The 509917-nt window shown below is 50.4% G+C and overlaps 4 protein-coding genes, 1 long non-coding RNA gene and 2 other non-coding genes across 8 annotated transcripts; 4 read left to right on the forward strand and 3 right to left on the reverse strand.

The window, feature by feature from the left end:
• Positions 1-31096: 31096 nt before the first annotated feature.
• Positions 31097-31225, reverse strand: LOC129642609 (small nucleolar RNA SNORA56). Its single transcript, XR_008709861.1, has one exon. It is a non-coding gene; the product is annotated as a small nucleolar RNA SNORA56 (small nucleolar RNA).
• Positions 31226-36384: 5159 nt separating this feature from the next.
• On the forward strand, positions 36385-47850 carry PNPLA5 (patatin like phospholipase domain containing 5). Its single transcript, XM_055557211.1, has 9 exons — positions 36385-36577; positions 37170-37402; positions 39471-39536; positions 39800-40009; positions 41276-41336; positions 42509-42682; positions 44522-44642; positions 47096-47203; positions 47766-47850. The coding sequence occupies exons 1-9, from the start codon at positions 36385-36387 to the stop codon at positions 47848-47850; spliced, it is 1251 nt and encodes a 416-aa protein (XP_055413186.1).
• An 8350-nt stretch (positions 47851-56200) lies between these two features.
• On the forward strand, positions 56201-91992 carry SULT4A1 (sulfotransferase family 4A member 1). Of its 2 annotated transcripts, XR_008709292.1 has the most exons (8): positions 56201-56403; positions 73056-73186; positions 74348-74428; positions 76123-76249; positions 79908-80002; positions 87605-87743; positions 89078-89211; positions 90521-90653. XR_008709292.1 is itself a non-coding variant. In XM_055566013.1 (7 exons), the coding sequence occupies exons 1-7, from the start codon at positions 56235-56237 to the stop codon at positions 90631-90633; spliced, it is 855 nt and encodes a 284-aa protein (XP_055421988.1). In that variant the 5' UTR covers positions 56201-56234; the 3' UTR covers positions 90634-91992. The 2 variants fall into 2 exon arrangements, 1 of the variants encoding a protein (XP_055421988.1); XM_055566013.1 differs by lacking the exon at positions 89078-89211 and having other exon boundaries at positions 90521-91992.
• Positions 91993-101394: 9402 nt separating this feature from the next.
• EFCAB6 (EF-hand calcium binding domain 6) lies at positions 101395-359665 on the forward strand. Its single transcript, XM_055565985.1, has 32 exons — positions 101395-101552; positions 102814-103020; positions 122184-122329; positions 131571-131782; positions 142724-142812; positions 153794-153860; positions 176636-176772; positions 180922-181034; positions 187750-187874; positions 195019-195167; positions 213067-213174; positions 215373-215478; positions 224703-224870; positions 228292-228351; positions 228446-228606; positions 235293-235466; positions 237546-237714; positions 261273-261387; positions 263646-263779; positions 270285-270520; positions 285301-285397; positions 290941-291059; positions 302020-302214; positions 308551-308706; positions 315490-315685; positions 319022-319213; positions 341887-342114; positions 349598-349828; positions 351341-351500; positions 353055-353239; positions 356593-356742; positions 359319-359665. The coding sequence occupies exons 3-32, from the start codon at positions 122191-122193 to the stop codon at positions 359439-359441; spliced, it is 4494 nt and encodes a 1497-aa protein (XP_055421960.1). The 5' UTR covers positions 101395-101552; positions 102814-103020; positions 122184-122190; the 3' UTR covers positions 359442-359665.
• On the forward strand, positions 129058-129130 carry TRNAG-CCC (transfer RNA glycine (anticodon CCC)). The gene has a single exon. It is a non-coding gene; the product is annotated as a tRNA-Gly (tRNA).
• LOC129641215 (uncharacterized) lies at positions 322932-325085 on the reverse strand. The gene is made up of 3 exons (XR_008709278.1): positions 324891-325085; positions 324501-324758; positions 322932-323365 (listed from the first exon to the last, which is right to left on the reverse strand). It is a non-coding gene; the product is annotated as an uncharacterized LOC129641215 (long non-coding RNA).
• Positions 359666-372051: 12386 nt separating the features above from the next.
• Positions 372052-439464, reverse strand: MPPED1 (metallophosphoesterase domain containing 1). The gene is made up of 6 exons (XM_055566014.1): positions 439241-439464; positions 429911-430092; positions 401240-401465; positions 377327-377442; positions 375435-375548; positions 372052-372170 (listed from the first exon to the last, which is right to left on the reverse strand). The coding sequence occupies exons 1-6, from the start codon at positions 439462-439464 to the stop codon at positions 372052-372054; spliced, it is 981 nt and encodes a 326-aa protein (XP_055421989.1).
• Positions 439465-509917: the final 70453 nt, after the last annotated feature.

Consider the following 509917-nt stretch of genomic DNA (forward strand, 5'->3'; position numbering starts at 1 on the left):
CTGTACGTGACCACAGGAAACCAGTTAGAACATACAGCTGCCTACTTAACGTTCTTTGTTTAAGTTTAAAAACAACTTTTTTTTTTTTTTAATTTTCGGTAGCCCTGTATCTTCTTTGCTGCTCCAGGGGACCTCCTCTTCACTGCAGTGCGTGGGTTTCTCCTCATTTCTCTTGTTGCCGAGCGCAGGCCCTAGGCACACCGGCTTCAGCAGTTGCAACACTCAGGCTCAGGAGTGGTAGCGCGTGGGCTTTTAGGACGCCTGGTCTTCAGTAATTGGGATCCAGGGGCTTAGTTTCTCCGCAGCGGGTGGAATCTTCCTGGACCAGGGATATAAGACGAACCACCGTGGGAGTCCGCCACTTAGGTTCTTCATGTCCTTCTGACAGTGTATTCATTTACCTTTTACAGGAGGAAGCAAGCTTGCAGTAGGCACCAGCGTCTAAATGGAATTTCATGGTTTTGACTTCCTGCAAGTTTTTGCACGATGTCTTCAGTTCACGGCAAATGGTGGAGATTTTTCATTGAATGATAATGACACGAAGGTCCCTTTCAAAACTTCACTTCTAAGTCAAAATTGTACATAACAGGTGCTTGGGGGTGGGAGTGGCGTGCAGGATCTCGGGGTTCCAGAGGCTCAGGCCTGGGTTATTCTTTGTGCCCTTGGGAAGTGCCTGGGATGCCCTTGGGCTCTGTGACGGCACTGCACGGAGGATTTGCACAGCAGCCCGCAAGGGAGGTTAGGCTTTCACCCAGAGCTGCACAGGCAGCAGCCACCCCATGGTTGCTGGGCCATCCCACCCCCTGTTTTGTGGTCAGAGGCACCCCCTTCCCCCTCCACCAAGCCCATGTGGGGTGCAGAGTGTGGGCCTTGGGTCAGACCTCCCACTTTGTGTAATCCTCATCTGTAAAACCACTGGTGGAGATGCTGCCAGGATTCCGAATCTCACCTATGGCCTGGCCACATCGCTTATGCATGCCCCCCCACCCCCGCTGCCCCCTGCCTCCCACCCACAGAGTTTCCCAAGTCTGAGTCATCTCCTGCTCCAGTTGAGCCTGTGCCTGGAGGGGGAGGCTATAGGCCATAGGCCATAGGGGAGGGCCGTGACAGGATCTGAGCAGAGGCTGAGGCTGGGCTGCTTCAGGAACTGCAGATCCCCAGGGTGAGCCAGTCTGTCTCGCCTCTATGGACCAGACCCTGGGATGTGGGATCAGACCTGAGTGACCACCTGGACCAACGGTGACCTCACACAGACACCTCACTGATGGAAGTCCAACACAAGGAAAGGGCTGACCCTCTGATTGTCCTGGACCATGTTGGCTTGGCTAGGGTGAGGGTGGGGCTCAACTCACAGGCCTGCCCCGACTAACTACTCTCCACACCCACCCTACACTCAGGGTGGGACAGAAATGAAATTTCTGGGTGGGAAAACTGAGGCTGTTGGCAGGGTCCGCTGGGTCCACAATCTCTCGACGACTCCTGCCCCTTACCGGGGACTCCTGCCTCCGCCAGCCCTCCTGTGTTGTATAGCTGCTCTTACGACTAAAATTAGAGGCTGTGAATGCAGGTTCCAGATTAGTCGTCTTGCCAACAGCCACTGGCCTTTGCATTCTCTTCCAATCCACAGATACACATTCATGGCAGCTGCCAGGGACATCTGTGCTCCGTGGTGTGACCCGGATGAAGGTGGGAGAGGAGCAGGGCTGGGCTGAGAGTGACTCTGCGGTACATGAACAGCAAGTGGACACCCTCGTGCCCAAACAAAGAGAAGAAAGGTCTGAGCAGGGGTCCCAGGTCCCAGCTCTCAGCCCCTTGCCCAGTGCTCCCGCAGGGCAGGCTGTGAGCTTTGGATGGGATCAGTGTTGTTGTGGTAGTTGCTTCAGTCGTGTACGACTCTTTGCGGCCCCAGAGACTCTAGCCCGCTAGGCTCCTCTGTCCATGGAACTCTCCAGGCAAGAATACTGAAGTGGGTTTCCATTTCCTCCTCCAGGGGATCTTCCTGACCCAGGGATCAGACCCAGATGTCCCGCAGCAGGCAGACTCTTTTATCATTTGAGCCGCCAGGGATGACTGAGCCCAAATGCAGGCTTTGCCACTCATTAGCAGAGTTAGATCTTTTACCTCTTAGCTTAGTTTCCTTAACCGTGTGAGGGTGAGCGAAGTGAAGTCGCTCAGTCGTGTCCGACTCTTAGCGACCTCATGCACTGCAGCCTACCAGGCTCCTCCGTCCATGGGATTTTCCAGGCAAGAGCACTGGAGTGGGGTGCCATTGCCTTCTCCATTGACAAGCTATTTACATTTAGTAAATTCCCTTAGAAATACACACCGGAAAGCCTTCCTCTTCCTCTCTAAAGGTAACTGCAGTGCAACAAAATCAGTAACGATTTTAGAAAGATGAGACAGATAACTTCAGTGATTCGCAAGTTAATATATGCCCGAAACCAAGGAAACAAGTCATGTTTATCCTAAAAATAATAAACTTATTGTTTGGAAAATAATATCATAAACACATAACCTCTGGATATGCTTTATTATGCCACAAATTTCCAGGAAATATAAGAAATATTTCTGAATGGGACTAATAATTTCACAAATACTAACACTTTTTGACAACAGTCAAGTATTTTAAGATAGTGTACATTTAAGTAACCTTTTAAAAACCTCGATGCTTTCTATAAAATTTAAAGGGACCTGTAGCAGATCCTACTTTGCTTTTCAACATTCAGTGTCAAACCTGTATGTGATATAAATGCACGTTTTAAGGACGGAAGGGAAGATAGCACATGACCTGCTTTGCCAAAGTGGTCAGGCTCCTCCCTGCATCCGTACTATGAACCACTATGTAAAAGTTCATTATTGGAAATGTTCCTGGTAAACTGACATAAAGGGAAAATTTTAAAACGGCTGGGTCTTTAAAAGCATTAGTACCTGGTATAAATTTAAAGAGGGAAATGAGATATTTCTTTACTTCCCGATGGATTAAACAGAAAATTCAAAATACTTCTCTTATTTGGAGAATGAGTACACAAATATATTTTAAGGCCGGATACTGACACCATTTTCACAATATCCAAACTACGGATGGGAAACAAGGCAATGCTGATATTTCTGCCACACATCCAAGGGTAAAGAAAGGGAGATGAGGACTTCACAGCCAACGCCAGGGACTGAGCCTGGCATGCCACTGTGACAAGCGGGCGGCAAACCACTACTCCCACGCTGGGAATATTCTCCAAAAGGAGGCCCTGATGCAGTAAGTCTACAACTATATCAAGTTTGGTAAGCTATCATTGAACTTTTGGGTAAATATATATACATGGACATATGAGAAGTTTTCCAGAGCCAAAGTCAATTATTAAATAAACTAAAGGGTGAAATAATGCTGATAGCTAAAATTCTGTTCATTTCAGTGATTCCAATGGAAGTTATGGGAGGAAAGACGCAGGAGGAGCTGTTTCCAAACCGAAATGATGTTCTGAATCACCACGTCTTGAGCTTATTCTACCCAAGGTCTCAACTTAAACCTACAAGGAAGTGGTAACCCAGGAACTCCTTTTAAGCAATCCCGCTGTGTGAGGGTAGGCAGTTTTTGTTTTGCGGGGTTTTCTTGGCCACACTACAAGGCTTGCAGAGTATTAGTGCCTCAAGCAGGGATTGAACCCTTGCACCCTGCAGAGGCGGCATGTAGTGTTAACCTATGTTAACACTTTGTGGGGATTCCTGACGTTCAGCTGTTTTATGGGCTTCCCTGGTGGCTCAGACAGTAAGGAATCTGCCTGCCAAGGCAGGAAACCTGCGTTTGATCCCTGGATCAGGAAGATCCCCTGGAGAAGGGAATGGCTACCCACTCCAGTGTTCTTGCCTGGAGAATGCTATGGTCAGAGGAGCCTGGTGGGTTACATTCCACGGGGTTGCAAAGAGTCAGACACAACGGAGTGAATAACACTTTCATGCTGTTTTTCCCCACCAAGCTTCTGACATCAATTATGTTGACAACTTTTCCAGCACCACTTCAACAACTCTCAGAAGCACCAGCTGGGTGTCCAGCATTGCGTTCAGGTCTGACGCTTGTTACCCAGAGTTAACACGGTCTCCATGGGTGGAGGGCTCACTCCACAAGACTGGCCCCACTACAGATGGCACTGGCACATCGGGCCCCTGGAGCCCCACCACTCCCGTTATGCCTTGCTAGAACTGCTCACGGAGCAAGAATTTGACTGCGAGTCAAAGCATTTAGGAATGACCAGGTCAAAGCTCTGTCTGGTAGTCTGGGGCCAATTAAGGTACATGGCACGCAGTGGTGTTACCCAGAAACAGCAAGTGTCCACTCCCTGCCGAACTTCATGTCCTAAACATCATGGTATCCTGATCAAATGTAGGCTCTTTTGGCATTAGCTGTACCCAAAGACTCGGAGAAGGCAATGGCACCCCACTCCAGTACTCGTGCCTGGAAAATCCCATGGACGGGGGGGACTGGTGGGCTGCAGTCCATGGGGTCGCTAGGAGTCGGACACGACTGAGCGACTTTTTCACTTTCACTTTCACTTTCATGCATTGGAGAAGAAATGGCAACCCACTCCAGTGTTCTTGCCTGGAGAATCCCAGGGACGGGGGAGCCTCGTTGGCTGCCATCTATGGGGTTGCACAGGGGTGGACACGACTGAAGCGACTTAGCAGCAGCAGCAGCAGTACCCAAAGACTGAGGAACACTTTGTGGTATTAAGAAACACCTGTTGCTATTAAGCTGGTTAGTTCACTGGCCTGACTCTAAGGCACGAAACCTGTTACTCTTTACTTTGGCAGCTAGGTGAGAGTGGGCCAGTGGAGTTGCAAATAGTTTTATCTTGATAAAAGCATTGACTAAGGTTTCAACTTTCAGCCATATTATATAGATTTAAAACCTTTAGATCTTTTTCACACACATATATATATACAAAGTCCAACTCAGCTCAGTTTGCCAGGGACTTCCCTGGTTTGAGCACTTGAAAATCCTACATCCTGGGAACACTTTTGGTCCCAGACACACTGGGATAGTGGGTCAAACCCATGCCACTTGCAAAAGTCAGGGGTAGGTCTGCCTGGCCTATAAATCTTCAGGAGGAACAGTCCTAGGATTGTCCATCTTATTGGGCAGGAAACAGCCACACCACTGGCTGGGCGACAAGTGAGAAAGTCACAGAGAAGGAGAGACCAGCTCAGAAAGGAAAGAAACACTCAGCCATCCTCACTGTTTATGGTTCTGTATTCCCAAACTCGCCTAGAACTCACTGGAGCATATTTATAAATCCAGATTAATGCGAACAGCTCTGTTTTTGGCCATTCATGGGTATCTGCAGAGCAGCCACAACGTTCAAGTCGCCCCATACCTGCCGTTCCCGCCGTGGCTGACAGCTGTCCCTGCCTGTCTCAGTTCAGATCAGTTCAGTCGCTCAGTCGTGTCCTACTCTTTGTGACCCCATGAATCACAGCACGCCAGGCCTCCCTGTCCATCACCAACTCCCAGAGTTCACCCAGACTCACGTCCATCAAGTCGGTGATGCCATCCAGCCATCTCATCCTCTGTCGTCCCCTTCTCCTCCTGCCCCCAATCCCTCCTAGCATCAGAGTCTTTTCCAATGAGTCAGCTCTTCAAATGAGGTGGCCAAAGTACTGGAGTTTCAGCTTCAGCATCATTCCTTCCAAAGAAATCCCAGGGCTGATCTCCTTCAGAACGGACTGGTTGGATCTCCTTGCAGTCCAAGGGACTCTCAAGAGTCTTCTCCAACACCACAGTTCAAAAGCATCAATTCTTTGGCGCTCAGCCTTCTTCACAGTCCAACTCTCACATCCATACATGACCACAGGAAAAACCATAGCCTTGACTAGACGGACCTTTGTTGGCAAAGTAATGTCTCTGCTTTTAAATATGCTATATACGTTGGTCATAACTTTCCTTCCGAGGAGTAAGCACCTTTTAATTTCATGGCTACAGTCACCATCTGCAGTGATTTTGGAGCCCCAAAAAATACAGTCTGACACTGTTTCCACTGTTTCCCCATCTATTTCCCATGAAGTGATGGGACCGGATGCCATGATCTTCATTTTCTGAATGTTGAGCTTTAAGCCAACTTTTTCACTCTCCACTTTCACTTTCATCAAGAGGCTTTTTAGTTCCTCTTCACTTTCTGCCATAAGGGTGGTGTCATCTGCATGTCTGAGGTTATTGATATTTCTCCCGGCAATCTTGATTCCAGCTTGTGCTTCTTCCAGTCCAGCGTTTCCCCTGATGTACTCTGCATATAAGTTAAATAAGCCGGGTGACTATATACAGCCTTGACGTACTCTTTTTCCTATTTGAAACCAGTCTGGTGTTCCATGTCCAGTTCTAACTGTTGCTTCCTGACCTGCATACAGATTTCTCAGGAGGCAGGTCAGGTGGTCTGGTATTCCCATCTCTTTCAGAATTTTCCACAGTTGATTGTAATCCACACAGTAAAAGGCTTTGACATATTCAATAAAGCCAAAATAAATGTTTTTCTGGAACTCTCTTGCTTTTTCCATGATCCAGTGGATATTGGCAATTTGATCTCTGGTTCCTCTGCCTTTTCTAAAACCAGCTTGAACAGCAGGAAGTTCATGGTTCACATATTGCTGACGCCTGGCTTGGAAAATTTTGAGCATTACTTTACTAGCGTGTGAGATGAGTACAATTGTGCGGTAGTTTGAGCATTCTTTGGCATTTCCTTTCTTTGGGATTGGAATGAAAACTGACCTTTTCCAATCCTGTGGCCACTGCTGAGTTTTCCAAATTTGCTGGCATATTGAGTGCAGCAGTTTCACAGCATCATCTTTCAGGATTTGAAATAGCTCAACTGGAATTCCATTACCTCCACTAACTTTGTTCATAGTGATGCTTTCTAAGGCCCACTTAACTTCACATTCCAGGATGTCTGACTCTAGGTGAGTAATCACACCATCGTGATTTATCTGGGTCGTGAAGATCTTTTTTGTACAGTTCTTCTGTGTATTCTTGCCACCTCTTCTTAATATCTTCTGCTTCTGTTAGGTCCATACCATTTCTGTCCTTTATCAAGCCCATCTTTGCATGAAATGTTTCCTTGGTATCTCTAATTTTCTTGAAGAGATCTCTAGTCTTTCCCATTCTGTTCTTTTCATCTATTTCTTTGCAATGATCACTGAGAAGGCTTTCTTATATCTTCTTGCTATTCTTTGGAACTCTGCATTCAGATGCTTATATCTTTCCTTTTCTCCTTTGCTTTTCACTTCTCTCCTTTTCACAGCTATTTGTAAGGCTTCCCCAGTCAGCCATTTTGCTTTTCTGCATTTCTTTTCCATGGGGATGGTCTTGATCCCTGTCTCCTGTACAATGTCACGAACCTCATTCCACAGTTCATCAGGCACTCTATCTATCAGATCTAGGCCCTTAGATCTATTTCTCACTTCCACTGTATAATCATAAGAGATTTGATTTAGGTCATACCTGAATGGTCTAGTGGTTTTCCCTACTTTCTTCAATTTAAGTCTGAATTTGGCAATAAGGAGTTCATGATCTGAGCCACAGTCAGCTCCTGGTCTTGTTTTTGCTGACTGTATAGAGCTTCTCCATCTTTAGCTGCAAAGAATATAATCAATGTGATTTTGGTGTTGACCATCTGGTGATGTCCATGTGTAGAGTCTTCTCTTGTGTTGTTGGAAGAGGGTGTTTGCTATGACCAGTGCATTTTCTTGGCAAAACTCTATTAGTCTTTGCCGTGTTTCATTCTGTATTCCAAGGCCAAATTTGCCTGTTACTCCAGGTGTTTCTTGACTTCCTACTTTTGCATTCCAGTCCCCTATAATGGAAAAGACATCTTTTTTGGGTGTTAGTTCTAAAAGGTCTTGTAGGTCTTCATAGAACCGTTCAACTTCAGCTTGTTCAGCATTACTGGTTGGGGCATAGACTTGGATTACTGTGATATTGAATGGTTTGCCTTGGAAACGAAGAGATCATTCTGTCGTTTTTGAGATTGCATCCAAGTACAGCATTTCGGACTCTTTTGTTGACCATGATGTCTACTCCATTTCTTCTGAGGGATTCCTGCCCGCAGTAGTAGATATAATGGTCATCTGAGTTAAATTCACCCATTCCAGTCCATTTGAGTTCGCTGATTCCTAGAATGTTGACATTCACTCTTGCCATCTCTTGTTTGACCACTTCCAATTTTCCTTGATTCATGGACCCTACATTCCAGGTTCCTATGCAATATCGCTCTTTCACTGCTATAAACAAGGGTCCTTTCTGTCATCGGTTACTTCTTTGTTTCACATTTTGGTGCCCTTTGGTGGCGATTTTACAACTTAAAATGGTCCCCAGGCGTAGAGCTGTGGGCCACCTGGTGCGGCCAAGCTCAAGAAGGCTGTGTTGGCCTCACTGTGGAGACGATGGCGTGTCAGTGAGCTTAGGAATGGTGCCAGTGGCAGTTCCACATCCATGAGTCATATGTGCGTCACATGAGGTGTCTTTAAACAGAAGCACCCATCACACAAGGCTGCGTTTTTTCTAAGTATTTGTTGATTCATCTTGCAGCCCCTGGTCTTCAATGCAGCATCAAAGGGATCTTTAGCTGCAGTGTGCGAACGCTTAGTTGAGGCATGGGAGGCACGTTGAGGCACTTGAACTCTCAGTTGTATCAACAGCCTGTGGGATTTAGTTCCCTGATGAGGGATCAAACCTTAGCGCCCTGCATAGGGAGGGCAGCGTCTTAGCCACTGGGTCATCAGGGAAGACCTTCTTTTTTATTCCAATCCTGGTAAAATGTGCAGGATGTAAAATTCCCTATTTTAACCAATTTTAAGATCCAATCAGTCCATCCTAAAGGAAATCAGTCCTGAATATTCATTGGACGGACTGATGTTGAAGCTGAAACTCCAATACTTTGGCCGCCTGAGGCAAAGAACTGATTCATTGGAAAAGACCCTGATGGTAGGAAAGACTGAAGGCAAGCAGAGAAGGGGATGACAGAGGATGAGATGGTTGGATGACATCATCGACTCAGTGGACATGAGTTTGAGAAAACTCTGGGACTCGGTGATCGACAGGGAGGCCTGGCGTGCTGCAGTCCATGGGGTCGCAAAGAGTCGGGCCTGACTGAGTGGCTGAACTGAAGAGCACTGAAGTGTATTTGACTTTCTCTGGTTCTAAGTTGGAAGCAAGACAGAAATTGGGGAAACTGTCCGTGATCAGGGCTGCCCTGGTGGCATTTCCTTGTCCAAGGCATGAAAGTGAAAAGTGAAAGTGAAGTAGCTCAGTCATGTCTGACTCAGCAACCCCATGGACTGAAGCCTACCAGGCTCCTCCATCCATGGGATTTTCCAGGCAAGAGTACCGAAGTGGGTTGCCATTGCTGAGTTTGAGTAAACTCCGGGAATTGGTGATGGACAGGGAGGCCTGGTGTTCATGGGGTCACAAAGAGTCAGACACCACTGAGTGACTGAACTAAACAGAAATTATAGCCTGCCAGGCTCCTCTGTCCATAGGATTTCCCAGACAAGAATGCGGAAATGGGTTACCGTTTCCTTCTCCAACTATATAAACTGTATATTAACTATCATAAAATCGATAAACCACAAGGTTCTACTGTATAGCGTGGGAACTATAGTCAGTAACCTGTGACAAACCACAGTTGGAAAAGAATATGAAAGAGAATGTGTACATATGTATAACTGAATCCCTTGGCTGTACAGCAGAAATTAACACAACGTGGTGTATCAACTATACTTCAGTCAAATAAGTTAAACAGAAAAAAGAGCTGTCCTCACAATAGATAAGCTACACGGTGTCAGGGGAAGTCATTATGGGGTGACCAGGCGAAACTTCTCGGAACATCAGTGCTTTAACAACATGTCTGATAAGATGGATCAGCCTTGAGAGAATGAAAGGGAAGGAGCCAGAGGGAGACCCAGTCCAGCTGCATTGGAAAATCTGGCAAATTCAAGTCCGCACAAATCTCCCCAGGCTGGAAGATAGAGCAGGGGGTTGGGGAGGGAGGTGCCTGCCAGGAGCTCAAGCAGAGAGGTGAGGTTGTTGCAGAAGCTGCCGGGGAGGAGGCTGGAGCCAGGGCTTACAGAAGAGGAGCCGGGAGGAGGTGGAGGGTCCCAAGGGAGCGACTGCCTTTGAAATGCGCCGTTGCCAGGAAGCACTCAACCTCGGTGATGGGGTCGGGCGCTGTGGGGACAGGCGTGAGTGCTGTGGACATGGGAAGGGACTGCGCTCTTTCTGGCAAGAGCCAGCTCACCAATGAGTGTGAGGAGGAGTGGGTGGGTTGTAGGGACTGAGAGTAGAGGTGAGATAGGGTGCAGGTTTTGTCTGGCCATGCTCAGCCAGGAGACCTGAGCCTCCTCGTTGAAAGGGAGCAGGCAGGTTCACTTAGATTAGATTTAGCTGCTGCTGCTAAATCACGTCAGTTGTGTCCGACTCTGTGCGACCCCATAGACAGCAGCCCACCAGACTCCTCCGTCCCTGGGATTCTCCCGGCAAGAACATTGGAATGGGTTGCCATTTCCTTCTCCAATGCGTGAAAGTGAAGTCGCTCAGTCGTGTCCGACTCTTAGCAACCCCATGGCCTGCAGCCTACCAGTCTCCTCCATCCATGGGAGTTTCCAGGCAGCATCTAAACCCAGACCTAAGCCAGAAAGACCACTAGGTGAAGAGATGGCAGTCTGAGGGCAGCCAACCCCACAGCACCCCGGGGGCTTCCCACATAAGGCTCGCCCAGGACGCAGCCCACCCAGGACTCTCCTGTTGGCGAGGCTTTGCCTCCCTGTCTCCTGTGGGTGATGTGCTCCTAACCACGCCCCATTTGGCACTGTCCAGGTCAAATTGATTTTGCTCAAAAAACTCAACATTTTTTATATACTTCAGTTTATCCTTTTAATGAGCATGTGCTTAGTCGTTCACTCGTGTCTGACTCTTTGTGACCTTGCGACCCTTTGGACTGCACACAGTTCAGTTCAGTTCAGTTCAGTCTCTCAGTCATGTCCAACTCTTTGCAACCCTATGGACTGCAGCACACCAGGCCTCCCTGTCCATCTACCAACTCCTGGAGCTTGCTCAAACTCATGCCCATCAAGTCGGTGATGCCATTCAACCATCTCATCCTCTGTCATCCCCTTCTCCTGCCTTCAATCTTTCCCAGCATCAGGGGCTTTTCCAATGAGTCAGTTCTTCATATCAGGTGGCCAAAGTATTGGAGTTTCAGCTTCAGCATCAGTTCTTCCAATGAATATTCAGGACTGATTTCCTTTAGGATAGACTGGTTGGATCTCCTTGCAGTCCAAGGGACTCTCAAGAGTCTTCTCCAGCACCACACTTCAAAACTATAAATTCTTCGGTGCTCAGCTTTCTTTATAGTCCAACTCTCACATTCACACATGACTACTGGAAAAACCATAGCTTTGACTAGATGGACCTTTGTCAGCAAAATACTGTCTCCGCTTTTTAATATTCTGTCTAGGCTGATCATAGCTTTTCTTTCAAGGAACAAGCGTCTTTTAATTTCATGGCTGCAGTCACCATCTGCAGTGATTTTGGAGCCCAATAAAATAAAAACTCTCTCACTGTTTCCATTGTTTCCTCACCTATTTGCCACGAAATGAGGGGACCAGATGCCATGATCTGTTTTTTGAATGCTGAGTTTTAAGCCAGGTTTCCCACACTCCTCTTTCACTTTCATCAAGAGGCTCTTCAGTTCCTCTTCACTTCCTGCCGTAAGGGTGGTGTGTTCTGCACCCATGTGGACCTTGTTCCTGGAGCCCAGATTAAGGGTGTGTGTCCATGCTGAGTCTTTGCGGCCGCCAGGGCCCTCTGTCCATGGGCTTTTCTGGACACAATACTGGAATGGGTTGCCATGTTCTCCTCCAGAAGATCTTCCCAACCCAGGGACTGAACTCACATCTTTTGTGTCTCCTGCATTGCAGGCGGATTCTCTACCACTGAGCCATCAGACAACCACAGAACATAAGCTGAGGAAGGTGGAAAGGGAGGACCTGAAAGGTGTTGTGGGTCGTGGCAAGGCTGTAGGGTCAGAGTCTGGGTGGGGGTCGTGGGGCTGGAGCCTCGCTGGAGTAGGAGAGCAGCTGGAGTGGGAAGGGGCTGAAACGCCCCCTGGGAGAGGGGTGAGGTGTGGCAGCAGTTTTCTAGACGTCAGAACACAAAGCATGGGGAGACCCTGACTCAGAGATCGGTTTTGGAGGGAGGAGCCCAGGTCACCAGCTCAGGGGCAGGGGCTGAGGCAGGTGGGTCAGAGTTGGTCAAAATCAGGTGTGAGTGCCAGAGACCTCATTCTCCTTCTTTGAACAGAGGCTGCAATTCAGAGGCTAGGAGCCCCGGGGCCTGTCACAGGGTGACTGATCTGACCCCAGTTCCCTCCACGCCTCATCGGCCTCTGCGCAGTGCTGGCTCATGCTGCTGCTTAAATTTATTTTATTATTGGAGTATAATTGCTTTACAACATTGTTAGTTTCTGCTGTTTAACAAAGTGAATCAGTTATATGTATTCATATATCCCCTCTCTTTAGCCTCTCTCTCACCCCTCTAGGTCATCAGAGAGCCCCGAGCGGAGCTCCCTGTGCTGTGCGGCAGCTTCCTGCTAGTTATCTGTTTCAAATGGCACCCCACGCCAGTGCTCCTGCCTGGAAAATCCCATGGACGGAGGAGCCTGGTGGGCTGTGGTCCATGGGGTCGCTGAGGGTCGGACACGACTGAGCGACTTCACTTTCACTTTTCACTTTCATACATTGGAGAAGGCAATGGCACCCCGCTCCAGTGCTCTTGCCTGGAAAATCCCATGGATGGAAGAGCCTGGTGGGCTGCAGTCCATGGGGTCGCTAAGAGTTGGACACGACTGAGCGACTTCCCTTTCACTTTTCACTTTCATGCATTGGAGAAGGAAATGGCAACCCGCTCCAGTGTTCTTGCCTGGAGAATCCCAGGGACAGGGGAGCCTGGTGAGCTGCTGTCTATGGGGTCGCATAGAGTTGGACACGACTGACGCGACTTAGCAGCAGCAGCAGCTGCAGGGTATATATACTGCATTCTCCACAGCTGAATTGGGCTTCCCTCATAGCTCAGTTGGTAAAGAATCCACCTGCAGTGCAGGAGACCCCGATTCGATTCCTGGGTCAGGAAGATCCCCTGGAGAAGGGATAGGCTATCCACTCCAGTACTCTTGGGCTTCCCCTGTGGCTCAGCTAGCAAAGAATCTGTGAGGGAGGCCTGGGTTTGATCCCTGGGTTGGGAAGATCCCCTGGAGAAGGGAAAGACTCCCCACTCCAGCATTCTGGCCTGGAGAATTCCATGGACCATATAGTCCATGAGGTCGAAAAGAGTTGGACACAACTGAGCGACTTTCACTTTCACAGGGTATATGTGATGCTGAAGCTCTAGTACTTGGGCCACCTGATGCAAAGAACTGACTCACTGGAAAAGACTCTGATGTTGGGAAAGATTGAAGGCAGGAGGATAAGGGGACAGCAGAGGATGAGATGGTTGGAGGGCATCACAGACTCGATGGACATGAGTTTGAGCAAGCTTCAGGAGTCAGTGATGGACAGAAGAGCCTAGCACACTGCCCTCCATGGGGTCACAAAGGGTTGGACATGACTGAGCAATGGAACAGCATGTGTATAGATGCCAATGCTGTGCTCCTGATCAAGCCAACCCTCACCCTCTTTCCCTGTGGCCACAAGTCCATTCTCTACATCTGCATCACCATTCCTGCCCTGCAAGGAGTCTGCTTTTTAAAGTGCATCTGAGACCATGGGGCACCCCCAGCTCTTCTGGCGGGGTGGCATGAAACACACCCTGGAGAGGGCCAGGCCAGGCACTGCTGACTGTCCACCATGGGGCCACTCGACCTTGGAAGGTCCAGCCAGGCACAAGCTGGTACGATTCTGAGACAAGGGCTTCTCCCTAAAAATGTGTGTTATGTGTTCAACCAACAGCAACAGTGTGGCAGCTGTCCTTGGAGAGCGGCCCGCAGACTGGGGCCCAGTGAGAGTTAGCTGGCAGCGTCCCCGTCTGTCTCCCAAGGAGGAACCGCCTGCTGTCCTGCCTGCTGTTTTGTAAGTCAGGCGCTTTAGGGAGGACAGGACTTTTGCCATGGGAAGAGGTGTGGGTTTGGGAGCACTGAGGGCAGGGGCGTGTGAAGGGCCAGCCTCCCATCCTTCCCCCATCATCCACCATCCTCTCTGGTGTTTACAAGGCAATGTCTGAGCCACAGGTGCTTCCCTGGTGGCTAAAGAATCTGCCTTCAGTGCAGGAAGACATAGGTTCAATTCCTGGGTGGGGAAGATCCCCTGGAGAAGGAAATGGCAACCCACTCCAGTATTCTTGCCTGGAGAAGTCCATGGACAGAGAGGCCTGGCAGGCTACAGTCCATGGGATCGCAAAGACTCAGACACAACTTACCATCTACACCTGAGCCATAGAATCATACCTTCCTTGGAGCCAATTGCAGACCTAGGGTTGCAGAAGCTCAGACTCTTTCCACACATCCAGACTGGCGTCACCGTGACCCTGGCTCTCCCTGGATTCTCGCTTGCCTGCAGGCCTTCCTCCGAGCAGCCTCTGAGGCCTTGTCCTGACAGAGAGCCTTCCAGAGTGAGTGAGGGGAGATGACGGAGCCCAAAGATCCAGCCCAGGTCGGCCTGGCCTCAGAATGCAGAAAGGCTGCCTAGGTCCAGCCTGTACACGGTGGAGAGCTTCAGACATGGCCCGGGGACTTCCCTGGGGGTCCAGTGGTTAAGAATCCGCCTTGCAAAGCAGGGGACACTGGTTTGATTCCTGGTCTGGGAAGGTGGCCTGTGGGCCGCCACTACTGAAGCCAGTGAGTCTAGAGCCCACACTCTGCAACAAGAGAAGCCACCACAATGAGAAGCCCCCGCACCTCAGTCAGTGAAGAGTAGCGCCCATTGCCACAACTAGAGAAAAACTGGTGCGGCAACAAAGACCCACCACTGACAATAAAACAAAACAAAAACCCACTGCCTGGGGCTGTGGGCCAGTCACGCTGCACCTTCACCCCCTACCCGTGCTTTCGGGCTGAGGTCACCCTTGGTCCTCTCTCCGGGGCCCTTTGCCCGCCCTCTTCCACTCCCCTCGCCAAGCCAGGGGGAGCCAGGCACATCCCAGCTGGACTTTGGATTCCACCACTTGCTCTGACCTTGGCAGGTCGCACAGCCTTGATGAGCCTCAGTTTCTGCATCTGTAAAATGGGCGTGTGCTCTGCACCTGGAGGCTCAGTGTTCAACTCAGCGCAAAGCTCAGAGACAGAAAATGCCCCGAATCTGGAATTTGGTGGGAAGATGATGGAGTCTGAACAGTCTGTGGCTCATTAGGTACCTCAGTTTTGTGTTGAATGAGAGACACCAGCTCGTTGGTGCCCCCCAATCCCCTGAGAAGTGAATCCCTGCTTGTTCGTCTCAGGAACTAGTTCAGCTGGGAAAGGGGAGCACCCTCAATTCAACCCTTCTGGACATTTCCCTCTTCAAAAGAGCGCTCTGTCCATGTACCTCATGCAGAGACACAACTCTGGAAACCAGGAGGTCTTCGCTGGTCTTTATATACATGCTGAGGAGGCACCGGTAATTTTGTTCCCACCCGTGGGAGTGCGTTTCTCAGGTGAGAGCCTGCTGACCGGCCACAGACAGGTTCTAAGCTGACTCTGGAGGTGGGCCTCGGGGTCCCTGATACTGTGGCCCCTGCGGGTGAGTCTGTGCACAGGGCTCGGGGCTTTCTTTACACTCTTATCAAGCATATGAGACCCCAAGAGGATGAAGACCCCACTGCCCTGTCTGTGCCTGGAGGCTGACATGAAGCAAAAGTCTGCCAAGGGCAGGAGCAGAGAGAGGCCGGCCCAGGTGGGCCCTGCCCCACCCCAGGGCCTTTTCCAAGGGCTTCTCGAAGCCCCTCCGAGGGCCCCTTCAGACAGGACCAGAGGCTATTCGGGTTTTTGCTGTGTGACTGTGGCCAACCCCTTGCCACTTTGGGCCACAGCCCCACCCCATCAAGATGTTCGAGGCTGGGCCTCGTGGAGCCTCACTGCCTCCCACGTGCAAGTGGCCGTTCCCAGGTTTGGGCATGGAGGGGGCCCCCACGGGCCCCAAATGTCATCCAGGAGGTGAAGCTCCAGAGCTGGGACCTGTGAAGAAGGAAGGGAGGGGGTTCAGCAGGACAGACCCCCTGCATCACCCTGTGCCCTCTGCGTCAGCAAGGGCCCTGACACCAGGATGGGGTGGCACCCAGAGGGGCAGGATCCCGTCATCTCTTGGGGCTGCACGGGGGCTGATCAGGACCCAGGCCTCCTCACAGGCCCCCTTACCCCAGACCTGCTGTGGTTTGTAGATGGCACAGGAGTCGTAAGTACCTGGGTCAGGGCTGAGAAACAGACCCTCCCTGGGAGGGTCACCGAGATGAACGCAAGTCCCCCTGGAGCACGCGCAACAGCATCCAGGAGGGAGTAAGCGCTCAAGAAATGGTAACTGGTGTGACGGTCATCATTCCTGCTGCTGGGTTTTTTTTTCTTTTTTCAGCATTGTAGAGAATCATTTTATTTTTAAATTTATTTTCATCATCTTAAAAATTTTTTTCTATTAGTTTTTACTGGACTACAGATGCTTCCCCAGGTGGCTCAGTGGTAAAGACTCTGCCTGCCAATGCAGGAGATGCAGGAGACTTGGGTTCGATCCCTGAGTCAAGAAGATCTCCTGGAGGAGGAAATGGCAACCTACTCCAGGATCTTTGCTGGGAAAATCCCATGGACAGGGGAGCCCGGAGGGCTACCGTCTGTGTGGTCGCCAAGGGTCGGCTGAGTCAATGAGCACGCACAGTTGCTTTCCATTGTCACGTTGGTTTCTACTCTACAGCAAAGTGAATCAGCTATGCGCACACATATGTCCTATCTTTTTTTGGATTTCCTTCCCATTTAGGTCACCACCAAGCTCTGAGTAGAGTTCCCTGTGCTCTACAATAGGGTCTCATTGGTTATCTATTTTATCCTTAGTAGTGTATATCAGTCAATCTCATTGTTACTACTATTAACTTTATTGTTTGCCAGGAAGTTTTCTGGGAATGCAGAAATGAATGGTTCATGGTCCCTGCTCTCTGGAAGCTTAGACACCAAGACATACGCATGAATAATCAAAGATAGGAAGTCCTATAGCAGACAGAAATACAGGGCAATAGTGATTTTAATAACAGCAACAATAATAGTAGGGAGTACTATCCGGAACATGCTGTATGATGGCCCCTATGCTAGGAGTTGTATCTGGATTTGGTTTCATGCTTGCAATAACTCTGTGGGGTAAGGAATATTGTCACCTTCTCTTACAGATGAGGAAATCGAGGCTCAGAGGTGGAGTAACTGGTCCAGAGCCCATGGCCAGCAGGAGGTGGAGTCAGGGCTTGAACCCAGGCAGTCAAATTTCTTCTTCACTGAGACAAAGGGCACCTCCACTGGAGAGGAGGAAAGGGAGTCAGAGAGGGCTTCTGAGAGGAGGTGACCTCGATTTATTTACCCAAGCACATCTCAGCAACCCCACTTCCCCCCAGAAGCAGGGACACAAGCAAGCTGACCCACATCTTGTCCCCAGTGCCCAGCGCAGGCCCTGGGGTGGTCAAGGGGACTCGGTGACTTTGATGAAGAAATGTGTAAGGGGTGTCCACTCTGCCCCAGTCGTGGCCTCACGAAGGGCCTTGTTGCCAGAATTTCTTGCCCACTAGGACAGCCCGCTACCAGCCTTGCTCTGGAACATCAGGTGCCAGCCCCATGGCAGGGCCAGCTCCTCTGGGACAAGGCAGAGGGTGGAGCAGCAACGTGAGGACAGGTCCGTGCTTGAGGTGACTGCTTCCCTCAGGCTGATATTCGCAACAGGAGGGTCTGGCTTGTGAAGCGAGGACCCCATATCCAGCTGCCACCTCAGCTGGCTCCAGTCCCCGCAACCTTCAGACAAGCCCACCTCCCACAGACCCTCAGATCAGCCCTACCGCCCGCCCCCACCACCATCATCACTGGCCCTTTCCTTTCCCTGTGAATCTCCATGAATCTCCATGAATCTCTGCAAATGCTGGCCCCTAAGCTTCTTCCTCTGTGTGACTACAGAGCTCACCTTGGTGCCAGCCATCAGCCCACAGGTGACAGAGGCAGGGCCTAGATTGAGGAGGGGACAGATATTTCAGAAACCGTGTGTTGAGGGGTGGGAGGAACACTGGGGCCACATGGCTTGGAGAAAGGACCCCAGGTGCTTCTGATGCACCCTCCTCAGCTGGAAATCCAACTTTAAAAACTGTGACAGTCTAGTGTTGTTATTGTTCAGTCGCTAAGTCATCTCCAATTCTTTGCAACCTCATGAACTACAGCATGCCAGGCTTCCCTGTTCTTCCCCATCTCCCAGAGCCTGCTCAAACTCATGTCCACTGAGTCAGTGATGCTATCCGACCATCTCATCCTCTGTCATGCCCTCTCCTCCCACCTTCAATCTTTCCCAGCATCAGGGTCTTTTCCGATGATTCAGCTCTCCGCATCAGGTGGCCAAAGTATTGGAGCTTCAGCTTCAGCATCAGTCCTTCCAATGAATATTCAGGATTGATTTATTTTAGGATGGACTGCTTGGATTTCCTTGCAGTCCAAGGGACTCTCAAGAGTCTTCTCCAGCACCATGGAGATGCTCGGAGGATGCAAAACCGTGTGCACACCAGGGCCCAGGGCAAGGAGCAGCGACCTCTGCAAGAGACTGAGCCACACCTGCCTTTGCATGTTTGAGTGTCTCCTGTGGAGGCATGGAGAACTTCCACAGGACTGGGAGAAACAGACTCTTGGAGGGCACAAACAAAACCTGGTGTGCACTGGGACCCAGGAGATGGGAGCAGTGACCCCACACGAGACGGAGCCAGATTTGCCCGTGAGTGTCCTGGATCTCCGGCAGAGGCTTGAGTTGACAGTGGCCTGCTGTGGGGTCAGGGGCACTGGCTATAACGGTGCTGGGAGCCGCGGCATGCTGGTGTAAGTCCTTTTAAAGGAGGTCGCCATTACCCCATTACCCTCATGGCAGGAGAGGGAACACAGCCCTGCCCATCAGCAGAAAATTGGATTAAAGATTTACTGAGCCTGGCCCTGCCCATCAGAACAAGACCCAGTTTTCCCCACAGCCAGTCCCTCCATCAGGAAGCTTCCACATGCCTCTTATCCTCATCTATCAGGGGGCAGACAGAATGAAAACCACAGTCTGTGCATGAGTTCTAGGCAAACCATACCTTTGACTATACGGATCACTGTTGGCAAAGTGATGTCTCTGCTTGTCAGTACGCCATCCAGGTTTGTCATGGCGTTCCTTCCAAGGGAAGTCTATGGTGAACTGGAACGTGTGTTTCTAAATGGAGGTTGGCCCACAGATACACTTAATTTTACTTTTAAAAAGCCCTCATATCTATTTAAAGAGATCTGAGGGCATTTTTATCCTGGCAACAGGTTGCTTTTGAAGAAGCTTCAAGGAGAGCTGCAGAGGGAGGAGGGGGGCAAGGCCAGCCTTGAGAACACATGCCTGCTTCTAGAACATCCAGCAAGGAGGCATGCTGGCTGCAGACGTGGGGTGACTCTGAATGCTGGTCACGACGGCCGTGGACTTTGGAGGGAGGGAGGCCTTCCCAGACAGGCCTTTGGAACAGTTGGCCTGCTTTCTGGAAAAAAGGCAGCTGAGTGGAACCAGAAGCACCTGGACTGTCCCAGTTGGCAGGGCACAGAGGTGGAGGATGCAGTGATCTGAAACACCAGGATGCAGATAGCTGCCCCCACGTGAAGAGCCTCGGGTAACAGAAGACTGCAGGGAAGGAATTTCTGGCAGGACTCTGTCGCTAGAAACAGCCCTGAGACAGGGCGGGCCTGCCCGGTTACCCAGAGACGCCGGGGGTGGGGGCAGGAGCCACCGGCCAGCCTTCTCCTTTGTGCGTGAGATTTTAAACTTGCAGGAGGACAGGGCAGGGCTGGGGCTTTCTGGGTCTCTCAGGCAAGGTGGGACCAGCCTGGGATTGGCGGCCTCAGGGCCCATTGGTCATCACCAGATGAGTTTAACTCTTCGAAGTAGGAGTCAAAGCTTGGGGCCATAAGGAGCACACAGAGCCAATGCAAAGGACTCCCAACCTCTGCCAAGAACTTGGAAGAACACAGAAGCTAAAGGTCGTTCCCCAAGTAATTCACCAGGGTGATGGGTGAGGACGGGGCAGACCCACTGCGGGGATCCGACAGCAGCCACAGACACCCAACCTGCCGTCCAGGCCTGCAGCTGCCCTGTCCGCTCTCCTGCTCACACGGGCTGCACTGGAGTCTCACTCTCCCTTCTCCTCCCTGCCCCAGGGCCTTTGCTCCTATTCTTCCTTCCGTAGCCACCCCCTTTCCCTGCTAGGGGAATCCTCACAGCCTCGAAGCCCTGGGACGGCTGGCCTGTGACCCCCACCATTCTGAACGCACACCGGCTGCCCTAGCTCCCCACCCACCCAGCCTACCTCGACTCTCCTCCAGCCCGTCACTCCTGCGTGTGTGTTTTCCTCTGTGGATGGTGGGCTCCCTGGGGGCAGCCACCTGCTCACGCCTCTCAGAGACACCAGGGGTCTGGGAGGCAGTGCATGCTGGGAGATGTCAATTTCTACTTTGGATTCTAGACCTGTGTTCCCTTATGTGTGTGTGTGTGTGTGTGTGGGGTTGTGGGTGGTCCTGGGCTTTGTTTGATGTGGTCGGATTCCTCCCCAGGGGCCAGAATCAGCTGGGGCCTCTGACTGACCTCCAGCTGCGGCCCATTCTAGAGACAGCCTTGGGTTATTTGCCACCAGGCCAGGTAAGTTAGTTCAGGACAGACAGTGTGAACACTCAGCTCACAGTCTCTAAATCGAGGATGCTGCTAATGCAGGCTTCCCAAAGCAGCTCAGTTCTCGAGCCGGACAGAAGGACAAAGAGACCAAGAAATTCAGAGTCCAACCCCAGAGAGTAGGGCCTACAGAGGGTGTCACTGGGTTAAACAATAGGGTATTTGTTCATGCACAAGACACGTCTGGATGGAACTCTTCTTATGGACATTTTCAAAGACAGACCCAAGGGGAGTCTACGGCCATGCCAGCCTGAATGCGCTTGATCGTGTCTGATCTTGGAAGCTAAGCAGGGTCAGGCCTGGTTAGTACTTAGATGGGAGACTGAAGTGGAGAGGTTGGTACCACAGACCTCACAGACTGTTACCTGGATGCATCTGTCAACCAGCCATGGGCCCTGATGGAGCTGCGTCTGGGGGCAGTTTAGGGGAGCTGGGTTCCACTTATAGAAGCCAGGCTCTCTTCTGGTCATGAGACATTTTAAACAATAGTGAGGAAGTGAGGCACGACATCCCTGTCATGGCCAGCGCCTTGCTGTGTGGGGGCTGGGGCAGGTTACTCTCTGGGTCTCACCTGCCTCAGCTGGAATTGGGGGGCCTGACCTAGATGTTTTCCAGACCCCAGAGACATCCAGAGCTGAACTCACCACTTGTCCCCAAACCTGCTCTGTCCCCCAGATCCCTAGCTCAGTCCACCTACTGCTGTGCCCCCAGGCACCCAGAGCAGAAACCTGGGTGTTCCAGACTGCTCCCTCTCTTTCACCTCCCTCCAGCCACGGGCCCTGCCCCTTCTCCCTCCTGAGTGTCTTCTGCCGGGGCCATCTTAATCTCAGCTCCACCACCATCATCGTCCCTGCTGCCTAATGTACCAGCCCCAGCCATCGACAAAACAAAGAGACGACCTACCAAATGGGAGAAGACATTTGCAAATGATATAGCTGATAAGGGACTCATATCCAACATATATAAACAGCTCATCCAACTTGATATCAAAAAAATTCTCAAATGGGCAGGGGACCTGAATAGACATTTTTCCAAAGAAGGTATATAGAGGGCCAACAGGCACATGTAGAAATGCTCAACCGTGTTAATCATCAGAGAAAGGCTAATCAAAACCACACTGAGACAGCACTTTACACATGTCAGAATGATGATCATCAAAAAAACAACAGCAATAACAACACACAAATAATAATGGTGAGGATGTGAAGAAAAGGGAGCCCTTGAGCACTGTTGGTGAGAAAGTATATTGGTGTAGCCACTATGGAAAACCGGATGGAGGTTTCACATGCACACACCAAAAATAGAATCACCATATGACCCAACAAGTCCATTCTTTGATATATATCCCCCTAACCCAAAAACTCTAATAGGAAAAGATACATACACCCCAATGTTCATAGCAGCATTATTTATAATTGCCTAGATTTGGAAGCAATTGAAGGGTCCATCAACAGATGAATGGATAAAGAAGATGTGGGATGTATATTTCTCAGCCATAAAAAGGAATGAAATTTTGCCGTTTGTAGTCACATGGATGGACTTGGAGGGCATTATGCTAAGTGAAATAAGTCAGACAGGGAAAGACACATACTGGATGATATCACTTATATGTGGAGTCTAAAAAGTACAATAAACTAAAGAATATAACAACGAAGAAGCAGACACAGATGTAGAAAGCAAACTGGTGGTTACCAACAGGGAGAAGGGAAGGGGGAGGGGCAGGATGGGGTTGGGGTTAAGAGGCACAAACTACTATGCATAAAATAAGTAAGCTAGGAGGATATATTGTATAGCACAGGGAGTATTTCATAATAACTATAAGTGGAGTATCATGCTTGTGCTCACTTGCTAACCTTGAAAACTTGCGAATCACCCCACTGCATGCCTATCATTTATGTGGTATTGAAAAGTAACTATATCTCAATGAAAGCACAGAAAAATTAAAAGCAGCTTTTGAGAGCTGGGAGGGCAAGTGGAAGGCGCATGCTAAGGACAGGAGAGGGGCTGGGAGCCTCCCGCCGCCCGGGACCAGCTCACAGGTCAGCGGTGGCCACGTCTTTTCCAAGCTTCCTCCAACATCTGTCTGGCCGGTGGCTCCCTCGGGGGTGCCTCTGCAGTGTCCCCACCGCCTTCACACCCCTGTGGGACCATGTCGGCTGACGAGAGTGTGAGCAGGCTCCCCCCCGGCCCCCAGGGCCAAGCTGCCTTCTGCAAAGGATACATTCCTTTAAGGCATTAAGGGATGCAGTCCTTTAATCCGCCCGCCCCATCCTTTCCAGGGCTGCCTGCTGCCACTCAGGCCTGGGTGCCAGGTCTGCTCAGAGGACTTGCAGCAGGGGATTTTTTTGGGCCCCCCTTTTCTTACCTTCCATGTGGCTTCTATTAGGGGGCCCCCATCTGTCTGTCTATATGGGCCAAACGTGCATGCCGGGCCCTCTGTCCGTCAGGGGTGGGAGGGCCGGGGTCGGGCAGGCAGGCAAGGGCTGTGTCTTGCTGCCAGCTTGCCCTCTTCCCACGCTCCCAAGGGGCTCCTCCAGAATTGGGGGTGAGCCAGCCGTGTTTCCGTGGGCCGACACCTGGCCTGGGACAGTGCCAGTGAGCCCCTGCCGTTGCCGGAACTACTCCCTGGGGCGGGCGGTCAGGCTCCCCGTCAGGCTGGGCTCAGCACCGGGAAGGAGAGGTTCGGCTCCAGATGTGGTGCCCTGCGTGGGATCAGCAAAACGGGGACCACCTAGCTCTGCCGAGGTGGGGAGGAGGGGTTGAGGCCCAGCTGGCTTCCAGACTGGTACCTGCTGTGCCCAGCACCCGCAGGGCAGCTTCACTGCCCCAGGAATCCTAACCTCCCTTCTCTTCCTGTGAACATGACCCATCCAGGCGGCGGATCAGGCATCCCGTCCACCTTCTCTGAGTCCCACTTCCTCCAGGCACCGGTGGCGGCGTGGCCCCTCCCTCGAGGGGCTCATGGTCCCTGAGAGCATGCGGCATGTGTCACGTGATTAAAATAATAACACAACGGCAACGGTGGATTACATGCTGACCACATGTGAGGAGTGACGCCTCCCCTGCTCTGACTCATTCAGTCCCCACCTCGGTCCTACAGCATAGGCGGGGGTTTAGGCGACTCGTTGGAAAAGCCCCTGACGCTGGAAAAGATTCAGGGCATGAGGAGAAGGGGGCGACAGAGGAGGAGATGGTTGGATGGCATCACCGACTCGATGGACATGAGTCTGAGCAAACTCGGGGAGATGGTGAAGGACAGGGAAGCCCGGCATGCTGTAGTCCATCGGGTCACAGTCGGAGACAACTGATCAAGCGAACAACAGCAGTGAGTGAGGAGATATGGATCAGCTAAATTACCGAAGGTCACCGGCCAAGAAGCACTTGGGGCCGAACCGGAATCCAGGCCGCGTGAATCATTGTAAAGCCAGCCAGGGTGGACTGGCTGAACAGTTCATAAAGCACTTTGGGGTGTATTTATTGGTCTCTCCATTCTCTCCACAGATCTGTATGAATCTCAGGTAAGCCATATTTCTAGGGAAAGGGGGCCATTCTCCTATGTTCTAATTCTTTGAAGATGATTATGCATACACAGAATAGAAGGGGATAGCAGGAACGTGTGTCTCCCCTGATAAATCCCTCCATCTCTGCTCCCCAGGGGCATCAGCGTTATAGTTCCTGTGGATCTCCCCAGAGATAGTTTACCCGTATATTCTTACGTGTTTATATTCTGTATAAAGTGAAAGTGAAGTCGCTAAGTCGTGTCCAACTGGTTGCGATCCCATGGACTGTAGCCTACCAGGCTCCTCCATCCATGGGATTTTCCAGGCAAGAGTACTGCAGTGGGTTGCCATTTCCTTCTCTATATTCTGTATAATTCTCCTTAAAAAAAAAAAAAATCACTTGGATTTCCCTGGTGGTCCAGTAGTTAAGGGGAAATGGTTTTGATCCCTGGTCCGGGAAGATTCCAAATACCAGAGCAACTAAGCTTGTATGCCACGACTACTGAAGCCTGCGTGCTCCAGAGCCCGAGTGTCATGACTACTGAGCCCTCGATCCAAAGTGCTCGGCAACCAGAGAAGCCTCCGCTCACTGCAACTAGAGAAAGCCTGCGGGCAGCAACTGACCCAGCTTAAAAAAGGAAAAAAGAAAGAAGAACAAGATCCAGGCGGCGGAACCTGATGCGCACTGAAGTACCCTGCTGCACTTCTTCCCCTCGGGTGTGCCGTTGTGGCTTCACGTACCCGCGCTCCTCTCAAGCCGGACACTCCCTGACGATGCTGCTGTTTGCCTCTGGACGAGTTCGGTTCTTTCTCGGGCCCCCTTTTTGGTTGTGGTGCATCTTTTGAAATCGTTCCCTCTATGGTGTGAGATGTTCTCTGCTGTGTGTATGTGCGTGTTCCTTCTGATCACTCGGAAGACCCATTGTCAGCCAGCAGTGAGGCAGATAGGCACCATCAACCTCGATCAGGCTCAGAGAGGGGCGCTGACCTGCCTGCGGTGGCCCAGCCTGGGAGGTGTGAGCCAGGACCCAGCTCAGATGTGCGGCCCCAGGCTCCGGCCAGCGCCTTCTCCGTAAGGCTCTTTATGGAGACAGCAGCAAGACCTGCCTGCCAGGAGTGGGGTGGGGGTTCAGCCATCGTGGCAGGATCCGGAGGCACATGGGGGTGTTCTGTCTTGGAAGGGTTGGGCTGACACCTGCGTGAATAGGTCGGCGAGGGGTCCGGGGGAGGTTTGTGAGCCACCTCGGAGACTGGGAGGCAGTGGGAGGCAGCTGCAGGTGATGGGGTGAGAGGCGATGAAACGTGGCCCTGCCGGGCACTGGGGAGGAGGGAAGAGGTGAGATGCTTAGGGAACCCAGGGAGCCGGCAGCGGGTGGGGTGGGAGGGGAGGCCCAGCGACGCTTGATGCTTGATTTCCAGCCCCGGGAGAGGATGAGAGGGAGTGGAGAGGTAGGGGGAGATTGTTCTAGGGGATGGAAAATTTGAGGCTGGGGGAGCATCTCCGAAAGAGATGGGGTGGGGATTTTCAAGGGGTTAAGACAATGTGTTTCCACTACAGGGGCTGCAGATTCAAATCCTGACCGGAAACGAAGATCCCACAAGCCATGTGGCACAGCCAAAAATAAAGAGAGGGAGATGGGGGTGGGCTGAGCGAGGGCCGCCGCCTTCAGGGAGATAGGCGGGGAGAGAACCTGGATGATGACCTGGGGCCAGGAGAAGAGCACGCCTCTCGGGGGGTGGGAAACGCACACGTGTTTCCAGCCGCCCCACCCGGCAGCCTGTTCATCGGGAGCTGACTGGGCACCTGGCTGCCCGGGAGCAGGCACCTGGCAGCCACAAGGACAGGGGTTTTCAGTCACCCGCTCTCGGGGAGGGGTGCCTTTCCCAGTGGTCTGTGCTGCCCCCCAATGGACTCTGCCCGCCCCGCACCCCGCCGCGTTGCCCCAGCCCACAAAGGTGGTCTGGCTACAGCCACCCTTCTCCTCACCAGCAGGCCGCCCTTGGCCTTGGTAGCTGGTGAGTCTGCAGAGCTCTGTCCTGGCCCTTCTTCCTCCCGCACCCTGAAGGCCTCCTAAGCCCAGCTCCCCGACCACAGGGAGGGGGCAGCGGTGGCAGAGACCCCAGCCCAGTCACCATCTTTCATACACGTGCATCTTTTGCAAAACGCTTGCCAGTCGGAGGCAGCACGGCTCTTCCCTTTTCACAGGGGCAGAGATAAGCTCATAGAGGGCAGGGGATGCACTTCAGCCCTGCTGGGCCCAGTGTTCCCCACCCCTCCGGTGTCCTCACCCTACAAGGGAGGCTGGAGCCATGGGGAGGCCGAGGATGCCAGTCCCAGCTGCCCAGACACCGCCCTGCTTCCCTTCCTGGAGGCTTGGGCCCTTGGGCCCTTGGGCCCTTGGACCCCAGAGGGGCATGCCTGTGGGGGGAGGGAGGCCCGACTCTCATCTGTTCCCACATAACCTGGGCCCAGCTGCTAACAGGGCACTTCCTGCACAGACCCCTGCCCAGCCTTGCCTGGCCACTAGAGCCCCATCTGCCTCACCAGCCTCATCTGCAATCTCTTCCTTCCGGTCCATTCTAAGAGCCCCTCATCGAGTCCCAGGCACACCCCACGCTCTCCTGCCCATGTGGTTTTGCTCTAGAATGCCCTGCTTGAATCTCTCTGCCTCCCTCCCTCCCTGCTCCTCCTCCCTTCCAGGCCCTACTCAAACCCCTCCTCCAAGCAGCCTTCGCTGATTGGTCCCCTTTCAGGGGTGAAGAGCACAGAGAGGGAAGAGCAGCTTATAGGGAAAAGGGCACTGGCTGTGGGCCAGCCTGGGCTTCACCAAGAGACCCCCAAGAGACTGGAGTGGCTCAGTGTTCACACCTCTGTTTCTGTTTTTGCCTCACTATGTGGCTTTGCAGGATCTTAGTTCCCGGGCCGGGAATTGAACCTGGGCCCTCCGCAGTGAGAGTGCAGGGTCCTAAACACTGGACCTCCTGGGAAGTCCTCCTTAAGTCCTCTGTGGATGGAGGTGGACTAAAGAGATGAGAAGAGGAAGGAAGACCGGCTTGGTGTTTTGATCTGTAAGACGCATGGTTCCCGTCCCCTCAGAGCTCCAGCGGTCATCTTGGGGGGTGTCCCGAGCTGAGGGGCCCCTTTGTCCCATCTTGGGTGGGAGCAGGGCAGGTAGAGGCCACTGGCCTCTCCCCAGGGCTGGGGCTGGGGCATGGAAGTCAGGTCAGCGCCCTGCACCTGGCGCCCTAGGAGTGGGCTGGGAGCGAAGGCTGAAGTGCGGAGTCACCGCACTCAGAAGTCCTCCCCATCCCAGGGCCGTCCGGTGGAAATCCACTAACCTGGACAATCCCAGGCCACCCGCGGGCACCTCACTACACTGAGGCCGTCTGGTTAGCAGGTCAGCCCCAGGGCTGCATGCTCCCCTTTCCGGGGCCGGGCCTTGGTGACATTGTGAAGAGCTGGCCCCTCTTCCCTGGCAGAATTGAGGCAGCATTTCGGGAGCAGGCAGGTCTAGAGGCCCAGCAACCTGGTCCTGGCAGGACCCTAACCCGCTGTGTGACTCAGGCAAGTCCCTTGGCATCTCTGGGCTCCAGTCCCTTCATCTGTGAAAAGGAGATAATTAACCCCACTTCATGACATCAGAGGGGGGCTGCCAAGGAAGGGCTCTGTGCCTGGCCCTGGAAAGGGGGGACCTCCATCCTTGGTCTCCTGTTGGACACTGCACCCTGAAGGAGGCCTGGGGCGCCATCCCAGCCCCTCCCCATCCTCTATGGACCTCTGCTGGGTCTCTGTCAGCCTCTCTGCCCTGAACACACTGAGAGAGGGACCTGGGACAGCCCTGCCAGCCTCTCAAGTCCCATCTGTCCAGAATAGCTCGAACTCCCAATATCTCACAGGCAAAGCCTCCGCGCTGATGGCCTGAAGTCTTTTGATAGATACTCCGTGGAAATCGGGAGAAGTGGTACCCCACTCCAGTACTCTTGCCTGGGAAATCCCATGGACAGAGGAGCATGGTAGGCTAAGTCCATGGGGTCGCACAGAGTCGGACACGACTGAAGCGACTCAGCAGCAGCAGCAGCAGCCGTGGAAATCATTCTCCTGGATTTCTTCAAGTGGGACTTGGATGGACTTTCTGATCCCAACACCCACCTCCCTTGGACCTGGACTCAGCCGTGTTGCCTCTGGACTTAGTCAGGACCTACTGTGTCCAGCCTCCGTGTTGGGCAGAAGGGAACTGGTGGAGGCCCCAGACCTGGGTCCACACCATGTGAGCCTGGTTGGAGGTAAATAGATGACTGCACACACAGGGACAAGCGTTTTCCAGTCCTTGTCTGGAAAGTACTGTACAGAGTATCAGTACAACTGATACTCTGCTCACCTTTTCCCAAGTGTTGCTGAATTCAGGGCAGCTCTCGGTGGTTCGGGATTTTCTCCATCAGTGGGTGCTAAGAGGTCAATTGACTCAGGCGACTAAAAGGTCAGGTGACTCTTCAGGTGTGCATGTGTGTGAAGCGACACTCTCATTCTGGAAAAGGTTAGAGGCTATGATGTAATGATTCCCCCAATTCACAGGTGGGAAGAGAGAGGCAATTACTTGTCTCAAGCCCCAGGGACAGAGTCCACTCCAGAACCCACGTAGGTGGGTGGCCGCTTCTTACATCTGGGTCTTGGGTCCTGGGTGAAAGGCTCTTGGAAGATCCCGGCGCAACCCCAGGGACCAGATGCAACAGTCAGGATGGAGGCAGGCCTGAGGGTGGGTGGGGAACAGGTTCTGCCCGTGGCCCAGCAACCTTCCCTGCCTCCTTCTCCCCTTTTGCCAGTGGCCTGGACCACGTGACCGACTGGCGCTGTGCGTTCACAGCCTTTCACAGCCTTCACCGCTCTGCTCTCCCTGCCCCAACGGGGTCCTTCATGCCGCCAGTCAAGCAACCCATCTTCTCCTATTTTAAGAATATGGGCAGTGAAGGAGGCAGATTTGATGCCTCTGACTCCTGTGCCAGTTTATGTCAGAAAGCCTGGCCTTCGCACCCAGCACTGCCTAGCCGCTGACCACGGGCCATTTCAACATCCTCCTGCTCCCTTGGTTTGCCACCCACAAAACTGCATTCCCAGTTTTCAAAGCTTGTAGAAATGAAGTCTGCTTTGTGAAACAACAGCCATCCAATCACAGTGCTCGCCGGACATCTTCCCCATTGGGTGCAGACCTGGCAAGGACTCCTGGTGCCCACGGTGCCCTGCAGCCTGGCAGCCCCTTTTCACTTCCAACAGCTTGTGCCAGCCGCCTCCATCACCTAAGTCCATCTGGAGGCTTGTGGTCCAGCCAGAAGTCAGACCGTTCTGTAGCTCTGGTGGTGACCTTCACCCACTTTTAAAGGATGAGATCACTCATGGCTGGGAGAAGAATACAGTAACTTATTAAAGTTTACTTGTTCCCCTTTTAATGTTAAAAAGAGAATAGAGAGTGCAGGTCTGAGCCTCAGGAAGGCCTGACCGATCAATATCAACCCTTATAAAAAGAGACAGCGAGGGACTTCCTGGTAGTCCAGTGGCCAAGACTCTGAGCTCCCAATACAGGGGTCCTAGGACCAATCCCTGGTCAAGGAACTAGATCCCACACACTGCAGCAAAAGATCGAAGATTCTGAGTACCGCAACCAAGATGCTACACAGACAAACAAATACATGTATTTTTTATTATTATTTAAAAAAGAGATCCAGGGCTTGGAGGAGCCAGGGGAAGTCCCAGCGGTGTGGGGGCCGGGAAGAGGAACGCTGATGAATCCCAGGGTCGGGGAGGCATGGGCAGTGATCTTTAGATCCCTGCCCTGGACAGCAGGTAACATTACCTGAGGCTCAGGGAGTAGCCACCTGTGCCCTTTCTAGACCAGAGTCCCATTCCTTCGAGTAGAGGGCAAGTTACTGAGTCCCTGCTCACTCTGCTAGCCACACAACAGGCCCGTGAATCGGGTGACAAGGTGTTAAGGCAAGGAATAACCAGCAGATCGAGAAGATGGAAGCCTAGCATCTTAAAATAACCATCTTACCAGGGTCTTATCGGTCCAGTGTCTTTTATAGAACATAGAGGAGGAAGAGGAGAGGAAGTGAAATAAAAAGGCCATTAATCTTGCAAATACCTCCTGTTATGGCCAGTCTCAGAGAGGGGATGAGCTAATTTCTTCTTTCTTTCAATCATTCATGGGTGGACAGGGTCAGGATGACTTCCTGAGCAAACACTCTTTGGTTCAACATTCAGGCAGAGGGGCAGGGCTCCCCAAGGCAGGCCGTTATGTATAGACACCATCCTTTTAGTGAACAAAAGCCACGGGAAGAAAAGGTTAAAGAAACACAGATCCAACAAAGAGTCAGATTTGGTCCTTCCCTGTAACAGACACGCTGCTTAAAGCCGTCTTCAAGGCTCATAAACCACTTCCCCACTTCTGTCTTCTCTTCTTTTCAGGGTGTCCCTGTCCTCGCCTCCCAGCTCACCCCTCCTCTCACACGCAACGTTGGCCTTCCCTCTGCTCCCTCCTTTTTTCCCTCCTTTTTTCCTCCTCCTTATCTTTTCCTTCTTGCTCAGTTAGGGAGCCACTGGAAAGGTTTCCTTATTTCCTCTTTTGGCCTCCTGCTTGGGACATTTACTGCTTCAGCAACCAGCTCTCTGCAGAATCTCTGAAAAAGGCACCACTGTCCCCTCAGTGAGCCCGTGATCTCTGGTGAGTCTAAAACCCCCATCCAAACACTGATGCTGAATAGAACTCACCACTTACGGCTAAAGATAGACCCCCCCATCTCAAGTCCGCTGAGCCAGACCAGAAAGGGATAACTGTCTCCTGTCTTTTTCTTTTTGATATGATCTCATGTTTTCTTGCAGAGAAGTTGCAAGAATTGGGCCCCCCAAAATTCTCATGTCCCCGTAACTCAGGTTCTGGGATCAGTAACATTTGGCATGTTTGGCTTCTCTCTCTAGATAACAGACAGAGACAAATAGATGTGGTTTTGAGCTATAGAAAGATAGTGATTTTTTTTTAACCGCATGGAAATTAGGTTGCAGATACCATGCCTCTTCGATCCTGAATATCTCGATGTATTCCCCAAGAACAGAATTTCTTTTATGTATCCACAGTACAGTTTTCTAAATCGCCAGTGTAACATCAGTGCAGCTCTGTGGTTTCATTCATGGCTTACATGCACACTTTGCCAATCGTCCGCACAACGTCATTTAGGGCTGTTTTCCCTCCAGGCCAGGATCAAATCCAGAGCTGTGTGTTGCTCAGATGCCCCATCTCTGGTGTCCTTTAATCTGTCTGACTCTTTGAGTCCCCATGGAGTCCATGGAATTCTCCAGGCCAGGATACTAAAGTGGGGAGCCTTTCCCTTCTCCAAGGGATCTTCCCAAGCCAGGGATCAAACCCAGGTCTCCTGCATTGTGGGTGGATTCTTTACCAGCTGAGCCACAAGGGAAGCCCAACAATACAGGAGTGGGTAGCCTATCCCTTCTCCAGCAGATCTTCCCAACCCAGGGATCGAACACAGAAGGCTACAGGGGTGATGTGTGTTAGTATCTCATTGCTGCTATAACTTAGCAAGCTTAATGGCTTACAAAAGCACAATTTTATTATTGGGTTGGCAAAAAAGTCCATTCAGGTTTTTCCATAAGATGGTATGGAATATTTTAGTTTGGAAGCTTGGAAGTCCAAAAGGGGTTTCACTGGGTTAAAATCAAAGTGTTAGCAGAGTCTGTTCCTTCTAGAGGTCCTAGAGGACAATTGGTTTCTTTGCCTTTTAGAGCCACACAGTCTGTGGCTCATGACCCCTTCCTCCATCTTTAAAGTCAGCATCTCATGATCTTTAAATCTCTCTCTGACTCTTCTGCCACCCTCTTCTGTCTTTTAAGGACCCTTGTGATTACAATGGATCCACCCAGATAACCCAGAATAATCTCCCTGTTTTAAGATCCTTCCTTTAATCACATCTGCAAAGACCCTTTTGACATGTAAGACAACATATTCGCAGGTTCTGAGTATTGGGATGTGGACAAGCCACCATTTCGTCATTTCTTGAACACTTGCTTGCTTTCTGGCATAAGAAGATGTCCTGGGTTCAGGCTTCCAGGATTCCCTGAGAATCGGGGTAGAATGCTCTACCCCGATTCCTATAGAGAAGCTTCTGCTCCCTAAATTCTGAAGCCCCATGCCCTCCAGCCAGCCCCTCTGGAGTCCTCCAACCTGAAAGATACACTTCCCCATCTGCTTCCTGCCCTACCCTGGCTCCTGGTTTACACCTCAGCTCCTTCATTTGTAATATGGGACTGATTATATCTCACTGGGCAGTTGTGAAAATAAAATAGATGACCTAGGAAAAAGGCCTGACCCAGTGCCAGGCAGAAGGTAAATACCAGCAAAGGCATCTTATCAGTCCTCTCCTAACTGTGCCCCATCCCTTCTTCTTAGGTCCTCAGATGCATGTTCTCTGTGTTATTTTAATATTTTATTTCTTGCCTCCTCTTCCCCATTTCTGTTTCTCTTGTCATCCACTCCCCATAGTCACACCTGCTGATATACGTAATATCTGACCTTCCAACCCATCTTGCAGGCAGTTAATACATTATGTTTTTTAACTTTTAACAAATGTATTTTAAATACAAAATGCTTTTCAGGAGTCCACAAGTTTTACATCTTTAAAAAAGCGACATAATTTTTAGGATTCAAAAATTGTGTTCTTCAAAAGAAATAACTAAGTGTTTTCTTCTGTGGTTTCAAACTTTCTACACTCAACTATTTGACTGTTCTATGCTACCCCAGACAGACCTGACATGACTGAACTGCTTTATGTGTTACTGACTTTCCCAAAAGAAAGTTAAAAAAGGAGTTTGCAGTAAATGCAAATCTCTAATACAATGTTTAATGCAATATCTAACACAAAAGATTTAAAAAGATTATTTCTTTCCTCATTTGATTTGCCAGGAGTTAATTTTCTGTAAAAGCAAAAAAAAAAAAAAAATCATTTACAAACTGTAACACTGAGGGTTCCTTTTTCACTCAAGATGTTTACTACTCAAAATGACAACAATTACATCTGTAAGAATATAATAAAAGGGGTGGAAAACAGCAATGCAATCGACAAGTGTAGATGTTAAATAAGATTTTTTAAGGGTTCTTTTTAAGGAGTAGGAAGGATTAGAAGCTTGGGAAAATCCAAAATTTGAAAGAGAAAAAGATGTCCTCAACTGCGACCCCTCTGTTTATCAATAGCGTCTTGGGCTGTAGGACGGAGCGCTTGACCATGATCTGTATCGACTACAGTAAGGAGAAGGGGTCTTCTGTATCGGTAATCACAGTCTTCATATCTGTTGTGCCCACGATCACACCCTCCATCAGAGTAAGAAACTCGGTTCTGCCACCTCATCCGCCTCCACCACCACGGCCACCACTACAAGGTGGGCTGCCAGTGTATATATACACCTGGTGTAGGTGTGTGGCCCCCCTGGGTGACAGAACAATCCACACAAACGCTCCTACCATCCAGTTCCGGTCCATCTGCCCTTTCCTTAGCCTCCCTTGAGTCATCTACTCTCTCGAAATAAACGAAAGCATATCCTCAGGATCGTCCAGTTCGCTGGTCATGAACCACACTGCCGCCACTCAGTGGTCACACCACTGAGTGTGCACGCTGAGGGGTTCGCCCTGCTGCCTGTATGTCTCCTCCTGCTAGACGCTGGAGAGTGACGTCGGCTCCTTCGCCGCCGGGATCCTGGTGTACCGGACCTACTTCGAGATCGCCTCTCTGGCTTCAAAGTTGTTCTCCCCTACATCATTCATGCCGGCCAGGTGCTCCCCGGAACTAAATAAGAAACAAGCTTTGGCCTGAGAACCGATGGCCTAATCAACCCACTAACTGGATGGTGGGGAAGAGGAAAGGGCCAGCAATAACGGCCCCTCCACTCATGCTCTGGCAAAAAGGCCCCACTGATGCATTATTTTAAAAATACAAGGCAGAAAAGTATTTTGTTGTTGTTGTTATTCAGTCACTAAGTTGGGTCTGATTCTTTGTGACCCCCATGGACTTCCCGCAGAACACCAGGCTCCTCTGTCCTCCACTATCTCCCAAATTTGCTCAAACTCATGTCCATCAAGTTGGTGATGCCATCCAACCATCTCATCTTTTATCGTCCCCTTCTCCTCCTGCCTTCAATCTTCCCCAGCATCAGGGTCTTTTCTAATGAGTCAGCTCTTTGCATCAAGTGACCAAAGTATTGGAACTTTGAGTTCAGTATCAGTCCATCCAGTGAATATTAAGGATTGATTTCTTTTAGGATTGACTAGTTTGATCTTCTTGCAGTCCAAGGAACACTCAAGAACCTTCTCCAGCACAATTCAAAAACATCAAGTCTTCAACACTAAGCCTTCTTTATGGTCCAACTCTCACATTTGTACATGACTACTGGAAAAACCATAGCTTTGACTATATGGATGTTTGTTGGCAAAGTGATGTCTCTCCTACTCAGTACGTAGTCTAGGTTTGTCATAGCTTTCCTTCCAAAGAACAAGCATCTTTTAATTTCATGGCTGCAGTCACCTCCTACAGTGATTTTGGAGCCCCCCCCCCCCAAATAAAATCTGTCACTGTTTCCACTTTTTCCCCTTCTCTTTGCCATGAAGTGATGGGACTGGATGCCATGATCTTCGTTTTTTGAATGTTGAGTTTTAAGCCAGCTTTTCCACTCTCCTCTTTCACTTTCATCAAGAGGCTCTTTAGTCCTTCGATTTCTGCCATAAGGGTGGTGTCATCTGCACATCTGAGGTGGTTGATGTTTCTCTTCGCAATCTTGATTCCACCCTGTGATTCATCCAGTCTGGAATTTTGTATGACATACTCTGCATACAAGTTAAATAAGCAAGGTGTTGAGATACAGACTCGATGTACTCCTTTCCCAATTTTGAACCTAGTCTGTTGTTCCATGTCTGGTTCTAACTCTTGCTTCTTGACCTGCACACAGATTTCTCAGGAGGCAAGTAAGATGGTCGGATACTCCCATCTCTTTAAGAATTTTCCACAGTTTGTTGTGATCCACACAGTCAAAGGCTTTAGCATAGTCAATGAGGCAGAAGTAGATGTTTTTTTGGAATTCTCTTTCTCCCATGCACCCCAATGTTCATAGCAGCACTATTGACAACAGCCAAGAAACGGAGCAACCTAAACGTCCATTAACAGATCTGTATTTGGGGGAGCAGCAATCAGAGCAGAAAGATCTCTGTAGATGCTCATCCAAGCCCTCACATTATACTGCAAAACTGCAACCCAGAGTGAGGAACTTGAGCAAAGTCTCAGGCACAGGTGGGGGGTGGGGGGGCAGCGGAGTTTAGAACCCAGACTCCCCCTCCCAGGGCTCTCCCAGGTCCCTGATCCAGCACAGCTGCAGAATTAAGTCTGACTTGACCCCCAAGACCCATGGATATTGTGTATCCAACTCCCCCACTTCCGGCTACCAGGTTCCCTTGCGCTCTCAGTTTCCTCATCTGCGAAATGGGGGCAGGAACAGCCTTTCCGTCACGAGTGTCAGAGACCTGGCAGAAGAGCTGGTCCCGCTCACCGGGGGCCCCATCACCCAGAAATCTGGGACTGTGCTCCGGACCGAGGGCGTGCGTGTGGGGGGCGCGTTAAGGTGCCCACATCCTGCAGACGCTGCCAGGGCACACCTGGTGCACACCCGGGGATGGGGATGGGGCGGGGGTGGGGGGGTGGGGGGGGTGGGGGGGTGGGGGGGGTGGGGGGGCGGGCCTCGGCTCGAGGGACCTCACTGGCTGGTGGGTGATGCAGCCCGGGGGCGGGGCTTGGGCTCCGGCAGGCCTGAGCTTCACCTCTTGGCCCCAAGTCCAACTCGGCACTCAACCTGTGAAACTTCCCGCTGGAGACTCCCCTCTCTGCCCCGTCGGCCAGCGATCATCCCTCCCGGCCCTGTTCCAGCCGCACCCCTGGGTCTGGTCCCATTGCCATGAGCTGCTTCGAGAAGGAGGGCAGCTGGAACCTGTCCTTCTCAGGGGCGGGTTTCCTGGGTCTCTACCACGTGGGGGTGATCCACTGCCTGAGGCAGCGCGCCCCGCGCCTCCTCCGCGGCGCCAGCCGCTTCTACGGCTCCTCGTCCGGGGCGCTCATCGCCGTCAGCGTCGTCAGCGGTCTGTCCGTTGGTGAGTCCGGGGACTGACTGCGTGGACCAGGAGCGCAGGGAGCATCGGCTTACCTGCCCGAGTTGAGGCTGATTCCAACCTGAGAGGGTGGGAGCGGAGAGGAGTGTCTCAGGGAGCCTGGCGCCGTGCCCTGCGCTCCCTACAGCCAGCCTGTTCTCACTTAATCCTTATGAGAACCCCTAGGACGTGGGACCATGGGCATCCCCATTTTCTAGAGGATAAATCTGAGGCTTAGAGCCTGGAAAACTGTTCCCAAGGTCAAGAGGCTGCACAGAGCGTTTATTCATTGATTTATTTATTTTAATATTTATTTATTTGGCTGCTCCTGGCCTTAGTTGTGGCATACAGAATCTTTTAGTTGCAGTGTGTGGGATCTAGGGATCCCTGACCGGGATGGAACCCAGGCCCCCAGCTTTGGGAACCCAGAGTCTTAGCCACTGGACAACCAGGGAAGCCCCCTGCACAGAGCGTTTGAAGGCAGTGCTGGACACAGAAATTCTGAGCTGGAGTTGGAGCGGGGAGAGCATTCATTCTCCTGGCACCTGGGAGGGAGGCCAGGGGCTGAAGGCCCCCTCCTTCCCCCACCCTGCAGATTTGTGCTGCTCCCGCTTCCTGGCCATGGTCAAGCAAGTGGAGCAGCTGAGCCTGGGCATCTTCCACCCCGCCTTCATGCCCATCAAGACCATCAGGCAGGACCTGCAAGACTCGCTGCCCACAGACATTCACATCCTGGCCTCCCAGCGGCTGGGCATCTCGCTGACCCACTGGCCTGATGGCAAGAACTTCATTGTCACTGACTTCGCCACCCGCGATGAGGTCATTGAGGTGAGCAGGGGGCTGGACGCAGGGCCTGGCAGCAGGTGGGTGAGTGCCATCTCCTACCCGAGTGACCTGCAGGCGCTTTCCAGAGCAGACACTTCTCTGGGGCCCTGGGGAGCGGGGAGCGGATCAAGCAGGAGATGGACCTCATTTTGTTTACTAACGAGGGAGTTGAGTTGCACAAAGGGGCAGCCACGTGAGTATGGCTCCCGAGCCTGCTGTTCGGAGGCCTCTTGGCTCTACATGGAGGGATATGGCTGGGGGTGGGGGGCAAAGTCAGGCTTCTTTAGTCAGAGCCCCCGCTGGGTCTGCTCTTCCTGGAAGAGGGGGTGCCTGTGCACCCGCAACCTGGTCCTCCAGGTGCCTTTTGATGCAGCAGAGAAGCATCGGTTCTCTGTTATGCGCCAGTCACTACCCCAAGTGGGGCAGCAGAATGATAGACAAAAATCCTTGTCTTCCGGGGGCTCCTATTCAAACCTGTGAGGGTGCAGATAGTGGCCACAAGCTCGTGTAAGGAAATAAGAAGCAATCCAGTATCAGAAGGGGATATGACAGGGAGCCCCATGGTCAGAGAGGGGCTGGGTCTACAGGGAGCTCAGAGAGGTGTCGGGCACATCTCTGCTCAGCCTTGCCACCCGGGTCCCTGCAGCAGTATCCTCTTCACCGTGGTGCCCCATCGCCCAGCACAGGGACCATCTCTGGGTGCTGACGGGTGTATGGGGTGCTGTGCTAAGTCACTCCAGTCATGTCCAATTCTTTGTGACCCTATGGACTGTAGCTCACCAGGCTCCTCTGTCCATGGGATTCTCCAGGCGGGAATACTGGAGTGGGTTGCCATGCCCTCCTCGATGGGATCTTCCTGACCCAGGGATCAAACCTGCGTCTCTATGTCTGCCACATTGGCAGGTGGGAAGCCCAGTGTGTGCAAGAGCAGGGCCAGTCCTTTGCTGTGCATTCATGTCCATGGGCTCCTGGGACTCCAGTGAGTGTCCCAGCATCCTGGCCTGGATGACACATAGTCCAGGGCCTGGCAGTCAGTAGGCACTCAGTAAACACTAGCTGCTGTTGCTCTGATGATGAATCCGTGGAAACAAAGCTCTCACCTGCACCTCTATCCTGTCAGAGGTGGGATGGGTTCTGCATCTCTCAGAAAGGGCTGGAGGGATGTTTCCAGGAGTTGAGTCCCAAGAGACAGTGTTCTATGCTCGATGAGTCTGGTAAGCTCTAGGTCAGCAGTTTTCAACGAAGGGTGATATTTCCCCCTGGAGACATTTAGCAACACTGGAGACCCTTTTGGCTGTGACAGCTCTATGTGAGTGTGTGTGTGTGTGTGTGTGTGTGTGTGTGCGTATGCACACACAGTACTGGTAGCTACAGGGTACAAGCTGGGGATGCTGTTAAATATTCTGCAATGCACAGGGGAGCGGCCCTGCCCCCAGCGGAGACGCCTCCAGCCCCCAAACATCACCCGTAGCAGGGTCTGTTAAGCTTCTTTTTCACTGCAGGACTTGTCAGAGCCTCTACTGGGAGGAGTAGACAGTGTTTTCCAAATGAGGAGAGAATCAGGGTTTCTTGTCAGAGATGCCCCTCGTAGGATGACCCCTGGTCTAGGGAACACACTTTAGGACATATACCTAGATTCTCGGTGGAGAATTCCTGGCAGTTGGATAAAGGAGAAATGGTGCTTGGTGTCTATCCTTGAGGGGAAAGTCCCAGAAGCAGTCCTGAGTCAGCAAGGGGCTTAGCAGGAAGAGGAGGGCAGGTGGACTCCTGTTTAAAACCCTCTTATGTTTCTGGTTTTTGGCTGCACTCCACAGCCTGCAGGATTTTAGTTCCCTGAACACAGATTGAACCCTTGCCTCTGCAGTGGAAGCACAGCCCTAAGCACCGAACCGCAGTTCTCAAATCCCTTCTTAACTTTGAGAGCTAGGCTGGGACGAGGTGATACCTCCCCTCCCTGGACACAGCTCTCCTGACACCAGTGTGGGCTGTTCTGGGTTAGACTCCACTCCCAGAGCAGGTTCTGAACGCCAGGAGCGTAAACAACTGTGTTGTCACTGGCTTATCTTCCCAGGCCTTGGTCTGCACCGCGTACTTCCCTTTCTACTGTGGGACGATTCCTCCCACGTTCAGAGGGAAGGTAAGTGCACTTCGGGGGCTCGGTGACCCAGTCCACCCCATCCCTACCGAGAGGTGTGTGGGTGGAGGACCCAGGGCCCCTGGAGCACTTCCTGGGTGTGTCAGCCCCCGCACCCTGGTCCCAGGGGTGCTCAGAGCATCCTGGGTGAGGGGTCAACCTAGTGGCTCGGGGAAGCTGGAGGGGACCTGCCAGTGTCTGGGGGTGGCTTCGTGGCCGTGTGGGCAGAGAGCACCCCGAGGGCAGCAAGGCCCCCTGAATTGCAGCGCTACATTGACGGTGCTCTAAGCAACAGCATGCCCTTCGCGGACTCACCCTCCACCATCACCGTGTCGCCCTTCCACGGGACGGTGGACATCTGTCCCCAGAGCAGCTCGGCTAGCATACATGAGATGAACACCTTCAGTGCCAACTTCCAGATCTCCACCAAGAACCTCTTCCGGGGCATCAGCTGCTTCATCCCCTCCAGCCCCGAGGTAGGTCTGGCCTCCACCCCGTGACCAGCCTTGAAGGTGTTAGAGGCTTGGCCATGATCTAGTGCCTGGTGAGTCAGATTCTGTGCCCGGGAGCCCTCCCCACAAGCTCGGGGCAGTTAGGACGTGTGTCCTGAGTCTCATGGTCAAGCCCTTGAACTCAGCCTGGGCTCCCGATGTGTCTTGCCTCATGCTTCATATCGGGGCAGCACCCCAAGGCAACCTCTGCTGAACTGGGGTTTAAGCCAGGGCTCTGCAGGTGCTATTCAGGGTCAGGCTCATGACCAGGTAATGTGGTCATCTCTGCTCCTCAGGGAAGGACACCGAGGCTCAGAGACGGTAGGCAAACTTCTTCAAAGTCACCCAGCCTGGAAACAACAAAGCCAGACTTCAAATCCTCAGCTAGTCCAAACCCATGCTTAGTCTTAACGGCTGCCCTAGACTGTGGCCAGATTGACTGTCTGTATGGCAGCAAGGTACAAGCACAGAAAAAGGTGGACAATAGAGCCTCGTTTCCTGCTTTTTGCTCTTTGGGATTTCTGGGACGTGGGTGATTTGACAGTTTGTGATCCTAACAAGCTCCTTCACACCAGTCACCCGGGCCTCCCCTGGTCCTCCACTTCTCTTACGGTTGTGTGCATTTTGTAATTCAAGAAACAAAGTCCTGTTCATTTAAGCTGATCCTCCCTACACCCGTGGAGTGGACAGAAAATCTCAGCCCGATTTTACAACCGAGGAAGGTGAGGCTCTCAGAAAGGTGGTGCAGCCATCGAGAGGTCACTCGCAGGCTTTCCTGGGCCTGCAGGGGACTCCCTGCTCCTGGCAGGGCTCTGACTGACAGCCTTGGCCATCTGAGGGTGGTCCTGGCCAAGAACATCCGAGGGCAAAGGGCACTGCCGTGTACTGATCTGTAGGGGCCCAGACATCCCTGGCCAGGCCTTGTGATCCCATTTTCCAGAGGAGGAAACTGAGGCCAGAGAAAGGAGAGTTTGGAGCAAAAGCCCCCAGCCAGGGCGTCTCAGAGTGGGAAGGTGAATGAAGCTGCAGGGAGGGAGTTGCTGCAGAAGACATGTCTCCCCGAGGTCCTGGGACTTTCCTTGTCCAGTGCTGGCCAGGGACCCTTAGGGTCCTCAAGCCCTGCTGAGAGGGGGTCTCGGGAAGCACAGGCTGCCCTGGGGTCCAGCTGAAGATGAGTCTCTGGCCTGTGGCTACTGGCTCGAGGGGTAGGCGCAGGCCTGCTGCCCCTCAGCCTGACCCGTGTGTTGGCAGGTAATGGCCGACAGCTGCAGACAAGGCTACCTGGATGCCCTGAGGTTCCTGGAGAGACGCGGTAGGTGGTGGCCCCCCACAGGAGCTGGGCATCGCCCCGCTATGTGAGTGCCAGGTGGCTCCGCCTCTCAGCCATTTGAGTTCTCAAGGACCTTGGCTCGTTCATTCTCTTCCTCAGCATCTGCTCTGTGCCGGATGCTGGGGACCCAGGGAGAAATCGCACACGTGTCCTGGTCTCCAGCTGCCTGCTGCCTGGTGCCAGGGGAACAGATCAAGAAAGAGACATCCCCCAGGGATGATGGAGGGATGCTCAGGGTCACGGGAGCCCAGCGGGGGCACCTGACCCCGTCTGGTGGGTTGGGTGGGTAACGAGGGCTTCCTGGAGGTGGTGACTGAGAAGCTGGGTTTTAACTAGTCATGAAGGCTGCAGAAATATTGACAAGAGGGCACTCTAGGTAGGGAGAAGAAGAGCAAGAGCAAAGGAACAGAACTTGGCACTTCGAGGGTGCATACCTCAGTGGGGCCATAGGATTGTCTCTGTGTGTGTGTGTGTGTGTGTGTGTGTGTGTGTGTGAGACGGAGCACTGGGAGGGTCAGAGAGGTCTTCTTAGCTGGAGAGCTTGGCTGTCATCCCACAGGGCCATGCTCTTCAACACGGTAGGGCTGAGACTTGAACTCAGGCCTTCTGGCTCCAGGGTCCATGACACTTGATCCCCACTCTATGGCCCCAAACCCTCAGCAGCAGGAAGCACTCACGGAGCACATAATATGTGCTCAGACATAGAAAGCTCAGACCCGGGCTCAAGCTTTGTGTGTTAATTGTGTCTGATTCATTGCATCCAAACAACCATACACAGCAGGCCTTAATTTTCCCCCCGTTTTCTAGGGAGGGAAACCATGTACGGAGGTGTTAGATCACAGAGCTGGCGGGTGGTGACCCCAGGATCTGAACCTTGGGTTGGGTCTTCTGGGCCTGGGCTCTGTCAACCACCAGAAAGTGCACAGGAATCAGACGGCAGACAGAGCAGGGCCGGGGAGCTCAGGACAAAGTCACTCAGGACCAGCCAAGGGTCCACTCATCCTGCGGTCAACGGGTCCCCAGAGCTGGGTTCGGGCGTCGAGGCGTGCGGGTGGTGAGGGCAGCATGGAGCGCTGCGGGGTGGGGGGGCGGTCACTGTCGCTGGGACGCTCCAGCTGTGCTGACCATTGCGTCCCTCCTCTCCCCCAACCCAGGACTCACCAAGGAGCCGGTGCTGTGGAGCTTGGTGTCTAAGGAGCCCCCAGCCCCAGCTGATGGGACCCCAGACGCTGCCCATGACAGAGGCCTGTCGCTCAACTGGGCAGTGCCCAAAGAGCTGGTCAAGAATGTGCCCGACTTTGAGCAGCTCTCCCCAGAGCTGGAGGCTGGTACTGCCCCTCCCATCCCATCCATGCTCACCTGCCAGGTGCCCTGCACGTGAGGGGCCTGGGGCTGGGGACCTCACCTTGAAGGTGCTCGTGATATGCGAGAGGACAGGACTCACTTCACTCCTCACCACAACCCGAGCGGGCCTGAGTGTTTTTCGCTGATGAGGAAACTGAAGCTCAGAGAAGGGAAGGGGCTCACCAAGGTCTCAGGACCTACAACTGGGGGATTCGAACCCAAGTCTGTGCCTGAGAAAGCCAGGTCTTTGCCCACTGCCCAAAGAAGGGCAGAAGGTGCCGAGGGACAAAGGAGAGGCACACACATGCTCTCCAGGTGGAGACGGACTCATTTTACCCCCGCCCCACCGCCCGCCCCAGATACTCTGAGGATGGTGCTGAATGGTCCCCACTGGACAGTTGAGGAAACCATCGCACAGAGAGCTTAAGCAACTGCCCAAGGTCACCCAGCTGGCAAAGCAATTGGTCAGCCCTCCTGCTCAGTGATCTAAATGTCACAAAGGCAGCAACAGGAAAGGGCAGACACGTGTGGTCGTGGGAGCGGGAGTCTGAGCAGCACCTAAGTGAAGTGTGAATGGAGGAGTTGGCCAAGCAAAAGAGGGGCCAGATGAGCATCCAGGCAGTGGGTGTGGCCTGTGCAAATGTCCTGGGATTGGTGGGGAGGGGGGGGTGCCCTGCGGCTGAGGGCGAGGTGGGTTAGCAGAGATCAGCTTGGGGACGACTGGAGGTTGGGGCAGAAGGCCTCCAAAGCTGCAGGAAGAAAGAGACTGGGAGCCACTGGGGCGACCCCTCACTTTCAGAGTTCACGATTGCTCTGAACTCTGGGTCCCAGTGTTGGCTACACCCAGCTGGGAGGGGACAGGCTGAAGAGGTGGGAAGCTGGGAGGAGAGGTGATGGTGGTTGAGCCCAGAGCAGGGGCAAGGGGGTGGGTGAGGAAATGAGGCGGGCCCCTCTTTCTGCCTGGGAGACCACATATGGCACAAAGACGGAAGTCTGCATCTACGCTGAGCTCCTGAGGTCCAACCTTGGGGCTCTGGAACCCCCGGCGGTGTCCCTGCAGCCACAAGGGGGCACCAGAGAGCTTCTCTGAAGGCCTTTACAGCATCTCCTAATCCTAATCCTGGTCTCCTCTACTGATGGAGATACTACCTGTATCCCATTTTTCAGAGGCGGTGACCTGGTTCAGGGACAGGAAGGGACCCACCCTAGGCCACATGGCAGGTTACAGGGAGCTAGGTCTTGGGACTGTGTTTTCAGGAACCTGGAGTTGAGGCTGGTGGTGTGTGCATGGCCAAGCCATAGTTTGGAGGTCAGGATTCGGGTTCTGTCTGTGTCCCAGCCAGGCTGCTGGGCCCTTGCATGCTGATCAGTTAAGGGGTTGGGAGCTTAGGAAGTGGTCATGTGGTCACAGCTTCTGTCATCAATAGCGCTGATGTTATGGGAAGGAGGTGTGGTGGGCACTTGTCCCCCCAGGGGCCAAAGCAGATTTCCAGAGGGGCAGGAGAGGTGGAAGAAGTGCAGGGATCCCAACAGCCTCTATCTTGGCCCCACCACTTCCTGGCAATGGGCTTGAGCGAGTCACTGCTCCACTCTGAGCCTCAGTCTACTCATCTGTGAAAGGGGCACATTCTGCCGTTTCAGGACTAATGAGGGAGCCTGGGCGGGGCTCCATCAATGCAGCTGCTTCCCCTGCAGACTGGCTGGGAGTGGGGGCATCCTCTGTGGGCCGTGGGAGGTAGAGACGGGGCTCGGGCTCTCTTCCCTAAGGGTGACCTTGAGGGGGTGGCCGGAGGGGTGAGGGGCAACCGTGGCCTCTCTCGTAGCACTGAAGAAAGCCTGCATGCGGGACCCCAGTGCCTGGGCCTCTTTTCGCTGCTCAGGGCCTGGGTGGGCACTGACGTACCTGCTGCTGCCCTTTGAGTACGTCTACTTCCAGAGCAGAAGGTGAGGCATGGCCAGGGGTCCTGGGAAGGGTCTGACCCGTTGAGACTGGTGCCCATGGCAGGAAGGGCACTGGGGCACTGGGGCGAGGGGCAGAGCAGGGCTGGTGTCCCCAAACTGCCTGACGCTGGCTGCAGGCCCTGAGGAGTCTTGGTCTCCTTTGGAAGATGGGACTGATGGGGTGGTTGGGTAACAGCTGTGACTTTAGTCCACCGGAAACGGGGCCTCGTGGTCAGCCTGGACCTTCCTGTTTCTAGGATCTTTGGTCCACTGTTGCACCTGTCAGAGCCTCAGAGGAAACTAGTTCTTTCTGAGGGTAGCTCTAGGGGTTGGTCTGCCTCATATTAACTGTGTGGCCCAGGCCAGGTATCTTGACCTCTCTGGGCCCCAGATTCCTTTTCTGTAAAACGAGGCCTTTCCAGAGCAGACTGGCTGTAGATAGGCCCTCACTAACCGTCTAACTTTGCTGGTTCATGGATCACTCCCTGTTGTTTGTCCATTCATTCCACCAACAGTTATTGAGGGTCCGTCAAGGGTCAGGCCTTGTCTGGGGGCCGGGAGGCAGGACTGACAGAGACCCAGCCCTGACCTTCTGGGGATCACAGCCCACCCATCGTCACTATTTATCTGTGCCATCTGGCTGTGCCTGCGGATACCTAGAGAGATCGACAGTGGCTATGGACTCCTAGGAGAGGTGTACAGTGGCTGTGAACTGGAGCAGCTCACAAGAGGGGCTATGTGATCAGGAAAGGCTGTTTAGAGGAGGTAACTTCTGAGCTATAATCTGATGAGTAAGGATGAGTAGGAGTCCACTAGGCCAAGAAGGATGGAGCAGCATGTGCAGAGGTCCTGGGGCAGAAGGCAGAGGGAGTAAAGCTCGTCTGAAGAGCAGAAAGGGAGGCTAGTGTGGCTGAAGCCAAAATCTGGAGTGTGTACAAGATGGAGCTGAGGAAGCTGGCAGGGGCTAGACACACAGGGGTCTGTGGCCAGGTGAGGGGTGTGGTCTTTATCCTGATGGTTACAGGAAGGCCGTGGAGGATTTTGGCAGGAAACTGTCATGCAGAGATCTGTATTTTTTAAAAATTCCCCATTCCCTGGAAGAAGGTCTGTGATAGCGAGCCACTTGTCTCTGGCCCACTCCATGAAGAGTCCATGACAGGGTCAGCCCTGCTGTCTGAACTGCTGGTAACCCAAAGCTGGGAGACAGCTTTCTGCTGATGTGGACTTTTTCTTACGCAGAGCTTTTAGACTGCAACCACAAGTTAAAATAGAAAAAGACAAATGCAAATTCTAGCCATTTCAGTTACAAAAAGATCAATGTATGAGTGTTGATGGAGTTGCCAGCCTAGACCGCAGGGGTCTTTTCTGTAAACTACATGCTCAACCACAGCACTGGGGTTTCAGTGGTAGAATTCTCGCCTGCCATGTGGAAGGCCCGGGTTTGATTACTGGCCAAAGCAGGGTGATGTTTTGAGGCTTCTCTGGTAACTCAGTTGTAAAGATCCACCTGCCAATGCAGGGAGAAGGGAGTTTGATCCCGGGGTCAGGAAGATCTCCTGGAGCAGGAAATGGCAACCTGCTCCAGTATTCTTGCCTGGAAAACCTCATGGACAGAGGAGCCTGGCGAGCTCCTGTCCATGGGGTCGCAAAGAGTTAGACAAAGCTGAGCGACTGAGCACGCATGTACTCGACATATTGGTTACAATAATAGGGGCAGAAGGTCCAGAAACAAGGGAGGGGACATTCAGTTCGTGTTTGGCTTGTCGCAGTACACGCGGTGGGCTGCCTGAGTCTCAGAAAGTGCCTGGCCAGGCGTGCTCTCAGCTGTAGCTGGGTGATGCTGCCCTCTGCTGATCCTGAGTGGTTTAGGTGGGGAGTCCCAGGAGGGCACTGGGCATGGGAAGGCCAGGCTCAGATGTGTTTAGGAAGCCGCTGGCAGCCTAAAGGAGCGTGGATGAAGGGGCATGAAGGGTGGAGGGCAGGGGCTGTTATGGGGAGGAGGAGGGGGGATAGAAACGTGGAGGCGGTAAGGGGATGGTCCTCACTTGGCTGGTGAGAAACTGAGGCCCAGGAAGTTTCCCTGGCCTGCCTAGACCACACAGCGGATGAATAGGGCAGCGGGGCTGCAGTGCAAGCCAGCCTGACCCCAGGGCCCGGGCCTCTCCACCCCAGGGCTTCCCACCTGTGCCCTTTGGAGTCGATGGCCCTGAGGGCCTGGTGGTCTCCGTCAAGTCCATGGTCCGTGGGGACCGTTCCCCGCCCCCTGGTGCCTCTGCAGGTGCCGACCTGCTCCACAGTGCAGTCAAGGCGGCTGGAGCTCCGTACCCCGCTTCCTCCTTCCCTTAGCCCTGGTGCTTGGGTGCGGGGGCCCCCAGCTCTGCGCCAGCCCCATGGGGAGGGTGGGCTCTGCCAGGCTGGGCACAGACCGGGGCCACTGTCATTGCCTCTCCCTCCAGATTCGTGGAGTGGCTGCCGGATATGCCCGCCGACTTGTGGTGGATGCAAGGCTTGCTGAGGAGCTTGGCCCTTGAGGTCTGTTCCAGGACGAAGGACCAGCTCCTCAGGTTGGTTGGGTGAGACGGGCGGAGGGAGGTGCCGCTGGTTCCCCAGACCCTGGGCGTGCAGTCGCATCGTCCATGTCCCCATCCACCCGTTCGTACAGCCCCGGAACACATGCTGGGTCCCTGCTGTGGGCCAGACCTGTGATGGCCTTGAGGCAGGAGCTGGCCAGTCACATCCATCAGTCTTGGGGGGGGTCACCTGCCCCCTTCATCCACAGGGATGGCCTGAGTCATGGGGGATGAGTGGGTCTCTCTGCTCTGCCAGATCCCCTGCCATCCTTCCAGACATCCCCCGGGCCTGGTGTGGGGTCTCCCCAACCTTCCCTCTCTCCTGGCTGGAGACCCCAGCATTCCACCCCCTGCCCCTTATACCCACTCAGCACCATTTGCTAAACAAGGAAGTCGGCACCTTGTTCCCAGGGAGCGGCTACCCTGGAACCTTCCTGCTACCCCCGCTTGGCCAGGATAAGGGTTTATTGCAGAATTTGGGAGAAGAGCAACCCAGGGCTTCACCCAATCCCAGGCTCTGAAAATTCGCCTTTGCTGGCTTCTGCTTCCTCTGCAGCCTGCTTGTCACCAGCCCCCTCCAGCCTAAGGCTGCTCCTCCCAAGGACCTGGCCAAGGAGCCCAGACCCGCCCATCAGGCCTAAGGGGACCGTGCCAGCCCAGCCCAGTGACTGGCCTCCCCTGACTCCCATCATGGCCCTTGTCCCATGCCCACATCTGCCCCTAGTCCTTGAGTCCTGACCATCTCCTGGAGCTCAGAGCCTGAGCCTAGCCCTAGGTGGGCACTGGAATTGTCAGCCACATGGAGGGTGGAGAGGACAGAGACTCTTGTCCCAGGCCATGTGGGCAGGTGGCCCCCAGGAGCGAGAAGAGCCCCCCCTGAGTCTCTCCATAGCCCCCGCTCCTGGGTCTTCAGGTTCTTTTTTTCTGGGTGAGGCACAGCCTCTTGGTACAACCCCAGGTCATCCTCCTGTCTCATCACAGGGAGGAAGGAAGCCAGGGGCTGAGACACATGTCTGGTTCTGGAATTTCCATTTGGGGGACTTGGGGCAGCGTCTCGGGGAATCAGGGCTTGGGTGTGTCATAGAGCAGCATGCAGAGAACTTCAGGGAAGGTGGAGAAAATGCTACGGGCATACCAGATCCCTGGCTTCCCTGGTGGCTCAAACAATAAAGAACCCGCCTGCAACGTGAGAGACCTGGGTCAGGAAGATCCCCTGGAGAAGGAAATGGCAAAGTTCACTCCAGGAACTTTGCCAGGAGAATTCCATGGACAGAGGAGCCTGGCAGGCTACATGGGGTAACGCAGAGTCAGACACGACAGAGCAACTGATACTTTCACTTGCACAGAACAGGGAACAAATGGAAATGTCAGGGTGAGGAACGCCACCTCTCTGACCCTTTCTGACTTTCTCTGTCCTGCGCTAGCCCTCGGGGGGTAATCTCTGTGCTCTGCATCACTCTAGAAACCTTGACCTCTGACTTCCTCTGGGTCTATTCCCCAGGGAACCCCCAGCAGGAGATGGGAGGGTGGGAGGAGAGAGAGGGATTAAAATCTCAGAATCTCAGCTATGTGTGCTTTTGTTGGGGTTCCCAAAGGCCCCTGGCTGCCACCACCACAGGTCTCCCCGATGTGTTCCTTTTTTTTTTAATATCTTTTTTATTTTATTTTTAAACTTTACAATATTGTATTGGTTTTGCCAAATATCGAAACGATGTGTTCCTTAAAAAGATTTTTGATGAGCAGTGCCTCCAGCCTGGCCCCTCCCTCTCTTGGGCACAGAAGGTGCTGGGACATCAGACCTCCTCCAGCCTCTCTCAGGAATTGCTCCTCTTCCCATCCTGAGAGCAGAGCCCACACCATGCCCCTGGCCAGGCCCTTAAGAGACACTCAGCCCGAGGAGGGCTGGGAAGGATGAAGACTTGGAGGCAGGCCTGAGAAAAAAAGAAGCCAAGGAATAAATGTGTGAACAAGAGACATATTCATTCATTCATCTGACTTAACGAGTTATAGGCTCTGGGGACACAGCTGTGAACAAAACTTATATTCTGGTTGGGGCATGAGAACAGATGCTAAACAGGAAACAGGAAAAGGTGAAAATAAGATCATCTCCAGGAATGGCAGTTCTGTGAGGAGACAGGAGGGCGAGACTGATGGGGTGGGGAGCAACCTGGAACCAGGTGGTCCTGGAGGGCCTCTTTGAGGAGGTGGCACTGGAGGGGAAGTCTGAGATGAGACTTGAGAGCCGGTGAAGAGTTTTGCAAGCAAGGGGAACAGCGCATGCAAAGGGGGACCTGCGCTTGCAAAGGCCTTGAGTTGAGAATGAAGAGGGGGTGAAGGGGTACACTGTGGGCAGTGAGGCGGTTGGGGCATGGAGGGTACTGTTTGGATTGCACAGTCATTGCGGGATGGTGAGAGCAGAGAAGCAAAAGGTGACTGAAGGGTGAGTAGAATCCAGGAGGGTCTGGGCATGAGGGTGGGACAGAAAGGTGAGTGGCTCTCCAGCTCCCAGTCCTGGCTTTCCGAGTGCCAACCGTCTGCTGAGTGTGAACTGAGCCCGAGGCAGATCCCCACCTCAGGGAGCTCACATTCCTCTATTGCTATTTCTGTGAAGGTAATAGGGAGTCTGACCCTCACAAGTGCCCACCACTTACAGTTTTCAAAGCCAGTTACCTCACTTAATTCTCACAGCAACTCTGGGAGGTGAGCATTATTCTGCCCCATTTTATGGGTGAGGAAACCAAAGCGCAGAGTGGTTCTGTGCGTTGGGGTAAGTGGTAAAGCTGTAAATGTCCAAGTGTGTGCTCCAGGCAGCAGAAGGATCTCTGGAAAAATCACAGCTTCTTTGTGCACCTGCTGTGCAATGCTGAACAAGTTCTTTCCTCCATCAGTTCCTCATTTCCTTGCCTTTAAAATGACTAGTTTGTTTCTAAAGGGCCTCCAGCTCCCACTACAGAGACAATTAATACTACCGTGCTCAGGGGGAGGAGAGATGATTCCAGGAGGGGATTAGCCACAGAGGGCTAGGTGTTTGAACTGGGTCTTTATGGAAGCCTAGATTCTAGGTTGGCAGAAAGTCGCTCCAGGAGTGTGGCTGCTGGTGTAAAGACAGGTTTGGGGTGCCCCCTGGTAAGTTAAAGAGACAAGGAGTCTGGCTCAGATATGTGAAGCACCTGATCCCACAGCAAATCATTGATGGAGTTAGCATTCAAGACTAGGTCACGGGACTTCCCTGGTAGCCCAGTGGCTAAGACTCCAGGTTCCAGTGCAGAGGGCCTGTATTCAATCCCTGGCCAGGGAACTGGGTCCCACATGCTGCAGCTAAGACCCAGGGGAGCCAAATAAATAAATAAAAATATTAGCAGTAAATAATCTAAAATAAATAGGATCATTAAAAAAAGACTAGTTCAGGCTGTGGTTCCATCCTGTCTGCCCACTAGAATGCTGGGTATAAATATTGAAGCTCAGGACTTTCTTCAGAAATTCTGGTATTGAATTAGACCTGTCTAGGCAGGAATGTGATTGAAGCAGGTAGTTCCTGGGCACTAGTGTCCTCAGGGGCCACTCTGTGGGTGTGACCATCTGCCTGAGCCAGCACCCTGGGCTCAGACTTTCTTAAGGTCATCTGTGGCAACAGGCTGGTGTGTGCCCATCTGTGTCTGGGGTCATGAGATGCTATTGGGTGACCTCTGCCCCAGCACTAAATCTTGGCTTCATTAGATATCCTCAGATACCTCAACCCTTCTGAACTTAGCATCCCACCCACAAGTCTGAAACTGTACACTAACTGGATATTTGGTGATGTTAAGGAATAATCATTACTTTTTAGTTGTGTTAATGTATTGGGAATATGATTTCAAAGAGTTCTTATCTCTTAGAGATCTATATTAAAGTAATGGCATAACACATGAGTTGCTTCAAAATCATCTGAGTGGGGAGGAGTGGGTGAGAGTTGATGAAACTTGAGTAGGTAACAGTTGACAGTGGGTGATGGGTACGTAGAAATTCATTCTACTATTCTTTTTATTTTTGCATATGTTTGACCTATTTTGCGTATGCTTGCATATTTCCCTAATAAAAGACAGCATAATCTTAAAGATTTGATAGTTCGTACAAATAGGAAAATATGCATCAAGACAGAACATAAAACAGAGCAAAACCAGAGCCACTGGGTGTCGTGTCTACCCAGAGTCCTGCCTTGGGCGATCATGAGGATCTGGTGAGCTGTGCGCTTTCAGCACCGCGGACAGCGACCGGCGGCCGCTCCGCAGTCTCTATACAGCCTTGGGTATCTCACAGGCAGAGAACTTCGGATCCAGGTTACTTAGGAAGAGTTTCTTCAGGACAAAAGACTATCCAGCCTCTTACTAATCCTTAGAGAAGAGGGGCTCACTACCCATGGGGAAGACCAGGACTTGGTGGATACTTTCGGCTCATAAGAATCTTCTGTTTCTTGCTCTTTAGAGATACCTTTGTCAAAAATGAATCAATCAGATATTTGTGTCTGTTTCTAGACTCTCTGTCCTGTTCCATTTATCTATATGTCTATGCTTATGCCAATCCCACTCTTTTGATTTTTGGCTTTAAGGTAAATAGATTTATAGTAAGTCTTGAAATCAAGTACTGTGAACATTCCAGCTCTGCTATTCTTTCTGAAAATAGTTTTGACTAGTCTAGTGACCTTGCTTTTTTATATAGGTTTTAGAACTGGCTTGTTAATTTCTACAAAAGGGCCCATTGACACTTCTCTTGGGATTGCATAGACTCTACAGATGAATTTTGAAATATTTGAAATATTTTGAAATATTAGAAATAATTGTATCTTAACAATATTGAGTCTTCTAACTGATGACCAGGATATATGTCACCATTTCTTGAAATTTTACAAATTTATCTCATCAATGTTTTGTAGCTTTGTTATATGAATCTTGCATATGTTTTCTTAGATTTATTCACAAGCATTTATTGTTTTTTGATGATATTGCAAACAGTATTTTTAAAATTTCAACTTTCAGTTATTTATTGCTGGTATTTGATTTTTGTTTGCTGGTCCTGTGTCTTATGAGCTTGCTAAACTCATTCATTCAGTCTAGTAGCTTTTTTGGTAGGGTCCTCAGGTTTTTCTATATTAACAGAGATTTTTCTTTAGATTTCTATTCTAAAAATTAAGTCAAAAGAGAAGTTTCAAGAAGTAATACAACTGTGGTAGGCAAGAATAACACCTCCCCACCCCCTCAAAAGATGTCCATGTCTTCCCAGAAACTGTGACTATATGTCAAAGGTAATTAAGGTTGCAGATGGAATTAAGCTTGCTAATCAGCTGACCTTAAAATAGATTACCCTGGATTATTTATTGAGAAGACCTAATATAATTATAAGGGATCTTAAAATGGAAGAGGGAGATAGAAGAAGAGTCAATGTCAGAGTAAAATGACGTGAGAAACAGTAAACCCAGAGTTGTTGACTTTGAAGAGGGAGGAAGGGACCATGAGCCCAGGAGTGTGGGCGGCCTCTAGTGGCTGGAAAAGGCAGAAGACTGGCTTCATCCTTAACCTCCAGAAAGGAATGGCGTTTTGCCAACACCTTGATTTTAGCACAGTGACACCCACATTAGATGTACGACCTACGGAACCGTAAGATAATAAATATGTATTGTTTTAAGGCCCCTGAATTTGTGGTAATTCACTATAGCAGTGATAGAAAAAGAAGACAACAACTAATATGCACTATCACCTACATTCACCAGTTGTAACATTTGCCACATTTTCTTCTCTTTCAATGTATGTATACACATTCGTGTTATAATTGTGTTGTTTCATAAAACTATTTGAAAATAAGTTGCAGACAGAATTCTACACTCCCAAAGACTTCAGCATCTCCCCGCTAAGAAAAAGAACATTCTCTTACATATCCACAGTACAGTTTTAAAGTTCATGAAATTTAAAATTAATACAATGCTGCTTAGTCACCAGGTCATGTTTGACTCTTTTGTGACCCCATGGACTGTAACCTGCCAGGCTCCTCTGTCCATGGGATTTCCTAGACAAGAATACTGGAGTGGGTTGCCATTTCCTTCCCCAGCGCATCTTCCCAACCCAGGGATCAAATTCACGTCTCCTGCACTGCAGGTGAGGGCTTCCCTGGTGGCTCAGTGGTAAAGAATCCACCTTTGATGCAGGAGACATCAGTTTGATCCCTGGGTCAGGAAGATCCCCTGGAGGAGGGCATGGCAACCCACTCCAGTATTCTTGCCTGGAGAATCCCATGGACAGAGGAGCCTGGTGGGTTACAGTCCCTGGAGTGGCAAAGAGTCAGACACAACTAAAGTGACTGAGTATGCGCACATGCACTGCTGGTGGGTTCTTTACTGCTGAGCCACCAGGAGATTCTGTCAATATTATATTACAATAATACAATATTACCAGCTTATAAAGAGTCCACATTCATATGTTGCAAATTGCCCCAAGAATGTCCTTTTCAATTATCTTTAGTCCTTTTATCTAGAACAAGTTCTTTCAACTTTTTTTTTGTCTTTCATGATATTGACATTTTTGAAGAGTAGAGGTGAGTTGTTACACAGACTGTTCCTTTCCTTCGGTTTTGTATTCTGTCCTGATTTATTAGATCCAGGATATGAATTTTTGGTGGGAAAACCATGTAGGTGATTTGGGATCTTTAACGTGGTATGGAGTCCGCATCTAAATTTATATCCACATCTGTATTCATCTGTATTTATGCTTATATCATCATGTGACCATCACTAAAAGCAAGACATTAACACAGTGTTTCCAATACTTTGGAGGGTAGTTTTGTGTCTTTGCCCAGTCAACCCCCTCTGCTGCCTCAAATTGAACACTTTTCTGACCTCTGATCATAGATTAGTTTTGTTTGTCCTTGAATTGTATACGAATAGAGTAATCCAACATACCACCTTATATGTTTAGCTTCTTTTATTCATCATTTTGACTGTGAAATTCACCTATGTTGTTGCATACACCAATCATTCTTTTTTAAATTGCTGTATAGTAAGAATTCCATTGTATGAATATATCACAATTTATCCAGTCTAATGTTGATGGACATTTGAGTTGTTTCTAATTCTTGTCTAATAGGTACAAAGTGTTAATTTGTTCCTAATTTCAAGCTAGCTCCTGTGTTCTTTTGACCTAGCCCCATCATTTTTAATGATTTCTTCTTCTGCCCCAAAGATATTTTAGGCTCATCTTGTACTTTCTTTGCCCAGCCCTGGAAGTGGCCTTCTCTCTGAGAAACTGGTTCCTTTTTGTGGGGAAGTATTTAGAAACCAAGATCTGGGCACTGGCTCTGCCTGGTTTTGCTGGAATACAGTGCTTAAAGGCCTTTTCAGCAAAGATAAGGAATAGATTTTTAAAATAAATTATAAATTCATGAAATAGCTTAGATTCTAATCTAAAAGGACGGGGTTCCTCCTTGCTCTTCCATAGTGAGACCCTCACCTGAAACACCAGCTCATTTCTTTGCTCAGTTCCTCCAGCCTTTGGCTGTCTGTCTTTGTGCCATTACCTAATTGTTCTTAATGATGTCTTGGTATTTGGAATCTTCTCTTGCATTTTTGTAAAGACATCCTCAAGCCCCCTGAATCAGAGTTAATGCTCTCTTTGCACTTTTCATCCACCGTGTACACATGGCCAATGTCCCCCTTGCCAGACTGTGAGTGTCTCAATCCCGGGGAAGAAGGAGAGAGAGAAGGTAGGTCCTATCCACCTGCATTGCTCTGGATTCTTTTTTAAATTAATTAATTTATTTATTTGCCTATGCTGGGTCTTAGTTGTAGCTTGCGGGATCTTTGATCTTTGTGTGGCATGTGGGATCTAGTTCCCTGGCCAAGGATCGAACCTGGGTCTCCTGCATTGAGTGCAGAGTCTCAACCACTGGACCACCAGGGAAGTCCCACAGCTCTGAATTCCTGCTGGTATAATTATCTCTGTCCTCTCAACTGCAGTACCTAGAAGTAGAGAGTATCATTCCCTTTTCACAGTCAGGGACACTGAACCTGTGCAATAGCATTGTTTCTTAAAAAAAGTCACGAATGTACAATAACTTAATTAAATGTTTTATTGCTAAAAATTGCTAACCATCATTTGACAATGCAAGATTGTCACAAATGTTCTATTTGTAAACAGCACAGCATCTGCAAAGCACAATAAAATGAGCTTTGCCTGTGTGTGTTTTTTGAGTGAATGGATGAGGGGTTGTTCTAAAACCTCTATAGAATTCAGTTGTTCTCTAATTGTAGTCTGCCTAAGAAGTACGTTTTAAATACAGACTTGTGGAGCACTACCCCAAGGGTCCTGGGTATCATGAGTTCTGGGGTGGGCCCTGGAAATCTTCAATTAACAGATTTAACCCTTTCCTGCTCTCAGGATATTGTAAGCGTGTGATTCACAGGTCTTATTCTGATCTGAAATTGTCTTGGTTATTCACAAATGTAAGCTCCAAGGGGGCTGGGCTGTTGCCAGTATCACTGGTCTGGACCCTCGACCCGTGGCGGGTACAGATCAGAGGCTCCCTAAATATTTGTTGAATGAACGATGAATGAATCTTTCGGGTCATTGCTAGTTGCAGTGTTTATTGAGTTTGTGTTGAAGCTTTGCTGAAGGACAGAATCGCTGGAATCCCTGGGTTGGTTAACACATGAGTGATGAAGGTGATGCGGACTACCGGCCAGGAGGAGGGCGGGGGGCGGGGTCCTGGACGGCCCTCAGGGAGGGTGGGCGAGGGGTGGCTGGGGCGGGGCTCGGGCCTTGACGTCGTGCCCGCATCCACGCCGGCGTCGTGACGTCACGACACGGAGCGCCCCCGCCCTCCCGCGCCGGCTGGGGCGGGGCGCGGGACGGGCGGCGCCGTGACGTCACGCCTGCGGAGGAGCGCCGTGACGTCACGCCTGCGGAGGAGCGCCGCGCGGCGGCTGCGGGGCGGCGGGCTAGGGTGCGGGGCGGCGGCGGCGGCGGGGCTGCGGGGCTGCGGGGCTGCGGGGCCGGGCGGCGGCATGGCGGAGAGCGAGGCGGAGACCCCCAGTACGCCGGGCGAGTTCGAAAGCAAGTACTTCGAGTTCCACGGCGTGCGGCTGCCGCCCTTTTGCCGCGGGAAGATGGAGGAGATCGCCAACTTCCCGGTGCGGCCCAGCGACGTGTGGATCGTCACCTACCCCAAGTCCGGTGAGTCCTGCGCGGACCCCGCCCCGGCTGGCTCTGCGGCACGCCGGCGTGGACCCTGCGGCCCGCGCCCGGGGAGGCGGGGGGCCGACTGGGGGTGGGGGGCTGAGGGCGGGGGCGCGATGCCTGGAGCCCGACAGGGCGGGGTGGGGGTGGTCGGCGAGGGTTTGGGGGAAAAGCAGGTGTTTGGAGGTTGAGCCCCCGGTGTCCGTGGCCAGGTGGCGTCCTGTGGGGATGGAGCCTTGTTTGGCGGCAGCAGCTGCCAGGCAGACAGGCCCAGGCCCGCCACCCTTCCCTGCCTCCCCTCCCGATGTCCAGCTGGCTGTGTGACCTTGGACAATCACTCAACCTCTCTGTTCTTGGGTTCGGTTCAGCCCTTTGATGAGCGCCAAGTCCTGGTGATGATCTTGGGGAGGGAGTGAAACGGGGCGTCAGGGCTGTATTGGTGATGATCTTGGGGAGGGGGTGAAACGGGCGTCAGGGCTGCGTGCTTCCCCCATTTCCTGCGTGGGCACTGGCTGGGGGATGGGACTGGCCCGTGCCCAGAGTGCCGTGTCCGATGCGTCCCCCCTGATTCAGGGCCGCCTCCTTCACCCTGGTATATCTTGGCCTCCGGGACCCAGGGCAGTCACATTTCCTAGCATTAAGATGTGACTTTCATGACCACTGTGTGAAGTCCAGGTGATCGTTCCCACTTCCACTCTGTGGTGGGCACTGAGGCTCAGAGAGGGGAGGTTGCTCGCCCAAGGTCACACAGCTGCTGAGCAGGAGGAGCTGAGATTTAAGGCCAGGGGGGTGTGCATGTGCCCAGGACCTGATGTAAGAGATTTTTGATGTAGTGCCTCTTCCGAGGTTTGTAGGGAAAAGGGGCAACTTTCCTGTTTGAACATTCCTGCGGGTTTCCGTTGTTGCCGCTGTCCTGAAGAGAGAGGGATTCGCTGCTCTGAACCCAGACTGTGCAGTGCGTCTTTGGCCTGGTGTCCAGGGTGGTGGCCTTGAGGTCGTGTGGTCGGAGGAGCAGGCCGGCAGGTTGCTGGGAGAGCCCGTAGGCTTGGCTGTCCTTACTGTACAGGGTCCCAGATGCCCAGGGGGTAGGCCTGGTCCTCCCAGGAAGGCTGAGGAAGGGGCTTGTGAGTGGAGGGGTGGAGAGGAGTCTGGAGGCACTGCTGGGCTGTCTTTGGGAAGAAGGAAAGGAAGTGTGGGGATTCACAATTGGTCAGATTTTAGAGCCAGGGATGTCATTCATATATAGAAGACCCCCAGCTGGGTGTGGGCGGGAGAGCACTTCGCTTCCCTCCTGTTATGTGGGATCACTGAAGGCTGAAAATGGCCTCCTGTCTGTTTAGGGCAGGGTCTGCCTACCTCTGAATTGTGAAAAATGTGGGCACCCTTGAGGATTTCGGAGTGGCAGATGGGCAGTTGTGGTTCTCTGTTATGCCCCTCCATTTCGTGAGCAGGAGATGGTGGCGGAGAAGCTCGGCCGCTGGCAGGCTGGGGAGGCCCCGGGCATAGAGCTTGCTTGAAAGGCACGGCCCTGAAGCTTGTGGGGAGGCTTTAGATGGGCCCAGTGTTGGGGGCCTGCTGGGATTCTGCAGGGACCTGGCTGGGCACCTTGATGGGAATGAGGTGTTAGTTTAAGGAAGTTTTCTGGATAACCAAACCTCACATCTTGTTTGTAACTTGCATCTTTCAAAGATAAAAACATGTCCTTCTGAGTTTCCTCTCAGAAGGAGAGCAAAGACTGGCTCTTCCCTTCGGAAACAGAGAACCCAGCTTGGCCAGAGATCCTGGTGTGGGGTCCCTTTGCACACAGCCCGAAAGAGCCTCCTTTTCAAAGCTTAAAATTATTTTTCCCCTTACGGTCTTTCCAGGCCCTTACTGTTTCTCCATCTGCCCCCTGCTGGGTCCTTTTGCCTTTTACCTGCGGACCGGGCAGCCTGAGATGGCGCTAGTGGTAAAAAAAAAAAACAAAACAAAACCTGCCCGCCAATGCAGGAGACGTAAGAAATGTGGATTTGACCCGTGGGTCAGGAATATCCCCTGGAGAAAGGCATGGCACCCCCCTCCAGTATTCTTGCCTGGAGAATCCCATGGACAGAGGAGGCCACCGGGCTACAGCCCATGGGGTTGCAAAGAGTCGGACACAACTGAAAACACAAACCCATTTTAAGGGCTTCCCTGGTGACTCAATGGCAAAGAATCCACCTGCCAATGCAGGAAACTCCGGTTTGATCTCTGGGTAGGGAAGACCCGCCCTGGAGAAGGAAATGGCAACCCACTCCAGTATTCTTCCCTGGAGAATTCCATGGATGGAGGACCCTGGCGGGCTACAGTCTATGGGGTCGCAGAGAGCTGGACACATCTGAAGCGACTGAGCGTGTGCACAGGCAGCCTGAAGATGCCCTTGTTCGAACTGTGTGTGAGCCAGAGGGAAAGGACATTAGTAGCGCTCAGCTGACGACCTGCCATACTCCGTGCTTTGTCACTTACAAAGGCCTGTGTTCATGGCAGTAAGCTGTCTGCGGACCTCTCTGACCAGAGGTGGTCTCCATTTCAGAAGTCCGGCACAGAAACTTTGGGAGGTGCAGTGCCTCGCCCAGGCTCAAGTGCCTGGGACGAGGCTTGTTTGAGTTGACGGCAGGCCCGGGATGAAGCAGCAGAGTGTCACGGGTTTGTGTAGACCAGTATCTGCTGTTCCTTTTTTGCTTTCCTCCTGGTTCTTAACCTTCACCCAGTCTACCCTGCTTGTCCATGTCGTGGGGTGGTGACAGGAAAAGTGAGACGTTTTCTCAGGAAGGATGACCTTGCTGAGACCAGTGCTTCTGGAGGTCCCATGTCCTCTCAGCCCCCACTGCCTATAAAGTTCATTACTCAAAATGATCCCAGAGGGGCCCGAAGAATCAGTCCCCCAAATCTAGTTTTCACTCAACCAAAGACGGCACACCCTGGAGGTCCTCTTCAGTGGCATCTGGTGTGGCAGGAGGAGCTGCCTGGGGGCAGGATCTGGGTTCCCTCGTGTCCCCCACCCCACCCCGGGCAGTTGCCCTCAGGCGATTCCCCTGCTGTGAAATCCACATGGTGAACCGCGCAGTCACAGAGGCGACTTCTGCTCCTGGGCCCTTGAAGGGGCTGTTACTTTGAACGCAGGCCAGGTGTAGTTGGCCTGGGCCCATGAAGTGGTGAAGTGGCCCCTTGGCGAATCCCGTGTGCCCGGCCCTCTGCCGTGTCAATCCAGAGGCTCAGAGAAGGCAGGAACTTGCTCAGAGTCACACAGCAGCTGAGGGAGTCAGGTCTAATCCGTCCTCTGGTCCACAGCCAGTTTCGCCCCTGCCCCTCTGGAGGAGGGAGCTGGACTCAGGCCCCAAGGAGGAGGGAGGATCCCACCTTCTCTCCCCTGCTCTGGGGTGGAAGTCTGAGGATGCTTCAGGGTTTTAGGGGTTTTGTCAGAGTTCTGAGTCCTGGACCACGGGGACTTCAATCGGCCCACTTCACGATTCCATTCCTTTCCCGTCCCCGCCTCCCTGTTTCCTCCTCCCCACCAGGAGTGGGTCTGCAGGAGGCTCTGGCTTGGACATTGAGAGCCTGGCTTTGGAGCCTGCGTTTGAATGCAGCTGTGCTACTCACCTGCTGGCTGGCCCTGGGCAGGTGAGACTACTGGTCTGAGCTGTGCTGCCCTCGAGGGTGGGAGAGGCCGCCTCGGCGCCTTGCTGGGCAGCTGTGAGGATGAGTGGGGTGATGAGCCAGGGCTCCTGCCTGGACCGGATGCGCCATAAGCAGAGGGCAGGGTGTCGTCAATGCCAGCTTTCACTCCCTGAGCACCCGTGGCGCCCAGACCTTTCCTTGGGGCTGGGCATGCAGAGAAAAGTCCCGTTGGGTGCCTGTCTTCAGGGAGTGCTCTGTCTGCCAGGGGACGGACGGCTCCAGTGTGGACCCACGGGACCCCTTGGGGGGGGGTCATAGTGAACTTGCAGGTGGCCCCAGGCCCCTGTCCACCTGCCTCCTCTGGTGGGGAACGTCTGATGGGAGAGGCCGTAACAATCGGACCCTGCTCTTCTCCACAGCACTCCAGTACTTCTAGAACTTTTCTGTGTTTCTGACATTGGAGCTCAGGTGACAGGTTAGGACTGTGCTGTCTTAATTCGGGAGCCTCTAGTTCCCAGGGGGGTATCGAAGTTTAAGGAACTGAAATAAAATTATAGAGATTGAGTTCCTCAGTAGCACTGGCCACACTCCACGAGCTCAGGAGCCGCACGTGGCTAGTGGTCATCGCGCTGGACAGCAGGGCTGTAGCCGTTGCCATCGTCACGGAGGTCCTGCGGGATGGCGCCAGTTCGCGCTGCAACCCCACGGTGGGAGCCCGTGGTGCCTCCAGTGTCCGGGGACTCTCCTCGCTGTCCAGTGTTGACGGTCCTTCTTTCTTACAGCCTCTGGTCCCAGGCTCTCTCTTTCTCTTTAGTCGCTAAGTCATGTCCGACTCTTGGAACCCCATGGACTGTAGCCTGCCAGGCTCCTCCTCTGTCCATGGGATTCTCCAGGCAAGAATACTGGAGCGGATTGCCATTTCCTTCTCCAGGGGATCTCCCTGACCCAGGGATCGAACCGGGGTCTCCTGCATTGCAGGTGGCTTCTTTACTGACTGAGCCATGAGGGAAGCCCAGGGTGTCCAGTGTTAAATCCGATCTTGTCTGGGCGACGTCTGTCCCCGAAGCCGTGGAGATCACGTGGGCTCTGGAATGTGCTCCTTGGCTCGACCTGGGCATCCCCGCTCCTGGTTTTTTTTTCCTTTGGCTCCCACCCGTCTTGAAGTGCACCCCCGTTCTCTGGTCACTGGTAGGGGGCAGGGGGCAGTGAGTCACTCCCGGGGGGACGGGAGAGCCTGGCCCAACTCCAGCCCTATTGCTGTGTGACTTCAGTTTGCTCTTGAAAAATGAGAGGGTTAGACCTGATGGGTTCATGTAAGTCTTAAGCATTAAGACCCCCCTGGGGCGGGGAGGCCCACAGGCCCCAGGCTGGATGATCTTTGGCTGAGAGCATCCCCAGGCCCGGGAGATGGGCGCAGGGAGTGTTGTGAACGCAGCCCTCAAGGAGCTCACTTGGACACTGGAAAGCCAGGCTCCTAATGCTGACAGCGGCCTGACGGGCCAGGGTGCTCATTCTCGGGGTCAGGTCAGGGGCCCAGGAAGAGGGGCTCTGAGGAGGAGGGTTGCAGGGGGGCTGCATGGAGGAGGTGGCGGGACCTGGCTGTGAGAGTTGGTGGGGCCTCCCTGTCCATCGTGTTTGAGCCTCGGAGCAGCTTCGTGTTCTTCGTTGTTGCCTCCCTTGGATAGAAACAGGCCCCCTGAGGGGCAAGGGTGGTGTCAGCGCCCGAGGATGCAGGTTTGACTTGCGGACGGTGGGGAGGAGCCAGCCCCAGAAGAGCTGGACAGAGGGAAAGCGGTGACCTGGCCTCGGTTCTGGGCTGGATGCTCCCAGGTTTCCAGGGATGGTTATCATGTTCCCCCAGCCTGGGGAGGAGACTGGCCTCAAATCCAGATCCGGAAGCAGGCTAGGAAGTTTTGGGGAGGAACTCGCCACCCACCCTGAGCTCACGTTTGTGCCAAGATCAGAGTCAGCATCCCTGCCTTCCAGCTCCAGGGTGATGAGTGCTCCCCAGCTAGCACCTGCTTACCCGCCTCCCTGAAGACGTCCCCAGAGGTTTGGTTCCAGATGACTTGTCGCCTTCCTCTGTCCTTCCCCTCCCTCTCCCTTGCCTCCTCCCTCTTCCTTCCCTTTGCTGACTCCAGCTGTTCACCCATACTCGAGAAGGCTTGGCTTTGAGGAAGGAGATGGCTGGTCCCAAGAGCCAGGGTTAGCTGGGGGAGCAGTCTTCTCATCACCCTATGAGACCTGGATTGAAAGCCTCCAGAGGAACCCACAAGGTTCTGGAGGAAGACAGGAGCAGGGCCACCGGGACGAACATCTGCTGACACTCGTGGAATTAGGAGGAGGCCCCGAGCCAGCTCTGAGCTCCAGGGTCTCATGGGGCTCCTTACCTCTCCTTCCTCCAAGGCAGTGAGGACTGCCGTCCCCTGCCCCCACATGCACCTCCTTACTGTGCTTCTGTGGCTCCTCCCCCCAGGAAGTACTCAAACCTGCCCACCCCTCTCAGCCCTGCTGCAGTCTCAGGAGCCTTCCTCTCTCACCTGGACTGTTGTGTGGCCTGCCTCCTGGGTTCACCTTTCACTCTGCAGCCAAAGTGACCTCTTAGGAACGCCAGAGCACGCCCTCGAGGGTTCGATCTCTCCCCCGACTCCGCCATGGCCGTCGGGCAGCGGTGAAGTCCACCCCGTAGCCGTCCTCTGGTGGTCAGCTGTCCTGCCCTTACTCACCAGCACGGTGAGCACGCCTGGCTGTCCCTTCCCTCCAGCCTGGCTGCCTCTGTCTGGGGTGCTCCTGCCTTCCCTTCCCTTCCTCTCCCTTTCCCTCCCCTCTGATTACCTGATGTGGACCTCTGTTTCCAGAACGCCTCTCATCTGTTCACTGTGGGACTGAGCATCCTCCTGTGCCTCCCCCCTCCCACCTTTCAGGACTTCAGAGGTGCCATGCTGTTGTCTGCTGGCTCACATCACTTCTGCTGAAAAGTCAGCTGTAATTCTTTGTTCCTTTTGGAATGGATCTTTTTTCCCCCTTGTGGTGGCCTTTGAAATGTTCGCTTTGTCTTTGGTTTTCAGCGCTTGGATATTAGGTGTCCAGATATATATATTTTTTAGGGGAGGAGGATGCTTATTCTGCTTGGGGTTCCTGAGCATCTCAGTGCTGTGCTTTGATGCCTTTCCTTATTTTGGAAGAATTCTCAATCACCACTGCAACTATTTCTAGTGTCCCGTTCTCTCTTCTTCTTTTCAGATGCCAATTACATATGTGTTAGATGGTTTGATACTGTCCTATAGCTCTTGGACATTGTATTTTTTCACCCTGTTTCTCTCTTTGTGTCTCAGTTTGGGTAACTACTGTTGGTCAGTCTTCAGGTTGACTGACCCTTCCACTGTATCAGGTATACTGATGGGCCCACTGAAAGCATTCTGTATTTCCATTATTGTGTTTTTATTTTTTCTCTAGCATTTCCGTTGTGGTTTCCATCTCTCTGCTGAAATATTCATCTGTTTATGCTTGTTGTCCATCTTCTCCATGAAATCCTTCAACATTTGAGTCAGAATCCTTTAATATTCTCTGAGTCTGATTCTGTTGATTGTTCATCTCCTGACTGGGATTTTTTTTGTTTTTTTTTTTGATGTGCACTACTCTTTACTACTCTTTGATTGAATGCTGGACACTGTGCCAGCATTAGAGACTGGAATCGTTTTGAAAGGTTGTTGCTGAACCTTGAAAAGATGCCGGGATTCTTGGCCTCCGGAGGAGAAGAATTCAATCTGGGGCCAGAAACGAGGCTTGATCGCTCAGAGCTTTTGTGTAATAATGTTTTATTAAAGTATAAAGAAGATAGAGAAAGCTTCTGACATAGACATCAGAAGGGGGCAGAAAGGGTACCCGCTTGCTAGTGTTAGCAGTGGAGTTATACACTCTCCAGTGAATCCAAAGAATGTCTGGAGGTTGTAAAGACCTCACCAGACCTACTCCTTAACTTACATTTTAAGATAACAGAATTAGCCAGAAGGTTTAATCCAGAGACTGTGCTCAGGCAGGATACATTCAGTTCAGTTCAGTTCAGTTCAGTCACTTAGTCCTGTCCAATTCTTTGCGACCCCATGAATCGCAGCACGCCAGGCCTCCCTGTCCATCACCAACTCCTGGAGTACACTCAGACTCACGTCCATCGAGTCAGTGATGCCATCCAGCCATCTCATCCTCTGTCGTCCCCTTCTCCTCCTGCCCCCAATCCCTCCCAGCATCAGAGTCTTTTCCAATGAGTCAACTCTTCGCATGAGGTGGCCAAAGTACTGGAGTTTCAGCTTTAGCATCATTCCTTCCAAAGAACACCCAGGACTGATCTCCTTTAGAATGGACTGGTTGGATCTCCTTGCAGTCCAAGGGACTCTCAAGAGTCTTCTCCAATACCACAGTTCAAAAGCATCAATTCCTCAGAGCTCAGCTTTCTTCACAGTCCAACTTTCACATCCATACGTGACTACTGGAAAAACCATAGCCTTGACTAGACGGACCTTTGTTGGCAAAGTAATGTCTTTGCTTTTTAATATGCTAAATAGGTTGGTCATAACTTTCCTTCCAAGGAGTAAGCGTCTTTTAATTTCATGGATGCAATCACTATCTGCAGTGATTTTGGAGCCCAGAAAAATTAGTCTGACACTGTCTCCACTGTTTTCCCATCTATTTCCCATGAAGTGATGGGACCAGATGCCATGATCTTAGTTTTCTGAATGTTGAGCTTTAAGCCAACGTTTTCACTCTCCTCTTTCACTTTCATTAAGAGGCTCTTTAATTCTTCTTTACTTTCTGCCATAAGGGTGGTATCATCTGCATATTTCAGGTTATTGATATTTCTCCCAGCAGTCTTGATTCCAGCTTGTGCTTCTTCCAGCCCAGCATTTCTCATGATATACTCTGCATATAACTTAAATAAGCAAGGTGACAATATACAGCCTTGACATACTCCTTTTCCTATTTGGAACCAGTCTGTTGTTCCATGTCCAGTTCTAACTGTTACTTCCTGACCTGCATACAGGTTTCTCAAGAGGCAGGTCAGGTGGTCTGGTATTCCCATCTCTTTCAGAATTTTCTACAGTTGATTGTGATCCACACAGTCAAAGGCTTTGGCATAGTCAATAAAGCCGAAATAGATGTTTTTCTGGAAATCTCTTGCTTTTTCAATGATCCAGCAGATGTTGGCAATTTGATCGATCTCTGGTTCCTCTGCCTTTTCTAAAACCAGCTTGAACATCTGGAAGTTCATGGTTTACTTATTGCTGAAGCCTGGCTTGGAGAATTTTGAGCATTACTTTACTAGCGTGTGAGATGAGTGCAATTGTGCGGTAGTTTGAGCATTCTTTGGCATTTCCTTTCTTTGGGATTGGAATGAAAACTGACCTTTTCCAGTCCTGTGGCCACTGCTGAGTTTTCCAAATTTGCTGGCATACTGAGTGCAGCACTTTCACAGCATCATCTTTCAGGATTTGAAATAGCTCCACTGGAATTCCATCACCTCCACTGGCTTTGTTCATAGTGATGCTTTCTAAGCCCCACTTGACTTCACATTCCAGGATGTCTGGCTCTAGGTGAGTGATCACACCATCGTGATTATCTGAGTTGTGAAGATCTTTTTTGTACAGTTCTTCTGTGTATTCTTGCCACCTCTTCTTAATATCTTCTGCTTCTGTTAGGTCCATACCATTTCTGTCCTTTATCGAGCCCATCTTTGCACGAAATGTTCCCTTGATATCTCTAATTTTCTTGAAGAGATCTCTAGTCTTTCCCATTCTGTTGTTTTCCTCTATTTCTTTGCATTGATCGCCAAGGAAGGCTTTCATATCTCTCCTTGCTATTCTTTGGAACTCTGCATTCAGATGCTTATATCTTTCCTTTTCTCCTTTGCTTTTCGCTTCTCTCCTTTCCACAGCTATTTGTAAGGCCTCCCCAGACAGCCATTTTGCTTTTTTTGCATTTCTTTTCCATGGGGATGGCCTTGCTCCTTGTCTCCTGTACAATGTCACGAACCTCCGTCCATAGTTCATCAGGCACTGTATAATCCTAAGGAATGTAGAGGAAAAAGTTTGTCCTTTCTTCCTCCTTGAGAATTCCAGAGCCCTCTTCCTTGGGGACCCCTAGACTTCCTATCAGCCTGCCTAGGAGATGACGCTCAGTTTGTATTGACGCTTTGAAACCAGCCTGTCTCTTCTTGGCCATTAGTGTGGGCACGGAGTCCGTCTGGTAGGAGCTGGGCTGTGTCTGAGTTCTGTTATCTCTCTGGTCGCTTGAGTGTTAACCCCGTAGCATCAGCTGTGCTTCACGTGGTGGGGCTGGTGCTGAAGCTCTTTCCCCAGTGTTCCTGTCCTGTTGTTCAGGTGCTAGGTTGTGTTTGGACCTACTGGTTAGCACAAGGGGCTTCCTCCACTGTCTCCCGGAGTTTGCTCAGATTCATGTCCATTGAGTCAGTGATGCCATCTAACCATCTCATCTTCTGCTGCCCCCATCTCCTTTTGCCTGCAGTCTTTCCCAGCCCTACCTTCAGCATTTGGTCTGAATCTTAAGAGGGGTTTCTCCCCATACCCTGTCCTCTCCCTCAGGGTACTTGTTGCTCTGTTACTGGCTGAAAGAGGAGGGTTTTGAGGGCGTTGCCTGGTCCAGCTGCAGCCTTAGGTAGGCTCTGGGTTTCTTGGTCTTGATGGAACTTTCTCAGTGATGCCCTCCAGTGGCTGCCAACTCTGCCTTGATGGTGGGTCTTATGCGGGAAAGAGTCTCACATCGCTCTTTCTGCATTTGGGGTCTTCAGATCCCACGGATGGGCTTCTGCCCTGCCCATAGGGCCAGAGTTCTTTTCTTTCACCCAGTCTCCAGCCACGGTGGGTCTTCACCAGCACCTGGGGTTGGGGCGGAGCAGCAGGTTTTGCTGCCCCTCCTCCAGTGGCTTAATGCTTTCTTCCCATAGAGGAGGAGGGTTCCAGGAGGTTTTCTGTTTTCCTGGGGGAGCTAGACTGACCCCAGCTGTGGCACCTTTGTGTCCGGTGCCTGCAGAGCACCCATGGGGTGGACTGAGCACAGGTGCTTGTCCCTGTGTCCTCTTCAGACCTCATTATGTGATGACCAGAAGTAGGAAGGTCCGAGCCCCTGGGAGGAGGAGTGCGATGACTGTGGATTTCGGAAGCTCAGTGTTAGCTGACTTAGCAGCTAGAGAACCTAATGCCAGCAGAGGGGAGGGCAGCAGGTACATAGACCCTTTCACTGCAGGGCCCAGGAGTCGTACGCTGTGCCCCTTGGAGGAGTTTGAAGGCAGGAGGCTGTTGCAAAGACAGACACGTTTCTTTGGGGGAAGTGGGTCCAGAGAGGCCATGGAGTTGGGACTGTCACACACAGCAATAGGGTGGGATACAGTGCTGCGTCGGAAATGGACATCAGGTGAAGACCACAGCCTCGCCCTCCTGCTCGGCTCTTCTGGGATGCCTGTGGTCCCCCAGGGCAGAGAGCAGAGGCGTCTCCTCTGGAGAAATTGACCCCAAAGTGAAGACTTAGAAATGCTGCCACGCGGGCATCTGCTGTCATAGCCGTGAGGGTGCTGGGCTGGGCTGCACTCAAACATGTGAGGCCCTGCGGTCGGTAGGCGTGTTCACTGCAGAGAACTGTGTCCTGGGGCTTGTTCTCACCTGTCGGTGGACTCAAGGTCTCCAGATCTTAGCATCTCCAACAGGAAGGACAGAGACCTGCCAAAAGAAGACAAAAAGCAGCAAAAGGCACTCAGCAGAATCCAACACAATGTGCAGAGCAGAAGAAAACCTAAAAAAAGAACCACCCTGGCACTCTTGACTCTGTCCCACTGTAAGAGAGTGAAGTCAGGTACGCTCTTGGTGAAGAAGGCAGTCACACCAGGAATGAGCAAGTAAGGATCCTGAAAGAACTCTTGGAATTAAAAACATTGTAGCTGAAATTTTAAAAAGTCAGCTGTGAGGTTTGGATGGTGAAGCAGAGCAAATGTCCCGGAAAGTGGAACAGAAATTGTTACAAATTGATGACAAGTGGGAGCAAAGAGGTAGGAAAAGTAGAAGATCTCAGAGTTCCAGAAAGAGGGATAAGACAGCGGGAGAAAGATACTGGAAGTCAGGATTTCCAGACTGGAGCTTGAGTTAAAGGCCCCCTCGTGCCTGAATGTGCCTCCAGGCACCACGAATGAGAGACCTGGCTGAAGCACTTAACTGTGAAATTTCAGACAAGATCGCAAAGCTTCCAGAGATAAGAATGGGCCACATTCAAGGGACGAGGAACCAAGACCTCAGACTTCTCAGCACAGCGCTGGCAGCTGGAAGATGGGAACAGTGCATTCAGGGTCCCCGCCTGGAATCCCATACCCAGCTCAGCCAGCCGTCCCGAGCGAGGTAGAATCAGACGCTTGTCATCAGGCTCCAGCTCATAGAGGGTGGGCTCTGCCGCCGTGCACGCGGACACCAAGGGGCACACGGCTAGAAGATTGGGTCCCTCCAGCCCCACGGAGACACGGGGAGACATTCGTGGGGCGCCGGGGGGCAGGGCACAACCCTCAGAGATTCATGGGGTGTGAGCGCAGCCCCTGCATTTGGCTGTGTGGGGAGTGTTTGCCAGGAATAATTATCTAGAGTCGGGCAAGGAATTGTTAATAGGCACATAAAACAGTGAGCGAGCAAGCAAAGGAAACACAGTCTCGTATGAGCGAGGAAGCGCTACCACTACACGCTGTACTTTGGATTAGACCGAGAATTGTGCCAGGACCGTGTGGGGGAGAGAAGCCTGCAGGAAGGAAGGCGGCTCAGTCAGAAGTCAGTAACCCATCAGAACGTACAGACGTGAAATAACAGTGTAAGCACGTCAGAAACTGGAGGGTAAGAGAAGAATCAGCAGGGCTTTGCTATGTTCACAGGAGTGGGTTGGGGAGGGGCGTGAGATTTCTGACCTCAGTCTTTTGACTCTTTTTTAAATTTATTTTTGACTGTGCTGATCGCCCTTGCTGCGTGCGGGCTTTCTCTAGTTGCGTTGAGCATGGGGGGCTCCTCTTCCTGGTGGCTCAGATTTAGTTGCCCCTTGGCTTGTGGAGTCTTCCCGGACCAGAAATCGAACCTGCGTCCCCTGCATCAGCAGGCGGGTTCTTAACCACTGGACCGCCAGGGAAATCCTCTCCTGACTTTTAAACCAGGTGTACACGTGTGATCTTTGGTAAAGAATAAAAATGAAAAGAACAGAATTCCAAAATTTCCCAGCCCCGGGATCCTGGCGCCTGGGGGTCCAGTTCCGACTGACTCCGACCGTGGCGTGCTGGTCCGTCCTGTCCCCAAGGGTTCTGGTGGGAATCTTGACGGGCTCTGCGCCAGCCATCCCCAGGGAGTTCCACCTGAACCCTCAGTGTTCTCCGCAGGTCAGAGTCACTGCCGCTGCCTCAGAGCCGCCTGGGAGCAGTTTCCCTGCCGTCAGCAGAAGCACGCCTGTGAGCCATTGACTCGCATCTGTTGACTTGAAAATGAGCTGCCGGAAAGCGTGTGGCTCGTGTTACTCCCGCCTGGCCAGTCCCGTGTATCCCTGGGTTGAAAGCCTGGCTCTCCTCCACCTCACCTTGAATTTGCTGGGCGGCGGGTTGGCCTCCTGGGCACCTCTCCCCAAGGGGATCAGACGCAGAGGGGTGCGGGGAGGGGGCTGAGGCCCGGCTTCACCCCCACCTGCTTTTGCCCATCCCGTCCGGGTGGCTGGCTGTGGCCCCCCCGTGCACCCCCAGGGGTGCTGGAGAGGCCGTCGGTGTAGGGCTGTGGTTCCCACCACTCCAGGGGTCGCTCTCCCCTCCCCAGCTCTGTGACCTTGGCCCGGAACCTGAACCCTGAGCTTCTTTATCCACCCAGGGGGTGCTTGTCAACCCTGCCTTGGCTGTGTCGGGCCTTGCCCCGGTGTCACCCATCAGCCCATCTTCGCGGGAAGGTGACCTGGCTTGGGGTGCAAGGAGACTGAGGTATTTCTGATGTGAGCGGTCCAGGTGAGCGGTGCCCGCAGGTGTTAGGGGATGTGACCTGGGGCGGCAGGAGGCAGGGGTCTAGCTTCTCCCTGGAGCCCAGAACAGGGCGCACCCTTGCCAACCACCTTGGTGTTAGTGCTGTGAGACCTGTGCTGGCCTCCTGGCCCCCCAGAACGATACCTGGGTTGTTCTGGGCCGCTGAGTTGGTGGTAATTGGTTACAGCTGCTGTAGAAACTAGTAACACGACACGGCCTTGCTCCCTGCCCACGTGAGCTGCCCCTCCGTCAGCTCCCCAGCGGTGCCCAGAGTGCTGCGTGCAGCTGGACAGGAAGCCCAGGGTGCCCGGTGTCCACGGGGCTAGGGAGACTTGGAGGGTCCAGGGAGGCCTCTGAGTGGTGGTCCAAAGCGCAAGTCCAAGGTGACTAGGCAGAAGGGCAGCCCGTAGCAGGCCTGGGCCCTGGGTGCTGGGTGCAGTGGGTGGTGGAGAAGGCTGGCTGCAGCACAGAGGGCCAGAGCCGGGGAGAGGAGGCCACAGGCTGAGCAGGACGGCGTCCCTGGACGTGAGAACAGCAGGCAGGGCCCAGGCCCAGGCTTCCTGGCCACGGTAGCCAGGAGAGTGGGTGGATGGGCTGGGCAGGGGGGACACCTCAGTGGCGGGACTTGGAGGTGCCAGTGGGCAGGGGAGGCACCAGGTGGAGAGCTTGCAGAGCCGGGCTGCCTGCAGGGCCTGCATTTGGACTTCGGTTGAGGGGCTTTGTCTGGACCCTGGTGGTGACTGCCTGGTAGAGTCATCATCCCCGGTCGCTCTTTTCCGTGTGGTTTGTTCATATCCGGCTGGCCTGGGGACACCAGGGGCTGTTGCCCGAGCTGATCCCGGGTCCCCCACTCCCCGTCCTCCCTGGTGCCCGGCAGGGGCATGGTGTGCCCTCCTGAGCTGGAGGGCCAAGTGGTGCCCCACCAGGAAATGGACTTACAGGGCTGCCCTGGAGAGGGGGCTGTGAGGGACAGGCTGCAGAGAGCTTCCTGTGGGCTCTAACGAGGCTGGCCTTCCGGCGCAGCTCCTTAATGGAGGCACTCATGGAGCCTGTGAAATTGCTGTGTTGATGTTAGACATACTAATGTGCAGGAATGGCCGTCTGGGTCATGCCTGTGGGGGTTCCTGGGGTGGGGGGGGAGCACTAAATGTAGATCCTGAAGAACTCCTTGGTGGTGGTGGTTTGGCCGCTCAGTCGTGGACTGTAGCCTGCCAGGCTCCTCTGTCCATGAGATTTCCCAGGCACGAATACTGGAGTGGGTTGCCATTTCCTCCTCCAGGGAATATTCCCAACCCAGCAATCAAACTCACATCTCCTGCACTGCAGGCAGATTCTTTACCATTGAACCACCAGGGAAGCCTGAAGACCTCCTTGGGAGGAAACTGCTCACGGTCTGATTTCTAAGGGTAACCCCCCAGTTCCCACCCCCACTCTCCCCGCCTGCCCCACCCAAGTGCAGCTGTCTTGAGCTGCTGGGTGGTTGGGCCTCGGCAGGAGGAATAGGCGGATGGGAGCCACACACTGGCGCTGTGACCTTGGGCCATTAGGCCTCAGGAACCTCACCTCTAAATGGGGTGGTGGTCCCCACGTCTCAGGCTGGAGGGCGGCCACAGCCACGGGGCAGACTCCTTTGGCGTCTCGCTCACTGTGCTCAGCGTCGTGTCTGGACCCGGCCCTGCCGGGTGCTGCCGCCCTTTGTGGCTCCCGTCGTCCGAGTCTCGGGGCTGATTCATTCATCCCGCTGCTCACTGACGCTTCCGCTGTTCCCAAGGTTTGCTCCTCTGAGGAGCGCTGCAGGGCTGTCCTGGTCTGTGTCTCTCAGCGTGGTCCTGGCTGCTGCTGTTCCTCAGTTGCCCAGTCGTGTCTGACTTTTTGCGATCCCATGGACTGCAGCACGCCAGGCCTCTCTGTCCGTCACCATCTCCCAGGGTTTGCCCAAGTCCATGTCCATTGCATCGGTGATGCCATCTCATCCCCTGATGCCCTCTTCTCCTTCTGCCCTCAATCTTTCCCAGCGTCAGGGACTTTTCCAGTGAACCAGCTGTTCAGCATCAGATGGCCAAAATACTGGAGTTTCAACTTCAGCATCAGTCCTTCCAATGAGTATTCAGGGTTGATGTCCCTTAAGATTAACTGGTTGGATCTCCTTGCTGTCCAAAGGACTCTCAAGAGTCTTCTCCAGCACCACAGTTTGAAGGCATCAGTTCTTCAGCGCTCTGCCTTCTCTGCAGTCCATCTCTCATAACCTAGGTGACCACCGGGAAGACCACAGCCTCAACCACAGGGCCTTTGTTGGAGAGCAACGTCTCTGCTTTTCCAGCACGCTGTCTAGGTTTGGCGTGGTTTCCCGACCAAGAAGCACATGTCTTCTGATTTCTTGGCTGCAGTCACCATCCGTGGTGATTTTGGAGCCCAAGAAGAGGAGATCTGTCACTGCTTCCGCCTTTTGCTCCTCTGAGTAACTGTGGGGCTGTTCCGGTCCATGTCTCTCGGTGTTGTCCTGGTACATGTCTCGTTACAGGTCAGACACGTGTTTTGCTTTAGTAGATACCAGCAGATGTGGTTTTCATTGTAAATAATTGACTGGCCAGTCATTCCCCTGGACCCTTATCACTCCTGGGTAAATGGAAATTCAGGTTCTGGAAGCCCAGGACTGATATCATGTGCTCATCACAGTCCTCGGGTCCCTGGGGGAGGCAGGCACCGCACGTCCTGTTCACCCCTCATGGCGGCCTCGAGAAATCTCCTGTCTGCATTTGGTGCTGGCAAGACAGGAGCTCAGAAAGGCCGGCTCAGCCACAGTCACCTCGAGAGGTGGCATCGAGGCGGCCAGTCTTCCTCCATTTGACTCAGGACACTGCCAAGACCTCCCCACAAAACCTGCAACCCTTCAGCCCTTTCCTGGGGTGGTCGGTGCTCCCCTGAGAGTAGGGCTGGCCCTTGGGCTTCCTTCCAGGCGCCCCCTCACCAGCTTCTCTCCCTCCAGGCACCAGCTTGCTGCAGGAAGTGGTCTACTTGGTGAGCCAGGGGGCCGACCCTGATGAGATCGGCTTGATGAACATCGACGAGCAGCTCCCGGTCCTGGAGTACCCGCAACCAGGCCTGGACATCATCAAGGTGGGCTCGGGGCAGGCATCACAGCCTACGTGAGCCCCTTGGGGGCCTTCCTGTGGTTGCTCCCAAGGGGTTCCTGGCCCCTTTGGTTAGAAGGAAAACAGCGAGCTCCTGGGGTCCCAGGTGGCTGGCAGGGAGAGACTGCCAGCCTGAGCTGGTGACGGTGACCCTGGAACTGAACCAGAGGGTGACAGGGGGTGACTTCGAGGAGGAAAGGCGGCAGCTGCCGGGAGTAGGGGGGAAGGTGGGGTGAGGGGCCTCCTCCTGTGGTTCATCCTGCCTGTTGTGGGGACTGTGTAGGATGTGTTTGCATCATAAATACTTGGTACCAAGAGTGAAACAAACATCCCCGAGTCCCGTCCGGCCCACCGCTCATGTTACCTGGGTTTTTTCTCTGCACTCTCCCCACTCTCCCCTCCGCCACCTCTCAGTTCAGGCCTCACTTCCCGCGTAGTCCCTCCCTGTCCATTCTCCTGTGAGATGGGCATTCTGAAGCTCTGAGAGGTCAGTGTTCGCATTGCCGCTGGCCAAGCCCCCCTGTGGAGCTGGGTGGGCGTCTGCTGCTGCTGCCCTGCTCCTGGCCTTGGGGTCCCACCCAGAACTGAGCTGACCCTGTGACGTCAGAGCCCTTGCAGCACTTAGAGCCCACAGGACAGGAAAACCAAGGGTCCTAGTGGTCGAACGGTGGCCCCTCCGGACAGGAGCAACATGGACAGGCTAGGGCCTGTTGGCAGGGACCCCTGAGTCAGGGCCTGGGGGCGGAGCGCTGGCCGATGGAGGGGCCAGGGGTGGCCAGGAGCAGCGGGGAACCCTGCGCTGAGACCACTGCAGAGCCCAGCAGCCCCCCTCCCTGTGCTTCTGTTTCCTCCGTGGCCCTTCATGGCCCGTCCTGCGGCCGCTCTTGGCCACTCCAGTCTGCAGCCCACCCTTGTGTCCTCTGAGCAGACCCCTGCTGGTACACCTAGACTCAGGCTGTTGGTACCTGTGTCTGGCTCATGTCTGCCCCCCAGGGTCCAGCCTGGGCAGGGCTGGGGGTTGTATCTCAGGGAGACGTTTCTGGGGCAGGGGTGCTGGTCCTGACTCGTCCGAGGCCCCATTGGGCCTGGGCTGGTCAGAAAGTCTGCCTGTCCTCCTCTGACCGCCTCCCCTCTCTGCCTGCCACAGGAGTTGACATCTCCCCGCCTCATCAAAAGCCACCTCCCCTACCGCTTCCTGCCCTCCGACCTCCACAACGGCGATTCCAAGGTAACCCTGGCTCCCCACTGCTCCCAGCCGCTCCCCACTCCTGGAACCAGGGACACATGTGCCAGTCCAAGCTGTGGTCTGTCAGAGGCACGAGTTCCCGGAGAACCTCGGTGGGGTGGGATCCCCGGAGAGATGTCCTTGAGCCTTGTCGCTAGTGTTTTATATCCATGTTGCTTATCTGGGTTCTTCCTCACAGTTGAACTTGACCAGCCAGGGCTCAGCCTCTTCCTGTTTAAGACTTAAGGACTCACGGCTGCTTTCATTGTCTCTGCTTTTTTCTGTTTTCTCACTGCATGAGATGTTTGAGGTCTATAGTTCTCATCACCAGGAGGGTCAGGACCATAATTTTTCTGTCTTCTGCTGATTTTAAAGTAGTGCTGGAGACACCGCAGCGTTCATAGCAGCCCAGTGTCCAATCGCCAGGCTGCGGAAGCACCCTCAGCACCCGTCACCAGATGAATGGGTATGAGAGGTCTGGTAGATGTGTACAGTGGAAAACCATTCAGCCGTAAAAAGAGAAGGGTGTTCTGGCATTTGCAGCAGGGGGGCTGGACTTGGGCGGCATTATGCCAAGTCAGGCAGAGAAGGGCAAACACTGCTTGGTATCATGTTATATGGTTCTTTCAGTGGAATCTGAAAAACTGCAACAAACTAGTGAATGTAATAAAAGCGACCAGACTCAAAGATAAAAAGAAAACCAGTGGTTACCAGTGGGGAGAGGGAAGCGGGCAGGGCAAGATAGGAATGGGGACTAAGGGATACAAACTGTTACATAAAATGGACAAGAACTCGGGCAAACTCTGGGAGATGGTGAGGGACAGGGAGGCCTGGCGTGCCGCAGTCCATGGGGTCGCAAAGAGTCGGACACGACTGAGCGAGTGAACAACAGCAACAACGTGTATAAAACGAGCTACGGGGGTATATTGTACATCGCGAGGAATATAGCAGATATCTTATGTAAAAGGAGTGTACTCTTTACAAATTTTGAATCACTGTATTTTATACATGTGACATATAATACTGTATATCAACTATCAGTTCAGTCACTCAGTTGTGTCTGACTCTTTATGACCCCATAGACTGCAGCACACCAGGCCTCCCTGTTCATCACAAATTCCCAGAGCTTGCTCAAACTCATGTCCGTTGAGTCGGTGATGCCATCCAACCATCTCAGCCTCTGTCGGCCCCTTCTCCTCCCGCCTTCAGTCTTTCCCAGCATCAGGGTCTTTTCCAAGGAGTCAGCTCTTCGCATCAGGTGGCCAGAGTATTGGAGCTTCAGCTTCAGCATCAGTCCTTCCAGTGAATATTCAGGACTGATTTTCTTAATGATTGACTGGTTTGATCTCCTTGCAGTTCAAGGGACTCTCAAGAGTCTTCTCTAAAGGATCAACTATAGTTTAAAAAAACAAGTAGTGCTAGAGGACAGAAGTGTGATCAAACACGAAAGTGATTGTCCTAGCTGACGCTGTTGTGTGGACAGGAGTGCAGCTCTGCTGAGACAGAGCAACGGTGAGAAGGCACTTGGTCCTGGCGTGTGAAGGGCTGACCTCACCATGGGTAATGGGCTAGGAGAGTAGCTTGTAGGTCAGCAGAGCCTGCTCAGGGCGGCCTTCCTGGGCCAGAGGATCACAGACTAACCTCCCCCGTCTGCCCGCCTGTGCCTCCTCCTCCCCCTGCCCACCCCCCCACCGCAGGTCATCTACATGGCCCGGAACCCCAAGGACCTGGTGGTGTCTTATTACCAGTTCCACCGCTCGCTGCGGACCATGAGCTACCGAGGCACGTTCCAGGAGTTCTGCCGGAGGTTCATGAACGACAAGTGTGAGTGTCTGTGTGTGATGTTCCCGCAGGGGTGCTTCCCATCACCCCAGGACTGTGATAACCGCAGGGCTGGCCTGCTTCCCTGCTGGTGGGCAGTGGAGCTTGGGCTGAGGGAGGTCAGGAAGCTTGTGCCAGGCCGAGCGGGCATTCAATGCCGAAGCCCATCTCTCTCCCCATACCCTTGGGGTTCTGAGAAGTCTCCCAGTTTAAAGCATCTGTATCCCTGCCTGGATTCCAAGCTGTGGGAACAGTGGCCTAGATCCCCCTGTTATTGGTGCCTGAGGCCAGTGTGGAGGCTGCGGCTTCGTGTGAGGGCCCCAGGCCTTCAGCTGGACTTGAGGGTCAGACGTGGCCGCCAGCCCCAGGCCAGTGTGGCAGGTGGGGTTCACTCCGAGTGAGGGACGGGACAGTGCTCTAGGCAGGAATCACGTTCCAAGGGGAGAGGCTTCGGCAGGGGCCGAGCCTGCCAGGGCCCCTCCGTCCATGTCTGCCCTCCCTGGGGAGGAGCAGACCAGGGAGGGAGCTGTCCCCTTGGCCGTGGTGTTGATTCTGTTCCCCTACCTGCCAACCCTGGCTTCTCTGTTCACCCTGCTGCTTAAGACTTTGTGCTCAGGAGAGTTTTGAAATGAATTAAGTCTGTCTGGAGACTCTCCTGCAAATACACTTGCTGTTTTATTTCCCAGCTTGGGGAACCCTCAGCCTGGTTGTCCATTTGTTGTCCAGCCCAGGCAGGGCAGGAGTTCTGCAATGAGATTACGTGGCAAGAGCATGATAAAGCGCATAGAGGCAGTACAGGAGCGCAGCACCCCAAGTTTACATGGGACCTGGGACGGCTGAATTGGAGCCTGGCTGAAGACCAGACCTCCTGAGTGAGCTCCCCACTGTGCCCGAGGCCCTTTCATTCCTGCCCTTGCGTCTCTGCTTCAGCCCAGCCTGGGGAGGAGGGACCCCGGATGGGAAGGGACAAGTGTAGGTGGCCTCAGCAGTTGTGCCTTAAGGCCCTGGGAACCTGCTGAAGGCCTCTGTTCAACCTCCCTTCCGCCCAGCCCATCAGCTGGCTCGGGCCCCTCCTGGTCTGTCAGGTATTTGGTTCCCAAAGCTGTGTTTTAAGTCCTGGTTTGCGTTGCTGCCTTTAAAGCAGCCGCCAGCATGGGAACACCACCACTGCAAACAGTGGGTGTCCACTGCGTTCACACTGCCCCACGGTACAGACCTTAAAAGCCCCCTGCTCAGGCCGGAGGAGTTAAAAGTTATTCAGCACAGGCCCCTCCACCTTGTGAAGGTCACGGCACTGCCCAGCACTGACGTTCAAGGCTGCACACGCTTGCTGTGGTCCCCCACAGCCCCTGCACCTGAGCACCTGGTCCGGTTTATTTCCTGCTCTGAGGAGGCTTGCCTTCCCTGTCCAAGGTGCTGAAGAGCTTGAGTGCCGTGCAGAAGAGGCAGTGAAACTTGCTGTCCGTCCACTGACAGTCTGGGCGCGCTGCCCCGAGGCCTGTGTCAGGGGTTGTGACGCACACACTGCAAGGCAGGGGTGGGGGGGTGGTGGTGCCTGGGCCCGAGTGCCAGGGGACAGGAGCAGGGTGGAGGAGTGCCTGCATTCCCTGTCTTCTCGGCCTCCCTGTCCCCGAGTCCCCCCCCCCCCACCGCCCCATCCTCAGGCCCTGGTTGTCTGTCTGCGAGTGTTCTCTGGGAGGGTGGGAGTGTTCTGGTCTCCATGTCCATGCCCAGTGGACTGCTCAGGCCCAGGATGCCGGTCTGTGTGCCAGCTGTGGGCCCAGACTTGGGAGCGTCTGCTCGGGGCCCCCAGGGTTACCAGCCTGCCAGCGAGTTGGTCAGGTCCCTTCCTTCTCTGGACTCGCCCCCATGCTGAAGATCGGGAAGGCTGGCCTGGCCCTCATGTCCTGCCCTGTGTGTGGGTCTCCTCCTGGTGTGGGAGGAGCGGGGATGTGCCAGGCCGACGGGAGGGTGCGAGACCTGGAGCCTGAAACCTTGGCCGTGGGGGGGCCAGGCCAGGAGGGCCAGGGCTCAACCAGTAGCGGGCCTAGTGAGGCCTTTGGCTGTAGCCTGCACTGTTGATTCATTTCTGCCCACTCAACCCCCATCCCCTTCCAGAGCGCCCCCTTCCTTCTCCATAAATGGCCTGAAGAGGGCCTTCTGCTCTGTTCCACCCCCACCACCAATGCTCCCTTGACCAATACCTCCACTCCCAGGACCCACGTCGGACTGTGGGCCTAGGCTGCTGCTGCGCTGAGCCCTGCTGGTGGGATGGCAGACTGCTGATGGATTGGGCTGGTGGGGTCGGGGTCCCCATTTCCCAGCCTTGGTCACGCGTGTACTCATGGCTTTGCCACTCGGTGGACTTCAGTAGTACACATGGGACCCCCAGTGCCTCCCACCAGAGAGGACACACAGCGATGCCCCCACTGGTCCCCAGGGGCCGAGACCTGTATCTGCTTCTCTTGGGGCGGCAACCCAGCGGTAGGGGGTGGCAGGGCACAGGTTCTGTAGTCATGCCGTTCACGGAGGAGGAGGTGCAGACAGGTTCAGGGCCTGCTCCGTCTCATGGCCAGTGAGGGTGTGAGAGGCTGGCTGCCTCTGATCCAAGTCCTCGTCCTCTGCCCCCCTGCCTGGCCTCCGTCTGATGGTGCCGTCTGCCTCTGACCCCCTCCACCCGTGCCCCCCCGCTTCTCTGAGGCCCCTTTGCAGCGCCCTGCCCTGCTTCCTGCCCAGCCCTCATGGATCGCTTCAAGCTTGCCTGGTGTGGGAGGCGCCTGCCCCAGGCCTTGGGGCTCCCTCCCAGTGCTGGTCACTCCCATGTGGCCGTCACCAGTGTCCTTGGGCTTTGCTGTCAGGGCGGGAGCTCCTCTGGCCTTGGGCCATGCGTCGTGTCCTAGGGTTCGGGAGGTGGATGGGCACTCAGCTAAGTGAGGGCCCTGGCAGTGTGGCCACTCCTCTTGACTGGCCTCTGTTGTCCAGCTGGACCTGCTTCTCAAGGCTCCACTGGCCCAGGGGCCCCCACGTTCTCTGGCCGAGACCTCCCTCTAGTCCACATGGAAGCCCCCTTGGAAGCTGCCCTCACAGTGGGGGGCATCAGTGTGAACCCGTGGTCACGAGAACCCATAGTTTTTATGAAGAATGCTGTGAAGAGGCCTGGCCACACTGGCTGGTACATGGGTCCCCCTGTGGCCGTGGGACCCCAGCCCTAGGCCACAGCCCGGAGGGTCATGGGACACGCCGGCTGTGGTGCAGGTGTGAGCTCGTGTGTCGGGACAGCCCGTTGCCCCTCTTCACACTGTGCCTCCCGGTCCTGCCTGTGTCTGGCCCCATGTCAGCTCCGTCCTCCCCGACTGCAGACCGACTGGCCCTGGGCCCAGCTCCTCTAGGTGGCCCTCTCTTGCATTCACCACGGGTTTGAGAAGCTCCTGGAGCTGGCACCTGCGCACCCGGGGGACGGAGGCCTCCCCGCTCAGGGTCGGGCCTTGGGCGTCTGGGAGGTGGGGCGAAGGCTGGCAGGTGGGAGCGGTGGGGCAGGCGGCCAGGGGACGTGCGGCTGCCTGAGGAGCTGGAGCTGCGTCGCAGGTGCTGGGCAGAGGAGCGAGCCGCCGTCCACGCGCCCGTCCCTCCTGTGACCTCTCCTGTCCCCTTGTGTCCACAGTGGGCTATGGCTCCTGGTTTGAGCACGTGCAGGAGTTCTGGGAGCACCACATGGACTCGAACGTGCTATTCCTCAAGTACGAAGACATGCACCGGGTGAGTGCCTGGGGGTGGGCGCCTCAGGGTGAGTGCCTCAGGGGTGTGTCCTGAGGGGGCGTGTCCTGAGGGGTGAGTGCCTCGGGGGTGTGTCCTGAGGGGCGTGTCCTGAGGGGGCATGTCCTGAGGGGTGGGTGCATCAGGGGTGTGTCCTGAGGGGCATGTCCTGAGGGGTGGGTGCCTCGGGGGTGTGTTCTGAGGGGGTGGGTGCCTAGGGGGTGTGTCCTGAGGGGCGTGTCCTGAGGGCTGTGTGCCCTGGTGGTTAGGTGCCAAGGGGCAGGGGTGATGCTCCAGGCTCCAGGCTCTGTCCCACAGTGGAGCCCTCAGGGAGGGTGGGGCCTGCAGTGCCTGGTCATCAGGGGTGCGTCTTGGACCTCAGGGTTCCAGGTGGGCCCAGAGCCCCTGACAGGGCTTCACCTCCGGCCCATGCAGGCCCCCAGGCCCTTGCTCTGGCCTGGGCCGTGTGCAACTCCCGAGTTAGGGGTGGCCTGCAGTGCTTCTGAAAGGCCTGTTTAGTTTTCTGCTTCGACGGTGGTGGAGCACTGCTGAGGTCCAGTCCCGGTGGATCCAGGGAATTCGAAGCAGGGACGGCGTTGGCAAACTGGATACAAACAGTTCAGTTCAGTCTCTCAGTTGTGTCTGACTCTTTGAGACCCCATGAATCACAGCACGCCAGACTTCCCTGTCCATCACCAACTCCCGGAGTTCACCCAGACTCACGTCCATCAAGCCATCCAGCCATCTCATCCTCTGTTGTCCCCTTCTCCTTCTGCCCCCAATCCCTCCCAGCATCAGAGTCTTTTCCAATGAGTCAACTCTTCACGTGAGCTGGCCCAAGTACTGGAGTTTCAGCTTCAGCATCATTCCTTCCAAAGGAATCCCAGGGCTGATCTCCTTCAGGATGGACTGGTTGGATCTCCTTGCAGTCCAAGGGACTCTCAAGAGTCTTCTCCAACACCACAGTTCAAAAGCATCCATTCTTCAGTACTCAGCCTTCTTCACAGTCCAACTCTCACATCCATACATGACCACAGGGAAAACCATAGCCTTGACTAGACGAACCGTTGTTGGCAAAGTAATGTCTCTGCTTTTCAATATGCTATCTAGGTTGGTCATAATTTTCCTTCCAAGGAGTAAGCGTTTTTTAATTTCATGGCTACGGTCACCATCTGCAGTGATTTTGGAGCCCAGAAAAATAAAGTCTGACACTGTTTCCACTGTTTCCCCATCTATTTCCCATGAAGTGATGGGACCAGATGCCATGATTTTCTTTTTCTGAATATTGAGCTTTAAGCCAACTTTTCCACTCTCCACTTTCACTTTCATCAAGAGGGTTTTTAGTTCCTCTTCACTTTCTGCCATAAAGGTGGTGTCATCTGCATGTCTGAGGTTATTGATATTTCTCCCGGCAGTCTTGATTCCAGCTTGTGTTTCTTTCAGTCCAGCATTTCTCATGATGTACTCTGCATATAAGTTAAATAAGCAGGGTGACAATATACAGCCTTGACATACTCCTTTTCCTATTTGGAACCAGTCTGTTGTTCCATGTCCAGTTCTAACTGTTGCTTCCTGACGTGCATACAAATTTCTCAAGAGGCAGATCAGGTGGTCTGGTATTCCCATCTCTTGAAGAATTTCCCACAGTTTATTGTGATCCACACAGTCAAAGGCTTCGGCATAGTCAAGAAAGCCGAAATAGATGTTTTTCTGGAACTCTCGTGCTTTTTCCATGATCCAGCGGATGTTGGCAATTTGATCTCTGGTTCCTCTGCCTTTTCTAAAACCAGCTTGAACATCAGGAAGTTCATGGTTCACATATAGCTGAAGCCTGGCTTAGAGAATTTTGAGCATTACTTTACTAGCGTGTGAGATCAGTGCAATTGTGTGGTAGTTTGAGCATTCTTTGCATTGCCTTTCTTTGGGATTGGAATGAAAACTGACCTTTTCCAGTCCTGTGACTATTGCTGAGTTTTCCAAATTTGCTGGCATATTGAGTGCGGCACTTTCACAGCATCATCTTTCAGGATTTGAAATAGCTCAACTGGAATTTCATCACCTCCACTGGCTTTGTTCATAGTGATGCTTTCTAAGCCCCACTTGACTCCACATTCCAGGATGTCTGGCTCTAAGTGAGTGATCACACCATCGTGATTATCTGGGTCATGAAGATCTTTTTTGTACAGTTCTTCTGTGTATTCTTGCCATCTCTTCTTAATATCTTCTGCTTCTGTTAGGTCCATACCATTTCTGTCCTTTATCGAGCCCATCTTTGCACAAAATGTTCCCTTGGTATCTCTAATTTTCTTGAAGAGATCTCTAATCTTTCCCATTCTGTTGTTTTCCTCTATTTCTTTGCATTGATCGCTGAGGAAGGCTTTCTTATCTCTTCTTGCTATTCTTTGGAACTCTGCATTCAGATGCTTATATCTTTCCTTTGCTCCTTTGTTTTTCACTTCTCTTCTTTTCACAGCTATTTGTAAGGCTTCCCCAGACAGCCATTTTGCTCTTCTGCATTTCTTTTCCATGGGGATGGTCTTGATCCCTGTCTCCTGTACAATGTCACGAACCTCATTCCATAGTTCATCAGGCACTCTATCTATCAGATCTAGCCCCTTAAATCTATTTCTCACTTCCACTATATAATCATAAGGGATTTGATTTAGGTCATACCTGAGTGGTCTAGTGGTTTTCCCTACTTTCTTCTATTTAAGTCTGAATTTGGCAATAAGGAGTTCATGATCTGAGCCACAGTCAGCTCCTGGTCTTGTTTTTGCTGACTGTATAGAGCTTCTCCATCTTTGGCTGCAAAGAATATAATCAGTGTGATTTTGGTGTTGACCATCTGGTGATGTCCATGTATAGAGTCTTCTCTTGTGTTGTTGAAAGAGGGTGTTTGTTATGACCAGTGCATTTTCTTGGCAAAACTCTATTAGTCTTTGCCCTGCTTCATTCCGTATTCCAAGGCCAAATTTGCCTGTTACTCCAGGTGTTTCTTGACTTCCTACTTTTGCATTCCAGTCCCCTATAATGAAAAGGACATCTTTTTTGGGTGTTAGTTCTAAAAGGTCTTGTAGGTCTTCATCAGATCAGATCAGATCAGATCAGTCGCTCAGTCATGTCGGACTCTTTGCGACCCCATGAATCACAGCACGCTAGGCCTCCCTGTCCATCACCAACTCCCGGAGTTCGCTCAGCCTCATGTCCATCGAGTCAGTGATGCCATCCAGCCATCTCATCCTCTGTCGTCCCCTTCTCCTCTTGCCCCCAATCCCTCCCAGCATCAGAGTCTTTTCCAATGAGTCAACTCTTCGCGTGAGGTGGCCAAAGTACTGGCGTTTCAGCTTTAGCATCATTCCTTCCAAAGGAATCCCAGGGCTGATCTCCTTCAGGATGGACTGGTTGGATCTCCTTGCAGTCCAAGGGACTCTCAAGAGTCTTCTCCAACACCACAGTTCAAAAGCATCAATTCTTCGGTACTCAGCCTTCTTCACAGTCCAACTCTCACATCCATACATGACCACAGGGAAAACCATAGCCTTGACTAGACGAACCGTTGTTGGCAAAGTAATGTCTCTGCTTTTGAATATGCTATCTAGGTTGGTCATAACTTTCCTTCCAAGGAGTAAGCGTCTTTTAATTTCATGGCTGCAGTCACCATCTGCAGTGATTTTGGAGCCCAGAAAAATAAAGTCTGACACTGTCTCCACTGTTTCCCCATGTATTTCCCATGAAGTGATGGGACCAGATGCCATGATCTTCTTTTTCTGAATGTTGAGCTTTAAGCCAACTTTTTCACTCTCCACTTTCACTTTCATCAAGAGGGTTTTTAGTTCCTCTTCACTTTCTGCCATAAGGGTGGTGTCATCTGCATATCTGAGGTTATTGATATTTCTCCCGGCAGTCTTGATTCCAGCTTGTGTTTCTTCCAGCCCAGCGTTTCTCATGATGTACTCTGCATATAAGTTAAATAAGCAGGGTGACAATATACAGCCTTGACATACTCCTTTTCCTATTTGGAACCAGTCTGTTGTTCCATGTCCAGTTCTAACTGTTGCTTCCTGACGTGCATACAAATTTCTCAAGAGGCAGATCAGGTGGTCTGGTATTCCCATCTCTTGAAGAATTTCCCACAGTTTATTGTGATCCACACAGTCAAAGGCTTCGGCATAGTCAAGAAAGCCGAAATAGATGTTTTTCTGGAACTCTCGTGCTTTTTCCATGATCCAGCGGATGTTGGCAATTTGATCTCTGGTTCCTCTGCCTTTTCTAAAACCAGCTTGAACATCAGGAAGTTCACGGTTCACATAGAACCGTTCAACTTCAGCTTCTTCAGCATTACTGGTTGGGGCATAGACTTGGATTACTGTGATATTGAATGGTTTGCCTTGGAAATGAAGAGAGATCATTCTGTCGTTTTTGAGATTGCATCCAAGTACTGCATTTCGGACTCTCTTGTTGACCATGATGGCTACTCCATTTCTTCTGAGGGATTCCTGCCCGCAGTAGTAGATATAATGGTCATCTGAGTTAAATTCACCCATTCCAGTCCATTTAAGTTCACTGATTCCTAGAATGTCGACATTCACTCTTGCCATCTCTTGTTTGACCACTTCCAATTTGCCTTGATTCATGGACCTGATATTCCAGGTTCCTATGCAATATTGCTCTTTACAGCATCGGACCTTGCTTCTATCACCAGTCACATCCACAGCTGGGTATTCTTTTTGCTTTGGCTCCATTCCTTCGTTCTTTCTGGAGTTATTTCTCCACTGATCTCCAGTAGCATATTGGGCACCTACTGACCTGGGGAGTTCCTCTTTCAGTATCCTATCATTTTGCCTTTTCATACTGTTCATGGGGTTCTCAAGGCAAGAATACTGAAGTGGTTGCCATTCCCTTCTCCAGTGGACCACATTCTGTCAGATCTCTCCACCATGACCCGCCCGTCTTGGGTTTCCCCATGGGCATGGCTTAGTTTCATTGAGTTAGACAAGGCTGTGGTCCTATTGTGATTAGATTGACTAGTTTTCTGTGAATATGGTTTCAGTGTGTCTGCCCTCTGATGCCCTCTTGCGACACTACCGTCTTACTTGGGTTTCTCTTACCTTGGGCGTGGGGTATCTCTTCACGGCTGCTCCAGCAAAGCGCAGCCACTGCTCCTTACCTTGGACGAGGGGTATCTCCTCACCGCCTCCCTTCCTGACCTTCAACGTGGGATAGCTTCTCTAGGCCCTCCTGCTACTGGATACAATAGCTTTAATTAAATATTAATTAGAGACATAAAGAGTAATAGAATAAGGATAGCTCAGTGAGAAAATTTAGTGGAGAAAAGAGGCTGAATAATTCAGCCAGAAGGCGAGAGAAAGAACGACATGGGGAGACCAAGCTTCAGTGAACAAGGCCCGCACTTTATTTTCCAAAGTAGTTTTTATACCTTAAGTTATGCATAGAGGATAATGGGGGAAGGGGTAGAGTCATGCAGTAAGCCAGGCTTTCTTCCTGCAAACTTATCATATGCAAAAGTTTAGGTGATTTGCATCATCTTCTGGCCCAGAGGCCTGTTAACATTTTAAGACCCTTTCTTAAGAAAACTTATTTTTCTCTAAAGGTGATTAGTCAGGCACCACCCTCCAAAAGCATTAGATAAAGTTGCATTCCTATAGGGCAAAGATGTGGTGGGCTATAACAAGAAAAAGAATTAACTCAAGGGTCCAAGATTACAAACATTAAAGCTACTACTTACACCAATTATATTAATCAATACACTGCCAGGGACACAGCAGGTAAGGGATATGGAGACTTAGCAGCAAACATTGGCCCAACAAGTGAAAAACCCTTCACCAATATAGTTTCTAATCAATCTTTTAACTGCTCAAAGGAATCTGTATTTAGACAGTTTAGAACATCTCATGCCTCTCACGGTTGGGAGGCTGTGAATAATCACATGTGGCGGGAAGAACTTATTCAGGCAGGCTAGAGGACTTCCAAAGGATTTTGTAGGTTAAAACACTCTTATCATGCCCAGGAACTTTATTAACTGGAGCTGTAAGTTAACTCTTTTTCAGAGAGAGGTGGTGGGGGACAGCCCCCTGTAAAGTCAGAGGTGTAGGTGAGAGCACAAAGCAGTAAAGTAGGCAGACTCTGGTTTTGGGGGTAGATGCTCGAGAATCTCCAAGGGGCTCCTGAGGCTCGATCCCGCCTTTGCATATGCCGAGCCTCCTTCCTCATGACCTTTGCCACAGGCGGAGTTCCTCACTCTGGCTCCCGGCAGAGCACCACCCAGCACCCTGTCCGAGGTGAGGGGACCAGCTCGGGGCAAAGGCCGAGGTGGCTGAGTCTGCATTTCTCATCCAGGCTGTCTGTCTGTGGGGGGGCGGGGGGCTGGTTTGCAGGCTGCTGACCACCTGGTGGGTGTGTGCTGGTGTCTGGCCTCTGCTCCCCTTGGTGAGCTCCCCTGCTCCCTGGGGTGTGTTCTTGGCAGCGTGTCCACCGTCGCATGTTTGTCCATCCACTCAGGGCTTCGGGCATTCGGGCTGTTCCCATTCTGGGTAACTGAGCAGAGTGCTGTGGGTGTTCCTGTGTCTGGGTGGACACGAGTTGTCTTTTCATCTTTTTTTCCCTCCACCCCTGTTCTGGGATGGGGGGGCACGGGGCTCCATGGCAGGGTGGGATGAGGAGGAGCCCGCCCATCCAGCTGCAGACGCACCTGCAGGGCGCGGTGCCAGCTGGCAGGTTGCTCCCAGCGCCTCGGTTTTATGAGTCACTTAGTATTTCATCCCGAGGGAGCAGGGCGTGCAGTTTACAGAAAACGTCAGAGCTGAAACACAGCCCTGTGCCCCGCTTCTCCAGACTCGCCGCGAGGCTGTGTCTGCCTTGCAGGCCTGTGGGAGAGGAGACAGCCTCTAGCGTTCTCCTCACGTGACCCAGCCACTGCCGGCCGGTGTTTGGTCTGCTGACAGACAGCCCAGGCTATGGGCAGGACGCTGGGCACGGCGACGCTGGGGCGGAGACCGCTGCGGGCTTCAGTGTTTCCTGGGGCGGGGCATGGCTGCGGAGGGGCGGGGCTGTGTGGGAGCAGGTGGGCAGGGCCCCTCGGAGACGGTGAGGCAGCGGCAGCTGTGCCGTCAGCGGTGCCGGGGCGCCGGGGCCCAGAGACGGCTTCACGTCACCGAATCTTCGCAGCGAGCCAGGTGCCCTGCCCCCCTAGGTGGGCTGGCCCTGGGGCCTCCGGGGCCCCCGGGGCCTCCTCAAGGCTCTCCCGAGCGCCGTCTGGGTTCCAGCTGATGGTGGGGAAGGAAGGGGAGAGCGAGCTGGTCCTGCCCCTGGCACAGCGCCCAAGCGCCTTCCTTTACTGCTTGCTGCTGCTGGACATGGCCGCCGCTACGTCAAGGCCTCACATCTGCTTCCAGACTCCTAGAGGGCCGGGGCGGGAGCTGAGCCCCCTTGGGCAGTCTCTCAACCCGGATCCTTATTTCTTGATGATGATGGCGTCCGATTTGTCTCGAGGACTTGAGTCAGGCCGTGGATAAAAGGTCCCCAGAGTGGTGTTCCACAAAGGCGCCGCCTCTGATGGGCTCCCGCGTCTCTGCTCTTGTCTTCCAGGACCTGGTGACCTTGGTGGAGCAGCTGGCCAGGTTCCTGGGGGTGTCCTGCGACAAGGCACAGCTGGAGTCGCTGACCGAGCACTGCCACCAGCTGCTGGACCAGTGCTGCAACGCCGAGGCCCTACCCGTGGGCCGGGGTACGTGCCCGCCCGGCCCCGGGCCCCCGCCCCCCCCGCCGGCATCCTCATGCTTTCCGGATGCCTATTCTCCCCCCGGCCCCGAGTCATGCTTCAGCTTCATATCTCCAGAGCCTTCTGCTCCCCAGGGTGGGGGGCAAGAAGGTAACCCAAAATGGGCCACTGAGGATCCTGGAAGCCCCCGCTGGAGTCGGCCTGTGGCCCTGCACAGGGTGTGGAGTTCACGGGGGGGTGGCTGCTGGGGGGGGCATGTCTCAGGTTCTTTGGGGAAGAGGTTTTCAGGCAGACACCTCCTCAGATGGCCCCCACCCTGGCGATGGGTTTGGGGCTGTGGAGTTGAGGAGCACAGAGTGTGCACACGGCTTCCTCGAGCTCCAGCTGGCTCGAGGGGTCCGTGTGAGCAAGGGCCGTCTCCCTCTGTTCCCCAGGGGAGGCAGCCACACAGGTGAGGTGCAGCGCATCCCAGGGAAGGGGTGTGTGTGTGTCTGTGGTGTATGTGCTGTGTGTATATGTGACGGGTATGTGTGCACAGTGTGTGTGTGTGTACGCATGTGAGAGAGTGACAGCAAGCAGGAAGTGCAGGCCTCTCCAGGGCTGGCCGGGCAGCTGTCACAGAGGCCAGGGGGCCCTCCCAGCCCAAGAGCAGGGTGCTGGGGGTGGAGCCTTCTGAGGTGCGGGCAGGTGTTCCCGCAGGAGTCCTCCCCAGATCCACGGAGGCTGCTGTCTGTGCCCCGAGGGCTCGTGCTGTTTGCAGCTGCTTCCTGGCAGAGGGCTCAGGCATTCACATCCGCGGCACCTCAAATCCATGGCCGAGGCTGGTTCCCAGCTCCCGGGTTGGAGAGGAGGGCTCGGAATGACACCGGACTCCATGAGCAGCCGCCCAGAGGGGAGAGAGGAGCTCCTCCACGGCGTGGCCGGGCTGCTCTGGCCCTTCATCCTCCCTATACGGAGGGCCGTTCGGGTTGCCGACCTGTGTGGCTCCCAGGCTGTCCTGAAGGTCAGGCGGTTGGGCGCCTTCCTGTCAAGGCAGGCAGGCCACTCTCTGGGAAGACGTTAGTTAACGAGCCATGTCACCCTGCCGTTTATTTCCTGGCTGCATCTTCATGAATGTTTATAATTTAAAATTTATTTGCTCTTTTTTAGTTTTGCTTTCTCTGTGTTCTGTTACGCCTGGGTGTGACCTTCTCCAGAAGCCCCCCTTTCGGTTCACTCGTGTGGTTAAGAAGTGTCAAGAACATGCTGCATGCACATATGCTCCTTCCGCTGTGTTTGCATTTATCATCGTTTACCTTGGTTTTGCTTTATTTCAGTTCTTTGGTTTTGTTTTCTTTTAGCACATTGCCTCTTTGCTCGGAAGACCTCCTTGCGTTGGTGAGAATGCAGGGGCTTGAGTAGCCAGCTGCATTGCTTAGATTTGATTCATGTCACAGCATAAATTGCACTGTCTTGAGTCCAAATCCTAAACCAGGTGGGTGACTCCTCTGATGAGCTCTCGGCTGCCTCAGCTGAGAAAAATAATCGTGGAAAAAAATATACGGTGTGGTGGGTCCTGAGCTTGTAATTTTGACCCTGAGGTGTCCTTAGAGGGTAGCAAGAACAGTCTCTTGTTTTTTTTTCCTCTCCATCACCAACATATAATTTTTCATCACCGAAAAGAAAATCCATGTCACTTTGGATCTGTTAGCTCAGCGTTTGCAGGGTTGCAGTTTCACACATTAGGTCCTGCCAGGACAGGGGCGACCGTTAACAGCGCAGCTTAACGAGAGATGCTTGCTGGGACAGGCAGAGCTCTGCCGTCAGAGATGCCGACGGTGAACAGAATTCTAGGCGAGCGCTCAGTGCCCTGAGGCCGGTGTGTAAAAAGCTCGGCCGCGGTGCTCCGGGTGACGCACTTACTGCAGACGGAGGGCAGGGACCCGCTCCTGACTTCTTCACAGTCACCATTCATAGTGCCCAGAACCGAGGATCTTGTAGTTCAAGGAAAGCGGGTTCAGCAGTTTTCGTCATTTTGATCTCTCTCCCTTCATGAAGAAGGGGAAGGCCTGTGCCGGCCCATCAGTCTGTCGGCTCCAGGCCCCTCATGTCCTGCAAGGGGTGGGCAAAGGGGGTCGGACCAAGCCTCACTGGGATGTTGCTGTGATAGAGCAGCCACGAGGGCCTGGGTGGGACTGGTTTTGGTGTCGAGTTGGGAGCTTTGATGGTTTTATTCCCTGTCAGTTCTCCCGTGACGTCACATGGGCAGGCTTCTCGAAATCTCCACCCTTGACTTGGCCCCGGCAGCTGCCTGCCCACCATGAAACGTTCTGCCTTTGTGGGGATGATTTTCTGTTTCCCTTTTAAAATTCTCCAGAAGCAACAGCTGCCTTGGTGGAGCTGTTGAGCTGCATGAGTGGTGGTGTCACAGAGCACACAGATCCCATGTGGCCCCTGAACCGCAGACCCGGGCCACGGACACTGCCCGTCCTCGGGGGTGTTGGGACACACGCCCCCTCTCTGCCTGGTGCTGGGGCCCAGCAGTGGACAGGCAGGCCCTCCCCAGGGCCTCAGCTCTGCACATTTCTGGTCCTGGGTGAAAGCATGCTGGGATGGCCAGACTCAGGGAAGCGGGCTCAGCTAGCCTGTGGTTCACATGGCCGTGGTGATCCCTGCGGGACAGGTTCAGAGGGGTCCGGGGATTCATCTGGAGCCTTCCAGGTTGTTCTCCCCAGCTCCCGGTGGCTTGGCAGCTGGCCTGACCGCCAGTGAACTCAGCTCGCCCGCCCCTGTCTGTGTTGCAGGAAGGGTCGGGCTGTGGAAGGACATCTTCACCGTGTCCATGAACGAGAAGTTCGACCTGGTGTACAAGCAGAAGATGGGGAAGTGCGACCTCACATTCGACTTTTATTTATAATATCAGCAACCGCACACTTGCATGCTCACAGTACCCAGACACTATAGCTCAGAGTCCCGTTTGCACTCATTTGTTCCTTGCTGGACAGACTCTGGAAGTGAGACCCCGGGGGAGGGAGGGGACATGGCGGGAGAAGCTGGAGAAAGCGGGTTTGAGTTCTGATCCAGAGCAGCTGTCTCGCCTTTGAAGTCTAAACGTCTGCCCACAAAGATGGCGATTCTGGTGGACCACATGTGTCACGTCTGTTAACATATGCAACTAGAGTGTCTACCTTTATTACAACCCACACTACGTATTGTATTTTATAGAGCTTTTCACTGGAAACCTAAATAAATGTCAGTAAACCAAATAAAAGTTCATTTACGAGGGGCTCAGGAGAGCCACACCCAGGTGGTAGGAAGCGCTCAGGGTTGACTTTATTTTTTTTGTTGTTGTTCACACGGCACAGCCATTTGGTCCTCCCCTGGTGAGGACCGGGGTGAGGCTGGGGTGGGGGGCCCGTTTCCCTGGTGGCGCTCAGTTCTCAGCAGTCGCCCTGAGTTGCAGCAGAAGCTGTTCGCAGGGCGGGGGGCGTTTTCAAAGGCTGCCCTCCGGCCAGCGGCCCTGAGGCCGACGCAGAGGACCTGGAGGGATGGGCATGTGACGCGGTGACCCAAGAACCGCCCCCCACCCCTACCCCCCACCCCAGCAGAGACAGACCTGCTCAGAACCTGACTTTTCGTTCCACGGTCTTTGATTCCCCAAAGCAGAAACCTGCTTATGTTGGCAAACAGATGGCTTGATAGTACTTTCTGGAACTCCTGGGTCTATACCTACTGTTCATTGTTGCGTCTGGGCCTGCGGCTCTCAGCCCCGCAGACCCACCCAGTGTGTGTGGTGCCCCATCTTGGCCCGAATGGGCCGGTGGGGTCACCTCGGTGCTGCTCCAGGGCCCGGAGGCGGGGGTCCACGCCAGGCCGGAGGAGCGACAAGAGGCGGCGGGCGAGCCGTAGGGCCGGCTGCCGACATGCACGCGTGTCGCCGCCCCGTGCACTGGGCTGTCCCGGCTGCGCGTGGCTGGGAAGTGCCTGGGGTGGTGGGGCCAGAGGAGTCACTGCCTCCGCCGGAGGGTCTGTGCTGAGGGCGGACGCGAGCGCTTCAGTCGTTTTGTCCAGGAGAGCAGCTTGGACGGGGCAGGTGGTCCGTGGCATCGCACGGTGGGCTTGGCAGCACCTTTTTTCTGTGTATCTGCGAGGGCGGCTGCTTTCTGTGAAATTTGTTTTCTATTTTTCTATTTTTAGTACTGTATGGATGTTACTGAGCACCACGCGTGAGACTTCTCTGTGCTTGCTTGCATCTTTAATAAAGACATATCCCATGCCTCGTGTCCAGCCTGTGCTGACGGGGGTGGGGCAGTTGGGGGGCCCCTCCGCCCCGCCATGGTCCCCTCTGGGTTTCAGGGCGGTAAGAGTGAGCCCACTGACCCCTGCCCCTGGGGTGAGGGTCTCAGCCTGGGTCGGGTGGGCTGGGTCTCCCTCACTGTGGGTCCCACCACCTTTTGGTATCTCTTTGAAGCTGAAGTGAGAGGGAGGGTGGGGGAGGAGAGAAGTGGGAAGAGGTTTTGCCGCGTGTGGAGTCCAGGCCTTTTGGGCTCAGTCTGGGAAGGTCCCCTTCAACAAGGCAGATGGTGGTGTACAGTCTGACCTGCTGACTTTCTTTGCCTCCGTGACTTCCAGAGCCCATCTAACTGATGCCTTGTGGGAGGGAAGTCCAGGATGCTCTTTTATTGGATAAAAAGCTTGGACTCTGAAAAGTCATGCTGATTTTCAAATGAACTAGCTCCTTTGGGTCTCTGGTTTGGAATTTACTTTGGTGTCTGGGATGACCTAGACCCACCTTGGGCCCATATCCAGTCTGCTATGTTCCAGGGTGGGAGGGCTCTGCTCCTAAATCACCTCCAGATCACCTAAAAGCAGGCAGATTATAATAAAGGCGGAGCCGCTGAGTAGAGAGGCAGGGTGGGGCCGCGTGTTCAGGGAACGTCGCCTCCAGCCCTGCCCCGCAGCCCCGGGTCCACTCAGGACCCTTCGGACGGCCGCAGGCACTGCTGGTGGCACTAGGGTCCCCAGCCCGTGTGGCCTGCCTGCTCTGGCGGGGAAGCGATGTCATAAAACCCGGGGTGCGTTCAGGCCCAAATGCGCTGCTGGGGGCCCGTGCACTCCTGAAGGACCAGGGAGGCCAACAAGAAGAGGCCCCCTGAGTGGAGGCCGGGGGCAAGCGAGGGACCCCGGGCTGGAGGCCGCCTGGGGGAGGGGGTGTGTGCTGGGCAGTGCTCAGAGGCTGGCAGCCGGCGCAGGCAGGAGCCCAGCTCCCAGAAGGCCTCAGGGGTCATGAGAGTTGGATTTTGTAAGAAGAAATGAAGGCCCAAGAAGGCTTAACTGAAGGAATGCTGCCTGGGGGTGCCCCCCCACCCTCAACCCTGCTGCAGGTAGAGGGTGAGGGGCCGGTACCGGCCTCCCGGTTCACCGGATCCACGGAAGGAGGGGGTGGTCGGCCGTGTCAGAACATCCCTGAGGTACCGTCCGCCCCAGCCCCTGGCTCTGAATGCTCTAGGGCGTCCTGTGGTAGGAGCTGTTGCTGCCTCTTACACTTGGGGCAAGGTTAAAGGCAAAATGAGTTGAGGCCAAAGGTGCTGTGGATCCTCCGAGTGAAGCCAGGTTAGAGAGCAGAGTGGCCCAGGGGGTAGTAGCCCCTGGGGGTGGGTGGGGTTTGAGGGACCAAGGTGAGGAACATCTGGACAGATGGACAGGACCAGAGAGGCCTGGGTGGTGGGCTGACCTTACGGATCTCACCATGGGGTTCTTGCACGTCCCCGTCTCCAGGGAAGTCCCGGGCTGCCTGGCCTTTGGACTTAGCAGACTGAAAAGATTCCAAAAGGCACTTGGGGGACCTGCATAGGCTTTAACGCCCAAGCAGCTGGATGCAGCCACAGCCCCCCACCAGCTGGACCTGTCCCCGTGGCCTCCAGGCTCTGACACAGCCATCCAGGACTCATCAACCACCTCCCCCCAACCCCCTACCACGCACCCAGTCCCTTCATCTGAAATACCCAAGAAGGCCCTCTCACCTGAGCCGGTAAGCCACTTAAATTCTCCAATCCAGTGTGACAATTTATATACAATCTCCATCACGCTAACTTCATGGGATGGTCACAGGATTTAAAAGTGGCTTTGAAAACACGAATGTAATTCAAAGAAGCGCAGATCTGTGCCTGGCCTTGCTGGTGAGCGCCCCCTAGTGGCCAAGTCACAGGCGACGGCCGACGTCAGTCCACGGGGAGGCCCCCCAGGCCTGTGGATGCAGGCGGTGTGCAGCCCCTGTCCTGGGAGGCCCCACATGTGACACAGCTTTGTCGCCTTTCTGAGCGGGGTGGCTGCTGTTTGCAATGGTGGAGGGGGTCCTTGGGTGTCTGGAGGACTCCGCCCTGTGGATCCCGTCCTCCCGTAGAGCCTGGTCCCACAAGGCATCACCTTCCACCCCTCCCTGTTGAACAAGCACTTTCAGACTGGGGTGGCACATCGGCCAGGCGGTCCAGGCTCCCTCAGTGAGGAATGCCCTCTGAAATCCCTGGATGTCCAGTCCCCACAGGCTCACCACCTTCTGGGACGGTCATTTCATTGCTGATGGCCCTCTCCGGCCACTTAAGCAGACCCCCACGTCTCAGCCTCCCTCCTCTCTGGCCTCCCTGAGATGCCCAGCCCTGCCCGACCTGGTGAGTGTCACCCCTCCGCTCCCAGGTGTTCCCTGCCTTCCTCTCACCCTGCCCCACCTACTGCTCTGCACTGGTCTCCCCATGCGGACAGCGACACCCTGCAAGCAGAGCGGGGCTGTATATTCCTAGGTCAGAATATGGCATACAATTAGCACCTAATATTTGCTGAGAGGCATCTTGCACTGTTGGAGTGGGTTTCATTTTTTCTGAACACCGTCTGCCCTGCCCCTTCTACGCACTGCTCCTGGTCCTGCCCTCGGGGGCCAGAACTTCCCAAGAAAGACCTAGGCTGGTGCCCTGCCTCCTCCCCAGTCAGGAACAGGAGTGGTGCAGAGAGCCAGCCCTCTGAAGATGCCGAGCAAGGAGAGGCGACTTCAGTGACAGCAGGGAGACGGCTGAGTGGAAGAGACAAGGCAAGAGATGGTCTGTAACAGGTGGGATGTGAGTAGGGCGGGCGCCAGAGAGGGGCATGCCAGGTGGGAAGAAACAGGACTCACTGCAGTGAGTCAGGCATTCGGCTCTAGCCCACTCTGCCACCACTGGTGGTGGGACCGAGGGGACGGCCCCTTTTCATCTCATAACGAGGAGGTCTCATCTCAAGTGTTTTGAAATCCTACCCTGTCCAAGCATGCTGTGATTCTTAAGTGGTCAAACTGCCTATCCATCCAACCCCGGAGGAGCTGATCCATGGGGGAGAGCGTGACGTTTTTAGCCGGGGATGGACTTTGCCGGCAAGGGCAGAGAGGATTGGTTGCGGGAGCACCCAGCACACGGCTTGGGCCCACCAGCGCCTTCTCCGAGGCGCGCTGAGCCTTTGCCAAGCTTACACATCAAATGACAGCCTGATTCTCACACTTGGATCCCTGTAAGCTAGTTGGCACTGGATGTCTGAGCTGCAGTCTTTAAATCTGTCCCCCTCACCATTGACGAAAGGAATCTGTGCTCTATTAAAAGCCTTCTTTAAAAACCAGAGAATGCTAAATGTGTTTAAAATATGAAAAAAAAATCAACCAGAAAATGCATTTTCCCCTCTTGAGAGTTGTCATCTTTACATGTATCCGTGGTGTCGGGCACCAGCTGGGAACAGAAGTCTTAAAATATCGCGAGCAAGGCCATCTCTGCAGAAGGAAAAACTCCCAAAGCCAATAAGACTCTCTTCTCCAGTCTTTTGCATCCTCAAAAAAACCTTAAGTGATTTGGTTAAAAATCTACCCCCACACTATTTTTCTTGTCTCTTATTTCTCCCCTTTAGAGTTCACAGTACATGTGATTTCCAGAAAAAATTGTTTTTTTTTTTTTTTTACTCAAATGCAGCTGGTACCTTGGCTCCCATCTCAGTCTGCCCAAGAACCCCTGGCTGTTTGGTCCCCTGTGTCCAACTCAGTCTGTCCCCTCTGCCTGGACTCCTCCCAGATGACACGGACTTAAGCTTGAAGCTCAGCTCAGGTGCGGTCTACTCGGAGAAATCCCTGGTGTCTCCCGCTGCACCTCCTCCCAGGGGTGGGGACCACTGCCATGCCCCTTCTAACAGACCCCGAACCCAGCGACTATCTGCTTCTTAAGAATCAAACCATGTCTCACTCTCCTTGGTGCCGAGAAGTCAGCTCAGAAAAGACATGCTGATGTCCGGAGCGTCCCGACTGGCCACTGAATTCAGCCTACCCTGGTCGTCTCAACAGCCTCAGACTTTGCAAGCACGTCATCTGTGACTCGCTGCCTGGGCCCTCTCCGGTCTGGCCACACAGCTCACTCCTACGCCCCTTGCAAGCTCGTCCTCAACCCAGCTAGGCCATTTCGCCCTCTTGAAAAGCCCCCTTTGCTATTTTTGCTGCTGCTGCTGAGTTGCTTCAGTCGTGTCTGACTCTGTGCGACCCCATAGACGGCAGCCCACCAGGCTCCCCCGTCCCTGGGATTCTCCAGGCAAGAACACTGGAGTGGGTTGCCATTTCTTCTCCAATGCATGAAAGTGAAAAGTGAAAGTGAAGTCGCTCAGTTGTGTCCGACTCTTAGCGACCCCATGGACTGCAGCCCACCAGGCTCCTCCATCCATGGGATTTTCCAGGCAAGAGTACTGGAGGTGGGGTGCCATTGCCTTCTCTGCTGCTATTTCTAAGTGTTGCCAATTCATGTCCACCACCTGCCGCAAGCTGGCCTCAAAAAACAGTCTCCAGGAGGCCATCATGAATTAACTTAGTTCTGACGCTGCCGTACTGTGGGTACCCAGGCTTCCATTTTTACCAAAGATGTCAGAGGGGTTGCAGATTGGGGCAGACAGATTGTCAGGGGCTGGTGGCTCTCTCCCTCCTGGGTCCCTACCACAGTTGGGACTCTGCAGCAGAAAAGGCCAGAACCTTCCTTAGTCCAGAGAAGGAGTGACTCAGGTGTCCCCACTCTCTCCATGAGACAAGCCGTGGCAGCAAGTACTTTTCTCCTTAGAATGGAGTGTGCCAGGAGTGTGCCTTGAATTCTCAAAGAGTAATAACTCTCTATAATGGGATATTGGTTTACATTTGTTAAGAAAACATTTTGTTCCTGGTTCCAAGTTTCCTTTCCCGAGGATGTGTTTTCAGCAGCATGTAGACCGTAAGTAGAGCCTGCGCCTCATTCATCACTCTGTCCCCATCCTGTGTTTAGCACAGTGCTCCCCTCCTATCAGGTAATCAATAAATGCTTGTTACCTAACTAAAGGCAAATTAAATGCTAAACAGCACTAATTACAAGCTGTCGCGAGATCCTGGCTCTCGGCAGAGAGAATTGCTTGTGGTTGTCAGGGGTTTGCTAGTTGCCCAGGTGTAAGAAACAAGAAATTGTTATTTTCTAACTGCTGCTTTGTTCCGGAGGGTGGGCCGTTCCTCTCAGATTGCTGCAATAAGACGTTCGGAGGGCAGAATTCATTAAAATTCTAAACACTGGTATTCTTCACCGTGGAATCTTGTTCAGGGGTAAGATAAGTGGATTTTGATTCCTGTCTTCGCAAACAGAGACAGGCAGTAACTGTTCAGGGAAATGAAAGGCGTCCCCATCTACTGGCGCACAAAAGGGGAAAGAAACCCAGGAGCGGCTACCCGTCTCTCCACAGATGATCCTAAAATGGTGCCCTGTTTACAGACGATAATCAATTATTTGTAGCGACAATGTTTAAAATGTGCAATTTGGTTTCTGGCTGATTGAACTAAAATGAGCAGCTGCGTCATCTGTCAAGGTACACATCCCGCCCGGAGAGGAAGCACCTATTTTAGTAAAGAAAAAAATAACCACGGTGGTTCTTCCCAAAGAGACGCCTGTACCTCATTTCTTTTCGTGTAATTTTATCTTTGCCTAAGGACAGCTCAGGAGAGTCCGGTCTCCATTCTGCGAGGCCACCGAAAGCACAACCGCCAGAGAAATCTCAAGTGGGCTTCCCAGGGGCGTCCTCCGCTTCTCTTTCGACAGACCATGCATTCGTGGCACAGGCCAGCTCGTCCACCCTTTATTAATAGACGAGGTGGGAAACAGCACTTAACTTCTGAGGGGTCAATCGGTTCCTGCTACTTATTACTCTACATGAAAGCATAACCTCCACTTAGAACATCCCTGTTGATTAACCATGAGATGATCACAGCCTTGATCTCACAGCCTGGTCTCCCAGAGGTACTGAGCTGTGCTGAAAACGTAGCCGCGAGTATTCAGCACCCGGAGGGCACACATAGCTCTCCGCCACCCCGAGTTTCTTCTGGATCACTGAGGGATGAGCTGGCTGCTGGATTATCACAGGCGTACATGTACTGCCCTCACCTTTCCATGGGTTTGCGTCCTCAGATTTCATCAAAGGTTTTCAAAGTCTCACAGTGGTTGTGTAGTAGAGGCTGTAGCAATTTCTCCAGCAGGGAATGTAACTGGTTTTAGTGGTGCTGAAATGGATCTTTTTTTCATTTCGGCTGTGCCACACGGTATCTGGGATCTTCCCTGACCAGGGATCAAACCTGCGTGCGTGTGGGCTGGATTGTTTCAGTCGTGTCCCAACTCTTTTGAGACTCCATCGACTGTAGCCCACCAGGCTCCTCTGTCCATGGGATTTCCCAGGCAAGAATACTGGAGTGGGTTTCCATGCCCTCCTCCAGGGGATCTTCCCGACTCAGGGACTGAACTGAAGTCTCTTGTCTCCTGCATTGGCAGGCAGGTTCTTTACCACTAGCGCCACCTGGGGTTTTAAAATTTTATTTATTATTTATTTTTGGCTGTGCTGGGTCATCACTGCTGTGCAGGCTTTTCTATAGTTGCGGTGAGCGGGGCTACCCTCTAGCTGTGGTGCTTGGACTTCTCAAGGCGGTGGCTTCTCTTGTTTCAGAGCTCAGGCTCTAGGCTGTTTGAGCTTCAGTAGTTATGGCCCTCGGGCTCAGCAGTTCCAGTTCTCAGGCTCTAGAGCACAGGCTTAATAGTTGTGGGGCACGGGCTTAGTTTTTCCATGACAAGTGGGATTGTCTCAGACCAGGGATGGAGCCTGTGTCCCCTGCATTGGCAGGCGGATGCTTTACTCCTGAGCCCCCCAATAAGACCAGAGCATGGAGTCTTAACCACTGGATGGCCAGGAAGTCCTACACTCTTGAAAAGTACTGAGGATCCCCCAAAGCTTTTGTTTTTTGTGAGTTATATCTATCACTATTTATCATACTAGACAGTAAAAGTGATAAAAAGTTTAAACATTTGTTTACCAATTCATTTAAAATAACAATAAACCTGTCACATAGTAACATTTTATGAAGCAATTGTATTTTCCAAAACAAAAAGAACGAGTGAAGAAAGGCCATTTATATTTTTACGAATTCTTTAATATCTGCCTTAACAGAAGACAGCTGGATTCTCCTATTTTTGTTCTCATTCAGTCTGTTGCAATGTCATACATCATGCAGTGTCTGGAAAACCCTACTGTACACTTATGAGAAAGTGAGAGTGAACACACAAACAATATCTTACTACGAAGATAGTTTTGACAATTATGGACTCTCTGAAGGGGGTCTCAGCACACTCAGGGGTCCCCAGACCACTCCTGGAGACCTGCTGACCTGAACAGTTCAGTCCAAGAGCTGGTGAATGGCCATGGGGTTTAGGACACAAGGGGAGAAGTGGCCTCTGTGGAAAGCTCCCTTTTGGTTCCAAAGTTCCAAAGCCTCTTTTGGAACAAAAGCAGAAAAGATGGGGGGCCAAAGTGATTGTAAGGCAAATGTATGTTCCCTTCTTATGGCCTGGTTTTCTCAGTGGATCCTGAGGTGAGGTCACTCACTCAGGGTGATGAGTTAAAGGGTGTGGGAGGTCTGAGCAGAGAGAAGACATGAATTGACTCTCTCGGTGAGTAGAAAACTAGCTAGCCAGTGATGGACAATCAGATCGACAAGAGGGATCATAAAACATCCTTCTCTGGGGCTCTTGGCAGGTCACCCTGTAACTCACCAACTGACAGAACCACGTGGCTGGGATTCCTCAGTAAGGCTGTGCCTCTGGGGACATTGCTTCTCTCTCACCTGTGAGTTAACACAATGACGAACAGGGTGACGCATAGCAGGACCTGAGACTCAGCCTGCTGCTGCTTAGTTGCTTCAGTTGTGCCCGACTCTGTGCAACCCTATGGACTGTAGCCTGCCGGGCTCCTCCATCCATGGGATTTCTCCAGGCAAGAATACTAGAGTGGGTTGCCATGCCCTCTTCCAGGGGAACTTCCCAACTTCAAACCTGGGTCTCTTGCATTGCAGGCAGATTCTTTACCACAGAGCCACCAGGGAAGCCTGGGACTTAGCCTGCCTGGGTTCTAATCCTGCTTTTGCCACTGACTCACTGTGCCTCTCTGTGCCTTAGTGTCCTATCTGTAAAACGGGAATAATTACTCCTAGAACCTACGTCCTAGGGCTGTTATGAAGATAAATGACGACTAGGTGCACATAAAGTATTTAGATGGGTGCCTGGTAAGGGCAGTGCTCCGAAGAGTCAGCCACGTTATTGCTACTATTACTGGGCTTTCCTGGTGGCTCAGGCAGTCAAAAATCTGCCTGCAATGCAGAAGACCTAGGTTTGCTCTCTGGGTCCAGGAAGATCCCCTGGAGGAGGGAATGGCAACCCACTCCAGTATTTCCAATGGGAAATCCCATGGACAGAGGGGCTGGTGTCCATGGGGTCCTCAGAGTCGGACAGGAGCGACTAAACCACACCACATTATTATCCACATGACTTACTGAGTTTCTACTCAGCCTGTGAGCATGGTAAAAAACTGGCTCATCGGATAACTATTTATTTACTATCTACTGGGGTTGGAGGAAGACCGGGATGTGAGTGCTGAGGACACCAGGCTGGGGACAGCAACCTTGTCCTGCCTTTTCCCCAGATCACCGGGAGGAGGCCAGCAGTACACAACTAGATACAGGAGGCAACAATCAGAATCGCTAAGTGCTAACACGTAGGAAGGGCGCAGACGTGGTCGTGGCTTAGACACCTGCCTTCATCCTGAGGCTGTCCCTTGTGGCTCAGCTGGTAAAGAATCCGCCTACAATGCTGTAGATCTGCGTTCAGTCCCTCGGTTGGGAAGATCCCCTGGCAAAGGGAAAGGCTACCCGCTCCAGTATTCTGGCCTGGAGAATTCCATGGACTGCATAGTCCATGGGGTTGCAAAGAGTCGTACACGACTGAGCGACTTTCACTTGGACTTTGTTGATCCTGAGCCCAGGCTCTGGGTGGGTACGCTTGGTTTTTTAACAGGTGAGGAGTCTGCTTCGCAGGATGAGACTAACCTCCCCCGGCCACGCGGCTCGAAGCGGTACTCTGCGACCCGTCCGACAGCTCGCGCGACGGCCAGATTAACAGAAAAGAGCTCCCACGATGCCCATCAACCTGACTCTCGCCGGGGTACCAGCCCCGCGGAGGACCTGACCTCCAGCGGAAGCTCCTCCCCCGGGGCGGGGGGCGGAGCCACCGGGCAGGCCTGGCCACGCCCCTCGGCGACAACTTCCTAGCCGACTTGGCCAATTGGAGCTCCGTTTCTTGCCGGGTGGGGAAACGTGTTCTCCAGTCAGCGAGCGCCGTCGTCGCTCGGGCAACAGCGTCCTAGCGACACCGCGTGGGCTGGGCCTCTGTGGCCAGGGGGCCCTGGAGTCCGCGAGCCGAGTTGGCTCCCATGAGTCGGAGGATTGAGAAAGGGGCCGGGGTAAGGCGGAGCGGCTTCGGCAAGAGCGCACGAGCCCGGAGCGGGGAGTGTGGGGGGCGCTGAGGAGGGCCCGGGAGGACAGCTCTGGGGTGCCACATCCCCGGGACACGTCGCATCCCCTCCTTGTCTGTGGCCAAAGAGCGGTAGTGACCCGTTTACTCGTTTCACGCACGTGTGTATGTGGCGCACCTGCCTGTGCCAGGAGCCGTTGTCGGGTCTGGGAGCTCCTGAAGTGAATTCGTTGTTGTTTTTCAGTCGCTGTCACATCTGACTCTGCGACCCCATGGACTGCGGCTCGCCAGTCTTCCCTGTCCTTCACTATCTCCCAGAGTGAATATTCTCTTGCAGTGAATAGCCCCATCCTTTTTATATTTCTATAAAGACAGACTATAAACAACGTAGAAGGTGGTGAATCTGCCTCCCAGTCTCTCTGAGGGTCACATCACTCCGACTTACAGAATATCTCATGTTTTCTTCTTCCATTTGTCCCCACAGCAGCTTTTCGAATATTTTAAGTTCCGCCTTGAGAATGAGGACTTGAACCCCGCAGGGTGAAGGGGGCTGTCCCTGAGAATCACACCACTAGACGTTGCAGAGCCAGAATTCAAACTGAGCACTTCTGTCTCATATCAGAATCTTCAGGCTTTCTGGAACATTCCTCTTCCTCAAACCGCAGGAGTGATCCCTGCCTCCCTCAGAACTCTGTTTGGAAGCACTCTCTGAAATGTTCAGCGGTTATTTAAGACCACTGGCTGAATTACCCCATACTTCCTTTTCCTTCTGTCCTGAAAATCTTTGCCTTTCAAGATGTCTTGCCCCTGTTAAGAAGACTCTTATTTCATTTTCAAGAGGAATAATTTAATAATGTTTCTTAAATTGTGTGTGCCGCTAAATGAGTGGACCTACAGAAATGCTGTAAAAAAAATTTTTTTTTTTTCGACTTTCACATGCTGCTGTTCCTTCTCTTTTATCCATTGTCTTCAACAGATGTATCTACTTGGCTAAATCTGGGGAATTGAAGGTGAATCAGGCAAGGGCCCTTTGATTATCTGTGAACATGTTTGTCTCTTCCTCAGCCTTACTGCAAGCTTTAGGAGGGCAAGGATTTATTTCAGTTAGCTGTGCTCATGGGAACGACACAATGAGTTTAGGGCCTGGCTCATGGCAGGTGCTTGTGCTTGTAGGTATTTGTCAAGAATTGCTTACCTGAGACGTTAAATCTGCTGTCCACTTTGTCTTCTGTGTCCGTACCCTTTTGCAGCTGTCCACCTCTCCCGTGCAGAGATCTCTGCATCGCCCTTGCTGTGATCCCTCCAGCTGACTGGCACATGGAGACAGAACCAGCTCTAGCAGAATGCTCAGGAGTCTGGGGCCCGCCCGGAGCAGGAATCCACTGGGAGCCCACTGGCTGTTAATAAGACAGTTGCTTTCGTAAAGCCTCTTGACTGGGATCAAGTGAATGTTTAAGGTTAGTAGATGAGGAGAGTCACTGAAGTTTTTCTTGGGCGACTCCTTCCCCTGCCAGGGTTGAAAAATCAGCTGTTTAATATAGATGAGAAAGTGTGATGAGGCAAGAAGCTAAAGTCACTTTCTTCCTTTAAATATCACAAGAGAGCTGACCTTTTTGTAAAATGTATTTATCTAAAATTACCCCCAGACCTGGCTTCCCCTGTAGCTCAGCTGGTAAAGAATCCGCCTGTAATGAAGCAGGCCTGGGTTTGATCCCTGGGTTGGGAAGGTCTCCTGGAGAAGGGAAAGGCTCCCCACTCCAGTATTCTGGCCTTGAAAATTCCATGGACCGTATAGTCTTTGGGGTTGCAAAGAGCTGGACGTGACTGAGCGACTTTCACTCCAGATCTAGGTTTGTACAGTGAGACAGATTGGATCCTTGTACTAGTTAAATATTGATTCACTTTCCACACAGTGCTGTCTAGGACATCGATGCCATTCAGAAGAGGAGATGTAAAGGGAAGGAGTGTTGGGGGAAACTCTGTGAATGGAGATAACATATGAACATGATACACTTCCAGTACAAAAGAGCTTCGTTTTCTACTTTTTTCTCTTGGTTTCAATCTTTTACTGCTATTTTGTTTAATTTGTTTCAGGCTCCACTGTTATCTTTTCACCTGTTTTTCTGCAGTTTAACTATTTCTATTACCATTGCTCCTCCTGGCTAATACTGAGCACTCACTGTGTTCCAGGCACAGTTTGAAACCTCTTATTACCTTTTTTAAATTGAGTGCTTCTTGCCTATGAAACAGTACACTTATTATCCCATTTTACAGATGAGGTAGCAAGGATGTAGAGAAGCTAAGGGGCTGCAAAACAGATAGGTGGTGGCATGTGACCTCTGCTCCAGGACTGCCTGGTGACAGAGCCTGCTTTCTCAGCCAGTCCTCTCACACTCTCAGAGATGTGTGTGCCCTGCACGTCCTACTGGGCTTTGAGGGGACTTGTAACAATACATACAATACGGTAAATAGGAAAGTAACTTCAAGAAGAGAATAGTCAGATAATTCGTAATGATTAATATAGTTGGGCTGCAAATTTGGCTGTGAGCTTCTTTTTTTGTTTGTTTTTAATCAAATAAAAGATTCTTTAAATTTTTTATAGTGGTTTATAATCTTTTAAAATTTCACACACATGATTTCACGTAATCCCATAACAACCCCCTTTTCCTCCTCACCTCCATCTTGCCCGTCTCCCCTTCCCTCTCCCCACTGGTAACCACTGGTTTCTTCTCTGTATTTGTGAGTCTTCCTCTCTTTTGTTTTATTAGCTATGAACTTCTTAAGCTCAGGAAAAAGAAAATTAAAAACAAAACAACCAAAAAAAGAAAGAAGTTGAATTCCTTTTGTCCAGGCAAATAAGGCATTTTAATTCCTCTGGAAAAAAGAAAGTGTTTCTAATGCCTCCATCGAAAGGACATTTCTCCTGGGGTTCATCGGCAAGTCCCAGATGATCCGTTTAACACAGAGTGCCCAGGGTGTAGGCTCAGTGTCCTAGCTATTAAGGGAAAGAAATGTAGACTGTTGCATTTGTATAGAATTATTGAGTAGTACAAGGCACAAATCAGAGTCAAAATTCACAAAATACATAACAAAATAAGATTAAACAATAGCCAGCAGCATAGAAATTTTCAGGAACACCGTCTGAATTTTGTTTTTCGGTGAATGGTGTTATCTGGTCCCCGGGGTTGGTTCCAGCCATTTGTTTGCTTAGCAGTTACCTGTTGAACACCTGCCACGCGCCAGGCCCCGGTGTAGGCAGTGAGGACACCGCAGAGATGGCCCGCCACCCTCCTTTGCCTGGGGTCTCCACCCTCTCATCTTCTCCTGCTGGACCGTTTCTGGACTGACTTTGGTTTGCCATCCTTTTTTGCCCTTTCTGTAAAAGCCAAGACCATACTCAGCACCTTGCACCATAATGGTCTCCCTGCCTTCCACCTGGGCTCTGATTTTTCTTTCTCTGCCTTCCCAGGACCTAGAGTCTGTGACAGCCATCAAGGAGTGAGCACAGCCCACGTGCGTCAGTCTCTTTAGATACATTGTCTGGGTCCCGCGGCAGCCTTGTTTGTTTGTTTGGTTGTTTTGGGCCATGCCCCGTGTCATGTGGGATCTTAGTTCTCCAACAAGGGATCGAACCCACACGCCAGCCTTGGAAGGCCAAGTCTTAACCACTGGACCACCAGGGAATGCTAGCGTCAGCCTGTAGAGGGTTGCACTGGCCACCGTGGGCCACTTGCCCCTTGGGGCCAGGTGGAAGCCATGTGTCCTCCCTCTGGAAAAATCACCTCTCGCGCCCTTTGGAATTTAATCTCAGAGAGTTTGAAGGTCCGGAAGTGCACACACGTGAACCTTGTCCCTAGATCCCAGATTAAGAGTGTGCGTGCATGCTGTCGCTCAGTCCTGTCCGACTCTTTGCGGCCCCATGGGCTGCAGCCCGCCAGGCTCCTCTGTCCATGGGGAATCTCCAGGCAAGAACACTGGAGTGGGTTGCCATTTCCTTCTCCAGGGGATCTTCCCAACCCAGGGATTGAACTTGTGTCTTGATTAGCAGGTGGATTCTTTACCACTGAGCCACCTGGTAAGAACACTTGCTTTAAAGAGAGATATTATCTCTGTTTTGCAAATGAGAAAACTGGGTGACGAGAAGGTTAATTACCTCGCAAGTTTGCATGGTCGGTAATGGAGCCGATGTTGACTCCACGTCTTCTTAACTCTAAACCCTTGATGCTCAGTAAATGCGGGAGTGAGTGTGTAGAAGGTCCAAAAGGGAGCTTTAAAGTGAATATGCTCCTACTATGACAGAACATCATTTGATATCAGAATAGATGGGGAGAAGATTTTTCTCAAGTGTTTGGATTTAGCTGCCAAAATCTTTTGTGCTGCTTGCAACTTTTTCCCAGTTTTGTCAAGTGATAATTTCCCCCCCATGATTTCAGTTCCAACAGTTTTTGCTTCTGATGCCATTTCTGTTGGGCTGTGCACATTTCTTACTCTCATGTTGAATTATGTCTTCTCTGGATGCCAAGGCAGATGGATGGCACTTTTGTTATGATTTTGATATAAATAGCATCTGTTAAAAACTGGACACCCGTGCTCATCTGACAAATAAACAAATACATCAGTAGGATAGCCTTCTAATCGTGTTTTTTGCCGGTGGTTAATAAGTGTATCTGATGGTCTGTGACTTGGTGCTTGTTTGGGGGGCACTGGTTTTATTTTCCTTGCTAATTTCAACCTTACTCTACGTTTTGATAGACTCGTACTCATGAATGGCTTAGAATTCTCTTTATTTAGAAAACCTAAACTGAGGTTGACGTCAGGCCGGGGGTGACCTAAAGAACTCATCACAGGGCCTTGCTCATGCTAAGAACACTGTTTAGGTTTCAAGGTTGAGGGTGAAATGAGTCCAGGCTCCTTACCCTGGCAGTGTTCGCTGTTAATAGCCGTGGTCCATCCAGAACAGAGATGAACAGAGCGCCCCTGTGTGCTAGGCATGGTGGTAGGTGCTGCGTAAAGATGGTGAGCGCACTTGACTGCCTCCACGGGCGGGGCTCCCTGGCGAGGAGGGGCCACAGATAAACAGCCAAGAGAAAAGCCTGGAAGCGGAGAATGAAAGTGAAGGTAGATGTGGGGCTAGAGGAAATGGCACCCCACTCCAGTACTCTTGCCTGGAAAATCTCATGGACAGAGGAGCCTGGCAGGCTGCAGTCCATGGGGTTGCACAGAGTCAGACACAACTAAGCGACTGGGCGCTCTCTCTCACACACACACACACACACACACACACACACACAGCTGGTTAACCATGTTGAATTGGGACTTCCCTGGTAGCTGAGTGGTTAAGACTCTGTGCTTCCACCACAGGAGGCATGGGTTTGATCCCTGGTTGGGGAACTAAGATCCTGCATGCCATTCATTGTGGCCAAAAATAAAATTAAAAACAGACAAAAATTAAAAACAGACAAAAACCAATGTTGTGTTAGTTTCAGGTGTACAGCAAAGTGATCCGATTATACACCTACCATCTTTCTTCAGATCCTTCTTCATTATAGGTTTTGTTTTTTTTTTAATTTTATTTGGCTGTACTGAGTCTTAGTTGCGGCATGTGGGATCTTCAGTTGTGGTGTATGAACTTAGCTGTCACGTGTGGGATCTGGTTGCCCTGCCTTGCATTGGGAGCATAGAGCCTCATACACTAGACCACCAGGGAAGTCCCTCATGTACCGGCCACACAGACCGTGAGTGTAGGCCATTCCCCCTGGGCCTTGCTGTTGACCTGCTTTTTATGTAGCAGAGTGTATCTGTTAACCCCTAAATCCTAATTTATCCCTCCCCCTTTCCCATCTAGTTACCATACGTTTATTTTCTGTGTCTGTGAGCTCTATTTCTGTTTTGTAAATAAGTTCATTTCTATACTTTTTTTAAAGGTTACATGTATAAAAGGTATCATACGATACTCATTTTTCTGACTTTCTTCACTTAGTATGACAGTCTTTACGTCCATCCATGTTGCTGCAAATGGCATTATTTCATTCCTTTTTATGGCTGAGTAAAATGGGATATTATATATTTATATATGTCTCACAACTTCTTTATCCATTCATCTGTGAATGGACACTTAGGTTGTGCTGCTAAGACATGTGTCTTTTGAATTAGGGTTTTCTTCTTTTCTGGATTATATAAGGCATGATTAGTTTTAAGGAGGATAGAAAGGCCTCATGAAAGGGGGGACTCCACCCTCAGTTTTGAAAGATGAAGTGAGGACCTGCATGGTATATTCATTTGGATTTTGTGTGAAATCCGGTGGGCATGAAGCTGTGGTGTCTGGAAGTTTCTTGTGGCCAGCTTATTAACAATGTGAATGACCTTATACAAACCACAATTAGGAGTCTGACTTCAGTTTGTATACCTGGAGTAGTCATACAAATGCATGTTGTGGGTTTTTTTTTTTTTTTTAATTTAAAAAATGTAGATTCACAGGAAAGTTGCAGAATTAGTACAGAGAGTTCCCATGTGCCCCCAGCTTCCCCCATGGTACCATCTTACAGAATAACCACAATACACTTAGCAAAACCAGGGTGCTGTCTCTGCTGCAGTCCTAGTAACAAATAGAGACTTTATTCAGATTTCACCTGTCTTGACAGGACTCAGTCTTTTTTCTCTTGGTGCATAGTTATGTGAAATTTTAGCACATGGGTAATTTTGCCTTGCATGTTTTTTAAGCCAGGGAGTAACGTAAGTGTGTGTGTGTGCTTTAGCAAGAGAGATCCTGGCCACAGAGGAGGATGGATTAGAAGGGAGCTGGAGACCTGATGCGATCTAAGGGGCTGTTTCTGGAATCTACATGAATGAGGATGAACTCAGGTAGTGAAGGGAGGGGTGGAGAGGGCGAGGGGACCAACGTCACAGGTGTCCTCCAGGTACCCCAGACAGTCCCTGCTGCCGCTTGCTGCTGCCGCTGCTGCTAAGTCACTTCAGTCGTGTCCGACTCTGTGCGACCCCATAGACGGCAGCCCACCAGGCTCCCCCGTCCCTGGGATTCTCCAGGCAAGAACACTGGAGTGGGTTGCCATTTCCTTCTCCAATGCATGAAAGTGAAAAGTGAAAGTGAAGTCGCTCAGTCGTGTCTGACTCTTCGCGACCCCATAGACTGCAGCCCACCAGGCTCCTCCATCCATGGGATTTTCCAGGCAAGAGTACTGGAGTGGGGTGCCATCGCCTTCTCCATGCTGCCATTTAGAAAGGGCCAGATCCCAGTCATGGAGAAAGCAGCAGACCTCAGCTGTCTTACGGACCATGGTCAGTTTTCTAAGGGCAGTAGGAAGCAGTTGGAGTTCTTAAAGCAGGGAAGTAACAAGAGATCAGCATTTTAAAATGTGGCGGTAGTCTGTGTGTGTGTGTGTGTGTGATTTGTGTATGTGATGTGTGTATATGGTTTTGGTGTATGTGTGCTTGTGTGTGTGGTGTGTGTATGTATAGTGTGTGTGAGTTTGAGTTATGGGAAGAGAAGTGGTGCTCATGGTGCTGGCATAAAATATCTCTATGTGAGAAACCCAAAATATAGTGTGAAATTCATGTACAGGACCTGCCTGTGGCGGTGGGCACAGTTCTCCAGTAACCTGCAAAACTGCTGGGTTGCTCTGCAGACCTGAAGGCTCTGTTCCCATGGTTTGGTGAGCTAAACAAGAAAATCCGCCTAACTCCGCCGCTTTCTTAATTTCCAGAATTCACCAATTCAGAAATAGTTTTTCTTGAAGGAAATGAAACAAAATAGCACCCAAACAAACACCTTCACCGTCCCCAGTACCGCACGGAGCAGTCCCAAGGCCAGTGAGCCGCCGCTGTTCCTGAAGGTCTGTGTCAGCTGACGGCTCGGAGGAGCGCGGTGGGTTCCCTCAACGGTGCCAGGCTCAGAAAGTTGGTGGTGATAACCGGGATCACTTCTGTCTGCTTTGTTTCCATTGTTCACCCAGCAGGCGTGTGCCAAATGCTGCTTCTTGGAATTGTCTAGGAAACTTACATATCATATCAGCAAGCATCGGCCTGTACGTTTTAAAGTCGGGGTCCTTCGTTGGGTGCTCCACGTGACCCCAGCTGTCAGACAGCTACGGTGAACTCGGCGAATGCCTCCCCGCAGGCTGGCAGAGCCCTGTGGATGGCGCAGGTCCCCGTGTCCCACTGCAGGTGGCAGCAGCTGCCCGGCTTCCCGCTGCCAAGCTCAAGCTGGGAATCCATCGCGTGTCCCCTTTGCCAGCATCCGAGGACTTGCTGGGCCGGCTGCGATAAAAACAGGATGCGTTCAACACTCCTGGTCGGCTCACAGGAGCGGGCAGGGCCCAGTGGTTTCCAGCAATTACATCTTAAAAGCCTGCCAGGGAGACCGTGTTTGAGCTGGGAACAACCGTTTGACAGCCGACGTGCGGTCAGTTCCTCCGACGCAACTTGTTTTTCTGTCGTCTGTTGCCGTATCTGTCAGCACGTTAGGTGTGGTGGTGAGCCTGGAAGTGTTCGTTAGGTAAGAGTGAGTTTCTGAGGCACTTTCTGAGATTAGGTGTTTGTGTCCATGGTAGAGAAGGCGTATTACAAACAATTGCAATAAGCTTTTTCTTTTTCTTTAAGGCTCTGTGTTCTGGGCCAGCAAGGCATTCATGCTGATATAAATGATCCCGAGCCCACAACACTCAATTCAGTTAAACTCAGGAAGCATGATTTTTGGACTGCTGCCTTCAGGTGTGGTTCCTGCTCTCGTGGCACTGATAGTTCTTAACAGGGAACACAGACATCAAACAATCCTGAGGTCATGGGTGTGAATTAGGAAAACCTTTCGCTCAGGCCACTGGTTCTCAGTACAGGGGATGGGAATGGGAAATCCCAGATGATGCCAAGACTTGTACCTTGGCTGACGGGAAAGAGTGAGGATCTGGAACAAAAGCCAGGAATGGCGGGGTGAGAGAGAGAGAGAGAGAGAGAGAGAGAGTGTGTGTGTGTGTGTGTGTGCGTGCGTGCATGTGTGCATTTTGGGAGGAGAATGCTATTTGGATGACTGGGCTGTGAAAATCCTCCCTTCATTAATTTGACAAACACTTTTGGAGCTGCAGAGGTGTGCTGGGTACACTGGGGCAGAGGGTACCGTAGCACCGAACCACTCTTTTATTTCATGCAGTCTATAATGAAGTGTATAATTTCCCAAATGCAAGCATAATTACCTACTGAGATGCGTGCAGCTCAGGGGAAGGACAGACTGTGATGAGAGACTCTACCAGGAGGAGGTGGACGAGGCGAGCCGGGAGACGTCTCCAAGGAGGGGGTGGGCACGCTGGGATCTGGAGGAGAGAGGAGTTAGCCGGGTGAGGAGTAGGACGGGGGATCTGGGCAGAGGGCCCCGTGGGGCCGAGGGAAGCAGGCGGGGAGGGTGACAAAGGCAGGAGTTGGGTCCTGTGCTGCCGGGTAGGCCCTGGCAGGCACGCTGTGTCGTGTATCTAATGTACGTTTATTGTCGTTCAGTTCACTACGCTGTGTCCGGCTCCCCGACACCCCATGGACTGAGGCACGCCTGTCTGTGGCTTCCCTGTCCTTCACTGTCTCCTGGAATTTGCTCAAACTCATGTCTGTTAATTCGATGCATGTTTATTAGAGAACGTTTAAAGACTGATGTTAGCAACATCCCAACATAGCTATTTTGTCTACAAAATAGACCCTGTCCACCCTTGGAAATAACATTTTTATACCATGTGTATATGTATACCTTTTCCTCTTAACCTTGTCCTAAACATGTTTTTCCATTTCCACGTGTTCTATATTATTTATAATAGTGGTAAATAATCACCTGCTCAGACTGGGCGAGCCTTGTGTTATATATATTTTTGAAATATTTATTTGTGATTTATTTGGCTGTGTTGGGTCTCAGTTGTGGCCCACGGGACCATCATGTCATGCGGTGGGGAGGGGCGTCTTCCGTGGCGGCTGAGGCTTCGCTGCCCCGAGGCATTGTGGGATCTTAGTTCCCCGACCAGGGATCGAACCCACGTCCCCTACATTGCAAGGCGGATTCTCAACCGCTGGACCAGCAGGAGAGTCCCTTGTGTTTTATTTTGAGTTAACTTCTGAGCTGATGCGGGTGGGTCTCGTGGCATATATGGGCAGACGTGAAATTTACACTGCAAAAGAATGTATTTGTGAAAATGAGGTTTGGGAGGAAGGTGAAAGCCCATGTTGGGGTCTGAGGAGACCTTGGTGTAGCGGAGGGTGGGGACCCTGGATGGAGGAAGGCTGAGATGCTCAGACTGTCTGGGTGCTGGCTGGGAAGGAGGTCAGTTTATAAACGGAATTTTCCGCTAAATTGAATTCAGATGACTGGCTAAATTGTTTTTTACGATACCCTATCATTTGAAATATATTTGTAAATCAACTTGCATTCTTATAATTCCTATGTTTAGAGCAGTGAGGGGTTGCCAGCCAATTCTAAGATCTTAAGGGAGTATGGGACCAGATGAGGGAGGCAGACTGGGCTTCACATGTTAGTGCCACGAACCCAGGAATCCTCATATTTGACTAGTTGTTTATGTAGATGTTTATTCGCCAAGTTGTGTCTGATTCTTTTGCGATCCCATGGACCATAGCCCACCAGGCTCCTCTGTCCATGGGATTTTCCAGGCAAGAATACAGGAGTGGGTTGCCATTGCCTTCTCCATTATGTAGATGACTCACTTAATTTTCTGCATGTTCTTTTGAGTAGGTTGCAGAATTGTTAGACTGCTTTGCAAATGCAAGGTATCCTTTCTTGACAATTGATAGGTTTTCTTATCGCTCTATTAATATGTACAGACTTCATGGTTCTTATCTCCGTGTTTGTGTGAGCTTGCCCGCAGGCCACGCACAGGCACCTGGGCCAGTGCACACCCCTGGTACAGTTGGGCAAAAAGCTCGGTGACTCTGGGTCTTGGCCTCATGAGTAAATCTGGCTTTTCCTGCCTTTCATTTCTCTGCCTCTAAACATGTGGATGAAAAATGAAATGAAATGTTAGTTGCTCAGTTGTGTCCAACTCTTGTGACCCCATGGACTGTAGCCTGCCAGGCTCCTCTGTTCATGGAATTTTCCAGGCAAGAATACTGGAGTGGGTTGCCATTCCCTTCTCCCGAGGATCTTCCCGACCCAGGGATTGAATCTGGGTCTCTGCCTTGAAGGCAGATGCTTTATCATCTGAGCCACCAGGGAAGCTAAAAATGTGCATAGTGGTATCTAACTCACAAGGTTGATGATTAACCAGTGGCCAGAAAAATGGGTTCTTGTGAGGTGACGGTGGTTGAATCCCCTAAATACAGCATGTGCCGGTCTTTTAATTCCATTTTGATGTCAAACTGGGAACTTTCCTCATGAGCTTCCTTAAAAACTATAGACTTGTCCTTGTAAATCAGCTTCAGATTCTTGTGAAGCAGTGGTCCCAGCTTGTTATTAAAATACAGACGGCTGGGCCCCCCAGCTCAGGAGATTCAGGTTGGTCGGTCTGGGTGGAGCCTGGGAATTTGCATTTCTGATAAGGCCCCAGGTGATGTTGGTATGGCTGTTTCAGGGACCACATTTGAAGAACCACTGAAGGCTGTATGTCTGCTTCAGTAACCTTTTAAAACTAATTTTTTTTTTTGATGGAAAAGAAATGCACAGAGAAAGTAATAGTATTAGTAACAACAGAAAACCATGTTCTGTCTGCTTGAGGAATCTGGAAATGGAATAATAGCTCGTCCTGTTGAGATGGACCCCGAGGACGTCTCTTGGGCAAAGTCTTGAAGTCAGCCCCTGCGCCGGGAGATGCAGGTCAGGGAGACAGGCATCACCGTGACTCTAGGTGCGCCGTCCGGGTAGCCGGACATGCTGCGGGGGTACCTCGTTCCTGCTCTTTGAAAACACGTGCCATTTTCTTCAAATCCTGAGTTAGGTCTCGTGCTCCTGGGGGGCCGGGTGGGTCATACTCTTCTCTCTGGCCCTCCACTCTCGCCTGCAGCACTGGCTGGAGGATGAATGGTCGAGAGCAGAGTTGGTTGGCAAGTGCTCCCACCAAGGATGTTTAGGTGGGACACCCAGTCAGGAGGCTCCGTGTTGAGAGCTGTCCGGATTTGGCTCTCTGAAATATTCATGTCATAATTGAAGTCTCACTAGCTTTCACAGTCCCGCAGTTGGTAGAAATGAGGATCGGAGAAGACCCAACAGGTCATCCAGACCATTCTCCCGCTGGAAGAGGCTTATTCCCTGCAGTGCACTCAGCAGCATTAGGAGGAATTACTTTTCATATGATTACTTTTTTTTTTTCTCATTCTGTCTTCAACTAAGTGTTTCTTGAATTGAATCACTTTGCATTCAAGTAATAAAATGCACAACAGGCAGTCCATTTCTGGGTGATTATCTCACTCCTCAGGTGGCGTAATAAGGCAGGAGGCCAGAGCCCTGGCATGCCTTATTGTTATTAGGAAGGGAATTTATGGACAAAATAAAGAAAGTGGCTGTTTGCATCAGCGATAACCACAACGAGGAGCGCGGTCACGGCCGATCCCCCCACCCCCGTGCTCGGAGCGCAGGGCAGGCGGGAGCCCGGTACCCTAACCGTGCAGGTGGCGGTCGGGGGCGGGCAGAGGTGCAGCACCACTGCCTTCAAGGGGCTTGTTGTTTATTTTGCAAAAAAGCAGCAGGAAAGCCTTGGCTGTTGACTTGTACCTGGGAGGGGCCCGTCTTGGGCACCAGCTTCGGGCTTCGCTTTGTGTGCCTGGGCCAGTCGCTTCCCGCTCTGCGCTCCCGAGTCCTCACCTATGAAATGGGAAGAGCCGTAGGTGGTTGGGCTGGGAAGGGTTAAATGATGAGTTGTTTTTTTTTTTTCATAAATCTTAAGCGCATTTCCCGGCTCAAAGGAATCCCTATTAAATGCTAATAGGATTAGAATAATTTTTTTTCCCCCTTAAAATTCTTCATAAGCTGGAGCTTCTGTGTCTCTTCTTCAGCCTGTGCTTGCACCAAGGATGTTTAGGTGGGACTCCCAGGCAGGCTCCGCGCTCACAGCGGTCCGGGTTTGGCTCTCACGTGCCTCATCGTTCCTGCACCCTCGGTGTTCCTTCCCGAGCACGCTGTGGCATGTCCTCACTTCCCTCACACATGCCCTCCTCTTGCTGCTTCACACGTGCTGTCCAAAGAGGAAAGAAAGAAAGTGAAGTCGCTCAGTCGTGTTTGCCTCTTTGTGACCCCCATGGACTGTAGCCTACCACGCTCCTCCGTCCATGGGATTCTCCAGGCAAGAGTACTGGAATGGGTTGCCATTTCCTTCTCCAGGAGATCTTCCCGACCCAGGGATCGAACCCTGGTCTCCCACATCATGGGCTGATGCTTTACCATCTGAGCTACCAGGGAAGTCCGCTGTCCAAAACGCGGACCCAGATGAAACCCAGCTCGGTGGCCTCCCCGTCCAGCAGCTAATTGTGGCTGGAGAAAGGCCGCCTCCGCCTGCCCTGGCCCTCAGGTTCCTGTCCACGGGCCTCGGGTGGGCTCTCTCAGCCCTCTGCCAGTCATGCGTGCTGCTTCTCCTGCCCTCCTACTCGCCTTCCCATCCAGCTGGCTGTCCCTTCCCCCTCAGTCCTGAGACACCTGTCCCCGTCCTCATGTGTTGCTGCTGACCCAACTTCCCTTTCCCCGAGAAGAGAGAGCCGACAGGAGGGGACTGCTGCGTGCCTTCTGCTCTGTGTCTGCTCACACGCTCTGCTGTCTTGGTTGTCATGAGCCATCCCTGTGCCTAGAAGAGGCTCCGGCACCCAAGGAGATCCTGTCTCCACTGGCAAACCCACTGGAACCATCCATTCCCTCCCTTCTCTCCCGCTTCATCCCTCTTGGCCCCCAAGGCTGGTCGCGACCACGAGTATTCAGACCTGCTGCCAGTTCTCCTGTGATAAAGACGGCTCTCTGTGGCTGCCCATCTCTCCTCTGCTGCCCCCCACCCCACTGCTGCTTTATAGCCGAGTTCCTGGAAACAGGTGCCCCTGTCTGCTGTTACCAATTCTTCTCTGAGTTCATCTGAACTCCAGCAAGCTTCCTGCCAACCACCCGGTTCCACCAGTGTGGCTACTGTTCAGGCCATCGGTGGCTCCTGCCTGGCTTCGTCCCGGGGCAGTTCTTGGTCCTCATCTTGCGTGATTAACCCTGTAACCTTTGACACACAGCATCACCCCCTCCTCCTTGACACACTTTCTTCACTCGGTTCCCTGGACGCTCCGGTCCCCCGGTTTTTCTCTTCTCCCGCTGGTTGCTCTTCCTCGGTCTCCTTTGCCGGTTCCTCATGTCCCTGAGCTCTGAAAGTCAGTGTACCCCAAGGCTTGGCCCTGGCAACTCTTCTTTCTTACACCCCCTTTCCTGGTAGGCTGGTCAGATAGCATGCCTTTACGTGCGTTGAATGCTGATGATCCCCAAACTTCTATCTTTATCAAACCTCGTGCATCCAGCCGCCTATTCAGTATCTCCACCGGGCTAGCTAGTAAGCATCTCAGATGTAACATGTCCAGAGGAATTCCTGATCTTCCCCTCCAGACACAGTCTACCTGCTATCTTTCCCATTTCAGTTCACAGCCAATCGATCCAGCCTTTCTTTTGCACAGCAGATCAGATCTGTAAGGGAGTTAGGGTAGTACACTGGCTCTTTAGAATGTGCCTGGAATCTGATCATTCCTCAGCACTTTCCCCAGAAGGACCCCACTCCCCGCCACAGCTCCTCTTGCATGGACAATGGCAGGAGACTTGAAACCAGTCTTCCTGTTTCCTCTCTTGAGCCTCTGTCGATACATTCTTGACATGCAACCAGAGGGATCCTCCAAGTACAGAGGCCAGAGCGTAATCCTGTGCCTAACCCTCCAGCCGCTCAGCGTCTTCACAGCCTAGCGCTCACCGGCCCAGTGCTTTCCGTCCGTCTGCCACCTGCTGCCTCTTTGCCCTCCTGGCGGCTCTGCTCCCTTCTGCTCCCTTCAGACCTTTGCTCAGTGTCTCCTGTTCTCCTCCTCTACTCTGTTTATCCCCACAGCATTTACGCATGTGTACAGTGCTGGTGCTAAGTTGCCTCAATCGTGTCCCGACTCTTTCCAGTCCCGTGGACCACAGCCCCCCAGGCTCCTCAGTCCATGGAACTCTCCAGGCAAGGAGACTGGAGCGGATCCCCTTCTCCAGGGGATCTTCCTGACCCAGGGATCCAACCTGCCTTTCTTGAATCTCTGGCATTGGCAGGTGAGTTCTTTACCACGAGTGCCACCTGGGAAGCCCACTCGTGTTTAATTTACTTATTTTATTTGCTGTATGTCTTCCATTACTAGAATCTAAGGTCCCCGAGGGCCGTGATTTTGCCAGTTTTGTTCATTGACCAACCCCCCACCCCGCCACAAGGCTTCAATCTGCTGCTGCTGCTGCTAAGTCGCTTCAGTCGTGTCCGACTCTGAAGGCTCCAGTCTAGAAGGAGCTTAACAAGCACCTTTTGACTGAGCATGTACAGAGCCACGTTCTTCTGGAAATTTACCAGTGCTGTGATTCTAGGTTTCAATGCAGTCAAGTGTGTCTGGTTGAAGAAGGAGATATGTGGGAGAGTGGCGGAAGCTCTCAGCCTCACCCAGCATTAGCCCTGGGGCGGTCCTGGCCTGCAAGGACCTGCCGACAGTCGGCGGCAAATAGGACAGGTGCAGACTGACGCCGTGCTGGGCAGTCAGGGCTGCCCGAAGAGAGGGAAGCTGAGCACCGGTCAATGTGGATTTCCTGTACATGAGGAAGTTCCAATCCATTTCTTCAACCCTGTAAACTTGAGGTTCTTCAGATTAAGTGCTTTAGAGGTGCTGCCTAGCCTGATTCTGTGTACTCAAATAGTGCCGTGCACACCCACCTTGGTTTGACTATTATTAATTATGCACATTTGTTGCAGTGTAAAGCCCAGTAGGGAAAACTGTTTTCTTTTTTGGCTGTGCTGGATCTTCATTGCTGCGTGAGATTTTCTCTAGTTGGGGTGCACAGGCTTCTCTTCGCGGTGGCTTCTCTTGTTGCTGAGTGAGCCCCGGCTCTAGGGCGAGAGGACTTCAAGAGTTGCAGCCCACGGGCTCAGGAGTTGCGGCTCCCAGGCTCTGAGCACAGGCTCAGTAGTTGTGGCACACAGGCTTAGTTGCTCCGCAGTATGTAGGATCTTCCTGGACCAGGGATCAAACTTGCTTCTCCTGCATTGGCAGGTGGATTCTTTACCACTCAGCCACCAGGGAAGCTCCAGCTCCCAGATCAGGGATCAAAGCCATGTCTCCTGCATTGGCAGGCAGATTCTTTACCACTGAGCCACCAGGGAAGCCTGAGAAAACATTTTTTCCCCAGCTGAAAAGGATGGCCAAGTTAGGAGCGTCAGACAGGCGATGGCTATAAAACTTCCTTGTAGCCTGAACTTAGGCCTCTTGGTTCACTTGAGGCAAGGGAGAGTTTTGTCTCCTACTCTTATACCTAAAGTGGTCAGAAAGGAGTGAATCAAAAATTTGCCCTGATTTCTGAAATGCCAATAAGCCAGAGACTGGCAGTCTCTGAGTTGCACATTCCTAAATGCATGTAATAGCATGGTGACCACTGAGGGCTAGTGCCTTCTGCTGGCGGGTGTAGGGAGCACAGCCAGTTTTGCCCTAACTGTGGGGCATGAGCCTGGGTGGGCGCTTCCCCACAGCGCCCCAGATAAACAGGACATCCCCGATGCCAAAGGTGCCCAGGCCAGCAGCTGCTCTCTTTGCCTCTGCCTCCTCCCCTCCCTCTCCTCCTTCCCCTCCATTTTCTGTCCTATTCTGATATAATTCATATACCATAAAATGAATCCTTTTAAAGCATACAGTTCTGTGGCTTTTAGTGTATTCACTGAGGGTGTGACCATCACCACTAACCTTTGTCACCTCCAAAGAAACGCCATACTCATTAGCTGTTCCATATCCCCCTTCCTTTAGACCCTAGCAACTGCCTAATCTGCTTCCTATTTCTATGGATGTATTTATTCTGCGTGTTTTGCATCAGTTGAGTTACACAGTACATGGTTGGCCGTAGCGTAAAGTTTTCAAGACTCATTTGTGTTGTAGCGTGAATCAGCGTTTCATTCCCTCTTGTGGCTGAGATTTGGTACGTGCTGTTTTCGTCCCTCAGTCGTGCCCGACTCCTGCGGCCCCATGGTCTGTAGCCCGCCAGGCTCCTCCGTCCATGGGATTCTCCAGGCGAGAGAACTGCAGTGCGGTGCCATTTCCATCTCCAGAATTATGTATAGCCCGCTGAATGAGTAGACCACTTTTTGCTGATCTGTTTCCTCGTTGATGGGCCTTTGGGTGGTCTCCACTCTTTGGCTGCCGTGGGTATACTGCTGTGAACATTGTGTACAGTTTCTACGTGGACGTGAGGTTTCCAGTCCTTCACCAGTACTTGTTACTGTCTCTTTGATTATACCATCCCGTGTGTGCTATGTGCTTAGTCGCTCAGTTGTGTCCAATTCGTTGTGACCCCCGTGGACGGCAGCCCTCCAGGCTCCTCTGTCCATGGGGCTTCTCCAGGCAAGAATACTGGAGTGGGTTGCCGCGCCCTCCTCCAGGGGATCTTCCCAACCCAAGGATCAAACCCAGGTCTCCCGCGTTGCAGGTGGATTCTTTATGGACTGACCCACCAGGGAAGCCCCCAGGGGGGCTTAATTGATGCCTTCTTCTGGTGCTGACTTGTATTTCCTAATGACTCGTGATATTGAGCATTTTTCATGTACCTGTGTATCTTCTTGGGAGGAGTGTCTGTTCAGACCCTTTGCCCATTGTTAAACTGGGTTATTTGCCTTTTTATTATTGAGTTCAAAGAGTTCTTGATATAGTCTACATATTAGATTCTTATCAGATATATGATTGACAAATAATTGACTCCATTCTGTGGGTTGTCTTTTCAGTTTCTTGATAGTATCCTTTGAAGCACAAAAGTTTTTAATTTTAGTGAAGTCCAGTTAACATTCCTTCTTTGGTTGCTTGCATTTTTCATGTCATATCTAAGATATCATCACATAATTCCAAGTCACAAAGATTTACATGTATGTTTTCTCCTAAGAATTTTGTATTTTCAGCTCTTAAATTTAGGTCTTTGGTTGATTTTTCATTAATTTTTGTACATGGTGTGAAATGGGGGTCCCATTTCATTCTTTTGGCTGCGGATATCCAGTTATTCCAGCACCATTTGTTGGAAAGACTATTCTTTCTACATTGAATGATCTTGCAGCCTTATCAAAAATCAATTGATGCTGCACCTAAGGGTTCGTTTCCAGATTCTCCATTTTATTCTGGTGTGTTGTGCCTTCATTTTCACTGATCTAGAAGTATTTGCTGATTTCTATCATGATTTTCTTCCTTGACTCACTGGTTATTTAACAATGTGTTGTGTAATTTCCATATATTTGTGAATTACCTACTTTTTTGTTACTTCTAATTTCATTCCCATGTGATTGGAGAACATACTTGGACGCTTTCAGTCCTCTGTCCTGGAAAATGCCCCCTGTCAAGGCTTGTGTTAGGGCCTAGCATATGGTGTCTGCCCTGGAAAATGCCCCCTGTCAAGGCTTGTGTTAGGGCCTAGCATATGGTGTCTGCCCTGGAAAATGCCCCGTGTCTCCCTGGGAGGAGCGTGTCTCCCTGGGAGGAGTGTGTGCCCCGTTGCTGTTGGGGGAGCCGTGCTGCAGTTGCCTGTTACGTCCTGTCGGTTTAAAGCGTTGCTCGGCTGTTCTGTTTCCTTGGTAGTCTTCTGGCTAATTGTGTCCATGCTGAGAGTGCGTATTAAAGTCTCCAGTTATCATTGTTGCAGTGTCTAGTTCTCCTTTGAGTTTACCAGCTTTTACTTCGTGTATATTGGGGCTCTGTTATCAGCCCTGCGTATATGTTTGTTTTACCTTCCTTTATTCTTTCTTTAATGCTCTTTCCTTACATAGGTCTGAGTTCTGCTGCACATGCGTTTTTTCATCTTTCTGAAGAATTTATTTTAATAATTCTTACAAGCAGGTCTACTGGTGACATTTCCTCAATTTTTGTTGATATGATCAGGTGTTTGCCTTTAAATCTGAAGGATGTTTTGCTGGATACAGAATTCTACGTTGGTGGATTTTTTTTTCTTTTCCTTTTGACACTTGAAATATTTCCTTGCACTCTTCCCTTGTTGCGTGGTTTCTGAAGACAAGTATGAGTGGCCTTACTTTCATTTCTGGCTGCAAGTGTCATGAAATCTGTGTTGAAAACTGGGCATTTTAAGAATGTGGCAGTTCTCAAATCATCTCGGCCCTCCTTTCCATTTTGTTTGTTGAGAGGCTCTTCTAAACTAACTTGGTAAGTTCTGTATTGTTTGTCATGCATGGCCACCGAAGTGTCCCTGACTGGTCAGCAGCTGGGACAGGACTCTCTTTACACGCCTGGACACAGCAGCCCGCTGGTCTTTGCTGAGGGCTTTTGGTGTGTGTGGAGCCTTCTGCCCACGCCCAGGCAGGCAGTTTACAGCCCTGGCTCGGCCTTCAGCTCCTGCTTGTGCAGAGCCGCCCATGTCCGCCAGTGCTCAGGCCTTCTCAGCCCTTCCTGAGCAAGCACATAGCCCAGACGTGCACACCGCCTTGTAGATCCCCAGGAATATGTGGGAGCTTCTCAAAGCCCCTCCGGACATCTTGTTCCCCAGCTTTCCCGTTTAAGCTATTTAGTTAGTCTGTTATTTGCTCCATCTGTTATCCACGCTCCTTGGGCAGCTAGAATTTTAAACAACAGTTGCCCCTAAATTTTTTTTTTTTTTTTCCAATCAAATGCCTTTTGACAATAGCTGGTCCTCCCTGGGAAAGCTCTGAATCAGTTCAAATAAAGACAGCCTTGCATGTGGGGGTTTTTCAGGGAGCCCTCTGGTAAGTCATAGAATGAAGAGTTTATGCTAATGGGGCTTTGAAGGTGCTTCCACCCTGTTCTTCCCCTTCCAGGGTCTGGCGGGCTGCTGGGTTTTCCCTGTGATGGCAGGATGTTGGTTTCATGGCTACTGCAGATCTGGGGATGAGGGGAGATAGGGAACAGGGGAAGTCAAAATGCCACAAAATGGGGGTTCATTCCCGGATTCTGGCATCTCCCATGAGTGAGTACTCCCCAGATTGCTGCAAACTTTGGTTAGTTTCCAGAGTTCTGAAACAGCTGATTCTGACAGTTCTTGCCAGTGTTCTCATTACTCTTTTGGAGAAGGTTTTCAGAGCCCTTCACGCTACCATTTCTGGTGCTGTTTTCCCCAGCTACGCCTCTGACTGTGTGTTGGATGAGCTCAGAGGACCGAAACTTTCCGCCCCTTCCGCCCCGCCCGCCAAGAATGAGTCACTAGTAGGTTCAGGTGTCCTGTCCAAACGCCTCTTTGTTTTCCCATCTTTGAAGATTATTGGATCTGCTATAAAAGTGAGTCTAAAACCCACAATTTTGTATTCACTTTAAGAGGCGGTCTCTGAAACATTGGCGAGATCCTGACCAGCTACATTTTTACAGTCCCCGGTTGCCCTTTCAGAAAAGGAGTAGACGGGAGGCTGGCCTCACTGGGGGATGTGGTTGAGGGTCATGTGACCTGTTTTTGTTCATTTCACAGGGATTTAATGTGCAAAATGGCGGTTGTACCAGATTGGCATATTATATGTCCTTACACACGGAAATTCACACATTCAAGACCGCACTCTTCACCATGCAGAGTATATTCAAGGAGTGCTTTCCAAAATATGTTCAGACCTTCTTCATGTGAGTATTCCTGAGCGAATGATACTGATAGTATGTGCTGGACTCTGCACAGAGGCCTCACACGATATGTTGTCAGCCCAATAAAGCTGTGAAGTAGATTCTGTTACTGTACCTATCTTCTGTATGGGGAATCTGAGACCCAGGTTTATCAAGCCACTTGCCCAAAAGTTATGTGGTTTTTAGGTGGCAGGGTTGGGGTTTGAACCCAGACATTACAGGATCCATGGAATTAAACTACTATATTATCTAGTATACTGCCTCACTCAGGTTTTTTCTTAGTTAATAAACTATATTTTTTGAGTAGCTTTTTTTAAAAAAAATTGTTTATGCTATGCCGTGCAGCTCGTGAGATCTTAGTTCCCTGCCCAGGGATTAAACCTGGGCCACGGCGGTGAAAGCACCAACTGAGCCTTAACCCCGGGACCACCAGGGACGCCCTGAATAATTTTAGGTTTACAGAGAAACTGAGCTACCGTGCAGAGAGTTCCTGTACACTTCTGCACTCCCCTCCCCAGGTTCCCTTATTACCAGCGTTCGCAGTGGTGTGGGACAGTCGTTACAAGTGACACACCATTACTGATACATTACTGGAGTTCACACTCTTTGTTTTGTGCATTCTCTGGGTTTTGATCAATGTGTGACGACGTGGTCCACTGTTACCACATCTCACAGAACAGTCTCACTGCCCGGAAACGCCTCTGTGCTCTGCCTGTTCATCCCTCCCTCCCTCTGATTGCAGGCAGCCACTGGTCTTCCTGCTGTCTCCGTAGTTTTGCCTCTTTGAGAACGTCATTTAGTTGGAATCATACAGTCTGAAGTGTTTTCATATTGGCTTCTTTCACTTAGCAATACTCACGTAAGGCTCCTTCATGTCTTTTCATGGTGTGACAGTTCATTCCTTTTTTTTCTCTGAATAATAGTCTCATGTATGGATGTACAACCGTTTATTCACTCCTCAAGGACATCTTGGTTGCTGTCATGCCTTGGCAATTATAAATAAAGTTGGTATAAACATTTGCATGCAGGTTTTTGAGTGGACCTAAAAGCCTAACTTATTTGGATCAGTCAATTTTAAAGCAATAAAATTTGACATTATAATTTCTCCAAAGTGTGTGTCTTCTCATTTGTTCCTTCCTCCCTCCCTCTCTTTCTTCGCACACATTTTCTTAGCCCTAAGATGTAACAAGAACTGTCCTAGGGACTGAGGATAAAGAGCAGGTCCTGTGGAGGGTCTGCCCTGGAGGAGCCCACGGTCTTGAAAGGGAGAGGAGGCATCCCAGCCAAGAGAGACCAGGGCTGGACTAGACACGTGTACGCCGTGGACGCACAGCCCGAGGAGCCGGAAGGGCTCAGAGCAGCACAATGGAAGGACAGGCCTGAGGAGAGGTGAGCCGGTCAGAAGTCACGCTGGCCACCGTGCTCACCTGCCGTCCGTGGGAGACCACGGGCCCCCGCCGGAGAGCCGGAAGGGAGCCCAGACGATTTCTGATGGGCGTCTATCTGCCAGGGTCTCTGGAAGGAGGGGAGAATGGATGTCAGGGTGACCGGCAGTCTCCACCACAGACATTTATCGTCACTAACAAATCTGCTCCACGCCCGCAGTGTTCTGCGGATATATCCTCGTTAACTAGCTTTCTGACTGCACAAAGAAGAATGGAGTGAAGCAGGATTACCGGATTAAGGGGCGTTCACGCTCGTAAAGGCGCCACCAAATCGCCTTTAGGAAGCTTGTAGCTCCGCATCCCCCAGATAACAATTAGAAGTGCTTGTTTCTGAGCATCCTAACACAGAATGTTGTCTTGGACTTCTTGTCCATTTGATATGCACGAAACAGCATTCTGTTGTGCTGTTACCCCGCGTTTCCCTAATGGCGAGGTTCTCTTTGATCAAGTCCGTCAGGTTCCCGTCTTCCTCTGACGAGCTGCCTCTTTGCGTCCTTGGCCCATCCCCCGCTGTGGGGGGTCTTTTTGGCTACTTGTGTGAGCGCTCTTTGTTAAAAGTATGGACGCTTCATGTACCATCAGTGTCTTTTTTCATCTGTCATCTGCCTTTTGTTTTTACTGATGGTTTTTAAAATGTACTGAATTATTTTTCCTTTTCTAAATAAAAGTTATATATTTAAAATAAACACACTTAAATAAAAACTATTTACATACGTATGTAATGTCCCCTAGGACCCCTTTCCTCTCCAGAGTTGGTCACCATTGCGTGTTTGGCTGTCCAGCTACGGCACATCATTCATGCACACACACGTGTAGATATGTGCTTACAGAGCTCGTGTTAAATCAACACAATTCATGGGTAAATCTGTGAGCCACAGATACTAGACACCCTGTTTCCTTTTAAGATGTTTTTCGCTTTATGTTTCAATTTGAATAGTTTCTGTGGACCTGACTTTATACTCATGAGTCCTTTCTTCTGCCGTGTGGACAGTCTGCTGTTAAGCAAATTAAATGAACTCTTCACTTTGATATGGTATTTTTCCTTTCTAGCTTTTTCATGTGCTTTAAAAAAAAGTTTCTGCTTCTCTGCTGGAATCCCCGACATGTTCAGCATGTTGTCAGTTTTCCCTTAATCTCTTTAACATATTTGTCATTCTTAGTTTAAATACCTGATCATTTCCGCATCTGTTCTCTGTGGGTCTTCTGAGGACTGGTTTTGCTCCTCATCAGGTCATGTTTTCTTATTTCACTTGTCTTGCAATTTAAAAAAGATTTAGCAGCAGACATTTGTGTAAAAGAGAGTAGTGTGTACACGCTCAAGTCATGTCCGATTCTTTGTGACCTCACAGACCGTAGCTCGCCAGGCTCCTCTGTCCATGGGATTTCCCAGGCAAGAACACTGGAGTGGGTTGCCACTTCCTTCTCCAGGGGATCTTCCCAACCCAGGGATCAAATCCACATGTCCTGCATTAGCAGGTGGGTTCTTTACCACTGAGCCATCGGGGAAGCCCCCAGAAAGAGTAGGGAAGTGAAGTTGCTCAGTTGTGTCTGACTCTTTGCAACCCCATGGATTGTAGCCTACCAGGCTCCTCCGTCCATGGGATTCTCCAGGCAAGAGTGCTGGAGTAGGTTGCCATTTCCTTCTCCAGGGGATCTTCCTGAGGGACCGAACCCAGGTCTTCCACATTGCAGGCAGATGCTTTACCATTTGAGCCACCAGGGAAGCCCCCAAAAAGAGTAGAGACAGAAGTAAATCATATTTACCACCAGAAAAAGGAATGCTCCTTCCACTCAGGCTTCTGATGAGGTGGACTGGCTCAGTTTATTTCTTGGTTTAGTCGTGTCTGGATTTGGTGTCAGTGGTGTTTAGATTCAGGTGACCGCTTGTTTCAAACACTTCCCTTCAGCAGACCCTGAGATCTGAGCAGCGTGGACACTTCAGTCATCTCTGCTTCCCAGTCCAGCTGCCAGCCTGGCGTCCTGGGGGGGACTCTCTGCTTCCAGCCCTCCCGCCACAATTGGAGGACGGTTTCTCCAGCTCAGACTCCAGCTTTGTGCACCTCAGAAGGTCCCCCTCCACCTTGCCCCCCTGCCTCCAGTCTGCAGTGGGCCACCAACGGGCACTTGGTGAGGGTCCCATAGGCTTCAGAGGGGCTTGCCTCTGGTCTGTACTCAGCCATGGTGAGCAGCTGCCTGACACTTAGGGAAGACCCGCCATGTCTCAGGGCATAGCTCACAGCCCCCCTGCCTTGCTCCCAGCTTCAGGTGCTGCCACTGCCATGTGGGAAGGCCCATGTGGATGGGTGCAGACTCCCTGTGTGCCTGAGGCTCTCGTGATACAAGTCCATGGGATCGGTCCACATGGCTGCTACATGCTTCCCATTGGTGGTTTTCTCTACGCCCCTGTCTAGGATGAATCTGCTTCTCTTCCCAAGACTTTGCGAGGAGGAAAGGAGTCCTGGGTGCTTTCTCTCCAAGGAGTGGCTGGTCCTTTCTGTTTCTTTGCATCCTCAATTCTTGGATGGATTTCAAACCCTTCTCTCTCTCTCTCTCTCTCTCTTTTTTAAAGCTTATCCTCCTGGTTCTCTTCACTGGGGTCAGAATGACAGTCTTTGTGACTTCCTATATCCTAAATGGAAGTAAAAAATTTTGTCATTTCTCCTCCAGAAAGATCCTATCAATTCGTACTCCCACCAGCAGGTTATGCAAGTTTGGCTGTTGCTTTCATTTTAAACCAAAGAAGGCATATTAGACTTATGAAATAAAAAGTTTTCCTTCAGGTAAAATCAGATAGTTTCAAATCAATATTTTCTGATACTTTAAAATTAGAATCGTTGGTTGCTAAGAAGGGGGTTCTTGGGAAGCATTGAAAATACACGTGAACAGTCTGAAAAAAGATTTCAAGATGGAGACAGATATAAAGGGGTCCCTGCATGATGCTGGGTGCAGGAGGAGGAATTCCAGGGTGGGTGGGCAGAGGGAGAAATATTTGTCACCAGCTGACATGGGGCCCTGCAGCTCTGCCACGTGAATCAGCTGCTTCTGAGGTTCAAAGCAACAGGAACACAGAGGGAAGCAGAGAGCCGCCCCTGCACAACCGGCATCCTTGGGGACTTCAGTCCCTTCTTCTCCCCCAGGCTCTGAGCCCAGTCTTCTGCCTGTCTGACCTCTCGTATTTAAGCATTTGGCTCCATGTCCTGAAACACCACTGCAGCAAACAGCAGCTCCATTGTGACCCCTGTCCTAAGCTCCAGGTCGCATCTGCGGTTGCCCCCTGACCTTTCCGCTTGAGCATCACCTAGCAGGCATCTCAAACACAAACTGATGGGACATCTCTTGACACCTGGCATTCTCCATCCCCGTAAAGAGCATCATCCTTTATCTAGTTCCTCAAGTGCAAGGACTTATCCTTGATTTCATTTTCTTTTCATCCCCCAGCCCCCTCCAGCTCACCAGGCCAATCTATCAGTGAGACTTTGTCAGCTGTGTTTCTAGGTTATGTCTCTAATCTGTCTCCCCCCCCAAAAAAACCCTGCCTCCACCACAACCTTGACCTTGTTCAAATCACCGTCACTTCTTCTTGGAACTTGGAACTGCTTCCTCACTGAACTTCTCGTTTCTTGCCCCTCTGTAATGTACTCTCCACATAGCAGCCAGAGTAACTTTTTACAAGCTGCATATATTAATAAGATCACTCGCTGCTTGAACTCTCCTGAGTCTTCCCATTGCCCTTGGAGAAAACCCAGTCCTCGTGCAGGGATCTGAGGTGTCAACCACTCCGATCTCAGCCATCACTGCCTCCCTGTCTCGCTGGACACATGCCTCTGTCCACAGAGGTCTCTCGCCTCCCTGGACCTGTTAGACTCACTCTTGCTCAGGGGCTCTTTACCGGAGGCTCTTCTGCCTGTTAAGGACACTCTCACCGCAGCTGCTTGACTGGCTCATTCTGTCCATCTGGTTTCAGCTCATCAGACTACCCAGAGAGGCTCCCCCAAATCCCCGACCTGAGACAGCTCCCCGGCCGCCCTCACCTCCGTGGTCTGTCCTGCTGCCTGTAAGCACTTGGCACCATCTACTGTTACATCATCATTTATTTTCTGTTTCTCATCCTGCTTCTTTCCTCCGGAGTCTATCTAAGCTTTCCAAGAGCAGAGCTTCCTATCTTACTCACGGCAGTCCCACCAGTGCCTAGAGCAGCGCTGGTCTATGACAGGTGCTCAGAAATACTTTTTGAATGAATGAATTCCACATCCTTTCAAGCCAGTGTTTCAAAAGGGTCTCTTCTCTTCCTGCCTGCCTTCTTTCCTGAGGCTCCCACATAGCCAGTCCCCACACCTGGATCTCCAGCACCACCCTCTATGACCTCTAGATTTGTGTATTCAGTTTTTGAATGGACATCCCCACTTGGATATCCCAAACCGAGCTCCTTAGCTTTCCTGCAGACTTTTCTGTTCCAAGTGTCCATTGTTATGAATAAACTCCCCCAAACACAGAGGCTCGAAACCTCGACCATCACGTGTTCTGCTCACAGATCTACAGTTAGGTCCCAGGGATGGCTTGTCTTTGCTCTTTGCACTTCAGTGGGGGAGGTGCCAAGGCGGGGGGCAACTCGACATCTGGGGCTGGAATCTTCTGGAGGCTGGCCCTCTCGAATGGCCAACAGGTGGTGCGGGCTCTTGGCTGGAAGCTCAGCTGGGGCTGTTGGCCAGACACCTCCGCGCGGCCTCTGCATGGCTCCCTGACCTCCTCGCGGCGCAGCAACTGGTGTGAGCGTCTTAGGAGGGCCAGGCAGAGGCTGTAGTGCTTGCTTTGTGGCCATGTCTCAGCAATCACATCGTGCCAATTCTGCCGTAGCCACGGACTCATGCACATTTTAAGGGGGAGGAATGTACACCCCACTTTCTGATGGGAGGAGAGTCAACACGATATCATAAGAGAAGCATGTGTGGTGGACATCTTGTGCGGCCATCTCAGACAAAACCACCAACCAACCCCATCATCCGTATTCCTTTTCTCCCGGCTCACCCAGCCATCCAACGAACTTCGTCCTCGTCTCCTGCTCACCCAGCGCATCACATCAGAGTGTTCTGTGGACCTCCTCTATCTTAACCATTCTTTTATTCACCCCTACGTTGTACCTGCTGACCATCACATTAGTGTAGACCTCCCTTGAGACTCATCTGAGCTGGCCGTAATCACCCAGCACGTCTTACACCACCCCTCTCCTCCCCCTTCTGTTTCTCTCCCGTGTGATACCAGAGTGAAGTTTAAGAATGAAAGAGGGCTTCCCTGGTGGTCCAGGGGCTAAGACTCTGCACTCCCATTGCAGGGTGCCCAGGTTCGATCCCTGGTCAGGGATCTAGGTCCTAAATGCTGCAACTAAGAGTTCTCATGCTGCAAGTAAAGATCCCACGTCCCACAGCAAAGATGGGAGATCCCTCGTGCTGCACCTAACACCTGGCTTAGCCAAATAAATCAATATTTGAGAATGAAGATTGGGCTGTGCCGCCCTCTCAGTGACAGTCCTGCTGTGGCATCTCACAGCCAGAGCGCGAGGCCAGAGGACAGGGCTGCCTGCCATGGCTCCTTCTGACTTTCCCAGTCTCCTCTCCTAGCCAGGGTCTGCTCTGTGCAGCCCCTGCCCCGGCCTTCCTCCACAGCAGCCCCACTTACAGCCCCCTATCTCGCTCTTGGGGAACACAGCCTTGCAGTGGAAATGTCACTGTGTCCTCTAAGATTTTCCTGAGACCCTCATCCTGTCACCCCAAACCAGCTGTCTATGTTCTGGGTCTCCAGTGTTATCCCTGTTAAGTGATCCCCTGCCTGGAGGTTGCTGTGGGTGTTGTGAGCGAGAGGAACCCCCAGCACTGGGCGCAGGCCTCGTGTGTGCACAGAGCAAGCTTCAGGGAAGGCAGGCACTGGGGTGACGGCCCGTGCAGCCCCTGGAAGGACGGAGTGCTCCCTGGATCCTGCCGCATTGCTCCTCCTGAGCTGAGGGCACCTGGGAGCTCTTCACGGCAGGTGGGGGTGCTGGTAGGTCCTCTGTTACCGCCTCAAACAGAAGGCAGCTCAGTCACCCTGCAGCTGTGAGCAGGCCCCTCGCTGCCTCTGGGAAGGTCCATGCTGGCACTCCGAATCTGTTGATATCATCTGGCCCAGGTCACCCCAAGGCTAAAGCCATCATGTCCACGTGCCAGAAAGGTTCCACTGCTTGATGGGGAATTCTCGTTTCAAGGGAAATACCTAGAGTCACCCTCTCCAAGCCCATGCTTGTGAATGATTTGACGAAAAATGCAGCAATGTTCAAGACATTTCACATGACCGGAGTTTACTGCGTAAAACAGAGGTACTAAATGGACTCTGGTCACCAAGATGAAAAGTGAATACAATGGTCTAAAGATTTATGTGATGCTGGAGAGGATGTGGAGGAAAGGGAACCTTCCTACACCGTCGGTGGGGTGTAAATCGGCGCAGCCACTGTGGAAAACGGCATGGAGGTTCCTCAGAAAACTAAAAATGGGAGTTACCATGTGATTCAGCAGTCCTACTCCTGGGCACATATCCGGACAAAACTGTAATTCCAGAATTATACATGTACCCCAGTGTTCGTAGTAGTGCTATTCACAATAGCCAAGACACGGAAACAACGTAAGCAACCTACATTTTATAGATACAGTGAGTGAGTGAGTGAAGTCACTCAGCTGCGTCTCTGTGGCCCCATGGACTGTAGCCTGCCACGCTCCTCCAACCAGGGGATTCTCCAGGCAAGAGTACTGGAGTGGGTTGCCATTTCCTTCTCCAGGGGATCTTCCCAACCCAGGGGTTGAAACCGGGTCTCCCACATTGTAGGCGGACACTTTATCATCTGAGCCACCAGGGAAATCCTATATATATATATATATATATAAAATATATATATAGTCCTATATATATATATAATGTATATAGTCCTATATATATAATATATAGTCCTATATATATAAAAATATATAGTCCTATATATATATATATATATATATATATATATATATATATGGAGTACTACTCAGCCTTAAAAAGGAATGAAATAATTCCATCTGCAGCAACATGGATACAGCTAGAGATTATCATACTAAGTGAAGTAAGTCAGAGAAAGACAAATATGTACCACTTATACGTGGAATCTAAAACGTAACACAGTGAACCCATCTATGAAACAAACAGAATTATGGACACACAGAGCAAACTGATGGTTGCCGAGGGGGTGGGGGTTGGGGGGATGAAGAGGGAGGTTGGGGTTTGCAGATGCAAACAACATCAGGTCCTGCTGTGTGGCACCGGGAACTATATTCAGTATCCTATGACACCGTAACGGAGGGGAATAAAAAAAAGAATGTGTGTGCATATGAGTATATAACTGAATCCCTTTGCTGTACAGCAGTAATTAACCTAATATTTTAAATTAACTAATGCTTCGATCAAAAATAAATTTGAAAGAAAAAGCTTTATTTGCGATGGCATTAATTCTTAACTAGGTTTTAACTCCAATATCCAGTGACATAGGTCCTTTCTAGGGAAGAATCTTTGCCTTTTTCTTTCTTTCTAATGTTACTGCTATTGTCTATATTGATTGAAGTGTAAATTTCAGCGGTGAAAACAATGACTGCAGATTTGCCATTGCGGGTCATCTGCTTGTAAACCTGGATATGGTAGAAGAAACACTGTTTTAGAAGTCCGCTGGGTCCTAATACGCATTGAAATAGTTTTCATCATCGTAGCCTTAAGCGCGCCCAGTAAATAGCTCTCTCTCTCTCTCACAGCCACAACTGTTGCAAATCCAATACTGTCGTCCTTAGATGTTAAACGGATTTTATTTCAAAAAATTACCGAGAAAGGAGATGAGTTGAAGAGAGCCTTTCACCTGCTGGACACGGCTAACAACATGACGGTGACCAAGAGCGCACTGCGGAGGGTCCTCACAACCTTCCTGCTGCCTCTCACCAGGGAACAGTTTCAGGATGTTCTGGCTCAGGTATCGGGCGAAGGACACTCGGAACCACCCGGTACACGGCGGGGAGATGCAGGAGAGGACAGGGCATGTGACCTAGCCTGGCTTTCCCCACGCTGTCCCACATAGAGTTTCACTTGTCACCGTTCAGTGAAGTCCTGGCAGGTTTGGGGCCCCACCGTGTGCTTGGGTCATATTTTGCACGTAGCACTATTATAGTTATTCTCTTTTATTTTTTTTTTAAGGCTTCCATATACACAATATTTGGGGGACTTCCCTGGTGGTCCAGTGGCTAAGACTCTATGCTCCCAATGCAGGGGGCCAGGTTCGATCCCTGGTCGGGGAACTAGACCTCCCCACTCCAGCCCGCCCTGCATGTCACAACCAAGTTCACAAGCGTAACTAAGAACGGCCCGTGTGCGGCAGTGGAGCTCTGTTCATTTTAAAAATATTTTTCCTGTCTGTTTTGCAGATTACATAATATCCATTGATCTGTCTTCAAATTCACTGACTCTTTCTTAGCATCTCCATTCTGTTATTAAGTCTATTCAGTGAATTTTTAACTTTAGACATTGTATTTTTCAGTTCTAGAATTTCCATTTGGTTCTTTTTTATAATTGCTATTTATCTGCTTAGATTTATTGATTTTCTTTCAATTATGAACATATTTCTTTTAACTCATTGAGCATATTTTAAATAGCTGCTTAAAAGTCCTTGTCTGGTAATTCTCATCTCGGGGTTGGCCTGTTTTGATTTTTTTTTTCTTGAGAAGGGTCACATTACTCTGGTCCTTCATTTAAAAAAAATCTTTTTTTATTTTTTAAATTATCAAAGCACGATAGCACATTTAATGGAGATTTGGAACATACAGAACAAACTTACATATAGTTCTACCATATATTACAATTATTTTTTCAGTAGATAAGTTAAAAATTTTAGTTGGAGTTTCAATATCAAGCTCTTAAAAATTAATATAATGAATAGACAGAAAATTACAAGGGGATAGTGACCTGAAAAGCACTATGCACCAATTCAACATAATTGAGATGTATACAGTTTTCACGCAACAGCAAGATACAAATTCTATTCAAGTTCCCATAAACTATATACCAGGGACATAAAACAAGGTGCAAGAATTTCATGGTCTAAAGGTTTTGAAATCATACTGTCCTCTTATCACTGTGGAATTATGTTAGAAATCAGTATCAAAAGATATTTGAAAATAACCCACATATTTTCAAGGGCAATGTATCCTTTACCAAAAGATCTTTGACTTAGGCATTGAAAGGCTCAATAAAGTTAAAAGACTGAAAAAATACAGAGGGTGATTGCAGAGAAGAAAGCATTTAAATGAGAAATTCATACCAAAATGATAAATTAATATCAAAGATACTTTAAGAAACCCCATGTATTTGGAAATTAAATGTCCACTTTTAAATGATGGGAATATCTAAGAGGCCATAACACAGAAAATTAGAAAATAATTGTAACAATAAAAATGAAAAGAGAATTTATCAGAATTTGTTGCATGCAGCTGAAGCTGCTCAATGCAACTAAATGCAATGTGGAGTCTTGAATTAGGTATGAAAACAAATAATTGGTCCTTCACTGTTGAGTGTATTTGAATTATATCCCAGACTAATGGTTTTCAATAGAAACATAATGTGAAGCACATATGTAATTTAAAATGTTCTGGTAGCTACATTACAAAGAAAAAAAGAAATAAGTGGAATTAATTTTAATAATATTTTTGTTTGACCAAAATGTCTCATTTCCACATGTCATCACTATTCAAAATTGGTGGTAAAATATTTTACATTCTTTTCTGTGTACTAAGTCTACAAGGCCTGGTGTGTACTTAGAGCAGACCCCAGTTCAGACACCACATTTCCATTAGAAATACTTTATCTGTATCTTATTATTGTTGTTCAGTCGCTCAGTCGTGTCTGACTGTTTGTGACTTCCTGAACTACAGCATGCCACACTTCCCTGTCCTTTACTATCTACCAGGGTTTCCTCAAACTCTTGTCCATTGAGTTAGTGATGTCGTCCAACCATCTCATCTTCTGTTGCTTCCCTCTCTTCCTGCCCTCAATCTTCCCAGCATCAGGGTCTTTTCCAATGAGTCAGCTCTTTGCATCAGGTGGCCAAAGTATTGGAGCTTCAGCATCAGTCCTTCCAATGAATATTCAGGGTTGATATCCTTTAGGATTGACTAGTTTGATTTTCTTGCAGTCCAAAGGACTCTCAAGAGTCTTCTCTAGCACCACTGTTCGAAATTCTTTGATGCTCAGCCTTCTTTATGGTCCAACTCTCACATCCATACATGACTACAGGAAAGACCATAGCTTTGACTATACAGACCTTCGTCGGCAAAGTGATGTCTCTACCTTTTTTTTTTTTTTAACCTGTATTGAGATTTCATAAAATTTGCAGTTGAAATACTAATTTCACCTAGTCATTCCAAACATAAAAATTTTCCAAAAACGAGCTTAATTTTAGAATTTAAATTAATTAACATTAAAGGTAACAGCTCATTTCGTCAGTTGCCCTGGCCACGATCCATGTGCTTTGGAGTCACATGTGGCTCTGGCTGTTGATTACACAGCGTGGTGCCCTGGAGACACTGGATTCTGTTATACTGACTCCTTCAACTGTCAATGCTTTTACTTTGGCAGGCAGTCAGCTTCCAAATTCTTTCTTGCCTGCAGTGGGCAGTCATTAATATCTTGGTTCTTTTGTCTTTTTAAAAAAATTTTTATTTATTTTTAATTGGAGTATGGTTTCTTTATAATATTACGTTGGTTTTGCCATACATTAACATGAGTCAGTCATAGGTACACGTATGTCCCCTCCCTCTCGAACCTCCCTCCCACCCTGCACCCCGTCCCACCCTTCTAGGCTGTCACAGAGCACTGGCTTGGGCTCCCTCTGTTACACAGCAGCTCCCCGTTAGCTATCTGTTTCACGTACGGTGGTGTATGTTCCCACGCCACTCTCTCCATTCGTCGCACCCTCTCCTTTCCCCACTGTATCCGCAAGTCTGTTCTGTGTGTCCGCATCTCCACTCCAGCCCTGCACACAGGTTCATCAGTACGTCCTTCTAGATTCCATATATATGTGTTAATATACGATATTTGTTTTTCTCTTTCTGACTTACTTCACTCTGTGTAATAGGCTCTAGGTTCATCCACCTCATTCAAACTGATTCAAATGCATTCCTTTTTTATGGCCGAGTAATATTCCACTGTGTACATGTACTCCAGCTTCTTTCTCCGTTCGTCTGCTGGTGGACATCTAGGCCGCTTCCGTGTCCTAGCTATTGTAAATAGTGCCGCAGTAAACACGGGGGCACATGTGTCTTTTTCAGTATGGTTTCCTCAGGGTCTAAGCCCAGTAGTAGAGTTGTTGGGTCATGTGGTAGTTTCATCCCTAGTTTTTTAAGGACTCTCCATACTGTTCTCCATAGGGGCTGTATCAACTTTCACTCCCACCTCTTTTGTCTTTAGCTGGGACTCTTCACATGTGACCTGCACACGCATGGTTCAGGCGTCAGCTGGAATGTGGACAGGGTGTGTACACAGAAGGTGGAGCTCCTCCTCTGTTTCTCTCCTGTTTCAGACCCCCCTCACATTGCTAATGGCTGTGGTTGCTTTGGGTTCAGTGTGTTGGTTCTTCAGGCCAGAAAGACAGTGGGGTTTTGGTGGGGCTGGGTGGGGGCAGATTTAGCTGCTTTGTGCTGGCCACTGACTGTGGCCACTCAGGTTCAAAGCTGTTAACAACAGGAAACTCTGTACTCGTCCTTTCTTCTGAAGTTTTAAAGGTTTTTCCTCCAAAACCTGCCTGCTTTCTTTCACTCTCCTGAGCCTTTAGATAGTTCCTTTTTTGTATTTTGACAGAGTCTACGGGGGACTGTGGGAGGCTAGTCTGTTCAGAGCTTTCACTGCCACAACTTCTGCTACTTTGTTTTTAAAAAAGCAGTCCCAGAGTTAGGGACAAGTTGGAAGTATAGTGCAAAGAACAATTGTTTTTCCTAAGCCATTTAGAAGGAAGCTGCTTCATTACCTCAAGTATCTCAGTGTTCTGTTCAGTTCAGTTCAGTTCAGTCGCTCAGTCCTGTCCAACTCTTTGCGACCCCATGGACTGCAGCACGCCAGGCCTCCCTGTCCATCACCAACTCCCAGAGTTTACCCAAACTCATGTCCATCAAGTCGGTGATGCCATCCAGCCATCTCATCCTCTGTTGTCCCCTTCTCCTCCTGCCTTCAATCTTTCCCAGCATCAGGGTGTTTTCCAATGAGTCAGCTCTTCGCATCAGGTGGCCAAAGTATTAGAGTTTCAGCTTCAACAGCAATCCTTCTAATGAACTCTCAGGACTGATGTCCTTTCGGATGGACTGGCTGGATCTCCTTGCATGTTTCCTTAAAACCAGCCCTGTTCTGTACTCCCACAATGCAACCATAATGGTAAAGACAGTAACGTCAAGTCACAGTGACCGCCTCAGCCCCGGGCCCATGTCAGAGTCATGCAGTGCATCTGGCAAGTCTCCTTCCATCTGGATGTTTTGCAGTCTGTCCTTAGTTTTGGGGACCGTAACACTTTGAAGATTGCAGACTCGTTATTTTGTAAAGTGTCCCCAACTTGAGTTTATCAGATGGTAGGTGTTTCTCGATGGCTAGATTGAGGCCTGCATCTTCGGCAGGAATGTTGCAGAAGCCACACTGTGCTCGTCTCGTGACCTTTTGCTGGGTCGCAGGTGACTTCCGCCTGTCCCATTACTGCTGCTGTTCACTGCGCTCACTCCATTAAGGCGGGAGCTGTCAGATCCCCCTTCTTTTTCCCAGCGGGATGTTCTTTATACACTTTGTAATTAATCAGCAGTTTGTAGGAGAAATCTTTGAAGCTGTGTAGTGTGTCATTCCTCACCAAGCTTCATATATTCTTTATTGTTTATATATTTTCAGGGACTTGAGATTTCCTGTTTTAATAAGTGGGTTATGATCCATTGCTTTCATGATTTATTTTGATATTTAAATTGTCCCTAATTTAGCCACAAAGGCACCTTCATGCTGGTTTCTGTGTCCTTTTGACGTGTCCCCAGAATTTTTGGAGCACTTTCTGACTTCCTGATGCAAGATATTACAAGCTCACCTGTACTTCCCATGCTCAGTCCTGGAATCATCTGTCTCTCCAAAGAGCTCTGATTCTTTTTAATGGAAACAGGCATCTGGAATCTGGGATCTAGGCAGCAGGGCTGCTCATTGCTCCTGGACGCCACTGCTCCGGGCCCTCTAAGTGGGCAGAGCTCCAGGGGCCTGTTCCATATGCATATCCATATACACACATGTCGTGCGTGTGGGCAGAGCTCCAGGAGCCTGTTCCATATGCACATGCATATACACACATGTTGTGCGTGTGCGCTCAGTCACTCAGTCAGGCCCGACTCTGTGACCCCAGGGATTGCAGCCGCCGTCTCCCCCATCCGTGGGACAGATCAGGCGAGCGCACTGGAGTGGGTTGCCATTTCCTCCTCCAGGGGATCTTCCCAACCCAGGGACTGAACCCGCTTGTTTCACTTATTTGAATGTGCTGGCATGTGACTCATCACCCATCTCCCATCTCCAGCGCCCACACACCCAGGTGGATGCCCTCTGCCTGCCGTGTGGGTGCGCTCCCTGGCTCTGGACCAGGCTCCCCAACATGGCAGACACCACATGTCTCTGCCCCGTCTAATGACTGCAGGACTGAATTGTGAGGGGCAGACAGGGAAGAAGGGAAGGGGGAGGAAGGTGAAGAGCTTTCCTCCTCTTCTTTTAAAAAATGTTTCCCCTTTATTCACTTCCAGAATCTCAGAAATAATATATATTGATTCTTTCACCTGTCACTATTTATTATATCCACATTTTAAATAAGAGCTTTACTAAGATACGATTCACATATCATAAAATTCAGCAGTTAACAGTGGACAGGTCTGTGGGGTTTTTCCGGTGATTTTATTTATTGATTATTCTGGCTGTGCTGGTCTTCACTGCTGCACAGGCTTTTCTCTGGTTGTGGGGAGCAGGGGCCACTCCCTAGTTGCGGTGCGTGGGCTTCTCACTGTGGCAGCTCCTCTTGTTTCAGAGCACGGGCTTTCGGGCGCTCGGACTTCAGGAGCTGTGGCTGGTGGGCTCAGTAGCTGCAGCTCCCAGGCTCCAGAGCACAGGTTCAGTAGTTGTGCTGCCCAGGCTTAGTTGCTGTGAGGCTTGTGGAGTCTTCCTGGACCAGGGATTGAACCGGTGACTCCTGTGCTGGCAGGCAGATTCCTTCCCGCTGAGCCACCAGGGAAGCCCTTGAGGCTTTTAATACATTCACAGAGTGATTCACAATCACCACTATCTAATTCCAGAACATTTCATCATCCCTAAAAGAAACTTTTGTATTTCTTAGCAGTTACTCTGCACTCCCCCTTCCCCTAATCCCTGACAACCACTAATCTACTCTGTGTCTTAATAGATTGTGTAGTCTGGCTATTTCATAAAAAGGAATAATGTAGTGTATGATCTTTGGTGTGTGGCTTCTTTTACTCAGCATAATGTTTAGTTCTGCTAAACATCCATGCTGCAGCATGAATTGGTACTTCGCTCCTTGCTATGACTGAATAGTGCTCCGCTGCATGGAGATAACGCAGCTTCTTTATCGTCAGGTGATGGGCCTTTGGGTTGTCTCCACGTTTTGGCTTCTGTGAACAGTGCTGCTGGGACTTTCACGTACAAGTTTTTATGTGGACATATGTTTTCACTTCTCTTGGGTACGTACCTAGGAGTGGAAGTGCTGTGTCGTGTGGTAATGTTCTCTTGCTTTTAAAGAACATTTGTCCTCACAAACATTGCATCCGTTTCATCACAAGCTTGATTGAACTGATCTTTTCTTTATACCAAATGGAAAGTGAAAATATTATTTCCTGCTAATGTCTCCCTATATTCATGATCTAATGTTAATTTAAAATTTTGACAGCCTCCCAAGCTAATCAGCTATGCAGGAAGAGGAACAGCACAGAAAATGTGAAATGTGGATCCGTTTTTTAAAAAGCGACATCTGTTTTAAAAAGAAGTCACTGAGAACTGTAGAACTTCAGAGCCTTTACATAACAGGTTCCCATGGTCTGTCTTACTATCAGCGTGTGTTTCTAGAACCTTGAACTCTTGTGACCCAGGCATAAACCCAGGAGACCGGATGCCGTGCCTTCACAGGAGGCCAGGTTCACTGGGAAAGCAGGGCAGAGCTTGTCTCGCTAATCCCTGGACTTCACAGGGTGTGTGACCTTTCTAGGTCTTTTAATGACTAATCCACGTGGTGACACCCAACTTTCTTTTTCAGTACTCAATATAAGCCTAACTGGCAATGTATAAAACTGGTAAAATAGTTCATGGACATCTCACCCTTAAAGTTAGAAAACAGGGGGCTTCCCTGGTGGCTCAGTGGTGAAGAATCCACCTGCCAGTGCAGGAGACATGGGTTCAGTCCCTGATCTGGGAAGATCCCGCACGCCATGGAGCATCTAAGCCCGTGCACAACCGCTGAGCCTGTGCTCCAGAGCCTGGGAGCCACAACTACTGAAGCCCTCTCACCCTAGAGCCTGTGCTCCACAACAAGAGAAGCCACTTCCATGAGAAGCCTGCTCACCACAACTCGAGAGGAGCCCCCGCTTCCTACAGCTAGAGAAAAGCCCGCCCAGCAATGAAGACCCAGTACAGCCAGAAATAAAGTAAATAAAAATTTACAAAATGCATTAAAAATTAGAAGAGAATTTCCCAGTTTTAGTGAATTTATTTTAGCTGTAATTTTATCTCAAGAACCGTGTCAAGACTGAATGTCAGGGTGATGATAGACGATGTTTGTTAGCTACCCTGTTCCTTAGTTTCATTAGTAGTGATATGAATTTTTTTTAAATGTGTCTCAGTCTCTAAATATCAATATAAGTTGAGCATTTTAAAAGAAGTTGCACCGGTTACTAGATGCCAGAGAAGGAAAGCAAAGCTCTATTCAGGTCTTGGTGGTTGTCCCAAGGAAAGAGAAGCCTTGGAAGGTTCTCATCAACATGCTGGACGTGGATTCACAAACTGTGCTTTGCCAGCTGCAGTCTAAGAATTTGCTTCCAGTGATTCATCAGTGGACGGTTTTGAGTCTCAAGACACTTTTGCCAGAATCGCAAATCCTGGAGAAGTGAATCCTTAGCCGAGCCTTTCCTTTTAGACTGGATCCTTGAGCTTAGTTTGGAAACTAGGCATTGCAAAAATGTATCTGCCATCTTAGAATTTGCATCAGATCACAGGTAGTACCTGTGTTCTTGCCTGGAGAATTCCATGGACAGAGGAGCCTAGTAGGCTACAGCCCATGGGGTCGCAAAGAGTCGGGATACGACTGAGCGACTTTCACTTCACTTCACAAGTAGCACTAATTTTCCCAGGTGGTGCTAGAGGTAAAGATCCCGCCTGCCAATGAGACATAAGGGAGGGGGTTCAACCCTTGGGTCGGGAAGATCCCCTGGAAGAGGAGGGCACGGCAACCCACTGCAGTACTCTTGCCTGGAGAATCCCCATGGACAGGGGAGCCTGGCGGGCTACAGTCCCTGGGGTTGGAAAGAATTGGACATGACTGAAGCACCTTGGCACGCACGCACAAGTAGCAATATGAAATGTGACAAAAACCTCAACGGTTGATGGACTTTTTTTTTTTTTTTTGCCGACAGGGTGGTTAACGTAGTGAAATGAGCTTGGGCTCTGGAGTCACAGATTTCTGTGAGTCCATGGCAGTGCTGTGCAGGGAGGTCATTCCTCTGCTCTGTGAAATGTGGAAGGTGGTTTGGGGCTGGATGAGTTAAAACCAAGAGCAGTGCCTGTGCCTGTTTACGAAGTATGAGCCCCTTCAACGTCAGCTTCCTCCCTTCCGCGTTAACTCTTATCACTGCTGAGACCAGGAGGGCATCCAGTCTGGGAAACTGCACGTTTATTCTGGCCTTGCGCTTCTTCTGTGGGACTTGGGAACCTCTGAGGTGCCTACCCAAGTTGTATCTACTGAAAACCACCCTGTCAGAAGTCAGAGTCCTGGTGTCCTTCCCAGGAAAAGGCTTTGCAGAGGCCCACCCTGTGAGCCACTCTCCCCCCGGTCCCATGTCCTAGTTATACATGTTTTAAACAGTAAAGGGAAATGTGTCCTTTGGGGAAGACCGAGATAACTGTGCTAGGCTTTGAGGCTGGAATTTTAAGGGCTAAGTAAATATCGAACTTGGTTGTATGGGCTCAGGAGCCGTTCAGCTGTGCGGGAGACTGTACTTGTGTATTTGCATGAAGCTTAAAATATATATTTATATTGATTGTGTGTTTATTTTAATTTTAGTTTCACATGCTTTCTGGGGAAATAATTTTTTCACTTTTTTAAAAAAATTGGCTTTTTATTTAAAAGTAATTTCAAGCCTCCAGCAAGTTTGTAAAGGAAAGTATGGTACAAATAATGGCCATTTACCCTTGCCCAGATTTTTCAACTGTGAACATTTAACCTCATTCGCTTCTCCTGTAATCGTTCATTCCCTCTGTGCACATATGCAAACTATATATATTTGAAATACACAAATAATGTATGTCATTTTTTCTGAACCATTTAAGCGGAAATTGCCTATACTAACGGTGCTTTCTTTGTTTTTTGGCTGCTGGGTCCTCACTGCTACGCACGGGCTTTCTCTCGTGGCAGCGAGCAGGGGCCACTCTTCATTGTGTTGCGAGGGCTTCACTGCGGTGGCTTCTCTTGCTGTGGAGCCCGGGCTCTGGGCTCTGGGCTTCCGTAGCTGTGGCTCTCGGGCTCAAGAGCACAGGCTTCAGCAGTTGTGACACACGAACTTAGATGCCCCACAGAACGTGGAATCTTCCTGGCCCAGGGCTCGAACCCGTGTCCCCTGCATTGGCAAGCAGATTCTTAGCCTCTGGACCATGAGGGAAGTCCTATTACTGGTCCTTTACTTCTAAATACTTCAGTGTGTATTTCCTCAAGAATAAGAACTGTTCTCTTACCTAATCACAGCACAGTTATCAACTTTGGTAAACATTGAGGTAGTAATACTTTTATTTACTCTAGAGTCCATATTAACCCACCTGGCCCAATGATGTCCCTTGTAGAATTTTAGATTTAAAAATGACTTTTTTCTACCTTAAAAGCATATGACTATATAGAAAGGGTACATGCTACTCAGAGGATAAATTGTGTTGTGGCCTCAGACTCCTGGGAAATAATATATATATATTTATACACACATATATATAAATACATATGTAAAATATATTAGAATGTAATTCTACTACTGTTAGTTTATCTTTTTAAAAAACATTTATTTATTTGGCTGAGCTGGGTCTTAGTTGAGGCATGTGGGATCTAGTTCCCTGACCAGGGATGGAACCTAAGCCCTCTGCATTGGGAGCGAGGAGTCTTAGCCACTGGACCACCAGGGAGGCCCCTACTTTACCCTTTAGAAAGACCTGTTGTTGCTGTTGTTCAGTTGCTCAGCTGTGTCCGACTCTCTGTGACCCCGTGGACTTCAGCACTCCAGGCTTCCCCGTCCTTCACTGTCTCTCCGAGTTTGCTCAGACTCGTGTCCATCGAGTCAGTGAGGCCATCCAACCATCTCATCCTCTGTCGTCCCCTTCTCCTCCTGCCCTCAGTCTTTCCCAGTTAGATGGACCTAGATTTTAGCTAATTCTGTAGAGGGCTTGGTGGCTTTGGTTGAGCACAGACTGGCATTCTGGTGTGTCTGCTGCTCGTGCTTGGTTTGCTGACGGTGCCTGTCGACTCAGGTGCCTGGGCTGAGTAGCTGTAAGCGTCCTGGAGCACCTGCCCTGCTCTGAGTGCCCTGCCCGTGTCGCGAAGCCTGCTGTGCTGTCCACGGCTTGGCCCTGAACTCACTAACGAGCTGCCACTCTTCTTGTTCGGGTGTAGATCCCCCTCACCAGTTCTGGGGCTGTTCCGTACCTTGTATTCCTGTCCAGATTTGGAGGAATTGACTTGAATATCAATGTTATAAAGAGGTAAGTTTTTTTTTCCCTCGTATGAAAATGTAAAAACTTGAAGTGATGTGAGATAGGACACAAGCGCATTAGAGCTAAACATGTCAACAGATACAATCCTCAGGCAAAAAATTTACTTAGAGAAGATTCTGATGTCTAAATGGGATATGTTTCAGGATAAGAGAAATAATATTGTATTCAAAGTGGAGACACAGCAAATTAAAACCAGACCAACATGTTTCACAAGTGGTGCTAGTGGTAAAGAATCTGCCTGCCAATGCAGGATGTGCGGGGAAGTCGGGTTTGATCTCTGGGTCTGGAAGATCCCTTGGAGAAGGAAATGGCAGCCCACTCCAGTATTCTTGCCTGGGAAATCTCAGGGACAGAGGAGCCTGGAGGGCTACAGTCCATGGGGTCACAAAGGGTCAGATACAACTGCACACACCCAGCACAACATACTTCATATGCGATGCCTTTTCATATTTGGAAATAAGGAATTTAATTTTTTTTTTTTTTTTTTTTGCCACATTGCAAGGCTTGTGGGATCTTAGTTCCCCAACCAGGGATTGAACGTGGACCCTGGCATTGAAAGCAGCACATCTTAACCCTGGACCACCAGGGAATTACTTGGAAATAAGGAATGTAAATTTTGAAGTAAGAGTATTAAGATGCCACATTTTAAATTTGTTTTTTTTTCATGCATTTTTAGTGTCTTTCATTGGCTAGTGATCATATTTTTGTAGCTAGAAATGAAAAATTTTTTAGGAGATCTGTGTATGAGGTCCTCATAGCTGTAGCCTGAGCATGGGGCTTGTTTGCCTTATCTGCAAAACAAGAGTGCTGAAGCCTGAACTTTACTGTCTCTGTCAGCTGTAAAGTTGTTTGATTCTAGTGTGCAATGTAGGAAATATTGTTTTATAGTAGAAAAATTATTGACTCAGATTATTCTGACTCTAAATGAGTAAGCTTCATTTTCTCAGGAATTGTGTAAACAATTCTAAGAGAATTAAACTTGGTTCTGAAATATTAGCACATTCTGGTATTGTGACTTTCATGATCGCAGCCATCTTGGATGTAGCTGAGTTGTGAGAATTAGTGCAGCCATGCAGAGAGGGAAGGGGGATTGCTGATTACTGGGTACAGTTTCTGTTTTGCGAGGTGAGCAAGTCCCAGAGATCCCTTGCATAGCAGTATGGATATATTCACATTACTGAAAGTGAAAGTGAAGTGAAAGTGAAAGTCGCTCACTCGTGTCCTACTCTTTGTGACCCCATAGACTATACAGTCCATGGAATACTCCAGGCCAGAATACTGGAGTGGGTAGCCTTTCCCTTTTCTAGGGGATATTCCCAACCCAGGGACTGAAACCAGGTCTCTGGCATTACAGGCAGATTCTTTACCAGCTGAGCCATAAGGGAAGCCCAAGAATACTGGAGTGGGTAGCCTATCCCTTCTCCAGTGGATCTTCCTGACCCAGGAATCAAACTGGGGTCTCTTGCATTGCAGGTAGATTCTTTACCAACTGAGTGAGCTGTACAGTAAAAACGGCTAGGATGGTAACTTGCGTCCTTCCCTGGTGGCTCTGATGGTGAAAGAGTTCATCTGTGATGCAGGAGACCTGGATTCAATCCCTGGGTCAGGAAGATCATCTGGAGAAGGAAATGGCAACCCACTCCAGTGTCCTTGCCTGGAGAATCCCATGGACAGAGGACCCTGGCAGGCCACAGTCTGGGGCCACACAGAGCCAGACATGACTGAGTGACTAACACTCAAAAAAAAAAAAAAAAAATCAGTGCAGCAGCTCCACCAAGAATGACAAAGTATTATCTGCTCTGGGATCAGGGACTTGTGATCTGCTGATGCTGTCGGTAAGTGATGAGCTAGGATAACTTCCAGACTTCAGAAGAATGACTGGTCATTTCATAGGCATATTCTTACTCTTGACCTAATGAAACCATCCCCATTTGGGGGATAAGTAACATAATTTGAATATTCTTTGCTGAAAAAGCTCAACAGTTGGAAAAAACTAAAAGCAGGAGAGTTCTTTTTTGTTTTTGTTCAATTGTGAAACCTCAGTCTAATAATTTGAGATGAAAAGTATCATACATTACTTTCTTAAACACAACAGACTGAATATTTAAAGTAAATTAGAAAGATTTCCAGCTTACTCATGAAGCTAAATTCTCTTTATTGTTTCAGTTCAGTTCAGTCACTCAGTCGTATCCGAGACTCTTTGTGACCCCATGAACCACAGCACGCCAGGCCTCCCTGTCCATCACCAACTCCCAGAGTCCACCCAAACCCACATCCATTGAGTCGGTGATGCCATCCAACCATGTCAACTTCTGTCGTCCCCTTCTCCTCCTGCCCTCAATCTTTCCCAGCATCAGGGTCTTTTCAAATGAGTCACCTCTTCGCATGAGGTGGCCAAAGTACTGGAGTTTCAGCTTCAACATCAGTCCTTCCAATGAACACCCAGGACTGATCTCCTTTAGGATGGACTGGTTGGATCTTGTTGCAGTCCAAGGGATTCTCAAGAGTCTTCTCCAACACCACAATTCAAAAGCATCAATTCTTCAGCATTCAGCTTTCTTTATAGTCCAACTCTCACATCCATACATGACCACTGGAAAAACCATAGCCTTGACTAGAGGGACCTTTGTTGGCAAAGTAATGTCTCTGTTTTTTAATATGCTGTCTAGGTTGGTTATAACTTTCCTACCAAGGAGTAAGCGTCTTTTAATTTCATGGCTGCAATCACCATCTGCAGTGATTTTGGAGCCCAGAAAAATAAAGTCAGCCACTGTTTCCCCATCTATTTGCCATGAAGTGATGGGACCAGACGCCATGATCTTATTGTTTAAGGCCATGTATTAGACTGAATAGAAAATTCTGTTTCTGGTACTATGGTAGGCTACCTCCATGAACAACACTTCCACTGAAAACAACTTAAATGGTGTATTAAAGGTAAAATATTTTAATGCATTACTGAGCTGGCAAGAAAGGAAGTAGTTCTTAGAGGCTAAACATGCGGTAAGAACTGGAATCTAGAGAAGTTTTGTATAAAGACAGTTTTTGCCACGAAGTATTGGCCAAATCTTGGTGAATTGGTGTTTCAGTTTTGTTGGGTCTTTGGAGTGAAAAGGATAAGAGACAAAGCCTACAGGGTCTATCCAAGATGGAAAAACCAAAGAGAAGACCAGTACATGGACAGTGGGGACCCCTATACCCTCTTGTAAGGATAATTATCAAAATAGAGATCTGCATCACAGAAACCTACCTATTTCAACACTGGCATTGGGTGAATAGAGGAAAGATTGTAATAACAAGTCAATTTTAATGAAGATCTATACCTAAAATAATGCTACCTGTGTGGTCTGAAAAGTCTCAGGCTAGAAATTTACTTAAAACTGGTCCTGGACTGGGTGTGCCCTTCAGGGGAGGAATACGTCTACAACATAGCCCTTAAAGAAAGCCACAGATAAAGTGTCACACAGAAAACCTTGACGACACATGAAGAAATGAAGAATGAGGAGGGCAAACAAATGGAACTCATGTCCAGTAGAATCAGATCTCCAGACACTTGCCATGTTGAAACTGTCAGATACAGAATATAAAACCAGTGTTGTAATAGCTTTAAAGAAATGAAAGAATGGATTCAATACATGAATGCAAAACAGGAGGCAACAAAAATAAAGATTTGAAGAAGTACACAGTGGAACTGCTAGTACTGAAAGATAACAACTGCCGTAGAATAAAGTTTTAGTGGATGGGTGAAAATGGTAGATTCAGCACAGCTGGAAAAAGCATTAGGGGAGTGGAAAGCAGATCTGAAGGTAGTATCCGGAATGCAGCTCAGAAACAGAGATGCAAACACGGAGGACAGGTGTAAGAACATGGGAGGCGGGAAGAGAAGGCCCAGTAATACCTCTTGTTGGGTTTCCAGATATGTGAGAGAAGGAGTAGCACAGGGACTGTATGTGAAAAGGTAACGGTTTAGAATCTCGAGCCAGATACATAAAAAGGGATGCCTATCTAGACATATCACAGTGAAACTGTAGAACATTCAAATCGAAGAGAAAACGTTGAAGGCAGGGAGAAGAAAGATGGGGTTGACTCCAGAGGAGTGACCATTAGACTGACGCAGATGTCTCAGCAGTGACAGCAACAGGCGCGAGCCTGTGGGAGGAGCTCTTCAGTGTGCTGAGCTGAAGTATTGGCCTTCCTAGATTTTTTTTAAAGCTATATTTGTAAGAATAAGAAGGAGAGCTCTTTCTGTGGGAACCCCTGGCCGCCTGGCCTCCTCTTGCCACAGTGTCTGCTCACCACTGGGATCAGACTGTTTGGAAAAGGGAGCCACATCTGGCGCCTTTGCCCATGATGTTCAAGGTTACCTTTCAGCTCCATCTCGTAAACTTTCTTCACACTGACTTGCAGAAAAACGAAGCAGCCTTTGCATTGGATTATCCTTCCCAGGTGGCTCAGTGGTAAAGAACCTGCCTGCCAATGCAGGAGACACAGGAGACGCGGGTTCCATCTCTGAGTCTGGAAGATCCCCTGGGGAGGGCATCGCAACCCACTCCAGTATTCTTGGCTGGAGAATGCCATGGACAGAAGAGCCTGGTGGGCTATAGTCCACGGGGTCACAAAGAGTCGGACACAACTGAGCAAGTAACACTCTCACTTTCAAAGGTTCAGACAGCATCTTTGAATTTCTAAAGATTAAAGAGAAGGCAATGGCACCCCACTCCAGTACTCTTGCCTGGAAAATTCTATGGACGGAGGAGCCTGGTAGGCTGCAGTCCATGGGGTCGATAAGAGTCGGACACAACTGAGCGACTTCAGTTTCACTTTTCACTTTTATGCATTGGAGAAGGAAATGGCAACCCACTCCAGTGTTCTTGCCTGGAGAATCCCAGGGACGGGGGAGCCTGGTGCGCTGCCGTCTATGGGGTCACACAGAGTCGGACATGACTGAAGCGACTTAGCAGCAGCAGCAGCAGCAAAGACAGCAAGAAACATAAAAAAAAAAAAAAAAAGCCTGAGGATGAAATAACGACATTTCAGACAAAAACTGAGATGGTTCACCTCCTGCAGATCTTGACTAGGGAAATGCTAGAAGATGCTACCAGCGAAAGGCAGGTGATCCCACGGAAACTGCAAGGCCCTCTGTGATCTGGCTGGCCTCCCTGATGGGACTCTGCTGCTCCGCTCTTGTTCATGGTGTTCCCAAACTGAGGACATTCTTGTTGCTCCCACCTTATCACTTTTGACTGGTGCTTCCCAGTGTCTGCAATGCTTCCACCAGATAAGCCTGTAGGTCACTCCACCCACACCCTTGAGGCTAACACACAAGTGAGACTTTCTCAACATAGAACGTGAGCTCCACAAGGGCAGGCACCTTTATCCGTTTGACTTATTGATGTATTCCAAGTCCCTAGGAGAGTGCTTGGCACAGATCAGGTGCTTAATGTGCTTCCCAGGTGGCTCAGTGGTAAAGAATCTGCCTGCCAATGCAGGAGACACAGGAGACACGGGTTCGATCCCTGGGTTGGGAAGATCCCCTGGAGTAGGAAATGAAACCCACTCTGGTATTCTTGCCTGGGAATTCCCATGAACAGAGGAGCCTGGCGCACTGCAGTCCATCGGGTGGCAGAACAGTTGGAAATGACTTCGTGACTAAACAGCAGCAACAAAGGTGCTTAATAGATGTTTATTGAATCAGAGGTTGCAAAAACGCCAAGTGAAGTGAAGTGAAGTGAAAAGTTGCTCAGTTGTGTCTGACTCTTTGTGAACCATTTATAGACCTAAGCCAGAATACTGGAGTGGGTAGCCTTTTCCTTCTCCAGGGGATCTTCCCAACCCAAGGATCAAACCCAGGTCTCCTCCACTGCAGGCAGATTCTTTACCAGCTGAGCCACAAGGGGAAGCCCAATGACAATCAACAAATGACACGTATAGTCAACAGCCTGAATGAGTCTCACGGGTACAACACTGAGGGAAGGAGCAGGAAGTGGACAAACGCTTCTGTTCACATGTGAAGTTCAAAACCAGACAACTGAACTGTTCTGTTTAAGGATACATACCTAGGTGGTAAAATTATAAGAAGATAAAAGATAAATGTAAATGAAGATAAAAGTATGTCAAGGCTGTGTATTATCACCTTGCTTATTTAACTTATATGCAGAGTACATCATGTGAAATGCTGGGCTGGATGAAGCACAAGCTGGAATCAAGATTGCTGGGAGAAATATCAGTAACCTCAGATATGCAGATGACACCACCCATATGGCAGAAAGTGAAGAACTAAAGAGCCTCTTGATGAAAGTGAAAGAAGAGAGTGAAAAAGTTGGCTTAAAGCTCAACATTCAGAAAACTAAGATCATGGCATCCGGTCCCTTCACATGGCAAATAGATGGGAAAACAATGGAAACAGTGGCAGACTTTGTTTTGGGGGGCTCCAAAATTGCTTCAGATGGTGACTAAAGCCATGAAAAAGACACTTACTTTTTGGAAGAAAAGTTATGACCAACCTAGACAGCATATTAAAAAGCAGAGACATTACTTTGCCAACAAAGGTCCATTTAGTCAAAGCTATAGTTTTTCCAGTAGTCATGTATGGATGTGAGAGTTAGACATAGGAAAGCTGAAGAATTGATGCTTTTGAACTGTGGTGTTGGAGAAGACTCTTGAGAGTCCCTTGGACTGCAAGGAGATCCAACCAGTCCATCCTAAAGGAAGTCAGTCCTAAATATTCACTGGAAGGAGTGATGCTGAGGCTGAAACACCAATGCTTTGGCCACCTGATGTGAAGAACGGACTCCTTGGAAAAGATTCTGATGCTGGGAAAGATTGAAGGCAGGAGGAGAAGGGGATGACAGAGGATGAGATGGTTGGATGGCATCACCGACTCAATGGGCATGAGTTTGAGCAAGCTCCAAGAGTTGGTGATGGACAAGTAAGCCTGGTGTGCGCAGTTCATGGGATTGCAAAGAGTTGAACACGACTGAGTAACTGAACTGAAAAGTAAATGATATCCTAAGTGCTAGGAGAGTGGTTACTACGAGGAGGAGAGAAAATATTTAAACTGGAAAAGGGCAGATGGGGCCTCTTTGTGTTTGGCTCTAATTCTTTAAAAACTATTTTTTAACATTGTATTTATGTATCTGTTTTTGGCTGTGCTGGGTCTTTGTTGCTTCATGAGCTTTTTTCTAGTTGCATCAAAGGGGGCTGCTCTCTCGTTGTGATGCGCGGGCTTCTCACTGCGGTGGCTCCTGCTGTCGTGGAGCACAGGTTTTGGGCACACGGGCTTCAGCAGTTGCAGCTCCCAGGCTCTAGGCCACAGACTCAGTAGTTGTGGCACACAGGCTTAGTTGCTCCACAGCATGTAGGATATTCCTGGACCAGGGATCAAACTCGCTTCTTCTGCATTGACAGGCAGATTCTTTACCTCTGAGCCACCAGGGAAGCCCCACCTTCTTAATTTGAGAAATTGTTAAACAGGTGTTTGCCTTAATTGTAAGCAAACTATGCATATGTGCTGTACATACTTTTCTGGGTCAAGGTTACATCTCATAATAACAATTTAAAGCAATGAATTTAATAAACAGATTAGATGCAGCCAAGGAAATAAGTGAACTGGAAGATCGGTCAGAAAACATTAGGCAGAATGTAGCACAGACACAGAACATGTAACTGGAGCTCTTACAAAAAGCGCAGCTAGAGAAAGGATGGGAATATCAGACAAAGAGACCACGGCCCGGCCCGGACCACTGACGGAAGGTGCCGTCCTGTGGATCCCAGAAGCCAAGTCTCCAACAAGATTTAAAACAGAGGTGGGGGCAGAACCCCAAGGACCAAAAGATCCGAGAAGCAGTAAAACGGGGACCTCCCTGGTGGTCCCGTGGTTGAGACTCTGCTCTTCCACTGCAGGGGCCCAGAGTTTGATACCCTGATCGGGGAGCTAAGATGCGGCATGCTGTGATGCAGCCAAAAAAAAAAAAAAAAAAGAAGCCAAAGGGCAACACTTACACAAAAGTGACTTTTTAAAAATAATTTATCGTATTTACTTCTTTCTGGCTGAGGTGGGTCTTTGTTGCAGGGCGTGGGCTTCTGGCTGAGCTGGGTCTTGGTTGCAGGGCGCGGGCTTCTCACTGTGGTGGCGTCCCTGTCGCCGAGCACGGGCTCTAGGTCCACAGGCTTCAGCAGCTGTGCCTTTTGGACTCAGTAGTCGTGGCGCCACGGGCTTAGCTGCCCTGTAGTGTGTGGAGTCTTCCTGGACCAGGAATCAAACCTGTGTCCCTGGCATTGGCAGGCGGATTCCTATCCACTGCACCACCAGGAAGTTCAAAAGTGACTTTTGAATGGATGAATAACTAAGATGTGTTGGAAGACCATCACTGCCTTCCTAGAACTGTAGATCTAAAGAAAGCCGTTCAGTTCAGTTGCTCCGTCGTGTCCGACTCTTTGCTACTCCATGGACTGTAGCCCGCCAGGCTCCTCTATCCCTGGGATGCTCCAGGCAAGAATACTAGAATGAGTTGCCATTCCCTTCTCCAGAGGATCTTTCTGACCCCGGGATCAAACCTGCATCTCCTGCATTGCAGATGGATTCTTTACCATCTGAAGAGAGGCCCTTTGACAAGTATACTGGTTGTCATTTCCAGAGCAATTGCTACAAGATTAAAAATGGACTGTGTAACTCCCAAACTCCAAAAAAAAAAAAAAAAAAAAAAGGCACAAAAACTGAATGATAAAAATTAGATCAACCCAAAAGAAGGCAAGAAGGATCAGAAGAAGCAGGACAAATGGAAATCCTGAAAATATCAGTAATTATAATAAATATTCCATTTAAAAGTAAAGTCCACGAAAAGAAAAACCTAAACATAAGTTTATAGGAAGGTTAAAAGTGAAGAGATTTAAAAAGACATACCATTCCAAGAAATGCCAATCTAAAGAAAGCTGGAGTCACTGAGTTAGTATCAGGTAATAGAGATGGGGCTCCCTTGAAGGAGACAGAGATGGAGTTTGGAGTTTGGGGTGGCAGAGGAACTGCCTTGACCAAATGCAGAGGCGGGAGGGGAAGGGAGAAGGCTGAGGTTGAGGGGGCAGCCTCCCTGGGCCCTTGGGGCAGCTGATGGGGGGTACGCAGGTATGTCTACCTTTTACTCCTTAAATCTTAAACATATGCTACATGTACTGTTTTGTATCTCTTCAATACCTAATGAGAACAGTATTAAATATATGACATTTAACAGAGAATTGTAAGGCTGGATTCCTGGTTTCATCTTTAACTTGGGTCCAGCACTCAACTCCTCTGAGCCCTTCGTTCTATGTAAAATGAAGTTAATTTCCCTTTAAAGTGCTCCAGTGTCTTCCCCTCGTCCCACTGTGAAGTCCAGGTTCCTCATCAGGGCCTCCCCGCACTGTCGGGCTGGTGCCCGCCTCCATCTCTGAGCTCATCCCATGTTCCTTGGCCCTGCTCAGTGGGCTCTGGTCCCCCAGCCCCCGCAGTGCCAGCCCTGGGATGTGCCAGACTCCTGCCACCTCTGGGCTTCCTGCCACTGCGTGCTTCCTGTGCTTTGCTCAGAGAGCTGTTCCTCCAAGAGAGTGGCTCCTGGCTCCTCAGCGTATGGGTCTCTATCCCAATGCCCTGTTGTCCACCCCGTCCAGGAGACGGGCCTTTCCTTCTTACCCTGTCTGTCCCCCCCGCCCCCACCGCCTGCCTTTATTGTCTTCACAGCACTTCTTATTACATCAACTTACCAACAAGGGTCCATTTAGTCAAGGCTGTGGTTTTTCCAGTAGTCATGTATGGATGTGAGAGTTGGACTATAAAGAAAGCTGAGTGCTGAAGAATTGATGCGTTTGAACTGTGGTGTTGGAGAAGGCTCTTGAGAGTCCCTTGGACTGCAAGGAGATCCAGCTAGTCCATCCTGAAGGAAATCAGTCCTGAATATTCATTGGAAGGACTGATGTTGAAGCTGAAGCTGCAATACTTTGACTGCCTGATGCGAAGAGCTGACTCATTGGAAAAGACTGATGCTGGGAGGGATTGGGGGCAGGAGGAGAAGGGGACGACAGAGGATGAGCTGGTTGGATGGCATCACTGACTCAACGGACATGAGTTTGGGTAAACTCCGGGTGTTGGTGATGGACAGGGAGGCCTGGCGTACTGCAGTCCACGGGGTTGCAAAGAGTCAGACACGACTGAGCGACTGGACATAACTGAACTGAGCGTTGCTTGTTTGATTGCTTATTTCCTGTCTGTCACCGTCACTGGTATTAAGCTTTTTCAAAACTGGAAATGGTGTTCTGCTCGACATGGTGCCCCAGACCTGGGTGCAGGAGGCGCTGGATAAATACTGTGAAGTGGCATCTGGTGTTCTTTGTCCCCATCCTAGCCCCACGGTTGATTCCAAAGAGGGAGTCTGAAGCGGTTTATGGGTGGACAGAGGATGCAAAATCAGAGTTAATACAAGCAGATGGAGCCAAGCGGCTGGTTACAGACGTCCAGCCAGGCTCAGCCCTTTTCAGCAGGGCTCAGCGTGCACTGTGTTGCAAATGGGAGCCCAGAGGGTCAGAACGCAGTGCTGCAGCCCAGGGCGGGGAGGGGGTGGCGAGGCCAGGCCACCCGCGTCTGAAGACTGGGCCTCCACTTCCCCATCATGACCTTCGGCCCGCCCAGCCTCTGTAAAGCGGGATGTCTGCTAACCCATGGAATGAGGCCTCATGGAGTGCAGGCCGTAATTACTCAGTCCCCGCACCGCCCTGGGAGGAGTGGATGTTGTATTTCATTTTACAGAAGAGGGGCCCCAGGCCTGGAGAAGCTAAGTAACTTGCCTGAGTTCACACTTCTGGCAAACGGTAGTACATAAGAAACACCTTGCATTTAAAAATATGCAGTGTAGAAATTCTTATCATTTTCATCTCTGTGTGTCCTATGTAAACGTTAATTCAGTGAAAACATGCTAACAAGAGGTTTTTAATTGTTGTCTTTAAGGGGAGGTGAGAATGAAATGAATGGCTGTCGGACGTTAAAAGAGCTCGAGGCCCAAATAGGAGAAAAGGTAATAGAGATCTTTCAAAGTTCTTCCGCGCCCCCCAACCCTACCCCCCGCCTGCCGCCGCCCCACCCCCACCCCCTGCCCTGCCGCTTGTCCAAAATAACTGCTAGCCGAGGGAGCTGATAGAGCCGATGCAGGATGAGCTGGGTCTTGTCATCTGCGTTCTCATGTCAAAGTCGCTTGACTCAATAGATCACATGTGAGAGCCCGCGTTCACTCGCCTTTGCCCGCTCCGATGGCATCCTCTGTGATGAGCCGTACCAGCAGAAGTCCTGGAATATTAATTACCTTTGCTTTAACTTTAGATTATCATCCGTTAGGCGGCCCTTCGGTTTCTGTCTACAACCAAGGCAAGGTTTTCTTTAGACTGAGAGTGCCAATCAAGAGCGGCATGGTAAAAATAACCAGAGACACGCAGGGAGATAGACATTTATGTATGGAGTAATTTAGCCACAAAAGCTCCCGCATGTGTTTAGGAAGGAGCATGTAGCTTCGTTCCTGCTTGCGGATTACAGGTGGATAGTGGGGCACAGCTAGGGAGGGACGGGGCGTTCACAGCGTTCAGGGTTGGAATCAGACCACTATTTAAGATGCGTGTGAGCCTGCTCAGTTACATGAGCAGTTTGAGAATCATAGTTTAATTCACTTGACTCAATATGTTGGTTAGAAATGTGACAAATTTTCTTTCCTTTTTGAACTTTTCTGAGATTTTCGTACGTTTCAAAATCAAACAGAGCCAGAAACCCACAAAATGTTTGTCTAAACCCCACAAAATGTTCTCCCGGCTTGTGCCGTTAACACCAGAAATTCATCTTTTAGTGTGACAATTTTTTAGCATTATGTGCTCCTAGAAATCTACTTTCTCTGTTGTTTATATCAGTAGGAACCCTGGTACAATTATTTGCTGCTTCCATTGTCGTTCATTTGTTATTCTGTAGGAGAAGGCGATGGCACCCCACTCCAGTACTCTTGCCTGGAAAATCCCATGGATGGAGGAGCCTGGTAGGCTGCAGTCCATGGGGTCGCTCAGAGTCGGGACACGACTGAGCGACTTCACTTTCACTTTTCACCTTCATGCATTGGAGAAGGAAATGGCAACCCACTCCAGTATTCTTGCCTGGAGAATCCCAGGGACGGGGGAGCCTGGAGGGCTGCTGTGTATGGGGTCGCACAGAGTCGGACACAACTGAAGCGACTCAGCAGCAGCAGCAAGAGATACATAGCACACTGGATATTATTTATGGTATATGTCACAAACTGTGTTCATCATGAAATTATCCTGGGAAAGTCGGCTGTTTATGATGGCCATCATGTCAACTTAGATGCCTTTGTGGATCAGTAACGTGACATGATGGTTAGGGGAGGGTGTGGACACAGGTCCGGCTTGTAAGTTACTGAAAGTGAGGCTTCCAAGAGGAAAGCTGGAGGGGACTTCCCACTGGCTGGCTGGCCTTTCATCTCAGTTGTCTTTTCATCCCAGCCTCCTTCCAATAAAGCCCTCGCACTAAGAGTGAGTTTCAACCAGGGCAGATGTCATGCTGGTCTAGAGAGAACAGAAAGGTGACCGCCAGAGGCTGAGCAGGTGAGGGAGGGGACAGCTGCTCCCTGGTTCTCCCTGCCGAGCAGTCAGGCCCACGCAAGCTGGAACCCCAGCTCGACCGGCAACCCTGGCCCTGGGCAGGCAGGTGGCCTGGGGTGGGCTCTGCCATTTACCAGCTGGTGGTCCTGGGCAAGTCCTTGTCATCGGGTTTCTTCATCCGTGGTTGGGAATAGGAACACCCATCTCATGGTGCTGTTGTGTAGCTTAGAAACATCTGGTATAAAGGGCCTGGAACACTTAGGCGATGCCATCTGTCGTTATTATGGCGATTACTACAGTTTCCTCTGACGAATAGGTAGGAACTCATGGGTGTCCTCCCTTCCCACCGAGCCCAGAATAAACAGAACAAACCCAGTACCCTCCTTGGCTGTTGGCTGTGCAGTAGCGTGTTTCCAGCCACCGCGCGGGTCCTGCAATCGGACCACACTCAAGCCCTGGTGACAGAGAGGAACACCTGGCGATTAGTGAAGGAAGGCTCTCTTCATACATACGTTGTCATTGCTGGGCGAGCCACACAGTTGGGGAGTGAAAGATGCTAATGCTTTTGTTTTAAATATAAGTCCACGAGCCTCATTGGAGCCAAGAATGCATGCAAATGTCTCTTGTGAATTTTGGGAGCCAGACTTTGCTAAATGTGTGTGTGGTCTAGCCGTCCTAAACCAACAGGCAGTTAGCTGCTGGCACCCCAAACTGCCCGAGCCCCACTGCTTGCGTGTCTCAGTTGATTTCTTCTGCTGTGAGCTTGGTCTGATGGCTGGTTCCTCAGCCTTGCCCTAATTCAGGTTCACTTAGGCCCTCCAAGGGGCTTCCCCGGTGGCTCAGTAAGGTAAAGAATCCACCTGCCAATGCCGAAGATGCAGGTTCAATCCCTGGGTTGGGAAGATCCCCTGGAGGAGGGCTTGACAACCCACTCCAGTATTCTTGCCTCGAGAATCCCTGGACAGAGGAGCCTGGTGGGGATGTAGTCCATGGGGTTGCAGAGAGTCGGACATGACATAGCGAGTGAACAACCATGACAAGCAGACCTTCCAAACACGCTAGTCCGGGGCTTCCCCCTCCAACTGTGTTTCCTCCCTATGAGTCTCCTGGGATTTCCCTGTAGCTCAGATGGTAAAGAATCTGCCTGCAGTGCAGGAGACCCAGGTTCGACCCCTGGGTCAGCAAGATCCCCTGGAGAAGGGCATGGCAACCCACTCCACTATTCCTGCCTGAAGAATCCCATGGACAGAGGAGCCTGGTGGGCTACAGTGCTTAAGGTTGCAAAGAGTCGGACCGAACTGAGCGAGTAACACTTTCACTTCCCTTTCACTAGACCCTCCAGCGTGTCTTCACGTTCAGCTGAACCCCTGGTCTCCCTGAGCCTTGTTTCCTCCCTCCTGTCAAGGCGGAGATAGACAGGGTGGTCTCTGGGCCCAGACTGTCTGCCCTTCAGGGACTGTGATCCGGAGCTTCACACGAGGAGGCCGCTGTCTGCGTCCTGGGGCCCCGTATCGGGAAGGAGGAAGCTCTGCATGCCCAGGTGGTCCCCAGGGTGCTGTCCTCAGGCTCCGGGTCCGGGGTCCTGGATCGATCTGCGCCCAGGTTCTATGCTGTGGGCACTCTGAGTCTGGTGTGCCCCCGCTTGCCCTCCCCTCTCCATCCTGGCTTCTCCCGGGTCACGGAGAGGACTGCTTCACTGGGCTTCGCTTCTGTGCCTTTGGTGGGTGTCTGCTTGGCTGCTGTCAAGCTCTCTGGTTTTCAGACCCCTCACGGTCTTAGTCTGCTGGGAGGCAGCGGGGCTCAGTGGGCAGGAGGTGCTGCTGGCCTGAAGCCCCGCCCCTGCCGCTGCCCACGGGCCCTCAGGCCTGTCACTGCTCTATGCCACCATCTCTGAAGGCGAGGCGACAGCACCAACCTGCCGGAGTGGCCGCAAGAATGAGTGAGAGGAACGCAAGCGACGCCCGCGCATACGGTGGTGCTCGATAATATCCGTCCCGTTATCTGTCCTGCCAGGCCCTCCTGAAACCTTTCCTGTGGGAGCTTTCCCCACCTCCAGGAGGGAGCCCACCAGCCACCGCCACCGAGGTGTCTGGTTGTCCTGCCTTTTGAGAAATGTCTAACCGAGCTGAGATGATAAGGAGCTTCTCATCTTGTCCCAGTCTGAAGGGAGCACAGGTCAGGGTCTACTCACTCACATCTCCTCCAGTCACCAGGAGGTGGCCAGCATTCCAGGTCTGACACATGGATACTGCAGTATCAGGTTTTTGGTTCTTTTCCCAGCATACCATTTCTGCCAGTATGACTCTCCATAAACACGGTGGAACGTCTCCTCATGACTCAAAGCCCAGGGTCTCGTCCCCACACAAACCAGTCACTGGCCATGGCGTTGCTCCAACCCTGGTCATTCCCTGGTGCAGTGGCTGGACTCCCTCCCCCGAGGCACGTGACCATGGGTGGGGGGCGGGTGGAAGCTAAGATCTGAACAAAATGGAAAATGGAGGGTTTTGTTAGAAAGAGACAGGGTGGGCAGAGGTAAGTGGCTTTGGAGAAAGTGACCGACAGTGTCTGCTTCAGCCACCCAGTGAAAGGACCCCCAGGCTGGCCGGGCCTTAATCCTCTGGACGCTGATGTAATTTTTTGGATTTTTCCAGCTGTGATACTAATAAGAGGTGGCAGAGACTGAGCATTTACTAGGAGCTGTTCCAAGTGCTTACTGTGTTTACATATGCAGTTTCCAGGAGAACCCCCTGGGGCAGGTGCTCTTGGTATCCCATCTTGATGTGGAGGAAGCTACAACAGAGGCTGAGCAGTTGAGCCCTGTGTGCACAGCTGGGGACAGAGGAGCTGCAGTTCCTGCCTTGGCAGCTGGCTCTGGGGTCCTGGCTACTAATTACCAGCCACCCTGCTTCTCAAGGAGGCCCTTTAGGAAAGGCAGTGATATGTAGTTTGTGTGTGCATGCATGTATAGCCACTCAGTCCTGTCCGACCCCGTGGACTGTGGCCCGTCAGGCTCCTCTGTCCCTGGGATTCTCCAGGCAAGAATACTGGAGTGGGTTGCCATCTCCTCCTCCAGGGGATCTTCCCTACTCAGAGATCAACCCCAAGTCTCCCAGGTCTCCTGCATTGGCATTGGCCGGCAGATTCTTTACCACTGCGCCAGCTGGGAAGCCCCAATACCTCGTTTGCCCGTAGCAAATGTGACTCTTGCTTATGCCCGGAGGTGGACCCAGCTGGTCCCAGAGAAGCCTCTCTGATCACCACTGTATGAACGAGCGGAGGTTGTTTGCTAACCCCAGAGTTGCATTGTTGGTCGTGTGGCATCCACTTCAAACAGGCATTTGGGAGTTTTCTTTCCCTTTCTGTCTCTGGCCTCCTGCCTATCTCACACTCGTTCCCAACTCCTCAGTTGCTTACGCTCCTGTCGGCCTGCGGGGCCCCGGCCTGTCCTGCAGCAGCAGCAGCAGCACTCAAGGGCCAGGACTTAGTTCTCCACAGGCTTTGGGTGAGGACTCTGTCAGGGCAAGAGGGCCAGAGCAGGGCTGCAGGGCGTTGCCAGGGCAACCACGTTCGGGTCTTTTGAACTTGTTTCATCTTTTATCAACTCCTGACATGAGCGTGAGGTGGAGATCAAAGAAGGGGCTAGCAGGGGAAGAGAATCATCTTGTCCTGCCCTCGAGTTGGGTGGCGGGCAGATGCTCCCTGTAAGCCACGTCCTGGGAGTGGCCAGGACACAGGAAGCTGTTCTCAAATATGTAAGAACTTCAGTGTGTGTTTAGAAATGTCACGACTAGTCTCCTCCCCTCCACAGGCAAGAAAAAAATTGTTTTAAATTGAAGACTAGAATTCAAGAATGTGAAATTCAAAGACATGAAAAAGAAAAAAAAAAGGAAAACTAAACAAACCTCACCCAAAGCCCTAGGTCATTGGCTCTCATACCACATCACCACCCCATCAAGAATGCTCTTTCAAGTCTGGGTGCCGTGATGTCAGAACATCTGGTCGACCCAGTCAGCCGCGACGAGCCTGTCTGTGGGACACGGAGTGAGCTGACACGCGTTTTTATGGGATCACCCCGGCGCCTTGGAGTCGCACAGATGCAGCTCAGTCATTTCAGGAGCAATTAGTAAATAATTAGAGGCACTAAGCTGCTTGCTTGCTCGGTAATATCGTCACAAAAGTGAAGACACGCAAGTGATGGGTATATTCATTTTCTTAAATAGGTGGATTTTCTTAAAAAAGAGATTTAAAAAATTATCGCTTGAGGAATAAAGAAACAGTCGTTAGGATCACAGCCATTTCATAAACATACCTTAACACTGGAACACCACATTAGCACGCACGAATGTATCAGAATACAGCCTGTTTGCCGGATAAAAAGACTGTGTCAGGCTCAAAATGAGGCCATTTACTAAAACATACAAGCTTTTCGTTAATTCGTAATATTTTCCTAATCCCGCTTTTATCATCTCTCCTCTGGTGCACTTGGTATTAATTGCCTATTATAGCAGGTATTTGAACACATCTCCTCTTTCATCTGAAGAAAATATTAGCATATCGCGGGGCTGTTGGGACAGCTTGTATCTGAGGCACTTTCTCCTCCTGCAGAAAAGCCTATCAATCATAACCAAATATAGTGATTAATAATGTCACAGCTCTTGTTCCTGTGTCTCTGTGCAGCTAAATGAAGAGCTGTGCTTACATTTTGATCTCGAGCATTTCACATAACAAAATAATCAGCTGCCATTTTATTAAAAAAAAAAGATATTGAAAATGCTCCTACCCCAGGACCTATTTTTGGTTGCTCTATTATTAATTTACTAAAGGCTTCATCAGGAAAGTAAAGCAAAGATGCTGTTATGTCAGAATTTATATTTTTTCAGACTAAGTTTATCTTTACAAAAAAAATCTTTCTTACATGTGGCAAGTCAACACAAGATTGCAGGAATAAATGTTTAAAACAGCACAGTGTGGGGGAGACGGGCCAGTGGGTGGGGGACAGGCCAATGGTGTGGGGGGGACAGTGCAGTGGTGTCAGGGGGACAGGCCGGTGGTGTTGTGGGGACAGGCCGGTGCGGGGGGGCAGGCCTGACCCCTGGCTGAGTGTGCATCTGAAACAAGACACTCACTCTCTAAGTGACCCCCAAGTAAGCTAGTTTCTCTGGAAACTGTTTTCTCAGCAGTGAAATGGGGAAGCAGTTTTGCAAGATTTTTCCAATATTGTTGAGACTATGAGAAACAATATAAAATGAACTTACCATAGTGCAAGGCCCATGGAAGTCTTTCAAAAAATTAGGAGTTTGCATTTGGAGTGGATAAAACCAAGGAGTTAATGTGGAAAATTGAAAGTGCTCGGTCATCTATGGTTTAAAGCTTCTAAGGGGCTGCGTGCTGTTGGCTCCCGTGTTTCTCTCTCCATCCGCATCTCCAGACTCACCTCTGTCCACAGACCAAACCAGGGGGTGGTCCTGGGCAAACGGTCCAGGGCAAACGGTCCCGCCGATGCCACCCAAGAAGCCTTCCTCTCTGGACCTCCCTCCATCTCAGTGAGTGGCTCCAGTCCATCAGCGAGTCCCATCCACCACAGCCTCTGCCGTATCGGAGCCCTGTGCGCTTTTGCATCCCCATGGCCCCCTTGGATGGCCCTGCCAGTCACCCTGGGGGTGGTTCTTCCTGCTCCCCGTCTTGCCCCTCACAGTCTCCATTTCATGCAACACCAGAGCCATCTGTTCTTAATGTGAAGAACACGTTAAGGGTCTCATCTGACCCCTTTGCTTAAGACGCCCCATGGTCACTGGTCACTTGCTGAATGAAGTTCGGACAAGCACCCAGGTTTTTTGGCGCTCAGCATGAAGTTTCCCCACTGGAGTGGCACGCCCACACCCCCCGAAAGTCTCTGGACTACACTATCTGCAGTCGCTCAGCACTCAGAACATCCCGAGGTTTTGTTTATTTGCCCATCACTAGGAAATACGTCCCCTGGGAGTGGGCGCCTTCCCTACCCTGCTCCCTGCTGTCACTTTAGTGCCGTGAACAGACCCCGGCACCTGATCTGAGCTCAGTAAATATTTACAGGATAAGTAAATAAGTTCTGCAGGAAGCGTGCACAAAAGAGACATTACGAGGAAGGTGAGAGTGCAGCTTGAGTTGGACCATGGATGGGCTTTCCATCCACGTTGAGGACAGGGCAGAGGGCAAATATGGGGCGGCGCTCAGGACTGCAGCCTGGCAGGAGGAGAGGAGACAGAGGTGCGGGCAGGGGACGCGTGGCCGGGTCAGGGAGGAGACCAGCTTTGTGACAGGGACAGAGCAACTTCTGAAATGTAGAGAAAAGGGTGGAGGTGTTTGAAGGTGAGCTACTGTTAACCCTAAAGTACGGGCCATGGGGTAGTGGTGGTGGAGCTTGTTGATGTTTCTGATGGGGGCGATGGCCTGAGAGCGGAGGATTTAGGTGATGACGTCAGCAGAGGAGGGCTGCACAGGAGGGGAGAGCAGCCGGGGTCAGGGGTGCCTGTTAGCAGGCCCCAGGACAGTCAGTCCCTCACCGTCGTCATCAGACTGTGCTTGCTGCGCACTTCTGCTGTGTGGGGTCCTGGAGGTCCTGGGGGGGACCGGCCTGCCCCTCCTGGGGTGCAGCTGTATGAGTTCTGGAGTCAGGGTGACAGGGGCCCCAGTATGCGTGGCCCGTGGTGTCTGGGCAGGAGTTCCCATCCTAGGCATGTGGGTGGGGTTAGGAAGAAGGAGAGACATGAGATATTCCTTCTGGATTAGGCACCCTCTTGGGGCTTATTTTTGTAGCTGTGTCGGTTGTTCAGTGAGTAGATAGAATTCCAATTAGATGTCTTTAAGCCATTTGTGGCTGGTGAGCATCTTAAAAATGAAAGTCAAAGGTGGGAGGAGGTATATGTGGTGTATATACAGGAAGTTTCTCTTTTCACTGTGGCTGCAAGGCAACCCCAAACCAGAGCTGGATTTTTGCTCTGTGGTAGCAACTATGCCCTGGAGGAGGGCATGGCAACCCACTCCAGTTTTCTTGCCTGGAGAATCCCCATGGACAGAAGAGCCTGGTGGGCTACAGTCCGTGGGGTCACGAAGAGTCCGATATGACTGAGCTACTAAGCACAGCACAGCAACTATGGCTTTTAGGCTGCTTTAGCTCTTCTCCCTGCCCCCAGCCTGAAGAAGGGAAAGGCTACCCACTCCAGTATTCTGGCCTAGAGAATTCCATGGACTGTATATAGTCCATGGGGTCGCAAAGATTCGTACACAACTGAGCAAATTCCACTTTATGGGCTTCCCTTGTGGCTCAGCTGGTAAAGAATCCGCCGGCAATGCAGGAGACCTGGGTTCGATCCCTAGGTTGGGAAGATCCCCTGGGCAAAGGGAAAGGCTACCCACGCCAGTATTCTGGCCTGGAGAATTCCATCGGGCTCTTTTTTAGCCAGATCCGATCCCTTCTCTCCGTTGTCGCGGGTCTCCTTTAGATGTCTTTCTGTGTGAGCTTGTTCCGTCTTTGGTAAAGACAGGCTTTGCGTCCCTCCAGTGAGTCAACGCCGAGTCCTCTAGGAAGTCGGGGACAGGGGAGGGTGGGGACATCGCAGGAGCGGGAGGGGAAGTCGGCCCCTTTGTTAAAGGTGAGCAATGCTGGCCACTGCGCCTCCCACGTCCCCAAATTGAAAGTTTGTGTTTATGAGGTTCTGAATGTAGTCTAATTTTTTCCTATCTGGTTTGGCTCATCTCTACCAGCTGGTAAATAGGAAATGTTCACGGTAGGAAGCCAATACTCTGCAGAGTGTAAACAGATGGAATCGATATAAAGTGACAAGTTAGACTGTGCTATTGAGAATACAGAGCCAAAACCAAGAACATAACAGTCAAGCTACTTATTCCGTTCCAGTTCATTTAGTCCTGAATAGCACTTCATATCTGCACAGCTGTGTTGTTCTTTTTTATTTTTCCCCTTTCTTTCTTCTGGGTTGATAATGACAATTTCAAAGAAAAACTTTAATTAAAGATTTTATACGAAATAGCCAAAAGTAGAATAATAAGGAAAATGAGCATTGATGTGTTTATTGTAAGAGAAATCTTTTTCCTTGGCTTCAATTTAAAAAAAAAAAGACAGAAGTGTACTCCTTAAATTTAAAATGAGTTTCGTCGTGGCGGCAGAAAGGTGCCAGACTGACAGGGTGGCAGCCGAACCCCACGCTCTGCTGCAGAGCCAAGACACGGGCCGGCCAAGGGCCCCCTCCCCGGTGCCCCCGGCCCCAGGCAGGCGGGTGGGCTGCGGGCCCCAACCCCCTCCTGCTGGAAACTGGCGACGAAGGTGGCTCCAGGTGAGGAAACAGGAAACAGCTGAACAGGAGCCCGTTCGAATGGCTGCACGCTGGGAAAACCTCATAGGCCGTTGCCCTCTGGCCTGAGAAGGGTTTGCCGTCCTCCCCCCGGGGAAGGGGCCCTGCCAGAGCCAGGCCTGGACGCGGGGGTTGGGGGGCGGGTTCTGGGCTCCAGGGAGGGAACAGGAGGCCCTTCCTCACCTCCTTTCAAGTCTGGGTGGTCATATTTATTTGGGTTCACAGCTTTCTCTCCTGGAGCTCCCTTCCCAGTGCCATAAAGAGAATTTTAAACAAAGAACCGTGGAGTAAGAATCATCCACTGTTAGCAGTTTATCGAACCCGTCTGAACTCAGCGGGGGCACAAACGGGAAGCAGTTTGATTCTTTGCTTCCCAAGCAGGGGCTGGCGAATCTGCCGCCTCCCAGAAGGAAGGTTGTCTCAGAGGGTCCGGGATAACAGGCCCAGCGCAGGTTACACCTGCCAGCTTCAGCAACCCCTCCGCCCTCCTTCTAGCCCCAGGGGCCCCGCGGCGGGCATGGGACCTGCCCCCTCGCCCTCCTTCAGCCTCTTTCCTCCCGGGTTCATCAGGGGCATGATGAGGGCTGAGGAAGAAGAGGGGGCCTTCCCGCCCCCGGCCTCCTCTGTGACTGCTCATGGGGCACTCGGGGACTCACAGGGATGGCGCCTCGGGGGCCCCTGAACTGTGTGGTTTCCCCGGGAGACAGAGCAGCTCGGGGCTCACCCTCCCCTCTCTCCTGGTGCCCCACCCCAGTGGTCCCCCTCATCTGCTCCTGCTGCTCCAGTCTCCCCAGCTGGTGAGCAGCCCCTGGGAGCAGACCACCTCAAGCCTTCTACCTTTCTTTTTCTTTAAAAACATTTTTTATACAATTTGTAAAGGTTGCTCTCCATTCACAGTTATTACAGAATATTGGCTATTCTCCTGTGTTGTAGAACACACCCTCGAGCCTATTTTACACCCACTAGTTTGCGTTAGTATCTCCCACCCCTGTATTGCCCCTCCCCTGCCTCCATTGGTAACCACTAGTTTGTTCTCTGGATCTGTGAGGCTGCTTCTTTTTTCGCTATATTCACTGGTCTGCTGTATTTTTTTAGATTTCACATGTGATATCATGCAGTATTTGTCTTTCTCTATCTGACTTCCTTTCCTTAGCATAATGCCCTCCAAGTCCATCCACGTTGCTTTGCAAATGGCAAAATTTCTTTCTTTTTTATACTACATCTTCTTTCTTTATTCGTCTGTCAATGGACACTTAGGTTGCTTCCATGTCTTGGCTATTATAAATAATGCTGCTGTGAACACTGGGATGTATGGTGTATGTATCTTTTCAAAGTAGTGGTTTCGGTTTTTTGGGGATATATATGCAGAAAGCTAGGACCATGGCATCCGGTCCCATCACCTCATGGCAAATAGATGGAGAAACAGTGCAAACAGTGGCTGACTTTATTTTTCTGGGCTCCAAAATCACTGCAGATGGTGACTGCAGCCATGAAATTAAAAGACACTTACTCCTCGGAAGGAAAGTTATGACCAACCTAGACAGCATATTAAAAAGCTGAGACATTACTTAGCCAACAAAGGTCCCTCTAGTCAAGGCTATGGTTTTTCCAGTGGTCATGTATGGATGTGAGAGTTGGACTATAAAGAAAGCTGAGCGCCGAAGAAGTGATGCTTTTGAACTGTGGTGTTGGAGAAGACTCTTGAGAGTCCCTTGGACTACAAGGAGATCCAACCAGTCCATCCTAAAGGAGATCAGTCCTGGGTATTCATTGGAAGGACTGATGTTGAAGCTGAAACTGCAATACTTTGGCCACCTGATGCAAAGAGTTGACTCCTTGGAAAAGACCCTGATGCTGGGAAAGATTGAGGGCAGGAGGAGAAGGGGACGACAGAGGATGAGATGGTTGGATGGCATCATTGAGGGCAGGAGGAGAAGGGGACGACAGAGGATGAGATGGTTGGATGGCATCATTGAGGGCAGGAGGAGAAGGGGACGACAGAGGATGAGATGGTTGGATGGCATCACCGACTCGATGGACATGGGTTTGGGTGGACTCCAGGAGTTGGTGATGGACAGGGAGGCCCGGTGTTCTGCGGTTCATGGGGTCTCAAAGAGTTGGACACGACTGAGCGACTGGACTGAACTGAACTGAACCAAAGAATGAAATTGCTGGGTCATATGGTGGTTGCATTGGTTTTGTTTTTTTTTTTGAGAAACCTCCATACTGTTGTCCATAGTGGCTGTACCAATTAATATTCCCACCAATAGTGTCAGAGGATTCCCCTCTCTCCACATCCTCACCAACATTTATTACTTGTCTTCTTTTTGATGATGGCCATTTTGACAGGGGTGAGGTGATATCTCATTGTGGGTTTGATTTGCGTTTCCCTACTGATTAGTGATGTTGAGCGTCTTTTCATGAGCCCGTTGACCATCTGCATATCCTCTTTGGAAAAATGCCTACTCAGTTCTTCTGCCCATTTTTTTCATCGAGTTGTTTGTTTTTTTATATTGAGTAGTATGAGCTGCTTGTATATGCTGGCCATTAATCCCTTGTCAGTCATTATCATTTGCCAATACTTTCTCCCATTCAGTAGGTTGTCTTTTTATTTTGTTGATGGTTTTTTTTTTTTTTGCTATGCCATGTGTGCGTGCCAAGTCTCTTCAGTGGTATCTGACTCTTTGCAACCCTGTGGACTATATATAACCCACAGGCACCTCTCCTCTGTGCATAGGATTCTCCAGGCAAGAATACTGAAGTGGGTTGCCATACCCTCCTCCAGGGGGTCTTCCTGACCCAGACATTGAACCCGAGTCTCTTGTCTCCTGCATTGGCAGGTGGGTTCTTTACCACTAGCACCACCTGGGAAGACCCTTCTTTTGCTATGCAAAAGCTTTTAAGTTTAATTAGGTCCCATTTACTTATTTTTGCTTTCATTTTCTTTGCTTTAGGAGATGGATCCAAAAATTATTGCTGTGATTTATGTCAATGAGTGTTCTGCCTATGTTTTCCTCAATAAATTTTATAATATCCAGTCTTACATTTAGGTCTACATCCGGTCTACATGTAATCTATTTTGGGTTTGTTTTTGTATGTGGTGTTAAAGGATGTTCTAATTTCACTCCTTTAGATGTGGCTGTCCAGCGTTTCCAGGGCCACTTATTGAAGAGTCTGTCTGTTCTCCACTGGACATGCTTGCCTCTCTTACTGTAGACTGGCCATAAGTGCGTGCGTTGATTTCAGGGCTCTCCTCGTTCCGCTGTGATTCTGTTTTTCTGTCAGTACCACACCGTTTTGATTACAGCAGCTTTGTAGTTTAGTCTGAAGTCAGGGAGCATGATTCCTCCAATTCTGTTCTTCTTTCTCTAGATTGTTTTGGCTGTTTGGGGTCTTTTGTGTGTTTCCATACAAATTTTAAAATTATTTTGTTCTAGTTCTGCAAAAAAAAAAAAAAAAAAAGATGCCATTGGTATTTTGATAGGGATTGCATTGACTCTGTTAATTGCCTTGGGGAGTATGGTCATTTTGATAATATTGATTCTTCCAATCCAACAACATGGTATGTCTTTCCGTCTGTTTGTGTCATCTTCAATTTCTTTCATCAGTGTCCGAAAACTATTTTGGAGTACAGGTCTTTTGCCCCTCGAGGTAGGTTTATTCCTAGGTATTTTTATTCTTTTTTGAGGTGATGATAAGTGGGCTTGATTGCTTAATTTTCTTTCTAGTACTTCATTGTTAGCCTTCTGCCTTTCTTCTTCCCCACTTAACTCATTGAAAATTCACATATCCTGTCCGTGCCCATAATAGTCACACAGACTGCTCTAATCTGCCCTTCCCACTCTGCTGTCCTTGTTCAATTCTCAGCTCCTCCCCCTGGGAGAGTGTAGAGCAGATCACTGTGTCCCCAGAAATGGCATGCCTATCTGCCCTTCTGCAGCCACCTGTCCTGTCTGTACAAGGATTTTGTTGGCTTACCAATGCTTCTTCCCCATGAATGATGCAATCACCCATCCATCCATTTTTCTCTTCACTAATCTATGCATGCATATAGCCATCTATCCTTCCGTCTGTCCATCTATCCATATTCATCCATCCATCTTCTATCTGTTCATCCATCCATCCATCCATCATCCATTCATCCATCCATCATCCATCTATCCATCCATCATCCATACCTTCATCCACTTGACAATTATCCATTGATCCAGGCCCCATTCTTGGCCCTGGACTCCTGTCCACTCAAGACCTTCCGCTCTCTCAAGGCTTCTGTTAACCTAGGTTGGGTGGTGGGGAAGGGAAGGAGGTAGACGAGTTGACCGAGTGGGGCAGTAGCACTGCTTCAGCCAGGTGCTGTTCCCCAGCATGTGTGTGTGTGGTGATCTGGTTATTTATAGCTCTGTCCTCAGCATTTGGTGTTGATCAGTGATTCCTATCAGACCACCATCTATTGAGTCTGTTCCCTGTGAGGTACCTGCATACATGAGCTCATTTCATCTGTGCACTCTGACGCAGTGCCCCATTCATTCCCATTTCACAGATGAGAATACTGGAGTTGGAAGAAGTCAGGTCTCTGTTCCAAGGTTACCAGAATGATGGCAGCCTGGGGCACTTTGGTTCTCCATGGTTGCTACTGCCTCTGAAGGAGGTTTCTTGTCCCCACTCCTCCTTGGCTTTACTCTTCATGGCAGACATTCTCTGCTCCTTATAGTAACATTTGTGAGTCTGCCCTCTATGAGTTCATCTAAGTCTTTTGGAGAATATTTTAATATAATTTTGCTCCTATCATTCCCCCCAACTCAAAATAATTGCCTCCTTCTTTTTTTACTTCAGTCTTCCATGGGCTTCCCTGGTGGCACAGACAGTAAAATGTCTGCCTGAAATGCAGGAGACCTGGGCTGAGAAGGTTCCCTGGAGAGGGAAATGGCAACCCACTCCAGTATTCTTGCTTGGAGAATCCCATGGACAGAGGAGCCTGGAGGGCTACAGTCTGCTGCTGCTAAGTCACTTCAGTCGTGTCCGACTCTGTGCGACCCCATAGACGGCAGCCCACCAGGCTTCCCCGTCCCTGGGATTCTCCAGGCAAGAACACTGGAGTGGGTTGCCGTTTCCTTCTCCAGTGCATGAAAGTGAAAAGTGAAAGTGAAGCCGCTCAGTTGTGTCCGACTCTTCGAGACCCCATGGACTGCAGCCCACCAGGCTCCTCTGTCCATGGGATTTTCCAGGCAAAAGTACTGGAGTGGGTTGGGGTTGCAAAGAGTCGAACATAACTGAGTGACTCACACTTTTCTGTGGAATGGGGCTTTTTTTTTTTTTCCCTCTTCTTGAAATGTGAGGTGAGTGAGTCCTGGTCTATGTAGCCACACTTCAGACCTTTAAGGCTTTCTCTCTGGCTTCTCCCCACCCTGCAGTCCAGAGGGCAGACTCCAGCCTTGTTAGTGCATCTTCTCCGTGGTTCCTGTCCCTGGATAGCTTGGTTCCTGATCACCCCCTGGACTCAGTCATCTCCCCAGATGGGGACTCTGAGGCCAGGAAGAGGGTTAGATGCTGCCTTCTCACAGGGGCCATGGTGCTGCAGGGGCCATGGGGGCTGGGACACAGCTAGGCAGGGCCGTGCACTCCTAAGCCTGGCACAGGGCTCAGAGCTTGATGGGAAGGCTCCTGTCCGGGCCCTTGACCACCCAGGATGGAGCGGGGACTGAGTCTGGGGCAGGAGATGGGACAGGTGGTTGGGAAGAGAAGACTTAGGGGGCAGGTCTTCAGAGAGCTTCAGGCCATTTTCTGGCTCCCGAGTCTTTAACTCAAAGTCATAAATAGCTATTGTTTTGGTTTTCTTCTTATTTATTTATTCTTGAAATATTTATTTATTTGGCCGCATGGGGTCTTGGTTACTACTCAGGATCTCGCTGCGTCCTGTGGATCTTTTGCACCAACTCTCTAGTTGCGCTGTGTTGACTTAGTTGCCCTGAGGCCTGTGGGAACTCAGTTCCCCAGCCAGGGGTTGAACCTGGATCCCCTGCCTTGCAAGGGGGATTCTCAACCACTGGACCACCAGGGAAGCAGCCCCCATTTTTAACTCTGCTTCTGTCTGTGCACCTGATGCTGCCTGACACCTACCGTGGAGGTGCAGGTGAGGGAGTGGAACAGGATCTCGAATGTCTGTGAAGATGCTCAATATTTTTATCCTGGTCAGCCAGACGGTTCAGCCTGGTGCTCAACTCTGCTTCTGTAGGGGAGGCCTCTGGAGGAAACTTATTTACATAAATGAACGGGCGTGGCTGGGTGCCATTAAAATCTACTTTTAGGTCGTGAAATTTGAAACTCATAAATAACTTCCACATGTCACAGAATACCCTTTTGATTTTTTTTCCCAACCACTTCGGTTCAGTTCAGTTCAGTCGCTCAGTCGTGTCCGACTCTTTACGACCCCATGAATTGCAGCATGCCAGGCCTCCCTGTCCATTGCTAACTCCCGGAGTTCACTCAAATTCACGTCCATTGAGTTGGTGATGCCATCCAGCCATCTCATCCTCTGTCGTCCCCTTCTCCTCCTGCCCCCAATCCCTCCCAGCATCAGAGTCTTTTCCAATGAGTCAATTCTTTGCATAAGGTGTCCAAAGTACTGGAGTTTCAGCTTTAGCATCATTCCTTCCAAAGAACACCCAGGACTGATCTCCTTTAGAATGGACTGGTTGGATCTCCTTGCAGTTCAAGGGACTCTCAAGAGTCTTCCTCAACACCACAGTTCAAAAGCATCAATTCTTCATCGCTCAGCTTTCTTCACAGTCCAACTCTCACATCCATACATGACCACTGGAAAAACCATAACCTTGACTAGACGGACCTTTGTTGGCAAAGACAAAATTACTTTGTACAGTCAGGAGAGCTAGGGTGGACAGGGGCAGGGCCAGGAGTGCATTTGGGCAGTGGTGAAGGCAGTGAGCTCAGTGTTTCTGAGCACCCGCTCTGTCCAGGGACTGTTCTAAGCCTGAGGATACAGCAGGTATATGCTATCTAGGTTGGTCATGACTTTCCTTCCAAGGAATAAGCGTCTTTTAATTTCATGGCTGCAATCACCAACCACTTACACATGTACAAATCACTCCTAGCTTTCCAGCATACAGAAACAGGCTGCAGGCAAGAGTCTGCAGGACCTGGAGTGCAGGAGAGCTTCCCAGGTGGCATTAGTGGTAAAGAACCAGCCTGCCAACGCAGGAGACGTAAGATAGGTGGGTTCGATCCCTGGGTTGGGAAGATCCCCTGGAGGAGGGCATGGCAACCCACGCCAGTATCCTTGCCTGGAGAATCCCATGGACAGAGGAGCCTGGCGGACTACAGTCCATGGGGTCACAAAGAGTCGGACACGGCTGAAGCGACTTAGCATGTACTTACCACGCATGCATGGAGCGCAGGGAGCTCTTCTCCCACAGGCCCCAGAGCCGTGCCAGGAGAGCAGCCTCTCCTTTCTGAGAAGCTGGGTTTGGAAGGAGGCCCTTCCCTTGTTGTAAGCTTCACAGCCTTTTTCTCCCTCCATGGACTTGGCCTTCTCTGAGCTCTCCTCCTGGGAAGCCGGGTGATGGATCTCCTGGAGAGCTGTGGTCAGGCAGAGAGTGGGGAGGTCCCCTCCTGGGGGGAGGAGCTGGGTACCCCTTTCAGACAGAGCTACACCAGGATGTCAAGATGGAAGTCAGGGGGACAGTGATGGGACAGGGTACAGTCAGGAGAGCCAGGGTGGACAGGGGCAGGGCCAGGAGTGCATTTGGGCAGTGGTGAAGGCAGCAAGCTCAGTGTTTCTGAGCACCCGCTCTGTCCAGGGACTGTTCTAAGCCTGAGGATACAGCAGCAAAGAAACTGAAATCCCCTTCATGGCGTTTTCGCATCAATGAATAAGGAAGACAATCGAAAGAAATCTGACATGTCCAGGTGTGGGCGAATGCGAAGGAGGAAAGGGAGGAGGGCGTGCTTTTGTGCAGGCCATGGAGAAGGCCTCTGGGGCCCAGTGACATGGGACTGAGACCTGAATGAGGGCCTCAAGGGAACCCGTCGTGCGGAGGAAGCTGGACGTGCAGAAGCCTCACTGGACGAGAAAGCGCAGGATGGCCTGTGTCGCTGGAGGGGGCCGGGTGAGGTCAGGAGGTCGTGGGGGTCAGGCCGTCCAGGGCTCTGGGCTGTGGTTGAAGAGACCCGGGAGGGCCTGTGACGTGAAGGCGCTCAGTGTGGGGGGTGGGTTGTGGGGAGCAGGGGGCTCAGAGGCAGGGACTCTTGATGCTGACGTGTCCATGCTGAGCCCAAGTGGCGGGCGTCTGGCCGGCCCAGAGAAGAGCCGGGTGCTCCCCGAGCGGTCCTCTTCGTCTCCCTGCCCCTCTCCCTCTCCTCGTCTCCCTCCTCAAGCGCGAGGGCAGTGGGCTGGGGCAGGGCAGGCCATTCCTTCCCTTCGGGCCGCTTCTCCTTCCGTCCCCTGTGGGAGCAGCCCTCACGCCGCGGCCCCAGCTCCGGTGCCTCTGATAAACGTCACCATCTGCAGCTCCACCGAGACACTGCCAAGCTTCAGTCTGACAAGCGATACGAGACTTGGAGACATACCTCCGGTTGGGTGTGCGCTCCGTGCCAGCTCTGCAGCTCCCCGCTTTCCCCGCGGGGCCCATATGGGTTGCTTCGGGTTTTTTAAAAAAGCACATCGCCTCCCATCCTCCCGTTTTACCAGAAGAGGTGAATCAGGACTTGGCATCAGACAAAGTGCTGAGGGTTTTTTTGTTTTTTTTTTTTTTGGGCTCGGGCACAAGTGCTCTATTGGCTGGGGCTCCGCGCTTTCAGACAAAGGGTGGAGCCGAGGGTGACACGCTCGAGCCGTTCCACAGCAGCCCACGCTGTCCAGGCAGCTCCGGGCTTGGTCTTCTGGGTTTTGGATACTGAGCTCGGTTCAGCCAAGGCCCCCTCGTCGGTAGAAGTGGGAGACGTGTGTACAGGTTGGCACAGGGCTTGGCGCATGACAAAATCCAATGACTGTTCATTTAATGATGCTATTACTGTAGCCTTGATTGCACTGAATGGAATCCTTATTGCTCTCAGGGTCGGCTCCAGGGAGGTGTGTTTGCAGACATAGAACCTAGCTTCCTCCGAGTGTGGCTTTCTCCCAAGCAGGTGAAAAGAAAGAAGCTGGATTCATTCATTCGTTTGCTCTGCTGAGGCAGCTGCTCTAGACCCCGGGGGGGCATGTGGTCGACAGAACCCTGCTCTCAGGGAGCCCACATCCCTGAGGGAGAGACAGGCAATAAAGACAGGCTTGAAATTAGTTATGAGGAGTACCAGGAAGATGAGGGTTGGGCGTGGGGTCAGGGGAAGCCTTTTGGATAAGATGACACATGGATCAAGCCCCAGGAGAAGCAAGGGAAGAGCCAGTGGGTGTCTGGGGAGGAAAGTTCTGGGCAGAAGGAAAAGCGAATGTTCCTGAGGCCAGAGTTGCCTCACCGGCACTCCTGAGGAGTGGCAGGGACTGGGATGAGGCAGGATCGCTGCCAGGAGCCAATCTGCGGGGCCCTGGCCTTTGACCTGTAGGAGTCAGAGTGGCAGGTGGATTGTGGACAAAGGGGTGTGTGCCTGGCCCTGGATACACAGGCCTCCCGCTGCTGCTGGAGCCTCAGCCATGGGTTGGGCGTGGACACTGGGAGCCCAGATGGGAGGTGGTCCCACCAGCCCAGCCCAGCCCAGCCCAAGGGTGCGAGGCAGAGACACAGGCTGGATCCTGGAAAAGTCGTCACGGGAGGGCCGCTGGGCTCTTGGGACTGAAACATGGGTGTGAGAAGAGAATCTGGCGGGACAGCCCTGCCTCAGTGGGACAGGTGGAGCTGGTGTCTGCTGGACTCTCAAGGGGGACGTCCTGACTAAGGCTGAGAGGCAAGGCCAGAGCTGGAGACAGACGGCTGGAGCCATCCTGGTTATGAAGGCCAAGGCCAGGGCCACCCAGACGGGAGTATGGTTAGACAAGCCAGGAGACCCAGGGCCTGAGTCTGTGGCTGCCCAGACTTCAGAAGGACCAGCAGGGAGCAGACCAAGCCCAAGGCAGGAAGCCAAGGAGAACCCGGGATGGGTGCGGAAGCCAGGGTGGAAATGTGCGCCCAGAGGAGGGGGTGCTGAGCCGGGTGGAGGGCTGACGCGTGGGCAGCAAGATGGGCCCCAGGAGCCCCTGGACTTGGCCAGGCCACCACCCCAACAAGGTCACAGTCTCTGTGCGGTGGTGGGGACACAGCCGATCGGCTATAGGGGAGACACTGGAGACAGAAAGCGCAGACAGCTCTTCCGGGGGGATTTCTGCACAAGGGAAGAAGCGGCTAGAGGCAGAGGCCAGGCGAGGAGGGAGGTCTCCCTTCTAAGATGGTTCAGGTACTAGACATCATCGCGTGCATGAGGGGAGCAGGGTCGGCATCCGGAGCAGGATGAGACCAATCCCTGGGTGTGGAGGAGGACGGGACCCGGTCCCTGGGTGCAGAGGACAGGAACTATCCCTGGGTGTGGAGGATGGGACCCGGTCCCTGGGTGAGAGCAGGACGGGACCCTGTCCCTGGTCCCTGAGTAAGAGGAGGACGGGACCTGGTCCCTGGGTGCAGAAGCACAGGGTGTTGGGTTCCAGTGGCTTCTGTTGTCCGTGTAAGTAAGAGGGAAGGTTATCTGTGATAGAGGAAGGAGGCGGATGGGAAGGGAAGTGAAGAGCAGAGACAGTGGGGAGCGGAGACAAGGATTCCCACCCACCCGCTGCTGGCAGGGTTGGTGTCCTGAGTGAGGGGAACCAGATAGGGCTCCATGGCCTGTCCTTTCCAGCCACATCGGGCACTTGGAAGAAAGAGGCCGTGAGTTGGATTTGGCCAGGGTTAGGGTCTCGCCCAGACAGGAGGAGGCAGGCAGAGGGGGCAGGTGGAGAACAGAGGTAGTGGATCATTATAAAGATGGAGTGTGGCGGGGAGTATAAAGATGGACCATGAAAGTTGCTCAGTTGTGTCTGACTCTGCGACCCCATGGACTATATAGTCCATGGAATTCTCCAGGCCAGAATACTGGAGTGGGTAGCCTTTCTCTTCTCCAGGGGATCTTCCCAACCCAGGCATCAAATCCAGGTCTCCTGCATTGCAGGCAGATTCTTTACCAGCTGAGCCACAAGGGAAGTCCAAAGATGGACCATGGTAAGGGTATAAAGATGGAATGTGGCGGGGTCGTGGAGGGAAGAAGGTTGTAGGGGGTCAGCCCTCAGGGAAGGGAGCTGAAAGTTAGGGGGTCCTTGGACATGAGGCTTGGTTTTGGAGAGCAGCACTTACTGGTGACAAGGGGTGAGTGTGAGCAGGGAGGTGACCTCCGGACGGGAGGAGGACACGGGGCTGAGTTCAGAGGTTGTCTGCATGGACAGCACGAACAGTGCTGAGGCAGGGCGGGTGTGCAGGGCTGACATCCTCCGATTGGGGCAGGGGAGGGGACAAGATGACCCAGCCAGGAGGAGCCAGGGACGGGGCCATCCCCCCTCCAGCCCAGTGCTTCCTCTGGTGAGATCCCCAAGATGTTCACCCTGGGGTGGGAGGGCTGCCAGGGGGCTCCTTCAGGTCAAAGGGAGCAGTAAAGGGAGCAGTCGTGAAGATGTTGGGGAAATTGGGAACAACCCTGTCCATCTCGCAGCCTTCCCCAAACCCCTTATTTGTGGTGCACTGACCCCTCTGCATCCGGGCTGGACTTGGTCTGATCTGGAGCGGGATGTGGAGTCAGGCCTCCCAGGATCCAGTCGGACTGGACATTTGTCACCCTTCCTGCACAAGCCTGCCTTCCCGCCCGCTGTACTCAGCATCCCCTCTCCCAGCTCAGATGCCGCCTCCTGCAGGAAGCCCCCGGGGCGCTCCGCTGGAGGCGTTTGTCCTCTTCTGTGAAGACCCACAGCTCCTCCTTTGTCTGTCTCTGGTGTTGGGCTCTTGTTCCCATGGTTCCTATCTTGGGCAACATTTGTTTACGTGTCTTCTTGTCTCTGTGGGAGGTGAGGTTTGGGGATGGACTTGATCCAGGGACCATGGATGCTGGGGGATGGACCCTCAACATCATCGTCGTCTAACCGGGCGATGATGGGTAACTCATGCAGCCTCCTCAACCTCAGTTTTAAATAAAAGTGGGGAAATGGTGCTTCCTTTGTGGGGCTCTGTAGGACTCACTCACGTGGTTCTGGCCTTGGCACGCTGAGCCCCAAGCCCCAAGCCCCACGTTGAGCTGTTTCTCTCCTCCACGCAGAAGTAGCTTAGGGCCAGCACACAGCTCTGTGTTTTCCTGGGGCCTTACCAAATGCCTTTCAGGTCCGCATGCTCAATAAATATGCATTTGCTGAATTTGGGAAAGATTTGGGAAAGATTGCTATAAAACTTTTCCTGTAATGTCTTTTAAAAATTCAGAGGGGTTGAAATATATACTCATATTTTTCTAGCTCCTAGTAAAAATAGTTTGCATATGGCTATGAAAAATAAAAATTGTCCACGTCCAGCTATGCCAGAACTATAGTTTTAAAGTATCAAGTAACAAAAAAGATTTTTGTGTGGCTCCTACAAGGGAATGAATTGTGTATGAGACCTACCACTTTACATCAGAAAGAGTTCTTTTCTCAACTTACTAAGACCATTTATAGAGAAAATTGCTTTGAAAACATTCAAGAAATGGAAAGTGTCCTTTTTTCCATAGATGTGTCATTTTGCAATGTCTACGAGTGTGTGTCTTTGGAAACATTTTATTTTACAAGAAGTGTTTAAACACGTTCATCCTCCCGATGTTTTATTACCATCCTGATTTTTAACACTGGATCTTTTGACTTCTCCTAAATCGCTTTTTATACGCAGATTTGCAAAAACATTAAAACCGTCATCAAAGCCCTTATGCTCATTGATGTTAACACGACTGGTCTGGTCCAGCCACACGAGCTGAGGAGGGTTCTGGAGACCTTCTGTTTGAAGATGAAAGATGAGGAATACAAAAAGTAAGTAAGCAAAGGTACGCTGGGACACTGCTCAGTAGAAGCACCAACCAGTTTCAAAATGGGACTTGTCAGGTTTATTGGATCCAGGCAGCGTCTTCCCTCCCGCCTTCTCTGTCTTGACTGTTTTTTCTTTTTAAAATAGTTCTAACACTGGATTATTTTTTAATATTTATGTTACTTATTTATGTGACTGTGCCAGGTCTTGGTTTCAGCATATGAATTCTTAGTTACAGCACGTGGGATCTAGTTCCCTGACCAGGGATCGAACCCAGGCCCCTGCATTGGGAGGTGCAGCGTCTTAGCCACCATACCACCAGGGAAGTCCCTGTCTTGACCATTTTTAAAAGAGATACTCAGTCGACGTTTCTCTCATGTTCCTGAAGCTCTCCACAAATTCTCAAAAGTGAGAGCTAACGGCTCCAATTCCTCCGGCCCGCCTCGGGTGAGAGTCCGCTGCCCTGCAGCTCCGAACTCATCTCAATTACTTGAGCCATGCATCACCAGGGTCTCCCTCTGCCTGCCTGGCACCACGCCCTCTGCCGCCCAGGAGTCCAGTTCACAGATGACTCCTGCTCCCGGCCTGGGGTTAGGAGAAGAGTGAAAATTTCACCGTTTATTCTTTGGTCGCTGCGCTCCTTCTTGGCCCTCTATCCTGATGTAGTAACAGAAACCGACTTTTCCTTTGAGAACTGTGGTTGCCGAGGTTGGGGCGGGCACGGCAGAGCTGGGGGAATACAGGAGCTGCTCCATGGCCTTTGAAAACCGCGGCCACCTGCTCCTGACTCGAGGGCAGTGTGTGGAAGCAGCACATTTTTTGAGCCTCCAATAAGCTCCAGATCATTTAGAAGAAGCCAAATGCTCAGATTCTGTGGCTCCCTGACTTTTGAATGGAAGCCTCTGGAAGGGGCACCCGTGTGTAACCTCAGTCAAGAGGTCCTTGTCGTCTTCCTGCCTTTTCCCGCTTTTCTCAGCACCCTCCAGGCCATTAACAAAAGTACCAAGCCTGATTATTTCCCCCCGAACCTAGGGTTTCACATCGCACCGCAGTTATAAATCGCTAGTAGAATGGGCCATTGTGGTTGCTTACGTTGTTTTATTAAATAAAGACGATGTTGCCTCTGTTAGGAAAGGAATTTGCTCCGAGAGCAAGGAAGTCTGGAGGGCATGCGACAACAGCCTCACGGAGCTCGGCAGGGCCTGGAAGCCTGGAGACTGAAAGTAGGGACATCTCCGAGTCTTTTGAATATTTTCTTCTTCTTTTTCTCTTTATAACCCACCTCAGAATATAAAAGACATAATAGATGTTTTAATTTTTACATCTTTCCGACTGGGAAAATGTCCAGAATAAGATCCAAACAAAACAAATTAAATAATTTTGTGCACGCAATTATAGAACAGAAGCAACACTCTTCTAAAACAGGCAATCAAAATACAAAACAGTGTTTTATTTGACAATAAACCTTGTGTTTGGCACTGCAGTCTCCCAACCTAGTAAATCTATAAAAAATGTTACTGTCTGTTTCCCTATCTCACAAGTGTTGAATAATAAAGAACTCCACAAATTTTTATTTGAGATTTTTTTTTTTAAGCCTCAAAAACAATGCTGTTTGTGTGATAAGGCTGGAGGAACGTAACATAATAGAATTGCTTTCCTTTAGAACTGAAATGGGGAAGATCAAAAGTAGACCATTTCTTCAATTGCTTTAATGCTTTTCTTATTGAAGCTGGAGAATATACTCTTTCCTTGAGAAGCTGCTTCAGTATTAGCTTTGCCTTTTCAGTGTTTGAGCAGGAAACACAATGCGTTTTTGAATGCTTTCTTTTATCTGACAGCTTTGTCTTTAATATCAGCCTTCAGCGTGGGGCGGGGTGGGGGGCACGGGGAAGTGGGCGTGGGCTGGGCTTTGAAGTCAGGCAGGCCTGGGGTCAGGTCTCTGTCTGCCCTCCCTAGACTCCTGGGCCTCCCAAGAGTCAGCTTTCTCTTAAAGAGATGGGGACTCAGGAGCCTGCCTCTCCAGGCTGGAGGGCTTGGAGGAATGTGCCAAGTGTGCCTGGCACTTAGCAGGTGCTAGTTTCACAGTGATAATCTCATAATCATAAAGACTCCACGGGTGCCCTCTGCTCTCTGAGAAATAGCTCTCTTGAGGCTGCAGAATACCATCCAGCCTGTGGAAACAAGAACTGGGGGAGACGATCACTGCCAGGTGCTACGCCTGGCCCGACCGTCCTGAGACCCGCGGGGTTTTCTCTTCCTTTCCCATCTCGCGCCCGTGTACTGTCCCATGCGTTCCCCTGCAGGACGAAATATTTGAATCCGGGTAAAATCATTTTTGTGACCTTGAAAAACAAAGAAACAAACAAACTCCGTTGGTCAGCCTGCTGCCTGGGCAGGTGAATGCAGCCCAAGGCGCAGGTGTAGGTGGTGGTGCTGAAGAGGTTTATGGGCCCGTTGGCATCATTTCCTTTGTCCCTGAAGGCAGCCTTCCCACGTGGCCCTCTTGCCCTGGGCATCTACACACGTGTGGGTTCTCCCGCCTGCAGATCAGGTCCCTGGGAAAATGGCCTTTATTGCTGAGTCTTGGGAATGTGTCCAACTTGGGGTTGGGAATGCCTTGATTCTTTTTTTTTTTAAAGGCTTTTGAGATACTGCATCCTTGGGAAGTACCGAGGCTTCATTTTTGCATCATATCTGTAGGAAATATTACCATGGGTTGTGTCTGCCTGTTCTCAGCGACCGTGTAGCAGGTATTACGAACGCCGGTGGGCTGAACTTTAGGAAAGGTCAGGATCTTCTTGAGCCAGTGCCAGTTGGAAGGAATGCTGAGTTTTCACAGGAAGCGGGAGAGCCGGTGACGGGGTTTTTTTTTTTATCAGGATGCTGACATTTTCCTGGAGCAGCAGAGCAGCGGAGACTTTCTGCAGGACAGCAACTCGGAAAGGAGCCCATCAGGGGCCACCTTCTGGGTTCTTGTGCTTACAGCTTATGTTTGCCAGGCAGAGTCTACGGATGAAAGATGGAGCTATTTAGGGAGTCTCAGTGTTAACATCTGGCAGCTATCTTATCTCAAGATAATTTTTCTTATTAGGACAATGGGCAGGATTCACCAAAGTGGGGAAAAAAAAAAGGTATGCATTGAAATGAATACACGACATTACTCTTGGTTAAATTTGGAAAACAAAAATAACAAATACTTTAAGTGATAATTACTAAATTTTTAGGAAGCAGCATGAAATTAGATAATTATAGAAACCAACACATATGGAGACAATATAACCAAACATTTAAAAACTGTCAATTTTTAAAATAAATGTAATAATGCAGAAATTATCTAGAAAACCATTTATCAAGTAGCAGATTTGAATAATAGAAATTTCATTTTAGAAACAAAAAAGAAAAGAATCCAAACATTCCATTTATCTTGACTTAAAAAAAGAGTGTCTCTGTATATTTCAGGAAGAGACATTGCTGAAGTGTTTTAAAAATTTCTCTTTCTATACATGCAAGTCCTAGAAGGCTCCAAGAAAAGCTCCCCCTTCCCACCTTTAACTGCTTTAAAATGATTTGCCATCCTGGGCACAGCTTCTCTCTGAAATGATGCACTTGGTCAAGAAGCTGGGCTGTGTTCTGTCCTCCCCCAGCTCTGCATTTGTCTGGTTATAGAAATTGTGTGCTGACTCATGGCCCAGATCCATCTCCCACCAATTCTTAAAGGAAATGGGACCTGCTTTTGCTGTCTGAGTGCAGAGGTGCCCCTCACCCACTCCCACCAGAGAGGGGAGAGGACCCTAGGGGTGCAGGCAAGGGGGTTCCTTTCACGAGTCCTAAGACATTCCTGTCCAATCATACCAATACACAGCCCTCTGGAGGCAGAGTGATGAGATTTCCCCCCCTGCCAAATATCTGCGTTTTATTTATTTAGTTTATTTTTTAATTGAGGCATAGTTGATTATGCTAGTTTCAGGGGTATTTGCATTTTAAAAATCTTACAGTAACATTTCCTAGGGTTTACTTCTATTTTCTAGCTCTAGCTGGAGAAATGCATTAAAATTAATGCTAGCCCCAGCGTAAAGGTACCTCAGTAAAAAACCTGCTTCATTTAGATGCTCTGTATCCTAATTTCTGAATACTAATGAATGTTTCTATTTTAGGTTTGCGCAACACTACAATATCGATAAAGACACTGCAGTGGATTATAACGTTTTCTTGAAGAACCTCAGTTCAAATAATGACTTGAACCTTAAATATAATATAGGAAATCAAGGTCAGTATTTTAAAAGCACACAGCTAAAGATTTCAATATCCTTTAGCATGATAGTTCCTCGTCTGTGACTCTGTCCTGAGGAAGTGCTTTAAAATACGGAAAATGCGTTATCCACCAAGGCAGTGACGGTATCCTTATTTGTAAGATGACATAAATGTCTGAAAACAGGGAAAGGGTTAAGTGAGTCACAGCTTATCCACGTGGTAAACTGTGCAGCCACAAGCAATGATCTTCACAAAGTTAATTATAACTTGGAAAAATGTATGTGGGATATCAGTAGATGATTAGAAAGGAACTCTTAACTATGGATTGTCTTTTAAGTGGTACATCTCTGGGTATTTGATTCTTTCTGCTACCTCTGTATTTTCAAAAATTACTGATCGTGAACATGTAACTGCTCTTTTAATGATGGGACAAATCTTGATACAAAAGGGGAAAAAGTTGAGTAGTCGGTGTGGTTATGCCGGACACTTAAAGCCAGGCTCATGTAGGCATACAGCCTTGAGAAGGAAAAGCTTTCCTCGTGCTGGTGGAAATCCCAGGCTCTGGAACGCAATGCCTGGGTTGCGCAGTTCTGCAGAGAGCAGGGGTGCAGCTCCTCCAGGTAGATGTATGGAGCACACAGCGGGAGGTGCTCCCTTCCAGCTCTAGGTTGTTTGAGGCAAGAGTTTTCTTGCCTCAGGGGTTTGCCATGTGGGACCGGCTCATTCAAGATGGGTTGTCACTGTCTGGGATCAACACAAGTGATTGTAGCAAATATGCATGGACTACCTTCTCTGATTCCCTGATCTGCCTGACTGGCAAGCTTAAAAAAAAAAACGATAAATTCTCAGATTTCAGCCCAGTTTCACTAACCGAGATAGTGTATAGCAGACCCCAGGACTCTTACTTTTCAAAGCCTTACTAGTTAGGGGAATTACCAGACCATATGAGCTGCCAAGGACCCTCTCATCCTTTACACTGTGTTAGCTCACCTGCAAGTCACTGTACCAATAGGCCCTTCACTGAGTACAAAGCCAAGTGAAATACTCTTGACTTTAAGAAGTATGTGTGCGTGCAGGTGTGTGTGTGTGTTTGTAGGTATATGAACGTACATATATGTTAATAGGACTAGTCCTGTTAATATTTTAATAAGATGGATAAGATAAAGCATGTCACATAAAATAATCTTAAAAAAACATCTTTTTATTGTGCTCTGTGGAGTTACTTCATAAAACTTAACTTTCAATTTTATTTTTTTCAACAGCTTTGTGAGGTGGATATTATTATCCCATATCTTAAGAGGAGAAAACTTGGACTCAAGGGTGTTAAATGAATTTCCTGAAGTGACATAGCTAGTTTGTGGCAGAGTCAAGATTTGAACTGTTAAGCTCCGATTCTTTGCAGTGTCTGACTCTTTGTGACCCCATGGACTATACGGTCCATGGATTCTCCAGCCCAGAATCCTGGAGTGGGTAGCCATTCCCTTCTCCAGCGGATCTTCCCAACCCAGGGATAGAACCCAGGTCTCCTGCACTGCAGGCGGATTCTTTACCAGCTGAACCACCAGGGAAGCCCAAGAATACTGGAGTGGGTAGCCTATCCCTTCTCCAGCAGATCTTCCTGACCCAAGAATCAAACTGTTGTCTCCTGCATTGCAGGCGGATTCTTTACCAGCTAGCTACCAGGGGATCACTCTGTTCCAAAACAAACTATTTAAATGCCTACAAGAGAAAGACGAAGTGTCATGGCGTTCATGGAAGGAAGAAGGATGTCTGATTAAGGGGGCACTTGTGCAGGACTGGGGTTCACAGGATGTGTGTGATGAGCACCAGGGGAGTGAGCACTCTGGGCTCAGGGTCCTGGGGGTAGCATGTCTGGCAGAAGCCTGGGCTGTGCACACTTAGCTCCGGTGGGATAGGAGGCGGGCTCCAGCCTGATGACAATGTCCGTCACCAGCAGGCTTATGTGCCTGACTTGGTCACAGTAACCGACCTCACCTCCAGAGTGTCCGTTCAGTGCCAGCCACCAGGCTGAACATGCTCCTGTACTGGGTCTTTTCGTATGTCCTGCAGCCCTGGGAGGCAGGCACTGAGGTGGATGAGTAACACATTGAAATAAACAACCAAACCGTTCTACCGCCCAGGAATAACCACTGTCAGCATTATTCCTGGCATCTGTTCATACGGCGCTATGGAAAGGAGAGGCAGCTCTCTAATCCTCTGCTCTGCTAAGTCACTTCAGTCGTGTCCGACTCTGTGCGACCCCATAAACGGCAGCCCACCAGGCTCCCCCGTCCCTGGGATTCTCCAGGCAAGAACACTGGAGTGGGTCGCTATTTCCTTCTCCAATGCGTAAAAGTGAAAAGTCAAAGTGAAGTCGCTCAGTGGTGTCCAACCCTCAGTGACCCCATGGACTTGCAGCCTTCCAGGCTCCTCCGTCCATGGGATTTTCCAGGCAAGAGTACTGGAGTGGGGTGCCATTGCCTTCTCCTCTCTAATCCTAGTAATATTATACCTCTTTGAATAAAGCTTCTGTTCCACTTTTCAGATTCATTTCGATGATAGAAACTATCCTTATGTCAAATGGTTCTGCTCTTCCCTATTGAACACATTCTCCTGAAGTGCTTTATTCTCTTTGTCTTCTTCCTCTGTATACATAAGGATCATCTTAGGTCTTTAAGCTACCTCTGTAATTTGATTTTCACTGAGGACCGTGTTGCTATGTCTGCTTTATTTATTCGATAATGTTGTTTCCTCTGGCCTACCATATTGTTTTCCTCTCTCGCTGTTTTACTGTCTTGTTATTGAACTCTTGTTTTAATGGATTTGTGTTCTTATTAAAATGTTCTGTAAGTAATTCTGTGCTTGAATTATGTTTTCTTCCATGGGAGGATCCTTGATTTTTCGCATTATATTCCTCTCCTTCTTTCTCTATCCACCATCCCCTTCCCCTAACTTTTTTCTTGTAGAGTTTGTGTCAAAATAAATTTGGATTGGTTGAGCATATTTTTTCCCATTATATTAATACATCTTCAGCTAATCCCAAATAATATCATACTAATTCACTTGAAGGGCTTCCCTGGCGGCTCAGGGGGCAATGCAGGAGACACAGGTTCGATCCTTGGGTTGGGAAGAACCCCTGGAGGAGGAAATGGCAACCCATTCCAGTATTCTTGTCTGCGAGAGCCCATGGACAGAGAAGCCTGGCCGGCTACAGTCCATCGGGCTGCAAAACTTTGGACATGACTTAGTGGCTAAATAACAGCAAAACACAACTCATGTGAGTTACAGGAACTTTAAGCAGCGTTTTCTGGATTCTTCTCTCCTCTCCTTTGTTATATCGCTGTCATATCATACTTTGCATACACCATGAACACAGGCAAGCTGTTCAGCTAGGCCAAAAAGGAAAAAAAAAGCAAAACCAAAGACTCCCCGAAACGCAGGGTACAGTTCTCAGCTTCTGTTGTTCTGCTGAGATTTCCTGTCTGTTCATTCATTAGGAGTATATTGCCCTTCATATTCTCACACACTGTTACTTTAACATTTTAAAGTACTTTAAATTTTTTAACTGCTAATTTCAACATCTAGGTCATTTCACGATTTGGTCTTTACTGATTTCCTTTTCAAAAAACATGGATCATAGTGTCCTGTGGTTTTTTGTTTGTTTTTGGTCTATGTCTAGTGATTTTGGAAATGATCCTAGACACAGTAAATTTTGCCTTGTAGAGACTATGAATTCTCTTATGTTCCTCTGAAGAACTTAAGTTTTGTTTTGGTAGCCAGTTTACCTTAGTAGGAGACTAAACTCTGTCTTCCCTGAGGGGGTTAACATGTGAAATCTTTGTTCTGCCATTTCGGGCTTCGCTGGGAATCTTGTTTTCTGCTTTGCACATCTGTAGTTTGTGGTGTTAGCCGGAGATTTTGGCAGGTTTTATTCATAGGCTTTGGAGATTCTCCTCTATGCCTTTTTCCTTTATGTTTGTGCTTTCCCTTTTTACTTTCCAGTCACAGTGATAGTCCTAAATTCTCTTTTTTTGATTCCTAAAACCAGAAAGATCCTGGATTTATATCCAAACTCTAGCCACTTAGCATAATGTTCCAGCCAAGGCCTGCCCTCAGGCAAAAGGCCAAAGAAACAAGAAACTCAATGAGTTATTTTTCCATTTCTCCAAGTGTTGACTCCAGTTTATGTCATTTGCTTTGCAATGCCTTCAGAGAGTTTTTTGTATATATTTCGGCCAAAGTTTGTCATTGTTGTCTGCTGGGAGGGTTGCTTCATTATGAGCCAGTCCACCATGTCCAGACACAAAACTTTCTGGCTGCCATATTAAGTTTCTTCTTGCTTCAGTTTATCATAGTGTAAATTTTGGGGGGAAAAATTGGAAGGGGGCAGTATAAATGCATAGTGAAAAATTTATGTTAAATTTATAGTTTATATTTTATACAAACTATATAAAAGTTATATTTATAGTTATAAAACTTTTAAATTTATTTATTTATTTGCTTTGCTGGTTTTTACCGTTTTTCCTTTTGCTTATTTTATTAAGTATTGTAAGAAAGGCGTCTCCAGTTCATACATTTACAGTGACCCACTTCTGTACATAGAACAATATTTATTTTCTACTAATTTTTCATATTTCTGGATTTGCTGCTTTTGTTCTTAATAAGCCATTGTCATCTTGCTTATCAAAAACGCCATGCATTTTAGCACACGAGGAAAGGACACTGGGGTAGGACTTCCTTTTTCCTGCACCTACGACATACATAGCCGCCCACTCAAGTTGTTTTGCGTTTCCTCTCTACTCCGTTTCAAATCAACCAGAATCCTTCACAGGAAATTTTGGGAAAATTGGGAGGGGGCAGGAATTATTAAGCTGCAGAGAAGCGGGAAAGCTGGTCTGACTGCGATGAGAGAGGAGCCAGTGAACATGGCACAGCTGAATTTGTCAGCCCCCTTTTGTGGCATCTAGAGCTGCTCAGCCCACTTCCCGCATACTGTCCTGCGTGTAGAAAAGTCACCCACAATGCGTTGCTGCAAATGGATGAACTTCTCGCTGTGTGAGGCCCCGTTAGAGTAGCAGCAGCCCCCCATTGGAAAGCAGGGGGAGACCCACCTCCCCGAGTGAGACCGGCCTGGCTCCCCACCCCTCAGTGAGTGAGGCCCTCGCAGCTTCCGTGTTCCGAGAGCCCACGTTTCAAGCACTCGGCGTGCTGGAACCACGGAACTCCAGGCTGCATTCTAAAGGACTGGCTTTGTATTTTATCGTGTAGCCACAGGGATCCACTAGAGACTTCCTTTTTTTCTTTTACTTTTCTTCTCTTTTTTCCGTTTCTTTCTTTCTTTTTCTGTGTGTGTGTGTGAGGTAGAAAATGGAATTCCAGATGACTAGCAGTTTGTTAACTGCAGCTGAGTAGTTATAAGTGTGCTTAATTTGAGTGGAGCTTATTTGCAGACATTTTAGGAAATAAATCTGGGAAACCATTTGTGATTCTCTGCAGTCGACTTTGAGAAAGAAAACGGCTATATCTTAGATTTATTTTATTCTCTTTTATTATAAAAGTAATACATACTTGTCGCAAAAAGGCCAGAAAGCCCCAAAACACAAACTCTCACTTCCCTATAATCCTGCCGCTGTGTTCTCTTGGTGTATTATCCTCCCAGGTCTTATTTCGGATGCATAGATGGATGGATGGATGACAGGAAAATACACAAAATAAGTGTTAAAGTGAAAATTAAATTATGATAAATTGTCTTTTCTTGCAGTCATGGAACAGTTTCAAGGAAGATTTTTTTGCATTCATGGTTTAGACAGGCCCTTTGTTTTTAATGTCTGTGAGCCGTAATTTATGGAACCAGTCTTCCACGAGTGGGTATTTAAGTTGGTGCGTTTTCCCCCTGCTTATAGACAGTGCAGAACGTGGCCTTGCACACTTGCCTCTGTCCCGTTTTTCCTCTAGTATAAGGTTCCAGAAGGGAATTTGAGAACATTCAAGTACCAGGTTTTCTACACACAAGCCGAAACTGATTTCTTTCTTTGTCATTTGCCTTAATCCCTGCCTATTTGACAAGTAGGAAAAAATTAACTGGTGTTAATTAGACTTTTTAAATTACGAGTGAGTCTGAGCAGTTTTTCATACCTTGCTTGGCTTTTTAAAAGTCCTTTTTTAAAATGTCGGTTACCTGTTTAAACCTTAGTCTGTTGTGTGATTGGGGATTTATATTTATCTTACTGATTCATGAGAGCTACTCATATATTGTGGAAATTAAGTTGTATTTCTCACGTATATTAACAATAGTTTTCCCCAGTCATTTTTCTTTCATTGTCACCTATGTGTTTTTTAACCAAATCAAAATTAAATATTTATGTTGCCAGGACACTCTGTTATTTACATGATTTCTGGCTCTGATGCATGCTCTGAAAAGGACTTCTCACATAGTGATTATGTATTACATGATATTCATCTTAATTTTCTTCTACTACTTTTATGGTTTTATTAGTCTACTTAGTGTACATTTGCTCTGTCTAGATTTACCCTAGATAAGATAGCAAGTAGATTGATTTTATTTTTTTCTTAAATGTCTAATAATTCTAATAGCACTCATTATAAAGGTTTATGTTTTGATTTATTTGAGTCTTAATCTTTAACATGCAGGTGATGATGAAAAGGAAGTACTTAATACTTGAATGTATGTTTGACAGTCTTCATAAACTGAAGTTCTTTTGTTTTAATAGAGGTCCTGTGGGAGAATCAACGAGTCAAAAGTTTCAAAAGAGAGGAACCCCCCAGTTCCGCTGTGTCTGACAGTATCTGGAAGAACTACTCCTTGGATGAAATTGAGACGGCCTTTTGCCTAGAGGTAAGATCGTTTTCCCAGTGCCAGGGTTATCTAAACTGTGAACCGAGAAAGTGAACAGCTCTGGAAAACCACCAGCCTAGACAGTGTCTCCAAACTGTGTTTGGAACCTGCCTCCATCTGCCAGAACACTGAGACCTCCGCCAACAAAAATGCGTGGGTAATAATGACCTCGATGAGAGATTGATTCTCAGGTACCGCCTTGGTGCCACTCACGCTCTAAATCTAACAAGAAATATTTAGACCTATATACAGACATGATACAACTTTGCTGAGTAAAATAAAGGAGAGCCTGACTAGATGAAGAGGTCTTTTCTAGTTCTTGGACTGGAAGATTTAGTATTAACACATGGTCTCCCTACATCTGGGTGTGTATATTTATATATGTACACACATTTACATATATATTTTTTGTTGTTCTGAAAAGTTACAATAGAGGGCTTATGCTGTCACATATATAACATTTTATAAAGGTATAATAATTAAGACAATATGGCAGTGGTACAGCAGTGAACATTCAAATTGAATTAGAGCAGTAGTCAGTTAATGGACTGATCTTGATATACGAATTTAGCATACGATGTGCGGCATTCCAGTAGAGTGTGATGGGGACAGGGAGGAGAATATTCAGTAATTATTATTTAGATAATTCCCTAGACAGCCATCTGGGGAAAAAAGCTTGGAACCTTCCACTCTCCACACCAACATAAATTCTATATGCACCAACTATTTAAGTTTAAAAATAAAAAATGTGAGTGAAAATTTTCAATCTTGAAATTTAGACTTTTAAGCATGAAATAAAGCCTCAAAATCATTAAAGACAAAGACTGATAAATTTGTCTTACAATGAAAAAGCATTTGTACAGCAAAAGTTCACATAAACAAATGATAAACTTGGCAAAGCATGTGCCACATAACTGACAGATAAATAGTAACTGTTCCTAACGTATGTAGAACTTTTTGTAAATTATTAATTTTAAATTTTCAGCAGAAAATTGTCAATGAGAAAAAATTAACAAAAGCCAGTATAGATTAAGGGCATTGGAGGAAGGGGCACATGAATACTCATTGGTAGATTAGTAAAAACTTGTTTTCCTTGGTTGTCGATAATGAATTTATTGTTTTCATGAAAACACGGCCATTCCGAAACACATGACCGTTACGAAAAGATGTAAGCAATTCTGAAAAGTATAAAGAAGAAAGTAATAAATTAAATCTACCACCCAGAAATAATCGAAGGCAACATTTGGTGAACATAATTCTAGGCCTGTCTTTATATATTAATAGAAGGATGGCTGCATCAGTGGGTGGGTGGGTGGATACACAGAGAGAAATAATTTTATAAGAAGAGAATCATGCTCCTCTTTACAAATAAGGCATATTTAATTTAAATTTCTTTGAGTTTACCAGAAGTGAAAAAAAATCATCACCATCAACCTCATAATTAACCCTTTTATGGGGCTGCCTTTTCATACCGCTCATAGGGTTTTTGGGGAAGGCAATGGCAACCCACTCCAGTACTCTCGCCTGGAAAATTCCATGGACGGAGGAGCCTGGTAGGCTGCAGTCCATGGGGTTGCAAAGAGTCAGAAACAACTGAGTGACTTCCCTTTCACTTTTCCTTTCATGCATTGGAGAAGGAAATGACAACCCACTCCAGTGTTCTAGCCTGGAGAATCCCAGGGACGGGGGAGCCTGGTGGGCTGCTGTCTGTGGGATTGCACGGAGTTGGACACAACTGAAGCGATTTAGCAGCAGCAGCAGCAGCATTGGGTTTTCTCGGCAAGAATACTGGAGTGGTTTGCCATTCTCTCCTCTAGTAGACCATGTTTTGTCAGAACTCTCCTCTGTGACCCATTCATCTTGGGTGGTCCTCTATGGCATGGCTCATAGCTTCAATGAGTTATGTAAGCCCCTTCGTCGCAACAAGGCTGTGATACCACTCTAATGGGAGAAAGTGAAGAGGAACTAAAGAGCCTCTTGATGAGGGTAAAAGAGGAGAGTGAAAAAGCTGGAGTAAAACTCAGCATTCAAAATACTAAGATCATGGCATCCAGTCCATCACTTCATGGCAAGAAGAAGGGGAAGAAGTGGAAACAGTGACAGATTTTCTTTTTGGAGGCTCCAAATCACTGCAGACAGTGACTGCAGCCATGGAATTAAAAGATGCTTGCTCCTTGAAAGGAAAGCTATGACAAAGCTAGACAGCATTTTAAAAAGTGGAGACATCACTTTGCCAACATAAGGTCCATCTAGTCAAAGCTGTGATCTTTCCAATAGTCATGTACGGATGTGAGAGTTGGACCATAAAGAAGGCTGAGCTCTGAAGAATTGATGCTTTTGAATTGTGATGCTTGAGAAGACTCTTAGAGTCCCCTGGACAGCAAGGAGATCAAATCAGTTGATTTCTAAAGGAAATCAACCCTGACTGTTCATCGGAAGGGCTGATGTTGAAGCTGAAGCTCCAATAGTTTGGCTGTCTGATGAGAAGAGCTGACTCTTTGGAAAAGATCCTGATGCTGGGACAGCTTGAAGGCAGGAGGAGAAGGAGGTGACCAAGGATGAGATGGTTGGGTAGCATCACTAACTTAATGGACATAAGTTTGAGCAAACTCTGGGAGATAGTGATGGACAGGGAAATCTGGCACACTGCGGTCCATGGGGTCACAAAGAGTCGGACATGACTGAGCGACTGAACAGCAACCACAAAAAATGGGGCCGCCTCTGTGCCGGGCAGTGTTATAAGCATCCCTCAGGTTTTCAGGCCTCATGGCAACTCTAGAAGCTAGGTAGCGTTATCATCCCGGTTTCAAGCTGAGGAGACCGAAGCTTGAGGAGGTTTAACAACCTGCCCAGGTTGCTCTGCCAGAGACTCTCCGGCCTGCTCTGTACCCCAGGTCCTCTTCATGACGCAGTCCTCAAGTGAAGCCAAAGATATTTCTGGACTTTAGATATTTCTTTGCCACAAGAAATATTCAGTCCCAAGAGGGACTTTGAGACAAGAAAAAAGATTAAGAAAGCCGTGAAGAGTTGGAGAAATGACGGTGCTTTGAAGGATGTCTCAATTACAGACAGTGAGGGCTGGCTCTGCTGTGAAACTCCTCGAGACTGGCACTTCCTGTGTTTCTTCCACCCTCCCTCCCATCTCACAATTTTTTGCTGTTTGTATTTTGTTCTTAGTGTTTATGATATTTACATTCTGTCCTATTACCATAATTCCCCCAGTTGTTTTACCCTCATTTTATATTTACATGAATCCAGTACGTATTGCTCCACTCCAGTGCTCCCCTTGCTTATCCCTTTCAGAGTACTTTATTTTGATATATTCTTGGGTTGGCTGGATTTCATTGTCAAGTAATTCCCTCAAGAAAGGCTCATGGGTGCTTTATTCCCTTTTTTTTTTTTTTCATACTATCTCCCTTTTTTTTTTTTTTTATTAGAACAACAACTTGGCTGGATATAATTCTTCCACCATTCTTTCTTTTACTCAAAATGTTGTTTTTCTACAATGTCTTCTGGCACTGGGTGTTCTTGAGAAGAACCCTGAGGTCAACGGATTTTTTTTTTCCCCTTCTTATAATTTTTTTTTCTACCATGACGCCTAAAGTATTTTTTCTTGATCCATGAAATGAAAAAGCAAAACTGAGCTGTCTTGGCATGGAGCATTTTGTCCGTTTCCTGGAACACAGTATACTCTTTTGATGAATGAAGATTCAGTTCCTCATTCCAGGGAAAGTTTCCCTGTGTCATGTCACGAATACCTCCTCCCTCCATCCCTCCTACCCACTCCTGTCTTCCTTGCATATTTCTTTCTTTCCTTCAGTGGTCTCCCCACTTACCCTTACACTGGGCCATCTTTGTCTGTCCTTGATGATAACCATCCTTTCTTAGTATGCCATCATCTTTATTTTTCCTCTGCTTTCACTGAGATTCTGTCAAGCCATTCCTACTTTATTTGGCTTGCAAGATCTTAGTTCCCCAACCAGAGGCTGAACTCAGGGCGCTGGCAGTGAAAGTGCTCAGCCCTAACCACTGGACCGCCAGGGAATTCCCAAGCCATTCCTTTACTGTTAATTTTAATTTCAGCCTTGTCTTTTATTCTTGCTGTTCCTAATTTGTTATTAGTTCCTTAGTAACGCTTTTGTTTTCTATTTTTTTTCATTGTTTTAGCATCTTCAAGCTTTTCTTGTAATGAATTTGTATTCTTACTTAGCTCCTTTCTATTGTATGAAAGCTTTGCTGGTGATATATGTATATATTTTGCTGATGTGTTTTCCTACAGATTGGGTTGTCTTCTGCTTGATGTTTGTTTGTTTCTTTTCTGTAGAGTGTTTGCACAGTTGCAAAACCATCTATTTTCATCCCATTTGTGCTTAGCTTGAGATCCACTCGTATCATGGATGTAGTCATATTTTCGTTGCTGTACGGTTTTTCCATTAGCTGCTGCTGCTGCTGCTGCTGCTAAGTCGCTTCAGTCGTGTCTGACTCTGTGCGACCCCAGAGATGGCAGCCCACCAGGCTTCCCCGTCCCTGGGATTCTCCAATATACACAAATTATAGACTGTCCTATGCTTGGACATTTGGGTTGCTTCTGGCTCTGTGCTGATCCAAAGATGCCCCTGTAAGTGGTTGCCTACATATCTTGTGGTGTGTATATGCAAAAGTTTCTGGTGTGTATGTGCAGAGGGAATTATACCCAGGCATTCCTTGCTGGGTTGTAGGGAACACATTCTCATCCTTCATTGGCAGTATCCAATTCAGAATACCAATTTACACTCACATTGGGAGCATATGAGAACTCCTGTTGTCCCATGTACTCACCAACACTTGAAGTCATTAGTTTTTTACATTTTTGTAAGTCTGATGATATTTAAATGGCATTTCAGCTATAATTTAATTTTATTTCTGTTTTTACTGATGTGTCAAATAGCTTTTTACACTTAAAAACCTTTCTTCAGAACATTTTTGGTAAAACTATATCCATTTTTAACAAATATTTATTGAGTGCCTGTGTGCATGTGTGCCTGCTAAGTCGCTTTAGTCGTGTCTGACTCTTTGCAACCCATTGGACTGCAGCCCCCCAGGCTCCTCTGTCCATGGAATTCTCCAGGTAAGAATGCTGGAGTGGGTTGCCATGCCTTCCTCCAGGGGATCTTCCCAACCCAGGGGCCAAACCGGCATCTCTTACATCTCCTGCATTGAGAGGCGGGTTCTTTGCCACCAGCGCCACCCGGGAACCTCCTGTGGAGTGCCTACCACTTGCCAAATTGTGATTCATTTTAGACCATTATTAGTGAATGAAACAGACACAACCGTGGCTTTCATGGAGATTGCATGACCATATATCAGGGAGAGAGCTGTTAAGCAAATACACATTTACAAATACCATTTTCCTAGGGTGGAGTGACTAAAAAGGACGGGGTGTCATGAGAGAGTAATGAGGCATCTCATTTCAGTTGGGGATCAGGGAAACACTTACAAAAAACACTTGTACAAAACCGAAAAAGCGTACCTTTTGTTTGTCAATACTGTGATGGCTGCCTTGTGTTGTTTCAAAGTCTAGTACAGATAACACACTAGTTCTTATGGCAGACGTTTCACGACATGTTGTTAAATGAAAAAAAAAAAATTGTTAAAACTGAGAGTGTGGTATGGTCCCATTGTTGCAAAACTGTAATATACTCTTACGTGATCATGTTGGAGTTTTTGGAATACCGTACGAAAACCTGTGGGTTGTGAGACTTCCGGGTATCTTTATGGCCTTGTTTATACTTTGCTGAATTGCTTGCATTTTTTCTTTTGTTTCATTATGAACAGTAACGATGAAAATTCCAGAAAAAGTTAGACGTGTTGCAAAGACATGATTTCTGTTTCACTCCTAGGCTTTTTCCCCTAAGTTCTTGATTTTGTCAAAACACTTTCCTAGGAAAAAACCATATTGGAAACTGAATGTCATTAAGATAACAAAATCGGATTTCATTAATCCAACAAATATACCGAGACCAGACTCTACGTCTGGCTTTGGCTTCTCTCCACAAGTCTTCTCCCAGGCAGCCCCCTCTCCCTGAGAGAGAGACGGGTACATTTAGCCGCATTTTGGGTTAATTTTATGCAACTTTCTAAGGAGCTTAAGCGCTGGGAATCTCTAGATTCTTTTAAAGATTTCCCCCTTAGATTTCCGATATTCCTGTGCACCCTGAGGAAGTCGTAATGAATGTGCTTCTTCTTCGTTTAGTGGATAGAGACCCTTGTATGTATGTTTCCATGTTCCAGCAGCTTTAAAAAAATAAAAAAATTTTTTTTGGCCATGCCACATGGCATGTGGGGATCTTAATTCCCAGACCAGGGATCGAGAAATACAGCTTTTAAAAACATCACCTTCTACACCAAGTTAATGGTTCTTTTGTTTATCTTCTTATCACAGTTAGCAGGAAAAAGTGAATTCATACAAAGTGGAGAGGGTTGGAAATATTGAAGAATATTGTTATTACTCAATAATAAACAGCAGGAAAACCTTTGGAAATAAAACCAATCTTCACAGAATTTTTATGAGTCCTATAAAAATCAGTGGTTAACCTACTTTACTGCATTGTAGAAGTCCCATAAGCTAAGCTCATTCACCCTGATTCTTTGTAATTCCCCATGAAAAAAAAAAAGGATAATTAAAGAAATGTCCAATGTGTACAAGGCTTATGAAATTCTTATATTAACGATTTCCCTTACAGTCAAAGCAACTTCTATTTTTAATAAGATGCTACCAGCTTTTTGTTTGATTGACCTGACTTAATCAGGAGCAGCCTAGCATGGGCTCACAGTAAGGATGGCTTGCAAGTATATTAAGAAAGATGTATCAAACTGGCAGATCCACCAAGTATTTTTAGCTCTGAAATTTGAGTTAGAGCTATTATATGTGCTGTTTTTCCCCAAGAAACTTGTCTGCCTTGTCAGTTGAGTAGCTGTGGCTGGGGATACTGTTTTGTAGTAAGCTCATCAATTAAACATTTGAAGTTCAGTACATGCCATAGTAACCTTTTTGATCAGTTTTGGGAAGGAAAATGTGAAGAGGTTTTGGTGAAAATAAAGTGGTTGGATGGCTCTGCGCCACTGATTTCTGTGAATGCCGCACTCTAATTTTAATTCACCGCAGCTTTCCAAGTGCTATGAAAAGGTTGAAAAGGCGCTGAGTGCAGGGGACCCCTGCACAAGTGGATATGTGTCTTTGAATTACCTAAAGATTGTCCTCGACACCTTTGTATACCGATTACCAAGAAGAATTTTCATCCAGTTAATGAAAAGGTAAGAGTCCCATTGTTTCCTTGACATTTTTCCCCCCAGACGTCAATCGTGAGAATAAGGAACAGCTTCATTTATATTTTATTAATGTTTTAGACTTTTTTTTGCCACTGAAAATTTCAAACACATGCAAAAGTAAAGAGAATAATGCACTGAACCCACGAATGCGCCCACCACCCATCTCAAACATTCCCCTCCTGGCCAATCATTTCAGCTCTACCCTGGCCCACCTCTCCTCTACCGCAGATATTTTTGAAGCAAATACCAGACATCATATTTCATTGAAAAGATCTCACTATGTCTTTTGATAAGAACTCTTGTAAGAAACATGGTGCAGATACTGTTTCACACTTAATAGAATTATCAATAATATTAATAAACATCCAGTTGGGATTCAGATGTAACTGACTGTCTCCCATTTTCTTTTATAACTAATTTAATCTGTACATTGCGATATGCCACAATTCGTTTTTAATCTATAGGGACCCTCTCCATTTGCTTATTTTTTTCCTGCTTAAGATGCATTCATAGAATAGGTCTGGGTTGTTTGTTACATGGAGTTTCTTAGAACCTGAACCTGACTGACTGCAACCCCCAGTGGCGTGTGACCTGCTCTCCTGTCTCCCGCCCCAGCCCCGCCCCTGAATTGGTAGGTACACAGATCCAGGTTCAATTCTGGGGGCAAGAATGCCTCACCGGTGCTAGCGAGCATGCGTGCACTGCTTATCTTTCTCCTTGTGATGTCAGCAGCTGTGTTGATCATCCCTGTACCCGACTGTGAAGTGGTGACACTCTGAGTGTCTCCTTTCTCCTTTTCTCACCTGGAGTGCTTCTGTAATGAGAGCTTCCCCTCTCCCACTGTCTGGTAACCGTGAGACACAGAATAAGAGAGGCAGCAGCTCCTTGGTTCTTTCCCTTCGCTTACTGCTTTTCAAAATAATGAATTGTGTTCCCAGCATCCTCTAGAAGTGAGCAATGAGTGATTCTTCTTAAAAAAAAAGTATGATTATGAACTCATGAGTGTTGACATATCTGGTGTGTTTCAATTTACTAGAGTTATTATTCCCCTCGATCCTCAGCTTGCCCTGTCTTGGCCAGGGGAGCCTTTTCGTGTTGGCTCTGAGTCCTGCTGGCTGAGCCTCATAAGTCCTTGGGTAGCACATCTTGGTGTCATGGAACGCCCAGGCCCTTCTGGGACATCTCTTGCCCACACCTGGAGTCAGCCGTTTCTCCCAGGACCCCTGTTTCCTTTCAGTTGGAAGTGGTATATATAGACCAACCTCTGGGTGAGGAATACTGTCTTTGGTTCACCCGGCTTTCTGTCCAGATAACTAGAAATCCTTTTCTCCGGGGATGTAGGGTTGAGGCTGATGGAAGCTTGTCCTGCGAAACTGAATCGTTGGAGGACACCACGGGGTCACCTGGAAAGGAGAGGCATGAGAGACAGAGAAGGAGAAAATAATACCGATCTAGACCACGGCACCTCCTTCCCTTCTCAGCGCCCTGCGCGTCACCGTCACTTAAGTCTTTAGGTTCCTTTTAGTTCTGCATGCATTTTTTTGTTTAATCAGTCAGTCACCATGCAATTCCTGAGCACTTGCCTAGGAACTCGCTGGGGACTAAGAAAGCCAGGATCCCTGCCCTCGAAGAGCTTTACCTGCTGGCGGGGAGACTGATGTCAACAAACACACGGATGAAATAAAATGTGCAGGGTGATGAAGGCTCCAGGGCTTCCCTGATGGCTCAGTTGGTCAAGAATCTGCCAGCAATGCAGGAGACCCTGGTATGATTCCTGGGTTGGGAAGATCCCCTGGAGAAGGGATAGGCTACCCACTCCAGAGTTCTTGGGCTTCCCTGGTGGCTCAGCTGGTAAAGAATCTGCCCACAATGTGGGAGACCTGGGTTCGATCCCTGGGTTAGGAAGTTCCCCTGGAGAAGGGAAGGGCTACCCACTCCAGCATTCTGGCCTGGAGAATCCCATGGACTGTGCAGTCCATGGGGTTGCAGAGTCGGACATGACTGAGCGAGGTATATGAAGGAAGTGGAGAGGTTGGCAAGGACATAACGGAGAATAAAGGGAACTCAGACCATTCTAGGGTGGCTGGGCTGGAGGGGCCTCTCTGAACGAGTGAGGTCAGGGAGAGCAGCCCAGGGCAGAGTCTCCTGGGCGGGCCCAAGGCCCTGTTGGGGGGCTGCCCCAGGAGCCCTGTTCTGGGGACTCGCAGAAGCCAGTGCCTGGAGCCAAGCTGACAAGAGAGCAAGAGGGTGGAGACCTGTGGCGGAGGCAGGCAGGGCAGGCAGGGACTGGGGCTTGTGGTAAGTGAGGGGGTTGCGGACAGGCTTTGTGGGGGGATTCCACCTAGAGACCCCATCTTCAGGCACACGGCTTCCTTCTTGGCCAGCACCTTCTTTCCTCAGAGTGTATTTCTAAAAGTCTCATTCACCCGCAGTGTGAATGTTTTCCCGAGTTTTTATAAGAATTGCCAAGAATTGTTGTTTTCTCGGAAGATAGCGGTGACTTACATTGCTGTCAACGCGGTGTGAGGGTTCCGGTTTCAGATTCTTTTCAGTGCTAAATATTAACATTGTATTAAAATATTGATGACCTAAGAGGTGTAAAACGTAACCCCCTTATTGCTTTAATTTATGTCTCTTGGAGGGATTGTTGAGGTTGGACTTTCCATGAGCCCAGAATGCTCTTCAGGTCCTAATTGGTCAATGGCCCCACGGATGGTTTTTCAAGTCATTTTCATCACCTTTTTGTTTAATAAGTTTTTGTAATTATTTCACTATTCACAGAGAACCCTTTTCTGTCATGGGTGCTGCAGCTGTTTTTCCCAGCTTGCTTTTTCGCTTTCACTGTGCTTCCTCACTGTCTAGAAGTTCACAGTTTAACGTCACCATATGCATTACTCCTTGTGCTTTGCAACGTCTACCAGTTATCATTTTTGTCTAGGCTTGATAAAATCTCTTTTCTACCCTGCTTGTTTTTCCATTTCTTTGAACACAAAACGCTTCAGTCCCTCCTGAAATAAGGTGGGTGTCCCAACTAAAATATTTTTTTCCAAACAGATAATTTATTTACACCACCACTTTTTATGTAATCCTTTCCCTCCCGTTGTTTTTAATGTCCACGTTGTGCCATTAACTCTATCCGTAATGGTTTAACGTGTGTTTCTGTATTCTGTCCCGCCAGTCTATAGATTTCTCTTGAGCCGGGACATTTCTGTCCACGGTTCTGTCTGCGGTTGGCCATCTGACAGCCCTCATGTTTTCTGTGAAATCTTGGGAGAGGACACGGAGGTCCCCGTACTGTCACGGTTCGTTGTTTCTCATCTGTTTCTTGAGTTTACATAGTGACTGTTGAAGGACTTACCCCTGATTCGTCACCTTCTAAGCTCAGAAGGGAGAATCTGCTTCTGCCATGAAAGCAGTGCCTCCGAAGGGTAAATGAGAAAAGGGACTCGTGTTCCCGGCAGGTGGCCCTGGGGGGGCCCCTGCCGGGAGCTGACCTCTGCTTTCCCGTGCTCTCCTCTCAGGCCCCCCAGAAGGTGGTTGGGACACCTGGTGTTGCTAGAGGAAACTCTTTAATTCCTCTCAATGTTTGTAATCTGAGCATCACAAGAAGCCACGAGTCGTCTTCTAAAATTTAGGCTTAGTCTTTTCGTTAACATACCAGGATGTGCCCAAGATTGCACTGGACATATTCTGCATGACTTTTGTGTTTAAACAGTGATTTAAGGGTTCATTAAGAAACCTGTGCATGACTGTTGACGGCTCTATTTATAATCACCCCAAACTGGAACCAGCCCAAGGTACCTCAGCAGGTGATTGGATCAGCAAGCTGCTTCACATCTACACGATAGACTATTTCTCAGCAACAAGAAGGAAAGAACTCTTGATACCCGCACATGGATGACTCTCAGAGACGTGCTGCGTGAGAGAACTAGGCTCCTACCGTAGGAGCCTGGTTATCCCACGGTGGGCGGGAGGAGACCCTCATCACTCCAGCGTGAGGGGTGGGGGGCCTGACTCCAAAGGGCCAGCAGCAGGGAGGCTGTGTAGGATGAGGCGGTCCTGGGTTCTGTGTGGGCGGTGGTTCTGTGACTCTACACGTGTGATAAATTCGTGTAAATGTGTACACACAAACCCATTTTTACTGTACTTGAAATTGAGAGATAAAGTTTTAAAACTCATCCCTTTTTTAAGGCAAACAATACAGAAAAGAATAAAGGAGGAAGTAAAATAAAATCTAAACTCTCATGCCCTACAAAATGATTTCAGAAATTATTCTCCTATCACATTTAAGAATGGAAAGAAAAAAAATAGGCATTTTTTTAAAGTTTATTTTTAAAAAATACTCCAGATCTAGGACCTAAATTAAAAACTCTTAACAGCTTGGTAATGAGACATAAAATCTTGATCCAAATAATATGTTAGGGACGTTAAAAGCTATTTTCCATATATATATATATTCTAATGTAATGGTAGGCTGTAATTGAACTGATATCTTGACCTTTATTACTAACATGCTGTGCTTTTCATTGTCGCCTAGCCTTTTATATAAAGTAGATCTATTAAAAACAAAACCAGTGTTTAAATATGAAGAATGAGGTTTGCGGGAGAGTTGAGAGGATGGAATAAATGCTGTGACTTGCACGTTCACCAGAGCCTGGGCTTCATCCATCCATCACGTGAACAGGTCCCCACTCAGAAGCATCTCCCGGTGAGAAATTTCCCATCCACGCTGGGAACATTAGTAGCCTGGCAGAGCTATGCAAACAAAAAACAAGCCATTTAGCCCAAATTATATGAAGTGTAGAGGCAATACCCTGGGATATATTTTCAGTTATTGCTCAAACCTTTTTTAACCCACACGTCTAGGATTTCTTCTATTTGTGTGACATTCTAGAAAGGGCAAAACAGTGGGAATGGAGGAGAGATGGTAATTGCAGGACTGGGGTGGGGGACGCTGTGACTCACGGCGGGCAACACCAGGAGATTCTGGTGTGAGGGAGCTGTTCTCTCTTCAGTTGTGGGCTTTTTCGTCTGGCAGTGCACTGGGCAGGGTCCAGGCAGAAAACAGATGGCATGTAAGTTTACTGAAGGAACTTTTACCCTGGTGAGGGCAGGGCGAAATGTGCAATCAGTTGAAGGGAAAGCATTTTCTCTCCTAGGTCTGAAGGGGCAAGAGAGGAAGGAGTTAGTGAGAGGAGCAAGAAAGTCGCTGAAGGAGGGAGCCACCCAAGAGCAGATAAGGCCTTCAGCAGGAGTGTGGCCAGAGCCATGCTCAGTCCAGTGGGAAGGGGCTGGGGAGTAACCGGCCTGCTCTCTCCTTTTGCCGTCCAGCCGCCTCCCACTGGCCAGCTCATCTGAGAGCCAGAGGCACGAGGGGCCTGTTGAAGCAGGTCACCAGGATGCTGTGCAGAGGGGAGGAGGGCAGAAAGTGGGTCTGGACGGACGTGTCCGGCACTGGCCATTCTCAGCCTCGGCAACCTTGGAGGGATGAAAGCCCTGGTCCTTTGTAGAGATGAAAGCCTTTTGTCCCCAGGCAGGAGCTGCTCAAAGTCCCCACACGAAATCTAGGATGTCAGCTCTATGAAATATCCGTAGCTACGTTCGAGATGCCAGGGGCTATGTGGGTTTGCACACGTGAATGCCATCATCACCTGATTACATTTGCAATTATCCGGTCAGTTTCTAATACCCAAGTATTAGTAGCTTTTGCATGGGTGGCCAGGTGATTTCAATGAGAAGGTTGTAGAAATCAATCCTTTTCCCACCCCTCATCTCCACACGTTGCCAGTGGCACGCATGTCTACACTTACCCACAGAAGTGGTATTCCTTCTTGTCCACTCTCTTATGAAGGGTGGGGTCTCCTCCTTGGCCCTTCCTCCCGGCACAGCCCTTATTCCATGGAGAGCAAAGCCGATGTGAGGTCTCTGCAATGCCTAAGAATACTTCCTCCAGTTACATTTTCTGAGCCTGGAGGAGCAACCAGGGGATGAGTCGATGCTCTTACTGGACCCACTGAAAAGTGGACTTGAGCTCCATCTCGTCGTCGTTCATTTGCTCAGTTGTGTCCAACTCTTTGCGACTCCATGGACCGCAGTATACCAGGCTTCCCTGTCTACTATCTCCCAGAGTTTGCTCAAACTCATGTCCATTGAGTCAGCTCCATCTACCACCTCCATAAGCCTCTGACCTACACACCATGCTGGCACTTTGGTTCTTCAGAGATTATCATCAGTCTGGAGCCACTATCTATTCATCCTGAATGTGAAAACTTATGTTTCTTCTTGGTAACCCAGAGATGGAGTCACATGCTGCTATAAGACCCCCACCTGGCTTCATGGGATGGGAAAGATAGATTGGGAAAAATACTGGACTCCCAGCATCAGAATCCAGAGGGATAGGGGCCTGAGAAAATAAGAGGAGCCCCTGGGGCATTTTTAAAGTCTTGTTGAATTTGTTTCAATGTTGCTTCTGTTTTGTTTGGTTTTCTGGCCCTGAGGCGTACAGGATCTTAGCTGCCTGACCAGGGAGCGAACCCATACCCCCTGCATTGGAAGGTGAAGTCTCAACCATTAAACTGCCAGGGAAGTCCCCAGAGGCATTTTTAAGAATTAAAAAAACCCAGCAATATCCACCTTTGTGACTTTGGTTAATAATGGTTACTCATGTGATTAGCAAAATTATCTGCTGACTCTATTTTTTGAAAGTTATGTTTATTCATGTTGATTATAAAAACTGTACAGGCTCAAACTAGAAAATAGAAGAAATGATAAAAAAAAATTACCCATAATTGTAATAGCCAGAGATGGCCACTATTAATATTTTGGTCTATTTCCTTCCAGAATTTTTATGTGTGTGCATGTACACATGCTCCATACATGCTTAACATGAGAAATATGAGAAATAAATTATGTTCCATTTTCTTACAGAATATTACATCAGGAGGATTTTTTTATGTTGTTAAAAAAAAAACCTTGAAATTAATTTTTAACAGCTGCCTAATGTTTTGTCAGCCCTTAAGTCAAAGGTTTTGAATGCTTCCAAGGTTTACATTCCATTTTGCTAAGATGCCCTTCAGAAAAATGTTAATTTATTCTCAGGAGTGAGGTTCATGAGAGTGCTTTTCGCCAGCATTTAACATTGCTGTCTTTAAATACTTGGTAATTTGATAGCTGAAAGAGCAGTGCCTCGTTGTTATTTTGATTTATATGACCTTGATTGCTGTTGAGTTTGCACGTTTTTCATGTTTAACAGTTATATGTACTTCCTTCATGAACGACTGTTTGCTCAGGTCCTTTGACCATTTCCTGTGTTTTAAAAATATTTTTGTCCCAGTACAAGTCATATAAAGTTCTTTCTCAAGTTTAATGGGCTTCCCTGGTGAAAGGTTGTTGTTGAATCATGCGAAGACACTGGGATTCTTGGCCCCAGGACGAGAAGAATTCAATCCGGGGCCAGAGACGAGGCTTGATCGCTCAGAGCTTTTGTGTAATAAAGTTTTATTAGAGTATAACGGAGATAGAGAAAGCTTCTGACATAGGCATCAGAAGGGGCTAGAAAGAGTACCTGCTTGCTAGTGTTAACAATGAAGTTATATAATCCAAAGAATGTCTGGAGGTTGTAAAGACCTCATCAGACCTACTCCCATAATTTACATTTTAAGATAACAGAAGATTTAATCCAGAGACTGTCCTTAGGCAGGATACATTATTGTTATATAATCCTAAGGAATGTGGAGAAAGAAAATAAGTTTGTCCTTTCTTCTTCCTTGAGAATTCCAGACCCCTCTCTCCTTGGGGACCCCTAGACTCCTTATCAACCTGCCTAGGAAATGACTCTCTCATATGGTTAAGAACCTGCCTGCAATGTGGGGACCTGGGTTCAATCCCTGGGTTGGGGAGATCCCCTGGAGAAGGGAATGGCAACCCACTCCAGTATTTTTGCCTGGAGAATCCCATGAACAGAGAAGCCTGGCGGGCTGCAGTCCATGGGGACACAAAGAGTCAGACACGACTGAGTGACTAACACACAGTTTAATGAGTTTTGGCAACTGCGTGTGTTTAGTAACCACCCCCTTAGTGAATGTATGGAACGCTTCTGTCACCCTGTGCTGTGCTCCTGCACTTTGAAAGCAGTCCCTCCCCTGACCTCTCGGCCCCAGGATCACTGGTCTGCTCTCTGTCACTGTCTCTGAAGTTTGGCTATTTTTCGGTGTGCTCACAAATGGGATATGTGGTCTTTTGTGTTTGACTACTTTTACTTTCACTTTCCAAGTTTTATGATTCATCCATGTTGCTGCACATCTAAATGTTCCACTAATTGTTATTGCTGAGTAGTATCCCATCAGATCAGATCACATCAGATCAGTCGTTCAGTCGTGTCCGACTCTTTGCGACCCCATGAATTGCAGCACACCAGGCCTCCCTGTCCATCACGAACTCCCAGAGTTCACTCAGACTCACGTCCATTGAGTCAGTGATGCCATCCAGCCGTCTCATCCTCTGTCGTCCCCTTCTCCTCTTGCCCCCAATCCCTCCCAGCATCAGAGTCTTTTCCAATGAGTCAACTCTTTGCATGAGGTGGCCAAAGTACTGGAGTTTCAGCTTTAGCATCATTCCTTCCAAAGAAATCCCAGGGCTGATCTCCTTCAGGATGGACTGGTTGGATCTCCTTGCAGTCCAAGGGACTCTCAAGAGTCTTCTCCAACACCACAGTTCAAAAGCATCAATTCTTCGGCATTCAGCCCTCTTCACAGTTCAACTCTCACATCCATACATGACTACTGGAAAAACCATAGCCTTGACTAGACAGACCTTTGTTGGCAAAGTAATGTCTCTGCTTTTGAATATGCTGTCTAGGTTGGTCATAACTTTCCTTCCAAGGAGTAAGTGTCTTTTAATTTCATGGCTGCAGTCACCATCTGCAGTGATTTTGGAGCCCAGAAAAATAAAGTCTGACACTGTTTCCACTGTTTCCCCATCTATTTCCCATGAAGTGATGGGACCGGATGCCATGATCTTCGTTTTCTGAATGTTGAGCTTTAAGCCCACTTTTTCACTCTCCACTTTCACTTTCATCAAGAGGCTTTTTAGTTCATCTTCACTTTCTGCCATAAGGGTGGTGTCATCTGCATATCTGAGGTGATTGATATTTCTCCCGGCAATCTTGATTCCAGCTTGTGTTTCTTCCAGTCCAGCGTTTCTCGTGATGTACTCTGCATATAAGTTAAATAAACAGGGTGACAATATACAGCCTTGACGTACTCCTTTTCCTATTTGAAACCAGTCTGTTGTTCCATGTTCAGTTCTAACTGTTGCTTCCTGACCTGCATACAAGTATCCCATAGTGTTTCCGAATTTGTTGGGAAATATCACATGGATATTCCCTAATTTGTTTATCTACTCAGCCGTTGATAGACATCTGGATTGTTTTCAGTTTGAGGACAGTGTAGAAAACGTTGCTATGAACATTCACATACAGGTCTTATTTTGTGGGGATATGTTTTTATTTCTCTTGGGTGAAATACTTAGTAGTAAAATTGCTGGGTTGTATGATGAGTGTGGGCTTTCTAGGTAGCTCAGTGGTAAAGAATCCGCCTACCAATACAGGAGACTCAGATTCGAACCCTGGGTGGAGAAGATCCCGGGAGAAGGAAATGGCAATCCACTCCAGTTTTTTTGCGTGGGAAATCCCATGGGCTGAAGAGCCTGGCGGGCTACAGTCTAGGGGTCAGAAAACAGTGGGATACAACTTAGTGACTAAACAAAAACAACAATGATGAGTGGATCTTTAAATTTATAAAACACTGTCAAACCACTTTCCAAAGTCACTGTATTGATTTGCAGTTCCACCAGCAATATGTAAGAAAGCCAGATGCTTCACTTCCCCACCGAAGCTCGGTACTGCCGGTCTTCCTAATTTTAGCCATTCTAGTTTGTGTAGAGCTATTTCTATTTTTAACTCCTATTTTTTTCTGATGACTAATGATTTTGAGACTCTCTTCGTGTGATTATTGGCCATTTGTATCTTTCCTTTCGTTAAGTGGATGTGCAAAGCATTTGTCTATTTTTACAGGATCGTTTCTTTTCCTGTTATTGATGTGAGCACGTTCAGTTGCCCCGTGTCTCCTGCATTGGCGGGTGTATTCTTACCGCTTGTGCTCTTCTTTATGTGTTCAGGATATTAGCTCTTTGTCACATACATGTTTTTCAAATATCTTCGTTCAGTATGGCTTGCTTTTTCATTTTCTTAACTTGGTCTTTTGAAGTACAGAAGTATTTTTGTTTTGATGAAGTACATTTTATCCATTAAAATTTTTATGGGTAATTTTTGGGGAGTTCATTTTCAGAAAGCTTTGCCTAACCCAATAGCACAAGGATTTTATCTTGCCTTATCTTTTCTTCTAGAAGTTTAATAATTTTAGCTCCTACATTTAGGTCCATCTCTAGTTAATTTTTGTATATGGTATGAGGTCAAGGTTCATTCTGTTCCTGCAAAGATATTCATTTGTTGAAAAGGCGATCATTTCCCTAATGAATTACTTTGCACCTTTTTCAAAAATTAATTGACCGCATATGTGTGAGTATGTTTCTGGACTCTGTCCTCTTCCAGAAGTTGTAAGAATACATCTTGAAACAGTGCCATACTGTTGTCTTGATTACTGTAGCTAAATAGTAAGTCTTGAAATTTACTTGTGTACACTTGTTCTTTTCTTTCAAAATTGTTTGAGTATTGAAGGTTCTTTGCCTTCCTGTATATTCATTCAGCTTGTCAATATGTTTTTTTAAAAAAGAAAGAAAGTTTGCTAAGATTTTGTAAGTACATTGGGGAGATCTGCCACTTTTCTGAGTACATTGGGAAGATTTTTTCACTTTAATAATATTCAGTTTTCCATTCCATGAGCACGGTACATCTTTCTGTTTATTTAGGTCTTTAATTTCCTTAGGCAAGATTTTGTTGTTTACAATGCTCAGATATTGCACATATTATATTGTATGTATTCCTAAATATTTTTATTTTTTGATGCTAATGTAAATGAATTAAAAAATTTTTCATTTTCTCACTATTCATGGCTAATGCTAACAAATACAATTGATTTTTTTGGTTTTTGACTTTACAATATGGTGACCTTGCTAAATTCACTGATTAATTTGTTCTAATACTTTTACTGTGGATTCCTTAGTGTTTTTTCCTAAATAGACAGACATTGTGCCTCTAAGTAAAGGCAAGCTTGCATCTGCCTTTGCCATCTGTATGCCTTTTTTTCTTGCCATATGTTACTAGGTAGGACATTAAGTGTGACAATAGGACATTAAGCACAAGGCTGAGCACAAGTGGCGGGATTAGCCCCCTTGCCTTGCTCCTGATGTTAGGTGGAAACCATTCCATCTTAAACCACAGTGATGTCAGCCATGGATTTCTTGTAGATGCCCTTATTAGGTTAAGGGATTTCCTTTCTATTCCTATTTTGCTGAATTTTAAAAACTGTGTATGTTGATTTTTGTCAAATGTTTTCCTGCATCTATTCTGACGATCATGTACTTCTCCATTATCCCATTAATGTTGTGAATTACATGGATTGATTTTCAGATGCTAAGCCAATTTTGCATCCTGGGATTAAACCCCACTTGGCCCTGATAGATTATCCCATTTATATACTGTTCGATTTTATTTGCTAAACTTTGTTAAGGTTTTTTTTGGTATCTTTTTTTCATGAGTGATGATTTGTCTGAAGCTGTCTTTTCTTATGAATGTGTCTCGAGAGGGTAACTCTGGCCTGGGAAGTGTGTTGGGATCTGTCTCCTGCCCCTCCGTGTTCTGACTGGCGTTGCCGCGGCTGCTGCCGTCATGATTACCACTGCTACTACCGTTTTCCTTCAGTGTTTGATAGAGCTCATCTGAGAAGCCGTTTAGGTTTGAAGTTTTCTTCAGGGGACTGTTTTGAATTACAAATTTCAATTTAAAAAATTAATATAGAACTATTCAAGTTTTCTGTTTCTTCTTGGGTCATTTTTGGTAATTTGTGTTTTTCAATAAATTTCATTTCATCTCGGGTTTCCCTGGTGGCTCAGAAGGTAAAGCATCTGTCTGCAATGTGGGAGACCTGGGTTCGATCCCTGGGTCAAAGAGATCCCCTGGAGAAGGAAATGGCAACCCACTCCAGTACTCTTGTCTGGAAAATTCCATGGACGGAGGAGTCTGGTAGGCTTCAGTCCACGGGGTCACAAAGAGGCAGTCATGACTGAGCAACTTCACTTTCATCTTAGTTATGTCCAATGCTCTTTTTATTCCTTTCTGAGGAGCCAAGGTCTCTGTCTGCTATCATTTTTGTTCAGCCTGAAGAGGAATATGTGTACTGACTCCAAATTGGGAAAGGAGTACATCAAGGCTGTATATTGTCACCCTGCTTATTTAACTTATATGCAGAGTACATCCTGTGAAATGCTGGGCTGGATGAAGCACAAGCTGGAATCAAGATTGCTGGGAAAAATATCAATAACGTGAGACATGAAGATGACACCATGCTAATGGCAGAAAGTGAAGAAGAATTAAAAAGCCTCTTGATGACAGTGAAAGAGGAGCATTAAAAAGTTGGCTTAAAACTCAACATTCAGAAAACTAAGATCATGGCATCTGGTCCCATCACTTCATGGCAAATAGATGGGGAAACAATGGACGCAGTCAGAGACTTTATTTTTTGGGGCTTCAAAATCACTGCAGATGGTGACTGCAGCCTTGAAATTAAAAGACGCTTGCTCCTTGGAAGAAAAGCTGTGACCAACCTAGACAGCATATTAAAAAGCAGAGACATTACTTTGCTTTCAAAGGTTCATCTAGTCAAAGCTATGGTTTTTCCAGTAGTCATGTATGGATATGAGAGTTGGACTATAAAGAAAGCTGAGCGGTGAAGAATTGATGCTTTTGAACTGTGGTGTTGAAGAAGACTCTTGAGAGTCCCTTGGACTGCAAGGAGATCCAACCAGTCCATCCTAAAGGAAATCAGTCCTGAATATTCGTTGGAAGGACTGATGCTGAAGCTGAAACTCCGATACTTTGGCCACCTGATGCGAAGAACTGACTCATTTGAAAAGACCCTGATGCTGGGAGGGACTGGGGGCAGGAGGAGAAGGGAATGACAGAGGATGAGACATTGGATGACATCACTGACTCAATGGACATGAGTTTGAGTAGGCTCTGGGAGTTGGTGATGGACAGGGAGGCCTGGCATGCTGCAGTCCATGGGGTTGCGAAGAGTCAGACACGACTGAGCGACTGAACTATGTGTACTAAAGATGGGTTCCCTTAGGTTTATTTTATTTAGAGAAGTCTTTATTTCTCCTGCAGTTTTGAGTGATCTTTTCTTAGACTGAACGCTCTGTAACCGATCTTTCTTTCAGCACTTTCTTGTTCTGCCCCCTCTTTTTGGTTTCCATTGTTTGGAATGAGGAGTCGCCTGTCAGACTGTCGTCCTCTCGTGTGTGATGGCTCTCTTGCCGCGCTGACTCTCAGCTTGGTGACCGTGCTGTGCCCTGGCCTGGCGTGTGTCACGCAGCTACTGCTCAGTGTTTGTGAGCATCTTAAATCTGTAAATGTATATCTTAATCAAATTGGGGGGAAATTTTGGCTCTTATATCCTCAAGATTCTTTTTCCTATCCTATTCTCTTTTTTCCTTCTGTGACTGCAATTACATGTATGTAAGAGTGTCTTGTGTCTTTGAAGCTCTATTCATTTTATAAATATATGTGTATTCTGTGTGTGTTATATTTGGTGATTTTGGTTGATTTGTATTTATATTCACTCCTTCTCCCTTCTGTTTTCTCCATTATTTTGTTAATTCCATCAAGTGATTTTTAAAAAAATTTCAGGTAGTATTTTCATCATTCTAAAATTTCTGCCTAATTGTTTTTATTATATCCACTTCTCTGTGAGATTTCCTATCTTTTGACTCCTTTTAGGCATGTTTTCATTTATATCATTGATGATGCTTATAATCATTGCTTTAAAAATTCTTGTCTGGTAACACCACCATTTAGGTTATTTGGGATTCCTCTCGATTGACTTTGTTTCTTTCCTTACTAATGTTTCATTTTCCTGGTTTTTCATATTCCTGCAATTTTAGATTCTATCTTAGAAAGTTTGAACGTTAAATCATGGAAACTCTAACTTCTGTTATAATTATTTTTCAATGAGTGTGGTTTCTTTTGTTTTGGTAGGCACTTATCTTAGTTGAACTCAAGCTGCATATTCTGTTTCTTGGGTGGCAGTTCCGATTTTAATTCAGACCTTTTGTGTTTAGCTATGCTTTTTAGTAGGTCCTGATCACGTGAGATTCAGAAACCAGCCGGAAATGTGGTGAGACAGAATTTGGGGATCCCTCTCTGGCCCCTTCTTTCCCAGGATTTCTCTTTCTCTCTAGGTTTATAGTTTATCTGGTTTTTTATCTAGAAAACTAGAAATCTTCTAGTTTTCTAAGCTACAAAGACGACTTTTTTTTTTTTTCTATTGGTGCCTTTGCTATCCCTCGTGTTACAGTACCCTAGCCTGGGTTAGATGCACTGAAAATATTCTTACAACTCCTCTCTTCTCAGCATAGATTTCCCACCAGAGTTCACTCTTTAGTCCCTTTTGTGTGACATGCTTAGTTGCTCAGTTTTGTCCGACTCTTTGCAACCTCATGGACTCCAGGCTCCTCTGTCCATGGGATTCTCCACGAAAGAATACTATAGTGGTTAGTCATTCCTTTCCAGGAATGGAACCCTGGTCTCCTGCATTGCAGGCAGATGCTTTACCAGCTGAGCCACCAGAGAAACCCCTGCAGTGCTTTTAGGCAGCTGCTTTTGGTATTACATTCAGAGTTCATTGTGATCATCTCTAAGAGGATTGGTCCAGAAGGATCTTACTCTACCACTACTAGAAGAAGTCAAGTTAATATTGTCATATTAATTTGTAAAACACTTTATGTTTTAAAAATATTAACAATTTGTTATGCATCATCATGAAAGATAACTTTGTAAGTCTATTGTTTGGTTCAAACTTTTAATATTTCTGATATACAGGAATTTATTATTTTGATGTAATTAAATAAGTTTGTGATTTCTCCTCTTAAGTTTTGTTTAAAAATCCATTTTCATTCGAATACCAGATAAATATACACCTAGTTTTTTTCTTGTTTTCAATGGTCCTAATTTTTATGTTTAACTTTTTAATCTCTTTGAGTTTATTTTTCTGTACTATATAGACTGATATTTTTCCCAAAGAGCAAGGCAATTTCCTAAACATAATATATGCAGCTGATCATATTTTTAATAGTAGTCACAATGTTTCCAATATTTAACTTTTTAATTTTCACCTTTAAATTTAAGGTGAAAATATATAGCACTAGCAAACTGTATCAAAATAGTGCTTGAAGTCTGGAGAAGAAAGTTTGAGTAGGAAAGAGGAAGCTTTGTTTTGTGTGTTAATAGCAAGGCATCAGCCGCTGTCACAATCTGCTTGTTGCCTGACGAAATCACTTAGTCAATCAGTCGCTCTTTCTCATGACCACATACAAGGTGCTAAGAGCAGAAGTAATAACCAGTCAGCGTTAGCTGGTATAAAGTAATCATAACTGAAGTGGTATACAAGCGTTAGCCGCTGATGATACTAATTCTTAGGTGGTGATAAATCCAACAGAGGATAGAGACATGGTGCTGCAGGACAAACAGCCCTGCCTAGGGAAAAAAGGGGAGGCTTCCTTGAGAGAGTGATGATTCAGTTGAGGCTTGCAAGAGGAGTAGAATTAACTACCTAAAGTGTGGGAGATAGTGAGGGGGAAGGTGGCAGTTAGCAAAGGCAGCAGCGAGTTTAAGGAACCCGTGGCAAGAAGAGCACAAGCGTTCTGAGGAATCTGAGAGCGAGGGGCAGCATGGTACGGGATAAAGTCAGAGGTGTGAATAGGGTCCAACTGTGCAGGCTGTGCTTACTGAAGGACTGTAATTTTTGCCGTAAGAGTAATGGGGAGTTGTGGAAAGATTTTAAGCAAAAGAGTGATCACATTTGCGTTTCAAAAAGAGCAGGCTGATTAAAGTGTGAAAATACTTCAGTGGAAGGCAACAATAGGTACAGGAGACCAATGAGCTATCGCAAAGATTCGAGTGAGAAAAGATGGTAGCTTGGCACCACACGTGGGTGTATGAATGGATGGACCGTTGGATGGATGGGTGCAAGTGTAAACCTCAGTTGAGATGGCAGTACTACAGTCTTGATTGTGTGTGTGTGTGTGTGTGTGTGTGTGTGTGTGTGTGCTAAGTCACTCAGTCGTGTCCAACTCTGCAACCCTATGGACTGCAGCCTGCTGGGCTCTTCCCTCCAAGGGATTCTCCAGGCGAGAATACTGGAGTGGGTTGCCATGCCCTCCTCCAGGGGATCTTCCCAACTCAGGGACTGAAGCTTCATCAGGGACTGAACCTTCGTCTCTGACGTCTGTCTGCATTGGCAGGCAGGCTCTTTACCACGAGCGCCACCTGGGAAGCCCACTACAGTCTTAAGGCAACTTAAGTTTGTTTCCCACTGTCCCTTTAAATTTCCTCAGTTGGATTAGTTCTTTTACCCATGGATGAAAAGTATGAGCAGACTTTGATTTTTCTGGTTTGTCTCGAATCACACAAACAGCCCCAGCTTACTAGTTGCAATAGTTAGTCACAGATCATGGTCAAAGCTGTAGACCTGATTTAAATGTGAATCGTGTTCCTGGCCCAGTCAGGGCCTGCTAGGGGCACAAATGGCCTCTTCCCCTCTCCCCACTTGGCACTTCTCTTCCTTCCCCATATTGCAAACTTGGGTTCTGACTCCTCCAGGGCGGAAGTGCCCAGAGGAAGGAGAGGAAAAAAGGGGAGCAGGAATGTTCGTACTGGACTGGCTCTCCTGTGAGCTGGAAACTGCATTCTCTGGGCCTAGCAAGTGTCTTTTGTCTGCAGGCGTTTCCTTTCAGGACAGCTCTTGCTGGGTCTGTGGGTTTCACACTTGGCTCTCACGTCTGCAGTTCTTTGATGAAGGCCAATGCACCTCCATCTCAGCTGATCACTTACTTCTTCCCTCCTCGGCCCCTGGCAACCTGGAGATAGGGAAGGAAAGCCTCCCTTTACTAAGGTCCGTTCACTCTTCCAAGTGGCCTTCTTGGGCAGGACGCAGATGACCCCGTGTATTTGTGTGCGCTCTCCCGCGCGTGGCCCAGTGAGATTCTCAGGAGATCCTCCGCGTTATTTCCCTGCCGACTCTGAGAGTAAGCCAGCAGTCTTGCCAACACCCGCTCTGCCTGCCGCCATTTTCGGTCAACGGCTGAGCAGCTTGTCTCCCGTCTGCACGATTTCTGTTCTCTGATACACAGGACCCTCCATGGCAGGAGCGCCCAGGTAGAACTCTTCTTCCCACAAGGCTTGAGATGTGGGTACACACTGTCTATCCTGCTTAAGGCTTGGGGGTCTCTCAGACATACCTAAAGCTTTTCACCCCAGATTTTCTCTCTTATTCCTCTATTTTCTGGACCTAGAACAGGAACATCTTGGGGCTTTTATTCTGCCTACCACTCCAATCGAACTCTTCAAATAATGAGTTTGAAAGAATGATTTCAGGAGCCTTAGAATTTTAATCAAAGCCCTTTGTTTCTCCCTTCAATGTATGCTGCTGCGGACAGAACTGGAGACAGGGAGATGTACAGGCAGTGTGCTTTTTACTTGCTTTTAAGAAGTCAATTTGCAGTGTTATTTTACTAAACTATTTTGTTTACCTTATATACAAAATTTCATATAAATTCACTGCTGCCATTTTAGTTCAATAGTAAGCACCTAATCCATGCAGTGTTACAGAAAAAATTGTTTGAAATACTATCTTTGTTTTTTCTAATCCAGATTTGGACTTAAAACCACCACTAAAGTCAATTGGAAGCAATTTTTAACATCATTTTATGAACCTCAATATGAAGCTAGCAATAAAGCTCCCTTGACAAAAAGAAATAGGTATGTAAAAGAAAAAACCAAGGTGTGGTTACGCATATCATAATATGCAAAAGCTTAGAGAATATTCGAATTACTTTTTCTTCATTTATTGAATGACAAATTAGTCTTCATTGAATAATTAGACTTTTACATAATGATGTATAGCTTACAAAGTATTTTCCATATATTTTTCTTATTTAAAATTACCTTAAACTGTAAGGTAGGTATAATTATTATTCCAACTTCTAGATGGCAAAATAAGACATTAAGGGAGTCTTCACTAGATCACAGGCTTCATGAGTCATGGAGGCGGAATCGGAGCCTAAACGTCTGCAGACACCCCCTGCCAAGCGCGGTCTCCGAGCACTAAGTATCTCCTTGTAGAACTGGGTATAAACATGCAACTCTAAAATGCTATATGCAAAAGAGCAATGTATGCTAACTTGTTCTCCAGCCGCACTCTGCATGGCGCACATACTGTGGATTATTTGCCTTGAGTGCCGTTATTTTCACTTCCATTCTAATGTCTATTATAACTTGAGATTTACATTATCACATAAATTGTGGTGGGGGCCCCGAAACATAAAAAAACACTTAATAATATGACATTTTGGCGTTTAGACTTTCGCTCTAAGAACTATTTTGTTTGTGTTGATGTGTACCCTGTATTGATCGCCCTATATGAATCTTAAAGAAAAAAAAAACAGCCTTTATAACCTCAGCACATTCATTGAAAGCACTATGCTCTATTGTAAAGTGAAATATACCACAGGGTTAATTCCCATTTCACTAGGTCCAATCCCTGTCTCAGGGTTTGTGAATATTTAATGAACTGCCCTGGTCACCAGCCTTCCAGGTATTCAGAGCCCCTCGCCCCTCACCACACCCCACCCCCCATACATGCAGTTCTATGAGTTCATTTCTTAAGTGAAGTTACTTCTATCTCTTTATAGTTTTCTTGTCCCACAGCACCTTGCTGAGGACTGTACAAATTAACCTGTGAACTTTGTTTACTTTAAAAGAGTAGTTCTCAACTGGGGACCGTCTTGGCCCCCAAGGAGATATTTCGCAATGTATTGTCCCAGCTGGGGCAGGGGTGCTACCACTCTCCACTGGATGAGCCCGGAGATGCTGCTAAACATCCCTCAGTGCACAGCACGGGACCTCCACCCCCTCTCCCCTCCTACCCCCGCAACAAAGAACTGTCCGGCCCCAGCGTCAATGGTACTGTGGGAGATAAAACTGGTGCAAACGTACCCATTCATGCCAGTGTTTGTGGTCTTCAGAAAAGCCAGGTTCCAAGTCACACGAAGAACTCAGACCCAGCATTTCTGCTACTTCCTATGTTCCCTAAAAGTGGTGGCAGGGGTGTGTGGGTTTGATTGTTCTTGTACAACTGGAAAAAGCTAAGATGGCTGTATAGATGCAGCAGTGAACTCCCCTAAATGATCTGAGAGATGTTCAGAGCCAGTCTGACTCACCACCATTCTTTATTTCGTGGGACATGTCAAACCGTCTAATTGAACCCTGAAAAGGGAGGCTGGCAAGTATATATTGCCAGGAGGTTCTTCAGCCTCTGCTGTGATCAGAATCCCCAGTGAAGTTGGCTCTGATCTCCCCGGTGGATGATCATGGGCCTCCAAGCATACATGCAGGCTGCTGGCCCTGATCTCGGGGGATGAAAGCAAGAGGCAAGTGAGGGAGACGGGTCTGATAACAGAGGTGGTCCTGGCAGTCACGGCTACTGTCAGCAGTGAGGGACAGCTTGTGAAGGTCGACGTCCTCAGTGATGATGTGGGCAAGTGGGCTGCAACACGCTGCCTCTACAAGGAGTACTGGTTTCAGCACTGATCTCAACAGTGATCAGTTTGTTCTCAACCATGATCTCGGCATCTTTCCTGGTCTTTTTTTGAGACCAAAGGCTTGAACTGGCCAGACGGCTGGCCACGACTATTCGGCAAGGGAAGGGGAGAGTGATGGGGCTGCAAGACTAATTGGTGCCTGTGGGAACTGCATGCAAGCTGGCTCCCTGATTAGGTACCACGTTGACTGAGTGACAGATGGGCCCACACGAGCATGTGACGCTTTTTGGAAGAGGAGCCATCCAGAAATAAAGCGTTAGTATAGATGTTGTTAGGGTGATTTTCTTTCTTTTTTTTTGCATTAAGAACGAAGGTCAAGAACATAACCTTATTCCTGTCTTTCTCTTAATTTTGTAGCATCAACTTTAGAAATCAGGTTCACAAGGAAAACATTATCACGAAGTTATTTAGACATGAAGATCACGATTCATCGTTGAAGAAAGCACTGCTGCTCATCAAGTCTGTAAGATTTTGAAACTGGTGAAAAACTCACTGTTGTGAGGAAGGCTAACACTCAACAGGACCAATAAAAAAACTGTATACTCATTAATTTATCACTCAACAAATAATTTTGAGTTCCCATTATATGCTATGGGCTTCTCAGGTGGCTCAGTGGTAAAGAATCCGCCTGCAATGCAGGAGATGCAGGTTTGATTCCTGGGTGGGGAAGATTCTCTGGAGAAGGAAATGACAACCCACTCTAGTATTCTTGCCTGGGAAATCCCATGGACAGAAGAGCCTGGTGGGCTCCAGTTCACGGGCTTGCAAGAGTTGGACAGAACTTAGCGACTAAACCACCACCACCATTATATGCTGGCACTTCTTATGAGTGCTCAGGGATGCAAAGCCTGACCTCAAGAGCGGGGTCTAGTTGGGAAGATGGGGGACATAAAGTGTACTGCAGTGTAGCCAGGTGAATGCCGGGGGCTGAGAGCGACAGGTGTCAGGATTGTTAAGGATGGAGTGACTCATCACCATTACCTGTACAATTAAGGACTAACCTTGACCCGTCAAGCTTTCCTCCCATCCCCACGGGTTCATAACCAACTTGTAGCCCTGAATGGGAACATTTTCTTAGTCCCAGAATAGTCTGTTTAATTGCTTCCCTGTCCTGCAAAGGGAGGCTTGTCCATGATGTTGCTTTAAACATTAGCTCCTGCCCCCTTTCACGTTCATTTTAGAAAGCAGCATTCGGATGCCTTTGGTTCAGAGCCACGTCTCACACGTTAGTTATTTACTGAGCACATCCGATTACTGAATCTCTAGTAAATAACCAGGAGTGCAGTGAACTACTTTGCCTCAGGCTCAAACACAGAAGAGGAGTCCCCTGGCCTCTGGGTCCCCCGGCCAAGCCCGCCACCCTGGACAGTCTCCGCCGTGGGCCGGGCTCGGGGGAGGCTCCCAGGGCCTGGAGGAGGGCTGGAGGGTTCTGGTTTGCACTCTGCTCTGGAGGCTGCAGCTGCACGCTTCTGTCCGTCTAGAATGCCTCTGCACAGCGTGGATTCCGAGCTCTGGGTTCTGCTTTGTCCGGGGGAGATTCTCTAGCTGGTGCGCCAGGCACAGTTCATCTTCACACCTACTTACCAGTTCTCTGAGAACGGCCAGGAATAGGGAACCCATTCTACATGCCAGGCTCTGCCTTCAATGATTTTTGTGGTGTCCACTCACTTTAGCCTCTCGATACCTCTGTCAGGCAGACACTGTCATTACCTTCAGTTATCCTTTTTGTTTCGCCCTCACTTGCTGAGGAAAGGAGGCTGGGGGTGAGTGCCCGGCCCGAGGCTCCCCCTGCTAGTGAGCGGTGGGGCTGAGATTGGAACCAGCTGCCCCCCAAGCTGGCACACTTCCACCCTGCACTGAGCCGCCCGCCAGCGCGCTGACCAGGCCACCGCTTTAAGATAAACGAAGGCTCCTGTGTGTTCACCCGCCTCAGCTTTTATTAGTATATTGAAGAAGTAATTTAATTAAAAACGGTGAAATCTTCACCTCCGCTAATGGAGGGCTGTAATAATGCTTACCGAGCCAAATCTCAGTGACTTAACAGTCCCTGAGGTACCTCTGGACAAATAGACTGATGAACGCACACAGGAGAAGGTGGGGAATTGAGTGTCTGCTCCGTGCCAGACGGAACCCACAGTGAATAAGGCGAAGTCCCCACTGCCGACGACTTCACCCTCTGGAGGACTGCAGGCGAGCCACAGCCATCACATACCGAGACCACAGAGGTGGGGTTTCCAATGGGACCCCCGCCCCACGCCTGCCAATCATTGCCTGGGTCTTGGCCACATTCTGGGACCTGGTAGGAGAAGGAGAGCAGAGGGAAAGAGCCAGCAGTGGGCACGGAATGGCATTTGGCCACAGAGGACAGCCCTGGGAAGCAGGACCCACTCCTGCCGTAGAGAAGGATGCAGAATTGTTAGAAGACAGGCTTTCAGTCTGCTCCAAGTCACACCCAGCTGTGTGTGCTGCCTGAGTATGCCTCTGCCCTCGTGCTAAGTGGACTCCCTCACCCCACTGACTTATGCTGAAGTCAGGTGTGGCTCATGTTCTAGCCCGGAAACAGCTTGTGCCCTGCCTATTCATGTACTTCATTCTCAGTGTTGTCATCTGCAGCTCGCATGATTTTATGAGTAGAACTTCCCAAAGAACCTTCCAAAAATTATTAAAATTAAACAAAAAAAACAAACAAACAAAAAAAAAATTATTAGAATTCATCATAGAATTGAGAAGGTCATTGGATACAGGGTCAATATACAAAGATCAGTAATATTTCTATAAACTGCAATAAGCAATTGGAAAAAGAAATTTTAAAATATTATTGCTAATAATCCTTAAAAAAAACCCAAATACCTAGAAATATATCTAACCAAAAATGTGCAAATCCTCTGTGTTGAAGACTTGGAAGATTGCTTGTGCACATAGCCGCCTGCTACAAACTCAGAGTGTGTAGAAGGAAGACATGCTTCTCAGCTCATTCTCTGAGGCCGATGTTACCTTAATACCAAAGCCAGATGAAGAGATCACAAGAAAAACCACAGACCAATATCCTTCATGAATATAGTTGCAAGAATTCTCAAAAATATTAGCAAACTGAACCTTGCAATGTGTAAAAAGGATTAGACGCTATGGCCACATGAGGTTCATCCCAGGATGGCAAGGTTGCTTTAACTTCCAAAAGATCAATTACCATCACACACAATATTAATAGAAACAAAGGACAGATCTGCATGACCATAAATGCAGAAAAAAATTTCTGAAAAATTCAACACTCATTCACGATAACAACTTTCAACCAACTAGGAATAGAAAGGAAATTCCCTAACCTGATAAAGGGCCTTTATGATAAACCCAAAGCTAACAGCATAGTTGGGCTTCCCTGATGGCTAATAAAGGATTCGCCTGCCAATGCAAGAGGCTCAGGTTTGAAGGTAGGAAGGAATTGGTGATAGGTGATAGGTGATAGGTAGGAAGGATAGGTGAGAAGGAAATGGCAACCCACTCCAGCATTCTTGTCTGGGAAATCCCATGGACAGAGGAACCTGGCAGGCTATAGTCCATGGGGTTGCAAAAGAGTCTGTCGCAATTTAGTGACTAAACATTAACAGAACAGTTAATGACAAAAGACTGAATACTCCCCCCAAAATCAGGCTGTTGCTGCTGCTGCTAAGTCCCTTTAATCGTGCCCAACTCTGTGTGACCCCATAGACGGCAGCGCACCAGGCTCCCCCGTCCCTGGGATTCTCCAGGCAAGAACACTGGAGTGGGTTGCCATTTCCTTCTCCAATGAATGGAAGTGAAATGTGAAAGGGAAGTCGCTCAGTCGTGTCCGACTCTTTGTGACCCCATGAACTGCAGCCCACCAGGCTCCTCCATCCATGGGATTTTCCAGGCAAGAGTACTGGAGTAGGGTGCCATTGCCTTCTCCACCCGAAATCAAGAAAAACACAATAATGTCAGCTCTAGCTACTTCTTTCCAACATTATACTGAAGTTCTAGACGATGTAATCAGGAAAGAAAAGAAATAAAAGGCATACACGTTGGGAAGAAAAAAGGAAGACTGTCGTTAATCCCAGACTTGATCTTGTAATAGAAAATTCTAGGGAATGCACTTACACATGGACTGCTAGAACTAACAAATGAATCCATCAAGGTCACAGGATACAAGCTCCAGGTCCAAAAATCCATTACATTTCCATGAATTAGCAACGAACAATCTGAAAATAAACTTCAGTAAGCAATCCCATTCACAGCAGCATAAAAAGAATAAAAAACCTAGAAGTAAATTTAACAGAAGAAGGCCAGGTTTGTGTACTGAAAATTATAAAACACGGTAAAAAGGAAAAGAAGATGTAAATAAGTGAAGAGACATTTAATATTCATGGATTAGAACACTCAGTATTATTAAGGTGGCAGTTCTTTCCAGATTGATCTGTAGATTCAATGAAAGCCCATCAAAATTCCAGCTGGCTTTTTTTTTTTTTTTTCAGAAATTGTAAATCTGATCTTAAAATTCATTTGGAAATGCAAAGGTTGCAGAAGAGCTAAAACAATTTTGGAAACAAAGAGTGACATTAGAGTACTTAAACTTCCAGATTTTGAATCATAGGAAAAAGTTACAGTAATAAAGACAGGGTGGTACAGGCATGGGCTAGACATTGATCAATGGAACATAACTGAGGGTATGGAAATAAACCCTCACACTGATGGTCAATTAGTTTTCAACCAATTCAGCAGGTGAAAGAATAATCTTTTCAACAAATGGTGCTGAGACAAGTGGGTATGCCAACAAAAGTCATATAGTCAAAGCTATGGTTTTCCAGTAGTCATGAACAGATGTGAGAGTTGGATGATAAATAAAGCTGAGGGCCAAAGAACTGATGTTTTCAAATTGTGGTGTTGAAGAAGAGCTCTTGAGAGTCCCTTGGACTGCAAGGAGATCAAACCCGTCAATCCTAAAGGAACTCAACCCTGAATACTCATTGGAACGACTGATGCTAAAGCTGAAGCTCCAGTACTTTGGCTACCTGATGCGAAGAGCCAACTCTTGGAAAACACCCTGATGATGGGAAAGATTGAGGGCAGGAGGATAAGGGGTTGACAGAAGATGAGACGGTTGGATGACATCACTGACTCAATGGGCGTGAGTTTGAGCAAATTCTAGTAGATAGTGAAGGACAGGGAAGCCTGGAGTGCTGCAGTCCATGGGGTCACAAAGATTCTGTCATGACTTAGTGACTAAGCAATGCAAAATGATGAAGTTAGACCTTTTCTTTACATTATATACAAAAATTAATTGAAAATGGACCATAAACCTAAATGTAAGAGCTAAAATAGTAAAAGTCTTAGAAGAAGACATATGTGTGATTCTTTGTGATCTTGTGTTAGGCAAAGATTTTTAATGATGTGATACTAAAAGCATGATCCATAAAACAACAAAATGTATAAATTGGACTAATTTAGAATTAAAAGCTTTTGTTCTTCAGAGGATACCATTAAGGAGGTGAAAAGACAAACCACAAACTGGGAGAAAACGTATGCAAATTCTATATCTGGTAAAGGGCTTACATCTAGAATATATGAGAACTCTTAGAACTCAATAAGAAGACTACCCAATTTTTAAAATGGACAAGATTTTAATAGACATTTCACCAAAGAATATACAGGAATACGCAGTTAACACAGGAAGCGGAGCTCAACATTGTTAGTCCTCAGGGAAATGCAAATCAATAGGGCGGTGAGAGACCACCTCACACGCCCTGGAGTGGCTGCTGACAGCAAGACAGAGAACACTAAGTGCTGGTGGTGCCGTGGACATGGCACTTACACCCCCGGTGGGACCATACAATGGTACAACTGCTGCAGAAAGCAACATGTCATTTCTTAACAGTTTAAAACAAATGACCACATGACCCAGGGATTCCACTCCTAGATACCTCTGCCCAAGAGAAATAAAAACACATGTCCACACAAAGGCTTGTGTGCAAGAGTCCACAGTAACATTATTCCTCGTTTCCAAACTGGAAACAGTCCAAATGTTCATCAACTTACGATCATACAAAATGTGCCGTATCATACAACGGAATAGTAGTAACCAGAATAAAAAGGAACAAAATACCGATCCATGCAACATCACAGATGAGCCTCACAAACATTATACCTGTTGAAGGAAGGCAGATGAAAGGTGCATACAGATAAAATGTTGTATGAGTCTATTTACATGAAATGTCTAGAAAAAAAGCAAATATGTATAGAGATAGAAACTAGATTAGTCCCTTAGGATAGGGTGGAAATGCAGAGTGACAGCAAATGGGCACAAGGTTTCTTGGGTGTGATGAAAACACTCGAATTAGAGAGTGATAATGGTTGATTTTAGAGCCAACACCCAAAAAGATGTCCTTTTCATTATAGGGGTCTGGAATGCAAAAGCAGAAAGTCAAGAAGCACCTGGGGCAACAGGCAAATTTGGCCTTGGAATACAGAATGAAGCAGGACAAAAGCTAATAGAGTTTTGCCCAGAGAACACACTGGTCATAGCAAACACCCTTTTTCAACAACACAAGAGAAATGGAGATGACATCACGAGATGGTCAACACCGAAATCAGATTGATTATATTCTTTGCAGCCAAAGATGGAGAAGCTCTATACAGTCAGCAAAAACAAGACCGGGAGCTGACTGTGGCTCAGATTATGAACTCCTTATTGCCAAATTCAGGATTAAATTGAAGAAAGTAGGGGAAACCACTAGACCATTCAGGTATGACCTAAATCAAATCCCTTATGATTATACAGTGGAAGTGAGAAATAGATTTAATTGACTAGATCTGATAGATAGAGTGCCTAATGAACTATGAACTGAGATTTGTGACATTGTACAGGAGATAGGGATCAAGATCATCCCCATGGAAAAGAAAAGCAAAAAAGCAAAATGGCTGTCTGGGGAGGCCTTACAAATAGCTGTGAAAAGAAGAGAAGTGAAAAGCAAAGGAGAAAAGGAAAGATATAAGCATCTGAATGCAGAGTTCCAAAGAATAGCAAGAAGAGATAAGAAAGGCTTCCTCAGTGATCAATGCAAAGAAATAGAGGAAAACAACAGAATGGGAAAGACTAGAGATCTCATCAAGAAAATTAGAGATACCAAGGGAACATTTCATGCAAAGATGGGCTCGATAAAGGACAGAAATGGTATGGACCTAACAGAAGCAGAAGATATTAAGAAGAGATGGCAAGAATACACAGAATAACTGTACAAAAAAGATCTTCACGACCAAGATAATCATGAGTGATGGTGTGATCACTCATCTAGAGCCAGACATCCTGGAATGTGAAGTCAAGTGGGCCTTAGAAAGCATCACTATGAACGAAGCTACTGGAGGTGATAGAATTCCAGTTGAGCTATTTCAAATCCTGAAAGATGATACGGTGAAAATGCTGCACTCAATATGCCAGCAAATTTGGAAAACTCACCAGTGGCCACAGGACTGGAAAAGGTCAGTTTTCATTCCAATCCCAAAGAAAGGCAATGCCAAAGAATACTCAAAACTACCACACAATTGAATTCATCTCACACTCTAGTAAAGTAATGCTCAAAATTCTCCAAGCCAGGCTTCAGCAATACGTGAACCATGAACTTCCAGATGTTCAAGCTGGTTATTGAAAAGGCAGAGGAAACAGAGATCAAATTGCCAACATCCACTGGATCATCAAAAAAGCAAGACAGTTCCAGAAAAGCATCTATTTCTGCTTTATGGACTATGTCAAAGCCTTTGACTGTGTGGATCACAATAAACTGTGGAAAATTCTGAAAGAGATGGGAATACCAGACCACCTGACCTGCCTCTTGAGAAACCTATATTCAGGTCAGGAAGCAACAGTTAGAACTGGACATGGAACAACAGACTGGTTCCAAATAGGAAAAGGAGTATGTCAAGGCTGTATATTGTCACCTGCTTATTTAACTTCTATGCAGAGTACATCATGAGAAATGCTGGGCTGGAAGAGGCACAAGCTGGAATCAAGATTGCTGGGAGAAATAGCAATAACCTCAGATATGCAGATGATACCACCATTATGGCAGAAAGTGAAGAGGAACTAAAAAGCCTCTTGATGAAAGTGAAAGAGGAGAGTGAAAACGTCGGCTTAAGCGCAACATTCAGAAAACTAAGATCATGGCTTCTGGTCCCATCACTTCATGGGAAATAGATGGGGAAACAGTGAAAACAATGTCAGACTTTATTTTGGGGGCTCCAAAATCACTGCAGATGGTGACTGCAGCCATGAAATTAAAAGACACTTACTCCTTGGAAGGAAAGTTATGACCAACCTAGACAGCATATTCAAAAGCAGAGACATTACTTTGCCAACAAAGGTCCGTCTAGTCCAGGCTATGGTTTTTCCAGTGGTCATGTATGGATGTGAGAGTTGGACTGTGAAGAAAGCTGAGCGCCGAAGAATTGATGCTTTTGAACTGTGGTGTTGGAGAAGACTCTTGAGAGTCCCTTGGACTGCAAGGTGATCGAACCAGTCCATCCTAAAGGAGATCAGCCCTGGGTGTTCTTTGGAAGGACTGATGCTAAAGCTGAAACTCCAGTACTTTGGCCACCTCGTGTGAAGAGTTGACTCATTGGAAAAGACTCTGATGCTGGGAGGGATTGGGGGCAGGAGGAGAAGGGGACGACAGAGGATGAGATGGCTGGATGGCATCACCGACTCAATGGGAATGAGTTTGAGTGAACTCCGGGAGTTGGTGATGGACAGGGAGGCCTGGCATGCTGCGATTCATGGGGTCGCAAAGAGTCGGACATGATTGAGCGACTGAACTGAATGGTTGATTATTGAAAATCATAAATATTAGTTGTCGACGACTCCTACTTGAACATTAAACAATGGTCACTCCCCCACCAAAAAGTACCCTGAACATACCGTCTAAATTACTTAATTTTCTCCAAGAAAACCTTCTGTCCTTTTCACGTTTTGGACCCTAAGTTTGTGGTTGTCTTTCATACACCGCTGCATCACTTAGTCTTTGAGCACATTAATATTCACAATATCTCTTTATGAAGAGATAGGGTCCTTTATTTCCCCTGCCTTTCCAGTAAATAGTTTCTCTCAATTTTGATATTCAATTTACTTATTGGTAATTTTTTATTCTGGGAGAAGAAGTTTGCCTCTCAGTATTATGCTCATAACATGTTTTCTTTATGGTGCGTGGCGGAAATTTTTCTCGCTAAGTAATTGTCCATTTATGTAATTGACGAGGTTGGTGGTAGTGCAAACAAGCATAATTAACATTCTTAGTAAATTGGCAAGTTGTAATTGAATTTCCAGGAAATGCTATGCCCGGTGTGGCTGAGCTGCAGGGTCCTCAGGTGGGTTAGGGCAGGAAAAGCTGTTTGGCTTCTGAGACCAGGAGCATTCAGCCTGTCCCGGGGAGAGGGTCAGCCTCTTTGTTGCTACATCCTGACGAAGAACATCGTAGCAACGGCACTGGCAAAGTTCTAGATTCCCTCCCCTGACTGCTCTTGGCACGTGGGTTATACACTGAGCATCAGCTGAGGTTTTCGTATTTCAGATCACAATTCTATTTGGCCCCAAATCTTGATTTATTAAGTGCTGCCCAATACATGTCATGCTTTTCCTTCCTTTTTTTCTTCTTTTAAAAAATTCCCTTATAATATTTTCATGCTCAGAAACCTGACGGACAGATAACAGGGCGAGAACTGCAACGCATTCTAAATTGCATGGTGGTAAAAATAAGTGATTCAGAATTCAGGGAACTAATGCGAATACTTGACCCTGGGTGCACCGGATGTGTCAACGCCAGCAGGTTTATGGAGCTAATTGAAGACAGCCCCAAGGTGAGTTTTGCCACAACTTCACATTTGCTTTTCTGTTTACGGTAGGAAACTTAAGTGTTGTTCGTGAAATAAGAGATGCAGGTGAGATATGGTTTAAATAGCTGAATGCACATTTTCCACCAGAGTTAATTTTAATTTTAAGTAAGAGTTGTGTTTAAAAGCTGTTTGATTTTAACTTTTAGTTTCTAAACCTGGATTCAATCCCTGGGTTGGGAAGATCCCTTGAAGAAGGGAAAGGCTACCCACTCCAGTATTCTGGCCTGGAGAATTCCGTGGGCTACAGTCCATGGGGTCACAGAGAGTCAGACACAACTGAGCAACTTTCACTTTTCTAAATCTCACTGAAGGATGAACTTTGACATTTCCAAAAACCTTTCCTTGAATGGCAGCACTTGATACACCAGATATAACTCCTTTTCACAGCCATTTCGATAGCACTGCTAGAACCTGCCTGCCCATGCAGGAGATGTAAGAGATGCAGTTTCAATCCCTGGGTCGGGAAGATCCCCCTGGAGGAGCGCAAGGCAACCTACTCCAGTATTCTTGCCTGGAGCATCCCATGGACAGAGGAGCCTGGCGAACTACAGTCTATGGGGTCACAGAGAGTCAGACTTGACTGAAGCGACTTAGCATGAATGCATTTGAAATAAAACAAAACAACTGCTTATTGCCTCTAGTGGCAAACACTTTTGGTATTTATTTCTTTTGGTTGAAAAGTTGATACTTTTGTTATTATTAATCCTTCTATTAAATCCTTCTATTAAAGCTAACTTTAATAGCTATTTAGCATTTTAAAATTTTAAGGACTTTGAAAAAATCGTATTAGTTTCAGATAATGCATGCCATGGACATTAGCAGAGTCTCATTGAAATGTTTGTTAAAGATTTCTTTTTACCAGGTACAGGTTAGCTTTTGGTTTAAATATTATGGTTTGTGTGCATTCATGGTAAGTTGCTTCAGTTGTGTCTGACTCTTTGGGAACCCATGGACTCCTGTGACCACCAGCCTCCTCTGCCCATGGGATTCTCCAGGCAGGAACACTGGAGTGGGTTGCCATGCCCTCCTCCAGAGGATCTTCCTGACCCAGGGATTGAACCCACGTCTCTTACATCTCCTGCACTGGCAGGCGGGGTCTTTACTACTAGTGCCGCCTGGGAAGCCCACCTTGTGCACATCCTAACCCACGTCACTGGGTCCTTCTTGAGCTTTTCGGAAGTGAGTCCCAGAGTCCTTTCACCTGCAGAAACAGAGAACTGCAGCTTCTCCAGGGTTCCCCGGTGGGACGCAGACTGTGGCAGCTTTTGTGCGTCATCGCCTCTGCCCATCACCACATCTCTGCACATTTTTGTTGTTCAGTTGCTCAATCATGTATGAGTCTCTTTGACCTCATGGACTGCAGCACGCCAGGCTTCCCTGTCCCTTACCATCTCCTGAAGCTTGCTCAAACTCATGTCCATTCAGTTAGTGATGCCATGCAACCATCTCGTCCTCTGTTGCCCCCTTCTCCTCCTGTCCTCAATCTTTCCCAGCATTTGGGTCTTTTCCAATGAGTTGGCTCTTCCCATCAGGTGGTCAAATTATTGGGACTTCAGCTGTAGCATCAGTCCTTCCAATGAATATTCAGGGATGATTTCTTTTAGGATTGACTGCATGTAGCCATCCTTTTTCTTCTTCCTTTTTTAATCAAATCCAATTTTTTTCTTTAAAAACAAAACTGTAGACATGTGAGAGTGTGCTTTCCACGTGGCCAGCATCGTGGTCAAGGCCTGCTCTAGATCAGACCCTGTCCGCCTCCGGGCTTGCAGTCCTCTAACGACTGTAGCCTCGTAGATAAAGCAGAATGTCCCAGCGTGGTTGACGGAGTGCCTTGTGGTCCAGCCTGGCCACGTCTCACGGGGTCTCCTCACCATCTTCTGGTCCTCGGCCTCCCCCGGCTCCCTCCACCAACCTCAGCATCGCAACTCCTGCCAGGATCCCCTTCCCACTCCCTCATCCAGGGCCCTTCAGTAGGTCTCAGCCTTCCCAGTGATCCCCCGGAGCCCTCTGATGAAGCCAACCTGCAGTCGTCAGCCTCACACGCCTGTTCCAGCCACGGGGTCACATTTGTATCATGACGCTGTCGTGCCTCTCGGAAGGCGGGGACTTCTCTGTTTTCACTGCCAGGGGCACCCTCAAGCATAGTCCAGTGCTAGGCGCCCTCACAAAGCAGTGTGCTGAGTGAATGTTAACATAAACAAATGGATTAGAAACATTGGAACCCAGAGATGTGCAGATAGAGAAAATTAAGATCACCGCTAATTCTCACATGGAGGAATTGTGTTACGTTTTTACTCACTCTTGCGTGTTCTTCCAAACCTTTATACCTTTATACACACACACACTAGTTTTTGCAGCTTCATTGACATATAATTGATATATAAAAGTACACAATTTAATATACAGTATACAATTTGATGAGCTGGACATATGTATATATATATATTTTTTTTCATATATGATATCTATTTTATTTTAAAATGAGATATGTAATTAGTGACTTTTAAATTTATCATCAGTTAACATATTGTTAACCCTTCAGTTCAGTTCAGTCACTCAGTCGTGTCCAACTCTCTGTGACCCCATGAATTGCAGCACGCCAGGCTTCCCTGTCCATCACCAACTCCCGGAGTTCACCCAAACCCACGTCCATCGAGTCGGTGATGCCATCCAGCCATCTTATCCTCTGTAGTCCCCTTTTCCTCTTGCCCCCAATTCCTCCCAGCATCACAGTCTTTTCCAATGAGTCAACTCTTCGCATGAGGTGGCCAAAGTACTGGAGTTTCAGCTTTAGCATCAGTCCTTCCAAAGAACACCCAGGGCTGATCTCCTTTAGGATGGACTGGTTGGATCTCCTTGCAGTCCAAGGGACTCTCAAGAGTCTTCTCCAACACCACAGTTCAAAAGCATCAATCCTTCGGTGCTCAGCTTTCTTCACAGTCCAACTCTCACATCCATACATGACCACTGGAAAAACCATAGCCTTGACTAGACGGACCTTTGTTGGCAAAGTAATGTCTCTGCTTTTTAATATGCTATCTAGGTTGGTCATAACTTTTCTTCCAAGGATTAGTGTCAGTAAAAATTCTGCTATGTAATATTAAAAGATACAGAGTATTCCCTATTGTTATAATCTAGGTGTTCATTATTTACTTTCTAGGTGATGGATTTTTTTCACGTTTGTTGTACTTTTTAAAATAAGCACAAGTTGAATGTTGTTGTCCTCATTTCCAGGCGGGGGCTGGTGGGCAGACACACCTGCTCAAGGCCTAATCTCTTGGTGAGTCAGGGACAGAAGTGAGAGCCCAGAGTCCGTCTGCCTCCTAAGCTCCCACTGCCTTTATGAGAGACTTGTATTTATACACATTTTCTGTTTCCCAATCAGCTGCACAAAATACCTGCCTATAAAGACACCAAGATGCCTCTCTTCCTGGCTTGGGATTCAGTAAGTAGCGCTTCCCTGTGTGGCCCCAGGGTGCTACCTCCCACCCCAGGTTACAAACATGCAACTTGGTAAATATCATTTTGTTTCCTGGTAGGTGGAAGAAATTATTCATGACTCGATTGCTAAGAATCTATCAGCTTTCTGTAATATGCTGCGGTCATATGACCTCGGAGACACAGGACTCATTGGGCGAAATAATTTCAAGAAAATCATGCGTGTATTCTGCCCATTTTTAACAACTGAACATTTAGTAAAGTAAGTTTTCAGGTAACAGAATTAGTTCATGTCACATTTTCCTTAAAGTCTGTTTGATAATTCTAACCCTTTTTCTACATGTTTTCTGCCATGTTAGGAGATAGTGCTGGTAATAGCTTGTAGTTATTGAGCCTGTACTAACTAAGCCTTGAACGCTGGTTGAGAACCTGGCACATATACTATATGATGAGTCCTCGCCACAAGTGTGTAAGGCTGCATTACAACTCCTTTTCCTGAGTAAGGAGATGGAGGCCTGAAGAAGTTCAGTGAGTCCTTGGAGACACACGGGAGTGAGCCCTGGCACCTGGGTCCCATCCTGGTCACCATGACTCCTATGGTCTTACTCTTCATATTGTGTACCTCCTAGGGCGTCTGGCTGTGACCAACCAGCCCATAAATGGTAGCCTGATTTATAGTTTATATATATGATTTATAGTTCATTTTAGTTTAAAACTTACTTTGTGGTAGCTGAGCCGAAGCTGGAGGGGACAGGGATATTAGAGAAAGAAAAGAAGGGTGTCCTGAAGGCTCCATGGGTCCTGCCTGGCGTCTGTTCCACCTTGCAGGTGGAGGGGCTGCCCCCTGCAGCGTTCCCTCACTGCAGATGACCTTGACAACCTGCAGGCTGGAGCGGGACTCAGGCGGGATGGCGCCTTCCACAGGCCACCCTCAGAAACAGGCGGCCAGTGCTCCCCACGGTGTGGGCAGCGATCTGGGAGATTCCTGTAGGAGGAAATCCCCAGGGTGTGGGCAGCGATCTGGGAGATTCCTGTAGGAGGAAATCCCCAGGGTGTGGGCAGCGATCTGGGAGAGTCCTGTAGGAGGAAATCCCCAGGGTGTGGGCAGCGATCTGGGAGATCCCTGTTGGAGGAAATCCCCAGGGTGTGGGCAGCGATCTGGGAGATTCCTGTAGGAGGAAATCCCCAGGGTGTGGGCAGTGATCTGGGAGATTCCTGTAGGAGGAAATCCCCAGGGTGTGGGCAGCGATCTGGGAGAGTCCTGTAGGAGGAAATCCCCAGGGTGTGGGCAGCGATCTGGGAGATCCCTGTTGGAGGAAATCCCCAGGGTGTGGGCAGTGATCTGGGAGATCCCTGTTGGAGGAAATCCCCAGGGTGTGGGCAGTGATCTGGGAGATCCCTATAGGAGGAAATCCCCAGGGTGTGGACAGCGATCCGGGAGATCCTGTAGGAGGAAATCCCCAGGGTGTGGGCAGCGATCTAGGAGATCCTGTAGGAGGAGATTCAGTGCATCACAAGGATGCTCTGTCAGCCCTTCCAAATGGGATGTTAAAAGTCTTATTTTTTTACTTTGCTTCATATTACATTGGTTTAAAGTGAACCAATTGTTGGCCTCTCAAGTCTCCTTTCTGTGAACACTCATAGCCCCTTTTCCCCGTGGCTTATAAGAAGTGGGAGCAAGGCTTTCCCCATCAGGAGGGGCTTTTGAGAGCTTGGTGTGCTGGGCCAGCTGTTTGCATCCATCCAGTTTACAAAACTCTTGGAGGAAGATCTGTTTGCTTGGCGGGGGGGGGGGGGGGGGGGGGGGGGCAGGAAGAAACAAAGCAAAGGGGAGAAGCAGGTGACAGCAAGTCCAGAGGCTGTTCTGGAGGAGCTCAGGGAGGGGCGAGGGCCTGGGCTGGGCAGCGGGCGGAGGCGGAGGCCACGTGGATGTCCGTGTCTGCAGGGCTGGCTTGTGACTGTGCTGTGTGCTCAGTCCCAGGGAAGAGGGGGAGAGAGAGAGAGAGAGATAGAGAGAGAGAGAGAGAGAGAGAGAGAGAGAGGGAGAGTGAGGGAGAGGGAGAGAGGGAGAGGAGCCCAGGACTGGCCAGGTGGTTCAGTTGTTCTTCCACTTGGTCTGCCACTCAGTGAGTGTTGCATGAGTCTCCTGCATCTGGCCATCCTGTTATATCAATAAAAAAAAGTGAAGTTGCTCAGTCGTGTCCAACTATTTGCGACCCCACCAGGCTCCTCCATCCATGGAATTTTCCAAGCAAGAGTACTGGAGTGGGTTGCCATTTCCTTCTCCAGAGGATCTTCCCGACCCAGGGATTGAATCTGGGTCTCCTGCATTGCAGGCAGACGCTTTACCATCTGAGCCACCAGAGAAGCCCCTGTTATATCAATCAGTTCAGTTCAGTTCAGTCGCTCAGTCGTGTCCAACTCTGCGACCCCATGAACTGCAGCACGCCAGGCCTCCCTGTCCATCACCAACTCCCAGAGTCCACCCAAACCCATGTCCATTGTGTCAGTGATGCCATCCAACCATTTCATCCTCTGTCGTCCCCCTTCTCCTCCTGTCCTCAATCCCTCCCAGCATCAGGGTCTTTTCCAATGAGTCAGCTCTTTGCATCAGGTGGCCAAAGTATTGGAGTTTCAGCTTCAACATCAGTCCTTCCAAAGAACACTCAGGACTGATCTCCTTTAGGATGGACTGGTTGGACCTCCTTGCAGTCCAGGGGGCTCTCAAGAGTCTTCTCCAACACCACAGTTCAAAAGCATCAATTCTTCGGTGCTCAGCTTTCTTTAATAGGTTTACAGAAATCCCTTCATTTACTGGCGGTGGTCGGGGGAGGGGCTGCGGGGATGTCTAACACGGGGAAAAGAGATGCAGAAGCGCCCAGCGTGGCGTGCGAGCACCAGAGTACCATGTACACACCGTTCTGGAAGCCCGGAGGGTGGGGCCAGGGCACGGAAGGCGAGCAGCTTCCCAGGGACGGGAGGCTGGAACCCGGAGAAGACAGGGAAGAGCCTTGCAGGACGTGGGGCAGCAGGGGACGCTCCCGCAGGACAGGTGGGCAGGATACATGGGGAGAGTGGCAGGGGCCCGCGGCACGGGGCAGGAAGGGCAGGCGAGAAGGACGGGCACCCCGCCTAGGGGACCGGAGTCATCAAGTAGGCAGGGTCCTCCACAAGGTCTGAGAGCTGCCAGGACAGAGGGCTCTGAAAATGCCCCTGCCCCGGTCCGCGGGCCTGCAGGGTACGGGTGCACCGAGTCCCTGTCGCCTCTGCCATGCGGCCCACAGCCGAGAAGCGGACCGGAGGGGCAACCGGAGGCCGCGAGAGGGTCTAGAGGGGGCGAGTTGCCACGCCAGGTCTGTGCTCTGTAAACACGGCTCTGGTTCCAGGGAGGGGAATGGGTGTAAGGGGGGCAAAGGGGAAGGAAGGGGCCGGAAGAAGGAGGGGCAAAGGACCGTGGGGCCGGCTGCTCTGGGCTGGTCTGGGCAGCAGAGGAACCCCCCGCTGACTCTGGACAGGAAGGCTGAAGGCCCAGGGCAGAGGGGTCTCCGGGGATGCCAGGGGCTGCTCGAGCCGCCAGGTGGGAGAGACAGGGCCACTGAGGGAGCAGATGGAGTTGGCCAGTCGGGGGTGAAAGCGCCAGAAAAAGGGCTGCAGAAAGAGGTGGGCCTCAGAGGGGCGTCCCGGCCGGGAGGAGATCCCAGCGTCCTCACACCTACCGCTTGCTCGTTTGTTTGTTCGACAAGCGTTTGTCTGGGGTCCACGGTGGACCAGCTGGCTGAGGTGAGCGGCCCTCGGGCAGGACCTGAGGCCACCACCAGGCAACCAGGGCCCCGGCTGGTCCCACAGCAGAGGAGGCCGAGAAGGTTGGGATGATGGGACCGGATGGGGGTGCCCGAGGCTAAGGGGGCAGGGGACCAGCGAGGTCAGAGGTCACAAAGGAAGCAAATGGGGTGAGCAGTTGAGTGGGGGGAGACCCAGCAGGTCCGCGGGATGCATGTGGAGTAGAGAGGGGAGGGTCAGGAAGGGAGTCAGCTGGCTTCACAGACAGGCTCTGTGTACCTGTGGGCTGGAAAAAGCCGGAGACTGCAGCCAGCATCTGCAGAGGAAAAGCAGATGGAGCCAGGGAGGGAAGAGGGGTTAAGGGGAATGCTGACCTAGGAGTCGCCTCTCCAGACTTCTCAGCATAGGGGGAGGCGAGATCAGTTGCTGAGGGGGGAGGTTGCAGGTGGAATAGGAGGCTTGGGAGTTGTTAAACGTTTGCAGCAGCTTCCAAGGGCCAACAGAGGGGAACCTCTTGAGGTCTCCATTTACTTGTCCCTAAAAGGAGGGTGTCGCCCAACGGCATTCATGTTCTACCTGAGTACACTTTATTTTCTTTATATCAACTCCTCTTTTTCTGAAGTATATTAATTTTTTAAAAAAAGGCTTTTCTTACATGTTAAAACAGCATCACTCGCTATAAAGAGGTTACACTAAGTCTGCCTTTCATGAAAACAGTATGATTAAATCCTAATGAGATGTCTCTGTCTGCCAAAGGCTCTGAGCAGAAGGCTTGCTATTGCCTTTGTTAAAATGTAGGTTAATAAATAGAAAAAAATATGAGTTATGTTTGATACCACTTGAAGTAAAAGAAATGCAAATTTGCAAACACGTGGAAAGACAGAGCAGAAAGGAGGAGAAGGTGGTTCTCGCATGTGTGCTGGTGGGTATGTAAATGACAAAGCCTCTTTGGAAAGAGATGGTGGCTCAGATGATAAAGAATCTGTCTGCAATGTGGGAGACCTGGGTTTGATCCCTGGGTGGGAAAGATCCCTGGAGAAGGGAACGGCTGCCCACTGCAGAATTCTTACTTGGAGAATCCCATGGACAGAGGAGTCTGGCAGGCCCCATTCTATGGGGTTGCAAAGAGTTAGACACGACTGAGTGACTGACACTTTCACTTTTTGACTTTGGTGTGATAAGAACCACCCCCTGCCCACTTTGTCGCTGTGGTTCTTCTAGAAATACGTACCATGAATACATGTGGAGGTTCAGGGTGTGTTTGGAAAACCACTGGCTGAACAGCCAGGGGTGTGGGTTGGGGTGGGGTGGGCAGGAAGTGAGGATGAACCCAAGCTTCTGGCTCAAGCACCTGGGGACTCAGGATTGTCATCTGAGCTGGGGGAGGCTGAGGGGAACAGTTTCTGGGGGTAGAAATCAGAAGTTTCATTTTAGACATGTTAACTTGGAAAGGAGATTGGTAGACATCTCACCACCCAGAGTGGCAGGTCACTCCATTCGCCCCCTTCTCCACCTTCCCCTGACCCCACCTCCCAGTTACTCCCCACTTGTCACCCAGCTCCACTTTTCATGGCTCCTGTCATTTGTTTATGTTTATTACCTGTGCCACCCACCAAGGAAGTAAAATGTGGAGACTTTGTCTCTTCCGGCTGAAGCCCCAGTACCTAGGAGTGGAAGAGTGCCCGGCTCATGGACAGGGCGAGGAAATGAATGAATGAATGAATGAGTGAACTTTAGTGGGTTGATCATGCAGGCACCTGGATTTTTGAGATGGAAGCCTTTCTATCCCTTCTCCATTATGTAACCAGTCTTTGTCTAAACTACAAAGTGAAGTCGCTCAGTCATGTCCGACTCTTTGTGACACCATGGACTGTCACCTATGAGGCTCCTCTGTCCATGGGATTTTCCAGGCAAGAGTACTGGAGTGGGTTTCCATTTCCTTCTCCAGGGGATCTTCCCAACCCAGGGATCGAACCCGGTCTCCCGCATTGCAGGGGCAGATGCTTTACCATCTGAGCTACCAAGGAAGTCCTATAGAGATGATCACATTAAAACCTTGCTTGAAGCACTCGGGTGTCCTCTTGCCATTAGGAAAACACCAGCTGCTTTAACAGAATGTGGCTTCCCGGCCCCTCAGGATCCTCAAGTCCCTCTGGAACTCGGGCTCTGTAGCCAGAAGGCCTGGGTTCAAATCCCAGCTTGGCCCTGAACAAGCTGTGAACTTGGGCAAGTGCTGAGATGAGAGCTGTGGTGAGGACCAAATGAGGTGATAGACACAAAGCCTGCCACCCAGGGCCAAGCGCACGGGGAGCTCTCATTTGCTGAGGCCATTCCTTCAGGTCCCAGCTCAGCGAGGCTGATGCTGAGCTCTCTGTTGTGTCCGGGTTTTCAGATGATCTGTTCCCTCCTTTCAGAACGAGCACTTCCCCAGCCTCTTGCAGCTCCGTGAGGTGGGCTTGCTCTGCATTGGGAGCATGGAGTCTTAACCACTGGACCACCTGGGGAGTCTCAAACTAACCCATGTTTAAATAATAAATTGGAAGAAATCCATCAAGTGTATACATCTCTGTGAACCCATCACAAGCTGTCAATCCAGACACTAAACTTTTTCATCGTCCTTAAAGCTTCCTTGTGCCCTTTGCAATCCCTCTCTTCCACCCACCTGGCACCATGTCACTGCAGATGACTTGGCATTTTCTAGGATTCTCTGTAAATGCAAGCCTACAAGATGCCAGGTTTTATTCACCAAGCATAATGTCTGTGCAGCTCACTCGCGCTGTTCTGTGTATCCACAGTTGGTTCTTGTTCATTGCGGAGTAGACTTCTGTTTTATGGCCTCCCCAGCCTTGTGGATCCACTCATCTACGGATGGGCATTTGGTTTGTTCCTAGTTTTTGCTCTTACAATGAAAGCCACAGGTATTATACAAGTCTTTGTGCAGACATACGTTTTTATTTCTTCCGGCCACGTGCCTATGGGTGGGATAACTGGATCCTCTGATGAGTATACATTTGGTTGCCCCACTGTCTTCCAAAGTGGGAGCACCACCTCGCACTCCACCAGCCATGGAGGAGACCTGTAGCCACTCACCTCCTTGCCGACACTTGGTAGGCTCCGTCTTATTTCAGCTGTTCTAATGGGCGTGTTCTAATTATTTTTAAAATTCAGACTCTGCAGTAAGTTTCAGGATATTGCTTCAGGAAGAATCCTTTACAAGAAACTTTTGGCATGCCTAGGAATTAATCGCCCGCCCACTGTCTCTCCAGTTTCCGTGCCAAAAGGTCAACTGTTAAACGAACATCTTCAAAAAGAGGAGCAGCTGCTGCCAGACCATTCTGAGAGGTAAAACAAAACAAAAGCATGTATTAAAACCATGGTGCCTACTGCGGGATATGTTAGTTGCTCAGTTGTGTCCGACTCTTTGCAACCCCATGCACAGTAGTCCACTGGACCACGCCAGTCTCTTCTGTCCATGGAATTCTACTGCAAGGTAGACAGTAAATATTTGTTGACCAAAATGAGTATTTTAAGTATTTTGGGATTTAAATAAGAAAGATGGCAAATGATGAATGCAGTGATTAGAGTCAGGGCGTTTTAGAGCAAGCAGAGATCTTAGGACTGTGCTGCTCTGACTTATTAACCCTAGGATTGAAAGCACTGAGGCCTGAGAGGAGGTCTGGGGACTGGCCTCACATTATTTGGGCTTCCCAGGTGGCGCTAGTGGTGGAGAACCCCCCTGCCTGGGTCAGGACGATACCCTGGAGAAGGAAATGGCAGCCCACTCCAATGGAATCCCGTGCACAGAGGAGCCGGCGGGCTACAGTCCATAGGGTCTCAGAGAGTTGGACACAAATGAAAGCGACTTTGCGTGCTCAGGTTATTTACAAACTTAGTGGACACCCTGGGGGAAGGACCCAGGACATTTGGCTCCCAAAGAACCCATCTGCCACTCAACTATGACCTCCCTGCAGTCACACTTACTTTTTTCCAGAGTTGTAGCTTCCTTACTGCTGTATAATATTTATTGCAAAATATACTCATAACACTGGTTAACATTTTCTAACATGAATGATAGAATTACTTAACTGATTGCCAGATTGAATCGTAACAGTAAAACATACTTAGTAAATCCATTAAAAGTCAGACTGATGAATATTCTCGCCCTTCATTTTGAAAAATATAGGTTTAGTCTAATGAAAAGATATTATTGTAACTTGCTTGTTCTATAGCTTGTAATAAATCCATAAGGAAAGGTAAAATGTAGAACTAATCGGCCGACTTCACTTTGTCATATCCCCTTTAAAAAATTCTCAACTGTAGAGCAATGGGAATATTTTAATGCTAAGGTGATGAAATTTGAATATCTGGGCACTTTAATAGTAGCTGCTTTATAGATAAGTAGAAAGATGGTATTTTAAGAGAAAGGTAAAAGATTCTATGAAGAGCTACGTCTGCCTCCCAAAAAAAGCAGTGAAAGAAGTACTGGCAATTTAACATTTCATCAAACGTGGGCATTCCTGGAGAGCTCTTAGAGCCGACAGAAGCAGCAGGTGAGGGGTCGAAGTCCATTCTCAGGACCATCTCATGGCTATCAAAACGAGGTCTAGGAGACTGCAGGAGGGCTGGAGAATAATTATCCTTCAAAGACACGTAGATTGTCACACTCAGACACAGAGCACACTGCATAAGATCTGTATTATATAAATTAAATTGATTTTGCAAATCAACTTGGATTAATTGTGGACATCCCTTCCTTCCCATGGCTGTCTGATGATCTTTGATCTGGGGACCACGAAACAGCCTGTTTAATTTAAGGCTGTGTAGCAGGCTCTGACTTTGCATTTTCCCAGTTCACTAAAGTATCCTTTCTCAGCCGTGTCTTCCCACTCACACGCCAGATTCAGCCAGCTCAAAGCACAGCTGAAAACCTCAGGGGTGATGCCAGCCCCTGCCCCAAAGCTCCCCACCTGGGCCTGATGCCTTGTGCTGGGACCTCGGCTGCAGAGGGGGAGCTTTACCTGACACAGTGAGACAGAGTGCTGGCCTGGCTCTGAAGCTACGAGCCACGGGTGTGTAGAAGTCCCCGAGTCCCTCCCTTGACCTCAGCATCTGTCTGCTCGTTTGTGAGAAGGGGATGGAAAACCCCCATGTCCTGGGTTGAACCATAGGTGGGTGAGGTCTGTAGCAGGGGTCCCCAACCTCCGGGACCTCATGCCTGGTGATCTGAGGTGGAGCTGATGTAATAACAATAGAAGTGAAGCGCACAATAAGTGCAGTGAGCTTAAATCACCCCCAAAGCATCCCTCCCTCATTCCATGGAAAACTGTCCTCCACAAAACCTGTCCACGGTGCCAAGAAAGGTTGGGGGCTGCTGGCTTACAGAAAGCGCGCTGCTGCACCTGTGCCTGCTTACGATTTTAGAGCCACGCCCGCTGAGAGCCAAGGTGCCATGACCAGGAACATGACCAAGGATGAAGTCATTGAAAAGCTCAAAAGCTGTATACGGCAGCAGGACCCAGCATTCAGAAAACGATTTCTCGACTTCACCAAGGAGCCTAATGGCAAAATTCACACACATGACTTCAAGAAGGTAGGAGGGCAAGGTTTCTCTGCGCTTCTTCCTTTCCTGAAGGAAGTTCAGTTGTCTTGCCGTGCTTGCTACCAGGCTCTAAAGGCACAAGCATTAAGTTTTTTTCAGTCAGGGTTTATTCCAGGGCAAAACGGATTCATTTCTAGGCATCTTCCGACAATGTAAAAGGATTCTTCTGGCCAAAAATGTCCTTGGCAACTTTCTTCAGAATATGCTTCTGATGTGAATGCGGCTGGGTTTTGATAGATAACCTTTCAAAACAAAGGGTTCATCGGTGCTTTCCTTGGCCATCCACCAAGGACCCGGCTCCGTGTGTGAGGTGGGGTGGTGGGGGGGCGGGGCGGGGCTGCTCAGCCCCCTGCCCCAGCCCTGCCAGCGAGGGGTTCCCGGGATGCTGTGATAACAGAGCTGCGGTTTGTGCCTCAAGAAAGTGGGGGGGGGAAAAAACTGGCAGTGAAAATGGGAAGCTCAGAGTGCTGATTTGCATGTGCTTATGGGAACTGGTAAGGTTCATGCCAGAAAGAACTCACTTTGAAGGGTTCTGCACAGACTTCTCAGGAATGAATTTGAACGATTGCTTAAAATTCCTATTATGATCCCCCTAGTTCATCATCTGCAGCTATTTTTAAGGGAAACCTTGCCTCTAATACGTAGTAGTGTCCGTGTGGACACCTTCAGAAGAAGGCAGTGAAATATATTTCCAATAAGAGAAATAATCATATTAGCAGCTGCAGTTTATCTAGTGCCTGCCCCCATGCCAAGTGCTGAAATGGGCTCTGTCCGAATCTCATTTCCAATCTTCTCATCGGCAGCAGTGTGGAGGGTGGGTGGAGGAGGGGACCGGCTAGTGGGGGGAGGGGGGAAGGGATTAGATGGCTGTGGAAACAGTCCAGACCTCCCCTTCCCCAAGCAAGAGATGCAGAAGTGGAGGATCTATGTTTGTGAGCCTAAGGGGCCTAGTGAGGAGACATGGGGCTAACGGGTAAGGGAGAGGAAAGAGTCAAGGATGGTTCCTCGAGTTCTGGCTGGGGGGCCAGGAACTGGTAACCAGCCATTGCCGACTGACAAGAGCAGCTTCGGTGGGTAAATGGGCAGGAATCATGGAACAATCCCAGGGCCTGGTCCCGGGTTCCACCCCGAATCACCTGGCAAATGGGACCTCTTTGTGTTTGACTCTGATTCTTTTTTTTTTTTTTTTTTTTAAACTTTACATAATTGTATTAGTTTTGCCAAATATCAAAATGAATCCTCCACAGGTATACATGTATTCCCCATCCTGAACCCTCCTCCCTCCTCCCTCCCCATTCTATCCCTCTGGGTCGTCCCAGTGCACCAGCCCCAAGCATTGAGTATCATGCATCGAACCTGGACTGGCAACTCGTTTCATACATGATATTTTACATGTTTCAATGCCATTCTCCCAAATCTTCCCACCGTCTCCCTCTCTCACAGAGTCCATAAGACTGTTCTATACATCAGTGTCTCTTTTGCTGTCTCGTACACAGGGTTATTGTTACCATCTTTCTAAATTCCATATATATGCGTTAGTATACTGTATTGGTGTTTTTCTTTCTGGCTTACTTCACTCTGTATAATAGGCTCCAGTTTCATCCACCTCATTAGAACTGATTCAAATGTATTCTTTTTAATGGCTGAGTAATACTCCATTGTGTATATGTACCACAGCTTTCTTATCCATTCATCTGCTGATGGACATATTTTTGTTTGTGCTGGGTCTTCGTTGCTGTGCGGGCTTTTCTCTAATTATAGCAAGTAGCTGCTCTCCAGTTTCGGAGCATGGGCTTCTCACTGCGTTGGCTTCTCTTGTTGTGGAGCACAGGCTTTAGGCTGCATGGACTCCAACAGTTGCAGCTTGCAGGCTGCAGAGCACAGGATCACTTGTTGTGGTGCTCAGGCTTAGTTGCTGCATGGCCATGGCGTGTAGGATCTTCATGGACCAGGGATCCAACCTAGGTCCCCTGTGTTGGCAGGTGGGTTCTCAACCACCAGGCCTACAGGAAAGCCCCTGCTTCATTTATTCTGCCTGTTTATCTTCCTCCAGTAAAAACACATGCTCCAAAGGTAGACATTTTTATCTCTTTTGGACAGGGATGTATCCCAGTACTTGGCATGCAGTAGGGCCCAGAGGACATTTGCTGGATGAACAGGTGAACCTGAAGAGTTAACTAGAATCCCCAGGGGAGCCTGAAGGGCCACCACCTGTGGAGTGAGGCAAGCAGGCGCTTCAGAAGCCAGTTGGGATTCCTAAACATGAGGCTGTTTCCCCTCTCCACCTGGCGAACCCACCCTGGCCCCCTTCTCTGCCCCCTGCCCGTCTCTGCTTTCCGGCCAAGCGGAGGGGCAGCTGCAGCTCTGCTCTTGCTTCCCGGTGGCACCGGCATGCTTCCCCCCCCCCCCCCCGGTTGCTGGCGTCCTGGGGACACACCAGTGGGCGGCAGGGGGTGCGGAAGAAAACGGAAAACACCAGAGGATGGAGATGCAGGGAGAGAAGCCTGTTGTTTCAGGAGACTTAACAACCGGTTCACGGCGAACACAATTAGGGAAGTATTCTACTGGCTTCCCTCCTAGTGACTTGTTGGGTTTAACCTTTGAAAACCTCCTGTCGTGACCAGCCGTTTAACTTGAAGATCAATAATCATGGGGTGACTTTCAACCATCTGCTGGGGACCCAGATTTCAACTCTGGAGGCTGGTAACCTCAAAGCATTATGTTAATGTAAATTTTCATTGTTAAATTATTTACCGATGAGACTGATTCTACCACTGGTGAAGTCAGAGCTGGGAAAGTCATGGGTTATACTGTAGAAAGAAACCAGAATTTAGATTGGACATAACGCAAGGCATCCAGATGTTAAAGGTTTGGGAATACCCAACTTCAGTGGCAAGGAAACCTTTGAAACCAACTCTGCAGAGAGCTTTAAGTGTTAATGATGACTAATTCTGTAATGGGAATAATAGCAATGATAATAACCATGATGATAATGCTAACCATTGGTAGAATAGTGATGGTATCGCTACACTGACTGAGCACTTACTGACTCTGCCAGCGTGCAGGCACTGGGGGTGTTGCTTTACAAGCATTATTTGTAACTGTCACATGAGCCCCATGAGATATAGGTCACATTATACCCACTTCACAGATGAGGACACCAAAGCTTAGGACTTAAGATCATGGCTCGGCATGGTTCAGCTGGTAAGCCATTCAGACACTCGAATTTGAATCCATGCCAGTCTGTATCAACCTCAGACCCTTGCTGGGAGTGATACTGGCTTGGTGGGTGTCATACAGGCTGTGTGTGTGTGTGTGCTTATTAACTCAGTCATGTCCGCCTCTTTGCGGCCCCATGGACTGGGGCCCTGCAGGCTCCTCTGTCCATGGGATTTTCCAGGCAAGAACACAGGAGTGGGTAGCTATTCCCTTCTCCAGGGGATCTTCTTGATTCGGCATTGAACCTGGGTTTCCCACATTGCAGACAGATTCTTTACCTTCTGACCCACCAGGGAAGCCCATACAGGCTAGCTGGGTACAACCGATGGCAGCTTTGAGCTTGGACCTGGCCTCAGAGTTTTGTGGTAAGGACAGTACTTTTAATAAGAACACCCTTCACTGCTTCCTACCAGTCTGGTTGTGGGGAGGCAATGTTCTTGCTCTCTCTTCCCCGGATCTCTGTCTTACCAGTTAGTAGGGCAGTGGCTGCAGAGTTTCAAGCCTGGGGCACTGGGAGTGAAGCTCTAAGTCCTATATACCCACTTGCCCAGTTCTGTGTCCATGTACTTGTTCATCCTTTGAACACAGGCAGCGCTTCACCATTGGCTTCAATACCTTGCAAGCCATCACTTGTAAAAATCACTACAGATGGTGACTGCAGCCATAAATTAAAAGACGCTTGCTCCTTGGAAGAAAAGCTGTCACCAATCTAGACAGCATATTCAAAAGCAGAGACATTACTTTGCCGACAAAGGTTCCATCTAGTCAAAGGTATGGTTTTTCCAGTAGTCACGTACGGATGTGAGAGTTTAGAACATAAAGAAAGCTGAGTGCCGAAGAATTGATGCTTTTGAACTGTGGTGTTGGAGAAGACTCTTGAGAGTCCCTTGGACAGCAAGGAGATCCAACCAGTCCATCCTAAAGGAGATCAGACCTGAATATTCATTGGAAGGACTGATGCTGAAGCTGAAACTCCAATACTGTGGCCACCTGATGCAAAGAACTGACTCACTGGAAAAGACCCTGATGCTGGGAAAGATGGAAGGCAGGAGGAGAAGGGGACGACAGAGGATGAGATGGTTGGATGGCATCACTGATACAATGGGCGTGAGTCTGAGCAACCTCCAGGAGTTGGTGATGGACAGGGAAGCCTGGCATGCTGCAGTCCACGGGGTCACAAAGAGTCGGACACGACCGAGTGACTGAACTGAACTGAGTACCTTACACTCTAAATTAGAAGTCCTATTTATTCTTAGCAGCCATCACCTTCCCTATGGTTAGAGGCAGGAGATGATGGGCTATACAGGTCCTCTGAGAAGAGGCCCATGAGAACAGCATCCAGAGCCAGGTGGAGGCTGACAGTTCACTGGGCCCGCACGGTCGTCACTGAGACTGTCACTGTTTTCACCTCCCGGGTCAGGCGGCTTTTGTCTGTTATGCAAACTCTTATTTGTTAACTGGTAATTGAACTTTCCCCCTTTTCTGTCTTGAGTGTTGGAGATATCAGAGTTTCTGGTTAGTGTAAGATAACCAGGGACCCCACACTGAGTTGAGAGCCCTGATAGAGGCAGAGCTACTGGGGTTTTCATGAACACAGTGTGTTTTTCATGGTCAAGTATGCACTTTCCACTGTGGGAGGGAAAAGGACTGTTCTTTCTGGAATTGTACTAGCCTGGTCTGTGTATTTCGCATCATCCATTAAATCATTGTTCACAACAACCCTATGACACATATTCTTTCTCTCAGGAAAACCCCCTCTTCTGCTTCGTTGCTCTGGCCTCTGCACCACAAATCCTGTGACTTCCATGTGTTTTTAAATGTGCCCATTTATTTAAATAATGAGTCAAGAACTTGTAATGTTGCAGAAAACCATTTTTGAATTTTAGGATGATCTAGAATCTTTATATTCCTTCTCTGGATACATTTTCCCCCTTTTCCTATCCTTCATTTGCTGAATTAGCAGCAAACCCCCAAAACAGTAGCTTAAATTTTTAAAGTGGCTATTTTTCTCCTGTAACAGAGGAGTCCAAAGTTGTTGCCATAGGGTCAGTGCAGCCGCTCTACATTGTCTTCAGAAAGCCAGGTTGCTTCTAGCTTCTTACTCGTCCGGTCTTATCCTCATGTATACAAGATAGCTGCTGGAGCACCAGCTATCACACACGTGTTTCAGGCATAAAGAAAGGAAAAAGCGAAGGGCAAAGGCTTGAGCCAGAGAAGTCTTTCTTTCTTAAAGGGCTTTTTTGGAAGCTCTTCAAACTTAACATTTTGTTATAATGTATCATAAGCTTCCACTTACATGCACACTTTTTGGCTGGGTACATTACTACCTCCAGAAAAAGCAAGGTCCTGCTCCTATGGGAGAAGGAGAGAATACACATTAGGCAGGCAAATACAACAGTCTCTGCCATCCTTTCTCTCGGTAAACTTTGTGAGGGTGCCTGTTCCACCCTTGGAATAGGACTAAGCCACATGGGAAACATGGATAAAGCAGAAGCTTCATTGCTTGGGACTAGTGACCCACGGGGAACATAAAGTGACTAAACACCCAAGGACACATAAGTCAAGATTAGTCTAATTGAGTAATTAGACTAATTGAGCTATTCCATCCATCAGGAATTTGAGGGCAGCTTTACAATTCTGGTTCCCTGTAATTGGCTGTTCCTAATGGGAAATTGTTATTCTTCATCCTCAGTAAATACACTGAACATTGTTCAGCACGCTGTTAGTCTTAGTCCCATTTCTGGAGTCCCAGCAGAGGCCCCGGCAACAGACACAGGCTGCAGAGCTCATCAGCCAACACACACAGAGCCCCCAAGACGTGGATTAGGGAAGCCAGAGTCTGTAACAGCCCAGCCCAGTGTCCCAGATTCTTAGCAGCCTTGGCCCTTTACTTCTGCACCTTCCTGAAGGCAAGGATATCTCACCTTGCTTAGCAGGAGGTGAGCTTCCTCACTTCCTCCTAGCAGAGTACTTTAAGCCCTTTGGGTGCTGGTCACACTCACATATCTGGGGAACGGGCACCCACCCCACTCACTGCTACCAATTCCTAATCCCACACAGTTTTCTCCATCTAGGGACAGGGACCCTGGTTAAACCAAGCCCCACAAACACCCTTGAGCATCTCTTGGCTGTTCCTTACCACTTCCTAATCTTACACATGTTTCAAGGAGGTGAACCAGTTGTGTGTTCGAGGTCCCTCACATCTTCAGTTTTGTTGCTCCAAGCTCCACACACCCATCAAAAGTCTATATTTATTTCTCTATCTTCCAGCAATAATTCTCTTGACAGATGCCAAACCTAGAGCCTCTCGGCATCTGGCCATGCCCAAATTGGCCAGTTCCTCCAGGGCCGGGCAGCTGCAGAAAATATCTGCAGTGTCAATGGACCGCACCTCTAGGGCTTTGTTTTTGCCTCTGTGTTCTCAGGGTCTTCCTCCCTGTTGGGCCTTTGTCTCCTAAGTGTGGAGACTTGGATCGTCCTTTTTTAAGTTTTCAATTCAGGTCATTAGAGCCCAGCCCTGGCCCGTTCCAGAGATCAGCACGTGTCCGGAAGGGGGAGCCAGACATGCTCTGAGCCTGCCCCCTCCAACTTCACCACTCCAGCACCGCGTTACTAGTCAACGCTCTGCTGGAGTGGCTCTCCGTCTGGCCCAAACCTATTTCTCAGTCCAAAGTCCACTCCCAGAGGTGTCAGCTGTTCCCAGGGGAAATGCAATTGCCTACCCTCAGTTTGACACTGAAAGGGTGAAGGTGAAAGTCGCTAAGTCCTGTCCACCTCTGAATACTGGTGTGGGTAGCCTTTGCCTTCTCCAGGGGATCTTCCCAACCCAGAGATCAAACCCAGGTCTCCTGCATGCGGGCAGATTCTTTACCAGCTGAGCCACAAGGGAAGCCCAAGAATACTGCAGTGGGTAGCCTTTCCCTTCTCCAGGGGATCTTCCCAACTCAGAGATCAAACCCAGGTCTCCCGCATTGCGGGCAGATTCTTTACCAGCTGAGCTATCAGGGAAGCCCTTGACACTGAAAGGTGAGTCCTTTCCACCTTGGGATTTTGGTCCCTTGAAACCTCATGGCTTTTGCAGCTTTCTGATGCCTTTTTGTTATTTTTACTCGATTTTTTCTAATTGTTTTCGTTGGGAATATTTGCTTGCTGTGAATTGCTTCATCCTACCCAAATGCAGAAGTTGAGATCCGTCAGTTTTCTCCTTTCGAAGTAACAACTTTATTTGACTTGTTTTTTTTTCTCTTGTATAATTTGTTTTATATTTCTTTATTTCTGCTGTTATCTCCATTATTTTCTTCCTTCCACCTGCTAGGGTTTTAATTTGCTTTTCTTTTTCTAATGTCTTGAGATAGAACATTAGATCATTGCTTTCCAGGCTTTATCTCTCCAATGTATGAACTGATGGCTATCCATTGTCCTCTAGGTGCGGTCTTAGCCACGTGGTACAGGTTTCGGAATACTGTGTTTTCATTGTCATTTGGTTCAACATGTTTTATAATATCTGTTGTGATTTCTTCTTTTCTCCAATTGTTTACTGTTTAATTTCCACACAGTTGATATTTTCTAGTTTATCTCTTATTATTGATTTTAAAATTGATTCCATTGTGATCAGAGAATAGATTTTAAAGTCTACATGCATTGAACAGATAGTCCTCTGCTCTAACAGCTGAGCTATCAAAGGGTGTGATTTTAAAGTCTAAATCACGTCAACTGATCCTTCTAAATATGCTGAGGCTTGGATTATGACCCAGTATAGAGACAATTTTGGTAAATGTCCCAGAAACACTTGAAAACGATGTGTACTCCATCACGGACCTTTAGTTTTCTAAGTAGGTCAACTAAGTTGATTTTATTAATTGTGTTTTTCAGACCTTTTGTCTCCTTATCAATTTTTTGCCTGCTTATCCCATTAGCTGTTGAGAGAAATGTGTTGAGGTCTCCCAACTGATTGTGGATTTCTCTAGTGAGATCCTTTTTAGTTCTGTTGATTGTTGCCTTGTTCACTTTGAAGCTAAATTTTTGGGTACACATAGACTCAGAATTGCTGAAGCTTCCTGTGATTTGTCTTCTTTATCATTATGACATGACTCTCTTGATACAGAGTGATGCTACTTGCCTTCAAGTCTATTTTAGACGGATAATAATACAGTTACTTCAGCTTTCTTTTGATTCATGTTAGCATAGCATATTTTTTCCTATCCTTTTACTTCAAATTTCCTGGGTGCTTATATTTAAATGGTCTCACATGGACAGCATATAGCTGATATTTTAAAAAACAGACTGTGACAGCCTTAGTCTTGTTCTTGCAGCAGGCACTTCATTTTACATTTAATTACTGATAGAGTTGATTTTACTGGAGAAGGAACTAGCAACCCACTCCAGTATTCTTGCCTGGGAAACCGCATGGACAGAGAAGCCTGGTGGGTACAGTTCATGGGGTCACAGAGAGTTGGACATGACTGAGCACATAAGCACACAGAGTTGATTTTATATCTATGAATATCATCTTACTATTTTTTTTTCTGTTTGACCCAACTGTTCCATGTATTCTTTGCTTTCCTATCTTACCTTCTTTTAGATTATTTAACTATTTCTACCATTCCGTCTTCCCCTCTATCAGCCTACTGGTGTGTATGTTCTTCTGTCAGGCTTTAAAGGCTGCCTGAGAGATTTGATATGAATCCTTGTCTTATTGTACGTACTTAAATATGCTGTTATTTTTACCACTTATCTAGCAATGCTAGATATAAACATAATTTGATTCACCCCTTCCTATCTTTTATGTTACTATTGTCATGCATTTAAATTTTACCTCAATGCTGAATCCCATGGGATGCTATTTTTATGGTAAATAAGATATCATATGTATCTGCATGTTTACCCTTGCTGTTTCTTTCCATCTTCTATTTTTGTATGCTTGTGCCTGGACTAATTTTTTCAATTAATTTATTGGTATTATGTTTAGCTAGAATGGCTCTTCCCTGCTGTGCATGGGCTTTCTCTAGTTGCAGTGCTTGGGCTTCTCACTGTGGGGGCTTCTCTCGTGTGGAGCATGGGCTCCGGGGCACACGGGCCTTAGTGCTTGTGGTACACAGGCTTAGTTGCCCTGCAGCGTGTGAACACTCCAACAACAAAGCCAACCACCCAGCCAAAAAAACTCCCTTCTAGCGTGTAGTCTTCAAAGATTTTTTAAAAAAGGCAGAGGAACCAGAGATCAAATTGCCAACATCCGTTGGATCATTGAAAAAGCAAGAGAGTTCCAGAAAAACATCTACTTCTGCTTTATTGATTATGCCAAAGCCTTTGATTGTGTGGATCACAATAAACTGTGGAAAATTCTTCAAGAGGTGGTAATACCAGACCACCTGACCTGCCTCCTGAGAAATCTGTGTGCAGGTCAAGAAGCAACAGTCAGAACTGTACATGGAACAACAGACTGGTTCCAAATTGGGAAAGGAGTACATCAAGACTGTATATTGTCACCCTGCTTATTTAACTTATATGCAGTGTACATTATGCGCAATGCCGGGCTGGATGAAGCACAAGCTGGAATCAAGATTATATCAATAACCTCAGATATGCAGATGATATCACCCTTATGGCAGAAAGTAAAGAAGAACTAAAGAGCCCCTTGATGAAAGTGAAAGAGGAGAGTGAAAAAGTTGGCTTAAAACTCAACATTAAGAAAATCAAGATCATGGCATCTGGTCCCATCACTTCATGGCAAGTAGGTGGGAAAACAATAGAAACAGTGACAGACTTAATTTTGGGGGGTCTCCAAAATCACTGCAGATGGTGATTGCAGCCATGAAATGAAAAGACACTTGCTCCTTGGAAGAAAAGCTATGACCAACCTTGACAGCATAGTAAAAAGCAGAGACATCTTTACTTTGCCAACAAAGTTCTATCTAGTTAAAGCTATGGTTTTTCCAGTAGTCATGTATGGATATGAGAGCTGGACTATAAGGAAAGCTGAGTGCAGAAGAATTGATGCTTTTGAACTGTGGTGCTGGAGAAGACTCTTGAGAGTCCCTTGGACTACAAGGAGATCCAACCAGTCCATCCTAAAGGAAATCAGTCCTGAATATTCATTGGAAAGATTGATGCTGACACTCCAATACTTTGACCACCTGATGCAAAAAACTGACTACTTGGAAAAGACCCTGATGCTGGGAAAGATCGAGGGCAGAAGGAGAAGGGGACGACAGAGGATGAGATGGTTGGATGACTTCATCGTCTTGATGGACATGAGTCTGAGCAAGCTCCAGGAGTTGGTGATGGACAGGGAGGCCTGGCGCGCTGCAGCCCATGGGGTCTCGGGGAGTCGGACTCGACCGAGCGACTGAACCGAACTGATGCCTGCGTGCTGTCACTCCAGCCGTGTCCGACCCCTGCGACCCCAGGGACTGCAACCCGCCAGGCTCCTCTGTCCATGGAAGTCTCCAGGCAAGAGTACTGGAGCGGGTTGCCATTTCCTATCCAGGGGATCCTCCTGACCCAGGGATTTAACCTACCTCTCCTGTGTCTCCTGCTTTAGTAGGTGGATTCTTTATTACTGAGCCACTGGGGAGCTCTTCTTACTCAGAGAATGGGCTACTCTTTGAGTCCTCATCCCTGAGAAGTCCTGAACTCTGTCTAACCTTGGTTTCCTCAGGACTCAAAAAGGTGACACCCCCAAAAAAAAATCCTTTCAGCTTTTCTGAGGTTTTCTGCTTTGATTCCTTAGCCTTCTGTCAATCCCCACCCATGGCTTCTGAATTCAGCAAGTGCCTCGAGGGGAACACTGACAGTATCAGGGTCCGTTTTCTGTTTCCCCTTCTCACCAGGAAGCTGAGAAGTGAAGCCTCTGATTCTGGTCTTTGCAGTCTCTCTCTCTGCTGGTAGTGACCACCTGCCTGGGCCTTCGGCCCCGATCCTGAACCCTGGCCCTGCTCCCAGAATGGGTCCGTAATCTCCTTCTCTTCCGAGTTCTGAGGCTCCCCCTTCACTCCGACTTGTGTCCCTTTGAGCCCTTGTTGTCTCAGCAGCTGTCTGTATGTCAGACAGATGTTTTGCTGTCTTTTGTCTGGCTTTCTGTTTGTTCTCAGTGGAAGCAAAGAACTGCAAGTTGAACAGCAACCCTTCCCTTTTTGATGGGCATTCATTTCTTTTTCTCTCTTTCCCCTCTTTAAACGATCATTCTTTATGTATCTCTATGTACTGATGCTTTCATCTCCATGGAACGGATTCCCTGGGGTAGGATTGCTTAATCTGACCCCAGCCTATAGCCTGACCCACCCCCGCCTCTGCCCTCACCCCGCCCCCCGCCCCACCCCAGCCCCTGGCTGCCACAGCTCTTCCCTAACATTCTGGTTTGCATCAGCTCCAGCCTGGTTCTCTCCCCCAGCCCCCTGCAGCCCTGCCCTCCTCCCTGAGGTGGACCTGCTACTCGGGCAGTTACCTGTGTCCTTTTTATTCTCTGCCCTGTCCCAAGCATCTGAAACAGGGCGCAGCATAAAGTAAGTATTCAGTATTCTTGGAATGAACCCAGTCAATTTTGGAGCATTGGAGAATTGTGTTTTAAAACTCTGCCTACGGCCATACCACCCTGTATGCCCCTGATCTCGTCTCAAAGGCTGACTCTGAGCCACACTCAAAGTCTCAAAGTGAAAAGCTTTGCGTCAAAGCTCAGTCATGTCCGACTCTTTGAGTCCATGGAATTCTCCAGACCAGAATCCCGGAGTGGGTGCCGGGAGTCAAATCCCAGCTCTGTTGCCTAACAGCTGCGTGACCCTGGGCAGACGTCTCCGTGCCTGTTTCCTTGTCCCTCAGCGGAGATCGTTTTAGTAGCTACCTCGTAGGATAGTCTGTGTCAGTCGCTCAGTCATGCTGGACTCAGCGACCCCATGGACCACAGCCCACCAGGCTCCTCGGTCCGTGGGATTTTCCAGGCAAGGATGCTGGAGTGGTTTGCCATTTCCTTCTCCAGGGACTGTAGGATAGGGATAAGGATTAAATGAGCCAATATGCATGTAGTCGTTTCCTAGGAATTTGTAACAAATCACCACAAACTGGGTGGCTTGAACCACAGAAATCTCTTCTCTCACAGTGCTGGGGCCAGAAACCTGAAATCCGGGTGTCGCAGAGTCCTGCCGCCTGCCATGGTTTATCTATGTGAGGACCCTTCCCTGCCGACTCTGGCTCCCAGCCTTGCTGTCTTGGCAGTCCCTGGCTGCCCTCGGCTTGCTAAGCTGCCCTCACGCTAACCTCTGGCCTCTTGCTTGTGTCTGAGACTTCACCTGTGTTGTCCTCGTTCTCCAGAGTCCCTTCTTTTCATAAGGACTCCAGTCCTTGGACTTGGGCTCACCCCTAATCCAGTGTGTGCATGCGTGCCTGCTCAGTCACTCAGTCATGTCTGACCCTTTGTGACCCCATGGGCTGTAGCCCGCCAGGCTCCTCTGTCCATGGAATTTTCTAAGCAAGAATCCTGGAGTGGGTTTCCATTTCCTCCTCCAGGAGATCTTCCCGACCCAAGGATTAAACCTGCGTCTCCTGCATCGGCAGAGGGATTCTTTACTGGAGAGCCGTCGGGGAAGCCCAGTCCAGTATGACCTCATGGGAACTCGATTACATCTGCAAAGACCTTGTTTTCATTAAGGTCACATGTGCAGGAAACTGGGTTAAGATTTAAGCGTATCTTTCTGGGGACACAAGCAACTCAATACCGTAGGTTAACCCTTTCAATGGAGCCTGGCACCCGAGGGCAGGGTTTCGATCTTTGTTCAGCTTTGACTTCCTGATGGCTTGAATAGTGTCTCCAATGTAGGTGTCCCCCAATAGCTCTTGAATTAATTAATAATGTATTAGCTCTTTGTCTTCTTCACTACAAGTATATTTATAAAACCTATCATTTGTCTCTGTTTTATTATATCTTTTGCCATTAAAGTGTTTTAAGATCTTTGTACAACCCAATATATCTATCTTCCATTCTTTTTTCCTCTTTTCTTTCATTAAAGATAAATTCTAGTCTTGCTTAATAAGTTTCCATTCTTCCCTGGTCCCTCCGGGTCTCCCTCTCATACTTTACAGATAACTAGACTTTCTTGCGAGAATTTTTTACTGCTTTATTTTTTAAATATGAATTCCTAATCCATATGGAGTTAATTTTTTTTTGTACTGTGTAAAATGAGGCTCTTCTATATTTTCCCTTTGTCGTTTGTGAAATTCTCATTATACTAGGGCATACATCTGAAAATTCTCATTTTGTTGCACAGTTCTATACATCTTTTTCTATATCAATGTAATTTTTTTATTTTAGTAAAACAGATCTTTCCTTATTTTTTCCTTTTTGTATTTTCTTGGCTACTCTCAGGCCAGATTTAAATCTTTCCATATAAACTCTATCCATACAGAGTTACCTCCCAAATGCATTATTAAGATCATAATTGGACTTGCATTAAGTTTATATGTTAAAAACGTATCTGCTTTTGAAATTGAGAAGGGAGAAATGAAGTCAGGCCCAGAGGCGGGTGTGGCCGCCCAGTGGCAGCTCCTCCCGCCACCTTGACCTTGTGCTCGGCTGTGGGCCCCGTGCTTTGTCTTCACCTGCCCTTTGAACAACAGACGTGATTCCGGGACTGAAGAACAGTCTCCTCTGAAGGAGAAATGGCTTGTCCGCTTTCAGCTGCAGTCTTCACAGCTTGTTACTAAAGTGCTGGATTCATTTGCCCGTGGAATGTGCGAAGATTTTACACGTGTGCAAAACAGCACTCTACATTCTGGGGGCTTGCCTCCAAGGTTAGACATGTCTGGTCCATTTGCGAGTCACCCCGGGAATCTCCTTGTTATTGGAAGCTGTCAGGTCACCTTGTCTTTTATTCTCCTTTCACAATTTCTGAAGGTCGTGTTTAGGCTCAGCATTTTTTTCACTCTGAGCCTTTTAAACACAATTTTAGTCTTGTTGTTCTAGGGGGATAATATAGTTTAAAAAACTCCACTAAACCAAATCATATTATCACTGTTTTCATTGTCATCATCACGCCTGCATCAGGAAAGGAAAGAAAAAGCCCCACTGTTTTATAGCTTGGTGACTGTGGTTATCAGACCCTCAGTGTGTCTTGAAGGTCCAGCAGATGGGGGGATAGATTGTTTTTGGAAGCATTTTCAGCACCATCACCCATGGATCGGGTGGAATAGGATCTGGACCAGGGATCTCACCTAAGATTTGGGAGAGTGTCTAGATTTGGGAGAGTGGTTGGATTGTGATAGTCGTGTCTTTCTAGAGGTCATAGCATTGCCAGCAAATATACAGGATCCCATGGACTCACGGAGCTGGAAAGGACCTCAGAGTTCACGCACTTGCTGTCCTTCTCCCCCTCTTCATGGCCCTCCCTCTCTGCTCTCCAGTACCTCAGGGGATACTTACCCAGTGGTGCTGGACACAGAGTGTGGCCGAGATAGCCTGAGCAGCAGCTGTGGGTCCAGCGTGGCCTTGAGCTCCAGCGATCGGCTATTAGAAGAACTTCCCCGGGGCAGCTGCTGTCCCATCCGCGTGGTCCCCAGAGTGAATGCACGTGAAACGGGCCTACAGCCATCCTGCAGGCTGAGCCGGGAACCTCCCGCCAAGGCCATGTTAAATGAGCCAAACTGCACTTGAGCCGCAGACCTGCTGGTTCAAGGACAAATGTTTGTTTTGTCATTGGCCACTGCATTTTGGATGATTGTTACGCGGTAGCTGGCTCACAGAGCCTCTGTCCCTGCTGTCAACCTGCCCCAAACATCTGGGCCACAAAGCCTTGGGGAGCACCCAGACCCGGTCTCAGCCATGTCCTCCCAGACTGCCGGGCAGCTCGCTGCAGTGGGGAGTAGTGAGTCCAGACTCAGCCACAGCGCTGGGCTGTTTGTCACGGTTACTGAGCATCCCTGGGCAGTACTCCTGCTGGAGTTATTCGGGTGTCTCTGTGCTCAAGCCTGGCCCCGGGGACAGGTGCTGGTTTCTCTGAACTCCAGCTCCTCATCTGTAAGTCAACCTGTAAATGCCTCAGCTGACACGCTCCAGGCTCTCCCCCCGTGGAGTCAGGAGACAGTGATATCTCATGGTGTCAGGCCGACATGCGTTCAAGCCTTTGCTCCACCACTCACAGCCGGCTCTTTCTGGCAAACGGTTGTTTTTAATTAGCCATCCTAAACTTTGATCTCCTCCTTTGTAAGATGGACTTGGTCATATTTCTGTTGAGGAGGTGTTGCTCTGCTTAAAAAAGGCTAGTGTGTGGAAGTCACTTAGTAACATGACGGCACCTGGTATGTCTTCAGTCAGTTCTCTTTCTCAGTGACACTCGTGAAGCGTCCATTACCCCCTGGAGTCGTGTTTGCGGCTCTGAAGTCGGCCCTGGGTCTTGTCATTGGGCCGTTGATGCTGGGACTGTGCTCGAGACGCTCCCCAGCTTCAGATCCCACTTCTGAGTCCCTGTCTCCGGAACAGTCCCTGCCATCGGTGTCCTCACACAAGGACACTGAGATGCTCGGTGTCTTTTATCTGAGATGCTCCACACCCTGGGAGCATCCTTCATTCTTCACAATATTCGTCACGTAAGAAACTAAAAGGAAATCCCGTCACTGGGACCGCACTCATAATAGGCAACGGCCTCTCAAACCGAATGCACCGTGGCCTCTGCAGGCGACAGCACCGAGGTTGCCTCTCAGCTGGGTTTGCATCAGCTGTGAACACCCTGCTTGCTGGGGCCACGTGGACAGTCAGATTGTGTGCCTGAATATTCACGGAAACATTTGCCAAAAAGAGTTTCAGCTTTCTATCTGAGTACACATCTGATTTGAAAGTTCCGTACTCTTTTCCAGCCTTGGTACTCTAATCCCTCATAGCAGATTTGCGTGTGATCAGGTCGTCTTGATGACTGAATTCTCTGATTGTTTCTACCCTCTGATGACTGAGGCAGCTAAGGGTTGGGAGGGGCTGGAAGAGCAGGAATTTTTGGGATAGGGAATGGAGGGTGGGGAGATAGAGTAAGTCTGAAATTCTAGAGAAGCCTTTTTTTTTTTTTTTTTTTTGCCTGTTTCATTTTAACTATGAATGTGTATTTCAAGAAGTTGAAGTGATATATTCATTAAAAATAAAACCCAGAACCCTCATTGGTTCCTTCACAAGTAACAGCTGGGAGAATCTCCGGGTGGGGAGGAATGGCTGAACAAGCAGTCTCCAGGTCTGGGCGCCCGACTTCTGCCTTCGCTTTGCATCTTGGTCTTTAAGTCTCTGGCTTCTGTGTAAGCCGGAGTGTAAACACGAGTCTTTCCCTTGGTCCCCCAGACTGACAGTTTGCAAAGAGAACATGACTAAATGCAGGGTTAAGGGAGGAACAATAAAGATCATGGCTGACCTGGCACCAGAGCCATGCACCTTCGCAAGTCTGAAGCTTCTGTAGTTCAGGTCTCAAGGACAAGTCAACCTTGCAGTTCCAAGCCTGCCTCCCTTTCCTCCTGCTTCCTTATGTCTGCCTCCCAGGACAATGTCTTCTTGTCCTGCCTAGCAGTATTCTGGGTAGTCTAGCTACTACCTAGCCAAGGCTAGATGACCACTTGCCACTCATATCTGCCTCACGTGGACTCTCTCACATCAGGCTCAAGATTCACCCAGACCTGCAGTAGGAGTTGGGCTTCCCAAGTGGTACTAGTGGTAAAAGAACCCGCCTGCCAATGCAGGAGATGTAAGAAACATGGGTTTGGTCGCTGGGTCAGGAAGATCCCCTGGAAAAGGGGCATGACAACCCTCTCCAGTATTCTTGCCTGGAAAATTCCATAGACAGAGGAGTCTGGTGGGCTATAATCCACTGGGGTCACAAAGAACTGGATACAAATGAAGCGACTTAGCATGTAGTAGGAGTTGGGAGAGCATTCAGGGTTCCCTTACACTGACGTCCCTGCCTCTTCTTGTCATTCAGCATTTACTGAGCACCTACTGTATGCCCTTGGGGTACATAGGTGGAAAAGAAGTGCTGCTAATTTCTCCATCCAACAGGCATTTATTTGTCGAGTACCTGAGAGACTGTTTACAACAGAAGCAAGCAGAGGGACTGTGGACGCTCAAAAAAGAGCATTATCACTGCAGGTGGGTGGGTGGGAGGGTGGCTGGGAAGACGTTTGCTGTGCTGGTCCTAGCTGTGATCTAAGGATGCGCATCAGGGAGTTCTGCTTCTCATGTGAGTGAATCAGCTGCTAACTAGACCAACTTTCCTAGAGACATAACTATGAACACTGGACAATGTTAAACAAGTCAGTAAATTAATGAATAAATAGCTAAATAAAGTACCCGAAGGTCCTGGAGAATGAAACTAAGCAACCAGATTCTGGAGAGGAGTCAACTCTTGGAAATGGAAATAGCATGGGGAAATGTTCCCATGTTTTCAGCTTCTCATCTGAGTGAAGGCTGAAGTTGGTGCCACATAAGGTAGATAAAACACTGAGAGAAAACCAGCAGCCTTTCCAGCCTGAGGAACCAGAGGGCAGAGGGAGGTCTGAGTGACTGATGCCACTGGGGAATAAAGGGAGATTTCTGTAGAGGACAGAGCCAGAATGTAGATGCCTTAAGCTCTGTTTATAAATTCTTCCCAAATCTCTGGCTGACCCCGATGATACAAAAGCAGGGCAGACTGCTAGGAGCCTGGCTCAGGATAAAAGAGCCAAACTGAGATTTAAACTGCTGCCCAGCAGACAGAGTGCAACCAAGTCTACTGCGTACTCAAACAGGTAAACAAAATGTAACAGGATCCAGAACCTCCACATACCACAACATTCATAATGTCCAGGAAGCCCACCCAACCTTACTCAACATATGGAGAAATAGGGAAGTGTGACCTTTCTCAAGAGCAAAGACTCTGAGATGATCCAGACGTTAGACTTAGCACTTGAAATTTTTAACCATTAAAACTATGCTCAGTCATGCAAAGGAAAGTATACTCATAATGAATGAAAACACAGGAAATCTCAGCAGAGAAGTAGAATTTATGAAAAAAGCCAAATGGACATTCTAGAACTAAAGAATAAAATATCTGAAATAAAAATTCACCACAAAAAATTTACCAGATGGGCTTAACCACAGAATGGAGATAACAAGAGGAAGAGTCAGGGAACTTGAAGACACATCAACAGAAGTTACACAAACTGAAGAAGAGAAAGGAAAAGATTTGAAAAGAAAAAGAACAGCAGTTGAGGGATGTGTGAAATCACATCAGGTCTCACATGGATATAATCGGAGTCACAGAAGGAAGAAGACATATGTGGATAATGGCTGAAATTTCCCAATTTTTTGTTGAAAAGTTTACATGTGTAAATTCAAGAAACACAGAAAACCCCCAGTAGGATAAATACAAAGAAAAAAATCGTAGATAAACTGAAAACCAAAATCAAAGAGATAGACCTCAAAGCAGCACGTCAAAGATGGCATGGTAAAAGGGGAATGATGATTTGAAAGACCATCACCTCTTATCAGAAATGATGGTGGCCAGAGAACAGTGGGACAGAAACTCCACCCTGCTGAAAAGACAGCGGAAACTAAAACCAACAGAAATCTGTCACCCAAGAATTTACATCCGGTGCAAGTCTCCTTTAAGAATGAAGGTGAGATAAAGATGTTTTCAGATGAAAAAGCAAACGAAGATCATTCATTGCAAACAGGTCTTCACTCTAAGAAGTGCTGAAGGAAGTTCTCCAGACTGAAGGAATTTGATACCGTAGATGGAGACTCAGATGATCACGAAGGAAGAAAAAACATGGGAAATGGTCCGATTTTACTCTTCAGTTAAATATAAAAGGCTATTGTTTCTCAATTAAAAATGCATTTGAGTGCTTAAAGCAGATGTTTTAACCTTGTCTTGTGGGGCATAGATGTAAAAAAATGAGAGCTCCGGCTTGAAGGACGGGGCAGCGTAGGAATCTCCATGGTTGCAAGATTCCCACATTTCGGGTGGCATGCTTCAGTATTACTGAATAGACTGTGAGAAATTAAGGTTGTCTCTTCTACCCCCTAGATTCAGCCACCACAAAAGCGATGCCCCAGTCACGGCCAACAAGTATTCCTCACACAGAGACTAGTGTAGGTTTCCCCAAAGCAAAGGCTGCTGTGCAAGAGCAGGACTTGGAAAGGCTGAATCACTCAGTCACCGTCCAGTTACTGGGCACCTACCTGGGCACCCCTGTCTTCACCGGGAGAGCCCGGCAAGGATTCTTCAGAATGGTGGTGTGCGCTCATAAAGAAGCAGTCCCCGATCAAAGTGGTGTCCCAGGAACGGCGGAAGTGACGATTCGGAGAGTCAGGACGTGCCGGTCACAATTCGTTCTTCTTTGAGGAACTTTCCTAAGGAAAACGCCTCCTAGGAAAGACCAAAGGACAAGACTTCAATGGTTAAACACTGGACAGTCAGTTTTATACATGTTGCAGTTTAGCCCTACGTTGTGTTCTAAATCGCCTCCACGGGTTGCAATAAGTTGATTGGTGGCCCTATTCATCCCAGGAATGAGTGGCGCAAGGGGAGGCTTGAGAGATGCTCATGTCGGTGAAGACCTCGGCGCCTCTCTGGGGACTGCGCTCCTGCGCACTGCATGTTCGGTGACACTCTGTGCCCATCGCGGATGGCATGCCTACAACCTCAGGACAGGCTGCCTAAGGCACGCCCAGCCTCCCCAGGCTTCTCACCCCTCCAGGCTGTGGAAACATTTGCCTACAGACATTTTCTTACCATCCATTACATATGTTTTTATGAAAGGACTGAGCAGGAGGAATTTGCAATGAATAATTCATGTGTAATTGTTTTGAAAATATAAAGTTATTTTTTTTTTCAAAGAAAGCCACCGACCTCTCCATTTCAGAGCCCCCGCTGCTGCCACCTGGGTGCCCGTGCGAGAGCCACGGGCGGGCTGTCTGAACACTTGCCCCGTCCCGAGCTGGGACAGACTCCCGTGCAGAGCGGGGCGGGCGGGTGTATGTACAGATGGCACAGAGCTGCCAGAGTCCCCAGCCACGCACTCTGCCCAGGTCCCCAGGCGGGCCCTCGGGGTAGTCTGGGCATCCAGCGCTGCTCCCTGCCTCCGCCGAGCCCCCAGGCAATACCGTAACACCTGCATCCCCCCTTCCTTTCTCTCTGCTCCCAGTCCTGCACCAAGCCCGACCCGCAGCCTGTTTACTTCAACACACACACAAGCCCAGCCACGGCCAGGGCCTGACCAACTGGGCAGGTGCAAACACAGCAAGCCACAATCACACTCAGCTCATTACTTACATAGATGGCCAGAGAGGCCCGCTCCCGGGTCCTGGCCCACACGCCAGAAAGGGGAGCACAAAGCAGGAGCCGGTGGCTGCCCTGCTGCTGTGAGTGCCTTGGTGCTGCTAAGTGGGTCTATATTTTACGGCTCTAGCCTGCGGGGGCCAGGGCGGAAGGCACCACCTGTCAGACCCTGGGAACCGAGGAGAATCTGTCTCCTGACGGCCTCCTGGGACATGGGGAATGGCAGGTGGCCTCTTACCCACTCATTGGCGGCTCCCCCTCTCGGGTGTCCCGAGGGCATCGCAAGGTGTTCTGCGGAGACCAGGTTAGCCTTCGCCTATTGGTCTGTTTGGATCCATGTGAGGGGGCCAGTACCCCACAGAGGAGCTCTTCCCCCACTTGCTACTGTCATTTCCTGTCTGTTTCCACGTGTTCTCTTTGTCTGGAGGCCAGTGACCTTTTCCCAGCAGTGGCTTTTATCACAGCAGTTAAGAAGAAGAACTGAGTTTGGATCCCAGGTCTGTCCCTACCTAATCATGTGTCTGGGGCAACTCTCACAGCCTCAGTTTCTGCATCTTTAAAATGGAGTTAGTAAGAGTGCTTTTCTCACAGCTTAAATGAGATGTTAATACCTGTAGAGACCTCAGGACAATGCCTGGCATGTAATAGGCATCGTTGTTCAGTCGCTTAGTCATGTCTGACTCTTTGCGACCCCGTAGACTGCAGCACACCAGGCTTCCTTGTCCTTCACCATCTCCCAGAGCTTGCTTATACTCATGTCCATTGACTTGGTGATGCCATCCAACTGTCTCATCCTCTGTTGTCCTCTTCTCCTCCTACCTTCATCTTTCGCTGAATCAGTATCTTATCCAATGAGTTGGCTCTTCGCATCAGGTGACCAAAGTATTGGAGCTTCAGCTTCACTATCAGTCCTTCCAATGAATATTCAGGACTGATTTCCTTTAGGATGGACTGGTTGGATCTCCTTGCAGTCCAAGAGACTCTCAAGAGTCCTCTCCAACACTACAGTTCAAAAGCATCAATTCTTTGGTGCTCAGCTTTCTTTATGGTCCAACTCCCACATTCATACATGACCACTGGAAAAACCATAGCTTTGACTATATGGACCTTTGTTGGCAAAGTAATGTCTCTGCTTTTTACTATGCTGTCTAGGTTGGTCATAGCTTTTCTTCCAAGGAGCAAGTGTCTTAATTTCATGGCTGCAGTCACTATCTGCAGTGATTTTGGAGTCCGAGAAAATAAAGTCTGTTACTGTTTCCATTGTTTCCCCATCTATTTGCCATGAAGTGATGGGACCGGATGCCATGATCTTAGTTTTCTGAATGTTGAGTTTTAAGTCAGCTATTTCACTCTCCTCTTTTACCTTTATCAGGAGGCTCTTTAGTTCCTCTTCTACTTCTGCCAAAAGGGTGGTGTCATCTGCATATCTGAGGTTACTGATAAGCACTGCTAAATCATGATGATGTTGACGGTGATGGTGGTGATGGTGATGGTGGTGATGTTGGTGGTGATGGTGATGGTGGGATGGTGATGATGGTGATGCTGATGGTGTGATGGTGGTGATGATGATGGTGGGATGGTGGTGGTGATGGTGATGATGGTGGTGATGGTGATGGTGGTGATGTTGGTGGTGATGGTGATGGTGGGATGGTGATGATGGTGATGGTGATGGTGGTGATGGTGGTGATGGTGATGGTGATGGTGATGGTGATGATGGTGGTGATGATGGTGATGCTGATGGTGTGATGGTGATGGTGATGATGGTGGTGGTGGTGATGGTGGTGATGGTGATGGTGGTGATGTTGATGGTGATGGTGTTGATGGGTTCTATTTCATCCCATCCTCCTGCTCCCTCCCCCCCATTCAGCTTCCTCCACAGAACGCAGTCTGTGTAGCACTGCCCCCACTATTCCTCTGCTCTCTACCTTCTGGCTTCCTGTGCCACCACAGCCCCTGATCAGCACCATGTCTTATCTTGTCTGTGTGTTCCCCACCCCGCAACACTCAGGCAGAGCCCTTATTCTAACCCATCTCCATACAGCCTTCCTGCGTCCGTCCTGGGAGAGTCCAGTCATCCTGAGTATCTTTGGTCCTTAGATGCACAGACACATTTTGAATTATGATTCAGTGTCCTTTTCTGGAAGGAAAGCCATGTTTTCTCATTTAAATTGTGAACACTTCGTAAGAGGCAGGGGTGCTGTCTTCTGTCCCGCTTCTGGCGTCCCTTCGGGGGCATTCACCTCCGGGCAGGTAGCTGTGTCCAGGTTGCTGACTAACTGGCTCTCAGCAAAGGGCTGCCAACATCACCTGCCCCTGGAACAGCCCAGACCATCAGTTCCTCCTGGGCAGAGTCATCTAGGGGATTCTGCTTCCGTCTGCAATGCAGGGAAGTATGTTTTCTTAGTCGCCACCCCCCCAGGCCCCACCTGCCACACACACAAAACAGAGACCGTAGGTCAACAGTAGGTTATGTGTGGTGGAGTGAAGGGATCCTGGGTAAATTTCAGCGAGTGGATCACACAAGGAGAGGAAATCAGGTGTCCGGGGATCCCCCACAAAAAGCGTAGTAACTTATAGTTTAAACTGATGAAACTCCGATCAAAATTCTAGTTTTCTGTCCTCAAATCCCCTTGCTTTACTCTACTCTGTTCGTGTTTCCTAGCATGTATGTGAATATATATGAACCTAACTTTTGAAACTCGAAAGCTGCTGCCGTCACAGCAAATGTGAATTTGGACACCTGGACGGTACAGCCAGTGACAAGGTTTGCAGCGATGCCTGCAGCCTGCGTGCCAGGTTGACCAAAGCCAGGTTGGGCCACATTGGGAGCCCGCCTGCACCTCTGTTCTCTCACTCAACCAACCAGCCTTGCCCAGGGCCCCAGCCCCAGGACACCTGGCCCCGCCCATGGGAACCTGGGGGTGGGAGCAGACAAGTAACAACCAGGCTGGCCCACAGAGGCCATGGTGATAAGCTCGTCGTGGGGCTGGAGGGCTCAGCCAGCAAAGACCCGAAACCACCTAACAGCCTTTCCCCCTCACTTGTCTTCCTCGTCAGGTCCTAGAAGATAATGGAATGCCCATGGATGACGATCAGTACGCTCTGTTGACCACAAAATTAGGATATAAGAAAGAAGGGATGAGTTATCTTGATTTTGCAGCAGGATTCGAAGGTAGCTAACAGCCAAGTACAAGCCTGGCTCCCACGCGGGGCCCCACAGGTCTTTCCGCATGGGGCCCCAAGGCCACTGGGGTTGAAGTAGTGTGAGCTGAGATGTGGAAATCACATGCGTCTTAAGACTGAAACAGACATTCTTGTTTAATTTTATCCGTGTTTTGGCCTTTTTTTTTTTTTACCCCCACTCAGCTGCACTGTGAGTGCCGAATTTTGTCTGGCAGAGCCTTCTACAAATAGTAAGCACACAAATGGTTTCTAAAATTGACTCCCAAGCCTGTGCTCCTCCAGTCATACCTCGTGTCCTCTAAGGTCTTCCTCCTAAAAGTAGATGCTGGTTATCAGTCATCAGAGCCACCTGTGCACCAGCGGGCACCGTGTCCTTCCTGGACCCAGAGGTGCTGAAAGATTCAGCAACTTGGCCCAGATCAGCCAGCCCTGTCCCTCCCCTCCCCCTGCCCCGCAGGGTTGTCAGGGGACTCATGGTCCACAGTGCAGTCTGCTCAGCGCCTGGGTCCTCCCATTTGCCCCTTGCCCCTGTTCTGCTCTCCCAGCCACACACCCGGCAGATGGACGACCAGCACGCTTCTCAGCTTCTCAGCTCTTGTTGTCTCTCCCCTCCCTTGTCTCCACTCTTACTGAAGTTTAGATGGACAAATAAGCCCTCCGGAAAAGCTGCAGAAATCCCGTGTATATATCCACGAGTCCACGGATTATATGAAAGCACTGCAGGCTGGACAGGGCAGAACCCAGACCCCTACTTGCTTTGTGCTGTCCTCCCCCGGGGTTGGTCTGAGCAATGACTGGATAGTGCAGTGGGTCTCGCTCAAGGAGCTGGCAGCCATGACTCCTCGCCAGGAAAGAGGAAGGTCCCATCCAGTGCCCCCACCAGATATCATTTGCTGATCCTAAAGGAGAGAGGTCCTGCAACCCCCTACCCCAAAGACAGCATAAGAAGCTGTGGAATTTTAGGATTTTGACATTTTCTTTGGCTATACGCTTTGACTTTTTGAGGCAATAAAAAGAAGAGAAAGGAACCCGCATTTATCTTAGTGAGTGCTTCCGGTGCCCTGGTGCATCCATCACTGAGGCAAGGAAATCGGGGGCCTAGGGTGAGCAGTGACTTCCTGAGGTTCCAGAGCAGGCGGCCTGCACCTTGCCCTGCAGCTTCCTCTCTTCCCCCTCTCCCCAACTCCTCTGTCCCCCATCAGTTCCCCCAACACATGGCCAGATGCTGGAGGTGGGGAGATGGAGGCTCCAGGCCATGGGGGGTGGGGGTGGGCAAGGCAGAGGGGATCAGGCACCAGGGGGAGATGTTATCCACTAGGCATAGCAAACCCGGGGTGGAGAGGCCACTCCAGACCCAGATGCAGGCGAGGCGGAGGCCAGGTCTAAGGCTGGACTAAAGGCTGCCCATGAGTTCCGGAGGCCCTGCCTGCCATTCACCCCTCAGACCACATCAGGGAGGGGGGTTACAGCATGTGTAGAGAGTCGCGTCCTAAACCAAGTCCGAGGTTGCAGCCTGGCTTTAGAGAAGGCCACATTCAAGTCATTGTAACCTCAGGGAAATGGGCTGGTTTTTAAGTTGAGGTTACACTTCCTTCCTCTGTTTCAAGGAAGAGAGAGATGGCCTCATTCAGTCATCAACCGGCTGGAAGCCGGCGGGCCTGGGTTAGCAGCCTGTGAGCTCTGTGACCTCGGGGAACTTGGACCCCTATGTCCTTGTCTGTAGAATGGGCATACTAATAGGTCTCCTTGTGCATAAACCAGGCTCAAGGAGAGACTCTGCCTCTTAGAGCCGTGGAAAGGGCCAAGGTTTGTCCAGAAGGTGTCTGGAAGCCTCCAGTCTAACATCCAGCACAGACGTGGGCAGAACCTGCCCAGTGACTGAATTACACGTTCCTGCGTTGAGGACCTGATTCTAGGAAACAGAACGGGCAGGAATCCTCCTTCTCTGCCTCTGGTAATGAAGGGATAGACAAGCAGGATGTGATCCCTGCCCTAGAGCAAGGACGGAGGACCCAGAGGTGGAAACGCATCAAGCGAGAGGGTGGCCCCGATGGTCTGAGGACAAACTTTTCTCGTGGTGACAGGGACATTTCTAAGATCAGAACAGAGTTCACGCCATGTTCCGTCACAGAGTCGTAGTACCGTCAAGAGCTCTAACAGGACTTGGGACCAAAGAAGTTAAGCATTGAGATAGAAATACAGAGGCGCGCCCACCACTAACAGAAGCCTCCTGATTCACTGTTTCAGATCCTAAGATGAACGGGCCAGAAGTGACCCCACCCCAGACTCCAATTCTTCCCAAAGGTGAGGTGGACAGCTCCTTTGTCACCGCTGAAGAGTGCCTGAGACAGTTCCCCCGGAGACTGAAGGAATTCTTCCGGGTAAATCACAACCTCCCTGCTGCCTGCCTTATCTGGACCCACCCCCCCGCCCCGTCCTCCTCACTGTTCAGCCACAGCAGGTGTGAGCCCTGCAGCCCCAGAGCTCTCCTTCCTAGACCCAGGCTTGCCCCTTCTCCCCTTCTGGGGAAGGGACTTAACTCTGCGATCCCCTCCCCTCCCTTGTTGACACTCTGCTAGGCCTGCCTTCTGCCCCTCAAAGATGTTGGAGAAGTAAGGAGACCCTCCTCACAAGACAAGGAGGGGCGGGAAGGGTCATGACAACCTGAGTTACAGCGAATTTAGGGTCCTTTCAGCCATCCTATCCACTCCTCTCCTGCGCTCACCAAACAGGCTTTGTGCCCTTTCATGTCATAAGCCGGACTCTCTGCTGAAAGCTGGAGCTGAAAACTGGGAGCCCTGCTCGGGGAGCTCAGTCCAGCCCAAGACAGATGGTCAACAGACATTTCAGACACATTGCAACTGGCTGTCATAGAGGGACTGGTACGTCTGTGGGGGCACAAGGAAAACAACCATTAAGGAGGGCTTCCTGGAGGAGGTGACCCCCAAATGGAATCTTAAACCCTTAGCATGTGCTGGCCAGGAAAAGAAAGGAGCAAAAAATAGAAGAGTGGGCTTGAGCAAAAAATAGAAGAGTGGGCTTACTCAAGGTGGGTGGCAGACAGGCCATGGGCTTTCGGGAAAGCTCCCAGCTCTGCATGACTGAGGCATGGGTTGCATGCAGAAGTTGTAATGAAAAAGATGGGGAAAATAGCAGCCATTCAAACACAGAGGCAGGGGCAGAATGACCTCAACTATTTTTGTGTTGAGAAGAACAGTGAAAGTGAAAGTAGTCAGTAGTGTCTGACTCTTTGCGACCCCATGGACTATACAGTTCATGGAATTCTCCAGGCCAGAACACTGGAGTGCATAGCCATTCCCTTCTCCAGGGGATCTTCCCAACCCAGGAATCGAACCCAGGTCTCCTGCATTGAAGGCGGATTCTTTACGAGCTGAGCCACAAGGGAAGTAAAAGAGGATCATTAGTGGGAAAGAAGATCAGTTTGATAAACTGACCATTTAGCTTCAAAATGGGGCAGAGGACCAGTGTGTGGAGACCCCAGGGTGAGAAGACCCCAGGGTGTGGAGACCCCAGGGTGAGGAGACCCCAGGGCGTGGAGACCCCAGGGTGAGGAGACCCCAGGGCGTGGAGACCCCTGGGTGAGGAGACCCCAGGGTGAGGAGACCCCAGGGTGTGGAGACCCCAGGGCGAGGAGACCCCAGGGCGTGGAGACCCCTGGGTGTGGAGACCCCAGGGCGAGGAGACCCCAGGGCGTGGAGACCCCTGGGTGAGGAGACCCCAGGGCGAGGAGACCCCAGGGCGTGGAGACCCCTGGGTGAGGAGACCCCAGGGTGAGGAGACCCCAGGGTGTGGAGACCCCAGGGCGAGGAGACCCCAGGGCGTGGAGACCCCGGGGAGTGGAGACCCCAAGGTGAGGAGACCCAGGGTCCACTGGAGACCCCAGGGTGAGGAGACCCTGGGGCATGGAGACACTGAGGCGTGGAGACCCCAGGGTGAGGAAACCCCAGGGTGTGGAGACGCCAGGGTGAAGAGACCCCAGGGTGAGGAGACTCCGGGGCATGGAGATACCAGGGTGAGGAGACCTTGGGGCCTGGAGACCCCAGGGTGAGGAGACCCTGGGGCGTGGAGATGCCAGGGTGAGGAGACCCCAGGGCGAGGAGACGCCAGGGTGTGGAGACCCTGGGGCGTGTATACCCCAGGGTGAGGAGACCCCAGGGCGTGGAGATGCCAGGGTGAGGAGACCCCAGGGCGAGGAGACCCCAGGGTGAGGAGACCCCAGGGTGAGGAGACCCTGGGGCATGTATACCCCAGGGTGAGGAGACCCCAGGGTGTGGAGATGCCAGGGTGAGGAGACCCCAGGGTGAGGAGACTCCAGGGTGAGGAGACCCCAGGGCGTGGAGACCCGTGGGTGAGGAGACCCCAGGGTGAGGAGACCCTAGGGTGAGGAGACCCCAGGGTGTGGAGATGCCAGGGAGAGGCAACCTCAGGGTGAGGAGACCCCAGGGCGTGGAGACCCTGGGGCGTGGAGACCCCGGGACATGGAGACCCTGGGGCATGGAGACATGGAGGCGTGTTGACCCCAGGGTGAAGAGACCCCAGGGTGAGGAGTCCCTGGGGTGTGGAGACGACAGAGTGAGGAGACCCTAAGGTGAGGAGACCCCAGGGTGTGGAGATGCCAGGGTGAGACAACCTCAGGGTGAGGAGATGCCAGGGTGTGGAGACCCCAGGGCGAGGAGACCCCAGGGTGAGGAGACCCTAGGGTGAGGAGACCCCAGGGCGTGGAGATGCCAGGGTGAGGAGACCCTGGGGCATGGAGATGCCAGGATGTGGAGAACCCAGGCTGAGGAGACCCCAGGGTGAGGGGACCCCAGGTCATGGAGACACCAGGGTGAGGAGACCCCAGGGTGAGGAGACCCCAGGGCATGGAGACGCCAGGGCGTGGAGACCCCAGGGCGAGGAGACACCAGGGTGTGGAGACCCCAGGGTGTGGAGACCCCAGGGCGAGGAGACCCTGGGGCATGTATACCCCAGGGTGAGGAGACTCCAGGGTGAGGAAACCCCAGGGTGAGGAGACCCCAGGGCGTGGAGACCCATGGGTGAGGAGACTCCAGGGTGAGGAGACCCTAGGGTGAGGAGACCCCAGGGCGTGGAGATGCCAGGATGAGGAGACCCCAGGGTGTGGAGACGCCAGGGTGAGGCAACCTCAGGGTGAGGAGACCCCAGGGCGTGGAGACCCCTGGGTGAGGAGACCCCAGGGTGAGGAAACCCTGGGGAATGGAGACCCTGCGGCGTGGAGACCACAGCTCATGGAGACCCCAGGATGAGGAGACCCCAGGGTGAGGAGACGCCAGGGTGAGAAGACCCCACGGTGAGGAGACCCCGAAGCGTGGAGACCCCAGGGTGAGGAGACCCTGGGACGTGGAGACACCATGGCGTGAAGACCCCAGAGTGTGTAGGTACAAACACCTCAGTAGACGAAACAATGTTGAGTCTAGGGGAGGGGAGGTGCGGAGTACCCTGTGGTTAGAGCCAGCCCCCAGGAGCAGGGCAGCCAGTTTACTGTGCTTGAAACATCTTCCCAGCACAGATTGCCAATTGGAGGTTCATTTTGGTTATTACCGAGCTCCCATTTTACAATAGACACACTTATGATTGTCTAGCTCGGATTTGCAGGATGGTTCTGACTTTGACTAATGGCCCAGCCATCAGACCATGCATCCTGATTCTTGGTTTGAAAACACACGACCATCATAAGCAGACAGGGAGAAGGGTTCGTCCTCATCAGATAATCCCATGTGGTGCCCAACCGAGAAGAGCACGGAGCAGGCAGGGGTCCTTGTGGGGTGGAGACCCTCTTCTCTGAAGAACGAGAGCCTGGCAGGAGGCAGAGAGGGCAGAGGGGGATGTCGAGGCACCAGGTTAAGCAGTCCCTCATGCTGGTCAGCTGGACCCTGAGAGGCCATCACCTGCTACCCCACCAGTGAAAACCCAGAGCCCTGTTCTGGCCCCTCGATCCTGTCTCCTGTTGCTCATCTTGCCCAGTGGGGCCACAGAGAAGCCAAGCTCCCTGCGGGCACCATTGTCTTCCTGGCTTTATTATCAGTGAAGCTTGGTTACAGCACATGTATGTCCTATGTTTCCTAAGATGGTCTCTATTTTAAATAATTAACTAATGGTTTGATTTAATAAATGTTCACCAACGCCCACTCCATCCTGCAAGGAACTTATAACCTAGTGGGTGAGACAAGCGAACCCCTAATTGCCAGGGTATGTGTGATACAGACTCAGATGTCGATTACATCCAGGACCCTGGCGGGTGCTCGTTGTCCTCACGGGTGTATGTAAATGGAACAGGGCATGTCTTGGTGGTTGACTGGGAAGGTCCAGTCACTTTATTTCCTTTCTAGAGTTCCTATTTGTGAGAAATTCTTGAATCTCTCTATCAATAATGAAAAATCTATCTTGTTTAAGTTGAAAATGCTGTCAATCCTGCTGCTGCTATTTGCTCAGTGATTTGTAGCCAGATGAGTGGATCTCAGCACAGGCGGATCCACGGACAGCAGCAAAGCTGAGCAAGGTGGCCTCACCCTCCCAGGCCAGGCCAAAGACCACGAACAGTGGAAGGAAATAATTCATTTTAGCAAACAAGGGGCATCTCCCCTCCCTGACTGTGGTGAGGAAAGCAGACACCAAGATCGCCTTGGTGACCTGGGGTCATGACCTGGGCACAGGTTCCCATGGCCCTTGTGGCCCTTCAACCTCACCCTCTAGACAGGGTCTGTGCAGGTTCAGGCACGTGTCTGTGGATTCAGGTATGTTTTAAAAAAAGCAAACAGGACCAAGCCCCCCTCTCCCCCCGACCACACAGAAATAGAATCTTCTATACAAAGGCGATGGCACCCCACTCCAGTACTCTTGCCTGGAAAATCCCATGGATGGAGGAGCCTGGTAGGCTGCAGTCCATGGGGTTGCAAAGAGTCGGATACGACTGAGCAACTTCACTTTCATTTTTCACTTTCATGCATTGGAGGAGGAAATGGCAACCCACTCCAGTGTTCTTACCTGGAGAATCCCAGGGACGGGGGAGCCTGGTGGGCTGCCTTCTATGGGTCGCACAGAGTTGGGCACAACTGAAGTGACTTAGCAGCAGCAGCATATGTATGCTTTAGCCACTGTTTTTCACTTCACTATTTGTCTTGAATGCCTGACCCTGCAGAGTGGTCTCCACACGTTGCTCTGCTCAGGGCGGCCCCTGTCTCTCAGAATGAGCCGGGGTCCTGCCTGGCTGGCTGTAGCCCCTTTCTGACGCATCTTGACGCCCCCCGCCCCGACCCTGGGTCATGCTCCGGCCAGCGCCCTTCCTCCCCTTGCGTCCTTGCACATTCTGCTGCTTTCCCCGGATTGTGGTCTGAGCCACTGAAGGAAGGCGCTGCCACTTCTTGAGCTGGAAGGCCCCGGAGGATAAGCTGGGGGCCAGGAGTTTGATTTGGGCCTTGCTCATGCTGATGTCCAAGGGGAGATGCCGCAAAGCCTTTGAAGACATGCATCTGGCTGCTGTGGGAGGGCTGGGAGCTGCGACGTGGAGGGAGTCGTGGCAGAGGCAGGCCCATGGTCCCAGTGGGCGGTGCCCCCAGAGACGAGGCTGCTGGATGGTGGCACCTCTGAGGGGCAGGGGCAGCCCTTGATGTCGGCTCCCGCCATAGTTAACGTAACGATTGCACACGTTGGTGAAGTGATTGCACACTTTGGTGAGTGAATAAGTGAGTACAAGTAGGTCTTCCACAAAACCCCAGCTGGTTTTAATTTCACACCTGAGTCGAAGCAAGTCTTGCTTTATGTGACCTCTGTGGAGGGTCCTAGGATACGGAGGTGCAGGCAGGGCCCCCAGAGTGGCCGGAGAGACCCCGGGCGGGGCCGTGTGAGGTGCTGGTGGGACCGGGGGTGGGGACGACAGCCGCAGCGGCTGCGCTCCAAGGCCGAGACGCAGGGAGCCGGAGTCGGTGGAGCGGGGGTGTTGGCCCAGATGGACCCGATTCAGATCCCACTGCTGGGCGCTCGCTGTCCGACCTCTGGCAACAGTAATAGTAACAAACAGCGTTTTAGACCCTAATGGGACCTACCCGTCTGCTCCTAAGCACTTCGCCTGCTTGGCATAGTCCTCACGATGACCCCGTAGGCAGGGAGTCTGTCCTCCTCTGTGATGGGTGAGAAGCCTAGCAAGGTTCAGTCTCTTTCCTCAGTCACTGTGCTAGTACCGGGCAGAGCCGGGCTTGGAAACTGGGCAGCTTGCCCCCCTGGATGTGCCCTGAGCTCCACAGCCCAGCTGCAGCCTCAGGTTCCCTGCCAGCCTCTGTTCCCTGACCTGCAAAGTGGGAGTCACCTCAGCGCGACCTGCAGATGGAGAGGCAGGGCTCAGGCGGGCGGGCTGGGCCTTCATTTCAGCCCAGGCATCAAACCAGGGCCCATCCTCTGGGCAGCTCATTGGCGGAGTTCAGCTCAGCGCCGGTTCTCCTGTAGACAGCAGCCGCCTTTCTGAAAGGCGCTGCCATTTCCAAAAGCCGTATAAAAACATCGAGGACCAGATTTTTATATGTGCTGGAAAGCTCCAGCATACTTGGTCTTCCGATATTGGAAGTACCACTCACAGAAGCCAAAGGAACAGGAGGGAAAGAAAAGCTGCTCCAGTCCCTTTCCTGAGCTCTGAGCGTTGAAAGACCGCGCCTGAGGACAGAGTTCACCATTGCCCTGGGAAAGCAAACCATGGCAAGGGTACTCCTGGAGCAGGGAAATCTCCAAAAACGCCACAGCAGAACCGTGGCCCTTCCCTCTTGTTGGGGATGAGTCCACAGCGCAGGGCGGGAGTTGGGGGGGGGGGCGGCCCCAGGTTTCGGGGGACCGGGCTGTGACGTTGTGTCCTGGCTCCAGGACCCGTACGCCGCCTTCTTTAAGATGGACACTGACAGGGACGGCATCCTCACCATGCACGACCTCCACCGCCTGCTGCAGCACCTGCTCTTCAACCTGAAGGACGAGGAGTTCGAGCGCCTCCTGGGCCTTCTCGGCCTGAGGCTCAGCATCACGTTAAACTTCCGGGAGTTCCGGAACCTGTGCGAGAAGAGGTCGTTCAGTGCGGGTGACGACGCGCCCCAGAGACTGCCCAGGTAAGAGGCCAGTGCGGGGCGGCGTCCATGCGGGCCCCACACGGTGCCGAGGGCCGGGGCTGGGGGCGGGGCGGCTGCCGTCCCCGATCTGTTCACTGTCTTTTCCTTAGTTCAAGAAAAGCCACTCTCAGGGTCACACGCTCAGTGTAGAAAGACTAGAAAATGCAGAGACAGGTGAGAAGATACACTTGATCTGGGCGCCCGTGAGCATCGTTGTTTTGGTTGTTGTTGTTGTTGTTTGTACTTCACTGTGCGTCATCCCAGTCTGGTTAATTTACACCTAAATACACACGCGTACTTGTACGTTCTCGTTGTTATGAACCCAGGGCCAGGTAGATACGGGTGTCACTTAGCCTTCCAAGACCTCTGGGAGCACTGCATGCAGAGGGCGGAGCTGGGTGCTTGTCAGGAGAACACGTGGACTTCCCCCAGGCCTGAGTCCTTACCCTGGGCAGTAAGCCTGGCACCACAGCACCTTGTGGTGATTGGTGGAAACCGAGTGTCCTTTCTCTTTCTTCCATGTGCATAAATCCACCCACGTACTTGTATATTTGTCTCTTTAAACCCTGGGGTCAGCGGTGCCAGCCGCTCTGGGAGATGCAAGGACCCCTTCCAGCCCTTTGTCAGGCAGGACTCCCCACCCCCCACCACTGTTCACCCCACGCCAGCCTCGCTCACAGTAGGAGAATCTGTGTGTCCAGCTGGGGCCGTGACTTGCTCGTCTCCTCGGCTTCGCTCAGTAAAGGCACCTGCTCCCTGAAGTAGTGACGGGCCTCCCATCTTACCTGGGCCTGCCACAGTCTCCTCCCCCACTGAGATCTGTTGACAGGCACGGATGAAGGAAACATTCAGCTGCTCCCTTACCAATTATTACAAGTACAATATCAATATTTTTTGAAATGTTACCCTCCGCTTTGCTAGCTCAGGGCTGCCCTTGATACTCAGAGATTCAGCCCAGTAGTGACACCATCCCTGGGCCCTTCTGCCCTTAAGGCACCTCCAGCCCCCAGGGGCTGCAGACAAGTGCCCACCCCCAGACAAGGGCATTCCCCAGGAGGGGGACCCCCTAGAAGCCCCTGTCACTGGGCCAGACTCTGCCACTTGTGCAGGCTGCAGAGGCCGCTGACCTTGCCCTTTAATTTTCTCTTCGGAACTTGCTGGGTTTATTTTGTCTCTACTTAAAAAGCTAGCAAGGAAGAAAACGACTGTAGTGTCAGAAATTTCTAAGTGAAGCAATCATGGAACACGTGAGTTGAACACCTGCTTCCAATTGCTCCAGTTGTGAGGAGCTTTAATATGAGACTTGATTGCTTAACATTCAAACAAAGCAAGAAAATATCCTTCAGAAAGAACTTTCTGGAGAATTTATGCAGAACGGATATGGAAAATTTCAACCACAAAGTGCAGTCTTCCCATCCACGTGATTCGGCTGTCTTAGTTGTGTTATTTGTTCATCCATCCCACGTTTATCAAGGGTCTGCTGTGAGCTGGGCAGCACCCCAGGACTCGGTGGTGCAAAGGTGGATGAGATGAACACTCTCCTTGAGGGACTTGGGGCTGAACTGGGACAAGTACAAAAACAGGATTGGGTCCCTGGCATCTTTTATACCTTTCGGAAAGATATTCAAGAATACAAGGATATCTGAAGTGCCCCAGGGAGGGGAGAGACCAAGCCTACTTGAGGTGAAGAGGAAAAGTATGACATTTCAGTTAGATCTTGAGATGTGAGGAGGAGTTTGTCCAGTGCGAGTTACCAGACTGTGGTTCAGAGCCGGGGGCAGCACTTGCAGACCCGCAGAGGAGGGAGTGCAGAGCCTACTCGGGGACCGGGCGGAGCATGCGGGCACAGAGTGGTATGCACAGTGGGCGAGGAGGCCTGAAGTTGCAGGAGGGCGGGGTGAGAAGGGGCTTGAGTGTCAGGCTTGGTCAGCAGGCCGGAGAGGATCCTCTGCCATGGTGTGTCAGAGGGCGTGTTGTGCCATGCAGACATCCTTCAGCAGCTGCAGAGTAGAGGGTGGATGCAGAGGCTGGATGCAGGAAGACCAGCTTGGGCCCCAAGGCTCTGGTGTAGTCCGAGCTCTGAGACCCAACCAAGGCACTGCTTTAGAAAGCCAAGCCTTCCCATGGCTGGAGCCCGAACCTGTGCCTCGTGAAGATGTATCTTTTCATACCCTACAACTCTTCAAGGAGGCATCGCTACCTGGGTTTGCAGATGAAGGAATTCGGGTCTTGAGGTGAGTTTCTGACTGGTCCAGAAGGACCCAGGTGATGGGCAGTGGACAGAGATTGGAACTCAGGGTGCCTGTGGGTTGGGGCCACCTCCTCTGTGTGGAGAGTTGGTCTCTTTCACCCCCGCAGTCTCTGTTCTCCACTAGCCAAACCTGGACGCCTCCCCTTTTTAGAAGCCATCCCGGCCGCTCACTTGGACCCCTCTGCGTTCTGGGCCTTCACCTTCCACCTGCATCATCAAATGCAATACTTTTGAAAACTTTGAAGGTTCATAACTTTGTTGAAGACAGGAAGACCATCTTGTTTGCTTCACAACTGCACAGCATTTTCATCTTTAGATGTGTAAATACCAGTTAGAGTGGTTAGTCCAATGACCTGATTCGTTTACATCATCTGTTCCCTTGTTTACAGCACACGGGCCTTGTCCGTTTATCTGCTGACAACCCACATCAAGTTCCTTTTGGTGTGTGTACATCATCAGAGACGAAAGAATGCTGTCAAGCGTCCTCTTAGCAAAATTAGACAGCCAGCGTCTTGTCACAAAATATTGTATGATCCAGTCCTTCCTGATGAATGACTGACTGAATGCAAACAGATTTCCTTGCTGTTCTTGGATGTGAATCACTCACTCATCAGGAGATTTGGCTTCTATGATCCAGTTCACCATCATCTTCTGGTTCATCTAATCATTGTGGAACATCTTACGATCTCAGTTTTCTCCCCTTCGCCATCTGGGCATGAAGTAAGAATTCTCAGTTCTCAACTGTGTTCAGTGAAAGCTAACATAACCCCAGGATGGGGTCCCTGGCGTCTTTTATACCTTTCGGAAAGATGCTGTTACACCTAGGGCAGTGCAATCGGAAAAGTGAGGGGTAATGTAACAGTGGTGATGCGTTTCAGTATGATATCATCCTGCTAGGAGACTCTGTGTTTGTTTGTTTTCCTGTTATTATTTAGTCTCCTTTTTCTTTTTAGCATAACTGGAAACAATGAATGAAAAACAATTGAATGTTTCCTAGAATAATGAAATAGAGCTAGTATCAGTAAATCAAGCTCACTAAGACCCCATGATCTGTCCTATTCTAAGAGGGTTCAGTGGACCCATGTGGTAATTGCAAGATAAAAGGAGCTTTATTTCATAAAGAAAATAAATGCCCTTTTTGTGTTTCTTTGGAAGATCTCTAAGAAAGAATAAAAGTCATGAATGCCACTTTCTATTTTCTGGATCATACAGATTTGCTATTTCTTCTTTAAATATTTGATGGAATTCACCTATGAAATAATTCAGTCCTGGAGTTTCCTTTTCAGAAGAATTTTAGCTGTAAATCTGATTACTTTAATAGTTACAGGATCCTTTAGGGTTTCTGTTCCTTCTTGACTGAGTTTTAATAATTTGTGTCTTAAAATATTGGTCCGTTTTGTTCAACCTGTTAAATTCATGAGAATAAAGTTGAGCACAGTATTTCCTTGCTGTTCTTTCAATAGCTGTGGGGTCTTTAGTGATATCCCTGTTTTCATTTTTTGATATTGGTAGTTGATGTCTTCTCTCCTTTTTCGTTGATCCATTTAGCTGAAGGTTTTATTAATTTTATTGATATTTTCAAAGAACAAGCTTTATGTTTCATTCATTTTTCTCTGTTGTTTTTCTGTTCAATTTCATTGATTTCTCTTCTTTAATACTTTCTCTTCCTTCTTGCTTTAAGTATGCAGTTGATCCTTGAACAACACAGGGGTCACAGGAGCTGATCCACCCCCACAGTCAAAAGTCTGTGCAGAGCTTTTGACTCCCACAAACTTAACTACTAATAGATGACTGCTGACTAGACAAGTCACAAATAACATAAAGTTAATTAACACACAGATTTTATATGTATTATATACTGTATTCTTACAGTATATAAAGCAAGCTAGAGAAAAGATAATATTGTTAAGAAAATCATGAGTGAGTGAGTGAGTGAAAGTCGCTCAGTGGTGTCCCACTCTTTATGACCCCATGGACTATACAGTCCCTGGATTTCTCCAGGCCAGAATACTGGAGTGGGTATCCTTTCCCTTCTCCAGGGGATCTTCCCAACCCAGGGATCAAACCCATGAGGGAGAGAAAATGCATTTACAGTTCAGTGTTGATCAACACTGAAAGTTCCCATTGTCCGTTACAAGATGAGTCGTCTGTCTGTCAGTACCCATGTCTGTGTTGTCTCCCATGATACAGAGCGCTGTGAGCGGCATACATGCTGGTGTACAACTCGACACCTCAAAGGTGGAAAGATAATGTGAAAAAGAAGTCCATATTTACGTAGAGGTAGGACAATTCGTGCACGGATAACAAAGAAGCAGCAATATGATTGCTTTAAGGCAGCTTAGTGTAAGTCATACAATTGCTACCTGGTAGCCTAGCAATGGCACCCCACTCCAGTCCTCTTGCCTGTAAAGTCTCACGGACGGAGGAGCCTGGTGGGCTGCAGTCCATGGAGTTGCTAAGAGTTGGACATGACTGAGCGGCTTCACTTTTACTTTTCACTTTCATGTATTGGAGAAGGAAATGGCAACCCACTCCAGTGTTCTTGCCTGGAGAATCCCAGGGACGGGGAAGCCTGGTGGGCTGCATAGTCCAGTCTATGGGGTCGCACAGAGTCGGACATGACTGAAGCAACTTAGCAGCAGCAGCAGCAGCAGCCTAGCCTACACAGTAGTGAATTAATCATTATAAAATCTATATGGCATACAGTGCCTGTGTGCATACATGCTCAGTCATGTCCAACTCTTTTGCCACCCCAGAGTCTTCAGCCCACCCAGCTCCTCTGCCCATGGAATTTTCCAGGCAAGAATACTGGAGTGGGTTGCCATTTCCTCCTCCAGGGGATCTTCCCAACCTGGGGATCAAATTCATGTCTCCTGTATCTCCTGCATTGGCAGGCGTATTCTTAACCACTGAGCCACCTGCAAAGCCATGGTATACAATATTACACTCATATTCAAAATGCAGTATTGGAATCATTGTTACTCTAAAAAAAAAAAAAAACAACCCTTACCTGTGATGATAGACAATTTCTCCAATATGAGAGAGAGAGGGGGCAAGAGAGGGAGAGACATACTACATGGTAATGTAATTCTTTGAAAGTAAAGTTATAAATCAGGAAGAAAATTAAGGCATTAATTTTATATTAAATATCATCTTATGTCTATGTAAGGATAGACTAGTGTCTACAAATATTTTATGCATTTATGACATACCTTTTTCTTCAATTTTTTCAATATTTCTAGGCTGTGTGGCTCATCTGTGAGTTTTTTCAAGTTGTCACAAATCCCCCCAAATTTTTCCAATGTATTAATTGAAAAGATTGGCATATAAGTTGACTTGTGCAGTCCAAACCTGTGTGGGGCAAAGGTCAACTGTAGTTTGTCCTGCATTTTTATTTTCTTAAGCTAATAACTCAGATTTTTATTTGAATTATTTCTTAATGCTGTCAGTTTTCTCATAGGTATTGATTGAGCTGCATTTCACAAATTTGGACAAGTTGTAGTTTTTATTTTCACTCAGTTCAAAATATTTTCTAATTTCCCTTTAGAGTGTTTATTGAAACCATGGATTATTTAGGAGGATGTTTTTTCTTCAAAATATTTCCATGGTTTCCAGCTGTTTATTATTGATTTCTAATCTAATTCTGTTAAGTTTAGATAGCATACTTTGTATGATTTTTATTATTTTAAATTTGTTAAGGTTCATTGTATAACCCTAGAAATGGTCTATCTTGGTGAATGTGCTGTGCTTAGTCACTCAGTCATGTCAGATTCTTTGCGACCCCTTAAGACTGTAGCCCTCCAGGCTCCTCTTCCATGGGGATTCTCCAGGCAAGAATACTGGAGTGGGTTGCCATGCCCTCCTCCAGGGTATCTTCCCAACCCAGGGATGGAACCCAGGTCCCCTGCATTGCAGGAAGACTCTTTATCCCATGTGTACTTGAAAATAATGTGTATTTGGCGGTTGCTGGGTGGAGTGTTCTGTAAATGTCAATTAGATCAAGTTAGTTATAAGTGTTCAGATTCTTGCTTAGTTTCTATTAGTTCTACCAGTTACCAAGAGGGGAGTGCTCATGTCTCCAATGATAATTTTGCATTTGTCTATTTCTCCTTCTGTTTTTAATCCATTTATGCTTTATGTATTTCAAAACTCTGAGAAAAATGTATGTTTATATTCACCATTTCTGCACCTCTTCTTTTATTTCTGAAGTTCCAATTTCCTCTCTGCTGCCATTTTCCTTCCCCTGAAGAATTTCCATTAGTCACTCAGTTGTGTCTGACTCTTTGTGAGCCCATGGACAGCAGCCCACCAGGCTCCTCCATCCATGAGATTCTCCAGGCAAGAATACTGGAGTGGGTTGCCATTTCCTTCTCCAATTAGCAAGTCTACTGGAGACAAATCTTAATTTTCCTTCATTGATAATATCTTTATTGTTCTTTCATTCCTAACAGTTTTTTTTCCTGAATATAAAATTATAAGTTGACAATTCTTCTGTTAAAGCATTTGAAAAATGTTGTTCCATTGTCTTTTGGCCCCTACAGTTTGTGAGGAAAAATCTACAGTCACTCAAATGGTCTTCCCTCCATGGTGGTTTAGTCACTAAGTCATGTCCAACTCTTTTGTGACCCCACGGATTGTAGCCCACCAGACTCCTCTGTCCATGGGATTTCCTAAGCAAGAGTACTGGAGTGGGTTGCCATTTCCTTCTCCAGGGGATCTTCCCGACCCAGGGATCAAACTCGAGTCTCCTGCATTGCAGGCAGATTCTTTATGGACTGAGCCACCAGGGAAGCCCTCTATAAATGTGTCGTTTTTCTTAAGTTGCTTTCAGGATTTTTTCTTTATCTTTAGTTATCAGTAGTTTTAGTATGTGGAGTGTTCTTGCCTGGAGAATCCCAGGGATGGAGGAGCCTGGAAGACTGCCGTCTATGGGGTCGCACAGAGGCGGACATGACTGAAGCGACTTAGCAGCAGCAGCAGTGCGAGGGCTTCCCGGGCGGCACTAGCGGCGAAGAAGCCGCCTGCCAACGCAGGGGACGTGAGAGACGCGGACGATCCCTGGGTTGGGAAGATCCCCTGGAGGAGGACGTGGTGTGTTTGAGCATGATTTTCTTTGAGTTTATCTTTTTTGAGGTTTGCTCAACTTCCTGAATCTGTAAATTTTTGTTTTTCCATCAAATTTGAGCAGGTTTCAGCTATTATTTCCCGAAATTTTAAACTTTTTTTGGCACCAGCCTTCGTCTGTTCTCCTTTCAGTACTCCGGTGACCTGGATGTTCGATCTTCTGCTTTTGTATCACAGGTCTCTGTATCTTAGTCCCTGGAGAGATTCTTTTCTTCCCCTCTGTTGATCAGACAGATTATTTCTAGTCATCTGTCTTCAAGTTCACTGACTCCATCAGTGCTGGCTCTGTCATCTTCACTGAGCCAGTCCAGTGACAATTTTATTTCAGTTGTATTTTTCAGTTCTAAACTTTCCACTTGGTTCTTTTGCCTTTTTTTTTTTTTTAACTGCTATTTCTTTGCTCTGAACTTATGTCTTTCCATTTATTTTAAGAATGTATACTCTTACCTCATGATTATAATAGCTGCTTTAAAATAGTGTATTTTCAACATCTAGGTTATCTTGGAGTTGGTGCTTGTTTGTCTTTTATCTTGAAAATTGTTGGCATTTTCCTGGTCCTTCGCATACCGAGTAATTTGGGACTGTATTGTGGATATCTTTAATGTTCTATTGTGACACTCTGTTCCTGTTAAAATCCTTGGTGGTGTGTTGGTTGATTGATTTTCAAAGCAGGCGATCAGTCCAGCTAGTTTCAGAGTGCATGTGCTGACCTGCCCTCTGTGGTTTCAACGTCAGTTTATTTTTCAGGGCCGTTGCAGCTCTATCAGGGCAGCCCATGAAGGCAGTTCCCAGGAGCCAGTCCTCACTACACTGAGTTTCTCAACGCTTTCACTGGGCTGCTTTGGGTCAGTCTCACATGTGCACACACTGGAGCGTGTGCACACGTCAGAGCGTGTGCACCTGGAACTCCATGCATCTGAGCTTCCCTTTCTCTAGCTCTCTCCTCTCTGTGATTTCTTCCCACCCTCCCCAGCAGTCAGAAACCTGCTTTTTTGGTCTTGTGGTTGGAAAATCTTAGGTTTTAGTCTCTCTGTGCTGTTGAGTGCTTCTCATGACTGGGTCCACCTCCAGGACAACATAGTGAAAGAGAAAAGGAGAAGGATAATAATGTGGATTTCTCCAATCCTCCTTGAACACAGGGACCCCTTTCACCTTCCCCTTTGGTTTGAGAGAAGAATTTCAATTTGGGGTACCTCCTTGGCCAGTACCATTGCTTGGCATAGAAGTGCGGTTTTGTAACTGGGCTTGCTTCCCTTATGTCTCAGCCGGTAAAGAATCCGCCAGCAATGAGGGAGACCTGGGTTCAATCCCTGGGTCGGGAACATCCCCTGGAGAAGGCAAAGGCTCCCCATTCCAGTATTCTGGCCTGGAGAATTCCATGGACTGGATAGTCCATGGGATTGCAAAGAGTCAGACACAACTGAACGACTTCCACTTTCTCTTGCCTCAGATCAGGAATGGAACAGTAAGAAGTGACAAGAAGGGAGAGGATTCCCTCATGTCCTTTGTACTTCAGGGGCTTGCCTTCCTAATTCTTTGGTCAGAAAAACAGGCTCTCTTTTGAGGCTTTTTCTGTCCACATCCAATGCACAACTCCACAATTAGAACTGTCTTTAAGCAGCCCTTAAACTGGAAATAGGAGGGAAAAAGCTGTGAAACTCACCACCGCATAAGTCGGTCTTCAAGTTTTGATCCCGCCAGCCACCAGTATCCTATTACTTACTTTTGGGTGTCCTCAGAGAGTTACTTTTTGTATTCTGTCCAGAGCTGTAATCAGTGGGAGAGAGAGAGTGAAGTAGACGTGCCTGCTCTATTCTCCCTGGGACATCTCAGGACTCTGGCCCTGCCTGGAATGTTGTTCCCCAGGATTGCACAGCACCTTCTCATCACTCAGGCCTTGGGGAGCTGCTGTCTGGCCTTCTTGGCTAAAGTGCCCCCGACCCCACGCTAGTCCCTCATTCTCAGTCACATTCAGTATCTGAAGTTACCTGATTGACTTATTTTTCCAAGTGTTTGCTATACGTTCCCGCCATCAGAGCGTGAGCTCCTTGTGGACGTGGGTTCTGTATGCCGTGCTCGTCACTGTGTTTGTAGGACCCAGGGCAGCAGATGGGAAGAGTTCGTGACTGGTGGACTGGTTGATAGGAAGGCTAGATCTGCCTGTCAAGATCTAAAAGGGCAGGCCATAGGAGAGGAAAAGGCCATGGAAAAACCTTCCAGTCTCTCCAGAGGAGACAAGGATATAAAATGGAACAGAGAAGAAATGAATGGGAAATCAGTCAGAGTCCCTGGTTTGAGCATGAGTCACTAAGAAAAATAACCAAGCCTCATAGCCCAATAAAGAAATCAGGGTGTTTTGGATGTGTGTTTAGACAGTGGGATCATTTTGGTAGTGAGTTGACTTTGCAGAGACAGAACAGGCCTCTCAGGACCTCCATCCTTTTTGGGGTAAGTCCAGGTGAGCCCACTGGGGTCGGGTGAAGTCTAACGGTGAGGGCAGGGGACTGTGTGTCATTAGGACCTACAATCCTGTAAGCAATAGTTGTGAAAACGCAACGTAATCCACCTAACCTTCCAAAACCTTAGTGGTAAAGTAGCATTGCAAGATCAAATGACTTAATCCTAAAGGAAATCAACCCTGAATATTCATTGGAAGAACCGATGCTGAAGCTCCAATACTTTGGCCACCTGATGTGAAGAGCAGACTCATTGGAAAAGACCCTGAACGCTGGGAAGGTTTGAAGGCAGGAGGAGAAGGGGGCGGAAGAGAATGAGATGTTTAGATAGTATCACTGACTCAATGGACCTGAGTTTGAACAAACTCTGGGAGATACTGGAGAACAGAGGAGCCTGGTGTGCTGCAGTCAACGGGGTCGCAAAGGGCCAGTGACTGAACAACAACAAAAGCAAATTAGCAGTAGAGGACTAGACTGGCTGATCTCTGGATCCCTTTCCAGCCTTGAAATTCCATGATTCTGTGAAGTCCGGTAGGCAGTTGGAGAGAGATGGAACAGGGAAGCAGGTGAGGTTGCCGTGCCAGTGACACAGAGGCGTGGACGAACAGCAGCAGGTGGTGGCCGGGGGCAGGAACAGGGATGGCTTCTCAGACGGTAGATGAGCTTTGAGGGGAAGGCGGGAGGAGGCACAGGGGGCAGGTGGAGAGGGAGACACACTCGCTGAGGGCACGTGTTCGCCAGGTGGTGGGTGTTCCAGTGCACGCTGTGATTTAAAGAGCAGTGCCATGAAGGGGATGAGAGTGGGAGAGACAGTCAACAGTGCCACGTGTTAGTACCAGGACTCCCGGGCTTGGCGATGTAGAAGCCACAGTTCACCTGTGTACCCCACAAGCTGGCAGCTGCCAGAAGAGGAATGAAAGTGGGCCCAGCCTCACGTGGTGGTCCTCAGCAGGAGGAGGGAGAAGACTCCACCCAGCTGCTGCCAGTCCTCTGCACCTGCCCCCTGAACGGGGGCAAGAACTCTTGTCTGCCAATCCACAGGGGGTCAAAGTCTATGTAATTCACCAAAGAAGCGCCGCTCTGAATAAGACCCTTTCCAAGTGACACAGAGATCAACAGCCCAGTGTGGGCTTCTGGGGTGACGAGGGCCACCGTGGTCTCAGTGACCAGTAGGTACAGAGTGCTGTCATCAGGGAACCTGGGAGCGGTCCTGGACAGCTGAGACTAGCAGCAGAGTTTCTCAGGATTTAGAGGAGAAGCCTCGTAAAGAGCAAATGGTCACTGCTTAATTTGTTGGCTCCAGTGCTGTACCCTGCTGTCTGCGTTTTGTTTTTTTTTTAATTGTGATTAGTTATATTTTTATATTTTGGTCACAAGGGAGGGCTTCCCTTGTAGCTCAGTCAGTAAAGAATCTGCCTGCAATGCAGGAGACCTGGGTTCGATTCCTGGGTCAGGAAAATCCCCTGGAGAAAGAAATGGCAACCCACTCCACTGTTATTGCCTGGAGAATCCCATGGACAGAGGAGCCTGGAGGGTTCCCAGTCCATGGGGTCGCAAGAATCAGACACGACTTAGCGACTAAACCATTACTTACCATTCTTTGGCTGCACTGGGTCTCCACTGCTGCGTGCGGGCTTTCTCTGGTTGCGGCGAGCGGGTGGCCCCTCTCTAGCTGTGGTGTGCAGGCTTCTCACCGGGGTGGCTCCTCTCGTTGCGGAGCACGGGCCCCAGGCACACGGGCTTCGGTAGCTGCAGCACACGGGCTCAGTGGTTGTGGCTTGTGCACTTAGTTGCCAGGAAGATGTGGACTCTTCTTGGACCAGGGGTTGAACCCATGACTCCCTTTATTGGCGGGCAGATTCTCAGCCATTGGGCCACCAGGGAAGTCTTCTGCTGTCTGCTCTAAATGTAGGATGGGACCGGGATGTCTCAGGAGAACTTTCTCTGGAGATGGCAGCCACAGGCCTCACTCACCCCAACCTTGCACTGGGCTGGACACTCCAGCGGTGCTGGCAGAACTGAGCTCGTTGAAGTGAGATACAAATTGCCGAGGTCCAGCCCCGGCTGATCCAGGATATTTGAAGGGGAGATGGCATCGGCGAGTTCACTGGATACAATAGCTTTATTTAAATATTCATCAAAGATATAAAGAGTAATAGAATGAGGATAGCTCAGTAGGAAAATTCAGCGGAGAAAAGAGGCTGAGTAGCTTGGTTTATGCGGAAAATCAATATAACCTGTGACATCAGGTTAGCTCTGACCACGGAGGCCGCAGGCGCCCTCTCGAATAGCGGAAGGTGCCCTACCTTAGGCACCTTCTCGAGTCGGTCTTAGAAGCCCAGGCAAATAAATGGTCGCAGAGGACCTCCATGCTCCAGATGGAGACTCAGCCGGAATGTGAAAAGAAAGAATGACATGGGGAGACCAAGCTTTGGTGAGCAAGGCCCGTAGCTTTATTTTCAAAAGGGGCTTTTATACCCTAAATTGCACATAGAGGATAATAGGGGATGTGAAATCATACAAAGTCAGCAGTCTTTGATCCTTATTGAAACCAGGGTTTCTTTTCTGCAAACTTATCTTATATAAATGGTTTAGGTGATTTCCATCATCTTCTGGCCAGAAGGCCTATTAACATTTTATGACTCTTGACAAAGGTTTGTCAACCATAAGACTTATTTTCTCTAAGAGTAATTATTTTAAGGTTTGGCGCCATCCTCCGAAGGTGTTAGATAAAGTTGCATTCCTATAGGGCAGAGGTGCAGTGGGTTTACAACAAAGGAAAGAATTTATTACCTTAAGGGTCTAAAGTTGCTAACACCAAGGCCACTACTTATATTTTCTACATACCAAGTATATTAATTAATACACATTCAAGGATACAATACAGGGGATGTGGAAACTTTGCAGCAAGCATTAGCTCATCAATGAAATCCTTTACTAGTTTTATTCTGACAGTTTCTAACTCTCTGAGAGGCTCTAAGCTATTTGAATATCTTAAGCTTCCCGTGCCTCTAGAGGCTGGGAGACTGTAAACAATTGTATGCATAGCTGTAGGAGTCCGGGTAAACTTGTCAGGTGAGTTAGAGAGCTATCTGAGGGGTTTGGATTTAAACACTCCTAATGCCCAGGAACTTTATTAACTGGAGCTGTAAGTTAACTCTTTATCAGAGAGAGCGATATGGTGGTGGGGGACAGCCCCCAGTAAAGTCAGAGGTGAGAGCACAAAGCAGTAAAGTAGGCAGACTCTGGTTTTTGGGGGTAGATGCTCAAGAATATCCAGGGGGACTCCTGAGGCTCGATCCCGCCTTTGCGTATCTCGAGCCTCCTTCCTCATGACCTTTGCCACGGGTGGAGGTCCTCACTCCGGCTCCCGGCAGCAAATGTTAAGCGAAAAGAAGATCCTCCATGCATAAAACCATGGTGGCCCTCTCACCTCTGTGAACTGAGCCGCCTAATGGGTCCTTTCCTCTGAGGACTGACGTCAGAGGAGCTGCCAAAGCTGTGGCTTCAGCTGGAATGAAAATGATGAGAAAGGCTTGCCTCCAGCCTGGGAGGACCCTGAGCTGAGGGGCCAGGATTTCCGGAACTGGCTGTGTGATTTCGGCAGGCTGTTTCACCTCTCCAAAGCCCAGCGTCCCCCTTTGCAAAGTGGAGTGACGATGCCAACATTTCTGGGAAATCCGTGTGCCAAGTGACCGGCAGCTGCAGCCCGACTGGAGCTCGTGGGGGTCATGGTTACCCTAGAAACCACGTCCGCCCCACCCGGCGTCATATACAGAGCCGCAGAGAGGCACGGATCACATAAACCTTTGCTGCATTTTTTTCTTTAGATTTCTTTCCTCACAAGCATCTCACCTGCTGGAACATGAATTATACTTCTCTCAAAGGGTGACCTGGGGGACTTCCCTGGTTAAGACTCCATGCTTCCAGTGCAGGGGGCATGGTTTCCATTCCTGGATCAGGAAGATTCCCTAGAGAAGTAAATGGCAACCCACTCCAGTATTCTTGCCTGGGAAATCCCATGGACAGAGGAGCCTGGCGGGCTACAATCCATGGGGTCACAAAGAGTCAGACAGGATTTAGCAACTCAACGACAACAGGGGGCTAAGATCCTGCGTATTGCACGAGACGACCAAAAAATGAAAAAGTAAAGGGCAACGTGGGGCTTTTTTGCTGTCCTCTTCCTGGTTTTCTGGGCTCCTTTGGGGAGAAATTCCTGTGAAGGTCCCTGTAGGGGCTTGCTCACTCACCCTCAGGCAAGAAACCCCGATCACCCACATGCCCATGAGTGAACAAGGATCCAAGCAGGGCAACCCCAGAGATAGAAGTGGCAAAAGGTTTTATAGGATCTGCTCCCCAGATTTGTTGTAGTGAGTGGAAGAGTCCAGGGCACCCCAAATTCCTTCAGCCACAGTCTTCACTGCACTTCTTATGCCTAACCACAGTCTTTTTTGAAAGTGTCTTCGGCGCCCGCCTTTCTGTGAGTAAATAGAATTTTGATCATTATGTATTCCACAGACTCAACCTTTGAGCATGAGCTGAGACCGAATCTGTAGGTCATGTTCCCCTAGGGTTCTCAGACTGTTTGCTTTGGTCCGAGTTATCACACCCACTTGTACATTCAGAAATAAAAGTTTTTGGTTTTTCATCCAAAGACAGTGTTGTGCTGTGTTTTCTTATCCCTCTGGGAATAAACGAACCCTTTTTGTTTTGTGAACCGCTGGAAAATTTGAACAGCATTTATCTGGAAATAAGCAAGGACTCCTAACTAAATTTAAAATTTCCCTAACTAGGGAAGTAAGACTGTATTTTAAGAATTAAGTTAGACCAGATGTGGAATAGCGGACTTTTATAGTACCTTTGTCACGAATGGGAGTAGGGGAACCCCTTGGGAGATTAATGAGTCTTTTAAATTGAAACAGAATTATTTATTTTTTTTTTCTTTTAAGACCAAAACAGAAGGTTGCAGATTCAGAACTAGCTTGTGAACAGGCGCATCAGTACCTTGTCACCAAAGCAAAAACCAGATGGTCAGACTTGTCTAAGGTGAGAAAGCAATTGTTTCCTTAAAAGGGAAGGGCAGCTATTTCAGTGTTCCAAGGTCATTGGGATGATGGAGCTGTTTTGATCCAGTCACTGAGATGGGAAAGCAACTTTTTATACCAATGTAGTGCCTCCTTTGATTCTTAAAATACTTTTTCAAAATAAATTCTCACATTCAAGGTCAATTTTGTCTTTAGAAAAAAAAAAGTGATTTTAGGAGTTACATGGACTGAAATTCCTGGCTTTATCTCAGGTTTGATATGAATTAAAAATTTTTATGAAGCAATGTAAGATGCTATCATATTTCTTTTTACACAGTTATAAAGTGTTAGTCATTCAGTTTTGTCTGACTCTTTGTGACCCCATGGAGTGTAGCCCGCCAGGCTCCTCTGTCCATGGAATTCTCCAGGCAAGAATACTGGAGTGGGTAACCATCCTCTTCTCTAGGAGATCTTCCCAACCCAGGGATTAAACCCGGGTCTCCTGCATTGCAGGTGGATTCTTTACTGTCTGAGCCACCAGGGAAGCCCCCACAGTTATAAACATGCATTTTAAAGAGATATTTCTTCCTTTCCTGCCAAAATTATGAAAAGCACGTTTTCAAGGTGTGCAGTGATGTAAATTGTGATTAGAGTGTCAAGATGGACACACACTCTAACAATGGCAGCTATACCTGCAAGACAGTAGGTCTGAAATGCAAGCCCAGGTCGTCCTGAAGCCTAGACTCTGATGTCACTATTTCTCAATGCAACAAGGACCCAGTAATTTCACTTTTAAAAGTATTTGTAAACTGCATTATAGGAATACTTTCACACTATTCTGAAGAACATCTCCACTTTATTTCACTTGGTCATTTTCTCTCTGTGTTCTCTCTTGGCCTGTGTCCAGTGTGAAGGCCTGCTTTTAGGCACCCAGACCGCCTCTTCCTTGGTCCCCATCCTCATAGCATGGACTCTGCCAGCCCGGGCTAGCAAATCACATGGACTGAGGCTGGACCAGCCTTAGAGGACTCCCCTGGGCCGAGGAGCACAGGGCGTGATCTGGGCTGCACATGGTGGGCACACAGAGCCCATACTCCACAGGGAGAGGGCAGAGCTAACACCATCAGCCACGTGCCCGCCCCATTCCTGCTTCTCTCCCACCTTCAAACTCCCTCAGGCTGGACCAACTCAGGAAAGCAGCCCCTTCTCCCCAGCCTGCCTCTCCTCTTGGCTGCTCTGCCCTCCTTCCCTTATGGAAGCAGCCACCTCTCTGGTCCACTCTCTGCGCTGCTGCCTGTGGGGCCAGGGACTCCCGAGGGCCACCTCCAGGGCCCTTCACCACTTCTTCCAGCCCCGCCTTGACATCATACAGACTGAGTGCCCGGGGGGTGTGCCTGCTCCCTCCTGGCGGAACTCACGGACCAGGGGAAGGGACAGTCAAGGAGCACAGGCAGGTTATTAACAAGGCAGGCGGACGCTGAAAGGAGCAGGCTGCTGGGAGCAGCTGGAGGCTGGGGAGGTCTTTTCTTCCGCCTTGTTCAGTCCACCCTCCCTGAAACGCCTCCACCTCGGTTCCCTGACACCCTGCAGGTCCCCCTGACTCCTGGCCCAGCCTCCCAGCTGGTGGACCTCCTCCCTGTCCTGGCCCTCTCGCTCCACCTTGGTTCCATGGCCTCTCTTAGCTGCCTTCATCGTCGATGCTGGGCAGAGCCCCAAACTACGTGCAGAAGAGCTGTGGGGACCCCAGAGCTCTGGGCTGCTGAACCAGCAGCCCCAGTGTCCCCCCATGGAAACCTCTTCCATCTCTCCTAGAACTGAGCCTGGTGGGAGTGGGGCAGGGAGGGGACACGGAGGATTACGGAGGAAGAAGGATTTCAGGGGCCTGGAAGGGGGTGGGGTGGGGGGAGGAGGCGCTTTCTACAGAACCAAGCTCTGGGGCCCTCACTGGCCCCGCAGGACTCAATGGCCCGGCACATGCGGACCGCCCTGTCCCTCTCTCGGTTTATATTGAGTGCCACACTGAAGGGATTAGTTCTGAAATCTAAACCAGCAGAAAGTAAAGCCCAGAAACAAGATCTGCCGTATTTCCGCCTGACCGCCTGGTAATGGCATGGCGGGTTCTCACGGGCGCTCACATCCGCACTCTTCACCAGGCCCCGCACTCTGCCGCCGGGCCCCAGCATTTAGAGATGGTGAAGGTGTCTCCCTTCTGCTGCGTTTCTGTTGGGAATTCACAAAACAGCACCTGCTAATATCCCAAGGGGTGTATTCTCCAGTAAAACTGCCCTTGAACAAGGGTTCAGGGTTTAGTCATCGTGTGACCTTCATATATAGGGTCATGTGCCCGCCAGGCTCCTCTGTCCATGGGATTCTCCAGGTGGAATACTGGAGTGGACTGCTATGCCCTCCTCCAGGGGACCTCCCCAACCCAGGGATCATACCCGAGTCTCTTACGTCTCTCCTGCATTGGCAGGCGGGTTCTTTACCACCAGCGCCACCTGGGGAGCCACATAAAGTCATGGGGCTCCCCATTCCTGCCATGCACCAGTGGGGGCACGTCCCGCTGGATCCTCAGAAACACAGAGGCGTTGTCTCCTCTGGGGACAGCTTAGTATGCTCATGTCTATTGAAGTATTTTTGGAAAATAAGGTCGTTGGTTTCTTCAGCAAATATTATTATGAGCTGACTATGTTCTGTTAGTGAAGTCGCTCAGTCGTGTCCAACTCTTTGCAACCCCAATGGTCTGTATCCCCCCCAGGGTCCTCTGTCCATGGGATTTTCCAGGCAAGAGTACTGGAGTGGGGTGCCATTTCCTTCTCCAGGGGATCTTCCCAACCCAGATATCGAACCCAGGTCTCCCACATTGTAGACAGACACTTTACCATCTGAGCCACCAGGAAAGTCCTTGTTGCAAGGTACTAAAGATACAATGACCAAAAATAAGATAAAATAAAGACATGTCTGTGCCCCCAGAGACTTGTGGCATAAACACCAACAAAAACTCTAAAGAATGGTACGGATCACAATGGCAATGGTGCACATACAACGGGGTGCCCAAGAAGAGGTCAGTAGTAGAAAGATGAGCAGGTGTTGGACAGGCGTGCGGGGGAGGTGAGAATGCCAAGCCTGAAGCTGAACCGAGGCAGGGGTTCTGCGGGGCTGACCGGCGCGGTGGGGACTGCACGGATGGGGCAGACCTCGGGGCAGACCGGGTGGTTTTCAGTGTGAGGCAGTGGATGGATCACAACCGGCTGCACATACTGTTGCTTTTTAAAAAAATCATGGCAGAGGCTTCCCTGGTGGCTCAGTGGTAAAGAACGTGCCTGCCGACGCAGCAGACGTGGGTTTCATCCCCGATCCAGGAAGGTCCCACCTGCCATGAGGCAGCTAAGCCCGTGAACCGCAGCTGCCGAGCCTGTGCTCCAGAGTCCGGGAACCGCAGCTGGGAGTGCACGTTCACAACTGCGCCAGGCCCTCGTGCCCTGGAGCCCTCACACGGCAACTAGACTGCAGCCCCTGCGCTCAGCAGCTGGAGAAGAGCCTGCGCAGCGGCAAGGACCCATCACAAAATAAATGCGCATATGAATAACATTTATATATTTTGGGATTTCAGTGGTGTGTGCCAGGAGTAAATAAAGTTATTCTCTTTTAATTGTGGTAAAATAGACATAACATAGTTCTGACTGCAGGGCCCCAGGAAGGGCTGGCCCGCTGGAGTGGGCTTCTCGGGGGGGTGGTTGTGGGCCTGGAGCCAGTGTCAGCCCGCTAGTAGGCAGGTCTACTTCCCCACAGCTGGGAACTTAGGTTCCCTGACCAGGGATCGAACCCCGGGCCCCCGCAGTGGAACCGCTGAATCCTAACCACTGGACTACCAGGGAAGTCCAGTAATGCATCTCAATTAGCCAGTAGGCAGCTCCCTCCTCCCTGTTCTCTTATTCGAGTTTTTTAATCAGTTTGTCAAATTCTACAAAGGAAAAAAAAAAAAAACGATTGGGATGTTTGGCAAGAAATGACATCTTTACTACATGGGGCCTTCCAATTAATGAACACAGTGTAGTTCCATTTATTTTGATCTTTTAAAATGTTTTTCAAAACAGTTTTAGACTTTCCTGTGTAAAAACCGTACAATCATTTATAAGATTTGTTCCTCAGACTTTCTATTTTTGGTGCTGTTGTAAATGAAATGTTTTTAAAGTTCATTTTCCACGCCTGATATATTAAAATGTGAATGATTTTGCCTATTGATATAGAATCCCGGGGCTTCCCTGGTGGCTCAGATGGTAAAGAATCCACCTGCAATGTGGGAGACCTGGGTTCGATCCCTGGGTTGGGAAGATCCCCTGGAGAAGGGAACAGCTACCCATTCCAGTGTTCTGGCCTGGAGAACTCCATGGACAGAGGAGCCTGGCGGGCTGCAGTCATTTGGGTTGCAGAGAGTCAGACACGACTGAGCAACTTTCACTTTCACTTTTCATAGAATCCAGATTTATTGCCACTGTATCTTATTATAACACTTTATCCGTGAATTCTTCGTATACCCTATATACAGCCATGTCATTTGTGAATAATGACAATTACATTTCTTCCTGCCCTGTTGTTATGCCTTTTACCAGTTTTAACTTGCTTAACTACACTGACTCGCACCTCCAGTACAAGGCTAAATACAGAGCAACAGAGATATTCTTGTCTGATTCTTAGTCGTCCAGAAAACGTTTCATGGTTTCGCCATGAAGTATGATGCTTGCAGAGGACTTGGGAAGTGAACCCATTGTGTCTTCCACGCAGTGTGTTGGAAGGAGGAGGAATGAACTATTGTTTAGAAACAGTTTAAGACAATGTTCAACACCCTGTGTTACCTGCTCTCCTAGTCTGTGGCCCTTTAAATGCCTGACACATCCCCAGAGACCTTTTGCACCCCTTGGGGTGTTAAAATGGTACCATGTCGCCTCATCGTAACAACTATGGAGTCTCATGTCCCTTGTTTCCCCTCTGACGCTGGGGGCCAAGTTCTCTGAAAAGTGGAGACGATAACCTCGAGCAGTGGGGCCACACCTCACCTCCCGGGCTCTGGTTGGCCCTTAATGCTAACAGTGTTTGAACCCAAATTGTTGCTCAGGAAAAAAAACCCCAGCCACACGCTCAAGACCACTCATTACCAGGAAACAAGCCCGTTCTAGGATGTAACACTGGACGTTTTGCTCCGTTGTCTTATTGAACAGAGTGAGGACTTTATTTGGAACATATGCAAAGGAGTAATTAGGGACTTCCCTGGTTGTCCAGGGGTTAAGATTCACCTTCCAACGCAGGGGGCATGGGTTCCATTCGTGGTGAGGAGGCTAAGATTCCACCTGCCTTGTGGCCAAAAAACCAAAACATAAAACAGAAACAATATTGTAACAAATTCAATAAAAGACTTTAAAAATGGTCCCCATCCAAAAAAAAAAAAAAAATCTTAAAAAAAAAAGTCAACAGGAGGCGACGTGCGTAAGGGGAAGTCTTAGACTGTCCCAGATACTCTCTGAGCGCATTTTACATGTTACTAAATGCTGTCTTTTAATATTGTAGAATTTTATAGAAACCAACAGCGAGGGCAACGGTATCCTTCGACGACGGGACATGAAGAACGCGCTGTATGGCTTTGACATCCCCCTCACGCCGAGAGAGTTTGAAAAGCTCTGGATGAGGTGAGTGGCATCTGAAGACTGTCTCTTCCTTCCTGACTGCCAAATTCAGCACCGGGCTTTCATCACAACTCGGGGGTCAGGCAGGGCCAGGAATATTTTCCTGTGGTTGTATCTGCCCTGTTCAACCCTGAAAGCAGCCTTGGCCAACAGGCCGGCCTTTCAGAGCACAGGAACCAGGTCAACACTTGTCACCAACATTGGACATGAGGGTTTTGAGTTTCTCAGGAACCACGCATTCGAGTGCATCCTTTCACTGTTTCTGAGAATGAAGTCACTCCCCAAAGACTTCTCTCTAACACAGCTAGCTCTGCGGACAGATCTGCAGTGGGTTAAGGGGAACGCAGTCTCTCCATTGCCTGGAGACGGAAATCGATGCTACACAAGTGTTTTTTAGGTTAGTAATTTGTTGGAAGAAAATAACCAAACTTTTGGCAACTTGGAATAGTTTCCTGAGGGTGTCTTAAACTGAAACCAGGAGCTAGTATTGGCTACATTTTTCAAAATGTACTTTAAGCTATTTCTGAACCAGGCCCCCCATCACAACGTTCCCTGGGTAGGTGTCTAAATTTCGAGGTGCACTCACCACGCGGTCCATTTCTGAGTTCCAGATCCATCTCTGAATTGCTTCCTCCTTCATTATGTGTTAGTCGCCGCTGGCATCCCCCAGGGTCGTACCCCAATATTGCAGGTCCTCTCGGGGGCCAGCTCAATGGAGCAGTTCATGCAGTTTTTTTTTTTTTCAGCATTTCATCTGTTTAAAGTGGAAAGCTATAATGTTGGCCGAGTTTAGAATTAGGTGGGCTGTTTTGTGTCTAATTTAGAAAAGCATCGTGAAGTTCTTACAAAACCCTTATTCTTCTTCTAGATCAGTTCCAATCCAGGGTAAGTTTGGTCTCCTTGCCCGTTTTCCCTTTTAACAGACTGAGTGAGTGGGTCCACCTGAGGACTCAAAGGACGGGGTCGCAGCGGGCAGGCGCATGGAGCTCTCACCACATAGACATTTGGGATGATGCGGCATGACTGTGTCATTCTGACATTTAGGGAGCTGTTGGCGAGCACGAACATCCCCCCTACAACACCGGGGTGAGCGTCGCCTGTTATAAGTGCCAGAGGACGGACAGGTCCAGCAGACAGGGAGCTGAAGCGGGGTGCTGTGGGCGTGGAGGAGTGATGCTGAAATGGTTCCTAGGGTCTAGATGGGGCAGGTGGATGGGCGAGGGGCTCTCCAAGCGGTCCCTGGGCTCCAGGCTGAGGAGGGAAAGGCAAGGCTGATCACCCGGCGCTGTCCTCGCTTCCGGGCAATGCTAATGGGACGTCTGGGACAACATAGGCTGAGTGGCTGCGATGTGGGTCAAGTCTCGCTTCAGGAAGATGAGTCAGGAGCCCGTTCAGAGGAGAGATTGATGGGGGGTGTGGGGCATAAGGGGACGGCTGTCTCCATCAGGGAGGAGTGGGATGAGCCCCCAGGCTGGGTGCCAGCCTTAGGGATGAGGGGTATGAGAGTCAGGTGTCCCTGGGGGTTCCCTGTGGAAGGAGGGCACGCCTAGCCCTCTTCCTGATGGGAGACAGAGCAGGCTTCCCTGTTCGTGGGAGGGAGACTCTCACCATTACTTTTCGCTAAAGTTTATTTATCCGTGTATCACCACTATTCTATAAATACACAATGTCTACCCTGTGCTGCAAACTGAGATGAGGACTTCGTCTACCTTTGTGTAGCCGACTGTTCGCTGTGGATGGTGAGTGGCTGAGACCTCTGCAGCCACATGGTCATGACCCCTGCCTCCACCCCTTCACAGAGGTGTGGCCCCTGTCAAGTTACTTAACCTCTGTGCCTTGCTGTGTTCTGCTAAGTTAACTCCACTGCTCAGGGTCAGGGTCAGGGTCAGCTGCAATAACAAACAAGGCCGACATCCCAGGGGCTTGCCCTGGTAAGGATGTCACAATTTAATGTGGGTGGTGGGGAGCTCTGCCCACAATCATTTGGGGACCAGGAGCCCGCCCCCCATCCCCTGATCTTACGTGTCTGCCAGCAGAGAAGGGGAACGAGCACAGAGGACCGTCTGGTCAGCTTTGTAAGGTCCAAGCCTGGAAACGTGACTGTCACTTTGCCCAAACTCTGGACCAGAATCCCTGCATGTGGCTGCACCCCGGCCAGGGAGGCTGGGAGAAACAGTCTGGATGTGTGCCTAGGGAAAGAGGAGCAAAGTTGGGGAGTCCACGATGGTGTCTCCACATGCAGAGTCACCTCCAGGGTAGGTGGGAAGAGGGGCGATGGAGACAGAGGGGGCCCCAGGAGCGTGTCCACAGTGTCCCGGCAGGACCTCAGAAGCTGCCCTCATATTTACAGCCGAGCGGGGCCTAAGGGAGAGACTGATTACAGAGATGTCAGATGGACCAGAAGTCTGAAAGGGACTGTGGAATTACATAGAGGCCAGGAGGCTGCTGTCCGCCTCCCAGGGCTGGAAGAGCAAGGAGGGGTTACCCAGAGACAAGGGATTGCTCCCCACCAGGGACTGGAGGGCAAAGGGAGACAGGGTATTTCTTGGAGACCAGGAAGTGGCCTCCACCCCTGATGCCTCTCGGAACCTGCTGGAATCTCATTCGCTGGGCTGACCAGGAGCCCCTGGGAACAGCCCGGCCCTGCCCTCTCCTCACCTCCAATGGACACAGCTCCCCTGGAGCCGCGGGGGTAGCTGGGAAGACAGGCAGGACAAACGTGGGGTTGAGAGCCACCAGGTGAATGTCCAGCCAAGTGGCAAAGGGGGTGTCACATCCCATGACTGCGGGGTCATCTGGGGGGACCCACACATCAGCTGAACCACATCGTGAAGGGAAGGACAAGGTGGGGACTCTGTCCTGAAGGCCAAGTGTTTAGTAGGGACAGATTGAGGCAGGTTTCCATAGTCTAGAAAGATCACTCTGGCCACAGGGAGGAGGATGAGTTGCCAGAGAGGCGAGGGAGGCACGGAGGTGAACTGGGGGCTGTCTTGGGGTTCTAAGTGAGAGGATGGGTAAACGTCCCTGGGGGTGGGCCTGGAGGACCGGGGAGGAAGTGATAGGTGTGACAGAGTTAGGAGGTGACAGTCAGCCTTTAGCAGCCTAAAAAGGGGCTTCCCTGGTGGCTCAGCAGTAGAGAATCCAAGGCAGGAGAGTACAGTTTGATCCCTGGGTTGGGAAGATCCCCTGGAGAAAGAAATGGCAACCCATTCCAGTATTCTTGCCTGGAGGGCTGTAGTCCATGGGATCACAAAGAGTCGGACACGGCTTAGTGACCAAACAGCAGCAGCGGCTGGAGAGAGAGGCTGAGCGATGAGATAAGACGCTCCTGGGGCTGTCTGATGAGCTTGGGCAGAAATCAGGAGGCCCCCCTGAGGCGGCCGAGTAGCCCACAGCTGAGGGCTGTGCTCTGAGCGGGGCTGTGCCTTGTCCCCTGGAGCCCAGGGTGAGCTGTGTGACCTTGGGCCAGTGGCTCACCTTCTCTGAGCTTCAGTCAGCTATCCCATGGCATGGCTGTGTGACCAAACAGTATAATGAGGCAAAGATAAGCATAGAAATAGCAAAAAGATCATACAGATTTGAAATTACTTTCTGATAGCAATATTAACGCACACTCATTTTAGAAGACTCGGAAAATCCAGAAAAGCATCAGTCAGTCAGTTCAGTTGCTCCGTAGTGTCGGACTCTTTGCGACCCCTTGGACTGCAGCACGCCAGGCTTCCCTGTCCATCACCAACTCCCAGAGCTTACTCAAACTCATGTCCATCGAGTTGGTGATGCCATCTAACCATCTCATCCTCTGTCATCCCCTTCTCCTGCCTTCAATCTTTCCCAACATCAGGGTCTTTTTCAGTGGGTTGGTTCTTGGCATCAGGTGGCCAAAGTATTGGAGTTTCAGCTTCAGCATCAGTCCTTCCAATGAATTTGAATATTCAGGACTGATTTCCTTTAGGGTGGACCGTTTGGATCTCCTTGCAGTCCAGGGGACTCTCACGAGTCTTCTCCAGCACCACAATTCAAAAGATCAATTCTTCGGCACTCAGCTTTCTTTATGGCCCAACTCTCATGACTCTCATGACTACTGGAAAAACCATAGCCTTGACTAGATAGACCTTTGTTGAGAAAGTAATGTCTCTGCTTTTTAATATGCTGTCTATGTTGATCATAGCTTTTCTTCCAAGGAGCAAGCATCTTTGAATTTCAAAAAAGCCTAAGGAAGAGGAAAAGACAGCAACAAGAAAGCAGCTATGCCCCACTCAGCAGACATGACAAACTCGGTGGTGTGGTTTCTCATCCATTTTCTAGGCATTTCTGTGACCTCGGTTAACCATACTCACCCTCCCCCCTCCCCCTTCCACTGGCCTGCTCCTCTCCACCATTCAGTGTTTGCCGACACAACTCACCCTGGTTTCCTCCCTCCACATCCCCACCTGCCTGCTGCACAAAGCAGGAGGTGTGGCCTGGCAAGGGGGCGGCCAGCGCTGGGCTGCCCAGGGTCCCCCCACCACTGAGTCTCCTGCAGCTGCTCATACAAGGGAGGGGCATTCTTCCACCATGAGTGACAAGGCGGGAGCAGCTGGGGCCAATGTGACACACTCTGCCAGCTCCTGGAGTCTACTGGTGAGAATAAGAAAGCCCACCGCCAAAACTGGGTAGCTGGAAGTGATCAGGACAATAACATTCTTTCGAAAACACAGAATTAGAAAACATGGAGAATATAGACAAAATAATTATCATCACCCGTCGCTCACTCAGCACTTAAACAAAGCACCTGCACTCTCTTAGAGCTTTGAGGCATCCGGAGGTCTCATTTACACTGTGGAAGTAAATTAATGCATTAACCCCCAGATCTCAGTGACTTGGCACATGGATGTTTTGGTTCTTATTCACCCGAAGTCTAGCATGTCTAGCAGCTCTTCTGGACACTTCTCTTCCAACTGGTGATTCGGGATCTGGCTTCCAGAGGTGGCTTCATTCCTCAGCAGGGTCCTCGGGGGTCTGCAGAGTGCAGCAGGTCAGCACAGAGTGACTCACCTCTGCCCCCAGCCCATAGCCCAGGGACGGGTGGGCTGTGGCCCCCGCTGACCTCTTGGGGCGGACCGAGTGGGGCAGGTGCGTGTTAAGTGAGCCTGGCTCACCCAGGGTTAAAGATACACAGCCCTCAAACCTGGAGGAGGCCCTTGTGAAAGGAAACCTCCTAAGTGAAGCCGGTAGAATCTTTCAGCCCAAGATTTCGGGAGCAACACGTTTGGTTTCAGAGAGACGGCTGAGAATAAATTACAGGATGAATGTGCATTCACTCATTCCTTCATCTGAGCTGATCGTTAAGCAGGAATTTCCTGAAACTTTCAAAATTGCAGGCCCAGTGCCAGATTCGGGGGCTTCAGAGATGAAGGCAGCCCCTTGCCCACAACTCAGCCAGGAAGACAGCATCTGCATGCCAGGAGGGAGAAGCCGGGCAGCCTGGGCTGTGGGTGTTCCAGGAGGGACCCTCGGCGGTGCAATGCCTGACCCTAACACCCAAATAAGCAGTCATTAGCCAGAGCGGGGAGAGGGCATCCCAGCTAGCGGAGAGGCCCAGAGTTGGGGGGCAGGAGTGGGAGGCCCCCAGAAGGGGGAGGCTGCTGCCTGTGTCAGCAGAGCCCGAGGGGACAGGGAGCCCCAGGAACAGGGCTCTGAGGAACATGCACTTCTGGGGTGCTCAGTGTTCCAAGCCCCTCCTGTAGCCTAGCTTCCTTGGGTAGATTTCTGCTATTTTGGACCTAAAACCAACTTTGCCAAGAAACTACAAAGCCGTTGTGTTATAAAAACACACAGACGACTCAAGCAGGACAGCCAGCAGCCTGGGAAATTTGAGTATAGATGCCTGTCGTGTACAACCAGCTGGTCACGCAGACCTGGTAGAATGTTCTGGAGATGATGCCCAGTTTATGTACATTTCTTGTTTGGGTAGATGCACTGTACGTTAGCATTCCAATATGAAAAGCGAGGACTATCACAGAAACCCTGTGTCCTGTGCGTCGGCTCACATGAGCACGTGTGACTACCTGAAGCTTTGGGTTGTCTCCCTAGGCTTGGCCAAGAGAACCCACCAGGCGCTGTGCTGGACCGGAGAGCCCCGGGGTGGGAAAGGATTTGGAAAGGCTGAAGGAACAGTTCAGGAAAGGAAGGACTGGGACTTCCCTGGTGGTCCAGGGGTTAAGACCCTGCCTTCCAATACAGGGAGTGCAGTTCCATCCCTGATGGGGGAACTAAGATCCCACATGCCACAGAGTGTGGCCAAAAAATTAAAATAAATAAATAAAACTTGTTTAAAAAGAAAGGAAAAAAAAGAGAAGGTTGAGTGGGATGTGCTGATGGTAGGAGTCGAGTTAGAAGAGCTGGACACGAAGGGGGGCTCAACTTGGCGAGGACTAACCCGGCAGGCCCCTCGCCCCTGACGAAGGGTGTTCTAGTAGCTGACATCCTCTGGAACCAGGAACACTGGGCAGTCCTGGAAGGAGTGGGTCTCCCTTCTCTGGTGTGGCTGCATCCAAGGCCAGACAGTCACTTACTGAGGTGCATAAGGGCCAGACTGTGGCCCTGGGTGGGGCTGAGGCAGATGGTATCCGGTCTGTGGCTCCCCCCGGCCTGGGTGAATGTGCCCACTGGGCACCAACCCTCAGGGAGCTGGACACTTTGTGCTCTGCAGGGCAGCTCTCTGAGCAGGCACGCTGCCCTCCCCACGGATGTTCCCCAAAAGGACCCACACGTCCAAGCTGCCCAAGGACTACATCTCCCTCTGCTGCCAGCCTGGGTCGTCAGTGGGGCTCGCACCAGACGCTCTGAATCTGGGGTCAGTGGTGTTGGAAGGTTCTTCTGTCATTTATGTAAGAATCAAGCAGTAAACTGAGCACAAAAGAGTAAGACTTTCTCAGCCCAGCGATCGATGCGAATGTATTCACACCGTGTGTACAACCGAACGGCTGTGTGTGCAATAGACAGGCAGTAATCTGATTATGTCATAAATTAGTGGCCATTGCCACATGCAAATGTGGGTTTTTATGGGCCCTCTGTTTTATATGCATGTTTTTCCTGGTGCATCTGTTGCCGAACCATTTTAAAATTCAACCTTTATAATCAAGTTGATTTTTTTTTTAATGTGACACAAAGGATTATATAATGAAGGGTGAGGTTATGTAAGCTGAATTAACTCTCTTATTATTCACATGCATAACAATATTTTAGTTGCAGTTGTGCAATCTGGTCTTCTGTTCCTTGGAGATGCGGAGAGAATGTGTATGATCTTTATCAATGAAGTAATTAAGAAGTGTCTTTTCATTCAGTCCAAGTGTCATGATTTAGAGTCTGTGGCTGGGAATCCCACGAGTGTCCCCCACGGGGATGGCAGGCCTTCCTTAGGGACATGCACGCTTCACGTTCGCTCGCTCAGTGACCAGGTATTGATAAGGAAGCCTTTGCAGGGTGGGTTGCTGGGAGCTGTGAGTTTGCCCATCAAGATAAAACAAGGCACGTTCCTCCTCAGGAAGCTTTCCATCAAGCCGGGAGGGGAGACACGACTGGAGCTGGGGAGGTGGAGCCAGAGCGTGCTTGAGCCTTTGGGTGGCCCTGGTCCCGGTTCTCCATGCACATCGGCCCCCGGTCCTCATCACGGCCTGGAGGGACCCAAGAGAGGTGGAGATGCAGTCCTTTGACCTTAGGATCAGAGAAAGAGAGGTTCCAGATGGGGCCCTGCTGGCTGGGGCTTTCTTGTCGGGCAGGTCGTCTGTGCACCTTCTCTCAGGAGCCCTCCCCTGGGGTGGTAGCCCTCGGGGAGCTTTCTTCCAGGGGTGTCTTTCTAGAGAGTCACAGCTGCATCTGGTGGCACGAGGCTGGCAGAGATGTGGTGCAGCTCAGGGCAGGGCCACGGCCCAGGGGTCGCCCTCAGAGCTTGAGAAATGGCAGCCCCTCCCCCTCCCAGGTGCCCTGATGGAGACCTAGACGCCCCCTTCGCAGCTGCCTCATCACCAGCAGTAGGGGGAGCCGTTTGCTAGCGGCACCAGCCCTTCCCGCCACCTGGAGTAGAAAGCCAGGTACAGTGGTGTGGCTTCCTGGGGGCGCTAGTGGTAAAGATCCGCCTGTCAATGCAAGAGATGCGTATTCAATCCCTGGGTCAGGAAGATCTTCTGGAGTAAGAAATGGCAACCCACTCCAGTGTTCCTGCCTGGGAAATCCCATGGACAGAGGAGCCTCCTGGGCTGCAGTCCATGGAGTCTCAAGGAGTCTGACACGACTGAGTGACTAAACATGCACATACAAGCCCCAGGACTCAGAGCCCCCACGGGCCTCCTCTGGTGGGTGGGTCACTTCATTCTATTTTAGAAAACTCATTGAATAAATGTAGAATGGTATTTTGGGAGGGTTACAAGCCCTAAGGCTGTACTAATAACAGATGCCACTATGCCAAAGCCTTTGATTGTGTGGATTACAACACACTGTGGAAAATTCTTAAAGAAATGGGAAAACCAGACCACCTGACCTGCCTCCTGAGAAATCTGTATGCAGGTCAAGAAGCAACAGTTAGAACGGGACATGGAACAACAGACTGGTTCCAAATCGGGAAAGGAGTACGTCAAGGCTGTGTATTGTCACCCTGCTTATTTGACTTATATGCAGAGTACATCATGAGAAACGCTGGGCTGGATGAAGCACAAGCTGGAATCAAGATTGTTGGGAGAAATATCAATAACCTCAGATATGCAGATGACACCACCCTTATGGCAGAAAGTGAAGAGGAACTAAAAAGCCTCTTGATGAAAGTGAAAGAGGAGAGTGAAAAAGTTGGCTTAAAGCTCAACATTCAGAAAACTAAGATCATGGCATCTGGTCCCATCACTTCATGGCAAATAGATGGGGAAACAGTGGAAACAGTGATAGACTTTATTTTCTTAGGCTCCAAAATCACTGCAGATGGTGACTGCACTGTGAAATTTAAAGACGCTCGCTCCTGGGAAGAAAAGCTATGACCAACCTAGACAGCATATTCAAAAGCAGAGACGTTACTTTGCTAACAAAGGTCCGTCTAGTCAAAGCTATGGTTTTCCCAGTAGCCATGTACGGATGTGAGAGTTGGACCATAAAGAGAGCTGAGCACTGAGGAACTGCTGCTTTTGAACTGTGGTGTTGGAGAAGACTCTTGAGAGTCCCTTGGACTGCAAGGAGATCCAACCAGTCCATCCTAAAGGAAATCAGTCCTGAATAGTCATTGGAAGGACTGATGCTGAGGCTGAAGCTCCAATACTTTGGCCACCTGATGGGAAGAACTGACTTCTTGGAAAAGACCCTGATGCTGGGAAAGATTGAAGGGAGGAGTAGAGAATGAGATGGTTGGATGGCATCACTGATTCGATGGGCATGAGTTTGAGCAAGTTCCGGGAATTGGTGATGGACAGGGAGGCCTGGCATGTTGCAGTCCATGGGGTCGCAAAGAGTCAGACACGACTGAGCGACTGAACTGAGAAAGGTCTGGAAGTTTCTCCCAAATCCTCAGTAGCAGTGCCAGCAGTCAGGCACTGATCTCTGCCTGCAGGTGTGAGAACCCCCCACCCCCATGCTCATAGGAGCAGGCAAGGAACCCAAGAGCAGACGGTGGGGAGGTGGTGATGGGAGGACCTCGCTGGGTTCAGACCTCACCTCCCTCCCTGCCTCTTAGTCACAGGAGGGAACACTCCTCACCTTCTGGGACAGAGTACCTGATGAAAACAGGCCTGGGTGCTGGGAAGGAGGTGGAAGTGGGGTCTGCAGGCCTGCGGGTGAGAGAAGGGAGTGGACGGGGGCCTTGGGCTAGCAGCCACCTTGGGGGCTTCTCACCCCGCATTGTCCACCCACCGCCGCTCCCCTGGAGAGACGAGAAAGTCAGGTAAATAAATCCATTTTCCTTGTCATCACTCAGTTGAAAGGGTCACAGAGGACCCAGGGAGCACGCGATTCTGCAATCCTACTGTGTTGGGTGGGCTGCGCGCAGAGAGGCGCCCTGCCTCCCACAGGAGAGCAGGCCACATTGACAAAGCCCTGAACAGCAGCCGGCTGGAGCGTTGCGCCCCAGACATCATGTAAATATTTGGTCCTCAAAACACAGAGTTCATCTGGGGAAAAAAACCACCTTGACAAAATGCTGTTTTTACCAGTTAGAGAAGAGGACCAAGATCTGTAAGAATAAATGCTTTTCTTTTCTTTAAAGAAAATTGAAAACTTGCCTTAAAACTTTTTATTGAAATAATTCTTTCTATTCTATTTGACTAATGTTGGGGAGATAAAAACCCTCCATTATGCTTTTTTCTTAAAAAAATGAATTATAATTCAGAAAAATCCCAATAATAGAAAATGGCATAAAAGGTACGCAGCGTAATTCTTATCTTGTTTTCCTTCCTCGCCTCTCGCGTTGGTTGTGTGTAATTGGCATCTCTTCAAAGAGGAAATGGGGAACTGGAATCAAGGGGCGTTCATTTATTTGAGTATTAAGACTGAATATGGGTTTTTTTGTTGTTGGATTTTTCTTCTGAACCTTAGCATAGTTCTTCTTTGGTGGAGGTGCTCAATAAAAGACCTTTGAATGAGTGGAAGGGTTCCTTTTAATTTTCCGTGGTCACAGTCATGTCTCTGCCAAAAGCTGGTGGGTGAATCCGGCTGCTCTCAGGGGGTGAACCAAGACCACCTCGTATGAGGTGATCCTCCTGTTGACTGGAGCAGTGGGTTTCAATGGAATATTGATGAGCATATGGATGGCCTGGGGATCTTGTTAAAAACAGATTCAGATCAGGCCTGGGTGAGCCCTGGGCTCCAGCACATCTGATTCCCTCAGGGAGGCCAGTAATGCAGGAACCTAGGGTGTGAGGAACCAGGCAGATGGAGTGTAGACGGGGTTAAAGCCCTGAGCATGCCCCCTCGGCGGCCACAGCTGAGAGTTTTGTGTTTGTCTTTAAAGGTACGACAGTGAGGGAAGAGGGCACATCACTTACCAAGAATTTTTGCAGAAACTGGGGATTAACTACTCAGCAGATATTCACCGGCCCTACGCAGAGGAGTACTTTAACTTCATGGGTCATTTCACGAAGCCTCAGCAGGTGCGAGAAGAGCTGAAGGAGCTGCAGCAGAGCACAGAGAAGGCCATGCCAGCCAGGTGAGTCGGTGAGCACCTCGCCGGGGCCGGTGTCTGTTCTACACTGAGCCTGGCTGTTCTGAGGCTGTGCCCCCTGGTGCTGGCAGCGCTGCCGTGAAATTATCACACTCGTTCACTGTAGATTCTAGTGCGTGTGCGTGCTCAGCTGTGTCCTGCTCTTTTGTGGCCCCATGGACGGTAGGCCACCAGGCTCCTCCGTCCATGGAATTTCCCAGGCAAGAATACTGCAGTGGGTTGCCATTTCCTTCTCAGGGGATCTTCCAGACCCAAGGATGGAACCAGCGTCTCCTGTACTGGCAGACAAATTCTTTACCACTGAGCCACCTACAAAGCCCCTGTAGATTCTAGAAACTGGTGTAAAGTCACAGAGCCATGGAAACAGTGACAGACTTTATTTTCTTGGGCTCTAAAATCACTTTGGACAGTGACTGCAGCCAGGAAATCAAAAGATGCTTGCTCCTTGAAAGAAAAGCTATGACAAACCTAGACAGTGTATTAAAAAGCAGATATCGCTTTGCCAACAAATGTCTGTATAGTCAAAGCTATGGTGTTTCCAGTAGTCGTGTATGGATGTAAGAATTGGACCCTAAAGAAGACTGAGCACTGAAGAATTGATGCTTTTGAACTGTGGTGCTGGACAAGACTATTGGACCAGTCCCTTGGACTACAAGGAGATCAAACTAGTCAATTCTAAAAGCAATCAATCCTGAACATTCATTGGATGAATGATGCTGAAGTTGAAGCTCAAATACTTTGGCCACTTGATTCAAAGAGCCAACTCATTGGAAAAGACCCTGAATGCTGGGAAAGACTGAAGGCAGAAGAAAAAGGGATGACCGAGAATAAGATGGTTGGATGGCATCACTGACTCAATGGACACAAGCCTGAGCAAACTCCAGGAGATGGTGAAGGACAGGGAAGCCTGGTGTGCTTCAGTCCATGGGATCACAAAGAGTCGAACACGACTTGGCAACTGAACAAGAACAACAAAACAGAGCCACGATGGAGTTAAAGAGCTAAAATCCTACCCAGCCCTACCCAGTCACACTCTCAAGTCATTCATATTTTATAGGTCACCCTTGGGCTCCAAAATCACTGCAGATGGTGACTGCAGCCATGAAATTAAAAGACGCTTACTCCTTGGAAGGAAAGTTATGACCAACCTAGACAGCATATTAAAGAGCAGAGACATTACTTTGCCAACAAAGGTCTGTCTAGTCAAGGCTATGGTTTTTCCAGTGGTCATGTATGGATGTGAGAATTGGGCTATAAAGAAAGCTGAGCGCCAAAGAATTGATGCTTTCGAACTGTGCTGTTGGAGAAGACTCTTGAGAGTCCCTTGGATTGCAAGAAGATCCAACCAGTCCATCCTAAAGGAGATCAGTGCTGGGTGTTCATTGGAAGGACTGATGTTGAGGCTGAAACTCCAATACTTTGGCCACCTGATGCAAAGAGCTGACTCATTGGAAAAGACCCTGATGCTGGGAAAGATTGAGGGCAGGAGGAGAAGGGGACAACAGAGGATGAGATGGTTGGATGGCATCATCGACTCGATGGACATGGGTTTGGGTGGACTCCGGGAGTTGGTGATGGACAGGGAGGCCTGGCGTGCTGCGGTTCATGAGGTTGCAAAGAGTTAAGCGACTGAACTGAACTTGAGAACTGAAGCTTTTAGGTCTGTACTAACATACACACCTGGCCCCTCCCCTGGGCAACTAGAATGCAGGTTCCAGGAGGATACGCCTGTCTCTCCTTGGTTTAGAACAGTGCTCGACACCTAGCAGGCACTCCGTGAGGATTTGTCCAGTGAGTGCATGAAAGGACACATTCTTAAACTCAGCAGTTCAACCTTGGAGGATTTGTCACACAGAAATAATTCAGAGGAGTTCAGCAGGTACAAGGTATGACTTGCAGTGTGTCTTCAACAGCAGCAACAAAGTAGACACCTGTCCATCCCAGATGAATACCCTGGCTTGTAGAGAACACGGCTCCAAGGAATATGAGGTGGTGTGTGCCAGTTATAGTCACCACCATGGAGCCTGTGGGAGTGTTTGTGATGGAAGACTGGTGGGCAATGAAATTTTAAACAGTCTGTGTGCCTTGATGGTAACCACACCAAACATACGTGCCTGCCCACGAGGACCAGAAGATGCTGTGCAGAAGGCATCATGTTGTATTTGGATGGGGGGACTGTGCATGGCTCTTTTCAAAGTTTAAAACTAGTCACTAAGGCCATATTTTAAAATTTTTAAAGAGTGGATAAAGAAAATGTGTGTGTGTGTATAAATATGTATCTACATATTTATATGTAGATATAAATAATAAATAATACAATGGAATATTATTACAATGGAATATTATTCAGCCATAAAAAAGAAAGAAATCTCGCCAGTTGTGATATCATGGATGGATCTTGAGGGCACTATGCCAGATGAAATAGATCAGTCAAAGGAAGACAAAAACGGGTGGTCTCACTCGTACGTGGAATCTGAAAACGACAGCAACAAAAGCGAGCTCGTAGATCCAGAAAATAGATTGGCTGTTGCCAGAGGTGGGGGAGTGTCAGGGCGGGTGAAGGGGCCCAAAAGCACAGCTTGCAGTTATGGCAGGTAAGCCCTGGGCACGTGCGCACAGTAAGGCGACCGTAGTTAGAAGTACCATGTTGTGTGTTTGAAAGTCACCAAAAGTAAATCTTCGAAAGTTCTCATCCTATGGCTGGTGACGAACAGCATCCACACTTGTCCTGGCGACCACGTCACGGTGGGTACAGACGCCAAGTCATTACCGTGTACACCTGAGACCAACTCGATGTTATATGTCGATTATGCAGCAACAAAAAGTTAAACACAGGAGAGAGTGTTGCCGCATTCCACGTGATGTGAGACGAGACAGACTCTGCATCCGTCCCTGTCCTGGGCCACTCCACGGTGCTCTCATCTGTGTGTCTGTCCGTCTCCCATCTGTCCCATCAGCTCTCTGTCCACACCATCTCTGAATGAGTGAATGAGCTAAAGAATCCCCCGGAGGAGAGAAGCACTCCAAGGACACAGAGACGGGATGTGATGGCTGAATGGGGTTTAAGAGAAAGGCCTGTTGAACACACCCCTGAATTATGTCCAAGTTGCTAAGTTATAAAGCCCAGAAGCAGAGAATTGAGTTGGTGAAATTTCAAGTAAAAATATGCACAGGATTGTCATAAATCACATATCCCATAAAACGAATGAAAAAGTGGGATTTATCTTTCCCAGGCAGCACTGGCCTCATTACCCATGTGTGTGCCCCCTTCCTTCCCCTCCTGCCGCTTGTGAGTAATGAGGCTTGGAGAGGAACCTTGTGTCCTTGGCGATGCCCACACACGTTCTTTTCCCGCTCCCGTTTACGGGGTGCGTGTGGATCCGTGGCTGGGAGCGCTGCGAGCCAGTGGACGATGCCCCTCACATCTTCACAGCACCAAGCTCGGCAAACCGATGCACGCTCGGCCAGTGCCCTGCCACCGTCATGCTCTCCTACCCAAGAACACAAGCCCGGGCCATAAAAACTCAGGTCCGGCCCCTGTTCTCAAGGACGTCACACTGTGAGGTTTCACGTCGCTTTGCCCTTCAGGTTAGCCCGCTTTTCAGTCTCTGTGTCAGTGGGTCTTCCAGAGAACCCTTCGGGAGGCAACGTTTCCCGGACTGTCAACCTCCTCCTTTATACCGAACCCTGATAAGATTCACAAACAGGAGTCGTGCTCATCAAAGTGAAGTCGTTCAGTCGTGTCTGACTCTTTGCGACCCCATGAACTGTAGCCTACCAGGCTTCTCCATCCATGGAATTCTCCAGTCAAGAATACTGGAGTGGGTTGCCATTTCCTTCTCCAGGAGATCTTCCCAACCCAGGGATTGAATCCGGGTCTCCCGCATTATAGGCAGATGCTTTACCGTCTGAGCCACGGAATTTCACGTTTGCTTCTTAAATTTAAGTGAATCGATTTTGTTTAAAGTGGCCTGAATACATTTTTAAGATTCAGAAGAGTCCTTTCTCAAGCCCGTATTTATTTTCCAGGCCCTTGCTCTTTTGGGGCCCAAGTCTGAGTTGAAGATTCAGGGTCAGGGCAGCATCAGTAAACCAGCCACAGAGCACGGCTGGCTGTTCTGAGATGTGAACTGAGAGGCTCAGGAGCAAAACCTGCTGGGTCATCCAGGGTTCTTCCCACCATGCCGGCCTGGCCGCAGGGCGGGGGGCTCTGCGGCCCCACCCTCCTGGGGCTCCCGTCTCACGTCCAGACTGGGGCCCAGACGCTGCTTCGGCTGCCACGGGTTCTGCTGGGCAGCTGGCTGAATCCCAGGCCTGAATCCTCACTCACTCTTACTCTGCAAGGGAGGTGATTATTGCCTGGAAACCAGTCCAAGAAAGGCTCAATGCCTCAATTCTCTAAAAATATGTATCTCAAAAAAAGTTCTGATTTTTTTTTTATACCTTCATTTGCTTCCCTTTTTGAAGGATTAAGTGGAATGTAATAGTTGTGTTGAGGAGTAACCAGTCTGCAACATGGGACTGAATTCAGAGTACACCTGTGCGGGAATCCAGGCAGTTGCCTCTCTCAAGACACATCCCCAGACAGTTAGCGCAGCTCATTCGTGTCAGCTTCTTGGAGGCACACATTGGCCAACTCAGAACCGGGAGCCAGTGGGGGAAGGGAGACGGTGACCCGCACGGCCTCAGCATCCTTGCCTCCCCCACCCCAATATACTCTCAGGCTTTCCTCTCCTGATTTCTGACTTTTTTGTTGCTATGGATAATTTTTTTCCCAGGCACACTCAAGGAACCTATTTGTGGGTATGTATCCACAAAGGAGAAGGCAAAAGGAGAAAAGAGTGGCAGAGGATGAGCTGGTTAGATAGCATCACCAATTCAATGGATGGTTTTCTCAATGGAGAAAACTCCAGGAAATAGCAGAGGACAGAGAAGCCTGGCATGCTGGGGTCATAAAGAGTCAGACACAACCTAATGTCACAACAGGAATAATCCGCAATACGTATCTCAGGTGGTAGACAATTACCAGCGAAGATTTCGAGTTTGGAGTTTCTGGCTTCTTCTTTTCCCCAACTAAGAAACTCACAGCCGAGCTGGAGTCAGATAGGCCCAGTGTTCAGTGTGGTAGGAAAAGCTTTCTGGAGACCTAGGTAAGCCGAAGTTATAGAATAGACTCCATGCCCCATAGATCTGGAGCGAGACTGCTCATTCTCAAAGATGTCCACATGTTTTTATTCCCTTACCAATAATTTCTGTTAAGTCTGGGAAGAAATTTCCTGAAAGACTGAATCAGAAACTTGAACACATTCCCAAGGAAATCAGTGCTCTAACTAACGCAGGAGCTACAGCTAGACGTCGTCCCTGTGTCCCTGCGAGGGACCGCTGGCCAGCCCGGAGCCCGCATGGGTGGACGCTGTCCCTTCCTATAACGTGGGATGACAGTTACCCGCCTCCCTTGGCAAGAGGAAAGAATGGGAGATGGAACATGAAGGCGGCACAGGTCCTGGCTTGCCGACTGACACACACAAACGATGGCTGCGTTTCTTCACAGCAAGGGACCTGGCAGCAGACAGGGGTCCCGGACCCCTGCCCCCTCAACGCTCACCGACGGGACCCAGGCTCTTCAGCGTCCTTGGTCCCACTCCTGCTTCAGGGCCTTGGCACTGGCTATCCCTGGGCCCAGAGAGGTCTGCAGGGGGCTAAATCCCAGCTGAGTCCTTCAGCTGCCATCTCTGCTCAAGTGTTGCCTCCCCAGTGAGGCCCACCGACATCCACAGCTGGGGGTTGCAGCCCGGCCAGCTGTGGACGTTCCTCGCCCTGCTCACCAGCGCTCAGCCGTCCCACCGACCCATCGTGCAGGCCACTGGTGTCTTCTGTTTATCGTCGGCCTTGCCCCACCTGGAATGGAAGTTCTGCTAGGGTGACCGCTCTGACACCCAGAGCAGTACCTGGCACGTGACAGGCACCCACCGAGGCTTCGTCGGGGAGAACGGAGGTGTATTTCCCATGTCTGTGATATCACTGTATTTTTAAATGCTTCGCTCCGTTTTTAAAGTACTCATTCTAGTAAAAAGCCAAGGTTGTAATTTCTCTAACATAGTGTTGCTGATAATAATAATAATAAAATGATAATGATGATTTTTTTTTTTCCCGAGTACCTTTCAATGTATGTATTACACCAAGGCTGCAAAGCATCTTCAAGAATAGCTGGTAGATGAATCATCAGATTATCGCATTAGAATGATCGTGGAGCTCTTGCTCCAAAGAAATTATTGGTTTTCCCTGCTGGAGTGTGTGTGTCTCAAATGCATTCTCTTTCAGGGATAAACTTAAGGACCACAATCAAGATATCAGCAAAGCACTCGCCAAACTAGATAAATCCAGAACTGGCTACATATCCTTGGGCAGGCTGCAGAGGCTGCTGCAGGAGTGTGGCTGTTCTCTGAAGGAAGAGGAGCTGATCGATCTTCTAAACAGGTTTCCTTTGAGCAAGTTAACTATGGTTCTCACAGCACTGAAAATCAGGCTGGTCATGTCGCTTTCATGAATTTTTCCTTCCCTCTTCACTCAAACAGCCTTTCGGCATTGAAGTAACCCCCATGCCACCAAAAACTGAGTTTCAACCTGTGTTCAGAAGTAAAACTATAATGTTGTACTCCCAGAACATTTATAAGCCAATGTGACTCAGTTAAAAAACAAAAAGAATGAGCCTTCTAATAATCCTCTGGTCGGGCTATGTTCTAATGGGTTTGAGTCAACCCAAAGCAAAAAGAAAACAACTTGACAAATACATAATTTTCCTGCAGGTGTGTCCAGCAGGACAATCATCATTTTTTCACATTATTTTTCTTTCACCCACGTTATTCATACACTTGGGTAGGAGTCAAGTCATCCTCTGCCCTGATGTCCCCCACCCCCACCTTCTCCTCCCTAGAGTCAATAACTTCCAATGCTTTAAATGCCTATTTTTGGTACTTAAGTTAATAGTCGTAAGTGACAAACTTAAATAGCTACTTATTGATTTTTCACTTTTAAGGCCGTGTCTATTGGCTCCCTATCAGGAAAATGTGGGTTTGACTCTTTTTCACCCATCGCATAACCACCAACCCCCTCACCGCGCCCAGCCTCCCCGACCCCATGGAAACCCACGCACATTTACCTGCATGGGCTCCCCGTTTGCCATGTCACCTCCATGGGTTCCCCGTTTGCCATGTCACCATTTGCTGTAGTTGAGTGTTCAGGGTTTATATTACTGTGACGGAATGATCACTTTTCTTTTCCTATGTAGCATTTTGTTTTCCCTAGAGTTAATCATTATTTTTTCTGTTTGCTTCGTTTCTATGTACTTCTTATCATTAATTAAACCCCAGTTCACTCCCATTTGTGAAATCTCTTTCTAGTGTGTTCAGACAACCTCAGCTAATCTGTCAGCTTTATCTTCTCCTATGTCCCTTTTCACGTTCCTCAACTCTCAGAAACTTTCTTGATTTGTTTCATTAACGAGCTCCTCTCCTGTTTGTTTCTTTCTGAGCCTCCTACTGTTATTGACTAGTGAGCCACTTAAAGTGTTTCCCAGTATTTTAAACCTTTCCTGTCCTCCATCCCTTTTTCTTCTTGCTCCACCTTCTGGGAGATTTTCTCAGTTTTAGTTTGCAACCCTTCTTTTGAGATTTTTATCCCTGCTAAAAATACTTTTCATATTTTTAATTACCAGTGCATGTTTTTAATTCTCAGAATATTCCTTTTCTATAGTATCCTGTTCTTGTTTCATGGATATACTAGTTCATTCCTCTGAAACTATTAACAATAGATTTTTTTTTTTAAAGTTTTCTTCATTTGAGAAATGTTGCTTCTCTCCTCAGTGTTGCTTTTTCCTCCCATCTTCCATGTTAGACATTTTCCTCAAAAATATGCCCCAAATAAGAGTGAGATACTAAGAAGCACATCTAAAGTTCTGCACAGATAGGTAGAGCTAGTCAACTTTGGTTGAACTACTTTGGCAGGGTAATCTGGCAGGTAGTATCCTTGAAAGACAATGTCAGAATGTCAGAATCTTTAAAACTTTTCTTTTGAGCTTTTCAGATTTCCCAGGGACTAAGATTGCCAGGTAAGACATAAAATGCTATGTTAAATGTAAATTGCAGATAAACAGTGTGTGTGTTCCATGCAATAGTTGGTATCAGTTCAGTTCAGTCGCTCAGTCGTGTCCGACTCTTTGCAACCCCATGAATCACAGCACGCCAGGCCTCCCTGCCCATCACCAACTCCCGGAGTTCACTCAGACTCACGTCCATCGAGTCAGTGATGCCATCCAGCCATCTCATCCTCTGTCGTCCCCTTCTCCTCCTGCCCCCAATCCCTCCCAGCATCAGAGTCTTTTCCAAAGAGTCAACTCTTCGCATGAGGTGGCCAAAGTACTGGAGTTTCAGCTTTAGCATCATTCCTTCCAAAGAAATCCCAGGGCTGATCTCCTTCAGGATGGACTGGTTGGATCTCCTTGCAGTCCAAGGGACTCTCAAGAGTCTTCTCCAACACCACAGTTCAAAAGCATCAATTCTTTGGCATTCAGCCTTCTTCACAGTCCAACTCTCACATCCATACATGACCACTGGAAAAACCATAGCCTTGACTAGACAGACCTCCTTTGTTGGCAAAGTAATATCTCTGCTTTTCAATATGCTATCTAGGTTGGTCATAACTTTCCTTCCAAGGAGTAAGTATCTTTTAATTTCTAAAGTTATTTTTGTTCATCTGAAACCCAGCTTGCTGGGCCCCTCCCTCAGGCTCTCTGACTCAGCCTGGGCCCTGGGAATCTGCACTCCTAACAAGGTCCTGAGTGATGCTGACGCTGCTGGATCAGAGCATCCTGAGAACCATTGTTTGACACCTTTTAAAAACTCCTTCTTCTGTCACTTTAGGAGGAAGTGAACTAGTTATGTGCTTTGGGGCCCCTTGAACTGCAAGCCTTATCCCCTTGTAATTTTGAATCAAAACAATTCATTTGATTGCCCCTCCTCAAACTGCTTCCATGGCTCATAGCTGTGCAGGCTGGCAGTTCTATGACTGAGCACCTGGATCACACCTTCCTCTCTTTGTGAGGTGAGGATATTAGCATTCCCTCTCTTCCCACTAAAAAATGTGAGCAGTTGCTCTAGAATTTGCAGCCCAAGTGGACAACTAGCCTAAGTCTCATGTCAAGTAACACGTTACTACTTCACGGGAGGTGCAGGTACCTTATTACAGAGTAAGTGTTCCCAAGTCCTGTCTCCTGTTCCTTAGGGGTCCTCAACCCCTGGGCCACAGACTGGTACTGGTCCACAGCCTGTGAGGAATCAGATCGCACAGCAGGAGTTGAGCGGTGGGCGAGCTAGCAAAGCTTCACCTGCCGCTCCGCATCACTCACATTACCTCCTGAACCATCCCCGCCCCCCATCATCAGTGGAAAAACTGTCCTCCACAAAACTGGCCCCTGGTGCCGAAGAGGTTAGGGACGTCCGCCTTATAGCTTTGCTGTTATCCACCTCACCTGTCCATTTGCTATAATCACCCAATACATTGTAACATTGAGCAAACAGTGGTTTATTAGACCAACTAAGAATAAGAAAGATAAAAGATATTATTATTTTTAGAATATTTATTTATTTATCTGGCTGTGCCGGGTCCTCGTGGTGGTACTTGGCATCTTCTATCTTCATTTTGACATGCTGGAGCTTTAGTTGCCGCATGTGGGATCCAGTTTCCTGACCAGGGGTTGAACCTGGGCCCCTGGCATTGGGAGCATAAAGTCTTAGCCACTGGACAGCCTGGAAGTCCCTCAAAGATATCATTTTACCTTCATTTATTCGTTCTCCCATGCTCTTTCTTCCTTCAGGTAGATCCATGCTTCTGGCTCTTTGATTTTCTTTCTGTCAGAAGAATGCGTTTTAGCATTTTTGAAGGCCAGGGTGGCTGTGATGAATTCCCTCAGTGATTGTTTGTCAGAGAAGGTATTTATTTCTCCTTCACTTTTGAAAGATAAGTTTCACTGAATATAGTATTCTAGGTTGGTGATTTTTTTTTCCTGTCAACACTTTAAATATTTCAGTCCACTCTCTTCTTACTTGCATGATTTCTGATGAGAAACTCCATGTAATTCTTATCTTTGTTCCTCTATAAACAAAATTTCCGCCCTTTCTGGCTTCTGTAAAGATCTTCTCTTTGTCTTTGATTTTCTACTATTGCCCAAGTTACCACTTATGTATTCCTACTGGCTTACAGCTCCAAGGGTCTTTGTTCCAGGAAAGCAGATCTTGGCTGTAATTCTCTGTGTTCACCCATCTCTCCAGATTTGGAGGTAATGTTTTGCCCTGTGACCTCAGTTTTCTGATGGGACCAAGAAAGGCCATTGGTTTTCAGTCTGTTGGGCTTCCTTCTTGTCGTAAGAATGAGAGTGACCCTTCCAAGCTCTTAGGCACAGAGCCCCGCTACCCACTTCCTGTCACCTTTTCTCTCCATGTCCCACCTTTTGTCGGCTATGATATTTTTTGTGTGTGAAAGCTAGTTAACTTTTACATGACCTGCAGCCCCAACCAGATCCTCTCTGCTTGATTCACAGGTTGATTATAAAACTCAAATGCCATTAAACAGCATTTCATAATTATGACTATGTACATATTCATAATTCATAGTATTCAGTGTCCAAGTAATGAATGAAAATTAACTTTCTTCTCAGCGGCTCTACCCCTGGGCCTCCGTGTCTACCTCATCGTTGGCAAACCTAGGGACACCGTGCATGTTTCTTAAGCCATTTGCGGAAAGGCTATAAGTGAATATGTACAGAGTCGTAACTATGAAATGCTGTAAACTCTGCTGTAAACTACTTCCTAGAACAAAGAGAGTAGGGTGATTTCTTTAACTATTGCTGTTTTCTAAAGTGGGGCTCAGTGTTTTCTGGAGTTCAACATCGTCAGCCTTCAGCTCCCCCAGCGTCTGCCCTAACTTTCTCTTCCCTCCAATTTCCCCTGGGCTCCCTCCGCCCGAGAGCCTGGCTCCTCACATCCTGTTCCAGGTCCCCACCAAGGCCTCCCAGACTGTCCAGGGTTGGAGCCCCTGTTGCTTAAGCCCACATCTTTTTATCTCTGAATTTGCTTTCTTATTTTGCTGGAGTATTTCCTGGAGTAATTTCCTAAAAAAGGGGGGGACAGGAAAACAATTTTCTCAGTTCTTTGTCTGAAAGTGTTTTTTGTTTTCCTTTGCACAGATTGTTAGCTTGCTAGAACATAGACTCCTAGAGAGCAAGTCATTTTCCCTTAAAATTTTAAAGGACAGTGTTCTAATGTCTATATGTATATACATGTATATGTATACATGTATGTATATGTCTGTGCACGTAAGTGTATGAGTGTGGATATGTGTGTGTGTTTGCATAGAGAAAAGAAGGACCATTTCATCCTCAAATGCCTGTATCCTCTTCTTCCTTAAATAGGGTCTCCTCTCACTAAATCTATTTCCAGCTGAACATGAATTCAAATGCATTCAGTGAATAAATCACGAAAAATAGCACCAGATAAATAATCAACTAAATGATTACAAGAGACTCTTGTTAAAACGTAGTTAGGCCTGATACTTTCGTAAACACCACAAGGGCTGTGGAATTTCTGTAGTCCACCTGTCAATGGGGTGATCAACTTTTTTACGAGTTGAAACCTTAATAAGGATCCATCGCTCAGTTGCTTGTTTCTTCTCAAAGACCTCTTGATGATAAACATCTCTGTTATTTATAATTATATGTAGATTATTCTTTTCTAGATCCAAAATAGACTTTTCTAAATAATACTGAGATTAGCATATGCATTTGATTTTATTACTAAATTTTAATACCAAGTTGGCAATTTACCCTGCCGATGAAACAGAGCTGATTATCCTCTTCCTTGGCATCTCAGCCGCGCGAGCCAGAGACGCGGGGCCCGTGGAAAGCAGCTCTGCAGCTGTGGTTGGAGAAACACAGCTCTTGGCTCCTTCTCTTTAGAAGCTGCTATTCCAGTCGCTGGAAACCTTCCTCTCCACTTGCTGGCGTTCCGAGCTATTCTTTGACACACACTCCATCTTGCGAAGGAGCGCATAAGGGTTAAGATGCCAGTGATCCCCAGGGAATCTGTTACAGAAACGTGAACTTTGAGTGCCATCAAGCTGTGTTTTGCATTATTTTACATCTTTAATAAATAAGCTCTATAGTCTCAGGAAACTTGGATTTGCTCTTGCAGAGTCTTCTTTTAGAATTAAAGGTATTTTTCTGTGTGTTGGAGTGAAGTGCAGGAGCCTCTTTTTCCGTGTGGATGTCCTCGTTGAGACGCACACCCAGATGGAATGTCTTCTTAAAATATTTTTACTTATTTATCTGCCGCGTCGCGTCTTAGTTGGGCCACGTGAGCTCCTTCGGTGCGGTACCCAGACTCTCCAGTTGTGGCGTGTGGGCTTAGTTGCCCCGCAGCACATGGGGTCTTCGTTCCCCAACCAGGGATCGAACCTGCATCTCCTGCTGTGTAAGGTGGATTCTTAACCACTGGACCACCAGGGAATTGCTATTTGAGAAAATACTAAGCTGTGTAGGTTTTGTGGAAAAAAAAAAAAAAAAAGGTGTTTTGGGTGCTCTCAGCTTGCCAACATAGTTTCAACCACTCTTTGAAAAAGAATTTAACATCTATTTTACTCAGCCCCTGTTTTCCTTGCCACTGGCTTTGACGTATTTCCCTGATTTCAGAGTCCTTACCATTTCTCAGTGAGAGGGCCCTGGTCAGCTAAGGTCTCGAGGAACACAGCCCCTGCGCCCACCACCAGAGTCCTGCCTCCATCCCAGCTGTTGCATCACCATCAGATGCATCTCCCCAGATCACATCTCCACACACGTCACGTCTGTGCTGAGGCTCCTGCATCTGCCCCCATCACAGGGCTGGATTCCTCCAGCCAGTTCTCCTCCCCCACCCTCTGCTCTTCAAACCCTGTGAGCCCAACTGTCCAGCCTTCAAGACTCAGAGCGCCAGCGCTGTGCGGTCTGTGGCCCCACCAGCAGCAGAGACGGGGCCGTGCCCTCTCCTGTCGTAGCCCTTCCCTAAGCCCTCGTATAACAGCATACCTGGCCCATGTGCGGCACCTATAGGCCAGGAAAGGGCGCCTCCCCTTTATTCATGTCCTCCGCACTGTTTTGTACTCAGCAGGTGTTTGTTGACTGAGTAAGTGATGGCGTTTTTAACTCATATATTGTGTTCTTTCTTTGGGGACAAGTTGGGGAATCGCCTGGCACAATAACTCCATCAATTACCTTGACTTCTTGCGAGCGGTGGAGAACAGCAAGCCAACAAGACCTCAGTCCCAGGAGAAAGAGGAGAGCGTGCTGATCAATTTTGCAGCCCTAAATCCAGAGGAGGTTCTGAAGAACATCCAGGAAGTCGTCGCCACCTCCAGTCTGGCTTTGTCAACGGTACGGCAGGCCACACACGCCTTTACTGTGGGGACCGAAGCCCTGGCACCATGCCAGCTCCTGAAACCCACCTCACAAACTGGCCCCTCCTCCTGGGCCCCTCCCTCTCCCTCCACTCTCCTGGGGCATCAGAACCCGATGGTGGGTCGGCAGCAGACTGTTGGTGTTAACACGTGTGTGTGTCCATTTTTGCTCTGTGCAAAGCTGCCATGATCACAGCCAGCATGTGTTGCGTGAGGCCGAAGCACACGCCTCCAGCAGAGGCTGGATCTGCGGTGAGGGCAGGGGTTTCTGGGCAAAGAGGGCAGAGGATGGAGGTCTCAGGTGAGAGTGGGCTCCCGGGCCCATGGGGGTAGACGATGCCATCTCAAGGTGGCCTTGAAGAGGCTGCCCATGGCAGGGCTGTGGCCAAAGTCTCACTGTGACCAGGAGCCCCAGGAGTGTGAGAAGGGAGTCCCCCTGGTACACTGACATTGAGGCTGACATTTCTTGACCCCGTGGGGTATGTCAAGACCCAGCCTACGTGGGGATAGTGCCATGGGGCGCATCCTCGGAAGACAGTGCCCAGGCCATGCTCCTGGCGAGGGGCTGGTCCCCCTTGAGGGTCCCCACGTGAGCTGCCCCCTGCAGCAGACATGGGAAGAGGAGATGCCATGGGCAGAGGGCAGGCCTTGCCGCCTGATGAGACGGCAAATCCAGAGCCGCCCGTGCAATGCCGGGCGCGCGGTCCAGACGGCACAGTGAGAACAGCACTGTCTCTGTGACTGTGATACGCAGACCCACGGACCCGCCCAAACTCCCAGGCCCGGGCTTTTTAACCCCCTCAGTGCCGGGAGGCAAGCTGGGCTCCTGGGTCCAAGCCTCAGGGGTCAGGGGGAGAGACGAGAGGCCAGGGGCAGCCCAGCCAGCCCGTGACTGTTCTGGAATGCCAGCAAGCGTGGCCTTCCTCCCAGACAGCAGAGATGGTCTGCGTGTAGGAATTCACAATGAGGATCTGACACTTTTGTGTCTTTTTTTTTTTTTAATGACTATCTAAAAATCACAGATTAGTATAAGCTCGCTGCAGGTCAGCTGGAATCCCGTCTATATACCCTGTCAACACCAGGTTGCCCAGGCCCAGGGGTCGCCTTGTGAGGGTTGCAAACTCAGTGTGCACGGGGGGCCAGGAGTAAGGAAGTGACATGGGGGTTGGGGGGCGGCCGCAGCAGGCCAGGGGGCATAGCCCTGTCCAGAGGGCAGCTTCTGCTCAGCACTTCCGCTGACCGACCGCTGCTGAGCTGAGAAATGGTCCCAGCTCAGCTAGATCTTTGCATTTTTTATGAGCAGCTATGAAACCTCCTGATTTCTCAATGTCAACACATGTTTCAGATCTGTCGGAGGCACCGTGCAGGCCAAATAAGTCCACTGCAGGGTGGCCCTGCCCTCTCCCAGCTCAGGGTGGCTCTCAAACTGAGGTCCGTGGAAACTGCGGGAGGAGCTACGGTTCTCACTCCCAAGAAACACTCCTTAGGAGGCGAGGTTTTAAGCAGGAGAGTGAGATTCTCTGGCCACGAGACTGCAGGTGGCCTGTAGGGAGGGTGGCCTTTGTGGCAGGGAGGGAAGGAAGGAATGACAGTGTCTGGGGAGAGGGGTCAGCAAGGGGACCAGAGACAAATAAGGTGTCTCCTCAGGTCACGGGGGACCCGTCTCGATGCAGCCTCTTATTTCTGAAATGATGCAGCGACACCTTGTATATCTGCAGAGTCTATAGCTCCCTGCTGCTGCTAAGTCGCTTCAGTCATGTCCGACTCTGTACGACCCCATAGATGGCAGCCAACGAGGCTCCTCTGTCCCTGGGATTCTCCAGGCAAGAATACTGGAGTGGGTTGCCAGTTCCTTCTCCAATGCATGAACGTGAAAAGTGAAAGTGAAGTCGCTTAGTTGTGTCTGACTCTTCGTGACCCCATGGACTGTAGCCTGCCAGGCTTCTCCATCCATGCCTTTGCATATCTGAGCCTCCCCAACCCCAGCCTGTGTGTGGCTTGTCAGGCTGGACTGATGCACGAGGAAGCCACCCAGCCCCAGGGAAGTGTGGGTCCCGTGGCCACAGTGAGCCAGACCCCAGCTCACCCCTTAGGTCCACAGAGCCTTGTTTGGCTCCACGGGGCCTTCTAACGCCCTCAGGACAGGATGCTCAGTCAGGGCCCTTCATCTGGAGGGTTGTTCCCCTTAACAACCTTCTGAGATCCACTGTGCGCAGGTACCTGGGATGGATGTGTCTTCAGGTTTGCTGTAGTAAAATTTAGACAAGCGCGGGTTCTGAAGTCCTGGTTTTTATACTGAAGACGTTCAGCGCAGAGAGGTTGAGGGCTTACGGTGGGTAACACAACCAAGGTTCAAAGTCTACCTCCCGGCCGTGGCGCCAGAGGCGTCCCACCGTCCCTGGCTGTGTCGTATCGCCACAGACAAACGCAAGCTCGCAGCCAGGCAGCAATTTGAGGTTAATTTAGTGACACGCATAACACCACCCACTGGACCGAGGAGGGTGCCTAATTAGTCCTGAGTGACAATTAACCGCAAGGGAATTTGGGTTTCCGTCTGCAAGCACGTTCAATTTTCACTTAAGAAACTAAGATCTTAACCTGCACCTTGATATAGGTTTTCTAATGCAAGAGAAACAAATAGTTTTGTTTCAACAGATGGGGGGAAACGTGCTTCCTTTTTATAGCAAATGTTTGCACTTTGGTTTGACTGCTGTTCTGCTGGGTTGACACTGTCTTCCGCAGCTTCTCCAGCACAGATGTCGGTGGTGGGGTGTCCCTGGGAAGGAAGGCCGTGTGGGCTCTGGCCAAGGGTGGGCAAAGGACAGCAGCCTCAGGGTTCAAGCCCTGGGGTGGGGATGGGAGGGGTGGTCCCCTGACTCCTCCTCCTGGCCACACTTCTGACATTAGACTCCTATCACGAGACCCCTGCCCTACATCCCAGTGCAGTGGAATTTCACCTGAGCCTCTAGTTATGAATGATTCATTCAGGAGCTCGAGTTTAATGATGAAGAGACCTCAGGCAGGTTCCTTCACCCCTCAGCTGGAGACCAGTGAGGCTAGAGTTCCTCTCTCACTCTTCTTCCTCTTCATATCCGGGTTGGAGGGAGGGAAGTGAGTTTCCTCAACAACACATCGGCTCCTATACCAGGTGCACCTTCTACCTGCCTCTCAGTCCTGGGGCATTTATTTAGTAATTTAGAATCTACCGGGAACTCCCATTCACTTGATTTCATTTGCATTCCGAAAAGCAATACTTAAGAAAAATATTTTTGAAATATTTGACTGTAATATCTGCTTTTTTTTTTAATTGTAGGCATTTTCTGCATTGGATAAAGAGGACACTGGGTTTGTAAAGGCTTCAGATTTTGGACAGGTTCTTAAGGACTTCTGTTACAAACTAACAGATAACCAGTATCATTATTTTTTGAGAAAACTCAGACTTCATCTCACCCCCTACATAAATTGGAAATATTTTCTCCAGAACTTCAGCAGTTACGTTGAGGAGGTAAGAGTGTCCGCAGCACATAAGCATTTCTCTTTGGAAAAGGGCTAAAATTAGTCTTGGCAAAATAGATAATTGATTAAAACCGTGTCACATAAATCGGCAATCACCTGAGTTAATTAGCTTATTATAAATGAAAAGTTGATATTGATTCTACATTGAGTGTCAGAAGGTACATATGTATCCTTTACTTCACTGAAATGTTATTTTATTTTACTGATTTTCAAAGTTTAGGAGAGGCTTCAAAGTTCTAGGAGTCATAGATCCCTGAAGATGATCTGGTGTCCAGAGAAGTCAGGCCCTGAGGGAGTTGGGACCCACTTAGGAGACCCTTGTTGGGACCCACTATGTTCCAGGCTCTGGGCCATGCAGCAGCCAAGCCTGGGGTAGGGGTCAACGTGGTTGTAGTGGGGTCCTGGGGGAAGTCTAAGGGGACTTCCTGGAGGAGAGTGGGTGGCTGACCACAGGGCTCTTGTTCATTCCCAGGACCACTTCTCTGGCTCCATGAACTGTTCCTTCTTAGGCTGTTTCCTCCATCTCTAATTGTAAATGGACTAACATCAGTAGTGACAATCACAGGCTACTTTCAGTGAACTTGGATTTCTTTGGTCGCTATTCTGTGCTGAGTCAGACGGTGCTATGGTCCCTGCCTTCATGGAAGAGGAGATAAAAACAAATATGAAAAATACAAAAATAATGCGGCAGCTAAATCTCAACAGGCTGTGCTGGGATGTATTTAACTGCAACCCCCCCCACCGCCCACACCCCGCTGACACACACACACACACACACACACACACACACACACTGTCATAGCTGGATTCTCCTTGTCTGGAGAATTCCACAGACAGAGGAACCTGGCGGGCTACAGGCCATAGGGTTGCAGAGAGTCGGACACGACTGTAGCAACTTAGCACACAGGCACGCGTAGCTGGACGCTTGGGTCATTTCCGACTGCACAATCAACATCTGAGTCCATAAATCCTCAGTCACTCACGTGGGATAAACTCTTGAAAGTGAGGTTGCTAGAGCAGATAATATGAATATTTTTAAGGTCTGAGGCTCCATGCAGTAATAATGACAACAGCAAAGTCTATGTGGGTGAGGCACTGTTCTTAACCCTTTATACACACGTAATTCTTCTGCGGTCACTAGCGGCACATGCTAGTAATATCCCATTTCGTAGACGAGCCCTGGGGCACGGATGTCAAGTCATTGGCCACAGTCACTCCCGGAGGTGGTGGCAGAGCTGATTAGTGAGCCCCAAAGCCTGGCTCCCGCCTCCAGGCTTCTAAACTCTGTGCCAGCTCCTCTGGGGACTGTGAAGATTTTCGTCTTTGCCATTTAGGTGGTCATTCCTATGTACTATTGTGTTTTCTGTTTTAAAACTATATATATATATATGACGTTATATCAAACTCTTCAGAGTTTTAGGTTTTCTTGCTGTATTATCAGGAATTTAAGATTTATTCATGTCGTTACACTGGCTTCAGTTCACCCACTGAAGCTGCTGTAGACCTAGCCGGTGAAGGGAGACATGGATACATTCTGCTGAACGAGCAAACCCCATTCAGTTGTCCTGCTGCTCACAGCGGGCAGGTGGTTTGCCGTTTTCTCCGCAGCAAGCAGAGCACAGTCGGCCTTCTGTGACTGTGACCTTCGCACACTCAGGGTCACTCCACGTAGACTGACTGGGTCGGGGAGGGAGCGGGACGGCACAGGTTCAGCTCCACAGACGCACCCACGGTGGCTGCAGCGAGATCGGCGTGTGCTCCGGCCGGCCCTGCGGGAGAGCTCCCCACGTGCCATATCCTGGAGCCCTTGGTATTCTCAAGATTTAATTTCTGCCGACACTTTCGAATGTTATCAGCCACCCAGGCTCCCTCCTCTGGGAACTACCTAAAAGGGCCCCACTTCTTTGTTGGGTGGTCGTTGTAAATATCTCCTCCTGATCCGTGACTTGTCTTTTCTCTTTGTTTATGGTGACTCTCCCTGTTTTTATGTGACTTACATCTTTTCGCTGATTTTAAAAGAAATACCTGCTGAGAAAATTTTTGAAAATACAAGTGTGAAAAAAAAAAAAAAGAAAACAGTCATTTAACCCCATGATGATGGTGCAACAGTAACAAGCTCCATCCTGCTGAGCGAGACCTTCTGTGCATCACCTCACCTGGGACGAGGGAGGGGATGCGTGGAGCAGGTGGGCTCCGGAAGTCAGGGACCACCCGCCTGCTTCCTCAGCTGGGTGGACGCCAGGCAATTCAGCTTCCGAGCTGCTGCTCTTCCCAGGGCCCCGGGGCTGCTTTGGAGAGCTTATTCGTCTATTTCTAGTGCCTCCCCGCCCCCAATTCTTTTATTGTGGTGAAATACATCTACTGGAAATGTCACCATCTCATCCTCTTCTAAGTGCACAGCCCGGTGGCATTAACTCCACTCATGTTGCTGTGTAACCATCTCCAGAACTCTCTTGATGTTGCAAAAGCGAGCCTCTGTCCCACTTAACTCCCTACCCCTCTCCCCCAGTCTCTGGCAAGCACCGTCCTGCTTTCTCTATGAACCTGACTACTTTAGGTGCCTCGGGTGAGTGAAATCGTACAGTACTTGTCCTTCCGTGTCTGGCCTGGTTCACTGAGCGTAACGCTCTCGGAGCTCATCCTTCTGTAGCACGTGTGAGAACGCCCTTCCTTGATAAGTCTCAAAATATCCGTCGTGCGGATAGACTGTATTTTGCTTACCCATTCACCTGTCAGCGCACACTTGGGCTGCTTCCAAGTTTTAGCTCCTGTGAATAATGCCGCCATGAACCTGTGCATACAAACCGAATGCGTGTTTTTACCCAGTGGAGGTAACGCTGTAGATGTAATCACGTATCTTGGTTTTTTTCTCTTTAACGTTACGTGTCACTTCAAGTTCTTCCAAACATAAGTTAAATGTCTGTATAACATTCCACTGACTCTTTATTTTTAAGCATTTAGAGTTTTTCTCCCAGTTTTTGAGGTTGTCATTTACTTTGCAGTGAACACTTTCTATGTCTACGTCCACATTTTGGATTTTTTCTCCTAAAGAAAGAAACCGAGAAATAAAATAACTGGGTTCAAAGGATAGGAATACATTTATTGGTCTTGAAAGCAGCCCCATTTAAAGAAAATAATTTCTTTTTCTGTGAGGTTGCAGCCTATGAAATTGCCATCTTTAGAGCCCTAAATGATTGACTATTGACAATTTCATATGGTTTAAGCTAACAGTAATAGTTGCCATTTGTATCCATTTACATGATTTGGAGCATAGCAAGCATTGTGATGGAGAATTGAAGTCACCCTTCGGGATAAAGTGTTAACATTTTGGAATGAAAGTGTTAATCACTCAGTCATGTCTGACTCTTTGCAACTCCATGGACTGTAGCCTGCCAGGCTCCTCTGTCCATGGGATTCTCCAGGCAAAAATACTAGAGTGAGTTGCCATGTCCTCCTCCAGGGGATCTTCCCGACCCAGGGATCGAACCTGGGCCTCCTGCATTGCAGGCGGATTCTTTACCACCAGGAAAGCCCAGTATCTTGGTATATTTACCTCTAGTCTCCTTTCCTATACAGATATCCTTTGGCGGTGGGGTCAAGGACAGGGAGCGTGTGCTGCTGAATTGGGGGGGGTTGTTGGGGATTTTCCTCAACTCTTAAAAGACTCTTTTTTTAAACAAACATTTATTATTTGCATCAAAGTAGTATATGCCCATATAGAAAAAAAAAGGAATTGTTGCCAAAGATTTCAGGACAGAGACCACTTTATCAGCTGTTCACCCCAGTCCCATCCCACAAAGCAGCCCCTGTAACCCCTGCTGTTTCTCTAGCTATACCTCCCTGTCCCTCAGCTTCTTGTCCCCCCATTTCTTAGCCATCCCCCGCCCCAGAACTTTCACCATTTCCCACCCCTGCCACCTAGCCTCTCCTCCAGGCCCCTGCACATCCCTCCCGGAGCTGCCTCTTCCCCTCCCACGACATCACTGGCGTTTCCGCGTCAACAGTGTGTCTCTAAAGCGTGGATCTGGTGGGATGTGCCCCCTCCCACCCACTTTGTCCATCAGCCAGGGCTTCTGGTGGGCCGCTGCGCACCCAGCACTGGGCAGGCTCCTGAGGTCAGCCATTGAGCCGGGCCTGTATCCTAGCAAGAGAGACAGATGAGCAATGAGAACACGTATCAGATGTCAGCATCTGATCTGTGCTGTGGGGTCAGATAAAGCTGGGCAGAGGAGGGCCCAGTGAGAAGGGGACATCTGAGCTGAGACCCGGCGGAGAGGAGGGAGGGAGTCACGTGACCTCTGGTTGGAGGGGGGCGCCCTGAAGAGCCCAGCTGGCTTGAGGTTGGGCTGCCTGGGCTGGGGCGAGGGGCAGGGCAGAGAAGGTTAGTAGCAGGCACCCAGGGAGTGATGGGGTGGGCGGCCTCGTAGCACTTTGAACCACGTGGAGACCCAGGGAAGGTTTGGGGAGAAGAGTGTTGTGACCATGCGGGGCCTCGGGGGAGAAGACTCGGGGGGCGGGGGCCAGCAGGGAGGCCGGCGTGCCCAGGGGAGGGACGTGCTGGCGGGGATCCTTTGGCAAATGGAAGGTGAGAGAATGAGTCAGGAGCAGCCCTTTGACTGAGGAGGGGAGCAGGGGGACAAGTGTCCTGGGCCATCGGTTTCACCGATGCCCCATCACCGGACTCACAGTGGCTTCCAGGTCTCCAATTGCTACAGCGTGTCCTTGCCAAACACCCATGAGCACGTGCCCAAACCCTTCCCGCGGGCCCCACTGGCCACGCAGAGTCCTCACAGGCCCCGTCCAGAGGCTGCACCGTTGGCAGCGGAGGAGGCCCATCCCTGCTCACGGGTCCCTCTGAGCATCGCTGCCGGCTCTGGAGTCCCTGAGCCCAGAGCATGGCGAGGGGGGCTGTTCCCAGAGCCTCCAGCGTTGCCCCCTGCTTCCCACCATGCTCATTCCACCTGACCTCATCTCGGGGTCCCCTGCGCCTCTGGAAGCACCTTGCCGAACATTCCTAAGAGGAGGCTTTAGGACTAACTGTAACGCGGGTGACGGCAGGAAGTGTGCTTCAAGACAGATGGGGGCTGGGGGGCTGGAGGGGCTGCAGCAGGGATGCTGGCACCCCCCAGCCCACTGCTCAGCCCTCCTGCTCTGCCCATCCGCGTGCACTAGGCGCTTGGGGTGAAATGGTATCAGCCCCTGAACTGGCTCGGGGAGGGGGTGTGAAGATGGAGGTGCCTTTACCAGAAGAGCAAGTTGAGGCTGGGACTGCTGACCTGAAGGATGAGGCACAGGGTGACCATGGATGTTCAGGGCACGTCCATCTGCTGATAGGGGAGGGGGCAGGGGCAGACCACCTGGGCCCCACACGCCTCGCTCCAGAATTCGGGTCCCAGACCCTGGAGACGTCTCAGCAGGGACGTAGTCGGCTCCCACGAGGGTGGACTGGGATGGCGAGGCAGCTGTGGATGAGCCAGGACCCTGCCCCTACCTGGTGGCGATTTTGGAAGTCTAGTTGCGGGCTGACGACCATTCTTAACAGAAGGAAAAGAAGTTAACTAACAACAGGAACAGTTAATGCATCCTCCTCGAGCTCATTAAATACGACACCAGCCATCCCTTCCTCTAGGGGATGCACGGGCAGCAAGTAATTAAAAGGAGATTACCGAAATGTAATTAAGGCGGTCGGGACCTCTCCTTGCAGAGGAAGTTCGCCGTGAATAATCCCCAGCTGCACTGAATCCGCTCTTGGAGAAGGGATAGCTGCAAAGGTAGGGGAGGTGTAGCGAAAGGCCTTGAGGGAGCTGGGAGCACCCGGAGCGTAAAGATGGAGGCTTCACCCATCTCTTAGATGGGGGCCAAATGCCCCCCCAAACCTGTATAGATCCGTCTCCTGTGTCCATCACACACTGCAGGGAAAAGTGCCTCAGCTCCCATCACACCAAATGCTGCGGAACTTTCCAGATCCCAGGGTGCAGCTGAGCCCTGGCGTTTCGGCCCCCACTACACCATGGCACACCCCTGATCAGATCAGATCAGTCGCTCAGTTGTGTCCAACTCTTTGCGACCCCGTGAATTGCAGCACACCAGGCCTCCCTGTCCATCACCAACTCCCGGAGTTCACTCAAACTCACGTCCATCGAGTCAGTGATGCCATCCAGCCATCTCATCCTCTGTCGTCCCCTTCTCCTCTTGCCCCCAATCCCTCCCAGCATCAGAGTCTTTTCCAATGAGTCAACTCTTTGCATGAGGTGGCCAAAGTACTGGAGTTTCAGCTTTAGCATCAGTCCTTCCAAAGAAATCCCAGGGCTGATCTCCTTCAGAATGGACTGGTTGGATCTCCTTGCAGTCCAAGGGACTCTCAAGAGTCTTCTCCAACACCACAGTTCAAAAGCATCAATTCTTCGTTGCTCAGCCTTCTCCACAGTCCAACTCTCACATCCATACATGACCACAGGAAAAACCATAGCCTTGACTAGACGAACCTTTGTTGGCAAAGTAATGTCTCTGCTTTTGAATAAGCGCTCCTCAAAGTCGGGGGAGGGGGGGGTGCGCAGCCAGTACAGATCGACCATCCTAGCATCGGCTCCACGCGTGGGCCCCGTGTCCCCCACAGGGACCCCGCACCACCACCCAGCCCCGAGTTCACAAGCTGCTAACCACCGAGGCAGGCACCGGTCAGCTTTGCCGGCCAGAGTCAGGATGAGACGCACTCGCCTAGGTAGCACCAAAGAGGAGCAAGGAGGTATTATGAAAACCGAAGCACTCCCAGGGCCTCGGTCGCAAAGTAAAGAAAGATTAACCAGGACAAGCCGTGGATGTCAGCACCAATACCTTTCTCGTAAGATTCTCGCAAGCCAGGTGAAGGTGTCACCTGAGTGTCTGCCCTCAGCAAATACCTCTTTTTCACTTCTGGGAAAAACATTTTACCTTCAAAAAGCTACGTGCGAGCTATATAGAGTATCACCTTGTTTTTAGAAAATCATTTCTGTTTAACATTTAAGTCTTAAAGTGAAATTTCAGTATCCTTTGTGAATATAAAATAATGCTCAGAGCAGACATAGAATTTTTAAAAGACACAGTAGGAACCCGTATAAAATCTTTCTACTTTATTACCATGGAAATAATGGAATTTTTAACAAAGTGCATCCTTATTCAATGCAGAGTAATTATTTTGCCACATTTTAGCTAACCGAGACCCAGTGAGATCAGTCCTTACCTGGTGTTTATAATATATCACCTCTAAACTTATCCAGTGAGAGGTTAAGCAACTTGGAGATGATTTTTTTCCTAAGGGAGAATTTAAGATTATAGTTTTCAACCAAAGAAGAGACTGTAACCCACATCAAAATGGTTGTAATCTTTCATAAGCATCACGCTTATATTAGTTGCCAACAGTGTTACTTTGATTTATTTTTCTTTTTATTGTAAGTATAATGGTGTCCATGTATTTTTAATGAATATTGTAAAGAATGGGGACATTTCCTTTTCAGGAAAAGGCCCAAAGATTATTGGAAATAAGTTAAAGAAATTATTAACATATGCCATTCCAGTTATTTACTCTTTCCCCTAATGCCAAAAAAAAATCCAAGTGCTCTAGATATAATTTTGGGGATTTTTGAATGTTTCCCCTAAATTTCACTCACTTTCCACCTCCAATGGAATACTTGCTACCTGTTGTTATTGTTGTCCTGGAGACGATCGAGGACACAGCAGCTTGGGAGGGATAACTCAGGTCACTTGGACACTTGGGGTGACCTTGGTGAGAGTGCAGGGTGAGGGGCTCTGGGCCACCGTGCCTGAGCTAAAGGAAAAGAAACAAAGTCAACCGCGTGGAATGAAAATGACACCGTCGCACCAGAGGAGCAGTCAGGGGCCAACCTGCTCAGGTTGCCTGACCACCAGTCAGCGTGACTCACTGTCCTCGTGAGGTTAAAATGCATGTGTGCATGCTAAGTTGCTTCAGTCGTGTCTGACTCTTTGTGACCCTATGGACTGGGCTCCTCTGTCCATGGGCTTCTGTTAGGCAAGAACACTGGAGTGGGTTGCCATGCCCTCCTCGGGATCTTCCAAACCAGGGATCGAACCCGAGTCTCTTTTGTCTCCTGCATTGGTAGGCGGTTTCTTTACCCCGAGCACCACCTGCAAAAAAACCAGTTCTCCCAAACCCGAGTGGTTGAAGCACCCCACAGTCCAGGGCCCCACCTGGACCTGGAGCTTCCGGTCGGAAGGAAGAGCAGTGCACGCCCGCCACCCGCGCCTTCATCAGCTTTCAGGAGGGGTGGGCAGTCGGGAGGACTGGGCACCTGCTGCTCTTGCAGCTGCCAGATGGGCCCCAGCTGGAAGCAGGACGGGCTCGCCCGCCAAAGCAAACTCAGCCTGGTCTCCACGCGTCTTGCAGAAAAGCAAAGAGGCCGTGCCAGGCTTGCAGCCACCTGAGCCCGCCCACCGCAACCAGGGCCAGCCTCAGCCCATCTCCAGGAGGCCTTGGGCAGCTCCTCCAGTGCCTCACAAGCATTCCCCTGGTATCTGGGCTGGCACTCCCTCCCTACTCCTACATGGGCGGGACACTCTCTGCCTATTCAAGTAAGCAGACTGTGGTGTAGCCTGCCCTGGAGACCCTCACTCATTTCGTCCCTCCAGGGATTTGTGATCCAATTCAATTGCCGTGTTTGGATCAATTAAACACCAGCACTGAGCTGTACTACTGATTCTACAAGGTCATGACCGTATCAAGAAGCTAGAAGTCAATCCAAGAAGTCGTTGTCCCAAGCAGGCCTTGCAGAGCAAATCCAGGATGGCACTTGGGTCTTAATTGTTACCATATACACGTGTGTCTGGCTTGGAGGGGAGCTGCTTGGGTTCTGGCTTTAACTGCCCCATTCAACTGGGAGCTTCTTACCTCCCCACGTTCAGCAAACATGAGCAACGATGTGCCAGGCCCTGGGCCAGCCCTGGTGTCCAGGCCGGTGGGAGGACAGGTGACCACGCACAAACCTCCCCAGGGGCAAGGACTACTCCGGCAGAGATGGCCCCGACCATTCGTTAAAGAACCAGAAAGCTCCACCTCTCAGCCTTCACTGAAGCCTGAATGTGAATGGTCCCTGATAAGAGACTGGGAGAAGGAAGCGCGTCACCTCCCTGGTGATTCTGCCCAGCCAGTTCCTGCATCTTCTTGCCACCCACAGTCAGATACCAACGTCCAAACAGAGGCTGATACCCACTGGGCATGTGCTGTGAGCCCAGCCCTGTTCCAGGCACTTTACCTGAATTAACTCAGCTCATCCTCCTAAGAACCTTTTCAGCTCAGTTCAGTTCAGTCGCTCAGTCATGTCCGACTCTTTGCGACCCCATGGACTGCCCCACGCCAGGCCTCCTGTCCATCACCAACTCCCGGAGTTGACTCAAACTCATGTCCATTGAGTCAGTGATGCCATCCAACCATCTCATCCTCTGTTGTCCCCTTCTCCTCCTGCCCTCAATCTTTCCCAGCATCAGAGTCTTTTCCAATGAGTCAGCTCTTCGCATCAGGTGACCAAAGTATTGGAGTTTCAGCTTCAACATGTCCTTCCAATGAACACCCAGGACTGATCTCCTTTAGGATGGACTGGTTGGATCTCCTTGCAGCCCAAGGGACTCTCAAGAGTCTTCTCCAGCACCGCAGAGCGGGCAACAGGAACAGAGAGCTTCAGCATGTATTCCCAGCCGCACAGCTAGAAGCACCAGGGCCGGGATTAGAAATCCAACCAGCACCAGGGCCCTGCTCTCAGCTTGCTGCTGTCAGTCTGAGAGTCTGAGTGTCCACTGTACAGGATTGCTATTCTGGTTAAGCAAGTTAATGTGGAAGGAGCTTTGCATGGTTCTGAACATAGCCAACACCAAATGTCTGCATTATTATTATTTTTCATTCTATCCTCCTTCACTGAGTGCCTGCTTAGTGTACAATGTTCAGTAATGATGTGATTATACAGTGTGTAATTTATTTGGGTGGAAGAATTCATTTTCATAGTTTCATAAATGACTTCAGCCAGGAGTTTATTGAATCATTAAAGGGTCACAAGGGTAGCTCAGGTGTTTCCTCTGTTTCTTTGCATTTTATGGCAATTTCGTGCTACCAAAGGGTCTATGGATTGGGTGTTTGCAGACGTGTCAAGTGGATCCTCTGCGAATGTTGAGCTGTGGAGAGGAAGTGAGCCCAGGGAGCCGGAGCGGGAGGCCCTCGGTCTATGTGGTCAGGGCAGAAGAGGCAGAAAGGGCTCTCTAATGAGCTCGCAGTGCGTCTGGACGTCGGGAGATGGGCTTCTCAAGTGTCAGGATCAGTGCGTGCAGAGACCCAAGATGGGAAACCCGTACTTTGGGAACAGCTGGAGTGTGGGTTTGGGGCCAGGGTGAGGAGAAGGAGAGGGAGGGGGATGTGAGGCGGGGACAGAGGGTCCAGGAGGGAGGCCATGGGCAGGGCTCTGGGGTGGGTCTCCCCCATGCTTGCCTCCACCGGCATCCCAAAGCATCAGCTTCTCCAGGCAGGGGCTGGCCTCAGCCGTTCAAGTCCCCGAGCCTGGGACAGAGGCCCGCAGTAGCCCTCAGTCTGTGTTGATGCCTTTCTCGGGTAGGCTCTGTATTCGTGCGTGTGGTGGGGGCTGGGGTCACAGGAGGATGGGAGAGCACAGCTCTGAAGTCAGGCCATCTTGAGCTCCGTCATCAGCTCACAGGGGAGCAGGCCAGGTCCCAATCTCTTCAGGGAGAAGCCCCACTTACTTGTCTAGAAACAGGGATGACACAGCTGCCCCCAAGGGCAGAGGAGCTTCCGCAAGGCTGCAGCTCAGAGCCTGGGTGAAAGAGCACAGCAAAAGGTGGCTCCCAGGACCGGGTCTCAGTAAGCCTCGGTTCAGTTGGCTTGAAGCTTGGCTTGAGTGTAGCCTTTCCAAAGGAAAAGGAAGCTGAAATCTCCAGATCTGCATCTGTTTATCACCCAGAAAGAATCCCTGCTCGGTCAGAGACCCCAGGGTTGGCAGCGTCATGCCCCAGGAAACCCGAGTGGTACCCGCAGTTCTGGCGTATCTCCCTCACTTCTGCATGCAGCGCGCTGAACTGCCAAGGCCGATCCGTCCATCACTAAGGCCTCCAGGCCTCCCGATACCCGAGTGTCCACCCTTGGCCCCGTGCGCGGGGGTCCCTGGGAGTTGCCGAAGTTGGTTCCTTGATCCAGCAGGAGGCCTCTGTATAGGCACGTTTGCACACAGAGCTTTCACTTTATTTTCATCTAGATTTTTTTAATGTTTTATCTTTTTTTTTGACAGGCAGTTTTGCTGCTGTTGTTATTTTTAGCATTCATTAATTCACTGTAAATACAAATGAAGATACAGTACAATTAATTTCTTTGCTAATCAAAATATTTGATCAAATGAAGCAATTTTTCAATTCTTAGAAGTAATTACACTGTTCTTTAAAAGGAAGTGGAAGAATTCTTTACCGAGTATTTCTAATTAGGAGTTTTTGCTACCTGCTGTGTTCTTATTCTGTATGAAATTTCAGGATTTTTTTTTTACCCCTCCTCTAAGGAATCATGGGAAAAAAACTGTTTAATTGTCTCCCTAAGTATTTAGAACAAAACTTAGTAGAAGAATCATGCAGTCTGGTTAGCTTAATTATATCCTTCCTAAGAGTTAAATCAATATACCGACGTGTTTCTAACCTAAGAGCTGAAGCAGACCTTGCTAAACCATGTGGACCCAGCCAGGTAAAGGCCACCTTGACACCCACAGGACGAGTGGCATCTGGTGACCATTGTCACGGAGCAGTGACAGTCAAAAGGCCACCTTCTCTTCTCTGTAGTCTGAGCTCAGTACCTTTTATTTCTCACTAACCAGAAATTCAGAACTGAATCAGTCAGCTGTCGCTGCGTAACAAAGAGCCCCAGAACTTCCAGGACTATAAACACTTGTTCAGCTTTTGCATGTGGGCTGGCTGGCCGGGGCTCAGCTCTGGTGGCCTCCCTGGGATGTCTCTGCTCCCTTGGACCAGAGCGAAGCAGCTCAGCTCCTCTCAAGACAGCACCACAGACACAGGGGGGCTTGCCGATCACGCAAAGGCTTCTTAATGCTTCGACCCCATGGCACTTGCTGACATTCCCTTGGCCAAAGCAGTCGTATGGCTGAGTGCAAAGCTGTGGGATAGGGAAATATTCTCAGCTCTTCGGTGGGAGGAAACCCAGAGCCGCATGGCAAAGGCTGTGGAGACAGGAGCTGAGGAAGCAGGCCTTGAGTGCCCTGTGCCTCCGGGAAGCATACACCCGCGTGTCTCCGTCTCCAGCTGCACTGGATCACGTGACAGTTCGCCCACCCTCCCTGCTGTGTTCTCGCTTCCCTGTTGTCTAGAGAAGTTGCTTAGATACTGTGTCATGGAAAACTGATAAGTCAGCCAAGACGTGGCTGGACACAATTAATTGACAGGGTACTAGAAGGCTCTTTTCTAAAATCACTCCCTTAATAGAGCTACTGAATGAGAGTACAATGAAGCCGAACACGAGGTAACAGAGTTCCCGGGTCAGTGAGCCGTCCAGAGCACACCCTGCCCTGTGTCACTGATTCTCGTCCTTGGCTAACTTTCCCCAGCTTTTTTGAATTGGGGGGGCACAGGCTTCTCCCTTGGGGTTTCCCCCTGCGTGCATGCTCAGTTGCTAAGTCATGTCCACCTCTTTTGCAGCCCCATGGGTTGCAGCCAGCCAGGTTCCTCTGTCCGTGGGATTTCCCAGGCAAGAATACTGGAGTGGGTGGCCGTGCCCTCCTCCAGGGGATCTTCCCGACCCAGGGATCAAACCCACAACCCTCTTCAAATATGAGTTCCCTACCGCAGAGCCAGAGCCAATTCCCGAATCAGTGGGGTGCTCCCTGTTTTTCCCCTGTCTTCTGGAGTGATTCTCGTGGGGAGTTCCCTCCGACTGGTGTGGCTGTCCTGACGCTACAGACGGAGAGCCTCGGCCCAGAGAAGTGAGGTGCCTGCAGAAGGCCCCGCTGGAAGATGGGAGAGCAGGGCTGTACCCTGGCCATCCTGAATCTCAGCCCATGGCAGGCCCGAGGCCGCTGGTTAGAAGCCCAGGTTTTCCCCACCTCAGGGTGTGTGACCACATCTAGACCAGGCTTCCATCCCAGGCAGGTTGGCTTAACCTGCAGGTAAGAGCAGGCGCCACGTGCCTCTCCCCTCTGATGACTTGTGACAGAGACCGTGGCAGCCAGGAGCCAGGACTCAAACCCATGTCTGCCCCACCTCTTGACTCAGGCCAAAATGTCTCTTACAAAAACCGGCAGGAGCAGCAAGAAGGCCGCCCTTGTCGGCCAGCCGTCGGGGGCAGCGCTGTGTGTGTCATCCTGTCGAGATCTGAGGCTGCCCTTGGAGATGGTTTGGGTTTTATCCCCGTGGGTAAAGGGATGGCGGAGGGTGTGTGTCTCGCCCAAACCACCAGAAAGAGCCGTGCGGAGCTCCATTCAGCCCTGGCCAGCGCCGAAGCCCTCGGTTGACTGCGAGCTGCCCTCACCATCCACCCCGGGCCCCTCCGCTGGACCAGCCCAGCCTCTGACCCCCTTCAGCTCGATCCAAGTCGGCCGAAACTTGGGTTCCTGGTGTGGCTTCCCTGGCAGTGCTCCAGAGGCGTGTGCGACCATCCCTTCTTCTTGTTCCCTGTCAGGCGCTGAGTGATGATGGCAAGTGCGGTCTGAGCCCCAGGGGGACGGGACAGGGTCTAGGGGGGGCCTGCACTGAGCCTGTAAGCTCCCCCCAATGAGCACCCAGCACTGTGTGCGCTTGGAGACACCCCAGTCTGAGCAGAAGGCGGCATCAGAGATTTCGGGGCTGTGGGGGGAGGGGAGGGGCTCTGAGCTGGGGCAGAAGAGGTGGCTCTGGGAATTCAGCACAGGCCTCCCTCTGACCCCCCCAATCCAGGCCGCCCCCGCCTGACCCCCCAATCCAGGCCGCCTCCCTCTGACCCCCCAGTCCAGGCCGCCTCCCTCTGACCCCCCCAATCCAGGCCGCCTCCCTCTGACCCCCCAGTCCAGGCCGCCTCCCTCTGACCCCCCAATCCAGGCCGCCTCCCTCTGACCCCCCAGTCCATGCCGCCTCCCTCTGACCCCCCATTCCAGGCCGCCTCCCCCTGATCCCCCAATCCAGGCTGCCTCCTTCTGACCCCGCACTGGTTGGAGCCGCCTCTTGGGTGAATCCGAGCAGTAGCAGGATTTAGAACCACTGGATTTCACTGTAAAGCTTGGTTTTTACTAAATGAGATACGTGGCTACATTTGAGTCCAAGAAAAGCCCCACAGAAGCGCGATATTATTAGCTGGTTCTTTGCTGACCGTGTGCTTCATATCTTGGCGCATTCTTCCTTTTCTGTATTGTGCTACTGCTGCTGGGTAGTCACAAAGGGGACCGGGAGTTTTTTTCGCACAGGTGGTCTATATTTCTCTGTGATATCAAGAGGGACAAGCTAAGCTAAGCTAAGTCGCTTCAGTCGTGTCCGACTCTGTGCGACCCCATAGACGGCAGCCCACCAGGCTCCGCTGTCCCTCGGATTCTCCAGGCAAGAACACTGGAGTGGGTTGCCATTTCCTTCTCCAATGCATGAAAGAGAAAAGTGAAAGTGAAGTCGCTCAGTCGTGTCCGACTCTTAGCGACCCCATGGACTGCAGCCTACCAGGCTCCTCCATCCCTGGGATTTTTCAAGCAAGAGTACTGGAGTGGGGTGCCATTGCCTTCTCCATCAAGAGGGACAAGCATTTAGTAAAACAAAGTTCTATACAAATACCCTTGAAAAAATGAGAGAGGATTCCTTCCAAACATGGAAATCATCCTGTAATTGGGTCAGACCCGTAGTGCATAAGATTCCACTATTGTTTTTTTTTTTTTCATTTGTAAAGTCGCCGGGAGAGCCTTGCGAGCATCCAGTTGTCAGATGTCGGCTGCAGGAGGAGCGGGCCCACCGCTCCCACTCCAGACAGTCGTGGGGACGGAAGCAGGCACCCGACGCCCCATCCCTTCCCCAAGCTCTGTCTTGCAGCTGCGATCCCTATCCTGAGGAGGCCTTTTATGTAAAGCGTAGTTGGTTTTGGAAAGTGACATTTGCATCTGAAGATAGTGGTGAGGAGGAGAAACATTGCTTCCAGTTATAGAAAAAGCCCTATTTTCCCCCATTCAGATAGAACGGTCACGTGACAAGTGCCAGGGACACAAAAGCGCCAGACCAAGAGCCATCTGTTCCTCCCCGGCGTCTCCAATCACTCGGAGCATGGCTTTGCAAAAAAGGGACCAGAACATGGGCTCCTGACCACCTCAAGCCCAGTGCCCCTGATGGGCGAGCCGGGAGGCCCTGCCCTCTCAAGGCCAGTGGGTGCCCCGGGTGGCACGGGGTGGGGAGGGCTGGGACTGCATGCCCGGGGCCTGGGGACCTTCCGGTCCCAGGCTGGCCCCACGTGCACCAGGGCGATGGCCATGGTGCCGCTGGGGGTGGGGCCCCCGTGACCTTTGTTTCGGTTTGTGCCCTGTTTGTAGTTTCTAAGTTTTCTGATGTGAACACACAGTTATCATCTCTGCTGGCAGCCCAAGAATATTCCCCAGCTGGCCGTGAAACCAGCTTTGGGACAAACCAGGGTCGCCCTCCCTCTCTGCGTCCTCAGCCTGGCCCCTGGTATGGCTCTGGGGAAGTTAGGGAAGAGAACTGGGGGTGCAGGAGGCCAGCACTGCTCCCCCGACCTTCACACCAGCTTGCCGCGTGAGGTTTGCGAGGATCTGTGCCTCCTTCACCTCCGGGCTCTGAGGTTTCCTCCTCAGGGAGCCATTCCCATCAGCTGTGTCGAGAGTACACGACCCGTCTCGTAATCTCTGCTCACCTGAAACTGGCTCTCCTCTCTCTCCCCGGCCCCAAGACCCTCCCCTGGCAGAGGCTATTTAAGGATCATCTTTTACTTCCATCTCCTGAGTATCAGCAGAAGAGCCTGGCACGCAGCAGACGCTCCAGGGGTGCCTGTGGATGGCTCGATGCAGCCATCGTGGGCGTGCGTTGAGTGTTTGTCCTCTCTGGGTGCATCACCCGCGTGTGGGTCACATGCCTGGCTCGGGTGCTTGGGCGCCCCCCCTCTGGACCCTCTGGGATTCACTGTGACCCCTGTGTCACTGTGATTTCCTGCCCAGGCAGAGATGGGCAGTCACACCGAGCAGGGCTCCCGGATCCCCGCCCCTCCTCTGCATTGCTTGCCACCAAGCCGTCCCCGCCTCCTGACCTCCGGACCCCAACCCGCGAGAGAGGCAAGACTCGCAGCTCAGTAGCCCCGGTCGTCTGCCTGCCTCTGCCCTGGCTTACTCCTCCTCCAGAGAGCAAGCATTAGTGCTGGTGTGTGTGTGCACATGTGTGCATGTGTGTGGTCATGTGGACCAATTTGCACACTGCAAATATTTTACCATACTGTTAAACTATTTCTTGAAGCCTTCTAAATAGCTGCATTGTAGAAATACTATTGGAGAAGGAAATGGCAAGCCACTCCAGTGTTCTTGCCTGGAGAATCCCATGGACGGAGAAGCCTGGTAGGCTGCAGTCCATGGGGTCGCACAGAGTCGGACACGACTGAAGCGACTTGGCAGCAGCAGCAGCAGAAATACTATGGTTTATTTAGCCATTCTCCTGATTTAGACAATTTTGACCTCTAAAGTGTTGCTAATTTTTTTGTGAACTGTGTAAATAATACTGTGTGTGTGTTAGTCACTCAGTCGTGTCCAACTCTTTGCGACCCCATGGACTGTAGCCCACCAGGCTCCTCTGTGCACGGGATTCTCCAGGCAAGAATCCTGGAGTGGGTTGCCAATTCCTTCTCCAAATAATACCGTAGTGATCATGATTTCATGAATTCATCTTGTTTACTTCCTTGAGGAGAGTCTTCAAAGGGCAGGTGCCAGGTGGAAGGACAGGCACTTTCGTGGCTCCACCTACCTTATTCTACCTTTCCCAACCCTGATATTGTCACTTCAGAAATTTGTGTTTCTAAGAAGAAAAACAAACGGAATCTTGGTTTCATTTCCATTTTTTTTAAAGAGTGATGAAATTTTCTAAATCATTATTTCACTTTTGGCCGCACTGTGTCTTCACTGCGGCACGTGGGCTTTTCCTTGGTTGTAATCAGCGGGGCTGCTCTCAGCTGTGGTTTCGGGCTTCCTGTAGCTCCTTGGTTGTGATTGGCGGGGCTGCTGTCAGTTGTGGTTGCCGGCTTCCTGTAGCTCCTTGGTTGTGATCGGCGGGGCTGCTGTCAGTTGTGGTTTCGGGCTTCCTATAGCTCCTTGGTTGTGATCGGCGGGGCTGCTCTCAGCTGTGGTTTCGGGCTTCCTGTAGCTCCTTGGTTGTGATCGGCGGGGCTGCTGTCAGCTGTGGTTGCCGGCTTCCTGTAGCAGTGGCTGCTTGTGGCCGAGCGCAGGCTCTGGAGCGCCAGCTCGGCGGTTGTGGCACGTGGGCTTAGCTGCTCCACAGCCTGTGGGATGTTCCCAGACCGCGGAGTGAACCTGTGTCCCCTGCCTCGGAAGGCAAGATTCTCAACCACTGGACCACCAGGGAAGCCTCTAGATCAGAGCTTTTTAACAGAAGACTCAGGGTGGCCTGCAGAGCAGTCGTTTGTTTGATTGGCTGTGTTAGTGACACTGTTTATCCATTCTTTCTTGGAACAAAGATCAAGGCCCCACTGTGTGCCGGGCTCTTTAAAGCACTCAGGGGCTCAGCAGTGAGCAAAAGACCGGAGCCCTGGCCTTGAAGTTTATTTTCTGTTAGGATGGAGAAAATTAGGTTAAATATAAGGTGGATCAGAGAGCGGAACGTGGGACGGAGAAGGAGAAGGAAAAGGGAGCGGGAATGAACGTGTTGTTCGGCTCAGGAATGTGTGGAAACCCTGAGGGGAGGGCAGGAACAGCAAGTGCCAAGGCCCTGAGGCAGGAACGAGCTTGTGTGTATGAAGCACAGCGGGAGGCTGGCACGGAGTGAGGTCAGAGGTCCCAGTGGGTGGGCTGGCGGCCATTGTGATGCCCTGCCGGTTGCTCCGAACAACATGGGGAGCCATTGGAGAGCTGTGCATGATCTGACTTGCACTGTACAGAGATTGTCCTCCGGGGAAAATGATGCTGGCTTTTTAATTATGGCTCGGCCCTCCCCCACCCCTCTGCCCAGAGAACAAGTGCTAACACGTATGTGCATGTGATGCTCATGCGTGTGTACTTTTAACAGATTGAGGGTGGAAGGAAGCAGGCTGTGATTTGTGGCAAGATGATGGGGGCCTGGACCAGGAGGTGAGGGTGGAGCAGTCAGCTTCCAGGTACGCACTGGGCGTGGGGCCACTGGGATGTTGGGGAGGTTTGGATGACAGATGATAGGCAGATTGCATGATGGACACATCACAGAGGACTCCAGGCTGGGCCACTGGGCCAGTGTCCATTTGCTGAGATGCAGACCTCGGGGGGATGGTATTCTGAAGCTGTTAACTCAAGAGGGAAGAGAGAATTCCCTTTATGAAACTGGGATGTTCAGTCTTGCTTAGGAGGGCTGCCCTCACCCAAAGGTCTCTTAGAGTCAACCAGAGCCCCACTGTAGCCTGCTCCTTTTTCTTTTGATTCCACATATGAGTGATATCATATGGTAATTGTCTTTCTCTGTCTGACTTACTTCACTCAGTGTGACAATATCCAGGTCCATCCGTGTTGCTACAAATGGCACTGTAAATGCCAGAACAATGTAAATGTTCCTTTTTATGGCTGAGTAATACTCCATCATATTACTCCATCGTGTGTGTACCACACCTCCTCCTTCCTGCTGCCTTTGTAAGTTTGTAACAATGGGCTTTGTGATGTAAGGGCTCAGTCACAGAAGAGACTTCCTTCTCACTCATGAACAGCCTGAGTAGGTGTCCACTGTTCTGCTTGTATATCCTGGGCCTTACTGTTCTCATTCTATTGTTCTGTTTATATCAAGTTTGTGGTGTTTTGATATCTGGTGACTCAGAAACATCATTGCTAGCCTCTTCCAAAAATTTCGTGGCAAATCTCACATATTTATGTCTCTATATTAAGTTTAATATCTATGTCTAATGGGTCCCCCCACAAATAGCCATTGTGATTTTTGCTAGAGTTTTATTTATTTATAATTTGAAAAAGGTTTTCTCTTTTGAAATGGAGTCTTCACATACAGAAACATGGTATGTGTCTGTTTTTAGTCCAGTCTTGCTTTGATAACCTTCAGTAGAATGTGTCTGGCTTTCTTCATATAGGTCTCATCATGCCTTTCAGATGAAATCTATCCCAAAGTATTCAATAGCTTTGTCATGTGGATTTTTTTATGAGATAATTTCTAACTAGTTGTATGTATTGTATAAGAAAAAAGGTATTACGTTTTCTGCATTTTTTACTTTAATTCAGCCACTTTCATAATTGTATTGAGATTTTCTAGTTGTACAATCATACCCAAGAGTAATGATAAATGTTGTTTTTCAACATTTGTTTTCAACTATTTATTTCATCTTCTTGTCTTATTTCAAAGGCTAGAGCCTCTGAAAATGTGACTAGCAGAACTGGCAGTGAGCCTGCCCGTCTTGTTTCTAACTTTAATGGAAATGCTTCATATTTAACCTGTGTAACACATTGACAGATAGTGTCTGATTAATACTCTTGTGTTTAAGATGTTCATTTTATTCCTGGATAGTATGTGTGTACTTTTCTATTCTATACCATTTTATCGGGATTGACTGCCAAATTTTGATAGATGAACTTTGCCATGTGTTGATATGTGACTTTTGCTAATTATAAGGAAAACTTTCTAATTCTTGGAATAAACCTTAATTGATTTTGGTGTGCCCTTTTAAAATACAGCACTAAATATTCCTAAAAAACTGGTTTTTAAAAAAGTTTTGTTATATTTGCCATTATGTCCGTAAACTATTTTGGCTCATATTTTTCAAGTGTTTTCTTGATTATATATTTGTGTTAGGGTAATATACAATGAACTGGAATACTATATATCCCTTTTTGTGTTCTGGAATAATTTGACTAATGTAAAAATTATCTGGCTTCCCTGGTAACTCAGCTGGTAAAGAATCCGCTTGCAATGCAGGAGACCCTGATTCAGTTCCTGGGCCAGGAGGGTCCCTTTGAGAAGGGATAGGTTACCCACCTCAGTATTCTTGGGCTTCCCTGGTGGCTCAGATGGTAAAGAGTCTGCCTGCAAGGCAGAGACTGGGTTGGGAAGATCCCCTGGAGGAGAGCATGGCAACCCACCCACTCCAGGGCTTGACACCTTTTTAATGATAGATGGTAGCTCTTTTAACAGCTTTTTAAACTTCTTTTTTGATTACCTGCCTATTCGTAATGTTACTTACATTAAATTTAGTAATCTATATCTTGCTAGAAAATGATTCAATTTCCTCTGGAGTTTAAAGCATATTAACCTAAGATTGCTCATTTTACTTTGTTAGAGTTCTTCCATATCTATTGTTAAAACAGAAGAATTTCTAATTTGTTTTTTGTGTTAACATTTTCAAAGAGCATTCACACACCCCGTCTCGTGGGAGCCTAGATTCCTCCCGGAAAAAATGAGGAAACCCAGGAAAACTTGATTCAGTGGCATGTGGATGTCACACGGCCAGTTAGAGCCAGAGTCAGAGGGGTCTCCACCTTGCCCTGCACAACACAACACCTATGCTGTGATGAGCATAGGGATGGAAACCACCCAGCAAAGATCCCTCTGCTCTCTGATCAATGACACCCCTCGCGGTGTTTAGGGAAAGGCCTTCATACTTAGACACAGGAGGCGTGTTTCCAACTGTTCGAAAAAGTGTAAGATGTATCTGTAGGATCACTTTTTTTTTTCTAGAATGAAAAATGAAAGGCGTTCATTCACTTTGCAGATGGCTCCCAATGGACATATCTGAAAGCGTCTGTTAACCTTTGGGTGGTCGAGGATGTAGTGGGCTGTGGTATGAGTGTAAGGGTGTATAGCCACGCTTTTGAGGGTGTTGTCAGCAGCATCCCGTGTTTGATACAGTTTTGTAGGGGAACCTTCTGCTCTGTCCTGCAGGAAAGTAGCATATACTCCACATACTCCTGCTGAACTGCTGAACTTGAGTCATGACCAAGTTTTCACGTAGGTTCTGGGGAATGGATGCAATCATCTGGCCAGGTGCTGGTGCTTTGAAAGAACCAGCCTTGTAGCCACCAGTCACTAATGGTTTTGACTGGAGAAACCCAGTGTATCTGAGAATCCACCCTAGTGTGGGGACAGCCTTCATGCCTTATTACCCCTGGGTTCTCATGGAGCCCAGCCCCGCCCCCCCACCCCAGGGCCCCACCCCCTCCTCATACTCCAGGAGCCCACCTGCTGATGTGGTGACCACAGGTCTGGCTTCTGGGGCCTTTTCCTAGTGGCAGCAAATAGATGCTGCAGGCCTCGCCCTTCTAACTACCCTTGCAGGAGGCTCAGGACTCAGTTGCTGCCCACCCCGCCCCCCCAGCCCTGGCTTCTCCCTTCCAACTTCAGTCTCCTCGGTGCCCAGGGTAGACACAGAAACCCTTGTCATTTCCAGGGCTATTGAGAATCAATCAGTAACTCGACTCACTGCTCTTCCTGTGGTCTCTCTGTCCACCACACTGATCATCAGCAGTTACTGAATGTGGGCTGCAGGCCTCCACAGGCCCCTCTGGCTCACCTGGCCACATGCTCACTGCCAGCCCATCAGCCTGCCATCCAGTAAGAAGATCCTCTCTTTCCTCCTGGCTCACTCCTCCCCGCAGAAAGCTGTCCTGTTACCAGACTGGTCCTATCCCTCCTCCAGGCTCCCCAGCACCATGGACAGCGTCCCCAGGCCCTGTAAGCACCTCCCAGGGGTGCAGAATGAGATCTAGGCAAGCAGGCCAGCTCCGTGGTCCCTGCAGCCTCCAACTGCAGGACTCGACACTCGCCAGGATTAAATCCCTGAGGGTCTCAAAGTCTCAGACTTAAAGGACACTTAACCGACAGTGGAGCTGCAGCATGATATGGTAGCAGTCAACAAAAAGAAACACCACTTACAGGACTTCCCTAGTGGTCCAGTGGCTAAGACTCCACTCTCCCAATGCAGGGGGCCCGGGTTCGATCCCTGGTCAGGGAACTAGATCCCACATGCCGCAACTAAGAGTTTGCATGCCACAGCTAAGACCTGGCAGAGCAAAGCAAATAAATCAACAATGCCATTCACATCACAGCTGTCATGAGCATAAATCAGCCGGGACGGAGGGCTGGAAATGAAAGCAGTCTGGATCCTCATCCCTATTGATTCCCTCACCACTCAGAGCAGACATTCACTGTGTGTGCGTTCAGCAAACCAGGGGACAGGCCGAGTGAGCGAATGGCTGAGGGTATAAGGTGTGCCCTCCTTGGGCCCGGCCCTTGCCCTGCCCTGAGGGCTCAGTCGCTTTGCTCCCCGCTCTGCGGCTGGTCAGCCCAGGCTCCCACTTTTCAGGCAAGTCTGCACCTGCAGTCCCGCCTCTGGGTCTCTCTGACTTCTGGCTCAAGTTCCTCAGGAAGCTGGGCCTCCCAGGCCCCACCCTTGCCTGAGGCGCCCAGAGCTAAGGCAATTCATTATTCACTAAAGGGATCAATTTTCTGTTCTGTTTTGCCCAGACCGCTGTGGAGTGGGCTGAGAAGATGCCCAGAGGTCCACGGCCCTTATCGCCCAAGGAAATGGCAAACCAGGAGCTGCTGGCTCGCCTGCACAAGGCCGTGACCTCCCACTACCACGCCATCGCCCAGGAGTTCGAGAACTTTGACACCATGAAGACGAACACCGCCTCCAGGGACGAGTTCCGGTCCATCTGTACTCGCCACGTCCAGGTTCTGACGGACGAGCAAGTAAGGACTGCGTTCTGTTCAGCCTCCTAAGCAGTGTCGTTATGAGCGTCAGGCCGGCTGTTTCCCAGAGTATAGACAGTTTAAGGTTGTTCTCTATTTTTTAAATATGGGGAGGGTTTTTGTTTTTTTTGGCAGTTTGCGGGAGAGGGGGTTTGCTGCTGTTGTTTTAAATCTTACTAAAGAGACACAGGAGCCTTCTGTTCCTATAACAGGTATGGAATGCACCATCTCAATTAGAGTGCAAGTCATGTCACCTTTATTTTTAAAATCGAATTAAACTCAGCTCCAGCTCCCACTACCCCTCTTACTCCTTCCCTGGATCATTCCGGGGCCCAACTGATCCGGAGAGACGGCAAGTTTCTCTCCACACTTGAGCTGGGGTGGGGGTTGGAGATGGAGGTGAGGCTGGACAGAGCAGGTGCTCAGCATGTCCCGTGGATGGACCATGTCCACGTCCCCCACCCAGACCCCAACAGCCCAGGCGCTGAGCAGCTAATAACACAGAGCACCAACAATCTGAACACACACATGGCTGTCCCTTCTCCCCCAGAAAATGCACTGCCACCAGCCCGCTCCTGCTTTCAGATGAACTGAGGGCCCATCCATTCCCAGAGAATAATTCAGATGAAAAAGGAAATCCAGAACACTCACAAAAGCAACCCAGCCTCCCCTCTTCCTCCTGGTTCCACACAGACCTAGCCCAGGCGCTTCCTACAGCTCCCTATGTGGGAATGTCACTCTGTCCCACCCCGCCCCAGAGCTGGGAGAGACTCCACTCCAACCTCAAGACTCCTAGTCTCAGAGTTTTAGGATAAGGACTGAAAACAATCTTGAGTGATCATCACACCCACCCTCCAGCCCTACTCAGGCCACTGAACTCACTACCCTAAAGAATGAATTTGTTAAAGATATTACTAATACGAACATCAGATTTCACTTTCCTAAAATATCACTTTTTTAGGCATTATGATCATTTTTTGCTAAGAAAAATTAAGCGCTCTTTCCAAAGAATTCTGTCCCGAAGAACAACCACACCAAGTGAAGCTGTTTGAAATACGTCTCTCCATTGCTACAAATAGATGGAAGCCTTTCAAATTAATACAGTTGCATTTATTATTCTATGGAGCCAACTAATAAAGGTTTTGCTAATAAAAGTTTTACTAATAATGATTTTTCATTCCATCTAAATAAGTAAAATTTTACACTAATTATAGATGTAAATTAATGACATGCTGGCGTATCTGGCATTCTCAACAGAGAATTTGATTTTAATGGTCCACGAAGAAAAAGCTTCCCCATCCGCAGCACAGACACCCCCACCCCCACCCCATATCCCCTGCCACACGATCAAGCACTTACTTTTAAACGCTGCCTTCTAAAAATACACGGACATATCTCAGAGACAGACTGCATCATCAAAAGCGTCAAAGTCTGGCATAAGTACTGCGGTTTAAGTTGGGTGATGATTAGCAGAAATTGTGCTATATTGGGGAAGCCTGCTTCTAGATACAGGCTGGTAAACAGAAAGCAAAAGCCCCAGAGATCCATATGTTTTCTCCTCGCATGAGCTGCTTAGCCAACGACCTTCTCAGGTGGATGGTCCTGAGTCTGGCAGAGTAAGATACAGAAGTAATGTGCACGCTGGACTGGACACGTCTAGACCCTTCATCCCAGCAAGGGGACGAGTCCACCGGAGACGCTGGGACAGGTCCGGCCAGGTTCAATAGCTTGCCGGTACAGATTCTAGGACTTAGTTTATCTACGTTATAGACTTGTCTCTAAAAGATCCAGTCATCGTGAATCCGAGGGGCCAGCTTTCTTGACTTAACAGAGCTCCCTAAGTCAAAAAGTGCCACATCTTTGGAAAACTTTTGGCACAACTAACCTTTCAGAAAAGGAGAGTGGCTTTCAGAGCAGGTGAAGTTGGACACTGAAGGTCTTCATGGCTCTGTGTAAAGCGTGTTATAAAAGGCCATAGAACTGTGTCCTCTTGGATCTGGCTTAAGGAGACAGGGGCCCCACAGGGAGAGCCTGTCCCAGTGAGGCGATTAGATCAGCCCACGGCGACTGCCTAAAGACTGTGACTACGCAGCTGCATTAGGGAGAGGAACCCAAACTTTCTGAACATTCCAGATGTGATGCTTCTAAAGCAGACACCTCTAGGAGTGAGAGAAATGCAGGCAGGCTTGGATTTCAGCCCTGCTTCTGCACTCGTCCAGCCGTGTGACCTTGGCATACTCAGCCTCTCTGAGCTTCGGTGTCCCTCCCTAGGAGATGGGACAGTGCTCCCCAGGCTGGTCCAGGTGCCCTCCACCCAGGCTGCAGTTCTGCCTTCTCCATCTTTGACCCCTGCTGTCTCTGCCTGCCCCTGGCCCCGCCCCCTTGTATCTATCTGGTCAAGTGAATTCTTTTCTGACCACGCCTTTCCCTGCTGGAGCTGACCACGCCCCGCTTTGCCCTACGTGCCCCCCACGCCAGCTCTCCATCATCTGCTGACCCCTTGGCACCCTCTTGCGTGTCCTTGCGCACAGCGCTATCTGTCTTGGCTGCACAGTGAGTGCCCAAAGGCAGCAGGCACCCCCTCCTTCACTGAGGAGTGGACTTCTGGTCCTCTGAGCAGAGTGCTGACATCAGGTCCTGGGGAACCAAGGAGGGCCTGCTCCCTGCCTCCCTTGAGTCTGCATCCCAGGAGGGTAGAGAGAGATTAAATGCCTGTGGGAACATCATTTCTGTGATTCCACACCACTCTCTGCTGTAAAGGGAGGTGCAGCATGCTAGGAGAGCAGAGCTAGGGGCTGGTCTGGACCCAGGGGGTCAGGGTGCTTTCCTTGAGGACACCGTGCTGGGATGTGGACCCAGGAGACACATCCTGCTCATGGGGTCTTTGTTCCTTGAGGGGCAGATGTTAAGATATGTGTATCTTGGATGGCCATAGAGGCAAAAAATAAAAACCAGGAAAGAGTGCAGTGCTGGGGAATTGTTGTAGGGAGGGGTGGGGGCAATACATTGTGAGGAGGGCAGTCAGGGGAGGCCCCTGAGAAGGAGACATCTGATTAAAGACCAGGCCAGGTGGATGGCTGGGAGCAGACGAGGTCGAATCACGGATGTGTTTCGGAGCTGGAAGCAACAGGATTTCCTCAGTGAGTCTGGGTATAATAGAGAGAAGAAGGGCAGAGGATAAGGAGGCCGAAGGAGCCAGGGATGGGGTGCTGCGGGGGTGGTGACAGGGAAGGGGGGTGGTGGGTGCCTCACTGATCTGATGTCCACCGTCACACACCTTTGGTCCCACTCCCACTTCCTGTTCACTTCCTCTTTTGCTCAACCACATCTTTACTTGCCCTTTCAGGGACAAGTAAGCCAGAGAGCTTCTCTATTTCATGCTCATCCTCAAAAGGTAGTTTGGCTGGGGATAGAGTTCTAAATCCAAGTTTTCTCCCCCTGACACTTTAAAGCGATCTCTTAGCTGCCTTCCAGCATCTCTCCGTGCAGGTGAGACGTCTGCTAATTATCACATGCTTGCTCCAGGGCCCAGGTCCCAGCGAGGAAGAAAGGCAGGGGCTGCCAGTGCCAGTTCCCTTTTACCAGAGGCCCTGTGCCGAGACTGGGGGTGAGGTGTGAGGAGACGGAAGCCAGGCGGGCGCTTGCGATAAGCCCCAAATGCTCCACACGCAGCTCACCCCTCGGATCAACCCTGGGCATGGTCCCCACTTGGAGGTGGTCCCGAAGCTGCCTTGGCTGGTCCTAGAGACTGGGCTCCTCTGTGTTGGCCTCCAGGCCTCTATCCTCAGTGACCGTGGAAATCCTGTGCCCACTGTCGGCACAGGCTAGCCGCGGCTCTTCCCGGCTGCCTCTGTTTCCATGTCAGGCAGTGGGCGATGGCTTCATTCTAACTGCCCGTCTCACACGGGGGCCTCTCGTCTGTTCCCGAGAGAGTCCCACCCACCACCTGCATCACACCAGGCCTCCAATGCCACGCTGCTCGTCTCTGTTTCTGTTTAATCCCATTTCGCTGTTGTGTTTGAACATAACAGTGCATTTTCAAAAATAGCTTCCACCTCTTGGCTGAAATTCTCCATCTGTTCATGCACGTTGTGCACCTTTTCTATTACATCCATGGATGCATTAGTTCATGGATCTAATGTGTTGTTTTAATGTCCTTAGTTTAATGTCCATAGTTGTTTTAATGTCCTTGTCTGATAATCCCCACACTGGGGGTCATCTCTGAGTCTTACCTGTTGATGGCTGTATCTCTTGGCAATGGGTCAGTTTTCCTTTTGTTTGTATGTAGAACTTTAAAAAAAAAATGCTGAATGACAGTCAGCATGTAAAGGAGAATCGTAGACCGTGGTGGAAATAATATTTATGGCTGGAAACAGGCTCACCTCTTCTCTGTCAGGCTGTGAGTGTGGGGGTTTGTTGAGTCAGTCTGGTGGGTGATCGAGCCACATTTGAATTTAGTTACTGCTATCCTCACCCCTGGTGTGCTCGGAGGCAGATCCCTCCAGCAGAAGGAGCCTCCTGGGCTTGAGTGGACTCGCTTTGCCTCCCTCAGCGGCTTCGCCTCCCAGGAGAGGGTGTCTGGAGAAACGGGTGGTGTCTCACATCTGTCCTCCACCAGTAGCCTCCCCTTCAGGAGCAGCAGCAAAGGCTGAAGAAGGAGGGCTTGTGAGCCTAATCATTCCCTGTGCCCAAGACTCCCAGCCTAAGCGCCAGCCCCCATTTGGCCTTCAGGAATTTGCTAACATCTCAGCCGATTTCTTCCCACACTCCCACTTCCTTCTGAGCCCCACCGGGCATGAGAGCTGGGGTGTCAGGATCTCCTTGGAGCCTTGGGGCTCAATGGAATTCAGTCCTCTCGGTTCCTGCAACCTCGGCTCGCAGACAGGCTTGAGAAGAGTTCTGAATCTGTAGGTATTCGGCTTTTTCTTGCTGGTAAGATGGGGTGGCGTTCCCTTGCAGCTTGCCGCCTCACGAGCAGAAGCAGGACTGAGGTCCTGAGTCCTTATGTTTAGCAGGCCGCTGACTGCTCTTCTGCATTCCCAGGGAACCTTTCAGCAGGCCACGATCTGCCACATGACGTGGAAACTCACTTGCGTTTCAGCTTATTCACAGACCACAAGAATTCTTCGGGTTTCACGTCCAGCTCACAGGGCTGTAATTCTCCAGAATCTACTTTTGGGGTGCCCATTCCCAGTCCTCTCGATGCCTCGCCTGTCCCCGCAGCACCCCCACCCCCAGCCGCCATCCTGCACTGCATCCCTGGCTCCATCAGTGTCCTGGGCTGTAACCTGTCAGGACTGGAGAACCACGTGTGGCCTCCCTTTCTTTACCGGCCCACCCAGGCTCCTGTTATCCTGTTGTTGTGTGGTCACTAAGTCATGTCCTACTCTTTTGCAACCTCATGGACCACAGTAGCCCACCAGGCTCTTCTGTCCATGGGATTTCCCGGGCAAGGATATTGGAGTGGGTTGCCATTCCCTTCTCCAGGGGAATCTTCTTGACCCAGGGATCGAACCTGTGTCTCCTGCATTGGCAGGTGGATCCTTTGCCACTGAGCCCCTGAGTCATCCTAGGGATGTGTATTCTTCCCATCGAGGCCCCTTCAGTTACAAGAAGATGAGAATAGGGTTTGCGTGGTCCTGCATTGACCTCACTGCCTCACAGGATTTCATCAGGAAGGTGGTGGGCCCTGCCTCACGTGCCTGAGAACAAGCCCCTTTTGTTGTCCTGGGCTATTTTGTAAATGTCTTCACACCTGTGCTTCAACTTATCGCCGCATCCCATCCTTTGTCTCTGTCCTTCATAGCATGACCTTCTTCCTGCCTGCCTCCCAAGTCTTGCTAAGACAGGAGGGCATGAGAGCCCACCAGCAGCCCGCCCTCCTCTTCAGCTTCATCTTTCTTCCGTAAAGCCCTTCCTGATGATGCACTCAGAACGTGGTTGAGCTCCCTGTCCCCTGTCCCTCTTCATTTCTAAAGGGTCTTCCCGTCTGGTCAGTTTTATCATGTGAGTCTTTGGGGGATCTTCAGCCACTAACAAACATGTATTGAGACCCCACTGAGTGTCAGCCCCTTTGCAAGACAGTTGGCATTTAAAGATGACTTTCAGAGTCATCTTGGGAGTCTCTCCAGGGAGTCTCTCGGCCCAGTGAGGTGTCACCTACAGGGGTGGCTCCATCAGGATACAGGTAGGAAGAGGAGAGCATCTGGTTTCCTTGGTGGTCCTGGAGAACTTTCCTGGAGGAGACCTTGGTGCCAGTGAGGTCTGTCTGAGCCTCTGTGGACACTTTCTCAAGGACCCCTCACTTCCACTCCATGAAGTAGGTTTCCCTCATTGATCAAAACGAAAGCAACATGCAACTCTAGATGTGATAAATGACACTGAACTACACACACACGCACCCACCCCCCCCCCCACACACACACACACGAAGTTGTTACGTAAGATGTAACCTTGGAGGGAAGTTGGGCAGAGGATCCGGGGACCTCTCTGTATCATCGTTGGAACATCCTTCAAACCTGTAATTATTTAAAAATTAAAAGCTTAGCACAAAAAGCTAAGACAAGTCAAGAAGACTGTCCCAGACTAAACCGTTTCTCCTTCTCAGGGCCTGGAACGTTCTCCCACTCTTCCTCAGCCCTCACTGCATCTTGTCCAGACTTTCAAGCAGCGTCGGACATGGCCCCTTTTCATTTGCCCCTGGAAAACCCCAGTGGAGCAGGCAAGCCGAGTGGCTTTCTGACCAAGTCGAGGCACAGGGCAGGAATGTCCCTCCTTGGCCTCAGGGTTGGAGATGCGGGCTGGAAGCTGGGCCTTAGGGGCTGTAAAAAAAAAAAACACAACGGAAGTTAAATTACCGTTCTCAGCTCCCTGAAAGCCCTCGAGCCACCTAGAGCGGCTCCCGTGGCACTGAGTCGTTCGGTGACATCCCGGCGACACGGGGCCCTCTCAGCCCGGTGACAACAGACACGCTGATGCCAAGGCCATAAGCTGCTCCCCGTCCTCCAGACGCCTCTCTCCTCATCTCCTGAGAGCACGCTGTTCGCCCTGAGAGTGACTTACACTGCGCAGCGGCCCGGGCTGTTCGCAGGGCTCTGGGGCTCTTCAGCAGGAGGGAGCCTCGCCGGGCTCCCCGGGGACCCAGAGAGACTGGGGTTTGAGTTGCGTTTTCCCCTAGAACATTCTTCCGTCCTGCAGCTCAGTCTCTGTGACTAATGCAAGATTTAATGGCCTTAAAGTGCTCGCTAAGGGCCCAATTCAATTAAAAAATGTCCCGCAGAAGCCATGGATAATCTGTGCCCCTCCCCAACCCCGCTTTCCCAGGAAGCTGGGGCTGGCCGGCTGGATGTTTTTCATTTTTCAATTTTTGTTTAACTTGACGTGAGCCCGGGACCCAGCGAAGGAGCGCGCCGCCTTCACCGGCTTCTGGCCCCCTTGCCTAGGGTGTGTGCTGACCCAAGGGTGACCTCTGCTTCTTTGCCAGTTTGACAGGCTCTGGGAGGAGATGCCCGTCAACTCCAAGGGGAGGCTGAGGTACCTGGACTTCCTGAGCAGCTTCAACGTGGACAAGCCGGCCACGCCACTTGCCACGGGCGACTCAGCCAAGGCGCAGAGAGGGAGCAGCGTCCCCGAGGTCTCAGACCGGGGCTGGTCTGCAGGGTCGTCGCCCACTCACGACCCAAAAGCGGGGTCCAAGCCACGGAGTCACCCCTGCGTGAGTTTCTTCCCATCTCTCGGCATCTCACTGGGTCCACGTTCTCCCCAGGCCAGGGACTTCGTGTCCCCAAGGGTTCGGGTGACAGAGGTGTCCTGGAATGAGCCCCTGGGCCCAGGGGGTTCTGGAGAGGAGCCACTGGTGGGTCCTCTCAGTCACCTGCCTTGGAGGGGAGGGTGGTGGGCATCGGGGGCAGAAGAGACGGAGGGGAATTGGGGGTGGGGGGCAGGACCTGGGGGAGGGGGCAGGTCAGCCATTGTCAAGGGCGTTGTCACCCAGGAACACAGATGCCCCCAGGGTGGACACATCTGCTGAGGGCCACGTACCGAGAGGTAAGGCGTGTTAATGCCCATTTTACAGTTGAAGATCCAACACTCTTAAGAGGGACCCGTGTGGGCTCAGGGTCCCTTGTTAGCACAGAGAGGCCTGACGGCAAACCCAGGCTGTCTGATCGCACAGCCCTGGTCCTGGGCCGAGCCCCCCAGCCTGGGATGAAAGGAGGGGCTCAGTCTTGCAGAGGGGCTCCCTTCCTCTGTAAGAAGCATGACAGGGCCTCTGGGGGGGCGTGGTGTTTGAGGGGATGGCAACTAGGCACGTGGGCACCCACCTCCATGCTTCATGCGTGGTGAGCCATCCAAGACGGAGCTGGTTCCTCATTCAGTCAACACGTGTCTACTGCACACCTACTACGTGCCGAGAATGAACACCGGCCCCTGCACTTGTGGAGTTTATGCTCTCGTAGGGGACGATGGGCAAGCCAGTGAACCTGTAAGCGGAGTGTTTAGTGCATTAAAGATGGTCAGTGGATCAGACTCAAGGGGGTCAAAGCACCCCAAGGACATCAACGGCCCAGTCCCCAAAACCTGTGATGTGCACCTTACCTGCTGAGGGGGGAATCAAGGCTGCAGATGGAGTTAGAGCTGCTCATCAGCTAACAAGATTGTCCCCGAGTGTCCAGGGGGCCCAACTGACCTTGTCCAGTCAGTGGGGACACAGAGGCACACGGGACATACAGGAGAGACTCAATTTGAGAAAGACCCACCCACCATTGCCTGGTGGCTCAGATGACAAAGAATCTGGTCTGCAACACAGGAGACTTGGGTTCAGTCAGGGGTTGGGAAGATCCCCTGGAGAAGGAAATGGCAACCCACTCCAGTATTCTTGCCTGGAAAATCCCATGGACAGAGGAGCCTGGCAGGCTACAGTCCATAGGATCGCAAAGAGTCGGACACGACTGAGCGACTAACACACACACACACCTATCGTTGCAGCTTTGAAGCTGGAGGACAAACGGGGCCTTGAGCCAAGAAATGTGGGGGCCTCTAGAAGCCAGGAAGGGAAAGGCTATATATTTGCACCCAAAACTGTTCTAGTTAAAATGGTTTTTCATTCTACTTCTGAAATAACACCTCCTATGAATTGCGCACCTCAAAACCCGGGTCACATCTATAGGTTTCTCCTATGACGTCCCTCTAGAATCTCCAGGTACGAGACTGTTTTCTTTCTCGCTAGACCCCCTCAAGCGTGAGCGGGACCCCACCCCTGCAGAACTGCGAGCCCATCGAGACCAAGCTTCGCAAGAAGGTCCAGGGCTGCTGGCGCGAGCTGCTACGCGAGTGCAAGGAGAGGGACCCCAACAAGCAGGGCGAGATCCCTGGCCCCGAGTTCCTGGGTGCGTCCCATTCCTTCCCCCGAGGGTGCACGGGGCCACCTCCCAGCCCAGGTCCCCTCCTCCTGGTGGAGCCCAGGCAACCTGCGGCAGCATCTGGGGGACATAGGCTCCTGACGCCTCCGCCCTCACCGGGCAGGTCCACACCCACTGGATCAAGTCAGCACGCGTGACTCTAGGGGCTAGAACCTGCAGGCTGGTCGTGGTCTCTGGGCAGAATATAAACAGGGACGGGCTTTGAGAGCCCAGGGAGATGGACCGGGGGCCTGGGGCAGCCGGGGACACAGCTCGGTGCTGTTGGTTCGATGTTTGCCATGTATCACTTTGGTAAACTTCAAATGGGCTTCCCTGGTGGCTCAGAGGGTAAAGAATCCCCTTGCCATGCAGGAGACCCAGGTTCAGTCCCTGGGTCAGGAAGACCCCCTGGAGAAGGGAATGGCTACCCACTCCTATATTCTTGCCTGGAGAATCCCATGGACCAGAGGAGCCTGGCACAGGCTACAGTCCATGGGGTCGCAAAGAATCAGACATGACTGAGCAACTCATAATTACTTGCTTACTTATCACTTTGGTAAACTTCAAATATTTATGAAAATCGGTTGCATTTACGTTCCCTCTAATTGCTGCATACTGAAAATCCCATGGACCAAGGAGCCTGGAAGGCTGCAGTCCATGGGGTCGCTGAGGGTCGGATACGACTGAGCGACTTCACTTTCACTTTTCACTTTCATGCATTGGAGAAGGAAATGGCAACCCACTCCAGTGTTCTTGCCTGGAGAATCCCAGGGACGGGGGAGCCTGGTGGGCTGCCGTCTGTGGTGTCGCACAGAGTCGGACACGACTGAAGTGACTTAGCAGTAGCAGCAGTTGATGCAATGAAAACCCAGAGCAACCAAAAATTATTAATTAAAAAGGAGGAAAGCTAGACACAGATCCTCAAAGTGCACAGTGGTTGTCTCTTCAGGGAGGTCCTTGTGTTCCAGAATGGAACATTAAGATCATCATTAGAATGAAAACCCCAAATGCACAATTTGGTGTAGCCTAGAAGACCCCCGAGAGCGTATCTCTGAAGCCCAGTTGAAAACGCTTGCGCAGAGGGCCAAGTCTGAATTCCTGACCCCAGGAGCCCCTGCCAGGCCCACAGCCTAGCACATGGAACCTTCCCTTCTCCCCACCTGCCTGGCCCTGCCCGACTCCCATGTGGCAGGAACCTCGCTCCATGCTCTCGCTGCCTGAGATCGTGGCCCCCCCCACAGTGCTATGTTCCTACTGCTGTGACCGCAGCAACAGAGACCAGGCAAAGCTGGGCCAGCAGGCTAGGCCAGGACAGAGGGAGCCCAGCAGGACGCGGGGTCCCCCCCGTCCGGGCCACGCTTACCCTGTCGCTGCCTGTGCGTTTCCACATCTGTCCAGCCAGCGGCCGCGAGCCTGTGAAGCGAGGGCCGGGCCGGGCCGTCTCAGCAAATGAGGAGTGATGAGTGAGTGAGTGAGTGAAAGCTATGATGGAACCAAGAGGGAACCGCCCACCAGCAAGTGAACCGATGTGCTTGCCTTCAGCTCTCGTGGAGAAATTCAACCTGGACATCAGCAGAGACGAGTGCCAGCAGCTCCTCGTCAAGTACGACTTGAGGAACAACGGGAAGTTCGCTTACTGCAGCTTCATCCAGAGCTGCGTCCTCCTGTTAAAAGCAAAGGAGACCTCGCTGATGCAGAGAATGAAAATCCAGAACGCGAATAAAATGGTACGTGAATCACGCGGAGGACGGGGTGGGGCCGGGCTGCACGGGCTTCTCAGCTCCTCCTAAACCCTGTCCTCTCACGTCATGCAGGCACTGTGCGTATGAGCCTTCACCAGGCTGGGAGCCAGCAGCCTGGATCCAAGGCTTGCGAGCTGGCGGAGTGGCACCTGCCCGAGGGGGCCTCTGTGGGTTGGAGGGAACAGAGTCGGTGGCTCACAGGGCCGCCGGGAACAGGTTTCGGTCACTTAAGTGGAGACGCAGGTCAGGGGCGGCCACAGTGAAGGGAGACGCCTGTACCTCACACATAACTGCTTGCTCGCTCATCAGGCGTCTGAGACGGGCCCACCTTGCTCAGAGACGCAGGATCTTTCTTGCATAAGCTGCACCCACGATGCATTGTCTGCAGTCCTCTTGTTGCTTCTTTGAAGAGGAATGAGACCCTAAAGATGCTTAAATCTTGCAACTGGAGGCCCCTGGGTTTTTACCTTTTTTCTGTCATTTGTAACTGTATGGTTCTCACCCACACCCAGTTCAACCACACTGTTAAGGACACGCCTTTCTCAAGTCTTTCCAAAGCATGAAGACTTCCACGCTCACGTTCTATCATCTGTAACACTGAATTGAGTTACACTGAATTAAATAAGTACGAACAGGCCTTGTTGACTTGGAGACAAACACGGCCAATGCCAGTCACCCTCAGACCCAGCTGTGGGGACCAGAGGTGTGGGGCAAGCCCGGCAGCCCCCCACCCAGGCGCCCGCATCCCAGCGGCAGCCGAGTGATGGTGTGCCAGCCAGCAAACAGTGGATTCCATGCAGCGAAATCTGTCATTTTGTGCAAAATCAGGCCGCATCTCACCATAGTTTCTAGTTTAGACAAGCAAGAGCTAGCACCAAAGGCTTACAACAAACAATGGAAGAAAAACTTAGCTTTATGACAATTCTTTCTCTAGCTCAGTTATTCTATAAGTAGAGAAAATACTTTCCTCGTTCAATTGTCAGAGGGTCCGCCTGCGAGCATAATTGGAGAGCCATGGAGACCCCTGCCCGCTCTGGCCCTACTCTGCTTCTTTGGGCCTAGTTCTGTAAGTGAGGGGTGGTCTGCTGGCTTTGAAGAGCCTGTGAGGGGTGGCCTGCTGGGAAGAGGCTTCACGCCCCCTTCCAAGCCCCCCGTGTGCAGAGGCCAGCCTGCTCCCAGGTGCATTGCCTATCCTCGCAGAGGCATCCAAAGGCTGCTCATGGACTGCTTGTGTGTATGTGGCGGGGCTGACTGAGATTGTGTATGGGAAGTGAGAGGCCCCACCCCCCAACCAGGAGCCTGGGCCCCCTGGCAGATGTTCCAGCTCACCTCCGTGTGCCCCTGCCTCGCCCCCAGCTCTGGTCGTGCACCCAAACCCAACCACAGCCTCCACTCCGCAGCTCAGGACAGTCCTGCCTTCCATCCAGGAGCCCACCCGGGGCCTGATTGACAGGTGGTGAGACTCCCGGGAGCCTCTCCCAGGAAGGAGTGGGACCAGGGCCCACCCCGCCCCTGCCTGGTCCCCTCTGCAGGCGGACCCTGGCCCCACCACGCCAGCCATCTCAAGGGCCATTTCCTTTTCTAGCATTTTGAGGCTTTCTTCTGTAGCCTTAACAGCAGACACACTCCTCTGAGGAAGTGAGCTGGGGCTTTGCTTTTTTTTTTTTTAATAATTCTAGTTATTTACTTATTTTGGCTGTGCTGGGTCTTTTTTTGCTGCACAGGCTTTTGTCTATTTGCAGCAAGCGGGGGCTACTCTCGAGCTGTGCTGCGCGGGCTTCTCACGGTGGTGGCTTCTCGTGTTGCGGAGCACAGGCTCTAGGCACGTGGGTTTCAGTAGTTGCAGCTCCGAGGCTGTAGAGCACAGGCTTCCCTGGTGGCTCAGATGGTAAAGTGTCTGCCTGCAGTGCCAGAGACCCGGGTTCGATCCCTGGGTCGGGAAGATCCCCTGGAGAAAGCAATGGCAACCCACTCCAGTACTCTTGCCTGAAGAATCCCATGGAGGGAGGAGCCTGGTAGGTTACAGTCCATGGGGTCGCAGAGTCAGACACGACTGAGTGACTTCACTTTCCCCTTCAGTAGTCGTGGAGCACGGGCTAAGTTGCTCTGAGGCACATGGAATCTCCCAGGACCAGGGATCTAACCCATGTCTCTCCTGCATTTGTAGGCAGATTCTTAACAACTGAGCCACCAGGGGAGCCCTGGGACTTTGCTTCTGGGGGGCACTGCTAGCGGCCAAGGACCCCTGGGTGGGTTGGTGTCCCGGGCTGGGATGGGAAAACCCTTTCTCAAGCCGGACTTAGGTGTGGGAAGAGCAAGTGCTCACAGAATCCCTTCTCTTCCATGGGTGGGGACCAGCTGATTGGTAAATCAGCCGCTGGTGAAGCTACAGGGCATCTGGTGAGTTTCTATCATAGGTGCTAAAGGATGTAAAAATTGAAGGCAATTTAACATTGTGCTAATGTGTTTGATGTGGTGCCATGTTAAAAATTAAACTTTCCCAAAATGTATTACACTTTATTGCCTACAGTTCACCTCTGTGATATTCAGACATGTGTTGGGGCTAAATCATGCTAAAATATCTTGTTTTCAAATCTGATAGCACCTAAATGAAATAATCATAGTGTAGTGTGCTGTCTAATTACTAGATATAATTACAACCTTGCGATTTTTAAAAAACTCTGTTCATTATAAGAACCTACTAGAAGATCCAAATCGAATCTCTTTTTTTCCCCCCTCCAACTATTTCGGTTATCTGCCTGGCCATCCCCTCAAATACACAGGGAGGAGTTTCCTGGGACGGTGGTCTGGTGGTGTTGGCATCAAACGGAGCCCGGAGGGGTCCTGATCCTGCCCCTTTGCCTCCCTTAGCCTACATTTCCCAATCCAGGAAATGGGGATGAAGAGACCTACCTTCCTCCCAGGAGATGCTGTTTGTGATGAGCTTTATTTAGTCACTAAATCATGTCCGAGTCTTTGCGTCCCCGTGGACTGTAGCCCGCCAGGCTCCTCTGTCCACAGGATTCTCCAGGCAAGAACACTGGAGTGGGTTGCCATTTCCTCCTCCAGAGGATCTTCCTGACTCAGGGATCGAACCTGCATCTCCTACGTTGGCAGGCAGATTCTTTACCACCGAGCCACCTGGGACGAGCTTGCAGACTCCCTTCCAGCGGGGAGCCCTGGGTGGGGAGTGAGCCCTGGGGGCCAAGACGGAAGCAAGGCCCAGGAGAGGAGCTCACAGCCCCTTCCCTTCGCCTTGGGCCACAGCCTGTCCACACCATCCTTCCCACCCCAGAGCTCCTTTCTCACCTCCTCTTGGGTTTTGGCTCTTCTCCCAGAAAGAAGCCGGCACTGAGACCTGCTCCTTTTACTCTGCCTTGCTTCGGATTCAGCCCAAGATCGTGCACTGCTGGAGGCCGATGCGGCGCACATTCAAAGCCTACGACGAGGGCGGGACGGGGCTTCTCAGCGTGGCTGACTTCAGGAAGGTGAGCATGGCTCTTGCGGGGCTTCTCCCTCCAAATAGGACGCGGTTGCCAAATGCCAGCAGCCAGAAAAACCTCACCAAAGGAGCCCCCAGGCCCGGAGGAAGGCCCAGGCATGGGCAAGCTGTCCAGACCTCACTTCCTGGGCTCCCCCAGGTTACTGGGGGCCACGTCCACTTGTCATCCGCAGCCGACCCCAGGCTGTCCCCACCCCAAAGGCTTCTAGAATCCCGCTGGGCCTTCCCAGGGCACCAACATCTGAGTGCAGCCATCCGCTGCTGCTCCTCAGAGCCCTGCCTGCACCCCACACGAGGCTGCAGAGCAGAATGACGACCTCGGGGACTGAAGCACGTCCTGGGCCTGGCTACTCAGGGTCTGCAGACCCCAGCCCTGCCCTGCAAGAGCCCCCCACTGGGCCCTCCCCTCTCCCTCTGCTGTCCTGGCATGGAGGGGCTGCCCACCCCGGACCATGCAGTCTGGCCAACCAGCTCCCCCAGCAGAGACTGGACTCCGGGGCCTCTCCTGCCGGTCTGGGGGAGCACCTCGCCCGCCCCAGTCCACCAGCTGTAATCGCGACCCCCCCACAGCCCCACCTCTGGAACAGAATCTATGCTAGACTTTACCCCGCAGAACCTTTGGAGGGTTTCCTCCCGAAGGAAAGAAACGGGCCACCCTTGAGGGTGACTTAAAACTCCCACATTTGGAATAACGCAGAACTGCTCAAATTGTCAGCGGGCCTGGTCCCATTCTTTGCTTCTCTATCCCATCCCCGTCCTAGCTAAACACTAAGGTTGAGAAAATAATTGAAGTCTAGAATGTTAGATTAAAAATCAAATATTACAGCCAGGAAAAAAAACTCAGTCAACACATCAAAGCAAGAAAGGGTTATGACCTCTCAGTGCACTTAGGAAAAATGTATTCCTTAGATTTCTCTGCGCTTCAACAACTAAGACAATAAAATTTTTATGTAAAAAAGCTTTTCTTAAATAGCGATGCAGGTAGATGAACGGCAGTTAGTGGGTCTGAATTTTCAAGGACCCCACGCAGGGCACTAGAGAGTGAGGGGCCCCTGGAGCAACACACACACAGTGGGTGGGGCCAGGCCTGTCACTGGCGGCGGTGAATACCCTGTCACCTCCCCCACGTGGCCTCCAGCTCACAGCGCTGGTTAGTCACTCACTCATGTCCAACCCTTTGCAAGACCATGGACTATAACCTGCCAGGCTCCTCTGCCCATGGAATTCTCCAGGCAAGAATACTGGAGTGGGTTGCCATGCCCTTCTCCAGGGGATCTTCCTGACCCATGGATCAAACCTGGGTCGCCCGCATTGCAGGCAGATTCTTTACTGTCTGAGCCACCAGAGAAGCCCCGATCTTTACTTTGGGGTCAAATACAATTCTCAGCCAGAGAAGAGAAGGAAGATAACACCCTAAGAACTCGGGGTGGGTGACAAGCAGGGAGGGGGCAAGAGAAACGGAGACATTGCCCTTGGCAATGAGACCCGATGGGTGCTGGGCCCTCTGGACACCCAGGTTCACTCCCCTTTCCTGCTCTCAGCCCATCAGCCCCAGAGGCCTGGGCCAGTCCTGCCGGCCCTGGAGGAAACTTGGGTTCTTCCAACCCCACTCTCTAGCCTCCTCTGAGAAATGAATTATAACACAAAATATACATAGGAAATGTATAACCTAATCTTCATATTTATTTAATAGGGTATATATCACAGTTTGTCTCAGTTGCATATAACAGAGGTGAAATAAATCACAGCAGCTTAGACATGGTAGTTTTCTTCTCTCTCATGTAAAAGAATCCCAGAGGTAGGAAGTCCGGAGCTGGCATGGTGTCTGGACTGTCATCAGGGACATCTGTATTTTTTTTCCTACCATCCTCAATACCTGGATTCCTTCCCCAAGGTGGAGTCATAGCCCAAGATGGCTGCCGGAGCCCCAGCATCACTTCAGCATTCCAGGCAGCAGAGAAGAGAGAAGGAGGGCATGCCTGTTCTCTTTAGAGGAGGCTTCCTAAAAGTCCAGCATAGCATTCTCATTTTGTTTTAGTGGCCAGAACTGTGAGAGAGGCTGAGAATTGTCACCTTTCATTTTGGCTGGGCACACAGCAGTCTGGAAGAAAATCAGGGTCTGATAATATAAGGGGAAGGGCCAATGGGTATTGGTTGGGAAATCAGCAGGCTCTGGCATGGGATGTATTACTGTTGAGTCATAACTACTCGCTGAAGCCTGCACCTGCGGGCCTGCCCTCCTCCCCTCCCCTGAAGCTGCACCGCAAGGCCTCCCACCTAGTTAAGGCTCCGTGGCCAGTCTCCCCTCCAATCCCCTCTGCTCTGTCCATCTTCCTCGTCCTCCACGTTGACCAGCCTCACAACACCTGTGTTGCTAGACAGGGCTGCCTTGTTGGAAGGGTTGGGGGGCACGGGGGGAGGGCGTGACTCTGGAGGTGGGCTGTCCAGGCTCGGGGTGGGAGGAGAGGTGGGCAAGGGCCCAGCCTCTTCCTGGCCTAGCCAGCCTCCTTGGTCTTGGTCTTGAACGGCTCCAGTACCAGGGGCGGCTCCTCTGCCCCGCAGGTCCTGAGGCAGTACAGCATCAACCTCTCCGAGGAGGAGTTCTTCCACATCCTGGAGTATTACGACAAGACTCTGTCTTCAAAAATCTCCTACAACGACTTCCTCAGGGCCTTCCTCCAGTAGGGGCCTCGCACCGTGAGCCCAGTGCGGACAGACAGGGACCGCAGGGCCCATCCCCACGCCCCAGGAAATCTATCAGCAGAGGGTCTCATGAACGTCCGGGGCATCCCCCCAAGCTCAGCCCACACCCACACCCAACCTGCATCTTTGTGAGGTCAGCCCAGGCCTGGGCTCCAGGGTTGGCAGTGGCCACTCTGGAAGGCCCTGGGCTGCCCCACTGAGCTCAGGACCCCTCTTAGTCTGAGCAGATTAAAATGTTAGCCTTTGCAAGAATGATTCTTGAGACTTTAAAAGAACCACCAACAATAAACTTGGAAACTCAGAATTTCTGCCAGTTTTATTCGTTAAGAGCCTGCTGGGTGACTCGGGGACACCCCCTCCTCCACGCAGGCTCTGGGGCTTCCCTGACGTGGGGCAGACCTGCGCCCCTGCCAGGCTTGTCCACAGGGCGACCTCTCTGTCCTGGGGGCGCAGGCACCAGCCGGACCCCACGAGGAGCGGCCGACATCTGAGTCAGGCCCCGTTGGTGCAGTGGGGGCTCAGCCCTTCCGGGCCCAGCAGTACCCGTTTCGAAACACAGCAGGGTCTGACAGACCAAGTGCCGGGCTGTGTGCTTAGTCACTCAGTCATGTCCGACTCTTTGCAACCCTTGGACTGTAGCCCGCCAGGCTTCTCTGTCCAAGGGGTTCTCCAGGCAAGAACACTGGAGTCAGTTGTCATTTCCTCCTCCAGGGGATCTTCCCAACCCAGGGATCGAACCCAGCTCTCCCTCTTTACCGTCTGAGCCACTTAGGAAGTCACACCAGGGAAGACAAGCCAAGAGAAGTTTTAAATCACCATAATTCTATCTACCCATCATGAAGCAGATGGAAGGGAAACAGAGCCTGTTGCCTTCTGGAAGGTTCTGGAAGGAACTGGAGAGGCAGGCAAGAGGGCTGCCCCTGAGCTGTGTGACCCCAGCTGTCAGGGAGGGGTGGGGACCAGGACCCCCCACAGTCACCCTGAGTAAACTCAGGAGCACGACACAGCCCAAGGCCCTCCCTGGGGGGGCACTACCCAGCACCCACCGTGGCCCCAGCCACCAGGAGGGCAGGTTCCCCGGGGACCTGGGCAGTGGCCTAGCTTCTCCTCCCCTTTCCTAGGGCCATCACCACCATGACCATGCCTCCTCCTCCTCTCCATGCTCCCACTGGACGCAGCCATGGCTGCTGATAAGGGAAGGAGGCAAATATTCAAACAGAAGCCACAGGGGCTCTTAGAAAGCCAGACCAACACCAACCTCCTTTGAGCCCCGCTGGCCACACTGCACTCCAGCCAGCTGGTGAGGTCTCCACTCCCACTGCGGAGAGGGAGACACCAAGGCCCCGGCGGAGGGGAAGGACACCCTGTGGGATGCATGGGAGTGAGGAGGCGGCTCCTGGCATCCTGCTCAACCTGGCGAGGGAGGCATCAGCAACCAGGCTGAGGAAGTCTGGCTGGGCCAAGACTGGGGAAACCCCAAGATTCCAGAGAATCTGGGGGCCCTGGGGGAGCTCAGAGGAGGAAGGTGCCCACCACAGGGCAAGGGGTGCCCAGGCAGCCTGAGTTCAGGGAGGGGGATGTAGGATGGGGCTGTGGTTCCAAGTCAATGCCGTGGAGCAGAAATGCCCTCCACCCCGGCAGCTCTGCTAAGAGGGAAGGTGGGTGGATGCCCCTGCCCCAGCATTTGGGGCCCCTCCTGTGTGTCCAGCCCCTGCCCCGTGTGCCCGGCTTCAGCCTTCCCAAGATACCTCTCACACACCCTCGCACTCTGCACCTGCTCCTCAGGGAATGCCAACTTGTCCTTCAGCACTCAGTGCAGAGCCGCCTCTTACAGGAAGCCTTCCTGACTTCCCCAGGCTGAGCTGGGCATTTCCTCCAGTGCGTTAAACAAGTGGCAAGTGGCTCATCCTGACACAGAAGCAGGACTCAATGGGGTCATAACTGGCCACACCCAGACCACCAGCCCTCCTGAAATATTCTCAGAGTACCTGTGGTGTCAGTGACACTGGGTTCAAGTTCCAGCTCTACCGTGACACCCAGCCAGGTCATTTTGCCCTCTCTGAGCCTCCATCACCACATCTACAAAATGAAGAGAACCCCTGCTTGCCTCGGGCTCATCCATCCATGGGTCTTTTCCCAGCCCCACGGGTCAAACACACACCTGCCTCCTAGAGCCCCCAACAAGGTAAATCAAAGATGATCAAAAGAGAAGGGATCAGGCCTGGTGGGGGAGCCCTGGGTCTACGGAAACCCAAAGAGCCCTGGCCCCAAGCCTAGAGCTGGACCTCAGATGGAACCACAGCAAGAGGTCAGAGGAGAGTTTCAGCCCAGGGCCCTCAGAGCCAAAGCGGGGAGCCTGGGGGCTGGGCTGCTTCCGGAAGGCAGCCCCGTGTTCCCAGGTGGGCTCTGGGGGCCCTCTCCTCTCTTTCCTGGGCCCTTATATCCTGGTCAGGTATCTTCAGCCCTGGGTGTCCTTCCTAGGGCCTGGCCCAGCTGCGAGCAGCAGCCCCTCTGGATCCCAAGGTGTAGAAAGAACGGAGTGCCTGCTTTCCCCACCACAATAGAACTCATATGAGAGCAAATGGCCCCACCTGTCTCCCCTTCGTGTATCCACGTCCCTTGCTTTTGACCTTGAAGTCCCTGTCTCTGAATAACATCCATTTCCCCACTCCTTGAAGCCACACTCAGCCACGTGACTTGTTTCAGCCAATGAGCCACAAGTTAGCATGACACAACCGAGGTCTGAGAAGCACCTGTGGTCTGGGGCCTCGAGATCCTGGAGAGGGCATCACTCCCTCCTGTACAAGACAAAAGGAGATTAACAACTTTCCATAAACCCACCCGAGAATGGAGTTCAACACAGTTCACTACGGTCTGGAGATAGGTACCTACAAGGAGATGCCAGACTCAAGCGCTGGCTTTTATGGGCTAGACACAAATGTAAACCAGCAAGAGGATTCAGCTGTAACATTTCAACAAATTGCCCAAAACCAAATGCAGGCTAGCCTGAGGACGTGGAGATTTGGGGGACTCTGACACCAAGGAACTGGGATCCTCCAGAAACCACCGCAGGAGCTCATGGACATCAGGGGGTTCCAGAGAAAGCTGCCGCCTTCCTGCACCTGCCATGGAGGGGCTAGAGAAGGAGCCAGCTGACACACCTGTCCCTCGAAGGGAGCAGAAAAGCACGCCATGCAGAGAAGAGGACACCAAGACCGCGCCCAAGGGCACTGGTGGGAACCCAGAGCAGGAGAGGGGGCAGAGCGGGCACCAATCCTGGGGGCGGGTGGGGGAGAAACCCACGCAGGAGCACAGGGGCACGGAGGAAGGCTCCCAGTGCTCCCAGGGTGTGAATCAGAACCACCCCCTCCCCTATCACCACACCGACCATCACCGAATAAAAGGGGAACCAGCTAAAAGAGCCGCAGGAACCCGTCTCTCCAGGGGGCCGCACAGAGGAAACCCAAAGGCAAGGAGGGAGCGGACGACATGCAGCCCAAGTTCTGACGAGATTGACCCAAGCCCCACACTCAACTCCCAACAGAAAGAAAGACAAATTCTTCCCCAAGCATAAAAATGCTTACTCAGTATCTACTGGGCATCCTGGGTGGTGCTAGTGGTAAAGAACCCACCTGCCAATGCAGGAGACATAAGAGACATGGGTTCAATCCCTGAGTCGGGAAGATTCCCTGAAGAAGGACACAGCAACCCACTCCAGTATTCTTGCCTGAAGAATCCCATGGACAGAGGAGCCTGGCGGGCTACAGTCCATGGGGTCACAAAGAGTGGGACTTGGGGGCACAGCACCAGCCGGACCCCATGAGGAGCGGCCGACATCTGAGTCAGTGACTCAGTGACTTAGCACATGTGCTCAGTATCTACTGTCCTTTTGTATCAGAAGTTAGCAAACCACAGCCAGGGGACCAAATAGGGCCTGGGTTCTATCCCTGGCTTGGGAACTGGTCCGGCATGCTGCAGCTAAGACCCAGTGCAGCCAAATAAATTTTAAAAAAATTTTTAACAGATTATAAATTAAAACAAAATTTTGTAAATATTCATATATATGTGTATGTTTGTATGCTTGGTTGTTCAATCGTGTTCAACTCTTTGCAACTGTATGGACTGTAGCCTGCTAGTTTCCTCTGTCCATGAGACTTTCCAGGCAAGAATACTGTAGGTTGCAATTTCCTTTTCCATATATATATATATATATATATATGTATATATATATACACACACACACACACACACACACACACATATGTATATATGAAAAGTAAAGGAATTTTTAAACAAAAAAGAAACTAGAGTAGCCAAAACAAACAGAGCTCTTTGTGCTCTCTGTGAAAAAGAGCAAAAGCATTCATACCACCCAACTTCAAGATTTAGCCATAAAATTATAGTAATCAATAAAATATGATTTTGGCAAGGTCACAGCACTTTGATCAATGGAACAAAATAGAGTGTCCAGAAATAAATGCACACAAATGTAATCAACTGATTTTTGACGTGTGCAAAGGAATTAAATGGGAAAATAGTGTTCATTTGAAAAAAATATGAAATTGTCACGTATCCCACACCTTATACAGAAATCAACTCAAAATGTATTGTAGACCCAAGTATAAAATGTCAAACTATAAAATTTCTATAAGAAAACATCAGAGAATCTGCATGACCTGGGGTTTATCAATGGGCTACACCAAAAGCACAATCTATAATAGAAAAAATTGATAAATTAGACTTAATGAAAATGAAAAACTTTTGCTCTGAGAAACTGTTAAAAGAGTAAAAAGACAACCTACAGACCAGAAGATTTGCAAATCGTGTATTCATTTAAGGACCTGTGTCCAGTGCCTAAAGAACTTCAAAATTCAAACACAAGAGGACAGACAATCTTGTTTTTAGGAAGGGCACCAAAGATCTGAGCACACGTTTCACAAAAGAAATATGGCAACTAAACATATAAAAAGATGTTCAGCACCATTAGTCATTTAAAAATGGAAATTCAAACCACAATGAGATATAACACACCTACTCAAATAGTTAAAATTTTTAAATACCAAATTCTGTTGAGGATGTGGACTAACAGGAATATTCATTATTGCTGGTGAGATTACAAAAGCATTCCCTTCTCCAGGGGATCTTCCTAACCCAGGGATTGAACCCAGGTCTCCCGCATTGCAGGTGGATTCTTTACCAGCTGAGCCACCAGGGAAGCCCTTTTGGAAAACAGTGTGATTTAAAAAGGGCCAAATAAAAGAATCTTTTACATGATGGGACTGCTTCCTATAGTACCGGGGTCATGGATATATAACTCTACTGCTACTGCTAAGTCACTTCAGTCGTGTCCGACTCTGTGTGACCCCATAGACGGCAGCCCACCAGGCTCCCCCGTCCCTGGGATTCTCCAGGCAAGAACACTGGAGTGGGTTGCCATTTCCTTCTCCAATGCATGAAAGTGAAAAGTGAAAGGGAAGTTGCTCAGTCATGTCTGACTCTTCGCGACCCCATGGACTGCAGCCTACCAGGCTCCTCCGTCCATGGGATTTTCCAGGCAAGAGTACTGGAGTAGGGTGCCAACGCTAAGCATTTGTTAAAACCCCCAGAACTGTACATTACAAAGAGTGAACTTTACTGTTGGTGGTGGTGGTGGTGGTTAGTTGCTAAGTTGTGTCTGACTCTTTTGTAAACCTATGGACTGTAGCTGGCCAGGCTCCTCCATCCAAGGGATTCTCTAGGCAAGAGTACTGGAGTGGGTTGTCATTTCCTCCTCCAGGGGTTGAATCCACATCTCCTGCATTGCAGGAGAGCTCTTTACCATCTGAGCCACCAGGGAAGCCCCTTACATGGATTAGTATTCTAAAAAATATTTCCTAGCTCTGTCCACTAAGAGGGTCTAGAAATAGTGATACCCCAATAGCAACTTGCCCATCTACAATCCAGATATGAATTTCTAAATAAAAAGAGCCAGAACTTGAAACAGCGAATGCACTGGGACAAGGGAAATGCAAGATGAGCCTGCTCCAAAGTGAGGAAGTGAAACAAACAAACAAAAGGAATATGTCAGAAGAGCACAGGCACCAACGTGAAAGAACTCCCAAATGGTCAGAGTTAGAGCAGTCTGAGCAACAAAGTAAATGACGGCAATAGGTTCTAACCTAACGATTATCCACGCTGATGCAAATAAGCAAATGGCAGAGAAGGGGCAAATCTCCCTTACACAACAATTTCAAATAATGCATGTAGGGGGGAAGAAGTTGGAATAGAAAATCACCATGAGAATACCGCAGTAACCACTGCTCCAGGCAAGACCCATGGATGGATGCTAAAATCAGTGGGGAAAGTGTTAGGCGGTTCTACTAGCCTGGAGATGGCTCCTCCAAATAGGTGTAAGTCAGTGTGGTGATTTTATCCTATGTCCACGTTCTTGGATGCCTCATTCCCCTCTCCTTGAGTGTGAGCTGGCCTAGTGACTGTTTCTAACAGACCGAGTATGGAAAAGGAAAACTAGCATCTTTCCAGTGGAGAAACCCAGCAGATATCCTGTAACCATGTGATCAAGATTAACAACCATATGAATGTCCCTGGTGGCGAAGCAGGTAAGAATCCGCCAGCCAATGCAGGGGACACGGGTTCGATCCCTGATCTGGGAAGATTCCACATGCCCTGGAGCAACTAAGTCCGTGGGCCACAGCTGCTGAGCCTGAGAGTCTAGAGCCCCTGCTCCATAACAAAAAAAGTCACCGCAACGAGAAGCCTGCTTGCCGCAGCTAGAGAAAGTCCACACACAGAAAGACTCAGGGCAGTGAAAAAAATCAATAAACAAATACTTAAAAAAAAAAAGTTTAATAACCATGTGGTAAGTCACAGTGGTCTCACGTAACCCCAGTATAATGCCTTGAGAAGAACGCATTACCTCCACACTCTTCTCCTCCTAACACACAACCCCAGGCAAATCCTGAGAAATTATTGGAGAAACCCAACTGGAGGAACAATCTACCAAATAGCCAGTCCTCAAAATTTTCAAGGTCATGAAAATTGAGGAAAGGCTGAGAAACTACCACCAACCCACAGAGGGCTACGGAGACATAAAGACCAAATACCACGTGGACTCGTGGATGGGACATTATTCAGAAAGATCCAAAGGAAGGGCTGATAGCCTTACACCGTGCTAATCTCTTAGTTTTGATACATGGACCATGGTTATGTAAGATGTTAACATCAGGGCAAGCTGTGGGGACTCTCTGTACCATTTTTACAATTCTTCTGTAAATCTAAAATTATTTCAAAATGAAAAAGCTCTTTAAAGTGGGGAAATTGTTTCCTGTTCAGGGCCCAGCCAGGCTCCCTCTTCCAGGAAGCTTTCCCTGATTGCCCCTGGGATATTCCTCGGGGCCCCCAAGCCTGACCCTGTCTGCCATTCACTGAGCCCCAAGCATGTGACAGCTGAAGGGTTCAGCTTCTTCCCTGGATCAGAGGAGCCTTCCAAAGTACCCCTCAAGCTTCCAGACAGCAGGGCCTGTTTCCCATATCCTGGAGGACTTTGCTGTCTAGTCCTTCAAAGGAGGATGGGACTGAGGACCCTGTGGACTGTCCAAGATCTTCTGCCACAAGACCCCCAGCTGGGAGTTGTGGGTGACGTTAGGGGAGAGTCTTGGGTGAAGCCCAGGTCCACAGAGCTTGTCATCTCTACTAGTTTATCCAGGGGGCTGGGGTGAGGGTCTCCTGGAAGAAAAAGGCCTGAGGATTTGGTCCCGGTGGAGGTTGAAGAGGGGGTTCCCTTGTGGCTCAGACAGGATGTTCAAGACTCAGCTCCATGAAAGCCAAACTGCAAGAAAAAGTGGCTGGGGGCTGGGCTTCCTGAGTGTGAGCTCCCGTAAGGAAAGAGGCAGAGGGAAGGGTTGCAGCTCATTGGGCTTGCCCCCTGGACTCCCAGGGACAATAGGAGAGTGAGTGGGGACCCCATCCTGTATCAGAAACGGCTGGCAGTGTGAGTGAGCCCAGCATGCTAAACTCTCTTTGCCGTGGACCCCGCTCCGCCACTGAGTAAAGCTGCACAAGTCAGAGCCAGGGTGGGGGTGGGGGTTGAGGGTGCGCAGTTCACGATGGCGTCAACCCATCTCCCCACCCCCACCCGCACCTCGTCTACACTGAAGGCAGCAGGAACACAAGGCTCAGAACTCAGCAGCTGCCGCGTCTCAGCAGAGCGGGTGCTTGTGCTCAGTGGTATCCAACTCTTTGTGACCCCATGGACTGTAGCCCGCCAGGCTCCTCCATCCATGGGATTTTCCAGGCAAGAATACTGGAGAGGGTTGCCCGTTCCTCCTCCAGGGAATCGTCCCAACCCAGGGATCGAATCAGCATCTCTTTCATCTCCACATTTGCAGACGGATTTTTTTTTACCGCTGCGCCACCTGGAAGTTTCCCGGGCAGAGTGGGTACCAGGCGCTAAAGCAGCACCCGCAGTGAGACAGCGCCTCCGGGGTGACGGCAGCCCCGGCGGGTCCCTGCCCCTGCCCGGGAGCCCTGCTCGTGGACACAGCGACTGAGCACAGTCACGGGAGGGCCTCGAATAGAGCAGCTCCTCCCCCAGCCTACGGCAGGACCCGAGGCCCAGGACCCGTCATTGCAGCCACGTCTGAGGCTCTGGCGAGGGAGCTGTCTGGAAGGGCAGGTTACAGGTGGGCCAGTCTGAGGACAGGAGAGGGTCACGGCGGGTTGATGCCATCTGAGCCATCTGAGCTACCCCCGGCCTGCTCCCCAACCACGGCTCTGGTTCTGACCCACAAATGAAGGTCTCCATAGAGGCTCCTCCCCTCTGGGTCCATTTATCACACCCCACTCCCAGCCACAGGACACCTCCCCCTACATCTCCCAAAGGCACCTCTGGGCCCCGAGTCCCAAACAGGATTCAGCATCCCCTCCTCAAACCTGTTCTACCTGCCCTGTGTTCCCCCTCCATGACCAGCAGCCAACGGCCATTATATCATCTCTGGCTCCCCACACCCATCCTTCCTCAACCCTACCTCCTAAATCCATCGCTGTCATCACTGCCATGTCCCTATTGCAAATCAGGTCCAAGAGAGGTGCTGAGTGAATGTTTGCAGGGTGGATGGATTGATGGGTGGATGAGTAGATGGATGGACAGTAGTTGGACTCGATGGATAGATGTATGGTTGTTGGGTGAATGGATGGATAGATAGATGGTGACTGGATGGATGGATAAATGGATGGTGGTGAGATGGATGGATGGATGGATAAATGGATGAATGGATAGATGGTGGTTGGATGAATGGATGAATAGATAGTGACTGGATGGATGGATGGATGGATAAATGGATGGTGGTGAGATGGATGGATGGATGGATGGATGGTTGCTGGATGAATGGATGGATAGATAGATGGTGACTGGATGGTGGTGAGATGGATGGATGGATAAGTGGATGGATGGATAGATGGATGGTGGTTAGATGGATGGATGGATAAATGGATGGGTGGATAAATGGATGGTGGCAAGATGGGTGGATGGATGGATAGATGGATGGTTGTTGGATGAATGGATTGATAGATAGATGGTGATTGGATGGTGGTGAGATGGATGGATGGATAGATGGATCGTGGTTAGATCGATGGATGGATAAATGGATGGTGGTTAGATGGATGGATGGGTGAATAAATGGATGGTGGTGAGATGGGTGGATGGATGGATAGATGGATGGTTGCTGGATGAATGGATGGATAGATAGATGGTGATTGGATGGTGGTGAGATGGATGGATGGATAGGTAGATGGATGGATAGATGGATGGTGGTTAGATCGATGGATGGATAAATGGATGGTGGTTAGATGGATGGATGGGTGGATAAATGGATGGTGGTGAGATGGATGGATGGATGGATGGATAGACGGATGGATGGATAGATGGATGGTGTTAGATGGATAGATAGATGAATGGATAGATGAATGGACGGATGGACAAATGAAAATGGCAGAACTTCTACAGCTAGGGAGCTTTAGAACTGCAGTCATTATATCTGCCAGAGCTTTTCCTGGGCAACACCTGGATCCTGAGTTTGACAAGGGCTAGATTGAAACTTGCTGCTTCTGGGAAGAGGCCAGAGCTAAGGCCACCTTGAAATACTGTTTGGGGGAGGACCAGGTGCTCGAGCTATGTGAACGTGACAGGGCACAGAAGTGCACGTGCCAACCACCTCAGAGGGAAGCTGGAGCCAGCAGAAGGATGCTAGTCGCTGGCACGCAGAAGGTCTTCGGCCTCTGAACTCAGCCCAGGGCTTGGCCGGGAGGACACCTCTCCTCCCCCACAGGCCCCACACAACACCCAGAGACAGAGGAAGAGACACCGAGTGGACTTCTCTTTCTTTTTACAAAGACTTTATTGTCTGACATGCTTGACAAAAAAAAATTACAGCCACAATCAAGTTATGCCAAAATGATTGAGGAGCACGCCGTCATCTTTCATACCTCAAGGACTTTTAATGAATTTTTCTTTTAAAGTAACAGCTGCCTTCATAACTTTTATTTTCCACATAAAAATACACCATATTCTGAAGATACCTTAGGAAAAAGATTTTTTTTTTAAGTTTATAGTTCTTGGTCCGCATAGAAATTCAGTAGAGGCGACCGAAAGAGTCTGGAGTCATCGCCACCCATTTAAGCACACACATGCTGTGCGTCTGAGGTGCCCCCAGAGACCCTGTAAACATCCCCAGCTACCAGGAACCACGTGGGTTGAACAGGACTCCTGAAGCCCCCCAGGACGCAGAGTAAAGCTGGCCCCAGCCAGCGGGCTGCTGCTCCTGGGCTCCCTGGATGGGTCCCTCACCCTATGGGAGCCCCATTCTCATAGGGAAGGAATCACGGTCTCCTGGGACCCTGGGCTCAGAGATCCAAGTTCTCCAGGGCTTCGGGGGCTTTCCGTGAGAAACGAACCTGACAGGTGCTGAACAGGATCCTTAAAGAAAAAGAGCCTTGAGTCCTGCATCGCCTTGTAGGGGCAGAGCTTCGGGTGCTGGCAGAGTAGGGGGCTGTGAAACCAGAGACCAAGGTTCAAATCCTGCCTCTGCCTCTTTTGAGCTGTGCACCCTCAGGCTAGTTGCCTAACCTCTCTGACCTCAATCACTTCATCTCTAAAACAGGGCCAGCAGTACCCACCTTGCAGGAGTGCCGGAAATGGGATCACATCTGCAAAGGGCTCATTAAATGCTGGTTCCCAGGCCTGGGATGAAGAGGAGGCAGGCAGGGCCCTCCTGTCGGACACACAATTGAAGGGGGCACCAAAAAAACCGGTGATCCAGATCAATGAGACTATTTTAATGCAGTGTTTTTAAAAACCAAAATTAATGCAGGGGAAAAAATCTATGATAAACAAAATACCTAAATTTTAAATAAAGAATCTAATGCTGCCCGTGCCAGTTCGGCCTCGCCGGCTTCACCCCAAGCAGGCCTGGCTGGTTCTCTGTCCATCAGAGAGACTCAGCCCAACACTGCAGTCCTTGAAGTCCCCCTGGTGGAACTGCAGGAGTCCAGTCCCGGCTCTGACTCTGGGCCTTGTTCCCATTAGGGGGCAGCTGGTACCCGGTACCACAACTGTGAACCATTCAGCCATCTCAGCCAACGGCAGGGGAGACAGAACCCAAGGGGCAAGGGAAATCCCACCGGGGGCCAGAACACATCCGAGGACAGCAGTGGGAGCCCCGAGGTTCACCTCACTAGGTTAAGAGGAGCGCAAGTATGAGTGTGTCCACATCCCCACGAGCACACAGAGCACAGCGCTGCCTTGGCCCATGGACCCCCCTGGCTGATGGGTTCTGCAGCGCTCGGCACACCCCAGGGGACCAGGGGCGTCCAGCACATGGGGATCCTCCAGCCCAGTCCTGGGTCTTCAACAAGCTCATTCTACAGAACCAACCCCTCTCCACCCCACCAAGTCCAGGCTGCGAGTGGGTGTCCAGGATGCTCAGGCCATCATTCACATCAGCAAAAATGCCCACAGGAAGAAAACACGGGACGGCAAGAAGCCGACGTCTGGGTGGCCTGGCCAGATGCAGCCCAATTCCTGAGACGTCCCTGATTGCTCCCTCGGAGGCCTGGGAGAAGCGGAAGGGCTGCCCGCACTCAGACTGCGACGCCCCACCCATCCACCTCCCCAACCCTGAGGCGTGCAGCCACTCAGACCCTCAGTGAGAGGGAGATTTTGTGCCAGAACTTCAGAATCCGTCCAAGAGCAGCAGCTTCCCAAACCCACGAGGGCGTCCAACTGAGCAGATGAAGACTCCGTCACGTCCCAAGCAGGACGCGGCTGAGAGCATAGTAGGTCCTTTAACAAGGAACACATGGAAGGGACACGCAGAAATCAGCGATGAGTGCAGATCCCCCAACAGCCCCGCGGGATCCCGACTCCAGGGATAGAGTCAGGGGTGATTTTCTTCATTCCAAGGCCTCAGCCCATTGGCTGGGCTGTTCCCGGAGCTGGACAGGCTGTGTGCAGGGAAGGAAGGGCGGCTGGGGATCCGTGCTCTCGGCCAGGCGTATGGAGCTGATGCGGTGGGAAGGGCTGGGGCCGCGGGGGCAGTCAAGAGTTCCGGGGGGTGGGGAGGTCGATGACTATGGGTGGGTTCACGGGCTGGTAGTTCACGGTGCACACAGAGGCATTCACATAGGTGGTCGTCCCATCCGCCATGACTCCGTACCCTAGAAAGTAAGCACACAGTGGTCAGGGCTGAGAGGCGACACCAGGACCCGGAGCAGTCGAGGGTGGTCTGGCAGGTGTGGTAGTCAGAGGGCACTTAGCCACAGGAGGCTAAAGATGTCTGGGCGAGTGTTAGCAAGAAACTCCTCCCAACCTGCTGTGAGCAGCAAATGACATAATAATCCACGTGTTCAGCCCGGTGCCTGGAAAGTGCATGTCGAGACATCATCACTGACATCATCAACAGCACCACCACCACCACCATCATCATCATCTCCACTTCTGCTATCAACACTACCATCATCACTACCAATACCACAACCACCACCCCCATCATCATCTCCATCACCAACACCACCATCACCATCACTGCCATTATCACAGCCATCATGACCAACACCATCATCATCATCATCTCCACTTCTGCTATCGACACTACCATCATCACTACCAATACCACCACCACCACCCCCATCATCATCTCCATCACCAACACCACCATCACCATCACTGCCATTATCAGAGCCATCATCACCAACACCACTATCAGCATCACCAACACCGCCACCGCCACCACCCCCATCATCATCTCCATCACCACCACCATCATCACCATCACTGCCATTATCAGAGCCATCATCACCAACACCACTATCAGCATCACCAACACCGCCACCGCCACCACCCCCATCATCATCTCCATCACCACCACCATCATCACCATCACTGCCATTATCAGAGCCATCATCACCACCACCACCATCATCATCATCTCCATCACCAACACCACCATCACCATCACTGTCATTATCACAGCCATCATCACCAACACCATTATCAGCATCACCACCACCATCATCATCATCTCCACTTCTATTATCAACACTACCATCATCGCTATCAATACCACAACCACCACCACCATCATCATCTCCATCACCACCACCATCATCACCATCACTGCCATTATCAGAGCCATCCTCACCACCACCACTATCAGCATCACCAACGCTGCCGCCACCACCCCCATCATCATCATCTCCACTTCTGCTATCGACACTACCATCATCACTACCAATACCACAACCACCACCACCATCATTATATCCATCACCACCACCATCACCATCACAGCCATCATCACCAACACCATTATCAGCATCACCACCACTGCCACCACCACCACCCCCATCATCATCTCCATCACCAACACCATCACCATCACTGTCATTATCACAGCCATCATCACCAACACCACTATCAGCATCACCACCACCATCATCATCATCTCCACTTCTATTATCAACACTACCATCATCACTACCAATACTACAACCACCACCCCCATCATCATCTCCATCACCACCATCATCACCATCACTGTCATTATCAGAGCCATCATCACCAACACCATTATCAGCATCACCACCACCACCACCATCATCTCCACTTCTATCATCACTACTCTCGCTGTCACCTCAATACCACAAGCACCACCACCACCACCATCACCACCATCAACATCACCATCCTCACCACTTCCACCCTGGTCACCATCACCGCCATTGTCACGCACTTTCTTCTCCACACCTCTGTCCTCATCATACCCTCTTTCCACCACATCTACTTGTCAGAATCCTCTTCAACCTTCAGCTCAGATCACCTCCACACCAAAAGGGACACTTCCCCTCCTCTGCACAGGCTATGAGTTCTTTGGAGCCTGCATTTCACTTGTACAGTCATGCAGGGCGTGCTCTTAAATGCCCACAGTGGGGCTACAGAAAGCAACAGGCGTTATTGTTATCCTGCAGCACATGCGCCATCCACCTCTCCCATGACCTTTCAGATCCCGCCTTTGATGGCTCATCTGCTGCCCAGAAGTCTGTGAGCTCCTCAGGGTCTCAGAGGTATGATCACTCCCACCCCTGACAGCATGATGCAGAGGGAAGGGTCTGAGCCTTGCTGGTTTCTGAGCTGGAAAGTGATCTGATGTGAACCAGACATGAGGCCCAGGAGCCCCAGCCCAACACAGACAGAGGTTCAAGAGGCCAGGGGACAACGCTGGGGGGAAACACAGTGGTCCCCCTGCACCACGGGGGCCCATGTGCTTCACCGTAGGGTACGGTGGGACCAAGAGGCCTTAGACGGGTGGGATAAAGGTTCAAAAGAGCCAAAGGAGGGAGCCGTCCAACTGGTGCGATTAGGCTCTAGTGAGGAAGGCTGAGGTCGAATGAGGTGAACTCTGGGCAGTGACAGGCCAGGACAGGGACAGGGCGGCTGTCAGGACTGCAGCCCCCAACATCGCCAGTCACCTTCACAGCCACCCTGCCCACTGCCTGAGATGATATGGACACCCCCCAACTCCAGCCATGTGGACACAGCAAGCGGTCCTGCCCCAGGACAGAAGGCAGAACCTCATGTCTGTCTTGGGTGGGGACACTGGGAGGAGAAGTGCCGCCAGAGCCCCTCAGGGAGGCAGGCAGCCCTCCACACTCATTAAGCACCTACTGTATGCCAGGCCATAGGGACGTGAACAGGAAGACAGGCTTCCAGCTCTGTAGACAGCTCACAGTGTACCCCCAAATGCAATCCTTCTCTAGGTCACATCCAAATGTCCCTTCCTCCAGAAAGCCCCCCGCTATCTCTGAAGACTTCTCAGGCTAGAGGCACGGCAGAGTTGCAGGGCTCTAGGAAGTAAAACTTACCCCTGAGTCTTGCCAGACTTTGCCCTCATCTTCCTGTGATGAAACACTTCAGCAATAGGCAACTGACAGCCAGCGTGTAGACAGGCATATGTAGATACAAAGTGTATGTAGGAGTTGGGCTCTTTCCGCTGGCCAGGGAGGAGGTGACTGGGTTCAAGGGAGCCAAGAGGGCCCCCCTGAGAAGCCAGTGAGGTGCACCTCCCCCACCAGCGTGTGATCTAACCAGTCCATCCTAAAGGAAATCAACCCGGACTACTCATTGAAAGGACTGATGCTGAAGGTGAAGCTCCACTACTTTGGGCACCTGATGGGAAGAGCCGATTCACTGGAAAAGACCCTGATGCTGGGAAAGATTGAAGGCGGGAGGAGAAGGTGATGACAGGATGAGATGGCTGGATGGCATCACCAACTTGATGGACATGACTTTGAGCAAACTCCAGGAGCTAAGTGAAGGACAGGGAGGCCTGGCGTGCTGCAGGCCATGGGGTCACAAACAGTCAGACATGACGGAGCGACTGAACAATAACAACAACCACGTGTGCGGCCCCTGCCCTCGCTGACCTTCGTGGATGTGGCCAAAGACGTGCAGCCGCGGCTGGACGCGCCTCTGCACCGTGTTGAGCAGCTCCACGCAGCCCACCCGCTGCATCTTCTTGGGGACCCAGTCCAGGAAGCCTGGTAGGGGAGAGAGAGGGAGGGCGGTGACGGGGCCCAGGCAGGCCCGGCCCTGGCCCTGCAAAGCCCAGGTCGCAGCTCTGCAGTCTCAGGGACGCGGCAGTCCTGGACCCACCCTGCCCTGCCCCAACCTCAAGGAGGGAAGCCTGGCTCCAGTGTGCACCTCCTGGGGCCTGTGGCCTCCCCCACCTCCCTCTTCCCCTGCTCCTCCCTCAGGGCCTCACAGAGAACACACTTATAAGAGCCCAAGTGCGCCAGGCAGCACAGGGTGGAGGTGGGGTAGGGAAGATGGCTCCATAGCTGAGAGCCTCCAGACCATTCGTGCTCAAAGTGGCCTCAAGGCTGGAATCCACCCATTGCAGAGAGAAGCCAACTGAGGCCTGAGAGGGACAGGTGAGGCCCAAGGTGAGCCAGCAGCAGGGAGGAGTCCGGGAGCAGAATTTGCAGGTCGGAAACTTTCTAAACAAACATCACAAAATCAGGAAAACAGCCTCTTTATCCACTGCAGCCTCACGCACATGCCTGCGTCTGCGTCTGCTCGCACGGCCAGCCTCCCGGAGCTGCCCATATGGTGGTGGCTTATTAGCCTCACATGGCTACACAAACGAAGAGTAATTGATTACTCCAAGCGGACAACGAGGGCTCAGCTCAGCCCCTTCTCTGCTTGGGTGGGAGAAACAGGTTTCTAAAACTGCTGGGGAGGGGAAGACGGATCCTGCAAAGAATCACACAGGCTGCAGTGGACCTGACTTAGAGACGAGAGAGAGAGAGAGGAGGAAGAGAAGGGGAGAGGCAGGAAGTGGGAGGAAAGTAGGTTTGGAGCAGACCCTTGGGTTTAAGTCCCAGGCTCTGCTACCTGCTGGCTGTGTGACCTTGGACAAGTCACTTAACCTCTCTGTGCCACATTCAACAATTCGTATAACAACTGGGCTGGGCTGAGCACACAGGCAACCCCCAGAGCAGGGGTTGTGTGTTGTGTGTGAAGCAGACGTGGTGAGGCAGGAACCCAAAAGATGCCGGTGGGGGAATGGATAGGGAGGTGGAAAGAAGGGAAGAAGGAGACAGAGAGAGGAGGGAGAAAGTAAGAAACCTGCTCCAGAGCCCCACTACAAGCCACGTTGCCATGCCTAAACCATGTCAGGGCCCTGGGCCTCCAGGTTCCCTCCATTTGGAAATGGGGAACATTTTGTGAGGGTGGAGGGAGGCACCCAAGGGTGCTGGCTGGTCGTCTGGCACACACAGGTGCTCGGGACAGCTTCTCCCAGAACAGGTATCGGAGCGAGGGACTCTGGGGCTGCGCTGGGCCTCACCTGACAACCCTTCCCATCTGGGATGACAAGCGGTGCCATCAGCTTGGACCGAAGTGGGGGCCGTGGGGGCTGGGAGGAAAGCTGGAGACTGCTGGGGTGGGTGGTCTCCCAGGGTGAGGGGTGCAGAGGATGGGGCCTGGTGGGAGTGACCTTGTGGTATTCAGCCCCCAGGACTCAGGTCTTTGACACCCCTGAGCTCCACGGTGCCCACCTGTGTGAAAGGGGCAGCTGAGTCTGACCTCACCACCTGGCTGTGAGCAGTCCAGGAGTTAACACGTGGAGCCCCCAGCACACAGTAGGTGCTCAGGAAATGAGAGCGACAAGGGGGTGACTGGTGCCCCAGCACCCTTTGGCAGCTCCCTGGACAGGCCCTGCAGCCCCTGGCCCCGGCACCCAGAGCCCTGTGTCCTCCCAGCACGAGCAGGCATCCGGGGCCAAGAGCCCGAGGTGGAGGCAGATGAGTCTTACCCAGCGGCGGTCCGTGGGTTATCAGGACATCCACGCCTTCAGGAATGAGGTTCCATTTCTCGAGCAGCGCTTGGCCGCGTGGGAGGTTAAAACCCCAGCCGTAAAACCAGGGCTGCCTGTAGGAGAAGAGCAGGGGGTTCAGAGCTGGCCACCGAGAGTGGGGGCAATGAGAGTCAGGAAAGGTGGCCATCCAAACCAGTCGGATACCCAGGACCTCACACCCAGGAGGTGTCCACCTGGATGGGGATTCAAGGTACGAATTCATCTAAACTCTTGCCCAGGTAGTGACCAGTCTTGTTTGGCTTTTTTTTTTTTTTTTGGCTTCGTCTCACTTAGGATCTTAGTTCGCAAACTAGGGATCGAACACATGTCCCCTGCAGAGGAAGCTCGGATTCTTAACCACTGAAATACCAGGGAAGGCCCCTGATGCACCTTTTCCTTCTTGCTTCACTACTAAAAAAGCAAAATCATCTTTTTCCTATGATGAAGAATATTATTGGGTTGGCCATAATATGTTATAGAAAAAAACAAACTTTTGGGTCAACCAAATAGTCATGTAATTTTTTTAAGTGAAAGTTAAAAAAAAAAAAAATCTTCTGCCAAAGACCTCTCTTGCTCTAAGCCCTTCTAAGCAAATCCAGAGAAGAATACTCTCACCTGTCCCCACGGTGGGAAAATGCTCATCCATCATCCTTCCCACACTTGGGGCCAGTGGAGCCCCCAGCAAGAGACAGAGGGTCCCAGGTGGGAATGCTCATTCCTGTCTCCACCCCGAAGCTCCCAGCGGGGGCTCCACAGTGCTGAGTCCACCCTCAACATCAAGGTCAGGGCCAGGTGGACAGAGACCAATGAACAGAATTCCAACCTGTTGCCCATCCCAGCCCTAGACAGATCAATGCAAGTCATTCCCCATCCCACAGGGTGAGCATGTGACCCTGACCCTTCCAGTTGGAGGCAACTCCAGATGTTTCCTTCAGTGATGAGAGAAAGGAACGCTGTCACACCTGCATATCAACCAGTGAGCTTCTTACCCTGGGAGTTGTCAGCACCTATTAAACTGTCCTAAAGGGAGATGGCTGGAACACATGCTCCAGGGCAGCAGCTGGATCAAACTGCACCTGACACCCACCCCACCTCTGCACTTCCCAGTTACATGGGCCAATAGAAGGCCATCTGAACTGGGTTTTCATTGACAACAAAAGTATCCCAACTAAGAGTCAGCTCTTAGGCCTAAGTCATTATGAGATCCCCAAATTAACACAGCCCTTTAGCATCTACAAAGTCACCATCATCGCCGTCACCGTCACCACCACACCACCACCAACACCTTCACCCCATCATCATCATCACCCCACCACCACCACCACCACCATCATCATCATTACTATCATCACCATTGGGTGTCCAATTGTGTCTCCCCCAAAATATTAATATATGTGGAAGCATGAACCCAATACCTGTGAATGTGACCTTATTTAGAAGTAGGGTCTTCACAGGCATAATCAAGTGAGGTCATACCTGATTAGAGCGGTCCTAATCCAGTGACTGGTGTCCTCAGAAAACACAGACACTCAGCGGTAAGGGCCACGTGACAGTGTGGCTGCACAGACCAGAGTGACTGTCTACCAGCCAAGGAAGCCAGGCTTCCAGCAACCACCAGAAGCTGGGAGAGTCACAGGGAACAGATCTTCCCTCAGTGCCCTCTGTAAGAACTAACCTCAGCGACACCTGGATTTCAGACCACCAGTCTCCAGAGCTGGGCAGAACCGACGCCTGTTGTTTAAAGCTCCGTGGTTTGTGATGGTTAGTTCTGCAGTCCTAGGAAACTAATATAACCACCATCACCGCATCACCTCCTCATCGGCCACCCTAGGGACCTTCACACCTGCAGCAAGGTGGGCAGACAGGTCTCTTTCTTCCTGTTTTATGGATGAGGAGACTGAGGGCCACAGAGTAGAAAGCAAAAATTGTCACCAGCATTCCCTGCACACCTACTTTTTGCCAGGTGCCAGTTATTCCTAAAGGAAATCAACCTTGAATATTCATTGGAAGGACTGATGCTGAAGCTGAAGCTCCAATACTTTGGCCACCTGATGCAAACAGCTAACTCATTGGAAAAGACCCTGATGCTGAGAAAGATTGAGGGCAGGAGGAGAATGGGGTGACAAAGGATGAGATGGTTGGATGGCACCAACGACTCAATGACCATGAATTTGAGCAGACTCCAGGAGATAGTGAAGGACAGGGAAGCCTGGCATGCTGCAGGTCATGGGGTTACAAAGAGTCAGAAATGACTCAGTGACTGAACAACAACAATCTGATTACATCACAGGAAAGGGCTCACCTAACTCTTACAAGAACCCAGTGAATTAAGGGCTAGGATTATTCCCATTTTTCAGATGAGGAACCAGAGGCTCAGAGAAGTGAGCTGGCTCAGGGATCTGGGCCCAGGTGCAAAGACTTCCAGGCTGGGCACCTCCCCACCATTGGCCGACATACTCTGCACAAGTTGGTCATGGGGCTGGGCTTTTACATTCAAAGCCTCTCGTGTGCCCAGAGCTGCCACTAAAATCCCCCTCATGGCCCGTGAGCACCCGGGGGAGGCTGACATCCCTGGCTATTGGCCCACGGCCTCTGCCTCGTTGGCAGCCGCCCAGTGCACCTCTATGGAGCCCTGGGGGTTCCAGGGAACAGCATTTGAGAACTGATTTAGTCCCACTGTGGTAGGTTCTGGACAAGACTGAAGTTCAGCGAGAGAGGAAGGGAGGTCTCCAGGGTCACACCATGGTCAGTGTAGGAATTATTCTGGAACCCAGATCTGACTCCCTCTCCCCACAGCCTTTGAGCCTGCAGTGTCAAATCCTGGAATGTAGGTTTGTGAAGGAGGAAGATGAGTGGCCACACTGGCCTTTTGGGGACAAGGGTCCTTTCCCATTTCAGACACTTGTGGGGTTCCCTTCTGCTGCCAGCCTTTGCTCACCTGTGACCCCTGCCTGGGACACTGGGTCCCGCCCCTCCTCTTGCCTGCCCCCTCCTACAGCACGTTTCTCCTTCAAACCTGTCTCCTCCATCTTCCCTCTCGCCCCAAATGCCCAGCACCTGCCCGGGGGAGGGGCAGATGTTTGTTCAACGACCAGTGTTGAGAGAGACAGCCTGGATGAATGAGTGAGCTTGTGAACAGGATGTCAAACAGAACTCTTTCTGTTGTCTTGGGATTGCAGCCAAAACCTCAAGGCTGGATATGATCCTCCATTTGGAATGAAAGCCCCCAGGTACTACCCAGACAAACTTACTACTAAAAGCAAGCAGCACACGCCAGGCTACCATCTCCCCAAGCCGCCACCAGGCTAAGTGTTGATCTTGAGGGTGACCTGTGGCTCCTGCCTTGTTCTTGGGGCAGAGGGATGGGGTTCCTGGACACCCAGCCATGAGTGGGTACCAGAGGAACCACCCGTATAGGTAGGGACCTGGGGACCTGCCCACGGGGCCCCTGAGAGAGAAATAGACAGTAAGGGCGGGCACAGAGAGCTGTCTGCACCCCCAGGTCTGGGCTGTCCCAAGGGATCCCCAACCTCAGGACGCGCCCTCCATGTGATGTGACCAGCTGCCTGGGGCTGGGGAAGGCAGTGAGGTGGGCAGCACTGGGGACAGTCCCCTCGGAAGGTGCCTCCTCCCTGAGGCACACCTGATCCAGGCCTGCCTTAGCATGTCTGCAGAAAGCTGAGGGTTCTCTCTGCAGAAAAACACGCCCTCCCGACACATACGTGATTTGACACCCAACTTGGAGGGAATCAGAAAAAAATCAGAGTTTCAGAAAAACATCTATTTCTGCTTTATTGACTATGCCAAAGCCTTTGACTGTGTAGATCACAATACACTGTGGAAAATTCTGAAGGAGATGGGAATACCAGACCACCTGACCTGCCTCTTGAGAAACCTGTATGCAGGTCAGGAAGCAACAGTTAGAACTGGACATGGAACAACAGACTGGTTCCAAAGAGGAAAAGGAGTACGTCAAGGCTGCATATTGTCACCCTACTTATTTAACTTCCATGCAGAGCACATCATGAGAAATGCTGGGCTGGAGGAAGCACAAGCTGGAATCAAGATTGCCGGGAGAAATATTAATAACCTCAGACATGCAGATGACACCTCCCTTATGGCAGAAAGTGAAGAAGAACTAAAGAGCCTCTTGATGAAAGTGAAAGAGGAGAGTGAAAAAGTTGGCTTAAAGCTCAACATTCAGAAAACTAAGATCATGGCATCTGGTCCCATCACTTCATGACAAATAGATGGGGAAACAGTGGAAACAGTGGCTGACTTTATTTTTGGAGCTCCAAAATCACTGCAGATGGTGATTAAATCCATGAAATTAAAAGACGCTTACTCCTTGGAAGGAAAGTTATGATCAACCTAGATAGCATATTAAAAAGCAGAGACATTACTTTGTCAACAAAGGTCCACTAGTCAAGGCTATGGTTTTTCCAGTAGTCACGTATGGATGTGAGAGTTGGATAAAGAAAGCTGAGCACCGAAGAATTGATGCTTTTGAACTGTGGTGTTGGAGAAGACTCTTGAGAGTCCCTTGGACTGCAAGGAGATCCAACCAGCCCATCCTAAAGGAGATCAGTCCTGGATGTTCATTGGAAGGACTGATGTTGAAGCTGAAACTTCAATGCTTTGGCCACCTGATGCGAAGAGTTGATTCATTTGAAAAGACCCTGATGCTGGGAAAGATTGAAGGCAGGAGGAGAAGGGGACCATAGAGGATGAGACGGCTGGATGGCGTCACCGACTCGATGGACGTGGGTTTGGGTGGACTCGGGCCGTTGTTGATGGATAGTTAGGACTTCCCTGGTGGCTCAGATGGTAAAGCGTCTGCCTACAATGCTGGAGACCTGGGTTCAATCCCTGGGTTGGGAAGATCTCTGGAGAAGGAAATGGCAACCCACTCCAGTATTCTTGCCTGGAAAATCCCATGGATGGAGGAGCCTGTTAGGCTACAGTCCATGGGGTCGCAAAGAATCGGACATGATTGAGTGACTTCACTTTCACTTTCAGGGAGGTCTGGCGTGCTGCAGTTCACGGGATCACAAAGAGTCAGACACAACTGAGCAACTGAACTGAACTGGAGGGAATCTTGGGATCATACAGACCTGGGTTAGAATGGGTCCACCTCTAATTACCTATGTGACCTTGGGCAAGTGGCTGAATGTCTCTACGCGTCAATTATCCCCCCTGTAAAATGGGCATAATAACACCATTTGCCTCAATACGGCTTTGAAAACAATTAATCCAGGTAAAGTGCTTACAACAGGGCCTGGTCCAAGGCTTTTCAACTGCCATCCTCTCCGTCACCACCACCATCACCACCACCGTCATCACCATCATCGGCATCACCACCATCATCGCCACCACCATCACCAACATCGGCATCACCACCACCATCACCACCACCATCACCACCACCACCGGCATCACCACCATTATCACCACCACCATCACCACCATCATCACCACCATCATCACCACCACCATCACCACCATCACCACCACCATCATCACCACCACCATCACCACCATCACCACCATCATCGGCATCACCACCATCACCACCATCACCACCATCATCGGCATCACCACCACCACCATCACCACCATCACCGGCATCACCACCATCACCACCATCATCGGCATCACCACCATCACCACCATCATCACCACCATCACCACCATCACCACCATCATCGGCATCACCACCACCACCATCACCACCATCACCGGCATCACCACCATCACCACCATCATCGGCATCACCACCATCACCACCATCATCACCACCATCACCACCATCATCGGCATCACCACCATCACCACCATCATCACCACCATCACCACCATCATCGGCATCACCACCATCACCACCATCATCACCACCATCATCACCATCATCGGCATCACCACCATCACCACCATCACCGGCATCACCACGTCAAGAGCACAACCACCAGCACTACCGCCACCGTCAGCAGCACCAACAACCACTCTCATGACCACCATCACCAGCACCATCACAATCTCTATCATGAAAAACCCTTTCTGAAAGCCACTCATAGAACCTGGATGAAAAACCTTTAGCCTAGGGCAGGGCTTTTCAAACTGCATTTTGAAGGGTCAAACCACATTTAAAAAAAGAAAGAAAGAAAGAAAGAAAAAGAAAAGGAAAAAAAGAATAGAAAACATCAGAGTACAGCATCGCAGGGAAGGGACACTCAGTTAAATATATTTGTATTTAAATAGACACCCACATAAGGGTGTACTGAGTCACAAAGTAAAAAAGACAAATGCTTTTCCTACCACAGTTCCTGGTCAAAAACGGTTGACAGCCCTAACATAGAGCTCACAGCTCTGCCATTCTGAAGTCCGCAGACTCTGGGCACCCTCAAAGCCCCGCTTTGGCTGTCCCTGTAGGGGAGGCTGCAGCAGCCTGGAAACTGCTGCTAAAGCCAAGCCCGGTGGTCCCCTGGAAGCCCACAGCCCATCAGCTTACAGGAAAAGGAGCAACGCCCTTCTGGTGCTGCCTTGCAAACACAGCATCCATTTTTCAAAAACCCTAATCAAATATTTACAAGAGGGGAACGAGACCTCATCAGTATGGAGAGAAGACGTCTGCTCGTTCCCATGAGTCGCGGCAGGAGCAGCTTGTTGGAAAAGACACTCAGCAACATATCAGAGGCCCCACAGGCCTCCCGGGAGCCCACCCACACAAGCCCCTGCCTACTCCACCTTCCCTTCCAGCACCCAAGAGCCTGTGTCTGAGGGTGGCATTTCCCCAGAGATGGTTCTTGGAAACACGTGCCCTCATAATCCCGGGAAGCTGGAATCTACCGCACCCCCAGGGATGCCCAAGACATTTGCCCAAGGGCACCCAAGTTGGCATCAGACACCCCGCCTCTGCCCCGGGGCGGGATGCTCCTAGACTCTGTATGTGTGTAAACTGGGATAAGGACGCCTGTGCCCCAGATCTTACCCATTAGAGGGGCTCCTTCCTGCTTGATGCTGTGCCCCACTGGCTGACACAGAGGGCAAGGAGACAGGGTGGGCGGGAGGATGTTTAAGAGAACGAAAGTACCACCACCATGAAAACAAACCTCCAGATATCCAGGGGCCCTGTCACTGGGAAATGGGCAAGTTCTGGCCTTGACTGAAATCTGAGGGCAGCAGAGAGTCAAGTCATGCAAAGGACCATCCAGAGGGGATGTTCCTCAGGGGGTCTGCAGGCTGTTAGCGGGCCTTTCCCAAGGGAGGCCAGAAGTGGGGGCCAGAGCAGCAGGAGAGAACGACTCTTCAGGGTGACCACACTCCCCAGGGTCTAGAAAAGCCACGCATACATGACATCCATCCAGGTTTGTGCCATGGGAAGAGAAGCCAAAGGGCGGGGGGTGGCCCTTGCCCTTCCTGACACTGAAATTGGCCCAGATTCCCCCAGCATCCTTGTCTGGTCATTTGACCCCCTCTCCTGGTCCAGCGGGGCCTTTTGCGGTCAGAGGTGAAGTTCAAGGCTGCCCGGGGTTCCAGACAGAGGACAAGGCAGGCAGGGGCTCTCGGGGACTGTCATCCAAGCAGCCAAGCTCCAGAATCACCCACCCACCCTGGGGGCAGCCGTGGTCTGAGACCCACAAGTGTTCCTGAGACCCTGGTGCTGCCAGGGCCATGGTTTCTGGCCCCAACACAGCTGGCGTCTTGCCTGGACACACAGCCTGACTGCCCCCAGGGCCAGGAACCCCAATGTCCACCCACCGTCCAAGACACATCACAGACCCCAAGGAGCTCGGGCGGATCAGAATTCCAACTGAGCAATGGCAGGCGGCTTTATGTCCTGAATTTCTGTCTTTCTGTTCTAAAGTAACCATTGGAATAATTTTCTTACAGAATGATAGTTGCCATGACAACCAGAGCAAATTTTCCTTTTCTGAAACAGATGTCTCATTTAGTTGAAAATTAGAATGTGAACAAACCCATGGGAAAAATTAATTCAAACTTTAACAGAGCACTGAATACAATGTAATCTCTCAGAGGTTAACCCCTTAACAGCTTTTTTGTGCGCTTATGGTAACCTTCGAATCCCATCTAATTAGGCCCGCTTAGCCAATATAAATGACCTCCTCGTGGCCAATCATTAAACGGTTTCCCCCTGAAGTGTGAATTCTGGGTTCCCTAACAGCAGGCGGGAGGGAGGCAATACTTGTCTGTAGAAAACACAGCCTTCCCTGCTCTGATTTTTCCATCTCCCCAGGTAAGGCGCACGCCCCTGGGAAGGGGATGTACCGGGGGCCATTTAATCAGCCACCCCATCTCCCGGGGATGCTGGGGTGTGGGGCGGAGGAGGTCCAGCGTGCCCCAAGTACAGCTGGGCCCGGCGGTACACCCAGACCAGGGCACAATGCCTGAGAGCAGAGGGCAGGGGAGGGGCCCCCTTACTGGAAGATGCCAAGAGGTCACTGAAGGACACCCGCACAGGCCGAGCTCCAAAGACTGTCCACGAGCCCCCAGTCCTCACACCCATCCTGGGACACAACCACCATCACGACCTCACTACAGATGCAAAATCTGAGGTTCAGAGAGGTTCTGAGATTTGCGCAAAGTTACCTGGGAACCAAGTGGCACGGCTAGGACTCCAATCCAGACTGCGGACTCCAGAGCTGGGCACTCCGCCTCCATCCCAGAGCAACGCCCGCAGCACCAGGAGTCCTGCCGTCTGGGACCCCACTTTCCCAGCCACGCTCACACCTTAGCTCAGTCAGTCCCCAGGACCGAGCTCTCGGGAGTACCCCACTTGAGAGGTGGGGAGACAATGCCACAGAGAGGCCAAGCGGTGTGTCTGAGCACACACAGGAGGCCAGAGGGCCTGGACCAGGGCTGCTGGCTCCTGCATCCGGTGCCCAGTGGGCCACTGACCCAGACAGGATCCCCCTGGGCGCCTTCTTGCATGACGACTGTCTGCCTGTCCCTCTGAACAACTCTTGAGTGTCCCCTGTCTGCTCCCCTTCTCTGAGCCTGGCTGCAGAGAGAAGACACGCCTCTCATACACCCTGTGACTTCTACTCCTGAACCTTTCATGGCTCCCCATCACCTCCAGGGCAAGCCTGGACTGAGTGGCCTGGCACACAGGGCCCCTGGGCTCTGCCCCAGCCTACCTTCTGGACCGTCTGGCTCAGACTCCTCAGTGAGCTCACCACCCACCAGCCACAAAGATCCTCTGCTTCCTGAACCCAGCCCAGCCTCTCCCCACCTCTGGGTTTTGGCTCGTACTGGTCCAGCCATCTGAAACGCCCTTCCCAGCCTCTCCTTGGAACCCATGACCCGTGATTTATTAAGACCTGAGTCAAAGGCCACCTCCTCCAGGAAGCTTCCCCTGATCACCTCCATCTCCGAGCACAGGAGCCCTTCCTGCTCTGAGCGCCCTTGCACTGGTTCCTTCTGAGCAGGCCCAGGCCAACCACCCCTGAGTCCTTCCTGCCCCAAAAGATGGCTGGGTCTAGGCGGATGTCAGGGAGGGCGTGCACCAGGTATGCATGAATGAATGATGGAACGAACTGACAGGGGCTCTACCTGGCAGACAGGCAGGTGGGAAGAACTTAGCATGAACCCTCTCCTCCCCGCATCCTCCTGACAGGATCCTCCCCAGAGCCCCTGGAAGTCCTGAAGCCCTGAGACCCCCTACCAGGACCAGAAACAGAACTCTCACCATCTGCTGAGCTTCCCATTCTCCCTCCCACTGCCACAACCTGCCCGGGGGAACTGCGTGCCCATTTCACAGAGGGGGCCTCAGAGGCGATGCTCACATCTTTGGCTTCTCCCGACTCCCCTCCCTCAGGGGACCATCCCTGCCTCCCCAGGCAGCCTGTTCCCCAGGTGAGGGCCTGGGCGGCTGCCCTGCAGATGGAAGGGTAGAGCCTCTCACAGTGCCCACTCCCGCAGGAAGGTGGGCTTCCACTTCCGCCTCTCCTTCTATGGGAGGAAGGCTGCAGGGACCGGCAGGGACCTTTCACCGCAGAGGCCGCCCCTGAGCTCAGACAAGCCTGACAAGACAAGACAAGCTCAAGCAAGACGGGTGGAACAGGTCCACTCCAGGCCCACCATGCATCCTGATCCCTGTCTACCCTTCCTGCCCCAGCACCCTGTCCCCCAAAGGCCCGGTTTTCTGGGGCCACTTCCGGGGAGCCGGCCACGGCCCCTGCCTCTCAGGTGAGGATGACACCTGTCACTGGTCCACGTGTATCCCGGGACCCTCTCGGCACCCCAGCGAGCCTGTGCTCCATCTGCAGCAAGGGGAAACTGAGGCTCAGAGGGGGTGACGTGCCCAGGTCTCCTGAGCCAGTTCCAGCTGACTCCTCAATCCACAGGTTTCCCGGTCTCCTGGGGAGGTCCCGGCTCTGAGGGAGACAGGCATGCCTGGCTCCTTCTCTGCATCTCCCAGGCTGGCGAGTTGAGGGGGCCTGGGGGAGACACTGCCACCCACCCTGCGGCGGGGCCAGCGGGAGTGGGCCTGTCAGTCACACTCCGCGCCTGACGCCCATTTACAGCAAGTCAGCAGCGAGGTGAGTGAACCCAAAATGGGGTCCTTTGTCATTGCTAATTAATTTTCCCCACCCTTCCACACTCAGAGTCATTCATCTCCTGTCTGGCTGGGACTCTGCGGCGGGAAGAAGGCAGACGACGCGTTCAAACATTAATCTCATGTAGAAGAGTGTGCGTGTGTGTGTGTGTTGAGGGGCCCTTCTATAAAGAAAACAGTGTGAAATCAGGAAAGATAAGGACAGTCAAGGCAGAGCAGAAGGGAGTCCCGTGTGTGAGAGAAGAGAGTATCTGTGTGCAGGACTGCATGTGTGAGAAGACGGAATGCACGTGTGCGAGAGAAAGCGTATGGGAGAGGGAGAGAGTGTGTGCATGTGAGTGTCTTTACTGCACGTGTGGTGTGGGGGCCTCTGTGTGTTTGTGTATGGGTACATACATGTGTGCACATGAGTGAGAGAAAGCATATGGGAGACAGACAATGGGTACACGTGTGTGTCTGTACTGCATGTGTGGTGTGAGGGCCCTGTGTGTGTACAGAGGTGTGTGTGCATGTGTGGTGTGGGGGCCCTGTGTGTGTGTGTACGGCTGTGTATGTGTGTACATGTGTGTGTGCGTGTGTATTGCACGTGTGGTGTGAGGGCTCTGTGTGTGTACAGCTGTGTGTGTGCGCATATGTGCATGGTGGTGTGGGGGCTCTGTGTGTGCGCATGTACGTGTGTATGTGTGTGTGGTGTGCATGTGTGTGCATGTGCAGTGTGGGGGCTCTGTGTGTGTGTGTTAGTGTGTGCATGTGTGTGCATGCACCCAGAGGCAGCACAGCATGGGGCCAGAAGGTGAGGAATTTCTTCCTCCAGCCAAACTTGTCGATCAGGACCTCCCTGGTGGCTCAGTGGCAAAGACTCTGCCTGTCAATGCAGGAGACACAGGTTTAATCCCTGAGTCAGGAAGACCCCACATGCCCCGGAGCAAGCAAGCCCCTGCATCACAGCTACCGAGCCTGTGCTCTAGAGCTCACAAGCCACATGCCACAACCACTGATCCGTGCACCCCAGAGCCCGTGCACCCTGCTCTCTGCAACCAGAGGAAAGCCCACGCAGCAACAAAGACCCAGCACAGCCAAATAAATAAAAATTATTCTAAAAAAACTCATCAACCGCCAGTGGTATATATGACAAGTGTAAGATCTGGCGGAGGAAGGAGAGGGAACTGATCACTGGTGGAGGACACTGCTCGTCCCTGGGGGACCCTCCCAAGTCCATCACGTTGCCATCACAGGACTGACCAAGGGGGCACTCGGGGCACCACAGCTCAGGTGGGGCTTGTGGTCAGCCTGAGAGGCAGGCTTCCCAGCTTCCCTTGAACAGACATGGGCTGTCCCAAACTTGATTTGGGCTCCAGGCAGGGGAGAGAGGGGTGAACCAAGATTCTGCGATGCTCCAACCAGCAGCTCCGGGGGCCTCACTCGGGGCACCAGGCAGGGCCCTGGGACAGGGCTCTGAAGCACCACTGACGGGACCAGGACCCTGGGACCCCGAAGGCCAGCCCCGGCTGGTTCAGCAGCCCAACAGGGGCTGCGGGAAGGATGTGCCAGGGGACAGGCTGGGAAACCACAGCTGATGAAGCAGGTCAAGGCTGGTGACCCCCGGAGCCACCCAAGTCCAGTTCCTGCCTATGGCTGAGATCCTGGACCTGTCACTTGACTCCCCCATGCCTCGCCTCACCCTCCCCCCCAAAACAGGGATAAGAACAGTCCTGCCTTGTCCTGTGGGCAGTGCCTGGCAGAGTGAGGGGGCTGTGGAGCAGCTCTTGGGAAGTCTGCGGAATGAGGGTTGCAGGTACCGAAGGGGACTAAGAGCCTTGGCCTCTCTTGTCTCAACAGACCAAGCCCACGGCCCATGCTGAAACCATCTAGAAATGCAGGGTGGAGTGTAACAAGCATGGCTTAAATGCCCCAGGATCTCCAGCCTCTGAAGCCAGGAATGTGGGTCTTCATGGCCGTGCTGTGACCGCAAAGCTGGCCCTGAGAAGGCTTCTGGGAAAAGCAGATGCCCCCACCAGGGAGAGGATGCTTTCCCTGGACCCCTGACCCAGGCTTCCGCAGGTGGTGAACCTGCAGGCCGCCAAAACTCTAGGCCAGGAAAGGACTGGAAAGCAGTCCCTGGCTGTGTGCACCCACAGGCTGTGGCAGACATCCTCTCTGTGGGGTACCCCCAAGTCAGGCTTCCCAGGACCCCCTGATAGAGCCTTGCAGAACATAAGCGTGCTCATTCGCTCAGTTGCCCAGTCATGTCCGACTCTTTGTGACCCCATGGACTGTAGCCCAACCAGGCTCCTCTGTCCATGGGATTCTCCCGGCAAGAATACTGGAGTGGGTTGCCATGCCCTCCTCCAGGGTATCTTCCCAACCCAAGGATTGAACCCACATCTTCTGCATTGCAGGTGGATTCTTAACAGCTGAGCCACCTGGGAAGCCAGAACAAGAACAGGCAACCTCAAATTACAACACCCCAAACAGCTTGGAGAATTACTGCAAAGCCTGAAAAATCAGTATTTTTTTTAAGATTTAAAAGATTTTCTTAATAGCAAAAGAGCAAAGGGTTGTAGGTGGTTGGTATTTTTTTTAAGATTTAAAAGATTTTTTCAATAGCAAAAGAGCAAAGGGTTGTAGGTGGTTGGAGTCGAGTCCCAGACCCAGCCACTCCTCACTCCGAGCCAGGAGGACCAAGGGTCAGGAGCCCAGCAAGGGGTGCAGCAGCCCACACTGGCCTCACTGCGGTCGCCCACTGGCCTCTGGCCCACAGGGGCAGTTCGGGCTGCCTCAGGTCCCCGCCCCACCCAGGATCCTGCCCCACTGACCCAGCCTTCCCAGGACTTTGGCCACATGCTGGTAAGAGGTGCTGAGAAGCAAGGGAAAAGTTAGGAGCTCATAATTTCATCCTCTATTCTTTTTTCTCTAAAAGATGTATTTCATCAAGTCTTTTAGAAAGCATTTTATTTTAGCGACTTCTCTGTCCTCAGTTCTGGGCAGGCCCAGCGGGACTCTCAGTTACTGTGGGACCTTCAGCCAGTCACTTCACCTCGTGGGCCTCAGTCTTCTCAGCTATATAATGGGGACAAGGGTCAGACCTCCTCCTGGTGGTGAAGGTTTGAGCTTCTGGAGCAGCTACAAGTATAGAGCCTCTGGTCAACTCAGTGGTATGAACAGTAACTATGTTATTGTCTCATCAGCACCTTCGGGGCACAGGTTTTACATTCCCTGGCAGCTGAGTTCCTGTCTGCCCACCCCACCCTGTACCGGGCCTGCTCCGTGCACACAGAGAAGCAGGAGCTCAGTCTGGAGTCCACCACCACCTCGCCCAGGGCCACACAGGCTGTAGGTAGACAAGCTCCCCCAGCCCCCGTTCTGGGCAGTCGAGGCCGTAACTGGAAAGATTTGGGGGAGGGGGGTGGGACTCCCGTGTGTGCCAAGCATCTTACGCCAAAGACCTGACTCCTAAGAACACCCCTGCACAAGGGGACTGCCCGCTGTCATTTCCCAGAAGCCAAGACCTAACCCGAGGTCACCGCTCATGCTGGCGGTTTGCAGAGCGCTGGACCCTCAGCCTCCAGCTGCCCCCAGGCCCTGCCCTGCCTGCAGGCGGCCAGGCCTCCAAGTCACCGAGCAGGATCCCAGCCCAGATGCCCAGCAGTGGCCCGGCCGCCACTTCTCAAAGTTTCCTGTCTCAGCTGGTTTAGATGCCTTCTTTCAAAATACCAGACGTAATTAGACCAGATGGACTAGCTGCGTGCCAACTTCACTCCCTCTCTCACTCCTTAAAAAAAAAAAAATCAAGGCCGTTTTCAGTTAAATGAGAACAAAAAATGCATCCAAAACCCATAAATGAATACGGTATGTATACGGAATTTTTTTTTTTCTAACACTTAGGATTTTGTAACAGCTGAGCTCTTCCTCTTCTTCTGCGCTTGGTTCCCGCTCCCTTCCTCTCAGCTGCTCTGGGCCAAGGCTCAGCGCCCAGTGCCCAGTCTGCATCTGAGGAGACCAGAGATGACTTCTAGAAAGTCACGGTGCCCTGGGAGGGTGGCCGCACAAGCCTGTGGCTCCCAGGGAGACCTTCATCCCTCCCATACTGGGCTGGACAGAGGATGTGGTGATATGACACCACCCCGCCCCCAGGAGACAGGTCCCTGCTTTCCTGAAGCTTCGACTATTCTGGTCAGGAAAAGAGACTTGAAAGAAATCGGTTGCCAGGGTAATTAAGACAGTGTGGTCCTGGAGCTAAGTGGACTGAAGGGGCAGGAGACAGCCCGGACACAGCTCCCCATGTGTCGGGTGAGAAGGGCAACATGGAGCAGCCGGGAAGAACAAATTCCATATGCGTGCCAGGCCACGCGGAAAATCCCCAAATGGGATCCCTACCTCACGTCATCAGTGCGATCACGGCCCGTGGAGCTAACACCTAAACAGAAAAGGCTAAACCGTGAAGATCTCAGATGATGTGGAAACACACTCATTACTTCAAGGGAGGGCTTTCTTAAATAGGACACAGAACGCACTAACCACAAAGAAAAACACAGACCTGTGACTGCTTAGGCTGCTTCCCAGGTGGCTCAGATGGTAAAGTGTCTGCCTGCAATGCAGGAGGCCCAGGTTTGATCCCTGGGTCGGGAAGATGCCCTGGGGAAGGAAATGGCCACCCACTCCAGTACTCTTGCCTGGAAAATTCTATGGACAGAGGAGCCTGGTAGGTTACAGTGCATGGGGTCGCAAAGAGCAGACATGACTGAGCGACTTCACTTTGCACCAAAATGAAGACCTTCTGGTCATGGCAACCCACTCCTGCATTCTTGCCTGGAGAATCCCATGGGCAGAGGAGCCTGGCAGGCCATGGTCCATGGGGTCGCAGAGAGTCGGACACGACTGAAGCAACTAAACACACACGGTCATCGGAAGGTGCCACTAGGAGAGGGAAGAGGCAGGTCGTAGGGGAGGAAACGCCACGAGACGTTACGCGTGATGACGGGCTTGCCTGCCGAATAAAGATTCTCTGTGAATAAATACAAAAAGGGCAGACAACCCAATTACTTTTTTAAACGGGCAGAAGACCTGAGCCCATCACAAAAGAAGAAAGCTAAGTGGCCAAGATTCTCAGCCTCACAGGTCATCAAGGGAACGCAAGTGAAGACCACATAGTGATACCAACCCAGCCGCCAGATGGGCACAACTTACAAGTCGCACAAAGTGCTTGCAGAGGGGCGAGACAAGTGACTGCTGCCTCTTGGCCTCCACTGAAGAGCTGTGCAGAGGCTCTCCTGACCACCCCATTCCTAGGTGTGTGTTGGGGGGCATCCTCATTCAAGAGTATATCTCTCTGTGCACCAAGATACATGTAGGATGTTCACAGTAATATTATTTATAATGGGCCTATTTGTAGAATGGATAAATAAGTCATGAAATATTCATATGGTGAAATCCTACACAGCAAGGAAAAAAGACCCAAGCACAGCTGCACATGATGGTCTGGAGGAATCTTAAAAATATAACATTGAGTCAAAAAAGCAGGCATGGTACAGCACATGAGCCCATTTTTACAACATTCAAAAAGCAAGCAGAACCCAGCTATCTCAGGATTAGGGTGGCCAGACGATCTCCCCATTAAATTTGAATTTCAGGCAAACAATATATAGTTTTTTTTTTAGTGTAAGCACATTTTGGTGGTTCAGATGGTAAAGAATCTGCCTGCAATGCAGGAGACCTGGGTTCGTTTCCTGGGTCAGGAAGATCCCCTGGAGAAGGGCATGGCTACCCACTCCAGTATCCTTGCCTGGGAAATCCCACAGACAGAGGAGCCAGGTGGGCTACAGTCCACGGAGTCTCAAAGAGTCAGACATGACTGAGCAAAAACACTTCCATTTTTGACATTTAAAATATTGCAGAGGGCATACTCAGATTAAAAAATTATTGTCTCTCTGCCTCTGACCATCCTGGAAAGCGGGGTTGCTAATGGTGCCCTGTCGTGGGGGGAAGAGCCAGGCTGGATCCATTCTTGGGCCCCCTCCCCCGCAGGGGGCCAGGCACCCGATGGCCACTGTGGGCCTCCAAGTGTGTGTCGGACAAGAAGTGGAACCGCTCAAGTCTGACTCATTGGTCTCCCAAGCAGAGCATCTCCGGGTGGTCGTCCTTAAAGGAAAGGCCAGTCATGATAACTGTGGGTTTTCTGTCTGCTTCCTCCTCCCGGCTGACTTCGGTGAGTTCTCAATATCAAGGCCAGCCTGGTCCCACTCCTGACCTCCCAAGTCCAGCACCAAAAGGACCTCCCCGAGAGCTGGCTGGTGCATCCCTCCACCTACAGGGAATCATCAGCCTCAGGCAGAGAAATGGTGGCCCTCTAGGAAGGGGAGAGGTTGGGAGGACACCAGGCCCAACCACAGTGTATCTCTGCTTGCATGCCCCTTGTAGCAGGCAGCTCACCACTCAGCAAAGCCACACTGCCTCTCCTCTGGGCTCCCACCTGTGGGATAGATTTCCCACACTGATGAGAACCTGCCTCTTGTCCCTGATCTGCCTCCTCGGACAACACAGATTAGGTCTGCCCCTCAGCCCCGGGCAGCTTTGCCCACACACCCCAGATACCATCGGTATTAGGCTACTCAGGGCTACCAGTTTATTTGATCCCTGATCCCTGCCTGCTGGCATTATGATGCTGCTAAAGTCGCCTGTCTTCCACATGGTAGTCAATATGTTAAGGGCACAGGAAAAAGAAAAGGAAAACCCGAAACATCTGAATTTAATAATAATCACCGTCAGCTTTGCTGTCTGCCCCCTCCAAGCGGCCCTGTGCCCAGGTGGCTGGCACCAGGGGCGAGCTTACCCTGCCTCTCCCTCGACAGATAGTTGGGGGAGGGGGCGGCGCACAGACCCCCTGCCCTCGAATCAGGCAGAGTCAGCAGCCAGGCCACGAGGCTCTCTGGCCAGGAACCCCCTCTGAGGACTGCTCACTGCCCCCCACTATGCGCTTCACCCGGGGCAGCACAGAGAAGATGCTATGGCCCCCTCGCTCAGAAGGGAGACAGAGACTCAGAGAGACGCGACATGCTGAGGTCAGACGAGGAGAGTCGGGACAGTGGGGATGGCCCTGTGTGTCTGGGCCCACGGTACAAGCATGACTGAGCACCAGCCCGGCACACACGAGCACACAAGTGTCCCTTCCAGGCCTTGGATGTAACGTGCCAGGTCCCCAGGGGCTCAGGACACTGGCTACAGGCAGAAAGAGTACCGGGAGCCCAGGGGGAGGCCACCACCCGCCACGGCAGCCGCCAGCCCACCCAACAGCCCAGCCTCTGGCGTCTGCTCTCTCCCTGAGACCCTGGAAGCCACACTCCACCCCAGTGTGCCCACAGCCCTCTGTCTGGCCCTCGTCAGGGCTGTTCCCTCTGCCTGCCACACCCTTCCCGGGCCCCCAGAGCTGCCTGTATCTATAGCTCTCCCGTGGGGAGCCTTCCCCAACCCCAGCTCCTAGAACTCCTCGTGACTTTTGTTGAATCAAGGAGTTGGTGGTTGACATGCCTCCCACGAGCATGAAAAGCCCGTGACTGCAGGAGCTGTGTGTGTCTGGCTCATGGCACACCCCCAGGGCAAACACCTGATCAATGAATGAACTGATCATGAGAACGTCACTCTGATCCCCAGATCTCAGTGTTCGCACGGGCCAACAAGGCAGGTGTGAGGTGCGTCCTGAGGCTGTTCAGAGAACCCAGGAACACACGAAGAGCACGTTGTTCCATGCCTGGTGCACAGTAGGTCTTCATAAAGGGGCCTCCAACATGGAGCAGACCGAGAGTCAGGAGAACCACCCACAGGGGGCCTGGGCAAGCTGCATCCTCACCTGGGCCTCTACCTGCCCTTGCATTAAATGAAGTGATTGCAAGCCTGGCCCTCCCCTGGGGGCTGCTGAAGTACTAGCAGGAACACAGCTCCCTCTGTCCTGGTCTCCACTGCAGCAGTAATAAACACAACCAACCTTCAAGGCCTCACTCTGGGCATAGCCTCCATCTGGACGGGTCCGCACAGACCTCACAGGCTCCCTATAAGCGAGTTAGGATTATTTTCCTAGACAGATGGACCAGAGAGGCTAAGGTACTTGCCCAGAGTCACACAGCGGAGAAGTGGTGATAAGCCGCAGTTTGAACAGCCCTTCCCTCACCACTCCACTGCCCAACCAAGACTGTAGCTGAGATGCCAGTGGGCATGGTGGCAGGGGCCCGCCTTCCCAGGCACGCAAGTCCCAGGTGGGTAAGGCGGCAGCGGGAAGTCAGGATTAACTCCACGATGCCGGAAAGCAGATGCAAGCAACTGGTTCACGCAAAGAAACTCAGGGAGACTTCCCCAGCACAGGAGCCCACATCTCGCCTGCTCCCAGCCCCATACAGGGCCCAAGGGAACCTGGGGTTGCTGCATGGAATGCCAGCTCTTGGCCTGCATCTTGGAATGCAGATGAGATGCCCTTTAGCCCTCTGTCTGCATCAAGGGCTATGAACCAACAGCAGCCCAAGAAGAGTCTGACAGGGCCCAGCACGTAACAGTGACTCCTTCCCACCTCCTCCGCCCACAGAAACACCAATTCAGTTCCGTTCAGTTGCTCAGTTGTGTCTGACTCTCTGTGACCCTGTGGACTGCAGCACGCCAGGCCTCCCTGTCCATCACCAACTCCCAGAGTTACTCAAACTCATGTCCATTGAGTTGGTGATGCCATTACAGAAACACCATGCCTCCTTCAAATACCCCCTCCCACAGGGAGCCCTCCTGGATCTCCCCAAGCCCCACGCGAGGTCCCTTCTCTGTCCTGCAGCCCCTCCCACTCCTGCAGCCTGGGGCTGGGCCCGCCAAGGCATGGGGTGGAGGTGTGCACCCAGCTAGGAAGAAAGGTAAGGGTCAAGGAAAAGATGCTCACCCCTTTCAGGCTCCGGGGGACCTGCAACTTAAGGTCCACAACTGCTGGTTCTGGGGTCACAAAAGGCAAAGCAGAGACCAGAGGAAGCTGGAGCATGCTGCAGCTGGACCCCAGCAAGGCCGACAGCAGCCTCATCCAGGCCTCAGCAGCTCTAGCACGTGGCCTCGAGCTGGCAGAGGGGCCACAGGGCTGGCCTGGCAGCCTGGCCAGGAGCCTGGGGAGCTGGCTGTCAAAGGGGTTCTTTGGAGCCCAGCTGTGGGGCTGCATTGAGCTGCTCTGGGTGGGACAGGAAGGACGCTGAGTGACGCCTGCTGCCCCCTGGCCCTGCCGTGCTCCATCCCACACTCAGGGCTCTAGGGAGGGGGCAGGAGGGGAAGGGGGTGCGGCTCCACACAGCAAAGAACAAGAATGGTGTCTCTGTTCATGGAAAGCTTGGTGCAGCCACTCGGCTCAGCTGAACCCTCCTGACAGCTTTACAACCACTCTCCGTGGAAGGTGCCCGTTATTCCCATTTTGCAGAGGCAAGAAGAGGTTAAGCGACTCGCCCAGGGTCACACAGCCCGTAGGAAGTGAGGCCAAGAGTTGAGCCCAGGCAGTTTGGTCCCAAAGCCATGCTGTTAACTTCTACGGAATACAAGTTAAAAAAAAAAAAAATGTTGTATGTTTGTGTATGGGTATGTGAGTGTGCAGGGGAGACAGGCTGTGGGAGACCACTGGGCAAAGAGATCCAGCCCAGAGTCCCCGGTCTGACACCTGACCCTCCGGACCCTTGACCCTCATCTCCCCGCCTCCCCACCTGCACCTCACACTCCGGTCCTCCCATCACCTCCAGGCCTCCATTCACCCCAGTTCCTCCTCCGACAACCACCTCCTTCTGCTTTTTAACCTAAACACACCTCCCCTTCTGGGCTGAGCTCTCATGGCCTGACTCGGCCACCTCCTCTCCCAGCCTTGGCCCCGAGCTCATCACACCTGAGTGCCATACCAGACCTTGTCTGGGATCCCACAGGCTCCCAGGAGGGTTTGTGGAGACCCTGTACATCATGAGGACTGGGGAGGTGACCGCAGGCACCTCTAGGGGCTCAAGGACAGCCCGGCATCTCACCCCTGCCCCTTGAGGGAGCCTTGGCAGGGTGGGACCATGTTCTAAACCCACCCGCAGCATCCAGGCAGCAGGGGTCACCTGCCGCATCAGTGGGGGCAGCCCAGGCTTCCTGGCTACTCTCAGTTGGCAGCTGCTCTCCCTGAAGTCTCTGCACCTGGACAGACCCCGTGTCCCCTGGATCGCCCATCAGCTCCCTAAGTGTGCTGCTCTGGCTGATGGCACAGCCTCAGGCCTTGTCACCCTCCATGCCTGGGAATGCCCCTCTCCTCCCATGTGGCTCTGGTCACACCATCCCCTCCAGGGACCCTTCCATGATCAAGCCACTCTTTCAAGCCCCTGAGGTCTCTCCTTCCTGTGTATCCTCCTCCCCCTGCCAGTACTTGGCGTCTTGTGGCCACTGCCAGCTGGGCCTCTAAGCGCCAGTCAGTCTGTCCACCTGTAGAATAGGGACAATAAAGGAGTCCTCACAGGGGTCAAGTATTAGAGACAGTTCTTATGAAGACTTAAGCCCAGGGCCCAGCTGACTGTAATCGCCCAGGGATGATTTGTTGTCATCATCATCATTATTGTAATCTTAACACCATCATCATCACCACCATCACCTTCACCATAAACATCACCTTCACCATCACCCCCACTGCCATTATCACCACCATCATCACCATCACCACCAGCACCAGCACCAGCACCATCGCCATCACCATCATCACCATAACCATCACCATCACCACCATCACCTTCACCATCACCACCACCACCACCATCACCTTCACCACCATCATCACCACCACCATCACCATCACCTCCATCATCACCACCACCACACCATCACCATCACCTTCACCAGCACCACCACCATCACCTTCACCAGGACCATCACCATTACCTTCACCAGAACCAGCACCATCACCACCACCATCACCTTCACCATCACCATCACTGGGACCATCACCATCACCTTCACCATCACCACCACCATCATCACCACCATCACCATCACCTTCACCGGGACCATCACCACCACCTTCACCAGCACCATCACCATCACCACCACCACCATCACCTTCACCAGCACCATCACCATCACCACCACCATCACCTTCACCATCACCGTCACTGGGACCATCACCATCACCTTCTCCATCACCACCACCATCATCACCACCATCACCATCACCTTCACCGGGACCATCACCACCACCTTCACCAGCACCATCATCATCACCACCACCACTACCACCACCACCACCTTCACCAGCACCAGCACCATCACCACCACCATCACCTTCACCATCACCGTCACTGGGACCATCACCATCACCTTCACCATCACCACCACCATCATCACCACCATCACCATCACCTTCACCGGGACCATCACCACCACCTTCACCTTCACCATCACCATCACTGGGACCATCACCATCACCTTCACCATCACCATCACCACCACCACCATCACCACCACCATCATCACCACCATCATGTTCACCATCACCACCACCTCCAACATCACCACCACCACCACCACCATCACCTTCACCAGCACCATCACCATCATTACCACCATCACCATCACCACCACCACCACCACCACCACCTCCATCATCACCACCACCATCATCACCACCATCATGTTCACCATCACCACCACCTCCAACATCACCACCACCACCACCACCATCACCTTCACCAGCACCATCACCATCATTACCACCATCACCATCACCACCACCACCACCACCTCCATCATCACCACCACCATCACCACCACATCCATTATCACCACCACCACCACCATCACCTTCACCATCATCAGCACCAGCACCATCATCAACACCATCGCCACCACCATCATCACCTTCACCAGCACCATCATCACCATCACCACCACCACCATCATCACCACCATCACGTTCACCATCACCACCACCTCCAACATCACCATGACCTTCACTAGCACCAGCACCATCACCACCACCTTCATTATCACCACCACCACCACCATCATCACCATCACCACCACCTTCACTATCACTACCACCACCATCATCTTCGCCACCACCACCGCCATCACCACCATCACCATCACCTTCACCAGCACCATCACCATCACCACCATCACCACCACCACCATCACCATCACCTTCACCAGCACCAGCACCATCACCACCACCACCACCATCACCACCATCACCACCACCACCATCACCATCACCTTCACTAGCACCAGCACCATCACCACCACCTCCATTATCACCACCACCACCATCATCACCATCACCACCACCTTCACCAGCACCATCACCAGCACCAGCAGCATCATCACCACCATCGCCATCACCATCATCACCTTCACCACCACCTTCACTATCACTACCACCACCATCATCTTCAGCACCACCATCGCCATCACCACCATCACCACCACCTTCACCAGCACCATCACCACCACCAGCACCATCACCACCACCTTCACCAGCACCATCACCACCACCATCATCATTACCTTCACCACCACCACCATCACCATCATCACCATCATCATTACCTTCACCATCACCATCACCACCACCATCACCATCACTCAAGTTACTATGGACACACTGACCATCACAGAGACCAGTCATGACCTGTTCTCACCCTGATGCCCACTCAGCCAGGTGAGCCTAAGGATAAGGCCTGATTGCTCTGTGTCTCCAACAGGGAACAAAGTCTTGATGCATGCTGGTGATTTAAACAACTGCTATCCCCAGGACAGTAAACCAGGCCTTTGGTCCTCCATGGAAATTCTGACTGCCTCATCTCAGTCTGGCTAATCAGTCATCACCTCCACCCAAGCATCTTCCATGTGTCAGAGGGACAGACAATAGGGAGATTCCTGGTGTATAGGATGATGGTTAAAAGCAGGGATTCTGGAACCACCTGCCCGGGTTTAATCTCAGCTCTGCCCATTCCTAGCTGTGTGACCTTCAGCAAGACCCTCACCCTCTCTGTGCCCCAGTTTCCTCACCTGGAAAATGAGGATAATAATAGTTCCTGTCTAAATGTGAGCCAGTATAGCATATCTAATTATCTGTCAGATATGGGGAAACCAAGGCTTAGAGAGTGGCAGTGACCTGCCCAGGGTCACGTGGCATGAGGGGACAGCTGGCCCCAAGTCTCTCCATGGTTTCTCCCAGCCCCACCTCCCTCTGAGCCCTCAGCCTCAGCTCCACCATCCCCCCTACCCTCGCATAGCTTCACCATTGCCAGCAGTCAGGATGGCATCCTCACACTCACCACGGGGAGCCGTAGATCCGGAAGCCCCGCACGGTGACCTCCGAGTCCTGCAGGTAGATGCAGTTGGTCAGCAGCGACTGCACATTCTCGTAGTTCTCGGGCTTCAGCTTCGACACGGACGGGAAGTAGTAGAAGTCCTGCTTGATGAGGTCGGCCATGAACTCCTGGTCGAAGGTCAGCTCGTGGTTGCCAGCGATCACGATCTTGTACTCATAGGGCAGGCTGCCTGCAGAGCCGACACAGACACACACACAGACACACACACACACACACACACACAGACACACACACAGGGGGCACTGCTGTTGGCTTCCAGAGGCCACAGGGCAGTTGGGGGAAGGGGGGCAGGCAAGAGCCCCTGGGAGCCCTGTCAGAGGTGACCCTCCCTCCAGACAGGTGCCCTCTGATCACCAACCCTGAGGTCTCCCTGCCCCCATTTCTGCTGGGCGGCCGACTGAAGCTCCCCCAGACCAGCGGGAGGGGGCTGGGCAGCTTCCTGCTGGGCCTCTGAGCTGCAGGGGCCCCGCCTCATTCTCAGGACTTTTCTGTCTCCGGTTCTTCTGTCCGGGCCAATTCCGCCCGGGAAGGAGACCCTGCTCCCAGGTCCCCACCTCCCCGTCTCAGGCCCCTTCACCGGGGGGCTACACAGTGAGTGGTTCTCCTGACACTTGGTCTGTTCATCACTGCCTCACAGTCACCCCTCTCCCCCTCAAAAAAAAGACATCTCATTTTTTGGGCCAAACTGCACAGCATGTGGAATCTTAGTTCTCAGACCAGGGATTGAACCAGAAGGCAGAGTCTTAACCACTGGACTGCTAGGAAGTCCCCAGACTTCTTTACAGGTTGGAGAAAAATAGCATTCTCTCTTCTCTGGTATTTGTCAACTCAGGGAGGTTGTCCAGTGACAGGCATGGGGGCTCTAAAGGCTGACAGCTGGGGCTCAGACACTAATGAGCCATGTGACTTAACCTCCTCTGTTAAACGGACCTCTGTTTCCCCACCCGTGACATGGGAAGAAAAATGTCTACCTCGCAAGACTGTTCTGGGATCAGGCAAGCCAATGAATGGAAACACAAAAAGGCTTTTGAGGTTCAAAACGGAGTTGTCTTCCCTGGGCCAAAGTTTGCAACTAGAAGCCCGCAGGCCAGCCCTGCCCACTGACATATTGTTTGGCGAAAAGAAAACTTTCTCGTCTTTTTAAAATTTCAATTTGTCACCAATGTTAAAAATTAGAGAAACTCTCAGTAAAATGTCATTCTTTCTGTTTTCTAGAAATCGATCCATTTTAAATCTCACAGTCTTGGCCCAGGCAAGTGCTAGGTGCCTATGCCTCCTTCAGGCAAGAAGCAGAGGTCAGTTTGGCGCGGTCCCAACCTGTCTCTACCACTGACACCCAGGCCCGCTGCACTCATTTTAAGGCACTGGGGTTTATGGCCCGGCCACAGTCCCTGGAGACAAGAAGGGGACAGACCTGGCCCCTGCCCCTTGGCTGCCAACAAGACCACGCGCTGATCTCCGCAAGGCCCCTCTGCCTCCTGCCTCACCCACCTTCCTATGTGTCATCCCGGCATGGCCCAGGGGTGCTGAGCAGTCTGCTTGTTCCCCTCGCAGGAGAGCTTCGGGGGCAGACAGGAGATATGTGGGCTTCACCCACCTCCAGCCCAAGCAGGTCCCAGCAGAAATCGGGAAATCAAAGGCCCCACCAGGACCCCAGGTGACACGGTGCAGAGACACCTCCCCCCAACCTCCAGTGATGCTCGGGCTGCGGTGGGGAGGGGAGAGGGCCTGAGGGCATCACAGAGAGAAACCCGCCACTTCCTGGACCTTGCTGTCAGGCCAGCCACCCTTGGAAACAGGCTGGGTGCTCCCGAGGCAGGTTCAGTGACCTCTGGTCTCGTAACTGGGGAGCCGGGTTCCCACAGGGGCCTGAGGTCCCACAGCAGATGAGTGGAGCAAGTGATGCTAGGCGCTGGTCCAGCTGACCCCACACCTCCGGGTCAGCAGCTCGGAGTCTTTCCAGGCCGCCAGGCCAGCTCCTCGCTGCGCGGGAGTCACAGCTGGAGCAGCGGCCAGCACAACTGCCTTCCAGCGCTGCTTCTCCGCGTCTCTACTTCACATCACCCATCCATCCCACCCCAAGTGCCTCCCCGACTAATGTATTTATGTCATGTCTCAGACTGGGGGTGTTGCTTAAGCAAATTAGCAAATAACTCCAACCGTACAGTTTCATTTATTTCCGCAGCTCCCGACTGCCAGGGACTGGGAAGTGGGCAGGAGATGGTCGGCTCTCTCCGGCTCCTCCCACCTCGGATCAGAGGAGGTGACTGAGGCTTCTTCCCTCCCAGGGGAGAACGAGCTCCTGTACACAAAGCCAGGCAGGGGAAGGAGCCCCAACAAGCCATCATGACACCCTCAAATACTGTCTGGTCTCTCCAAAACATGGGTGCCGTGCAGCCTGGAGGCAGGGGGCTCGTCCGTGTGTGAACACAGAGACCTCCCAGCCCCACATCCTCCTGAGCTGGAGGTCCAGCCCCAAGCACATCTGTCTGAATGTAGCAACTCACCAGCTATTTAACCTTCAAAGACACTTAAGCTACTATCCCCATTTTACAACTGGGAAAACAGAGGCTCAGAAAGGTTACACAAATCCATAATAAAGTGATGCACAAGCACAGAGGGTACTGGACATTTAGTCTTTGTAGCTCGGCCTCATCGAACTCACCCTGAATCAGCACCATCATGCTACACTGCTTCTCAGGGGGAGACCGATCACTGGGTGGATGAGGGATGATGGGTGGGTGAGTGAGCCAATGGGTGGACAAAGATGAAAGGATTATGGACAGATGGAGGCATTTATAAATCAATCCACCCATCTTGAGATAGCTCTGCCTCCTTTATACCAACTGATCTCTCTCTAGCTGGATCCCTCCCTTTCCTCCAAATTTTTCCTCCAACTGTCCTGGTGTGGCTTATTTTCCAGGCACACAGAACAGCAGTCACACCAGCCAGCCTCTAGGAGGACACACAGGGTGAGGTGGGGACTCGATAGACAGGACATTCGGGGAGAGTGGCATGGGGACCTGTGGGTCTGCTCAGCTCCTGGGCCAGGTGAGCCTCACTGGGTGGGCCAGGGGGTGCAGCCTCAAGTCTGGGAGAAGCAGCAAGTTCTCACGGAAACCTCCCGGCTTTTCAGAACTGGTGAGCATTGTTATGCATTTGTATTCTGCGTGGTAACATTCAGCCCATCTTTCCAAAATGCTTCCTTTCTTCTCAGCCAGCTCACTTGAGATCTTGGCATTTGCAGGCCATGGCTTTGTGGGTGGTGAAAAAGACCCATCAGGTATTCATCAGCAGAGCACTGGAAGATGACCATATCGTTTTAACTTTTCACTGGCCATCTATGTCCAAATAGACACGCACCCACACGTGGCGTGCACACAGCAGCGAGTGTGCATGGGGTTCAAGGCAGAGAGGGATGCAAACAAAATCCACTACTTGCGCTTCCAAGATTAATCTTCCTCCAAAAGGTTACAATTCTTTCTCGCTAACACTTCCCCATCTCATTTAACAGAAAATGCTGCCTTCCAACTGCATAATCTGTTAAATTCAACAAGATACATGCAAGCTTCTCCATAATCTACGTTGTTCCCGGAGCAGCGTATGGAGCCCGGTGGAGTTTTAGTGTGTCTGAATGCAGCGGCAATCAGACAAATACCCCCTTACAGCTCCCCCGCCCATGCATACCCGGCTCACAGAAAACAGCAGAGGGGACTGGAATAAAGAGACAGCGTTAACGATCTCTGATTGCATTTTTAGTGCGTCTTTGACAGTTCTGTGTTTAAACACTTGCCGATGTCTGGGAGAGTCACGTGAGCAGACTTTTGGGGATGGCACGCAGTCTAGAGTAACTCTGGAATGCAGAGCCAGCCTCGAGCCATCATGGGGGCTGCACGTGGCTTGGGTACCCGCATGCCACTGCCGTGCACGCGTGGAGGACGGGGCTGGCGATGCAGGAAGGGAATTCTGAGTGCAGCACGAGCAGGCAGGGGAGGCTGAAGATGGGAGCCTGGGACAAGGGCAGGGCTGAGCGATGCAGCACATTGCAGAGGCTGTGCTCCCCACATACGCTGGTTTGTGCTGCCCTGTGCCGGGCACTGTGATCAGCAATTCATACTCGATGCTTCTAGGTACCCTTAGAAAGCAAAGCTGGACCCCACCTCCGCCTCCTGGCTATCTGGCCTGGAGGGAAAACCATCACTTCTCTGAGCCCCAGCATCCTCACCCATAAAGGTGGAATGTTCAGGGCTCCTCACAGAGTTCTTAGAAAAATCAAATCGGGGAAGACAGGTAAAGCCCCTGTATTGCACTTAAACAGGGGGTTGTTTTAATCAGGGGTGGTAAGACTCGCAGACTTGGAAATGACTGTCCTGAGGAGGAAGTTTATACTCACAAATCCCTAAAAACAGGACAAGGGGGTGGAAGATGAGCTAGTGAATAAGGCGGATGGGCTCTGGGGGAGACGGTTGATCCTCGATGTCTGCTCCCGGCCCTGGGGTGACCAGGACAGCATACAAGAACCTTGGAGAGGGCATGGCTGGGGGCTGGGGGTGGAGAACTCTGGATTGGCTGGTTTGCTTCTGAAAGGTGTGCTCAGAACTGAGTCCTTACTCTTCTCGTCAATGAGTAAACTCTGGAGGGCTAGTCCCGCCAGAGACTTGGGGCCAGCCAGCCTCCAAGATACCAAGTCAGAATTCAGAATACTCAAAGGCAGGATTTATACAACCAAGATGGCAGCTCTCATCATTGTCTTTAGGGCTGCAAAGAGGATGAAATGCCATGCTTTACCAGGAAATCCGGTATTCTCAGGGCTTCCCTGGGTGGCTCAGAGAGTAAAAAATTTGCTTGCAACACGGGAGACCCAGGTTCAATCCCTAGGTTGGGAAGATTCCCTGGAGAAGGGAATGGCTACCCACTCTGTATTCATGCCTGGAGATTTCCACGGACAGAGGAGCCTGGCAGGCTACAGTCCATGGGGTCACAAAGAGCTGGACACGACTGAATGACTCACGCTTTCATGTCACTCTTTCACCAGGAAATCCAGAGATGGGAGCTGGGAGGATGGAGATGAGAAAACAGACCTGAGGAAGTTAGGTCACGTGCCTGGGGTCACAGAGTAGCACCAGAATCCAGACTGCCTGGCCAGACCTGGGTGTTCAGACCCCCACTGTGGGACAGACAGTCCTGGGAGGGTGGCCCCTCTGCCAAGCTGCAGGCCGGCCGGCTCGGGGCCTGTGTGGGAAGCTCTGGATTTATAACCCAACACGAGTGCCCATATTTAAAAGGCAAATGCAATTTTTCTTCTGTTTCCTCCTAATAGCCAAAATGTTTAACTTTCAAACATTTGTTTTTCCTGGGAAATGTTTTAAAACCAGGAACATTCAGTCCTCATCTTCCATTTAAATGCTCGTTTCAATTGCTACGGCAGACCAGATATGACTTGAGGCTGCAAAGGACAGTTGAAAGGTTTCTGTGTTCTTTTTCCCAAAAATTAGGCCTCCTATAGCCAGAAAGATTTTGCGGAAACTTCCCCAGAAGTCACGGCTTGCCAGAACACACACCCGCCCACCAAACACTTCACAAAAGGCCCCTTGAGACCTTCACCAAGGGCCAAGCTGGTGACCCTGTATGTAGCATGCATGCAGAACTCGAGGCTATGGCGCCCCCTCCAGGCCAGGCCCCGTCGGTGCCACGACCTCACCTTTCCGCAGCACAGCACACCATGCACCTCTGAGCTGCCGAAGGCTTCCTGACATTTGCTCACGCTGTTCCACCCACCTAGGACTCCCTTCCTGCCTTCTTCCTGAGCCAACTCCAACTTCACTCACCCGTCACCAGTGGGCCCAAGTGCCACTTCCTCCAGGCTGCCTTCCATGATCACCCGCTTTCACCCAGCCCTGCCCAGCCTGTGCTCTCGCTGTCAGCTGCTTTGTCCGCTTCCCCCATCAGCCGGACACCCTGACCCTGGAACCCACCTGCTTCCTCCCTGCACCTAGCACAGGGCTGGCTACACGGGGAGGTGCTCATACACGTTCCCTGAATCCCATGCAGGACTGAGGATGAGGGGTGGCTGGTGAGGTCACTGAGTCACCAAAGGTCCCCCAGGCAACCCACCACAGAATGTTCTGGAAGGACCATCACTAAGATGACCAGCACATCGCACGGCAGATCCCAAGCTGTCGTGTCTTTCACTCCCTCAACAGACATCGGTGGGGCACGAGGCCTGGGCACAGGGCTGGTACCCAGAGGCTCCGGGAAGAGCCTGGGCTGGAGGCTGGGAGGCCTGGGCTGAGCCTCACCTCTGTTACCACCTCCCTGGACCCAGGTGAGGCCTCCCCTGCTCAGGCCTCAGTTTCCCCATCGGTCCCACAGGAGGTGACACGGAGGTCCTGACCTCTTTTCAGCTTCCTAAGACCTTCCAGGTGATGCTGGGATGGGGTCCCCAAGGCAGGTGCTGACTGTGTCAAACAGAAGGGCTCACACGGGGCGGGTGTTCCGAACACCCATGCTGCCTGCTTGCTGCTGACATCCTGTGACGTCAGTGGTAAAGGAATGAAAGGGTGTGACTCTCCCACAAGAAGCAGGACAAGCTACGGCCAGAGCCCCAGGGGGCTTGGGGACCTGGGCTCAGGTGCACAGTCTGACCTAGAACATCCAGAAGCAGGCAGGCCCAGAACCCCCCATCAGACCATCACCATGCCCTTCACCCCCTAATCTCTGCAGAAAAGAGGGCATTTACTCTCAAGGGAAAACAATGGCTCCACAGCCCCACTTAGAGACCACTATCCTGAGGGGAGATGGGCAGTGAGGCAAGAGCCTGAACAGCAGGAAGATGAAGGGCAAGAATGAATACGGTGACTGTGGAGGCCCCAAGCCCCTTCCCCGAAACGCTCTCAAACTCTGGAAGCCAGCCTTGCAAACCAGGGAACTCATCTCTGGGGAGAAAGACTTGTCCAGGAGGAAAACCTACAGACAGCAACATCAGATGCTCCCCAAAGAGACGGCCAGGGCTGTCGTGGTACATTCCCCCTCCACATATACACACACGTATACACACAGCTTATCAACAGCTCTAGGACTTCCCTGGTGGTCCCGTGGGTAAGACTCCACACTCCCAATGCAGGGGGCCTGGGTGTGATCCCTGGTCAAGGAACTAAGATCCCACATGTTGCAACTGAAGATCCCACATACAATTGAGACCTGGTGCAACCAAATAAATAAATATTTTTTAAAAAACAGCTTTCAAGTGTCTGGTTCTTAAACACAACACATAGGGTCATCAGACCTCAGAGAAAAGCCTCCAAGCTGAAAACGGGCAGAGGCGCAAATAATAAGAAAGGAAATTGGAGAAAACGGGGTTGATGCAGGGAAAAAAAAACATATATATATATATATAGTTATCACCATTGGTGAGATGATAGAAGACGTTGCATCCATGAAATTCTAGCAGGGCGCTGTTAACAAAAGAAATTAAAATGTGGCAGAATATTTTAGTTTTGGTTAAAGAGTAGAAGAGGTAGTTGAGGAAATTTCCCTGAGACTGAAACAAAATAACAATGAAGCGAGACGAAAATCAGAGAATCAAAACCAGGGACTCACATGTGAATACTACAAAAAAAGAAGTCAGGAAGAAAAAAAAAAAAAGAGGGGTGGGAAATTTTGAAAAAAAAATTCACAGGATGAAAGACAATATTTGCTCCATTTAAAGGGTTACCTCAATAATGAATAAAAACCACTCACATCTGAGACACACTGTCCAGAAACAAAACAGGCCACATACAAAGGATGAGATACTCAACAGAGACCAAGGAGACTGGAAGAAAATGGAGCAACGCCGTCCACGTTCTGAGGGAAGATGATCTGCTACCCACAACTCTACACCCAAACTACCAGTTATGATGGGGGACAAAATACTTTTCCTGACGTACCATTTGGCCAGACAGTTATCTCCAGCGCATTCTTTCTCAGAAAGCTACTGAAGCGTGTGCTCCACCAGAATGAGGGAGTAAACCAAGAAAAAGGAAGAACCTCAGGACCAGGGGCTCCAAGACAGAGGAAGGCAAACGGAAATGGTGAAGGGCGATCCCAGGATGGTGAGGGTGCAGAGGCCTGGCAGGCAGCTAATCCAGATTGGGGCAGGGGTCAGAGGCTCAGGAAGTACAAGAAAAATGAGCCAACAGAGGGTCCAGCCCAGCTCACCACACTGCTGAGAGGCATTTAAAACCCTGCAGGAGACAGGGATGAACCACGATGGGTACACGGGGGAAAAAGCAAACAAACAAACCAATTAATTACTTTACAAAAAACAATAGGTTACACAGTGAACATTTAACCAAAACCTGTGATGGGACTGTAGAAAAAGGATCAGAGATGTGTATATATGGATAGAGAGACTAAGTCTCTAACTTTTCACTGTAAGACATTAAAAAGGAATCTCTAAAATTGAAAAATAAAACGCAGCAATATGAGGTTGTTACTTAGAGACGCCATGGTAATAAAGGAGCAGCTACCCAATATGCACAGGGAATAGAAGTCACTAGAGAGAGGACCATTGGCTTCACCATAAGCCTTGTAGCCATCATGACTCACTGCACACATGCATTACCTTAACAGGTGGCACAGTGGCAAAGAACCTGCCTGCCAAGGCAGGAGATGCAGGACACGCGGGTGTGACCCTGGGTTGGCAAGATCCCCTGGAGAAGGAAATGGCAACCCACTCCAGAATTCTTGCTTGGAGAATCCCATGAACAGAGGAGTCTGGAGGGCTACAGTCCAGGGCGTTGCAAAGAGTCTAACGCAACTGAGCAACAATAGGGTAATAAATAGAACTGCAATGAAATTAAACGAAGGCGTCGGAGGCCAGGCACTCCTCACCTGCCTCCTGCCTCTGCCCAGGGCAGCCTGATCTCTCACTCGCTCTACCTGCTGCTCAAAATCTAGAACCAAATCAAACGAGGCCACAGTTGAGACTGGTGGGAAGACAGAACAGGCAGAAAACCTGAACTGGTTGACTCCTCTGCGATTCTGAGGCTCTAAGTGCTGGGAGGTCTGGCAACCAGGTTCAAAGGCAGGTGATCCGGCCAAGCAGCTCCTCACCTGGCAGGTCCGACAGCCACGAATGGCATCGCAGGTGCACCTGCTGAGAATCTGAGACAGGCTCCCCCGTGCCCGACGTCTAACCCTCACAACAGCCCCACAAAACTGGCAGTAGATCAGTGGATGAAGGAACTGGGGCTCAGTTACGTTAAAGAAGTGCAAATTGGTTAAGCAGAGAAGTCGGAACCTGAACCCTGATCCATCTGTAGCTGAAGCCATGATTTCTCCATATCTGTCACAATCACCCAGACGTATTATATACACCAAAGTTTTTGCATTAAACATTTCTCTAGAAAAAGAAAAAATGGTGCTATACACTTGAGTCCTTACAAAACCTCCTGCTGAGGAGCTCTCAATGACTTTATTTTAAACAACATAATATTTTCAAGATATCTTGTGGCTTCGTAAACAAACCTTTAAAGACCATTTTGAAAAGCAGTACAGATTTTAGAACAAAATAAATGAATTCAGCAAAGGTGCAGGATACAAAAACAATGGGGAAGACAGTTGCATTTTTAAACACTAACAATAAACAATCTGAAAAGGATATTAAGAAAATAACCTTATTTGCAATAGCATCATAAAGAATAAAATATATAAAAATAAATTTAACCAAGCAGGTAGAAGATCTGTATGTAAAAACTCCAAAATGTCTGCTAAGAGACTAAAGAAGACACCAATAAGTGGAAAGATATCCTGTGCCCATGAATTGGAAGACTTCATATTATTAATATGTCAATACTACCCAAAATGATCTACAGATTCAATGGCATTACTACCAAAATTTCAATGATGTTTCTTTCGGAAACAGCAAATCCATCCTAAAATTCACATGGAATCTCAAGGGTCCCTAAATAGCCAAAGGAATCTCGAAAAAGAAAAACCAAGTTGAAAGTCTCTTACTTCCTGACTTCAGAACTGACTACAAAGCTACAGTAATTAAAACAGTATGGTACTGGCATAAACACAAACACACATATCAGTGCAATGGAATAAAGTCCAGAGATAAATATATATGGTCAAGTTATTTTTTACAAAGAACTTAAGACCACTCAATGGGGAAAAGACAGTCTTCCACAAATGGGGCTGGGAAAACTGGACATCCACATGTCAAAGAATGAAGCTAGCCACTTAATCCATGCTTCCTAAGTCACTTTATTCACATCTCACTTTTTGTGACCCCCTGGACTGTAGCTCACCAGGCTCCTCTGTCCATGGGATTCTCCAAGCAAGAATATGGGAAAGGGTTGCCAGGCCCTCCTCCAGGGGATCTTCCCAACCCAGGGATCGAACCTGCATCTCTTATGTCTCTTGCATGCAAAAAGTAACTCAAAATGGAACAAAGATCTAAAAGTAAGAGCTAAAGCTATAACACTTTTAAAGAAACCATAGAAGGAAAGCTTCACGACACTGGATTTGGCAATGATTTCTTGGATATGACACCAAAGGCACAAGCAACAAATGAAAAAATATATTCAAGTTTAAAACGTCTGCACACCAAAGATACCACCGGCAGAGTGAAAGGCAACCCAAAGAATGGGGAAAATATATTTACAAATCACATTATTAGGGAAATGCAAATAGAACTCTGAGATAATAACCTCACATACATCAGAAAGGTTACTATCAGAAAAACAAAACAACAAGAGCTGGTGAGGATATGGAGAAATGACAGCCCTCGGGCACTGTTGGAGAAAGAATAAAATTAAACAGCCACTATGGTACAGAAATTTCTCAAAAAATTTAAAACAGATCCAGCAATTCCATTTCTGAGTATATAACCTAAGGAATTGGAAACAGAGGCACAAACAGGCATTTGTACACTCATATTCACAAAGGCAAAAAGGTGGGACCAACTCAAGTGTCCATCAGCAGGTAAATGGATAAATGCATTGTGCCCTATCCATACAATGGAATACAATTCAACCTTTAAAGGGGAGGAAGTTTTGACTCCATGCTTCAGCATGGGTGAACCTTGAGGATATTATGCTCAGTGAAATAAGCCAGTCACAAAAGAACAAAGCCTGTATGATTCTGCCTGTTGCAGATGTTTATAGCTAAATTCACAGAGACAAAAGAATGGTGGGTACCAGGGGCTGGAGGAGTTAGTGTTTCGTGGATACGGGGTTTCAGTTTGAGAAGATGAAGAGTTCATGAGACAGATGAAAGAGAGGGCCCCATGACAGTGTGAGGAGACAGAGGGTAGTGAGGGCCCCATGACAGTGTGAGGAGACAGACGGCAGTGGGGGCCCCATGACAGTGTGAGGAGACAGACGGCAGTGGGGGCTCCATCCACAGTGTGATTGAACTACGTGCCACTGAACTGTACTCTTCAGCAAGGTTACAGTGGTAAATGTTTGTATATTTAATCACAAAAAAAGTTTTAAATAATTTTAGGAGAGAACTGAGCACCCTGAATCCTACGTAGAACCTTAGTTTGTTGGAACTCTGAGATTCTTGAATCTTAGAACCCTGGTGGCCAATCATTCAGACCTTGGACGCGAACAATCCTAGAACTTTGGAAGTCATCAGCATTTCAAGGTGGACAGGGACTGAGTGGCCATCTAACGACTGGGACCCCTCACCCTCCCCACTTTATCAAAAAGCCCTAATTGAGGAGTTCCAGGCTAGGAAGTCTATACTTGCTTCCACCCTTCCTAAAAATTCCCAGCATGGATTTCACCTGGGATCTGACCACCCTGCATGAAAGGCAAGGATGCAGGGCAGAGACCTGACCCTCATGTTACTGAACAAACATTTTCCATAAGGTTCTTCTGGTGCTTTCTGACACCTACAGACCAACCATTTAAAGGGGGAAAATTGATCCAAACAATCTTCTTTGCAGTAAACTGAAGTAAGTATTTGAAAATGGTAAAGACAAAAGATTCCTATTTTTAAAATACTTCTTAGGGAAACCAAGTGTTTTAAAGCTAAACAAGCATTTTGAAGATTAAAATACAGGAGAGTAGTATCCTCTCACCACTTTTGTGTATGCTCTCCTTCATTCCACAGTCACTCTCCTTGGTCCTAATAAGTTCTGGACCCTCTGTGCTGGGAGCTGGGGACAGAGAGGCTCCCCCTGCCCCAGCCCCTTCTCCTGTAATCTAGTGTGGGAAAGACACACGCAAGCGATTTGGGATCTGTAATGGGGGTGGGGTCTTCCTAGGTGGCGCTCGTGGTAAAGAACCTATCTGCCAGTGTAGGAGATGTAAAAGACCTGGGTTCAATCCCTGGGTCAGGAAGAACCCCTGGAGAAGGAAATGGCAACCCACTCCCGTATCCTTGCCTGGAGAATCCCATAGACAGAGGAGCCTGGTGGGCTAAACCCATAGGGTCTCGATGAATCAGACATGACTGATCATACATGCATGCATACAATGGGGGTGGTACCAAGTCCTAAGGAACCATACACAGCAGTGAGTTTTCCTTTCCCCTATTAGAAGAGAGGGGAGAACTTCGTAAAGGCGGATGAGAATGGGCATCAGAGAAATAGCTCTCCAGGCAGACAAAGCTGGGAGGGGTCTCCGGGAAGACTACGCCCCACAAGCAAAGGCATGGAGGTGGGAAAACCCACTGGCCAGGTATTTGGCAACTGCTTAAAAACCTAGGGCAGATGACGATGCAAGAGGGGGCAGGCCTGGGAAGGGACAGATGGAGTCACAGCAGGAGGGGACGCCACTACCCAGGAAGGTCTGGACTTCACCTGGGACACAGCAGGGAACCAACAAAGAGTGTTAAGGGGAGAGGGTTCTGGTTGGATCGATAAACAAAAAACTTCTTTCAAACACCAGTATGACAAATGCTAGTCTGGAAAGTGACTATTTGGAGCGGCTGGGACGCCACCAGAGAAAGCCCCGCTTTGTCAGCTCCACGCTTCCCCTTCAGTGTCACGGCTGTCAAACCAGCCCCGAATTAGCTCCAAACGGCCTTCCCAGAGCACTCAGATCTTCATTTGCATCGTGCACACTTGGAAAGGTGTGAAATCCCTTCTTAAGAGAAATCAAGAAAACAAACTTATACACTTTTTAAAAACTGATTTTCTGAAAAGCAAATTTTATAGAGCTAAATCCTAGGTTTTAAATATCTGATATTTTTTTAAAAGGAAGGCAGGGAACTTCCCTGGTGGTCCAGTGACTGAGACTCCATGCTCCCAGTGCAGGGGTGTGGGTTCAGTTCCTGGTCAGGAAACCAGATCTCATATTTCACAACTAAAACCTGAAACAGCCAAATGAATAAATAAATAAAAATATTTTTAAAAGGAAGGCATCCTTGCCTGATAGTAACAATAGTAATTAAAACTCCCATAGGGGAGTTTGGGGGAGAATCGATACGGATATACGCATGGCTGAGTCCCTTCACTGTCCACCTGAAACTATCACAGCATTGTCTGTTAATGGGGAAAAAAAATGAGTGAACACCATATGGGCAAGAGATTAAATCTGGTCCATCATTTAAAACAAAATGAAACAAAAGCAAAGCTCCCATCAACTGGGCATCTGCTTTTTGCCAGGCATTTTAGATGCGTTCACAAAACAGCCACAACAAAAACAGTAGCGGCATTTATTGTTACGTGAGTAGCTCTCGGGTCAGGCCCTGTGCCGAGCCCAGATCAGTCCCTGCCTCACAGAACTCTCCCAATATCAGTCCCATTTTACAGATGAGAAAACTGAGGCTCAGGGAGAAGACACAATATGCTGAAAGCCAGGTGGCTTGGAAGAATGGAGCCACAATCCAAACTCAAGGGGGTCTCTCCAGATCCACATGTTTAAACAGGATCCCACCTGCAGTGGCTTATTCAATGCTCACAACAGCCTACAAAGAAATGTGTATCAGCCTCACACTGGTTCTTGCCTGGAGAATCCCAGGGACGGGGGAGCCTGGTGGGCTGCCGCCTCTGGGGTCGCTCAGAGTCGGACGCGACTGAAGCGACTCAGCAGTTAGCAGCAGCAGCAGATGAATACATTGAGGCCCAAGAGAGGAATCACTTCCTTAGTGCTCCCCAGCAGGCATGTGGCAGGCAGGATAGGGGAGGCAGTCCTGCCCACTCCAAAGCCGCATGCTTTCTACTGGCTCTTCTCTCACTTCTGGATTTATGAATCATTTAATTTATAAATAATAAGTAACAATATTGAGTGCCGACTGGGAGGCTGTTGCTGTCCATGGTGCTGAAGATGCCACATGACTGAGACAAACAGCACAATCCTCGCCTTTGAGGAGTGAACCTTCCTAGGAATCAGCAATAAACGAACAAAGAATTAAGTACTAGGTCAGGTGGGGATAACAGATATGGAAAAAAATAAAGCCAGGTGAGAGGGACAGGGCACACTGGGATGGGGGTGTGGATCATGTAGGGCCATCAAGAAGGGCTCTCTGGGAAGGTGACCCCTGACAGCCAGGACCTGGGTGACCCCCAGGAAACTACATTCCTACACCAGGTCTCACTCTCCTCATCTGTAAGGTGGGGATGACATTACTCAGGACCCAGGCTGTTTGTTTCAGAGCAAACAACATGAATGCACCTTTTAAACTGTAAAGTGCTGTCCAGAAAAAAAAATCATTGTTCAGCTCTCATACAACCTGTATACGAGGCCTTGTAGCAAAATGTGGCTCTCACATATGAAACATAGAGTGTTGAACCCTCTTCTGTCCCGTCAGCAACTTAAATATGACTTTGTGAATTGGTTCTGATGCTATAAAGTGTTACTTCTGACCACAAATACTAAAACAGACTTGGAAATGAGGAATCTGCTGATAGAAAGGGCATGGATTCTCTGAATATACGAGGTCACCTTGAAAGTGAAAGTGGTAGTCACTCAGTCAGACTCTTTGTGACCCCATGGACTGTAGCCTCCCAGGCTCTTCTGTCCATGGAATTTTCCAGGCAAGAATACTGGAGTGGGTAGCCATTCCCTTCTCTAGGGGATCTTCCTGACTCAGGGATCAAACCTGGGTCTCTTGCACTGCAGGCGGATTCTTTACTGCTTGAGCCACTAGGTATTAAAAAAAGAATTTAAAATTTTTTAAAGAGCCTAGGCCTTGGGTTAGAATCTCGATTCCACTTTTATTCACTATACAATCTCAGGCTAGCTCTCCACCTATCCAAGCTCATTTCTTTCATCCACAGAGACAGTAACAGCAGACTCTTTAAGGGGTTGTCTTGTCCCCACAGTAGCCATTAACCCCCTGTGGTTATTTAATTTAAATTAATTGCAATGAAATGAAACACAAGAGTCAGTTTCTCAGTCACACTAGCCACCATTCAAGTGCTCAATATCCCCAAGAGACAGGTGGCTGCAGTACTGGACAGCTCAGGGTCTGGCTACTCATCAGCTGGGAGCTGGCTAGAAATGCAGAATCTCTAATTGATACCTACAAGGCATTTCATCCAAAACCAGCAGAGGTGACTTTTTTTTCAGGTGCACATGGAACTTCTCCCAGGATAGATCACATCTTGGGTCACAAATCAAGTCTTAGTAAATTTTTAAAAATTGAAATCATTTCAAGCATCTTTTCTGACCACAATGCTAAAGACTAGATATCAGCTATAGGCAAAAAAAAAAAAAAGAAGAAAACAAAAACAAAAACCAACAACAAACTACAAACTACAAACTACAAAAAAAACCCAAATACATGGAGGCTAGAAATGCAGGATCTCCAGCCCATCTCAGAACCACCAGACTGAGACCTGCATCTCAACCAGATTTCCCGCCACCTCTCCAGGGAATTCTCATGCACCTGTCATCTGAGCAGGGCCGCCTGGGAGAGACTTGGGTAGGGGTTGGGGGACACTCCACGAGAAGGGGCAAGCTCTGTAAGCCATGGCAAGGATAACAGGACAGGGCACGACTTCTTTAAGTGATGGTCCTAACCTCCAAACCAAACTAGTCACCGAACCTCTGACAAAGGTTGGGCTGAGTCCAGGTGCAGGGGGCAGGCAGAGGAAGGTGGTGTAGACAGAAAAATGGAGTCTCTCAGACATTTCATAAGTGTGTGCACAGGGGGACAGAATATTTCAATTCTGTGCTGGGCAGGATTTTCTGGCTTGTTGACTATTCCTGTTTTGGAATGAAGTCCAACATGAAAATGACATTTTAAAAAACCCACAGACTGATTTCATATCCAAACACATCTCTCCATGTTTGTAGGAAAAAAAAAAAAAAAGCATACTAGCAAGAGAATCTTGCTTCCCCCCAACTCTCGAATGGCCAACCAGCTATTTCTCTTCCAACCAACGATTTCTCCCAATGGTTCCACAGCCCACAACCAGCGCTGATGAGCAAAAATGCAGTTCAGGGCAAAGAAGAAGGTTCACAATGGAAAACCCAGCAAAGCCTCAGAGAACAAGTTGTTTTTAACCCTTCGTCTCTCATCGGCACAATCACCAGTCTGGGAGGAAGGCCTCACCATCCTCCTCTAGATGGATGAGGACCCTCAGATGCAGGGCAGGTGAGTCACCAGCTCTCCATCTCACACACCTGGGAGGCGGTTGAGTGTCTCCCCTGGTCACAGGCTACCACTTCACCCAGTTCTGCCTCCTTGACATCATGGCATTTTCTTGTTTATGTTCCTGTTGCATGGGAGTCTTGGCTGTTTTGCTCCCCACCATATCCTGGGCATCTAACAGATGCCTTAGACTAGAGGAGGCCCTCAGTAAATGTACGCTGAATGAATGAAGGAGTGCAACCTAATGGCAATAAGAGCTCCAGCCTTGGACTCTTGGACAGCCTGCCCCTTTGAGTTGGAAGGCCTGCACCCCGCCCTCCATTTGTCCAAACACTGCCCAGATGCCAAGGTCTCCCTCCTACATGAAGCAACCCCACCTGCCCTACTTGGTCCCCATCCAGCCTCTACGGTCCCCACTGGCCCTGAGGCCCTCCAAGCGCACCCCAGGCCCCATGTCTCCTTGCCAGTCCTCAAAGCTTCCACCAACTCTCCGACTCAGAGCTGCTGCCCCCGCTAAGAATGTCCTCCCTGACGTGGACATGGCTGGCTCCCTCCATTCTGGTCTCTGCTCCGGTGCCACTTCATCAGAAGGTGATGTCACACCCTGTCCCCTGATCCCTGATCCTCCCAGCATGTTATAGCTCTGTTTGCCCATGGCCTGTCTTCTGTGTGTTCACTGCTGCATCTTCAGTGCCCAGAATCATACCCTGCACATAAAAAAGGGCTCAGCAAATGTCCACTGAGTAAAGAATCAGGTGCAAATGGGAAAACACTCACAGTAATGACGGTGACTGCTGTGAGGTGGTGTTAAAGTAAGACGGCAAACTCCAGACAACAAATATACATAAGACAGTGGTAGGAGGGGGTGTGGTGGGCACATTCCAGCGACCTTCAGGGAAGAGGGGGAGTGTTGATTAATTTTAGACTAAGTTGGATATGCATATTAAAATATTACCAGTAACCATTAAACAAATCGAAAAAGAATGGAGAATTTCCAAACCAGTAGAGGGGAAAAAAAGAAGCTTCAATCAATCCAAACAATAAGCAGAGGAGGGAGACAGAAAGCACAAAATGAATGACAGAAATGTTTTATGTCCTAGAAAAGACTAAAGAGTCATTATTTTTTCTATTCACGGAGAAGGCAGTGGCACCCCACTCCAGTACTCTTGCCTGGAAAATCCCATGGATGGAGGAGCCTGGTGGGCTACAGTCCATGGGGTCGCTGAGAGTCGGACACGACTAAGCGACTTCACTTTCACTTTTCACTCTTATGCATTGGAGAAGGAAATGGCAACCAATTCCAGTGTTCTTGCCTTGAGAATCCCAGGGACAGGGGAGCCTGGTGGGCTGCCGTCTATGGGGTCGCACAGAGTTGGACACGATTGAAGCAACTTAGCAGCAGCAGCAGCAGCATTTTTTCTATTCACATTATTCAAATCAAAAATCTTTACCAAGGTCCCCCTACACAGAAATGACCAGAAGATAGGTCTGATCCTCAAGAGAGGCACAGCTGAAACGGACATCAGACATTGCTACAGGGGATGGACCAACCAGAGGGACTGACACATCTCCTCCACCCAACAATCGCAGCCGTTTGCAAATGCGTCCACCATTTTTCACCTTGGCCCCCAGGAAGCTCAGGCCCAGCACAGACAGCCCACGTGAGCCCCAGGTGTTGATAGTCTAAGCCCGCCCTCTGAACTGCTCTGATTTCTTTTTCTTAATTCTGGCTTTTAATTTATCACCAACACTCTACCATTTTACCATTCTTACTGCTTTTTATAAACCATCTCAAATCTTTTCACACAAGATGAGATATAAATAAGCAAGCAAAAACCCAAACGAACGGAACACAAAAAATAAAACTAAGGAAAAACTTTCAGAGAGCCCACACCTTTCAGAGAAATACATCTGTACCTTATTTAAACATTAAAAAAGAAATTTTAATATAAGGCAAAGATTTTTAGGATGACAGTCTTTAAAAAAAAACACCACAAAACATGTTTGAAATACACACACATACACACCGCAGTGGGTCTCATTTCATTTCCAAAGCCATTCTGTTGTAAATAGATAATTAGCACTTAAGCACACCTTTCAAGGGGTTTATACATTAACATGAAAATACTATAATTATGGCTGGCCAAAATCGCTTGACTACCACTTAGAATTCTAGATTTTTCATCTTTATTAGAAGTTAATTTTCTCTCTTTTAGCCCCTGAAACACAACTTGGCTTTGTGAGAAATTTTTTTTTTTGGTGAAGAATAGAGAAAGTTAATTTTTTGAATGAATACCAAACCTCTGCTCTCCTCGCCCTCCGATTTTTGATCTGAGCATCCATCTCCCTCTTTCTGGGTGACCACTTGTTTATCAGTCAAGCTGGCCGCTGTGCCTACACACGACCAAAATCCCTTGACACCAACCCACTCCCAAGCAGAGACAGCCAGAGATGATGTGAGGCCCAGAGTCAAAAAAATTTTTTTTTATTTTAAATATTCAATCTCTGGTCTATGTAGGAATAGCAACCTCCAGTGTCTGGAGGACGTCTGGATCAGGCCTTTTTATCCAAACTAACAAGCAAATGAGCCAGGATCTGCTTTAAGTCTGCTGGGCACATCCACTGATGAGCATTATGAGCTCTCTAAAAACTGGAGTCGTGTGTATGCATGCACCCGGTCGCTCAGTCGTGTGTGACTCATGTAACCCCGAGGGCTGTAGCCCACCAGGCTCCTCAGTCCATGAGATTTTCCAGGCAAGGATACTGGAGTGGGTTGCCATTTCCTCCGCCAGGGAGATCTTCCCTACCCAGGGATCGGACCCCAATCTCCCGCACCGCAGGTGGATTCGTTAACCATCTGAGCCACCAGGGAAGCCCACTTGGTGACAAAGACTTGCCCACCTCGTGCCAGGCCTGCCGGGTTCCGTGGACACCTGTTAACCATCCCCCCAGCCCGCCAGCCTGTCTCTCCCAGCAGCCTCTCCTGTTGATCTCATCTCCACGCTGTAGCTGAACCCCCGCCCCGCTCTCTGTCCCTTGGGCCCCCGCCAGGCCCGCTCCCAGGTCCCCCTGCCTCTCCTGGGGCCCCAGCATCCTCCTCTGCCTGCTGTGACCAAGCACCACCCAGCAGCCAAAGGAGTCTTTCAAAACACCGAGTCACACCATTCAGTTCAGTTCAGTTGCTCAGCTGTGTCAACTCTTTGCCACCCCATGGACCGCAGCACGCTAGGCCTTCCTGTCCATCACCAACTCCTGGAGTTTACTCAAAGTCATGTCCATTGAGTCAGTGATGCCATTCAACCATATCATCCTCTGTCGTCCCCTTCTCCTCCCACCTTCAATCTTTCCCAGCATCAGGGTCTTTTCAAATGAGTCAGTTTTTCACATCAGGTGGCCAAAGTATTGGAGTTTCAGCTTCAGCGTCAGTCCTTCCAATGAATATTCATGACTGATTTCCTTTAGGATGGACTGGTTGGATCTCCTTGCTGTCCAAGGGACTCTAAGCCCCCGTGGCGTCTTTAACACTTAGGATAAAATTCACACCTTCCCCCCACACATCAGCAGACCTGGGCCTTCCTCCCTGGCCTCTACCATCTCTGGGCTCAGCCCTGCAGACCTTGCCTGCAAACCAGGCAATTCAGGGCTGGGTCCTTCTCTACTCATGGGTCCTCTTTTAGACCATCCTAAACCATCTACTCCAGGAGTTGGTGATGGACAGGGAGGCCTGACATGCTGCAGTCCATGGGGTCGCAAAGAGTCGGACATGACTGAGTGACTGAACTGAACTGAACTGAACTGAAACCATCTATATTAAAAAAAAAAAAAAACCTCCCACCTTGATCACTCTCACTTCCCCCTGATCGTCTGATTCATTGATCCAATCACCGAAGTGACCTTGCCTGTTTACTGCATTGTCAGACCATACATGGGTCCCTGGGCCCTCTGGAAGTAGCTACATCGGTTATTACTAAATCTTCAAGACAAGACAGTGAACACAGCGCCAGCCCACCCCACCCAAGACCTGGGATGACTGGGACAGGTGTGGACCCCTCCCCTGTTCTCCCGTGGGAGAGACGGACACTCAGGCCAGAAGAAGTTTGGTCCAAGAGGAGACCCAAGCTGGGGCCCAGGGAGGGGCCTCAGTCGACACATGGTCCAAACGTCACATTTTTCGGACATGGACGTGAGCATTCAGCAGGAAAAGTGAGGTCAAGGTCAGAGTCAGAAGGAGGGGCCCAGAACCAGACTCCCAGCTCCACTGAAGGGGCTGCGAACCCTGACCTCAGTCCACACGAGGCCTGTCCACCCGGACCTGCCAGCCCGCTGAGCCGCTTACACCCTGGGACCGTGGCCGTCCTGGGAAACCCACTGCACCCCACCACCCTGGCCACGTTGGGCAGGACAGTGGGATGGCTCCGCCCACGAAACCCAGAAGGTTTTCAGCCCCACTCGTGGGGTGTGCACTCACCAGGCCGGGGCCACCCCAGGCCTGTCTCTCAGGCCTGATGCTCTGATGCCCACTGTGGGGACAGTCCACCACCCGGGGCAGGTACTGGGCACAAAAAGACAGATGTGAACACGAAGGTCCGAGGCTCTGGGAAGAAGGGAGCCTTTGCATGAGGTGAAAAACAAAAAAAAACAATTTTCTCAGGAATAAGATAAAAGCAGCGACTTGCATAAGCTGCTGTGGCCAGAGCTGCGGGGAGTGGGGAGCGTTAACTTGGCCTTGGCCTCACCCCGGGCCGGGGTGGGGTGGGGGGAAAGAAGAGAAGGGCTGAGGGTGGGCAGTGGGTGGGGAGGTCGTCAACTTCCAGCCGCATCTGAAACGGTTGTTCCCGCAAAGACCAGTTCTGCACCCAGGAGGCATCTCCCGCTCCTGCACGGGAACCCTGAGGCCCCCCTGCTCCTTGCCAAAGCCCCTCGGGTCCACCCGCAGCTCCTATCAGGGGCTCTTGTATCTGATGGCACAGAGGCAAAAAGACGGCGTGGAGCCCTTTCTTCCCCAACCACCCCCGGCCCCTGCCCGCGGCCCCGCGGCCTCCCTGCAGCAGCAGATGAGGCAAACACTTAAGAAACCCACCTCGGAAGGGTTTCTCCGCTTTCCCTTTCTCTCCCTTCCTCCCTCACAGATTTTAATTAAGGGTTTACTTGCAAAAGACCTAGCTCTATTTAACTAGATCCTTGGACCCCTTTTATATTGTCTTATACATCGTTTTATGGTAGGGCGCCAGTAAAAAGTTAATTATAACTTCTAAGCACTCTATTTCCAGGCCCTCTTCTTCCTCCCCGCCCGATGCTGCTAAGGGTAGAGTCACTTAATTAAGCGACTCCTGGGTGCTCTACAGACCTTTCAGCAGATGCCCGCTAGCACCCCTCGGGGCCAGGGGGCACTCCGAGGACCTGCACTTGATCCAGCTCAGCCTAGACCCTCAAAGGGCTCACAGGTCCTGCAGGAGGATGGGGAGGCTGGCAGGATGGCCCACTTGGGAGCTCAAAGCAGCTCAGTGGTGGCAGAAGTGAGTGACGAGGACGTGGGCAGGACAGACAACAGCAGGGCCCAAATAACAATAGGAGGCCCTGACAGCTTCAGAGGGAGGGGAGCTGGGGTTGAGAGGGTCTCAGTGGAGGCCCGTGCCTTACCACATACCCTCTGGGAGTGGATCTACAGTTTGGGAGTTCAGCTTGACACAGAACAAGTCTAAAATCCTGGTGGACAGCCAGGAGGAGGTGTCTTCTGAGTTGACTGAATAATACACCCTCTGGATCTCAAAGAGAGATCTGGTCCGGGGCAGAGTGGGAGGCGTCTGTGAGTCTGGGTGGGAGCAAGATTGGGGCGGGGGGGGGGGGGGTGCCTCATTATCATCTGGACAGAAGGCAGTTGAGAAGCTCAGGGTTGGTCCTGAGCGGAGCCACCATCAGTGAGAAGGAGAACCAGGAACGAAAGGAGAGATGGAGAAGGGGGTGCTAGAGAGAGAAGCTGGAGAAGGAGGCCCCAGGGCGGACAGGGAGGTGGAGAGGAGGGGTGAGCAGTCACTCCAAGGCCAGTGCCAGGGTCTGAAGCTGGGAGTTCCAGGGGAGGGGAGGGGCTATGGAGGCTGCAGGCTTCTCCTGGCAGGGGGTGGGGTGCGGAGGAAAACCTGGCACCTGCCAGTCACAGAGAGCGAGCCTTCCAGCATCTCGCGAATCCCCGGTCAGGAACTGACAGTTCTCAAGGGCATGGCTGTCACTCCAATACAGAAGCAGAAACGGGCCGGTGTTCTTGCCTTGGGGCAGACGCGGGCGGTGTCCAGGCCTCAGGGTCGTCCTGGGCATGGGTGCTCCCAGGCACTCAGCCTCTGCTCAGCACCCCTGGCTTCCAGAGGGGAGCCCACACACACCCCCGGAATACCTGGCCCTCCCTAGGCCGGGTCCCCAACACCCACTGGCCTCAGTTCCCAGCCTCAATCTGGAGACGCCCCGCTCAGCCTCTGCCCCTGCGAAGACTCTCCCCAAGTCCCATGTTGTGAGAGCCACAGCTCACACTCTCTGGTGTAACGGCCCTGCCCTCCTGGAAGCCCCTCTTATGGCTGCTCCCTGCTGCCCCCCATGGCAACCAGCCCCGCCAGGATGCAGGGACCAGCTCACAGCACACCAACCCCGAGTCCATGCCTCTGTCCAGGGCTTCCCCGGGCTGAGGCCCGGTCGGCGCTGGGGGTGAGGCTCGTCCCGCCCTCCAGGGGTGGATGGTCTAGGTGGGGCAGACAGGAGGCATGAAGACACAGGGGCCTCCCTCCAAGGGCCACCACCAAGGCCTGAACAGGGAGCCCTGGTGTACGAGGGGGCAGGAACCGATGCAGCCCAGCAGGGCAGGAGAGGGCCGTGGGGCGTGTAGTTTCACGAGAGCTACATTCGAGCCGGGGTGGGTCGGACTCTGCTGGGTGGACGAGAAACAGCCAGAGGACAAGAATGAGCCAAGGTCCAGGGTGGGGAACTGGAGTCAACCGGTGTGGCCAGAACAAAACGGCTCGGCCAGCGCTGAGGCTGGTTGGTTGGCAGGTGTGTTTGTGGGGTCTTGGATCAGGGAGAGGCAAGCTTTTTATGACAACAGCCGCCACTCCTCAAGGGCTTCTCCCTGAGTCCGCGATGTACTAAGCATATGACTGTCACTCCTCCCCAACCCTCTGGGGCAGGTAAATAAATCTTCCCATTTTACAAATGAGGCACAGAGAGGTTGAGCGACTAAGTGAAGGTCACACAGCAAATAAGAGGCTGAAGTAGGGGTGAAGACAGGCCTGCTTGACTGCCAGACGGGAGCGCTTAACCTCCCTGCCGTCACACCTCCCTGCACAGACACGAGTTACCGGGCCAATCAGCCTGCGGGCTCCAGGCTGTCCGTCCATCATCACGCGATTCCTGCAGATGAGCAAGGGGCTTCCAGCACATTCTTCTCCATCTTCAGTCAACTGTGCTCTTCTTTTCATTCTTTACAGCTGGAAAGCCCGTCCTTAGCAATTTTTTAGCTGCTTACTGGGACATTTACAAATCCATCTGGCGGTTCTACTTCATGAATGTATTGGGGATATTAATGGCCCACGGGAAAAGGGATCTGTCAGGGGGCCCTATCACCCCCAACCTAGTGCCCTCTAAAGAACACAGACCCAGACAGAAGCCTGCAAGTGGGCAAAACGCGGACACCCTCACAGCCAGGCCAAGAGCAACCCACCCGACAGCAAATTAGAGACGCGTGAGGGGAGCCACACGTCTCCCCGGTTAGGCACCTAATCTTCTCTTACAAAAGGGTCTTTATTAATTTTTTAAATCTCCTCCTGTCTGTCTGGAGGTGGCTCCTACAATATGATTGTAGGTATTCTCCATGAGATCAATGAGCAGGGAAGAAGCTGGTTATGAATTTCAGATCAGCAGCTTTCTCACTCAGGAGGAGGAAGGGCTGGGCCCGTGGGTCTGAGAGGCGGGCTGGGCCCTGCTGGCTGAGGAAGGGACTCCAGGTGACCTCCTGAGTAGCTGGATGATGCCAGGACTGACCTGGGCCCAGCACCGTCCCCACCCCCATCCTGGGATACGCCACGCATCAGACTCCAGAGAGGCCAACGTTTCTTTAAAAGCAATGGATTTTAGTGTTGTCTTCAGTTAAAGCTACGAAAATAATACATGCTCCCTACAGAAAAATCAGAGGGATAAAAGAAACAGAGAACCACAAAAAAGAAAATAAAAATCCCCCACAGTCCCAGACATCACTTCTGGAACATTCCAGAGTCTCGGCCCTCACTGGCCTTGCTGCCTCCATTCTGCCTCTGCAGTCCAGGCCTTTTTAAAGGTCACTCCCTTCTGCAAACCCTCCGAAGAGCCCAGCTCACTTAGAATCAGCCCCAAACTCCTGCCGCTGGCCCACGGGGCGTAGCTGCAGGGGTGGAAACCCTCCCCCTGCCTGCCCTCGGGGCCTCTGCAGCCGCTTGCCCCTGCCTGGAATGTTCCTCCTGCAGGGCTCACTGTCACCTTCATGCATCACCCAAGGCCACCTCTTCAGGGAGGCCTTCCGTGGCTGCTTCAAGGAGCTCTCCGTCACCATCACCCAGGGCCAGCGCTCCACAGACCTCATCATGAGAATGGTCCTCTTGCTGCTTCCGGTGGGTCCACCCGTCCGCGGCATCCCCATCATCAGACACAGTGGCCTCTCCTCACTCCTACCATCAGCCACTGCACACTTACCCCATGTTCTCAGAGAGATACATTGACGGAGGAATGAAGAGCCCCTGCAGTCTTTCCTACGCGCGTGTGTGTGTGTGTGTAAGAACCGCCTGCATAGATGAGGTTCTAGGTCAACATTTCTCGGAAACTCCACATACTTTGACACACAAATCATCTACCGCTTCTCCTTGCAATTCAACATGCAGGCTTGGGTCAAATCCCCCAGCCCCCCATGGGACCAACCCATGACCCCTACCTCTACCCCAAGGGGAGCCCCGATCTGGCCAACGCCACCTCCTGGGCGTTGGCCATCTGCACAGCCTTTTACAGATTATAACACTTGAGCATTTCCTCCAGCCCAATAGAGCCTTAAAACAACTCACCTCCAAAGAGGCAGACAGGGTAAGGGAAGCCTGACCTCCTCCCCATTTAAAATGAGGTCAGAGAGGCTCAGAGAGGTCACCTGACTGCTGCGGTCACCTGGGAGGAAGCTGACCCTGGACATCTGGCCCCAAAGGGCACATCTTTATTTCAAAACAGAGAAATTTCACCATAAAAACAAGAGAGGTGATACAGAGGAGATGATGAGAGCTTGGCTCCAGAGTCCAACTGCCTAGGTTTGAATCCCAGCTCTGCTACTTGCTGGCTGAGTGACCTCAGGCAAGTTACTTCACTCCTCTGAGCCTCAGTTTCTCCTCTGTTAAATGGGGATGATAATAGCTCCTGCCTCATCCCCTGACCAAGCGAATCAAATGATTTAAAAATATACATAAAGGGCACCCAGCACACGTGAAGAGTTGATAAACACGAGCTCTTTATAAAACCACACCTCCTGAGTCCATCTCTCCACCATGATCACCAACCACATCCCTGGGCACGTGAACCACAAGCCCTCAGAGGTGAGTCCCTTTGCTCAGCGGGCACGCTCCCAAGAAGCCGGCTGCAGTTGGATGCTCTAAACCATTCCTACTGATGCTCACATGCAAATCGCCCCCTCCCTCCCCTCCCCCCCCAACCCCCCCGCCCCTTCCCCCCCCACCCATTCAGTCACTCCTCAGCCTCAAGCTCCGCCCAGTCCACTTGAGTGACAAGCACTGACATCTGCAAACTCTTCAAGGCTGCCAAGGGGAGAAGCCCCTTTTGTAAAAGGAAGACCCCTCTGCAAGTTCACCCTTCCCACCTGCCACGATCGGGCAAATAAATCAATCCAACACCAAGTGCAAATTACCAAGAAAGCTCCCCCCGGCAAATTCCCACGGCACCTAGTTCTGACTTCTACTAAGAGGCAGATAGAGAGATTTTCCTAAAATGGCCATCTCACCAGGCGGGCCTCCCAAGCCCCTGGCTTCCACTCGGCTTCAGAGTCTCTGGGAGGCCTCATGCCTCTTTTCAGGCTCACTGCCCTCACGTTCCCCCAGACCCCCTCCCTCCAGCCTGGACACATAATGCCACCTCTCACGTGTCCCACGAAGGCTCTGGCCTCAGTTACCCCTTTCCCCGCACAAAATCCCCGATTTTCAGGCCAAACCCAACCCAGCGACAGCTTGTCCCCGAAACCTCCCATCCAGGGGGAGGCCACCCTCAGCACCTGCACTGAGAACTCACAGCCCCCGGCCACCAGCCCTGGCCACCAGCCCCCCGCCCCGGCCACCCACCCCCCATGGTACATGCAGCTGTTGGCTTCATTACTCACTCAGCGTGGAGAGGCACACGTCTGGGCCGGGGATACATCAGAAACAGTCCCCACCTTTGGGAACCTCAGGGCGGGGGGCGGGCCAACATCGCCTTTGGTCAGATAAGGATCCAGACAGTGCCCATGCCAAACAGCTGCTCCTCACATCCAACTGGGCAGCAGCGATAAGGAGCCTACCAAGCGGGCCTGGCAGAGCACGTACCCAGCCACCAGCGACTCCTGCTCTCTGCCGGGGACATGGACTCTCGGTTCAGCCTTACGTCTCTTTGAGACCCTAGAGCAGGGGGCTAAGAAAGCAGCCTCGGGACTGCCCCGGTGGGCCAGTGGTTAAGAATCTGCCTTGCCATGCAGGGGACACAGGTTAGATTTCTGGTTGGGGAAACCAGGATCCCACATGCCATGGGACAACTAAGCCCAAACACCACAACTAACTGAAGAGGGATGAGGCCTCCCAGGAACTAAGACCTGATGCAGCCAAAATCCAATAAATAAATATTCAAGAGAAAGCCATCTCCGTGAGGGCCCCCTTCCTAGGACCTGGCAAAGGGAGACGCACTGGGGCAGACTCACCTCCTGGAGGAGCGCCCCCCCACCCCATCCCAGCCTTCACAGGTTTCAGCCCAAACAGGGGCCTCAATTAGAATTTCCCATTCGAAAGATCAATATTGAAAGCTCCAAGCCTGCCAAGAGGAGGGAAAGGCCTTGCTTGTAAATATTTGTCTCGACTGGCAAAGCCGGGCCTCTCTCGCTGCAGCTACCCGCCTCGCTCCTGGCCCTCTGCTCGCGGAGCTCCCAGCCAACTGCACAGCGGGATGCCCCTGGGGAGACGCGGGGGACCGTCTGGCGGCCATGAGGGGCTGCGAGGGGAGGTGGGCCGGCCCCAGCCCCACGCCTCCGAGATAGCAGGCCTGCCCACCGGGGCCGTCCAGCAGTCCCCACTGGGGCTGTGGCAGGGAGAGTTGCCATGAGGTTTCTCTGGATTCCAAGCAAGCAGCTTTTCCCAGGAGGGCACCCCATATTTATGTCTTTCTTATTTTGGAAGAAAGCAAAACCAGAGACAAAACCCTGGGGGTTGTGCTTGCAATCCTGGCCCACCATCTCCCACGGTGTGGGACGGCGCTGGCTCAGCTGCCTGTACCAACAGCTGCCCACAGAGGAGCCCACACTGGGGCCCCTGGGCTCCTGCTGGGGCCACGGGGCCAGGAGGGGCCTCTCACTTGTGCAGCGGTCAAGGGTGGTGGGTGTCCGAGCCGGTCCAACCAGCTGAGCACCTGCCTTGGCATCACTGTTCCCAGACAGTCATTCATTTGTTCACCCACTCAGCCACTGACTCGCCCATTCATTCATTCATTCAGTTATTTATTGGGTACTTACCTGGACCAGGTACTGGGGGCTGGACACGCAACCGGACAAAAACAAACCTGGATTTGCCTTTGGAAGGGAGTCTCCCGGGCCGAAAAATATCCCACAAACAAATAGAAAGTCACAGCAGAGACACGTGCTGGGGCAGGAGACCTCCCAGGTGTGATGAGATAGTCAGAGGGGTGAGGCCTGGTCCTGGAGGTCACGGGCTTCCCAGGGGAGGTGGACAGGTGACAGAGGCTGGGGAGGGGCCAGGCAGAGCAGGGAGGAGGGGCGGCGGCAGGGGTCTGCCCCGAGTCTGGCCGCTCCCAGGCGCCACCCCTTCTGGCACCTACCCAGCCACTCGTTGAATTTCTTCACCTCGCTTGGGAGCCCCAGCTCCGTGAAGTCCCCGGCGTGGATCAGCACGTCGCCGTAGGGCATCTGGATGGGGTCCGTCCTCGAGTGGGTGTCAGACACGCAGACAAAGCGGGTGTAGCCGGGCGGCTTGGGGGCGTCATGAGGCACCGGGTCCACCCTGGGGAGAGAGGGGACCGTGGGGTCCAGGGGTCAAAGCGTCAGGAGCCTACAGCGCACGTCCCATCCAGATCAGATCATATGTGGTCCAGATCACATCCACCCACATCGAACCCTGACCCTCCACTCACCAATCAGGCAGAAGATTTCCCCCTGAGCCTCAGTTTCCCCTCTGTAACACAGAAACCCCTGGGTGTTGTGCAAGGGTTAAAGGAGGTGATGAATGGGAAGAGCTGACAGGTACAGTCCAGCACGTGGCCTACGTGCACCTGTGTGATGACCACAATTGACCTGCTGTTTGACAAGCAGTGCCTCTCAACCATTTTTTTTTTCATCATCAGCCTCTAAGGGACCTGATGCTTTTTCTACTCACTCCTCTCTTGTGAAATTTTAACACCACAGATACTCTGTATAGTGTTCATTTACGATGTGTGTATCTGCGCTTTATAATAAGAGTAAGATTTTTTTCACCCCCGAAAGTCCAGGTTTCACCCCCTTGGGGGGTTGCTGCCCGCCCCCTGGAGGATGCATGGACTGAGGTCCTCATCCAGTTGGAAGAACTGACTCTGCAGGGCCGTGCAGAGAGAGCATCCAGGGAGAGCCACGTGTGCAGGGCAGGATTTCATGGGATAAACGAAAGGCAGACAGCAATTTTCCAAACCTATGAGCTGGTCTGATCATGTTGAGAATGAGGGCTTTCCAGGGTCCTGCAGGAAAACAGCTCTGGATTTAGAAGACCCAGATCTGCTGATCATCACTAACATATAACTTCAAGAAAATGCCTGGCCTTGGTTTGCTCACCTGTATAATGGAGCTCCGTCCCTCACTAGGCAACGACACTCAGAAAATTTTAAAGCTGTAGCTGTATAACTGTAAGCTCTCGGTCCCCGGGAGGCCCTGGAAGCCCTCTTGTCTTGCACAGGATACTGAGCAGGTGGCCCGGGCGTCCCAGGGAATAAATGAGGACCGTGGGAAACAACCCCAGCTCCCTGCTCCCAGTTTGCACACTCCCCAAGAACCCCGGCTCTTGCCTCCTCAGCTGATTGTTTCTGCCAGGCTCAAAATGCTGAAAAACAGCGCAATGACATTTCAACGAGCTGCTCTCTCCAAACGAGTATGCCGCTCGAGGAGCTGTGTTTAAATCTAATTATGCGGCAAACCAAAAGCGGTACCATATCAGTTACATAAATACTTTTAAAGACATCTTTCTAATTATCCTTTTTTTTTTTTCAGACAATATACTTCGAAGAAATTTAATTAACACCTTACGAGAGACGTGGGTTCAGCATGCTAATGTGCAGAGAGCACGAGGAAGCTCCATCCGCCCGGCAGCAGCCGCAGCCCTGTGCCAGCATCTCCCCGTCACCCAGCCTCCGGGGGAGAGACTCCCAGGGCCCTTTGCTGGGGGTGGTTAAGTTAAGTGAGGACCCCCAGCGGGTCAGAGTTAGGTCCGATCGGGGAAAAGGAAGAATTTCTGAGTCTGATGATGTGCAACAGGAGGGTTCTCAGAGTCCTTTCTCTTCCATTCTTTCATTCCTTCCGTCCCTCATTCATTCAACAAAACACACCCTGAACGCCTACTGGGTACCAGTTATGAGCTCAGAGCTGGAGAACTGAATGAACTGGGCCAGGTCCCAGACTGATGGTGGAGAGGAGACTTGGCCAGGTAGTAACAATAAAGCCACAAGGTCGCATGGGGCAGCAGAGGGCCTGGGGGCCAGAGAAGGCCCTAGTCTGGCCTGGGGCCCCCTGAACTTGCCAGGAGGAGGTGATGCCTCAACCGGTCGAGAAGCGCAAATCTCCCTCCCAGGAATTCCTGCCACTCCTCTGTCCTCTGGGTCGCTCCCCGCCTCCACCCACCATATGACAGACAAGTCTTACAGGTAAGAGGCCTGGGAATCCACCCGTCTGCCCCTAACACAGCTGATATTGGAGCAAGGCAGCCAGTCACTACTGGGCTATTGGCCTGGCCCAGTAATTAACATGAGTGAGTCAATCAAACTCATCCATTCATTCACTGGCCTCACATACACCGAGGTTGTAAAGATGCCACAAGGCGGCTGAGACCAAGTCCAAGAGACAAAGAAGGGGGACGCAGGGAGTGAGACGCCATCCCCAGAGCCGCCCCGGACCCCAGCGACCCCTTGTCCTGTGCGTCCCTCCGTGCAGGAGTCCTGAGCCAGCTGACGCTCCTGCCGCCCGCCAGCCAGGAGCACACAAATTCCACGGGCACTAGTCAGGCTGGGCCTGCTCCTGGAGCCCAGGCTCTTTAATTAACTCCGCGCTTGTTTCTCTTCGCCCTGAGGCCTCTGAGCTCCGTGAGGAGGCAAACCTAATAATCCCCAGAGGAAAAAACAAAAACAGACTTTTATTTCCCTGCACTGTCCTCCAGCTATTCGGATTGTAACAAATGCTCAACCTTGAAATAATAACAACAGTAATGATATTGATGATTCCCACAGGTGGAGAGCTCATTGTGTGCAAAGCACTGTACACGTATCCGCTCTCTTCACCCTCACAGGGACCGTCTGAGCAGGGCACTCTGCATACGCCCATTTCATAGATGAGGAAACGGAGGATCAAAAAAGGCTGGCTAGGGACTTCCCTGGCGGTCCAGTGGTTAAGACCACACCTTCCAATGCAGGGGGTGTGGGTTTGATCCCTGGTTGGGGAGTTAAGATCCCATAGGCCTTGTGGCCAAGAAAGGAAAACATAAAACAAGCAATATTCTAACAAATTCAATAAAGCCTTTAAAAATGGTCCACATTAAAAAAAGAATTTTTTTTAAAAAAAGAAAAGGTGGACTTGCCCAGGATCTCAGCTACGGAAGCTGGTGGAGCTGGGATTTGAAGCCAGTTTTTGGTTCCAGAACTCACACCAAGCTGGACTGTTTCCAGGCCTTACTTCATTGCATCCAGTCAATCTATAGACAAATGCTTCTTGAGTCCAGCCTACTAAATACCAAACACCTGCTGGACACCCATGGAGACCTTGTGCAGCTCCTAGAAACCCCACCTGTGTTTCGAAGGGAGGAAAAGAATGAGGGTACTGAGGAGCGCACGCAAAGGGTGGGAGGGCTTGGCAACACCAGCTGAGCCCGAGATCCCACTGTGCCTGAAGCTGGGCCCAAACCTGGACGTGAGCCAGGACACTCTCCTTTACCCATACGACAGTTTGCAATCTGGCTAACCCTTGAGTTGTAGCAGCTCGGTGTAGCAAGTAACTGAGGGCTGGAAAGGTTAGTCCCACACCCAGGACCGGGGCTCCTAAGTTATAGAGTAGACTTTGAACCTGGGTCTTCAGAACAGGAATTGGAGCATTTAACCTCATAAAACAGAGGAAAATGGTTATTTCCCAGCCACGTTCTTTGGGGGACCAGAGAGAAAGGATGGAAATAAATGTTCCAGGTCTGGGAGGGGGTAAACTCGACTCCCGCAAAGCGTCTACCTGCCGAGATGGCCCCGAGCAAGTCTGTGGCTCTTTCCCTCTTTCTCTGAGACCTGAAACCTGTCACCGAGTCCCCCCAGCCTCCCCCGGGACCTTCCCACAGGAACCCTGGCGGCAGGGAAGATGCAGAATAGAGAACCCAGCCTCCAGCGCCCAGATCCAGGGTAGCGTCTGGGCTCAGCGGCCTCCTCACTGTGCCCAGGACCCTCCCAGCCTCCCATCCGGCTCTGTGCAGTGGGGACCACCCACTCTCTTGGAGATGCTGTGAGAACTGGAAACCTGATGCATGCCCCTTGCAGCCTGTGTCCTATGTCCTGGCCCCCCTCTCGGTCTCTCCCCTGAGCCACTGACACCCTGGAAGTGCAACTGCTGATGCCAAAAACTCACATAGGCATGGGAGGCAGAGGCCATCCCCCACCCCATTATCTCGATTTCTGGGGAAACAGGGTACCCTGAAGGTCAGGGGACTGGATGGCACAGGACTTGTCTTCAGTGAAGTTCCAAAACCGTGTCCAGTCATGTGACTGGGCACCAGCCACGGCTTTTAGAATGAGAGATACCTCTAGTCTCCTCCTCTCCTACCAGTGGGGAAACAGAGGCCCAGGGGAAGGCAAGGACTGGTTGATGCTGAGCTGCTCAACTGCCTAAGGCTCCTTCCCACCAAGCACTGGCTCTAAGCCAAGCCTGTACCCGGAGTCCCCATGCCTCCCTTCCTCCCCACATCCTGGCTTTGATTTTGCTGGTCCTCCAAGCCCAGGGGTTATGCCGTCGCCACCAGGAAGCCCTCCTTGATCCCCCACTCTTCCTGGAGCGTGTGCCTTGCCTGATCCTCGCTCCCTTTTCTTTCCCTCCTCCTGTCCGCTGTGCTAGGCTTGGGAGATAGCCCGTGTTGGTGGAGGGAAGGAACGCTTAGAAAGCTCTCCCACGAGTGCATGTATCAGCACAGGCTGAAGCAGTGCCATGAATGGGAGGCTCTGCGTGCCTAGATCTTGGGGGGGGGAGGGCAGCCAGAGAGATATTTGGCGAGGGATCAGGGAAGGCACTCCGAGGAGATGAGATCTGAAGGATGAGTCCATGTTAGCAGGATATAGACTAGGGGAGGCAGCCTGTGCAAAGCCTGGAGGCAGGAGGGAGAAAGCAAGGTCCCAGAAAACAGAACTGCATCCGGAGCCCTTGGGGAGAGGTTCAGGGTGGCACTTGAGAACAGACAGAGCCCAGGTGAGGGCCGCCTGCCTGCCGTCTCACCCCAAACCCCACCTCTCCTGGGCTCAAGGCTGACCCTCACTGTCTCCTAGAGACCTCGCAGCACCTGGACAGGCTAGGGGCCACTGGGCCCCTTCTGAAGCCTCCATCTCACCTAGTGAGGGCATCAGCTCTCCAGCCTTACCCAGTGAGGAGGCCAGGAACCAGGGGACACTCCTGGCCTGGCACAGAGTGATGCCCCCCACCCTGCCACATTCATCAAGGACCCCCGCACAGCCTGACGTGCTTGGAGGGTCTTTAAATGATTCCACTAGGATGAGATGGCTGGATGGCACCACTGACTCGATGGGCACGAGTCTGGGTGAACCCCGGGAGTTGGGGATGGACAGGGAGGCCTGGCATGCTGCAGGCCATGGGGTTGCAAAGAGTCGGACACGACTGGATGACTGAACTGAACTGAACTGAGTCTCCACCAATAGGACTCCTTTTAAAGACAAAGAGGGACTTCCCTGGTGGTCCAGTGGCCAAGACTCAATGCTCCCACCCAGGGAGCCTGGGTTCAGTCAGGGAACTAGACCCCACGTGCCCCAGTGAAGACCCAGCACAGTCAAACAAATAAATAAATATTATAAATAAACAAAGGCCAAAGAGGAGTTGCCACGCCTGGCTCCAGTCTCCTCTAAGGTGGACCCCCATGGTAATCTGTCCCTCCTGCATGGTTCTTGCCTTCTCACTCACTGAGCACCAGGCCAGTGGTCCACCTGCCCCGCTCAGGACACAGGGGCCGGTACCTAGAGGGGATCTCCCCAGGGGCAGCACTGCTCAGTCCCCAGGGTGAGGGGGGTCTTTGGTCTCAGGGCTCCAAACCCAGAGCCCCAGATCCAGACATTCATTCTTCAGGCAAAGGCAGCCTGGTTACCACCAGGGTCTCTGGGGGCAACCGCATAAATCACAGGGCTCCATCGGAGGCCACGTTTGGGCTGTCATTGTTGTTATTAAATATAAATTGTGGATTTATTAAATAAGGCCCCTCACTCCCTCACCCCGAGACAAAGCCCAGGGCGGCGATAAATCACATGTTGGGAAGTGGCATCTCCCTTGGTGGAGACTCGCCATGGAAACCCACACGCTTCCTCTGCGCGCAGGGTGTGAGTCGGAAGAAGGGGGGTGGGAGACAGTGGCCACCCACCTAGTCCTGCAGGGGCCCGGCTTCACCTGGCTATGTGCAAAGCTGCATTTCCAAGCCAGGGTGACCCAAGCAGACAATCAGAGAGCACTGGACCAGGAGTCCAGAGCCGGGGCTCGCTGTATGCTTTCCTCGGGGGCCCGGCCAAAATCCCTAACCACCCCCCAAGCCCTATTGCCTGAGCCTCAGGAGGGGACCGCACAGAGCAAGCCAGGAGGGATGGAGCGGGGCAGGCCAGTGTGAACCTGCTCTGCCCACAACAGCTAAGTGACTGCAAAAAACCATTAAGCTTTTTCTCCAGGGCACTTAGTGCTACAGAACCCTACGCTATTGCACTTTATGACTTTCATGGCACAGCCTGCGGGATCATCAGCTCAGTGCAGGCGAGGCTCCATCTGTGGTCACTGCTGAGTCCGGAGCACCTAGCCCAGCAGGCATGGATGCCTGCCGCCAGGCCCCTCCCTACGTGGATCCACATACTTGATCCTCAGCAATACAAGGAGCAGCATTATGTAGGCGGGGAAACAGAGGCACCAAGAGACACATCACAATCAAGCGGCAAAGCCAGGACTCAAATCCAGGTGGTCTACCCTGGAGCCCATGGCGGTGGTTTAGTCACTAAGTCATGTCCGACCCTTGCAACCCCGTGGACTGTAGCCCACCAGGCTCCTCTGTCCACAGGATGCTCCAGGCCAGAATACTGCATGCATGGCCATTTCCTTCTCCAGGGGATCTTTCCAACACAGGGATGGAACCTGGGTCTCCTGTATTGCAGGCAGACTCTTCACCAAATGAGCCACCAAGGATGCCCCTGGAGCCCACATTCCTAACTAACCAGCATGCTTGGCAACTTGCTCACAGACACTCCGGGTGGGTAAGTGAATGAAGAAATGAACCAATAAGCCAGAGTTGTTAGATGGGGGGACTGACCCCTCTCACCTGGCCACTCACCGCCCTTCCTCTGACATAGCCTGACCCGCAGGGGCCCGCGAGCCTCCTGCCTGGGTTGGAAGTTCCTGGACATTCCCACCACCTTTGGCTCAGACCCTGCGGCAACTTCCCAACTTGCTGCCCCTGCTCCTGCTTCTCTGGGTCTCAACCTACAAGGCACTTTCTCCAGAGGGTCCTCCCTCAGCCCCTGGGCTCCCCCAACTCTCCTGACTTCTGTAGCCCTAGCTCTGTTCTGCAACTGGGGGCTACCCAGGGGTCCCCTACATGACAGCTCTGCCTGTCTCTACCTGGCTTTATCTGCGCCCAGGCACCCCCTGAATGGGCGTGCACACAGGCACACGCACACACACACACCCCCACCTGCTCCGCCTGAGGCCTGGGGCTCTCACCCATTCCCAGCAGCATCTGGGGACCTCAGGCACTGTACTTGCAGCCCAGGAGGACCAATTCCATCAACAGAAGAGAACACCCGGCCCTGGGAAGGCCTCCCCTTGCAGCAGCCATGCCAGGCCTCAAGGTCCCAGAGAGACCAAGGAACAGCGTGCTTGAGACTCAAGGCCTCCCGTCCTGCCCAAATCTGCCAGTCTGGTTCCAAACTAGACATTGCAGGGAGTTTCCCAAAGAGAAATCTTGTTCTTATCCTTCAATTTTTCAGTTGTGTTCAACTCTTTGCGACCCCACGGACTGCAGCACACCAGGCTTCCCTGTCCTTCATCTCCCAGAGTTTGCTCAAACTCATCATGTCTGCTGAGCCGATGATGCCATCCAACCATCTCATCTTATTGACAATGCCAGCCCTGCAGCCCCCACGGAAATGAGCATTTACCAGAGCAGACACTGCGGGGAAGAGGGAGGTCCTAGTGCTGGGGCCCACCCCCAGGCTGGGTGCCCCCTGCCCTCCAGAGCCCTTGTTCCCACGAATAATCCCTGCACCCACCCTTTACAACAGAAGACTCATCCTGAGGGAACCACACAGGAACACGAGGCAGCGACCCAGTCACACCACCTCTGGGCCTGGGAGTGGAACTCCCCCAGGCTCCTTCTCGACTCGGTTAACTTCCCAGATCCTCCTGTCTCCCTAAACGGGCAGCGGCCAGCACTTCACGTGACCACTGCCGCCCAGAGCTAGTGCCCATGGCCCAAGAGGAAGCCGAGCCCTGTGTCCTCGGGAGGGGGAATCTGACCAGCCTGCCGGTCTGGGGACCTGCCCTGGGCCCCACAGCCCAGGAACGTCCCATCACAGCTCTCATCTCGTATATTGTCACTGGGGACTCGCGGGGCTCTCCACTCACCAGGGGCTTGTCAGAGACCCAGACAGACCCAGCACAGGGGCACCCCAAAGAGGCTGAGAGGAGTTTCAACAGTGGAGCAGACAACGCCTAAACTCTCAGAGGAAAGCACGTAAGTACTCCTGTCCACAGACATCACCAGGAAAGGATGCTAAGCATGCAGAACACCCTGGATTGGAGGCAGATGTCAGCTCTGGCGCCTGCCAGCTGTGTTGGGCTTGCGGGGGGTCACCTGTCTGGCCGGACTGATGGACGGACCAGCGGAGACAAAGGAGGGGGAGATGAAGTGGCACAGGGAGCTGCCCAGGGCCGGGCCTGGAATTTATCCCCCTCTACCCCGTGCCATGGGCTCCTCTCCCGACCGCTGGAAAAGACCCAGGGAGCAGAAAGGTTCTCCTCATGCGCGGGTCCTGAGTCTGTGCTCTCACTGCGGCCCTACTGCTGGGGCGCCTCTGATATTTTCCATCAGCCCCAAAGGGCAGGTGGCAGAATTCCCCAGTCCTCTGGGGGAAGCCAAAGGGGTCTGGGCAGAAGGAAAGGAGAACAGTCAGGCCACGACCAGGGTCTCGCCCTGTCCTGGTCCTGCAGCAAGTCTCGTCTTGCCCCCTCTCTGCTCCTCAGTCTCCCCATCTGTGCAACGAGGAACAGGAATTAGACCAGGGGGTCAGTAACCCAAACAGCAAGGGGGCGGCAGCTGGAACTCAATGCCCCCCGCCCCCCAGACGCTGCCACGAGGCCAAACGGGCCTGGGGTTGCCACGACTTTGGGTTTCGTAGAGCAAAGCCAGAACTCTGGATTTTTACGTGCCATCACGTCGTTTTTCAATGTTTGTAAAACGTCCTCCTGGCCAAAGGAAACAAGACTCCGGGCCAGAGTCGGCCCACAAGGCCAGCACACTGCAGCTTCTCCCCCGTCCCTCCCATCCCGAGCCTCACCATCCACCGCCGTCAACGCGCAGGAGACGGTGGGGTACCCCGAGTCCAGGAGCCCACCCCCCGGGCGGCCCTCCTGCTCTCGCCCCCTCCCCCACCGGGGGGGGTGGGATGTGGATTCCATCAGGGGTGCCCACTTACATCTGCACGTGTGGCGGCTGGAAGCGGCCCTGGTTGATATTGTAGAAGGTGAAGGCCTGGGTGGGGTTGGAGCTGTACTCGTCCACCTCGATGATGAGCCGGCTGTGCTGGTGCCTCCGGGCGGCCATCACGTGGGACTGCGAGAAGGCCATGCCCAGGCCGCAGGGCAGGAGGGCCAGGGCCTCTGCCTTCAGGACGCCGGGGTCCCACCTAGCGCGCCACATGGACCTCCGCGGGCCCCGCGGGCATCTCCTGCCGCCCGGCCCCGAGCCAGACCTGGGAACAGACTGAGGAGACGGAGCAGAACCAGGCGACAGTTAATCTGTTTGGGATTTGCTTTATTTAATGTCAGATGAAGATTTAGAAAGAGGGAGAGGGCGGGGAAGAGGGAAAAAAAAACCCACAGTCGTACAGCTCAAAAACTCATTACAAATCTTTCCAACTCAGCAGTTTGATGAATATACTTTGGTAAAAAGAAAAGGGAAGGGAGGGAGGGGACCAAAAAAAAAAAAAAACCACAACACCATGGACAGATGCATGCATGGTCCAACATGTTTAAATACTTAAGACTTTTTTTCTGCCTTCAACAAACCACCGCCGCCCCCCTCCCGCCCCCGGAGCCCATAGGGTGACCGTGAGATGCGGAAGACAATGGCTGGTATTCTGGAAACAGGTAAGGTAAGTTTCACTTTTCAGGATCGGGGAATAAGAAGGAATCACCTCCAACCCCACGCCCTCCCCACAGACCTCCCCCCACCCAAGCATACACACTCTCCAACACAGACCCACATGCGCACCATACAAGCCCAAGCAGGTGAAGACAGCGCGGGCGCAAATTCCTTCATCAACAACCATTTCGCCTAAAGATCTTTTAGCAGCGCCTGGAGAAGGGATTTTCCCAGAAAGCTTGCTGTATACCAACTCAACTCAGGGGGTGGCCGTTGCGGTGTGGGGTAGGGAAGGGGAAGACCTACTTTAAAAGAAAAAAAAAAAAACCTTCTCAAAAGCTTTGTAAGGATCTCAGGAATTTCGCTGTGCCCAGTCAAACCTTGAAACCACTCATAAATGCTATATATATTTTTTTCATTTCGTTCATTGGAAAGTGCAGTTTGTATTTGTAGTTACTGGATGAAACTGTTCCTTTTCAATTCCAGCTCAGCTATGTGGAATCCTGGATAAGATTCCATCCTACTCTGATACACAGACTTGCCACGACAGCCGCAGCTTCTTAACTAAGATCATCTTTTTTTTTTTTTCTTGCTCTTTCCCATAATTTTTTTTTTAACTATGTAAATAGGAAACGCTTCAAAGATTTGTTTTGTTTCAGGTTTTGGTCATTAAGACCCTCCGACGATTGCATCTGTGCCACATTTAACCAAGGAGAAAATAACATCATTTAAACTATTCTTGGACAGTCCGATCCCAGTCACGTTAAACGAAGAAAAATCATCTTTGCAAGTGGAAGAATAGACACAGTCAGAACATAAACTAGATTAGGAAAACGACAAAAAGTAAAGACTGGAGAACATTTTAATTAGGTGCAAAGGAGAAGTGGATTATTCATTTTTTTAACTCTCAACAAGCATGCCCATAGACAGTGCAATAAATAGCAATATCCTTCTCTTCTCCCCTCACTCCCTTCCCCCCCTCCCAAATACATCCTGATTCAGAATACACATCCCTCTTATCCACTTGGGAAGATCAGGGGAAAAAAATCAGCCTCTTTTCTCCAGGAGACGACTCACCCTGTTCCCTGTCCTGTTCATTGTTTCTAAGCAAATCAGCTCTCCTAACCGCATGCTGTGTGGCCGGCCTCCTGGCTGGGTGAGTCCAGGCATCCAGGCCTCTGGCCTGTTACCATCCTGTTATCCCTGGGAGAGGCCTTGGGGCGGCAAACGCCGAGGTGCAGGCTCCATCAGCCCAGGTCTGAATGTCCCCTCCTTGTGCTGAGCTGCTGTGTTGACCTTGAAGCGTTAAGTTGGTCAGTCAAGTCCGACTCTTTGCGACCCCATGGAATGTAGCCTGCCAGGCTCTTCTGTCCATAAAATTCTCCAGGCAAGAATACTGGAGTGGGTAGCCATTCCCTTCTCCAAGGGATCGAACCCTGGTCTCCTGCATTGCAGGCAGATTCTTTATCCTCTGAGCCACCAGGGTGTGATCTCAAGCCAACTTCCTAATCTAAGTCTCAGCTTCCTCTTCTGGAAAGTAAATTTGATAACAGTAACATCACCTCCCAGAGCAGCTATATGAGTTAAATGAACAGGAATTCTGAGCACAGGTACCAAGTTCCTAGCTAATATTCTCAGGTACTATTACAATCACAGGGGCTTCCCTGGTGGCTCAGTTGGTAAAAAAAAAATCTGCCTGCAATGCAGGAGATTGCCTGCAATGCAGGAGACCCGAGTTTGATCCCTGGGTCGGGAGGATCCCCTGGAGGAGGAAATGGCAACCCACTCCAGTATTCTTGCCTGGGAAATCCCATGGACAGAGGAGCCCAGTGGGCTACAGCCCACGGGGTTGCAAGAGTCGGACAGGATTCAGTGACTAAACCACCACATCACACTATTCGGCTCAACTGGAGACCTGTGTGCAGAAGGCCCGCTGTGGGCAGGTGCTGCCCAGGCACTGGGGTACCTGTGGTCCAAGGGCATTCAATGCAAGCAAAGCAGACAGCACAGCAGCCTTGAAGAACCTCAGTTTTCTCAAATGCAAGCTGACCACATCAAGGCCCTGCTTGAAATCCTCTCCCTGGGTTTCCATGGCTCCAATGATGAGGACCCAAGACCCGTGGGCCCTAACTACACGCCAGCTACACAGGTCTGCACCCAGCGGGCTCTAATGCTCAGATGCCTCCAGCTAAGGAGTGCTGTGCTCAAAGCACACAATTCAAATCCTCTCAGGGGGCCTGCTCTAAGATCACCACCTACCTATGACACAGATACTCTGATTTCTCCCATTTTGCAGATAAGAATGGTGAGTCACAGAGAAGTGAAGTCTCCTGCCAAGCCCAGCACGGAGAGAGAGAAGGTGATGCTGACGTCTGGACACGCGCAGCTTGGACCACCTTTGTCCTCCTCCCCAGCTGGCTAACCTCACCCTTCACCCCTCCACAAGGCCAGTATTTCCCCAGAGAAGCCTTGATCAGGGGTCTTTGTCCCAGGGTCCCATGAAGGGCCTGCATGTGCCCAGGGGGCTGAGCCTGGGTCTCACTCGATTGCTCATCCCCCGGTACCTCCGACACAGCCCCACAGCTCTGCGACCCTGAGCAAGGGGCTTCACCTGCCAGAGGCTCTGTTTCCTTGTCCACGAAATGGAAGAGAGAAAGAGTAGCCAGCATCAGACAGTCGTGAGGATTAAACGAGGTGACATGTGTAAACAGCTTATCACAGAGCCCAGTGCCTAGTAAACGCTCAAAAACATCGTGAGTGTTGGTTTTATCATCACCATCCTCATCACCCCAGGGCTCATCACAGATGCTTCATAAATATTGAATTGGTGAATGTGCGGATGGAGGGATGGAGGGAAGGATGGAGAAATGGAGGGAAGGATGAAGAGATGCAAGGATGAAGGCAGAGATGAAGGGAGGGGTGCAGGGACCAGGCCCTCACCCATCCCCCCGCCCCAAGGGAGCGGGTGGGTGCCTGCATGCCCTGCGGCCAGCCGCAGTGGGGGAGGACACTCAGCACCAGGGGACTCAGCCAGGAAAGGCAGGCGGCACAGCGTCCCGGGAGGCACTCTGCAGTGAAACGCTGCATTTCACATAAAGGGGGTTTGCAATGGGCCCTGCTCAGAGAAATCAGGGAAACTGGGAACGCAGAGCTTTCTTTTAATACCCATTTAATATTTATGGAGCCGCAGCAGCATCAGCCACCGTGCGGAGAACACAGCCGATCCGCGGGGCGGGAGCGCGATTCCCCGGCAAATGGCTGTGAGCTTGGGAAGCATTCACACCTGGTCCACAAAACAGCAGCTCGTGCAGGCAACACACGCGGAGGATGCTGGGACAGAGACCACCCGGGCTTCCGTCCTGGACCTCTGGCCAGTGGAGTGACCTTGAGCAAGTCGCACACCGAGCCCGGGCCACAGGGGCCTCCTCTGTGCCAGGGAGCAGGAAGGAAGTGGGACCACAAAGAAGAGGGTGGAATAGACTGGTTAATGCCTTTGCACGCATGCATGCTCAGTCGCTTCAACTGTGTCTGACTCTTTGCGACCCCGTGGACGGGATTCTCCAGGCAAGAATACTGGGGTGGGTTGCCATGCCCTCCTCCAGGGGATCTTCCGAACTCAGGGATGGAACCCGCATCTCCTGTGTCTCCTGCATCCCAGCAGAGTTCTTTACTGCTGAGCCATCAGTGAGGTTGCTCAGTCATGTCCAACACTTTTCAACCCCATGGACTGTAGCCCACCAGGCTCCTCCGTCCATGGGATTGTCCAGGCAAGGGTACTGGAGTGGGTTGCCATTTCCTTCTCCAGGAGATCTTCCCAACCCAGGGATTGAACCCAGATCTCCCACATTGTAGGCAGACACTTTAACGTCTGAGCTACCAGGAAAGTCGTTGAGCCATTGGGGAAGCCCAATTAATGCCTTTCCTTACTCAACAAATGTTTGCCTTGGCCCTACACACCGTCACCAGTCCAGATGCCACAAAGAGCAGTAAAAGAATCAACAGGTCACTGCCCTCAAGGGGGTGGGGGCAATAAAGCAAACACATAAGTCAACAGAAGAGATACCTACAGACAATAACAGGTACCGGGCAGGAGACAGGACAGGGTGATGGAGTAAGGGGTACGGGGGTAGAAGAGGGCTGTGACTTTAAACTGATGATCAAGCAAGGCCTGACTGAAGAGGTGACATCGTTTCTAAAGTGAGTGCTGAGAGGGAGTCAGCCACGCCCAGAAACCTGGGAAAGAGAATTCAGGCAGCGGGAACGCAGGTGCAAAGGCCCTGAGGCAGAGGCAGCATTAATGAACTGTTTCATTGCATTATCATTTGGCCCTGGCGTGCTTCTGCAACAGAGAAGGGCCCAGACTCTGACGTCAGTACTGCTGAGCCGTGGGACCCTGGGCAATCCCTTACCCTCTCTGTGCTTCCGCTTCCTCACTGGCCCCGTCCGGAGGTAACAGAGGGGATGGTGGGGAAACTGTGCTGGCTGCCCCACAAAGGCCTGGTCAGTCCAGACTGGGAAAGCGGAAAAGCTCTTGAAATGTCTGGGTGGAAAAATTCTTGCGGAAAAATCCCTCCATTTTTTTTAGGGATTGCTTTTCAAAAGTCTTATTCTCTTACAAGGCAGTTTCTCTTTCTGTTTTCCCTCAGAGGCATTTATTTTTTGGCGTCCTAAGTCAAGTCAGGCCAGGAGAAGTCCGGGCGCCGGCCAAGGTACCAGGTGGTGAGGAGGCATTAGGGACCGACGGCACCGGAAGCTCACGGCCAGGAAAGAGGCCGAGCCAGGCGCCCCCTCCCGCGGCTGCCCCACAACCTGCCTGCCCTCCGTGGTGCATCAGCAAGCCCACACACCACACCAGCCTCCAGAAACAAGGGCCCAGGAGGCACCCTGACCACGCCATTCCCTCCCACACACTAGATCTCATCAGGAGCATCCTGCTGCACTGAGGGGAAATCCGGCCCTCAGATCACCCAGGGCCCCACTCAGGCCCTCAGATCAGCCAGGACCCCACACCGGCCCCTCAGACCAGCCCACGATCCCACGCTGGCCTCTCAGACCAGCCCCTCAGACCAGCCCAGGAGCCCAGGTCAGCCCCTCAGACCAGCCCAGGAGCCCACGTCAGCCCCTCAGACCAGCTCAGGAGCCCACTCAGCCCCTCAGACCAGCCCAGGAGCCCACTCAGCCCCTCAGACCAGCCCAGGACCCCACGCTGGCCCCTCAGACCAGCCCAGGAGCCCACTCAGCCCCTCAAACCAGCCCAGGACCCCACGCTGGCCCCTCAGACCAGCCCAGGACCCCACTCAGCCTCTAAGACCAGCCCAGGACCCCACGCCGGCCCCTCACACCAGCCCAGGAGCCCATTCAGGCCCTCAGACCAGCCCAGGAGCCCATGCCAGCCCCTCAGACCAGCCTAGGAGCCCATTCAGCCCCTCAGACCAGCCCAGGACCCCACGCTGGCCCTTCAGACCAGCCCAGGAGCCCACTCAGCCCCTCAGACCAGCCCAGGACCCCATGCCGGCCCCTCAGACCAGCCCAGAAGCACACTCAGCCCCTCAGACCAGCCCAGGAGCCCACACTGGCCCTCAGATAAGCCAGGACCCCACGCCGACCCCAGCCTCACCACTCGGGCCACAGTCTCCGCTCCGGGTTTGCACACGGGGAGTCCCCACCTCAGAGCCTTTGCTCCTGCTCTTCCCTCTGCCTGGAAGGCTCCAAGCACGCCCCGCCCACCACCCCAGGTGCCACACCTATCTCCTGGCTCGGGGCCTCGGGGAGATGTCACCTGCCCCGGGCCCCAGCCTTCCCAGGCTTTCTCTCACCAAAGCTCCCAGATGAACGTTCTGAGTCTGAGATCAGAAGCCAAAGCATAAAACAATACATGAGCAAATGAACCAGTGAGAAAAACCGCAGCCCTCGGGCCTCAGGTCCAGACTCCAGAGCACCTCTCACCTCCTCAGATCCCAGGTTTTTCACCTGCAAACACGCGGATGCCAGAACCTCCCTCCCAGAGCCACTGGCAGGAGCAGGGCACGGCGCCTGCAGAACCACCTGGCAGAGAGCTGGCACACAGCAGGTGCCCCCCAAGCACCTCTTCCCCTCAGGTCAGAAAGTTCCAGCAAAGCCCAGGAGCTCTGCGCGGAGTTTCCCAGCATCAAGCAGAGATTTTTCAGATACTCAGGGGGCTCCCAGCCCCCGCCTGCCCACCCTGTACCGGGTGGGCCAGAGGTCAGTCCTTCCCAGGGTGATGCAACTGGACACACCCAGTACCACCTGCCCTGTGACGAGTTTTCTAGGCTGACTTCACCACTCCCGTGCCCTGGGCACCACAGGACTCCAGCCAACTCTAAAACACATGCTGCCCCAACTCAGAGGGAAGATCCTGTTCTGGGACCCAAATGATTCAGATGGGAAACTGACCCTTGAAGGGCTTGGGACCCAGCAGGAGAAGCTGGACAGATCAACGGGGCAACTCAGACCCTAGAGGGGAGGGGGCTCAGGGGCCCCGAGAAGGCCCCTACCTACGCCTACCAGCATGTGCCAAAGGCCCCAAAAAAGAGCATCTTAACAGCAGGTGGATTTTTTGCAAAGGAGAGACCTGAGTGATCCCAGCAGCCCAAATCTGCCCAACGGGCCCGAGAGGGAATCTACAAGCCACTGTGCTGCCAGGGCCACCGATTGATAGCCCCAAGATAGCTTCCTTTTTCCACTAGGCTTGAGCAGCACTTCCACAGGCTCCTCAGAGCCAGGACGGGCCCGGGACAGTCTCAGCTCACATCTGCTGTCCCGTCAGTCATTATGACCAGCATTCTCTCCGGCTCTCAAAAGTGTCCCCATTTCAACAGCTGAAAATGTCACGAAGGGTAAAGGTCACCATAATCAAAGCCAACCTGAGGCTGTTAAGGTGACCAACGTCTGTCTCTCTCCAGCATTAGCATGTTTGGAGTGGCTCAGAGGTAAAGAACCGGCCCGCCAATGCAGGAGACGCGGGTTCGATCCTTGGTCCAGGAGGATCCCCTGGAGGAGGAAATAAATGACAACTCACTCCAGTATCCTTGCCTGGGAAATCCCATAAACAGAGGAGCCTGGAGGGCTACAGTCCATGGGGTCTCAAGGAGTTGGACACGACTCGGCAATTGAAGAACAAGAAAGCCGTAACTGTGAGGCAATGTTATATTGTCCTGAATCCCAAATTCGGAGGACAATCAATGACCACACAGGAGAGACTATCCATTAAACAGGAGACGCCCCTGAGAAACACCTGCCGGGAGAGACTGCACCACAGCGGCGTTCCGACAAAGCCCAACACCTGGAAAACCTCTGCAGGATCCCAACCCCGTCTTCGCTCCCACGCCTCTCCTCCCTGGACCTTGAGTTGGGGGTAGCCGGCAGCCCGCCAAGGGGGCAGCCCAGCAAGCAGATGACTGGATCCAGCCGCTCACCCAGAGCAATGCTGAGAGAAAGTCAGCTCAGCCAAAGGCGCTGATGCTTTAGTTGAGAGCTTAGTAGCAAGGTGGCAAAGTGTCACAGAAAATCCTCGCTACCACCTCCTAAGTCGTGGCTCCCACCCCAGGCAAAACGCCGGGGAAATGGAATCTAACAGAAGAGTATTAATACCAAAGTGGGGGGTTGGGGATGATTCTCTTATAGGCCGTGCTTCCACACGAGCTCAAAAAAATCACTTTTAAACTGTTTTTTTCCCCCCTTGTTTTGTTCGTGACAGCAAATATGCAGTTGATTAGCCAGTAGTTGAAAATATCAGAAAAGGTGAAAACAAAAAACACCGCAAGAACCCAAAGGAAAAGAAAAGGAACAGACAGCCTAGTAGGAAAAAAAAATTCAGACCTAATCCCCTGATATCCCGAAAATAAAGCTCTTATATTTGACCTCCTCCTTCTTCATGAACTGTGGATTCCAAGGGGGTTGGGGAATGCTGGCCTGCAGCTGATATTAGCAGCCACGTTGAATAAGTTGACGAGCTAAGTCGATGAAGGAATCCACAAATACTATGAAAATTAGACCATATTCCTTGAAAAAGGACCAACCACAAGTGACTTTAAAGCATTTACCACTTTCAAACCTTTTAGCCGGGCCTGTTTTGAATTATGACTACATGATTTTAAATTACACTTTCTAATTCCTCGCCGCCCCCCACCCCAGCAGCCGCTGCTGCTTCATTTTCCAATTATGTACTTTTATTTCAGAATGATGAAGAAAGCTACTTACTGGATCATGTCCTGTCTGCCACGAATAGCTGCTCACTTATTCCTTGAACCTTAGATAGGAAGACAGTCAGTTCACCCGGCTGGTCTTCAAATTCTGAATATCCTCCATTCCCATAGCACCCAACGAAGCCCGAGAAGCAAAGAAACCCTCAAAGCTCGGGTTGACAAATAATGTTTGTAAACCACTGCTCCGCTCCATAAATTATTATAATTCTTGGTGCTTTCTATATCCATCTAGCCGATCAGCAATCACATAAATAACGGTGAATGGACTGATTTTTCTTCTGCAAAGTGCTATGTCCTAGTTTTCAAAATAAAGCATTTGGAGATTCGCGAGTCTGTGGGGTTGAGGTGGGAAGCTGCTCAGATTCGTTTCAAACGTGCACGCAGACATACCCACACACAAAAGGAAATAAGAGGTACACGTGAAAAAACCAGGATTCTGCGTCCCCTTCCCACGTATCCATCCAGTCACACTCCACATTCCTGGGGGTGTGGGGCACAAGCGGTGGCGGGGAGGGGGAGCAGCAGGGCGGTCCTGGGTGCTCAGCGTTCACATACGATTTGCAAAGAAAGTAAACGTGGATTTACAGTTCTCGTGGAAATCTATTAAACAGATGTCACTGAAGCATAATCAAATCGGCACTATGGTAATTCTACACTTAAGTCGGAGATTGGGGTTTTGCCATTTTTATGATCAGTTTAAGTGCTTTTTTTTTTTTTTGTGATCATGCGGGAATCTGCAATTAAGGATGAAACCTCCAAAAGTATGATCTATTAACGAATGTGTCTGAATGACAAACTTAACAAAAGCAAAACTCCGTTCTCTGTGTGCCCCCTACCCCCACTACACGCACCCCTTTGTGCAGGGAGCCCAGGGTGGGGGAGGGACCGGCTGCCTTTTCCATGAGCACCGCAATGCCAAAGCGCTTCGCTGGGAAGGGGGAGAGGCAGGGTGCGGGGAAGAGCTCACGCTTCTCAGGTAGCCAGTGCCATATATTTTGCAGCCTTGCAGGCTGCGGTACTGTCGGAAAATGCAGGAGAATGAAATGAAGGGGAAACGTGAATCAGGCCTCATGTTCTCCCGAAAGTGATGAAATTAGCACGGGTGATGCCAAAAGTCTTTCCATGTGTCTCAGTGCTGAGCCTCAGATCCTGGAAGGAGGGGAGGGACATGTGAAGCCGTGCAATCGAAGCAAACTTTCAGGGTTTGGGGTTGGGGTGGTGGAGAGAGGGCTCTGGTCAATTCTTGGTTCTGAACTCAACGCATATCGCAATCAGCCAGAGGGGTGACTTCTTGTTTCGGTTGCTGCATCTGCCTCTGATGTACAACCAAGGTCTGACATCAAGCTGGCCAAGTTCACATCCAAGAAGAAAGCCAGAACAGTAATTCACAGAATGGTATAGAAAGACCAAAGGACATCTCGAGCCACTACCTGAATTCAAAACTAAAACACATAATCCCAACTTGCTAAAACTGTCTATCATGAGATTGGCTTGCCCTTATCAGTCACAGATACTTTAAATGGAAATAAAACATAATGGAGTCTTATCTCGTTTGGGGGGGGGCGGGCGGGGTCAAAATAAAGTATCTGTTTTGGAAGCAGAATGACCACATCACCAGGGAGAACCACAGCAAATTAATCAAGAAATTATATATACCTTCTCTCTAACACCACCTCCCAAAAAGGGAGGGTCTCTCTTTTATTCTCTCCCTTAGGGTTGCTTTTGTTTTTTTACAATTTTGTCACTTCTTCAGCTCCAGGTCACACAACGTCAGTGGTAGTCTGGAGAGGATGCTTGCTAGCTGGTGGTCTCATTCCACCTGGGGGACGTCGACAGCCCAGGAAACACGGTTGCAGGGAAGAACTGCCTTCAGGGTGAACTAGCACAGGCTCGCTATGGGACACATTCCCTTCACCCCCGTCTCTTCCCTGCCCAGCAAGTGTTTGGCACACTGATCCTAGAGGGTAAGACGTCTGGCCAGAAGGAAGACCCCAGGACAGCCTGTCTCTCATCCAAGATTCCACTGTGATCAGCGGGCACAGCTCAAGCCTGAGATTCCATTCCCGGACTCCTACACCTGGGGTGTCCCTCTCCCCAGGACCCCTCACTCCAGAGGTGCAGACAGACAAAGGTAAACACCAACTGCCGAACGGAGAGATCTCAGAGAGAAGAATGAAAAAGGGGGGATGCTAGAAAAGGTCCCTTTTCTGTTCCTGGAGAGGGAGGGGCGATGGAAGAGACATGTCGCCTTGTCACACTGAAGATTTTTGACAGACAATTCAGCGATAACGCAGAAATTCCACCCTAACGGCAGCTCGCCACCGAAACTTGAAAGGCATTAACTAACCTCCACTAATTACGTGTTTTTCTGTGCATAATCTTTACTTGTTAAAAGTCGTCGCCTGGCCGATTAATTTCCTCTGCCCTGCTATTTGTGATTGGTTCACAGGCCTGAAATTGGAAAAATGAAATCATTTTGATAGATTAAAAGATGACTGCACTTCGGGGAGGGTTTTCTTTTCTCCACTAGTCCGGAACCTGCACCCAGAATGCTGGTTTTTCTCCTTGAGCGCTACTCTTCGGTGAAATCCTGCTACCTTAATTCTTCAAACAAGTGCAGAGATGTGTCCTGAGAGAGATGTGTCCTTGCAGGTGAGAGCCTGCAAGGGATTGTAGCAAGTTCAAGGGAAAACAAATGAATTTAAATTGCTTTCATCGGATGAAGATTTAATAGCCTCACCGGTGGACCGGGAAATTTTTAAAAAGCAGGCTTTTCTTGCATTTGTATGTCACTGCAATCCTGACAGATAGGGTCTTCACAGAAAGACCCTAAAGCCCTAGTCTCTTACCTCTACTTAGACCTATTTGTCCATAAACACAGCCTACAGGGTTAGGGTGTATGTGAATGATTTTAAGTGTTCATACGGCAACTGTGCCCGAGATATGACATCCCTCGGGTAGGTGACAAAATCTGAGCCTGTCCACATCAGCATCATAGGGGTCTACTTCAATCCAGGTCTTCGGAAATTCCTAGGGCTGAGAAATAAATAGGAAGGCAGCCCCACGTTGAACCACTTCCAAAGACACGATTAAACCACTGTGACTGGATTATCGCCTTTTGACTAGCCATCAGCCAATTAATGGACCTCCACGGAGTGAGCACTCAAATAGATGTAACCATTTCGCAGAAACCCATCTTAAGGAAAAAGGTTTTACAAGTGTTGTGGGGCTGCCACTCGGAAAGCCAATTTGCAAGGAGCCGGGCATCATGAAGCACAGTTTATTATGCACGACTCTCACACCGCGGTCCCTACGGACACTGTGCCGGGCTCCAGAATGCCTCCCGATCACCACCAGCTGGCTCGACAGCCCCGGTGTGCTACCCACCACCAGAGGCCTGCCTCGGCCCAGCCAAATCCACCAGCCCCTCCCCAAACAGCCTCCCAGTTCATTGGTTCCCATGGGTGGAAGCCTGGCTTCCAACTTGAACGTGGCAGTCAGCCGGTGGCCTCTCCGACATCCCCCAAGCATTTTAGGCAATGTGACAAATTATTCGTGAAGTTGGTGCATTTTTCTGTTGTTGCAAATACCAGCCAGGATATGGACGATGGTAGTGTCAAACCCCCAGCCCCCAGCCTGGCTGAGCCCTGCTAACAAGTCTCCCACCACCATTCAAGTCCTGCGGAGCCAGCTCACCATTCACCAACCAACCCACTTTTGTTCCCGGGTTTAATTTCATAATTGTTTGCCACTTAACAAGCTCTCCTCTGGGCCATTCAATAGGGGCCTTAGAATCGGGGAGGGAGAGGCAACCAAGCCCCCAAGGGATGGGAGAAGCTCAGCCCCCAGCACCCGGGCAAAGACTTCCCAGAGAGGACAGCTAAGTGGCCTTGGGGGCCAATTTCAGAGTGGGGCTTCCTGATCCCAGCCCAGGCGCCCAGCCCCAGTTGGGAGGCAATGGAGGAAAGGGGGGTGGGGGGTCTAGGACACGAACCCTGGACACAACAGACTCCTGGACACATCAGCTCTCAGACCGACCCTCTTCTGTTTCCACCGGGTCAAGGGAGACTGGCGTGAGAATTCACCTTCCTGTAACAAGTACCGGAAGAAACACACAAGAAGCAGAACTGCTGCTTAGCCTGAGCAGCCCCTGAAATATTGCCTGCGAGGGCTGGAACCTGCCTGGGTAGCCACTGAATCCCTTGCGACCGGCACAGAGCAGACAGTAATAAATATGTGCGGAATGAGTGAGCGGATGAGTGGATGGATGGGTGGATGGCTGGGTGGGTGGATGGATGGATGAAGTTTCCAGCAATGCGGAGCCAAAGTGGCCAGTGGATCAGCATCAGTCCCCGCCTCCTGCGCCCCCCAAGCACCAGCAGGGGCTTCGCTGCGCACAGTAGGCTCTCAGCGTCGAGGGGCTGCTATTGTTACCACCATTCTCATCACTTGCACCCCACCAATGCGCTTCTTCCACCAGCAACTCCGCCAGCAGCCAGCAGCGACCGGCGAGCCGGGGAAAAGTTTCGCTGACCCCTCGGCCCCAATCGAAGTCCAGCGCTCCGGCCGAGCCCCTCCCCGCGGCACCCGCTCGGCCCACGGAGCAGCTAGGCTGCGGGGCCAGGGCGCCGGCACCCGGCGAAGGCAGCCAAAGTAACTTTGCGGGCGCCCCTGCGCCGCGCCGCGGGCGTCACCCCGCGCCCGGAGAGGGTCCCGGCCGCGCCCCCCGCCCGGCCCGGCGTCCGCGCCCCGCGCCCCTCGCGCGCCCCAGGCCCGCGCCCCGCCCGCCCCCAGCCCTACCTGGCCCCGGGCTCCTCTTCGGCGGCCACGGCGGCCGCGAGCAGCAGCGCGCACGGAGGGAGGCAGGGGCCCGGCTCCGGAGAGGGAGGCGCGCAGGGGCGGGGGCTCCTCCGGCGGCGGCCGCCTAGCCGCGCGTCCGAGGCAGCAAGTGGGAGCCAGACTCCTCCTTCGGGGGGCGGGGGGCTCCCCGCCGCCCGCTCCCTCGCCCGCCCGCCCGCCTGCCCGCCGCGCGCCTCCGAGCCTGCCCGGCTCCCCCGCCCGCCGCCGCCCGCCGCCCTCCCCCTCTTCCTCCCCGCCTCCCCCCGCCCCGGCGCCGGGAGGGGCGCGATCGCGCCCTCGGGCCCCGGCCCCGCGCGCCCGCCCGCCGGGGCCCCCGCCGAGCCGGCCAGGCCTCGGCCCGCGGCCCCCGCCCGGGCCCGGCGCCGCATCCCGCCGCCCCAGGGGGAAGAGCCGGCCCGGGCGCGGCGAGGAGGAGGGGGCCTGCGCTGCGGAAAAGGGCCGGCGCGGCTCCGCCTAGCCCTGCGCCCCTCTCCGGCCCGCCCCCGGCCCGCGGGCCCGCAGCGCGCGGGGTGGGCAGGGAGCGGGGCGGGGGCGCGCTCACCTCCGGATCCGAGGCCGCCGCGGCGGGTACCGCGTGCTGGGGCGTGCGCGGCTCCTTCCGGGGCGCCGCGGCCCCCCGCCCCCGGCCCGGACCCTCTCCCAGGACCGCGAGGGCACCCCGCCCGGAACCCCTCCTGCCGGGCGTCTGCGAGTCCTCCTTCGCCCCCTTTTCCGAGAGATGTGGACCCCCAGCCCCTAGGCTGCGTAGGCCTGGTCCCCCTCAGGCGTCCCCATATCTTCCCTCTGGGGGTCCCAGGTCCCCGACCCGGAGTACAATGGGTGGCCAGCGGAAAGCTAACCCAGAGCGGGCAAGTCATCAGGCCGGATCGGAGGACCTGGCCCCTGGTTTGAAGAAGGCTCTGACTCACTGGGGAGACAGGGGAGCAGCACCTGGTGGGCCCACCCTGGGGAGATGGACTGGTCCCTTATGACCTCTCACCCCTGCCATGGGTGGAGACTGGTGGCCACAGGGCACAGGTCAGGCTGGGGCCTCCCAGACAGAGAGGTGAGGAGGCCCATTTAAGGCACCCCAACAGAGGTTTGTGGGTCCCCCTCCCCTGGCACACTCACATGGCATTCTGCCTTCATCAGAGCTTCAGACACAATCCCCAAGGACAGGACACCCTGTTGGGGAGGGAGGCAGACAGGGGCAGGGTGGGTGAGGGAGGGGAAGTGGGAGCCGCTACCCAGTGGGGCTTCCTGGAGGCGGACACCCCCCAGTGAAGTGGGTGTCATGGAAAGAAGGTATGGAAGAGGCATTCCAGGCAGGGCCTTGGCATATCTGAGATGGCAGCTTCCTCGGAGCTGGAGAAAGAGGAAATGTGGGCAGGAGGGGGAGGAGAAGGAACCAGAGCTGAAGGGCTTGGATGCCTGCCTAAGGGGGTAGGCTTTGTCACTGGGAGCCATCGAAGGTCTTTGAGTGGGAGCACCTGACCGGCTTTACCTTCTTAGAGTTTGCTCAGGCAGCCCTGGGCTTCCCAGGCTGTGCTAGAGGTAAAGAACCCGCCTGCCAAAGCAGGAGATGTAAGAGACTTGGGTTCGATCCCTGGGTCGGGAAGATCCCCTGGAGGAGGAAATGGCAACCCACTTCAGTATTCTTGCCTGGAGAATCCCATGGACAGAGGAGCCTGGCGGGCTACGGTCCATAGGGTCACATGTTGGATATGGCACAAACGACTCAACGTGCACAGGCAGCCCTGAAGAGGAGGAGAGAGGCTGGGACTGCAGAGGGAGATGATGGAGGCCTGGACTGGGGCCGGCTGAGGGGGGCCTGGGCTGGTCACCCCTCTCCTGTTTCCTTGTTTGTGGACCTCACTGCACAGTATCTCTGGGGCAGAGTCTGGGCTAGAAACACAAGATGAGCTGGGCAAGCAGGAGGGACAGGTGAAATGTGGTGGGTGGGCACGGAGACGGCAGGTCACCCGCTCTCCTTTGGGGTCAGTCCTGGAAGGCAGGTTCCCCCCAGTGTCCCCCCATGATATTTCTCAGGCCCCCGAAGCCACGCTGACCTTTGCAGACGCCCAGCTTGAGTAGGCCTGGCCCTCTGAGGGTCGGAGCCCCAAGGCAGGCCCTCCAGGCCAGGCGGAGAGGAGTGGCAGCGTCCCCTGGAAATTTAGGAAAGAGACCCCAGGTTAAAGCACAGGCCTGCTGTCAAGGAGAACGTTTGATCATTCCACTGTCAGCTCCACAGCTCAGGCAGCTAGAGCATCCACCAGGGGCCTGTGTTGTCCTGGGAACTGTGTGTCTCCCAGACCTGTGTTGGGTGACCAAGGATGCAGGGGGTATCCATGAAAGGCCAAAGGGGAGACACACCCAGAGACCACTCCGGACCAAATGTCGGGTGGTAAGGAGAGAGGCCCGACCTGGGGGATGGTGCCAGGCTTCCTGGAAGAGGGCCTGGAACTGGGCCTGGGAGAAAGGGCAGAGTGTGGACAGGGGGCAGGAGCCTGATGGGCATTCCTGACAGCACAAACAGCAGAGGGCAGGACAAGAAGGGCGGGGAGGGCAAGGAGGCATGGGACCCCTGGAGCATTCCATAGGCTGGCCTTGAATGCCATGCCCAGCGGGTCGTGGGTGCCCCTGAAGGCTTCTGAACAAGAGGTTCTGTGGTGTCTGGTGTCCCAGCATCTGGAACAAGGCCAGTGTGGAGTGAGTGAGTGAATGAATAAGCAGGTGAAGGATGAGGTCTACTGACCTCAACTCCGCTTAGCACTCAGCCTCCTGGCTCCTGCAGCTCTGCTGCCCAACTCTGGAGCATGAAGGAGCATCCCAAACTCCACCGGGCGCATCTTCCTCCCTGCAGGATGGAGGCTTCCCGAGCACAGTGTCTCCAGGAGTCCAGAGTACCTGCCTGGGAGACAGGACTTGGGCTCAGAGGCCCAACAGACTCCACCGGTTACCAGTCAAGGACAAAGGCACAATTTGTTCATGACCTCGCAGACCATGGGGGACATGTGGTTGAGAACTGGTGGAGAATTTTTGGTTTTGGGGCGATAGTAGAGACATTCTGGTGACACTCATCCTCCAAATTCAGCTTCTTCCCTTCCTCTGATCCCACCCGCCCTCTACTCAGCTCCCAGACAGCATCCCTTACCTTAGCCGCAATACACGTTTATGGAGCACCGACTGTGTGCCCAACACTTACCACTTCCTTCCGGTCAAAGCATAAGGTCCCCACCCTTTAAGGGGCCTGGCATCACCTGCCCCACCCTGTCCCAGGCACTGAGCTCTGAACTTGACCCATACCTACCCTGGTCCCGGCTATGCCTGCTGGGGGTCAGGCTGCCTCAGCCCCCAGCACTGCGTCCCACAGGCCTGGAGCTCAGTAGGTGCCCAGCGAAAGGGCTCTGAAAGACGGAGAATGAGGAGTGAGGGATGGGCAGGGTAGACCCACTCCTAAAAGAGCAACCAATCTGGCAAACACAGCAGACATTCTGCTTTGGGAAAATTTAATAACACAGTGGCACTTGTTCATGGAGACTAATAGAAACACCACACAATCCCACACTGCCAACCAGCCAGGGGATGGCTCGTTCAGCGGGGAAGTCTTTCCCAGGCCCCCTACTATGTGCTGGAAGCCGGAGGGGAAAACAGGAGATGGTAGGCTGTCTGCCCCGCTGGAGAAGCAGGTCAGCAGATGCTCACGACACCAGAGAGAAGAGGGCAGCTGAGAACAGGGCAGCAGCGACGCTTCAGCAGGAGGTGATGTGCGAGACATCCCTGGTGGTCCAGTAGCGGAGGCTCAGCATTTCCAACGCGGGGTCCCGGGTTCCGTTCCTGGTCAAGGAACTAGATCCCGCATGCCACAACTAAGACCCAGCCCAGCCCAATAAATAAATATTTAATATATATGTTCTAAAAAAAAAAGAGGTGACAGGCATGTTTCCAAGGAAGACAGCTTTGCTATGAGGATAAATGGGACAAGGACAACCCAGCAGAAGGACCAGCCGTGCCAAGCCATAGAGTCTCCAAAGAGCGTGGGGGTGATATTCGCTGGCCAAGAAATCCACCTTTCCAGGAAGGTGTCCTGGGGCAATAACTATTTATAGTAGCCCCCAATCCAAAACAAGCCAGGTGCCCAGCCAGAGGGGATCGGTTTTAAGGTGTGTCCAGGGGATATTAAGTAGCGAGATCCTGTTGCTGGCATGTAGCGTGGCAGGAACGTGTCCATGGTCATCACACATCCCGCGGACAAGGGAAGCAGGCCCCTGACTCTGGGTTTTGAAAAATGAAAGGAGGGGAAGAAAAAGAGCTCGGTAGTATTGTAGAGCCACATGTCAACCCTGGGGATAACATGAAGGGTGATTCGTAACTCCATTTCTGGGACCTTTATGTTGTCTCAAACTCTTCTAAAATCATCAGAGTATCATGAGGAGTGGAGAGAGGGGCGTCCAGGCAGGGGAGTGAGCAGAGTGAGGGGGGCAGTGTAGGGCAGGGGCTGGGGTGAGCTGGAGGCGTGGCAAGTAACAGGCCCTGGAGGACTTGCCTTGTTGGCAGAGGAGATCGTCCATGGTGCCTGGCTCAGAGCCAGCCTGTAGGAAACAGTCATTATTCAGCAGATGTTCAGTGGGCCCCTGTGGCATGCCAGGAGCTGGGTCAGGCCCTGGGAATCACCCTGACAGAGGAAGCCCCAGGATTTAGGGGAAGTGGGAGTTAGCATGGGCTAGAGGGATTGAGAGAGGCTCCCTGGAGGAGGTGACCCAAGCTGGGGCTGGAAGGGTGAAGCCTGACCCTGCATCCCCACATCTTCCCCCGTTCCGCCCCTCCAAGGTCTCCGCCTGCTGGTTCAGGTCTATCTGGACCCTGAAGGCTGGTCAGTTTCAAATGCAGCCATCTGGCGTGGGCCTTCCCTGGGTCTTCCCCTCAGCCCAGAGCCGTGGGTGGGAAAGCCACCCTGTCGGGAGCCCCCAGACCCTTCCCACCTCTGGTTAGGGTCAGGTATAGCCTATGAGGACTGCCCCAACTACGGAACCACTGGTTCAAGTCCAGCCTCTGCCACTTACAACCTGTGACTCTGAACCTCAGTCTCTTCCTTTTTTTTCGTAAAGCCGGTACAGTACTTTCTAACTCAAGGGCAGCGCAGCTAGAGGGCCCAGTGCCCCGGTGGCACTCAGCAAGTGGACGCTGTTAGCACCGTCACAGTTCCTGATACCAATTCTCGGGATCTGGATTTTAACCTAGTTCTGCCACCAACTAGCTTGGGCCCTTGGCACATCCTCGTGGTTTTCTCAGCCTGAGGACAAAAGTGATGTCCCAGCTCACTCCTGGACTTGCTCAAAGGTGAACATCAAGATGTGGGAAGACCCCACAGCTCTCTCCTGCCCCAAGGTGAGGACCTCAGGCAGGCTGTGGGCCAGATGAGTCCTCCACCCCGTTCTGGGGTGCTCTCCCACATGACCCTCGGATCATCGTCCAGAAAGCCAGGAGCAGAGAGGCTGTTGTTTTTGTTGTCCAGTCGCTGAGTCACGTCCGACTGTTTGCAACCCCATGGACTGCAGCAGGCCAGGCTCCTCTGTCCTCTACTATCTCTCGGAGTTTGCTCAAAGTCGTGTCCATTGAGTCGGTGATGCTATTCAATCATCTCATCCTCCGAGAAGAGCTGACTCATTGGAAAAGACCCTGATGCTGGAGAAGACTGAAAGCAAGAGAAGGGGGCTTCAGAGAAGGGTGCCTTGTATAAAGCGAGCTCCAGACACCTGACTGATCATTCCACCGGGGTCTGCCCCTGGCAGATCGGCCTGGGGGGTGAGGCATTTGTCACTGGACAGAGGGCCCAAGACATGCTTCAGGAATCATGTTCCCTGCCCCAAGCGATGCTGCTCCAGGACTGGAGTCACCAGGAGCTGGACAGAGGCCAAGCCCGGGGAGGCCATCCACCTCCCTGCAGGCTGTGGGAGCAGGAGGGTGCCCAGCCCACAGGCCTCCTGAGGGTGGGGTCAGCTCCTGGAACCACTCCCGGTCACCACTAAGGTGGGTGGCCTAGGTTCCCAGCACCCTTGGCCCCACCCCTCACTAGCTGCCTGTAAGTCCTTTAGTGTTTCTAGACAATTTTTCCAGATTCCTTGCTGCTGCTGCTGCTAAGTTACTTCAGTCATGTCCAACTCTGTGCAACCCCATGGACGGCCTCCTACCAGGCTCCTCTGTCCCTGGGATTCTCCAGGCAAGAACACTGGAGTGGGTTGCCATTTCCTTCTCCAATGCATGAAAGTGAAAAGTCAAAGTGAAGTCAGTCAGTTGTGTCCGACTCTTAGCAACCCCATGGACTGCAGCCTACCAGGCTCCTCCATCCATGGGATTTTCCAGGCAAGAGTACTGGAGTGGGGTGCCAGATTCCTTAGAGCTACCTTATTTCTCTTATTTCTCATAGCCTGGCTGAGACCTCAGGTAGGGGCAACCATCCCTGCAAAGGGAGACCAGAAGGCCCATTTTACAGATGAAGAAACTGAGGTTCCAAAAGATTATTTGAGGCCTATCCAGCTAGTATGTGGTAAAGAGGGAACTGCAAGGCCGATCTTCAAACTCCAGGACACCTATTCTCCCCCTCACCTATCCTGCTCCCCGCCAGGTGCCAGGCCAGCTCCTTCCAACCCCACCAAAGGCCCGCAACACATCAAGGGACTGTCCCAGCCCTGCCAGCTGTTGCTGAGCTCTGCTGAGCTGTCCAGGGTCCTGGCCATGCCCAGTCCCGCCCTGCAGACTTCTCTGGTCCTTCCCGGAAGGCAACGTCTTCTGACCTCCTAGACAGTGAAGAAGTGGGAGCAGGTGGAGCTGGCCCCACCCAGGGCTCCTGCCCTTGCTTTGCCTGCACTGCCTGGGGGCTCTTGAATACCACACTTCAACACTAAAGCCTTGGTTTCCTTTTCTGAAGAAATGGGTGCAACAGAGGTCAGGCCAGTCTGTAGTTCACATTCAATAACCTTCCATAGATATCCTAGCCACCTCCTCAGGGCCAGGCAAAGCCAGAGACTTAGAGGGACTCAGAGGTGACCCTGCCCCTGAGCAAGGGATCCAAAGGGTGTGGGGCCTGGAAACTAGCAATGGCCGTGCACGGCTGGGCACAGGGGGCCTCACAGGGGACCTCTCATCCCACAAGGGGACAGATGAAGGGGAGATGCTCAGACAGTGCCTGGTGACAAGGGCAGAGGAAGGGAGGCATCTTGGGGGAGGGGCCAAGTATGCAAAGATCTAGAGGCAGGAACCAAAGGGGACCCTGGGGTGACGAAGGGAGGGGGTCAGAGAGAGGAGCGGACAGAGGTTCACCCCGCCCAGCACCCCTGTAGCTGCAGAGTAGAGTCCAGGGGAGCGTGGGCAGAGCCTGGTCTGATCGCTCAGCAGTGGATGAGGGAAGAAGGGACACAGGGATGGTGAAGAGGGGCCCGGGAGATGAAATGCCCAGGGCTCCCTGATGTATATAGGCCATAGGAGATAAATCCCAGGCACTTGAGGTGGGTCTCCTCCCTCCATCCTGGCAACCCGTGCACCAGCTCGGGACGGAGTCAGGGGCGGCGGTGGGAGGAACCGTGATGCAGCAGGCTCCGCCGACATCCGCCTCCAGCTGAGCTTCTGATCTCCTCAGCGTCCCCGGGTCCTACATCCTCACCCAGAAAAGAGGTGGACGTACCAGATGCCTCCTGGGCTCCTGGAGAAGCCGGGTGAAGCCCAGACTGCCCTCCACCCTTGGCAGCGCTTGGCTCCATGGCCGGCACTCACACACCTCTCCAGGCAGCGCTGGCACCGGCCAGCTGCCCTGCGGCTTCCCTTCTCTGGGTCGGCCATCTAGGAGCTGCTCCGCCCCCTACCAAAAGCAGCTTGGGTTTGTGGATACCGGGACAGGGGGGACCCTATCCTCACAAGAACCCCAGGGCCCAGGTGCCACACCCAGTAGTGGGAGCCCCGGTTTCAAGTCGATAAGCCGAGTCAATGGCAGTGCCAGAGCCAAACCTGAAGAAAGAAGGGAGGAAGCAGGGTTTTGCTCCCGGGACCCAGGAAAGGATCAGGGGAGAGAGGTCCTGCCCAGACCTAGCCCTCTGCCTCCCCAACCCCCACTGGGAGGCCAGGATGCTCAGGACAGACCCAGGCCTGGTCCTAGCACAGGAGTCCTGGCCGGGACCAAGCAGGGCCCCCAGGTGGGTCCAGACCCTAGAATGAATGCCCCAGGGGAACAGAGAGCTGGGAGGTGAAGGCACCCGTCACCAGCTCAGAGCGGGCACCCCCATCAAAGGCAGCAGGATCCAAAATCTGGGCACCCCCATGCCCACCTTCTGTCCCTCTCTCCTGCCTCTGCTGGCTCCCCCAGTCATCCGGCTGCCTCCCGAGTCAAAGCCCCCAACTTAAGGGCCTTCCCTGAGCCCTCTGCCCCACAGTGCTGTCAGGGCCCCTCTCCCCTGATTGGACACCTCCGGAGCTCCCCACTGCTCCTAAGTCTGCATCCTGAGGAGGAGGGGGTCGGGGGAGCTCAGGCCCTGCCACACAGGATGGACTTCCCCAGGCAACCTGCCCCTCCCGGGCCCACATGGGACTGTACCTGCTCTGCCTTCCCCCTCAGCCCATGGCCAGCAACAGGATCCAGGCTCCCTCGGAGAGGGGATCAAGAGTTAAGCAGGCCTGGGGCGCAGCAGCACTTGGGACTGGGGCTTCAGGCCAACATCCCCCAGCCCCGCCCCGCTTCCCTCCAGGCACCTCTTACCTGCCAGACGCAGTGCTGGTGGACGAGCAGGGTCCGAGGGGTCGCACGGATGTGGACCTGCTGCTGGGGTCCTGGGGCAGGGTGCCTCACCTGTGAAACCAGGGTAAACACACCTGCCGCGTTAGGTGGCGCCAATCACGTGGGGTGAGGACTGTGAATGCCCTAGTGCTGGCCGTGACTCAGCAAGTGCCCATCAGTGACAGTGCCCGAGAGACCTCTGCCCGGCCTCTCCTTGACCACTGGTGTCTCCGTGCTGTTCGCTGCCTGATCCCAGCTCCACTCCCCGCAGCTGGCAGGTCTATTAGACAGAGGAGCCCCAGGGAGCCCCCTCACCTTTGTTGATGCCCTCCCACTGTGGGGGACTGCTCTCCTTGGTGAAAGGCAAAGAGAGTCCCAGGGAGGCATCGCAGTGCGGGCGGGAGTGCCAGCCTCCTATGCTGATGCAACCCCCCACAGTCCCCTGCTTTGGGGATAAGACCCCTCCCCCACATCCTGCAAGGACCCTCACACCTCTGCTTGTCTGTCCCCAAAGCCCATCCCACCCCACTTCCCCAGGGATCTGTTCCACTTCTGGGGTCTTCTTACCTGTCAGAAGGTTTTATCTTCTGTGGAGCTTGTCACTTTCCCCCCCTGATTCCCACCCACCTGCAGGGTTGCACCCTCAGCTTCCCTCTTCCAGGGTGGCCTTGAGGAGCCCTGGGGCCATCAGCAGAAATCTCCCTGAGTCTCACGGCTCCCAGACTCACACCCGCGTCCTGCAACGATCCCTCCCTCGGCTAACCTGGCCACACCCCACCCCTGCCCATCTTCACCCTCTTTGGATGAGTCTCTCTCTTCCCACAAGACTGGCACTGAGACCAAATGCAGCTCCTAGGTTGGTGTTGGCAGGGAGGGAAGAGGCCAGCAAAGTACTTCTGTGCTGCTGCCGTGGCAGTCACTCACACTCTAGTCTGAATGTGTCCAGCCCCTCCCTAAGAGCAGTTTTGAACAGAGCCACTGAAGCTGGGAGAGATATTTGTGCCCTTCTATCACAACCTCACCCTACTGCCATACCGTACAAAGAAGAGACTAGGACCAGACTGAGAAAGAATCATAAAAGCAGGGATAGCCTGTCCTCAGCTGAGGGTGAAGGATAAATACTCGCTGAAAGGAGAGTGGAGGAGTGGAGGGGAGGGAGCTGAAAACAGACTTTCATGAGTTCTCTATCCATTGATTTCTCTGTCAATGGACATGAGTTGGTGATGGACAGCGAGGCCTGGCATGCTGCAGTCCATGGGGTTGCAAAGAGTTCGATACCACTGGGCGACTGAACTGAACTATCCAGGATGGTTGATGCCAGAGGCCACGGGCCTGCTGATACATCTCACTGCTCCAGTTCATCATGACGATCACCTTGTCTTACCTTATTTTACAGTGAAATTGGGTCACCTGTTGGGTGACCTGGCCAATATGTATCCAGGACCTGTCTAGATCTTCACGGCCCCACCCTCCACGTGCTTCCATCCGTGACAATGCTCTGCAGACAGCCGAGGGGAAGGGAAAGACGTGTGCCCCAGGCCCCCACCCCAGTGGAGCCTCGCTCCTTCAGCGTCCCTCCTGACTCCCATCCCCAGGCTCCCTGACTCCACCCTGCTCCTTCTGCCCATCACAGAGGCGACACAAGCTGCCGTGTCTGAGCACACACATCATGACTTTAATCCTCATGATCGCCCGTACAGGTGGCCCTATCATTTCCAGTTTACGGACGACAGGCACTGGGGCTGAGTCATACCCTGAGTCCTTGCGTGGGGTGGAGCGACACCAGTCCCAGCAGCGCTCCATGCCTGGCCGCCAGCTCTCTGCTGCTGCCTGGGCAAGGGGGGGCAGTACAGAAATGGCTCAAGCCCTCCCCTTCCATCGTGTGCTCCGAGCAGACATCACTAATCAGTGGCCGTGCTCTTTCTGATGAGCCAGAATGCTAGCCAGGGCCCCAGGCAGCCCCCGGGAAGGGCTGGCCCTACAGACATCGTCTATCTGCCTCTCCCCAAGAACCTGCTGGGCTGTGACCTGCCCATGGCCTCAGTCGGCAGGTCCGTCCCACCCCATACAACAGAGGCGGTCAGCTCCCTGCAGGCTGGGGTCTGGAGCTGCACCCAGACTCACCATGGTCCAGCAGAGCTCCCCCACACTCCACCACGCCCTCTCCCCAGAGACCTGGCCCCTCCCCACAGCTCTCTGGAGCCTCTACCCACCCACCCCACCCCCCGAAAGATGGCCGGGCTTCGTACTCCACTCAGCCACAGAACCCCGCCCCCAACACCACCACTGGCCTAAACCCAAAGCTGAAGCCCTTCCTGAATGCCCCCTCCAGGGCTGCCGCTCCAGCTCTGCCTCATTCAGGGACCTCTGTAGTCAGTGCCGCCTTTTCTGTGGCTTCAGTCACCCCAGTGGACCAGCGCCTTACCACCTGCATTTGTATCTTTTCAACTCTCCTGACCTAAGAAACAAGACCTCTGTCCCTCCATCATCACCCCCCAGCTACTACCTCTCTTTCCTCTTCTCAGCCAAGTTTTCCGGAAAAGGGCCTCCACCCATGCCGTCTCTGCTTCCCTGCCTCCTGGACCTCTCCTCAGGCCAGGCAGGGTCTCCCTCCTGGTGTCCACCACCATTCTGCTCATCGCCAGTCATCTGGGCCTTTTCCCCTGCTCTCAAGCTATAACCAACCTAGACAGCATATTAAAAAGCAGAGCCATTACTTTGCCAACAAAGATCCATCTAGTCAAAGCTATGGTTTTTCCAGTAGTCATGCATGGATGTGAGAGTTGGGCTATAAAGAAAGCTGAGCGCCAAAGAATTGATGCTTTTGAACTATGGTGTTGGAGAAGACCCTTGAGAGTCCCCTGGACTGCAAGGAGATCCAACCAGTCCATCCTAGAGATTAATCCTGCATATTCATTGGAAGGACTGATGCTGAAGCTGAAACTCCAATACTTTGGCCACCTGATGTGAAGAACTGACTCATTGGAAAAGACCCTGATGCTGGGAAAGATTGAAGGCAGGAGGAGAAGGGGACAACAGAGGATGAGATGGCTGGATGGCATCACCAACTCGATAGACATGAGTTTGTGTAAACTCCAGGAGTTGGTGATGGACAGGGAGGCCTGTCCAGGGAGGACCCCATGCAGTCCATGGGGTCGAAAAGAGTCGGACATGACTGAGCGACTGAACTGAACAGGACAGAGTGCAGCCTCCTGGCTGTGGCCTTCGAGTCTGCCTTTCCTGATCCTAGGAAAATTTCCAGTCTTGTTCCATGCCCTACTCCACCCTATTCTCCAAATGCATCTACCAACTTCCTTCTCATTGGTTCTGAGATTCCGTGCTAGTTCAGTCCTCTCCCCCTGGTTAAGAAAAAGAAAAAAACACCAACAGAACATTGTAAAGTGATTATCCTCCAATTAAAAATAAATTTTTTTAAAAACATGCCACAAAGCTATTGCTTATCTAGAACTGCTATATGCCAGGCATTGTGCTAAGAATGGAATATTCAGTCCTATCCTCCAATGCATCTGATTCATTAGTTCCAAAAATATTTATTGAGCACCTACTTTGTGCCACACTCTTTTGAAAACAGAAGGATTCAGCAGTGAACAGTGATGTGGATACTGTTGTTTTGGCTGAACAGGTGCGCAAGCTGAGGCTCAGAGAGGTTAAGTGACCTGCCTAGGCTCACATAGCCATGAGACCCCATGTGTGGCCTCAGGCCTGGTTGCCAGGCCAGCAGGGCAGGAAGCCAGCCCCAGCCCATGGCTACAGGAGGCAGGGAGGGGTCCTCGCTCAGGGGCAGGGGTTGTCCAGCCCTCCCCATCACAAATCAGGACACTGAGGCTGGGAATCCACCTGGTCTTTTCTGGAACTGTCTAAATTAGTCGTCAGCCCATCAGAGTGACCATCCGAAATCTGGACGAGGTTCTGTCCTCTGCAGGGATGCTCTCCGTTCAGCCCCTGACCGACCCTCGGGGTTCAGCCAGGGTGGCCTTTGCTCAGAGGAGAGTCCTGACCATCACTCGGGTCCAAGCCCCGCCTCAGCACTCACAACACTCACCCCAAATGCCAGCCGACGGTCAGCCGGATGGGCCTTGATGGATGGCCCTGATGGCTAAGGAAGCCTAGGGCCAGGAGACAGGGCCTCGTGGGCTCCCCCACTTCTCCTCATGGTGGACACGTGGTGGGCCCTTCAGGACAGCTGTGTGGGACTCCTGGAGGCAGGACCACCATCCTTATCCTGACTGTGCCCAGGGGAGGCAGCTGCAGGCTGGGCAGGCGGACCCCTGATTTCACAGAGACGTCTCAGGAAACTGTCTCCTGCCCTTGGCTTCAAATGAGGATAAGAGACCCCAGCCCTGGCTCCAGGATCGCCTCCGGGGAGACCCTCCACATTCTCTGAGCCTTCGCATCCCCTTCTGCCAATCCAAATCCGCTTCTTCTGGGCAGCCTGCTGACAGGTGGAAGGAGGTGAGGGGGCTAGCTGCCACCCTTCCCCATCCCCCTGCCGCCCTCTTTCCAGAGCGAAAAGTGAAAAGGAGGGCCCCTGCAGGAAGGCAGAGGCAGCCCTGTCTGCTTGACCACAGTGACTTCTCTAGGCCTCCCTGGTGAGCCCGGGAAGAGCCCCATCCCGCCACCGCCCCTGCCCTCATCAGGAGGCCTCAGAGGTGAGGGCGGCCCCCGTGAGGCCTGGGAGGGCCTGGTGGATGCCCGCCCGGTTGGTCACCTGTGTCTTGGCTTCAGGGAGTAGCTGCTGCACCCTGGCACGTCAGGAAGGAGGCCTGAGGACGGGTGGGCTCCCAGATCGGGGCCCATTCCAGAGGTGCCGTGGCTTCCCGATGCCAGCATAGGCTCTGGAGCTTGGTGGGGCTTGGCTCAAATCCTGGCCCCACCACTTGACCTTGGGTAGGTCTGGACCCCACGTCAGAGCCTTTGTTTCCTCATCTGTAAAATGGGCTTTATGTGCCATCTCCCGGAGCTAATGTAAGACTTGGTTTGTATTAATACTTCAGACAGACACCTGGCATAGAGAGAGAGGAGCCCTGCTTAGGTTGGATGTTGGACCAAAAAGAACCAGACAAAGAGAGGGGCTTCCCTGGTGGTCCAGGGATTAAGAATCTGCCTTGGGAGTACAAGGAACACAGGTTCGATCCCTGGTCTAGGAAGATCCCACATGCCGTGGGCAGCTAAGCCCATGGGCCACCACTGTGGAGCCCATGTGTCTCAACTACTGAAGTCCGTGAGGCTGGAGACTGTGCTATGCAGCAAGAGAAGCCACCGGCATGAGAAGCCTGTGGATCGCGACAAGGAGCAGCCTCCATTGCCTGAAACTAGAGAAAGCCCGAGTGCGGCTACAAAGACCCAGGGCAGCCAAACAAATAAATCAGTATTAAAAAAAAAAAAAAGAACCAACCAAAGAAATAAAGACAGAACCAGTGCAGGCTCTGCCCTTGGGTAGCTGGCAGCAGAGAGCAGCCTGCAACTCGAATGCTCCAATACAACAGTCAACCAGGGGTGCTGTGGGACCTCCAGGGCCCCAGTGACGCCCTTAAATATGATCCAGTCCTTTCCACCTGCCTGCCTTTGCCTGTGCCCTTGCTTGGTGTGGCCTGGGTCGTACCTGCACCCTCTGGCCTGACTTATTTCAATCAGCTGGAGCTTGTCACGCTGACCCAGCTGACCTCCTTGGGGCTTCTCCGATGGCCCAGTGGTAAAGAATCTGCCGGCAATGCAGGAGCTTCAGGAGACGCGGGTTCGATCCCTGGGTGGGGAAGATCCCCTGGAGGAGGGCATGGCAACCCACTCCCGTATTCTTGCCTGGAGAATCTCATGGACAGAGGAGCCTGGCGGGTACAGTCCACAGGGTCGCAAAGAGTTGGACACGACTGAAGCAATGTAGCAGGCATGCGTGCACGGGTACAAGTCTGATGGCCCTCCATTTTTATATTTTTTTTCCTTTATTTTTGGCCACCTGGGTCTTCGGGGCCGCACTCAAGCTTTCTGTAGTGGCAGGGAGTGGAGGCTACTCTCTGCTGCGGTCCACGGGCTTCTCCTGGCGGTGGCGTCTCTTGTTGCAGAGCACAGACTCTAGGCACGTGGGCTTCCGTAGCTTCGGCTCCCGGGCTCTAGAGCGCAGGCGCAGTTGTTGGGGCTTACGGGCTTAGTTGCTGGCAGCGCTTGGGATCTTCCCGGATCAGGCATCAAACCCTTGTCTCCTGCACTGGCAGGTGGATTCTTGACCACTGAGCCAGCAGGGAAGCCTGCATTTGACCCTTGGAAGCTTGTGTTCTGAATACTCGGCGGCTCACGGATCCAGGAGGCCCGCGGGGGCCCAGTGGACTTGCCCACCTCTCTCGCCTGGCACAGAGGGAGGGCTGGCAAGACCAGGCAGCCTCCAGCAGGAAGCTGGGTGTTTACATGGCAAACAGAGGCTGAGGGGAGATTGTGGGGCGTCGGAGGGGCAGACGCCCTGGTGCCAGCTGCGTGTCTGGCTCTGATGCCCCCAGCAGCCCGGCGCTGGTGCATCCGTGCTCGTCTTCCCCCTGCGCGCTGCGTGCACCGCGTGTGGGTGGAGGGCTGCACCCTGTCTCCTCGATGTTGGGGAAGCAGTCCACGTGAGCTCGAACGACCTGGTGAGCAGGTTGGCGGGGACGCGCGGCCAGCCCCCGGCGCCCAGCCCTGCCCCAGCCTCATCCCACTGCCCCTGTCTGGCATGGCCTCTTGCTGGCAGCATCGGCCCGCTAATCCACTGTCGACACTCTCCCCCAGCAAACTTCGCCCCATCCCTCATCCCTTTAACAAGCAGCCCTTGTGCCAAGCCATGTGCAGGGGAAAACAGAAGCTGCGAGAAGGGGCCGGCAGCCCCTTGGCTCAGACCACCCCACCCCCCAGCCCTGCCGCTCACCAGCTGGGGGACCTCGCCCAAGTTGCTGCGCTGCTCAGGTCTCTTTCTCTTTGGTTGTACCGCGCGGTGAGGTTACTCTTAACTTCCACCTCGTGGCGCCATCCTAGGTATTCAATAAGCCAGGGCAGGTACAGTGTTTAGAAAGCCCCTGGCTCAGCCTGAGCTCACTGCCAACTGTGGGTCTTCTGGGGGGAAAAACTCTGTCGTGTAGCATTGGCTGATTTCCACTGTGTAAATGGGGACCTCCTGGTAAAGAACCCGCCTGCCAAAGCAGGAGATGTAAGAGACGCAGGTTCGATCCATCCCTGGGTCGGGAAGATGCCCTGGAGGAGGAAATGGCAACCCCCTCCAGTATTCTGGCCTGGAGAATCCCGTGGACAGAGGAGCCTGGCAGGCTACGGCCCTTGGGGATCGCAAAGAATCGGACGCGACTGAAGCGACTTAGCACGCACAAGTGGTGTAACTCCTCGCACAGCGGTTCATCTCAAGCTACCGACCCACAGCCCAGGTGGGAGCAGCTGTGTGTAGACGCCCGCTGGGAGCTGATGAGAACCACCCCCACCACACCACAGCCCCCCTTGTCTGCTCCATCACCCACGTCCCTCGTCCCACATCAGCCGTTTGCTGACCTCTGTACGTACCAGGCGTGTTCCTGCCCCAGAGCCTTTGGACTTTTTGTTGTATCCTCTGCCTGGGACACGCCTCCCTCCAGCTGTGGCGTAGCTGCCAGGTCTCGCTTTCCAAGTCTCAGCTCGGACATCACCTCCTCCAGGAAGCCTGCCCTGTCTGCCTGGGCACTCTTGCCGCCTTTGTCTCACCTGCACACTCCTACTGTCTACGATTTCCTGCTGTTTTAGTTCCCTCCTGGCACTTGACTCTGTTGGGAAGTGTGGCACACGTGCATGTATCCGCACACTTATCTACTGTCTGCCTCCCTTACCGTGGTTTGCTGTCAGAGCCAGACCTTGCTGGCTGGGCCTCTGGGGGTTTAGCACGTAGTAGGTGCTCAGACAACATGAACATGAATGAATGACCGAGTGTGGAACGGAGGAACAATAACCTACCTGGCCTGGTGCTCCTGGGCCCTGCCTGGCCCCCTGCGCCCGACCCCTCCCCTGCCCGCTGCCTGCGCAGCGGCTCTAATTGACGGAGGCCCCTTGACGGCGCCCCATTGTGGGACCTGTAATTGCCGGCTCCTGCCTCTTTCCCGCAGCCCAGTCTCCCTCTTCAGCAGAAAGACAGACCCCGGCCCCATTGTGCGGCTCCTGTTGACACAGGGATGACCTCACCGGGGGCCTCCTGAGTCGGGGCCGGGGGTAAGGGAGGGGGTGGGAATGGGGGGTGCGGGAGGGAGTTGAGGGGGTTGGGAGGTGGCCGAGCCCAGGTTGGGAAAGCCTGGAGGCTGTGGCCTGGGACAAAGGGCGGGAGGGGAGTGAAGCCCTTCCTGAGAGAGAGCACGTCCTGGGAAAGACAAGGGCGCTTTCATTAGGGGGAATAATTGTGAGGGGTGGGGGGCATTTAATCTGTAAGAAAGGATCCCAGGGAAAGACTGAGCTGGGAGGCCATGGGCCCGAGGGGGGCTCTGGAGACACAGAGAGACAGACGGACAGACCCGGGCCTGCACTCTGCTCATGGAGCGGCCTGGGACCGGGGCGCCTCTCCCCGGGCCTGCATTTTCAAGTGCAAGGTGGACAGACGGTGATCTCCTGCATGGGGTTTTATGGGCCTGTATTGGACGCCTGCGGTCAGGTGCCGGGCGTATACAGTAAGTGCTCAATAAGCAGTCATCTCTCCCCACCCGCTTTCCTGGACTCTCCTCATTTCTCAGCCTCCCATCAACCGGACTCAGCTGACCGCTCCCCCCCAACCCCTGCCCAGGATGCCTGCCCCAGGGTTGAGCGAGCCGAGCCAGGTCCCCAGCACAGCTCCGGCTCTGGCTCCAGCTCCTGAGCTCAGAACCCGGTGGGCCCCGGGGAACCTCTATCCTCACAGGGGAGCCCAGGGCAGGCCCGCCAAGTCCTCTCACCCAGACCTCTGCCCCAGGCCCTTGTCATCACTCCGGCCCTGAGCACCCTGCATCTTCACCCTTCCTGATGGCCCCTGACAAAGGAGCATCTGCCCCACGGGGCATGGGAGCCCCAGCTGGGCACCCTTCATCCCAGGGAAGGGGGACAGTGATGGGGGTATTGGGACCCCCGTGGAGGGGCCCCCACCTGCTGGGGGAACAGCGTGGCACTCCCTGGGGGCAGAGTGCGATGCCTGGCCCAGCCTTCTGACCTCTTGTTATCAGTAACAAACATTCTCATCAGGATTCTATCAGCACTGTATCATTTTCAAGATTGAAGCTCCTTCTGTTGGTTTAGTTTCTTGGCCAGTCTTCTGCCAAGTGAGGTTAACCTGTTTCTAATTTGTTTATTTTTTAAAGTCTTTCTTGAATTTGTTACAATATTGCCTCTGTTGCTGATGTTCTGGCTTTTTGGCCTTGAGGCCCGTGGCATCTTACTTCCCCAACCAGGGATTGAACTCTCACTTCCTGTGTTGGAAGGTGAGGTCTTAACCACTTGACCGCCAGAGAAATCCTCTGGTTTATTACTTTTTTTTCATTTTACTGAACTCATATTCACGGGGATCCATAGTTTCCCATACGACATTTGCCCTGATGATTTCATTCTCCCAACAGCTTTTCAGCCGTGTCACATTTTGCCCATCATAGCTCTTGCCACACTGTGGGTTTCCTCTGGTAATGGTTTTTTCCCACCAAGCTCAGTGTTTCAAAGACCTAGGTTGCAAGTTCTAAATTCGGTTGAAAAGATTTGATTCTTCCATCAACCCCTAAATCAATAAGCTTTCTGGGGTGGGGTTTGATTTGGGCTTGGTTATTCTCCCAGTGGCTTAGATGGTAAAGAATCTGCCTGCCATACAGGAGACACGGGTTCAATCCCTGGGTCGGGCTGGAAGATCCCCTGGAAAAAGGGCATGGCAACCCTCTCCAGTATTTTTACCTGGAGAATCCCATGGACAGAGGAGCCTGGCCAGCTACAGTCCATGGGGTCACAAAGAGCTGGACACAACTGAGCGACTAACGCACACATATTCTCTCAGTGAGATTTCTCCTGCACTGCGTAACTCAGGGTTTGTGTTGACTCCCGGCAGCAAAAAGCTTTAGAGGTTGGGGTACATGCAGGGTTAAAATGCCTGGCGGTAGGGGGGAAAGTGCCCTATTCCTGAAGGCGACCTGGTCTTTGACAGCAGAATCAGGATGGGGAAACATCCATGGGAAATGACAGCCCGATCCAGGCAGGACTGCTAATCCAGACTTAGGAATGAAAGTTGGGTCACTCCACCAATAGGGAACCACAATCAGCTGTGATGCTGGTCCTCTCATATTCAAAAGCAGAGACATTACTTTGCCAACAAAGGTCCGTCTAGTCAAGGCTATGGTTTTTCCTGTGGTCATGTATGGATGTGAGAGTTGGACTGTGAAGAAGGCTGAGCACTGAAGAATTGATGCTTTTGAACTGTGGTGTTGGAGAAGACTCTTGAGAGTCCCTTGGACTGCAAGGAGATCTAACCAGTCCATCCTGAAGGAGATCAGCCCTGGGATTTCTTTGGAAGGAATGATGCTAAAGCTGAAACTCCAGTACTTTGGCGACCTCATGTGAAGAGTTGACTCATTGGGAAAGACTCTGATGCTGGGAGGGATTGGGGGCAGGAGGAGAAGGGGACGACAGAGGATGAGATGGCTGGATGGCATCACTGACTCGATGGACGTGAGTTTGAGTGAACTCCGGGAGTTGGTGATGGACAGGGAGGCCTGGCGTGTGGCGATTCATGGGTCGCAAAGAGTCGGACACGACTGAGCAACTGATCTGATCTTATCTGATCTGGCAGCTTCTACCAAGACCCACACGACCCCCCAGAGTGTAGGCGAAACCTGGGACTTCTTAACATTTTTTTATTTTAATTTTTTTTTTTTGGCCTGTATTTTTATTTACTTTCTGACCACATTCCATGGCAGGAGGATCTTAGTTTCCCAGCCAGGGATTGAACCAGTGCCCCTGCAATGGAAGCACAGAGACTTAACCACTGGACTGCCAGGGAAGTCCCAGGACCTGGGACTTGGTTTTAACCATGGACTACTCATTGGAAAAGACTCTGATGCTGGGAGGGATTGAGGGCAGGAGGAGAAGGGGACGACAGAGAATGAGATGGCTGGATGGCATCATTGACTCGATGAACATGAATTTGGGTAGACTCTGGGAGTTGGTGATGGACAGGGAGGCCTGGTGTGCTGTGATTCATGGGGTCACAAAGAGTTGGACACAACTGAGCGACTGAACTGAACTGAACGGTGGTAAAGAATCTGCCTGCCAGTGCAGGAGATGCAAGAGACACAGGTTTGATCCCTGGATCAGGAGGATTCCCTGGAGAAGGAAATGGCAACCTACTCCAGTATTTTTAACCTGGAAAATTCCATGGACAGAGGAGCCTGGCAGGCTACAGTCCATGGGGTCACAAAGAGCCAGACATGACTGAGCACGCACACGATGCACGTGGCAAAGCTGATGGATGTCACTCCTGTGATGAGGGGACGCAAGATTATGACTCCTGCCTCGCTGGCAGACTCCCTGCCCTGCTGGGTTTGATGACCTGTGCTGCTGTGTCGTGAGCTGCTATCCCGGAGAAGCCCACGGGGCATAGAGCCCACAGTGGTCTCCAGCAAGGAGTGGAATCCCAAAACAACCATGTGCTTGGGCGTGAATCCTTCCCCAGCTGAGCCTTCGGGTGAGACTGCAGGCCCTGGACCGACACCGTGATTGGAGCTTTGGAAGGGTTCTGAAGCTGAGAGGACCCAGCTAAGCTCTGTCAGACTCCTGACCCACAGAAGCCATGAAATGTGAATGACAGATGCGTGGTGCTTTAAGCCACTCCGCACTGTGATGCTTTATTATAGACATTTAATACACAGGCGAACATAGTAATGCTAAGAAGTAGCACTGACAGTCAGACGCATTTATTCTACTGAGCACCTACTCTGTGCTCTGAGAGATGGTGATGGGCAGGGGAGCCCGGCATGCTGCAGTCTACAGGGTCGGAGAGACTCACGGATGAGCGACTGAGCGTCTATGTGCCGGGCACCATTTAAATGCCTCCCATGCACTCTTATTTATTCCTCACGCTCACCAGAACTATCTTATGGTTACCATTCACAGGTGAAAAAAAACAGGTTAACAGAAGACAGAAAAAATGAAAGTGTTAGTCCCTCAGTCATGTCTGACTCTTCACAACCCCATGGACTGAAGCCCACCGGGCTCCTCTGTCCATGGAATTCTCCAGGCAAGAATACTGGTGTCGGGAGCCCTTTTCTTCATCCAGGAGATCTTCCTGACCGAGGGATCAAACCCGGGTCTCCTGCTTTGCAGGCAGATTCTTTATCACCCAGGAAGCCCTTAACACAACAGAGTAAGCCCCAAGCCTCACGGTCTGGCTGTGTGCTCATACAGCTAGCTCGGGGGCAGCCATCCGGTTCCCCTTTTTCCTCCCAGATCCACCCCTCATCCACACTCTTTTCCGCCTTGGGTATAGACGCCCTTTATCTTGTCACAAGGGGGACCACGTGGACGCACATGCCCCTCAGCTATCATGCTACACATATTTCCCAGAAACATAATATCAATTTTACCCGCACTTTTAGTAAGCATTTAGCTCCTTCAATTATCTGGTGGTCCATTTGCAGGGGAAACTGAGCTACCTGATCATTTCTCACTTTACCTGCCGTACGGGAAATAGATTCAATTAGAAAAATCTATTGCTAATTTGAAAGCTCTGATTCTATCATTTCCTACAGGGAAGACATGTAAATTGCGCGTTATTTAACACCCTTTCATGGCAGGTGAGTTCCGCGGGGGGCAATTACAATCCGCTCTCCACTCTTCTTGCAGATTCCTGACAAGTGGGAAAGAGGGAGGAGGGAAGTGGAGGGGGAGGAAGAACAGAAAATATTGTGAAGGCTGGTCTCTAACCAGCTTTAGGAGCCACCAAGCTGGAAGGGCCTGGGCCAGGTCAGTTGGTTTGGTGCCCACCTGTCTGCCCATCAGTGGGTCAGGTCCCCAGTGTCTGGTCTTTCCCTTGCCATCCGGACCTGGAAGATCACTGAGGTTAGGGGGAGTTGGGGGGAGGCAACCAGGATACTCAGCTCTGTACTCCAGTTTGGTCACCAACTATGTGGCAGGGAGCTGTCCCTGTACCCTTGGCCCTGGTCCCCTATGTAAAGGGGAAGCTGAAATACCCTCCAACCTGAGCTGTCAGAGCCCCCAACCCGATACTGAGTGTGACTTAAAAGGGGGTTTTGCAAACCATAGAGCACTATCGTCCATGAGAGATGCTAATATTGGGAGTCAGATCCTGAAGCCCCCCAACTCAGAGTCTGATTTCCACCCTCTTCCCAACCCCCACAAACTGGCAAGACAGTTTCTCTCTAGTTGGACCCAAACCTTTTGGCTAAGGGGTTTTTCAAGACAAGACTGTTTCTTTCCCTATGGTGTGGCTCTGACATCCCCCCTCCACACAAACACACATGTGTGCATGCGTGCATACACACACGTCTGGGTAGAGGTCTCTGGAAGAATGTTCAGGAAGCCAAGAGAAGTGGGGCTGACTGTGGGGGCAGAAAGACCTAATTTTCACTTTATGCCATTTTGGGGTTTTTTTGTTTGAATATTTATTTATTTGGCTGCACCGGATCTTAGCTATGGTACCAGGATCTTTAGTTGTGCTGTGTGGGATCTAGCTCCCTGGCCAGGGACTGAACCTGGGACCCCCTCATCGGGCGAGCAGAGTCTTAGCCACCGGACCCCCAGGGAAGTCCCACTTTATGCCCTTTGGTTCTGCTTGGGTTCCTTCTCTCCTTTCATTTCCCTCCCTCCCTCCTCCCCCCTCCCCTCCTTCCTTCAATTCTTTTTACATCCACCCATGACCCACTCAGACACAGGCTTTTGTACATGTAAACATTTGTTCATTTCAAACGAATAAGACATGAGTCTGAGGGCACTTGTTCATTTCAAACGAATGAGGGGCTCCTCCTGCCCACGCCCACCCCACCAGCCCTCCACTGGGACCTCTTATTCCACGTGGTTCGGGTAACAACATTCGAGCACCTTCCCCACACAGACCCCCGGCTGGACCCCCAGGAAGGGTCCCTTCTGCCTGGAGCGGCTGCTGAGCTGGGCCTTGAAGACTGCACCAAAGCCCTCTGCTCCCTGCTGGGAACTGTGAGCAGACACACCCCCAAAATGAATACACTGTGAGGGGACACCCCAGCAACTCACAGCACGCAGCCAGACTGCCACTGGCCTGTGGGCAGGGGCGGGCGCCACCTGCTGGGCACAGCTGAGAAGCGCATCCGTGTCCGCTTTTCACCGTTGTCCTTGAGCGTGGGCAGGTGTGTCCTGTTGGGGGGGTAGGGGGCGTGGCCGCCCCCTCCCTACAGGTTCCTCCAAACAGCTGCTCCACGTGGTTTTCCTAGATGTGACTTCTTTATACGTCAGAGATGTGTCAGACACTAAAAACCTTCACTAACTCCCAAACGTGTAAGAAAGGGCCAGCTCTTGTGCTTGGCACTGGTGACATGGTGACCACCAAGACAACCATGGTCTCTGTGGGCTCTGAGGGCAGGAGGCTGGGATTAAACAACTTATTCCTCAGGAACCATTTAATTGTAGGCATTGTTGTGTTAGTTGCTCAGTCGTGTCCGACTCTTTTGCAATCCCCGTGGACTGTAGCCCGCCAGGATCCTCTGTCCATGAAATTCTCTAGGCAAGAATACTGCAGTGGGTTGCCATTTCCTTCTCCGGGGGATCTTCCTGACCCAGGGATCAAACCCAGGTCTTCCGCGTTGCAGGCAGGTTCTTTACCGTCTGAGCTACCAGGGAAGCCCAGGTGTTAGCATTATCGTGCTAATGGGCAAGGAGAGCATGCAACATTGCTTCAGCTGCCCTCCCCACCAGTTCAGCAAGGTAGGAAGGATGTGACTGATATTTTACAAGTGAGGCTCAGAGAGGTGGAGGGGCTTCCCCAAGGTCACACAGCAGCAGGAGGTGGAGCTCAGATAGGGAGGCAGGTTTGCTAGGACCCAGGAGGTGGGAATTGCAAGGGTCCCTGGCACATCTACCACCAGGTACAGAAACAGCCCTTACAAGGAGCAGCTGTTTCTCCAGAGGTTGGGTTCGTGGTTTTCCACCATTTATACGAGTTAGACCCACATTCAGTAGGATGCTACTCCTCTCCCATCTAAAGGGATGAGTAAGCAGAATGCCAAGTAGTCAAACGCCATCTGCCAGAGACCATCTTCCCCACCCCTACCCAACCCCTTCTCCCTGAATGAGCCCATCATCCTTTAGGAGAGAAGAGGGCCCTGCATAAGACAAGCCGGTCCCTGGGGCACCTGGCAGTTACTATCTCCTCCCTGGCTTCAGTTTCCCTCCCACCTAAGTTGATCTGAAGCTTTATAATCCTCTTCGCCCGCCTCCCCTCATCGGCAAGCGCAGAGATGCACAGGCCCCTCAGTGGGGCCGCACGTCCTCAGTTTCCCCAAGGTGACCTGTCTTTGGGCGACCAAAGCCTCCGTGGACCAGACCACACCGGAGTCCCCTCCATCTCCAAGTTTTGGCCCCTCACTGTATCTGCAGCCACTCCTGGAGCTCGTATCCTAAGGCCCCTTGTGGGTAAGTCATGCACTTCTCTATAAACATGGTGGAACTCAGCTTCCACTCCAGCCCTGCTGTTTGAGGAGCCCTTGGGCTGGTTACCTACCCCACCCATGTAGTCCCATCTGATCGCTGGTCAGTGAGGATGCTGGAGGCAGCTGCCTCCTGGATGACGGAAGGATCAGGGAAGATGACCTCTACACAGAGGGAAGAGCACAGGGGCGTTGTTGGTGCTCATGAATAGCTGACCTGATGGTGAGGGTTGCCCAGGAAGTGATGCCAACCTCCCAAAGTGATACGAACGCTGGCTGTGTGCACACCCGTCACCTTGCCAATGCTTGGCCCTTTTACCCCTGTTATCTCACTTAACCCTAATGAAACCCCTGCTTCCATCCCCATTTTTCTTTAAAAAAATTTATTTAGCTGCTCCAGGACTTATTGCAGCATGCGAGGTCTGGTTCCCTGACCAAGGACTAGAACCCAGGCCCCGTGCATTGAGAGTGCAGAGTCTTCTCCACTGAACCACCAGGGAAGACCCATCCCCATTTTGCAGTTGAGGAAATGGAGGCCCAAAGAGGGTTATTCCGACTGTCACCCTCACTGTAGACCGGGCAGCTCTGAGTCAAACCCCAGTCTCCCGAGAATGTCAGCAGGAGCCTGGACCCTGGTGCTCGCGGACAATCACAGACCCCTTTATCCACATCACAGCCGGCACCTCCCCGCTGCGGCCACAGGGAGGCAGCAGCGCCCCAGCCATCGCGGGGCTGCCCTCCCACAGTCCGCGCGGGAATCGGGGCCAGGCCAAGCACTGTGGAGGACGTATACGATTCTGTTCAGTCTACAAAGGTTTTCAAAAAATCATATTTAGTTGTTAGCATTTAAAAATCATATTTCATACCCCAGTCCAGAGTTTTTGGCTTTCTTAGAAACCAGAAACTCTGGCCACACTGGGCGTCCATCAGTCGCTGCTGGGCTGGATGACTCTGTCCCCCTTCAACACCGCTCAATCCTCCCCCAAGACATTTGCGCAGCCCTTGGACTTCAGAAGGCATCCGCATTTGAGACCAAGGGGGCTCCTTGGTAGCCAGGCTGTGTAAGGCGGCGTTTCTGAGTTCAGTTCAGTTCAGTCGCTAAGTCGTGTCCAACTCTTTGTGACCCCATGAACCGCAGCACGCCAGGCCTCCCTGTCCATCACCAACTCCCGGAGTTCACTCAGACTCACGTCCATTGAGTCGGTGATGCCATCCAACCATCTCATCCTCTGTCGTCCCCTTCTCCTCCTGCCCTCAAACCCCAGCACCACTGATTTTTTTTGCATCATTTAATTTTCCTCTGTCTGGGGTTGGTCTTGCACCCCCAGGTCATGACAATCAAAAATATCTCTGAACACCGCCAAACATCCCATAAGCTACTGCTATGAGCATTCGTGAGTTGCTTATATACACACAGCCAATGACCACTCCCAGACAAGGTCTGTGCAGATCCTTGAATTCCAGGGCCATCCCAGGGACCAAGCTAGACAGCAGTTTTCCATCCTCCCAAAGCTGGGACCTTGCAGGATAGGGGGGTGGGGGGTGAGGGGAGAGACATACACACAGAGGTTGCGACAGGGACATGAAGGGACACTTGGCATGTGGGTGGGGGCGGCTGAGCAGACCTGAGACGTGAGCAGGGGGCCGGGCACTGCTCTCCCATCATCCAGGCACAGGGACCAGGTTAGAGCATGGGAGAGCCGTGGCGGGGGGTGTGCCCATAGTTCAACGAAGCTAGGGATGCCCGAGGGCTAGACTTACCCTGGTAGCTCTGGAGTGCATCCTCTCTGGTCCAGAACTTTCTCGAGAGTAATATTCATATATACTCATAGATATATCTCACATCTTTATCCATTCATCTGTCAATGGACACTTAGGCTGTGTTCCTCTCTTGGCAATTATAAATAATGCTGCCATAAACATCTGGTCCCATCAGTTCAGTTCAATCGCTGTCGTGTCCGACTCTTTGCGACCCCATGAATCGCCGCACGCCAGGCCTCCCTGTCCGTCACCAACTCCTGGAGTTCACTCAGACTCACGTCCATCGAGTCAGTGATGCCATCCAGCCATCTCATCCTCTATCGTCCCCTTCTCTTCCTGCCCCCAATCCCTCCCAGAGTCTTTTCCAATGAGTCAACTCTTCGCATGAGGTGGCCAAAGAATTGGAGTTTCAGCTTTAGCATCAGCCCTTCCGAAGAAATCCCAGGGCTGATCTCCTTCAGAATGGACTGGTTGGATCTCCTTGCAGTCCAAGGGACTCTCAAGAGTCTTCTCCAACACCACAGTTCAAAAGCATCAATTCTTTGGCGCTCAGCTTTCTTCACAGTCCAACTCTCACATCCATACATGACCACTGCAAAAACCATAGCCTTGACTCTTGAGAGTCCCCTGGACAGCAAGGAGATCAAACCAGTCAATCCTAAAGGAAATCAGTCCTGAATATTCATTGGAAGGACTGATGCTGAAGCTGAAGCTCCAAAACTTTGGCCACCTGATGCGAAGAACAGACTCATTGGAAAAGACCCTGATGCTGGGAAAGATTGAAGGTGGGAGGAGAAGGGGACGACAGAGGGTGAGATGGTTGGATGGCATCACCAGCTCAATGGACATGAGTTTGAGCAAACTCAGGGAGCTGGTGAAGGATGGGGAAGCCTGGCATGCTGCAGTCCATGGGGTCACAAAATCAGACACGACTGAGTGACTCAACAACATACTATTTTTTTATGATCCATGTGGTCTGCGCTTCATCTGTCATCATGCCCTTTCATTCTTCATACTGACTACTTGTGCCTTCTCTTTTATCTTAATTCATCTTGTAAGAGATTTGTCTAATATTTTTATTGTTTTCAAAGAATCCTCTTTTGTCTTCGCTCATCCTCCTCTCTGCTCTCTGTCTCATTCATTTCTGTGCTTGTAATCATTTGATGTCTTTGGGTTGATTCTGCTGTCCTTGTTCTAACTCTTCAAGTTAGATACTTAGCTTATTAGGTTTGATCATTTCTTACTTGCCAATACAAACATTTACAGTTATAAACTCTTCTCCAAATACTGCTTTGGTGGCATCTCACAAGTCTTGATGCAAATATTTTTGTTATTGTTCAGTACTAAGTATTTTCTAATTTTGGTTATGATTTCTTTGGTGGTTCATGAGTCATTTGGGTGCCTGCTTCCAAGTTTCCAACCGTGTGAGCTTTTTTTAGTTACCTTTTTGGTTATCAACATCTGACTTCTTTGGACTGTGATCAGAGAATAGAGTCTGTGTACACACGACGCTGGATGCTATGATCACTGCTCAGGACGCCTGCTGGGATGAAGGACTTACTCCCCCAGGTGCTAAAGGTGCGGTCCAGAAGGTGGTCCTCAGTGTCAGCCTTGGGAGGGAGAGGGTGGCATGGGCTAAAGAAATTGCCTTGCCCCACCAAGCTCGTGCCTCCTTCAGGCTGACTCCAGTCAACGTGGGAGGATAAAAGGCCCTCCCCCAAGCCAAGAACCTAGAGGACAATACCCGTTCCAGAGCTCTCCATGGAGGCAGCCAAGCCTGCCATTAATAGAGCACTGCAGCTCAATTTCCTGCTATATCAGCCTGCTTTTTCCTCTCCTTCTCCTTGGTGCCAGTCCCAAGAGTGTTCCCTAATAATAAACTTCCTGAACCCTAAGCTCCATCTCAGAGTCAAGTTCCCAGGAGATCCAGACTGCAGCCCTAATCTTCAAATTTTGCTGAGGTTACCTTTATAGACTAGCATCTTTTCTAAATGTTCTAAGCGTGCTTGAAAAGAATGTGACTGGGATCCCACAGTCTACATATGTGTTTATATTAAATTTACAGTCATGTTCAACAGATGTCACATGAGATGGCCTAAGAAATATCTCATTACGAGGTGGCTACGTCTCTACTCCTGTTCTCCCTGTGTTTGTTTATATGTTTTGCAGCCCTGATATTGTTGTTCAGTCGCTAAGTCGTGTCCGACTCTTTGCGACCGCATGGGCTGCAGCACGCCAGGCTTCCCTGTCCTTCACCATTTCACGGAGTTTGCTCAAATTCATGTCCATTGAGTCGGTGATGCTATCATACCATCTCACCCTCTGTCACACCCTTCTCCTCTTGCCTTCAATCTTTCCCAACATCAGGGGATCTTTTCCAATGAGTCGGCTCTTCTCATCAGGTGGCCAAAGTACTGGAGCCTCAGCTTCAGCATCAGTCCTTCCAATGAGTATTCAGGGTTGATTTCCTTTAAGATGGACTAGTTTGATCTCCTTGCTGTCCAAGGGACTCTCAAGAGTCTTATACAGCACCACAATTTGAAAGCATCAATTTGTTCAGCTCTCAGCCTTCTTTAATGTCCAACTCTCACATCCCTACATGACTACTAGAAAAACCATCAGCAAAGTGATGTCTCTGCTTTTAAATATACTGTCTAGGTTTGTCATAGCTTTCCTTCCAAAAAGTAAGCATCTTTTAATTTCATGGCTACAGTCACCGTCTGCAGTGATTTTAAAGACCAATAAATAAAATCTGTCACTGCTTGCACTTTTCCCCCTTCTATTTGCCATCAAGTGATGGGGCTGAAGGAAGCACAAGCTGGAATCAAGATTGCTGGGAGAAATATCAATAACCTCAGATATGCAGATGACAATACCCGCATGGCAGAAAGTGAAGAAGAACTAAAGAGCCTCTTGATGAACGTGAAAGAGGAGAGTGAAAAAGTTGGCTTAAAGCTCAACATTCAGAAAACTAAGATCATGGCATCTGGTCCCATCACTTCATGGCAAATAGATGGGGAAACAGTGGAAACAGTGGAAACAGTGGCTGACTTTATTTTTCTGGGCTCCAAAATCACTGCAGATGGTGATTGCAGCCATGAAATTAAAAGATGCTTACTCCTTGGAAGGAAAGTTGTGACCAACCTAGACAGCATATTAAAAAGCAGAGACATTACTTTGTCAACAAGGTCCATCTAGTCAAGGCTATGGTTTTTCAAGTGGTCATGTATGGATGTGAGAGTTGGACTATAAAGAAAGCTGAGTGGTGAAGAATTGATTGAATTGAATTTGAACTGTGGTGTTGGAGAAGACTTGAGAGTCCCTTGGACTGCAAGGAGATCCAACCAGTCCATCCTAAAGGAGATCAGTCCTGGGTGTTCATTGGAAGGACTGATGCTGAAGCTGAAACGCCAATACTTTGGCCACCTGATGTGAAGAACTGACTCATTGGAAAAGACCCTGATGCTGGGAAAGACTGAGGGCAGGAGGAGAAGGGGACAACAGAGGATGAGATGGTTGGATGGCATCATCGACACAATGGACATGGGTTTGGGTGAACTCCGGGGGTTGGTGATGGACAGGGAGGCCTGGCATGCTGCAATTCATGGGGTTGCAAAGAGTCGGACACGACTGAGCAACTGAACTGAACTGAATTGATGGGGCAGGACGCTATGATATTAGTTATATATAAATTAAGGACTGTTGAACTTCCTGGAAAATTGAAGCATCCATCTAACCCTGTCTATCTAACATCTATCTAACCCTATCTCTAATAATGCTTTTCTCCCTGAATCTCTATTTCTATCTCATGAATACAGCCATAGCAGCTTTCTTTGAGTCAGTACTTGCCTAGTAAATTTTTTCTACACTTGGACCTTTAAACATTCTGGTCCTTATGTCTGAAGTTTATCTCCCGTCACAGAGCATAATCCAGATGTTTCTAAAATCCAGTCTAAATAAATCTCTTTTAAACTAAATCTAAAATAATTAATTAATAATCTAATTAAAAATAAATCTAAAATAATCTCCTTTAAACCAAAGACTTTGGTCCTTTTACATATATTACTGATAGCTTATCTTACTATGTATTTTCTATTCATTCCATCTTTTCCTGTCCCCAGCTCTCCTTTTACCTTCTTTTCAATCATTTGTGATTTTTTAAAAATCACAAATTTCTTCATTTGACTGGATCTTAGCTGTGGCATGTGGGATCTAGTTCCCTGACCAGGGATCAAACCCTGAATTGGGAGCCTGGAGTCAGCCACTGGACCACCTCATTTGAGCTTTTTAATCTTCTTTTCCTTATCCTAATTTTTCTAACTGTTTAGAACTTGTACATGCTATGACTGGTTTTTTCCTGCTTACCCTAGCCATTTTAATATTGAGCACTTAACTAACAACATCTAAACTTCATATATTTGCCTTCTTCTCAAGTCCTTGAAAGAATTTGAAAACTTAAATTTTGGCCATTCCCTCCAAAGTTATATGTTGGTGTTCAGTACTTCAGCACTAGCCTGTTTTTCTTCTACCATAAAGTAGATAATTTCTGTGCGTGTGGTTACTCACTCAGTCATGTCCGATTCTTTGCAACCCCATGGACTGCAGCCCTCTCTCCATGGGATTCTCCAGGCCAGAATACTGGAGTAAGTTGCCATTTCCTTCTCCAGGGGATCTTTCCAACCCAGTGATCGAACCCGGGTCTCTTGTACCACAGGCAGATTCTTTACCATCTGAGCCACCAGGGAAGCCTTGTAGAATGATACAATTCTTCTTTCTCAGCTTCTCTCCAAATATTTGCCCATATCTTTGCCCATTTTTCCTTACGTATCTTGCCTTTTCCCTGGAATAATTTTTATTCTGCCTGAAGTACATTACATTTAGAATTTTCTTTTGTGAAGCCTTTTGGTGGTAGTATCTCATGGTTTTTTATTCTTCTGCATATGTCTTAATTTCTCCCTTACTTTAAGAATTTTTTTTTTTAATGTGGACCATTTTAAAGTCTTTACTGAATTTGTCACAATATTGCTTCACTTTTATGTTTTCGGTTTTTTGGCTGCGAGGCACGTGGGATGTTGGCTCCCCAACCAGGGAACCGACCTGCACCCCCTGCATTGGCAGGTGAAGTCCGAACCACCGGACCACCAGGGAAGTCCTTTTCCTTTGCTCCTGAAGGATGGTATAGAGCTCTAAGCTGACAGTAATTTTTTCTCAGCACTCTGAAGATACAGGGCCACTGTCTCCTGGCTTCCGTTGAGGACGGTGAGATGCTCGGTGTAACCAGCAGTGGATTTACACTGGAGCGGATTTATTTGGAGATTATTTTTTTCTCCGATGCTCTTAGCATCGTCCCTTCTTCTTTGATATTCCACAATTTTGCAATCATATGTCTAGATGTGAATTTCTTCTCGTTTACCTTCCTTGAGATTCACCAGACTTCCTGGATCTGAGGTTTGGTATCTGTCAACACAACAATTCTACAAAATTATGTTCTCATTGCCCGTCCCTGCATCCTATTGTCTCCTTCTAGAGGTCTGAATAGATGTACCATAAGCCCTCTCACTCTGTTCTTCCAGATAATTCCTGTGGCTCGATTGGTTTACTAATCCTCTCTTTGGCTGTGTCTAATCCACTGTTCAATCTGTCCACTGAGTTTCAAATTACAAGTCTTAACATTTCTCATCAGTTTTCTTGGGTTCAATTTCAAACCTGACCATGACAGCCTCATTCTCTGCTCTTGCTTTCAAACCTCTCTTCTATTTCTTTAGAGACACAACAATAGTTGTTTGAATTGTTTCAGTCTGCATAGGATCATCTCAAATCTAAAGGCTTAAGAGGTGTGTTTCTATCGTCTCTCATTCCTGCCGGTTCTCTTTTCCTCCTTGTGGAGTTTATTATTATTTTTCACTGCGAGCTCCTCCTTTTCTTTGGAACTGTGTTTGTGGACATTCTATACGGTTGACATGTGATTCAGTTCTTCGAGGGAGGCATAGGGTTTGCTTCTGCCAGTTGACTAGGGGTACGACCAAGCAGCGACCACTTTAAATTTTCCAGTTGAGTTTGTTTGAGCCACACAAGTAGCATAAATCCAAACTGAAAAGCATGTGAGGACCAGCTTGTGATTACAAACTCTCAAGGGAGATTCTTTTTCTTTCCCTTCTCTCAACCCAGTGTCAAGTTCAAAACAGGCAGCCTTGCTTTCTCTTCTGCAGGGTGAGATGTACTTTTCACTCCTTCCTTATTCTCTGGACATAGTCCTTGGACTCTAACTTTGAAGGGGTCTCCCACCAAATCCTGCCTTCAAGTGGTATCCAGTGTTTACCTCCTGTTCCTGGCATTTCAGCAGCTACAGAAACAGGTCAAGGGGCGTCACCCCCACTTCATTTTCGAGATCCATCATTTCCCGACTTTCACGCCAACTCAGCAATGTGTCAAGAGAGAAGTTTAAAAAAATATTTTATCCAGCATGTTAATTATAACCAGGGGAGCTGTGAAAGGCCTCTAATCTGGCAGAGTGCCAGGAAAAGAACTTGTCTCTGAGAACTTTCCAGAACTTACTTTGGCCTTTTCAGCCTGTTTGCCTCTATTAACACACACGACCGCAGCCTGTAATGACCTGTGGGCTTCTTGTGGTGGTTGTGGGGGTTGCTGTTGTGTTATTTTCCCCTCAAGACCATGGGTTCCTCCAGGGTCAGAAGGAAGGGCAGTCTGGTGTTCTCGGTCCTGATGTGAGCCTGACATATTGTGGGCACCTGAGAAATGCGTAGAGAAAGTTGAATAAATGAATGAATAAGCCAATCCTCGTTACAATACCCAGTCTGCTTCATCTGTACAGTCTGTGAATTTTGAGTCCAACCCACGCCCTGCCTGACGGCTTCTCTCAGGTGTTGGGAGAAAGGATAACATTTGTGCAAGATATTTGTGTGCCGCTCGCTGCTAATCCCAGCTGCATCTGGGTGCTCAGAACTGTGTTTCAACCAGGATATGGTCACAGAAAGTTTCAAAACTGACCAGTTTAAAAAAAAAAAAAAAGAGGTTTCATGCCGCAAAATGAAAATATTTCTTGCCAGCTGGAATCAAACCAACCACATTTGGGGCCTGTGGGTTTCAGCGACCCTCCCAAGAAGGCGTGACCCATGGGTGTCAGAGCCTGGCAGAAAACAAGCTGCCCTGTCTGACGGAGCACCGACGCTTCAGCCCTCGTCTCTCTTAAAATGGAACGGATCCTGGTACCTAAATATACACGGGTCTTTCAAAACCTTGCTGCTTCCCCCACCTACCTTCACACTTCTGACTCAAGGGGGGAAAATAACCCACCAGCAATTCATCTTCCTCAAGGACTGCTGCCAAGCTTATATATATTTTTTCACAGCCGAGTTATTTCTGATCTCGGTCCTGGCAAAAAGCAATACAGAGCAACCGTGGCTGGGAGACATTTGGAAGCCGTGCCAAGCCAAACAGTGTCTCAGAGTCTACGTCGGATCCGCCAACCTCGTGAAAGTGTATTTTAACTTGACGGAAAAACACCTTAAAACACTCGCGATGTAAAACCAGTGAAAATGAGGGTCAGGAAGGAAAGTCTCACAAGCTGTAATGTGAAGCAGTCTCTCGGCCCCTGAACACATGGTCTCAAGGTTTAGAAGGAATCACAAAAGCACAGTGCTAAGGAGGCCCCGGTGACAGCTGGGTTCAGAGGTAAAAGGCAAGCTTGTGAGTCAGATAAAAACCGGGCTTACGGGCTTCCCTACCTCTTCTCAGTCTCATGACACCGAGCAAGTCACTTCCCAGGAGTCTCCATTTTCTGAACCTAAGAGAGAGGTGATGCTAATAAACCTACCTCATAATGTTGTCATAACAGTCAAATAAAAGTATATATGTAATTATATATAATCGTGGTGTTTATCGAGTTTGAGAGCAGACGGACCAAGTGTTGGTGGTATGGCAGATGCTGCACTTTCGCTGTGTATCCACACTTGTGAGATGGTGATGATGGTGGTGGAGGAGAAGAAACTGAACTGAGAAAGCAAACGCATGATCAAAGTTACTTAAAAACAGGGGCTGGGACTTCCCGGCACTCCAGTGGTTAAGATTCCGCACTTCCACTGCGGGGGCACAAGTTTGATCCGTGGTCAGGTAACTAAGATCCTGCGTGCTGTGTGGCCAAAAAATTAATACATTTTTAAAAAAAAAAGAAAGAAAAAAGCAGGGGCAGAAGCAGGATGGCAGCCCAGGAGAGCTAAGAAACCATCATCCCTCCTGTCTCTGACTTTGCTTTTTTGCTACTCTTTGTAGGATATTTCTTCAAGTTCAAAAGATTGGAAGATTTCAACCTTAAAAAAGTTACAGATTTCCAATCCCATGCTTTTTCACCATCGCCCACTTCTAATACTGTGATCATACTTTCCATATTACTATTAACTAAGTATCTAACATGGTCTCATGTTCATTCAGTGCCCTTGTATATACCTTCTGGCCTCTGCTTTAGATTGACTTTGTGAGGTAATCTAGGTATACCCATTTTGCAGACGAAAAAACTGAGGCACAGAGAAACAAAACGACTTGTCCAATTCCAGGAAGTCCCATCTCCTGACTTGAGATCTGCCTCCCTTGTGGGAAGGTCAACTGGCTTTTTTCATCTAAACCATCAAGTTTGTAACTGCAGAGGCCAGGTCCTGTGCTCATTCAGGGGGATCAGTGAGGAACTGGCCCACTCCTTATCTCGATGAAGCTCGCAGGCTAATATGCCAGAGACGTTAAAGAAATAAACAGGGGCTTCCAACAGATGACAGATTCAACACCTGCATTGGCGTTTTGCTTCCTCAAACCCCATTAAAAAGATAGCAAAGGGACTCTTTGAAAGCCAGAACCAAAGAAAAGTAGAAAGGATGGGGGGAGAAACAGCAACAACCAAATTTAAGAAGCTGAAGAGTATATGGAAGACTTTGCAGGTGAGGAAGCTGAATGCTAAGCTGGTTAAAACCAACTGGATTTCATCAGTGAAGTCAGAACACAACCTTACATCCTACACAAAAATAAACTCAAAATGGTTTAAAGACTTAACTATAAGACATGACACCATAAAACCCCTGGAGTAGAATATAGGCAAAAAGTTCTCTGACATAAAATGTGCCAATGGTTTCTTAGATCAGTCTCCCAAGGCAATAGAAATAAAAGCAAAAATAAACATATGGGACCTAATCAAACTTACAAGCTGCTGCACAGCAAAGGAAACATACACAAAACAAAAAGACAGTCTGTGGACTAGAATAAAATATTTGCAAATGATGCAATTGACAAGGGTTTAATTTCCAAAATATACAAATAGCTTGTACAACTCAAAGACAAACAACCCAATCAATAAATGGGCAGAGATCTAAATAGACATTTCTCCAAAGAAGACAAAGAGATGGCCAAACACACATGAAGAGATGCTCAATATCACCAATTATTAGAGAAATTTGCAAATGAAAACTGCAGTGAGGTACCGCCTCACACGGGTGAGAATGGCCATCATTGAAAAAAAGCCTATAAATAACAAATACTGGAGAGGGTATGGAGAAAAGGGAACCCTCCTACACTGTTGATGGGAATGTAAATTGGTACAGCCACTATGGAAAACAATGAGGAGTTTCCTTTTAAAACTTAAATGTGGGTTGCCATATGATCCAGCAATACCACTCCTGTGCATGTATCTGGAGAAAACTAATTTGAAAAGATACATCCACCCCAGTGTTCACAGCAGCACTTTTTACAATAGCCAAGACATGGAAGCTATTCTATTTGAAGGTCCATTGACAAATGAATGGATAAAGAAGATGTGGTACATGTAGGCCGTGGAATATTACTCAGCCGTGAAAAAATGATACAATGCCATTTGCAGTAACATGGATGGGCCTAGAGATTATCATACGAAGTCAGATGATGTCACTTACACGTGGAATCTAGAATATGACGCAAGTGAAGCAGAAACAGATTCAGACATAGAAAACAAATTTATAATTACCAGAAAGAGGGGTAAATTAGGGGTTTGGGATTAGAAGATATAAAGTATCATATATAAAACAGATAGACAAGGTCCTACTGTACACCACGGGGAACTAGGCTCAATATTCTATAATAAACCCTAGTGGAAAAGAATATGGAAAAGAAAATGTGTATATATATATATGTATAACTGAATCACTTTGCTGTACAGCAAAAACTAATACAACACTGAATCAACTACACTTCAATTTTTAAAAAGAACTCTTCGAAACCAAAATCTATCAGAGGTTTAAACAGAGTAGAAGAGCTTGACTACAAATCTGAAGAAATATTCTAGAAAGTAGAGCAAAAGAACCAAGGCGGAAGTAGGAAATGTACTGGTTCACTTTATGTGTCGACTTGACTAGATCCCAGGGTGCCCAGTATTTGGCTAAACTTTATTTCCGTGTCTGTGAGGGTGTTTCCAAGGTGAGATTAGCATTTGAATCTGTAGACAGAGGAAAGCAGATTACTCTCCCCAATGTGGGTGAGTCTCATATAACTCTCTGGGGGCCTGAATAGAACAAAAAGGTGGAAGAAGGAAGAATTTTCTCTCTCCTCTTGACTGCTGGAACCGAGAGATCCATCTTCTCCCATCCTTGGACTGGAACTTACAGAACCGGCCTCTGAAGATACATCACCAGCTTCCCTGGATGTCCGGCTTGCAGACAGTAGCCTGTACAACTTAGCCTTCATAAATTAATGAGTGTGAATAGGTAGATGGATGGATGGATAGACATAGAACCAATAAGATGTATAGATATAGATTCAAAACCAACAGGATGTAGAGCTAGAAATAAAAATAGAGACGGTTCCTCCTGGCTCCTTTTCTCTGGAGAACCCTGGAACTAATACAGCGGTGGTGATTCAGGTGCTAAGTTGTGTCTGATGCTTGTGATCCCCATGGACCGCAGCCCGCCACGCTCCTCTGTCCCTAGATTTTTTGGGCCAAAATACTGAAATGGATTGCCATTTCCTTCTCCAGACGATTTTCTCTACCCAGGGGCTGCAGCTGTGTCTCCTGTATTGCAGGCAGTCTCCTGCATGGCAGGCAGATTCTTCCCCCACCGAAGGGTACTAATACAGGAGAGAAAACAAAGAAGTGGAGCAGTCCAAGAGGTATGACATCCAATTAGTAGAACTTCCAGAAACAGACCAGGGAAAATGAAGGGAAGCAATTCGTCAACCACTTGGAGAATGTTTTAAAACAAAAGGATCTAAATGTATCAATTATAAAGACCCACAAAGTACCCCTCTGGGCAAAGAATAAAAAGAGACTCATACAAGGATACATCATCATGAAACTTGAGATGCTGGGACAAAAGAAAATCCCACAAGCAGAAAAGGGTCACATATGAGGCTCCCTGTAGCTTTAGGCTTCTCGACTGCACCAGAAGCTCCAGATGATGCCTGAGAAATGCTGAAGTTACTTCCCAAGCTAAATGTCTTTACCCAGACAAGCGGTCAGTCTAACAGAAGGATAAAATGAAGCTATGAGTCCAAAGCAAAGAGCAAAGTCTTGAAACATTTCCAGACCATCCTCATTATTCACGGATTCTTTATGTGCAAATTCACCTACTCACTAAAACGTATTTGTAACCTCAAAGTCAATACTCGTGGTACACCCGTGATCGTTCACAGACTTGGACTCAGTAGCAAAATCTTCCACGCCCTTCTTCAGCTCTCATACTGTAAACCGTGTCCTTCCGGCAATCTATGAAGTGCCGCATTTCTTACTTTTCTGTGCTTTTTTTGGTGATTTTGCTGCTGAAAGTGGTTCCAGGCAAAGTGCTAAAAGGTCGTCTATTGTTCCCAAGTACAAAAAACCGAGGTGCCTTAGGGAGAAAAGGCGTGTGTCGGCTGAGCTTCGTTCATGCTTGACTCACTGTGCTGGTGGCCGAGAGCTCAATGCCAGAGAGTCAGCAACATATTAAATAAAGCGTGTTGACACAGAAAATACACATAAAGCCCCCAGAAAGCAAGGACAGGTGTTGATCAGTTGATACGAATGATGTGGGAGTCCCCTGGGGGCCTAGCGGTTAGGAGTCTAGGTCTTTACTCCTGGGGCCCAGGTTCAATCCTTGGTCGGGGAACTAAGATCCCACAAGCCACTGCAGCAGCCAAGAGCCAAAAAGAGAAGAGAAAGAAAACGCTGTGACAACAGACTCATATCTAACCTTGTGTTTCTGCTGGGAGTCACTTGTGGTGACTTCACAGAATGTCATTGTTGTTCAGTCACTAAGTCGTGTCTGACTCTTTGTGACCCCATGGACTGCAGCATGCCAGGCTTCCCTGTCCTTCACCATCTCCCAGAGCTTGCTCAAACTCATGTGTATCGAGTCGGTGATGCCATCCAGCCATCTCAGCCTCTGTCGTCCCCTTCTCTTCCCGCCTTCAATCTTTCCCAGCATCAGGGTCTTTACCAATGAGTCAGCTCTTCCCATCAGGTGGCCAAGATATTGGAGCTTCAGCTTTGGCATAAGTTCTTCCAATGAATATTTAGGACTGATTCCCTTTAGGATTACCTCATAGAATTTAACTCCCTCAAATAATGAGAATGGACTGTACTTTCCTTACACTCTTTCTCAGGACATTACTTGTCAAGATCACCTGAATAAGGGGATAAATCAAGAAAGAGGAAAGGGACTTCCCTGGTGGTCTAGTGGTTAAGACTCTGCACTCCAATGGAGGGGGCACAGGTTCAATCCCTGGTTGGAGAACTAAGATCCCACTTGCTGTGCAGTGTGGCCAAAGAAATAAATTGTTTAAAAAAGAGAGAGAGAAATATGGGGTACAGGAAACTGGGAAAGGAAAGGGGAATCCCCAGGCTGCTAGGGAACCGAGACCCTAGGACAGCAGCCCAGCCCCAGGTTGGAAGTGCAGAAAGCCTGGTGTATCCAACAGTCCCGTGAGGCCAGTTCCAGACTGAGTTAGCAGCATCAGCAGAAGAACCTAAGAAAGGAGAAAGAAGACAGCTATCAGCTGAGATGGGGGTACCACTGAGACTCAGGAGAAAGAATGCAGCTATCAGCTGGGATGGGGGTACCACTGAGACTAAGGAGAAACTATCAGCTGGGATGGGGGTACCACTGACTCGAAGGTTGTCACAGATATGGCCTTCTCTTCATCTTGACACTTGTCAGCATGTTCTATTTCGAGCCTGTGTGAGGCAAGCATTTTACATAAATGAATTCATTTTAAAATTTTATTTCTTATTTTTATACACTATTTAAAGGTTATATTCCATTTACAGTTATTAGAAAGTATTGGCTATATTCCCCATGTTGTACAAGACATTCCTGCAGCCTATCTTATATCCAATAGTTTGCACCTCCCACCCCTGTGTTGCCCCTGTCCCCCACATTGGTATCCACCAGCGTGTTCTCTACATCTGTGAGTCTGCTTTTTCATTATATTCACTAGCTTATTGTATTTTATTTTTAGATTCTATATATAAGTGATACATGGTATTTGTCTTTCTGTGTCTGATTTATTTGACTTGACATAATATCTCCCAAGTCCATCCATGTTGCTGCAATGGCAGAATTTTGCTCTTTTTTATGGCTGAGTAATATTTCATTGTGTGTGAGTTTGTGTGTATATATGTATATGCCACATCTTCTTTATCCATTTATCCATATCTTATATTAATGGACACTTGGCAATTGTAGATGCTGCTGCTATGAACACTGGGCTGCATGCATCTTTTCAAATTCATGCTTCTGTTTTTTTGGTATATATACTCTGGTGTGGAATTGCTGGGTCATATGGTAGCTCTATTTTTAGTTTTTTGAGAAACCTCTATACTGTTTTCCACCGTAGCTGTGCCAATTTACGTTCTCACTAGCAGTGTACAAGGATTCCCTTTTCTCCACATTTTCACCAACATTTGATAATTACCTTATTTTTGGTGGTAGCCACTGTGACCGGTGTGAGGTGATATCTCTCTGTGGTTTTGACTTGCGTTTCCCTGATGATTACCAATGCTGAGCATCTCTTCATGCGTCTGTTGCCCATCTGCATTTCGTCTTTGGGAAAATGTCTATTCAGTTCTTATGCCCATTTATTTTGGACTGCAAGGAAACCAAACCAGTGAATCCTAAAAGAAATCAACCCTGAATATTCACTGGAAGGACTGATGCTGAAGCTCCAATACTTTGGCCGCCTGATGCAAAGAACTGACTCATTGGAAAAGTCCCCCATGCTGGGAAAGATTGAGGGCAGAAGGAGAAGGGGGCCACAGAGGATGAGATAGTTGGATGGCATCACCAACCCAATGGACATGAACTCGGACAAACTCTGGGAGATAGTGAAGGACAGAGGAGACTGGCGTGCTGCAGTCCACGGGGTCGCAGAGTCAGACAAGACTAACAACTGAACAACACTCATTTAACTCACCTCCCAGCAAGTCCCGGTAGGTGGGTATCAACCAAGAGGCTGGGTGACTTGTCTAGGATCACTCAGCTAGAAAGTGCCAATACAAGGGTTGGAACCAGGGCAGGCAGCTCCAGAGTCCATGCCCTTAATTACTGAAAACAGAGATGGCCAGCGTTCATCAGGCCTGGGAGAGGTCTGAGGACATGTGGAGGTGTGCCTGGTGGGGATGAGGCAGGAAACAGCAAAATCCTCCCCTACCAGAACAAATCAGTCGATAAAGCTGACAACTACAGAAACCAAGATGCAGTTTCAATGGCAGGGAGGTAAAAATCAAAATAATCAGTTAAAGGAGGTGAAATAGCCTCTGGGGAGGGCGTATGGGAGAGAGTGGGGAACAAGAGCAGGAAACTGCTGTTTTTCTTAACAAATGTTGTAGAACTATTTGCCTGTATAAGTCTGATCAAAGTAAAAGCTAAAAATAAAGAAAAGAAATAAACAACATCCCCCTGATCCTAGACTGAGCCTGCCAGCCAGGGCTGCCAGGGTGGGCCCGGGGTGGGGGGGTGTGGGGGGGGGGGGAGTGGTAGTCTCGTTTCCCCCTGGACCCTGCCTTTGACCTGGCAGGCACCCCCCGCTGGCCCTCAACCATCATCAGGGCCATTCCCCTGGGTGAGTTATGGCCCCGGATTGGTGGAAGCTTCCTGCCGAGACCCCATCTGCGTCAACCTCCCAGCTCATTCAGGGGCTGCTGATACTGACATCTCCATGTCAACTGCAAATGAGGGATTCTCCCAGGAATGCTTGGCCTGGCCCCTCATCTGAGAACCTCGATCCTTGAAACCAGCCGGGCTACCAAGGGCTGTCACCGCACACGCTAATGATACGGACACAGGCTGACACTCGGACTCTCCAGGGACACGCTCAGCACCTGAGGTCACAGAGACCAAGTAGAATCCGTCCAGCGGGCGCGGGGAGGTGTGTGCACCTCAGGCTTGCGGGAAACCTCATCCCATCTCAGCTCAGCCCCCAGCTCAGCCCAGATGGGACCCTCTGCCCCTTTCTCCTGATGTCCTTATGCTGATTCAGTTGTGGGGTCCAGCTTTACTGAAGATTCCTAGTTGGCAGCCCCCTGATCAATGAGGCTGAGTATTAGACACCATCCCCAACTTTTCTTCTAAGTGTTAAACTCAACAACCAAAGGTGCTGCTGGCCAGGCAGTTCCGGGGCACTTCATATCCTAAAGCAACGCTTCTGTTCCCGCGGGGCTATGACAGCTGCGTGTCATCTGGCCTGTCCCTTAGCCCCTGTCAGTCAAGGGGACACTCGGCTAATGGAATTGAGGCTTCTGGCCTCTTTCACCAGGTTTTCGAGAGGGCCACGTGAATCACACAGGCTGGTGTATTTTGGGAAATAGAAGGGTGAGAAATCCAAAGGATATTTTGAGAAACATAAGCCATCAGTCCTCTCGGATGTTAAAATAGATGATTAGCCCCTGGATTAAATAGCAGGACAGGCACGGATGAAACAGAATGGAGACAAAGAAACCTTCTCATGTAAACGAATTTAAGATATGATAGGGTTGTCTTGAGTAGACAAAGAACAATGAAAGAAGTAGAACATTAAAAAAATCAGTTTAGGGGACTTCCCTGGTGGTCCAGTGGCTAAGACCCCACACTCCCAACACAGTGGGCCCAGGTTCTATCCCTGTTTGGGAAACTAGATCCCGCATGCCACAACTGAGATCTGGTGTGGGTGGGTGTGTGCGCGCGTGTTCAGTCATCTCCAACCATTTGCGACGCCATGAACTGTAGCAAGCCAGACTCCTCTATCCTTCACTATCTCAAATTCATGTCCATTGAGTCAGTGATGCTGTCTAACCATATCTTCCTCTGCCACCCGCTTCTGATTGCCTTCAGTCCTTCCCAGCATCAGGGTCTTTTCAAATGAGTCAGCTCTTCCCATCAGGTGGCCAAAGTATTGGAGTTTCAGCTTCAGCATCAGTCCTTGCAATGAATATTCAGGGTTGATTTCCTTTAGGATTGACTGGTTTGATCTCCTTGCAGTCCAAGGGACTCTCAAGAGTACAACCAAATAAATACATGAAATTTTTTTAAAAATCAGTTTAAATACATTTTCCTCATCTTTCACAGATCGTCACAACAAAAATGGTTTATAAAGCAAAGCAGATCTTAGGAAGACTGGCCAAAAATATAAGTGAATATTGACCAGATCTCTGAAGGAATAGGATGTTTTCAAGCTCTTAAAATTATTGATATTTTTTTTAAGCAGAGGAGAAAGGGTTGGGCTGTATCAAGACAAAAAATCTTCTGTACCACAGAAAAAAGTTAACAGGGAGAAAAATGAACTAACGAAAGGTTAATAACAATAATCGGGGGGTAGGGGAGCTATATTCATTGGTAGGAAAGGTCTTAAACCAACAAGGGTTTTATTTATTTTTTTTTTTGGAACTTGACAAAATGATACCAAATTTCATCTGGAAAAATAAACATGTGAGACCAGCCAGGGAAATTCTAAGGAAAAACAAAACTAATGAGCGGGAACTGGCTTTACCAGATGTTAAAACATATTATGAAAGTACAATAACTTTTAAAGTTTAGTATTGGAAAGGAACTAGACACTCAATCCAGCCCAGGATACAGAAATCCATGGAAATATGTGTGGGAATTTGGCACGTGGGAAAAAAAGGAGGCATTTCATATCAGAGGGAAGAGACCTATTAGTCAAAGCAGGACGTTGAGATACCTGGGTAGTCAGCCATCTGGAAAGAATAAAATCGAATCCCTACCTCACCCCTTACACCAAAATAAATTCCAGATGGATCCAAGATTTCAACAAAAAAATATTGAGCCATAAAAATTCTAAAGGGAAACCTAAGTGAAGTTATTTATAATCTTGGAAAGGAAAGCTCTTTCTAAGCAGGATACCCAGAAGCCATAATAAAATTCATTTGAGGAAATAAATGAGTGAGAAATCCAAAGATTATTTTCAAAGAGACGAGAAATAAGCCCTCTCTGATATTAGAATCCATGATTAATGGAGAGCAGAGAAACTCTTTTTCCTTTGTAAAATAACTCAAACTATAATAACAGTGTCTTCTCCAACTAATGAACAATGAAGGAAGGCTGAATAAATATGAGACCATCTGAGGAAAAGTACAAGTTTTAATCCATTTTTATATACTGAAGAATAAATGATTTATAAAGCAAATTAAATTCTAGAAATACTGGCCAAAAATATAAGTAATATTGGCCAAGTCTCTGGAAGGATAAGAAACTTTCAGGCTTTAAATTGATTGAAAAAATCAAAAAAGGAAAGGAGAACTGATTCAACTATTTTTAAAAATATATCTTCTGTACCAAAAAAATCAAAGTTTAAAAAATATGATTTACATAAAATTTTTAAATGTCTAGGTGAAGAAAACAGTGTAAGCAAAGTCATGACAAAAGCCAAACAGTGTCTGACGTTTCTTAGGACTGCTTGCTTTAATTTGGGAAACTCTCATACAAGTGAGAAAAAGACTTAAAACCTAACAGAAAAACAGGCAAAAGCTGTATACGGAAAGGAAATTCATACAAAAAGAATTTAAAATGAACAACTTTATGAAAAATGTTCAACCTCACTCATAATTAAGAAATGTAAGTAAAAGCTGAAACTCCAACGCTTTGGCCACCTGATGCGAAGAGCTGACTCATTTGAAAAGACCCTGACGTTGGGAAAGATTGAAGACAGGAGGAGAAGGGGACAGCAGAGGATGAGATGGCTGGATGGCACCACCGACTCAATGGACATGCGTTTGAATGACCTCCGGGAGTTGGTGATGGACAGGGAGGCCTAGCGTGCTGCAGTCCACGGGGTTGCAAAGAGTCGGACACGACTGAGCAACTGAACTGAACTGACTGAAGTAAAAGCAATAAAATACTCTTTTTTTTCAACCTATCAAACTGGCAAAAATTTCAAAGCTTGAAAATAATGCCTAAGTTTATAGAGAAAAGAGTCAGTCTCACACACTGATATCAGGAGTATGAAATGGTTTCCTCCATTCTTTTGTATGGTTGTATAATACTCGACATGTGGACGTAGAAAAGATTATTTAACCAGTCACCATTTATAGATGTTTAGAGTTGCTGGTTCTTTTTCTTCCAGTTCTAGACATAAGAAGCAGTTCCCTAGTGGAGCTTCCCTAGTGGTCCACTGGTTAAGAATCTGCCTTGCAATGCAGGGGACTCAAGTTCAGTCCTTGGTCGGGGAACTAAGATCCCACTAAGATTGCAGTGAGGCAACCCAGCCCATGCGTCACAACTCCTGAGCCTGCACTCTCGAGCCTGCGCACAGCGACCAGAGAGAAGCCCACATGAAATACAAAGTTCCAGGGGCTGCAACCGACGCGGCCAAAAATAAATCAACACGTTTTTGTAAAGTTTTTTAACAAGTAGTATTGTGGTGAACATCCTTGTACACACATCTTTGCACACACATGAGGCTATATTTGTAGGAATAATTCTAGGCGATGGAAAATGCAAGTCGCTCAGCTGTGTCTGACTCTTTGCGACCCCATGGACTGTAGCCTACCAGGCTTCTCTGTCCATGGGATTTTCCAGGCAAGAGTACTGGAGTGAGTTGCCATTTCCTTCTCCAGGGGATCTTCCGAACCCAGGGATCGAACCGGGACTTTTGTATTAAAAGTTTTGATAGATATAACCAAATCGCCTTCCCATGAAGTTACAGCAGTTTGCACTCCGATCAATCTGTGTGTCCCTGTGCCTTGTCCAGTAGCAAAATTATAATATTAATATTGTTTTAAGTATGTGTTTAAAAAAAGAAAAAAGACAAGGGATAAGGCAGAGATGAGCAGGAATTGCAAACCGTGGTACAAAAGTTTAAAACATTTCTTAGTTCTGTCTTTGCCATTTACCTGCCATATTGCCTCCCCACTCTGAGCCCAGCTTCCCTATCTGTAAAATAAATGGAATAAAATTAATTGATGCTTCTAAAACCTGCTCACCAAATAACAGAGTGAATGGGTCCTAACCTGTGAGCATCTGGATGGCAGAAGCAGGTGAGAGGCCACGCCTGCCGGCTCTTCCCTCCCACATACAGAGACAAAGTCACATCAGAGGCTCCAAGACGGCCCCACTGGGCAGACAGGACTGGGTCTCATTCCTCAACAGGTGGCCAGGGAAGGCCGGGAAGCCAGTTTCTACTCTGTTGGAGCAGTCATTGTTTTTTTTGCCAGGATGCAGGCTGGACCTCAAGACTGCCTTTCCTGGTGTTTTAAGTGTGGGCCATGCAAAAGTATCCTGGTCACAGCCCTTGCTCAAGAAGCATCTGTGGCTCCCCATTACCTGCAGGAATAAAGTGGAACCCCTTAACTGTGTTGGGCCTTGAGGCTCTGGATCCTGGCCCCACCTCCCCCTGTGGTTTGGGCAGACACACAGTCTCCACTTCCCAAACTAAACTTTGAACATGCACCTTATCTGGGGACTTTCCTGCCTCCTGTGGCTTGCTCCCCTGCAAAAATCTCCAGGTCATCTCTAATGACTTCCTTTGCACGGTTAATTTGCTCATAATCTACACTGTGTAATCCGAGAGCATAGGGTCAATAGAGAAATTTGACAAGCCTTCATCACAGCTTCCTGGCTTGATGAATTTAGAGGAAAAAAATGTATGCATGTTCAAAACAGTGCATAGTAAAATTAAGCTCAAGCCTGGGTATGTTTAAATACACAGAGAAAAAGCCCAGGAGGAAAGGCACACCACAGTGCTCTTGGGTCCAGTGCCTTCATTAGGATAACAGGGATAAAGCAACCTGACTGTCCATCAACAGAGGAGTGGGTGAAGAAGATGTGGCACATATATACAGAGGAATATTACTCAGCCAGAAAAAAAGAATGAAATTGTGCTGTTTGCAAAGATGTAGATGGACCTAGAGTCTGTCATACAGAGTGAAGTCAGAAAGAGAAACACAAATATTGTATATTAACACACATATGTAGAATCTAGAAAAAATGGTACTGATGAACCTATTTGCAAAACAGAAATAGAGACACAGACATAGAGCACAGATGTATGGACACCAAGAGGGAACGGGGGAATATAAAGAACTGGGAGATTGGGATTGGCATACACACTCTACTGTGTATAAGACAGATAACTAAGAGAACCTACTGTGTAACACAGGGAACTCTACTCAGTGTTCTGTGGTGACCTGAATGGGAAGGAAACTTCAAAAAAGAGGTGTTATGTATACATGTATAACTGATTCACTTTGCTGTACAGCAGAAACAAACAACATTTTAAAGCAACTATACTCAATAAAATTCTTTTTAAAAAGGATAACACAGATGACAAAGATGATGATGACAGCTTACACAGACTGAGTGCTCACTCCCAGCTAAGCAGCACCCTAAACTTTTAACAGGTGCTTCTTTATTTATTTGGATATCTTTTTTAAGGTCTCCACAATTGACATGTATGACTTTTATAGTCAGAAAAACAACTGCTGGTTTTTAGTTCATTAGAGTTAAGTCATCTGGACAAGGGAGATGGCAACCCACCCCAGTGTTCTTCCCTGGAGAATCCCAAAGACAGAGAAGACTGGTGGTCACAGGAGTCCGTGGGGTGGCAAAGAGTCAGACACGACTGAGTGACTAACACACACAGTTAAGTCATAATAGATAGAGAATTATTTTCAGACAATTAGAGGGAGGTTCTGGACTGGGATGGATGAGGTCAGATCCCCCACCATCATCTTCCCCGTGGTCCCCTCCTGTCCTGCCCACTCCCCACAACCCCTGCGGTCTCCCTGGAAACTGGGCTCTCTGAATGTCCACAGCCAGAGGCATCAAGCTAGAACCCACATCCCAGGAGTCCCCTCCCTGTGGCCTGTTCAAGTTTCCACGGCTACCTAGTAGCAGGTGGTGGTTAAGCATCTAGACCCTGGAAATCAGACCAGCCTGACCCGGCTCTATGCCCCCGTGTGAACTTGGCCAGGTGGGTTCCTTCCACTGTGTCTGGGTCCCCATCGTAAAGCGGTGCCCATAGCTGGACCACGTCCTTGTAGACCAGGGCAAGAATGAAACAGGACGAGGGGACCCAAGGTCTGGCACACAGTAGGTGCCCACTAGGCTCTAGGGTCCTACGAAATTTACAATTTGTCACTAACTTGGTGGGGGGACGTGTAAGGGCAGCAGACAGGCAGTCCCCTCAAATAAGGACTTATTTAGAAGTCCTCTGGACAGCAGCCCAGAAAACCAGCATCTTAAAAGGATAAATAGCCTCCACGAGCTGGACAAAGTCTGGGACCGCTGGGGAGGGGGGAGGGGACTCGGCGCAGAGAAGGGTTTAAGCCTCGGACAATGGGCGCCGTCTGAGCTAACCAGCGCCGCTGCTTTGAGCCGTGAGAAGAGCTATTTTCTTGTTTAAAGCCTTAAAGAGCTATTAGGTTGGGCAAATCACTGGTAAAACAGCTGGAAACTTAAGTAGCAATTTAAACAGCCCATTGCCCTTCCAGCCCGGGGAGGAATGCGAGCCGCCGGCCGGCCCGTCTCCGGCCCACATTGTCTGGACTCAGAGGGTTGAGCCGGGACCTCTCCGCGGGCCCTGAATGCAGCCCGGGAGCTTTATTTAGCAAATCCACAATTTCTCCCCTACTCCCCCACCCCCTTCTTCTTTTTTTTTTTAAGTGAGCAGACCGAACTCTAATTTTCCCTCTTTTCTCTCCCAAGCCCCCTTGAATCGGCCCATTCTTTCATTATGTGGAACTAACGAAGGCCTCGCACAGTCTCTGCCCAGGAACGGGCCCGTAAATAAAACATGTTTCATTGATCAACTTCAAAAAGTCTTCGGCGGGGTTGGGGGCGGGGCGGGGCGGGTTGGGGCGGGGGAGGGGCTCCCGGAGGGGGAGGGGAGGGGAGGGGAGGGGATGGCGCGCGGAGGCCGAGGGACCGCGCGGGAGGAGGGGCGCGCATAGAGCGCTTCTGTGCCCCACGATCGTGTGTTTGTTTTTTTGTGGCCGGCGATTCTGCAGGCGCCGGGCCCGCCCCAAGCCCCACCATCCACCCGCAGTGGACTTGGAAAGGATGGCTGGGTCGCTTTATATGTTTTATTTTACTTTTTCTTAATCTCCCTACAAATAAAAAATTGGAGCCAACCCAGCAGAGCTCTGGCTGTACAGCAGCACTCCCTAGGGAAATGTGGCCACCGGCTTCAAGCTTCCCCTAGCATCCATTCCAGGAACATCCCAGGGCCCTGGGGGAGCCTGGCACAGGGTCATGTGGGCCCACCCCGGTGGGAGCAGGCAGTCTGAAGGAAAAGCTTTAGCAACCTGAGGGCAACTGAAGCCTTGCCCTTTATCAGCTATTTAGTGAGCACCTACTGTGTGCCAGGCACCTCTCCTGCTTGATTTTATTTCTGTGGGATTTTTTTTTAATTGCAAAAGTAGCGACTGCCCATTGCAAAACAATTCCATGACACGCAGGGACACAGTAGGCTCAAAGATCCCAGTGGCGGCTCCCTAATCCCTCTCGCTGGAGGAAACCACTGTTCACACGTGGATGTCCCTTTTTGAGACTTTATACAAATACACAAGCACAAACAGAGAGGGATTTTTAGTTTCTGTGCTTTTTGCAAGCGCAGCATCGCAGATCTTGTTTGAAAACCTGCTTTTGCCACAATACAACAGGAACATTTTTTCCGAAATGCTATTTCATGGCTGCATATTAATATTCTTTTGTGTCTGTGCCACCATTTCCTCCAGCCTTCCCCTACTGAAAGAGATCTGAGTTGTTTTCAAGAGTTTCTTGTTGCTAATGATTGGGTCCTGAATATCCTGGAGCAGCTACCTCTGTCTATGAGCAAGGGATAGAGATTCTTGGATGGGCAATGGTTGATCAAAGGTGATTCTGCATTTTATTTCGTTTTTCCTTTTTTATACAATACATGGGGTAAGGTGCATAACATCCAGCACAATACATTTGATATGCAGGTATATATCTCTGTCATCCCACCCAGACCAAAATATAGAACATTTCCAGCACCCCTAGAACGTTCCTGTGTGTGCCCTCCTCACTCAGACCCCCATGCTAGAGGTGAGGAAAGACCATTCAAAGTTTTGACAGAGAAGTGCCAGTTTACCTCCCACAACAGTGCCCAAGACTGTCCATCTCCCTGCAGCTTCTCCAGCACTGAGTGTTACTAATATTTGTCTTTTTTGCAAGTCTCATTGAGCTAGTTGGCCCCTTTGATAGGAGTGAAGTTAGCGGTTTTTGTTTTTTTTTTTGTTTTTTTCTTTCTGGAAATACTCTGTCCTTTAGGAATTCCTCCTCTGTAAACTGCCTATTCACATCCTTTGCCCATTGACTCCAGTCCATTATGAATTCATTCCTGTGACCACAAGGAGTTTGGGATTGATCTGAGCCCCTTCCGTCCCCACCAGTAAGGCATCCCCTTCTTTCCAATAGATCTTGTGTGGTTTACGGTATCCAGGGCCACCTTCTGTCACAACCAATGAACTCTAAGCCATGCTCCTCTTTCTGCCAAGCTGGCCCTCCCTGAACTTTTCTTTACATGTATTTCTTGATGCTTACTCTATCCTGTCTAAAGTTTATTTCAGTTTCTATTGAGTGTCAGCTGTATGCCAACAACCATGTCAAGAGCTTCATGTGCATCATCTCATCTCTCCCTTACTGAGCACTTTATTTATTTATTATGTTTGACTGCTCTGGGTCTTTGTTGCTGTGTGCAGTCTCTCTCTAGTTGTGGTCCATGGGCTTCTCATTGTGGTGGCTTCTCTCGTTGTGGAATACAGGCTCTAGGGCTGGAGGGCTTCAGTAGTTGTAGCTTAGTTGCTCCAGGGCATGTGGAACCTTCCCAGACCAGGGATTGAACCTGTGTTCCCTACATTGTCAGGCGGATTCTCGACCACTGGGCCACCAGGAAGTCCTCACTGAGCACTTATGATGAGAGCTTCCTATACTTGTCTTACATGTAGGGAAGCTGAAGCCGAACGTCCTTGAGGACACGCAACTGCTTACCTAGTTCTGTCCTTTCCGGTTTAAAACCAATTCATGTGGTCTCTTGCAGGAGACTTGCAGTAAAGCAAAGAGGAGCAAGGGTGGATTTAAGAGGCAGGGCCCTCTGGTGGGAAATTTGGCTGCTTTGGCAGAATTCATGAGCCAAGATCTCCCTCTCTAGCCTGAGCTCTTCCTAAACAGGGTCCAGGTCTCTTCCTGTGTTCTTAGTGTTCTTAGTGTCCAGCACAGAAAGTCATTGCTTAGTAAATTTGCCTTTTTTTTTTTTTTGATTGATCCTGGGCCGCAGCAGTAAAAAGGCCGAGTTCTAACCACTGGCTGCTGCTGCTGCTGCTAAGTCGCTTCAGTTGTGTCTGACTCTGTGCGACCCCATAGACAGCAGCCTACCAGGCTCCCCCATCCTTGGGATTCTCTAGGCAAGAACACTAGAGTGGGTTGCCATTGCCACGGAATTCCCAGTAAATGTCTTCCTAATGGAAATAACTCTTCTGTCTCTTTTGGACAATAGCACAACAACTAAATAACTCTTCTCCTTTCTCTAAGAATTTAGGTGGAGCCAATGCACTTTATGGGCTTCCCTGGTGGCTCACCCGTAAAGAATCTGCCTGCGATTCAGGAGGCGTGAATTCGATCCCTGAATTGTGAAGATCCCCTGGAGAAGGAAATGGCAACCCGCTCCACTATTCTTGCCTGGGAAATCCCATGGACTGAGGAGCCTGGCAGACTACCGTCCATGGGGGTCACTAATAGCTCAGACATGACTTAGTGACCAAACAACGGTGCAGTCTACAGTGGGGGGTAATTTCTTTTCTTGGACTCAGGCTCTCTGCCTGCAAAACAGGCTATGAGACACGTGATCTCAACCTTTGTCTATGAGGATCAAACAGGGTGATGGGTGTGAAGGAGTCTGGTAAAGTCTTGCGCAAAAGCCCATTGTCAGTATCAGCCTGGCCTGGCTAGTTATCAAAGCACATTGCTGACCCTAGGGCAGGGCAGGAGAACCCAAGCTCCCTGGAGCAGTCTCCTTCCCGCCCCCCATAGTCCTGGGAGATAAGGATGTCAGGCAGGAAAACCACAATGGCTCATTGTGAATGGGAGCCATGACCGGCTACAGCCCGCCATGGGCGGCTCTTGGGAGACCTTTATTGTGGTCACACAAGCTCTTCCTCCTTTGTGTTGAGGACAGTCTTGGAGTTGAACTAGGCTAGGCCCTAGGACCAGAGAAGGGCCAGCATCTTCCATGCAAATGGCAGTCTGGGACTAGACCCTGGAAGATGGGAAAGCCATGGGTCCCTGGGACATGCACCCTCCACTTTCTGGATCCTGAGAGACCTGCTCTGGGATGTCGCTGACCAGCATCGTCGCCTCCTGATTGTCTATGATTGCTGCCAACAATTAGCCCGAGAGAAAATGTTTGAGGGGATTCCAGGCAGACGTCTCCACAGCTACGCCTGTTTTCAGTGTCTGCCCTGCCAGACCACTTGCTGGACGTGGGAGGGAAGGAAGAAAACCGGTCACCCCCTCATTCATTCATGGGGTCCCTGCTTGCTACCTAGTATTAAGGGTCTCATCCTGTCTGCAGCCATGAAGCCCTTGTCTGGCTTCCTGATGGAGGGCTTCCTGGCTTCTCCTTGGAGGGCTGTATTGGCTTGGGTTTTTAGAGATGCTTGCATCTCAAGCAAGTGGCGTCCATGGGCAGTGTCACTGGGAAAAGTACCAGGCAGTGACCTTAACGGGCAGAGGAGGTTGAGATGATGGAGGGGGGTCCATGGCCTTCTCTACTCTCTGTCTCTTCTCTGGCCCTTCCCATTTCTTTCCTCCACTCTCTGACGGATTCATTCCCTGAGGCCAGCTGTCCCCACGGCAATAGAACCACAGCCACGGGGAGCTCCGACACCCATCCTCACTGCTCTCTGCCCATGTATAGAAGTAGATACACCTCAACAGCCCCACTTAGAGAACACCCGGGCAGACATCTGATGGGCTTCACTTAATCACATGTTCTTATTGTTCAGTCGCTCAGTCGTGTCTGACCCTTTGCGACCCCATGGACTGCAGCACGCCAGGTTTCTCTGTCCTTCACTGTCTCCCCGAGTTTGCTCAAACTCATGTCCATTGAGTCGGTGATGCTATCTAACCATCTCATCCGGTCACCACCTTCTCCCTGGACAAACTTTATAGCTGGGGCATGAAATACAATGAATGGCCCAACCAGAGCCACCTGTTCACTACTGAAGTCTTGGCTTAAGGTCTGCAAGGGATACTAGGTGACCAGGAAGTCTAACTCACCTGCCCACCCCAACATCTTGACCTAAGTGAAGGAAAAATCTGCTAGCCAATCGGTTCCAGATTTCAGAGCTGAACCAGTGCCCATGGTGGCCCTTCTGCAAGGCCAAGGGCCCCAGGTCACACGTTCCGCCGTCCTGCTGGCAGGCCCAGCGTGCCCTCAGGGCACAGAGGATGGAGGGGGCCAGGAGAAGATGGGCGGCTGGATTCACTCCACAAAGTCGCAGGCAGGACAGAGCTCCTGAGCCTTGAGTCTAAGCCTGTCAGACACAGGAATGGGGAAGTTTGTTGAGACAGAAGGGAGCAGAAAAAGCTGTGGCTCAAAGCATGAGGCAGTGCAGGGCTGAGGGGAGGCGAGGACTTTCCCAGGCAGAGGACAGGCCCACTGCCCACAGCGTTTTTTGGTTTTTTTGGCTGGGCCAGGTCTTAGCGCCGCACGAAGGCTCTTAGTTGTGGCTTATGGGATCTAGTTCCCTGACCAGGGATTGAACCCAAGCCCCCTGCATTGGGAACATGGAGTCTTAGCCACCCACCAGGGAAATCCCTCTCCCATGGCCTTGAGTGGATGGTGTCCTGTAGGCAGCAAGGACTGGAGAGGTCAGGTCTGCCTTTGAGCACTGACTCCGCTACTCTGATGGGTGTGGGTGTGAGCATCTGTGGAGTCATGTGGGTGGAAGCTGGTGTCCTTTCATCAAAGCCAGCGGCTCCTGGGGATGGAGAGAAGTGATGTGCCATTCATTGACAGGGCTTGGTGGATGAGGAGAGAGGAGAGATGCCAGCCCTGAGGAGCAGGCCTAGGCAGGAGGAGGTGAGGGCCCGGTTGGCGACTTTGAGGTGCCTAAGGGGGCTCTGGTGGGCCCGGCCGTGGGGCAGCGGATCTGGGTTTAGGGCAGAAGTTTCCCCGCTCTGTGATGCTGGGATGTCTCCAGGTTTCATTTGCAGCTTTCCCTGCATGTATGGCCTTGCAGCTTGAGTCACTTCCCCGGGGGGAATGGTGTGTGTGTGTGTCATATCATCTCCCCATCACTTCCCACTTCTACACAACCCCTCCCAGGATCCTAGAGTGACTTGTTGCCATCCTAGATAAGAAAATAAACTGGGAAGGGAGGAACTGTTAGATAGATGGGTGAGCATGAAACTGGTTAGTACCTAAAATCAGCCATATGAACTGTGAACTGTTACAATTTGTCTGCTATGTAAAAACCTCCTTTCTCAATATGGAAACCAAAACACACTCTGTGTGTTACAGCCAGGAGTGCCCTAATGCCTTTCGAGTGGGTTTTATTATCAGGTCTTCCCAGGTGGTGCTAGTGGTAAAGAATCTGCCTGCCAATGCAGGAGACATAAGAGACACAGGTTCGATCCCTGGGTAGGGAAGATCCCCTGGAGAAGGAAATGGCAGCCCACTCCAGTATTTCTGCCTGGAGAATCCATGGACAGAGGAGCCTGGCGGGCTACAGTCCATGGGGTCACAAAGTTGGACACGACTGAAACGGCTTAGCACACAGGCAGTGGCTTGGAGCCTGTCTTCAGGAGCTGCACAGAGCTGAATTCGGATCCCATGTCTGCCATTAGCTGGCTCTGTGGTCCCCAAGGAAGTGGCCTGGGTCTTTGTTTTTTCAGGTGTAAGGTGGGGATGGTGGCAGTTTCTGCCTCTCGGGATAAGTGATGTAACACAAGACATCTGGGCACAATGCTAGGAACACAGGGACACGGCTTACACTGTACCTGTTGCTATAACTGGGGACAGAGAGAGCCAGAGGTCAGAATACCCTGAGTGCTGAATCTGAGGCCAGTGATCTCAGAGGAGTCTGGAACGTGAGCTGGAGACGTCCCTGGCTTCTGGGGGTTGAGACCCTCATTTGAAAAATAAGAGCTCGAGCCGAGGAGCCTGATCCATGGGGCCCCTGGTCACCGGTTGTTGTTTACTTGCTCAGTCGTATCCAACTCTTTTGCAACCCCATGGACTGTAGCCCACCAGGCTCCTCTGTCCATGGGATTTTCAGGCATGAATACTGGACTGGATTGCCATTTGCTTCTCCGGGGGGATCTTCCCAACCCAAGAATCAAACCTCCGTCTCCTGCATTGCAGGCGGGTTCTTTACCACTGAGCCACCAGTTATGTGAGAGAGAAGCCCCCATAGTCACCTGCCGATTACAGAAAGGATGAGCCTTCAAGGTCTAAAGAAGTATGCAAACACGAAGCGGTATGACTATGAACGTTAATTTTTAATAAGAGAGGATGACGAAAGCCTCTAAAGTCATCAAGATCAAGGCTTTCACATCCCTGCAGTGACATTTTATGCTTAAACTTTATTTTCTCAAAGAACTTTCTGTGGCTAAAGAACAACTGTTAGGAATCAAGAGACTTTTTCATGAGGAAGTAAAAACAAAAGCAAGGTGCTCTTACACGGAGGGCTGGCGTCAGCAGGCTGGCGTCCGGGTGGCCCAGGCTGTGTGTCTGTCTGGCAGGAAGAGAAGTGCTCAGGTCAGCCTCTGCGCAAGCCTCTGTCACCAGGGGGCGCCAAAGGGCCCCGGAGGACAGCGGTCCTGCTGGCCAGCCCAGCTTCCCTGTGGGCACTGAGGATGGAGGTGACCAGGCGTGTGTGGGCAGCTGGATTCACGCCCCAGGGCCCTGTCAAACAGCCAAAATAAGCTTTATCCACTCCCTGGGGTGATGCAAATCCTCAGTTAAGTGATGTCTACCTTGTTTCTTTGTCCATTCCTTCATTTATCCAACAATCATTACTTAGGTCCCAGCTGGGAGCTGTGACTCCAGACGCAGATCAGCTGTGAGCCCCACCTTCAGGAACCCCCAGGCTGGGAGGCGACAAATATGAAACCCAGGGTGAGCTGGACTCTGATGGGAAAGCGGCAGTGCCTATTGGATCCCAGAGGAGGACCTACCCCCTGCTTGGGGATGGGGGTGGGGCAGAAGAAGAGGGGTGAGCCTTGTGAAGATCAAGGGTGATCCTGGCAGAGGCGGGCACACAGGCAAAGACTGAGAGCTGTGAACGCGGGATGCCTGTGGGGCCCTCTTTGCATTGGTTTGTCGAGGAGAGGACCACTGGGGAGGGCAAAGGGTGCGTTGTGAGCCCCACAGAGTGTTCAGCGTTGCTTGGTAGGCAACAGGGAGCCATGGAGTGTTCCTCCTAAGGCATGTCTCATCCATGTCCGGGCCTCACTCACCCAGCTCAGTTTCTAGATGCTGTAAGATACCCCTTGCTGGAGTCCAGACAAAGGGATCTCACCCCACCAGCTGCCCAGGCACCACCGTCTCTGTGAGCAGCTGGCTTCTGTGTCACCAACAGCCTCGTGCAGCGCTTTACAGTTTGTGAGATGCATTGAGAACACTCACTCCTAGGTCCCCACCTTCTCCCGCTGACCTTGCACACGGCCTTGTCCATCGCAGAAATCTCCTCCTCACCCTTGGTGCCCAATTCTAGGGTCCTGTGCCCCGGGAGGCCTCCCTGACCACCCCTGTGCCAGAACCAACCACCTTTCTCTGCCATGTCCTTGAGTGCATTTGTGGGGGGCTTAGGAGTGTGTCTCCTCTCCAGCCCTCTCTGCTTCCTGACTCCTCTGCACAGACCATCATCTCTTGAAAGGAATGACTTTTTCTCTGCACACTTTGGTGGGGCTAGCTGGGGACTGGACTTGGTGTCACTGAGAGCTGCCTCTGGGTTCTGGGAGGGCCACAGTCTAACAGGCCACCATCCTGCCTCCATTGCCTCCTTGATTTGGGACGACGGAGCCCAAAATAAGAACCCCCTGCTACCATCAAGCTTGAGGGGCACCGGGCCAGGGATAAGGGGCTGCTGTTGAAGAAGCCCATCAAAGAGCATTGTTTCTAGTTGGTTCAAGCCCCTGAAAGGACCTACCCTCCCGCCCCAACTCACCTTTGTTGCTCTGTTATCCAGTGCACAGGACAATATGCATCATGCATATGTTTTGAGGGTGTTTCTCCCCCAGAAACCCAAAGCCACACGAGGGCAAAATAAAGCCTGATAACAGGGTCTCCCAAATTAAACCACCAGCCAGCAC

Source organism: Bubalus kerabau, chromosome 1, assembly GCF_029407905.1.
Source record: "Bubalus kerabau isolate K-KA32 ecotype Philippines breed swamp buffalo chromosome 1, PCC_UOA_SB_1v2, whole genome shotgun sequence".
Taxonomy (NCBI): domain Eukaryota; kingdom Metazoa; phylum Chordata; class Mammalia; order Artiodactyla; family Bovidae; genus Bubalus; species Bubalus kerabau.

Coding starts and splice junctions, on each gene's coding strand:
- MPPED1 (XM_055566014.1), bottom strand. CDS start 439,464: ATGTGGCGCGCTAGGTGGGACCCCGGCGTCCTGAAGGCAGAGGCCCTG. Junction 430,093..439,240: donor CAGCCGCCACACGTGCAGAT/GTAAGTGGGCAC, acceptor CTCTCTCCCCAG/GGTGGACCCGGTGCCTCATG. Junction 372,171..375,434: donor CTTTGGCCACATCCACGAAG/GTCAGCGAGGGC, acceptor CTTACTTTCTAG/GGTACGGAGTCATGGCGGAT.
- EFCAB6 (XM_055565985.1), top strand. CDS start 122,191: ATGTGCAAAATGGCGGTTGTACCAGATTGGCATATTATATGTCCTTAC. Junction 142,813..153,793: donor AATATCAATGTTATAAAGAG/GTAAGTTTTTTT, acceptor GTTGTCTTTAAG/GGGAGGTGAGAATGAAATGA. Junction 285,398..290,940: donor GATGGTCAGACTTGTCTAAG/GTGAGAAAGCAA, acceptor TTAATATTGTAG/AATTTTATAGAAACCAACAG.
- PNPLA5 (XM_055557211.1), top strand. CDS start 36,385: ATGAGCTGCTTCGAGAAGGAGGGCAGCTGGAACCTGTCCTTCTCAGGG. Junction 40,010..41,275: donor TCATCCCCTCCAGCCCCGAG/GTAGGTCTGGCC, acceptor GTGTGTTGGCAG/GTAATGGCCGACAGCTGCAG. Junction 42,683..44,521: donor CTCCCCAGAGCTGGAGGCTG/GTACTGCCCCTC, acceptor CCTCTCTCGTAG/CACTGAAGAAAGCCTGCATG.
- SULT4A1 (XM_055566013.1), top strand. CDS start 56,235: ATGGCGGAGAGCGAGGCGGAGACCCCCAGTACGCCGGGCGAGTTCGAA. Junction 80,003..87,604: donor AGTACGAAGACATGCACCGG/GTGAGTGCCTGG, acceptor CTTGTCTTCCAG/GACCTGGTGACCTTGGTGGA. Junction 87,744..90,520: donor GGCCCTACCCGTGGGCCGGG/GTACGTGCCCGC, acceptor TCTGTGTTGCAG/GAAGGGTCGGGCTGTGGAAG.